This window comes from Nomascus leucogenys, chromosome 3 (assembly GCF_006542625.1).
Source record: "Nomascus leucogenys isolate Asia chromosome 3, Asia_NLE_v1, whole genome shotgun sequence".
Lineage (NCBI taxonomy): Eukaryota > Metazoa > Chordata > Mammalia > Primates > Hylobatidae > Nomascus > Nomascus leucogenys.
The window spans coordinates 76,348,724-76,925,439 of NC_044383.1; the positions used below are offsets into that span (position 1 = coordinate 76,348,724).

At 41.0% G+C, this 576,716-nt stretch overlaps 1 protein-coding gene across 2 annotated transcripts; it reads right to left on the reverse strand.

Moving 5' to 3' along the window:
• Nucleotides 1–7,532: 7,532 nt before the first annotated feature.
• Nucleotides 7,533–381,765, reverse strand: BACH2 (BTB domain and CNC homolog 2). Of its 2 annotated transcripts, XM_030809474.1 has the most exons (9): nt 381,343–381,765; nt 356,773–356,865; nt 291,236–291,348; nt 173,427–173,637; nt 165,415–165,563; nt 89,838–90,092; nt 30,844–32,436; nt 19,123–19,329; nt 11,292–13,877 (listed from the first exon to the last, which is right to left on the reverse strand). In XM_030809474.1, exons 6-9 carry the CDS (start codon nt 90,078–90,080, stop codon nt 13,395–13,397), a joined length of 2,526 nt encoding a protein of 841 aa, XP_030665334.1. In that variant the 5' UTR covers nt 90,081–90,092; nt 165,415–165,563; nt 173,427–173,637; nt 291,236–291,348; nt 356,773–356,865; nt 381,343–381,765; the 3' UTR covers nt 11,292–13,394. The 2 variants fall into 2 exon arrangements, with proteins under 2 accessions (XP_030665333.1, XP_030665334.1); XM_030809473.1 differs by lacking the exons at nt 173,427–173,637; nt 356,773–356,865 and having other exon boundaries at nt 7,533–13,877.
• Between the last annotated feature and the right edge of the window lie 194,951 nt (nt 381,766–576,716).

Below are 576,716 nucleotides of genomic sequence, written 5' to 3' on the forward strand. Positions count from 1 at the left end.
TGATTACGGGCGTGCACCACCATACCCGGCTGATTTTTGTATTTTTAGTAGAGGTGGGGTTTCTCCATGTTGGCCAGGCTGGTCTCAAACTCCTGATCTCAAGTGATCCCCCCACCTTGGCCTCCCAAAGTGCTTGGATTACAGGTATGAGCCATTGCGCTCAGCTCATTTTGATTTTTTTTTTTTTAGAGGCATGGTCTTGCTCTGTCACCCAAGCTGGAGTGCAGTGGTGCAATCATAGTTCACTGTAGTCTCGACTTCCTGGGCTCAAGCTGTCCTCTCACTTTGGTCTCCCAAAGCACTGGGAATACAGGCACTGGGAATACAGACCTGGCTACATTTCATTTTGATAGATGCTGCCAATTTTTGCTCAGGAAGGGCTGTTCCAACTAACCTCTCACCAGCACAGCACCCATTTTCTCATACTCTTGCCAAGAGCAGACATTCTCTTACTCCCTTCCCCATCTGATGAACTGAAAATATTTCTCTTTGTTTTAATTTACATGTCTGTGATTACTACTAAGGTCGTTCATATATTTATTGGCTATCTGTATTTCTACCATGAATTGTCATTGTTTATTTTTCTGTTGGGATATTTGTTGTTCTTCTGATTTCTAGGAGCTCTTGTATGGTATTATATTAACCTCTTGTCTATATAGACATTGAAAGATCTTTTTTCCCAGTCTGCTTGTCTTTTTTTCCCTGTTTATGATGTCTTTAAACTTGTAATTTTATATTTAGTATGAAAAATCTCTTTGCCTTCTAGGTTCTTTGCCTCATTTGGGAAGGTATTTTTCAACTCAACATTATTATTTATTTTACTTTAACTTTTTTAGAGATAGGGTCTCACTCTGTCCCCCAGGCTGGAGTGCAGTGGCTTCATTCACTGCAGCCTTGAACTCCAGGGCTCAAACGATCCTCCTGCCTCGGCCTTCCAAATTTCTGAGATTACAGGCATGAGCCACTGTGCCCAGCCCAACTCAACATTATTAACAAGAATTATGAGGTGGATATTTGGAGGGTGGATTGTTATAATTTATTGAAACTTTTGGCTGAGAAGTTTTACACAAGTTAACAATTACCAAAGAATGTGAAGAAGATGAGGAAGGACACTGCTTTATTGAGGGCTGGATCATGGTCTGGACACGCTGTGGACTTCCTCTCTGTAACCACGTGCTAATTTCCATTTTACAGATAAGGAAATAGGTGACTTGTGGCCAGGCACGGTGGCTCACGCATGTAATCCCTGCATTTTGGGAGGCCGAAGTGGGTGGATCACGATGTCAACAGATCAAGACCATCCTGGCCAACATGGTGAAACCCTGTCTCTACTAAAAATACAAAACTTAGCTGGGTGTGGTGGTGCACACCTGTAGTCCCAGCTACTCAAGAGGTTGAGGCAGGAGAATCCCTTGAACCTGGGAGGCGGAGGTTGCAGTGAGCCAAGATCACGCCACTATACTCCAGCCTAGCGACCGAGCGAGACTCTGTCTCAAAAAAAAAAAAGTTGACTTTTCCTAAGTCACACAATTAGGTTGTGTGAAACACAGTCCTTGGGACAAAGCAGGAGATAAATTAATATTTATTGGATGAGCAAGTGAGCTGGCATTGGACCCTCAGCCTGTCTGACTCAACCCGAGCTCCTGTTCCTACACCCATGGCTGCCCTTGCTCTCCTGGCACATGGCCTCCTGGGTTTAGCATATTTTTAGCATCAGAGATAGATTGTTATAAAATAAACAATTCTGTATTTGAATTAGTTTTCCCTTTCCATATTATGTAAAGTCAAAAAAATCTGGCTAATTTTAAGGGGACTAAGATGGAGCTTAGGAACAAATTGACTTTTTAGTTTTAGGCCTGAATTTTTTCACAAAACAACATAAACCACAACAGGCGGAGGAGGCAGCAGGAAGGATCCAGAGTTTTCACTGTAATGCTATTGGGCACCACCTCTTACATGGACGTTCACCTGTAGGGAAACACAGGGACAGCTGCTGTCTGCAGCAGCTCTTTGATCCCCAGGATTTTTGACATATATAGAATCCCAGGTGGGTGGGTAGAGCTGACTCTTACAAGTCGTTTGAGTCTGTTTTGTTTTTTGGTTCCCTATCTCTTTCAGAACATGCTTCTAGAACTTTCATCTATTATGAAAAAATAATGCATCAGGAGCAGCTGGTACCTGCAGGAGGAGAGTTGTGCCTTTGTCAGCTCAAACTGCAGGAAGCACTTTGGGACCCACACCCTCTGCAGACACCCACCAGGTGAAGGGCCCTGTTCAGGGTGCTCCCAGCCTGGGCTCACTTCCACAGGAGACCCTTCCCTTATGGGGGCTGGGGACAGATTCTCACCTTGCCTGGGCACACTGAGGGAGGTCTGATGCTCGGGCAGGGAGGAGCTGTACACCATCAGAAGAGATCTAGGGACAAGAGCGGCTCTGCCTCGAGGAGGAGGATTGGTTTATGTCACCTCTTCCCCAGTCCCAGCACAGCCTGGTGGGGTATTTTGCAAGAGAGTACCCCAGCTCTGCAGTGGCAGCAACAGTAGCAGTTGGCCCCTTAAACATGGGTCCAGAGCAGGACTGGAGCTTTGCGCTCAGCCTGAGGTCAGATGTGGTTCCTGTCTATAAAGGAGAGGTTGACAAGAAACTTTTCAGGCTTTTCCTCTCACCAGTTCATTTCTTGAGGATGAACCAGTTGGATTTTTAATTCATCAATGGCATGGAAATAAAATATTGATTAAAACTCTGGCAAACACTCGCATGCTTTTTTTGTATCCTTCTGGGATGATTCATGAGTATTGGTGATGCCATGATTGTGCCCCCCCCAGGAACTTCCTGGGGGTGGTAGAAGCCAGCACCTCTTCCTCACCCTGCCCACCTTCTGAGTGGTCCTGAGCCATCCGGGAGAGTGCCCTGTGATGGTCACTGACTAGCCAACCCATGAGGCTGCTCCGCTGGTTGCTGCTTGGCTGATCTTGGCTCACTGCAACCTCCGCCTCCTGGGTTCAAGCCATTCTCCTGCCTCAGCCTCCCAAGTAGCTGGGATTACAGGTGCCCACCACCAGGCCTGGCTAATTTTTGTGTTTTTGTATTTTTAGCCTTGTGTTAGTGAGGCTAGTCTTGAACTCCTGACCTCAGGTGATCCACCCATCTCGGCCTCCCAAAGTGCTGGGATTACAGGTGTGAGCCACTGCGCCCAACCCTGAGTTTTTAGAGCCATAAAGGTGGACTGAATTCCCATGGAAAGAGCCTCTTAGCTCCCCCGTCCTCCACCCCACGGCCAGAGTAGCCCCCAACCCTGGCCACACACCTGGTAATAAAGGCTTCAAGTTATAAGGAGAATCAATTTGGTTCAAAGTTATAAGGCTTGGCATCATCTATGTCCTATGAGATAAAAGCCACAGGAAATTCAGGCACTGGCCCCTGCCTCTGACCTCATTCCCTGCCTCTCACTTGTAACCCAGCTGTGGCAGCTCTCCCGCTCCTGCCTGCTGTTGCCCACCCAGCAGTGTGCTGCTGGACAGTGTCCACCTATCCTGTGGCTGCCTTTTGGGGACTTATTATTTTTATGGAGGCAGTTCCAACATATTTTCTCAGCCACCCCATCATTCACTCACCATGCCTTTCTTTGTGGCAGCCCTGTAATTATAGTAACAGCAGGGGGTATATGATAGGGTTTTTTTTTTTTTTTTTTTTTTTTTTAAAGACAGGTCTCGCTCTGTTGCCCAGGCTGGAGTGCAGTGGTGTGATCTTGGCTCACTGCAACCTCTGCCTCCCGGGTTCAAGCAATTCTCCCATCTCAGCCTTCCCACTAGCTAGCACTATAGAGGTGCACCACCACTCCCAGCGAATTAAAAACATTTTTTTTTTTTTTTTTTGTAAAAATGAGGTCTTGCTATGTTGCCCAGGCTAGTCTGGAACTCCTGGCCTCAAGTGATCCTCCTGCCTCAGCGCCCCCATAGCACTTACATAGATTACAGGTGTGAGCTACCATGCCCGGCCCCCACAAGGTGCCTTTTTAAGGGGCATACTGTATTCCACGTGCTCACATTATCTACACCTTGTACAACTTGTCAAGTTGTTATTGTTCATTTTCGTCTTATAGATCAGACAAAGCTCAAAGAGATTAACTTTCTCCACAGTTAAAGATTACACAGCTGAAGTGCCTGCTGGAATTCAAATCCATATCCAGCTGCTCTGAGGCCCACAGTCCTTTCAGAAATCCTTGTTTCCCTTTCTGTAAAAGTCAGCAGCCCCTGGGCAATGATTTATTTGTACATCTCGCTGCCCAACTAGCCTGTGAAAGCTGTAAGGGTAAGGTATTTGACATCTTGGATGCTTAGCATGTAACACAGTGTTGGTTGAATAAATACATATTTATGTATAAACGCCAAAGGCAATACCTTACCCATTGCTTCCAATTTTCCAGTCTTTATTTCTTATCCATTTTCTGTCATGTTGTGTCAATAGGTTTGTCAACAGGTTTCAGAGGCCCCTATGGCAACTTTTTTTGTAATTTCAATTTCTTTCACTCTGAAAAGTCTTTACAGGGTTGTCAACAACACAGCACAAATAGAGGTTTTAAAAAGCAAGTTTGAGGCCAGGTGTGGTGGCTCACGCCTGTAATCCCAGAACTTTGGGAGGCCGAGGTGGAAGGATCATGAGGCCAAGAGATTCAGACCATCCTGGCCAACATGGTGAAACCCCGTCTCTACTACAAATACAAAAATTAGCTGGGTGTGGTGGTGCACGCCTGTAGTCCCAGCTACTTAGGAGGCTGAGGCAGGAGAATCGCATGAACCTGGGAGGCGGAAGTTGCAGTGAGCCAAGATTGGACCACTGCGCTCCAGCCTGGGCGACAGAACACGTCTCAAAACAAAACAACAACAAAAAACAAGTCTGAGCTGGGCCTGGTGGCCTGCCTGTAGTCCCAGCTACTTGGGAGGCTGAGGTGAGAGGATTCTTGCGGCCGGGAGTTCACAGCTGCGACGCACTATGATGATGCCTGTGAATAGCCATTGCACTCCAGCCTGGGCAACATAGCAAGGCCTTGTCTCTAAAGAGAAGAAAACACAAAGTCTGAAGGGCCCAGTGTAAAATGTAACGTATCCACTGACTGCTAGCATATCTCTGAAGGTTTCCATTCACTGCTTCGGGATGAAGGGCACTGTCTCAGGGATGCACTTGTCTTCAAGAAGAGTAAGAACTAGCCATGGAGAATCAGCAATGCCTCTTTGTGGCTAAGCAGGCCAGTGGCAGATGTGTGGCAGGATCTGCAGGAACCAGGGATGGGTGTGGAGACAGGAGGTGTCATGCTCTTGAGTGAAATGAAAGACACTTGCGTAATGGGATGTGTGGCTTTCTCCATCTCTTTGGGCCTTGATTTTTTGACACCAGGAAGTATTGTGTTGACTTGTACCACGAAGGCATAGGTGCTCAGTGAGGAGAATTGGAAACCCATTTCTGCTCACGGCACCTTCCCCAGCTGGTGTTAAACATTAAGTACAATCTTGCTAATGCATCCCAAGTGGTGGGGCAGAGTTGGGTGAGGTGGTGGGTTGGAGAAGAGTGAAAGACTCTAAAATGATTTCAAAGAACAGCTCAGTTATTTCCAAATACATACAACAAAACTGCTGGCAGGGCCTGGTGTAGAAGGAACCTGTCCTCACTGCCCCAGAGGCAGATACAAATTTCCCATAAGAAGCACATGTAAAGTAGGAAAGAAAATGGCTGCTGTCCACCTGGGGCTGGACAGTGCTTAAAAGCTCTTTTGTAGCTGCGATTCCCAACCTTTTTGGCACCAGGGACTGGTATCGTGGAAGACAATTTTCCGCGGACCAGAGGTAGCTGGGGTGGGGGGATGTTTTCGGGATGAAACCGTTCCACCTCAGATCATCAGGCATTAGAGTCTCATAAGGAGCTGCAACCCAGATCCCGCACATGCACCGTTCACAGTAGGGTTCGCGCTCCTATGGGAATCCAGTGCCACCGCTGATGGGGCAGGAGGTGGAGCTCAGGCAGTAATGTTCACTCCCCAGCTGCTCGCCTCCTGCCGTGCGGCCTGTTCCTAACAGGTCATGGACCGGAACCTGTCTGCGGCCCAGGGCTCGGGGACGCCTGTTTTGCAGGACGCAACAGCTGGTGAGGTTTATTTTCCTTCAATGCATGACCATTATTTGTATCACAAGAGCAAATGTCAGGGTTGAAGGTGCAAATGACCATCAGTTCTAAATTACCAGGTTTTCCCACAGAAAATTTTGGGACTCTGACCCACCTGTTTTTCTCAGAGTGGATTAACTTCACATCTTCAGGCGTAGGTAATCCACCTCTTGTACCGAAAATGTTATGACTGTGATGTCACAGCAGCACACATTTGCAAAACCCATGACCTGCTCTCAGGAAGCCTTCCTTGACTCCATAGGTGCCCATGGAGACTCGCCCGAGGGAGCAGAACTTGGCAGCTTTTAATTTCAGTTTTCCCATCTGGCGGTCGCATGCACTCCTTGAAGCGTGAATCTCGGCAGCACAGCCCTGCCCTGCCCGGACACCATGCGCATGCACTCATTACAGCCTCGCTGACAGCTCAGACCGCCCCTGCTCTGCTCTGGTGGCTTTCTCTCACCTCCGAGCTCCAGTCCAGTGTTCGCTCATGGTCACTCGACCTGCCCACCATTTGATATCTATCTTGTTTTCTCTTTACATCAAAATCTAAGACATAACTATCAAATACACTTTTAGAATACAACTTTTGAACTGTACAGTCATGCATGGCACAACCATATTTTGGTCAATGATGGAACGAATATATGACAGTGGTTCCATAAGATTGTAAACCCTATTTTTACTGCAACTTTTCTATGTTAAGAAGATACACAAATACTTACCCTGGTGCTACAATTGCCTACCATATCCAGTACAGTTACATGCTGCACAAGTTTGCAACCTAGGAACATGTAGTCTAGGTGTGTCATAGGCTTTCCCATCTAGGTTGATGTGGCACACCCTGATGTTCTCACAATATGAAATTGCGTAAGGATGCATTTCTCAGAACGTACCCCCTTCACTAACCAATGCATGGCTGTATGGATTCCTCAGCCACAATTCTAAACATCTTTCCTTGCAACTCATTGCATCTTGGTGTTGGTTTAATGCTTTCTCATTTACTTTCATCTAGTTTTTTAAAAATTAAGCCTATTTGGATATAATTGCAGATTCACATGCAGTTGCAAGAAATGATACCCATCATCCAGTTTTCTCCCGTGTAACATTCTGCATAGTGATAGCACAATATCAAAACCGAGAAATTGGGTTTAAAGCCTTTTATCTACTCTCACAGGCACTAGGGATTTTTAAAATTCAGAGTTTAGGAATCACATTAATATTATCAAATTTTAAAGATTCCTAATCAGATTAATCAGGTAGTAAGTAAGGGTCCAAACTAGAGCAAGAGAAACGGCCTCTAGGAAAAAAGATATCCTGAGGTTTCTCACTCTGTAATTTGGAACACAGGGATCAGAGGCAGAGAAAATCAGTTTACAATGCATAATGATATGTCTTTATTTCATCAACAGAAATGGTGTCTAGACAAAATTCAGTTAACACTAGCAATTCAATTGAGTGAAAATTTTTTTTGCACAATAGTGTATTTACAATGAGTAAATGAAGTTTCAATTCATTAGTTCATAGCAATGCTTTTTTTCCCCAAAAGGTAAAAATTCTTAGTTACAGAGAATAAGCATCAACAGCCTTTCATTTTTACAATAAAAACCACGAGAAAAACCACAATCACTTAGAAAAAAATAAGGACAAGCCTAAGAACTAGTACAATAAAATGATGCATTGAATTAAATTACATTAATCGCATAGAATCTGTGTAAAAAGTATGTAGAAAAACACCTGATGTAACCTGTTACAGTCGTTGACCAGTTATGAGAGGTACAGAGGGTTATACAGGTAGATATGTGTGAAAACTGTCCGTATTGTTCAACCTGGGGAGGAAGAGAAGAGGGGCTGCAGCCCCTTGCATACACTGAGAAGACCCTGTTTTGAATATGGCCTCTGGAGTTTGTAAGGCATATATTAGAGGTGCACTTGCATCAGACTGGTTCTGGAACAAATTGTCACAGGCCCTCTTGGCCTCACTAGCAAAGGTGGTGCCTGCCTTGAATGGCTCACTGTGTCTAACAAGCACCTGAAGCTCCCAAATGCATATGGAATCTTCCTGATCACTCACTAGAGGTGCCATGTCTTTATGTCAGAGCGTGAATGGGCATCCCAGGATTTGCACACACAAAATACATTGTTGGGACTTAAGGGGAGGTCATACTTCTGCCTCCAAACATGTTTTGGTAGAAGACTGAGCATCCATCTGTAGGAAAACCCCTCTTTGTCCAAGTCCCTTCACTCTTTCGCAACATATGCATCTGATTATTCCCATGGGAGCACTTGGCACTGAATGTGAGTCTACCTGAAATGAATGGTCTTGGTGCACACTTCTGCTTCTAAGAAGGGCCAGTGTTTTATCTGAGGTCAATAAACTGGAATGAGAATGAAAGTCAGAGCTGTTTATCCATTGCTTGACAGCGAAATGCATACACCATGTCACAACATTAAATCAAAGCTATGAAAGTTGGCCTCTGCAACCAAGTGGGTATTCTTCACAAAATGGCAGCATCGTTTTCATATTACATTTAAAATGCACTGATACTCATTTGATAGAAATATCATCTCCCAGGGTGGAGTGTAGGAAAATACTATAAACTTACTTTTCTTTGCAAGTAATGTTTTTGCACCGTCAGTTGAATAATTTATCCTCAATCTGCCACAATAAGACTTTTCTATGTACAAATGCTATCTGCACACACTATTTGTGTACAAATATGTTCTGTTCTACAGCATCGGTTTTGGATGCTGGGGTCATGAGATGGCTCGGGCAGTACTATAAACATACACTTTCAACACACAATGCCTCGTGCACACAGACTTCCTGTATGAATACCAACTCCACACGGGGCATTGTATTGTGGACTGACTCACCAGAAATTGCACTTCCAACACAGTCTTCAATTTGGGGAAGAAACACTAACTCCTGATACAACGAACAGCTTTATTCTTAAAAAACAAAAACAAAAACAAAAACAAAAACCACCTTGTTCTTTAGTCTATTTACAGTCATTTGAGGACCGAACTTGATTTTTGCTCCTTCTGGATCTGAGACTCCTCCTAAACTGTAAGCAACAGTGGAGCAGTTTGAAGTCATTTCTAAAACAGCTCCTAGTTTAAATGGGGCATAATGTAGAGAAGTAGGTAGCCAAACAGGGACTTGAGAAAGCTTTGCAGGCAGCTCTTCCTCATTTTGAGAGGATTATGCTACTCCACAGGATGTCAAGCAGCTTCACGGGACAGGAGTTTTTGGTGTCTTAACAGGTTTATCATTTTCAAACCTTTGTTCCTTCTTTTTCTTCTTCTTTGATGGCAATCATAAAATATTAAAAGAGAAAATGTGGGTTTAGGCCTCTTGACAACAGCACTAAAATTCACACTGTGCACACTTCACTTTAGCCAGTCCTCTCATGAGTCTTGTCGCTGGTCCTGGCTCCTTTTGAAGGAGTAGTGGCAGTTGGCATACTAATCACTAGCCTTTTTTTCACTTCCTTGGAAAAGCAATATAAGGATTACATCCCGAATTATAGTGCATCTTAAAAGCAGCAAACCTTTAGAAAGACAGTTAATAAATTACTCGCACAACATTCAGTTGCAGACACACACAGTCAGGTTTTCCACTGCAGCATCATCTCTTACGCCTGAGTCATTGCTGGGAACTCAGAAGAGAAGTAGCAGGATGGCCTCGTAACTTTGTCGGTTTTTTTTTTTTTTAAAGTTTTTCTAACAACTGTTTTGTTCCAGAATCAGTATGTAATAAAGTTCGATTTTAATCAAGGCACCCCCAGATAACGCAGAGAAACAAACACATACAGCAAAGCACTCACCTGCCCAAAGCCTGACCAACACCAACTTGAAGAGAGGTTGCCTGGAGACACAAGCAGGACAAAGGCAGATCCAAGGGGAGGACTGGATTTAGGTGGGATGTTCATTAGTCTCAGGGTCACCTCCACTGGCTCTGCCCCAACAACCATTCCTACCCCAGCCATTCGGAGACCCAAGCAGGCATCCTCCTAAACAGCCCGTGGTTGGAGGGTCTCTTATTTTTGTAAGAAAAGAGCCTTAAGAACAACCAAATGTTACTGTACTGTGCAAACACTCTTCCTTGCTGTTCACTCGCTTTTCTTTTTCCTAAAAGGCGTGGGGTTGACCGACGGATCCCAGGGAAAAGAGACAGGCTGGGTTTTAAAATTCCACTTGAGGCCGTTTGGATTCTGGTCCCCAGCAAGTCCTCCCTTTGAATCAACCCAGAAATAATTTTGACAAGCACATAGTTCTGAATAGGAAAAGACACACACACATCGCATGAACAACTGCACGAAGCTAGTCACTGTTCATGGTGGATTATGAATCAAATAACTTTATAGAAATCTCTATGAAATTGGAAAATGGTTTTTAGAGCACTGTTTTTAACCAGTTCCCATGGCAGAAGTTAGGTTGGGGGAAGAGGAAGAAAAGCAAGGCAGGGGTGGGTGGGAGGAAGGTGAGGTCTGAGGGTGGAGAGAAATGGAGAGAAATAAAGAGACCCCGCCCCTCCTAGAAATGGCTGCCAAACAGGTCTGGGCTACTGAACCACAGAAACCTGGGGAAATGGAAGGAATGTGGTCAAGACTACCAGTTGCACGTGAGTTGTTACCAGGGTAAACCTCATGCCAAGAAGCTGGGTTGGACCTGGTTATGATATGAGCAGAAAGTGTTCTTTTTTTAAAAGAAGAGGAGAGGTCACTTGGAAAGGCAACGATAGAGTTAAAACACAAAATACTGTCAGCTGACTCCACCGTAACATATGCCTGTGAAGTATCACGTGATTCACATTGAGTTTATATTCTCGCTGTCACCAGTTTTCCACAAAGGCAAACCTCACGGTGAAGCACACAACTGTCCTAGTAGGCCAAGAAATTCCAACAACCATAACAAAAACCAGCAGCTCCAACACAGAGCTTTATCAAGGTCTGTTTCAGACAAGCGCGCGCACACACACACACACACACACACACACACACACACACACACGAGAAAAAACAAAAACCCAGAGGCAGGTTTTAAAAGTGGAACTGTTTAAAAAGAAAAGCCTTTTCTTTTTTTTCCTACTGCATGAACTGACAAATTTCTGGCATTCATACATATTTAAACATTTAGTGCTAATATTTGTACAGAAAAAAGTTAATAATACTAAAACATATGTTACTATGATTTCACTTTTAGCCTACATCATATACTAATTTCCCCGTTTACATGCAGCTTTAATATTGTCCAAACAATGGCACAAATAAAGAAACAAAGTCAACCATCTATTCCCCACTGCCCACCACCCCATCCCCACATCAAACCGTTCAGGACTCTCTTCCCCAGCCGGGCTGGAGTGGCCCTTGGGCTGCTCAGTGAGACCTGGACCCAAGGCCACTGGAGTGAGGGAGCTGATTCCTCCTCCTCTGGGGCACACCTTCCTGTAAACGTGGCTGGGGCCAACACGGCCCCAGAACCAAGGGAAGCTGCTCTCTCTGGGTTGCAAGCCAACCAGTTTTGCAGCAAGAAGAGAAAATTATCATCAGGTGAGGGTAGGGTATGTGTGTGATTCGGGAAGGGGACAGGGAGGGTTCCAGGTGATGGCTTGTCCAAAGCCTCAGAATGAAGTCTGCCTTCAGACAAGACACTGGCAGAAAAACCTCAGAAGAAAACTCCAAGCCTTTGGAGAAGGAAAGGAGAAAGAATGTGTCAGCCTGTGTCAGGGATGGATCGCAGATGTCAGGATGCCCTGCTCTCTCTCCCAACGGGGTGAAGGCAGGACCTTCGGGGCTGTGATTCAAATCCCCTCTGGCCAGATGTCCTGGGAGGCCGAGCCTGGGCAGGAAAGCCAGTGGCTGGTTGGCCCCATCCTTCAGGGGAGCAGGTCCTACTGCACAACACTTCCGAGAGCAAGCCGAGGCCTCAGGACGTGTTGAAATGAATGGGACTTACTCCCTGGGTGAAAACGTTCTAACTTGATTTCTAGGAGCCAATGCCTGCTGAGTTCTGGTATAAAATCACGGATTCCTGTTTTTCTGATGTACTTTTGAGTGAGATGTCCAAACTCTCTCCCCACTTAGGAATCTGAACATCCAGCATCAACTCTGAACTCTCTATCTGCATTTAAACTTTGCTTAGGGAAAGGTGGGGAGGAGGTGAAATATAAAAATATTCAAGCAGATTATTGTCTACACATCCTAGGATGAATTCATTATTTGGCAAGATTGTTTTTCCTACATAATTATCACCTGAGTGCTTTTTAATTAGCTAAAATGTTTTACTTTTTTAACTAAAAGCAAAGAATATACAGTATACTTGAGTTATACCGAAGTTACAACTTCATTTAAGAAAATAGGTTTGACCCAAAACTCAGTGCAAGTGGCAAAGTTGACCATTACTGTACAGTATCTGCAAGGAAAAAAACAAAAACAAAAACAAACAAAACCCCCCAAACAAACAAAAAACAAACCCACAATGCTCAAATGACACCACTTGGCGGTGCCAAAACCAAACCAAACGAAAAAGAAATCTGAAATAAAGCCTTGGGAAAAAGCTTCCAACACTGAATTTTGTCCATAAATAAGTACAAATTGAAAATTGAACTGTGAAGCAAGAAAAATGACCATGTTAACAGTTACCAAACTAGTTCTAGCATCAGAGACAAAAGAAGAGGAATGTTGGAACCTGTTTCTAAACAAGAAATAAGTTTCCAGTTTTAGGATGAGAAAGTTGAGGCATGCAGGACTTTTGCATATGGATATATATATATATATATATTTATATATATATTATATATAATATGTACAGTCTAGCTATAAAACTTTGATGTGTATAGAAGCTGTCTTCAATGAAAAAAATTGAACATTCAGAAGAAATTCCTGAGATAGGGTTTGTGACATGGGCCACTGAGAAAAAAAATCCGTGGTTGGGGCCTAGAGGTGTTGTAGTCTATCCCTGTGAAGACTGAAATTGAGCCACAGACAGACAGTGTCATCACTGCTGTCTTTCCTTGCCTGGGCAAGGGGTAGCACCATTGTGAAGGTAACTATCTATCGCTCCTGCTCGAGAAGAGGAGAGAATACTTCGGAACAGTATTGCTGCTAAGACCGCTGTAGTGTGCACCAAATGTGTTCTCGGTTTCTTCGGGACAGCAGATGAACAGTGCCACAGGCTGACTGAAGAACGCCTGAATGGGAGAGGTGTGTGGACTGGGAGGCAGGGCCGAGTCACTAGGTGTAATCTTTCCTGGGCTGTTCGTCAGTTGTACACTTATCAGTCATTTCCTGGCAGAAGTCCACGGTCACTGTTTGGCTCCTGGGTTCAAGAGGAGGTCCTCTCTCTGAGAAGGTTGCCGGGTCAGTGCCTTCTAGTCTCCTCCCAGAGGTACAATTCTCGGAGGTGTTGCTGGGTGCCCAGGGGGGTCCGGGGGGAGCCGCACCTGGCTCCAAGCAGCAGGGCACATTTTCCCCCACTGCGCATTGGGAGGCCGCAATGTTCTGCTCAGCACCCAAGGGCGCAGGGTTAATACTGGAGGCCGTGGGCAAGTCCATGGGTCTGAGGACAGGACAATACCGATGCAGGGCCTGGATCTGCTCGGGGCTCTGGATGTCTCGGCAGACTTCCTGGGAAAGGCAGGAGAAGTTGTCCAACAGTTCCCCCATGCATGCTTTCAGCTGATTCCTCTCTGACAACAGTTTCTCTTTCTCACACACCTGGACAGTAGAGAAAAAAAGAGAAGGGTTGATCAAACCTGAATTGGAGGACAGAAGGCCTCGTTTCAGGAGGTTTTCCAGCCTTTGTTTTGCATCCTCCATTATAATGTAACTGAAGAATGACTAGGTCAGGCTCTAGAAACTTAAAGATACATATTCAGGGGGCCCAGAGACGGGCTTCTGCCACACCTCCCATCTGACGCCAACACCTTCCCCAGGATATCTCTTCATCCCTCTCCAAGGCCCGGGCAAACAACCGGCAAAATCGTCACCAATCAGAAAACTTCAGAGTCAATGTTTTGGTTTCCTGGAATTTGGGGTTTGTAGAGAGTTAAACGAAAAACTCTCAGTCCCGATCTTGTGACTGAAAATCTCCCCCAAATGTATCAGGTTGCCATTTTTGAAAGGCAAAAATCTACCATTCCAACTATATGACATTTCGAAAAAGGCAAAACTATGGAGGCAGTAAAAAGATCTGTGGTTGCTAGGGGTAAAGGGGGTTGAACAGGCGGAGCACAGAGGATTTGGGGGCAGTGAAACCACTCTGTATAACACTATACTGGTGATCCATGTCATTATACATTTGTCCAAAACCATAGAACGTACAACACTGAGAGTGAATTCTAATGCAAACTATGGACTTGGGTGATAATGATGTGTCAGTGTAGGTTCATTGACTAACACATGTACCACTTTGTGGGGGATGTTGACAGTGGGGGGAGGCTGTGTGTGTGGAAACAGGACCATATGGGAACTCTCTGTATAGTGTGTTCAATTTTGCTGTGAACCTAAAACTGCTCCTAAAAAAGTAAGTCAGACTGGGTGCAGTGGCTCCCACCTGTAATCCCAGCACTATGGGAGGCCAAGTTGTGCAGATCGCTTGAGCTCAGGAGTTTGAGACCAGCTTGGGCAACATGGTAAAACCCCTTCTCTACAAAAAATACAAAAATTAGCCAGGTGTGGTGGCACACGCCTGTAGTTCAGCTTCTTGGGAGGCTGAGGTGGGAGGATCACTTGTGCCCGGGTGGTGGAAGCTGCAGTGAGCGAGATGGTGCTACAGCACTCACGCTGGGTGACACAGCGAGACCCTGTCTCCCCCCACCAAAAAAAAGTTTATTAAAAAAAAAAGACAAAAAAAAAGTCATCAGCAATTTCCTATCGTTGCCTAACATACGGAGTTTCATATACAACCCAGTATCAGCAGGCTCTCTGGCCTTGGTAGCAGAGCAGACTGAACAGAAGGGACCCTCCCTAGGACAGCTGGGGAAAGTGAAGTCTGGAGCAGCAATTCTCCCCGACTTGGGAAGGGAGAAGTAAGGATGGAGCCTGAACCCTTGCGTACTAGCCCAAGGTTCTGAGATGTTCTTCTCCTTAAACAAAATCCTACACATGCTCCTGTGTTACTGAAATTCACCATCCCAATAGAGAGATGACTTCAGCGGCAGACTGGAGACTAATTAAGGTTTTACCATCAACATTTGTGAGAAGGGGGCTGGGCATGGTGGGTCATACCTGTAATCCCAGCACTTTGCGGGGCTGAGATGGGCAGATTACTTGAGGTCAGGAGTTTGAGACCAGCCTGGCCAACATGGTGAAACCCTGCCTCTACTAAAAATACAAAAATTTAGCTGGGTGTGTTGGTGCATGCTTATAATCCCAGCTACTTAGGAGGCTGAGACACGAGAATTGCTTGAACCCGGGAGGTGGAGGTTGCAGTGAGCCGAGATTGCACCACTGCACTCCAGTCTGGGCGACAGAGCGAGACTTCATCTCAAAAAAAAAAAAAAATTGTGCGAGGGTGAGGGGAGGAGATGGGGTTCCATGAGGCACACACAATGAAGTGGATGAAGAAAAGGGGCATCTGAAGCAGCATGAAGTCAGTTCTCACCAACCCTTTGCAAGCACCAGGAGAAGAGGATGGGAGAGAAAATGAAGAGGAGAAAGGGAGGAGCAGGCATGCGACACGCACAAGGAATGGGTCTCCGACACGGGAGCTGCATGTGCCGTAACATGAACGCGATCTGGCAGGCGGCGTGGGCATGTGTGTCGGAAAGAGAGATTTACATTGGGAAAGGGCACCTGCTAAAATATTTATAAATTTATCAAGAAAATATGTTTTAAAGATGAAAAATAAACAGATGTACAAGTGCAACTTGAGAGAAATATATTATGTGAGTTTGCGACAGCTGAGTGGCGGGTGTGTGGGAGACGGCGTGGGAGTGGGGAGTGAGTGCAGGGCCTGCTGGGGACTGGGCAGGGAGGCACTTGGGGAGAGGTGGAAGCTGCTCCGCCCACCAGCGCCATCCCTGTCAGGACATAGCATCCTCACCACAGGGTGGTGGATAAGAAACAAAACACATCTGGGATGTCTCCTTAGGGAAAAAACTTATATGGGTGGCTGTGCAACCTGGAGCTCTCCCCTTTTAGTACAGAAATCTACAAAGTGAGGGGCAATACTGCTTGGGTGCTGGGAGAGGAACCCCAGGATCATTCTGCCACATTGCCCTGGCCAAAGCACTGACCCCTCCAGGCCTACTCATCTGTTAAATGTTCCAGGCCACTTTCTAGGGGGAAGAAAATGAGGTGCTGAGTGCGACAGCAGCAGGAAACGCATCGCAAATCATGCCTTGGTTAAAACCATGAAGCTCTCAGTCACAGACGTACACTGATGAATGTGTTCTTATTCAGCACTGAAACACAACGCATTATTTAAAGGGATGCCAAAAAGTGGTTGGAGAACTAGATGATGCTCTTTTGGCTTTTTAGTTGAAAAATGCTAGCAAAGTGCTTTAGATATCTGCCTGGTCTGTGGCTTGGATTTTATTTGTTCAGTATCACAAAATTACACTAAGCAAAATGCAAATTCCCAAAACCAGGCGTTTCTCAAATGTGGGTGACTGAAGTTATCTCACCACCTTAAGCGGAGTGCAGGGCACTATAGACATGTGCCGAGGCCCCTGCAGACTCACACCCAGTGGACTTAACTACCTAAGCCCAGCAGGCTTTCAGAAGACCCACGCTCACCAGCAGGAATGTCATCTCCTTATGTGATTTAAATTTAATTTTGTTGTTTAACAACGTTAAACAATGTTAAAGAAATATTTGAAAGAAAGAAGAAACTCATAATCCCCTGAACTGAATAGTCACAATGTCCAGTAAATTTTAGGGCAATAGACATCTTCTGGGCGCCAGCAATGGGTCCAACACTGGATATTCAGAGATGATCAAGTCACTGTCCTTGTCCTTGAGGAACTGACAGTTGAGGGCTGGGGAGACAGACATATGTAAAGATAACCAAGAGTAAGTGATAAGCACTAAGCCAGAGGTCAGATCAGGGTTCCACGGGCAGGTGCCCAGCCTAACTGGGGACTCAGGAAAGGGGTTTCCTAGACAGGTGATGCATAACCTGACTCATTCATTCATTTAGAGATGGGGTCTTGCTATATTGCCCAGGCTAGTCTCAAACTTGCGGCCTCAAGTGATCCTCCTGCCTCAGCCTCCCTAAGTACTGCGATTACAGGTGTGAGCCATGGTGCCCAGCCATGACCTGACTCGTAAAGAACAAAGGAGATAGAAAAAGTAGAGGAATGTCCAAGGCAGAGAGGAAATGGCATAGGCACAAGTGCAGAGTTTGATTTTATCAGGGATCAAGTCCTAGGAAGGGAGTGGATGGTGACACTGGCGAGGTAGCTACAGACTGGAACACAAAGGGCAGGAGATGTCCTACTAACAAGCTTGGACTTTCTTTGTTGCTGACGGGAGCTGCTAAACACAGACATTTTCCCTGATGGTGAGTGTCAAAAAACCCCACAAAACAACAACAACAACAACAAAAAACCCTGAAGTCCAGGGCTATCTTGATAACATATATCCTGTGCTTTTCTAACATTTCATCCTTGTGCTTTCGTTCTCATTAGCTGGTGGCTCACCATGAGGCCAGGAGGTGCTGCAAACAGTCTGAGGAGCCACACTTAGATCATGACCATACCACGTGGCCTCCCCCTTCTTCAGCCTGACACAGACATGGCACCTCAGATGAGTTTCTGTTATTTGGTGGCAGAAAGGTGGAGCTGAAGGAGGTTGAGCTGGTTGTCTTCAAAGCTACAGTCAGGAACCAGAGGTCACCTGGATTTACTTTCTGTAGCTTATGGTTGCTTATCAAGGAGAAGGGGCGTGGGCACATAGCTCTGAGTATGGGGGGAGCCTGGGAGACGGGAGTTTGTTTTCTGTGACAAAACACTCTCAGGCACAGGGATGGCTATGACAGCCACCTTGAGGCAGAATTGCAAAAGAATGGACCCTGGGGCTGCAAAGAATGTCAGGAGATCATCTCCTGAGCAATGGCCCCTCTGCAGGTGGGTGTCCTAGCTCTATTCCATTCTCTTCTGCCAGGAGGCAGGAGAAAGCAGTGGTACAAGACACGATTTGGAATCAGACACCTGGGTTTGCATTCAAGTTCTACCAAGTACTGGGAAGTTATCCAGCCCTTCTGCAGTTTCCTCCTCTGTAAATGGGGATAAAGGAGTGCCTAAGTCATAGCATTAATGTGAGGATTAAATGGGATCATCCACAAAAACAGTTTAGAAGAATACCTGGACCATAGATGCTCATAATTAACATCAGTTATTTATTCATTTTTTTTGAGACAGGGTTTCACTCTATCACCCAGGCGGGAATGCAGTGGCATGATCTCCACTCACTGCAACCTCCACTTCCCCTGCTCAAGTGATTATCCTGCCTCAGCCTCCCAAATAGCTGGGACTACAGGCACGCACCGCCATGCCCGGCTAATTTTTTGTATTTTCAGTAGAGACGAGGTTTCACCATGTTGGTCAGGCTGGTTTCAAACTCCTGACCTCAAGTGATCCACCCACCTTGGCCTTTCAAAGTGCTAGGATTACAGGCATGAGCCACCACGCCTGGCCAACATCAGTTATTTTCACATGTTGGATGGAAAATAAAAAATAACTACCTCTATATGAATAATGACTGAAGGATATAAAATATTGACACACTATTACACACCTGCGCGCATGCATGCGCGTGCAGACACACACACACACACACACACACACACACAAAGTAGATGTAAAGCTATTATTTCTGTTGAGAAACTTCTTAAAAAATAAACCCAAACTTCCCCAAAGGGTGACTCTTCTGTCTACTTTTCCAACTTTCATTGCTGTTACTTTACATTAGTCCTGGTGACTTCAGGTTGCTGATCACAATGGATGGGTCAACTCACCAATTTGCGGATTTCACATTCTAAATTCTGAATACAGTCCAGTTTCCTCTTGCGGCAGCGCTGGGCTGCGATGCGGTTCTTGCTGCGCCGTCGGACATCATGAATGAACTCTAACTGTTCTGAGGTTAGCTTGTGCATCTTAATCATCATCTGGAAATCGTTCCTTGGAAGATCTGTGATTTGATCTACAGGAAAAGGAAGTTTTACCTGAAACCAAGAATAACAGAAAATGATTATGGCAGCTGGATTTTAATTCCGGCAGGCAGAACATCAAAAATGATAAAACCTTTTTATGATGACCAAGTAATATGGAAACTACTGAAAGCAAGCAGTGATTACTTATTTCCTGTTTAAAGACAGGTAAGATGTAATAATACCTGGATAATCAAACAGAATAAGAACACATATATTGTAATGTTATTGTCTCTGAGATTTTTGAAGCAAATGACATGAACGATATTGGAAAATATGTCATTTTTCATTGATGTAGCACTTTTGTAAGAAAGATTCTAGTTAGTTGAAATGTACTTCCATCAGACCTACAGCCTAACTCAATAAAATGACAAGTTACAGGGAGATACCACATAAGGACATATCTAAAGCACCTGAATGAAGAGAGCCCCACATATCTTGAAAATGCTGGAGACACAAAAAACCCAGTGTGATTCTTAGTTACAATAGCATATGGGAGATAGGAGGAGATAACTTGGATAGGCTTCACCAGCATACAGTAGGAGTCAAAAGAACCGGGCTTTCATCCTTCTCACCAGACATGAGACCTCAGGCTAGCTATTCTACCTCTCTGAGATTCAATTTCCTCATCTGAAAAATAGGGCATTTAAAAAAAGCTGTACATTGCTATACAAGTGTTGGGCACTTTGGGACTTTATTTTCCAATTTTACAATGAAATGTTGACATTCTTTTATCAAAAGGTGAGATGCATTTTCCTGCCTTTTGACCAACAGAATGCAGCAGTAGTAATGGTGTATAGCTTCTGAGGCTAGGTCGAAAATCAGCTGCTATGCCTCGAGGACATTCAAGCAGCTCTGTGGAGAGGCCCATCTGGAGAGTGGCTGATGCCTCTAGCCAACAACCAGCATCACCTTGCCAGTCATGTGAACAAGCCACCCTGGAAAAAGATTCTCTAGCCCCAGTCAAACCTTCAGTTAAGTATAGCCCCAGCCAACATCTGACTTCACCTTATTAGAGATCTTCAGCCCAAACTGCCCAGATGGGCCACTCCTGAATTCCTGACTCACATTCACGTTTCTCATAGAAACTGTGAGAGGTGTTAAGTGATTACTATTGTTTTAGGTCATTAAGTTTTGGGGTGATTTATTATGCAACAATAGACATTGGATGCAGGTACCTGTCAGCAAAATTCCAATTCTTGACAAATCAAGGCAAATAAGCATTATCTAAAGCGAGGACAGCAGTCTCCTGAAGGATGGGTTTGTATCCTTACTATGTTGTTAAATGAGTGCTTATATTTCCTTCTTTTTTTTTTTTTTTGAGACAGGGTCTTGCTCTGTTACCCAGGCTGGAGTGGAGTGTTACGATCACAGCTTACTGTAGCCTTAACCTCCTGGGCTCAAGCAGTCCTCTTACCTCGGCCTCCCAAGTAGCTGGGACAACCATGCCCAGTTCATTAAAAATTTTTTTTTTTTTTTTTTGTAGAGATGAGGTCTTGCGCCAGAGAGAAGGGGGAAAAAAAAAAGAAATGAGGTCTCGCGATGTTGCCCAGGCTGGTTTCAAACTCCTGGGCTCAAGTGATTCTCCCTCCTCAGCCTCCCAAAGTGTTGGTATTACAGGTGGGAGCCACTATTCCTGGCCTAAAATATTTCTCTTCTTTTTTCTTTTGAGATGGAGTCTCGGTCTGTCACCCAGGCTGGAGTAGAGTGGCACGATTTCGACTCACTGCAAACTCCACCTCCTTGGTTCAAGCGATTCTCCTGCCTCACCTCCCGAGTAGCTGGGATTACAGGTGTGCACCACCATGCCCAGCTAATTTTTGTATTTTCAGTAGAGATGCCGTTTTGCCATGTTGGCCAGGCTGGTCTTGAACTCCTGGTCTCAAGTGATCCGCCCGCCTTGGCCTCCCAAAATGCTGGGATTACAGGGGTGAACCATGGTGCCTGGCCTGAAGTATTTCTTAAGAATAGCAACCAGTGAAAAAGATTGCATGAAAGAGCCTCAAGTGCGGAAGGTGAGCAGCAAACCACTACTCTATCTCAAGAGCCTCCTTGGCACCCACGAGGTGACACAGGCTTGCACCTTTGAGCAGCTTGTCACTCCCCTTCCCGAGGCTCTTGGGGATTCAGCAGCTTCTGGGTTCGGTCTGGTCCTGCTTCAGAAGCTCCTGGAATAAAAAGGTTGCGTGCTGCCAGGCTAAGAGACAACATGTGGGTTAGCTCAGATTGCTTCATTCTTGTTTACATTCACGTCTGCTCCGGATGAGCCAGCAGATGGCACTACAAACCTAAACTTCCTTCAAGCGCTAGCCCAGCCCTGTCTAATACAAACAACATGAGCTACATTTGTGATTTTAAATTTTCCAGTAGCCACATTAAAAGAAGTAAAAAGAAACAGGTGAAATGAGTTTGAATACTGTATGTTATTTAACCCAATAGATAAAAATACTTCCAACATGTAGCTAATATAATTATTGAGATAGTTTAGTTTTTTGTGTGTGTGTGCTAAACTTTCCAAATCCAAAGCACATTTTCTCCTTACAGCACATCATAATTCAGAATAGCCACTTTCAGGGGCTCAACAGCCACGTGCAGCATGTGGCAACTGGACTGGACAGTGCCACTCTAGGAGACAGAATAAATGGACTCAGTGAATCCCAGCAGCCAGAAAAACATACGGGTCTGGGCTGAACTGATCAAAATGCTCTAGGGTGAAGAAACCAACCCCTCGATAGTGTTCAGATGCTGCAGGGTTAAGTCTGTGTTCTTCAAGGGAGTGAGGATGAAGACACTTGATCCTGAGCCCAGGTTTCTCTTTGCTTGCATCGTTTGCAGGCAGACACGAGTCCCGATTGCCGGCATGTGTGGCTAGTCAATTCCCGTGCACAAAAGCAAACGTATGAAATGATCATTTGACTTTTCTGTGGTTGGGTGCAAGCTCTTTGTCAGGTTCCATCACAGCTCTGAGCTTGTTCAATGTGGCATTTACTGAAGGTTCCCAGTGGGTGCTCTGATTCAGCTTCTACCTGGTGAGCTCTGTCCCATGACAGCTGTAAAATTTTGGTCCAAGAAAGCAAAATCGCAGTACGGCCCATGACACCACTGCCGGCTTGGCCCTGCTCCGACTGCTAAAGACAGGCAGCCAGGACAAACAGCTCCTTGTTATGGGCTCGGGAAAGGCCTTTGTGCACGGGGCTGTGTTTGCATAGGGCTTCTAATGATATGAAAGAATGTTTGATTTCCCTCTTATACCCGCTGGATAACAAACAGACACTGAGATCCTGCACAGCGTCTCCGGAACACAGAGGTCTGTCTGTTGGAGATGCGGATGTTCCAACGCAGCAGAGGTGGTGGCGCTTTGGGGGCTTGTGGAGTTTTCCCTCTGATGACAACAAAGCCATTCTGCTTCTGCTCTAAATGTGTTTACTTACTCTCAGAAAGAAGATATCCCTATAGTTCAGGCCACAGGGAAAGTCAAAAGGACGCCTATACCAAGAGCTACTATATTTAAATCATCCAGACAGTGAATATAAAACACTAGGGGAATAGGAGGGAGAGTTGCCAGGAAAAAGGAAAAATCAACAATGCTAGTTTCAAAGTCCTTGAGACAAAAAGCCATACAACACTTCAGCAGAGCTGCTGCCAACACAATCTGCTTTTTAAAGAGGGTCAGAGGAAAAGGTAATAGTCAACTATAGACTTTCTCCCAGGTGAAAACACCCCAACTCACTCTTGTTTCTCTTTGCAAGTCTCAGCTCCCCCTCTAGCAAGGGAGGACTTATGTTCACTAACATGCAGGGGTCTCTGAGGTGTTCTCGGACAGGCACCGGGTCGGGGTGGGTGGGAACTTGACCACATCCATGTGTTGTTTCCTGAGTAGTAAGTTCCAAGCCAAGAACATCTTGTCTGGAAATAAGGAGTAGCCACTGACTCTTTGGTCCCGTGGAGGACATGCCTCTCCCAGGCTCTCGGCCCTCAAAACATTCCTCAAATGGGGCTGAGGAGTCAGAGAAGGCCAGCAGGCCTTGGAAAGTGGAAACACATCAAGAAGGTTGAGGCCCGCCTCTTTTCCTTCTAGATAATTATTCTCAGCCAAACAGGCCCAGCTGGGCTTAACATCTTATTAACTGTCCCTCCACACACTCATTCCTCCAGGATCTCACTTCGCAGCAGTGGCTTGGTTTCCTAAAGAGTCCCAACACCCAGTGTGATGAGGTGAAGAGTCCTGTGAACTGTTGCCACCACCCCTAGTTATACTCAGCCACCCACATGCAGCTCTGGACACACAGGCTGCATATAGGGGGAAGGGCACGAGGGATTCACAGGCGCCGCTCTTTAGCCAGGGGTCTACCACTTTGGTTCTCGGTAGAGACTCGGAGAATCAGGGCAGCCACTGAGTCAGCAGGCCAAGGGCCAAACAGGGCACCAGAGGCCTGTGCCACAGTTGGCACAATAAGCTGCTGTTGATTTTATTCAGCCCAGCAAAGTGCTGACTCTTCTCCCCTCTGGAACACAACAGGAGGAGCAGGACTTGAGGTGGGTTTTTAGCACAGTACCTGCCCTGTCCTGCTAAGCATGGCTATAGGAGGGTTAGTTCTTCTGGAGATTCCAGCTTTAAAAATTTTTTTCTTTTAGAGACAGGGTCTCGCTCTGTTGCCTAGGCTGGTCTCAAACTCCTGGCCTCAAGCGATTTTCCTTCCTTGGCCTCCCAAACTGTTGGGATTATAGGCGTGAGCCACCACGCCTGGCTAGGCTCCAGCTCCTGAGCAGTCAGTAAAATGGATAGTCCCTGCAGTGTGTCCAGGGATTCTCAGGTCCAGGTGCGACATCTGGACAGTGCATGGAACCTACATATGTCTCCTTGCATGCCTTCTGCACCAACGAGGCAGAGGGGAGGCTGTAGGCTGGGACCCGGGATGCCGGTGCTTCCTTCTCACCAAACAAATTGGCTGCTTTATTTCTCTTCCCTGCCAACAGCCACGACCATTCTTCAGCCTAAACCATCATCTCCTTCCTCCCAGTTAAAAGGAAACACCGAAAAATTATATAAGTATTATATAATTTTATATATTATTCTCTAAGTATTATATAAAATTAAGTATTATATAAATACAGCTTCTTTCATAAAATATAAGACAAAAGAAGGGAAAAAAAAAAATTCTCATCCCCAAATGATGACTCTCTTGCTCTGGTAGATTTCCCTGTGATCTTTGTTTTCTCTGCATCTTTTTTAGGAGTTGCAATCAAGTGGTGCTGTATCTATCTCACCCAACAAATATTTCGCTTGCCTAGTGTCTCTGGTTTGCTGGGTGAAGTTTACTGGAAAAGCAGGAAAGTAGCTGCAAATTTTGCAGAAAAGGCCAGAAACAAATATTTCCTGTAGAAATCTCAGTGGAAGACTAGTTTGTTAATATTTTTTCCTACTTCATTTCTTGGTTTTATTATCAGATGTTGATTGAAACCCATAGGAGTAGGGTCACATTAGCATGATACCCTGAGGGTGGCACTGATGGGTGGTCAGCTCTCCAAAGTCTTTAACGCTTATACTCTGAGGAGACCCTCAGATCCCAGGGAGCTGTCGAGGGAGGAAGCAATATGCCCACTGGAGATGATTCCAGTGCTGCTGGAACCAGGACAGCCAGCTCAGTGCTGGGCAGATGGCAATGACAAAATCTCCCCTCCCAGGCGAAGAAATGTTTCTCGCGCAATTGTCCTTCCACGCTCTCTTCTCATGGTCCAGTTTCTAGCACAAATACAGGACACCTGGGATTCAGCTGTGATACTTCAATTAATTAGCTGTGTGATCTCAGGCAAGTCTTCATTCTGTCGGTCCTAAAGTTCTTGGAGGATGGATCTAGGAGTCACAGGGCGATAACGCCTGCCCTACTTAGCTTACAGGGTTGCTATGAAGAATACAACTGGATGACAGGTGGAGAAAGTGCTTGGGAAAGTTTCAACTGCCTGATAGATACAAGGTATTATTATTTCTGTTTATCAGCCCTATCTATCTTTGTCACATGGTTTCGTCTTACAGCTTTGGAATTCCAGACACTCACAATGTTCCAGACAACATAAAAACACTGCTTTAATTAGGAATATGGCTGATTTCTATGCTGCCCAGCAAGGTTTCTTTTTATTAAGCAGACCAATTACAGACACTTCTAAGAACTTGCCTGATTCACCAAACCACAAAAATGATAGTAAAAATTTTACATACAACATGTGTCTCAAAGTCAGCATTTGGGTGGGAAGACTCAGAGTCAGACGGCTCTTCTATTCTGTACCATTTCCATGTTTTCTCTGGACTTTATCTCTCTCTTCCCTTCTCTCTCTCTCCCGCCCCCTGCCTGCCCCCAACACACTCTCTTACTCTCATACACTTTTATCCCTCTCAATGTAAAACATGTTAATAAAGCAAGTCCAAAAATCCATACTTTCGACTGTGCCAAGAAACTCTCTGTGGTGCTTCTTTACTAAAATCTACAATTAAGTAGAAATGGTCCAGTTACAAAGCTGTCTTACTAAGAGGCTTACTGCTTTGGAAAATGACTGTGATTTTCTATAATTTCCAACATTTAAAAACAAACCTATAAACCATAATGAGATAAACCATAACTACCCACTCCCACTAGAGGGCATTAACAAAAAAGATGGGCAATAACAAGTGTTGGCGAGGATGCAGAGAAACTGGATCCCTGATACACTGCTGGTGGGAATTTGAAATGGTATAGCCACTTGGAAACAGTCTAGTAGCTCCTCAAAAGGTTAAATACAAAGTTACATGATTTAGCAGTTCCACTCTTAGGAATATTATGGAAATAACTGAAAACATGTCTTAAAAACAACTTGTACTCAAATGCTCACAGCAGCATTATTTATAATAGCCCCAAAGTGGAAACAACCCACATGGCCCTCAACCAATGAACAACAAAATGTGGTATTAGTCAACAAAATGGATCGACATAATGGAATATTACTTAGCAATTAAAAGGAACAAAGTACTAATACATGACAATATACCTGGTGAGTACATCCATGGCAAGGGTAAACCTTCAAAGCGTTATGCTAAAGTGAAAGGAGCTAGACACAGAAGGCCACATCTTGCAAGATTCTATTTATACAAATGCCACAAACACTACAGAGACAGAAGGTAGATTACTGGTTGCCTGGGGCTGAGGGGAGTGGGCAATGAGGAGTAACTGCTAATAGGTACAGCATTTCCTTTTAGGGTGGTGAAAATGTTTTGGAGTTACCTAGTGGCGATGGTTGTACAACATTGTGAATATATCAACAACCACTGAATTGCTCATCTTAGTAGGGTGAATTTTATGATATGGGAATTATGTCTTAATTTAAAAAATAAACCTGTGCAAGATATACATACATAAAATTCAAACATTACAGACATACATAGAAGTGAAACTTTCCTTACACTCCTCTCCAATGGTGCTCCCCGTTTTTTCTTATTCTCTATACTGATTTTATTTATATGGTGTGTATATTTAGGAAACAAACTAGGACCTTGTGCATACTGTTTTGTGATTTTCACTTATGTGACTTGTTCATTTTTTTTTTATTGGAAGAGAAAAATTCCCAACCTGACTTCTTAAGGAATATAGCAAATCCAGAAGTCATAAAGAAAAAGACTTATACCTTGACTACATAAAACTAAAAATTTTTTATATGGGAAAAGGTACAATAAATAAATAAGCAGACTAAGGGAATATTTAAGCAACATTTATGAGAAAGGGTTAATATTCCTAATATTAGGGATTAAGATTCCTACATGTTGATTTAAACAATACAAAAGAAAAATGGGAAAGAGATAAACCAGCAATTCACAGGAAAGGACATATAAATGTTCAATACACATAAAACAAGATGTCAGCCTCATTAGTAGTCACCATTTTTTGCCCATCAAATTGGCAAAAATTGAAAAGACTGGTGACAACTAGCATGGGCAAAAATAGGGGAAACTGGACACTAAGTTGCTGACGGATATGTGAATTGCTACAACATTTTGGGTTGGTCATTTAGTATTTAATAAATGGGCACAACCTTTAGCCCATCTTTGAAACTAACCCACAAAAATAAAAGCACCACTACTAACAGTAGGGTCACAAAATGTTTACTGCAGCAATGTTTATCAGAGGGAAAAACTGAAAACAACTGAAATGTCTGGTGGTAAGTGACAGCTGAATGAACTACGATTTACGAGAACCAGAGATATTGGAGAAACATGTCTTGGCCCTGTGTGATCGACCTACAGCCACATGCATGGTAGACAGCTACGTGAAAAAAGGAAGCTGCTGACTCTACAACATAATGCCATTAAAATAAAACCCAAACCCATAGAGAGGTGAATATATATTTGTATATTGTTGTAGGCAAAGAGAAAGCCTGTTAAATTTGGTATGTTTGGGGCTGGGTATGCTGTGTTCTAGAATTTAAAAAAGAATGTCATTTTAAAAAGCTGATTATTGATAAAGGATAATACTGTGCTAATTTGATCTTTCTCGAAGCTGGGGAACAGTTAAAAAGGATGGGAGAAGCCAATGACTGTGAGATGGAAGGGCTGCTTAACATGGTATAACTACAACATCTTACAGAATACAAGGTATGTTAACACTTTACTTTTGATCTAACATTTTGGCTCCCTACGGGGTGAATGAAGACAGACCGGGAAAACACACGTGAAGTATTAGACTGGTGTCTGGCAAGGGGTGGAAACTCCTGTCTTGATTTCTGACTCTGGTGTCTCCGTGGGGTTCACTTGAAAGAGAAGGCACCTGGATCTCATATGAAAGCAGGGCAGGGCAGAATCAGCCCAACAGATGCTGGCTTCTGAATCAGTTCAGGAAAACAAGTTTTGACTTGTGGAGAAGGATCTGCCTTGAGCACTATTACTGGGGATAATACTTCAACCAGGGTCAAAATAACTCCCTAAAGCAGGTTATCAACTCCTTGAGCAGCAGTCATGGCAAGTCCCTGAGACAGTTCTTGGAAACCTAACCTCCTCTACTCTAGGAAAACTAAGATGTCAAATTGGGAAAAACCTTGGCTTTACTGTAACTGTCCTGTCCAAACTGTACCACTGAGAGGGGCTATGATTTCCAAAATGGCATAGAGCTTTGGTAAATGTCTCCTCTTTCACTGTTCAGGAATGCAGAAGATGGATTCTTTTTTTAAAGGTAAAAATAAGAGTATTTTTTAAAGTAGGGGTATTTCTCAAGGGGGGAAGGCTAGTCCTGTTCATGACTATTTTACAGGTTGAATGAGTCCTCCTTTTAATTGAGTTACTATTTTTAGTTCTAAAGTAAACAACTGACATAGTCCCAACACACACACAAAAAATGTGTTCTTGCTGTGGCCCCAAGACTTTAAGCTCTCTTTTGGGATATTGGCGGTGAGGGTGGGAGGGCACAAAAGAAGATGTATCTGAAACTGACAGTTCTTTGAACATATGCAAATATCATAAAAACACCATCCTCCCTTGAGCTTAATGGCCAGCCCTTTTTTTTTTTTTTGAGACAGGGTCTCACTTTGTCACCCAGGCTGGAATGCAGTGCCACCATCTCAGCTCACTGCAACCTCCTTCTCCTGGGCTCAAGTGATCCTCCCACCTCAGCCCCACAAGTAGCTGGACAACTGGCACGAGCCACCATGCCCGGCTATTTTTTTATATTTTTGGTAGAGAGGGGGTTTCACCATGTTGCCCAGGCTGGTCTTGACATCCTGAGCTCAAGTGATCCACCCACCTGGGCCTCCCAAAATGCTAGGATTACAGGCCTGAGCCACCACGCCCGGCCCCAGGCTCCTCTTAAAAGAGAGACAAAAAACAAAGACTGCAGGCCTTTGTGCTCTTCTCCCTCCACCAGTCCTTGGTAGGAAGCCATGATGCGGATGAGGTGGACGCAGTCACTTGCCTTCCACATCAGGCACGCTCATTCACCGTTTCAGAACAAAAGGAAAACCTCACAAAAGAGGTCAGAGGGAAAGAATGAGTGAGGAGAGAGAAAACACAGCCTTTCACTATTTTCAGGAAAGCTCAATCTTCCCAATGTCCGGGACACAGATGTGAGCCTGGCTTGGGGCACTGGGCACAACCCGCCACCCCAAACCTAAGGGGAGATGGTATATTCGCATGGGAATAGCTCCCATTCAAATTTCCTTTCTAATTTATTTTAAATTAAATCCTTTCAGTGTTTCTCTTTCTCCATGTCTGCTAGGCAGTTAAGAGACAGGCAGAAACCAGGCTAGCGAGCAAAGAAAGTGACCACAGGGCATTTTTGCAGTTCAAAACATGCCCAAACTAAAACCTCATGCGCTTCTCGCCAGTCTTGCAGAGGCTGAATAAACTGCACGTGGCTCTGTGAAAAGCCACCTCATCCCGTATGGCATTTCTGCTTTCTGGCTGGGTTAACATCTCTGCCTTACAGAGGCTGGTAACATCCAGAGAGCACAGACGGGTACCAAGGTTGCTGGCCTCAGGAGGACCATGTTTCATTTCTTCCTGTGTTTTTGGGATACACAGCTCTGAGAAGGGACTTGTCACTGGGTTTGTTCAATCCCGCTCCTGAGGGAGGTCTGAGACACAGGTAGCAGTCTCAAGCTGGTACCTTGTCAATCAGCAAGACAGTGCAGTGAACACCAGGTCACGACACAGACTCTCTCAGGTCTTTCTAGGGCATGTTCATGTTATTGGGGAGGTGGGTCCTCCTGGGGGCACCTCTTGTTTCCTCTCCTTAGTCTTGTGAGTCTTGCTCATGACGTGGCTGCTGTTGCTCCTGTTCCCCTCTCCCAGCAATGGTAAGACACACATGGAGCCTCAGGACATTTTTCCTAGCAAGTACATTGCTTTCAGGGTGGATGAAACTGCTACTCTACCCCACTACTTCTCAAAATGTCTTCCTAGTATTTGAGGGAGCTTGGGAAATGATCCATTATACATTATGTGTGGCTCACTAGGGTGCTTCTGTGATGACCCCAGGACCGGGATAAACAGTGAGCCTTCCATCACCTTCACTGTGATGGACATGCGGTGGCCCTGGGGTCTTCTGTTGACAAGGAAAATCTAAAAGGTGCTGGGAAAGTGTTGATCTATTTGGTTTCAATCAATCAATCTGGAAAGAGATTCTATATCTTCCTTTATGCTGAAGGGGTGAAGGGCAAGGATGAGGGTGATGAACAGGGCATCCTTCCAAAGCAGATGTAGGAGGGGGAGAGAGGGAGAAGAGGGGGGTCTGGAGTGCCTCAGTGTACTTCATGCATTAGACTTCAGTGTTTTTTTACCCAGCAGCTTGCCTCTGCTTGTAGAGTATTGAGATCCAGATCAAATATAAGTGATTTTCTAGGACAGAAGTGGTTAATGTGGAATCACCTTCAGCATCCTGCCTCTGTGGATGGGGAAGGCAGTCTCTACTGTCATCTTTAACCTTAGCACGTAAGAAAAATGTGGGAGGCAGGGAGTAGTCCAGATAAAGGGCCTAGAGAGTGGGTCACATGCTTGAATTTATGTGGGTTCCCTACCTCCTGGCCCCTGTCCTGCACAGGACACGACTCACTGTCTGCTTCCGAGAACGATCCGGATTCGTCACTGGAGTTGGTTCCGTAAGACTGCTCACATTTAATTTGGGGCCGCACTTGGTTGTACATTCCATCTCCCATCAGGCCTGGTTCCTGATGTTCTGTGGCAAGGAATCTGGCTCCCTGGGAACAGGGCGAGGAGGAGAACTCACAGAGAGGGAGGCTGCAGGGTGAGCCCCCGCTCCCGTCCTCCGCGTAGGAATAGGAAGAACAGGAGCTGGAAGTCCTGGTCCTGGTCTCCAAGGGGGGTGAGCGAGGGCAGACTTTGATTGGCACCGGGCAGCTGGTGTTGGGCCGCATCCTTCCTGGCAAGTGGTCGGCCATCAGCCCACCATGGGAGTAGGCCTGCGAGCTGGGGAGGGACTGGCCAGCTCCCACCCACAGACCCTTTGGCACCGGCTCAGAGAGGTCTTTGTCCAAACTGCTCGCCCCAGAATAAGAATGCACCGAGGTGCTCACTTGGTCACAAGCACTGGAGGAGAAGATCACGCTCCTCCGGTCCAGCTCTCCCTCCTGTTTACAGACAGCCTCCAACCCAGGCCCCCTGAGGGGCGACCCCATGGTGAAGTTGGACACCTCCTTCTGGCCCACGTGGGGCTGTCCATAATTCCCTGTGAAAGGGGTGTAGTCAGTTTTAAGGTCACCCTGAGTGATCCCCTTGTCAAAAGGGCAGGCTGGACTCCTGGCAAAGTGCTGCTGAGATGTACTGGGCAGGCCAGACAGCTCCACACTTTTCGTTATGCTGAACAGAGACCTTAAGCAGGAGGGCGAGGCCACGCTCCTGGATCTCTCCAGGCAGGGGGCCCCAGCTGGGGCCGTGGGGGTAGGGGCAGGGCTGGGCTGTTTCCGGTCCATCTCGACATCCCCTGCTCTGTCCTTGGCGTCAGGCTCATCTCCAGACAGGCAGAGCGTGATGCTCTCTTCCTCATTCTCTTCACTGGGCGGCTCACTTTTAATCTGCCCCCTGGCAAGCCCCGGCTTGAGGCTGTTGCTAGAGTTATCTTCCCGGAATGTGCTTGCAAAACCTGAGGTACTGTGTGATGATGCATTATAGACATTCTTGGTACATGCAAGCTGGTATTTCTTGTATCTGGGGTACTGCGTTAACGCATCCTTTTCTGAGCTCTCCTTGGTGTCCGTGGGCACGTCAGGCTCGGGCAGCAGGGCTTCTTCCTTCTCTGCTACAGGGATGGCGGCGGCCTCAAAGCTGATGGGCTCTGGAAGCATCTGGTCCCTGGGGCAAGCCATCTTGGCCGTCTCTGAATCCATCGTTTCCTCCTCTTCATCCTCCTCCTCTCCTGCAGAGTTCTCACAGTCCTCGTGCGGGCGCTGGCATGCAGCATCCTTCCGGCACACAAACAGGCCATCCTCACTGTTCAGGAGCTGGGTCTGCAGGAAGCTGAAGCAGGAGTCCTCCAGGTTGTGCATGCGCAGGAACTCAGCACAGCGGATGACCTCGCGGATGTTTTCTCTGCTGAGTAACAGCTTGGCAGTGTAGGCAAACTGTAACAGTGGCCCAAAGCCCCTGGCCGTGACCTGCAAAACAAACAGGGAAATCACCAACATTACCATCAGCACTGCTATTGTCCCAAATCCCCCAACTGAAGCAAGATAACCAGATAGTGCTAATGTCCCAGAATAAAGACTGCAAAGGGGCAGTTAATCTTGTAGTACTGGGTCAGCAATGATTCTACTTCCAATAATTAGTGCCTGTCTCGTGCATGCCACTGTTGTACTCCATCACAGCACAGGCAGAATTGAAAATCACCAGGGTCAAGTGGCTAAACAAGATGACAACGGGTTCAGTGTTTACACTAATGAAATATCCTGGCAAAAATGCACGGTGACAATGGGGAGCCTATTAACTTCCCTCCCAATCAGTCCTGTCAAGAGCCATTCTACACGAGGGGGGAGTGTTGTGACACTTCTTGCAGCTTGCTGCAGCCCAAGAGAGCCTTAACGTTTTCTTGTCAACCACAAAAATGGCCCTGCAAAAGACTAAGTCCAGGGAGTTGCAAAAATAGGTTTTCCTCACTTACAACGTTAAAAGAGACATTAAAACAACTCCTGTTTTGCTCATCCATCACAGTTTCTACTTGAGACTTTCGGTCATCATGTCCTAGCTGATCTTATGATGATGATGATCTCATTATCTCACCAGAGATGACAACAATCAAAAGCGGTGTGCTCAAGATGAAATCAACCCCTGGCCCATAATGAATGGGGGTTGCAGAGTTAAACAAACCGGCTGTCATTTAAATGGTTGAAGCTGCTGAGTGGCACAGGGTATGGGCTATTCCCTCCCTAATTATTAGCAGCAGCTTTGCCATGCAGCTGTCTTTTTTTCCTGGTAAATCTTCAGGGGCTAAGCCTACTGTCATTTGCTGCTTATCCATTATATTTTACAAAGATTCAAAGTGTGCTATTTATGCACAGCTTGCATATGCACACAAACATGTGTGTGCCCGCATGCATGCCCGCTCACACACAATGACTTAGACAATTAAGAATATGTTGCCTAAGGCCAATTGTTTTTTCAGATGGAAATGGATTAAACTTGCTGGTGTTCATCAGGGTAGGCTTCCTTACCCTGCACATAAAACCACACATCCTCTAGGTTCTTGCAAGCACTGCTGACCCCACAGGAAGGTGAGGCATGTCTACAAATCCTATACAAATCAAATGAAAGCCGCAATCATGGGGTCCTTGCTAGAAGCTATGGTAGCAGTGATACAAAATTTTAGCTGGGGGAGTGAGTGCACAGCAAGGTGAACTGGTAAACTTTGTAGCTGGCTTCTGTGTATATTAAACTTACTGCAGCATACAGAGCCAAAATTCTTGCAAGGACCTGTAATTGATGTTCAAGATTCAACCTGGACATTCACTCCTTTGGGAGCGCTCTCCAGTCCTCTTAGAGAGAATGAATGACATTGTCCTCTCAGCTCTCATAGCCAGATGAGGAGACATGCTGGATTCTCCAGGGCAGCACTGATTTCGTATCATTGCATTCTTTCCAGTAAGGGAAATTTCTTAGACATGTAACTGAACGGGATTTTAATTGTTAATCTTTTTAAAGTACTCAAGTAAGATTCCATATTAAATTTTTTTTTCTGTCAGATGATGAGTCCAGAGGTATCTGGTTAAAAAAAACAAAATGAAAAGCCATGACTGCTAGACCCACATTATAAATTCTATACGGGCAATCATTGCCAACTCCCTTTTATTATACCTAATTGTGTCTGTTTCTACCATAAGACAGCAAGCTCCTTCAGATCAGGAACGGTTTTGTCTGTCTTCGTAACCTTGCATCTAATCTAACCTGGGGTCTCTAACTTGGTAAATACTTGTTAAAAGCTTGTATGTTACTGAATATGTCATAAGTCCAACTGTGTCCTAACATACTACTACTGTGTACACAAGGTGACAACACAGCGCTTAGAGGGTGTTGTCTCAAGTTACTTTTGTAGCAAGGCATCATGTAAACCAACTAACTAAACCGATCGACCGATCAAAGGCAGGCAGGCAGGCAAGGGTCTTTGTTTGCCCCGTGTCACAGTACCAGTATTAAAAAGGAGCTCATCTGACCGACACTTTTGTATCCTGCTAAGCTGACATGGTAGTAGGTTCAGCAAATGTAGTACTGACAATACATCCGTTTATGTCCTTTTCTTCTAGGAATCTTTAAAAGAAAGTAAAAAAGCAAGGAAATGTGTATTTATAGGTAACTGAAGGTGACAAGAATGTCACATGACCTATTCCTTTACTGCCACATGGCTCCACCACCAAGAAAGAAATGGTGAAATCAATGCAGAGTTGACCCCTGCCCTTGTAATGATCCTATGCTCCTCTGTAATGTGCCAGTTGCCAAACGGGTGGATAAGACACTTCTTGAGTTTTGGCAAAGGTGCTCACTATATGGGAAATGTAGGAAACTAATTTCAATGCTATTTATAGTGTTCACACAGTTTTTCTCATACTCCCATCCTTATCACCATTTTTTTTTTTTTTTTTTTTGATGCTGTAGGTCTAAGTAAGCCTTACCACTATCTTCCACTGTGGCCTCCTGTAAAGAAAATTTCTAAAGAAGCCAGGGACATCCATGGGGATCTGTAGATCAGGAAGCAGTACTGGGAGTCACCCTCTGCCACATGGCTGCAAGGAGCTGGAGAAAGCATCTCCGCTCAGGGAAGAGCTGATGCTTAAATGTATGAATTGGACCAAGGATGTGAATGAGCAAAGTCTCCACATCACAAATCAATGGCACTCCTTAGATCACTGAGGCTCAGGAGACATGCTGAGCTTGAAATGATCGTCATATGGTCATGAAAGAGTCACAGATCAAAACCTGGTTTGTAAACTGTCACTTAAGCCCAAGGGCAGAGGAAATGGTGTCCTCACCATGAAAGTTCAAGAGCTCATAACTAGCTCTTCTCCCATTCTGGTTTCAGTCCTGCTTTGTCATATTTAAGTCTGCAAGATTTTGCTCAGCTTCTGTGTGTGAGGCTTTGTTCGGTGAGCCAGAATGACCATTTACCAAGTATCTCCTAGTACCCAGCACTGTGCTCTTGCAACGCCCTGCAAGGCAGCATGACTGCCCTTGTTCTGCAGATAAGGAAACTGTGAAGCAGGGAGGTGAAGGAGTTTATTCACGGTCAGTGCTAGTCAGTGGAGAGCTAGGATTCCAAACCAAGTCCAGTCTGTTTCTTCTTCTGTGCTCAGTGGTGTGAGGGAAGGATATGTGCAGGACTCAGGCCTGTGCTCAAGAGATCTAAGATTTAGCTTTGCAGAAGAGGTACAAATGATGAAAAGTTAACTAAGTAACAGTGTAAGTAAGTCAACAATGGAAAAGCCATTGCAAGATTATATGAGTAGTTGCCAACTGAGAAATCCAGACAAGTTCAGGATAGGAGACTACTGAGGCTGAGGGGACTAGCGAGGGGACCCCTTGAACACTTTTATCAGCACACCTTGAGTGTCTGCTCTAGGTCAAGGGTTGCTTTGATACGATGGCTACTTACTGAACTGTCACAAGGGTCCCTCCCAGGAACCCATCTCTGGTCTACTTTAGGCAGTGGTAATTGCTCCAGATACACAAAACAGAAAGCAAGTGCCCATCACACCTGCCAGCAAGTGTTACAACAGGCAGAGTCTTTCTAACTACTGTCTTAGCCTCCATCTTGAGAAGGTGGCACTGTCTACTCATTTTTAGGGACCATTTAAATTCATTCATTATACTCAGAAGGCAAATATTCAGGTACCAGTGAAAAGCTATATGTTCATGAAACTGTGACTGCAAGTCTGCATTGTTACTTACTTTTTGTTCTTAACAAATAAGGCTCTAATAATGGGAAAAAATAAGAGGGGGTGGGAGGTGGAGAATTACACACAAAACTAACAATTCATAAAATGGTATTTTAAAAAGTAATGATCATAAAGTTAAAATGGAATGAAGTGGCTATAAATAGAAGAATAGTTCCAATTCACTGACGTTAATGGAGTTGCATCCCTCTGCTCTAAGCAGACCCATCTAGGCTAAAGTCCACTGGTCAGCAGTGGCCTCAAGGTATGAGAAACAAATGCAAAATATGGTGTTAGGGACAACTTGGGATAACAGTCTTGCATTTTGAATGAAAATATTTTGAATGCCTCATTTCGAAGAATATTTTTTCACGGCACTTAAATATGTAACTACCTGGTCTCATACTGTGCAATACTCATTCTGACACAGATGAGATGGGATCACACACTGGGGCCAGAATACAGTGTGCCATGTGGGGGTGAGACCTTGGAGAGGGCAGAAAGTTAACCCTCCAACCTCCCACAGAGTGCTTCCTAGGAGGCGATGACCTCAGCTAGCAGTTGGCACATATGAGTTGGTTCAACCCTGAAAGAAATAAGGCCAGGCTACCGCGTCCGATGGTGCAAGTCAACATGCTGACAATGTGTTGAAATTTGACCCACTGTAACTATGACCCTTAACCCTTTATTCCATTGGATTCTAACATATCATCTCTCTGCTGAAAGGAAGATGGGCTGATGAAAACTCAACTGGTAGAGAAAGTTTGGGCACTGTTTGCCAAGCTGGGGAGCTCAGTGTTTCATGAGACATCCATTTTGCTGCAGGACAGAGTTTACGGTTAGGATACTTATAACAGTTCCATCTCTGGACTACGACAGGGATGAGGCAGTCAGCCTTCAGGCATTTATTGAAAATAGGGTTTGAGGATTTTAGAGACTTGGAACATCATTCTCTACATAAGCTACATGATTAAGGTGTCTCCAGTTGGCAGTATATACACATGGCTGTAGCATTGAGCCCATCTGCAGAAGGCTGAGCAGATGAATCCGGAGGACAGGTGACTGCTCCCTGGGAGAGGGCTGGCACGCTTCTCAAGGTCCCTTAATCACAACTTCACAAAAAAGGGAAACTTACACCTTCAGCAATGCCATGTACACTTTCCTGATGAAGCTGAATCTCTTACACACTGCAGGAACCAGGAAGATAAAGGTAATGAACCCCTGCCCAAGGGCTTTTTAAAACGCTAGACCACTGACAACCCCTCTGGGTTGTATTTGCACAGCAAGGCACTTGTCAAATGACAAAGCAATGCTGGTGACAACTAACTCTCCCTTCCCACTCTCTTGCTGCACTGCATCCCACTCTGCAGGATGAAAACTGACTTAGTGATCAGGCATCACTCCTCATCTTAATTTTCTATAATTCATATCTACATTATCACATTCTTCTTCCCAAAGCAGCATGCTAGACATTTAGAAAGTATTTGTTAAATTAATTAACCTTACTATTTCAACAAAGCTTCTGGTTATTTTAGTATTAATTTTTATTTTATTTATTTTTAGAGACAGGGTCTCCCTATGTTGCCCAGGCTTGTCTCAAACTCCTGGGCTCAAGGGATCCTCCTGCCTCAGCCTCCCAAAGTACTAGGATTACAGGTGTGAGCCACCACATCCGGCCTCGTATTAATTTTATTTATTTATTTACTGACAGGGTCTCACACTGGTTGTCCAGGCTGGAGTGCAGTGACATGATCTTGGCTTACTGCAGCCTCAACCTTTGGGGCTCAGGTGATTCTCCCAACTCAGCCTCTCGAATAGCTGGGACTATCGGCACATACCACTATGCCCGGCTGATTTTTGTATTTTTAGTAGAGACGGGGTTTCACCATGTTGCCCAGGTGGTCTCAAACTCCTGGACTCAAGCAATCTGTCTATCTTGATCTCCCAAAGTATTGGGATTACAGGTGTTAGCCATTGTGCCTGGGCAATTTTATTATGAATTTTAGATAGCGTTTATCTTGTGTTCTACTCCTAAGGTAATAATATGAAAACTAAATCAACATTGAAAATGATTTATACATATATCATTTCATATGGTGGTTCTTTTAGCTAAAGAAAATCATTATTTGTCTTAGTGAATACGTCTTAAAACATAAACAGAGTGTCTTTTCTCTCCTGTGCAGGTTTGAACTTGGATCTGCAGCCACAATGTAAAAATCCTTCTCATATTTGTAAGTTTTACGCCTGAGACTCTATCTGATCATTCAGTCACTTATAATTTTTTGTTTACTAATTTTATTTTATTTTTGAGAGATAAGGTCTCACTATGTTGTCCAGGCTGGCCTTGAACTCCTGGGCTCAAGCCATTTTCCTGCCTCAGCCTCTCAAAGTGCTGGGATTACAGGCATGAGCCACTGTGTCCATCCACACTCATTTTTTCCATTCTCCAACGATGTGCTAGGCACTCACTGTTACTATGCAAGGTCTGGGGACTCTACTTTCTTGGATTCAAGTCTCAGCTCTGCTGTCTACCAGCTGTGTCACTTGGGCTGGTTACTTAACCTTTCTATGCTTTAGTTTCTCTATGCTTTAGTTTCTACAACTGTAAGACAGGGATACCGACAGTGCCTGCCTTGTAGTAAAACCTTTGGAACAGGATCTGGCATTAAGTAACAACCAGTATTATTGCTGTTGCTACAAATATGAATAAAACAACACCTTTTTCTCCAAGGAGCTAACAAGTGACTGGGGAGACAGATGTTCAGTATAAATGTTTACAGTGTCACCTGAGTATGTAACAGAGGTATTTGCAGGATGCTGGGAGGACAGGGCTGGAGCAGTAACTGCTAAGGGAATTAGCGTAAGGCTGCTTAGAGGAGGTAACGCTTGCCAAGTGTTGAGGGCTGAGTTGAAGTTCTTCAGAATAAGTAAAAGAAAGGCATGTCTCACTCCCTCATCATCTTCTGGCTTTTTCTCAAATGCCATTTTCTCACTGAGACCTTTCTTGGTCCTCTATTCACAATTGCCCTCCCCTACCACAAAACCAGAACTGGCTAGATGGTTTGCAGGGCCTAGTGCAAAATGAAAATGTTAGCCTCTTGTTCAGAGATTAAGAATTTCAAGAGTGACAAGAGAACATTAAACAAAGTGCAGGACCTCTCTGAGCATGGGGCCCTGTGCAATTAGTTGCACAGGTTTTACGCTCACGAAGCTGGCCCTGTCAATAACACATGCATGCACAAGTGCGCGCGCACGCACGTGCACACACACACACACACGTTACCTATTCCCTGCAGTTGAAATGGACTCCCTGATTTGAGGAGGGGGTGATGGCATCCCAGGGTGGAGGTCAAACAGTAGAACACCATTTGACTTCAACTTTGGGCTGAAAAACATGGTCAGCCCACCAAGGTACTTTCTGATTAGCAAAAAAAGGAAAATCATGTAGGCTCAGTGAGCAAAGGCCTGACTCGAATCCCCATGATAGAGAGTCATGACTTGAATCAGTTAACAGACTCAGACTTCCTGCAATTATTCTCAGGAATTCTTGAGGACAGACCCTACCATAACCCACATTTTTGCTATGATTTCTCCTGTCACAGGGTTTTCAGAAATGTACTTGTAGTTTTTCCTAAATCATGACTCAATACGAACTTTTTAAATTAAAAAACATCTAAAAAAATTATTCAGAAACTGTTGAGGCCAGAACCAAAACTATTATCACTCTCTGCGTGTGTATCTCTGTAACACTAATACAACTTAACTACCTTAATACAAACATAACTGGAAAATTGAAATAGTCCTTACCAACTACTAATTTTGACTTCTATTATTTGACTGAATTTTAGTTTGATGTTGTAAACTCATATGTTGGTTATTTACTACTGTCTCTCGGACTCACATCCACTCTTCTCATAATTCCCTCTTGCTGAGGCTGGGAGTTCAAAAACTGTTTCCTAGGCTGTTTTGCTGGTTGACTTATTATCGGACCTGCCAACAGGTGCACAGGCGGGTAAGCTCAGAAGGTGGGAGGCATGACGACGCTGTGGCTCCTTCTGTCTCTTGCTCTGTTTATCTTTCCTTCCTTGATGGTGTGTTCTGGAAGTGACTGCATCCCTGACTGTGGTGGAGTGTCCGGAAGGGGCTGTCTGCCCCACAGCTGCAGCTCCTGAGGCACCGGCCACTCCACCATGCTCACAGGTCCCTTTCATCCCCTCCAGCCCTAGGAGCAGTAGATACTTTCTGCGGTCATTAATCATTAGGTTAGCTCTCCTTCCCTTTTCTGTTCTTCCAGTTTTCCAACACCTGTGTACCCAATTTCCTGTTTTATAGCCCCTCTATTTGAAACACCTGGCATGGTTTCTCGTTCCCTGACTTAACAATCCATTTTACAGACAAGGAGGCCAAGGCCCAGAAAGGTGAAGGGATTTACCCAAGGTCACAGGGCTGCCTGGCCAGGGCTAAACTCAAGTCTTCCGACCGCAGAGTTCAACTCTCACGCTCCCTTTCTACCTGTTGCTGTTTCTCTGAAGTGAACCAGGAAAGAAATGCTATTTCATATGGAAACATGTTATTGTAAATTTTATTACTCTCTCTACAATATTCAGTTTTATATAGCTCTATCCAAAGAAGTCTGGCCAACTGGATGCAGTACATCTTTCGGTATGCAGAAGGTGAATCTCATAATTGGTTCTATTTTTCCAGTGTCTGGATTCCTCCTGAAGAATGAAGATAAGTGCTGTGTCCCTTTCCTGCTCAATGAAACTCTGCAAATCCTAGGAAGCCCTTTTACCACATGCGTGTGGGGAAAAGAAAGAGATCAGATTGTTACTGTGTCTGTGTAGAAAGGAGTAGACATAGGAGACTCCATTTTGTTCTGTACTAAGAAAAATTCTTCTGCCTTGAGATGCTGTTAATCTGTAACCTTACCCCCAACCCTGTGCTCTCTGAAACATGTGCTGTGTCAACTCAGGGTTAAATGGATTAAGGGCTGTGCAAGATGTGCTTTGTTAAACAGATGCTTGAAGGCAGCATGCTCGTTAAGAGTCATCACCACTCCCTAATCTCAAGTACCCAGGGACACAAACACTGCGGAAGGCCGCAGGGACCTCTGCCTAGGAAAGCCAGGTATTGTCCAAGGTTTCTCCCCATGTGATAGTCTGAAATATGGCCTCGTGGGAAGGGAAAGACCTGACCATCCCCCAGCCCGACACCCGTAAAGGGTCTGTGCTGAGGAGGATTAGTATAAGAGGAAGGAACGCCTCTTTGCAGTTGAGACAAGCGGAAGGCATCTGTCTCCTGCTCGTCCCTGGGCAATGGAATGTCTCAGTATAAAACCCGATTGTATGTTCCATCTACTGAGATAGGGGAAAACCGCCTTAGGGCTGGAGGTGGGACATGCGGGCAGCAATACTGCTCTGTAAGGCATTGAGATGTTTATGTGTATGCACATCAAAAGCACAGCACTTAATTCTTTACCTTGTCTATGATGCAGAGACCTTTGTTCACGTGTTTATCTGCTTCTCTCCACTATTATCCTATGACCCTGCCACATCCCCCAAGAATGATCAATAAATACTAAGGGAACTCAGAGGCCGGCGGGATCCTCCATATGCTGAACGCTGGTCCCCTGGGCCCCCTTATTTCTTTCTCTATACTTTCTCTGTGTCTTTTTCTTTTCCAAGTCTCTCGTTCCACCTAACGAGAAACACCCACAGGTGTGGAGGGGCAACCCACCCCTTCACATGGGGATTTGGTAAATTATCAGGCTTAGCTAAGTATTGGTCCTTAGAATCTAGAAGACAAAGCAGAAATGCCCTTCTGGCGGGGTGCCACATGGCACCAGAGCTTTGTTCCAGAGTGGAATGGCAGTTGGATGAAGCTGATGTCTAGGGGGAGCGTTACGTGTTCCCTATCTGTGATAGTCGGCTCAGAATGATCATGGGGCTACATAATGGCTGAAACTGCCCCTTAGGTATTTCTTTCATTGTTTCAGGGTTGATGAGAACAGAAGGTTCCAAAAGCAAACATTCCATATTGTCTTTCCTGAGAACTGGCGACACCTTGGGTATGTGGAACCTTCATTTCAACTGGGTGGTTTTGCCCATCTCATCTCACCTCCTTCATAATGTGGCACTCATAATTTTCCCATTCAGGTATAGATGGTTATATTTCCTAGGTTAGTGACAGGCAAAAGTCATATATGATACAGATACAAGGAACTATATTCATATTTACCCTAAAAGCATATGGTGAAAACAGAAAATCTCCCTTCTGAAAGATTATAAAATGAAGTTCACAGAGTAATTTTTAAAAATCCAATTTCAATCTAAGTGTAGGTCTTAAAATAGATACGAAATAGTAGTAACTTTTCACGTTTTTCAGTGTAAAATAAAAGTGAAAAGCATCCCACTCACCGGTAAGGAAGTTGTAAAACCTGCATCAAGGTTTATGGTTTCATTTGAAAAACTGCCTCCAAAAGAAAATTATTTTTAAAAAGAAGATTTAGAAAAAATTACCTAATTTCCATTTTAAATGACCCTCTCCCCATTCCAGAAACCAGTGATTTTCCTAGGCCAGAATTTCTTGACTCAAGGTCTGGTTTCACCCTCTCAACCCCTCTAGTCATTTCAAACCAACTATGAACCACTTGATCTTCAACCAGAAAATACAAAACATTTTTGAAGGCTTCCAGTGATGAGAAGTTTGGTCCCTCATTAGCAACTTCTAATGGTTCTTCATGTTAAGTTTCAGGAATGGAAGTTTTGGCTTAGTCAGTTATGAGTTCTTATACCTTTCTTGTTACTCTCCTCTGAACCACATTGCCTGCGACTACACCCCTGGCAGATATCTGGATTGAATAAATACTCCAATCATTGGTACAGAGGACAGACTATCACCTCTCTCTGTCTATATCCTATTTTCTAGAAATGCTCAGATTTCACTGTCACTTATTATTTACAATTAACATCTCTGAGCTTATTTCCTCCCATATCTATTGATAAGCCATGTGTCCATCTTAACCTTGCAAAATCAAATTTTTGACCCAAGAGTGTGTACTTGTCTAGATATTCAGAAATCATTCCTATTATAAAAACTACTATTCAGTCAAATTTTTAAAGATCCACTTTCTTCTCTCTGTTTTGAAAATTATGATGCAATTTCTGATCTCTAGTCTTTTGATGCTTTCCTTGGCTCCACAGTCCCTGAAAGATTTTGACCACAGCAATTTGTATCCTAATCATATCTATTACTCCCCCTGCAGTTTGGGGGCTTTACTTCATTCAGTCTGGGAGCTTAGCATTTTCTTTTTGTTCATCTACCTAGGGCTTCCTTTCCTTTTCCAAGTTTTTTCTCACTTTTCAGTCTTATGGTCATTCATTCAGTCATTCTCCTTGACGCACAATATAAAATTAACTCTGGGCTCTTTGCCATCCTCAGTACTACACAGTCAGCCCCAATGAGCAGCTGTTGGTTTCCTCGGCTTTACGCTCCAAAGAGAACCACAAATTCATTTTTGTTTTCTGTGGTCCTCTTTGAAAGGTCTCCACTCATTTGGGCTTGAGTTTTCTTGAATGCCTTATTTGTGGTTCCATACATGTTCCCATAGTTGTTCGTGTTTTTCCAGTGTTTAAAATAAAACTCTGAATGAAACAGAACTGCTGGCACAATTTACCCTCCTTTTTCAAGAAAAGGGTCCTCATGTGAACTTTGTTTTGGACATTTCTAGCCCTCCTGAATCATCTTTCCCCACATATGCATAATTTCTACCTTTTTCTTATTAACATAAAAACCTGTTTAAAAATGTCTGGAACCCAAAATTACAAAACTCTAGAAGAAAACATGGGGGAAAAGCTTCCTGTCATTGGGACTTGGTAATGAGTTCTTGGATATGACACCAAAAGCACATGAAACAAAAGCAAAAATAAACAAATGGGACTATATCAAACTTAAAATCTGACTCTATCAAAGGACACAATCAAAGTAAAAAGGCAACTCATGGAATGGGAGGGAATATTTGTAAATCATATACCTAATAAAGGGGTGATATATAAAGAACCCCTACGTAAAGAACTCTCATTTCAAGAGCTCCTACAACTCCCAACGGCAAAATATAAAATAACCCAACTAAAAAGTAGGCAAAGGACTTGAATAGACGTTTCTCCAAAGACATACAAATAGCCGACAAACATATGAAAAGATGCTCGACGTCACTAATTAACAGAGAAATAAAAATTAAAAGTACAATGAGATCTCACCCACTGGGATGACTACTACCAAAAAAACAAAGTAACAAGTGTCAGCGAGGCCGTGGAGAAATTGAAATCCTTGTGCACTGTTTTATTTTTTATTTTTCTTGTTTGTTTTTGTTTTTAAGACAGGTCTCACTCTGTCACCCAGGCTGGAGTGCAGTGGCATGATCATAGTTCACTGCAGGCTCAACTTCTCAGGCTCAAGTGCTCCTCCCATCTCAGCCTCCCAAGTATCTGGGACAGGAGGCACATACCGTCCTGCCCAGTTAATTTCTTATTTTTGTAGAGACAGAGTCTTGCCATGTTGCCCGGGCTGGTCTTGAACTCCTGGGCTCAAGTGATTCGCCTGCCTCGTTCTCCCAAAGTGCAGAAATTACAGGTGTGAGTCACTGCATTTGGCCCTTGTGCATTGTTGAAGAGACTGCAAAATAGTGCAACTGCTATGGAAAACAGTATGAAGATTCCTTAAAAAATTACAAATAGAACTACCATATGATCCAGCAAACCCAGTTCGGGGGATATTTTCAAAAGAATCCAAAGCAGGGTCTTAAAGAGGTGTTTGTACACTCATGTTCACAGCAGCACTATTCACAATAGCCAAGAAGTGAAAGCAACCCAAATTTCCATTAATGAGTGACTGGATCAACAAAATGTGGTAGATACATACAATGGACTCTCAGCCTTAAAAGAAAGAAAATCCTGTCACGTGTTCTAACATGGATGAACCTTGAGAACATTATGCTAAGTGAATTAAGCTAATCATAAAAAGAAACTTCTGTGTGATTCCACTTATACGAGGCATTGAAAAGTAGTCACATTCATAGAAACAGAAAGTGGAATGGCGTTTATCAGGGGCTAGGGGGAAGAAAAAGAGGGGGAGTTGTTTAATGAGTACAGAGTTTTGGATTTTCCAAGATGAAAAAGTTTTGGAGATCTGTTTCACAACAATGTGAATACTTAAGAATATTGAACTTATTTAACACTACTGAACTGTACACATAAAAATGTATGGTAAATTTTATGTTATGTGTTTTTAAAATCACAATAAAAAAGGTCTTGAAATATTTTGGACTGTACAAAATCTTCTTTGACTATCATGTTCTTTAAGATGATACTGCCGCTTTCTTCTAAAGATCCTCTCATGTGTACTCTTGTTAATTCCTTTTAGCCAGATTACGACCCGAATAGCAGTTCTACCCTTGCATCTTCTACTTTCTGGAAGGTGGAATTGCCAATGTGGCAAATCAATAACCACTCAGGTATTCATCTACTGGTCGAGGAGAATTCTGGTAGCTATTTGACCTAATTTTGTACATGGGAATAGGAACATGGAACCTTTAATTGTCCTGACAATAGGACCCATAAACTCCTACAATATCAATTTTGCTCCTCTCTCTTCTAATCTCCCAGTGCTCTTCAGAGGGCCCCTGCCCTATGTTTCTAGATTTGCTTACAGACCTCATTAGATATAATTCTTTTTTTTTGAGATGGAGTCTCACTCTGTCACCCAGGCTGGAATGTAGTGGCACAATCTCGGCTAACTGCAGCCTCCGCCTCCGGGTTCAAGCGATTCTCAGGCCTCAACCTCCCAGGTAGCTGGGATTACAGGTGTGTGCCACCACACCCGGCTAATTTTTTTGTATTTTTAGTAGAGAAGGAGTTTTGCCATGTTGGTCAGGCTGGTCTCGAACTCCTGACCTCAAGTAATCCACCCGCCTGGGCCTTCTGAAGTGCTGGGATTACAGGCATAAGCCACAGTGACTGGCCTAGATACACTTTTGGCTCTGCTTGTCTTTCCAGTGGTTACATTTTTATTTTGAATATGGAATTCCTTCCCATAGCCATATTTCACTGTGATGTCCTTCTGCTTACCAGGTTACTTGGGTTCTCTGAGAAATTCTATTTATCACTGTGGCAATAATCTCCAAGTCCATTTTTACATTACTCCTGCTTCAACCATGAATAGACATTGGAGACTGTAACTTCTTGATTTATCCCATGATTTACCAAATATTTTACTTTCCTACCAATATCAAACTTGCTGGGTTCTGACATAATTGGTGTTATGAGTTAAGCAAGATATTCTTCTCTCTTCCTCCCCACTCCATCACCTTCAATTGAAAGCATGTGCCTTGTACACCCTAGATTCTCAATAACTATTAGTTGAACTAAACTGAGCTAGCCCTAGTACTGCCCACTTGGGCAAGCAATTTGAATCCCTCTTTCACATGACAATCCATCACATATTTGAAGACATCTGTCATACCTGGTTAGGGAATTTTTTCTTCAAGAACTGAAGTCATATTTTCCATCTGAAATCAGAACTGAAGAACTGACAGATCACACGTCTCTTATGGAAAATATTATTTTCTTCTTGCCTCTGGAAACAAGTAGCTTGACACACCCCTAATCCTCCAATAGCCTTGAGAACCCAGGTGCTACCAGGGGAGGCCCACTGGTCTTTAGCAGGGAAAGCAATCTGACCTTGATACCTGCTGTCATTTGTCCCTTTCATTTGCAAAATAGGAATAAATAGGGACAAGCTGAAGACATGTAGGTAGGTAATATACTTGAAAGGCTTTTGAGAGAAAAGTACTAAAAATTCTGAAGATGTATGTATCAGCTTCTCAAGCCAAGCCCTTTCCTTGGCAATAGAAATGGTGTTACTGTGGCTTACAGAAGGAACAAAGCTACAGAGTATGCCTTATCGGCATGGTTGATACAGCAGCAATGATAGTATTTCTACAGTCTTTAGTTTCTTTCATCTAAGTCCTTTAGCCAACCATCATGTAACAAGCTGAGATATGCTGACTGGGCTACTCAAAGCTGTACAGTAAGTTGGGATAAAAATCATACATGGAAACCAGACTTTTTGCCAAAGGGACGATACACTTCTGATTTCTCCTCCCTTCTTGTGTTTCTGCAATGGGCTCTGCCAATGGAGAACAGTTAATGCTGATGCAATGCAGGCACCATCTGTGCTCTGTGAGGATTTAAACAGCAGCCATTAACACAAAACCCCATATGTGAATTGGACAATGGCTGCCCTGAAGCTACAGGACTCTCAGATAGAACATACCACTCTGTAGCTCTAAGGGATGCAGAAATCATTATGATCCAACACCCACGCCCCTGAATCGGAGCATGAAGTCAGGTTTGTCACTCACCCACTTCCCCTCCCTGCTTCTTAACTGAGTTTGAATCTTTTCTATGTGTTATTCCTGTCTGTCAAGGGAGGGAATGAAAAGGGAGCCGATACCATCTATCAGCACAGCCATGGGTGCCATTTTTACCTGAAGCCACTGGGTTCTTGTCCTGAAGCTTCCCCCAGGACACCAGGGTTCCAGGCATACAAATGACATCGACAGTGACTGGGAGCAAGCCTTTGCTGGGAAAAGCAGTGTGTCCAGGACTTCAGGTTGCTGGGGCATGAAGGCAGGGTCCTATTTATTTTTAATTTTTGTAGAGTTAGGAGTCTCACTCTGTGGCTCAGGCTGGTCATGAACTGGGCTCAAGCAATCCTCCTTCCTGGGCTTTCCAAAGTGCTAGGACTATAGGCCGGTAGGTTCCTATTTTTGACAATGGTGTAATCTCTGGCAGCAGCAGAGATGCCGAGGCAGGGGAGAAAGAAATTTCTAACAATGACTGGTTGGTTGTGTCCAGTTTCTGTGGGGCTGAAACACACTTTTCACACCAACACAGGGGAGGGTGAGAAAAGGAAGTAAGTCACAGGTGCTTCAGAATGGTACCTTGGAGGCTGTTCTGGGCCATCTATTTTGAACATGGCTTGGAACTGTTATGAAAGACCTCATTATTTATAGCTCGTAACTGGGAAAACACCTTTTCTCCTAGAAATAAAGATATCCAAACTTCCTGAAAATGAACCTTTGGTTTTTGACAAATACCAAGTCTCAAGAACACCAGGTGTTCTTGTTCTGGGTGAATCAAACTATTTCTGAGTATACCTTTAAGGATGTGAGTTAAAGCACCTACAGCACCCCGGGTGTTCCAGTATTTGGAGGGAATTTTAGTCACTGAGGTTGCAAATCAGAAACCTAAGAAATCTTAATGAAAAACAAGCCCTCCAGTTTCCTTGCACTATTATAGCAAGAAATGTCTGGTTCATGGCAGGGAGGATTCATAGAGCTCATCCACAGTAGTTTAATGGCACCTTCCCAGAGAAGCGTAGCTTTGAAAACCTCAACTCAGCTAGCAGGTGTCTGGATGGCATCATCATTTCTTTCTTTAACAAGCGTGGGAGGCCAGGGCTTAAGAATCTCTAGGTAGAGGTACCATTGTGGTAAAAATACAGATACTCAAAGCAAAAGGGAAAACTAATACTGCTTTTATATCCCACTTCTGTGCTCATGAACTCTCCTCTCTGTTGATGCCATCTCTCCTCTCTCCTGCCCCTCCATGATCTCTCTGGATAGTCAATCAAAGGGAGGCTGGAGAGTCTCTGAGTTAATGCTTCTGACATGGACTGTGTTTCAAGCAGCAACTCCCTGGTTTAGAAAGCAAACTTGATTCTCTTCTGCCCGGCCTTCCAAATTTCCCCCAAATCTACTCCCTTTTCAGTCTCATCTCCAGTTATCCTCTTGAGCCTGACTCCTAGCCTTTTCTTTGACTTACTAGCATTTGCCCAAGTCATGACCACTGCCTACATGCATTGCTGACTCTACTTCACCAATTCCAACTGTAAAATTCCAACATATGAAAACCGTGGAGGAGAGGGAAGATGGTATCCATCAATGTGGAATGAAAGGGCCAGGGGAAACCCTGGCAAAGGAGGTGGCAATTAAACTGGACCCTCCCTTCTATGACCTGGACAATAAGCACTTGCTTACAGACCACCAGTTTGGGTATTTAATCACAGGAGGACTGTTTTGCATTGTTATCTGAATATTCCACTGGACCTGTCTTGATTAGAAATTCCTCAAAGTCAAGGACCAAGTCTTACACTTCTTACACGTCCTCTGCATAAATTCTAATAAAATCTGTTAAAAATCTGCATTGTGATGAAAGTGTATTTTTTTAAGAAGGCAATAACATTGCATGTTTAGAAAGAATTAACAAAAGGCCACGTTTTCATGCTAGTTGGATGACAGTATTTAAGAAAAGTTACATTGATAAAACATCATTAGATCACAGAAGGGCTAAAGCCATATTTTGTGTATATATGAGGCATTTTGCATAAATGTTGCTAAATAATCAATGCAAAAAATTTACTTGAGCATTCACTGTGCTGGATGCTGAAGTGAACTTGGAAGAAGCAAAAAATGTAGTTTCAAAAATCTGTCTTGGGCTGGGCACAGTGGTTCACGCCTATGATCCCAGCACTTTGGGAGGCTGAGGCTGGCGGATCACTTGAGGTCAGGAATTCGAGACCAGCCTGACCAACATGGTGAAATCCCATCTCTACTAGAAATACAAACATTAGCTGGGTGTGGTGGCGTATGCCTGTAGTCCCAGCTACTTGGGAGGCTGAGGCAGTAAGACTGCTTGAACCTGGGAGGCAGAGGTTGCAGTGAGCTGAGATTGTGCCACTGCACTCCAGCCTGGGTGACAGAATGAGACTCTGTCTCAAAAAATAATAAAAAAAGAATGTGTCTTAAAAATGTAGTCTTTTTTTTTTTTTTTTTTTTTTGAGACTGAGTTTCACTCTTGTTGCCCAGACTGGAGTGCAATGGTGCGATCTTGGCTCACTGCAACCTCCGCCTCCTGGGTTCAAGCGATTCTCCCACCTCAGCCTCCTGAGTAGCTGGGATTATAGGAATGTGTCACCATGCCCAGCTAATTTTTTTGTATTTTCAGTAGAGATGGGGTTTCTCCATGTTGGTCAGCTGATCTTGAACTCCTGACCTGAGGTGATCCGCCCACCTCAGCCTCCCAAAGTGTGGGATTACAGGTGTGAGCCACTGTGCCCAGCAAAAATGTAGTCTTAAGAAGGTAAGAATTCCTGGAGGAACTCACAATGTATGAATGGTATATCAAATAGGAGAATACTTGATGCTGACCTATCCATTGTTGAGACTCCTGGTGCAACAGAAGATGAGAGACAAGGGACAGATGTGGGCTGCCACCACTCTACCACTACGCTTGGATGGGAGTAGGTGGGGGACAGAAAGCGCAGCACCAACAGAGTCAGCCTTTGTCCTCCAAATATTGTGACCCTGACCTTGGCAGCCTCATGCTTTCTAGGAAAGGCTCTGCCATATGCACCTGGGATTAACGCCCTTCTCTACCTGAGAAACCAGTGCCCTCCACCCCACCTAAATGAAACTTCAAATGGGGCTCATAAAAAGGAATGACATGACAGGAAGAGAAACGATCTGTTGGGAAGAGGCTGACAGTGCTTGGAAAACCATGGAGCAAAACAGATGGAAGAGGACACATATACCAGTCCTGCTGGAACTGCAGGATGGTGAGAAAAGCCTGCAAGCTGGCTTGGAAATGAAGGCTGGGTGAGTTGAGTGAGCAAAACTGGTTCATCCTTAACCTGCTAAGTTAGAGTAAGAGAATGTTAGATGGTGGGGGTTGGGGGATGACTGTCTTTTAGATCAGCTTGGAAAAAATAAAAATCCTCTTCTACACTAAAGTAGGAAAGACCACAGAGTTAGCAAAGAAGGCATTTCAGAAAGTCAAATGGGGAAAAAAGAAGAATGTTAGATAAATAGGTAAAATTATAAAGTGTCTAAAACCAACTCCAACAGGAGAAAGAAGGTGGGCAGGGTCAGAGTTCGGAGGACGTGAAGGGCAACAGAGGCCCTGTGAAGTACAGGCCTCCCTCGTGAGGAGTAAGGACAGTGCTGTCCTGCCACCTCAAGGTAGGGCCTGGCAGTGCCCTGTTCCCAGTTTTGTGCCCGGAAGTGAAGTGCTGCCGGCAGGCTTTGACGATCTTTCCACCTCCTGACTCTTGGCGGGCAGAGCATACAGTCACAGACCAGATATTAGAACACTTTATCTAGCATATGGAAGGAACAGAATGTCAAAGGGGTTTATTACTGTACCTGACCAGATAATTAGGTAATTAGCACTATTAACAGAACAGATTGCGCACATTTATACATGCATTTGTATATCTCCGGGGAGGCATAGCTTCAAAAAAACATAATATCAGGTGTTTTTTATTATAATGTTTGTGTGTATGTGTGTTTTTCTACAGAACATTTTATTTCTCAAAAAGGATGCCAGGCATGTTTCTTTTCTGCACCTGTACGGCCCTTTCTTACTTAGTCAAGCTGGACTGCAAAAAATGAAGAAGGAAATTTGTTTCTGGCCCCCCCCAGATCTTACAACAAGCACTGCTGCGCTCGCTGGCTTCTTTGTTCATAGGCCCAGGCCCCCACCTGGGTGGTGCACAATTCTAGGAATATGCTCTGGCTGAAAGAAAAGACCAGGAGAGGGAGCACAAGAACACAAGATATTTCTATATCTGGGTCGCAGGGAAAGTCACAGAAAGAGAGTGAGGCAAAGAGAAGCAAATGCCTCAAAAAATATATGCGGGATCTTAACGCTGTATTTTTTAGGTGCAATGAAAAGGGAATTTGGAACTTATTGTTTGTTCATCATATAGAATACATTTTTAGCAAATTATATTTAATGCAGACTAAAAGGCTATTTTATTTATTAGTTTGTCCTGAATGATATCATTACTTTATGAACTGCCAAATCTGTCAGCAATTATTAACACTCCACAGCTAGTTGCCTTCCCCTAGGTGTTTCAGTTCACCTTTGCCACATGGTAACATGGGAACAAATGCGTCAGATGACAAGCATGCAGCCCCAGGCACAGACCAGTGAGTTTCAGTGACACTGTAGCACTTAGCTGGATTAAGTTTATAGGCTGAGAACAAGGCAATTACACCAGGCATTCTCCTCCACAGGAATTCACAATATGGGATGTCACTGGTGGGCACCTTTTCAATGTAAGATACAAATCACCTTATCCCTTTAACGAATGCATACTGACCACTTTGCAGGGTTCTATTGTGTCTTAGGTGCTGGGGGCATAAAACAATGAATATGAAGGAAACAGTACTTGGTCTGAGAGGTTCTAGGCTGTTGGGACAGAGACAAGTCAACAGGTAATCACAACACAGCCATGATAAGAACTGTCAGTATGGTTCTTACTTACAGGGTGTATAAGTCCGTTTTCATGCTGCTGATAAAGACAAACCTGAGACTGGGTATTTTATAAAGAAAAAGAGGTTTAATGGACTCACAGTTCCACATGGCTGGGGAGGCCTCACAGTCATGGCGGAAGATGAAGGAAGAGCAAAGGGACATCTTACATGGCCGCTGGCAAAGAGAGAATGAGAGCCAAGCGAACAGGGAAACCCCTTATTCACTACCAGGAGAACAGTATGGGGGAAACCGCCCCCGTGATTCGGTTTATCTTCCACCGGGTCCCTCCCACAACACATGGGAATTATGGGAGCTAAAGTTCAAGATGAGATGTGGGTGGGGACACAGCCAAACCATGTCACAGGGGAAGTACAGCTGCTGGCGGAAGGGCATCTAACTGAGGAGGTGACATATGAGCTGCAGCCTGCGGGAGGATTAGCTAGGTTTTGGGTGGGAGCTGGTGTTCCAGGTGGAATAAATGAAATGTGCAAAGACCTAAGAGAGAACATAGCATGCAGTGTGGTGTGGCAGGAACAGCAGCTGGGGCAAGGGCACAGGTGAAACTAGAGAAGGGAGCAAGGGGACGGGCTGGGAAGGTCCTTCCGTGTCCACCGCCGAGGACTCACTGGAGTCTGTTGGGCAAGAGAGTATGAGGGAGACTCCTCTGGCTGCATTTGGGGAACAAGCCAGACGGGCGGCAAGCCAGTCACGGAAGTCCAGGCAAGCACCACTGTGGCCGGGATACAGGCAGTGGTGTTGGGAAGGGAAATGTAGACAGATGAGAGAGGCCTTTAGGAGGAAGAGTTGGCGAAGTCTGAGAGTATAGGCCAATTCAAGACTGAGAACGACTAAAAAAAGCATCATGTTGCTTCTAACTAACCGAAGCCACAACCTGGATACCCCACTGACGAAAACAAGGTACCTTTGGAAGCTATTTGGGACGCCTTACCGTGTGTAATAGGAATTATGTACAGGTTCCCAGGCAGACCCAAGGCAGTTTAGGTTTCAGAGTCATAAATTATGGAGGAGGATAGGGCTCAGAATTCTGTAGCCTGGGGCTTTCTTTAAATGGACACCTTTGATGTCAGTCTGTTGTTTTAGTTACTGCCTAATGTAGGATTTTTAAAAACAGCACACTTTCCCAGTAAGTCATTCTGATCTGGCAATGACAAAGAGGTGAAAGTTCTCACAGGATGTGAAGGGTCTTTTAGAAAAACAACGATGGGCCGGGTGCAGTGGCTCATGCCTGTAATCCCAGCACTTTGGGAGGGCGAGGTGTGCAGATCACGAGGTCAGGAGTTCGAGACTAGCCTGGCTAACATGGTGAAACCTGTCTCTACTAAAAATACAAAAAAATTAGCTGGGCATGGTGGCGGGCACCTGTAATCTCAGCTACTCGGGAGTCTGAGGCAGGAGAATCGCTTGAAATCGGAAGGCAGAGGTTGCAGTGAGCTGAGATCGCACCACTGTACTCCAGCCTGGGCAACAAGAGCGAAACTCCATCTCAAAACAACAACAACAACAACAACAACAACAAAACAAAGATGGCTGGGCATGTTGGCTGGGGCCTGTAATCCCAACTACTCAGCAGGCTGAGGCAGGGGGATCGTTTGAGCCCAGGAGTTCAGGACCAGCCTGGGCAACACTGAGACCCCATCTCTAAAGAATGAAAATAAAAAAATAAGAAAATATCAAAAATAAAGGTAATTGGAAAAATAGATGAGCTAGTATAATGTGAGATGATGCTGCATATAGCCATGGTCAGAAATGGGGAAAAGGCAGGGGAAAGGTGACTTTCCTCCCAGGACCTGTTTGTTGATTTTCATGATAATTGTGGAGCAACCTACCAAACCTATCAGTTCTATGACCAGGGTCTCCACTTGGACCTTTAGAAGCTTCTTCATCACTTGAGTGGACTTCAAACTTCAAAGTGGACTTTGTGATTCTGACCCTCCTGCCTCCCTCTTTTAAGGACCCTTGTAATCATTCAGGATACGCCCCTATCTCAAGATCCTTAACTTAATCACATCCACAAAGTCCCTTTTGCTACGTCACATGACACACTCACAGGTTTTTGGGGATAAGGACACGGGTATCTTTGGGGGCCAGTATCCTGCCTGCTATACCGGGTTATAAAATCTGCCTAGCTGGTTTCCTAGAGGAGTCTTATTCTCTCGGTATCTCAAAATAGAGGAGGCCCCAGACAAAGTTAGGTTCTTATGTAAGTTAAAGTGATCCAGGCATTAATGTCTTATGTGATCAACTGACATAAATTGAGAGCCATTAATGGATAAAGTGAAAGAAAAATGATGAAAATTTATTTCAGATTTCAGATATTCTCTCTGTTATCACTTTACATTGCAATTTTTTTCAGCATCCTATTATTTCTTGTGTAAAGGCAAATTTCTAGTGCTGGGTTCATGGTGACTTCTGTGTGGTACGGAGAAACTTGAACTAGAGCTGGAGATACTGAGTCTCCAAACCTACCACTGACTGGTTTGTGATCCTGGACCTCAGTTTCCCACCCGTTAAAAACACAGACATTTGCATCTTTAGTGAGTCTTACTCTTGTCACTGAAGCAAGGAGTTGAGAACTTGGGCTGTGGAGTCGGGCTGCCTGGCCTTAAGTCCTGGCTCCTCTGCTTAGGAGCTCACCTTTTGGCAAGTTAATTAACCTCTCCTGCTCCAGTTTCCTCACCTGCCATATGGAGATAATAATGGTAGCAATCCCACAGTGTCAATGAGTTAAACACGTAAAGTGCACAGGGCAGTGCCTGGCATACCCTGGATGCTCAGTAAAGGTTATTTTAAAAAATCATCATCATCATCACTGTATTAGACACAAGGGATATGCAAAAGATAAAACACAGTCCTTTTCTTAGTGCTGGGTCAGATAATTTTTTAAGACTAAGGTTTTATGATTGCCCATATATCCAGGAGAAAAAACTCCCTGATGTCCTCACACGTTCCATGCATCATGCTGTGCTAGCAAGATCTTTTAACATTTCTCCTTGCTGCCAATTAAACGGCACCAAGTCAAAGTTGATATGTAAAGATTACTGTCCCATTAGCACCTTCTGGCCTCGCTAATAAATCCTAACTTAATTAGGCATATGTATCTTTTTCGTGGGACAAGGGATAACCAAAACTAGAGGTATATGGGCTCCAGCTTGTTTACAACTGTCCCTTAAAAGAGCTCGATGCATAATTGCATACCAATAAATACAAATGCTATAATTTTCTTGGATCAAAGATCATTTTCAAAAAGCAGACACATATGTATCTTCATGGTAGCTTTTAAAGCAAGTTCTACAAGGTCTAACAAGTCAGTTTTGAGAGCAGGCCTTCCAATAGCTGTCCTCCACTTGAAATCTGAAGTGCGGAAAGTGGAGTGGATGCATGTTTTACTGAAAGAGTCAGCAATAGAAAATAGAGTACACTCACAGCTGTAGCGAGCCAGGATGAATTTATACAGTGAATTTTAAATCAGACTCAAAATTGGCTTGCACTATCCATTGAAAAAAATCCCATTGATTTTGGGCTTCATGATGATGTTTTCTGGGAGAGGCAGACCTTAGACTGAGAGCCAAGCAAAGCTTCAGATGCAGATTTTTTCTTTTATTTTCCAAGGAATTTGAAGAGGCAGAAATTGCTAATGGAATACAGGGATAAAAATGAATATTATATTTCTACTTGCTAGCAACTATCTTGGTATGGAACTCGACTGATTTTGTTCTGTCCTAGTGGCTGAAGCCTTTCACTTTATTAACTTTTTTAGATAGACTTTAACATTTTCTTCTTTGTCTTTTTCCATTTTCTCTCTTCTATTCAAACACTTCTGCAAAATGCAGTTCTTCCATTAAAGTCCCTCAGCTTTCTTTTGTTTCTCAGACTCTCTCACATCTTTGTGATTTTGCTCAAATTACCTTCATATTCACTTGGCACACAGTAGGTACTCAATAAAGTTGGTTTCTTCCTTCTTCCTCTGCCTGGCCGCTGTCTGGTAATGTAATTCTTCCTTTATTTTTTGGTTTACAAACTACTTGTTAAATAATTGGCTCCAAGAGCCTTCTTCAGAGTTTACATCATTTCTTGGGAAGCTTAGCCCAAACAGAGATAACTCTCCTAAGATATCCTGGAAATAAAAAGGTTGCAGAGAAAAACAAAGTCCCACTTATCAAAATGAAGTGCTTTTGTTCTCGTTTTGGATCTGGTGGCAGAAAGGAAATACCATCTTTCAGAGGTCCCAATTAAATATTTGACAAGATATGTGAAATGTTTTTCTTCACTTGGACTGCTTTCTTCATAATACAGTCTATGTGTTTCAGGAGAAAAACAAGGTCAATTCAATTGATCAAACACTGTGTCAGCGACAGACACACATACATATAAATGCTCACATTCTCTCACAGTTATAACAACATGGAATCTAATTTAGAACCACAAGAGCTAGGAAATTAAGAGTTAATACTTAAACCCCATCCTGAATTCATCTTGTCATGCCTGAGTATCACTTCTCCTATAGTAAGCAAGATCGCCCACTGTTCCGAGGCCACTAGACAGAGAATAAAATCAGCTATAACATTACTGTGCACAAGGAGGGAATTAGGGATGAGCCTGGAGAACTGGCTTGGGTGCTCTTTGTACTCAAGAGCGTGAAGCAGGATGGGAGAGAAAGAAAGGAAGACAAAAATAAAGCGTAAAAAAGCCGGCACATTAGCCGCAGGCAAGCTCCTGCTTGCCTTCTATCCTATTATTACCACCTCACTACTGCCTTAGGGGGCATCTGTAAGGCAGGGGCAAGCTGCTGCTCTCATTACAGCGGGCTACTAGCAGTCTAAACTCCAAAACAAACTTGAAAGATATATGAACCACAATGATCACAGCTGACAATATGCTGTGGTCTTATACTTGCTCCTGCAATTGTGTGTGTGGGCAGGAAAAGGGGGTCTTCTCTTCTACTCAACTCAAATGTCCCTTGCTTTGCTTATTTTAGAAACGGTTTGAATGACTGTTCCTTCAACAGCATTATGGGTCACGTACTGACTAAAATGAAACAATCACACTTTATGTCTCTATCCTGAATCACTGTTTTAATTTTTAACCTAACCTAGCAGGAAATCATGGGTTTAGCCCTGTTTGATCATATAAAATCTGTTACCAAAGAGAAAAAACTCATGGTACCAGCCCAAAGGCAATAACAGATTTTAGGAGAGAACTGTCCAGATACCTCGTTGGCTCTGGAGCAGGTAAAAAAAAAATCACACATAAAATAGCAAAAAGCAAATTGATTAACTTGCCTGAGCTTTTTGCCTCCCTTATCTACTACTTCACCAGAAAAAGGTCTGCTCGCTATTTACCAATTCATTTTTCTTCAAAGCTTCTTCATATGACTAGGTCCTGCCGAGAAGTAATACTCTCAATTTGTCAATTGTCTGTAAACTTTTAATGTTAATACTTTTTCATTTTTGCAATTTGGCAAATTTTATCATACAGTGAGAAATTATTATCTAGATGCTATCTGCTAAGATATACAATGAACTTTCTCCTTATCCTACTGAAAGTACACCTCTCAAAAAGAATAATATAAAATAGCCCTTCTTGGATTTATTTGGAAAATGAATACATATATTCATTATTGGGACTTTTCAAATATATGAAAAAATATATATTTGAACCTAAAGCCATGTACAGAAGGTTAGCTATTATCTTAATCCTAAATTCTGCTATTATATTTGTATCATAGATGTACTGTGTTGATAGAAAAGTCTGAGCTATTGGATTTGCCAGCTTGGATTAATAACTACCCATTTCAAATTATTAGTGATGCTGGTTCCAGTTCAGTGATTAAACTGGGTACAAAAAATTTCATCTTATTCTTTCCTTATGAAAGAGCTGTTGGCTTTGCAATGCATTTCTTTCTGAAGAAAAGTCCTTTTGAAAGGGAGAATACTAAAAATGGTGTAAGAACCACTGGAGAAGAATAGAAATTCATTTTAAAGCAGTGTACCATGTACAAATGCTGTCTTACAAATAGGATTATTTAATTTAAACCTTAGATCTGTCAAGCTCTATTACTTCAAATGGAGCCTATCGCTTCTTGAGTTCATTATATATCGAGATTATATTACAATTTATGTTAGGTTAAGTCATTGCTGAGATACAAGGCGGTTGAAAAAAATGACACAGCAGTGTCAGTAAACAGAGCAAAGTCACTGCAGTGTTCAGAAAGGCAAAAAGTCATCTTGCTAAATGAGGATCCAAGCTGTCCCGTACCAAGACTGTTACTAATAAATAAAAGGCCTCTGGGAAAAGTGCTGAGCATACGCTGGATCTATTTTCAGCTTGCATCAGCAGCTGCTGCCCCTGGGATCACATCTTTACGCATACTCTACACCATATGTAATCACTCCAGTGCTGCAACCAGTAAGATAATGAAAGAGCATGGCATAAATCTATACTTGAGTGGAATGCTAAATGAGAAAAATAATACAAAAAGGGGGGAAATAAACCGCATTTTCAAGTCATTAGGAAGAAAGACTTTGACATATGAAGTGCTGCAACCATTAATAGCACTTATCATATAGAGTGGAGACAAAGAGACAAATTAATCAAACTGACAGAACTGGGGCATTTTATGCTAATACGGGCTCCTGGGTTTTAGTCTGTATTCCTCTGCGTCTGGAAAACTGATACCATTACAGGGCAGGAAATTGCATGAATAACATGCAACAGATCATAAAAATTCACACACCAACTGCAGAAACACTGCCAAAAGCTCTGTAAAAACAAGGATGGAGACCTCAACAGAGAAACTACCAGCAAGTAATGAATGCAAATAAGTCCAGGAATATCTCCCATTCATGCACTGTAATTAACTATAGGCTTCTCGCTCATAATTATAGTGGTGAAACTGAAGCCTAGAGAGCGAACTCTGCAGTTAGCCAGAGAAGGCTGCTCAGGCTCTGATTCAAGGCTGTTTGCCATCAGCTGGGGTGAGTGCCACTCTGACCTAAATTTTCTGACTGGGTTGCGTTGGCTTTAAAAAAAAAAAAAAAAAAAAAAAAAAAGCAAAATAAACAGCAGAACATTAGCTTAAGACTTTAAAGTGGGGGAGGGAGAGAAATAAATTGATAATGCAAAGAAAAGTTGAACAAAATTTTCTATGTATGTTTGTGTGGGTGGTACAAATAAAGAGAATCTGAGACTGAAAACATTTTTATAAAATGCACGCTGTCCCTGACTTATAAACATCACCTACTTTCTGAATAAGCTGTATGTACTTAAATCAGAATGGCAGGCAAGTCCTCATGAAAGCTCGTGGGAGCAACTACCCTTTGTTCTCCAATTGTGAACTCCGAGGGGGTTGGTGGAGAAAGAGCCGCTAGCTCATTTATACCAATCTATAGAGATAAATTACTGCTGCCTTGTGATCTCTGCCTTTCCCTGAGGAAAATGTATGTTTCCTTGATACTGGAAGAAGATGGGTTCCTTAGCTGGAACACCAGAGAGATTTTCCCATAAAAAATAACTGTACGGACAGAAGTGTGGCTGAAAAAAACGCATCAGAATTTCTTTCTCCAATGACAGCATGTTTGCTGGCATTCAAGGCTTCAGGGCTCAGTGATCTGGTTTCAATCCTTCCTCTCATTCTCACCTAATACAAACCACATACTTCCCTGCCTCTAGAACTTTGCTAAATGATGTCTTTCATTTATTTGACAAACATTTACCAAATGGCTATTGTGTTGGCCTGGATATATAGGGTAGATTTGTACACCGAAAACACTCCCCTCCAATTCTTGCACAAAGAACTAACTGTCCAAATGAGAAGACAGATAAGCAATAATTCAATGACAATACAGTGTAATAGCTGCTATGACAAATATGGAGAAGGTGCTACAGACATACAGCAGAGGGACACTAAACCCCAAATGGCCGTTTCCCATCTACTGAAATTCTACCCACATCTCCCTCTCCACGACGTAGTCCCTCATCTTCTCATTAGAATTATGTGTTCCTGCTCTGTACCTTCATAGCCCTTCACTTATACCTAGACCATAGAATTAATTTCTGTCTCTCATTGATGATAAATATCTGTTCACTGAACAAACTGAAACAAAAAAGAAATGCTATACAGATATGAGTTTGGGAGCTGATTTAGGAAACTAACCATTACTCATAACCTGTTTCTAGGAAAAAATACATTCTGGGTTCAAACTAATTTCTTTACAAACTTTTGAAATGTAATTTATCCAAACTGTGTAACCTTCCTTCCTTAGACATTGGGCTACCGAAAATATAACCTGCATTTGCATGAACCAAATGCATGAGATAATGGAAATGTTTCAAGTAGTGCAAATATGAACTGAAGATTCTTCTTACAGTCATGTAACTTGTGTATTAAAAATATCCGTTTTAGAGGCCAGGCGTGGTGGCTCACACCTTTAATCCCAGCACTTTGGGAGGCCGAGGTAGGCAGATCACCTGAGGTCACAAGTTCAAGACCAGTGAGGCCAACATGGTGAAACCCCGTCTCTACAAAAATACAAAAATTAGCTGGGCATGGTGGTGTGCGCCTGTAATCCCAGCTACTAGGGAGGCTGAGGCAAGAAAATTGCTTGAACCCAGGAGGCGGAGGTTGTGGTGAGCCGAGATCATGCCACTGCACTCCAGCCTGGGCGACAGAGCAAGACTCTGTTTCAAAAAAAAAAAAAAAAATCTGTTTTAGGGGATGATCCTCATTTCTTTTTTTTTTTTTTTTTTTGAGACAGAGTCTCGCTGTCGCCCAGGCTGGAGTGCAACGGCGCGATCTTGGCTCACTACAGGCTCCACCCCCCGGGGTTCACGCCATTCTCCTGCCTCAGTCTCCCGAGTAGCTGGGACTACAGGCGCCCGCCACCTCGCCCGGCTAATTTTTTGTATTTTTAGTAGAGACCGGGTTTCACTGTGTTAGCCAGGATGGTCTCGATCTCCTGACCTTGTGATCCGCCCGCCTCGGCCTCCCAAAGTGCTGGGATTACAGGCGTGAGCCACTGTGCCCGGCCGACGATCCTCATTTCACATCAGCCTTGGTAAAATGAAAACTGAAAAGCACAGCTAGACACACACATGAGCATGGGGCTCTGTTTGGCCATGTGCAGCTCTGTACAGAAAAGTGTGTTACAAGTAAGCACCCTAGGTTAATCTATTGCCATTACGATGACAATCATCAAGTGAGGCTGCCCACAGTGGCTGGTCCAGGGACATAGCTAGACCACACGGGCTAACGTTATGACCTGGTACAGTGCCTCAGTGGCCACCATCTAGAAGGAGGAGAAGGGCCAGGTGTGGTTTTTCTTTACTGCTTTTTGGCCCTGAGGACATTCACCTGAGAAGACTTTGGGTCTATTAATAACCTAACAGTGGATCTGCAGAACCCTGCTGGCCTCCACTGGAAGGTGTTGAGTCTTTGCTGAAGTCCATACACTTCTTATTTCTTAATATCATAGGATTCTGAAATGTATTGGTTTCATTCTGTTTATCTTGTGTAGTTTTAGCATATTTACCATTTTAACCTTTTGTTCTCATCACAATCAGGTGTCATACTATTGACTGTGTATGGTGTTAATTTTCAGTTGTTTTTTTTTTTTAACCAGTGAATGGGGTTAGAATGTTCTTCTTCCTTGTGTATTAACCACAAAGAGACGTTTGAATTAAAGTTTAAAGATGACAAATGGTCCAAATTCTGATTAGGCTTAATTAGATGTTGGTATTTTGGGAAGAAAAAAAAACATAACCCAAATACAAGATAGACAATAGTTGTTTTAGCTTAAATATGATAAAAACTAATAGGGTTAATCGTGATTTGCTTTTTTTTTTTTTAAGACAGTCTCACTCTGTCGCCCAGGCTGGAGTGCAGTGGCGTGATCTCGGCTCACTGCAAGCTCCGCCTCCCGGGTTCACGTCATTCTCCTGCCTCAGCCTCCCGAGTAGCCGGGACTACAGGTGCCTGACACCAGGCCTGGCTAATTTTTTTTTTTTTTGTATTTTTAGTAGAGACAGGGTTTCACCGTGTTAGCCAGGATGGTCTCGATCTCCTGACCTCGTGATCCACCCGCCTCGGCCTCCCAAGGTGCTGGGATTACAGGAGTGAGCCACCGCGCCCGGCCGATTCCTGTTTTAAACAGAGTTAAAGAGAGAACACATTCTCAGTGAGAGAAAGTATTGGGGAATATAATGGGAAAAACTGCCAATTGATATTCATGTTCGCTGAATTGACAAGCATCTATTTGTCTACAGTTTATGGCTCCTTATTTAAGTATATTAAAACTGAGAAAAAAATAAAAAGATCAGAAAAGAGGTCAAAGTTAAGAAAGTCTTGGAGAAATGAAATTATTAGCAAGAAAATAATTTTAGTGGTAACATTATTTTCAAGTGGATTCTCTTTAAAAATCCTGGGTCTGGGGAACAGCATGAGAAGTTGACACACAAGCAAAGCTTTGAGCCTTTCTTGTAAGTAGTTACCCAGAGGAAGCGTGTGATTTGATATACCTAAATCAATGCAATATATTATTTGACAGAGTTATACAGAGCTCCTGATAACCAACTCTGTGCTATAATTACAGAGATTGAAGAAAGGGATATGTCGGTAGGGCAGGAGAGGAAGTGATGGGTCTGTGAGATGCAGGTTGCTAGAGATTTGTTTCTTTTTTTTTTTTTGGAGACAAGATCTTATTCTGTTTCCCAGGCTGGAGTGTAGTGCGGAGACCACTGCTCACTGCAGCCTTTATCTCCCAGGCTCAAGCAATCCTCCCACCTCAGCCTCCCAAAGTGTTGGGATTACAGATTACAGGTGTGAGCCACTGTGCCTGGCCAAAAAGATATTTCTTAAGGAAAGGTGACAAGTGCTGCACGAGAATTTGTAAGTTCAGGGAGGTCAGCTCATAGAGAAAAGAGTCTAAAACAGTGGGCCTGAGGCAGATGGTAAAATATAGAGCAGGGAAGATGAGAGAAGAGAGTGAAGAGGCTACAGTGGCAAGTGGGAGGCGGTCTTGGGCACGCGGGGGTGGGGTAGAGAGGTCACTACCGCATCTAAAAGGGCAGAGATAGGATGGAAAGACACAAGGAACATCCTGGCAGCACACATACTGAATCATAACAAGCTACTAGAAAAAGGCTGTGGCATCAGCTTTCTCAGAGGGTTTTTTTTTTAATATTAAAAGAGATAAAAGTCTGATTTGGATTGTTTAGGTTCTGTTTTGGATGCAGATAGAATTTGATAAGTTATTTTTCTTTTTCCAAAAGGCACATATAAGAATTATATTTTAATATAGCTGTGCTTTTCAGGAGTATGTTCGGATATCACTCCAGCTTGTGTGTACCATAATAAATATCTGAATAATACTTTATGGATTATAAAACACGATTTTCCTATTATTTGTTCCTCCCAACAACTCGGTAAATGAGGTATTATGATTCTTATTCTCATTTTCTAGGCAACTGTGGTTTGGAGAGTATAAGCAACTTAATCAAGGTTACAGAGCCATGGCGAGCAGGGCCGGGTCTTGGGTTCTGAGCCCCTCATTCCAAATCACGCACAATCTCCCCCATATCTCTTCAGCCATTCTAACAAAGTGGCCCTAATAAGTTTTCTTTTCCCCATTCCTGCAGAATATGTTTTTCATTTTGATGATTACTCTTAACATGTTTCAAAAAAAGCATGGGCATTGGAAGACCCAGAAACAGAGACCAAGAAGGCAGGGACCACAGGACAGACGCTGGCCTTGGCCTTGCCCATTGCCCAGCTTTCATTGGTTCCCTTTGCCTTGATTTGACCCCATCTGCAGGTGCTGAGAGCTTCAGTTTAAAATCTGGGAATATCCTAAATGTGTAGAGGAAATCCCCATCCTCTGCCTCCTTCTTTAAGCGGGTGCCAAAATTCTCCTGAAAGGAGTATATGGATTTGAATAGGACATCATCTTTGCTTCTGTTTTATAGTGCTTCTTTGTATTTATTCATTCCATCATATTTATTGAGTACCTACTATGTGCTCAGCTCTGTGAAAAGGCAGGCATGACACTTGGAACTTGTACTCCAGTCCTGCACTGTCCAATAGGGTTGTCACACGTGTCTCTTTAATTAAAATTAAGTAAAATAGCCAGGCGTGGCGGCTCATGCCTGTAATCACAGCACTTTGGGAGGCAGAGGCAGGCAGATCACCTGAGGTCAGGAGTTCGAGACCAGCCTGGCCAATGTGGTGAAACCCTGTCTCTACTAAAAATACAAAAATTAGCTGGGTGTGGTGGCAGGCATCTGTAATCCCAGCTACTCAGGAGGCTGAGGCAGGAGAATCACTTGAACCCAGGAGGCAGAGGTTGCAGTGAGCTGAGATCACGCCACTGCACTCAGCCTGGGTGACAAGAGTGAAACTCCGTCCAAAAAATAAATAAATAAATAAATAAGATTAAAAAGTCAGTCCCTTAGTCACACGTGTGGCCACTGGGTACCATATTGGCCAGTGCAGAAGAACATTTCCATCATCACAGAAAAGGCTACTTGGCGGTATTGAAACATGTAAGAGTAATCAAAATGGAAAACATATTCTAGCAGGAGTGGGGAAAAGAAAATGTGTTAGAGCCACTTTGTTGGAATGGTTATACAGTTATGGGGGACAACACACATGCTTATTTCATGGCCTTATTACTCCTTGCTTAGTCCATTGCAACAACCTGGCTGTTGTCTCTTTGTTCCCCAATCCTTCCTTTGTATAGGTGCCTGATTGACCTTCCTGATGACAGTCACCTTATCTCTTTGCTTCTTGCAGAATAAAACCCAAGCCCTTCAGCATGGCATTCAAGGCTCGTTTTAATCAGGCTCAATGGACCTGTCCTCTCTCCCACCACGTCCTCTCCATAAACTGTATTTTAGTAACAGAAAGCAGTGTTATTAATATCAAGCCCACTGCCCTCCACATCCATTCTGTAGAATATCTACAATTACAAGATGTCCACAAAAGTCAAAAAAACAGGCCTTTTAAATAACTTCATTGAACTGAAACACAAGAAAAGAGAAAAGGAGGGAAGAAAGATATGGTCACAGAGAAATGAGAGGATTATTGTAAATCATCTAAATTAGTCCTAAACAAGTAATGCACACAAAGCACTAGTAAGCTAGAATGTCATTCTCTACCCTCACCATAAAGAGGGCTACAGACATAGGAGAGGAGGCTGGACAGATGCTTAGGGAATCCAAGCAGAAGAGCTAGGATATTTTGGAAAAAATAAATCAGATAACCAAGAATGGCTGAGTGAAAGAAGCACACACGAGTGTGTTCATCTACATGTACTGAACCCTAAAAGCCTGTTCCTATATTCTACACACAATTTAGGATAATAGGTGTTCCTGACAAGATGCTACTGTGGTTTTCTGTGAGTAGAGATTGTACAAAACAGGCAGGGCTGGTGGACTGAAAAAGTACTGAATTATGGTTTGTTTCCCAAACTACAGGTACTTAGGACCCACTGTTAGAATTGTAATATTTTCTCTAATTGCAACTCATTTTCTTCTTTAAATATAGTTTAAAAAGAAACTTGTCCTAAGCAATATCTGCAAAATCTCAAGTTTAACACTTGAATCATACTTTCTGCAATACATATTAAGATAAACATAATTATTTTGAAAAAAATTCTCCATATGCCACCTGAAGTCATTTCACTTTTAGGTTATGCTGTACATATTCCTATTCTGGGAAATACTAGGAACCCAAACAATTATCCTGGCTGAGTCCTCAGGCAGGAGACATTTGGCCGTGGCCTTTCCTATTTTCCAGGGATAGGACTGTGAGTTACTTCCATGTGGTGGGCGGTGGGTGCTTGCAGGGGTGAAGTACTAATAGGTAGCAAAGTGTTGGAGACACGAAGCATTAATCATCAGTCAACAACAGCAGTGGCAGCATTGCTATCTTTCCTGGGGCTAGTGAGAATTAACGGATTAACATTTAGGAGAGCACAGAAGTTTCCAAACATCTACTGTGGTTCTCAATCCTTTGCAGGGAAGTAAACAACTGAGGTGGCCACCTGGGATTCTCATCTGCTGGAGGGGCTGGGGGGAGTCTGGGTTTTGTGGGTGGCCTCAGGGGGCCCTGGCGGCAGCTTCCAGCCTCTGTGGTGACAGGCCATCTCCTCTCTGTCTAGTTCACAACTCCAGATGCTGCGGGGAGGTGGCAGCAGTCCAGTGGGGGCGGGATGCTAAGATTCTCACATTAACAACGCACAGACATCCATCCGTCCGGCACTCCTGGGTCATGTCCCTGAGAATGACACAGGGCTGCCCCTGGGACAGACACATGAGATCATCTCAACTGGTCAGCTCTAGAGGGCCTCAGCTGGGCAGGGGCTCTGCAGCTTTTGTCAGAGGCTGTTTCCCTGCAAAATGGGGGGAAAATCGGAATACTCAAACAAAGGGGACTTCTGTAACTCTTCTGCCATTTTGTTCTCACCTTTCTTGTGTAGCTGAGCTCTTAGGAAACTGGTGTTAAAGCAGTTCAGCAAGAAGCAAGGCAATTGAAAGCCCCTTCCAACAGCTGCCAATGGTTGTGGATGAGCAGGCAGACGCCAGGGCTAGGAGGAAGGGAGTCAACAATCACTCCACAGTGGCATTTTTCAGGACTCAATCATTTCTGATGCTGGAAAGAAGGAGCTTGAGAAACCAAAGTACAGCTGTGTGAAGACAGTGTGGGGCTGGAGGGATGCGGGTGTGGGCTGCTGCCCGCGTGCTCCCTGGTCCTGTTACGGCCGGACTTATAAGGTCTTCTTAAGCCTTGCATCTGAGAAAGGCAGAGACCAGAGAATGGAAAGACAAAGCTGGGGAGACTGATAGTTGCGGTGGCAAACTGAACTCAGCCCCCTGCCTGTGGAGGGGATGGGCTGTTAGTGCCTGGGCCATGGATGGGGGAGCTCTGTAAGGATGGCTTTTTTTGGTGTGTATGTTAAAGTGTGAGTTTTTTTTTTTTTTTTTTCCTGTGGAGTTTACAAGCTCATTCCATTGTCCAGAATCCTTGTGGGCATATTTCTCCTAGGGACGCTGGCCCTGGATCGCTGGCCTTGCCTGAAAGAGGCTGCCTCCTACTGCGTTTTTGTTCAGCTTGCTTTCTCTCTAATAGAGATTTGCAGCACTGTGGGCTTCAGGGATTCAAAGTTTTTGTTTTTTCCCTAATATCCAGCTTCCATTTCTGGTTTTTAATAATATCCCAATCTTTTCAGCCATTCTCCCAAGAATTGTAGTGAATGATTTTTTTAAAGTTTTCTTTTAATTTTTATAATGAATACACATAATGGAGCATTCTTTTCTCTGACATTTTCCCTGTCACTAAATTTGAATGTTTAGGTGGCACTTAAAAAACCTTTCCACCCGCTCTCTGAATGTTCTGATGCTCTTGGTGAGTAAAACAAAGTCTGTTAACAACACCTCCATCTGAATTGTATACTTGATCTTTCTGAGCTTGGCAAACAAACCATCACCCACTCAGAACCTAGACAGGAAAGTGGCAGATGATTCAAGCTTCATTAGGAACAAGTCATGCCAAAATAACTTCATTTCTGGTTTTGATGGGATTACTGCTCAGAGAATGCAGCAGAAATAGCATCCCAGGATTTCAGTGAGTCAGCTGACATCTTTAGGTCACTCTTTGAATAATATGAAACAATGAGGTCTGGAGATAGTAAAATTGAGCAATGAGTAGCTGCTTGATGGATCAATGTCAACTGCAACTCAAAGAGAAGTGTCTGGTGATGTGACCCAGCCTTCCGTCACTTACTCTGTCACACTTAACTTGTCTCTCTGTCTTAGAAAAGATGTGAGTGGCAACTGGTGAGCTACTCCAGGAGATAGAATCAGGATCCCAAATGATGACCCAGGCTGATATTATGTGTTAAATGCATGAAGATTTAACAAAAATAGATGTCAAATCCTGTACCAGGATTAAAAAAATCAACTTTGTAAGAAGAGGATGGGAGAGTCCTGGCTTAAGGAGTTGGGTCAGTATGGTGACACAGGTGCCAGGAAACTTACCCTGATGATCCTGAGCTACAGTGAAAGATGCGTGATGCAGACAGCGAATCACACCTCTGCTCTGCTCTTTACCACTCAAATCAGATTGAGGCTGTCAAACTTGGTCCTGGCTGTGTGTGAGGGATCACACTGATCACTGAGTCCATGCCCCAGGTGGCATGTGGAATGGCAGAAGTACATTAAACACCGAGAAAGGCAGACTCATGGGCACCCCATAAGAGTTGCCTTCAGAGAGCTAACAGGCTACCATGTAAAGATGAGATTAGATCTGTTCTCTTTCATGCCAGAGGGTGTAAACGGGATCATGAGTGAAATTTTAAGGTAGATCGATTTCTGCCACAAATAAGGAAGAACTTGCTAGTAGTCACGGTTGTATAAAATGGAGGAAGGAGCTCTCTTCAGTGGTGGTGAGCTCCTCATTGTTGCACGTGTTCAAGCAGAGGCTGGAGAGGTATCTATGCCATTATTATAAAAAAAAATTTCAAATTGGATGGGGCCTGGACTCTAAGATGCCTTATTTTTTAACCTCCAATCCTTGATGCTTCTCGCCTTATAGCACAACAGCCTAACAGGTGTTATGGTTCTTAGTATTCCCTCAGCATAAAGCTGACCAGGAAGAAAGACAAGGTTGATAGTATTTTCATTTACTCTGGATACCACTAGCAAAACAGAGAGAGCTCTCTTGAACTTCTCCAAGTCTCCTATAAGTCTATGAATGACACCTACTTTGATCCACTTTAGTTTGGAATGCTGGCCTAGTCCAACCAGTTTGCTGAGATCATGAACAATTCGCAGGAAACACAGGGAGCATTGATAGGATGAAGTAGAAGGCAGTATTTTAAAAAAATGAAGTCAATAATTTCTTATGTAAGTTTTCAAAGGCCATCATTCCTGTTCAACACAAATCCATCTGTACTGTTGCAGAAGCTTGAAATTAAATAAATGTAGACCACAGCAGTCTGAATTTCGTCACGTTTATATAGTATTTTTCCAGGCATTAATTTCCCTCACTGAAAAATAAGCCTTTTCTACTTGGGCCTATCAGGTGAGCAAGGGTAGTCAGTCACACAGACCCACAGTTTTGTTTGAATGGACAGCAGCCTGCCCCATCTTGTATTTTCTTGGGCTTGACATAATAACTGAGCCATTAAAAAAATTATAAATGTTGTACACATCCTGCCATTCTATACACCCTAAAATGACGGGAGAAAATAGCTCAAAGCCTTTCCTCCGTAATAGCTCCTCAGACAGGTTTTAGGACAGAACCGGGTAATCTCAGAATCTTTGCTAACAAGTGGAAAAGAAACCAGAAGATCTGACTACAAGTAGAAGAGCTGGAGGATGCAAGACAATGAAATAAGGAGAGGAGGGTGAAGGACATACTCTAAAAGATGGCTGCAAGTACTGGCATTTACTCATGGTTGATATCCAATACATATCTATTATTTATCAAAACTGGGCAAAAATTAGGAAAGAAAATCATTTCTTATGAGCAACTGGAGGCAAAGGCAAAAGAGAAGTTCATGCAATGATGGGACTGCCTAACTCCTGGAGGTCCCCTGTCTAGAGCTCCCGTTTAGCCATCTGTTTTCTGTGACAATGGTTAGCACCTGACTCTGGGTTAAAAACTTTTGGGTGGTTCCCTCAGGTCTGCAACCTTGATCTAATTACTGAATCTAGGTCGAACTCTAGACACAAATTTGAGGTGAACAATCGAACCAAGGTGTCATGCTGTGCATTGAGCAGTGGAAGGACCTTCTCTTGACCTCTCATGGCCCCGATCACAGATGGCTGTGCTGGCACAGAGCATGTCCCTCCAGTTCTGCAAGATGGAGCAAGGAAGAACGCCCTGTATGCTAAAACAATCATACTCTTTTCAGAAATATTTCATGTGACCTAGAAATGTACACAGTTTGGTAGTGTTAAATATATTGACACTATTGTAAAACAAATCTCCAGAACCTTTTCATCTTGGAAATCTGAAAATCTATACCCATTAAACAACTCTCCTTTTCCACCTCCTCACACCCCCGGTAACCACCACTTGACTTTCTGTTTCTATGAATTTGAGTACTTTAGGTATGTCACATAAATGGAATCATTTAGTAACTTTTTTATGTGGTGGGCTTATTTCATCAATATAGCTTTGAAAATAAACCCAGGGAGGTGGGAAGCGAGGGCATACAGAGCGAGAGAGAGAGGGCAAATCCACCTCCCTTCTGCTTAGGTGCTGGCCAGAAAGGGAGTCCCCTGGGATATCCTCCGGGGCTGCATTATGTTGGCAGCATGCGTTACAGTTGCAGGAGAAGGTCCTCCTGGCAGGTGGGCTCAAGGCTCATCACCTCCATCAAGAAGCATCTACTAAGGGCCCAAGTTGTTCCCATGTCAAGCACATTCTCTGAAGTCCATAGAACCTCAGCAATTCTTGAAGAATTCTCATGAAATGCTCTCAGCATCTTCCTGGGGGAGGAGGAATCTGAATAAATAAGGCTGCATTATTTTAAGAGCAGTCTCTGTAGGAATCTTGGAGGGAGAGCAGAAGAGGCAATGGAATGCGAATGAATAGTCTCAAAGCTGCCAGAGCCTGCTCTTGAGGAACGAAATATGCTTAGAATGTGTGTCCCTCATGGACTCATGCGTGGGGCATAGAAGGAAGAGAAATTTGGCTTCAAAACTGAAAGGCGTCTGTGAAATTTAGTCACATGTCAGAGGGATCATTGGCAAAAAATGTCTGGGAACCACTGTTACACTCCAGCTGAACCTTGTGGGGCCACTCCCACAACGCCACCTCATATGTCACTATGAATAGGGCCACATCTCCAACACATATTCTCCCTTTCCCACCACAACTTCCATTCGGCATCAAGAACAAGGGAGGCCTCCTACAGCAGCTCCATGTGGTGAGCTAGACCCTTGGAGACAGGAGTCGGTGCAAACTGGGAGTTAACATTTTCATTGGAGCTGATTGAGCTCAACTTATCAATAGGTTAATTTGTAAATGAAAAAATTCTATTGAAGAGTTTTTGTAAGGCAAACTCCTAATTACCCTTGCACAAGTCTGCTGCGAAATTCTCAACAGAACTTTAAGCTTTTGTGTTTTTCATCCGCTAGACTCTTTCTTCATGGCTGCTGGTCACCTACTCATCTTGCCATCCACCTACCCAACCCTGTGTCTCCTCTCCCAGACACTTTTCTGCTTCTTCAGGCCAAAATCCATAGTCATACTGGCTGTTTTTTTTCTTTATTTCACATCCCATTTCTAATCCGTTTGCAAGAAAAACTAAAATCGTGAAAGCAACCTATCCACCTTGGCTGGTCTCTCTCCTCCCAAAACCCGCCCCCACTGACCCCTCCAATCTCTGGTCCATGTTCGTATGTCACCTTCTCACTGAGCCCTGTCTTAACTACCGTATTCACAATTCCAACTCCTGTCCTCCCTAACTACTCCCCTCCTCCTAGATTTATTTTCTCTTATGTTGCTGATCACTAACTTGGTATTCCTGCTTACTGTCTGTCATCCCTAATTGGGACATAAGCTCTGTGAAAGCTCAGAGTTTTGCCTGTTTTGTATCCCTAGTACCTTCAACAGTGCACACAGTAGATGCTCAATGCAAATCTGTTAAATGAATGAACAGCTCCTTCTGGTCATTCAGGTTTCAACACAAAGTTCTTCTCCTTTGGGAAGCCTTCCTTGGCCATCCCATCTAATGTTGCACTTCCCTCAATTACTATCTATCACATCACTCTACTTTACTTTGCTTCTAGGACTTACAATAATTTAAATTGTCTTGTTTTCTTATTTGCCCTCCACAATACTTGTAGGCCCATAAGAACTCCAACTTACTCTGTCTTATTCATTGCTATAACCCTAGCACTTAAAACGGCTTAACACAGAGCAGGTGCTCAGTAAATATTTCTTCAATGAATGGAGAACCTTCATGACAAAACCAATCAAAATCCATTAGTTATTTTCCCCAACTTTCCTGATCTTGAAAATTCCAATCCACAGAAAAGATGGAAGAATCATATACCCACATACTTTTAGTCTGGATTCAGCTGGGGGTGAATCTGGAATGTTGGGAGGAAACAGACTGTGTTAAATCATTACATTTGCTAAATTTGTGTGCTCTCTTCTCTCAATGTATATCTATACAGTCCTGTTCACGCATGCGTGCGTGCACGCACACACACACACATGCATATATGTTTTCCCAGAACCATTTGGAAGTAAATTGCCGACACCATGACATTTCACCACTAAATACTTCTGCATATATCTCCTGAGAACGAGACCATTCTACAAAACCAAAATACCATTTTTCCACCCAAGAAAAGTAATGTTGATACAATATTATAAATTAATATACAGTCTACATTCAGATTCTCCAAAGTGCTCCAAGGATGTCCTTTATAGATTTTTTTTTTCAATCTGGGAGCCAATCAAGGATCACTCAATGCATTTGGTCTCATTAGTCTCTTTTAATCTAGGGCAATCCCCCCATCATTTTGTCTTTCACGACAGTGATATCTTTGGAAAGTTCAGGCCAGTTGTCTTAAAGAATGTTCCACAGAGGATGTCTAGTCACAGCATTATGTTTAAAAGTTAACCTAATTTATTTGTTTTCTAGTTTATTATTTTAATATACAGTGAGTTCATTTTTGTTTGTTTTAAATTTTTAGGTCTGCTGATTTTCATCTTTGTTGATTAGATTTTAATTTCTTGACTACTTAAAACATTTAATTGGTTCAAAAGTCAATACTGAACAAAAAGACACAGAGTCTCACTCCTATCCCAAACCTTTCACTCTGTTGCCACCTACTTTCTATAGGTAATCTTTTCCACTAGTTTCCTGTTTATCCTTTCTGTTTCTTTTTACAAAGTATGCAAATGTATGCATGAGTATATATTTGTAAATCACACATATATATTTATGTGTTACAATTATATATTATTTTCCTTTCTTTGCACAAAAGGAAGCATAACATATATAGTGTACATATCCCTCTGCAACTTGTTTTTCTGCTTAAAAATACATCTCAGAAATTACTCCATATTGGGGCCAGGCGAGGTGGCTCATGCCTATAATCCCAGCACTTTGGGAAGCCAAGGCAGGTGGATCCCCTGAGGTCAGGAGTTTGAGACCAGCCTGACCAGCATGGAGAAACCCCATCTCTACTAAAAGTACAAAATTAGCCAGGCATGGTGGTGCATGCCTGTAATCTCAGCTACTTGGGAGGCTGAGGCAGGAGAATATCACCTGAACCCAGGAGGCGGAGGTTGTGGTGAGCCGAGATCGTGCCACTGCACTCCAGCCTGGGCAACAAGAGCAAAACTCTGTCACAAAAAAAAGAAAAAAACAAAAACAAACAAAAAAACAAAGAAATTACTCCACATCGATTCACAGAGAACTTTTTTCTTTCTTATGGCTACACAGTACATGATTGATTGTGTGGCTGTATGTGGATAACTTTGTGCGTATGTTGTTTTGTATCTGTACAAATCTATTATTTTTTTCCTAGGTTGCTATAGAGTTTTTTAGTAGGTTGTTATAAAGTTTACTCTTTAACACATATTGAAGCCCTAATCCCCAGTGCGATTCTATTTGGAGGCAGGGCCTTTACAAAGGTAATTAAGGTTAAATGAGGTCACAAGGGTGGGGCCCTAATTGGATAGAAGTGATGTCCTTATAAGAAGGAGAGACACCAGAGCACTCTCTGTCCACACACGCACAGAGGAAAGGCTATGTGAGGACACAAGGAGGTGGCTGTCTGTAAGCCTGAAGAGAGGCCTCAACAGAAACCAACCCTAGTAGCACCCTGATCTTGGACTTCTGGCCTCTAGAAGTGCGAGAAAATGAATTTCTGTTGTTTAAGCCACCCAGCCTGTGGTATTTTGCTATGGCAGCCGGAGTGAACTAATAATATACATGTATTAGAAAAGTTAAATGCTGCAGAGTCACACGAAAACAAGCTAAGGATTGAGTTAAGAGAAAACCACTTAACTTAATAAAACTTAAAAACTTATCTCCCAAGATATCACTTGAGAGGCATACCCCTTAGAAGGTAATTTAGGGAGCAACTCTATATGTATCCTCAGTCTGATAAACTGTGATTTAAAAAAAGTGATAAAAAAGATAAAAGATATTTCTGGAGGCTCCTGAGAAGGAAGTAAGGAAAACCCTGGCAATCCATGGACCACCGAGTAGTTTGCGTGAAGTCATTTTAAACATTAGTGTGAGCCTTACAGGTGCAGATCCATTATAGCATCACCTTCTATTCTGACTCACTCTTCTGAAATCTCAGTCACACACCTATTAGTTGTCTTCTTCCACATCTTGGGCATGATGGAGGGAAACCACCTCATTACCACAGGGTCCACAGTAGATGGTTCCCAGACTCCAATTCAAGTGACATGTGGATAGGGAGGAAGGTGACATGAACTACAAGGACACCAGGGCCCAGGACTTCCAGGATCTAGGGTGACTTTATGTTTTTTTTTTTGAAATTTTTTTCTATATTTTATACTTGAATAAACTGGTTCAGAAGGTAAATGTCTTCTTTTTTATAAAACCCAGTTGAGGATGGAAATGGCCTCTTTTACTATTAGTTTTTAAAATGTCATTATTCATCTGATTAATATGAAAACATGTCCTTATTACTGAACATTTTGATATATCCTTGAAGAAGCAGCTACTTGGAGATATTCCATACTCAACCAGAGCCTAAAGTGTACATTATGCTTATTGAGTGACTTACCAAAGCACACACTTATAGCCATTTATATTTGTTTGAAAATAACCACAAAAGGAGTCTCGTTTTCTTCAACTTCAGTATGTGTATACCAAGGGAATGGGGAAGGACAGACACCCTTTCCTCACACTCCCTGCTTCCCTCACAGTCATACAAGATTTGACCAGAAGGTAAGAATTTCCTCGTCTGTCAGATACAGTGTCTGACATAGAGTCAGATAGTTGGAAAAACATATGAGTTATTTCCACTGAAAATGACACTAGTCATTTCCAGAGATGTAACTCCAGAAAACATATAGGAATGCAAAGGCATCTGTAGGTTTCAATGGTTGGGAAAATTTAAATGTGGAAAAAGGTCTTCTAACTTTAAATTAGAAGGAAATGGAAGAAATCTAATTGAGTTCCTTTGTTGCTTTTTGGATTTTCATTTAACCAATGAGACTGTGAGTGAAAGCCCATTCAGCCAAAGTTTAGGACTTTGGTTCTTAGAAGAATGAAGAGCCCTGAGTTGGACGGAAGGGACCAGGAAGCATTGGTCCCCTTAGGTCCCACTGGTGGCTTTAGGGAGAAATCCCATGGGGCATGCAGAACCTTTGAAATCACAAGCAAAGCCATACTACAGAGTTTCGTTTTTCCAGTACTATGCCCCATCCTTTTCCTGATCTTCCTTCCCTTCCATCCACCTACCCATTCAAATAACCCTTTCTTCATTATAGAAATGTAATAATGTACACTGTAAGAAATTAGAAAATGCAGGCAAAGAAAAAGAACTCCATTACATTTCTACCATTCACAGGTCACCCTGTTGATATTTTTACTTTGCACACGTTCTCATGGCTCTTCGTATGTACACACCACTTGCACTCACATTTGTATTTTTAACCACAGTGAGATCATACTGGGCATATCTTTCCTCCATCCCGTTTTTCTGATCATCACCTTTCATCAACTACTTGGATCATATTTGAGTTTCTCCAATTTCCCCCACTCCAAAGTCTTTTATAAGCAGTTTGTGTAAACCAGTAACCACTCCAGGACCATGGACTACATCTGGGTTTTAAAGCTCTTAAATCTTGTTTAACTTAGTGCAGTCCATTTTTATGTCACTGACTTATTGAAGAAATCAGGCCTGCAAGAAGTTGTCCTGTAGAATTACCCTCACCCATCCACCACACCACCACCCCCCCACTGCCCCAGATTTGCCCCTTTGCTTCCTCATGGTGTTCGTAAGCTTGTGCCTCTAATCCTTTATTTTTCTCTCACTGGAAGTTGTATCTCAAAGCTTTATGAGGTCAACTTATATACTGACTACGCCAGTGGGGATGGTATGTATTTCATGAATATTTGGATCAGAAGATACCTAACACTTGGCTGACACTCCAGGAGTGATGCTCAGATTGACCCCTGCCTGGGTTACTGTGAAGGCAGTCTGATCCTTCAGTGCACAGTTCTGACTTATCCCTTGTGACAAGAAAGGAGTGTGTGTGATGTTACTTTGTTTCTGCATGTGTTGTTTTGGTATTATAATAATAGTGTCCATCAAACATTCACCTTAATGGCTTTGACCCCGAGTGATCACCTGTACCGGAATTTGTTCATGGCATTTCAAAAAATATGTGGCACTAGATTACAAATAGCTTTGAGAACAAGTGCTTTGTCCTTTAGAAATTTAGCGTCCCCTTGCAGGATCTTGCACTCAGCTATGCTAAGTAAGAGTTGATGCTCGTGATATCACTTGGAGGCATATCCCTTAAAAGGTAATTTAGGGAGCAACTCTATATATATTCCTCAGTCTGATAAACTGTTGGGGCTTAAATATGTTCCGAATAAATGAAGATAAGTTTAACACCAGCAGTTCGGAGTATACCTTGTTCTTAGTGGAGGAACCAGCCATGGAGCCTAAATGTTGGAGCTCAATCTCAGCCCCTGCCCTTTTTTTTCCTGTTTCTCAAAGGGGTCAGCAATTTCTAGTGTTTCCAGTCATTGCCTATGCTGGTGTTCCTCCTAACTGTCTATATCTTTGGCTCTGTGATCTCAGTGCCTTAGGCACATGTAAAGCACTACAGATACGTATCAAGGCCATCTTGATGGCCTCTTTCCCCACCCATGTGTTCTCTACCCAACTTCTTGGTATCTCTGAAAGGCCTCCTCATTCTCCCAGTTCTTCACCTAGGTGCAGACCTTCCTCACCTACGCTAGGCTCAGGGTGTGTCTCCTGACTGTGCTCTCTGTCTGTGGTGGGTTGGTGTTGCCATCCAACATGCATTCCATTGCTAGACAGATATTCCTTAAACTGTTTTTTATTATGTCACTTCTCGGTTCACAATGTTTCATGAATTCCTATTGCTTACCTGGTCAAGTCTAAATTCTTTTGTCTAAATTTTATTCTTCCATAGTAAGGCCCCATGTAGTGAGACCGTATTTTGACTTATTTCCCCAAATCTCTCATTTGTGCTGATAAAAGCTGCCTCCTCAAAGTCCTGCAAGTGCCTCTTTTTGGGTCTTTGCCACACCAGTGTCCTCTCCTGAAGGGTCTCTCCCCACTTGCTCCCTAGTGAAGTCCTGTCCATCCTGTGGGTGTTGATTTTAGGTGAGATAAACTTCATGAAAGAGATGGAAGAAAAATCCTGTCCTCCCCTCCACCTGAACTTCTGCAGCACAAACAACTGCCAGTACAACCTGCCATCTACAACGAATATTCTTGAATCATTCACCTTTGATTTCTATGTTTTTCTCTTGATTCTTCAACTGTATTGTGGGTTCTTTGAAGGAGGTAATCTTGCTTTACATTTCTAAGTTAATCCCCCAAAGAAATGACCTTTGGGGTCTTGTGGTCCATTCCTCTGCTTCTATGAAGTGTTGTACTTAAGGATTTTGTCTTATTAAGCAACTGGTTTAAGCACACGTGCATGGGCACACACATACATGCATGTTCCTCTGAATGTAATTCTGTATTTTTTGGTGCCTCTCTCCCATGTCTATCATCTTACACTGTTATAAAATCCTCCTTTAATATAGCTGAAATCCCTCCTGTATAGTTGGGATGCTATTTCTTCTTGTCAGTGAATGAGATATCTGGTCAACATCTACTAAAGCAGCCTTAAATAGGAGGAATGGAAATACTTTGTTAAATAGAACTTTGAAAGGTTACTGCACTTCTCTACATGAACACCTTGTAAATTGAATGCATTTAACTCATCCAAAAAAATCTCCAGTTACGAAAAGTGTGCTTCAATTATCTTCCCTTAGTATCTTCAGTTATCTTCCCTGATTTCCCAAACTATGAAGTTCTTACCCTGAATCTGGGTGTTCCACATTTTTAATCTTTCCACCTTCCTATTTGTAGGGATACAATTCAATTCCTGGGCTACTACAGATCCACTTGGCAGATATAAGAAACACAAAGAATACTCCCACATAGACTAAGGCATTCAGTGGGAAACAAACAGTGCACACATCAGAACACCTCTCATGGTAGTAGAGTGTTCATCTTTACAGAGCAAGACACTTGAGGGTCCTGTCTGTTAACAGCCATTCTCCTGGCCTTTTTAGTAACTTCCTGTTTTCCTTACACTTCTCTTTTCTTAACTATCATATAAAACAAGAACAACAGATAAGCAGGGAGGCATCAGAAGGGTTTCTCTGGACAGATCTTCAAAGTGACCCATATACCACCTTCCATTTGACTGGTGCCACTCAACCTGGCTTGATAAACCCAAGGGTGTGGCCACTGCTCATAGACTGCCCTGCCCTACCCAGTTCTGGTTGTTAATGCCACCTCCAGGAATGATGTCATCTATGTAAAACTTTTGGGAAGAATCATCTGTCATTTGGTTTTTGCATATAAAGAATACAAAAATTAAATCAATAGAAAATGATGGCTTAAAAATAATCAGGAAAAGATGAGTAACAATGACATTTAATAACTGTCCTTTATAAAACAGAAGATAAAATGAAATAGGTGTTTCTTCAACAAGCTGGAGGCCTGTAATTGTGACCTTCTGTATCCTTCCTTTGGTTTTCTTCTAAGCCCAGGAATCTTTCATTGGCTAAATCCCAACATTTTTTTTTTCTCCCTTGGCCAACTTTTGGCCTTGCTTGGGAACAGCTGCCAGTATTTCTCTTTGCTGCCAGTCAGTCAAAAATGTGCTCACGTTGGAGGCCTGGCTCCATCCCACCCAGGGTGTGGAATGCATTAACTTTTTCACAAACAGCCTTCGCCAGGCTGCACACGAAAGTCCATCTCAGCAAAGCTCACTGCATTACTAGCTAGCTTGGAGGTGGTGCCAATGTCAGTTACAGAGACTGTCAACATATTTTAGGAGTCTATGGCAAAGTGATGAGTTTTACTATGTGTACCAAGTTAATGGCAAAAAAGAACACTTCCGAGATCCTAGGAAACCAGAAGTGCTATTATGTAATTGCTTCTCCACTCCTCAAAGCAAAACAAGCCAATTCTTTTTCTAGCCTGTAATTTGGTTCAGAACCCAAACAAACAAGAAAATAAAGGTATTAACTGATTAGTGCCCACAATTTTATTCTATTTTCTTTGTGCTTTTAAGAACAGCTTTCTTTCTTTCTTTTTTTTTTAAACTGACCACCATGCATCACTCCAATGCCTGGGTATGATCCATTTTATTAAAAAATTCCTGAATCAATTTCCTGGCTTACAGCTTATCCAACCAAGATTCCAGGTGTTCTCACCATAAGAAGGGCCTCTTTCAAAAGCTGTCTGCTTTTATAACTGCACACCCACCAGAAATGTCATGAACACCCCAACAATGGAGTTGAAACCTGAAGACGTTTGGTGACATTCCAAATTTTTGAATGGAATGCGAATCCATTAAGGTTATTGGGTAACTTTATTGATATCCTCAGATTTGTGCCAAATGTTAAAGCTGCCAAAGAAAAGACAGAACAAAAACTGACTCTTGGATTCCAACTCTGAGTATTTTGGTGTGGAAACTGTGTTTTCTTGTAACTCACTTAAAAAACACACTGCGCTTTCACTGTTTAACTGCAATCTCAGTTTTCAGGAAGCAAGAGAAATGAGATACATAATCAATGTTTGTCTTCTATTCAGCTTTCAGCCTAAATGATCCTGCACTTGTACTGGCAAATGAGGACAGGTATTCACAGTGAACAGGAAACCTATTCTAAGAAGGACTGGCTCAAGTGAAGCACCACTGCATCGTGAGTGACTCAACCATCTACTCAAAGAGTGATTACTCTGCAAGGATGAAGCCATGCTAATTGGACAATGGCTTGCTGCCAGTTCGTGCTGGCGTGACCTACAATACCCTTGGCTGACAGCCATGATGTCTCTTTGTCACACCTTTTTTTTTTTTTTTTCCAAGGGTGTAGGGTGTAATCTGGATGGGAAGTAGAAATAATTTTGAAAAACTCTCACAAGTGCTATTTAAATTCTTATCATAAATTAAAAAGTTTAATTAAGTACCTTGGTAAAGGCCCGGGTTCTATGATTAACTACGACAAAATAATAGTTATGATGACTGATCAAGTGAGGAACTTTATAGCTCTGAACTTTGTCTTTAAAGCTATTATTAATTTTAATTGAAATAGCTAAGAGACTCCATAATGGGAGAAAGAAAGAAACATAAAGGATATTTTGTTCATATATAGAGGACTTTAAAAATGAATAGATACACTGGTAACTATTTTAAAAAAACTGATGCAAACAAGTTTACTTTCAGAGGCCTTGTCATAAATCTATTTCAAAATGTTGATTATTGTGGTCATCCTACATCAGATAGGGATAAATAGGCATAGTGAAAAGAAATCTTAAAAATGGCTTTGAAATCAGGTCACTTAAAATGATTTTTAGATGTGTCTTAGGTTTTTGTCTACTCAACTCCTACTACTATGCCAAAAGAGGAACGCATTTCTGCATAAGTTTCTTTAAATAGGCGTACTGGCCTCAGGATTTAAAAAATGTAAGAGGTTTGGAAACAGCTTATGTGTCTCAGTTTTAAAATTAGCTATTGCTGTGGCTATTTTCACACTAGATTTCCCTCCCTCTGTATCAGCGCCACAGCCTCCAGGGATGGAGTCACAATAGTATTAGCTCCCCTTTCTGTGACGCTGCCTGATCGCAACTCCATCTGAGACTGAAGCCCACATTTCAGGGCTAGCAGTCACCTCTGCGTTACTATAAATAAGTTCTGCCTTTAGGCATTTCAAAATTATCAGCATGATTCTAGGACTTGAAAACTTCTCATTTGCCAGCAAGTAGTTACCTGAAATATTTTGACTTCTTATTTATTTGCTTTTTTTTTATCTGCTGCCAAGTCTTACCAACGCCAACTTGGAAAATTGCACCACAGCTTTTAATGAGGATTCTGAGGTAACAGCCATTTCATCAGAGAAGACTGTTCTTTCCTTTTAGGGGAATAATAACACCTACTGTTTCTATAGCACCATCCTTCCAAGAAGTTTAACACATCACATTTCACTTATCTGAACAGCGGCCCTGCAAGTCAAACTGGTAACTAGCATTGTTACTCCTTATATACTCATATTGAAATTGAGGTCATTAAATGTGAACTAATTTTCTCAAAATCTTAACACCTTCTGACATGGTTAAAGAGCCATGATCTGCCTATGTTCTAGGTGATCAGATAGCCCAGGGGTCTTTTTCCACTCTTTAGCTGTCATCTCCTGTGAATGCCTGTAAGGAAGGCTCTTTCTGAAAAGTCAAGGAAAAGTCATAAAAGTGGGAGAACTGAGCTTGTGCCTCTTCTGGAGTCCTGTGGTTCTCTCCCTTCCTGGCCAGTTTGCCTCCCATCTTTATGGCTTTTCTCTACCTCTCAATCCAAACATCCCTCCACTCTTCCTGACAAACAGGATTTTTTCTCTCTTCCTCCAATAGGAAGCTAGCCAAGTTCAAGGACTGTAAACTTGTGTGACATAGGCTAGGACCTCAGAGAGCATCCAGCCCCAATCCATCATTTTCAGCTTAGGATGTGACTTATTTTGTCTGGCCATTTGGTTAGTAGATCCCATCCTCTGTTGCATACTCAAGGCAACTGGACTTCTGTCTCCTGCATCATCAACTTTTCTCTCTCTTTTGGAACTTTCCCTTCAGCCCAGGTATTAGGACAGGTTAGGCTTTGCTGTGCTAACAAATAAAACACCACATCTTGAGAGATTGTTTGGAGCTTCTAGCAGGGAGCACAGCTATATATATACCTGTGAATGAAGAATGGTCCTCCTCTATCAGGGAAGGTCGTCCTCTTCAACCAAGCCTGCAGCTTCAGGAGGGACACACGCGAAGCAGTGAGGGAGGGAAATGACACCCGCCGAGCCACCCAGATCAGCCCAATCAACCTGGCGATGCTGGGGTGACAGATGTTGCAGCCAGATTGACTTCACATCCAGAAACACCGAATCCTAAGTGCTTAATTAACTTAAAAGTTTATTTTTCATCATGTCAGAGTCTGATCTGAATCAGATGGCTTTTGCTGGCTCTCTTCCAACAGTGACTCAGGGACCTAGGCTACAGCTTCATCACTCTAGAGTCCTTTGACACCAGCTAAGTGGATGGGACAAAGCATAAAGAACTCATACCTACTTTTGACTGCCTTGGAGCAGAGTCCTCACCTCCCATTTCATCAGCTAGATCTAGTCATATGGCCTACCTGATTACAAATTTAGTCTTCCTGTGTGTCTAGGACAGAGGAAAACTGGGTGTGAGTGAGCAATGGTAATGTTCACCAGAGTACAAACATGTTGGGATTTCTCCCTACTTAAAATGAAAAACCAAATGAAACCTCTTTTGACACCGTTTCCCTCCAGCTACTAATCTACTTCTCTGCTCCCTTTCACTCAAAAGCCTTATTCTCTCCAGAACACAATCAAATTGTTTTTTGTTTCTACTGCTCCCCCAAAAGTGCTCAACGAAATCACAAATGGCCTCCAAATTGCCAGATGGTCAGTTTTTGGCCTTCATCTTCGCTGACAGTCAGCATCATTTGACCTAGTTGACGGCTCTCTCCTCCTCGAAATGCTTTCTTCACCTGGCTTACCACGCACTATGCTTTCTTGCTTTTCCTCCCACCTCAGGCTTGCTCCTCTTCATCTCCCCGACCTGTTAATTCGAGAAAGCTCCAAGTCTCAATCCTGGGACTTCCTTTCCTTTCTAGCTCCACTCACTTCCTTGGTGATCGTATGTAGTCTTGTTGCTTTCAGTATTCCCAATATTCTGGTATTACAACTTTTATCTCCAGGATAGACTTCTCCCATGAGTTCTGGCCATGTAAATCCAACTGCATACTAGACACCTTTACTTAGATGTGAACAGGCATCTCAAACTTAATATACAAAATAGAAGGCCAGGAGCGGTGGCTCACGCCTTAATCCCAGCACTTTGGGAGGCCGAGACAAGTGGATCACTTGAAGTCAGGAGTTTGAGACCAGCCTGGCCAACATGGCAAAATCCTGTCTCTACTAAAAATACAAAAATTAGCCAGGCGTGGTGGTGCACGCCTGTAATCCCAGCTACTTGTGAGGCTGAGGCAGGAGAATTGCTTGAACCTGGGAGGTGGAGGTGGCAGTGAGCTGAGATTGTGCCACCGGACTCCAGCCTGAGCGACACAGTGAGACTCTGTCTCAAAAAACAAACAAATAAACAAAATTCCCAATTCTACCCCAGTCCCCAATCCTACTCCTCTCAGTCTTCACTTCACCCATCTCAGTTAATGCCAACTCCATTCTTCCAATAGCTCAGGCCCTAAGCCTGGATGTTATCTGTGACTCCTCTCTCTCTCTCCCACCTTGTATCCAACAAATAGAAATTCCCATGAGCTCTACCTTCAAAATATCACCAGAATCTGACACCAACCACCATGTCACTGCTATCACCCTGGTGTAGGCCATCAGGTCACACCTGGGTTACTGTCTTAGCCTCTTGTGTCTTTTCCCTGCTTCTGCACTGGCCCTCTTCCAATTTATTTTCATGTGGCACTCAAAATGACCTGTGAAACTCTCCAGTGGCCAGCTTGTTCCAAAAAAAAGGCCAATTGCTCAATGAGGTGCACAGTCTGGCCTATCACCTCTCTGACTCACCTCTCCCCACCCTGCCGTGGCTCACTCTGCTCCTGGGTGGCAAACATGCCCTGCCCACCACAGCCTCCTTGCGATTCCTCCTGTCTGGCTCACCCTTTCCCTAGACATCAGCACAGCCAGCTCCCTCACCTGCTCCAGGTCTCTCTTTAAAAGTCACCCCCTCAAACAGGCTTTTCTTGACCACTTTTTAAAAAATTGTAATACTCGTACCCTGACTCCCTTCTCTGTTTTATTTTCCACAATGGCATCTAACAAAGTATATTTAACACTGATTAATTTCCTCTCTTTCCTCCTCCTCCCCACTGGAATGTGAGCTAGGTTCGCCCAGCACCTAGAATTATGCCTCCTGGTTACATAGCAGGGTCTTGACAAATATTTGTTGAATGAATAAATAAATGAGTGAGGAAACAGAAGCCCAGAGAGGAAGACTGGTTTGCTGAAGACCTCACATGCAGTGATACCAAGGCCCAGAGTGTGGTTTTTCCCAGCCCCTCATGGCTGATGATCCCAGTTTAAAAAAATCTGCCCATTACTCTTTTTCAGGTAAAGAGTGGTGGTGTCTTCTTCAGAGTTTTGTTTAGGTGAATGGGGTGAGGCCAAAGGGCAGGCTCTGTGCTCTGGGCTAGGTGAGTGTTTTGCCCTTCTCGTCCTGGTCATGCCACTTCCCGAAGACTTCACCCCTGTTTCCCACCAAAACTCCACCTTCCCTTGCCCTCACCCTCAGACTCAGAATGCTCTTGTCACCCTGTGCTGTGGCGTTAACTGTCTGTACTATTACATACTGAAAGGGTTGCCCAAAGATAATCATGACTGTCTTATTGCTTCCTTAAAAGACTGAACCTAAACCATCCCAGAGACATTAACAGCTTTCATATCCTCTAAAAACTTCAAGACAAGAAGATTCCATAATTTCCTTGTTGGCATCTGTGCTTGGCAGTGTTGCTGCAGGAATGTTCTTTATTGCAGCCTGTGGTTAAGACTTAACAACAAATGCCTTTTCTTTAGAATCCTTCTGGGTCAGCTTTCTTTCCTGTATAGCACTGAAAAGTGAGATTTGCCCCAAAATGTTGAGTGAGAGAGAGAAAGCAAAAGATAGAGAGCACAAGCAAGTACAAACCTGAAATCTATTTATACCAAGGAAAACATAAGGTCTACCTGCAGGGGCCATACTCACCCCCAGCCTGTAGCCGTTCCCTGCATGAACCTGTCCCCTTCTCTAGAGGGTACAAGGACACAGGAAGCAAGCCAGAGAAAGGTGGTGAGACCTTGGCAGTAACCTTTTAACAGCCGCTCTTCCCCTAGCATTCTGTGAGGGAGCCAAGCAGCCATGTAAGAATAGTATTGATGTGCAAACCCACTGTGGGCTGAGCATCTTCTAAGGAAGCACATCCCCTCCCTGTCCTCTGAACTTGACACGCTGTACGACTGAACTTCATAGTTGTGATGCTACTTCCGTCATGGTTGGCATCCAGCCCAAAATGGCCTCCATGACTATAGCTAAGGAGATGTCATGCTAATGAGCAGTGGAAGAACGGCCCTGCAATGCTTAGCACATCAACTACTTTCTCTTCATCTCTTAGCACAACATATACTTACTCATTATAAAATTGAATGATCTGCTTTATTATGTAATGAAAGTACTAAGTATAGTGGTTTATCTCCTACTATTTGCTGACACAATTACCTGGGTGTGTTTTTCAGTGGGGAACAAACACTCAAATCCTAGAAATCCTAGGGATTGCTATTTGTTTTTTTTTTTAAAAAGCAAGATAATTCAATTATTCCTTGATTTCTAGAAGGAGGCCTCCCTCTATTTTTGTCTCTCTTTCAGTTTAGAGGCTATGCTGGGCTCTGTGAGTGGCTCTAATGTGCTGGTGATGGCGTGGCTCATAAGGAATTGGGATTTGGGGGTGGAATTGCACAACTGGACAGTCGCTGGACGGCAGATCTGGATTTGGCCTAAAGTGGATGAGGAGTGGGGGGGAGGGGTGGCAGTTTGCATTTGGAAGTTTCAGGCTCCTAGGAGGAACTCTCAGGCCTGGCTGTGCTGGCCCCCTTGAGGAGCACAGCGGTTGGCTGCCAAGGGAGTGTGGATGGGTCAAGTGTGAATAAGAGGAGGGCAGGGCCAGAAGTCGATTCAAATTCGGCGATAGGATTATGATGAGGTTTAAAGATTTCCAACGAGCTAATCTAATGGTTTTTCTTATATCCTTTGAACCAAATGCCAATTAGTTCCAGAAAGCTACTTTCTAAGGTAGTATTTAGAATGTTTGCTTATTTACCACTTAATTCAAATTTTATGAAATCACTCACTGAGCTAAGTGTGACAATTACCATTGAGCCTGCAGGGACATTTCAGTGTGCACACAGCAAGTCAGGAAAACAATGCCCAGCGCGTGCGTCCACAGGCAGGTGCCCTGAGCAGAGGGGGAGGGCTCTTCAAAGGAGGCCTCAGAAACAATGACAGAGCCTCAAAAGAAAATGCCACTGGGGCTGGCTTGCATGTTCCAGCAACAAGATACTTAGAGCTGGATTACTGAAAATATGAATTTGCGTTTCATAAGAAAAAAAAGGATCTAGTTCTACCTGAAGATTTCAGATACGTGAGCAACCAGAATGTTTCAATGGTTTCGAGGATGTAGATGATGCAGGGATGATAATCATTTTACAGGGGGAGGAAGAAAGAAAATCAACACACAGCAAATTCTCACTTAAATGGGAACACACAGCAAATTCTCATTTAAAAGGCCAAATAGATTTTTGTGTGATGTCTGTACAGTGTGCCTCTTATTTAAAATGCCTTTTCCAATGCCATGGAAATAAGCAATTATCAGGGATTTGATCTAAAAAGAAACTTTAAGGTTATGTCATATACATTTGTATCCCAGTTTCCTTTAGATTTTACTGCCTTGGTATTGTATTTGTGGTAAATAATTCAAGGCAGGAGGATCCCTTGAGCTCAAGAGTTCCAGTCCAACCTGGGCAACAGAGCAAGACTCTGCCTTTAAAAAGAGACTTATGTTTGTCAAATGCCTACTAGATGATAAGGGCTGTGCTGAGAATTTCTGTATTTATCATCTCACCTAGTCCTCATGGCAGGACAGCTAGTTAAGTATGTCCCCAACAGCACAGTTAGGGAAAGGCCAGCTCAGGATCCCCTGGCTACACTGCAGCTGCCATTCCTCTGCCTTCCCGTTACTTGGTACCCAGTCTCCACTCCTTATCCCAGCCCCAGTATGTCATTTAGCTGATCTGTCCTTTTGCTTCTAGTGTCGGGATCTCTCTAGCTACCTACTTGCTAGTGGTATGCGGAGTGGTAATGGGGCACTCTATGCTGAGTATGTAACAAGGATACGAATGTGAAAATGCTAGTGCTTATGCAGTCCTTATTTATTTATTTATTTTTTTGAGACATGTTCTCACTCTGTCACCCAGGCTGGAGTGCACTGGTGTGATCATGGCTCACTTGCAGCCTCGATCTCCTGAGCTCAGGCAATCCTCCCTCCTCAGCCTCCTGAGTAGCTGAGACCACAGGTGTGTGCCACCACCTCTAGCTAATTTTTAAATCTTTTGTAGAGATGGGGTCTCCCTATGTTGCCCAAGACAGTCTTGAACTCCTGAACTCAAGTGGTCTTCCCGCTTTGGCCTCCTGAAGTACCAGGATGACAGGCGTGAGCTGCTGCACCTGGCCCCAGTCCTCACTTTTATCAGCGGGCTGCTTTCCTGCTCAGCAGGGGTAATAGCAGATGTTGCTTAACAAGGGTCTGGGATTTGAAGAAACCTCCACTACCCATATCTTGTTTGTCTATCAAACAGACAAACACAAATAGTGTTTTAAAATTTTAATTATTATTATTATTTTTGAGGCAGGGTCTCGCCCTGTCACCCAGGCTGGAGTGCAATGGTGTGATCTTGGCTCACTGCAACCTCCACCTCCCAGGTTCAAGCCATTCTCCTGCCTCAGCCTCCCGAGTAGCTGGGATTATAGGTGCGCACCACCACGCCTGGCTACTATTTTGTATTTTTAGTAGAGATGGGGCTTCACCACGTTGGCCAGGCTGGCCTCAAACTCCTGACCTCATAATCTGCCCGCCTCGGCCTCCCAAGGTATTATTTTTTTAAAGATGGGGTCTTGCTATGTTGCCCAGGCTTGTCTCAAACTCCTGGGCTCAAGGGATCCTCCTGCGTCAGCCTCCTGAGTAGCCTCCTGAGTAGTACAGGTGCACTCTACTGCACCTGGCTTCTTGTTTTTTGTTGAATTTAGACGCCTTTTGGTGGAGTAGGTCCTTGTCCCATCACTTCCTACTGTCCTATGTACAACCTACTTCACTCATTTATATTATTTGCCAGGCCCCTGAAGGCATCTGGTTTGTGACTTCTGTGATTTAATACTGGTTGTAACCATCAGCATCATATCTGGGTGATGGGGTCTTTGGTTTCTCCTATGATTGCTGTGAAGAGCTGCTTAGTCAAACACCACGCGACTCTAGGGAATCTATTTGCAAAAACTATGGACGTGAGTTGTACTCCTGGGATTTACAAAGTACACAGCTTGTGTAACTGTTGGTGGTGGCCCAAGAGCTGCACACTGTGCTGGTGGTGCACAGGGAATGATTCTGCCCGAACACAAAGTATTATCCTTAGTCCCATAGGAATGACGGAAGTCAGGATGATGAGCCAAGAGGAAGTGTATATATGGTTCAAAGGGTGACCATTTAATGGTTTGCCATTGTGAAGCCCATCTTTTGGGTTCCTACAACTTAAACCATCCAATTAAATGTCATCTCTGGACAGACCAGGTCCAGCTACTAGTGTTCCCAAAGTACCAAAATAACCGTATTCACTGATGTAATTAAGAAACCTGAGTGGGCTGTTTTCAACAATGGTGAGAAAAGCAAGTTTACACTTCTTAGAATCTTACTGAATTAATGGTGAAAATTACTAGTTGCTTTTATTTTTCCCCCAAGCAAAGAAGGTGCTGGGAATGCTTTCGATCTTTTACTCTCAAGGGAAATCTAGTGATCCTTACACTATCTGAAAGACAGAAATCATAGCAATGATTCAGATCCCACATCTAGGACTGTGCCAAACTTAGGCTGAACCACTCAAAACCTGAAGGGTAAGTGAACTAGAAACTACAAGTGACTGAGCCACAGGTGAGGTTCAGTTCCCTTCAAGAAAGATATTCATATTCTGTGCCTCTGAGACTTTAAGTGTATCAAATAGAAACTGACTATGCCACAAACCTAACGTGTGACTTGGACATCAACTCCTGAGTGGGGACATGGCACCTAGTACATCTTCTAGCTCCTAGTCAGCCAGTTTTCTGTAAGTCAATAAACATTCCTTAACAATCACACAAACCAAATTACTGTACCTCCTCAGGCAAGCTGACCACCAAGTCATTTTTTGTCTGTCCAACCAGCGCCTGCCAAAAGTATTCACTGCATGCGGCCAGCACAGCCCGGTGGGCCCGGAACTCCTTCCTCTCCACGATCAAAGTCACGTCACAGAGAATATCCTTTTTCCGCTGGTCATTGAGGCCCAGGAGGATGTTGGTGCAGTGGACTGTGGACTCATACACATACATGGGGGAGTCAGGCTTCTCATCCACAGACATGCCGTTCACACCCTGAAGGAAAGAAAGAAAGAAAGAAAGGCTGAGTCACCACAGCTGTAGGATCAGAGAGAGGAGGTGAGAAAGAACATCATGGCTCCTGTGTCCCACTGCCATGAGCATGGCAGGAAGGAGGAGAATTGCCAATCAGCATATTTGTGCTTACTCTGTACAATGAGCTCAGGAAACATATCTGGAAAGTCAAGTTCCACAGCTGACTTTTATGCTTCCCACTTACCGCATTCTTTCACCCCATGGTAACAAAGCCAGATCTTTTAATAGAACATTTAAAACATTTAAAACACATTGGTATTTTAAAACTTGGTGGTTCTGATTTTGTTAGAAGGCTGAAAAAGAACTTTCACATGTAAATAGCCTCTGTGCAAGGACTAACTTAGATTTGTGTGAAAAGGAAATGAATCATTTTGAAGTATTTGTAATGTTGTCTTGATGAAGTACATGTAAGTTCCTAAGGTGAAATTTGGCTAAGATGCCAAGTAGAGTAAACATCAAATCACAATACATATTTAACAAGTCAATCAAACTGTCTGCACACTGAAGACTCAGTAGAGTCAGCTATTGCATCTGCCCTCTGCCACTTCAAGGCAAAGCACAATTTCCATAATGCTATAGTTGCTCAGCTCTTAGAAAGATGTGGAATTGTGCTGTTGTCATCCCAGCTGAACTGATGTACATCCACTTTAAGGAAACACAATATATCACAATAGCAGTCATGAAAAAAGATGCATTCAACAGTCAAGATTACTTTTATAAAAGGTTCTTTGCTTTAAGAAATATCCATTGAAGTATTTCTTTTTTTTTGAGAGGGAGTTTTGTTCTTGTCTCCCAGGCTGAAGTGCAACGGCGCGATTCTCAGCTCACTGCAACCTCCACCTCCTGGGTTCAAGTGATTCTCCTGCCTCAGCTTCCCAAGAGCTGGGATTGCAGGCATGTGCCACCATGCCTAGCTAATTTTTGTATTTTTAGTAGAGACAGGATTTCGCCATCTTGGCCAGGCTGGTCTTGAACTCCTGACCTCAGGTGATCCACCCGCCTCGGCCTCCCAAAGTGCTGGGATTACAGGCGTGAGCCACTGCGCCTGGCCCTATTGAGGTATTTTAAAATACAGTATCTGTAATTAATTTATATAGTTACATAGCTTTTCTGTAATGTTTACTAGAGTAGTAAGAATTCCAGTAGTGAGTCCTACTTTCTTTTTGGCTTTACTTTTTTAAAACAGCTTTAACATACAATAAACTGCACATATTTATAGTGAGCAATTTGATGTTTTGATTGTGTACGTAACTGTGAAACCATCATCACAATAAAGATAGTAAACAAGTTCATCATCACCAAAAGTCTCCTTAAGGCCCTTGTAATAATTTCTCCCTTGTACCCCTCTGTACCCCACCCCTGCAACGATTGATCAGCTTTCTGACATTCTATATTAGCTTGCATTTTCTAGAGTTTCATATAAACGGAATCATAAACTACATATTCTTTTATATCTGGCTTTTATTCAGCATAATTATTTCACCATTCATCCATGTTGCTGCATATATCAAGTTTGTTCCTTTATTACTTAGTATCCTATTGTATAAATATAGCATAACTTTTTTTTTATCCATTCATCCATCAGTGGATATTTGGGTTGTTTCCAGTATTTATTTACAAATAAAGCTGCTGTGAACATTCACGTACAATTCTTTGGATGGACATATGCTTTCACTTCTCTTGGGTAAATACCTGTGAGTAGAATGTATCATACGGTATGTGTAAGCATAACTTTTAAAGAGTCTGCCACTGTTTTCTAAAGTGGTTGTAACATTTTACATTTCCACCAGCAGTATATGAGTTCCAGTTCCTTCACATCCTTGCCTACATTTGGTATGGTCAGTCTTTCTAGTTTTGGACATTGTAATAGGTCTGTTATATCTCTTTTTGGGTTTAATTTGCTTTCTCTAATGCCTGAAGTTGCTGAGAACCTTTCATGTGTTTATTTGACCTCTGTATATCTTCTCTGGAGAAATGTCTATTTAGATTCTTTGCCCATTTTTAATTGGGTTGTTTTCTTATTTTTCAGTTTTAAGAGTTCTTCATATATTCTGAATAAAAGTCCTTTATCAGATACATGACTTGTAAAAATTTTTTCCCAGTCTGTAGCTTGGCTTTTGATTCTCTTAAAAGTGTCTTTCAAGGAACAGAAAGTCTTTATTTGATAAAGCCAAAAAAACCATCTTGGTGTCACATCTAAAAAACTAAACCAAGGTCATAAAGATTTTCTCTTATGTTTTCTGCTAGAAGTGTTATTTTTTTAGCCCTTACATTTAGGTCTACGGCCCATTTTGAGTTAATTTTTGTATAGGTAACAGGTATGGATTGAGGTTCTTTTTTTCCTTTTGCACAGGAATATCCAATCGTTCCCGCAGCATTGTTAAAAAGACTCTTTTCTCTCCCGAATTACCTTTGTACTTTTACTGAAAATCAGTTGTTTATATATGCATGAATCTATTTATGGACTCTATCTTTTACTATTTTTATGTTTGTCTACTTTTGTTTTGGTTTTTTTTTGGAGACAGGGTATCACTTTGGAGTGCAGTGGCGTGGCCATAGCTCACAGCAGTAGCTGGCACTACAGGTGTGCATCACCGTATCTGGCTAATTTAAAAATATTTTTTGTATGCCTGTAATCCCAGCACTTTGGGAGGCTGAGGCGGGCAGGTCATGAGGTCAGGAGTTTGAGACCAGCCTGGCCAACACGGCGAAACTGTGTCTTTACTAAAAATACAAATATTAGCTGGGTGTGGTGGTACGTGCCTATAATCCCAGCTACTCAGGAGGCGAAGACAGGAGAATCGCTTGAACCCAGCAGGTGGAGGTTGCAGTGAGCCAAGATCACACCACTGCACTCCAGCCTGGGTGACAGAGCAAGACTCTGTCTCAAAAAAATATATATATACGTGTGTGTGTGTGTGTGTGTGTGTGTGTGTGTGTGTGTGTATACATGAGTGATGAGGTCTCGCCATATTGCCCAGGCTAGTCTCAAAGTCCTGGCATCAAGTGATCCTCCTATCTCAGCCTCCTAAAGTGCTGGGATTACAGATGTGAGCCACTGTACCCAGCCTCTATATCTACTTTTATGTTACTATGATAGTGTCTTGATTTGCTCTTTTTCAAAGTTAGTTTGATCCTTTTCATTTGCATATACATTTTATAATAAGCTTGCCAATTTCTACAAAACAGTCTGCTGGAATTTTCACTGACATTGTACTGAATCTACTGATGAATTTAGGAAGAACTGCCATCCTTACAATAATGAATCTTCTGACCCATGAACACAGTCTCTTTATTTAGATCATCTTAAATTTTTCTCAGCAGCCGGGCGTGGCGGCTTACACCTGTAATCACAAGACTTTGGAAGGCTGAGGCAGGTGGATAACTTGAGGCCAGGAGTGTGAGACCAGCCTGGCCAACACGCTGAAACCCCATCTCTACTAAAAATACGAAAATTAGCCAGGCATGGTAGCGTATGCCTGTAATCCCAGCTACTTGGGAGGCTGAGGCAGGAGAATTGTGTGAATCCAGCACGAAGAGGTTGCAGTGAGCTGAGATTGTGCCACTGCCCTCTAGCCTGGGTGACAGAGCAAGACTCCACCTCAAAAAAAAAAAAAAAGAAATTTTTTTCTCAGCAATATTTTAATTTAAATTTTTTTTTTTGAGACAGTCTCACTCCGTCACCCAGGTGGAGTGCAGTGGTGCGATCTTGGCTCACTGCAACCTCCACCTCCCAGGTTCAAGTGATTCTCCTGCCTCAGCCTCCTGAGTAGCTGGAATTAAAGAGGCCTGCGCCACCATGCTTGGCCAATTTTTGTATTTTTAGTAGAGACGGGTTTCGCCAGGTTGGCCAGACTGGTCTCAAACTCCTGGTCTCTCCTCAGCCTCCCAAAGTGCTGGGATTACAGGTGTGAACCACCACACTGGGTCCTCAGCAACGTTTTATAGTAGTATACAGGTCTTTTATACCTCTGTCAGATTTACACCTAAGTATGAATATTTTTGATGCCATCGTAAATGGCAGTCTTTTAATTTCAATTTCTAATTTTTCACTGCTAGTATATACATACAAATAATTTTTGTATTTTGATCTTGTATCTGGAAACCTTGCTTATTAGTTCTCATAGCCTGTTTTTTCTTGGTAGATTCCACGGTATTTTCTACATAGAAGATTATGTTGTCTGTCAATAAAGATCTCTTACTTTTTTTCCAATTTGGATAATTTTAATGTCTTTCTCTTACCTTACTGCATTGTCTAGAAGCTCTAGTTCAATGCTGAATAGAGGTGGTGAGACTAAATATCCTTGCCTTCCTGATGTTAGGAAGAAAGTATTCAACCATTCACCATTTTGTATGACGTTAGCTATAGATGCTTCATAGATGCTCCTATTGAGCTGAGGAAGCTTTCTCTCCCTCTCTCCTCCCCTTCCTTCCTTCCCTCCCCTCCCCTCCCCTTTTGTTCCCTTTCTTTTTTCTTTTTTTTTTGAGACGGAGTCTCGCTCTGTTGCCCAGGCTGGAGTGCAGTGGCGCAATCTCGGCTCACTGCAAGCTCTGCCTCCTGGGTTCACGCCATTCTCCTGCCTCAGCCTCCCGAGTAGCTGGGACTACAGGTGCCTGCCACCACGCCCGGCTAATTTTTTTGTATTTTTAGTAGAGACAGGGTTTCACCGTGTTAGCCAGGATGGTCTCGATCTCCTGACTTTGTGATCCGCCCGCCTCGGCCTCCCAAAGTGCTGGGATTATAGGTGTGAGTCACCGCGCCCGGCCTCTTTTTCTATCTTTCTTTCTTTTTCTTCAGTGGCACTCATGGCTCACTGCAACCTTGAATTCCTGGGCTCAAGCAATCTCCTGCCTCTGCCTCCTGAGTAGCTAGGACTACAGGTGTGCACCACCATACCTGGCTAATTATTTCTTATTTTTTTTTTGTAGAGATGAGGCCTTGCTATGTTGTCCAGGCTGCTCTTGAATTCCTGGCCTCAAGCAATCCTCCTACCTTGGTCTCTCAAAGTGTTGGGATTACAGGCGTGAGCCACTGTGCCCAGCCCTGTGTTTACCTTCTTATACATTGTTGGATTCAATTTGCTAACATTTTGTTAATAATTTTTCATCTATGTTCAATAGGGAGATTTGTCTGTAGTTTTCTTACATAGTTTTTCTGGCCTGGTTTTAGCATCAGGGTAACGATGATCTCATAAAATGAGCTGGGAAGTATTTCTTCCTCTTTGATTTTCTAAAAGGTTTTTTTTCTTTTCTTTTTGTAGAATTGGTTTTATTTCTTCCTTAAATGTTTGATGGAATGTACCTGTGAAGACTTCTGAGCTGGGATATTCTTTAACTATAAATTCGTTTTTTTAAAACTGTCAAATTAATTGGCATAAAATTGTGTGTGTGTGTGTATATATATATATATATATTTTTTGAGACAGAGTCTCGCTCTTTCGCCAGGTTGGAGTGCAGTGGTGCAATCTTGGTTCACTGCAACCTCCGCCTCCTGGATTCAAGCGATTCTCCTGCCTCAGCCTCCCGAGTAGCTGGGACTACAGGTGTGCGCTACCATGCCCAGCTAATTTTTGTATTTTTAGTAGAGACAGGGTTTCACCATGTTGGCCAGGATGGTCTCAATCTCTTGACCTCGTGATCCACCCGCCTTGGCCTCCCAAAGTCGTGGGATTACAGGCGTGAGCCACCGCCCCTGGCCTTTTTATTTTTTTATTTTTTAAAGAGACAGTGTCTCACTTTGTTGCCCTGGCTGGAGTGCAGTGGTGTGATCATAGCTAACTGCAACCTCAAACTCCTGGGGCTCATGTGACCTTACTGTCTCAGGCTCCTGAGTAACTAGGACTATAGGCCGTGCCACCATGTTCAGCAAGTTTTTTTTTTTTTTTTTAAGAGATGGAGTCTTACTATGATACCCAGGCTGGTCTTCAACTCTTGGTGTCAAGTGATCCTCCTGCTTTGGCCCCCACAAAGCACTGGGATTACAGGCGTGAGCCACCACACCCAGCCCATATACAGTATTTAAAAATATTCCTTCTAATATTGGTTGAATCTGTACTGATGTCACCTCTCATATTACTGATACTGAAAATGTGTGTCTTCTCTTTCTGATCAGTCTGGCTAGAGGCTTAACCATTTTACTGACATTCTCAAATAACTAGTTTTTGGTTAGTTTTTAAAAATTATTCTATTTTCTAGTTTGCTGATCTCTATTCTCATTGTTATATCCTTTATTTTGCTTACTTTGGGTTTAATTGGGTCTTTTTTTCTTTTCCAGTTTCCTAAGGTGGTAGTTGAGCCCACTAATCTGAGATCTTTTTTGTCTTCTCTAACACAGGCTTTAATGCTATAAATTTCACTCTACTGTTTTAGCAGTATCTTGCAAATTTTGAAATGTTTAATTTTAATTTTTACTCAATTCTTAATGCTTTAAAATTTCCCTTTTGATTTATTCCTTAATGCACAAATGATTTACACATGTGTTTTTTCGCTTCCAAATATTTGGGGGAGCTTCTAGTTATCTTTTTGTTATTCCTCTCTGATTTAATTTCATTGTGGTCACAGAACAAACTTCATATGACTTTAATCCTTTTAAATTTATGGAGACTTGTTTTGGGTCCCAGAATATGACCCACCTTGGTAAATACTACATAAGCACTTGAAAAGAATGTATATTCTGTTGTTGGCTGGAATGTCCTGTAAATATCAATTAGGTTAAGTTGTATGATGAGTGTTGTTCAAGTCTTCTAATATCTTTTCTGATCTTCTGTCTATAGGTTCCGTCATGTATTGAGAAGGAGTACTAAACTATCTGGCTACAATTGTAGGCTTGTCTGTCAGTTATTGTAATTCTATTAGTTTCTGCCTCATGCAGTTTGAAATCCTATTAGATGCATATATATTTAGGGTTTCTATTTTTTCTTGTAGTATTTATTCCTTTATCACTATGAAGTCACCTTTTAATTCCTGGAAATATTCTTTGCTCTGAAATCTACTTTGTCTCATATTAACATGGTCACTCCATCTTTCGTTTGGTGTTAGCACAGTATATCTTTTTCTACTCTTATTCTTTTAACCCTTTTGTGTTTTTATATTTAAAATGTGTTTCTTGTAAGTAACATATAATTGGGTCTTGCTTTTTAAAAAAATCTAATCTGAAAATGTCTGAGTTTTAATTCTGGTGGTTAAAACATGTATGTTTAATGTGACAATTGATTTGGCTAGGTTTAGATCTGCCATTTTGCTACTTGTTTTCTATTTGTTCTTTGTTCTCTTTTCCTTCATCTTCTGACTCTCTTTGTGTTAACTATTTTTTTATGATTCAATTTCATTTCAATTATTGGCATGTTGTTTTGTTATTTCATTGGTTGTTTTAGGATTTATAATATGCTTCTTTATCACAATCTGCCTTCCAGTGATATCATAATATGCTTCTTTAAGCTATCACAATCTACCTTCCAGTGATGTCATACAATGTCGTGTAAAGCACAGAAACCTCACAGTAGTATGCTTCCATTTCTCCCTTCCTGGCCATTGTACTATGCATTTTACTTGTTACTTGTTAAAACTCCGGTACTATATTGTTATTATTTTGTTTAGTCAATTACCTTTCAAAAAGATATAAATAATAAGAGGTAACATTACTTGCAGTGCAGGTATACTAGTGATAAATTATTTCAACTTTTCTCTGTAAAAACCTGTTGCCTTCATTTTTGAAAGTTATCTTTGAAGGGTATAGATTCCAGATTGACAGGTGTTTTTTTTTTTTTTTCTTTTCAGTACTTTGAAAATTGTCATTCCACTGTCTTTTCACCTGCATTGTTTCCAGTGAAAAATCTGTCCTCCTCATCTTTGTTCCTCTGTATGTAATGTCTTTTTTTCTCCTGTGTTGCCTTTAGGACTTTTTCTTGATCACTTGTTTTGAGCAATTTGATTATGATGTGCCTTTGTGTAGTTTTCCTCATGTTTCTTGAGCTTCTTGGATACGTGGATAGTTTTAATCAAATTTGGAAAAATTTTGGCCATCATTTTTTCAAATATTTTTGCCACAAATTTTTTGTCTTCTCTCCTCTTCTCCCTTGTGGAGTTACATATTAGACCATCTGCATTTGTCCCGTTGCTCACAAATGACCATTTTTTTTTCTTTTGGTACTTTAAAGAAATCTTTTACATTTCACATTGGATACTTTTTTTTTTTTTTTTTTTGAGGCGGAGTTCAGTGGTGTGACTTTGGCTCACTGCAACCACTGTCTCCCGGGTTTGAGTGATTCTCCTGCTTCAGCCTCCCAAGTAGCAGGGATTACAGGTGTGTGCCACCATACCCAGCTAATTTTTAAAATATTTTTAGTATAGACGGGGTTTCACTATGTTGGCCAAGCTGGTCTTGAACTCCTGACCTCAAATAATCTGCATACCTCGGCCTCCCAAAATGCTGGGATCACAGGCGTGAGTCATCATGCCTAGCCACATTGGTTATTTTCTATTGCTAATCCTTCGAGTTCAATAATCTCTTCTTCTGCAAGGTCTAATCTGCCATCAATCTTTTCCAGTATAATTTTCGTCTCAGACACTGTGGTCCTTATCTCTAAAAGTCCCCTTTGGTCTTTTATAAAAAAATCTTCCATATCTCTACTTAAGATGTTCAATCTTTCTTCTAACTTTTTGAACACTTGGAATACAGTTATAACAACTATAGCAATGTCTTGTCTGTTAATTCTAACATCTTCTGGTTCAGTTTTTATTGTTATTTATCTTCATTGTGAGTTATACTTCCTTGCTTCTTTGCATAACTGAACATTTTTGATTGGATGCCAGACAGTGTAAAATTTACCTTGTTAAATTCTGGATATTTTTGTGTTCCCATAAATAATCTTGAGCTTTGTTCTAAGACACAGTTGAGTTACCTGGAAACAGTTTGATCCTTTCAGGTTTTGCTTTTGAGATTTGTTAGACAGGAAAAGCAGCATTTAGTCTAGGGTTCATTACTCCCTACTACTGATTCAAGACACTTCTGGGTACTCTATCTAATGACCCCTGTTATATGTGTTTTCTAGTCTGGCTGGTAGGAAATGATGTTATTCCCAGTTCTCTGAGTTCCCTTTGTTTTGGGTGGCTGTCTCCCCATCCTTGGGTAGTTTTCTTACCTGCATCGGCTGATCAGTACTCTGCAGAATATCAAAGGGAAACTCTCTGCAGATCTCTGGAGTTCTCTCTCTGCAGCTCTCTCTTCTCTGCTACCCTGCTTTCTGAACTCTATTATCATCTTTCCAGACTCTAGCTCTGTCTCTTTGATTGAAGAGTCAGCCAGCTCCTCCTTGGTTCTTCCTTCCTATGCCATAGCCTAGAAACTCTCAAAGCAGTATGCTGAGCTCACTTTGTTTTCCTTTCTTGGGGATTACTATCTTTTGGTTCCTGATGTCCCATGTCTTAAAAACCATTATTTCATATACTTTATCTGTTTCTATAGTTGTTTTAGGAGAAAGGGTAAATCTAGAACCTATTACTCCATCTTGGCTGAAAGTAAAAGCCATAGGTTTATTTTTTATGCTCAATTACTCCAAACACTTTATAAACAATAACTTATCACAATGCAAACCACACAGTATCAACTTTGTTCTGCTCTATATAATGGTTTGTAATACCCAATTACAAAGATGCCTCTGTGAAGAATTATTAGTTCTTTGGTATTCCAATAAAAGATAAAATATTTGTGAGGTTTGTTATCTGGAATCATTTTTTAAATGGAATTAGAATAGCATTCTAAATAACACAATTCAGTTATAATGACCCTAAGCCACGGGGTAAGCTCGAGTTCACCTGGCTTCTGTCAATGACTAGGAAATTGCTGCTAAATTCTTTATTATCTAGTAAGAAGACAAATATTTTCTATTCTGGCTTATTAGTCCTTCATTTCCGTGAAATGTTTTCAGGATTTTCTTATCTCCCATATAGGGTCTCAATTCTGATTTGTTTTCTCCATTCTTCGTTTTCAAATTATTACTCTTTCTCCTACCACACTGAGTCTCCTCAATTAGTCTATAGAAATTATTGAGTTAAAAATCATAATAGCTTTCATGTATAAGGAAACATTCAAAACTTCGTGGAGCATTTAATGTTCTAGGTCACAGATGGTGTGCTCAATTCATAAAAAGTAGGAGATTTATAAGGGACATCTCATTTTTCCAGTTCATTTATGGGTAGTACATATTAATGTGCCTACACCAAGATAGAAGCTTGTGTTGAAAGATACAAAGCCATAAATTCTTTAATGAAACATGAAATGAAAGAAAATAAAAAGAGAAATGAAAGTGAAGTGCAGTGGAAAGAGGAGTGGACCAGGGATGTTTGGGGCTTTTGGTTTAGCTCCAGCATTGACCAACTTTGTGGATCTGGACAAATTGCCTAACTGTTTCGGGGCCTGCTTCCATGTTTGTAAAATGAAAAGCATGAACTAGAAGACCAATATTGTTCTTCCAGATCTACAATTCTATGAGTCTATAAAAGAAATATACCTGATTGATCACAAAGAGTGGGATACTGTCATTTTAACTGAGAGAAGCTAGTTTTCTTTGACCTTCTAAAGACCATTTATGTGCCCTGTTATATTGTTGATGTTGCATGGCTTAACAAAACTGCCCCTGCAGAGCTGGTTACAGGGAATGGGGTGGATAACAAATATACAAGGAAACCACAGGCTTCTGGGAGAGTAGAAACGAGGACCCAAACCCCTGCTCTTTCCGGGCTCTAAGACAGTTGAAGTTCTCAAGAGTAGACTCCATATTCTGCTAACAGGGCAGGTTTAGAAAAACAAAGATGTAGCAATATAAGCACCCCAAGTTGATGAAGTAGGCTGTGACAGTCACATAAACATGGGCATCTGCTTTTTGGGCTAAACTTACTTGAGAGTTTTGGAAAACACTGAAAAAGCATTAGTTTTATTCATCAAATGGTATAATCTAAAATGTATCACTTTCATGAAGCTGTTGCTAGACTTTAATCTGTCTGAAGATTTTCTTGAATATATTACATTATTTCTGGATAATAATTCTTTATGCCATGTCAGTATTACTTTCTTCCCCTTGGCCTTTACCTACCCCTCCTTGTTGGTTCCTCTTCAAACATAATGGAACATACCTTTCTGCTTTCTTTAAAAATCAGTCAGCCTTTCTCAACCTCCAATTATCATGGGTGCATTGCTATGGGTTGAATGTTTGTCCCCTGTGAAAATCATGTTGAAACTTAATCCCCAATGTGGCAGTATTAAGACATAGGGCCTTTAAGAGATGATTGGGCCATGAAGGCTCTGCCCTCATGGATTAATGAATTAATGGGTTATTGAAGGAGTACATTAGTTATCATGGCAGTGGGTCTGTTACAAAAGTCAGTTTGGCCCTCTCTCATGAGCTCCCTCACCATGTGATACCCTGTGCCACCTTGGGATTCTGCAGACAGTCCTCATCAGCAAGAAAGCCCTCACCAGATGTGGCCCCTAGACCTCAAACTTGCCAGCCTCTAGAACTGTAAGAAATAATTTTCTTTATACATTATTCAGTCTTAGGTATTCAGTTAGAGTATCAGAAAACAGGCTAAGACAGCTGCTCTTCTATGAACTTCCTCCAATTTGTCTGCTTTTGACTGGCCAATGCCAAACTGAAGTCTGCTTCTCCTGTTTCCACTAGGTTTTCTTTTTTCACTTGCCTTACTAATATTAATTAAACAACATTCCCCTCCACCCCCCACTCCTCCATGCAGCAAATCCTGAAATCTGCAGCAGGGCCCATGGGATCTAATAATGAAATGGTTTATAGTGAGTAACAGAACCCAGAATAGCGTGGAGTATGACAGCCAGTCTTTAAGCATTAGACAACGTGTTAAAGTATGTAGACATTAGCTGAAATCAGATTGTAAGGAAGCTTTCCAAAGGTTCTGATTTGGGTTTTGGCTGGATCTCATTCTTCTTTTTGCAGGCCAAAAAAACCCAGCTGCACATGTACATACACATATACCCCAATCATCTCATCATATGGTTCAGCAGTAAAAGTTAATTACTATTATTTTATCATAGTATATTCATCCCCTTAAGAAGCTACACAGACCACAACTCTTATTACTCGAAGGTATAGTATTAATGAATACAGACTTACTCATTAACTCACTCATTCACTCTTCACTCATTATTGGGTCATATTCAGAAATGAAAACGTCTAATAGTTCTGCAGGTAAAAGTATAAATCGAAAAAGTAAAAAAAAAAAAAAAAAAAAAAACCCAACAAAAAAATCACAGTGGGATCTGAAAAGCTGCAATTCACAAAAAAGTAGAACGTTAAGATTTTCAGACAACCTGTCATGTCTAGAGTGCTTCAGATGAAAAGAAATGAATATGCCTTGCAGGTAATGAAAAAGACCAAATTATAAACCATTTCACTTGAAATTCAAACTACATTTCTCCCAGAAACAGTGCATTAAGTAAATACTTCTGTGAATCAAACACTAAATTATTTAGTAATTGCTGAGTAAATTTCTGCTCTTATAAAACATGCTTTTAAAAAAAGTTATTTACTGTAAAACTGTAAGGGTTAGTTCTTATAAAAGTTTTCAAGTCTATAGACATTTTAGAGTGCACAGTGCTATAAAAATTACTTAGTTATTACTTTTGGATTGGAAACACTTTCTAATGCATCAAGACTAAAACTTCTTACTTTAAGTGAAAAGCAATCCAATTTCAGTATTTTCTAATGGAAAACTGCAGTGCTTGTCACTTAATGTCCCTAATGCCTTAGATAGCTAAAGTAAGGGCCCTGACATGGAGCAGCTAAAACGTTTTGTGTTCCTTATTTACTCAAACACTCCATCTGCCTGCATACTAGTTAGTGCCAAGGGAACTGAAATTTAAGGCTGTTGTTAGGAGGAAGCACTTGCAATTGTATTATCAAATCCTTAATAGCTCTGAATGGTTCTCATAATTCAGTATAAACTTCTATTTTCCTTGACCTTCTAGGGGAAAGTTCAATTTACTGACAATGGTTTTTACTGCACTGCTGAAAAATATACCAAAAACTTTAAAAAGGAACAATCGTAACAAGTCCCACTTTTTTTGCTAATTTTTGTTATTATTGCTGCTTGTTTATTCTTTCAAATAGGCCAAAATAAAAAATAACCCAAATTTCCAAAATATCTGGTAATAAAGTAGTGGCAACTACTAGCACTTTTCCTATATTTAAATGTAACCGACATGGGTCAGGCGCGGTGGCTCATGCCTGTAATCCCAGCACTTTGAGAGGCTGAGGTGGGCAGATTGCTTGAGGCCAGGAGTTGGAGACCAGCCCGGTCAACATGGTGAAACCCTGTCTCTACTAAAAATACAAAAATTAGCTGGGTGTATTAGTGCATGCCTGTAATCCCAGCTACTCAGGAGGCTGAGGCATAAGAATTGCTTGAACCTAAGAGGCAAAGGTTGCAGTGAGCCAAGATTGTGCCACTGCACTCCAGCCTGGGCGACAGAGCGAGACTCCGTCTCAAAAATGAATGAATGAATGAATGAATGAATGTAACCAAAATGGAGAATCACAGTCTGATACAGAAACTGAGGTGGAAGAAATATTAGAATGTTGGTAGCAGACTGTATGTATTGGTCCAAAGGTAATAAAGAATTAAAGATATATAGCCACCAACCTAGAAACAAGAAGAAAGTTTGACAATATCAAGTGCACTGATGGTCAGATCAACTTCTTTGGAAAACAGTTTGGCATTATCTAGTAAAGTTGAAGATATGCACAGATTATGACCGAGTAATTCCATACCTAGGTTATACCCTAGAGATACTCCTGCATATCTGTAACAGAAACTCTGTATAAAGACTGTTCACAGAATTGTTCAGAATAACTCCCAACTGGAAACAACATCATGTCTATCAGCAGCAGAATGCATAAATACACTGAGATATATTCATATATTCACATAATGGAACAAAGCAAATTAGAGCCACATGCAGCAACGTGGAGGAGTTGCACAAACCTAATGCTGAATACTGAGCTACAGAAACAAGACACAGGATAATAACATACAATCTGGCTCATGTATGTCAAATTCAAAAATGGATAAAAAACATCTAGGGATATATACTGTTAAGGAGTGACATGGTTTGGATCTGTGTCCCTGCCCAAATATCACATTTAATTGTAATCCCCGATGTTGGAGGTGGGGCCTGGTGGGAGGTGACTGGATCATAGGGGAGGTTTCTCATGGTTTAACACCATCCCCCTTGGAGCTGTTGCCTCAATAGTGAGTTATCATGAGATGTAGTTGTTTAAAAAGTGTGTGGCACCTTCCCCCTCCTTCTCTCTCCCCTCCTCCTGCTCTGGCCACATGAAGACACCTGCTCCAGCTTTGCCTTCCACCGTGATTGTAAGTTTCCTGAGGCCTCCCCACAAGCAGATACCACCATGCTTCCTGTACAGCCTGCAGAACCGTGAACCAATTAAACCTCTTTTCTTTATAAACTACCCAGTCTCAGGTATTTCTTTATAGCAGTGTGAGAACTAACACATGGAGTAAATGTGTCCTCTCAAAATTTGTATGTGGAAATCCTAATCCCCAGTATAATGGTATTTGGAGGTGGGGCCTTTGGGAGTGATTGGGTTATAAGGGTAGAGCCCTCATGAATGGGATTAATGTCCTTATAAGAGACCCCCTCTTACTCTCTTTCTGCCATGTGAGGACACAAGAAGATGGCTGTCTGTAAACCTGGAAGACAGCCCTTACCAAGAACTGGACAATGCTGGCATCCTGATATTAGACTTCTAACTTCCAGAACTGCGAGAAATAAATGTTTGCTGTTTGAGCCACCCAGCCTATGGTACTTTGTTATGGCAGCCTGAACTAAGACACATACAAAGGTGGCAAAATTATAAAGAAAAGACTCAGAATAGAGGTTCCATTTAGAGCGAGGCAGTGTTCACCGGAAAGGGACACCGTGGGGTTTCAGGGGTGCTGTTGCATGCTCTATTTCTTTTTTTTTTTTTTTTTTTTTTTTTTTTTTTTTTTTTTTTTGAGACAGAGTCTCGCTCTTTCACCCAGGCTGGAGTGCAGTGGCCGCGATCTCGGCTCACTGCAGGCTCCGCCCCCCGGGGTTCACGCCATTCTCCTGCCTCAGCCTCCCACGTAGCTGGGACTACAGGCGCCTGCCACCTCGCCCGGCTAATTTTTTGTATTTTTAGTAGAGACGGGGTTTCACCATGTTAGCCAGGATGGTCTCGATCTCCTGACCTCGTGATCCGCCCGCCTCAGCCTCCCAAAGTGCTGGGATTACAGGTGTGAGCCACCGCGCCCGGCCTTGCATGCTCTATTTCTTGACATGAGTGACAGGTAAACATATTCCCACTTGAAGTTATACATTTGTTTTATGCACTTTTCTACATCTACTATATATATATATCCCAGCTCCCCCAAATTAAAGGCTATAAGAGAATGTTAACAACTCAAGTATTTATTGAGCACCTCCTTTAGGTTCTGTGACTTAATCACAAAGGTCCTAGGGTGCACTTTGGGCTTCAAATGAAAAAAAAAACACACCCACATTTTAAATCCTACAACTTATGGTCAGGAAGGTCCTTAAAGGCAATCAAATCTAACCAATTCCAAGTTGTACGTTTTCAGTAATAATCTACAAAAATGGGCCAAATACAGGGACGAGGCCTTTTGGGAGACGATAAGAAATCTGAGCCCAGGCCTTTGCTTTGCAGTAAAACTTTTTTCAGAGATCTTGTGTTTTGTCTTCTCTTGTTAAAACCAAATCACTTCATGCACTTCCGTTTCCTTATCGATGCAAGGAGGAAATAAACTAGGTGACTTTTTAGTTCTAGTTTCTATGGTTCTATGAAAGTATAGGAACTTTAGGAAAATCCTGAAACATGAGCTTTTCTAACTGTGGTTCCCGAGAAGACTTTTTAAGGAAGCTAGAGATGCTAAAAGAACACAACTGGCTGGAAGGGAAAAATGCCATCACATAACTTTTGAGAGAGATGAAGAAGAGGGGAAGACCCATCCAATAACAGTGTGAACTTTCCCCCTTATAAACAGAGTCAACCCAAAGGATGAATCAAAGATCAACTTTCACACATTAATGGAACACAGTGCCCATCAGTATTGAGCAATAGTTCAGCATTCTCTTCCCATGGCCAAAACAGTGCTCTGGTGTGGTCAGGGTCTCCCTCAAAAGCTGTCTTAGGTATGTGGCTCTGGAATTAAGCGGGGTGTCCATCCTCTCCTCTTGTCTCCACCCAGCGATGTCAGATGAGACTACCCTGTTTAGTGGGCCAGAGAGAAGGCTACAACTGGGATTTAACAATAGCATGGTGCATAAACTGTCATCTCAAAAAGGAGATGAAATCAGCGGGTGAAAGGGAGCCCATGTCAGGCCACCCAGGAGGCATGATTACTGTTAGTGGTGGTTGGTGGTGGTGGGGCAGTGGGTGTGTGGACCAGGGAGAAAATGTGCAACTTAGCCATGGGCAGATTTGGATATGCAGCTTTGTGATCATCGCACTGGTCTTTTTTATATGTTGATGCTTGCTTTTGCTTCTTTTGTGTAACCCCCCAGTTAAGAGTAAAGCCAAAGCCTCCATCTATTCTTCTGGGATAGGTCATTTTCTACTCTTGGTAAGCCTTCTTTTCTATATTGTCACTTCCAGTTTGTCCCTGGTATTACTTCTTTGTGTCTATGTTCTCCATTTATATTCATTTCTCATACATTAATCTCTGCTTCCCTTCCTATTAGCATTTGCTTCGTGCCTATTAGGAGTTAGAGGACAGAGAAAAGTCATTTCTTTTCTGCATTTCTCTTTATCAGGGCATCTGTGTGAAATATTCTCTCCCAGTGTCCCCTTCCCTCCCCTTGTAGCCAGAGAAATATTACCCTAGAGCTTAATGCTGCTAATGCAAGAAGAAATTGTGAACAGTGATTAGGAGGCTAAATGAGGGTGGTGGAACCTATTTACTTCATTAAAGTTCCTTCAGGGAAAATACGAGGATGGGAAACTGAGAGATAAGGGTTAATACTAAAAGAATAACAGATCCATTTGACTCAGAGCAATCTTCAGTCTGCCTGGATTCTATCAGACACCCTTCTCCATGGGGAAATCATTACAGAGAAATGACATGCAAAGTGCGCCATAAAGCATCTGAGTCAAACCAGAGGGAGGATGACTCAACGGATCATTTTACATTTTAATAGAAGGCAATGCAGATTTGTACCTAGTGCACAGTTCAACGCAGGGCTCACAATTCCTCCCCAAAACTTCTTCATCGGGTGGGAGGGGAGTTCCCAGAACCTGACAGAAATTATTCTGTCTTAGAAAAAAACCAAGTCAAAACTCACAACAGAGAATCAAGACTAAGAAAAGACAACAGATAGTCAAATGCAGAAAAGAGGGGAGACTGCAAGTCTAATTTCAACTTTAGCATTTCTGTCAAACCTAAGACACAGCCTGAAAATTGAGCTCAGTAATTAGTGGACTTCAGATGTCATAAAGGAGTGGGGAAGACGGAAGGAGGAATGGAGGGAGAGGGAGGAATGGAGGGAGAGAGAGGAAAGAGGAGAACGCTATCGAAGTGCTATAATTAAATAATTGTGTTTCTTAAATTAGTTTTGCAAGATTTTCCAATGATAATTACTGTCAGAAGTTTGCCCACCAGGTCAGTGACAACGCTGAGCTTGAGTTTCCATGTGAAGTCAAGAAGCAATATATTAGTCATGCCATTGTTCCTAGTATGTTTCCCAGGCCAGGTATTGCTTATAGATGCTAATATGTATAACCCCCCAAAGTTAGATTCAACTGACCAGGAATTATGATGTTAAGAGACTGGATTGTCAAACCTAACTCCTTCTTCTAATGGGGGTGGGGGTTACCTCCAGACACACTTTTGTCTGCCTATACATAAAGAATATCTATAGTTTCACTGCTGTTCATCCACCTGATCTCTACTGATGCCTGCCCCCAGCTCCTAAGAGGGCACGCGGTTACAGGTAGTAAAGGAAACGGAAGTGAATACTGAGGCTTGGCAGAAATACAGCTTTCACAGAAAAGGTTCTTAATAAAAGGAAACTTGCTTCTTTCATGCATTAGGGTCTTTTGGACAACATGATTCTGTTCTGAAACATCATCTCTGCAGGGATGCAGGCTAGAACAAATGAAATTTAGATTGCAAGTTGGTTCACCTGGTAACTAAGAAAATCGAAACTCAACACCAAAGGCAGGCGGCATCTAATGGGGTGAAAGTCATCTAGCTTGAGGGTCATTCAGGTAGTGTTTTGAGAAAGGTTTGATTTCCACTGGAGCCTAGGCACTCCTGAAACCCACTCCTGTTTTTCCATTTAAAAACGATGAAAACCACGAGGCTAAGACCACTGGTTGGCAGTCTGTTCAAAGTCCCATATCAAGTAACAAAAGCATCTGGACCACCTGTCACCATGCAGGAGGTCAAATGGAACTGGAATGTTATCACGCAGGTGAAATGCCCTTTGGAGAACACAGGGAAAAAGCAGTGAAAAGGAATGGGAGAAAAAGAATGCGCTTGGAGCTTTCCAAGTCCCTATCCTGTTCTTGGCAGCTTCTCAGAATGATGATTATTGTCACCAAAAGGTAGTGACACACATGCTACATGACACTTAGTATATTGTTTAAGATACAGACGGTCTTATATGCCTATACCACTGTCACTCACACACGATTTCACCTCACGGAATATGCTTGATAAAGCCAAGTATATTAAGGAAGAGATTATTTTTTTAATTCACTCATTATAAAAAGTCAGAATTGTACTGCCATGGGGGCAGACAATACTGCCTCTCCAAATGGTAAGGAATGGGTGCCACAAGGGCTCATTGGCCAGGTGGTACCGTAGAGACACAGTGTTTTGCACTTTCTTGACTCTAAAATGCACCCATTTTCCATTTCTCCTTCCATCCTTAGATAGAGGGGCTCCATTTGAATCCCTGCTCTCTTGCTTCCTAGCTGCATGACTTTGGCTTTGGGCCCATTGTTAGACTGTGTAATCCTTGGTCTTTCTATGTACAAAATACTTATGTGAGGATTAAATGAGATGAAGCAATAAAGTATTTAGGATGGTCCTTGTTTTACAGTAAACACTCCACAAATAAAGCTATTCTTATGAAAAGAAAGTTAATTTCTTTGCATATTATATACATTTGTAATTCTACATATACTGAGAATTTCTTATATTGAGGCAAACCTGGACTGCATGAAGAATCATGTATATTTTTGTTTGCCAGATTCTCCTGCTTAAACCTGGGGAAGGGCCAATTTGCTTAATTTCCATCCAAGATCTGCAAGAGAATGATGGGATAGGTGTGCATTCTGGTACTTGCTGGCAACTTCGGCCATGACACTACATAGACTTCCTTCTGCAACATCCCTTGATGACTGTGAAGGTCAAATGAGGCAACAGATTTGAGACCTCCCTGAGAAGTGCAGAGTACTCTGCTCGCATCAGGAATTATCCTCACCACTATTTGACTAATCCTACACATAATTATATAAAGAATGTCTGCTCTTATGGGCACTTAGCCCTGATATAGTTCACTCTCATGCCAAAAGAAGGCATCTGGCAGATGGGGGACTTGTATTGATTCTCATCTGATAACATTTCCTGAAAGATTCCATTCCTTCAGATTTGTTAAAAGTGCATGCTTTGAATATTCTACCTTCCCATTAAGGGCTTTTCCTATTTTCTCTCTCTGCTACCTTTTGCATGTACGTTCTGCCCAAATCAGAATTCTCTTTCATCATGAGGGGCAGGATTCTGCAGTGGTGACAGGTCAGGCTCTGGGGCCAGCCTGCCTGCATCTGAACCATGACCACAATGCTACCTCAGACAAACCACGTGAGTTCTCTGTAAAGATTTCTCATCTGTAACCCAGTGGTCACGAGGAGTAAGCAACTTAAAACACAAACTTGGGAAACAGAACGACTCCTGGAGAACAGTAAGCACCCATTAGATACTGCACACAAAGATGGTCTACAGAGGCAAGGTAGTGCAGTGGTTGTGGATGGAGGCTCTGGTGCCAGCCTGCCTGGCTTTGAATTCTGACTCTGTCATTCACTAGCTGCAAAACCTTGCACAACACACTTAACTTTTCTGTGACTCAGTTTCCTGATCTGTACTAAAAGTACCTGATAAAGGGCACCTATCTCATAGAACTGTGAGGATTAAAACATTTCACATGTTTGCTTGTTCATTAGTTCACCAATTTAACATATAGTAACTGGTCCATCAAATTAGCTCCTCTTTTCCAACCACGCCAATTTTCGCCATTCACGTTTCATTTCCAGTTTGACAATGGCTTGCCTTTTCTTCACGTAAGTATTTCCTGCTTTTGGTCCTGCCCACCTAACACCCAGACTCTCCCAGCCTGCTTCCTATCTCTGGAAATAACAGTAGTTCTCTAACTGTATAGATTTAGGGTAACCACAGCAGGTTCAGCGATCTGCATTTTAACCCCATGACAGCTGATTTCAAACAGCCCTACAAACCAAGACTCCCCGCCCTGCCATTCCGAGAGCGAGGGGAGTTGGGCAATTTATTTAAGTCCTCGGAGTCTCCTTACGTGTGAAATGAAGATAAAAACTGTCTCCCGAGAGATTGTTAGGAGATTTAAATGTGATGGCTCAATCCCTGGCCTCCTCAGGTCTCTCTGCAGACATCACATTCTCAGTGAGGGCTCCCTAACCACCCTGCTCCATTTAAACCACAACCCCAGCCTCCCGCCTGCACTCTCCATCCTCCCTCCCTGTTTATGTTTCTTTATAACATTTTCACATCTCGCACACACTATATTTTACTCATATTTTGTTAATGACCTATTTTTCTATTGAGGGCAGGGATTTTTATCTGTTTTGCTCACCATTGAAGCCACAGAACTTCAAAGTGCTACACACATAGGAAGCACTCAATACACACTTAATAAGAAAGTGACTAAAAAAGGCTTTTCCTAGATCCCAACAGGTCCATATGTCACTTCTGTTTCTGCTGAGGTCTCCTTCCAGCCTGTTTCTTCGCACATAACCCTACGCTCACAGCTGCTTGTCTTTTCTGAGCCTCAAGGTTGCCTTGCCTATCCATTTATCCACAGAAAACTTACTCCACTCTGAGCAATGCGAGCGTTAGAGAAAACTAATGATATAACCTCCAAGACACACAGCCAAGATAATGGGATGGTACAAAAGCAAAAGAAAGGCTTAGATTGACACAGTGAAGGAAAAGCTCCCATTTGCAGAGATGCTGAGTAGAAGGTCTTGAGTGTGCTTTATTTCTGAAGCTCTCTGTGCTCAAATACTCAAGAACCCGGAAACACATTCCTTGCCTATTGGCTCTATACAATGTGGATCCTTGCAGAGTAGAATTAGGCTGTTCTCTCCTGGTAAAAGTTTGTGTGCTCTTGCTTCTGAGAGAAGGCTCTGATCCCACCCCCTTATGTCCACGGCCTCCTATCTCAAACTGCCAAACAGAGGACCAATTATGCCCTTCCTTTCCGCAGCCCTCAGGAAAACAGCCAGTACACAGGACCCTCAATAGCACCCTCAGGATGATGCTTTCAGAATGTGACAGAAACCACAGCCCAGGCCTCTGCTGCCCTGGGAGTAGACGTGGCTCTGGAAGGCCTGGGTTTGAGAGAAGATGGTAAGAGGAAGGTTTCTGATTTTAGAATGAAAATCAGACCAGCAGGGTTTTTTGAAAAGATCAACAACACTGATAGACAGCTAGCAAGACTAATAAAGAAGAAAAGAGAGAAGAATCAAATAGAGGCAATAAAAAATGACAAAGGGGGTATCACCACCAATCCCACAGGAATACAAACTACCATCAGAGAATACTATAAACACCTCTATGCAAATAAACTAGAAAATCTGGAAGAAATGGATAGATTCCTCGACAAATACACCCTCCCAAGACTAAACCAGGAAGAAGTTGAATCTCCGAATAGACCAATAACAGGCTCTGAAATTGAGGCAATAGTTAACAGCTTACCAACCAAAAAAAGTCCAGGACCAGATGGATTCACAGCCGAATTCTACCAGAGGTACAAGGAGGAGCTGGTACCATTCCTTCTGAAACTATTCCAATCAATAGAAAAAGAGGGAATCCTCCCTAATTCATTTTATGAGGCTGGCAACATCCTGATACCAAAGCCTGGCAGAGACACAACCAAAAAAGAGAATTTTAGACCAATATCCCTGATACACATCGATGCAAAAATCCTCAATAAAATACTGGCAAACCAAATCCCGGCAGCACATCAAACAGCTTATCCACCATGATCAAGTGGGCTTCATCCCTGGGATGCAAGGCTGGTTCAACATACGCAAATCAATAACCATAATCCAGCATATAAACAGAACCAAAGACAAAAACCACATGATTATCTCAATAGATGCAGAAAAGGCCTTTGACAAAATTCAACAACCTTCATGCTAAAGACTCTCAATAAATTAGGTATTGATGGGATGTATCTCAAAATAATAAGAGCTATCTATGACAAACCCACAGCCAGTATCATACTGAATGGGCAAAAACTGGAAGCATTCCCTTTGAAAACTGGCACAAGACAGGGATGCCCTCTCTCACCACTCCTATTCAACATAGTGTTGGAAGTTCAGGCCAGGGCAATCAGGCAGGAGAAGGAAATAAAGGGTATTCAATTAGGAAAAGAGGAAGTCAAATTGTCCCTGTTTGCAGATGACATGATTGTATATCTAGAAAACCCCATCGTCTCAGCCCAAAATCTCCTTAAGCTGATAGGCAACTTTAGCAAGTCTCAGGATACAAAATCAATGTGCAAAAATCACAAGCATTCTTACACACCAATAACAGACAAACAGAGAGCCAAATCATGAGTGAACTCCCATTCACAATTGCTTCAAAGAGAATAAAATACCTAGGAATCCAACTTACAAGGGATGTGAAGGACCTCTTCAAGGAGAACTACAAACCACTGCTCAACGAAATAAAAGAGGATATAAACAAATGGAAGAACATTCCATGCTCATGGGTTGGAAGAATCAATATCGTGAAAATGGCCATACTGCCCAAGGTAATTTATAGATTCAATGGCATCCCCATCAAGCTAACAATGACTTTCTTCACAGAATTGGAAAAAACTACTTTAAAGTTCATATGGAACCAAAAAAGAGCCCACATTGCCAAGTCAGTCCTAAGCCAAAAGAACAAAGCTGGAGGCATCACGCTACCTGACTTCAAACTATGCTACAAGGCTACAGTAACCAAAACAGCATGGTACTGGTACCAAAACAGAGATATAGACCAATGGAACAGAACAGAGCCCTCAGAAATAATGCTGCATATCTACAACCATCTGATCTTTGACAAACCTGACAAAAACAAGAAATGGGGAAAGGATTCCCTATTTAATAAATGGTGCTGGGAAAACTGGCTAGCCATATGTAGAAAGCTGAAACTGGATCCCTTCCTTACACCTTATACAAAAATTAATTCAAGATGGATTAAAGACTTAAATGTTAGACCTAAAACCATAAAAACCCTAGAAGAAAACCTAGGCAATATCATTCAGGACATAGGCATGGGCAAGGACTTCATGTCTAAAACACCAAAAGCAATGGCAACAAAAGCCAAAATTGACAAATGGGATCTCATTAAACTAAAGAGCTTCTGCACAGCAAAAGAAACTACCATCAGAGTGAACAGGCAACCTACAGAATGGGAGAACATTTTTGCAATCTACTCATCTGACAAAAGGCTAATATCCAGAATCTACAATGAACTCCAACAAATTTACAAGAAAAAAACAAACAACCCCATCAAAAAGTGGGTGAAGGATATGAACAGACACTTCTCAAAAGAAGACAGTTATGCAGCCAAAAGACACATGAAAAAATGCTCATCATCACTGGCCATCAGAGAAATGCAAATCAAAACCACAATGAGACACCATCTCACACCACTTAGAATGACCATCATTAAAAAGTCAGGAAACAACAGGTGCTGGAGAGGATGTGGAGAAATAGGAGCACTTTTACACTGTTGGTGGGACTGTATACTAGTTCAACCACTGTGGAAGTCAGTGTGGCGATTCCTCAGGGATCTAGAACTAGAAATACCATTTGACCCAGCCATCCCATTACTGGGTATATACCCAAAGGATTATAAATCATGCTGCTATAAAGACACATGCACATGTATGTTTATTGCGGCACTATTCACAATAAATAGCAAAGACTTGGAACCAACCCAAATGTCCAACAATGATAGACTGGATTAAGAAAATGTGGCACATATACACCATGGAATACTATGCAGCCATAAAAAATGATGAGTTCATGTCCTTTGTAGGGACATGGATGAAGCTGGAAACCATCATTCTCAGCAAACTATCGCAAGGAGAAAAAAACCAAACATCACATGTTCTTACTTATAGGTGGGAATCGAACAATGAGAACACTTGGACACAGGAAGGTGAACATCACACACCGGCACCTGTGGTGGGGTGGGGGTGGGGGGATAGAATTTTGAGATATACCTAATGTTAAATGATGAGTTACTGGGTGCAGCACACCAACGTGGCACATGTATACATATGTAACTAACCTGCACGTTGTGCACATGTACCCTGAAACTTAAAGTATAATAAAAAAAAAAAAAAAAAAAAAGAAAATCAGTCCAGCCGGAAGGCCACAGAGCAACTTTTCCTCACGCAGAGGAATATGCTTTAGTTCTACTCACAGTGGTCTGATGACAAAGTCCTCTTTAATAACTTATAATTCGGAATTGTAAGACATTGGACCCAACGCAACCAATGTAAAAACAAACCACTCATGATCTTCTTGGGAAAACGGAGGTGCATTTATACAGGAACAGTCTTCTGTGGATGGTTTTCTGAGCAGCTTAGCAAAGAATTGATTAAATAACAGCATATGCGTTGTTAAATTCCCTATTACAATGCTTTCAAAATTCTTTGAAAGAAAAAGATGCTCACCTGTTAAAAGAAATGTAAGTTTCTAAAGGAGACACTTGAAAACCAGAAAGGAGCATCACCTTCTTAAAAAAAAATCAAAATGGCACAGCAGAAGTTCACATAAAATGCCCGACAATGTTTCTTTTCAATAGAACTCAAGCTGACTAAAAGACATTCTTGGATTCAGAGCTTTTACTGGTTACCTAGGTTGCAAATGATACCAAAAGAGACACCAGGAATTCTTAGTTAGAATGCCAGTCAAGGAAAAGTTCATAATCCTTTCAGATTTTAAATCCTTTGTGTCTGTGAGGAGGATAACCATTTAGTATTTTAGACAATTGGAAAATAAGATTAGACCAGACTTTGTCTATAAAGTTGTGCTACACCCTGGGTTACACTCATCAAAGGCTGAAGGAAATGGCTGTTATTCTCTTTTTGAAACTGTAGTTATATCCATATAACTCCTGGTTATTTAATTAGAATGGAAAATTGATACACAGAGAAGCATACCAACCATATCTAATGTATTAGCCTGATATTAACAACTAGCATCTGATTACTTACAATTGACCATATTTGAAATCTATCAAAATCTCTTAATTATTCTTATATGCCCATAGTCACTGCTTTCTCTTAAGGCAACATGAAATGCCTGACGATTAATACACCAACTTCAAAAGCTTTCTTGTACAGACTGGACTAGACTCTGTAGTCTTCACAGAGTGATCATTACTTAATGAACTCAGCACACCGTACATTTTCCAGCCACCTGAAACTCCCAAGTATTGTGTGAGTTTTTGGCCAATTAATTATCAATTACAACATCATAAAACATTAGCACAAAAATAGGAATAATGAAATTTAATTATACATTATTCTTCTGAGTTGCTGAAAATACTACACAAGACTGATTCTGATTAATAATTCATTCAGCAATAAAGTATCAGGAAAGATAATTATGCAGTGCCACAATTCTCACACTGATTTCTATAATTACAGATTACAACAGTGTTAGCAATTTAAAAGGTTAGAGAGCTGTGGTAATTTGCTATGTCATCCTCAGCTATATTAATGTCTCTCTTTGAGCACCAAAGATAATTGAAAATATAATAATGGACCAAATCAGATGGCTTGCCCATGCTCTCCTCACCTAAAACATCTCCAATCTGAGAACATTAGTAAAGTCCTTGATAATTAGCCTCTTACACTATTTAACTAGTCCTACTACACACATTTGGTTTACAGCTAATCAAAGAAAGACAATATGTAGGAATACATGCCAAAATATGCAAACATAGAAACATAACCTACGGAAAAGTTACAGGGATACAATCACATTTGGTATGTGACATATCTGACTATGAATACACATATATGTATACCCGTATAATTACCCCTTAGATAATTAAACACCAAGCCAAGGGACATACATAATGTAAATCTCTGTCCTTGGCAACACAGTTGAGTAAATAGCACGTGAAAAAATACAAAGTTTATCTAACTACCCTCTCTGGGTTGTTTACATATTGTGACACACCAAACTACTCTTGCCTTTAAGTTCTATTACATCCTGAAAATGAAAATACACTCATCTGCTAGAAATACTCACTCTGCTCTGCTTGCATTCCATGGGAAAAAACCTGGCTAGAAATTTATGGCCTCTTCCCATAACCAGTATTTAAATGAGAATTTTCACCTGGGGATGAGCCCAAGTGAACTAAACATACAGTTCCACAGATATAAAAATCACTTTCTTCTCTGCTCTTTCTTCTCGCTATTTTTAGAGAAGAGATTTGTAAGACATCTTGGCTTTACTCTCTTGAACGCCTTAAGTATCTGACTAACTTCATGTTCAACTAATATGGAGAAACAGATGGAAAATTCACTGGGACTAAAATCTTAGGCATTATTTAAATGAGTTCCTTGCAGAGTCTTTTGTGTGTCTTGTTGGGACCGGGGGTTCCTCATTCTGGAGTACGCCAGGGTTTGAATTCAAGATTTCATTACGGCTGGCCCCAACAAGATGATAAAGGAAGACAGGGTGAAAAAACAGTTTCATTCCAGTGGTAGAAAGAACTTGTAGATCATCTGATTGAGTATGCTCTTTAAAAAATTGTAGACATTTAGGCTCAAAGATATTAAACAATTTACTCAAGGTCACAGAACCACTTAGTAACAATAACAGAAGGAAAACTCAAGCACGTCTGAATCCCAGGTTTCCACTATACTTTATTAAAGAAAATACCCAAGGAGAAGGGGCATGATGAGCAGCATATGGAGACAATTTTTGCTCTAAAATTAAGCCCATTTACTTATATTTCATTTCTATGAAGGGGTTATGTGTAAGATTGGGGGTGGGTAGAGGAAGAGTCATTCTAAGAGAACACCATAGAACTGTAGCTCTTCATGTATTTCCTTAAGTGAAAATAAAATGGGTTTCCTTTGAGACACAAAAATAATTCTAAAACAGGGCATTGCTTCTTACCAGCTTTTTTTTCTGGGCTACATGCAGGCAGTTGGCACAAGATCATATGGTAGGACACCACACTAGATATAAATTCCCTTCACCTTTTTTCACCTACTTCCTTTTATTCCCAGCAGGGCAGTAAAACAGGCTCCCTGCATATCCCTGCAAATTTGCTCTTGGATTCAGAAGGAGACCCCTAGCAGGTGATATTGTTCCCTTGTTAAAGTAGCAGACATTCAAGCTTGTAACAGGGGATAAAAATGGCAAGTGGACTTTGGTCCCACATTTGCAAGGTCCTGTATGATTTTGTACTTTGAATTTTTTCTAACATATTATGAACAATTTCAAATTTACAGAAACATTTAAAGAATTTTACACTGAACACCTACATACCCATCATTTAGATTCTACGATTAACATTTTATTATGCTTATTTCATTACACATCCATCCACCTATATCCATCTGATTTTTTTCAAAGCATATCAAAGTAAACTGCACAAATCAGCACACTTTCCCCTAAACACTTCAGCAGGATATTACTTGCTAGAGTTTAAGATTAGTTTATAGTTTTTTTCTTTTGAGGCAAAAATTACATACAATGAAATGTACAAATCTTAAGTGTACCTTCACTGAGTTTTGACAAATACATATACCAGTGTAAACCAAATCTTATCAATCTATAGACTATAACCATCACCCCAGAAAGATCCCTCATATTCCATCCCAGTCATTCCCCTCCTCCAAAGGCAATCTGCTCGAGTTTGTCCAATGGCCTAATTGTCTGCCCTAAAACAGTTAAATTTTGAAACTTGAAGTAGCTAAGTGTTGTTCTGTTTTTCTTCTTTCAGTCAACACAAACTGAGCACCTAAAACGAGACACATACTGAAAGCCAGTAACAACAAAATAATTATTCCATTAAATTAGGAAAATAACTTCCATGGTGGTGAGAACCATGGGATTCATTACACTTCAAGGGCAATTTAGATGCACAACCAAAAGGGAAGACACATATCACACCCTGTGGCTGTTACTCATTTGGAAACTTGCTGACTCTTCAATAGTAAAATAAAATCCATACCCATGCCCAGTGAAAAATGGGGCTAAGCAGGATCCTTGGATTAAGTGTGAAAAATGAGGAGGCTTTTTTAAAAAGCCCATCTTCAATATCATCGCTTTATGATGAAGATGAACTGTTATAATATGCCAAGCCTGTAACCTATAAAGACACAGCCCCGAGTTTTACAGAACTATAAAATCATGAAGGAGGCTAGTAAAGGAGCGGAAAGGTTCTTTATTTATTTTCTTTTAACTTAACTACAGTAGTCAGTGGATTAGGCCCTCATTTTCCAGCAGCTGAATTATTGTCAAGGTGCTAACACTCTTGGTGGAAACAGCATTGGATTACCTACTTCTCTCTGCAAGAGCTCAACAGCACGCTTCACATATCAGTCACTAAAACTGGATTAAAAGGCTCTCCTACAGCAACTCTGATACCCTTTTAAAAGTTCATTAACCCCTGTTGTGGATTGAATCACAATATTCTCCCTCCCTCCAAAAGAAATGTTGAAGCCCTAACCTCCTGTAGCTCAGAATGTGGCCTTTTTTGGAAATAAGATCATTGCAGATGTAATTAGTTAAGATGGGGTCATACTGGAGTAGGGTAGGCCTGTCATCCAATATGATGGGTGTCCTTTTAAAATGAACTCCATATGGAGACAGAGATACAGGGAGAACACCATGTGAAGATGGAGGCAGAGGTGAGAGTGATGCAGCTACAAGCCAAGGAATGCCAAAGATGAATGGTCAGCACCAGAAGCTAGGAAGAAGGAAGGAAGAGTTCTTCCCTATAGGTTTCAGAGGGAGCATGACCCTGCCAACGTCCTGATTTTGGACTTCTAACCTCTAGAACTGTGAGGCAATACATCTCTGTTGTAAGGCATCCAGTTTGTGGTACTTCGTTATGGAAGCCTTAGGAGACTAGAACAACCTTAAAGAAGATTTTCCCCTTTTTGGTAATTGTTTTAAACAAAAGTGTAATTTACATGCAGAAAAGTATACCAACCATAAGGGCACAATCAATGATTTTCTTCCAAGTAAACGCATTCATGTAACCACCACCCAGATGAAGACTATTATCAGCACCCCAGAATTCTCCTTCACGCCCCATCCCAGTCATTATTTCCACCAACAGAACTGCTAATTCTAACTTCCTTCACCTTAGTTTTGTCTCTTTTTGAACTTTAAAGAAATAATATATAATTTTTTGTGTCTGGCTTCTTGTGCTCAACATTATGTTTGTGAGGTTCATCCATGTTGTTGTGTATAAGGGTGGTTTCTTCTAAAGATGGTTTGAAAAATACCATTAAGTTTTTCTTTTGTTTTGCTTTGGTTGGTTCAAATTTCCTAAAAGGAATAAAATTATAAACACTGAAAGTCTCCAAAAATCTCCCAATCCCAGCTTCCCAGCCATCCAGTTCCATTTTCTAGAGGCCACGAGTGTCTCTTGTGTATCCTTCCAGAGAGAACTGATGCCTATTTAAGCAAAGATATATATATTTATAGATAGATCTTTGTCCTTTTCTTTACACAAAAGTTTACATATGGCCCAGGTGTGGTGGCTTACACCTGTAATCCCAGCCCTTTGGGAGGCTGAGGTGGGTGGATCACCTGAGGTCCGGAGTTCAAGACCAGCCTGGCTGACATGGTGAAACCCTGTCTCTACTAAAAATACAAAAAATTAGCCGGGTGTGGTGGTGGACGCTTGTAATCCCAGCTACTCAGGAGGCTGAGGCAAGAGAATCACTTGAACCCGGGAGGCAGAGGTTGCAGTGAGCTGAGATTGCACCACTGCACCCCAGCCTGGGCAACAAGAGTGAAACTCCGTCTCCAAAAAAAAAAAAAAAGTTTACATACTAAGCCATGATCTGCACCCTGCTTTCACTTAAAAATATAGTTTCTTCATTCTTGTTTTATGGTTTCATAATATTTGACTAGAAGGGCATAGTACAATTTATATACCCAATTCTCTATTGGCAGCTATCTGGGTTGTAGTCAGTATGTGTTATTATAAACAAGGTTGTAACGTGTAATCTTGTAATTTTGTACACATATCCATACATTCTCTCAAATGTGAAATTACTGGATCAAAGGATATAAACTTTGTAGTTTTGATACTGCCAAATTGTCCTCCATTGGGACGGTACCAATTTATACTCCTGCCAGCAATGTACAAGAGTACTTTTTTTTTGAGATGGAGTCTCGCTCTGTCGCCCAGGCTGGAATGCAGAGGTGCGATCTTGGCTCACTGCAATGTCTGTGTCCCAGATTCAGGCGATTCTCCAGCCTCAGCCTCCTGAGTAGCCAGGACCACAGGTGCGTGCTACCACGCCCGGCTAATTTTTTGTATTTTTAGTAGAGACGGGGTTTCACCGTGTTCCTGACCTCGTGATCTGCTCGCCTCAGCCTCCCAAAATGCTGGGATTACAGGCGTAAGCCACTGCGCCTGGCCAAGAGTACTTCTTTATCCGTAGTCTTGCTAATAGATTGTGTTTTCAAACTTAAAAACAAAACAAAACAAAAAAAACCCCTGCCTGTTTGGCAAGTAAAAAACAGCGTTTTATTATAGTTTTAATTTGTATTAATTTTTAATAAATGACATTGGATATATTTCATGTTTATGAACAGCTATTTATATTTCCACATCTGTAAATTGTTAATAGTCTTACTATTCTTTTAATTTTTTTCCCTATTGCATTGTTGGTCTTTTTCTGCCTTGGAGAAGCTCTTCAAATATTAGGGAAATCAGTTCTATCTCTAGATGAGTTGCAAAAATATTTTTCCTTCTTTGTCACTTTTTTTTTTTTTGGCCTTGGTTATGGTGGTATTTGCTGCTCAGAAATTTTTGATTTTTGTGTTATTGAATTCATTTTATGACTTTCCCTTTGTGGTTTCTGGATTTTTGTCATACTTTGAAAGGCCTTCCCAACTTATAAACAATTTTCCCCTGAATCCTTTTAGAACTTTTAAGGTTAAATTTTTTTTCCAAGTAAGTTTTGGAACAATTTAGAATTTATCTTGGTGTAAATATGAACCACCAAACTTTCTTTTTCCCAGAAGGCTATTTAATTGTCCCAGCACCATTTATTGAATATCCTTCTTTATCACACTGATTTGAGATGCTTCCTTAAGGTAAACTAAAATTTCAAATGTACTTGAGATTATTTCTGGACTCTATAAGGTGCCACTGACTTGCCTATTAATGCCAATTCAAATATATGAGTATGTTGTAGTATATTTTAGTATCTAAAGAGCAATTTTCTCTCTTTTTATTCTTGGCTATTTTTGATTAATTTTTTTACATGAACTTCAGCATCAGCTTGTTTGGTTACAAAATATTCTGTTGGTATTTTTACTGGGTTCATGTTAAATTTGTGATGTTGAGGTTTTCTGTCCAAGGACGTGGATTGTCTTTCCATTTATCCACATGTTTGTTTTTTCTCTTCATCTCAGGAGGATTTTAAAACAGTTTCATTTATTTACAAGAATAAAGATTTACATCTTAAGGAGTCCTTGAGTTCAATTCCTATATTTATACACATTACATATATATGTATATATGTATATATATTTTATTTGAACTTTTCTTTTTTGCTATTGTAAATAGGATATTAACTTCCATTATATCTTCTAACCAGCTGTTGATCACATATATGAAGAATGTTTAGTTTTACATAATCCATTAGTACGTAATGGGTTGTTACTGTTACCACCATCTTCCAGCTGATTCACAGAAGAAAGCATATTATCCAAGTGTGCAATCATATCATCTGCAAATAACAAACATCAGTTTAACCTCGTCCTTTTGACTTTTTACACTTCTACTTTCTTTCTTTTGTACTGCATAGGCTAAGTACATTCAGAACAATGTTAAAGAAATAACAGTGGGCGTCCTTGTCTTCATTGTTTCTGACGTAACATGGCTTCTGGTGTTTCCCTATTACTGGGTATATCCCTTTGGGCATACACCCAGTAATGGGACTGCTGGGCCAAATGGTAGCTAATTTGACTCTGCAATCCCATAAACACGACATCTACTCAAGCGTGATGCTAATTTTATAATAATATATATAATAATAATTTTATGTTAAGGAGGTATCCATCACTTCTGATTTTATAAAGTGGTTTTTAATGAAAAATAGATGTTGAATTACATCAACGCCTTTGCAGCATCTATGAACATGATCAAATAAGTGTTCCTTAAGGATCTATTAATATGATAAATTATATTAAAAGATTTTTCCAATATTTATCACTCTTGGAATGAACCTCATTTGGTTATGGTACACTGTTCTTTCAAAATGGTGCTAGGCTCTGCTAATATTTTATTTAGAATTTTACATTTGTGTTCTTCTATGGTGGTCTGATGGATTATCCTGCTCTTTAGAAGTCAGTGACTAAATTATATTTTCGTAGACAATTATGGATTTTTAAATTTATCTGTAAAAAGTTGAGTAAAACAGGCTTTATGATTCCTTTGTAATCTTTTATTTACCTTATTTTTATTATTTCCTCTATTTTATTAATCAAGTCAGCTAAAGTTTCCTTGATTGTGTTGAGGTTTTCAAACAATATGCTTTTGCATTTATTAATTCTTTAATTTTTCAGTTTTTGAATTCAGGATTTTTTGATATACTTTTATTTCCTTCCTGCTATATTTAAAGTTTGTTTTATTATTCTTTTCTAACATTTTGAGTTAGACACTTAATTCATTTATTTCTATTTTTTTTATTTGTCAGAATAAATATTTTAGGCCATGGCTTCTCTTCTGACCACTGCTTTAAGCTGCAGCTCCTGGATTCTGCTAAAAACACACTGACTTAGATCTTGTTGGCTTTATGGAACAGATACTTGCCTAACCATTGCATATAAATAAACTATGGGAAACTGATCCTTTAAAAAGATGTTAGTGAAGACCACTAAAGGAACCCAGCAGTAAGTCTGCTGTAGGGTGAAGAAAAATTCTTTTTCTTTTTATTTTTTTGAGACAGGGTCTTGCTCTGTCACCTAGGCTGGAGTGCAGTGGTGCAATCATGGGTCACTGCAGCCTCCGCCTTTTGGGCTCAAGCAGTTCTCCCTCCTCAGCTTCCCGAATAGCTGGGACTATGGGTATGGGACACTGCACTCAGCTAGTTTTTTGTATTTTTTTTGGTAGAGACAGGGTTTGGCCATGTTGCCCAGGCTAGTATTGATTGCACTACTGGGCTCATCCACTCACCTTGGCCTCCCAAAGTGCTGGGATTACAGGCACGACCACTGTGCCCAGCCAAGAATAATTCTTTCGCTGCCATTCATGGTGTATTGACCAGGTACACCAGGCACAGTGTGGGCTACTGTGAGAATAAACACGAAGGGGTCTCTGTCTTTCCATCAGTAAGGAAACCACACATGAGCACATAAAAACACATAATCACATTTACGATATCACAGAAACATAAGGACAAGTCATACAAACCATAAAGAGATACAAACTTGCACATAAAATAATTTCCCTTCTTCTGCTCAAAACATACATACCTATAATCTTTAATAGGCATTCATTTAATTTATACTGACCTAAGTTGCTCTTCCAACTTTAACTTAAAAGCAGTTCACAATAATAATATTTGTTTTTGCATAGAATATGGGTCAGAAGAGATGTAGAAAGGCTTGTTGGGAAGCTCTTGTAACAGTCTAGGTGAGTGATGATGATGGCTTGGACTAGTGAGGAAGCGTAAGAGTGGCAACCACGGCCTGATTTGCCATGCATTTCAAAGGTACAGAGGTACAGCTGATAGGATTTGCTAATGGATTGGATGTGGGGTGAGAGAGAATGAAAAGAGTTAAGGGTAATTTTGAGAATTTCAGCTTCTGCAATTACACGAATGAGGGTGTCATTTACTGTAAGGGAAAACTCCAGGGGAGGATCATGTTTGGGGGCTGGGGTTGAAATAAATTGTTGCTTCCTGGTAGTTCATCTATCCAAGCTCACTGTTATGGTTTGAATGTGTCCCCCAAAAGTTCATGTGTTGGCAACTTAATCCTTGAGACAGCAGTGTTGAGAGGTGGGACCTTTAGGAGGTGATTGGGTCATGAGGGTTCTGTCTTCACTAATGGATTAATGAGGGAGTGGGCCCGTTATCACAAGAGTGGGTCTTTATAAAAGCCATTTTGGCCATTTCTCATAACCCCCCTCACCATGTGATGCCAGCCTCCAGAAGTGGAAGAAAATACCTTACCTTTCCTTTCCTCTTTCCCCTTTCCTTTCCTTTCCTCTTTCCCCTTTCCTTTCCTTTCTTCCCTTCCTCTCTCCCTCCCTCCCTTCCTCCCTCTCTCTCCTCCCTCACTCCCTTTTCTTTTCAAATTACTCAGTTTCAGATATTAACTTACAGCAATAGAAAACAAACTAAGACACTCATCTCATTCACCTCTCCCATAAGTTGGTTATATTCGAGTTTCACTGATCTTTGTCCTATCACAGCTCCATGCTGTTGTATGTTCCGTTTCCGCACCCGAAGTGTCCTGCCTACTCTTCTCTGTCTGGCAAACGCCTGCTCATCCTTCAAGAATAATCTCAAATGTCAGCTCCTTTGGTTACCTTTCCGACTCCTGCAGGCACAGTTGGGAGATTCATGCTGGAGCTTTCCAGCCTCCCAGCCATCTCAGTCTCACAAAATTGCTTATATGTCTGTCTCTGTCACCTGGTTAAGTTCCCCAAGGACAGAAGTCATGCTTTCTTCTTCTTTTTTTCCCTGGAGCATGATGCCTGAAACAAAGATGGCTACTCAATAAGTGTTTTCATTCATTCCATCAATATTGACGGAGTGTCTACCATGTATAATATATGATGTCATGTACTGTTCTAGGTACCTGAGGATACAGCAATGAACAAAGCAAAGTTGTGCTTGTCATGGAGCCTTCATTCCGTTGGGGAAAAGGGCAATATACACACAAACAAATGAATCTATAATAATGTGCTGTAGAGGAAAAAAATAAGGCAGGGCAAGAGCAGTGAAGGATGTGGGCGGTGAGGTCCTGTTTTAAATACTGCAGTCGTGGAAGATCTCATTTAAGCAGATTCTAAATGAAGTGAGGGAGTAAACCATGCAGATATCTGGGAAAAGAGCCTTCCTGGCAGAAATAAACAGCTGGTTCAATGGCCCTATAGCAGGAGTAGGCTTGATGCTCTGATGACTCAAAAGGCCAGAGTGCGTGGAGGGTAGTGGCCAGCGAAAGCTGCAGAGGTAGTCAGGAAGGGAAGGGCATGCAGTTTGAGGTAGGAGTTTGGGTTTTATTCTAAGTGTTATGAGAAGCCAGAGCAGGCAAGTGATAGGATCTCATTTACACTTTAAAAGATTCCTTTGGCTTCCATATGGAAAATGGGTTGCTGTAGGGTCAGACTGGAAGCGAGAAAGCATGTTAGGAGGCTCCTGCAGCAGTCTTGGTAAGCATGATGATGGACTGAACTACGGAAGGAGCAGAAAAGTGGCGACAAAGTGCCTGGATTTGACAGGTAGAGCTGACGGGATTTGCTAGTGGATCGGATGTGGGGTGAGAGAATGGAAAGAGTTAATGATGGCACCAAGGATTTCAGCTTAAGTGACCAGATGAATGGGGGTGCCATTTATTGAAACACGAAACCCCAGAGAAGGATCAGGTGTGGGGGATGAGGGCAGAACAAGTGTTGGTTTTGGATATGACAACTTTGAGGAGTTGATTAGACAGCTCTGTGGAGGTAAGCAACTGAACACAGCCTGATTCTAGAGAGATAAATTTGGGAGCCATTAGTATGGAGATGGTATTTAAAAGCCACAAGACTGGGTGAGATCACCAGGGAGTAAGCTCATGTGGGCTGAATGAATGAATAAGCAAGTTTATGCTCAGGAAGGAAACTGTTATCAGGTTGATAACATCTGACTCTACAGAGACTGGACAAATAGATAATAAATACAGGGATGAAAGGGCACAGAATTAATTTTTTTCCATGTCTAGATGGCCAATCCAGACTTTTCCCTTAGACACTCAGAAAAGCCTGCATCTTAAATTATTGAGGACAAAGCGGACCGCAGGACTCTGTGGAGCAGTTTCCATTGCTTGGCTTGTGTACAAGGTGTGTCAGCCTACTTCAGGCGTCTTGGTAACTAAGCACTTTTCTGGGTGAGCATCTTATTGCAGCATGTTGTGCAGGCTGGAACCCATGAGAGTGAGTCCTTCAGGAAAGAAACGACATTAACAGATGTACACAACATGTTTCAAATTAAGAAAGGTGGGGGGAAGATCACAAATACAACATCTGTAACACTGTACGTGCAACTTGTCATCTCTATTGAAGAAACAGGCAGGTAAGCTTCCACAACTAAGATAAAATAATCCTTGCCATATGTCCGAGATAAGATGCATTGAATTTGGGGTAGTTAAGCTGTATTTCTCGAAAGTCAAAACCAAGTCAGTGGGTTCACCAAATTCTTTTGGTTACTTCAAATATTGTATTACCAATACCAAAAACTTCTCAGGCCCACAGGACTATAATCCCATGTAAAAACACTAAAAGGATGGTGATGCAAGAGGTATCCCACCATGAAAAATTTCTTTTGCATACTTTCTAAAATTAATATTTCTTTCCAAGTACACAGGGTTGTGTCTGTCACTTATTTTGCTTTTTAATCATGAGGCACTAAAAGTTGGCACATTTTTAAAGGCTCCAGCTTCCATGGACTTTTAAAATTTCCATTCATTCCCATAGTCGTACAGGCTTCTCTCCCCTAAAAACCATGAGGACACTGTTCATATCTGCTCCCCTGTTCCACTATGATCAAAGATATTCCTCCGTATCTCTATGTAAACCTCAAAACAGGAAATAAAGACCCCAAAATGAAGCCTCAGTATCTCATGTCTTCCCCAGTGTCCCATCCACGTCTGAAAGAGTGAAAGCTCTGTTTTAGAATGACTGCTGGCTGCCAATGAGAGCTCTGGATACCTTGACATGGATGAATGAAAACACATTCAAAAAAGAGCAAAATTGTGTGGAAACTTGGAAACATGGAAACATGGAAAGATTCAGTCATTTAAGCATCTAGGACACATTTAGTGTGTGTCTACCACATGCCAGCCACTTTGCTAAGTGCTGCGTCACAAACACAAGCCTCTGGAGCTCATAATATAGTGGCTAACCAGACAAATGCCATCAAAGACAGACGAGACTCTTCCCAGCAATGGCAATGCCTGAACTGAATTCTGAAGGACAAAACAGAAATTATCTAAGAGAAGGCACAGAGGGAGAATCAGTTAATATTTGTGGATCCCTAACTGCATTCTCCCTTGTAAGCTTGGTACTAGGTATACAAAGATGAATATGGTACACCTCCTCCCCAAAAGAAGACAAAAGACATAGTAGCTATTTTGAAATTTCAGAGGAGCTAGCTAGAAGCAGCATCCCATTTTTCTGGGTGAACCTGTGGGTGATATCAATACGGAAGGTACTAAGGCAGGAGTACACTGGAGAGTTGATTCCACGGGCTCTTTCAGATGTTTTTTCCACAGACCTATAGAGACACTTTTGTAAAAAAGTTCAAGTTTATGAGCATTCAAAAATGAATGCATCAGAGCTACTAGAATTAGGTGACTTTTTTTTTTAACACTGTAATTACAAGAATAAAGGGAAAGATGAAGCTAAACCATATTCTTATGCCTAAGCAACTTATTAACAGAGGCCAAGCCCAGGCCAATTGCCCATGTAATTTCTTTTTTTTTTTTTTTTGAGACAGAGATTCACTCCTGTCGCCCAGGCTGGAGTGCAATGGCATGATCTTGGCTCACTGCAACCTCTGCCTCCGAGTTCAAGAGATTCTCCTGCCTCAGCCTCCTGAGTGGCTGGGATTACAGGCATCTGCCATCATGCAGGCTAATTTTTGTATTTTTAGGGGTTTCACCATGTTGGCCAGGCTGGTCTCGAACTCCTGACCTCAGGTGATCCCCCCGCCTTGGCCTCCCAAAGTGCTGGGATTATAGGCGTGAGCCACTGCGCCTGTCCTGCCCATGTTATTTCTACAAACCTTTATCCTCTTGGTGCTTTCAGGAAGTTATCAGGGATGGGGGGCAGAGGTGGGAGAGGCCTATAATGTAACTGTTTGGTGCCATACAGCCAGGTTCCTTTCCGGTTGCTGGTGAGAATCCAATGTCAGCTAGAGTTATACTGGCACTTCCATGGTCCTGGAAAGGCCTTGGAAAGGCTGAGGCAGGCAAATGTTTCTCCACAGATGCCCTACCCCACCTCGTTCATTCTCTTGGATGTCAGTGCTCTTCTGCTGACAGAACCTATACTTCATGCCCCATTTCCCCGATCACTTCTTTCCTCTACTCATACAGTATCCTTGATGAAGCTGAGCACCTTTGAGTGTCCGCAGTTTTTGAAAGCTGTGACTGTCTTATAATAACCCATCCTGACGTTCCTAGGAGTATTTATACTCTGAGGGTGAGTTAAGTTAGTAGATAATTGTGGAAAAGAAAGGCCTTGTCAGTGCCTCCTGTAGAGTCACACCATCAATCCCCGAGGTAAGCGGGGTCTGAGTTCTCTCCAGCATACCCCAAAACCAGAACTTGGGTTGGCACTCCACTTTATTTTCCAAGTTATGGATCTCAGGGCTGGCAAACACAATCCTAGACAACTGATTCTCAAAGGTCTCAAATCATCTGGTGTCTAAAGGGCTAATCTAGGGGCTCCCCTGAAAGTCTCTTGGTAAATCTCTCCTTAAAGATTTCAAATAAAACCTGAAGCAAACAGAACACCTGTCTAGATGATAAGAGGCCTGATTCATATTCCATTCTATTGCTGACTCGTGACACCTAGAAATTCAGTCGTACCTTTTCTGTGGCATATTCCGTGAAGTGAGGGTATAATAACCGAGATTAGTTTCAGGTCTAGGTCTTTCTATTTTTTTAATTTATATATTTAGAGACAGGTTCTCACTCTGTTGCACTGACTGGTGTGCAGTGGTGTGATCATAGCTCACTGCAGCCTTGAATTCCTGGGCTCAAGGAATCCTCTTGCCTCAGCCACCTGAGTAGCTAGAACTACAGGTGTGCATAACCATGTGCAGCTAATTTTTGTGTTTTTCGTAGAGACAGGGTCTCACTATATTGCCCAGGCTGGTCTTGAACTCCTGGCCTCAAGCAATCCTGCCTCGGTCTCCCTTGGGCCTAAGCCTTCATGCTGCCATGGCATGTCATCACACATGGTATTTCACGCTTGCTTCAACCAGGAACCAGGGCAAAGGAAAGGTCTTTGGTGTCAATGTAATACAGAACTTTATGCTCATTTGCCATTGTGGCAGTTCCTAGGAAAGATCCTAAGAACTTCTGGGCAAAAGGCTGAAGAAATACAATGGTTTCTTGGGAATTGAGGGTTGAGGTAAACATTTCTAAAATGTGCAAAAAAGTTAATTTTGAAAACCTGCTGCTCATTTGTTATAACTTCAGAGTTTCAATTTTAATTATTTTAAAAATTCCCTCTAACAAGCACACTTTCTGAATGACTACTGCCTCATCATTTGGCAGCCAACTCTTGAAACCTTGGCACTCTGAGCAATAATTATGAGTATGTCTTAATGTGTATCCATTGAGTTACTGTTTGCCTGGGAAGAAGCTGAAGGATGTAAGTTACATTTTTGGCTCTAACACTCACTAGCTCTTTAGATTTGTAACAGCTCTTGATGACCTTCAGATGCTTTTTCTGTAAAAAGGGGTAAATAGAACCCAACTTGCAGGGTTCTAGTGAGGATTGTGTTAATGTTAGCAAAATGGGGAACTCAAAAGTTCCTTTTGTTGTTATACAGAGAATCCAGAGTAAGCAAAAAATAGCTAGTTGCAGCTATGAGGCCATCTGATGAGAAATGATGAAAAACCAACTCCATATGCACCATCTCAATCTGATCCAATCATTCCATAAACATTTATTGAGTGCTTAGATGCCAAGTTATTATTTTAAGTTTTGTAGACATAGTTACTATATTGAACAGGACAGACAAGGTCCCTACATTCTCAGGTCTTATATTCTAGCTGGGAAAAACAGACAATAAATGTATGTAAGTAAACAATAAACTACTAAGTAGTGATAAGTGTTATAAAAACAAAATAGGGTGCTATGATAGGAAGTCACTGGGTGACCACGAATGACAGACCTCTCTGAGGTCATGACATTTAAACTGAGATCTCAATGACGTGAAGGAGAGAGCCACAGGAGGGTCTCTGGCAATGAATCTCTGTGTGGTCTGTGGAACCCCTGGGAATCCCGAGACCCTTTCAGAATGCCAATGAAGTCAATTTTGTTTTCATGGTCATACTAAGATGCTGTATGTCTTTTTCACAGTGTTGACATGAGCACTGCTGGTGCAAATGTAATGGTGGGTAAAACTGCTGGCATCTCAGCATGAAACAAAGCAGTGGCACCAAACTATCAGTTCTTCGCTACCATATACTCACCATAGAACAGGGTGCCAGTTTCACTTATAAAGGGACTTGATCAAGCAGTAAAAATTATTATTTGTACTAAATCTCAACACATAACATTTTAACATTCTGTGTGACAAAATTAGATGTGCTCATAAAGTAATTTTGCTGCATACCAAAGTAAGATTGTCATCTCAAGGAAAAGCATTTGTGGGATTAAGTGGCAAGCTACACAAGTAACTGTTTTCAGAGAACACCATTCTTACTTGAAAGAATGACTGACAAACTAAGGTTACTCAGACTTGGGTATTTGGGAGATATTTTCTTGAAATTGAACAAGGTGAGTGAGCTGTCACTTCAAGGAAAACAACTGACAGTATTTGTTGCCACTGATAAAATCTAAGCTTTCAAATAAAAATGCGATTTTTGGAAAATGTGTATTTCCTACTGTGAGCTTGGCAGCTTCCTCAAATTTGAGAGGCTTTTCTGATAAGACTGATGGTAACATTAATAGGTGATTTTTTTTGAACATTAAAATAGTGTCATCATTTTGAAGATCTGTGTAAATTGATAAAGCAACATGTTCCAATCATACAAAATCATACTTGGTAAAAGATTCGATGTGCAAGGCAGAGTAATGAATTTTAACATAATGGAGTTTGAAAAGTTCATTGATATGGCTTTAGATTCCATATTGCAACTAACTTTTAAGAAGTTACCACTTGTCAAATTTTAATGTAATATCAAAGAAGAACACCCACAATATTTGAAAAACCTATTAAAATAACTCTATCTTTGTCCAAATACGTGTCTGTGAGAGGCTGAATTTTTTCATATAATGAAACGAAAATGACATATCACAAGATTGAACACTAAAAGAGATAACAGAATCTAAATATCTTCTAGTATGCTGGACATTAAAGGAATTGGGGAAAATACAAAACAATACCATTCTTTTCACTTTTGTTTTATCTTGAAAAATATAGTTTTCTCATAAAGATATGTTATTCATGTTAACATGTAGTGGGCTTATTATTGTGATTTTAAAATTAACTAATAGATACTTTAAATGCTCAGCTTTAATTTCTAATAAGGTAAATATAGATAGATAAAACCCAAATAAACGAAAGCTCTTTGGGGTTCTTGGTAATTTTTTTTTTTTTTTTTGAGATGGAGTCTTGCTCTGTCGCCCAGCCTGGAGTGCAATGGCGTGATCTCGGTTCACTGCAACCTCCATCTCCTGGGTTCAAGCGATTCCCTCCTGCCTCGGCTTCCCAAGTAGTTGGGATTACAGGTGCCTACTACCATGCCCAGCTAATTTTTGTAGTTTTAGTAGAGATGGGGTTTCACCATGTTGGCCAGGCTGGTCTTGAACTCCTGACCTCAGGTGATCCGTCCACCTTGGCCTCCCAAAGTGCTGGGATTACAGGCGTGAGCCACCACGCCCAGTGGTAATTTTTAAGAGTATAAAGGGGTTCTGAGACCAAAATTTTGAGAACAATTGACCAGAGCATATTAAACAATACAATTTTAGTTTATTTAGGTCTTGCATAAGTTCTGTTAGATTTGTTCGGAGGTACTTAAATTTTTGTTATTATCATCAGTAACTTTTTAAACATTACTTTTCTGTGTTACTGGTGTATAAGGCAATTAATTTTTATTGATATATATTGTATATTGATCTTATATCCAGCCACTGTGCTAAACTTTCTCACTGGACTTACTCTTTTACATCAGTCTTACTGTTAGTACGGGGCTGGCAAATTATGATCTGTAGACTAGATACAGTCTACCATGTTTCTAAAACATTTTATAGGAACAGAGCTATATCCACCCATTTACGTATTATCTATAGCTGCTTTTGCACTACAGTGGCACAGCTGAGTAGTAGTGAGAGAGACTATGGCCCACAAAGTCAAAAATATTTACTATATGCCTTTTTACAAAAAAAGTTTACCAAACCCTGTATTATGAACTCCATTCACAGAATCAACTTTTGGCTCTGTTGATACCCTATATAGCATTTAAAATTTCAATTTAATTAATTCTGTTCTCATCTTTACTTATCCTTCCTTTCTTGTTCATCTTTTTTTTACCTTCTCAAAGTTAGCTTAATTTTCACTTTTTCCTTTTCTAGTAACAAACCTGCACGTTCAGTACATGTATCCCAGAACTCAAAATAAAAAATAAAAATAAAAAAAACACTTGAGACTATAAATTTTCCTCCAAGTACAACTTTTACTGTATCCCACAAGTTTTGATATATCATATTTTCATTATCATTCAATTCTAAGTATTTTAAATTTTCCATTATTACATCTTTGATCAATGAATTATTTTAAAATGTTAAAAAATTTCCACATATAAGGGGAATTTTGGGGGGTTTATGTTTTAGTTACTGAATTCTAATTTAATTGTATTATGATCAGATAATGTGGTCATTATATTGATTCTTGGAAATCTGTTGAGACTTGTTTTAGGGGCATAGTATGAGGGCAAGTTTTGTAATTCTTCCGTGTGAAGAACACATATATTCTATTTTTTTGATGCAAGATTCTATGAATCAAACTATTGAGTTGTACTGCTTCAATTTTATATATCTTTACTAATTATTTGTTATGTGCTTGACCAAGCAATAACCTGGAGGAACATGAAACTTCTCTATGGTTTTATTAATTTTTGTTTTACGTTTTGATGCAATATAGAAATGTTATATCTTTCCAATGAATTAAAACCTTATCAATATGTAGTGCTCTCTCTATCCTGATTAATTTTTTTTGTCTTAAAGTCTTTTATCTATCTATCTATCTGTCTGTCTGTCTATCTATCTATCTATCTATCTATCTATCTATCTATCTATCTATCTATTTATTTTTGAGACAGGGTCTTTCTCTGTTACCCAGGCTGGAGTTCAGTGGCATGATCTTGGCTCACTGCAACCTCCGCCTCCTGGGTTCAAGCGATTCTCATGCCTCAGCCTCCCGAGCAGTTGGGATTACAGGTGTAGGCCAGCATGCCTGGCTAATTTTTCATATTTTTAGTAGAGACACGGTTTTGCCATGTTGGCCAGGCTGGTCTCGAACTCCTGGCCTCAAGTGATCTGCCTGCCTCGGTCTCCCAAAGTGCTGGGGTTACAGGCATAAGCCACCACACCCAGCCCTTAAAGTCTATTTGACTGATATCAACAAAGCTACATAGCTCCCTTCTGATTGGTATTTGCTCGAATATGTTTTCCATCCCTTTACTTTTGATCTCTCTTTGTCTTTGTGTTAAATGTGTATTTCTCTAAACACTGTATAGCTGAATTGGTATCATATATTTTTTTAAAATCTTAATGTTTACTTTTTAGCCAGGAAGTTTAGGCCATTTACATATATTGTGATTGCTGATATATCTGCATTTGTTTTTATAATATTATTTTCTATTTGTCCTACTTTCCTATGCTTTAGTATTTTTTCTTTCTTTTTTGATTTTTAAAAATCAGGCTTAGAAGTTATACACTAGTTCTTTTCTTTTAGCGGTTACCCTTGAAATCCAAGGTTAGTAGTTTAACCCCTTCAGAACAACAAAAGGACCTTATAATGCAAACTCTGATTATCTCCTTCCTCTTTTATAGGGAGTTTTACACAGTATTTTAAACCAGCAATATTTGTTTAGATTTGCCTACATGTTTACCAATTTCTTTGCTTACCATTTCTATTTTTCAGACCTTTTGCTATCTCTTTTCTTCTTTCTGAAACATATGCTTTTTTTTTGTTTTTTCTTTTATAGAGACAGGGTTGTGCTTTGTCATCCAAGCTGGAGTACAGTGGTGTGATCAGGGCTCACTGCAGTCTTCAACTCCTGTGCTGTAGTGATTCTCCCACCTTAGCCTCCTGAGTAGCTAGGACTACAGGTATACACCACCCATTTGGCTAATTTATTTATTTATTTTTGTAGAGCTAGGGTCTCACTGTGTTGTGCAGACTGGTCTTGAACTGGTCTCAAGCAATCTTCCTGGCTTGACCTCCCAAAATGCTGGGATTACAGGTGTGTGTCACCACACCCAGCCTGAAGTATATTCTTTCAGGTTCCTTCAGTGTAAGTCTGCTGGTGGTAAACTCCCTTAGGTTTTGTACATCTGAAGAAAATATTTCACTCTCATTTTGAAGGTTATTTTTGCTGAAAACACAATTTTAAGTCGAAAATCATTTTCTCTCAGAACTTTGAAAATATTTCACCATCTCCTGGATTTAGTCATTGCTGTTGAGAAGTCTGCTGTCAGTCTAAGCATTGTTCCTCTGTGGATGTGGTCTGTTTTCCCTATGGCTCCTTTTAAGAGAGCTGTCTTCAGTGATTTACAGTCTTACTACAGTATAAAAAGTTGTGAAGCCCTTTTTATTTGTCTGTTTAGATACACTGCTTCCTATATCTCTGGATCAGTATTTCTCATTGAAAAATTCTGAGCCACAATCTCTTTAAACATTGTCTCATCTCCATTCTGCATATTTTTGTTCCCTTTGACACTCTAAATAGGCTTATGTTAGGCTTGCTTATTCTGCCCTCCAAACTTATTAACCTCTCTTCCTTATAGTTACATTTCTTTGTCTGTGCTCCATTGCATGAGACTATTTTAGTTTTATTTTCCAGTTCATTAATTAGTCCATTACAAAAAAGCTTATCCACTAAATTTTTTGATAATTTTTTTTTATTACTGAAGGTTTTCTTTAGCTGTTTTTCAGAAGTGCCTGGTGATTGTGAGAGACCATTGTTGTTCACCATTTTTGTATTCTATAGTTAAGTTAATTTTTCTTTATATAAGGTAGTCTAGTTTCTTCTTATCTGATAATTGAAACATCTAAAGTCCTTGGTGGGGAAGGAGTAATTAATATATTAATGCTACTTTTGCTGATTTTCACTCATGGTGGTTTGTTTCCCTGTTTGATAATTTTTTTTGAAAGCTCAAGATCCCAATCTGTGAAAAAAAACTAGAAGCCTAAATTACATTTGCTTTATCTGGAATTTAGTGGTACTACCAACCTGGGCTATTTTATCTCCCTTCTAGAATCCCAGGCTTAAACTGGGAGTTGCAGTATGGTCCCCATTTGCACCCCCAAATGACCATCACACACAAACAAAAGGGATGGGCAATTCTGCCTTTTCTGGCTTGTTTACTGTTGACATATATGCACTTAGCTACTTGTATTTTTTTTTTCTTAGCTATTTTCATTACTTCCTAGGAGTTCTAAAATGCAACAGAGATACCCCTTGGAGTACAAAGTCTGTTATACTGGCAGAAGAGGAGGTCCTCTTTAAAAGTTTTTAGAAAGTAGAAGAGTGACATCTGATTGTTGGTTTTGAAGAGCTTTTTCTAGATTCTCTGTAAGAATGAACTGCAGGGAGGCAGGAACGAAAGCAGAGCCAGGTAGGAGGCTAATGTAGTAGTTCAGGTGAGAAATTGAAGCAACATGCTTGAGAGAGGTAGCAGAGGAGATAGAGGTGAAATGACTTGATATCTGATTGGGCATAAAACAGTAAGAGTTTTTGATAGTTTGGATGTGGAAGGTGAGGTACAGGATCCCTAGCTGATGGCTGGTGGTGTCATTTACTGAGATAAGAATAATTGGGAGATGGACAGTTTCCAGTGTTTGTGTAGGTTAGGGTGTGGGTAGAAATTAAGAGTTCTGTTTTGGATATGTTACGTTTGAAATGATTATCAAACATCCAAGTGGACACGTCAAGTACCCTGTTGGGTATCTAAGTCTGATATTTGGGGAGAGAGCTGGGCTGAAGATATAAATTGGGGAGTTGTTGCCATAAAGGTTTGGGAGCAGAGGAGATAACAAGTGAGAGTGCAGAGAGAAAACATAGGGACAGACTGAGCCCCAGGGCACACCAATTCAGAAAATAACAGAGGAGGAGACAGCAGTGGTGATTGAGAAGGAAAAAAAAATCCAAGAGAGGAGCTGTCATGGGGGCTCAGAGAAAAGTGGGTTCCAGGAAGAAGGGAGTGATTGACTGTGCTGGAAGCTACTGAGAAGCTGAGGAAGATGAGGCGACAAGGTGGTCATTGGTAGCTGTGATCTGAACAGTTCTGGTGAAGCAGTGGTGTCAGAGACTTTAATGGAGTGTGTCAAGGATAACAGGAGACCAGTCTAGATAATACCTATAGACAAGAAGTTCGAAGTGTTTTGTGTGAAAGGGAGCATTAAAATGGGGTAGAAGCTAAAGGAGAATGTGACACAAGGAAGTTTTTCCTGGGGCAACATTAAAGATTTTATATGCCACTGGGAAAGATTTAGTACAAAGGGAGAAACTGAACATGCAGGAAAGAAAGCGAATATTTTCAGGGAAAATACTCTTCAAAGATTAAGCACCCGCAAGTCTTTTAGAGGTGATGTGGAACATGTGTGTGGCGTGAGCCATCCATATAACCTACAAGACAGAAGGGCTAGGACACCTATATTACATAAGGACTTGGGGGCTGAGAAATCTTTATTTGCCAAGTTCTCATGAGGTCTACTCCACCCTAGCTTCAAATTTACCCATGTCACAGGGGCTAGTGGTAGAAGCTACAGAATATATCTGATAATTATGATCCGAAAGCTGTTTGGGTAGTTATAAAAGTAGGTGATTAACTCAATATACAGCTAAAGGGGTCTTAGAAGACTTCTAGTTTGGTCTCCTATCCACTTTAGGCAACTGAATCCTAAAGGTCTTAGAATGGACACCTCACTATCCCTTGGGAATTACTTCTAGGATGCTGTCACCATGCCATGTGTCTAGCACAAATAGCAATTTCCTCTTGTTTTGTGATTAATGGTCATAGGATACAGCTGAACTGTAGTTTTATTCACCCAAAGACCTTTATGTATTTTAAATTAGAAATTAATTTTACTTTTTTTCTCTAAGCCAAACAACCTCTTTCTCTTGATTTTCCTTTACAGATCTTATTTTGTATCATTTGGCTAGTCTTGCCTCTTTCCCTTCTCTCCAACTGTTTTTTTTCCCTAAAGTGTAGTGACCAGCAATTGACAAACTACTCAAATAAAGTCTGAGTAATCCTGAGAGCAGTGTGGGTATTTCAACACGTCTCCCTTAGACAGATGAAAGGCTGACCTGGCTCTGCCAAGACTTGAACACATTCCAGTTCCTGCTGATCTGAGAAGTCTCTTCCACTTGCGTTTTTCTTCTTTAACCTGGCAATTTGAATAAAATGAAAATACAACCAGATGTATATGGAAAAAGGGTTTTTAGTGTACCTGTTCTTTAAAATCAGCTTGAGCTTTATGTAAAAATCAATATGTGCACATACCAATTCCTTCTAAAATGTAACAAATATCTAAATATACCAATAAAATGTTTTGTCTCTCAACTGCATATTCCACAAAGTATTTCTTAAAATCCAAAAGCAAGTATTCAGATGAGGTAATTAATTAAGTGAAGTGTTGGGTTTGGAAAGTCTTCTACTATTTTGAGGCTAATGATGGTTGAGAAACTCCTATGGGGGTGTGTGTGTGACAGAGATTCTGCCTGCTAATTACTTCCCAAGAAAAATCTAAGCATCCAACAATCATTCTAATTTTTCCTAAGCAGCATGAAATACCACATCACATTACATTATGTTATGCCAAGTAACAGGATGTTCTTGGGGTAACATGACAAAACAATGCAGCTGGGAAAAACAAATTGAAAGGCCAAATGATGTGCACATAATTTTGGGTAGGTAGTGCTATAAAGAGAAAGAAAAAGGTGCACACTGATAATAAGACTTAGAGGTGACTTACAGGTTTTGATACCCACAGGTGATTTTAGGAAGGCAGCTTTGTTTTAACCATAAGATTTATGCCATAAGCTTTGGCTCTTTTACTTATATTTGTTTCACTCTGAACAAGCACTGGAGCCCTTTTGAACTTCAATTTTTTCCTCTGTAAAATGGGAATACTACTACCCACCCTACCTCTTTCATACGGCTGTTGTGAGATTCTAATGCCTCGCATGTTTAGGTGTTTTATAAACGTCTAATTGGATACGGACAGATATCTGAACTGAATTTAATATTCTGTATGTCACAGATTCCAGTCTGTACATTTTTTCACCTAATAATATTTCAGAAATAAGGATATATCTTATAGTTGGTGGCTTATATTTTAATTAATATTTTCTTTCTTTCTTGGTGGTATATATTTAAACCAATGGCCTCTTAGAAATATGGCAAATAAAAGAGTTGGGAAATGGCAAAAGTGCTATGCAAATATCAGTTATTTATTCATAAAACGAGATTTCACCAAAAGTCTCCCTTATGCAAGGCATTCAGAAGCAAATGAAAATGAGTAAGACTGGGTCCTTAATCTCCAGAAGAGTGCAATGCACGAAGTGGATGACTCAGGATAACTCAAATGCCAAACAGAATGTGATATGTGCCATTTGAGTAGCATTCCCAACTGGGAACCTTGTGAATGCAGAAGAGGAAATAACTTTCAGTAGGGTCAACCAAGGAAGCAGCATGGAGGAGGAGGCACCTGGCCTGGCCTTGACAGATGCATAGTATCTCAACAGGCACATATGGGAAGGGGAGATACCTTACGCAGAAAGGACAAGTGAGGCATGGACATAGGATGCACAGTGAATATTCTGAGGAATATGGTCCAGACAAGAAGCGGTCCAGACAAGAAGGAGCGTGGGGACCATGATGGGCTGCTTGCTCTAGGATATTAGAGATCTGGGCCCAATTTGGTGAATGGGTTAGGCCTCGAGCAAGGAGCAGCCTGATGAAAGTGGGGCATTAGGAGCATGTGCAGGGGGACCGGTTAAGAAGAGGCTGGAAGCAGGGGCATCCTAAAGCAGGCCTTGCGCAGGCTTGAAAAGTCCAGCTAATAAGTGGGTAGCAGGGGTAGAAAGGAAATGACAAATGGATGGTAGAGCCATAGTTAAACGCTAAAGATCCTTAATGAGAATCCTAGAGAGAAAGCCCATTTCACAAATGGACAGAAAGGATGCACTGAATTGATGTTTGACTGTGTGCTCCTTGAGGATGGGAACTGCATGCTTTGTACATCATTGTATCCCAGCACCTGATACGTAGTACTTACACAATAACTAATATACTCCCTTCCTCCAAAAATTCCATTTATATTTTTAATTCAGTTCAGCAAGCATGTACCTATCATGTGCTCGATGCTGGACACTGGGGTCGGGAAGAATGGGCTGATGTGGTGGACTGTTTTTCAAATGGCTGCAATAATTCCTTCCTTATAGAGCCTTGGGCAGTCCCTCCAAAGCTGACTCGGGGCTTAGCCATAGGACTTGCTTTTACCAGAGGCATAACAGAAAATGTGAGGTAAGCAGAAACTTGAAAAAAAAAAAAAAAAAAGCCTACACATTGATAAAGTAACGAGTTCCAGCCTGGACAGGTTGAATATGAAATCCTTGAGGCATGTCCAGCAGGCAGTTTGGTATAAAGCAGTAGGTCCTGCTGCCCCACCCCTCCCCTCTACCCCCACTTTTTTTTTTTTTTTTTTTTTTTTTACTCCTGAGGGCACCATATAAAGAATTCCAGGCTAGCCTCCTGGAGGATGAGAGAACATGTGGAACAGAGATGAGTCATCCCAGGTGAGGCCTCCCCAGACCAACCATCCTAGAATGAGGGCTAACAACCTTTTTCTTAAAGGACCAGCAGTAAATACATTAGGCTTGTGGGCCATATGATCATCTCCATTCCAAATACTCAGCTCTGCTGTTGTAGTGCAGAAGCAGCCATAGACGATATGGGAGTTGCTGTGTTCCAATAAAACCCTATTTATAAAAACAGTGGCAGGCCTGTGGGCTACGGTTCGCCTATCTCTATCCCAGATTATTCAGCCCGAGTCGAGCCGGTCCAAACTAGAAGAACTGCCCAGCCAACTCACAGAATCGTGAGAAATAATAAATGCTTGTTGTTTTAAGCCACTAAATTTGGAAGTGTTGTTACACAGCTAATGCTAACTGATGAAGCTGGTATACAACACATAAAGCATACACTTTGTTTCAAGGCACTTAAAATCCACCTGTGGAAGCACGACATGTGTGGGAAACATTTAAATAACCATAGAAGGCAGTATGTGACTAAATAAATGATGCAGGAGAATTAGAATTATAAGGATTTACAAAAGGGAAAAATTAGTTTGGACACGCAAAAAACTTGGGCAGCATATCATAAAGAATGGGTAGAATATGACAGTTCCCTAAAGATTCCTGTTTCTTTTTCACTGCCCTTCTTTATACTGCCTACTTTCATGTCTATGTACCCCAGTAGACTGGGAGTCTCCTGAGGGTAGGTCTTATTTTCTATTTTCTAGGTTCCCAGAGGCCAGTGCAGTGCCTGGTTCACAGCCAGGCTCAGTATGTACTTACTGAAGAAACTAATAAGTCCACAGCTGGACAGGAGAAAGAGCATCTATGTGGAAAAACCAAACCTTGTGATCAAAGAACACTGCACAGGAATTCATGTGGTGCATTCAAGAGAGGCGACCAGTGGCTCAGGGAGAGGAATGAGATTGGGGTAGGTAAAAGCTATAGTTGGCCACGTGACTCTGGGTCATGGGGTGGGGGTGATGAGGCAAAGTGAAGGACCCTGACTTTCAGGGATTTGAAGCCATATGTTACTGGAATATGTGACCTAACTGACATTTATGAAGATGAGTTTGGCGGCAGAGGGTAAGGTGGATTCCAGGCAAGGAGAATAGTTAGGACAATTTAGTAATCCAGGAACGAGGCAGCAGACTAGCCTAGGAGATGGTGGGAATATCAAGGTGTCAGCTCCTGATAAACACCAAATAGAGCTGAGCATGCGCTTCAGCATAAACTACAAAAGAAAAGAGAGACATCTCAGGCATTCCTTCATGCCACCTTTACTGAGTACAAGGTATTATTAAGTCATGTGTTCTGAGCCCAAGAAGACACTAAGTAGATCTATGTTACATTTGGAACCAGGATACATAAGGTTAAGGACACTACTTTACCCATGGAGAAGCGTAAGACAACCAGGAACTGTGAGCGAGGCAGCTGCTAGAGTGGGCAGGGCACAAGGTTTGCAGTGACACACACAGCCTTAGAGCCGGGCTCCATTCTTATTAGCTGTGTGATGTTGGACAGACCATGAACACCACTGATGATGGTATTCACCTTGAAGGCTGGTTGAGAATCATAGAAAGGGCGGGTGACGTGCACAGCACAGTCCCTGAATAGAGCAGGCGCTCGTATGATTCACAATTACAATAAAAGCAACATGTAATAGGGAACACATGAATGGTATAATCTGAGTGTTGTAATAGGGCAGAGAAAGAAAAATCACTTTTGGCTGGGACAGTCACTTTGGATTTGAGAGTGAGAATAGCATGTGGTCTGGTGGCAAAAAATGAGGACGATTTTGACAAGTAGGGGAAGGGGAAGGTCGTTCCAGGAAAAGAAAACGTTCTGTGGAAGGGAACAGAGATGAAAGACAGAGCCCCTCCTGTGGAGTGTGGTGGAATTTAGTTTGGCTGTTGTACGGTGGAAGGTGAGGCTGGGAAGCAGGTTAGGGTCAGACAGCAGAGTGGCTTGAATGCCAGGAAGAGGAGCTGGGATGTTACGCAGTTAGTAGTGAGGTGCTGCTGAAGGATCCTGAGTGGGCCAGTGACACGATCAAACCCCAGGTGGCACTGTGAGTGGTGTGGAGGCAGGAGACACTCATGCAAGGAGGGCAGGAACAAGGTGAGGCATGCCCCTTCCAGGGAGTGGCCACAGCCACAGCAGGAGAGGGCATGTGAGAGAGGATGCAGAGCATGAGCTGGCCACATTGGGAAACACTGAAGGTCAGGAGGGAGAGCGTGGAGCTGAAGTTCACTATGAAATGAGAACACAGACTGACTAGTTGACTCATTGGTTCATTCAGTTAAGCTGCCATTGAGCTTTGTTTGTTATGTGCTCAACACTTCTAAATGGTGGTAATCGGCTGTGCACAAGACATGGTTGCCTCTCCCCAGGTCAGGGAGTGTCACCAAACACACACGTTCTTTCAATGGAGGAAGATAATAGACTATGCATGCAGTGTGGTCACAGTGTATTTATCATTGTAGCTAGTCCCCAGAGTATACCACAGGACTTGACATATACTAGATGCTCAATAAATGTTTATTAAACTCATTCATTCACTCAACAAATATTTATTAAGCACCCATTCCATGTTGGGCATAGTTCTAGGCACTGGGGATACATCAATGAATATAACAAATATTTCTGAGGTTCCTTGAGATCTCTGTGCATTCAGTTTATACCCAAAGCATAAACAAAATCACTGTACTTATTCTAATTATGTTGTAGAACTGAAGTCCGCATTTCTTTGTATTTTTTCCTCCAGAGTTAAAAGATACTTATTCTGAAAAGTATCAAACATCCTATTATGGAATTAAGTTCAGAGCTTTTAAAAAATTGTGGTATTAATTTTGAGATTGAAATTAAACATGACATGGTACAGAATATAGTCACTCAAGCAACCATTTAGGAAGACCTAATTTGTAAGCTCATCTCAGGCACCACTGAGTATAGTAGTGATGAATCAGAAAATCCCTGTCCTCAAAGATCCTATGACATAATAATAAGGATAAAATAAAGACAAACATATTGCACGGTAACACAATGCTAGGATGCCCAAATATGTCTTGCTTTTTCTTTTCTCCTTGTCCTGCTTAAAAGGCTAGTTAACTTCCACCAGGTATGCCCTTACTCCCTGCTCTACCTAGCTAATAAATTGGCACTTGTCACTTGCTGTCTACATCACAGCTGTTTGCGGACGTCTTAGGTCCTCTGCTAGATGGTGAACTCTGAGGGTGGGGTCTGGCTTTATTCAACCCTGCAGAGGCAGTGTGGGGGATACTAAAGATAGGAACAAAGTATTGTGGAAACCCAGAGGAGTGAAACTCGAAAGCTCAAATATCTTTGCATTGGTTTATGAAAAAAGATTAAATGTAAATGTGTACTTGTGCGCAAGACAAAGGTCCAGATCATTTTCTGGTAAAAAGAAGAAAACTGCTTCTTTTTTTAAAGATGTTACAAGTTTCTTTTAAACAGAGTTTGAGAACTGACGCAACCATGGATAGCAAATGACCTCGAGTGTTATGTGAGATTTTAGAAACAAATAAATGTACTGTGAAAAATAAAGCTAACGTCATTATATTTTACAATAAAAGTCCTTACATCGTTAGCACCTTGGTTTTCAAACTGCTTTTGCATAGGTCTCTTCTCATGTGAATGTCAGGACAATGTGGGGGTGTACACAAGGCAAGCATTTCTCTTCCTGCACCTCCCATGGAGACACTGAGGCCCAGGGCTGCTGGTGAGTCATGAGCTGACCCAAGTGTCAAGAGCCATGCGCTTTCCAGTAGTCAATGGCTCCCAGAGAAACACCATGCTCCATAAGAGGTGGGGAGAAACAGGTTGTTGTTTTTTTTTTTGTTTCCTTGGAAGGGGAGAAATTCAGTTTTCTGACCTAAAAATTAGAAATGACTGGAGCGGTAAAGTTATTCTGCTAAGTAAAAAGCAACATAGCTAAGTGGGAGAAAAACCAGAAGAAATTCAACATGTTCTAAGGGATGCACCTGGATAGTGTGTGGCTTCCATTCTGACTTTTATATAGACAAGGATAATTAGCATCGCTTTCCTGTAAACTGTATTCAAATTTCCACATGCAGCAATGCTCCCCTGGATTCGCGCTGTAATCATTAAATCACACTTACAGCATGTACCAGTTTACACCCTGCCACTAAGTAAAATACAATTTCCTTTCTTCCTTTGATTATTTTTCCTTCCTTCCTTCTTTCCTTCCCTCTGTCTTTCTGCTTTTACTGTTACTCCCACATTTACTGAAGTAGATCTCATGAGGATTCCTGGGCATCCACAGATGAATGAGCCACAGTTCCTGATGCTCGAGTAGCAGACTAGGATGGGAGGAAGCCTCAAGGCGGGATCCTATCACTCACTTCAGTGTCTGCCCCACAATCCGCTGCCGGGGTCTGAGACAAGGACTTGGTTCCTGAACACTGAGTGGATGGATGGAAGGAAGGATGAGATGCCTGTATCCAGATGGCAGTGTTCCAATTTCTGACTCAGTAAAACAGTTGAAATGTATCCTCCCCTTCCCGTTGCTTTTTCTGTTTCAGCAACCCCCTTTCAATGAGAAAGGATGAGAACAAGAGAATCAAATTGGCATTCTGAAGCTCTTTATTTAAAGGCACGTATTTAGCAATTTGCTATGTCTGAGTTAATATATGGGTTAAGTTCCCTGTGAATGACACTCTCCTAACTTTAGCAACGTCATAAAGACAATCAGTTGCCGTGTGTCTGGCAAGTTACTGACTACAAGCCCAAGGGATGCAAGAATGGGAAAATGTTAACGTAGAAAAAAAGACTTTAAGCAAATTCAGAGGAAAATGGAAAAGGACTCACCACTCCCTCCCCAAAATGCTACACATAACATTTTGTTTTGAACAAAAAAGTTATGGAGAATATTATTTTAAACTTTGTGCTCATTAGAACAATCCTTTACAGAATGCAGACAAGAAGGCGATTAGGGAAATTAGTGGGAGATAAAGAAGAAAAGAGTTTTCGGAAAAGATGGAAGCAGAGGAGGAAAGAAGAAGAAAAAGCAGAGAAGAAGGCTCCATACTAAGGTGACAGGGAAGCAGGAGAGGAATGTGAGCATGAGGTCAGGTCTGGGAGCAGGTAAGAGAGAATCTTCCGGCCGGGTGTGGTGGCTCACGCCTGTAATCCCGGCACTTTGGGAGGCTGAGGCGGGTGGATCACGAGGTCAGGAGATCGAGACCATCCAGGCTAACACGGTGAAACCCCGTCTCTGCTAAAAATACAAAAAATTAGCCGGGCGTCGTGGTGGGCGCCTGTAGTCCCAGCTACTTGGGAGGCTGAGGCAGGAGAATGGCGTGAACCCGGGAAGTGGAGCTTGCAGTGAGCCGAGATCGTGCCACTGCACTCCAGCCTGGGCAACAGAGCGAGACTCCGTCTCAAAAAAAAAAAAGAGAACCTTCCGAGAACTTGACTGGCAGAGGTGGGTGAGAAAGGACAGTCCTCTCCCGTCTTCCTCAGCTCCAGAGGGTGGAATGAGGCTGACAACACGATCATCTACTCTGCGGCAGGTACTCTGCTGGGGGCTTTTATATATAACATTTTATTTAATCATCCAGTTCAAAGCCACCTGCAAGGAAGGAAATTATGTCCACTGTACTGGTGACAAAACTGAATTTAGAGGTTGTCGGTCAAGGAGCAGGGGCTCTGGACAAGCACCCACCTATGGACAGCACATTGCCATCCACAAAGGACTCCTTCATCTTCCTTAAACCTCAGGCAATTCTGTGAAGTGAACAATATCATTTCCATTTTGCATGGCAAGAAATGCAGGCTTTGAGGGAGCCACTTGCACAGCTAGCAAGAGACCAGGAAGCACATGGACTGGGACTTGATCCAATGCTCCTTCTGTTTCACTAAACAGCCTCCTTGAGGAAGTAGCTGGTTGCCTTCTTTTCACCTCATCTCCAGCTTTATCCTGTAGCCTGTGGCCAGATGAGTGCTGAGTACCAGGCCAAGCAGACACAGCATGGCGGTTGGGGTTGATGTCCCATGGTCGTCTTGACTGTAATTCTGCATGGAGTGAAGACTCTGATTCTTTAAAATCTTAGGGTTATCTGGTTTGTGCTCCTGCACAGTGCACCAATCTTGTCTACAGCAGCCCCCAAACATGGCCTAAAAAGACAATGACTTTCATTCCAGTAACAGAGGTTCACTGTCACTAAATGAAGCCACAGGTTCCACAGTGGGCTAGCTGTATCTGGAAGAAAATTCTTGTTTTGAGCCCAAATCTCTTTCCCTATAATTTCTTTTAGTTCTGCTTTTTCTAGAATAACAAATGTCTTTCAGATATCTAAATGCAGCTTTTGTGTCTCCCCTTGTTTTTCTCTTCTCCAGGCTAACCTTTCTCTGTTCCTTCAACCACTGGTTACAAGACAGTCTCTGACACCCTCTCCATTCCTGATGCTGTGTTCATAAAGCACTCAAGTTTGTTTGTTTTCCTTTTCTTTCCTTTGTTTTTTGTTTGTTTTTTTTTTTTTGGGGAAGTCAGAGTCTTGCTCTGTCGCCCATGCTGCAGTGCAATGACATGATCATAGCTCACTGCAGCCTCCAACTCCTGGTCTCAAGCAATCCCACCGCCTTGGCCGCCCAAAGCATTGGAATTACAGGCATGAGCCTGTCCAGTTTGTGTTCCTTTTCAAATGTACTGGTATAATACTCCTAATGTGATCTAAGTACTGCAGAGTCTAATGAAATCATGACTCTTCCTTCTGTGGGCATGAGACCTCTTTTGTCACAGTTAGGATAATGTTAACTTTTTCAGCAGCCACTTTGTGGAGGAGAAAGCTAAGTCACCAAGCTCTTACAGTACAGCATAATAAGTTCTGCGAAGGAGGCAGCCAGTGGGCCATGGCATCACAGAGGAGGGACAGCAAATTTTGCCAGAAAGGAACAAAGAAGCCTTCTTGGAGATGACACTTGAAGAACAACTCAAAGTGAGAGTAAACCAGGTGGAGAGAGTGGAAGGTCTTTCCAGGCGGATGGAAAAGATTTTGCAAAGATGAGCTGGTGTGAGAGAACATGGCAGTACAGCCTTTTCTTCCCCATTGCTTCTCTTTTCAATTCCTTTCTTCAGCCTTTCTCTGACTTAGCTTCACTTTTGGATGTTATTTTCAGTTAAGGCTTGGGAAGACCCTTGCATAACACAGGGGTTGGGGTGCCGATCCCCCACGCAGTCGAAAATCTATGTATCACTTCTGACTCTTCCAAAACTTAATAGCCAGCTGTTGGCTGAAAGCCTCACCGATAACATAAATAGTCCGTTAACACATATTTTGTATGTTATATGTATTATATACCTGCAATAAAGTGAGCTGGAAAAAACAAAATGTTATTAAGAAAATCATAAGAGAAAATACATTTACTAAGTGAAAGTGGATCATCATAAAGGGCTTCATCCTCACTGTATTCTCATTGAGCAGACTGAGGAGGAGGAGGAAGAGGGATTGGTCTTGCTGTTTCAGGGGTGGCAGAGGCAGAAGGGGTGGAGGAGGTGGAAGGGAGGCAGAAGAGGCAGGTACACTCAGTGTAACTTTTATTGAGAAAAAAATCCACGCATATGTGGACCCACGCACTTCAAACCTGTGTTGTTTAAGGGTTAATTGTACTGTTATCCTGTTTTAAGAAGTATCTGTTGCATGGAGTTGAAAGTTCTTCAACTCGTTTACTGTAAGTATTAAGTGAGTATCAAATAGCCAAAGCACTGGCACTGTTACTACAGTAAGTAGTTTTGGGGACTGTTCTCCGTTTTGGAGGTTGTACCTCTACTTGAGTGAACTGTTTGATTAGGGTAGAAAAATAAATGGTACCCTAAGTATCAAAAGGCGGCCAAAGGTCACTCAGGGCCACAGGCTGGACCACGGTGCTCCAGGGTCTTTGCCCCGTTATGAGCTCATCTGTTTTTCTCTTCAATGCCTCCAGCCAGCAGTGTTGAAATGAGACATTTTAGGATTTCCAAACTGCTTCTAAGGCTGCTAGTCACAAACTCTTATCAAGGCAGTTTTCTCAGTTTAGATAGCAGACAGGCTCAGAGCCTCACCTTTGCAGGTCAAAGCTCGAGAAACCCTCCACAGGAAAATTCACACATCTGTTATTTCTTTTACCTGTCCCTTCTCTGCCTTTAGCTTCTCAGTCATCCAACCCCGCCTCTGTGAAAAGTGCACAATGACTCAAGGCTTTTCTTAGGCCTCTGACAGGTGAACAAAGAAAAACACCTTTCACAAATCCAACCTATCAAGGGATAGAAGAAGAGAGAACAGAGCCTTCAGTAAAGAACCCTAAACATCCCACCAGAAAGTCCCAAACAACCCTGAAAAGTGAGAATAAAACTACCAAAAGCTGACAGAGGGTAACAAGCATTATTTCCAACCCACACTTGTCCTTCTAAAAAAAACCAACCCGCTACTGAAAAAACCCCTGAAATGTATGAAATCTAACATCGTTAACATATTTCCTGTCCTCACATAGCTTATAAAAATGTTTCTGAGCTTTTCCCTGGCTCATTTACAACGATGAGAAGGAGCAAAAAGGAAATGCAACAGATGGTACTGAGGGAGGAGGTACTACCATCCTCGCTCACAGTCATCCATCTTCGCAGTAAGTTATCCCCGCTTGGGCGAGGTTTCCAACGTTTTTCAGATGTGCCAATGGCGTATTCTTGCTCGAGAACAATGAAGATGAGGCTCCTTTAAAAAGCTTCAGGTTAGAAGGCATGTTTACTACTGTCTATTTTTGTTGTTTCTAAAAGAGATCACCTCAGCTTTCCCTCTGAACCTCCCCAAACCGACTCCGCGAGAATCTAATCTGGTACTGATTTAGAGCTGACAGGTGGTACATGCATAATTAAAGATGACCTAACACAGAATGCTCTCATTCCTGGCATATTATCAGACACTTAAGCAAAGCAATTATCAGTAGGCAATCTTTTCTGTCAACAGAGATCGAGATGAAACATTTCTTCAATTAAGAGAATTCTGCAAGGATGCTGTACATATCCATCTGCAAATACTTGAAAACCTTTAGAGGTTAATACTAAGTCAGCTCAATGAAACACCTTTGGCCAGTTAACACATGCTCTCCTCTCCTCCCACTTTTCCTGGGAGGTCACATTTCAAACATCAAAATCAGAACAATTTTAAGGTGCTGCCAGACACCCTGACGTGAGTGGACAAGGAAATCTCTGCATTTTTCTGCCTTGCTGAGGTCTGAAAATATAACAAGTTTTCCTTAAAGGTTCAAAGCAAAAAAGGATAGGGTTCACATTAAAGCAAATTCAATTAAAATTGCCCTTCAAAGCAGGATTATTCCCTCTCCATGCTCCACCCATGTCAGAAGTATTTAGAGAATTATCATCAAGCCTTAAAACTTCGTCTTGAATCTAAGTGATTTAAACGATTTTTTTCTTTCATTTTGAAGAAATCAACATTATTCAAAGAAAAAAGGGACTTGACAAAAACGGAGGAATTTCCCATTTCAGGTGAAGGAGGGAAGAGGTGCCGCATTTCCTGATAGTCCTGTGCTTTTTATAAATTACAGTGCATGCACTTTGTATAAATGAATGCATTTAAGCTTTCCTTAGAACAGAAATTGCTTTAATGTTATAGTGAGACAAGTGATTTTCTTTTCTTTTTTAAAAGGGTAGTTTATAAGTTAATGGTTTTTTGAAGCCCATGTAAAAATTGCCTTCCACAAGACAGAGAACTTCACAATGTTTGTGGTGCATATTTTGCCACATTTCACAAGAGGTCTTATTGTTTAAATTCTTATATCCTTATGTCATATGTGAACAAATGACTTTATTGTTCATTTGAACATGTCTTTATAGGATCTCTGGTGGTAGAGCTAGTGTTGTTGTTTGCATTTTTTCCTCTCAACAAGCCAGAACAAAAGTCTCTTTTTCTGAAGCGCTGGGAACTCAGGGACCATGGCAGTGTGGCAGCAGTTGTCAGTTGGAAACACCATAATGATAATGTAAGTGAAGTGCTCACATTAAGGGGTTGACTTCTGACAAGTCAAGGTCTATAGAAAAGTTTCCGCTACAGCAGACATTATGGTAATGCAAAACAGAAGTACTTAATAGAACAATTAAGAATCATCCAGTACACTATTACTGCAGTAGGGCTCAATTCCTTTCAAGATATGCTTTCCTTGGAAGAGACTCCATTCAGAATATTAGGGGAAAAATATCAGTAGCCTTTGGGGAGAACATAATCAGATGGGAGGTGGAAGCGATGGCGGGATCATTAATGGGAGATTCAGTAGGACTCAAAGCTCAAGTTCATTATATTTCTTAGAACTAAGAATAGCTTCTGAATGAGTACTCACAATTCTCCACAGACCTATTTCTCCTAAGGAGCTCCCCCTTTCTCCCTTTCCAATTTTAATCTAAGAAAAATAGAATGCAGACAGACATGGGTAGGTAAGCAGGAACAAAGGAACCTCCACAGAATGGAAGAGAATCTAAGCTAGTTCCGTTTTAGATGTTGTTAAGTCCCTTCGACCAGGATTCAATTTAGAACAACTCAAAAGATACAGTTTGATAGCATGCTGCATCAAGAGGACAGGAGAAAGAAAGAAGTCACAGGTGTAATGTTGTGGCAAACAACAAAATGTTATTTCCCAGTGGATGTCATGGGCAAAAAGAACATGTAAGATATAAGGCACATACTACCATTAAAGTAAACAGAATACAAAAAGGAAAGATTTTACTGAGTTTATGTAGGGAGAGACCCTCATTTCTCACACAGCTCAGAGTCCCTGACTTTTGTAGGACTTCAGTGAATAAAGCAAAGTCTGTAAGCACAGGCTTTCTATGCTGAGGATGATATATGGCACAAAAACATTTTACATGATGCCTTTTACACTTAGATATTATTTTAGAATCATAAACTAATAAACTAAAAGCGTTTTTAAGGTGGAGGTACCTGGCATAATATAGATGTATCTTCTTGTTAACCAAGGCTTCTCCTGTCCACACTCAAACCTGGCTTTTCAAGTGTGTTGGCTTTACTATTTTATGATTGGATGAATAAAATAAGACTGTAACTATGGCTACAAAATAAATTATGATACCCTGACCCCAACAGAGTATTATTTTGGAAAGAAGAAAAGTCAAATCCAAGATTATTATTATCATCACTGCGATCTACTGGTGACCCTGTTTCAGAAAACCTGCCATTTGGAAGCCTTGTGGAGACAGTTTTCAGAATCCTATGTATTCTCTCTGTTAACTGATCAGAGATACTTCTCAGGTTTATTTCACTAAGGACAAAGTATGACATATACTTAGGAAAGGATGGATATTGTTTCAGAATCTCTATCCATTCAGGAGAAGACACTTGTTTTTTAGTTAAAAAAGGACTGTGACTAATTCCAGAGCACCTGGTATTGGCTTTTTCAAGAATGAGCATTTGAAGTCAAACTGGAAAATGGTGACTAGCACATCTGCAATGATCTAGATGATGGTAAGAGACGATCCAGAGATGGTAAGAGACAGATAAACCCAAAAAGGGTGGCCTCGCTTTGCTGCAGAGGGATAAAAGACAATAGAAGAAGTGAAAAACACGATTTTTCTCTACAAGTCCCACTCTAGGAATCACCTTTGTTAACTTTGAGTTCTTTCACAAAATGAAATGTTATGTGACAGTACAATCTGTTTCCCTTAGGGATGGAAGGTGATGAGGGGAGACCAGTGATAGGTGAGATTTAAAGACACATAAAGGAAGGGTGGAAAAGAAATGCATTATGTTACCGAGCGAATGAGGATTAAATCTTCATAATGCATGTGAGATTCTCACACAAAGAAAATAAAACAAGGGCAAGCTTTTGCTGAACACCTAATATCACCCAGCTGTGAATAAAAGAAAAAGAATCTCACACTGACCAGTTCATACAAATCAACTAACACTTATTCCCTTATGGTCCATTGTAACCCATACTCCAAGCAGATATGATGTTCTTTCACAGGTACACATTTGTAACTTTCTGTAAACTAATTAGCGAAGGAGAATACAAAATAGGCAGGTATAATGGAAACTAGTGAATTCCATCCCTGAAGCTAGTTGTACTGTAATAGCTGCTGCATGGTGCCAACAGCCCCCTTTCCCTTTGCTCATTCTGACACAATGCCTTCAGGTCTAAGTAATGTAATTTACTAGAGTGGAATTCCCTCGGTACCCTGTGCAGTACTTGGTGACAGTATCATTTATACTCCACCGTGTCGTGGCCTGACACTGATTCATCAGCCTTCATCCCTCATTCAGAGGAGAGCATGCAATTTCACCTTCCTCCGTGCCCTTCTCTGGTGTGCACGTACACATTCACTCCACTCAGCCTAATTACAAACCTGGGTTAAAATACTCTTATTAGATTTATATTTCTCACTCCAAATGTCAATCTTGTTGAAAATTCCCGTTTTCCGGAGGATTCATCCATTAGCAATAAACTTTAAAGCATTCTGTGACTGAGTGCATTAAACCAGCAATGAGGACATGCACTTAAAATACATCATTAGAGAAAATCTCCATTGCAAATACTTTACACTATTCAACCAAAGGAATAATGAGCCCCGCCTGGCCAGTACCCTCAAATTGCACATGAAGGATAAGTTAAAACTGGCAGTTTTGCAGGAAGGAGCACACGGTGTATCCACAGGATTTATTTCAGAATCTGTCGTTCCTTATGAAGGTGTGGGAGGGAATCACAGCCAGAGTCTAATTTATCACCTTCTCTCACCTATGATTTTTACAGAAACTTTGGTCTACGGCAAAGCGCAAGAGGGATGGCGAAGATAATGGGGAATATATGAGTGTGTAGAGGGAACAGAAGCTGTATCTGCAATGCCAAGAACTTTGAAAGTCACCTAGAATGATTTGCTTGGCCTGAAAAGCATTCTTCCATTTCGTTAACAGAGAAAAGTGGAGAAAGCAGCATTGTCTGGAGACACTGGAGGAAGCGGGTATCATTTTAATACAAGACAGATTTCCCTGGCAGAGTTGACCTGAGAAATGTCTTTATTCCAGACTGATGGTTCCTAACACAAAAACCAAAAATCTGATGAGAATACTAATATATAAATTATAAGTCACAAGTTGTACCTGGGACAGAGATGGTAGGACAGACTAAGAAAAGGAAAATTTGAAGAGGATTTAAAAACAACCCAGCAAAATACAACAATTGAGAAAACTAAGCCACCACTATTTTATATCTGTCCCATATTTTAATTCCTTAGCTTATAGGTTTAATTCATCACTTCTTGTCAGGTCTCAGGTGAGGCAAAGTTAAGGTACAGTCATAACTTCTCTTTAACTTTGATAAATGAAGAAACAGCATTCTAGGAAAGCCCTGGAGGAGGTTAAAGGGAGACTGATTTGAAGTCTTAGCATCTAATCCTGAAGGCTAACAAAAAAGTTATGTCCACAATTATGACTTTGCATTGTGAAATACACAATATACTTTATAATGCAAAACTTTGGTGGGTGGAAAAGGACTCTAGAAGGACAGATATACATTGTATTAAACAGAAAATAATTTGCAAAGCATAATAAAAATAAAAGCAACAGCAATTGTTTTCTACCTGTCAGCATCTGGTCAATCTGTCAGATTGTTCAGTAACCAGAATTATAACAGATGCAATATTTTCTGTGGGGAATTACACCACCATGGAAGCTATTGCTCCTGAAATTTTGCCCATTTCCACCTGAAATATTTTTTTAGCCTTACTTGATTACAACATTAGCACTCTCTTTCATAATGTACACCAGCAGGTACTACAATTAACATGCACAGATGTTAGAACTGAAAATCCATGTTTAAATAAAAAACAGGGAGAAGGTAAAAATTACTGAATATGCTCAACACAGCACTCATCTTAAAAGGAAAGAGAGGCTTACATTGTGCTAAGTTAATAGCAAAATAAAAAAAAACAACAATCCCCCAGATGGCATTAGTAACCTAAGAAGAGGCAAACAACTCTATAAATGCCTGTATTCTTCTGAAACACTGAACCAGAGGCTGACCTTTTGTCCATTTAATTCCAAAACTTGTACTCCAAGAATAGAGGAGAACTCCCAAATGCTCTAAAATTCTCCAACACATTTTACGATGCAACTGCACAAATGACAATAACACCAACATCATTTTGTGGAGTGCTGGCTTTGTGCTTTATGTACGTCATCTCACTGAATCCCCACAACCACCCTCTCATTCAGGTAGGCAGTACTACTTCTGCTCCCATTTTCAAATGAAGACGCCCAGGCCTAGGAGAGGTTAACAGACCAAGGTCAATAAGTAGCTAAGCTAAGATCTGATCCGGAGTCTTTTTTTCCTCCTAAAGCTCTCAACTCATTGTAACCACTGTGCCACACTGTCTGCCACAGTTGGGGATGCCAAAGAAAAATGTGATTTGCAGTCTTCATTTTTCAGAGTCTTCTGGAATGACTGCCCTCTTGACTCATCCATTTTACAAAGTGCATCAAACTGAAAGGCTCAGAACACTTGCAGACATTCTCATTCTTTGGAAATGCCACAGCCACTCAGTCAGTGGAACGGGACAGCACCATCAACGGGATCGCGAAGGCACAAATTTCCCTGTGAATGCTGGCGCCGCCTCTCTTTGGTGTTTCTTCTAGCCACAAACGGACACGTTATCACTTACTGTGGTTGCATTCGACTCAGCAGCCTGATGCAGAGGAGTTTTTACTTGGTTAACTGTCCCTCCAACATCTGTGTCTACAGAAGGTACTACAGGGCAGGCGTGTGCTCATCCTTGTCCCTTCTCCCTCCCCCATCCAAACACACACAAAGTTTTCCAATCTCTAGGGCAACACCATTAAGATATCCTTTCCTTGCTGTGCTACGAGTTTACAAGAAAGAACTTTCTAACAATAAGCCAAGAAGATGGATGATGTAAAACCGCATTTCAAATAAGGCAATTTCTTTTTAAAAAAGATTCAACGGTTTCATGCTTCTTTCTTCCTTCCATCAACACAATTTGTTTATGTACGAGTTGGACCTTTCTTCCTTCGGAAGAGAAAAGTGCTGATAAACTATCATGTGTAGACAAACAACGCAAAAACTTGGTTGCCTTTTGCTATTTAAACAGAGACAAATTATTTCCCAATATACCACTTACCAGACAGATGCAAAGATGTGGGCAAACCAGTCATCAGAATTAACAGAGTGATTTTGCTTGCACTACATATTCTGATTTGTATGACTCTTATTTTTAGCCACGCACAAAGGGCAATAAATGGAAAATCTTATTCTAACCGCTACTTTTTCTGGGCCACCCACACTGCCCCACCTACCACACAACTTCACAAATGTAAAAAACCCAGCCCAGGGTTTGTCCTAACAAGGGATGCAAAGTGGCTAAAATGTGTGACATTTTTTCCAGTTACTGTTTGTACTTTCATTTTTTTTTTTCTGTCTCAGGACTTTCAGGGAAAACAATGTTGACTTACCAATGGGCATTTTCAAAGACTCTAAGTTGGTATGTCAGTCAGTGTACAGACAACGTGATCCGCAGGGCACAGGCACCACCCTGCCGTGAACCACATCTCAGCCAATCTTCCGCAAAGAAATGTACCCAAAAACTTTTCTGTAAATTCAGGAAGGTGCTCCACACCTTCCACATTTTGTTTTGAAACAATGATGGTATTTTAAAAGTTCTTCAAATTAACAAAAGTGATATCAGAAATATAAACATTTCTAAAACAGAGCGGGCTGTGAGGAGAGATTTTGCCAAACTTAAGTCAGTAGCACTTGACTTATATCTGCTTTTAGTCTGCAGTGGCACCACGCTTACCAAGGCACGGTATCCCCTTGCTATCCCTTTCCTTCTGTGCATTTTTTCTTTCTGTATGCCTTCACCACACTTCTCCACCTGATAACCTGGAGCTTATCAGGCATTAATTCACACATGGTTATCATTGTGGATTGGAGCATCTGATTATTTAGAGATAACCATCTTGATGGCAAATGATAAAAACAAAATTGATGAAGAGGATGTTTGCTAGGGGCACAGAGAAGATAGAGATGCAAGTCTATTTTTGATTACTATCTTTCCAGACTTTTAAGAAAAAGTTATTACAGTCTCAGGATACCAATTAAAATGCTTGTTCCTCTGAGCCCTCTGCAAACCACAACAGCAAACATATGCAGGTAACAATTAATATTTAAAAGTCTAGTTCAACAAAATCATCAGAATCATTAGGAACCAAAAGGCGTCAACTCTGAGAAAGGCATCTTTACCTGTGTGCCTGCTCATTATCCAGAAACTAGAGGAAATGTTCTTTCATCATCTGGTAGTTAGCACATGCCCTGCAGAGCTAACACCGTCTTCATGCGCGGTACTCGAGCAGCTCTGATGAGATGTCTCAGAAAATCTTTTTTGGGTGATAGTCCACTATCGTCAGAACTTCTGACTTGTGTTGCAAAAACACAGGCAATTAAGTATTACACAAAGTGGGTCATACGCCACTGAGACAACCACACCGCCCCCAAATCAGACTCAAATGACTGTGCTGTGACAGGGTAGGAGGGGTCTGAACGCAGCGAAAGCAAAACTTTTATGTGGTGAGGAGCATTTTAGTTTTCACTGGTTTAGGTTAGAGAAAGTTAATCTCAATGTCAACTACAAAGCCAACAAACTTTTAGTGTGTTCTTGAATTTATATGACAAATGCTGGCTGTTCATCTAATGGGAAATTCAGATCCAATGTCATAAACAGTCTGAGGGACAGTCTCAGGCTTAAATGACATGCCCATCACTAAACAAGTGAGCACTGTGACTCAGTGAAGGAAGGCGGCCAAATCGAAACTAAAGATAAAGAACCAAATTCTCATTATCCACATTAGCATCTCCTTCTCCAAGGGAGGATCAAAGTACCACTTCCCCACACCTGTACCCAACCAGGGCATTCAACACAATCGCGGATGCTACCCAAACACCCTTCAACCGCTGTAGGAAAAAGGTCAAATGTAGTTACCTGAATTGAGCACATTCATTCATCTGTCACTGAAGAGCCACAGAAATATTAATTCAATACACACTGAGTTCCTATTACATACAAGGACACAGAGGACATGAAGGGATGCTCTCAAAGTCACTGCTTTCAAGGAACTTAAGAGTCCTGTACAGGGGATGATAAAACCTAGATATAACCAATGTCAAAGACAGCCTTTTCCTTTTTTTTTTTAAACAAACAAAATCCCTTCTAGTAGCTAGCTGCTTACTAAATACTTCCTGTTCTACTGACATGAAGTTTGTGGATGATAATTCTACATTTCTCCGATGAATCTTTTAACAATTCCTTAAATTTTACCTTGGTTTTCTTTCAGTGCTCAAAGCCCTTCCTAACCTTGGCCAAGCGTTAGGATTCATCCTAACCTGAAGGCCTAGTACTCTCCAAAGGGAAACACAGAGATACTAGCACAACTCAAGGAGCTATAAAATCACACCACAGCAATTGGAAGAGATGCGTCTTTAAAGGGGGATCAAGGATGCAAAGTTAAAGGAAAACTCTGTGCACAGCACAAGAAGGCATATATTTGAATGAAATTCTGTTACCAAAATTATAAAATCAGAATTTGATTGGAGTCCATATTGTTTGGATTGTGAATGGGGAATGGGAAGATCTGGCTAACTCAACCTTTCCCATTTCTGCCAAACTGCCTTATCGTACAGTGATTACTAATTTCTAAATAATTAGAACACAATCAGTTCACCTAACGCCAAAACCATCTTGTACGTAACTGAATCTTCCTTTATGATTCCTGAGGCCCACTAGGATCTTACAGGGCCACTCAGTATCATTTTGACTGACAGAAGGTAGAAATGAAAATACTGGTTGACAGGAATTTCCACCTGATAAAGATACTGGTGAGTCCACACAGGTATCTGTTCTTATAAGAGCTGATTAATATAATTAGAAGGGAGAAAAAAAAAAAGCAACAAGGAGATCACTGTCCTATAAGATGACACTTAAAGGCATCATTCCTAAGTGCCACCAGCTTGTAGGATGTAATCAGTCTAGAGCACTGCTTGTAAATTTGGAATTAGTTAATTAGTTGAAAAAAGTCTGGAAAAATACATAAAAGTATGAGTTAACAGGTAGGTTATATTTGGGCAGCCAGATTATAGGTAATTTATCTCTACCTTTATTCAATTTTCTGCTATTTTATAAATTATGTAGAATACATGTATCACTTTGATAATAAGGAAAACAAAGCTACTTCTGTTTAGATAAAAGGAAACAATTATTTTCTGATTCTGGTTCTGTCTAGAAATCAAGAACACTTCATCAATAAGTTTCTGACACTTTCTGTCAAGAAATCAAGGACTCAGCATACTAATCTGAAGTGAACTGATGACAAGTAAGGCACAGAATACAGGAAAAATAATCTGGAAATAACAGATTATAGCTTCTAATTAAGCACCACAAGGACTCTAAAAATCTTGCTATCCTGCAAAGCTTTGTAAATACTGTTCTGGGGCAGAAGAGCAGAAGTGCTTTTCCTCCTCATGATGCACAGTCTGTGCAACTTCCAGCTGCCACAAGGCTGCAGGCGCACACTCTTACAAGATCTATCTAATGGGACATCCTTGGAAAAACACGCTGCAATGCCCTGGGTTAAATCCGGGCTCACAGAGAGGGATCATTTCACTAGTGACAGGTGCATCCAAAAAAGAGCACACAAACCATTTCTTAAAAATCAACAGATTGGAAACTATTAGAATAAATTGATAAACAATTTGTGCTACAACTGATGTCACTGGGTAGGCAGCTTTATAATAAAACATAGATTATTTGGAGACTCACGACTCAGGGAATTATCATTTGAAATTTTTGATTTATATATTAATGTATATAACCATGCTGGTAACATCACTACTCTCTGTACCATTAGCAGAGAATGAAAATTAATTTTGATGATCTCTTGAGCAGAACATAATCTGAATCTGAAATGGAATATTACAAATAATCATATCATAGGCCCTTTTTATTTTTAAAAAAGAAACAGAATTGGCTTCAAAAGTATGCCGTTGGTTCCCAATGACTACAGGAGCTAAATACATAGGTTCATAAAATGATTTCATATATTAGTTTTAAAACCAGTAATATCACAACTTTTAGAGTGCTTAACATAAACAGAACATTTAACATTTAACCTCTGGCACTGGAAAGGTGGTAAAAGCCAAAACTTGCAGCTTCTCGAGAAGAATAAAAATGAATGGTATATTGTTCTATCCTCAGTCAACATTTTTAGATTATTATTAAAGCACGGAAATAGGTACACTAAAACCTCAGTTAATTAGACTATTTGAGGACAAGAATATTTTTTATTATTTTGATTTTCTGGTTAATTGACAACTAGAAAATGCTTTTTGTTGAAGGGTTTCCAAAGCAGTTTCTTTTCCTCTTTATAAAACATCAAACCATTCTCAATGATTCAGCAGGTCAGTGTCATCAGCTACAAGTATCCTCCAGGGTTTACACCCCACCTTTACTCAAAACCAAAGCTATCTTGTTTTCTTCATCACTGAAAAAGGGAAGTGTGGTGTGTGCGGTAGGGTAGGGTGTGTGGGAGGGAAGGGGAGGGGGTGGGGAAGTATGAAGGTTAGCTAATTCAGGGTTCTGGCTATTTGGGTTCCAGGTAGCAAAGCCATCGGTAAACACAAATTCATTTTCTGGAACCAGGCACATCTGATTCCTGCGAATGATGAGACAAGGACACAGTAGATCCCACTAGGGTCTGTCTTTGTTGGTCGTCTCTACTTTATGTCATTTTGTCTCGGTGACTGCTGGTTTGATGCTCTTCTCTGTGGAAAATCTGTCAGTGTGTCTATCCAAAAATTCTGGTCTATGAACTCATTAGGGGGGGGAGTTTATTTTGATTAGATTCCATATCCATGCCCTTTCAACTCAAGCTTAGGGTGGATGTCAAAGATGAATAAGCCCTTACTTTCCTCTCCCTTAAGACTTGCTGACCTGAATTTTCTCCTCTACAAAAACCTTTAATTCCAGTTTTTTTTGGTATCTCAGCAGCTCCCCATGGCAACTGACTTAGAAACCTCTTTGCCCTGTTTTCCAATACCTAAGTGAAAATCATGAAGGGTTTCTTTCTAAGCAGGTTTGGAAAGTCTGGCATGAGAATGAGTGGACTAATTTATATATATTGTACTTTAACAAATTCATTTTACCTCTTTTCAGTTACACCTTTTCTTTAAGCAAAATTATATATAATGGTTCTGCTATAGGGCCTCTGTAACAGACTATATATATACTGGTATCTTAAGGAGATAGTAGGATAATTTAGGATAGCAGTTTGTGAACTTTTTGAAACCATGGATCCTTATATATGACTCTTCAGGAATTCTAACCCCTGGTCAGCCCTAGAGGTAGAGGGTAAAGGTAGTGAAGACGACCTGAATAAAGTATGGCTACTGGGCCCCATAAAACTGTTGATTTTCTTCAAGGCCAAATTTCTAGAAATGTAGAATAAATTATGCAAAAGCCAAAAAAAGTAGGGTACAATGGACTAACCTAGTGAGTTCCATTCTGGGTGTTCCTCACAGGACTACCGGCCACTCACTAACCTGTCTGTGACTTACGGGTACAATAACACCCATAAGTACAGAGATTTGGTGATGGGGAATAAATCCTGCTTCACTTGGAGAATGTAAAACAGGCATCATAATAATCATAGGCCCTACAGCGGGAGAACTATCTGCTATGGATTTCCTCTCACAGCTTTCATTTTCTACTGCGCTGGAATCTACAGGAAGTCTGCATTCCCGGGTTCCTGCCTCCATGTCCACCTCCGCTGATTAAGACCTTTCAGGAGCCACAGTCAGGCACACAGCTCTGGGACTCTCTCCATGCTCTGTGCGTGGACTGGTTTACAAACACCCATCTGGAGGAACTGGAGCAGCCCCACTGCTGGAGCATGGGTGGCTCACGCTTTCCTTCGCCCCAGTGAAGCAGGTCTTCTAGATGTGTAAATGGCATTTTAGTAGAGATCACAGTTGTTTATGGCAAATTCCCTTGATGGCTTCTGACAACTGTGTCTTTACTCTGATAGGAAACTCATTCCTGGGACTGAAGTATATACCATTCAGTGGATCCCTTACCTTTGCTGTCTTCTAAAGGCTGCCCAAAGGGTAACAGGGATGAGGGAGGTGTGAGAGACATAATGATCTGTTCTTCCTGCACCCTCACAAACTGCAGCATCCCTATCAAGCACTAGCTAGTGATTCTGCACAGCATTCTTAGGAGGAAAGCTTTAAAAAATTATGGTAAAATATATACAACATAAAATTTACCATTTTACCTATTTTTAAGTGTGCATTTCAGTGGCATTAAATACATTCACATTGTTGTGCAATTATCATCATCATTCATCTCCAGAACTCTCCAATCTTCCCAAACTGATACTTAATATCCATTGAACAACAACTTCCAGTTTTTCCATCCTCCATCCCCTGGCAACCACCATTCTACTTTCTGACTCTGTAAATCTACAGTTCTAGGTATCTCATATAAATGAGATATTTAATATTTGCCTTTTTGTGTCTGGATTATTTCACTTAGCATCTTCAGGGTTCCTCCACATGGTTAGCATGTGTCAGAATTTCATCTTTTTAAAGGCTGAATATTCCATTGTATGTATTAATATACACCACATTTTGTTTATCCATTCATCTGTAGATGGACACCTGGGTTGCATCCACCTCTGGCTACTGTGAATAATGCTGCTATGAACATGGGTGTGCACACATCTATCTGCTCAAATCCCTACTTTCACTTTTTTTGGTATATACCCAGAAGTGGAATTGCTGGATCACTTGGTAATCCTGTTTAATTTTTTTTGAGGAACGGTCATACTGTTTAGTATTTAATTTTTTAAATATATAAACTTTATCTTAAAGAGCAGTTTTAGGTTCGCAGTAAAACTGAGCAGAAAGTATAGAAGTTTCTCATATGCCCCCTGTCGCCCTCTGCCCCACTAGATTCAGTTTTATAGGCACCCTACTCACTTGGTGACTGAACGCTCTGTCCAAAGATATGGGGAGTGATCCAGGCAGGTCCTGCCAGATCCAGCAGGAGCCTGAAGCCATGATTCACCTAAGGAGTCATGACAACTTCTTTCCTTCCTGACCTGTAGACAGGAAACTGACTGATAGCAAAGGTCATCCCACAGGAACACTGGATGTGTAAACGTGGAGATCTGCAGAGTGGCAGAGCAGGAGAGGATGCTAAGGGGCATTTGATCCAACCTCCTTCTTTCACTTTATGGTGAAGATGCCTCATAAACTGATAACCTTCCTTCCAGGAATGCAGTGCAGAATAACTAGTGCTTGTTGGAGATGGTATATTTTTGAGGGTGGAGTAATAATAATTACATCACTCACAACTCTACCAGCCCTAATCCCAGCCCTGTTACCCTTTAGGCAGCCTCCAGAAGGCACCTCTGGATTAATTCCATTATAGATCTCTTTTAACACTTACTGGTTTTTTTCTTATTTTTCTGATATTGTGGGTTTTATTTTAAACATTTTAACATACACCTACTGTACATTTAAGTCTATCTCCAGGATTTTTGACTCTATTAATGTTGAGGCAATACATATGTTCTTTCTTTGCTTGGCAATTGCTTTATTAACAGTGATTATCCTCAACTCCAGAGAGTTATAATAAGAGAACTGTAAATCCTAAGTGCTACTCTGAATAACATCTACCATATCCAAGTAAAATGTTATAAATCACAGTGCTTATCCACAGATTTAAAATGCCCAGAAACTTCTCAAATGTTTCCTGGACAGTATCACTCATACTATTTTTACACTCACATCGACTCAATGAAACAAAAGAAAAAATGCTGTTTCAAATTCCTATAGTCAAAACTCAGAAACATACAATACATATATCTACTCACAGGTACACATGTACATTTGTATGTATGCTTACATGTGTCCAAATGTGCATTTGTTTAGTCAAACTCTTCTACTTTTTTTTTTTATTAATGTGGAATAAATTGTTCTTGTCCTCAGCAGTTAGGCAATGGGCCTGTTCGAAAGCTAACACCACAACATGATGATTCGTAAAGTTTTTCAGTCTTGAGAACTTAGAATCTCACAAAACCTGGACTTGCTGGCTTGGGTTATTCATTGGAGGTGTGCTTTCCTTCCCATGTGTATTTTGTTTTTTTTATTTTTAACTTTTGTGGGTATACAGTATGTGTGTATATTTGTGGAGTACATGAGATGTTTTGATACAGGCATGCAATATGAAATGAGCACATCATGGAGAATGGGGTATCCATCCCCTCAAGCATTTATCCTTTGAGTTACAAACAATCCAATTACACTCTTCATTACAAAATGTAAGTTATTATTGACTATAGTCACTCTACTGTACTATCAAATAGTAGGCCATATTCATTCTTTCTATTTTTTTTTTTTGTACCTATTAACCATCCCGCCTCCATGCCCTGCCCCCAACCCCCACTACCCTTCCTGGCCTATGGTAGCTATCCTCCTACTCTCTATTCCAGGAGTTCAAGTGTTTTGACTTTTAGATCCCATGAGTGAGAACATGTGATGTTTGCCTTTCTGTCCCACATGTGTTTTGTAAATCAAATCACATTTAAGTGTGTGAGGGGAGGGATAATGCTATGATGACTCACTCTGAAAGGGAACAATGTATTTCCCAACTCAGGGGAAAAAAGATTTTCTCTTTTGAGTGTGTCTAAAAGCATGATGAGCACACCTGCAAAAGGACTGTAGCTGTTGTTTTAGCCTAATAACAGCACTATTAGTCACACTTGTTGAAAACCAGGGGCAAAGAATCGCTGGTACTAGCAGCTCTAGGGTAAAGCTGGCACAGAATAATGGCATCTACTGGGCTGGACTTCCAAATGTGAAGGTGCTAAGTGAAACTTAAAACTCTTTTCTGAGACATAAGTCAGTGTATTAAGCAAAGCATTAAATTTCTTAATTTAACGCTATTTATTACTCAAGTATATACAGTTTTCTACCTTTTTCATCTTTTCAAGCACATGAGTTAAAGCAGTGATTCTCAAATTGGGTTCCCTGGACCAGCTGCATCAGCCTCACTTGGAAACTTGTTAGAAAAGCAAATTCCTAACCTGTACCAAATCTACTGAATCAGAACTCTGGGCTTGAGGCCCAGCAAGCTATACTTCAACAAGCCCTCCAGGTGATTCTGATTCAAGTTGAAATTTAAGAGCCACTCACTTTGGGAGGCCGAGGCGGGCGGATCACGAGGTCAGGAGATCGAGACCACGGTGAAACCCCGTCTCTACTAAAAAAATACAAAAAAATTAGCCGGGCGTGGTGGCGGGTGCCTGTAGTCCCAGCTACTCGGAGAGGCTGAGGCAGGAGAATGGCGTGAACCCGGGAGGTGGAGCTTGCAGTGAGCCGAGATCGCGCCACTGCACTCCAGCCTGGGCGACACAGCGAGACTCCGTCTCAAAAAAAAAAAAAAAAAAAAAAAAAGAGCCACTGAGTTAAGGAACCACCAATATACAGATTCCAACCTTTGCTCAATGATAACTCTCCAGCTCCTTTGTTAAAAAAAAAAGTAATTCATGTGTGCTTGGGCTATTTGTTACTATCACCTAAGAAAATATTTATCATTGTTTAATTAAGGAAAATAAACCCTGGTCAAAACTTACATGTAATTTTTCCAGGTCCTGTGCTGGCTTCGAGTCTTAGGATGCAGGGAACTGGGCGAAGGGAGAGATGAGAAGGCTCCGGCAATCCATTCAGACATGGACCCCTAAGTTTTGTGGGGGAACCTTGTGACAGGTCAGTGAGTGTCCACCTAATTGGGAAGGAAAAGTTGTCCATTAGCAGATGAAAGTGTGCATGTGAATGTTTCCCCCTCTCTCCTGCTATCTCGCCATACTCCGTTCTGCTTGTTATGATCTCACACAACTGTCTGTGCCTCTGGCTGTCGGCCTCTTGACCAATCCTCAGGAACAGAATAAAACACCATAGCCCGTGGTATAAATGCCTGGGCTCTGCCTACTAGAAGCCCTATTCCTTGAGGTATCTCCTTTAGGTGAGCAGCCCTTATGAGGGGCTCTCCTGAATCCAAATGCAGCCTAGGAGATAGGTCCATGTCCAGTAAGTTATCACCTTCTATATTTCATCTCACGTTTTCTGTCAGCAAATCAGAACATCTTGGTTTAAAAGACACATGTGGCCACTGTAAATAGAAGAGATTCAGGAAGCAAATGATTTAAGAATTCTGACCGAAATGAGATGATTTCCTGATGCCTCAAATGTGTTTCGTTTAAAAATTAATATTTATTTTTTCAGATAACTTAATACATGCTTATTGTAGAACATTTGAAACATACAGAAAAATAAAGAAAAAAAATAAAGATCAATGGTAACCTTGACACCGATAAATCACTAATGATGTTCTGTTGTATGGGTCTGAAACTCCTTCACCGAAACTCTTGGGGCCAGATATGTTTTCAGAATTCAGAATTTTTTGGATTTTAGAGAGTATTACGATGCAGCTACCATTTACTACATTAGTATCTTGTGAGAGTATGGAGCAGCACCCTATAATATTAAATATTAAACATTAAATATTTGTGCACAAAAATAGATGCATATTCTTATTAAGTGGGGGTAAAATAGAGCCTCACATTTGTTTGGGCCAGGTTTTCCCACCAAAGAAGTTACTAAAACTAGAACAAAACAAAACCCCTTTTGATTTCTGAAAACTTTTGGATTTAGAATTAGAGATAAGGGATTGTGGACCAGTATTCTTTTCAGATACATGCACATACTCAAAGTATTGCTTCTATTTTTTCATTCAATTCTGAAATAAAATGAGAGTTATATGAATATGAGTATTTCCCCAAGTTATTAAAAATTATTCAAAACATGCTTTTTAATGTTCATGTGTGTTATACCCCATATTAATACATCTTATGTATTTATTTCCCTCATTTTTGGAATTGCAGATTTTTTTTTCTTTGTTATTGTAAGTAACACTTTAGGGGATGTTTCTGAATATCAGATTGTCTGAATTTCTGAACATTTTCTTACGCAGGTTCCTAGAAAAGGAATTATTGCATGAAAAGGCATAAACTTTGAGAGTCTTGATTTTCTAGAAAGGCTGCACCAATTTATATTTTTTTCTAGCAGCATGAATGCCTGGTTAATTATGAACCTTATCATAGACAGAGAAAAATAAACTTGCTCCTCACGCAACTTAACAAAATTTTAATCAATGATGACCAAATGTAAGATATTTTATTTTTGTTTTCCTTACACAGAAGATAGTGAACAGCTTGCTGTTTTTGACATAGCAAGAGAGAAATGGAGTTAATTTAAGTTTACCATCAAATGACACTCATTAGGCCAGACTGAGTTAGATGTGGACAGTGGGGGAGCTGTGACTTGTCCATGGGGTCTTCACATGGAAAAGCATGTGAGAGAATTCGGAAATAATTCCCATAACATCATGGGAAGAAAAACCACTGATTATTTGTGGGTTGATAATTCAGCTTCTAGAGTAGTGAGGGCTTGTATTTCCCTTCCTTCTGGTGTTTTCCTATTTCTTGGACATTTTGCTGTTCCTCAGGATGGCATCAAAAAGCAGAAAAAGATGTGAAGACAAAATCAAATCAGAAGAGCTAATAATAATGGCCAACCCTTATGCATGATTACAGTGTGTCCACTCCAATGCCAGGTCCTTGTATGTATTATCTCACTTAACGCCAATGGCATTGGTATCAAAACTGGTGGCTGGCAAGTTTGAAAGTATGTGCTCACTCATTGGTCCTCCTTATTCCCCAATAAGTTTGTAGGAATTTGGGCTTCAGAATTTCAAAGATCTGTTCAAGCCTAGTGTCTCATTACTATGTTGACTCCTTGTCTAGCTATATATCACAAGCTTGATCTTTCCACTCTTTGGTCAGTACCATCTATAGCATCTAAACGAAGCAGAGAAAGCCTAAGAAAATTCTAGACAATAGTAAACCCTTTGAAAGTCCTGTATTGACACGGGGAAGGCTATAGCTCTTTGAGCACAATAGAGAAGTGTGAGGTAAGCGTGTTATATAACACAAAACAGGTTATACATGGAGAAAGACATGAAGACACAGATAAAATACACACTTGAAAAAAGAAACATACAAACACATTTTTCCCAAATGTGGCTACGAATTAGGAAGGCTAAAGAAGGTCTTACAGCCCCAGGTTCTTTTAGATTTATAGCTTTTTCTAATAATCTTTCTTTCTCTTTCCCCTTTATGTATATTTAACCGTACAGGATAATTGGTATAGAGAATGTCACAATTTTCATATGCTAATAAAAGCAAACTGAAGTGATGTTTGTTTGTTATATTAAATGAAATAACCTCACTCTTTCACTTATGTATAAACTCAATTTCTGCACCCACTAATACTGTAAGATGGTTATGGTTTGAGGAGTGGGGGGGGGTGCAAAAAATTTCAATCTTATTTTGGGAATGAGTTAAATTGATCTTTCCCAACAACGTGCTCCTCACTCAACTTAACAAAATAAGGATTATTTCTATCAAAATGATCAAAAGACCAAAGAGAAGTGGACCATTTCCTTCACTGTGGCTTTACTTCATAATTTAAGCATCATTTTCCTGATAATTAGGTGTGAACGCAGGTAGAATAGCTTATAAATGATTTTTCTTTGCCATATTCAGGTATATGACTAAGTTTTTAAGCAGACCAGAGCTACAGGGTGTGAAAAATAAAATGGTAATAGAAGAAATAACCCCTCAAATAGTATACTTTGTTTTTTCCAAAGGGCCTAACTGCTTCAGGGGAAACACAAAAAACAAACCACCATTAATAACGCAAATGATTACCAGACACTCCTTGGATACTCAAACTGTACAACTATCATTGTAAAGCTAATTACAAATTTGGATTCTCTCATTTTAAAAATATACTTCGAAGCAACCCACTTCTGTTTCAATGCTGAACCAAAGTCTGTGCAATTGGCACACTGTCAAAGTGAAAAAAAAAATATATATATACACACACATTGCATCACTTGCACTTGAACAAAGTTATTACTTTCAATGTCACTAAATCCTGAACTGCAAAACACCGCAAGCTAAAAGCAAGTAATGCCACATGGTATATTATCTTACATTTACAAAAGAGTTTATAGTTTTCCAAGCCACAGAGATACTGACTTTCCTACTTACAGTAGCTTTGTTATGCTGGGCACCCCACTCACTGCCCTGGAGCCTACTACCTCTCACAGGTTCTTGTGGGGATCACATGAGAATGTATACAGAGTGTTTTTTTTTTTTTGCAGATTATAAGACATACATAAAATATTAGGTATCTTTTTTTTAAACTAAACAACTTTGTGAGGCATAAAGATATTAATCGCCATTTCACAGTTCAGGAATAGAACACAAGAAGATGTAACAAAAAAAGTACTAAGTTAGAAGATCTGAGTTTTATTTCTAAATTGGCTACGAACTAGCTGCCTGACTCTCTGGGACTTGATTTCTTCAGTAAAACGAGGGGGTCGGATGAAATGACTTTAAGATCTTTTGGAAGCCAATGGATCTGTGATGTAGGACGTGGCCATTGTAGTGATGGGAGTGCCTTAGGAAGTAATCCCTCCTGGAGGCCAAGGAACCATGAGGCCAAAGGGTAGCATCCATCAATCTGAGGCCTGCAGTGCTGGCACAGAGTCCTTGAGCAGCCCCCAACTCCCAGAGATGAGACAGACATTGACTAACTCATTTTGCTGGACTGAGGGGAGATTGGTGGAATCCTAAAGGAATGGCCAGGGCCTCCTGGGCATTGGAAAGAAATACCGAAGAAACTTAAGCCAGCAGGTCTTTATTAACTGGTACAGGTATTTTATAACTTTAACAACTGGTATAGCCAAGTAAGTATATACCAGCTGTCAGTCTTGCTAACGGTTTTACTGTTGTCTATCAGTCTCAAAGAGACGGCCACCACTGAGGGCCAACCACCTTGCTTGGCTAAGTTCCTACAGCGTGGGGGGAGATGTGTAAGAGGGCTCTTTTTGGTATTATGAGTGTACATCAGGGTCACATGGGAATTTTACTTTAAAAAGACACTAACTTAGGCCTCTACTAATGCTATTCTACTAACACTGTTTAACACAACTTTCTGTAATGATGGAAATATTCAATATCTCTGCTGTCCAATATGGCAGCCACATGAGGATACTGGGCACATGAAAAGTACCTAGTGAGAGTGAGGAACTGAATTTTTAACTTTAATCAATTTAAATCAATTGAAATTTAAATAGCCACATATCGTTATTGGTTACCTGACTGGGCAATGCAGCCCTAGGTGGCTTCACATATTAGTTTTCTTGGACCTATTTCAGACCCCAGAAGCCCACAGGACAATACCCAATATAGTCCTTCAATATGTATTCACTGCCCTTCTCCTAGGTGCTGGGCCATGTTTAGGTGTCTCAAAACAATGGTGAATAAGAGTACCATGGACACTTCCTGCCTCGGGGCATTTTGCGGCTAGATTGATTTCCCAAGACCTCACAAAATCTTGAAGTAGCTCACCAGACTGCTCTTAGGAAAAGGTGGGTGAGGAGATATGGTAATGCTACACTAAGCATGAAAGCACTGCTTTTTCATTTCTTCGTATTTACTGTTAGAGAAGTTGGGGGAAAGTTTAAAAAGAGGTATCTGAATGGTTACTATTCATTCGCTTACAAGTGAAGTAACATATCCCAGATATGGGAAATTATCTGTAGGTAACTACCTCTTGCATAATCTTAACCTTACTTAAAAAGAAAAGTCCGAGGAACCGCATTCTGAAGCTAAGAAAAGTAAATGGTATTCAATTACAGCAACAGCCATACAAAAAGTACAAGTGGGTCTCCAGCTGCAAATGGTGGGCAAGGGAGTGTTCTTACCAATTAGTTGTGAAATGATCAGGTTTTCTAGAAGGTACTTTTTGTATAAGTAAGGCTGACTGAATTCTTTATCCCAACTCAACTCTTAGCTAGGATTTTCTTAGTGGCTTTAATGGGATTTTATGAGGAAAGCCCCATTTGCCTGTCCCCAGGAAACTACAGGTGAAAATATTTTTATTTACATTATAAATCTAATACCAACAACATAATTTCTAAGAAACACAAAAGTGGTTTAATGATCTGATTTCCAATGTTGCTCTCAATGTCCTCCTGTTGTCAATTCTCTCCTAACCTAATCACCTCTTCCTACCTTATTGGGGTCTGGAGTGATACAAAAAACACAAAACATGATATTCAGAACTGGTTTACTCTCGTTTGAACCTGAATCCAGGTTTGCCTAAACTTCAAGGATGGGACACCACATGTTGGAATACAGAATTTTTAAGCTAATTCTCTCCATTGTATTAACATTATCACTTGAGGTAAAAAATTTACCAAATAAAACAATCTGATTTTGCTCAGCATCCCAAGGGGATCATGTTCAGCATCTCAATGGGAATGAAACCAGTCAGCCAATCTTTCGAGCTTCACAATGCCACTTCTGGTTCCCCTGCCCTAAGTCAGACTTTTGATTTTTTGGTCTAATAAGTGGTTCTTCCACATCTATACACACACACACACACACACACACACAAACTTACTTTTTTCCCTCTGGATTGAGTAGAAAGACAATTTAATACAATGGTCAGAAAATAAAATAAGACTTCAAAACTTAGTTCTAAAAATACAAATTGCATTTAGAGACCATTATCTTCTTTTTAAAAAGGTCAAATCTCAAACGTTCAGCTGGTTCCAGGCTATATAAAAATTTTACTGAAAATCTGATGACAGCTTTGGTAACAAACATCTTGAGAGTGGCCCTGAAATCCTTATTTATATTCAGAAACACTAAATGGAGTAGTCGCACACCATTTTATGGCTGAAGGGGTTCAAAAAGAAAGAGGTCAATTGATGTTAATTTTTTGGAAATTCAGAGATGAAGTTTTTTTTTTTTTTTTAAACTCTTATCTTTCAAACAGAATTTAAACAGACACTTGTATAAGGCAGAACCCCTTCGAACCACAGATCTTGTGGCTTTTGTGTTTTATTCTACTGGCATGGAAAGGTGATGAAAGAAAATGTGTTTTTTTGCTGCAACAGAGAAAGAAGTGGGGAAGGAGATGCAGTTATTTCAGACAGGATGGCGAACATTAATTGAGATTAAACAGCTCTGAAAGTTTCCACTTCAGCATTTCAGGTTCTGGGACTCTAGCTAAAGAACCAAAGCTAGAAAATTCACTTATTTGACATTCAAGGTGTTTAAGTTCCCAAATACAACAAAGAGGTTATCAGATTTTCACTTCTATCATAAAAGGATGGTGCAGGCAGAACTACTTGCCACTAACAAGCCAGAAAAAAAGAAAAAGTGTGAAAGAAATGTGCTGAAAGTACATAATTTGAAATAATTCTTGGATTTCTGCAGATTTTATACATAAAAATTGGAATACTAGCCTACATTGATACATCATCACCATTATCATCATCATCATCTCCACAACCACCACCGCCACCACCGCCGCCGCTGCCATCATCATCTCCATTTACTGAAAATATCTATTTGCTAGGAACTGTGATAGAAATTTTACAGGAATTATTAGCCTATCTGGTACATGAGAGAACCCTGGCTCAGAGAGGCAAAGTGCTTTGCTTAAGGTCATACTGCTGGAGACAGGACAACATGCAATCTGAATCCAAGCCGGCCTGTCAAGGCTACACCTCCTTTCCTGTACAACACTGCCTTCCTCTACAATGTGGGGAGACTACATCCTTCTTCTGCGAAAGAAACATGACCACTTTCCCATGTGCTACCAGTAAAACAAGACAGTAAACTGACAAGGCTGCAGGTCCCACGGCAATTTAACTATTTGTATAAAGAGTTTTAGTGCTAAAATGGTTATAGTTCATGAAGCATAATTTCTTACTTGTTATACTTCAGTGTCGTTTCTGTCCCTTGACTATGCAAAGCCCTTGCCTGGCCTTGCCACCTGCTTCTCTCTCTGCCTAGAATTCCCTCCCACAACCCTTAGCCATGCTGGTTACTTCTCCTTCACTAGGTCTAGTTCAAATATGTCACTTGCAGAGACACTGTCCTTAATGCGCTCTGTCCTCTCCCAAACAGCTAGGCATTGCCCTGCTTGTTTCCATCAAGGGATAATCAAAAATCCACATGTTTATTTACTGTATAATTACCTATCTTCTCTCTTGGTCCACGTAAGACCCACAGCGGCAGGGACCTAGCTTCTCTTGCTAACCATTGATACCTGACACTTGGAATAATGCCTGGCACAAACTTGATGAATGAATGGCTACACCAATACATGAATGAAGATCAGTGTTTGCAGAGTGCAGTGACAGGTACATATAGAGGGACCAGAGGAGAGACATTGCCCTGGGGATCTGCCTTTGCCAGCCCTCGAGTCCTAGGCCAGAGTTCATCTGCTCCCAGCTTGAACCCTGCCTGGAGACTGAGCATACATCTGCCCGTGGCCCTCCTCTCCTGCTGTACCTCCTGACATAGCCTCTTCTTCCCCAACAGAGGCTCTTCCTCACACAACGAGCTCAGCTTCTCTCCCTGGATCTAATCTCTACATTCCCACCACCATCCACCTCGTATAAAAATCAATCCTGCTTACTCCTCCTGTGGTCACATACCCTTCTGACAATCTGGGGCCACGGCCTTGGGTTCCACCATACCCATAACCATGTGGCACTGTCAGGGCCGACTCCAGGCTTGCTGCATCCCTAGCCCAGCCTGACATCCAGCACCAGGCTCTTTCCCAGCCTTCTGTCCTGAGCCACCTCACTTCTTTCTCCTGTCTGCCCTCTCTTCCCATGTCCAAGCTCATGGATGACTCTTGGCAGGCTGGGGAAGAGAAAGAATGTGTAACAGAGGAGAGAGAAAGTCAGAAGCAGCAGAAGCTGCTGTGTGTCCACATGGGAAGCCCGTGGACTACATCTGTCCACGAGAATTTTCATAGTGTTCTGTAGATTTTTTTTTTTTTAAATAGTGAGTTTAAACTATGGATCAGCAGAGCTGAAAGGGACCTTGGAGATCACTGAGTCCCGCTGTCTCACTGTACTGTTGAAAAACCAACATGTGAGTAATGGACCGAGGAGGAAGAAGGCAGCATTTGTGGAGGGCTTAACCTCTGCTTCGGGATATAAGGTCCCAGGTCCCATAGCCAGTGAGTGGCAGAGTGGGGACCATGCAATGCTTAAATGAGCACTTCCATCCCATACACACTTTGCCCTACGACTTACGTATTCATACCATGTGTGGGAAAGGGTGTGGCATTTACCACATAAAGATACTTGGAATTCTTGCCTCAAAGGGTAAGTGGGTTTTCCTTCTGTATTAGCCGATATACTTTTAAAAAATTATGGTAAAATATCCAAAACGTAGAATTTACCACTTTAATAATTTTTAAGTATACAGTTCAGTGGCACCAAGTAAATTTGTTTTGTTGTACAACCTTCACCACTATCCATCCAATACATTTTTAAAGTGAGTATTTTCTAAAACTATACATCCAAAATAAGAGTGAAGGAAACAAAAAAGAAGTAGAAAGAAAAGACAGGTAGAATATAAACTTTTGGGCGTGCATTTCAGCTGACAAAAACCTTTCATACGAATTAGGTTCTCTGTGACATATTCATTATTTTCCTAGTAATGAAACGGGAACTGTGAGACGCCATGTAAAAAGACGGCTTTTATTGTTTCTCTAGGTTCTATACTAGCTGTATCCACTTACAAAAATGTTATACAACCCAGTACATCACAGCCTTCCACGCCTCCTCCATAAAAGGACAAGTAAAATAGTATTTCTTGGAAAGACAGGCATTTACCAATGCACTGCATCTAGATGGAGCTGTCTCCATCATTCTAGTCTGTTTCTAAACAGGGTTTTAAAGTCTTGGCACAGAGCACAAAGAATGTCCCTTAGCTATTCAGCATTTAGTTCAGCTCCACAATATATTTAGCAAGATTTCTTCGCCCCCCGCACCCCCGCCCCTTCCCTTCTTGGTTTAATGACCTCAAATGTACCAACATCCTGTCTTACCTAATCCCCTAACAAGTTCTATCAAATGCCAGGACAGAATCAGACAGCACTGCAGGCGGTGAGATCATTCACTAAGAATTCATTTTTATTCCAAAAATTAGGAGTGCCAGACCATTTAACACAATCTATCACACAGCCAGAAAATTAGCCTAGCGCTTTAAGAGAAACATTTAAATAACTTTTAAATATCTTCTTCCTGACATAGATTCTTTAAAAACCTGAAGACTCTCTCCCCAGAACAAGATGCATAGACACAAAACATTTCCACATGACAGCAAGAGCTCAAGGACTCTGTGAAGACGATGTAGGTCCCCTAAGAATCCATAAACCTCAGGTTAAAATCTCCTGTAAAAGAACTCCAAGACTTCACTTTGTCCACAAGCCCCTGTACTGGATCCTGATCCATGGAGCATCCAGGGTAACTTCTTCTGGGGCCACTTTTGTCTCTGGATGAGAAACGACTTGTTTCAGCTTCAGGAACATCCCTACGTGGCTTCTGGTCCAACTGACTGTCAACACGGCTAGGCCTCTCTCCAATTCAGCTGGCTACTCTGGGAACATTCATTTCTCTTACTGGTCCATGACATGCTTGCTCAACCCCAGTGTTAGGTTTTGCTTTTCAATTGGTCATCTTGGATCCTGTGGTCCCTTCTGTCTTCCTGTCACTTTCCTTGTGGTCCTTGTGGAACTCTTGTTTTAAAAATTAAACCTGTTTTTTTTTTTTATCATAAAAGCAACAGCCTCCCGTTTGCATTTAATTCCTTTGTTTTTTCTCCAAAAGCATACTTCAGCCTTCATATCTTTGTTCTTGGGAAGACTTTGCCCACCTCTCTAAGTGGCAGGTCCTGCCACTCTCTGTTCAGTTTGGGACAGGGTTTCTCCTCCAGGAGAAGTGTGGGGCAGTGAATTAGGAATAAGCCTAAAGTCAGAGAGACCCAGGTCTAATCCCAACATAGTAGCTGACTTTGGCCAAGCAATTTGAACAAAGGCTCAGTTTCCTGATGTGAACAAACAAGGAAGACAAAGCCAACATATGCTTTTATTTTTTTTAGACAGGGTCTTGCTCTGTCACCCAGGCTGGAGTACAGTGGTGTGATCATAGCTCACTGCATCCTCGAACTCTTGGGCTCAAGCGATCCTCCAGCCTCAGCCTCCTGAGTAGCTGGGACTACAGGTGTGTGCCCTTAAAACTGGCTATGTTTTTTGTTTTTGTTTTTTAAGGAAGACTAAGAGAGCTGATATGTTCATAGCTTCTGAAACACAGAAGGTATCTAGTAAATGGTGGTGATCATTTCATTCCCTTCTAACTCCTCACATATGGGATTCAGCATACATTCTATATTTTAGAAGCAACTCCTGCTGCTTTCTATTAGGTGGCCAGGACCACTTATGTCTGGAGCCTTAGGCATTTTTTAACAGGTTTATTGAGATATAATTAGCATATCATACAATTCACACCTTTAAAATACACAATTCAATGTTTTTTAGTATATTCACAGAGTTGTGCGACCATCACCACTATCTAATATCAGAACATTTCCATCATCCAAAAAAGAAACCCTACACCCACAGTAGTTACTTTTCATTTCCTTTCCCCTTCAACCCTTGGCAACCATCAATCTACTTTCTGTCTCTATGGATTTTCCTATTCTACACATTTTGTATAAATGGAATCATATATTATGAGGCCTTTTGGGTCTAGCTTCTTTCGCTTTACCATATTTTCAGGGTTCACACTTGATGTAGTAAGTGTCAATATTTCATCCCTTTTTATGGCTGCATAATAATCAATTGCATTCATATACCACATCCTGTTTATGCATTTATCAGTTGATGGATATTTGGATTGTTTCCACATTTTAGCTATTATGAATAATGCTGCCAAGAACATTTTTGTATGGTTAGACATATTTGGACATGTTTTCAATTTACTTGGATATATATCTGGAAGCGAAATCACTGGGGAGGATGGTTAATTTTATGTGTTCATTTGGCTAGGTCACCATACCAAGACACGTGGTCAAACACGTTTGGATGTCGTTACAAAGGTGTTTTTTAGATGAGATTAACATTTACATCAGTAGTCTTTGAATAAAGCAGATTACTCTTCATGAGGTGGGCCTCATCCAATCAGCTGAAGGCCTTAAGAAAAAAGGCTGACCTCTCCTGGGAAGAAGGAATACTGACAGCAGACTCCCTTTGGACCCTAACTGAAACATCAATGCTTCTCTGGGTCTACAGCCTGCTGGCCTACCCTGCAAACTTTGAACTTGCCAGTCTCCGCAATCATGTAAGCCAATTCTTTAAAATAAATCTGTCCCCTTCCTCTCCCTCACTCTACACACACACACACACACACACACACACACCCTCTATTGGTTCTATTCTCTGCAGAACCCTAACTAATATACTGGGACAAATGGTAACTCTGTATTTAACATTTTGAGGAACCACTAAACTGTTTTCCAAAATGACTGTAGCAGGACAATCCCACCAGTAATGTATAAGGGTTCCAATTTCTCCACATCCTCACCAACACTTATTACTGTCTTTTAGACTTTAACCAACCTAGTGGGGGTAAAGTGGTACCTCATTATAATTTTGATTGGCATTTTCCTAATGACCAATGATGCTGAACATCTTTTCATTCACTTATTGGCCATTTGTATATCTTTTCCTGAGAAATGCATATTTTAATTGTCCATTACTTGTCTGGGTTGTCTTTTGAGCATTAAGCTGTAAGAATTCTTTATATATTCTGGATACAAATCCTTTGTCAGATACATGATTTGTAAGTATTTTCTCCCATCTGTGGACCATCTTTTCACTTTTTTTTTTTGAGACGGAGTCTCGCTCTGTCGCCCAGGCTGGAGTGCAGTGGTGCAATCTCGGCTCACTGCAAGCTCCACCTCCCGGGTTCATGCCATTCTCCTGCCGCAGCCTCTCCGAGTAGCTGGGACTACAGGCGCCCGCCACCACGCCCGGCTAATTTTTTTTTTTTTGTATTTTTAGTAGAGACGGGGTTTCACTGTGGTCTCGATCTCCTGACCTCATGATCGCCTGCCTCGGCCTCCCAAAGTGCTGGGATTACAAGCGTGAGCCACCGCGCCCGGTCCATCTTTTCACTTTCTTAATGGTTTCCTTTAAACACGAAGTTTTTAATTTTATGAAGTCCCATTTATCTAATTTTTCTTTTGTCTTTTGTACTTGTGGTGTTGTATCTAAGAATCCACTGCCTAACGCAAGGTCACAAAAATGTATCCCTATATTTTCTTCTAAGAGTTTTAGAATTTTTGCTTGTATTTATTATTATTATTATTATTATTTGAAATGGAGTTTCACTCTTGTTGCCCAGGCTGGAGTGCAATGGCACTGATTCATTTTGAGTTAATTTTTGTATATGGTGTAAGGTATAAGTCCAAGTTCATTCTTTTGTGTGTGAATATCCTGCTGTCCTGGCACTATACATTGAAAAGACTATTCTTTCCTCATCAAATTGTTCTGGAACCCTTGTTGAAAACTTTGAGCATACGTGTACTGTATTCAAGACTATACTATCTTATAGGATGTTTTGAAAAAAGGAAGTGTGAGTCCTCCAATTTTGTTCCTCTTTTGCAAGATTGTTTTAGCTATTCTGGGTCCCTTGCATTTCCATATGAATTTTAAAATCAGCCTGTCAATTTCTGCAAAAATGCTGCAATTTTGATAGGGATTGTGTTGACTATATAAGTTTGGATAGTTTTGCCATCTTAACAAGTCTTCTGATCTATGAACATTGGATGTCTTTCCATTTATTTATGTTTCCTTAATTTCTTTCTATAGTATTCTGTAATTTTCAGTGTTCAAGTCTTGCACTTCTTTTCTTAAATTTATTCCTGAACATTTAATTATTTTTGATGCTATGTAAATGGAATTGTTTTTGTAATTTCATTTTTCTTGCTAGTGTACAGAAATTGATTTTTGCACACTGAACTTTCATCCTGCAAAACTGATGATCTTGTTTATTATTCATTCTAATAGGTTTTTTTGTGTGTGGTTTATTTCTTCTTTTAATGAATTGCAGTCAAGTATTTTTAAGTATTCTGAGTCACAGGAATATCCTGGCACATAAACCCATGACTTAAACTTTACTATAAATATAAGGAGCTCATACTATTATTTGTCCCCTTCCTGTGGCACTGGGTAATGATCCTGCTTTTGGGTTATAGTCTTGGTGGCATTCCTACTGCTGCTGACAGCCCATATAATGATTTGAAAAGTTCCTGGGACTCCAGGATACATGGTGAGACACGAATCTATTTTCCATAGAAGTGGCATTATAAAAAGAGGTCAGGTTTCCAGACTATCCCTAAAATCTGTTTAAAGGGGTATCATTCAGTGAGGGTGCCACAGGGTCTGGCCTCACCATTCTACCAAAGGGAATCTAAAGGGTTTGTTTCAATGAGAAACCACATTCTAAAGGAGTTTTGAATGAACCTTTCATAAAGTGCCCTCCTGGGCCGGGCGTAGTGACTCATGCCTGTAATCCCAGCACTTTGGAAGGCCAAGGCCGGTGGATCACTTGAGGTCAGGAGTTCAAGACCAGCCTGGCCAACATGGTGAAACCCCATCTCTACTAAAAATACAAACAATTAGCTGGGCATGATGGCGGGTGCCTGTAATCCCAGCTACTTGGGAGGATGAGGCAGGAGAATCACTTGAACCCAGGAGGCAGAGGCTACAGTGAGCCGAGATCGTGCCATTGCACTCCAGCCTGGGCAACAAGAGTGAAACTCCATTTCAAATAATAATAATAATAATAATAATAAAATAAAAAAAGGACCTTCCTATCAGTTAAGACTTCTTATGGGCTTTTATGGAGACACCTCTGCTAACCTACTTCTTCTTTCCAACTCAGGGCCGACTCCTAATATACAATACTTTGAGGGTCAGTGGTAGTTATTTTCACAAAAACTGCTAAATTTGACACAATACATATATATATATACATATATTTCTTTTTTACCAGACTATATTTTGCTTCAGGTTTAAAAACTGATTTCTAGCCAGCATTCAGAGACCTACTTTGCATCTTGATCCATGAGTCACTGATTTGAGCATGCATTTGCCCAGAATACCCAGGCATGTGAAAGGATCAAAATATCACACTTTGATTGATTTAGAAAGTTATTTTCTACCACCATGCAGTCTGAGAGTTTCTATGCTGCATCTGACTAATTGGGGAGGTGTGGGAGCAGAGAGAGCCAGGAGCTGCTGTGTGGAAGACCTTGTCCCTCCTCCCAGGCACCAAGATCCCAGGGAGTAGCAACCCTGCTCTCCATGGCGAAGTGTGTCCGTGTGATGCTCATCTCAGCATCATCTGGTTATCGGAGTCATCTTTTGAAGAGATCCTGGTATTTCGGTTTGACAAAAATCGAGAAACAATTTAGAAAGAAAATCGGATTTGTGTGTAAATGAAGAATATTCCTGAAAAGAAACTCTGTTACGAAACTGAAATCTGGAGACCGCGGTGGTGCTAAGTTGAGTCATCAGTTCCCTTTACGCCCTAATAATTGACGGCACTTTGATCACAATGACTGCTCTGGGTGATGCTTTTTTGTTTGCTTTTTAAAGTACTTCCTTGTGTAAACAGGTTGTCTCACTGTCATCTTGAAAACATGTTTACGTTTGGGGGATCATGGGGAACATCTGTTAGAAACAGATTTCATGCCTTTCTGTCAACTTAGGGAAGTCTGAATCCTATTTCTTGGTAATATACAAAAGCTCTTGGAGAGTTAAATGAAGTTCTACTGGAAAAAGGACTGACTGGATATTTTGATTGTTCTTCATATATGTACTTAAAAATTTGTCCTGAAAACATCCATTTGAAATAGAAACAGGCATGAATTATTGTCCGCTTTTTGTAGATGCAGACAATGAAGTGTAGAGAAGTGAAGTGGCCTGGTCAATGACCAACAAAGTGGCAAAGAGGGGGCCACATGCATCACAGGGACATACTGACCCTTAATCGGCACCAAATAAAATCCGCAGGTATCAAGGGTCCCCTGATATTATTTCCAAAAAGATGTTACAATCCTTCACAATTTTATTGAGATCACCGATTCTGGAGAGGGCAAATATTAGGGCTGAGTGATGTATCCCCCAAAAGAGCAGTTTCTTTGTCCAGGTCTCAAGTTAGAGATCTAGGTGTGTGTGGAGAGGTGGGGTGTTCAGAGGGAACAGGAACAAAGCTTGAAGGAGAGGCTGAACCAACAAGAGGACTTCAGGCAAAATACTTTACTGAAACCTCAACAGTGAGGCTGCTCCTGCTGTGCCCAGAAGCGAGGTGCTCCTCTTGGAGGGTGTGCCAACTCGCTCTGGCCCTTGGAGTTGAGGCAGCAGCGGTTTCTGTGTGAAGAGAAAGAACTGCTGTCATGAAAAAATGGGAGATGCTGCAGATTTTATTTAAATGCCCACACACAGCACAGTCCCTAGACCCAGGCAAGGAAGGACTCTGTTCTCCTTCAGTTTGGCCAGGGAGGCATCGTCCCCCATCTTGCCTTATGATCTCTCCCTTAAACTCTTCCAGAATTTCCCACCCAAGTGGTTCCAAGTGAGCTCCCAGGGTCAGTGTATGCCCTTTCCCTCGGTCCTTCCTCCCTTTGGTGGGCTACACCACCTGAAGGGTGAGAGAATGGCCAAGGGCAGCTATTTACAGAGATATGCATGTGTCTTGGACATTTGGGCTGGGGTGTCCATGTGCATGTTTCAAGACCCCTGCAGGATGGGGGACTGGGGGAGTGAGAGGAGAAGGAGCAGGAAAGAAGGAAGCGGGTAGGTGTATGCTGGTTTCCCCCATACCACCATGTTCCCATTTGGAACTCTAAGGAGACCGATAATTCTAAATTTAAATCTGGCCTTCCGAAAGGTCATTACATCAAGGCAGAAGGACAGAATGTATTTTATACCACCAGTTTGTTAGCCTGATTCATAAATTTTAATATTTAAGCATACAGCATATGAGCTTCAATTGTGCCTTTGTCTGGAGCCCTACAAATATTAGAGCCAGACCTGTCCAGAGCCATGTGGATCAGGGCTGGGAAGGCTTCAGACTGCAGATGTGCAGTTATTCATTACACACGCCCCATGTTGCATTCACTGACCCTCTGGATGATAAAGTGGAGGTGGCTACAAGGCATTTCCAGAATATCAAGGTGCTCACACAACAAAGGTTTCCTTCACTTGTTTTGGGAACACTGTGCTGAAGATAGTTTAGCCAAATATTTCTCTGTTTGCTGCAGCCAAATACATCAGGGTCTTGCTACAGGCCAACTAAGCAAACCATAATTTTTACAAAAAATAATTACCTAACACTTTCATCTCTTGTGGTTTCTTTATTCCATACATACTTTGTAATGCGTTTATCAGCAGCTGGTTGAACAACTTGGTGTACCAGTGGGAGACAAACCAGCAGGAGTTATATATGGCAAGTAAGGACCAAAACATAGGCAGGAAAATAAAAATACCGATGAACGTTAGGCTGAACTGTAAGACATAATTAAGTAGCTGTATATCAAATGCATAAATATGATTCATTTTTAAAGGCCCACACATATTACACCCACTTTCAGGAGTTTCCCAAAGTAATTTAAAACTATTTGATGTTGCTTCCTGTTTTTCAGTACTTTTATCTGTTTATGGGGGTGGCAATTCTACTGCTAACCAAATGAACAAGAAGAAAAGTGAAGGATGGGGCCATTTTCCTGGTTTTAGTCATCAAAATCTGCTTTAAAAGACTGAATTTTTAGACCTTAAATTTAAAAATTTGGGGCTCTAAGCTTCAAAGTAATTATTTAAGACTTATCCCACATTACAACTACAGATTGCACCAACAGTTTCTCTTAGAGTTAGTGAGCCTCTTGCATCAACTTTGTTTCCTGTTCTCTCCAAAGCTCCTTTCTAAAGCAACTGAGCTTCAGAAGAGGGGAGAAGGAAACAGGGCAGAGGGGCTTGCTGACCTCAGTCTGCATTCAATACATTTTTCTTTTCCTCTTTGAGAAAAGGACTGCTAGGAAAGGGCCTTTTCATATTTTAAAGCTGAAGTTTCAAAAAAGCTAGAACATTTCAAATATATTTATTCCGTAAAATTATCCTCAGGTACCAAAAGTAGCTCTGGAAAGGTGGCCACCTCTTTTTATTTGGCCTTCATAGCTCATTATTTTAATCAAGTAGATGGTTACTGAAAAGCAAACTTACACTTTCCATGAAGTAAATAAAGTCATGTGCTGAATAATGACATTTCAATTGATAATAGACTGCATATATCATGGTGGTCCCATAGATTCTAACATCATATTTTTACTGTACCTTTTCTATGTTTAGATACACAAATACCCCCCACTGTGTTACAACTGCTTATAGTATTTGGTAGAGTAACGTGCTGTACAGGTTTGTGGCCTAGGAGCAGTAGGCTATACCATACAGCCTAGCTGTGCAATAGGCTGTACCATCTAGGTTTGCATTAAGTACACTCTATGATGTTTGCACAATGATGAAACTGCCGAATGACGTACTTCTCAGAATGCATCCTATTGTTAAGCAATGAATGACTGTGCTATTATGAGGTGACAGGCATTTTGGGGATCAGCTAGTTCAATGTGTCATCAAAGTCTTGACCACCAAGTGGGTGGCGCTGATTAAACACCTCTAATGAGAAGAAAGGTACTGCCAAGTCAATTTTGGAGAATTATTATGTACCAGATCATTGCATACATAATTACAGAGTTCTCTCTCAGGCAAATCTGCCTCCCTGTAGCCTAAAAACACTGGTTTGCCCTACAGGGCAACCAGAGGAAGGATAACACCTACTTACATGGTAGGGAGTAAGTGGTGGCTCCGCCTCCTCTCTTTCCTCAAGTCTTCTCTCTGGATAGTTGTTTCTAGTTCCTTCAAATGTTATTTGACATGGTTTCAGGTTCTCTACCACTGTCTTGGGCCACTGTCCTTTAAAAATATTTAAGTTCTAAATTTAAAAATCATCATTTCAATTTAAAACCACATTATAGGCCGGGCGTGGTGGCTCACTCCCATAATCCCAGCACTTTGGGAGGCCGAGGCGGGTGGATCACGAGGTCAAGAGATCGAGACCATCCTGGCCAACATGGTGAAACCCTGTCTCTACTAAAAATACAAAAATTAGCTGGGTGTGGTGGTGTGTGCCTGTAGTCCCAGCTACTCGGGAGGCTGAGGCAGGAGAATTGCTTGAACCCAGGAGGCGGAGGTTGCAGTGAGCTGAGATCGTGCCACTACATTCCAGCCTAGAGACAGAGCAAAACTCTGTCTCAAAAAACAAAAAAAACAAAAAAAACCCACCCCATGTTATAGCCAACAATACATTTGCCAATATGTCTATCAAATGTGATCTCAAATAAAGCACAATTTTATTAGTGAAGAGTACATAGAACTATCTTTCACCTTCTTAGTCCTACGATGCAGACCATGATTTCATTAATGTTTTGGACAGCTACATCACATCACTGGCTAGGACTGAGCTTACAGAAATGAAACCCCCAAGGAGTTTTCACATATTGTTATTGTGTTTTATTTCCCACATTCTCTATTTGTGATTTTTTTTTTTTTTTTTTTTTTTAGTGGGGGTGTGGGATACAACTGCAGGTCTTGGTACTTACTCCTATTATTAAATGTCAACTCACTTGGGTCTCGCCACTTGTTTTCTTCTTCTTTCTTCTGTCTATTCACTCGGTGGCAAAGGAGCACATGAAAGAGAACTGTGCTCAAGGGAATTTCTTTTTATCATGGAACTGTACAAGGCTTACAAAGCAGTGGGCAGTCGGGGTGAAAACTAACTCAGTAAACAATACCCTTTAGGAATTGGCTCAGTGTGTATGCTGTGTCAAATCCTGCTTGGTAAATTCCAAGAGGAAACTCTGAATAAATATTTACCATATCTATTTATTTCTCCTACTGAGAACTATATAAGACAGGAGGATGTTAAATGATGAGACAGATTTCAGGATTTTTGCTCTCCGCTGAGTCTTGCTCACAGGGCGTGAGGACTGATACAAGTCCCAGTCTCATAATGAAACCAGACACAGTTCACTTCCTTTTGTTTCTTAAACCACCCCCTCACCTGGGAGATGTCTTGAAATGACACAGATTTAGTTATGTATCACTAACCTGAGATCTCAAGGGAATGATTGGTATTAATTATCATTAGCAATAATAATATTTAATATACCCTCCTGGGAAGGTGGACAGCATGCGCTTGGGATGGAATATAGCCCTGACTAAGCTTACCTGCTCAAGCTGTCAATACCTATTGTCTCAAAAGGAGAACGGAGACATTTTAACTCCGGAGCCATCTCCTCTTCCAATTGACATAATAAGGAGAGGTCAAGAAGAATCTAGTTAGAGATGAGTGGATGCTGCATTACACTTCCATGGCTTCTTACTGAAAGTGAACTACCAAAGAAATCACAAAGCACTTTTTGTCTAATTCTTCCCTTCTTCCTTCCCAGCTTGGGAAACAGCCTGAGATCAGACAGAGGACACCACCTCACAAGCTGGTTATCAGGTGGGCTCTTTGCTTACTGCAGTCTGGAGGAAGAGAACCAAATGGTTGGGGCAGTGGAGAATGTCTATCATCACTCTAGAATTAAGCTAGTGAAAACCAACCAACAACCCAAATACAGAATCTACGTCCTTCTTGTCTTACATCTTCTGGAACTTTCTTTAATTTTAGCTGTTCCCCAGTTAACCTTTTTATTGAGGACAGAGGGATGACCTGCCCCATTCTTGGGCTTTCTGTTTGCTCTTTCCCCTCCTCAGGAATCAATCACTATTCTTGAGCTCTGGATCCCATTCCCTCTCTCTCACTTAGGGAATCTGTTTCTGAATTTACCTTCACTGTCCCTGGGACATCAATTTCTCTCTCCTGGACCATTTCCATTGGCATGTCTTAAATCCCTTCTTGATGCCATAGCTTCCTCCAGAACCAATCCCTTTCTCTGCCCGTTCTGAAGGAAGACCCTCAAAATAGTTGTCTTTACTTGCTGCCATTATTTCCTCATTTCTCTTTCTTTCCTTAACCTGTTGTAGTGTTTTTTGTCACTCCAGAGAAACTGCTTTTATCAAGGTTAGTGATGATCTCCGTCTTGCCAAGTCCATGCTCAACTCTCTATTCCCATCTTACAAGACTTCTCACCATCACTTGACTCAGTCGCCAACTTCCTCCATGAAACCACTTCTTCTTGTGGCTTCAGGGGCACCACACCGTCCTGGCTTCTCATCAGCTTCACCTGTGGCTCCCTCCTCTGCAGAGTCCTCCTCTGCTCCTCCTCCTCTGCTCCCCATCTAAATGCTGGCGTATCTTGGAGCTCCATTCATGGACTTTCTCTTTCCTCTAACTATACTCACTCCCAGGCCTGTGGTTTTTGTCACCTATATGCTGAAGTCTCTCAAATTTATTATATGTTGCCCCTGACCTCTTCCTGAATTTCCATATCCAATTTCCTACTCAGCACCTGAACTTGTGTATTCAACATGCATCTCAAGTATAACATGGCCAAAAAAGAATTCTTGTTTCCATCCTCCCTCCAAACCTGCTTCTTTCCAGTCTTTTTCATCACAGCTGCTTGGGACAAATATCTGAAGACGAATCAAAGAGAATATATAGACTTCCATCTGCCCCGCCTCCATAATACATCTTGAAATGAACCACTTTCATTAGCTCAGTGTTTAGACATGTTGGTCTGAGGACTTCTTTACACCCTTAAAAATTAATAAAATCCCCAAAGAGTTCTTGATTATGTGGGTTATATCTATTGATATGTGCCATATTAGAAATTAAAACAAAACTTTAAAAAAATAGAATTCATTGTATTTGAAATACAATAAAACGTTGTATATTAACACAAATCACATATTTTATGAAAATTAATACATTTTACAAAACATAAGTGAGAGAATTAACACTTTTACATTTTTGCAAATCTCTCTAGTATCTGGCTTAACACAGAACTGCTGGATTCTCATATCTGGTACTGCCTTCAATATGTTGCTCTATGGTGTTTCGATGGAAAGACATGAAGAAAATCTAGCCTCACACAGATACATAGTTGGAAATGGGTGAAGTATTTTCATCGCCTTTTGATAACTGTGGATATTCTCTGATTCTACACCAGAAATCAACAAGTGGTAGCTTTTAAAATGTGGAGTCTGAAATGTGGTACCTGAAAATCTGTCAATAAACTTATTTTATTTTGTTAATATTAAAATCTGTTGGTCTATCTAGCACTTTGAATGGATTTTTCACCTGTGCATAATTTTATAACATTACACATTTTGTCATTTGGAAATACTTGTTCACTAAGTTCAGAGATCTTTGAGATCTTTTGAATTTTCACATTTCATGATCCAATACCAAATTCTCCACATTCATTAATATCACCATCAATCTCATCAGCAAAAGTCCTTAATGTACTGGGAAATTATCAAGCTTCACAGTAGCAGCTATGTGTTCTCCAAAATCCTAATTTTTGTTTCAAGCTCAAATTTTGTCATTGGCAACAAATACTGTCAGTTGTTTTTCTTGAAGTATCAGGGCACTTCATTCATTTTTGATAAAAGATCTGTCAAACAAATACCCAAATTGGAATAATTAGAGTTTGTCTGTTAGTTGTTCTTTTAAGTCATACTGGCATTCCATGAAAAAAGCAGCCAGTTCAGCTTGCGACTCAAACAACTGCACACGGGTTTTTCCTGGAGATAACCAGTATACTCTGGTTTACGGTGGAAGGGCTTATGTGTCTTTCCCATTTTGTCACACAGAATATTAAAAAGACATCACTCAAGAGTTGAGATTTAATAAAAACAGTAATTGTTACTGCTTCATACAAGATATTCTGAAGTGAAATTGGCATTCTGTTCTATTGTAAGCATGTGCTGGTGAAGAACTAGCAGTTTGGTACCACTATCTTGTTTCATGCTGAGGTGCCAGCAGTTTTCCCCACCATTGCATTTCACTAGCAGTGCACATGTCAATACTGTGAAAAAGACAAAGAGCATCTTGGTATTACTGTGAAAATAGTTTTAACCTTGCATTCCCTGATAAGATCTTGCGGGCCCCCAGGAACCCACAGACCACACTTTGAGAATTACGGCAATAGCTTGCCATCTTCTGTCCAGGCCACCACCATCTCTCTCCTGGGCTTGCAGAAAAGCCTCCTTGATGGTCTCTCTGCTTTTACTTTTGCCTCTGTAGAAGCCCTTCTCCATAGAGCAGCCAGATAATCTTTTAAAAATATATGTCAGATCACATCGCTCTCCTGCTTAAAACTCACACTTCAGATGTCCCATTGCTCATAGAATAGCATCTGAGGTGCAGGCCCAAGCCTGCAAGGCCCTGGCTGCCCCAATTTCCTCATTCATGCCTGTACTACTTTTCTTTCCCCTTCTCCAGTCACTTGACCTGTGGACCTCTTTAAACCTATCCTGTGTGCTCCAGCCTGGAAGACTCCTCCCCTAGGTTTTAGCAGGTAGGGTTCTCCTCATTTAGGTCTCATCTCCTGTGTTAGGCATTACCCAACCTGCCCATACACATCTTCCTATACACTGCCCTCCTCTGGATTACATAGCTCCATTTATTACCCTGATTGCACTCATGGTTCTCTGAAACGATATTGTTCACTAATTTGACAGCTGGTTTGTTGTCTGTATTTCTAAAACAGAAAGTGAGTTTCCACACGGGTAGGAATCTTGAATCTTGTGTTATCCCATATCCTTACCATCCAGGACAATACTTGGAACACATCAGGTGATTAATTAGTATTTGCTGAATGGATGCTTCTGTGAGTGACAATGGGTGGTAGGATACCATGCAGGAAAGCTCTCTGCATACTGCAAAATATATACATGTAAGGTAAGGGAAATGATGTGTTATAACTTGTAATTCTCCAACACTAGTACATACTTTGCCATGTCAAATTTAAGTCATAGATGACATTATCAAGCTATTAATGTTTGCCTTCTTGACTATTTTTCTGCAGATCAGACAAGATAAGAGTCCAAGATCTTTTTGTCTCTCCCCCAACTGGTCTCCCTGTCGTTAATCCTTTTCTTCTCCAGGCCATCTTCTACAATGTATGTCATTTATTTATTTATTTTTTTTGAGAGAATCATATAGTGGCTCCTGCAAGATTCTACACAAAAATATCATCCCCAAGACACATAATTGTCAGATTTTCCAAGGTTGAAATGAAAGAAAGAATGTTAAAGTCAACTAGAGAGAAAGGGCAGGTCACCTACAAAGGGATCCCCATCAGGCTAACAGTGAAACTCTAAGGCTGAAACCCTACAAGCCAGAAGAGATTCAGGGCCTACATTCAACACTCTTACAGAAAAAAATCTTCAACCAGGAATTTCATAACTAGCCAAACTAAGCTTCCTAAGTGAAGGAGAAATAAGATCCTTTTCAGATAAGCAAATGTTGAGGAACTTCATTATCACCAGACCTGCCTTACAAGAGATCTTGAAAGGAGCACAACATATAGAAAGGAAAGACTGCTATCAGCTAATACAAAAACACACTTAAACACACAGACCAGTGTTACTTGCAAAGCAACCACACAAACAAGCCAACAAAATAATCAGCTAACAGCACAATAACATAACCAAATTCACACATACAATACTAACCTTGAATGTAAATGAGCTAAATGCCCCACTTAAAAGGCACAGAGTGGCAAGCTGGATAGAAAAGCAAGACCCAATGGTATGTGGTCTTCAAGAGACCCATCTCACACTTAATGACACTCACAGGCTCAAAATAAAAGGATGGAGAAAAACCTACCAAGCAAATGGAAAACAGAAAAAAAGCAGGGGTTACAATCCTAATTTCAGACAAAGCTGATTTCAAACCAACAAAGATCACAAAAGACAAGGAAGGGCATTACATAATGGTAAAAGGTTCAATTCAACAAGAACACCCTACTATCCTAAATATAAATGCACTCAACACAGGAGCACCCAGATTCATAAAGCAAGTTCTTAGAGACCTACAAAGAGATATAGATTCCTACACAATAGTAGTGGGAGACTTCAACACTCCATTGACAGTATTAGACAGATCATCGAGGTGAAAAATTAACAAAGATATTCAGGACCTAAACTTAGCACTGGACCAAACAGATCTGATAAACCTTTATAAACATTTCCACCCTGAAACAACAGGATATACATTCTTCTCATCTCCACAAGGCACATTCTCTAAAACAGACCACATAACTGGACATAAAACAATCCTCAACAAATGTTAAATAACCACATACTCTCAGACCACAGCACAATAAAAATAGAAGTCAACACAATGAAAACTGCTCAAAACCATACAATCACATGGAAATGAAACAACATGTTCCTGAATGACTTTTGGGTAAATAACGAAATGAAGGCAGAAATCAAGAAGTTCTTTGAAAATAATGAGAACAAAGATATACCTGAATCTCTGGGACACAGCTAAGGCAGTGTTAAGAGGAAAATTCATAGCAGTAAATGTTCACATCAAAAAGTTAGAAAGATCTCAAATTAACAATCTTACTTCATAACTGGATGAATTAGAGAAGAAAGAACAACCGCAAAGCTAGCAAGAGATGAGAAATAACAAAAATCAGAGCTGAACTGAAGAATATTAAGACATGAAAATTCAAAATATCAATGAATCCAGGATGTTTTTTTTTGAAAAAATTAATCAAATGGATAAGCCATCAGCTAGACTAAGAAAAGAGAGAAGATCCAAATAAACGCAATTAGAAATGATGAAGAGAATGTTACTACTGACCACACAGAAATAAAACAACCATCAGAAATGATTACAAACACATCTATACACACAAATTAGAAAACCTCGACAAGATGGATAAAGTCCTGGACACATACACCCTCCTAAGACTGAGTCAGGAAGAAATTGATTCCCTGAACAGACCAACAATGAGCTCTGAAATTGAATCAGCAATAAATAGCCTAGCAACCAAAAAAGCGCAAGACTTGATGGAATCACAGCTGAATTCCACCAGATGTACAAAGTAGAGCTGGTACCATTCCTACAGAAATTATTCCAGAAAATTAGGAGAAGAAATGTCTCCCCAACTCACTCTATGAGGCCAGCATCATCTTGATACCAAAACCTGGCAGAGATACACTAAAAAAGAAAACTTCAGGCCAATATCCTTGATGAATATCCATGCAAAAATCCTCAACAAAATACTTGCAAACCAAATCCAGCAGCACATCAAAAAATGAATCCACTATACATCCCTGGGATGCAGGGTTGGTTCAACATACAAAAATCAATACATGTGATTCATCACATGAACAAAACTAAAGACAAAAACCACATGATTATCTCAGTAGATGCAGAACAGGCTTTTGATAAAATTCAACATCTCTTCATGTTAAAAACTCTGAATAAACTAGGTACTGAAGGAACATACCTCAAAAGAGTAAGAGCCATCTATGATAAACCCACAGCCAACATATTACTGAACGGGCAAATGCTGGAAGCATTTGCCTTGAAAACTGGCACAAGACAAGGGTGCCCTCTCTCACCACTTTATTCAACATAGTACTGGAACTCCTAGCCAGTGCAATCAGGCAAGAGAAAGAAAGAAAGTGTATCCAAATAGGAAGAGAGGAAGTCAAACGATCTCTGTTTGCAGACAACATGATTCTATACCTAGAAAACCCTATAGTCTCAGCCCAAAAGCTCCTTCGGCTCATAAACAACTTCAAAAAAGTTGCAGGATACAAAATCAATGTACAAAAATCACTAGCATTCCTATATACCAACAATAAACAAACTGAGGGCCAAATCAGAAAGGCGATCCCATTCATAATTGCTACACACACACACCAAAAATACCTAGGAACACAGCTAATCAGAGAGGTGAAACTGGATCCCTTCCTTACTCCTTATACAAAAATTCATTCAAGATGGATTAAAGACTTAAATGTTAGACCTAAAACCATAAAAACCCTAGAAGAAAACCTAGGCAGTACCATTCAGGACATAGGCGTGGGCAAGGACTTCATGTCTAAAACACCAAAAGCAATGGCAACAAAAGCCAAAATTGACAAATGGGATCTAATTAAACTAAAGAGCTTCTGCACAGCAAAAGAAACTACCATCAGAGTGAACAGGCAACCTACAGAATGGGAGAAAATTTTTGCAACCTACTCATCTGACGAAGGGCTAATATCCAGAATCTACAATGAACTCAAACAAATTTACAAGAAAAAAACAAACAACCCCATCAAAAAGTGGGTGAAGGACATGAACAGACACCTCTCAAGAGAAGACATTTATGCAGCCAAAAAACACATGAAAAAATGCTCATCATCACTGGCCATCAGAGAAATGCAAATCAAAACCACAATGAGATACCATCTCACACCAGTTAGAATGGCCATCATTAAAAAGTCAGGAAACAACAGGTGCTGGAGAGGATGTGGAGAAATAGGAACACTTTTACACTGTTGGTGGGACTGTAAACTAGTTCAACCATTGTGGAAGTCAGTGTGGCGATTCCTCAGGGATCTAGAACTAGAAATATCATTTGACCCAGCCATCCCATTACTGGGTATATACCCAAAGGATTATAAATCATGCTGCTATAAAGACACATGCACATGTATGTTTCTTGTGGCACTATTCACAATAGCAAAGACTTGGAACCAACCCAAATGTCCCACAATGATAGACTGGATTAAGAAAATGTGGCATATATACACCATGGAATACTATGCAGCCATAAAAAATGATGAGTTCATGTCCTTTGTAGGGACATGGATGAAACTGGAAATCATCATTCTCAGCAAACTATCGCAAGGACAAAAAACCAAACACTGCATGTTTTCACTCATAGGTGGGAATTGAACAATGAGAACGCAGGGACACAGGAAGGGGAACATCACACTCCAGGGAATGTTGTGGGGTGGGGGAAGGGGGGAGGGACAGCATTAGGAGATATACCTAATGCTAAATGACGAGTTAATGGGTGCAGCAAACCAACACGGCACATGGATACATATGTAACAAACCTGCACATTGTGCACATGTACCCTAAAACCTAAAGTATAAAAAAAAAAAAATTACAAAACACTACTCAAAGAAATCAGAGAAGACACAAACAAATGGAAAAACATCCCATGCTCACGGATAGGAATAATCAATATCATTAAAATGGCTATAATGCCCAAAGCAATTTACAGATTCAGTGCTATTCCTATCAAGCTATCAATGATATTCTTCACAGAACTAGAAAAAATTATTTTAAAATTTATATGGAAAGAGAAAAGAGTCCAAATAGCCAATGCAATCCTAAACAAAAAGAACAAAGCTGGAGGAATTACGTTACCTGACTTCAAACTACAATATAAGGCTATAGTGACCAAAACAGCATGGTACTGGTACAAAAACAAGCACATAAACCAATGGAACAGAATAGAGAGCTCAGACATAAGGCCACACATCTATGACCATCTGATCTTTGACAAAGCTGACAAAAACAAGCAATGGGAAAAAAACTCTATTCAATAAACGGTGCTGGGATAACTGGCTAGCTATATGCAGAAGATTGAAGCTGGGCCCCTTTTTTACACCACGTACAAAAATCAACTCAAGATGGATTAAATACTTAAATGTAAAACTCCAAACTATAAAAACCCTGGAAGACAACCTGGGCAATACCATCCTGGACGTAGGAACGGGCAAAGATTTCATGACAAAGACACCAAGAGCAATTGCAACAAAAGCAAAAATTGACAAGTTAGATCTAATTAAACTTAAGAGCTTCTGCACAGCAAAATAAATTATCAATAGAGTAAATAGATAACTTACAGAATGGAAGAAAATATTTGCAAACTACCCATCCAACAAAGGTCTAATAACCAGTATCTGTAAGGAACTTAAACAAATTTACAAGAGAAAAATAAACAACCCTGTTCAAAAGTGGGCAAAGGACATGAACAAACACTTCTCAAAAGAAGACATACATGCAGCCAACAAGCATATGAAAAAAAGGTCAATATCACTGATTATAGAAATGCAAATCAAAACCACAAGATACCATCTCACACCAGTCAGAATGGCTGTTATTAAAAAGTCAATAACATGCTGGCAAAGTTGCAGAGAAAAGGGAACCCTTATACACTGTTGGTGGTATTGTAAATGAGTTCAACCATTGTGGAAAGCTGTATGGTGATTCCTCAAAGAGCAAAAAGAAGAATTACCATTTGACCCAGCAATCTCATTAATAGGATTATAGAGCATTCTCCCATAAAGACACACGCATGCAAGTGTTCACTGCAGCACTGTTCACAATAGCAAAGACATGGAGTCAACCTAAATGCCCATCAATGACAGACTGGATAAAGAACATGTGGTACATATACACCATGGAATATTATGCAGCCATAAAAAAGAACAAGATCATGTCTTTGGCAGGAACATGGATGGAGCTGGAGGCTATCACCCTTAGCAAACTTATGCAGGAACAGAAAACCAAATATGGCATGTTCTCACTCATAAGTGGGAGCTACATGATAAGAACTTACGAACACAAAGAAGGAAACAATGGACACTGGGGTCTACTTGAGGAAGGAGGGTGGGAGAGAGAGTAGCGTAACTGGGTGATGCAATAATATGTACAACAAATCCCTGTGACACATGTTTATCTATGTAACAAACCTTCACATTTACCCCCAAACCTAAAATAAAAATTAAAAAAAGAGAATCATACATTGGCTTTATTCTTGCTACTTAAAAAAAGGTGATGTGATGGCAGTGATGGTCAATACCATATGGGGAAGACCAGGTCCACACTTTGTCTACAATCAACTGCTATCACATAAGTCTTCTTGGTTACGTAATTTGTGCCTACAGTGACAGAATAGGTCCCTGGATATACTTCTGTGTAGAGGTGTTCTCACTAGGCTGGGATGCCTCTGGAGCATGCTTTGATATTTGATAGATGCCTCCAGGACCAAGGGATGTCTTTTTTTCTGTCTTTTCTCTGACCATTCCCTATGTCCAAGTACATGTGCAGCTTCAACTTCCCTCTGTGAAAACGATAGACATGGGTTGCTCCTTCTTCCTCTGGCACAGATGAATAGTATTTCCCACACTAACTTGAAGTACTATGAATTCAGCCATTGTTCAGAAGAAAGCACTAAGCGTTGGGTGTTTCTCGTCTCTCTGGCCAACTTCTCAAGGCGCATGCACCTAGCACTCTCGATAATCTTTCAACATGGAAATCTGATCATGTCACTTCCCTTCCTCCCACTGATCTTGGGATGAAGCTCAAATGGCTTCCAAGGCTGTTTATGAGTAGGACGCTGCTCCCTCTACAGCTTCATCTTTCACCACTCCTCCTACCCTGCTCTCTGCTCCAGCCATCCTGAATTTCAATTCTTTTCTCATCTGGGATTGACAGGCTCATTCCTTCTTCCCTCTCCCCTCTCTCTGGCTAACTCATCCTTTAGGTGCAAGATTAGAGAGCACTTCCTCTCAGAACCTTTCTGACTCTTCCTGTCTCATTTACTTCTTTACTGTCAGGTTGACTTTTTTTTTTGTAATTCTATAGCATCTTATACTTCTGCAATCACAGCCTTTGTCATTCCTATAATTAATGCTCATTTATAGCCTCCTCCACTCAACTGTAAGCTCCTTAAGGGCAAGGACTCTGCTTCCCTGTGCATCACTGAGCCCTAGCACCTAGACTGCTACCTAAGACACAACAGGTGCTCAAAAATAATTATGGAATTATGAACAAAGGAACGAATCCATGAATCCCATCAAAGACAAAACAGGTAATTCTAGAGAATGTACATGTGGTTAGCTTTTCTTTTTTCTTTAATGTCTTTGCTTCTTCCTAGTTCCTGTGCTTGATTTTCAGCATTCTTGTTTAGCTTTTACTTATGTTTTGGATCAATATACATTTCTCCATTATTTTGTGTTTTTCATACCAAGCAAGAATAAACTTTACCTTACCTAAGTTTAGGCCCTTTTCCTCTAAAGTCTTTTTCACCTTCTCTGCTTTCACTATTTTCTACTTCATCCCATATTAACAAGCATCTAAGTTATAAAGTATTCTGCAGTGTTTATTGACTATAATATTTTTCTTGTATCATTCATTATAGTTTAATTTATGTGGCTATGTTAAAGACACTTAAGTCTAATAGAGAATGTAAGGTTCCTTAAAGTTGAAGTTCCAAAAGCAATTAAAATTTAAGGTAATAAGCTTTAAAGCAAAGCCATCTCCTATGGACATCCTTCAGGAATGTCATACTAACCAAGAAATCTGAAGGGGAACCAACTATTATTCATACTGAGGGAACAGGGACAGTGGCTTCACACAGCTGACTTCTCTTTGCTACTGACTAGCTTTTTCTGCTCTGGGGATAATACAAACAGGATGAAAGGATCTTGATACTCCACAAGTAAATATCCCTTTTAAGCAGATGGCTTGCAAGTTAGGAAAAAAAGTTGCTCTCCAGTGATTAAAACAGCTCTCTGGAAGCCCATGTTATTGCATCTAAGTACATCGCTAGTCTCACTGGGAGAGTTTATTCCTTTCAAAGATCCAGCCTCTCAGCTGGTAAGAGTTTTGATAAATAATTTTGTTCTATCTATATGTACCTCTTGTTAATACAGGCATATCAATGATCAGTACTCATGAGCTAGAATTGACTTGTTAATGTTCATATTGTTTCAGTAATTCAAGAGACATGCATTTGATGAATGAAAATGCCTTAGTCATGGAAAGACCAAGATGCGCTCTTAAGAAAAGTTGACCATATTAAGCCAACAGGGTCATTGTAAGTATCTGATGTCAAAGTGGAATAAACAAAGGAACATCTGTTATTTGCAGTTATCCAAGAAGGTGGCAGCGCAGTACAGTACAGTCATTAAGGTGTGGGAGCTGGGGTCTAACCAGACCTGGGTTTGGTTCTATGCTCTGCCATTCACTACCTATATCTAGAAAATGTTTCTGATCTCCTTTAAACCCAATACCATAAAATGGAGATAATAGTACTTACCAAGTAAGATTTTTATGATGATTAAAGGAGACAATACATATAAAGTAAAATTTGAGCCCAGTCTCAACTATCTAGCAAATGTTCAGAATATTTTACCTAAATTAAATATGTTATCATCCATCTTCCTTTGCACAAACATGTGACATGATGTCATACACAATGCAGACATTATTTATATGCAAGTCTTTAGGTGGCACTTGCAAGCTTCCATGTGCCTATGACATTTGGGAACTTTTATCTACATGTTATAGGAACTGTTCGTATTTATACCTGTCATGCCCATATGGCTACATTTTAAAATGATTCAGTCATGATTCTTCCAGGATCTCCTATGGGCCCAGCTCTGTCTTTATCTAATTATGTTAGTTTCAATCGACAACTATAATACGAAGACTTAATAAGGAACATAAATGAGAGTAATTCACATATACCAAAAATCAACTTAAACATACACTACTACAATGTCGAGAAATGCATTTTTTTTTTTTTTTTTTTTTTTTTTGAGACGGAGGCTTGCTGTGTCGTCCAGGCTGGAGTGCAGTGGCGCAATCTCTGCTCACTGCAAGCTCTGCCTCCCGGGTTCACGCCATTCTCCTGCCTCAGCCTCTCTGAGTAGCTGGGACTACAGGCGCCCGCCACCACGCCCGGCTAATTTTTTTTTTTTGTATTTTTAGTAGAGACGGGGTTTCACCGTGGTGTCGATCTCCTGACCTCATGATCCGCCCGCCTCGGCCTCCCAAAATGCTGGGATTACAAGCGTGAGCCACCGCGCCCGGCCGAGAAATGCATTATTTAAAATACCCTGTACATTATAGAGAAATGCTTATCTTCAATCTTCCACTTGCTTTGTGGTGTCAGTTTACTGAGCTATCAATTTAAACTTAAAAGCCTGAAATTTGAATATACAGAATAGCTGAACAGCTGCAGAAACAAACTTGTAAAAATATATACTGTTACCCAGCAGATAAAAAAGCAATTATTTATTGAAAAATATCAGAATTTAATATTACCCAATAACTGCAAAAGTTGTTGAAAGGATATAATTAACATTTACTGAAGATTCTTAGGGGGTAAAAATACTTTAAATAAAACGAATATTTAGAAGTTCTTAGTTACTAGTAAAAACAATCTCTTAAAACATAATGTTCATCCAAAACATAATGTTCATCCACCTTGAAAACAAATCTGCTGACTGGGACATTTCCAGATAATTTTGAAGCTCAAAAATGCCAAATCTGTCAAAATCAGGGAGTTGCTCTTGGTTTGTGTTGTCACAATCTGTGACGAGACAATGGGTCTTGCTCAGGTCAGGGGAACATTAAGGACCCAGGAAAGCCAGCAAAGGACTAGGAGATTTTGATGTACTAGAAAGACACAGGATCAAGAGTCAGAAGACCTGGCTCTCACCCCAACTTTAGCTCTTGCTAGCAGTGTGACTGGTCTCATTCATTCATTCATCTATTCATGCCAGCTGCTGGGGACATCAATGAACAAGACAGACATATCACATATCACATATCACAAAGCTTATTCATTAAGGCCTCACCAGCACCCTAAAAATGGGGAGAGGACCATAGAGTTGAGAAGAAGTTTAAATCAAACATCACAGGAAGAGGTCCATGATGGTCACCACTCTCATGGGATGAAATGTCTTTGGCTTCGTTTCTTTATCCATAGAACATGAGTAGAACACCTGCTTTCTCTACTTCAGCAGGTACCAAACTCTGTGGGCATTTAATAATGTGTTAAACAAATTTGAAATAAAAAACCCTATTTTATTAAAATAAACCATTAGGAAAATCAAATAAGTACAAGGTTATCAGAGTAAAGCTTGCCTACTTCACAAATATCTTCATTGATATGTTTAATGGCCCTTCAGAGGAAGCCAAATATTTGCATAACCATAAGCCTCCTTCAAACATCTTGAGTCTTGTCATGGATCTTAATTTGCCAAAGTGGGTCCCTATCTATGTTTGGCAGAACCCTTCAAATCATCTGAAGGCTACCTGCTTTTTGAACGGGTTTTTACTGATGAATTTTTGGGAGGAGTTCAGAACCTATCCAAGAGAAAGTCTTTTAACCAATGGGCCCCAATCAACTGGATGGATCAATCAGCATTCTCCATCCCCTGTATAAAATATACTGACCAATACTGTGGTCAAATGAATATTGAATGTTCTCTCTGGAACTCTGGAGCACATCAGCTCTCTCTGCATAAATTGTTAATGCCAGCTATACTTGCTTTGTAATTACAGAAATTAAATATTATGTTGGCCCATGAAATATGAGTGTGAAAATAAAGTTATTTGTATGAAAATTTAGTAAAATTAAAGAAATGAAAGTAAGTCACTAGAGGAAATCTGCCATTGAATTAGATATGACTGAGACAACTGTGAAAGATTGGGGAAATAATAAAAATTTAAAATGACTTTGCAGTCAGACTGTGTTGCAAGTGTCTTAAGAAATTCCTCACTTAAAGAGACTGAAAATGGAAATCATGCAATAATGTGCATGAAAGATTACATGAAGTTCCAATCAGCAGACCTAAACTCCAAGAAAAGGCCTCGAGCCCACATCAAAAGATTGGCAAGTTCATTTGCAACTTTAGATTAAATACATGATGTAGGCTATGTAGTATCTTTTTAAAAAACGATTCACTGTTTAATTGATTTTTCAACTAACGAGAAAACACCCAGTCCCAGTCAGGTTAGCTAAGAGGGCTCTGACTCTGCAACCAGCCTGGAACCCTGGAAGCTCTAGGTAGATAGGGTTCCTTCTTGTTGCTTTTTCTGATTTTTAAAATTTTCTAACTTTTCTTAATGGTTATTACTTGCTTATTTAAATAAAAACATTATTTTAATAAAAAGATATATATCTAAATTTCAGCTATCTTGGAGCAAAAAGGCTTTGCATTTAATTAATTAATTAATTAATTAATTTTGAGACGAGTCTCTCTCTGTTGTGCCCAGGCTGGAGTGCAGTGGCACAATCTTGGCTCATTGCAACCTCCACCTTCCGGGCTCAAGCAATTCTCCTGCCTCAGCCTCCTGAGTAGCTGGGATTACAGGTGCCCACCACCATACCCAGCTAATTTTTTGTATTTTTAGTAGAGATGGGGTTTCACCATGTTGGTCAGGCTGGTCTCGAACTCCTGACCTCAGGTAATTCACCCACCTTGGCCTCCCAAAGTGCTGGGATTACATGTGTGAGCCACCATGCCCGGCCACCTTTGCATATTTTAAACAAAGAAAAAAAAGAGGCCAAATATTTTTACTCACATGTTGCTTAAATGTTCAGTAATTCTGCCTTTTGCCCCCCATTTCTGGTGTGAGGCTACCTATCTATTGGTAAGACTGTTTTAACTGCGGGCCAATGAATATGACCCTTCCAAGTAAGAAAGGCTGAACCTTTCCAGTTGTAAAGGTTGATTCTGGGGCAGCAGAACCCTACCATATGTGACAAGGTTTCCTTTTACTAATCTGGTTCTCCTCCTGTATATTTTGGGAAATGACACACGCCCAGGCAAAGCACACCATGGGCGAAATGCATATCCTCTCTGCCTGGGACTTTAAGGGGCCATGACTCAAAGCACTTCACTGGGGATGCCCAGGGGTTGTGCATGACCAGACATCGGCAAAGCATTTTTGAGAAACCTCCTCCTCAACTAAAAATACCCACTGTGAGAAATCTGTAGCGTGAAGCAAGGATCGAGTCAGTAAAACACAAAAAAAGAGACCAGCTTGTGGCAGTCTCAGTATCAAACCCAGTTCACCCTCTCTTACCAGAACAACAAGAACAATCAAAAAAAGGTTTACAGGAAAGGACTTCCTGAAGGCAGTAAGATGGGATACATGGCCACACTCATTTTAGTCTTTTCCTTTCTCTTTCTCCTTGAGGACTAGGGTGGGGAATGTGGCCCCGAATCTGTTCAAAGTCCAACTGAACACAATCAATAATAGACTTATTATGACATTTTTCTTAAATTTCTACTGAGACATTAGTTTTATTCCTCAGTAAACACCTCCCTGATTTCTGCATCCCAGGAGAGCCTGGGCAAAGAAGAGCACAGGCAAGAAGTGTGAATGTGTTCAGAGAAAGTGTTGGTGAGGCCTGGCTCTCCCAGCCCCTCTGATGGCTGAGAAAACTGCTTGACAAGAGGGAGACCCACCAGGACAGAAGCCTGAGCTTCACGGGGCAGAGACATTGCTAGTGTAGATACTGACTGCCCATGGCAATGGTTCTATTTTTTTCATAGGAGACCTTCCTATAGTTATACATAAAAACGAGACATAAAACTGGAGAACTTAATGGCAGAGAAAAATAAAATGGTAAATCTAGAATGTTTTGCTTAACTTCAAAACTGTTATTGAATAGTTCAGAAGGCATAGGGGGTTGAATTGAGGTCCCCAACAATACAGGTGTCCTAACTTCTAGAACCTGGAAATGAAACTTTATGTTGGAAAAAGACCTTTGCAGATGTAATTAAGTTGTGAATCTCGAGATGAAATCATCCTGGATTACCTGAGTGGGCCCTAAATCCAAGGGGAGGTGTCCTTAGAAGACACAGAAGAGAAGACAGAGGAGAAGGCCAAGAGGAGAAGAGGAGAAGACAGAAGTGGAGGCAGAGATTGGAGTCGTTCAGCCATGAGCTGAGGAACACCTGGAGCCTCCCCAGAAGCTGGGACAGGCAAGGGACGATTCTGCCCTGAAGCCTTTGGAGGAAGTGTGGCCCTGCAACACCTTGATTTTGGACTTCTGGCCACCAGAACTGTGAGAGACTAAACATTGTTTTAAATTGTCCAGTTTGTGATAATTTGTTAAGCAGACCTAGGACACTAACACTGAAGGCTAGGACAGCTTATAAGGAGACTGGTGGAAAAACATAAAGAAATTTCTATCGGAAATAGAAATCTTATGTGAGAACACCAAAATCGCCTCCTGATGCCCCAAAGCACAATGATTCTGAGGGGAGCAGGAGGGAGGGTGCGACTCTCCTCCGAATGCAGGCCTGGGTCCCAAAGCTGATGAAGAAACCCGATGGCTGCATGGGGCCAGACCTAGTGCGAGTCAGTCGCCAGGGGAACTTTTGTCAAAAGCTGATGTCCCCACTTAAGGGTGGCTGAGTCAGAATTTCTAGGGGTCAGGTTGGAGAATCCATGTTTTTCAAAGTCTCCCATGTGATTCCAATGATCTTCCATCCTTAAAAATGATGGGCCCAGGTGGTCTGCTCCCTCCCCCTTTCAATGTTTGAGAAGCAGATCTGCAGTCAACTTTTAAAAAAATGTGTCCAACAGGCTATTTATTATTTAAAACCCAGCTTTATTGTTTATGTAAAGCTGGATACAGATGCATTATAAAGTATTAAACAATACAGAAAAGCACAAAGACAAAAGTAAATATCATCCAGATTCACCATCTCAGGAAACTCTGTGTGAATAAACACGTGTATTTCCAAGTGTTTATTCACACAGAGATGTCTGTGTACACTTTAACCTGCTACTTGAAGTGTGGTCCACAGACCAGCAGCATTGACAACACTAAGGAAATTGTTAACAATTCAGAATTTGGGGCCCTGACCCAGCAGGATGTACTAAAACTGCAAACATGTTATATCCCTTGTTTTGTAACTTGCTTTTTCCACACTGCAATGTATTGTAACCTCTGCCCTTGGTAATCAATACAGACCTTATGATCTTTCTTAATACATATACGTTATTCTTTTATGTACCAGAATTTACTTAATGAGCTCTCATTTGATGATCATTTCTAGTTTCCCATTTTTCCCACCATTGTAAACAATGCTCACCTAAAAATCCTTGAGAAAGTATCTTTCTGTTTTGTCATTATTATTTTTGGGTAAATCCCTAGAAGTCAACCAGTGTGCAATGTTACGCACACTGATCATTCTGATACCTAATGCCAGAACACCAGCAAGAATGCCCAGTGACCTTGCACACGAATGCTTGTTCCCTCACACTCTTGCCAACACTGGAGTTTTTCTACCAATTTTAACCTTTGCCTTCATTGATTTTTTTCCTTGCATTTTTCTAAAAGCAATAAAAAAGCTTCTCATACATTTATCGGCCATCTGTATTTCTCATTTTGTGAACTGTCCAAAGTTATTTTGGTTGTTTAAAATAACAGTTATAAAAGAATCTGTGGAATTACAGAGTTTAGAAATATGGTTTAGTCACAATGAAAAGACATGGAGAAGAAAAAAAAAGGAAGGGAGAAGAAAATGTGCCATAAAAAAGGATAATCAAAAGATTAGTTTGTGTGTTTATTTATAGACACCAGTTACAGCAATCCAGTGATTAGGCAAATTAATGCAGCTGTGTATGATCACAGCTCTGGGATCAGCCCCTACATCCTTTTCAAATGATGCCACCTGTCATTTAAGTATTTTGCATTTGCCTTTCATGTTACATACATTTCATGATGATTTCCATTTTAAAAACCTTCTTGGTTAACCCTCTGAAGGTTCTCATGATATGGATCATCCTCTACCGTCAGGAATGGGGTGAGCTAACCACCCTCCCAGGTAGGCAGGAGAAACAGCACGTTTGCTTCTGAAAAAGACCAATCCTCTCCAAACGTTCACATCTTAGGAAAGAGAACACTTGTATCCTTTTCACTGGGTGTAAAACTGCTTCTCTGCCGAGAACCAGTGGAAAAAAATGAGGGACGGGTCAGATGCTGTGTACTGGTTGACTTCAGTAGCATGTGCAGACCATGCCCATTCCACAGGGCACATGCATCCCTCACACCCCCAGGGTGACCTCAGGCCTGTCACAGAGACACCCACCTTGGGCTCAATACCCAGCACACGCAACTTCTCTACTGAACAAGTGGCAGGGGTCTTCTCACAGGGCCCCTGGAACTTTTTCAACCCATAAGACAATGCCAAATGGGTGAAAACCCACCTCATCCACCCCTGCCGCCCTCTAGTTGCTGCTTTATTTGTGACTTGAGACAAATCACTCATCCTCATTTGCTGACCATTCTCTGCATACAGTACAGCAAGAGCACTATGTGGCCAGGAGGGCTGGCTGCAGGGAAACAGAGGAAAGCGTGGAGAGAGAAAGTCTCTAGGCTCCACTTTGCGATCTGTGGGATATGAACGGGTGGAACAAGGTCTTTAATCAACATATTTCGGGATGTTAGAACAAGCGGGTCCCATTACAAAACCTGAAGGAAGGAATTTTAGGACAAAAGGAGAAGCATGACTTTATAGAACAGGTTCTATGTAAACACACGAAGCACATATACCTTAAGGATTGTGCATGCTAAAACGTATTTCAGTAGCTGCTAGAATGGGAACAATAGATTCTTAACAGGTTTGAAAGGGATAGGGACTCGGGAACACATCTCAAAAATGTGGGTCAGAGTCAAGGAAGCTTGCTGCTACAGTGTCAACAATGCTCTCAGTGCTACTGTCAGATATGGCACGAGCAGAAGAGAAAGCTTTAGGTCTGCCACAGTTACAGAGAGTTGTAGACTTCAATATTTGGTTAAGGGATGAAGAGGGGAGAAGGAACAAAGACCTTTAAATAAAAAGAAACAAAAGAGTGAACATGAACATAGAGCTACGTGAAGTGTCAACCCGAGTGAAGTGATTATGTTTTAACTGTGTAAATAAAGTTCAATTAAATATTCAACATAATAGCAATAAAATGTAAAACACTGAGAAGCATCTCTCTCTAGTCAGTGTTTGGCAGATGTGTTGTGTCTCTGCATCTTGCTCTTTATGGTGATATCTCTAACAAATTTAAAGGCAAAAGTGATGTAGACCATACATTCTAGAACCAATTCTAAAACAGCAAGAAGTGGCCAGATGCCCAGTGGCTTAATCAGATTCTTAATTCTACACACCACATTTATTCTCCAGTCTTACTGAAAATCTAACAGCCGAGTGGTCAAAAGAAAAGATAAAACTGCAAAATGGGAGTGCCACAAATTTCTGCTCCTCCTACTCCAGCCAACTCAACTTGACAGGGAGGAGGCAGCCTCTGTTTCCTTCCTCCCTTTAAAGGGGGGATGGCAAGCTGTTGACAACTCCTACTGTACAAAAGAGTTGTTCACACTGCAAAAGTGTTTACTGCTCACAAGTGATGCTCAAAATTAATTCACAGCAGCAACACCAGCGGAAAGCTTTGACAGACTGTCTTATGTGTTGACACAGTTATACGTTGTTGCATAAAAAAAAGTAACACACTTTTCCTCTTTTCCAGCCCATACACACTGAAGTTGCTCCAAAGAGAGACTGTGAAATGCATCTGAGATTGTAAATGCCACCCTCCAGGTAAGGATTTCCTGCTCCGGAGTTGATGGCTGCAGGCATGAGAAGACGTGGACCCCTTTTCTGAGGTGAAGCAAGGCTGCGAGCCTCTCCCCCAGCCTCTGTTACAACTGGCCTTGCTGGTGGTTTGTCCTTCAAGAGCATTTCCCTCTAGGGCAAGCCTCAGGCACCAGGGTGGGAAGTGGGGTAGAGCTGCTTATTATACCGCCTTGGCAGAAAAGGAGATGCCAGGATAACAGCTTTCTGAGACACAAATAATTCATCTTCCTCTTCTTTTAAAAAACAATAACCCTGCACTTACAATGGCTTTGGGAGGCTGGGAAGATGTGACTTTCTTGCTCAGAAATGATTTACATTAAAAAATCAGAAAGAATGCAGTGTGATTTAATTATCTCAAGTTATCTGAGATGTTTAGAGTTAAAAAAGAAGCCAGGTGGGACAGCCGGTATTTGGCCTCATGTTGAAGATGTTGTACAGACTCTTTGGCTCAGCTCGGCGATCTGCTGTGGCGTGAGGCTCTTGTGTTTGAACAGTTCTGCTGAGCAGCGTCCTCTCTGAGAAGTCACGGAACTTGAAAAATGAAGACCATTGACACTTTAAAGGTGCTTCTGGCAATCAGAAGTAGCCACACGTGTAAAAACTAGGCAGTGCAAGGACTTTCTTTAGATGGCGATATGTAAGTAGCTATTGAAAGTAAGGTTTGCATGGAGCTAACCCCAAGGAAAACGGTGGGCCAGGATTCACTGCCTTCCTGTGCACTTTTCCGTTATGCCCCCATCTCCCATTTCCCCAGCCGTGGTCCACAGGTGCCCAAAGAGCTCTTCTGGCTTTGCCCCTTACCCCATCCTGGCCTATGCTTCTCCTTCCCTCTTATTCCTCCTCAGCACCAAACTCTCCTTTCTTTTGGTCTTGGGAAGGAAGTGGAGGAAAGAATCCATATCAAGATGCAAATGACTGACAATTTAAGGTATTCATCCTACTAGGCTTTGGGGATATTTTTTCCCTCAGTTTTAATGTGTTTGGTGGTAACATTAATAGCTAAATCCACACATACAAAAGTTTTTTGGTATCATCGACAATTTTAAGAGTCTATAGGCCAGGCGTGGTGGCTCATGCTTGTAATCCCAGCACTTTGGGAGGCCGAGGCGGGTGGATCACGAGGTAAAGAGATCGAGACCATTCTGGCCAACGTGGTGAAACCCTGTCTCTACTAAAAATACAAAAATTAGCTGGGTGTGATGGCAGGTGCCTGTAGTCCCAGCTACTCGGGAGGCTGAGGCAGAAGAATTGCTTGAACCTGAGGGGCAGAGGTTGCAGTGAGCCAAGATCGTGCCACTGCACTCCAGGCTGGTGGCAGGGTGAAACTCTGTCTCAAAAAAAAAAAAAAATTTACACTGTTGGTGGGACTGTAAACTACTTCAACCATTGTGGAAGTCAGTGTGGCGATTCCTCAGGGATCTAGAACTAGAAATACCATTTGACCCAGCCATCCCATTACTGGGTATATACCCAAAGGATTATAAATCCTGATATAAAGACACAGGCACACGTATGTTTACTGCGGCACTATTCACAATAGCAAAGACTTGGAACCAACCCAAATGTCCAACAATGATAGACTGGATTAAGAAAATGTGGCACATATACACCATGGAATACTATGCAGCCATAAAAAATGATGAGTTCATGTCCTTTGTAGGGACATGAATGAAACTGGAAACCATCATTCTCAGCAAACTATCGCAAGGACAAAAAACCAAACACTGCAAGCTCTCACTCATAGGTGGGAATTGAATAATGAGAACACTTGGACACAGGAAGGGGAACATCACACACCGGGGTCTGTTGTGGGGTGGGGATGTGGGGAGGGTGGAGGGATAGCATTAGGAGATATACCTAACATAAATGATGAGTTAATGGGTGCAGCACACCAACATGGCACATGGATACATATGTAACTAACCTGCATGTTGTGCACATGTACCCTAAAACTTAAAGTATAATAAAAATAAAATCTATGAAGGGTTCTGGATATCAAATAGTTTTAGAACCACTGTCCCAGACTACTGGAGCCCTAAAAACTTCACTAAAGTGGTTTCCTACTTCTCTGTCACATATTTCTTTTTCTTCTAAAAAAACGGGGTACATGTACAAAACGTGCAGGTTTGTTACACAGGTGTACGCGTGCCATGGTGGTTTGCTGCACCTACTGACACGTCCTCTAAGTTCCCTCCCCTCACCTCCCAACAGGCCATGGTGTGTGTTGTTCCCCTCTCTGTGTCCATGTGGTTTCTTTTTTTTTTCTTTTATACTTTAAGTTCTGGGGTACATGTGCCGAATGTGTGGCCATTTTCACGATACTGATTCTTCCTATCCATGAGGACAGAATGTTTTTCCATTTGTTTGTGTCCTCTCTTACTTCCTTGAGCAGTGGTTTGTAGTTCTCCTTGAAGAGGTCCTTCACATCCCTTGTTAGCTGTATTCCTAGGTATTTTATTTTCTTTGTAGCAATTGTGAATGGGAGTTCTTTCATGATTTGGCTCTCTGCTTGCCTACTGTTGGTGTAAAGGAATGCTTGTGATTTTTGCACATTGACTTTGTATCCTGAGACTTTGCTGAAGTTGCTTATCAGTTCAAGAAGTTTTTTGTTGTTGTTGTTTGTTTTTTGAGACAGAGTCTCGTTCTGTCACCCAGGCTGGAATGCAGTGGTACGATCTCAGCTCACTGCAACCTCCACCTCCAGGGTTCAAGCAATTCCCCTGCCTCAGCCTCCCAAGTAGCTGGGATTACAGGTACTCACCACCGTGCCTGGCTAATTTGTATATTTTTTAGTAGAGATGGGGTTTCACCACGTTGGTCAGGCTGGTCTCAAACCCCTGACCTCATGTGATCCACCTGCCTTGGCCTCTCCAAGTGTTGGGATTACAGGAGTGAGCCACGGTGCCTGGCGGGCTTTTGGGATTTGTTAGAGTACACCACTGACTGGTGGAATTCCTGCTGGTGTGATGAGATGCAGTGAGAAGTCGTAAGACACCCTCCAAGATAGAGGAGGTCTCCTTGATCAGTACAGGCCCATGCCCAGGATACGGGTGACCTAGGGTACAGGTGTTAATGCAGCCACGAGGTAGGATGCACTGGTCCTACCTGATTAGGATGATGTTGACACAGGAGCTAACACCGAAGGAGCATTTTCTCTTTTGCCTGGCACTGTAACATATGTACCACATGCTTTTACATATGTGGTTCTCATTCAGTAGCGTATGACCCTGAGCGTGAGTACTTTTAGCATTCTCATTTACCAAGGTGGAAACTGAGGCTTGAAGAGGTTAGATAACTTGCTTATGTCTATCATGCTAACAAAATAGCAGAACTGGAATTGAAAGCCAGCTGTCTGGAGCTCGTGGCCTTCTATCTACCTCCAGTGGTTTCATCCCAATAGGAACCATCAATTGTGAACAGCCGGTACAGGCCAGCACCCCCTGCTTCACCGTGGGGCAATACTAAGACAGCTAGAGGCCATATTGCAGATGCAGAGGCTTTGCTCACGCGAAGGTGGCGAAGTTAGAAGAGCATGAAATCTGAAGGCAAACAGATCTGGTTAAAATCCTGGCCCTATTTGTTGCTTTGCTTTAAGACCTGCGGTTAATCTGTGAACTTTAGTTTTCTCCATCTATAAAATTCATCTGATACTACCTGCTTTACAGAGTTGTTTGTGAGAACTGAATAAGGTAATACACATGCGAAATGTTTTGGGAAGCATAAACTCTTAGATGTTATTAGTGTTAATATGGTCTTTTAGCAGGAAGAGTCACTCCTGAGAGCGGAAGATTGACTTTCGCATCAGTATCACCTACCCCACCTGACAAATCCAGGAGTGGGCTCTCTGGAGGACCACTGGGAAAAAGGGAGTAGAAGCATTTACCAGTTATCAGAGGCATTTACTAGTAATAGTGAAGTTTGACCCTAAAAAACAACACGAGAAGATGAATTCTGTGACATGTGGATGAGAAACATTAACTTTCAATGAATTCAGAAATTCCACACTCACAGCCTGCTTCAAGTCCTGTGTCAGCTGCTGAATCAGAGTAGGAGGCATCATTTTCTTGTTGGTGATTACACTTATGCCTTTGTACACTGCCGGCTGGCTTCAAAAGAAAGGGTCACCTTTGTGCAGCTGACTCCTCATTTTGTAATAATTCCAAAATGCAGTAGCTTCTACCAAAGTAGTTCAAAGACACCAACCTGCTGAGAACCAGGGGCGGCCATAGGATACCAAACTTCCTGCTTCTAATGGCCCAAATCTCAGCGAAGGCCTTCTGAATAGATAGGCAAGCTCCAGAAGGACAGACTGTGGTCATTAACCTAACCCTTTATTATGGCGAATCTCAATTCTTTTTCTACACATGAGCTCACCCTTCAAACACCACATTTATGTCCATTTTTGGGCGGGTTGAACTAAAGTTTAAAGCATTATGTCACTGTAAACAAACAATCACATGTAGCGTGACTCTGTGGAAAATACAGCATTTCACTTTTGTGGTATTGGTTCCACCATAAGAAAGGGAACCCAAATGATGAGGTCAGTGGGCCAGCTGCCACGGCAAAGAGAATGCCAAACTGAGCAAGCTGCTTTCACTCACAACTAAAAAATTAAGCTCACTATCGTTATGCCAGCCAACGAAAGTGATTGCATTCCTAAATTAAGTGGAAACAGAGCTTCAGAGACTGCTCCTCCTTAGTATTACATGTCCATGCCAGGAGGTCAAGAGGTTGTTCCTTTTGCTGATGATGGACATAACCACATCCAGGCTTATTCCATTTAGAAGACACTGCTGGCTAATAAAAAGTAAATGAAAACACACACTACTATGAATCAGGTAGCAGTAAAAATGGATGCAACAATGTGGTAGATGTTAAGAGAGGAAGCTAGCTAAGTCCTAGAGACTCATCCAAAGAGTGTAAACCATGCTCTTCTGCCAAGTGGCTATGACTTCTACTTGCAAGCAACGTAGTATTACGTAAGTCAACCTGACTTGGTCTTCATCTATTTTTTCCTAAGGCAGAACATTATCCTTCCAGCATGCAACAGGGCTGGTCATACCCCCTAAACAGCTTTGATCAAATCTGGGTTATATACCAAGCATCAGAACCAGCCTGGGTTACATACCAGCCACCCCTCCCACCTTCCCATGTCTACCAATCATACTTCCAGGCTCCTAGACTTGGAGCCTCAGGGTCTTCTCTGATTTTATCTTTCGGATTCCTCTGTTGTCCTGGCCCCACCAATACTCATATTCAGTTTTCACCAGCATCTCACAGATTACTCCTTTGATATGCTTTGATATATGCCCAGAGTCCGTCTCTTGTCTCTTTACTCTTACAGTCATCATTTTTGTGCAGGTTCCTCCTCCCACCCCTACCGCGGCTACACCATTACAAGAACCTCTTACTGGTCTTCCTCCTCTGGTTTGTGCCCCAGCAACCTGTCAGGGACACCACCATTAAGCCACTGTAATGGTTTTCCTGGGCTTACAAAAGGGCAGTCCACAACTCAGCTTGTATTCATGGCCCCCAACAACTTGGTACCAGCCTGTCTTTCCAATCCTATTTCCCCTTTCTGTCTGGCTGAACCACTTCTTGAGTCCTGCACTGTACCCACTCCCTGTCTTTGCATATCATCTTTTCCCACCCAAAGTGCCCATTTCTGTCCAGCTACGCTCCAAGACCCAGTTAAGCCACATCTCCTCCAGGAAGACAGCTCTGGTCATTCCTAAGAATGTGCAGCCCAGATCTGGATCACTCACTTGGTGATAAGTAGAGTACTTCCTTTTGATCTCTTCTATAGAACTTACTGCTTTGATGGCTATTCAAATGCAAATCAGTTAATTTCTTGTCTCTTCAACTAGATTTATCACAGCTCCCAGAAAACTATATTTTCTACTTTTTTATATTTCCTCTGCCCACCTCATCCTTTGTCCTTCTCCTTCAAAACCCATGTAGCAATCATAACATTAAATAAGGACTTATTTTTATCTATGTCCTAAGGAGAAACCAGGAAGGAAACCGAAGTGAAATGCAAGAGTAAACTCAGCAGAGATGTAACTGGCCCCGCTGGGTGGAAGACACACCAGAATTGAATAAACCCAGAATTGAGTACATCTGCTGCCAGCACATCTTCAATGCTGCCAAACGCCCTCACCTATATTAAATCAGGTAATCTTAAAGTCAGGCTTTGAGATATAATTCAGTATGTAAGGAAGGAAGAAGAAGAAAGAAAATAATTCCTCTTCAGAAATGCATTTTCTTTTAATTTAATTTAATTTAATTAATTTATTTATTTTTATTATACTTTAAGTTTTAGGGTACATGTGCACAAAGTGCATGTTTGTTACATATGTATACATGTGCCATGTTGGTGTGCTGCACCCATTAACTCGTCATTTAACATTAGGTATATCTCCTAATGCTGTCCCTCCCTCCTCCCCTCTATCCCCACCCCACAACAGGCACCGGTGTGTGATGTTCCCCTTCCTGTGTCCAAGTGTTCTCATTGTTCAATTCCCACCTATGAGTGAGAGCATGTGGTGTTTGGTTTTTTGCCCTTGCGATAGTTTGCTGAGAATGATGGTTTCCAGCTTCATCCATGTCCCTACAAAGGACATGAACTCATCATTTTTTATGGCTGCATAGTATTCCATGGTGTATATGTGCCACATTTTCTTAATCCAATCTATCATTGTTGGACATTTGGGTTGGTTCCAAGTCTTTGCTATTGTGAATAGTGCCACAATAAACATACGTGTGCATGTGTCTTCATAGCAACATGTTTTATAATCCTTTGGGTGTATACCCAGTAATGGGATGGCTGGGTCAAATGGTATTTCTAGTTCTAGATCCTTGAGGAATCGCCACACTGACTTCCACAATGGTTGAAGTAGTTTACAGTCCCACCAACAGTGTAAAAGTGTTCCTATTTCTCCACATCCTCTCCAGCACCTGTTGTTTCCTGACGTTTTAATGATTGCCATTCTAACTGGTGTGAGATGGTATCTCATTGTGGTTTTGATTTGCATTAGAAATGCATTTTCCCCCAAACACTTCAAACACATGATTTCGCTTTTAATCCATCTGAATTTAGAAATATTTCTGTAATACAGTATAGAAATATTTTGATGATGTACGTCAGTGCCCTGTTTGTAGTATCAACCTAGGCATGAAGAGTGATGAAGGTGGACATTTTACAAGAGCATGGACGAGAAGAGTCCTTCCTGGCTGGATGGGGTTAGTGAGGCAGGAGTAGCCTGGAGCACCTGGTAGAGCTGGAATCACGGGATGTACAGTTCCGGTGGACAGGGGCCTATGGGCAAGTTTCACTGGGATGGTAATAATTATGCAGCAGAAACAGGCAGTGCATAGAATAATCTGAATGGTGACCATCTCCAGAACGGCAGCCTCCAGAGTGAGGCTTTTCACAGTGCCCAGTCTTCTTGACCAAAAGGCAGGGGGACTTTGCTAGAGGAGTTGGTATTTATGTCTAAATGGAGAGCTGTATGGTCTGGTTGAACTGAAGCCTTGTGCAAATAACTGGCATGTGCTTTGGTCAGGGCAGGTAGCCTCTGTGGGAGAGGGTCTGATAGGGCTGGGGCAATTCCTTCCCATCAACTTAGTTAGGAGGGTCATGCCTCCCTGTCTCTGGGGCCTCGAGTCTTTAACAGTTATTGAGATCTACATGGCAGATACAGGCAGAGCAGATGGCAGGAAACATGGGATGAACAGATCCGGCCTTAGCAGTGGCCCTGAGATTTATACTCCTAGAATAATTTTCAGTCACCTCCTTGAGTAGTTTTTCCCCTCCCCCAATGGAGCGATGACCGTGCAACAGTATCACCTCCCTGGAAGCATGCTAAAGCCATTTTTTTCCGAATAGAGAATGAAACTGAGGCAGCCTTGTCTTCCTTCTTCAAAGTAGTTTTCACATTCCTACATTTTCTTTACTTGTTGCTACCACTGTCCTCCCTCCTGACACAGACAACTAAAACCTTATCTCTAGCTTCATCATAAAATGTTCCCTCCTTGTTACCTACACCTTGCCATCTATCGCTCACATTTTGAGAATCTGCACCAGGACTTTAGAAGATTATGACGCTTCTGCACCAATAACCCTCGGCTACACTTCTCGCCCAAATTTTACTGAATGCTTGACATTGATCAGAATTCTGTTCACAAACAACCTTTAAAGTAAAGCATTAGGCTGGGCGCAGTAGCTCGTGCCTGTAATCCCAGCACTTTGGGAGGCTGAGGTGGATGGATAGCTTGAGACCAGCCTAGGCAACAGGGCAAAACCCTATCTCTACCCAAAAACACAAAAAATTAGCCAGGCATGGTGGTACATGTCTGTGGTCTCAGATACTCGGGAGCTGAGTAGGAGGACTGCTGGAGCCCAGGAGGTTGAGGCTACCGTGAGCTGTGATCATGCTGCTGCACTCCAGCCTGGGCAACAGAGCAAGACTCCGTCTAATAAGAGCAGACCTTACTATGATAAAGATTACTAGGAGCCTTGTATTCTCTTTGCATTAGCCCTCCTCCCACTTATTTCCTCACTCACCAGACATTTACTGGGCACACATCATATGCTGACTCAGGTCTCATGGCTGGTGGAATGTGGATGATACACTGAGCCTCTATCATCATCTCTGACCCCTTCCACTGCCACCAGGTCTGTGGCCACCTGCACTGCTGTTTCTCAACTCTGCCACGGCCAGCACATCATCCCTACTTCTTATCTTGGCTGCTTCTTGTTTTCTACTGCTCTGCCTCTTTCCTTCTTTCTCTTTTGTCACTTCACCCAAGCTTCCTGAATTTCTCCAAGGCCAGTTACCCTTCCTCAGACATCACCCAGCCACCAGGGCTCTCCTTCCTGTGATCAGTCAGTCCCATGAGCACAATCCTGCGCTGTGACTCTGTGCTGTTTTGTTGTTGCTCACTGCTAAGGCTGAGTTTCTTTATCTCCAGAGATACCTATATAATTGACTTTCTTCTTCTTTTTATAAACTTCAGGGTCAGTTCTATTATGGATAAATAGGACTATTAACACTGGTAGCTGCTTTGTGAATGTAACATTATGGAAAGAGCCTGGTTTTGGAGTCAGAGAGATCTGATTTCAAATCCTTGCCAACTGCAGCAGTAGCTGCAGAATCTCTGACAAATCATTTAAGTTCTTCTCAGCCTCAGCTGCCACACTGGCAAAATGGGACTGATAATTATTACCTCATATGTTTATTTTGATAAGGACTCAATATATAAAATGCCTTACACATAGAAGGCACCCTGGGAACGCCCCTCCCCTGGCCCACTATTTACCTTCTCCTTATAAATGTGATGCAGAAAATGGCTATAGTGAACAGTTAGGAAGGAGAGGGGATATCACTGGCAAAATTAAGCAAAGCTAATAATAATGAACAGATTAACTACAAATGCTACTTAATATTACCAGGGCTGGTGTATCATAAAATTGTACAGATTAAGATGAAAAAAAGGCAAAAAATTAATTCCACAGGGGCAGCAAAAATCAGTGGTCACCAAATGTGAACATAACAGCCAGGCCCTACAATAATGAGCACTAAGCCATGTTATTTTTCTTTCCTTTTTTTTTTTTAATCCTACAAAGAAACAGGATACAAGGAAATTAGCATGTGAGAAAGACTTGGACTTACGTGCAGAAGCTAACAGATGTGCAAAAATCTAGACCAGATTCCCATTTCAAAAAGGAACTTGCAGAGTCACTGGACTCATCCTGACAGTGAGGCAGTCCTGGTAGCATGTCACGTCATCCTGTGACACTAGCACTGTGCACATACATAAAAAAAAATGGCTGTTCCAGTGAAGCCAGGAAGAGAACAGATGGCAAAGCCTGACACAGACAGAAAGAGGGACAGGCTTGTCTTGACTCCATCTGCCATTTTTAAACCCAAGACACAATAACACCTAAGGAATACTCACACTAACATTTCATTCAACAATCCCTCCACTGCAAGTCACATGAAATAAGTTAGACAAGAGCAGTTCTGCCTAAGGTATATGCTATCTGACAGGCATACTAGTTCTTTGCAAATACCTAAACAGAACTTTCAGATGTTTCTGCTGGAGTGAGAAAAAACGTGCGTTTGAGTGTAATGTGATGGTTTTCAACTGCTTAAAGAGGCCATAAATCTATTAGCTTGAACTTCAAAGAAACAAATTCTGAGAACATCGAAAATTAGGGTGGGGCAAGGAGAATTGGATCTAACTAGTTTCTCCGTTCTTTCCCAGAAAAACAATGAGAACCAAACCAGGCTCCAGTCTCTTTCTTCTCCCAATTTTTACTACTTGCCACACTTTTGAAAACATCTTATACATACTTCTAGCTCTGGACAAACACATTCTTATTCAAGTTTGTGGTTAACTCCATGAGCTCATTTTTCTATGATTTGTTGGACATTTTTATGTGGCTTTTACGGAGAACAGTTTAAAGTGAATTATCTTTGAGAAGCCTGTGGGATTCTATAATTCTCTGGTGCTCTCCCCAACCAGGATGATTTATTCCAAGACAATTCTAAACCAAGAAGGAGGATTTGATGCCCAGACTTCTAATAAGATTCGGCTGCTGTCTTGCAAAGCCAGGCAGTGTGGGACAGCTGGATGAAGTGAGTGGGACTAGGCTTAGATTGACTTTGGGTGATCAGAGCAAGTGATTTCACCTCTTTGGGACTCTGGGTTTGCAACAATAAAACATAAGGAGTGGTGACAGCGATGACTTTGCGGATTCTCCCAGCCCTAATACTTTATGAGATCATGACTATTCTAATCACAAAACACACACACACACACACACACACACACACACACACACACACACACACACACACGTCTCTCTCTCTCCCTCTGATACGTTTTCTCATAACCAAAGGCTCATTCTAGATTTAATCAAAGATACAAATGGGAGAAACATGGACATGAACTGGAGAGTGAGAGTCCATTTAAACCAGCAGGGAGGCTGGGCACGGTGACTCACGCCTGTAATCCCAGCACTTTGGGAGATCGAGGCGGGTGGATCATCCAAGGTCAGGAGTTCGAGACCAGTCTGGCCAACATGGTGAAGCCCCCGTCTCTACTAAATACAAAAATTAGCCATGCATGGTGGCGCGTGCCTGTAATCTCACCTACTTGGTAGGCCGAGGCAGGAGAATCGCCTGTGGGAGGCAGAGGCTGTAGTCAGCTGAGATGGCGCCATTGCACTCCAGCCTGGGTGACAAGAGCAAGATCCATCTCAAAAAATAAATAAAAAATAAAATAAACCAGCAGGGGGATACAGACAAATCTAATAGTGGGTAGAAAAAGGATCCATGTAAGTCTTCTCCTTAAAAAAAAAAATCATTGAAAAAAATCACTATAATAGCTTGGAGATGACATGCCAATATGAATTACTGAGGCGAATTCATTAAATACACTGAAGGACACGTCCTAGGAGATAGAACATATTAAACTGAAGAGACATCTTCCAGGCCCACCTCTCCAGCTCTACCCACTTCTTGCCACTAAATAATAACTCCCAACAGCTCTATCAGGAATGGGAACAAACACAATGAGCTGGGGCATAGTACACTCAATACCAACACCCCACTTTAACGTCTGCATGTATGTATCAATTCACGTACCACATGGTTTTGCAACAAGAAAGCGGGGTGGGAAGGAGACTGGGGTAAAGTTAATCCTGCGAGCCTCAAGTAGGACACCTCAGAATGGGAGCCAGGTTCATCTTTTTGAAGGATTGTCTGTTCTGCCTCATCATCTTCCCGTACACATGCACTTTAGCAAGATGAATAAACAGGATATGCCTACTTGACTTCCTTGTTTGCTCTCAGGGTGACTTCACTGAAAAAAAGGCATCAAAGGCCTTTATGAATCTATCACCAGATTTTTTAAAAGTCTGTTTGCAGTGATTCTGTATGCCCATGGCTAAAATCTGGAATTTTTCTCTCCTTTTATCCTTTCTCCACCCTTTTCTTCTTTCTCTATGTCTTTTAGTCATCCTCTGCCATGTTCCTCATGATTATGTTTTATAATATTTAATGTTCCATGTAAAAAGTGGTGTGCCTTAAGCTGTCTGCTGAAAGAGCTAGACAGACCTAACACGTGATCATAATTTAATAAGACAAGTAGGGAGAAGGTGGGGAAAGGTCCCCTGCAGGCTGTGTGCATGCACAGTGACTGGCTCCCTGAAGACACTCAAGCTGACTACGTGGAGCTGTCGCTTATAGACCAGCTGCTGCCTCATCACCTCTAGGCTGCCATGCCCCACTTACTTTCTGATAGAGCAGAGTTCATTTGTTAGTTCTTTATGCAATAATTTCCCTCCTTTTTTTCTGGGGAGGAGGGGTAGGGGTTGGGGATATTCAACAAACCAACAGTCCTTCAACAGTATTTGTGAATGAACATGGTAAGCGTGATTGTGTCACAGTGTTCAGATGTGTCCTTATCTTCCATTTGAACACTACCAGTTGTACTTCCACACAGGTGGGGGTGGAGGTCCTCTAATTCAACTAAGAAATCTCTTTTAGCTAATGAGACTAGAGAAGTAAAATGTAGGAAAGGGAACAGGAAGATAAGTGGCCATAAAATCTACAAGATCATTGTTTCAGACGGTTAAGCCAGACTCCAGCTAATAGACACCCTCCCCCAAAATCGGGGCTTAAATAACATGGAAGTTTATTTTTCTCATGTAAAATAAGTCAGGGGCAAGCAGTCCAGGTTGATACGGAGCTTCCTCATTCATCAGGACCCAAGCTCCTGCCAGTTTTCCTTCCTACCAGTTCTAGGATACAGTCCTCCTCCTCCTCCAAGTCCAAAATGATGCTGGTGCTCCAGCCATCACACTCATGTTCCAAGGAACCACATGGAGAAGGGCTGAAGAAGGGTGCGGCCCATCCCTTTAAGACTTCCTAGAATTCTGACGCACACTTCTTACATCTCATTGGCCATAACTTAGTCGCATGGCCAGTGAGGCTGGGAAACACACTTTTGGTTAGCAGCTCAATTACACAAGGGATTGTGCTAATTGGTAGACAAAGAGAAGAAAGCTATTTGGTGTCAAACTAGCAGTGTCTCCCATAATGAAGGCTTTGCAAGCTTCCTTATCTTCTGAGGCTGTATAATAGGAAGATTAGCAACATATGTAACAAATGGAAATAAAAAGAACATGATTACAGTAAACTACAGTAATAGTATTCCATCGAATTTAAGGAAAATGATAGATTTTTCCACCTCAAAAGACACAGGGATATTTTCTAATGATTTAATGTCATTCACAGGAAAAGGGTAATATACCACACGGTACTACAGAAACACTTTGACTGAGCCCAGGCGGTAGCAAACATTTTCAATCAATAGGTTTGGACAATGAAATAGACATGAAATCCTCTAACTTGTATTTAATACTAATTCAGACATACGAGGTGTGAGGAAGAAGGGAGATAAAACAAACATATTGTACAGCAATAAAATGATCATGCTAAAGAGTTACTTTGAATTAATTAAGACACTGTCACAAGGGAATGATAATTGAATAATTCCCTAAGATATAATGAAAGTATTCCTGGTTGGTGCGACCTGGCAACTTATATTAAATACCTTAAAATTCTGCAAGTTCCTGACTCAGCAATTCTATTTCTAGAAATTTACCTCAAGAAAAATAGCCATAGATACACTTAGAGACTTATCTATGCAGATATTCATCAAGGTTACTTATCATAGTAAGGAAATGAAAAAAACCTTCAATATCTAACAAGAAAGGACTGGCTAAATAAATGCTAGTTCACAAATTCCAGTGCAGCCATTACAAATGATAAGGTTAAGAAACTTAAGGCATGGAAAATAGTCATCATTTTATAAAATGTACAAAGTAGTTTATAAAATAAAATGTATTGTGTGATACGTTTTTTTTTTTCCAACCCCCTCCCCACCCCGCGATGGAGTCTTGCTCTGTCCTCCAGGCTGGAGTGCAGGGGTGTGATCTCGGCTCACTGCAACCTCCACTTCCTGGGTTCAGGCGATTCTCCTGCCTCAGCCTGCTGAGTAGCTGGGATTACAGGCACATGCCACCACATCCGGCTAATTTTTGTATTTTCAGTAGAGACGCGGTTTCACCATGTTGACCAGGCTAGTCACGAACTCCTGGCCTCAAGTGATCCGCCTGCCTTGGCCTCCCAAAGTGCTGGGATTACAGGTGTGAGCCATCATACCCGGCCCCATCCTGTTTTTTTTAAATCAATGAATCTATATTACCATATATACTTGAATATATGGTAGCCTCAATAAGTGATCTCCCATTTTACCAATGAGAATACAAAATAACAAAACAACAATAACAAAAAAAGACAAACAGCTTTGCTAACTTGAGTATATAAACTCTGAGGAATGTGATAAAATAATCATCTTCTTATGATGCCTAATTTACTTAGTTGTATATACATACTTCAAATTAGATTTTACACATGATAATAGGTTGATTTGTAAATGTTTTTTGAAATAATATTTTATTAAAAATTTTATTCAGGCTGTGTGCAGTGGCTCACGCCTGTAATCCCAGCACTTTGGGAGGCCAAGGCGGGCAGACCACTTAAGGCCAGGAGTTTGAGACCAACCTGGCCAACATGGCAAAACTCTGTCTCTACTAAAAACACAAAAATTAGCTGGGTATGGTGGCTTATGCCTATAATCCCAGCTATTTGGTGACTGAGGTACGAGAATCACTTGAACCCATGAGGTTGAGGTTGTGGGCTGAGATTGCACCACTGCACTTCATCCTGGGTGACAGAACTAGACTCTGTCTCAAAAAAAAATTTTTTTTTTTAATTCAAATGTTTCACATTCATCTTCAATGTCTTCATCACTGTTAGAACGTCTTTCGAGTCATCTAACACCTCTCATTGTCTGAGACAGAATCTTTGACTTAGTATGTGATGCTGTCACTGGATATTTGATCCTGAGTGGGAAACATCCATTTCCATCATATTAAGAAAGCTGGTGTTATCATTTGAGCTGTATGTGATCTCTGCTATTGCATCACTTATTGTATTGTTCTTAAAAGTGCTCTATATAAAAAAGACTTGCTCAGCATGGCATCCAACCCTAGGCTATGGGGTCACATCTTTAGGTATACTGGCTAAGTTTCTGTTGAATTTCAACACTTATTTTTACAGCAATTCTATCAAGTGACCTCTGTAAGCACCCAAAACTCAAGCTGATAGAGGTGATTTCAGGATAATTATTTCAGAACTACTTGCCCAAACAGTACTTTGTTATTCAAAATAAAATAATAGAGGAGTGTCCATAATCTGGGAGACTTACAGGGAGTTGATTATAAGATGATGCCCACTTTAAAGATAATGTTTGGCCAAACAAAACCCCCTTCTTGCCTTATATTCAGACATATTTCATGTATACACAATGAAAAAAAGATTACAGACAGTAAATCTCTATAAAGTCTACAGTGGTTACTGCTGGGTAGGAAGATCATTATGAGTTTTAAATTTTCTTCTGTTTGCTTCTATTTTCTAAAGTTTCAATGAGTAAGAGTGATTGTGATAATTAGGGAAATAGTATTAAGAATAAAAAAAAGGAAGAGACATTATACAAATAATACATTGGACATGATTAGAGGCAGGTTAAGCTAGCCTCGGGTGTGATTTAAGGAATTCCAGCTAAAAAGAATTCCCTATTGGCATGAAATTTGTCACTCTTCTGGGTGACAGCCAGTTGCAAGTTAGTTAAAATGTAGATGTGTTTCTTAGAAGGCTAACTCATTTATCCACTATCCTCCATTCACTGCAGATTCATTTATCAAATTCATTTCCAGCCTCATACAGGGTCTGGAGGGAATAAGATAGTGACAGGGATAGGTCTGCTTTATGTGAAGAGAGATGACCAGGAAGATCAGGCACCAGACACCCCTTTCCTTCTACTCCCCACAAAGTCTTGGCAGCTAGAGAGCTGGGGAATAGGACTGAGATGGTACAATGAAGGAAAAATTAATAGTAACATCGATGACAATATGAAGGTAGTGTGGCTTGCAGTTAAGAATGCAGTCTCGGCCGGGCGCGGTGGCTCACGCCTGTAATCCCAGCACTTTGGGAGGCCGAGGTGGGCGGATCACGAGGTCAGGAGATCGAGACCATCTTGGCTAACATGGTGAAACCCCGTTTCTACTAAAAATACAAAAAATTAGCCAGGCGCGGTGGCGGGCGCCTGTAGTCCTAGCTACTCCGGAGGCTAAGGCAGGAGAATGGCGTGAACCCGGGAGGCGGAGCTTACAGTGAGTCGAGACCGCGCCACTGCACTCCAGCCTGGGCGACGAAGCGAGACTCCATCTCAAAAAAAAAAAAAAAAAAAAAAAAAAACAAAAAAAAAAAAAAAAAAAAAAAAGAATGCAGTCTCTAGAACCTGCCTGCCTGCTTGGTTCAAATCCACCTCTGCCCATTATCGGTTGTGCAACGTTGGGCAAGTTACTTCCCTTCTCTGTGCCTTGGTTTCCTCATCTGTGGAATAAGGACAACAGTTTCCACTCCACAAGGTTACCTGAACCACATCTCCCCGCCCTGGTAGAAGCAGTAGGAAAAAGGCTAAAGCCTTCAAACCTTTCATACTCTGACCCCAGTTTGCCCTTCTGAAAGCATCTCTTCAACACTTCCTTCTGAGGTACCGAGGCCATTCCATGAACCCCTGTGCACCTCCACATCCTCCACTTTTGCTGGCATTCTACCTATCTAGAATATGCTTCTCCTCCTCGGCAATGTTTTCCCCATCCTTCATGAAACAGCTGAAACGTCAGCTCCTGGAATAAGCCCTGACTGAGGGCTGCCCCCATTGGTTGGTCAACAAATACTAATATTAAGAGCCTACTATGTGTCAGGCACTGTCTCAGGCACTTTAAATACAGCAGTGAATGAAACTCCTGCCCCCAACCTGCTCAACACTCATAAATATGAACTCTTCAGCATCCCTGTGGAGATCTGCTATGACATTACTATGTATGTTATAGAACTCTTTCCTCTGCTAGAAGGCAAGTCTTTGGAGAAAGGGGCCTGATCTTACCTGTCTTTATGTTTCCAGTGTCCAGCACAGAACTTGGCACACCAAGCACCTAATAAATATCTGTTGGGTGAATGTCATCCTGAAAAATTTTCATGCTAGAAAATGCTCACCTATAACTACTTTGATGGCAACTCTAAATAGGAATACAGAGATGATTCATTTAGAGATATTTTTTCCTTTATTTAAAAAACTGATTCCGATGGCTTGCCTTTTGGGAAAACCACATCTGTTAATTGTGTACAACACAAAGAAAAGTCTATTTATTTAGCTCTGGATCCCTAGAACTTCATTCAGTGCTGTGTAATTAGTAGGCACTCAATAAATGTTTGCTGAAGGACTGGGAAGGACAGAGGGAAGGAGGGAGGGAAAAACAGAGGGAAGGAGGGAGGGAGGGAGGAAGGAGAGAAGGAGAAAAGTTTGGGAGCCAAGAGAAGAGCTGAAAGAGAAAGAGCATTATCCCTGAGGCCAGTAAGGCACTGGCAGAGCCGCCATGGGTCTGGCCCCAAAGGAGGAAAAAGCAGGGGTTGAGCCAAAAAAGGGAGATCCTGGCTGGGCCTGCCCACATCTGGGGCAGGTTTCACTCCTCAGGTTCGGGAAAGCACCTTCAGGAACACCACTGTTTCAGAATGACAGTCCTGAGATATTTAAACAATGACTGGCTGAGTAAGCCCCACTGAAGAGAGTAATAAAACCAATTTCTTACAAATATTCTAGAAGCAAACATAAATAAATCCATGATCCTTCCTGACACACTCCATTTGGGGAGTTAGGCCTCCTATTCACCTACAATGCAGGTGAGTAAACACAGGTTTTTCAAAAGAAACAGAAACATGCTTATGTTGAAAGATCCCAGAGAGCTATCATCCATGATTGTAAAGCACTTCTCTTCCATTAACCAACTTCTCTTCCATTTATTTGTCTGGATTTTACCAACCAGACAAATAAAGATGGGAGCAGCAACATCCTTGTAGATGAAATGACTAATAAAAATGGATATAGTTCCCAGAGATCGTGACCTTTCTATACCACTCTCTCAAACAACTCCCTTCCATCCCCCAAATAAACCACATATAAACTGAGATTATGGTGGTGATTGCAGGTGCAGTTTCAGGGTAAGAAGAGACTAAATCAGACACTGTATGTGGGAGAGACAAGCATAACTGCATACTGCCTGACACATAGTGGGTCCTCTTTAAATGTTTAAAGAAGAAGAAAGCAACAAAGGAAAGAATAGCTCATCTAATCTGTACTTGGAATTTCTCAAATTACTCATAAGAGCACTTTAAAAAATCCAGAAAGACAGAAAGTATGCAACTCCTGTCAAAATAGTATTAAGTGCTGAAACACAGACAAAGATCGGTAATTAACTGCTACTAGCTTAGATGAAAATGTCTGTAATCTTGTTCTAGTGCTTGGGTAATATAAAGCATTTCGAGATAAACTTAGGAAGATGTGGGGGTTGCAAGTGAAGAGAAAAAGTGTTTACAAAACTAGTACATAGTCAGCTTTTTAGAAACTAGTTCACACACATATAAACTTTTCAGTGAAGAGTTTAAAATAGGATCAAAGCTCTCCCAGAATGATGGAAAAATGCTTGACAAGGCTTCTTGAAGCTCCCTCGAGGGTCTCTTTCTGCAGATATATCCTTTAAAATTGTGTGAAGTGACATTCTCCCAAATATGACTGGTGTGCCAGGTCTTTAAATCAAATCATTCATATTATAATATGTGAACGCATTAAGTCTCCCTCTGACTAATTTGGACATCTTGACCCACTCCACTACAAAGAATAGGATATCATCTTCCGAAAGTACATGATTGGATTTGCACAGAGGGGTAAAACACATGGGTTTAAGTAAGAGAAGACAGTGTAGAGGGCAGCTGGGGAGAAACCGGGAGAGGAAGACAATGTCCTTGTGTGTCTGGCAATGTCGTTTTGTGACTTTTTCTCTTTGACTTCCAACCACACTTTATATTTTCAACTGTGTAACCAATAACACATTAAACTTCAATAAGAGTTTGAAGCTAGAATTTTTGCTTTAAAATTTTTACATTAAATTCTGTGTAGACTTATGTGCATGTGCACAGAAAGAGAATTCTGAAGCGGTGAAAGATGAATAATTTATTTTTAAGATTAAATTTAGGGGTAGTGAGATTTGGGGTTAAATCTAAGCTAGAATCAATATTCTTTCATCACCATGTGTGACCAAAGACGACCCGCAGAAGTGATGTTGCATGACTGTGTTGGACTCTATGACATAATGTACTGACCAAGGTCATGACTCTGATTCCTATGGCTTGCCTTTTGGACAAACCACATGTGTTAATTGAGCACAACACAAAGCAGAGTATATTTATTTAGCATTCTCTCTCTTGCGTGCATGCGCTCTGTGTATTCATCCTTGTTTTCCAGTGGTGTCTGTCCTCAAGGACCAAAGTTGATGATTCTATATGATTCTGAGGCACAGATTCTGTCACTGGCATATACAAAAGTTTTCTAAAATGAAATATAAAATCAGAAGTGTCTGAAATGGCTTTAACTACTCCATGACCCATAACTGATGGTCAACTCTTCCAAGACCTTGTTCTAAACAAGATGATCACATGTACTTAAATACATGACTGGTCTCAACATATACACAAAATAGAAAATTGAAAAATTAGTAGGTGAATTGTTTCACTGTGAATAATCAAATACGTTAATACTTCTAGGTAAACTCTTTTTGATCTCTCTTTGTTGTTTCTTAAGCACTCAGATATTAGGATTAAGATTTACTAAAAGATAGGATAATGTTAAATTAACACTTGTCCTGTAAGGAAAATCTGGGAGTAAACTATAAGAAATAACTTCTAAAACTAACTTTACAAGTGGTTTGTGAATGAAGATTAAAACTATTCATTTCAGATATTAGAGCCAATGACAGTGAAGAAATAAAAAATCTTGCAGTAGCCTCCAGGAGACGTAGGATAAGTCAAAGTGAACATATCATAGCTCGATCCTACTCTTTCATTTCTACTGCTACTTAAATAAAAAAGAAAAAAATTTTTCCCGAAAGGGTAGAATACAGCAGAAACAGTAAATACCAAACCCAGCAAAAAGAGGAAGTTGGTTTCTTACATAGAAATGGGTGACTTGCTATATGCAATATTGAAAAAAAAAGCCATTGCAAGAAGGGGCAGTAATAAAAATAAATTATTTCCCTTATTGCAAAGCATGTGAGGGTAGGAAACTGACCCAAACTGCCAGAGAATGAGGAAGCACCCTTTTCACCCTGTCCTCAGAATGTTATTTCATAATTTATCCCTTCCTCAGATGGCCTTTTTCTGCCACGTCCCTGCTCTCTGCTCTTCAGCTGTCCTCTCTCCAAACTCCTCAATTAAATTATCTCACGTTTTTCTCTGATCTGCTGTTCGCAGCTTGTCACATCACTATACCATAAGCCTTCCCACATGCTGCCGTAACAGCACACTTGGAGAGCCGTTCCGCGGCAGCCACTCGCTGGTATCCTGGATCCCGGGTGCATGAGGGTACCCTACAACAGTAGCTTCATTGTTTGGAAGGGGCAAGGCCAACCCACCTAGTCTTCTTCTAAGGAGCATATGGGTTCACATCCCTAAAAATTAGGAAATGTGCTATATCAACCTGTTTAAGCAACAACCCATGTGCCAGATAGTCAATTAGAAAAAAAAATTGTGCTTATCTTCATCCTGTTGTATAAAAGAACAGCCAGTTTTCTCCTGAGCACCGTAATTGAAAAAATAAAGTTATCTGGTTATCACAAGTGCACAGCTTTTCATCTTGTTTTTGTTTCTGCAAATAAATAATTTGGGTCTGTAGGACATCTTTCACAAAATGATGCTTCAAAAAAATGTTACAGAATACTCTATCTAGAATGGCATGAATTATCCAAAACAGTAATACAAAGAACCTACATGCCAAATTAAAACATTAAATCAAAAGGCCAATAACAGAGAAAATAGAAAATCTTGTTGCAAAATGAGATGAGATTACAGACACACACACAGATGAAATTCTCTAGTTTGATGAGACAGAGGTACAGAGAGGCTCTTCCCAAAGGGTCCAACTTTAAAGGAACAGCTCATTGACTTAAAGGTGGCAATTCACAGGAGGCAGAAGAGCTAGTGGCTGACAAATAGTGAAGCATCGTGCACTAGCCAGAAAGATTTTCCATTCAAGGAGTTTAAAAACATAGGAGACTTGGAGCCAGATCCACCCCAGTGAGGAAAAATGTTATTTTTTCTCTCCCGTGCCCAAGTAGGACTTACTGATCTAATCAGAAACCAGGTGGTCAAAGCCTCAGATGCCCAGAGGGGAGGAAATGAACAGGTCCATCCTTTCAGCTGGGAAATATGACAATACTGTACCAAACACATTCAAAATATGCATGCCTTTCGATCTGGTAATTCCATTTCAAGGATATGTGAAAAGACAGATACACAGAAGACGCTATTTGCTGCACTTTTCATAATGCTCTGCCTTGTTTCCAACAGTGGAAAAACCAGACAACAGTGGGAAAATGTCCAGTAATAAGCCATGAAGCATTCATACATGGATTCTAGACAGATACCTGAAATGATGCTCTAGAGGAATATTCAAGTGACATGGTAAAAATTCAAGAAATTACAATATTTAAAAAGATGTGACCAAAAAGTGGGAATGTAATGGTTAAGTGTCTGTTTTACACACACACACACACACACACGCATACACGCACACCTACAGTCAGCACTGTAAGACACATTCAGGAATGGTAAAATTATAAGTGTTTTGATTCTTTCCTTACTTGCCTTTTTTTGAAAACATCTTTTATAAAAACATGTTTTTTTGATAAAGAGAAAAATCAGTAATAGGTTTTGAAAAAGGAACACAATCAGGTGGTGGTCTCGTGTACAGGGACCTATGAAACAGCAGGGCTGGAAGGGCCTTCTAGCTCCCTGAGCTGCTTCTCTCATTTGAGAGATGAAGAACCAAATGCTTCCAGAGTGGGAATGTTCTGACCTCAGAAAAGCTAGGCAAGGCATCCCAGCAGGCAGAACAAGAGAGGGACACAGGCTGCTAAGGGTTGCCCCAGCAGGGCTGAGTAAGTAGGTGGAGTGGAAGTGATGCAGATGTATGATTTGAGAGTGTGAGTTCAACAGAGTTGTGAGTCCCAGGTGATGCTGGGTTTGGGAACAAGAACAAATAAGAACTTAAGAAAATTAGGATAACAGAGATATGATAAGGGGCAAGTAACCTACATTTTTTTCTAGCACTTCTATGTAAAAGGCTCATGTTTACTCATGTAATGCTCAAAAGAACTCAGAAAATACCAGTACTCCCAACTCACTGTTAAGGACACTGAAGTTAAAGTAACTAGCATTGGTCTCAGGGCTAGCAAGTAACAGAGCTATCATTTGCTCTCAGGATAAATTTCAAAGTCCATCTTCTTCCTACCGTGCTACCCATTGTCTCCTCTGTTTGATCTCCTGAGAGAAATACCTCGATTCACACAGGTTACTTATCAGCTGAGGCATCTGGAGTTTCAATTGCATCAAACATCTCAGTTGGTGAGTCAATAACATGGGGGATGCCCATCGTAAAACCCAGCATAAATGAAACATTCAAAAGGATATATTCATGGAACTGGAAAGGCCAGCTCCCCCGTGCATGATGGAGAGAAGGGAAGAGTGGTATTACAAAAATCCAATTTCTGGATATATAGGCAGATGAAAATCTTTTCATCCTGCTCTAAAGATATCAAGAAATGTGGGGTCCTTTCCTTCTAAAACACAGCCTGCATCTTTCACCGGGTTCCAATTAGTCTGTCCTTGAACTGCCAGAAGTCCTTAGCATTAACAGTGAGCTGCTGCTATCCTGGTTATTATTTAGGGAGGAACAGAAGAGCAGGCACTGCAATATCACCTCTCTTTGGTCTGGGAAATGGGCAGCAGACAGTCCAGATGCCATTAAATGGGAGGTCTTAATCACCTGTTAGCTACCTGTAGAAACCAAGACATGATTACTCTCCTTCAAGCCCCCAATACTTTTCTCACTGCAGGGTTAATGAAAACATTAGGTCTCCTCCTCTTCCCTTTCTTATTGTTCTGATCATCCCCGAGGGGTCTGATTAGCACCAGAGCCTTCTCTGTAGTTATCCCTGTCTACAGTGATAAGCAACCAAGCCCACCCCTGCAGTGTCTCTCATGCCCGTGCCAGTGTTTATAATCACATGCACTACTCTAGTTTGGACTTTTATTGCACAATTGCTGTACCCTCCCAACTGGTTTCCTTGTTTCAATTACCCTTCTACATCATCGGCAAGACCAAATAATAATTATTTTACAACAGATAAACCCTCCTCAATGGAGCCTCAGAGTCTACGGAGTTAAAGGTCAAATTCTTCCATGCAGTTTTCAAAGTTGCCTGCAATATAGTCTCAATTTTACTTTCTAGTCTTATTCACATCTAATATCTAACACTTATCAATTGCTAGGGCCACTTCATTAATTCAAATGTCCTGAGAAGAAGACACTAACATGGGATTCGATGTGCTAGAGATTTCTTGGGGAAGGGTGCAGGAGGAGGCAAGAAAAGCCTTCAGATCGAGATGCAGGTCTGGCCCCTGGGAAGGAGAGGAGAAAGGGAGAAGGATAGGCTGTGAAGTGTCTTGGAGTGCAGCATAGTTCCAAGAAGGGTTTAGCCATGTCAGTGGGGAGTGCTTGAGCCCAAGTTTCTCAGTGGAGGATCCCTTGTGTTGCTGGAATGGGCATGCCTTACTTAGCACCCCCACCATGCATGGTCAATGGCTGGGAGTAGCCCTTGGGAAGCATAGCTTTGGTGCCAAAACAGTGGTGCGTTCAGAGGGGCAGCAGCTGGGATGTCAGTCAGTCAGTCAGTCAGCGGTGTTGCCTAAAGCAAGAGAGCTGAGCGGTGCATTTTCATGGCTACCACAGTTACTGTATAATTTACCATTAAACTGGGACACTTTTAAGAGTAGAAGAGGGAGCTATCAATAATTACACAAGGAAGACAGGTAGAACCAGGGTCCATCTAGGCGAACTAGAATTTATTGTCACTCTATGGCAACAGATGCATCAAAGGGCCTACTCAGTGTTGACTAGCATAGATCTTTCCACTTTTTGGCATTCTATCAGTTTGGAACAGTTTTATAACCCAAACCATGGCTACAGAAATCCTAGGCATTTTAAAACTGACAAATGTCATCTTCTGAATGTCATCTTTTCCTCCTTGGAATCATTTCATGTGTCCCTTTCCTGAAATACTGACCCTTTCCTGCTATATATTTTATTTTTTTGAGACAGAGTCTTGCCCTGTTGCCCAGGCTGGAATACAGTGGTACAATCACACCTTACTGTAGCCTCGACCTCCCAGGCTCAAGTGACCCTCCTGCCTCAGTCTCCTGAGTAGCTTGTACTGCAGGCATATACCACTATGTCTGGCTAATTAAAAACAAAATTTTTTTTGTAGACACAGGGTCTCACTACATTGCCCAGGCTGGTCTTGAACTGCTGGGATCAAACGATGTTCCCACCTTGGTCTCTCAAAGTGCTGGGATTACAGATATGAGCCACCACTCTAGCCTCTGCTATACATTTTAATTAATTCTGTATTATCTGCTCCTGCCATAAGACAGTAAGATCTGTAAGGGTAGGAACTATGTGATTTTCAGTTTTTCTCTGGTTGACTATCACATCTTGCAGACACAGCAAGAGAAGGCATACTCCTAAATCTGTAGTGTCCCAACTCCAACTTCCTTACGGCTTTTCAGTTTTAAACAAATACTTGAGTCATCTTGTATTTCTTAAATTCAAATTTTTCCTATGTCTTTATAGTTCAGACAGAGAATTCAACTATCAGCCAATCTTGGTGAATGAATTCTTTTACGATTTGTTAATTACTTTGTCCTTTTTTCTGCTAAAAGCCTACACTGAATTACTTCAACTTTGCCTCCAAAGAGGACTAACAAATTGCTGAATATAATTTGCACTTTAAACAATAAAGCTATTAATGGCATTTTTAGCAAGAACACCCATTATTTTCTCTGCAGCAATAAATCACCATTTCATCTGTTATAAATTGCTTGGTCAGCTTCAAATGGCTTTAGAATAAATCTCTTTCTCCTTTCTGCCTCTGCTGTCTATGATAAAGAAAGAAGGCAGAAGGTAACCCTGTGTTCTGCATTCCCGGGCATATCATTTTCATGCTGCACGACTCTGTAATTTATTTCTAGCGATAAACGTCTTGTAGTGCTACACTGGCTGCATGCTCACACATGTTCAAATGCACACAGAAAAGACACAGGTAACTCTTCAACAGTAATGCTGAAATGAAGAGGCTTCCAGGTGAAGGGCTCAGTGACTGTGTAGGGTAAAATTTTGATGCCAACTGCCTATTTTAGTAATAGGGCAGCTGTAAAAATAAACATAAATGTTCTAATAATTAGACTATTTTTCAGCCCCACCTCCAAAATATGGGTAAACTCCACAGGATGATTAGATAAGGCACAGGGTTATCTTGTTAATATTAGGCTATTGTACATTCACATTTCTGAGAAATATACTTAATAAGTTTTACTTTTTAAAAATCGTTTTCATTGAAAGTCTTGAATGTAGCATAGCATCACAAAGTAGATGCCTAATAAATATTTAAGTGAATGAGTTAACAGAAGAATGCCTTTCATTTAGTCTGCTTAGTGCTTAAGTCACATTATTTAGTGTTATTCATTCATCACAACTAAATACTAATATGTCATCTACATTTACTACAAGCTAGTCCCTCTTCTCTAGTTTATAATTTACTGATACTTGGGGGTTATGTTTACTGTCAGTTATAGCGCTAACATTTCAAACATAAGGAGGACTTTGTGACTACTACTATGGATAATGGTGATTAGCTGCCTTTGGCATCCTAGGCAGAGTGAGAGAAAACAGACTTAAGCTACAGCACGAGGGATTCAAGTTAGATAAGAAAGAGAGCATTCTCATATCACATCTAATTAAGCACCCGAGTGGATGAATGAAGGGAGCTATGAAACATTCTTTCTTGGAAGTTTTTAAAAATAAGAAGAAATAAGTTTTTCATCAGTACATATATCATTAAGTATGCTCCTCCATGAAGATAAGGAGGAACTGGTTCTAATATTCTGTGAAAGGCAAGTATATTTATTAAGGTTATTTCTAAAAATATAATTTTCCAGAGTATGGCCATTTCATGTAAAGTACTGGTATCAATTCATAGTCAAGATCATGAATCACACGCCCAAGGGGTGACTTGTAGTTTTTTCATTTACTAGGTGACTCTGGGCAAGTCACTGTATATCTAAGATCCAGATTCTTTTCCTAAATAAGAGTAATCCTGCTTCTAAATACTACTCCTCAAAATAAATTAAATCAGACCCTGCTGGGTAAGTTATATTCTGAATAAATAAGCAGTAGAAAATCTGATTCCTTCAATTTCAAGTCATTTCAATACTATATTCTCAGTTAATGTCCTGAAACAAATAATCTATATATAAATAAGAGTTTTTCTTTTTATCACACTAGTAACAATTAGAAAAGAAACACTAACAGATAAATTTTAGATTGTGGCAATTAAGTGAATAGCAATCTGAGAGAGGATTTAGCTTCAAAATCCAGGCACAGTCATGTATTTATACCAATCTCTCTCCATGCTAATATTCTTACAGAGGAATTTTATTAAAACATGGCTGAATCTATCAGTATTCCCAGGCACAAGGCATTGGGGAAATGAAACACCCCTCCTATGTTATGGAGCCTAGAGAAAATAATTCTTTCCTAACCGGTGGGGTACATTTTCCTCCTTGAGGTTCGTAAGACAAATTTTGAAAAAATCATGGTGCAGACTATGCAATTTACGCTTAAAGTATTGTAACTGCTTTTGTGTTAGGATTCATATTATGAGAAAATTCACATACATTACCCTTTTATGGCTTGGTTATAGATCTATTTTGATTATGGTCATTGGAGCCTAAAACATCCACACCCTAAAAAGAACATATCATTCCAACCTCTATCTCTTTTAAAATAGGGACTTTGGGCTATAGCATGTTTTTCTCAACAGCCAAACTCCCTACTCAGAGACACCACTATAAAAGCTGTATTTTGGCTGGGAGTGAGGGAGGAAACAACCCTAGCTATTTGCAGAGTAGAATTGCAGGTTCCATTGGCAGAAAAGTGCCAGAAGTAGAGGAAATGCAGGTTACAAATCATACAGAGGAAGAGTGACAGATGAGATGAACAAAATTGATTCATGGAGAGAATCAGATCAGGACAAAGGGTAAAAAAGTCTCAAGAGCCCAATCACGTCAAAAAGATCAATTTTTAGGAGAAGTGTAGTCAATAGTGTCTTAAAACAAAATCAGAAGTGGAAGCAATTTTGAAGGTCATTTGAAGAGTAATCTACTCCTTTTATAGATGAGAAACTAGACCTAGAAGGAGTAGGTGACTTTCTCAACGCCACTCTATACTAGGGAGGTGACAGACATGTGCTGCACAATTCAGAATAATGAGTGGCAGGTTCAGAACCCAAAAAGTTCATAATGAGCCAGGGTAGCCCCTTTCCTCTTTAAAGGACCCTCTCTCTAAGCGCCCCAGCCTTGCTCCCAAGGAGCACTGCACCTTCTGAATCTGGTGAGTGATGGGGAACAACAGGCCAGGAAGGGAGGAAGTATATCTGCCAATGCTCAAAATGTGTTCATTCTGATGGCCCTAGTTCTAGCCTGCCTTTTGAATAGCACTGCGCTAGTCAGTACTGGACAGGAAGCACAAGTGTTACTTTGGCAGGGTCCTGTCCGTAGAAAGAGACCCACTGAGAGCCTCTTGTCTACAGCCACAGACAATGGGATAACCCATATGCTGGCCCCTCCCAGTCAGCTACCAAGACAGACTGCGGAAAAGGGGACAAACCAGCAGGGAGAACTTGAAGCAGGCTCAACCATAAGTCAGGTTGCACAGCAGACATGAGGAGAAGCGGCACTGCAAAGGGAGAGCTAGGGATCATAAATCCAATGCTATTTGGGGCGGAGTGTCTGCAATCTGTAATTTATATGGATATAATAAGCTCCATGCCTAAGACACCACAGCCCCAAACAACCACCACCAAAACACAAAGCACATGTTTAAAGGGGTGAATTACCCAAAACATTAGGTTTCTCCACATGGCTAGACTAAGAGGGCTGCAAAATCTATCACTGTAATGGGCTGGAAAGCCAACCAGGAGAGCCTTCTTAGGACTTTTAAAGGGAAACATTCTGGATGAACCTCTTGGTCTTGTAAGAAGGGAGGCTAGTTATGTTTAACTATAAACACATGGCAGTAGGTGTCAGCGATATGTTCCATTCGAAGACTATATAATAAACATCATTTTTGGAAAAGGAAACTAAACTAAGAATAGATAACCTGAGAATGCCATACAAGGGCGAGAGCAACTTCCCATCCTTTTGCAAGCATTTAGCAATCAGGTTTCGCCTTTAGCTGAACTCCTTTCATTTCATGCAGTATTTAATTTATACAAAGATGATTCATTTGCAATAGTAAATCATCACAACATTCTGTAAAAACAACAACATAACAATAACAAAGGACTAGAAATATAGGAGGCCTACAATGAGCACCTAATTTAAAACTGCAGCCTCTTCCTATCCCCAAATTGGCCCTCCTCTTTCCTGCTCTGTTTTTAATTTTTTTTCCTAGCAATTACCACCTTCTAACATACTATAATTTGCCTGTTTATTGCTTATTTTCTGTTTTCCTCCAACAGAATAGAAGCTCTAAGAGGGCAGAAATTTTTGTCTGCTTTGTTCACAGATACATCCCATGCATTGAGAACAATGCCTGGCACAAGCAGGTGTGCAAAAATGCTGCCCGACTAAGAAAAAGTAATGGATGGGTTGTCAAATATTGCATAAAGTCCTATTCTCAGATGACAATTGAGGTGGCCTCATCACTAACTACAAGAGATTTTTTTTCCCCAATGGAAATCACCGAAGTTTTAAAAAAGATTGGAATTCCGAGGTTAGTGGGGGAGTTCCGCTATCTGATGAAGCAGTGACTCACCTGAAAAGTTCCAGGGGACCTAATCCCAATGTGCATGGGGCCCAACCTCCTGACCAGCCTTGCATATCTGAAGGTGGGGAGGGAAACTGAGGTAGGTATGGAGTGGTGTAAAAAAAAAAAAACGCTTCACAAGAGTTTTTCTTCATAGCCTTACAATTTTAATACTTTTGTATAGCACTTCCCAGGCATAAGCAACACTTCCACTGCACCTTACTCTACCCTCATAACAACCCCTGCAGGCGTAAGAATTATATTCTGAATCTTGGAGAGTGTGCTACTTGCCCAGGGTGGTTGGCCAAAGTGGGACTGTTCCTATTTTGGTTTAAGAATGCAAGTTTTTGGGTTACAAATTCAGTCCTTTTTCTACATGGCATGGGCAAAAATAACATTCTCAAAGATGGGTTACTTAGCTGCCCCACTCTCATGGTTTACTTCAGGGTAGCATTGTACAAAAATGGGTGATTGCCTAGTTTTCATTGCCAATATGCTGGGAAATAAAGAAAATAATGAGAGAACACCGAAGTTTCTACTACCAAACAAGTAGGCATTTCAGGTGGTCTTTACTTAGGGCCTTGCATTTCTTAGGCTAAGTTGTGTTATATTGAGCTGAGGTGGAGGACTATGAAAAAGAAAGACAGCAGATTTCACAGGGACCATTCAAAGCCCTGCAGGAACAACAACAACAAAAATGCTACGAAACAACATGGAGTAACTCTTGCATAAAAATGGAGAAAAGTAGGGTCTAAAATACATGCATCAAAACCCAAAAAAGACATGGAATACATGACCCAGGTGGCCCTGAAAATCTCATCCTCACACAAAGAAGAACTGTGCAGCATCCAGAGAGAAGAAGGGATGGTAGCTGGGGAGATGAGACCTTTGGAGAATTAACTACCAAAGGGGATGAATCAGCTCACGTCTGACAACACCTACAGATTCTGTCAAACCTGCCGCACTCTTCAAGAGCTTCAAGGCTCACAAACAGGAAATTGCTGGGTATGACTTAACCTGACTCTCAACCTCCTTAGAGAAGAGCTTGCCCCAAAAAGGTATGAACAAAGTGCGGAGCCAAAGGGCAAGAGGTGAAGAAGAATACGAGCTCACGTTCTGGGTGTGGGGCCTTTAGTGGAAGGAAACACTTTTTGAAACATATGAGTTATTTGGGATTTGGCATTGGGCTCAATGCCAATCAACATATTCACTTGGTAGATCAACACTTCACAGAAACGAGAAAAGAGAAAACAATTACAAAGGAACTCTAAGGGCACAAAAATTTGTGAAGAAGTGAGACTGGGTTGTTAATTTATTCATTCACTCATGATATTCTGCATCAGATTATTTTCAGAAGCAAAAAACCTTGAATTGACCTAAACAGTAAGTAAATTTATTATTTTACACGACAAAATTGCCTGGAAGTAAAGCCATCCCAGGACTGGTTTAGCCCACAGCTCCCTGATACCCTCGAGGGCCTGGGTTCTTTCCATCTTTCGGTCCTATTTTGTAGGTTCTAGGGAAACCCATACCGCTGTGCATGGGCCAAGCTGACGACCAGATCTTGTATATCTAACAAAAAATTCACCCACTGGATCAGGAACTGGGGCTGGGACCAGCTGCCCGAGCAGATGGCCACTTAGAGGAGAGGAAATACTTCAACCAAATCAGGGTTGCACCAGCTAGAAAGGGGCTAATGGCCATTGAGTGAGCCCCTGGAGATATCCATGATGGTCATTCGAAAGGTATTCATTGAGCACCTACTATATGTCCACTCCTGTACTGATCACTAGAAATACGGAGACCAGGAACTGCCCGCACATAGACAATAATGAGGAAGGCAGACATTAATGAAATAATTATAGAAATAAAGATAAAATTGCAACTGTATTAAGTGCGATGTTGGAAAGGTATGCGGTATCATGAAAGTGTTAACTGAGGGGGAGGTGATGCCTCTCTGATGAAGGGATATGGAGCTGCTGGGGAAGGGGCATGGAGAAACATTTCAGACAAAGGGAGCACAAGCAGTGGCCAAGTAGAAGGATGTGGTATGGCACATTCAAAAACCGTCCCCAGATGGAAGACAGTGAAGGTGAGCTTGGAGCAAGACGGAGCTAAAGAGGTAGGCAGCAGCCAGTCCATATGAGTTGTATGCAACAGAAGATAAGATTAACAAACATCTAAAAAAAAAAAAAAAAAAAGATTAACATCTTTTTAAATTTTAAAAATATTAGACCATTTGTTCACATAAAGTTTTACACAAACAAAAGCTCTAAAATGCCTTGGTGCACAATGCAGTGTGACCACCAAATGGCCATTCCCCTTTCTTGCAAAATGCATACTTCTAGCCGTTTCACTTACACTATCTCATCAAGAAGAAAGGCGGGTGGGTAGGGGTGGGAAGCAAGGCACGGGTAGACCCAGGAGTGGGGTTGAAAGATGAAGCCACGCAGTCATAACTGATTGGGACAGGAAGAAAATAATTAAAGAGGCCAAGCTAGGAAAGGGACATCAGGAAGATCGTGGCTTTGAGACGGGGTTGAACAGGATCAGGGGCCTGGGCAGGGGCTTCATGATGTGTAGTAAGTAATGAGAGATGGGCGGTTGAGCTGGAGGATGGGAAAAGACCCAGGAGCACAGGGCAGAGTCCAGCATTTACTTCCCTCTCCTATTCTAGGGAGGTAACGATATGGACATGGCAGAACTCAGTCTCCCTCTGTGTCTTCTTTTGGTGGGGGGGACACTTACTCACATAGCAAGAGAAGGTTACACAAAACTATTCAAGGGAAAGTGCCACAAAGTCCTCTCTCAGCAAATGAAAATATGCTTCAGAAATAAACAACACTGCCACTCCCTCATGGGGCTGAAAAATATCATCTCTTACTTTGATTTCTTAGCACTAATAAACTACATCATAATCTCTCAATAGCTGAGTATAAATGGTCGAATTAACCATCTTCTGCCCTTCAAATACTTAATTTCCATGGTGACTAATTATGCATTTCTTTTACCACATGGATGGGCAAGTAACTAAATGGGCTCTATCTTCCAAAGCAGACATTTAACGTGTGACAAAGTCCTCTCAGATAAACTTGTCTCTTTTGAAATGAGATAACTAATTACTGGGTAAGACAGGAGAATCTTTTCCCTACTGGGAAATCAACTACGTGTTCTGGTAGAATGAAAGGCACGGACCATGGCAAATCAGGTCTGCAAAAACAGTAAACAAAACAAGCCACAGAACAATTAACACATGTGGAAAAAGCCAAACACAGTATCCACTGCACAGCTGATTTGATTTTAAGAAAACTGAGTATGTGTTTCAGAGAGAAAGGGAAAAGAGTGAAAATATACGGAAGTATAAGAAAAGAAACAAAACATCCTAAAAGTAAAATAAGGCAACTAAAGGCAAAGGAAAACTTTTATATACGCAGACCTCACAGACTACACAAATCACTTTGTCTGCATTCTCTAGAGAATTAAGAAATGGTCACTATACATACATTTTATTGCTTGGGAAGGAAGTCCACATCTCTTCCAGAATTCTAACTATTAAAAACACAAAGCATTGGGCCATGCAGATAGTTCTTTTTTCAAAATAGGGACATAACCTATTTTCTCTAGATCAGATGTAGCTGGCTAACTGAGAGCCCATAGCTATTGTAGCAACCGGGAGAAAAGGAAACAGATGATTAAAATAAATTTAATTCAATAAGCTAGTGACATTGTACTCTACAAAACTGGGGATGGGAAAGAGGCGGAGACAGGCCAAAGGAGGAAGAGTGCTTATTTTGTTCCTTTTGAATTTTATCAAATTGTGTATATATTTGTGACTTTTACCCTAAGGAGCATAAAAAACTGACAATAAAAGATTATCTGAATGGAACATTGGTTTTTGTGTCAAGCACAAAAGGAATCATAATTTTTTTCAATGAGCTTTCAAAGTATGTACGCTCTTGACATCTGCTGATAAGCTGCAGTTTCCTCCTCAAAACTTAAAGCTTCTCTAAATTCAACATAAGCTTGCTTTCAGTATCTGCAAAATATATGTGGATAAAATTGAAGTTTTCAAAAGGGAGTTACCATAGAAACACACAACTCCCTAAAAGAGCAGTCCATCGTCTCTTAAGGGGAACCGTCATCACAGACATGTATTCAGTATCTCTCTGTGCACGTGAGGCCTTAGACAATACACAAAGGACAGTCAGCACATGCACACTGGACAAATACAGAAATCAGATAAGCCAAGTACTTACTCTAAGTAAGCAAGGCAGGGATGAGGCCCTTTGTGTATGTGCATGTGTGGGCTGTAGGGGACAGGAATCATGTGAGCTGGATCCTGTGATGCAGCTAAAATGCAGCCATCATAACATTTATTTAAAACACAATTCTGTAACAATCTGGCCATTGCACACAGTTATCACTATGGACTGTTTTCTGTGAATTCTTTTAAAATGCGGATCTAAGTACTAGAAGCAGCACGTACAAAAATAGTTTTATTTTTACCAGCAGAGTAGACTCAAGCTAAAAATAAACTAAATGGGAATTTTGTACTGCAGACTTTTCAAAAACAGTGTCTGTATACCTAAGACAAACACCACCTCTTAATTAGAAACTTCTGTAAAGCATTCCAAAAAGGCCACACTATTTTCAATCAGATTATATGGTTCTTCAGACTTGGTCTCTCTTGAGACAAAAGAACCCCATGGAGACGACATCTAAGTTGGAGTCTTGACTTAAACCACCTATGGTCTTATGAAAGGATTTTTGGGCCAGGCACGTTGGCTCACGCCTGTAATCCCAGCACTTTGGGAGACTGAGGCGGGTGGATCACGAGGTCAGGAGATCGAGACCATCCTGGCCAATATGGTGAAACCCCATCTTTACTAAAATACAAAACTTAGCTGGGAGTGGTGGCGTGCGCTTGTAGTACCAGCTACTCTGGAGGCTGAGGCAGGAGAATGGCGTGAACCCGGGAGGCGGAGCTTGCAGTGAGCCGAGATCACGCCACTACGCTCCAGCCTGGCGACTGAGCGAGACTCCGTCTCAAAAAAAAAAAAAAAAAGGATTTTTGCCCTTAAAGAGGCCAAATCATTACACAGCCCTTTTACAATGGGACAGACCTAACTGGAAGGAAAAAAAAAAAGATACTTTAAGGCACTGTGCCCTAAAAAACTCAGCAATTAAAGTTCCGGATTAAAAAAAGTTAAAGCTATCTAAACTGTGGTTTGTATAGAAATGTGATTATTTTTGCAGGTGTATTATCTGTGATTGGTACTAATGATTTGCAAATCATATTAATGACCATAATAATGATATTTTTTCTAATGAAACACAGCACTTTACAAACATTAAGTATTTAATCCCTGTTAGGTAAATTACAGGTACTCTTAACCACATCTTACAAATGGTAATACTGATATCACTATTCATGATTTGCCCCAAATCACAGATGACTAACATCAGAATTTATTTTAAATAAATATAAACAATAAAGTACACATGTGCTTATTTGCATGTGTGAGTATACAAAGCATCATGATTAGGCATAGTTAAGCAACTGATTAGAAAGTCATTCAAGGTCTCACTTAAAAACCAATCAAGTTAAATCTAGGTAATACAGGCCTAGTACCATCAGTTGGCATTATTCTGGGGAAAAAAAAATATCAGAATGCTTAGCATCTCAGAATGCTTAACATCCTACCTTTCCATTGCAACCTGTAACAGATAACGGCCAGTGGACCACAATGCCAGTGCCAACCACAGACAGGACGGATGGCTCTGGAACCATCAGAAGGCACCATTCAAACAGATAATGGCACCAACCAGCGTCTCGATGGTAGTTATAGGTCTGAAAAGGTGTACTAAAAGAAGCGGAACCTCTGGCTAGATGAATTTATTTGGATTTCATGGCTATTAGTACTCTGACTTCCACCTAACCTTTGAGATTCAGACTGAACAGGAGTTCCTCAGAGAAGCTTCTCTGAGCCCTGAGCTGGACCCAACAATGCTGCTCCAGAGGAAGTCTTCAGACTCCACCCCAGAGCTTCTTCACGATTTTTGGACACTGGCTTTCTTGAAAGCTTCCCAATTGGATCAAACTTCTTAAGGGCAGGAGCCATATTTTCTTGCGCCTGGACGATGTTTATAAATTGATGGAGCTTTAGAAATGTTGAATAAGTCAATGAGCATAGGACTAAATTTATTTAAATTACTAGTGCTCTCATCTATCAGGTAATTTGTTCTTTCGGTGAATATATAATTAAAATGGTGTGGGTTAAAAGAAAGTTCCTGATTATCACAAACAATTCAGAGACCAGGGCCAGGTGTGGTGGCTCATGCCTGTAACCCCAGTGCTTTGGGAGGCCAAGGCAAGAGGACTGCTTGAGCTCAGGAGTTCAAGACCAGTCTGGGCAACATAGTGCGACCTTGCTGCTACAAAAAATTTAAAAAAAAATTAGCTGGGTGAGGTGGCACACACCTGTGGTCCCAGCTACTTGGGAGCCTGAGGTGGGAGGATCACTTGAGCTCAGGAGGTTGGGGCTGCCATGAGCTGTGATCATGCCACTACATTCCAGCCTGGTCACGAGAGCAAGAACCCTGTTTCAAAAAATAAAAAATAAAATAAAAACAAAAATTCAGACACCAGAGATTTGTCTACTAATATGCATTTTAATTTTCTAAGGACAAGCAAGCAAAGAATGATTATGATTTTCTGAATTCAAAATCCAGGGGTGAAGGAACTACCCAGACATCTCTGATGCTGCCCATTCTTTTATCTTGAAGGAACACTGCTCTGGGCATGACAGATGAGGATTAAGTAATTACACTACACACTCTGGCGTGTGTCTCCGAAATCTGTAAACACATCTAGTGCTCTGAAAGCGGACTTGTAGTTGGTTTTTTAAAGAGGATAAAGAGAACTTTGCTACTCAAATAAAAATAACTGACATGGCCTTCAAATTTTCCTAAGTTCCTGAAAAGCTTATTTTTCCTAAGTGTACCCATCTCAGATAAAGGCAGAAATCACCCCTCTCTCAATACAGTCAACTTCTCTAAAGATGATGCATACGAACACATCAGACTTTGGCAGAATTCTCTAGCGGAGATTTAAAAGAAAATATCTCGTGGCAGTAGAGAGTCACATGAAGACTTCCAACAGCTCAGACATTCTCCTTCTACACAAAGGGGGAAAGGCCCTCTCTGTAGCAATTGTTTGATAAACAGACCACAGTGGCATTTTTTACTTCTCCTCTGATATAAGTGAAAATAACTCCTTGGTACTATGTATGGAAGGCAGGTAAAAACAATGAAGTGATGAGTATTTACAACACAGATTTAATTTATCTACACCAAAACTTTAAAGATTTTCTGCTTTAAGTAGAGTTATCCTGCTTAACATCTTGCCCCACTAATTTTTATTTGAATTTGGAAAAAAGTCAAATGTGGATACCTAAGAGCACATTCACCTTTTCAGAAGCAGCTAAGCCCCGATTTTTCAAAAAGCATTTATCTAGACTATTTTATAAAATTATAAAATTGATTTAAAAATATTTTAAATCAAGATTAAAGGTAGATGATATCTTCATTGGAAAAAGAAAAAGATAATATACATTCCCATGCTGTGAAATTACAGCCAAATTTTATCCATTCAGGATACTTTGGGAATGAGGCGTTCTATACAGCTTAGTTTCCCAGAGAGTTGAAGGGCTCCAAGGTTTTCTTAAAATGGAAATATCTCCAAAATGTACCACATATCTGTGCTTCCACGATCACAGTCTAAAACACATAATATACTTTTTCCTTAATAACTTATAATTGAAGACACCAGCTCATGTGTACAAATTGAATGTAGATCAAAATGCGCTAGGTAATTTGGTCACAGATAAGAATTTATGTGCTGTGATGCCCACAAGCGAAAGCATGAAAGATCTAAAATTGACACCCTAACATCACAATTAAAAGAACTAGAGAAGCAAGAGCAAACACATTCAAAAGCTAGCAGAAGGCAAGAAATAACTAAGATCAGAGCAGACCTGAAGGAGATAGAGACACAAGAAACCCTTCAAAAAATCAATGAATCCAGGAGCTGGTTTTTTGAAAAGATCAACAACACTGATAGACCGCTAGCAAGACTAATAAAGAATAAAAGAGAGAAGAATCAAATAGAGGCAATAAAAAATGATAAAGGGGATATCACCACTGATCCCACAGAAATACAAACTGTCATTAGAGAATACTAAAAACACCTCTACGCAAATGAACTAGAAAATCTAGAAGAAATGGATAAATTCCTCCACAAATACACCCTCCCAAGACTAAACCAGGAAGAAGTTGAATCTCTGAATAGACCAATAACAGGCTCTGAAATTGGGGCAATAATTAATAGCTTGCCAACCAAAAAAAGTCCAGGACCAGATGGATTCACAGCCGAATTCTACCAGAGGAACAAGGAGGAGCTGGTACCATTCCTTCTGAAACTATTCCAATCAATAGAAAAAGAGGGAATCCTCCCTAACTCATTTTATGAGGCCAGCATCATCCTGATACCAAAGCCTGGCAGAGACACAACAAAAAAAGAGAATTTTAGACCAATATCCCTGATGAACATGGATGCAAAAATCCTCAATAAAATACTGGCAAACCGAATCCAGCAGCACATCAAAAAGCTTATCCACCATGATCAAGTGGGCTTCATCCCTGGGATGCAAGACTGGTTCAACATACGCAAATCAATAAACGTAATCCAGCATATAAACAGAACCAAAGACAAAAATCTTTGATTATCTCAATAGATGCAGAAAAGGCCTTTGACAAAATTCAACAACCTTCATGCTAAAAACTCTCAATAAATTAGGTATTGATGGGACGTATCTTAAAATAATAAGAGCTATCTATGATACAAACCCACAGCCAATATCATACTGAATGGGCAAAAACTGGAAGCATTCCCTTTGAAAACTGGCACAAGACAGGGATGCCCTCTCTCACCACTCCTATTCAACATAGTGTTGGAAGTTCTGGCCAGGGCAATCAGGCAGGAGAAGGAAATAAAGGGTATTCATTTAGGAAAAGAGGAAGTCAAATTGTCCCTGTTTGCAGATGACATGATTGTATATCTAGAAAACCCCATCATCTCAGCCTAAAATCTCCTTAAGCTGATAAGCAACTTCGGCAAAGTCTCAGGATATAAAATCAATGTGCAAAAATCACAAGCATTCTTATACACCAATAACAGACAGAGAGCCAAATCATGAGTGAACTCCCATTCACAATTGCTTCAAAGAAAATAAAATACCTAGGAATCCAACTTACAAGGGATGGGAAGGACCTCTTCAAGGAGAACTACAAACCACTGCTCAATGAAATAAAAGAGGATACAAACAAATGGAAGAACATTCCACGCTCATGGATAGGAAGAATCAATATCATGAAAATGGCCATACTGCCCAAGGTATTTTTTTTTTATTTTTATTTTTTTGAGACGGAGTCTCGCTCTGTCGCCCAGGCTGGAGTGCAGTGGCGCAATCTCGGCTCACTGCAAGCTTCGCCTCCCGGGTTCACGCCATTCTCCTGCCTCAGCCTCTCCGAGTAGCTGGGACTACAGGCGCCCGCCACCACACCTGGCTAATTTTTTGTATTTTTTAGTAGAGACGGGGTTTCACCGTGGTCTCGATCTCCTGACCTCGTGATCCACCCGCCTCGGCCTCCCAAAGTGCTGGGATTACAAGCCATGCCCAAGGTAATTTATAGATTCAATGCCATCTCCATCAAGCTACCAATGACTTTCTTCACAGAATTGGAAAAAACTACTTTAAAGTTCATACGGAACCAAAAAAGAGCCCACATTGCCAAATCAATCCTACACCAAAAGAACAAAGCTGGAGGCATCATGCTACCTGACTTCAAACTATACTACAAGGCTACAGTAACCAAAACAGCATGGTACTGGTACCAAAACAGAGATATAGACCAATGGAGCAGAACAGAGCTCTCAGAAATAATGCCGCATATCTACAACTATCTGATCTTTGACAAACCTGACAAAAACAAGAAATGGGGAAAGGAATCCCTATTTAATAAACAGTGCTGGGAAAACTGGCTAGCCATTTGTAGAAAGCTGAAAGTGGATCCCTTCCTTACACCTTATACAAAAATTAATTCAAGATGGATTAAAGACTTAAATGTTAGACCTAAAACCATAAAAACCCTAGAAGAAATCTAGGCAATACCATTCAGGACATAGGCATGGGCAAGGACTTCATGTCTAAAACACCAAAAGCAATGGCAATAAAAGCCAAAATTGACAAATGGGATCTAATTAAACTAAAGAGCTTCTGCACAGCAAAAGAAACTACCACCAGAGTGAACAGGCAACCTACAGAATGGGAGAAAATTTTTGCAATCTACTCATGTGACAAAGGGCTAATATCCAGAATCTACAAAGAACTCAAACAAATTTACAAGAAAAAAACAATCCCATCAAAAAGTGGGCAAAGGATATGAACAGACACTTCTCAAAAGAAGACATTTATGCAGCCAAAAGACACATGAAAAAATGCTCATCATCACTGGCCATCACAGAAATGCAAATCAAAACCACAATGAGATGTCATCTCACACCATTTACAATGGCGATCCTTAAAAAGTCAGGGAACAACAGGTGCTGGAGAGGATTCAGAGAAATAGAAACACTTTTACACTGTTGGTAGGACTGTAAACTAGTTCAACCATTGTGGAAGTCAGTGTGGCGATTCCTCAGGGATCTAGAACTAGAAATATCATTTGACCCAGCCATCACATTACTGGGTATATGCCCAAAGGATTATAAATCATGCTGCTATAAAGACACATGCACATGTATGTTTATTGCGGCACTATTCACAATAGCAAAGACTTGGAACCAACCCAAATGTCCAACAATGATAGATTGGATTAAGAAAATGTGGCACATATACACCATGGAATACTATGCAGCCATAAAAAATGATGAGTTCATGTCCTTTGTAGGGACATGGATGAAGCTGGAAACCATCATTCTCAGCAAACTACTGCAAGGTCAAAAAACCAAACATCGCATGTTCTCACTCATAGGTGGGAATTGAACAATGAGAACACACGGACACAGGAAGGGGAACATCACACACCGGGGCCTGCTGTGGGGTGGGGGGAGCGGGGAGGGATAGCATTAGGAGATATACCTAATGTAAATGACGAGTTAATGGGTGCAGCACACCAACACGGCACATGTATACATATGTAAGAAACCTGCACGTTGTACACATGTACCCTAAAACTTAAAGTATAATAATAATAATAATAATAATAATAATAATAAAAATAATTTATATGCTGTGGACCACGGAACAGGAAGGAGTCTGTTTGACCCTCACAGTACTCTGAAATTTGTCCTCTCAAAAAATTCCTGATGTCAATTCCTATTTGTATCATTTGCCTCTTCCTCACAGAGACAGAGTGAAGCTATGTGGTAGAGCATGGCTTTGTGGGGAGCAAAATGCTTTAAAAAACTAGTTAGTGAACCAAGGCTGGAGAATTTTCCTCGCAAATGGTTTTCCTATTCCCTAAGTGGGTGTCATTTTGGATGCTGCTATCAGCTACCTCTTTTTTTTTTTTTTCTTTGTTTTTGAAATGGAGTCTCGCTCTTGTTGCCCAGGCTACAGTGCAATGGCATGATCTCAGCTCACTGCAATGTTTGCCTCCTGGGTTCAAGCAATTCTCCTGCTTCAGCCTCTCGAATAGCTGGGGATTACAGGCACCTGCCACCATGCCCAGGTAATTTTTTATATTTTTAGAAGAGACAGGGTTTTACCACACTGGCCAGGCTGGTCTCGAACTCCTGACCTCAAGTGATCCAAAATGCCTTGGCTTCCCAAAATGCTGGGGTTACAGGTGTAAGCCACTGCGCCTGGCCTGCTATCAGCTACCTCTGACTTCAGCTGGAGCTTCATCTGTAAGGGCTCCCAGGCGCTCCTGGAAAGTACACATTTCCCCAGCTTTCTCACTGGCATTCACTTTATTCAGTGATTGAGAAAGAGAAACATGCTTGGCCAGTTCACAAATCTGAATTTAGATGTTTGGGAGTTCTCCAATGTTTCACTTCTTTTTGCTGAGGTAGCCTTGTAAACTTGGTTAAAAGAAATTGGTGTAACCTCTTTGAAAAGATAATTGGGCTCTCTCTCCCTGTATTTTACACATGGATATCACAGTCATTAAAAAGTACATAGTCTTTGACCTGGAAAATCACTTTCTAGGAATCTAGCCTAAGGAATCACTGGCTATATAAACAAAGGATGTGCAACGAGGCTGACCATACCGCTGATTATAAAAGTAAAGTAGGCCTGGTGCAGTGCTGCATGCCTGTAATCTCAGTACTTTGGGAGGCCAAGGTGGGAGAATCACTTGAGCCCAGGAGTTTGAGACCAGCCTGGGCAACATAGTGAGACCCCATCTCTACAAAAATAGAAAAATTAGTCGGGTGTGGTGGTGCCTATAGTCCCAGCTACATGGAAGCCTGAGGCCAGAGGACTGCTTGAGCTCAGGAGGTAGAGGCTGCAGGGAGTCATGATCATGCCACTGTACTCCAGCCTGTGCAACAGGGCATAAAAGTAAAGTTTTACTAAACCTCTAACATTAGAGGATTGGTTAAAAAACATGGAAATTCAAACAATGGAAAACTATTCTGCCATTAAAATTTTAAAATAATGATCCACACATTACTGACATGCAAAGATTTCCACAATATATTGTTAACCCAAAGAAAACAACAGGTTTCAAAAATACGTGTGGTTGTATATAGGGGAAGGTCCAAAAGGATCTGTATTAGAGGTTCCCAAATGATTCTGGAAGCCCTTAGTCTCAGTAATTTTTCACAATGCCTCCAGGCCTAAACAAATACCTAATAGAGCTGTCTGTTAAGTAGTTAGATCCAAACAACATAATAACTATTTATGTCAGAATGATTTAGCAGCTGAAAAAAATAACACGTAAATGAAAACTACTATTTCCTTCTTAAGTAACTTCATTATAACTTGTTTATAGAATGTATACACCTGTTGGGCACTGCATAACTTTAAATCTTGGAATCACTGGACACCACTACCTTATTTCCTGTTCCACGCTGGTTTTCATGTGATACACTTTTTATCACTAAACACTCAGCAATCACTGAAAACTCAGTTTTGTAAAGATATGATGTCATCAAAAGGAATGTAGTGTGATCTAATGCTGAAACTGTGAACTATCTCTAGCTAATAGTTGGCAGAGTGTTGTACAATGTTTCCCTTAATGATGGAAAGTATCTGTGCCAACCCTAGAGCTGCACCCAGAATTGCTGTGGTGCCCCAGAGCATCTTGGCCCACAGTTTGGGAGCTGCAGGTATATAACAAGATGTTAACAGTTGCTTTCTCTAAGGTTACTGGTGATTAAAAAAAAAAGATTTTCTGAACTTTTTCCCAATAAACATCTGTTATTTTTTACAATTAGAAAAACCACTAAAGTGATTTATGTATTTTTCAGAGTTCTTTCTCTTTACAAGGAGATGGATATTCTCCCCAATTTTTTACTGTGAAGAAAAGTCTGAGCATAAACAACAGTAAAAATGGAGTCTTGGATGATGCCTTAATGATGAAAAACTCCCTCATGAATAATGTTCTGCAATAACTTCTCCTATTCTGACCCCCTCCCTGATACTTGCACAGGTTGGATCAATGAAGTCACTGGTGTCAGGACACTAACCCAGACATTCACCCCACTTCCTGCGGGTAGCCACTACAATTGTTTAATAATAGACTCTCTGTCCCTCAGCTGATGTGCTTGTAATAGAGCATGGTCATGCCCTCGTGGGAACTGAGCTATAAATGGTGCTTTGCTCTTGGTCTGCAGAGCTTTAGTCTCTGGATTAACGGTGCTCCTTTTAAAACAGTGCCTGCTGCTTTGCACCCTGGTGTCCACTGCTGCCGTCTTTAAAGGTCTCCACTGCTCTCTTTGTTCCCTTCTGGTTACTTTTGCCCTGTTTGTCAGTTTTTGCACTAAAGAAATGAATGGGCTTTTATACTTTCACCAATTGGGACTTTCAGAACCAGCCTAGTGAGTTAAGTCTAACAGATATTTAGTCCCCTTTGATAGTCAGTTGTTGCTGGATATTTTGTTTGTTTTTGCCTTTGTGGGAATCGGTGGGCAGAAAAAAACATTTTCCAGTTTCATGCTATTTTTAAAACCTGAGGATTTTTTAAAAGTTTTGGCATCGTATAGTTTAAGTTCTATTGTGATCAATATTTCTATTCACTTATTTTCTTACTAAACAAGTGCCCAAGGAATTATAAAACCCTTTTTTTTTTTCTAATTTAGGAACTTCTACAAATGTATACATCAATTGCAACTTAACCTTTACAAGTTTAAGAATAATGCTGTAGTAGAATATTTAAAGGAACTTTCTGCATAAACTTCAATTACTATGGCTCTTACTTTAAAAATATCTTCTTTAAAAAATAAATAATATTGCTTACTATTGGGATAAAATTTTTTAAAAAAGAAGAATAATGAGAACGGCTCCCAATTCTCCTTTACCTGCCCAAGTGTTCCCTCAGCACTTATCACCTTTTCAACATACTATATACTTTACTATTTATCTTGTTAACTGTCCATCTCCTCCAACCAGAATGTAAGCTCAGTAGGAGCAAGCATTTTTGTCTGCTTTAATCACTGATACGTCTTGTCTCCAGCACCTAAAATGTAGGGACTCAACAAGTATTTGTTGAAAAGTCAGTAAATGAGTAACTGATTCTTAAAGACCTTTTGTAATTCCATTTTAGAAGACCAAAGAAAAAAAGACAAAATCTTGAACATTAATATTCATACAAACCAAATCCTACTTTTTTGTAGGTAAAATATGATTCTATTGTGATGTAAAGTTACCTTTTTGACTGTAGTGAAATCCATGAATGGCAAAGATCTAACTAATTTAGTATTGCTCCTCTTCCAGGAAATGTTTCAACTTTCAAATAAAGAGGACTTCTGATTGTCAAATACGGCAAATTCATGTGGAATGCCTAAAAATGCTGAGTATTAAAAACATTTTTAAAGATATGGCTAAGCAGCAAGAAAGTAACAGCAATTGTTAAAAGTTGAAAATGACAAGGAAATTAGAACCTAGGGAAGTAAGTAGGTAAGTCCTGCATAAGTCAATCCCTGATGGGGATATTAAGAGACAAAGGGACAGCCTAATGTCCACACAAGAAGGTCAAAGCCAATACCCTTGAAAGACGAAATCCTCAGTGGGTAAATTAAAAAAAAAACTTCCCAGAAATAGAAGACAGAATAAGTCTTCGTGATGGGAGAGGAGAAAAAAGAAGAAAGTTTCCTCAAAAAATACAAAGCCCAGGCTGGGTGCAGTGGCTCATGCCTATAATCCCAGCACTTTGGGAGGCCGAGACAGGAGGATCACTTCAGGTCAGAAGTTTGAGACCAGCCTGGCCAACATGATGAAACCCCGTCTCTACTAAAAATACAAAAACATTAGCCAGGTGTGGTAGTGTGCACCTGTAGTCTCAGCTAGTTGGGAGGCCAAGCTAGGAGAATCACTTGAACCCAGGAGGTGGAGGTTGCAGCGAGCTGAAATCTCACCACTGCACTCCAGTCTGGGTGGCAAAGTGAGACTCTGTCTCGAAAAAAAAAAAACACGAAACACAAAAACAAAGCCCAGAAATTACATATTCATGTGCCCTTTCCAAATCCAAATAGGGTAAAAAGTCCTGAGTCGGAAATGACCACAAACACATAGCAGAAGCAAATACAAAGCCTCTCTAGAATAATGAATGTTAAATCTAAGTTTCAAGAGAATTTCATAAGAATTCCAAGTAATTAAGTTCACGATCAAAAATCACAAAACAAAGAATCAAGCTGTCATGAACATGAATGAGAAAAATCATAACTGCAGAATGAAATCATCAAAGACTTTAGCTATTGAATGTATTGAATATAGATATAAAATAGATGTGTTTAACATTTTTAAAAAGTAAACAGGATCTTAAAATATGAACAAGGAAGAAGATTTCAAAAATGACTAGGCAGATTTAAGAAAACAGCCAAAAATAACTTCTAGAAATGAAAATATAATAATTATATTTAGAGACTCAATGAGTAAGTCCAATACCAAAATAGATGCAGCTGAAGTAGGAATGAGTGATTTGGTAAACAGACATAAAGAAATTGTACATAACCTTATACAAAAATGAAAAATATAATCTTATTGTTTAAGAAATTACACGGCTGGGCACAGTGGCTCACGCCCGTAATTCCAGCACTTTGGGAGGCCAAGGCAGGTGGATCACGAGGTCAGGAGTTCGAGACCAGCCTGACCAAAATGGGCAAACCCCACTCTACTAAAAATACAAAAATTAGATGGGCGTGGTGGCATGCGCCTGTAATCCCAGCTACTCGGAAGGCTGAGACAGGAGAATTGCTTGAACCTGGGAAGCGAAGGTTGCAGTGAGCTGAGACCATGCCACTGCACTACAGCCTGGGTGACACAGCAAGACTCCATCTCAAAAAAAAAAAAAAAAAAAAAGAAATTATACATAACATTATACAGAAGGAAAATATAAAAGAAATATTTAGAGATGTAAAGGGCAGAATGTGAAGGAAAAAACAGACAATGTGGGAAAGGCAGCATTCAAAATAGTTTTTTTTCTGAGATTTTTCAGAACTAGTAATCATCAAATTCAGAAAGCCAAATGCATCCCAAGGATGTTAAATAAAAGAAATGCCCACCCAGACAAAGCCTGGTAAAACTGTAGAAGACCATCATAAAAAAAGCTCTGGGGGAAATCTGGGGAAAATGTCTTTAAAACATTGAAAGAAAATAATACTGAATATGGAAGTGTATACCTAGGAAAACTACCTTTCATAAATAAGGCATGAATAAAAGGTATTTTCAATCAAACAAAAAATAAGAAAGTTTACTTCCAAAAACATTCATTAAAGGTACTTCTAAAGGACATGCTTCAGAAAACAGTGATGATCTGAGAAGAAGGAATGGTGAGAAAAGACGATAGTAAATACATGACTATATTTAGAGTATATAAAACAGCTGCTATTGTATACAAATTGTAATAATGTATAATATAAAAAATAATATAAAACTATAAACCAAATAACAATGGCATGTTAGGCTGAAAAAGAATGATCCAAATTAAAGAACTCTAAGATTACTGAACTGTTTGGGAAAAGAATGAATACTGTGTAGTGTAAAACACTTTATTAAGTTACATAGGATGCCAACATCTCTAGGGTAAACATGGAAAAAAGAGAATGGTGTGTACAACTGTTAAATTAGTAGAAGAAAAACCATGGAACTATATTAAAAAAAAAAAACAAAAGCAAAATCCAAATGAAGGCAATAAAGAAAAAATAAAGCTCAGGAAAAGCAGGACAAATAGAAAGCAAAAAATAATATGGTCAAAATGGCTATAAATGCATTAGTGCAATCAATAATTAGTGTAATCTGCTAAACAACATATATCAACTATTTTGCTTAAAAGACAGACTGTCTGATTGAATTAAAAAATAGACAATATATGTCCACACAAAGACTTGTATATGAATGTTCATAGCAACTTTATCCATAATAATTGAAAAAACTGGAAATGACCCAAATATCCATCAACTTGTGAATAGCTAAAAACAAACAAACAAACAAACAAACAAACAAACAAAAACTGTGGTATATCCATACAGTGAAATTATACTGAGAAAATATAAAGGAATGAAACTCTGATATGTGTAACAGCATAAATGAATCTCAAAGGCATTATACTAAGTGAAAGAAGCCAAACATGAAAGCCTACATACTGCATGATTTCATTTGTATGACTTTCTGGAAAAGACAAAATAACATAGTGATAAAAAGTAGATCGGTAGTTTCCTCATGTCAGATGTGAGGGAAGGAAACTGATAGCAAAAAAGCATGAGGAACTTTCTGGTGTGATGGAAATATCTATAGCTTTATTGTGGTAGTGGTTACATGACTATACACACCTGCCAAAATTCATCAAACTGTACACTTAAAATATGTGAGACTGATCATATGAAAATTATACCTTAATAAAGCTAGTAAAAAGACAAATTCCAATTATGTGATTTACAAAGCACAAATCTAAAGCCTTTTGTGTCTTTGAATAAAGGTGGCTGGGGGAAGAAGTGCGTAGGCAAATAATAACCCAGAAATCTGGTGTAGCTAAATTAAACCCACACACAATTAATTTTAGGCAAAGAGATAAAAAGGGCCATGACATATTAATAGAAATATTTAATTCCCTGGGAAGATATAATAATAATATGTTCCTAATAATGTATCTTCAAAAATATATAAACCCAAAAATAAAAGAACCTCAAGGAGAAACTAACCATAAGACAGTCTCATTTATGAACATAAATGCAAAAATCCTGAACAAAGTATTAGTAATTCAAATCTAATAATTTACAAAGAAAAATAATGTGCCTAAATTTGGGTTATTCCATAATTCAAGGTTGCTTCAATATCAATCAGTGTTATTCACTAGATGAAAGAAAAAAAAATATGATTATCTCAAAGAATATAGAAAAAGCATTCAATAAAATACAACATTCATCATTCATGATTAAAACAAAGAATAGAAGGAAACTTCCTGAACTGGATAAAGGATATCACAAAGCAACCCTATAATAAATACCATACTTTATAATATAAATGAAAAGTTAAAGTTTTATCTATCACTATTTTAATTTAACATTGGAGATTCTTGCCAGTTCAGTAAGACAAGAAAAAAGAATTAACATTTTATGGGTTGGAAAGGAAAAAAAAAACTATCATTACTTGTAAATGATATAAAGAATCTACAAATTACTTTTATTAATAAGGAAGCCAATAAGGTGTCCATATACATGATAAAATGTAGGACCCTTCGACAGTGGAATGGCTAAATAAACTATAGTATAATAAACACAATAAAATATTCTATAGCAATGAAAATGAATGAACTAAAGTTACACAGGTCAACATGGATGAAACTCAGAACATTGTGTTTTGTGGGGAGCAAGTCACAAAATAGTATGATTCTATTACATAAAAGCTAAAATAAGATAGTATATTGCTTTGGGATATATATATATGGTAAAACTATATGTGGTACATATGTGGTAAAACTAAAAAAAAAGCAAACAAACAAGAGAGTAAGTAACTCAAAATCCAGGAAAGTAGTTGGGGAGAGGAGAAAACAATAGGAGAGAGGTACGTAAGGGTTTCAGTAGCAATGACAACCTTCTTCAGATGAGCAGTAGAAATGTGGATGTTTTCTTTAATCCTTTAAAGTGTATCTACATGTTATATATTCCCTTCCACATGTATGATATGCTTCATAATCTAAAGAAGTAAATGAACCTGAGTGAACTTTGTTAGAAATGTATTTTAAAGTCAATGTTACTTCAAGTTGGAAAACACAAGCATTTAGGAAGTTCTTTTTCTATATCTAAGTTTTGAAATTAATATTTATTATTTTTTCTTATTCTTTATTCTAGGAAAGTTGAGAGTTCTCATTTATACAATGGTTTTCCTATTACATTGAAATCATAAGAAATTCTCTTGGTAGGTTTTAAAGGTAGATAATAGAACCATTTTGTTTTCACAACTGCCTGTATAAGACAGAAGAAAAGCAATAAATGAACAATTAAATGGCAAGGAAAGAATATTAACTAATAAGAAATGTCAAAAAGGCTTGACTTATACTAAAAACAACTTTTTGGTGGAAAAAACCTAATCCCTTCTTTTGAGGTGTTGGGACGGTGGGGGGTGAGTGGCTGGGGGTTGGGAAATCAGATCTCAGGTCAATAAACAGGCAAACAGGTTGATTAAGAATAGAAGGTATCATTATGTATTTTACATATTTTGTATTTTCTGCATATTAGATGTTTTGGCATCTTAAAACTACCTTTCTGGCTAGAGAGAGACTGTCTGTTTCAAGGCTAGCCGATTCTCAGAGATAACAAAGAGCCCGGCTGGTAGCATGCCTTTGACAAGAAAATTCACCAATCTAGAGACACCCCTCCTCTATCTGGCCCTCAGAGGCAATATTCCTCTGCCTTTACTATACCACAGCCAGGTACCAAGCAAGCAGGGACCACCTAGAAAGCTTGGAGCCTGACCAAATTACTTCAACTAGCAATTCTAAACTATTAACCCTGCCCTGCCTTGCCTTTCCCTTGGAAACTCCAATAAAGGCTGTGGCTGGCCCAAGCTCTCTCCTGGCTCCTGCCTTCTGCCTCCTGACTAACACGGGCATTTTCCCTTGTGGCCCTGCGTAGCATGTGGTGACATGCCTCTATGGGACCTGTGAATATAACAAATTTCTTCCTTTCAAGCCCTGTTCTCATTTCCCCCTCAGTGGCCGTACTGATTTTATCACATATCCAACATGTACATTCTTAAAACACAGCAAACCAGGAGTTTCAGATGTTAACCAAGGTCTCCAGGAATGACAATTCTGGAGCTCAGGGCGAGCAGAGATTAGTGAAGGAGGGAGCAAATTTACAGGAAACAAGAATATGCAAATACTGAGGGCTTGAGAGTTCAGTGGTGGAAAAACAGGAGATAGCTGTGGAAAGTGCACACTGGGAAGGGGCAGCTCTGAGACACCTCATGGCGCCTGGACAACCTCAACCAGCTTAAGGTGCCTAACAGAGGAATTTGTAAGCTTCTTGCTGGTATGGGAACCAATCCCCAAGGGAGGTGCCTGCTAGATAGATCTGCAGGTTGAAGCAGATCAGGGAAACGACACACTGGAGGAGAGGGATGTAGGGGCAGAAAAGAGGGGCCGTCACCTAAAAAAAGTGTGTGTATCCCCACCCACCCTTACCTCCTTCCACTTTTTCTACAAGCATCAGAACTGCTCAACATCATCACTTCCAAATCAGTTTTGGTGACAGAGTCCAATTGCCCAAGCCAGACGCAATGCCCTCATTATGTCTTACCAGCCCTCCTGCTCCCGCCTCCTCCAGTTCATCCTTCACGTAGCCAGAGTAATCTTTACAGAACACAAATATCACCATATTACTTTCCAGCTTAAAAACCTTTCAGGATTGACCCATATCCACCCAGAGTAGCCTCCAAGCCACTTAGATTGTCCTCCTTTCTGCCATCCTTCTGGCTTCTCTGGCTGGAGACTTTAGACCACAGCACTGTAAACCTACTGCAACTCCATGTTAATATGTTAATTTAATATGTTAATATTAAAATATTATCTCATGGATCCAGATATTAGCACATTATGTACTCTTTTCTCCTTCTGAAAGGAAGAATCTTTGCCTGCCTTAACACTATTATTCATCTTCAAAAATCTGTGCAAGACTTCATTCTGAAGCCTCCTCAAACAACTGCAGTCTGCTCTCTTTATGGACCACCTTGCTGCTCTCATTATATTCAATGCACACTATTTTATTCACATGTATGTCTGTCTTCCCAACTACACTGCAGACTACTTGAGGGCAGGGATGGTATCTTATTCCTTCTTTGTATTTCCAGTGGGTGGTGTAGCACCTGGCCCATAAAAATACTATCATCTATTGAGCACCTACTGTACAGCAGATCCCATACTAAGCTTTTCAAATGTTATGACATGAGTTCCCACAACAACTGAATGAACTATTTATAATTACCTCATTTTTACAAATGAGGAAACTGAGATTTAGGGGGTTAACATCCCCAGGACCTTCCAGTTAGTAAGTGGTAGAATCCTGATTAGGACTTGGGTCTCTGACGCCATTGCCTATGTTAGCTCCTTGGGCCTCTGATGAAACGTAAGGCACAAAATGTGGATCGGATTGTATGAAATCTCCCCCAACTTACACCCTGGGTTGAAGGCTGTGAAGCTTATGCAGAATGCTAGAGGAGGCATTAGGACATGGGTTTTCTGGTTCTGCCACTGATTAACCTCAACTCTGGGCTGTCGCAGGCTTTCTCTGGGCTTCACTTTCCTCATGGGGGAAATGCCATCCTTAACAGATCCCATGTCATATCCTCACTCTTAAGGCCCTCTAAAGCTGGTAAGAAGGTACTGTGGATCATAAATCTAGGTACTCTTTCTAGATATTGGCCTTGAAACATCTCTTCCTTCACTGAAAAACTGCTTCTGAACAAGGATGCCAGAAGCCACTTTTGGTCAAGAAAATGTCCACTTTTGTCCTCAGCACAGAGCAGGTACCTGGACTTTCCCTGTTCCCAAGTGCTGCAGACCAAAATAGCAGAGAACCAGGATGAAGTCAGCCAGAAACACGCTTTCTATAACTGCTCTTCACAGAAGAGAAAATCAACAAGCTAGTATTTAAATAATGTGCAGGGTGTGATACCAACCGAACCTCCGCCCTCCTTCCTGGGGAAATGCAAAGTTTGCTGTGGCCTTTTCACAAACCTCGGAGAGAATGAAATGTCAGCTGTAACACTGAATTTCCCAGCTTCATTCCACTTCCCTCACCACCTCACTATTACCTAAGACGACATTTTGTATATTAGTATACTACATCTTAAACATCATCCCTCACTCAGACATCAGATTACAAACAAACAGCTGAATCCTACAGCTGTTCCCACTAGAAACAAAAAGATTCTTAACACACTTGAAGGGAAAAATCTGTTTGTTCCCAGATGTCTCCTGAGCCCATTTCTGGGGCTTGTCTACTAGCAACAGTGAATAAACGCTAACTGTACTCCTCGCTCCTATTTACACACACTATTGGTTTTCAGTAACCACTCCTTCCCAACTCCCAAAAAAGACAGCTAAGAAAACAGTGTTCACTTGGAGGAAGAGAAACTAAATTTCTTTTTGCTGTTCCTCTCAATCACACCCTTGCAGGAACCAAAGTATTCACTGTGGTTAAACACTTGTCACTCAAAAAAAAAGTACCCAGAAATGCCATGAAACTTCCTATAATTTCACTTTTATTTAAGGAGCTGTGCTGCATCAATACTTGCTTTGGGCACAAAATGCAGAGGAGCTTGATGGCATTTTGAGAATGGTACAGACACAAAGTATTTCAGAAATACATACCACCCAGTGTGTTCCTGGGAGACACGGCTGGACTCAACATGTTACTATCAGCAGTGTCAGCCTGGTTCCGCAGGGGACCACATATGCACATGTATGTACCGAGCCTGTGCTCTGGGATACATGCTGTGCTAAATGGTTTACATTGTTGATGACTCGTTAAAATATACTTAGGAGGAAGGTATGTTCTCCCCCTTTTACAGATGAGGAAACTGAGCACTACATGAACTGGCCCAAATCACATTGCCAGTAAGTTTGCAAAAGTGGCATTTGAACAGTCAGTCAGACTCCGAATATGGGAAGGAGTTCTTTAAGGGAACCAAGGAAACAATGTGCATTACAACCCTTGGGAGACACTCTAGTGTGTATTTCTATAAATTAAAAAAAAAAAAAAGGGAAGAAATTGATCACTAATGAAATGTATCCATCCGTCGTAATAAAGATTTTAATGATGAAACAAGTAACCTAAAACTAAAATTAAGACATTACAAATAACAAAGAAACAAAGATACAGCCCCTAAAAGGGGCTGGGGTGCTAATATTTAGAAAAATAAATGTGTTTCAACTACTGCCCCCTCCTGGTGGCATAACCAAAGGTACGTTTCTTTTTCTTAACTCGATGGATTTGGAAGGTTTTCTTCTAACTGATCTACCAAAACAAAAAACGTAGGTAAAGAAAGACTGTATGGAGCTTACCGAGGATGAGGCTTAGTTCTGGACTGGAGTGAAGGTCTTTCAAACTGAGTAACTATAAGAAACTATGAAGCATCTTGTGCCTCCATCTTCTCATCAGAAAAATGGGAATAATATCCACTCTATCTACCTCAAAGGTTATTGTGGGCATCAAAGAAATAATGCATGTGAATGTTCTTTTCAATGAATCTAAAATCTAAGGTATTATGATTAATTAAAGCCATTTATAGTATCATCTATTAAATTTAAAATTACATTTACTCTTTAATCCTGCAATCCCACTCCTGGGAACCAATGCCATAGAACTAATAGTACTGTATCTAAGAACAAATACAAAGATGTTTATGACTTCAGTGTGGACCATGGCCAAAAAAACTGAGACCAAGGTAAATACCCATCAGTAGGGCAATTGTGGAATAAAACACTCTAATAGTTACCCACTGGAACATTATGCACCCATTAAAAAGAATGTTCTAGAGCTTTATCAATTGAATGAAGAGATTTCAACACAGTTTTCTGAGAAGAGCAAAACATAAAAAAAAGAATGTTTAATAGGGAATTCTAAAAGTCTTAGTGCATTTTAAACTAATAATTTCAGAAGTATAAATGCTACACACTTTCAAGAAACAGTATGAAAAATAAAAATTTAACTTTTTAAAATATTGATGTTACTTATTAAAATCAATATAAAAACTATTATGCACAAAAAACTAAGAGTAAAATTTATTATTCAAAATTCCAAAGTTAAATAAGTATAAAAGAAATATAAACAGCTAAATGTTTAAATGTTTCTAAGTTTATAGCAGTTATACCTCTAAAATTATGAACTTAAAACTGCACTAATACTTAAAAATGTTATTTCAATAGCTTTAGGCATACTAGTGTTTTTGGTTACGTGAATAGACTGTATAGTGGTAAATCCTGGGATTTTAGTGCACCTGTCACCCAAGTAGTGTACACTGTACCCAACACGTAGTTTTTCATGCCTCAACCACCTCTCAACCTCCTCCCCTTGAGTCTCCAATGTTCATTACACTACTCTGTATGCCTTTGTGTACCCATAGCTTAGCTCCCACTTATAAGTGAGAACGTGGTATTTAGCTTTCAATTCCTGAATTACTGCACTTAGAATAATGGCCTCCAGTTCCATCCAAGTTGCTGCAAAGACATTATTTCATTCTTTTTCATGGCTGAGTAGTATTCCATACTGTGTGAATGGAATGTGTGGTGTGGAATACATACCTGTCCAATGGAATGGAATGCATTCTATTTACACACCATGGAATACTACTCAGCCATAAAACAGAACGAAATGGAATTGTGTGTATTACACACACGCGCACACACACACACACATTCCTCACATGTTTTATCCACTAATCATTTGATGGGCACTTAGGTTGAACCCATATCTCTGCAATTGTGAATTGTGCTGCACTAAACATACACCTGCAGCTGTCTTTTTTATATAGTGACTTCTTTGGGTAGATATCCAGTAGTGGGATTGCTGGGTTGAATAGTAGATCTACTTTTAGTTCTTTGAGAAATCTCCATATTGTTTTCCACAGAGGGTGTACCAATTTACATTCCCACCAGTAGTGTGTAAGTGTTCCCTTTTCACTATATGCACATCAATATCTATTGTTTTTTGACTTTTTCATTATAGTCATTCTGGCTGGGGTAAGGTGGTATCTTGTTGTGGTTTTAATGCATTAACACTTTGAGAACACTCTATAACATGTTTTTGTTTTTTAAAAACAAAATAACAATCCCCTCACTCCCACTGTGTGGTGTGTGTGTGTGTGTGTGTGTGTGTGTATGTGTGTGTGTATAATTGTACATTTACATAAATGGGGGAAAAATGGAAGGCTATGTGTGCAGTTAAAATGGGAGAAGGGGGAAAAAAGGAGGAGAGTGATCCAGACAAAAGAGGAAAAGCTTTTTTTTTTTGTTTTTTTACAAATGGGTAACCAAAAAGTATATATGCTATTATCACATTTATGTACCTATATAAAATCATTTGTATTGTACAGCTATATAATATTACATGTTTAAATTTTATTATTTTAGAGACAGAGTTTTACTCTGTTCCCGAACTACAGTGCAGTGAACTACAATTGCACTGGCACAATCATAGCTCACTGCAGCCTCGATCTCCCGGGCTCAAGCAATCCTCTAACCTCAGCTTCCTGAGTAGCTGGGACCAGCTACAGCACCACCATGCCTGGCTACTGACTGATTGATTCATTGATTGTAGACACAGAGTCTCACTTTGTTGCCCAGGCTTATTATTATGTTTTTTAAGAAAGGAAAGCAACTTGCCCCAAGTCCCATACTGAGCTAATGGCAGAAGTACCAGAACTTGTACCTAGGTCTCTCTGACTCTGCAATCTGAGTCCTGAAGGATTACACTGTGATTTAGGATGGTTATGGATTCACAGGCAGGACTCACTAGCCCTGGCAATTGAAAAGGCAATTGGCCTTTCCAGCATGGAGTTCCTGACCATCACTCGTCAATCTCAGGAGCTGCTTTCAAAACAACCAATCATCCTTTGAACCTCTCACTTCTGGGCTGGAGCATGATAGCATGGTAGATGCTGTAGACATGTTGACTGACTTATGAGGCTTTTGGTTGATGCTGATAGCAACCCTCTGTTGCACAGACACATAATTTTAATCACCACTGCTATGTAACTCTTATTGATTTGTTCTTCTCAGAATCAAAGACACTTTTCTCTCTCTCTCTCAAGTCAATTAAAAATGGAAACATCTTGTCAATCCCTGAACATGTGGCGTGCTTTTTTCTTTCAGGCCCGTCACATACTGTTCCTTCTATCTGGAATGTCCTTCATCTTTTTCCTCTGCTGGGAAAACCCTTCCATATTCTTGAAGTTGCAGCTCAAATATCACGTTCTCCGTCAAGGATTTCCTACCTCATCCAGGCAGAACTGCTTCACCCTCTGCGTGCCCTCAAGAATCAGGACAGGCTTCTCTTAGCAGTGCTCACTGAGGCTTTGATTATGGGCTTAGGGACTGATCTTCCACTGGAGACCTCATGAGTGTGGTCTCACTCTCGCCTTGTTCCAGTGGCCAGCATCGTGCTTGGCACATCATGGCCTTCAATTAAATATTGGTTCCATGAAACTGTGAGATTGAGAACGTATTAATTCACGAGGTAAATAAGTGATAGGTCCAATACTGAGGCAAATGAACATGCAATCTTCCACGCACAAGGCCAAGAAACCTTTGCTTTTAAATAATATGAACCAAATCACTACCAGGAAAGAGGCTATACCTCACACAGAGGATCTTCACTCTTGCCTTTCCCCAACTCAGCAACAGCAGGACAAGCTATGATAAGTTCTTTTGTAAGTTTATGGGAATAATAATTCTTTTAATAATTTCAATTTTTATTTTAGATTCAGGGGGCATATGTGCAGGTTTGTTACCTGGGTATAGCAATTATACCTTTGACATTTTGAACTTAAAACTGCACTAATATTTTGAGAACACTCCACATAATGTTTTCATTTTTATAAAACAAAGTGAAAATCCCCTCACTCCCTCTCAAATGCTGGCATTCAGTGTGAAATCATAGCTGGAATGTGAGAGATGTGTATTGTGTGTGTGCACGGAAGGCCTCTTTACTAATTCAGACCTTTACCTCCTCAGTGTGAAATTATCTACTGAAATAATAATGACTGATGTTTATATACAACTTAGAATGTATTTGCTTTCAGAGACATTACCTGGTTTGTTGTATGAAGCAGAAAGCAAATCAATCAACCAGATTTATCATTATGTTTACACTGATTTTGCAGTAGATAGTAACCGAGTTTATGCCTTGACTAAATGTCCATATATACTATACAGTCAGTAAAACTGTTGACTGGCTGTAGGTTCCTGCTGTGAGAAGTGTGATCTGTGAAATTCTAACGTGCCTAATAACATTTATTCCCTTATTATCTAGCATAGATTTAAGCCAGGCAAAAAGTTTTAACAAAAACTGATTATGCTTGTCAATAACTGTGAATAGTATCCCAATTAAGACAATGGTCATTTATTTGTTCCTACTGCCACCAGTGAAAGCAGGAAAAGCATTTGGCAAATCTATTTCTGTCACCCTCAGATTTCAGGAAGAGAAGTTCAAACAGATGAAGCTGATGTTACTGGAATAACTCATTCTACTCTACCATTCTTCCTGATCTACTCCCCAGGCTCTGTGGGCTGCTGGTAATCAAGGATGTTTGACCGGGTTCTGTTAGCTGTCAAGGTTTACTAAGCTGAGTTAGTTAATGAGTGATGGCTGGATTTCATTCCGGGGCTTCATATCATCCATGAAGCAGTTAGGCATGTACTTCATGATCTCCCACTGGAATTTCAAAGGTGCCTTAGTCTACCAAGGAACTAAATTCAGTGTGGTCTGAAAGGAAACAATAAACAACATTTAACCATGAGAGGTGGCAAAGGACGTCTTTTCTCAGTATCTGCGTTAGACAGGTGAGGAATGTTGCCAATTTATTTTTTGTCCACATAACCTCTATAGCTATTTCTTCTCTTGCCTGTCTTTCTGAAATTATAAAGGGTTCTTATGAGTTGTTTATGTGAAACCAAGTACCCTGACCCACAGGCAAGGTATTCCTGGAACTGCTGAAATAGCAAGCCAGATAATGATATCATTTTAAAAAGTGCCAGGCAAGAAAGCTCTGATTAACTACTGAAACATGCTCAGTGGAGATACTTGTAACTAGAATAAATGCCATTTTAACATCTCCTCTTTATCTAGGGTCCTCCTTCCTCATGCTATTATTGTGAATATTTCCTCTTCAGATTCCTGCATACAAGGAAGACTGATGAAAGAGAGTAAAAATCATCTTTGGAGAAAAAAAGGTAAGAGCTGGCAGAGATAACAGAAAGATTCTGAACCTCATCAATAGTTGTTGCAATCTCACTCACCTCTCTGCCTAACCTTCCTCCCTCCACCCCTTCACTGTTCCTTTCCTGCCACTCACCCAGACTGGACTTTCTACTCTGATGCTCCACAAGAAACAGAAGTGGTAAGAAGACAACCAGGCTCCTGGGGGAAATGGAGGACCAGATGAAGTTTCATGAAAGAAATGGCTTCAGGGATGGTAAGGCAACTCTTCCTAACACAAGGGGTAAGCCCTAGCCCAGGGGCACACCTGTCCTCTAGGAGGCCAGGGATGGTCTCTGTCACTCCTGGGAAGCCCCTGCAGACTCTACCTGCTTTCCAAGTGCTTCAGGAAACATCACCTTAAGGTTGAAGGAGGACAAACTCAAGCAGTTGCCTATGGTATGGCTAAGGGGGTGGCAAACAGAGGGCTGGTGATTTTTACAAGTAACCTCTCACAATACTTGCGCCATTACTTCTCTTTTCATTTGTGTGCATGAATAGAAACTCTCAGAGGATAGTATATTAGCTCCATGGCCTGTGGCACTGTAGAGTGAGTTCTTTAGAGACCGAAGGAGTTAAGAGTACCTGTTTAGCTACCAGAAACTGAATGTCAGCTGGTATGAATGGTATGTAGCTGGGCAATTTTCCAAAACCCATGCCGTGGCTGCATATCAGGAAGACTGCTATAAACAAATGTGCATGTATGCATGGAGCCTGATAAGTCAATGGGGGGAGACAGACACGGAACAGCCACCCAGCCTGAGGAAATATGCAGAGCCGGGTGAGCTTCCACTTTAGGTGAACAATAGCTCTGTCTCGGAAACAGGTCTGGATGGGCTGGTGAACAGTTGGAATGATCCTTTGACTTTTTACACATTAAATGTCTGTTTCAGGGGACCGAAAGCTGGATTTTCAACTTTTCAATTATCCTAATATTATAAAACCACTAAAATGGTGTTTTTAAAAAAATTCTTAATATGTAAAACATGCAAAGATACATTAGGTGAAAAAAGCTCAGGGCAAAACTGCATTTATAGATCCCAATTATGTAAAATATATAGATACATTTAAGATGATACATTAAAAATGTCACTAAAATATAACATGATCTTTTTGTGGTTGTGGGATTATACATGATTTTTGTTTTTTCTTTCTACTTTACTTTCCAATTTTTCTAAAGTTAACATGTATTATTTTCATAGTTAAGAAATAAGGTTACTTAAATTAAAAAGAGAATTACCTGTGGATGAAACGACATCTGATGATGGGTTATGAGGGTTGGGGAAGGCCAGAAAGGCATAAAATAGAACCAACCATGTTTATAAAATGTTAAATTCAGTTTGGTCTTCATGTCTACACACATTAGTATCTTCTGTCTTACACTGTAAACTCCCAGAGACCAAAGGCTGTGTCTAATTCTGTGCAATGTCTGGCTCAATTAAAAATGTAGATAGAATATAATTTTTATGATGATTACGCAAATGTAGTTGGTTCTTTTTCACTCTGGCAGCCAGTTTAGTGTTACTGATGCTTGGACAGTGACACAGAATAAGAACATATATTGTTTTCCCCCTTTAAAATCACAGTGTATTAATAGGCTTTTTAAAAATTTTTTTGCAGCATGTACACTCACAGAAGAGACTGATCTTCTATCATATTTAAAGTAGAAAGTAAAACAGTACTGTAATTTTCTGTTTTAGCCCATTTCCATGTTATATAATGGATGTAATTCTAAGGATGAACTTACAGTTTGATTTCCATATTAATTCAATTACTGGACTCACCACTGACTCAGACCTGGAATTAATATAAAATACAGGGAGACACACACAAAAAATGTTCCACTTAAGAAACCAAAACGGCCCTAAGTCAAACCACTCTTACAACATTAGAGTAATACCCAATTGAAGCGGCTTCCATTTACAGTATTTTCCAGACCCCTCAAAGTTCTTCTCAGAATTCTTATATTCCCCAAAATATAACCAAGGTTACTATAACTTTTGAAGTCACTCTCAAGATGTGCCTATCAATAAACTGTAGCTTTTTGTTTTTTTAGTGCGGTGGCTATAAAAAGTTACAAATGACTGTCAGTGTGGTTTCAGGTGGTATTCTCATTAGAAATTTAAAACACAGTGTTATCAAATTTGGCCTAAGTTAGTCTGTTCCTTTCAAGGTTATCGTGGAACATGCAGGAAATGTGAAATCCCAAGTGCTTATTAAACTGGAGAAGTCACTTTTTGAGAGCTCGGTCCTCATGCCCCTCCCCTGCCCCCGTGACAATGGCTAGCATTTACCAAGTGCTCTCAGCAGGTGCTGAGTGTTAAGTGCTTCATGTGCATGATGGAACATAATCCTCAAAAGAGCTCTGGAAGGTGGGCATTTCTATCACTATTTTACAGATGATAGGTTTAGGAAAAGGTTAGGGACCTTGCCCAAAGTCTCACAACGCCTCTGTGTCAGAGCTGGAATTTGAACTCAGATCTGATAACTCTCAGAATGCAAACTCTTAACCACTAAGGACTTGTTCACTTCAGAGGGCTAATTAAGTGTGAAATCAAAAGCAATGAATAATCACAATTATGCCACTTTTAATTTGAGTCTGTTGCATATACATAATTGGTCTTCCTCTATATTAAGCAGGATGCCCTATAAAAAATTAGAAATTCTGCCAACAAAAACCTCCTGAGGGAAACTAAGAACATCTACTAAATAAATAAATCAAGTGTCTTATTGAGCACACGGCAATACTGAGAGGCTTGGGTGTGGCCACCTGACAGATCTGGAGGAAACCTAGAGGCGAAATGTACCGAATATTCTATTGCACAACAGAATCTATCTGTGGAAAGCACCCCCTAAACGGAAGTATCTGTCAAAGTAAAAATAAATCAGGGTAACAGCATCTAAAAAATATATTGTGAGTGAGATGCATATTTCTCTCATTTGCTATGGTACATGAATATATTTAGTTTAATTGTCTCGTTTAAAAAAGAAAGAAACAGCTTCTCAGCCCAGTCTATAAAACACTGACAAGGACTAACATCGCTGTGCAGTCATGAAGCAGGGCGAGCCAGCTGAGGCTTTTGGTAGGCTCTTCTCTGCGATCTGCTCCTATTGTGTGATGGGTCACCAGGAGCGCAGGCTGAGTACTCTGCTTTGCATGATGAAGAAATCATCTGGATCTGTTCACAGAGATGGGCCATTCCACCCAAACTCATAAAAGCCAGGCTGACAGATCAATTGAAACGCTTATCAACCAGTCTGAGAACCAAAATTTCCCAGAAGAGCAGAGGATTAGGATCAGATTATTCTGTTTTTTTAAAAATTAAAACATTTCCTGAGCACCTACTATGGGTCAGGATCTGTCGTAAGCACTTTTACATTAGTGGTTTCATTTAACTCTCACAATCGATCTTTGGTGTGAGTACTTTTTAAGTACATTTTAGATAGAGGCTGTGGCCTGGAGAGACAGAGGAACTCTGCTGAGGTCATGCAGTTAGAGGAGCAGCAAAGCTCCCAGAAGAGCACAAGTCCCCCAGTGCTGAGGCCAGGGGTCTCACTATGTGGAAAATCACAAAGTTCAGAAGGTGCTGGCAAGGGAGCCCAGTGGTCATAGGATAAATGTGTTCTAATTTCTAAAATGTAAAGTTTAATTATCTACATTTATTTTATTTTTCCTGATAGAATGTCAGTAGACACACCATGAATTTGTTTAAGTGTGGGTTAACTTATGGGAATTTTATATATAGCTAATTTCAGTCATTTTTCTGTTGATCTGTGATAGTTTCAGTTTCAAATGATATTTTCTGCCACTGTTCCTTGAAATTCAAATTTTGAGGGTACTCATTATTTGGTACTTGGGCACTGATTTATTCATATCTATTAAAATACATATATAAAAACAAAAAAAACACAAAGAAAAAAGAAAAAATACATATATAAGTATACATGGTATAAAACTGTGTGCCATACTGTGTACTCATTCATTACCAAAAGAGACTGATCATTTGTAAGCTTATTCTAGTAAACTGAGTAAAATAATATAGCTAATATTTTATACTTATTTTTTCTGTTCCTACTGAAAAACTGGACATCTTAATAGTTACTTCATACTACCAATCTAGTAATAAGGTCTGGTGGCCCCAAAATGAAAAAAAAAGCAAAAGGAGACTCTCTGAGTATTTACGTTTTTAGCATCGGATTAAAAAAAAATAAAAAACATCAGTTTCCAAAGGCTAGCTCTGCACATTTTGCCTCCTCTTGACTTTAAATTGTGGGCTCACCCTGGAGAATAAATCTTAATAGTGAATTATACATAGCAACTTTGAAGACAAATAATATTATTGAAGCCTACCCATAATTACTCTCTTTTTACAAAGTTTCCTAAGAAAACAGAGCCAAAATGCTTAAAATTTAAACAGAAACTGAGAGAGTAAATGGCTGTGAAACATACACATATAGAAATTTATATTGTATATTTACATTTGGTCTAAAAGCAACTTCTTAAAATTCACCAACAGAAAAAAACAAATACATTCTTTGGAGAGAAGCAACAACGTAGGTAAAGATCACAGATTGTTTAAAAGGCATATCTAAACATCTAAGAGACAGTCTTTGTTTAAATTTAACTAGGATTTCCTGGAGAGTAGTAAAATGTTGTTTCAATATAGTGAATGCGCAAGTTAACACTTCAAGAGTGGGCTTCCTTTGGCTTCAAACTAAACAGCTGGACAGGGGATGCTACTTAATTCTTTTTCTTCCCTACCAGAAGGAGGAGGTGCTCAAGTGTTTTTTATTCTTTCATCTGTTTATCTGCTGAGCAATAGGGATCTTGCTTCAGGTTGGTTAATCTGCTGAGCCATGACACATATGAGAAGGCTCTCTGGCAGGACAATATGCTCTCCAAACTGAGACTACGGCAGTAAAAGAACCAAAGGTATATCACCTCCCCTCTGAGGCCTCTGCTTCTTTGGGGTAGGAATTGGTCTATTAACTCTGAGCATTTTTTTTTTTTTTTAAGATGGAGTCTTGCACTGTCACCTGGGCTGGAGTGCAGCGGCATGAACTCGGCTCACTGCAACCTCTGTCACACGGGTTCATGTGATCCTCTTGCCTCAGCCTCCCGAGTAGCTGGGATTACAGGTGCACACACCACCACACTCATCTAACTTTTTGTATTTTTAGTAGAGACAGGGTTTCACTATGTTGGCCAAACTGGTCTCAAACTCCTGACCTTGTGATCCACCCTCCTGGGCCTCCCAAAGTGGTGGGATTACAGGCGTGAGCCACCATGAGCAGCCAACTCTGAGCATTTTTAGGCACTAATGTTCCAAGTGTCTGAGATTCCAAATAGGAAAGTGCTATTTTAAATGACTCTTTAAGCTACCATTACAGATAACTGTAAGAAATATTCAGGCCTGAAAAAATGTTCATTCATCACCAAAATGTGAATCACTTCTAATTGATTTACTATTTCTGCTCTTCTGCTAATAACAGACTTTTGTCACTATCCACAAACATTCCAGAACACTTATCTTACAGAACAGAAAAGCAGTTGTCTATAGTAAAAACACTCCAAGTTTCCCTTACATGTCACACTGCAGAAAGGAAACAAAATCCATTTATTTTCTCAACTATCTTGCCTGTGATAGTCTGTGTATGATAAAATTTATAGAAAACTAAAATGCTGGACTCCCTACAGACTTCAAAGATAATCTGGCCCACTGATTTCTTTGTAAGCTGAAGCCCCTTGGTGAATCTGATGGGAGCTATGAACCATTCTCTCTCCAGAAAAATGTATATGCATACCAAATACTGTATTCACTTCCCAGCATTTTAGAGACACCCCCTGAAGCCAACCTAGGCTAAGACCCCAGACCAACAACTCTGATCTAATTCCACTGCTTGGTTTTACATATGGAGACACCAAGTTCCAAACAGGGGATGTGGCTTGGCCATAATTGCTCGGCAGAAACTATGAGAGAGTAAACTGGATGAAACTGAAAATGACACAGATAGCAACTCTGAACCATCACAAATCAGGCCTATCATTTTGCTAGGAAAGGAGAAAAGGTGAAGTGTTTCAAGAGGAGAGCTTTCTTTCATTTTAGATTTCTGGTTGAGCTTCTCACTGGTTTTCTTCATCTTGCCTTCAGGCCAGGCCCATCTGTGACTTAAGGCTACCTTTTCTTGTGTTTGCTTCTGTAAATCAGTAAGACCTACATAACCTGGCCACATTCAGAAAGGAGGGGAAGCGTGAGAGTGTGAAGTAGAAACCAGTTTTAAGGAACTGTAAGAGTTCTAAAGAACTCTAATTTGGTCACATAATGGATATTTAAGAAGTATTCTGAATCAAACACTGCTCATATATTTAAGGAAGTGGCAGTCTACTAAAGTGTTACCGAGTAAAAGTCCTAGAGACTTGCTTTAATGATTAGATAGAACAAATTTTCAACTACTGCATTCATCTGTACACTTGCAAATGGCTCATTCTTTTAAGAACTAAAACATTCATTCCGGGATTTTGCATTTGTGTTTAGTTCATTGCAAATCTACTCAATATATTTCGAATTCAATTAAACAAATATGCTTAGGACATTCCAATGTGATGGAATGGAAACGTGCATGGATTTTGGAGTCACTAAGATCCAAATTCAAATATTGGATCTGCTTTATCTAGACATGTGATTATTGGGCTCATTACTTAAGGGTCTCTGTGTTTCCCCATCTGTAAAGTGGGAATAATATCAACTACTGTGAAAATCGGGTGTGAAAATTAGCAATAATATAGTCTACTGGAGAGGCTAATGCAGTATCTGGCAAACATTAGGGATTCCATAAAATGGTAATACTTAAAATAATGATTATTTATCAAATATCTACAAAGGACAAACTTCATCCTAGACCCTTCTCTAAAATCTGAATTCATAACATCAAAATGAATGAGGATTTAATTCATTCTTAAAATGACTCGAATACTTGCTAAGATTTTGACATATTAAAAACTATAACCATTATAAATGAAAAGGCCACTGTTCAAATGACTAGCTTTGCTACAGTACCACTGTCAGCTTTTTGACCAAAAGGAAATTTACAATACCATTGGTGGGTTTTAAGTCTTTCGATAAAAACTGTGTTTTAAAGTAACAGAACAATAAGACAGCAATATAGTGGTTTCTTAATGACTAAAATCTTACATTACATATTATGGTTCAGTATTAATGTGCTTTCCCACTACCTACTGAGTTTTCCTTTCTTTTTTTTTTTTTTTGGCTTTTTTCTTTTTTTAATTATTATTATTATACTTTAAGTTTTAGGGTACGTGTGCACAATGTGCAGGTTTGTTACATATGTATCCATGTGCCATGTTGATTTCCTGCACCCATTAACTCATCATTTAGCATTAGGTATATCTCCTAATGCTGTCCCTCCGCCCTACCCCCACCCCACAACAGTCCCCGGAGTGTGATGTTCCCCTTCCTGTGTCCGTGTGTTCTCATTGTTCAATTCCCACCTATGAGTGAGAACATGCGGTGTTTGGTTTTTTGTCCTTGCGATAGTTTACTGAGAATGATGGTTTCCAGTTTCATCCATGTCCCTACAAAGGACATGAACTCATCATTTTTTATGGCTGCATAGTATTCCATGGTGTATATGTGCCACATTTTCTTAATCCAGTCTATCGTTGTTGGACATTTGGGTTGGTTCCAAGTCTTTGCTATTGTGAACAGTGCCACAATAAACATAGGTGTGCATGTGTCTTTATAGCAGCATGATTTATAGTCCTCTGGGTATATACCCAGTAATGGGATGGCTGGGTCAAATGGTATTTCCAGTTCTAGATCCCTGAGGAATCACCACACTGACTTCCACAATGGTTCAACTAGTTTACAGTCCCACCAACAGTGTAAAAGTGTTCTTACTTCTCCACATCCTCTCCAGCACTTGTTGTTTCCTGACTTTTTAATGATGGCCATTCTAACTCGTGTGAGATGGTATCTCACTGTGGGTTTGATTTGCATTTCTCTGATGGCCAGTGATGATGAGCATTTTTTCATGTGTCTTTTCGCTGCATAAATGTCTTCTTTTGAGAAGTGTCTGTTCATATCCTTCGCCCACTTGTTGATGGGGTTGTTTTCTTCTTGTAAATTTGTTTGAGTTCATTGTAGATTCTGGATATTAGCCTTTTGTCAGATGAGTAGATTGCAAAAATTTTCTCCCATTCTGTAGGTTGCCTGTTCACTCTGATGGTAGTTTCTTTTGCTGTGCAGAAGCTCTTTAGTTTAATTAGATCCCATTTGTCAATTTTGGCTTTTGTTGCCATTGTTTTTGATGTTTTAGACATGAAGTCCTTGCCCATGCCTATTACCTGAATGGTATTGCTTAGGTTTTCTTCTAGGGTTTTTATGGTTTTAGGTCTAACATTTAAGTCTTTAATCCATCTTGAATTAATTTTTGTATAAGGTGTAAGGAAGGGATCCAGTTTCAGCTTTCTACATATGGCTAGCCAGTTTTCCCAGCACCATTTATTAAATAGGGAATCCTTTCCCCATTTCTTGTTTTTGTCAGGTTTGTCAAAGATCAGATAGTTGTAGATATGTGGCATGATTTCTGAGGGATCTGTTCTGTTCCATTGATCTATGTCTCTGTTTTGGTACCAGTACCATGCTGTTTTGGTTACTGTAGCCTTGTAGTATAGTTTGAAGTCAGGTAGCGTGATGCCTCCAGCTTTGTTCTTTTGGCTTAGGATTGACTTGGCGATGCGGGCTCTTTTTTGGTTCCATATGAATTTTAAAGTAGTTTTTTCCAATTCTGTGAAGAAAGTCATTGGTAGCTTGATGGGGATGGCATTGAATCTATAAATTACCTTGGGCAGTATGGCCATTTTCACGATATTGATTCTTCCAACCCATGAGCATGGAATGTTCTTCCATTTGTTTGTATCCTCTTTTATTTCATTGAGCAGTGGTTTGTAGTTCTCCTTGAAGAGGTCCTTCGCATCCCTCGTAAGTTGGATTCCTAGGTATTTTATTCTCTTTGAAGCAATTGTGAATGGGAGTTCACTCATGATTTGGCTCTCTGTTTGTCTGTTATTGGTGTATAAGAATGCTTGTGATTTTTGTACATTGATTTTGTATCCTGAGGCTTTCCTGGAGTTGCTTATCAGCTTGAGGAGATTTTGGGCTGAGACAATGGGGTTTTCTAGATATACAATCATGTCATCTGCAAACAGGGACAGTTTGACTTCCTCTTTTCCTAACTGAATACCCTTTATTTCCTTCTCCTGCCTGATTGCCCTGGTCAGAACTTCCAACACTATGTTGAATAGGAGTGGTGAGAGAGGGCATCCCTGTCTTGTGCCAGTTTTCAAAGGGAATGCTTCCAGTTTTTGCCCATTCAGTATGATATTGGCTGTGGGTTTGTGATAGATAGCTCTTATTATTTTGAGATACATCCCATCAATACCTAATTTATTGAGAGTTTTTAGCATGAAGGGTTGTTGAATTTTGTCAAAGGCCTTTTCTGCATCTATTGAGATAATCATGTGGTTTTTGTCTTTGGTTCTGTTTATATGCTGGATTACGTTTATTAATTTGCGTACGTTGAACCAGCCTTGCATCCCAGGGATGAAGCCCACTTGATCATGGTGGATAAGCTTTTTGATGTGCTGCTGGATTCGGTTTGCCAGTATTTTATTGAGGATTTTTGCATCAATGTTCATCAAGGATATTGGTCTGAAATTCTCTTTTTTGGTTGTGTCTCTGCCAGGCTTTGGTATCAGGATGATGCTGGCCTCATAAAATGTGTTAGGGAGGATTTCCTCTTTTTCTATTGATTGGAATAGTTTCAGAAGGAATGGTACCAGCTCCTCCTTGTACCTCTGGTAGAATTCGGCTGTGAATCCATCAGGTCCTGGACTCTTTTTGGTTGGTAAGCTGTTGATTATTGTCACAATTTCAGAGCCTGTTATTGGTCTATTCAGAGATTCAACTTCTTCCTGGTTTAGTCTTGGGAGGGTGTATTTGTCGAGGAATTTATCCATTTCTTCTAGATTTTCTAGTTTATTTGTGTAGAGGTGTTTGTAGTATTCTCTGATGGTAGTTTGTATTTCTGTGGGATCGGTGGTGATATCCCCTTTACCATTTTTTATTGCCTCTATTTGATTCTTCTCTCTTTTCTTCTTTATTAGTCTTGCTAGCGGTCTATCAATTTTGTTGATCTTTTCAAAAACCAGCTCCTAGATTCATTAATTTTTTGTGTCTCTATTTCCTTCAGTTCTGCTCTGATTTTAGTTATTTCTTGCCTTCTGCTAGCTTTCGAATGTGTCTGCTCTTGCTTTTCTAGTTCTTTTAATTGTGATGTTAGAGTGTCAATTTCGGATCTTTCCTGCTTTCTCTTGTGGGCATTTAGTGCTATACATTTCCCTCTACACACTGCTTTGAATGTGTCCCATAGATTCTGGTATGTTGTGTCTTTGTTCTCGTTGGTTTCAAAGAACATCTTTATTTCTGCCTTCTTTCATTATGTACCCAGTAGTCATTCAGGAGCAGGTTGTTCAGTTTCCATGTAGTTGAGTGGTTTTGAGTGAGTTTCTTAATCCTGAGTTCTAGTTTGATTGCACTGTGGTCTGAGAGACAGTTTGTTATAATTTCTGTTCTTTTACATTTGTTGAGGAGAGCTTTACTTCCAACTATGTGGTCAATTTTGGAATAGGTGTGGTGTGGTGCTGAAAAAAATGTATATTCTGTTGATTTGGGGTGGAGAGTTCTGTAGATGTCTATTAGGTCTGCTTGGTGCAGAGCTGAGTGCAATTCCTGGGTATCCTTGTTAACTTTCTGTCTTGTTGATCTGTCTAGTGTTGACAGTGGGGTGTTAAAATCTCCCATTATTATTGTGTGGGAGTCTAATCCTCTTTGTAGGTCACTCAGGACTTGCTTTATGAATCTGGGTGCTCCTGTATTGGGTGCATATATATTTAGTATAGTTGGCTCTTCTTGTTGAATTGATCCCTTTACCATTATGTAATGGCCTTCTTTGTCTCTTTTGATCTTTGTTGGTTTAAAGTCTATTTTATCAGAGACTAGGATTGCAACCCCTGCCTTTTTTTGTTTTCCATTTGCTTGGTAGATCTTCCTCCATCCCTTTATTTTGAGTCTATGTGTGTCTCTGCAGGTGAGGTGGGCTTCCTGAATACAGCAAACTGATAGGTCTTGACTCCTTATCCAATTTGCCAGTCTGTGTCTTTTAATTGGAGCATTTAGTCCATTTACATTTAAAGTTAATATTGTTATGTGTTAATTTGATCCTGTCATTATGATGTTAGCTGGTTATTTTGCTCATTACTTGATGCAGTTTCTTCCTAGCCTTGATGGTCTTTACAATTTGGCACGTTTTTGCAGTGGCTGGTACCAGTTGTTCCTTTCCATATTTAGTGCTTCCTTCAGGAGCTCTTTTAGGGCAGGCCTGGTGGTGACAAAATCATTCTGCATTTGCTTGTCTGTAAAGTATTTTATTTCTCCTTCACTTATGAAGCTTAGTTTGGCTGGATATGAAATTCTGGGTTGAAAATTCTTTTCTTTAAGCATGTTGAATATTGGCCCCCACTCTCTTCTGGCTTGTAGAGTTTCTGCTGAGAGATCAGCTGTTAGTCTGATGGGCTTCCCTTTGTGGGTAACCTGACCTTTCTCTCTAGCCACCCTTAACATTTTTTCCTTCATTTCAACTTTGGTGAATCTGACAATTATGTGTCTTGGAGTTGTTCTTCTCGAGGAGTATCTTTGTGGTGCTCTCTGTATTTTCTGAATCTGAATGTTGGCCTGCCTTGCTAGATTGGGGAAGTTCTCCTGGATAATATCCTGCAGAGTGTTTTCCAACTTGGTTCCATTCTCCCCGTCACTTTCAGGTACACCAATCAGACGTAGGTTTGGTCTTTTCACATAGTCCCGTATTTCTTGGAGGCTTTGTTCGTTTCTTTTTATTCTTTTTTCTCTAAACTTCCCTCCTTGCTTCATTTCATTCATTTCATCTTCCATCACTGATACCCTTTCTTCCAGTTGATCGCATCAGCTACTGAGGCTTCTGCAGTCTTCACGTAGTTCTCGAAACTTGGCTTTCAGATCCATCAGCTCCTTTAAGCACTTTTCTGCATTGGTTATTTTAGTTAAACATTCGTCTAATTTTTTTTCAAAGTTTTTAACTTCTTTGCCATTGGTTTGAATTTCCTCCTGTAGCTCGGAGTAGTTTGATCGTCTGAAGCCTTCTTCTCTCAACTCGTCAAAGTCATTCTCCATCCAGCTTTGTACCGTTGCTGGTGAGGAACTGCGTTCCTTTGGAGGAGGAGAGGTGCTCTGCTTTTTAGAGTTTCCAGTTTTTCTGCTCTGTTTTCTCCCCAACTCTGTAGTTTTTTCTACTTTTGGTCTTTGACGATGGTGATGTACAGATGGGTTTTTGGTGTGGGTGTCCTTTCTGTTTGTTAGTTTTCCTTTTACCAGACAGGACCCTCAGCTGAAGGTCTGTTGGAGTTTGCTGGAGGTCCACTCCAGACCCTGTTTGGCTGGGTGTCAGCAGCGGTGGCTGCAGAAGAGCGGATTTTCGTGAACCGCAAATTCAGCTGTCTGATTGTTCCTCTGGAAGTTTTGTCTCAGAGGAGTACCCAGTGGAGTGAGGTGTCGGTCTGTCCCTACTGGGGGGTGCCTCCCAGTTAGGCTGCTCGGGGGTCAGGGTCCCACTTTAGGAGGCAGTCTGCCTGTTCTCAGATCTCCAGCTGCGTGCTGAGAGAACCACTACTCTCTTCAAAGCTGTCAGACAGGGACATTTAAGTCTGCAGAGGTTACTGCTGACTTTTTGTTTGTCTGTGCCCTGCCCCCAAAGGTGGAGCCTACAGAGGCAGGCAGGCCTCCTTGAGCTGTGGTGGGCTGCACCCAGTTGGAGCTTCCTGGCTGCTTTGTTTACCTAAGCAAGCCTGGGCAATGGTGGGCACTCCTCCCCCAGCCTCGCTGCCACCTTGCAGTTTGATCTCAGACTGCTGTGGTAGCAATCAGCGCGACTCCGTGGGCATAGGACCCTCTGAGCCAGGTGCAGGACACAATCTCCTGGTGTGTCATTTTCCAAGCCCGTTGGAAAAGTGCAGTATTAGGGTGGGAGTGACTCGATTTTCCAGGTGCCGTCTGTCACCCCTTTCTTTGACTAGGAAAGGGAACTCCCTGACCCCTTGCACTTCCCGAGTGAGGCAATGCCTCGCCCTGCTTTGGCTCACGCACAGTGTGCTGCACCCACTGTCCTGCACCCACTGTTTGGCACTCCCTGGTGAGATAAACCCGGTACCTCAGATGGAAATGCAGAAATCACCCGTCTTCTGTGTCGCTCACGCTGGGAGCTGTAGACTGGAGCTGTTCCTATTCGGCCATCTTGGCTCCACCCTACCTACTGAGTTTTCAGACTGCATCTACTTATCCTTTTCAAATTGCTATCACTCTCTTTGTCATGGGAGATTTCTTACAAATTCCTTGGAGAATCCAAAAATTTACAGTGGAAATTTTTTCTCAATTCCTTTTTTTTTTTTTTTAAAGAATAAACCTATTCAACAGGTAAATCTAAATAATTTTTAGCAGTTCTAAATGTAGAGAATTCATGACTTCTTATTGTAATTGAAAAGGAACATACAAAGCAATTAGTCACTTAAAAAACCCACGTTCAACCTTCAAAATAATGACTAACTTGATAGGAGAGGCAAGACTTCTTTAATTAAATACTGAAGTCTAGCCATTTGAGATAAGCAAAGCAGGTTATATAATCGTCTTCTGCACTCACAATATCCTTTTCTCCCTCTTAGAAATATATTATTTTTCAGCAATAGTAGAACATGTAACAAAAAAAGTTACTGTACTGTAGAAAATCACTCTAACCACAAGCTAAGTTTTTGGCTAAGAGTTAAACTTCATTCATTTGGATTTCACTAGATTCATAAGAAGAAAAAGTGATTAACCCTAGTGTAAGTAAAATTCCCTTGAGAATATATTAGATTCTTAAGAAAACAAAACAGTAAGCAGCCTTAGGCACTCACTTACATATAAATCCTTGGGGTGCTAACTGAAAAGCATTCCTAGCCATGCTAGAATAGGATTCTCAAACTTGAACACTGATTACCTTTTTGAGAGCTCTCCGACAGGTGTGCTCAGAAGCACTGGAAGATACAGGAGAGTCTGATACACATTCTGAAAAAGATGGGGTGGCTCCTGTGTGTGCATGCAGCCGTCTAGCACAATCACTATTCAGCACGGGACTACATTTCCCAGGCCACCTCACCTCCAGGTGCAGCCATGTGACTAGTGCTCAACAAAGGAATATGAGAAAAGATGGTGCTTTACTTCAAGGCGACTGTGATTAAGAAGTGAGGTGCAGACAATTGCAAGATGGTGTTACAGGATGAATTATGTCCCCTCAAAATTCACACGACGAAGTCCTAACCCCCAGTACCTCAGAAAGTGACCTTATTTGAAAGTAGGACCATTACAGATGTAATTAGTTAAGATGAGGTCATACTGGAATAGAGTGTGCCCCTAATCCAATATGACTGGTGTCCTTATAAAAAGGGAAAATTTGGATACAGACAGGAAAAGAGGGAAGATGATGTGAAGAGACTCAGGAAAAGGTGACCATCTACAAGCCAAGGAGCAAGGCGTGGAACAGATCCTTGCCTTACAGTCCACAGAAGAAACCAACCCTGCTGACACCTTGATCTTGGACTCCTAGTCTGCAGAACTGTGTGACCACACATTTCTGTTGTTTAAGCCACCCAGTCTGTGGTACTCTGTTACAGCAGCCTGAGCAGATGAAATAGATGGTGAGGCCGGAAGATGGAAGGCACCTGAGTTCAGGATTCCTGACTCACCTCTCAATAAAAGCACTTCACTGATCAGAAATACTTCCACCAGGCTGAGAGCTGAGCAAGAAAGGAAACTTGTTGTGTCAAACCATTCAATTTTGAGGGCTTATCTGTTATACCAGCTGTCATTACCTACTATAGGACCTAATTAATTTAAGTGGCAAGTAATTTTAAATTATTTTACATGAAAACAAACATGGACCTATCACATATCACAGGGAAAAATTCATGTAAAATTTTAGGATTAAAAACACTTCAAAGAAAATTTGAATTTACAGGAAGATATTTTGGGGTAAATTCTCTCAAATCTTCCATAGGGTATAAATTTACTCTCTTCTGCCAATACAAGTAGAATTTCCTCAAGAATATTTAAAAAGTCACAAAGTCAAAGTTGCTGGAACTTCAATTATGCCATATAATCCACTTAATTCTTTTTTTTTTGAAATTAAGTGGAGCATTTCTATCAAGTAGCCCAAGTATGTAAAATTTTACTTGGGTACTAAAGATGAGAACACTGTAAAATGAGGTCTCAGCCTTTTCCAAAGTTCTCAATATTTTTATAATCAATCTGAAAAGAAGTCACTAGGTACAGAATACCTTCTGTTCGCATATGGACAAAAAATGTACCCTCTTTTATGACAGGTTAACTAATACGGAATAAATACTGGATACCAGTTTCCCTTTTTGATTTTTTTTTTTCTGACATGAAGAAAAAATGAAATGATAACTATCTTCGGTAAGACTTAGAGTTATAGTTCAAAATACCTCAAAAGTCGAGCTGGCAGCTGGCTTCTCATGTTTATAGAAAAGCTAGGATGATTCAGCCTGAGCTCAGAGCTCAATTTAGATCACAGCATCTGGATTCAAAACACATGTGAGATGTGGCAGCCGATTTTCAGGTCATGACTGATCCAAGACAGAGATTGCAGACCACTCACCAGCATTATTCCAAACGGAGAAAGTGCCTGAGAGAAACAGAAGTCTCAAAGGTATTTGGAAGCCCACTCTGAACTGGTAGGGAACAGGTAACATCAGCATTTTCTGCATCCAGCAGCTTTTAAGCAGGTGCCGCAGAAGCCAAGGATAAGGCGGCCTAAGGATGACACTGAACAGCTTTGTCACGACATGCAGCCTTGCCATGGCCAGAAAACATCCCCTCACCCATGACTTCTTTCCTGAACTGGCTATTGTTCAGATTAAACTATGGGAATCTGGTAATAAATTGGAAAACCTCTGACAGCACACACTTCCTGTTAAGATCTGTGTTTAACTTTGCTTTGTTTCGAAGAGAAAACTGTAGTAAAGAAAAAGGAAAAATAAATGTAAATGCCCCTTTTCTTGATGAGAAGAAATCATAGCCACAGTAATTCTAATATAAACTACACAATGAAATCTAAAAGAAGAGGGGAAAATCCTCAGCTCAGTTTCAATCTCTATCGGAATTCACCTTGTGCCTTCCTTGATTTTCCTTGGATATGATATGTCCAGATGTGGGTGATTCTGCAGCTATGGATTTTATGTGCAATAAAAAAATGCTTCTCCTGCTGCTTTTCCTCACCTCCCCCCTCCCCCATCTCTTTTCCTCTCTCTCCTTCTTGTCTCTTTGTTGTGAATGTCAGGGCTGTCAGTGTCACAGTCTGACATGATTAGCGTTTCTGACATTACACCAAGAAGCAGACAGAGAGCAAGGAGAGTGGGTGGAGGGGAAAGCAGTTATGAGTAGCCATTTAAAGAAGTCCAAGGAAAAAACAAGCCCAACCTCCTTTCTCTGAGGTTCCTTGATTACAGGGCAGTTTATAAATCACCTTGGATTTTTCTCATTTATCCTATTAGTCTGTTTTCCTGTTCCTCTGGAGATCCCTAAGGTGTGGATCTATTCTGTGAGATCAAAGCCAGCAGCTCTAATAACAGATAAGACAGAATTCGTGATTCAGCGGATTCTAAGGCTGTGAAGTGTAACAATCAGCGCACTTTGGGAAGATAGCGCCAGTCCATTTCGAGTATTGATTCGCTGCACTTTGTCACTCTAATGATGTTATCTCATTAAAAGAGATAAATGCCCCACTGTTCTAAGAGCATCTGCTTCTTACTCTTCTTTTTCAACAGCATGGCTCTCAGAAGCAGCACATTAAAATCAAATTGAAATCCAATGCAAGGCTTGGCTACAGAGTAGCTTAAGGTATCTTTTTAATTGCTTTTTCCTACTCTCAACCCCCTTCCAGCTCCTCCACTACAGTCCTTCAAAGAAACAAGCAATATAAAGAGAAAGATGTAGAAAGTAATCATGATAGAAAGCATTTGCTGAGTGTCTGTTACATAGGGACTCCACTGTGTCAACATTTAACTTATTCCTACCTTGTTAGATAGGTAGAACAATCCTCAGTCTGCAAATAAAGAAATGGAGTTTGACGTTAGGCAACTTGCCCACGATCGTGGAGGTAGCGACAGAATGAGCCACAATTTGAACAAGGGTCCATTCAATGCAAGTACTTTTTTTTTTTTTATCTCCATTTCATTGATGGAACAAATAAGAAAATATGATTGCAACTTGATTAGAATAGGTGAAAAAATGTAAAAGAGGGTAGCAATTATTCTTCAGCCTGCTAATAGCCAAGAACACAATGCCATAGGTTTTTTCAACAGATTTCTTATTAAATAAAAAAGGTAGCAATTTTTCATAATGAATGTTTTATACATTATTCCTTTGTGTATCAGGCCTCTAAAGTACACATTATTAAAGTCTATTAAAGTCTGTATTTAGCAGCATTACTAATGTGCCTTTGGGGAAATTATTACAATGAAACAGCATCAGTCTTTCACAAAATTTCAATTGTTTAATATTCCTTTTCTTATCTTCAATACACGTGTCTATTTTTAGCTATAATCAGACCTCATCCCAAATGCCATAATCCCAGCCTAGAGCTGTCACAGCAAATTGTTTATGGGTTGGATTTAAGAAATAACAAGAAACGTAGACACTGTTAATTTCACCCAACACTTTTTTCATGATTGGTTGCAGTCTTCCTACAGTTGTAATTAACAGGTGCTCCTTGATCACTATGACATGTGATGATACTTTATCTCTCTGATTAGGGTTGGTTATCTTAATTAATTGCTTATATTTATATTTAACTGAAACTAGCCTCAAGATAATGCCACTTTATTAAAGTTTGAGAGTGGTAAGAAATTACAAAACTATTCCATTAAAAAAATAGAAAAGAAAACCAAATAAACCAGAAGAACATATAAACTATGATTAGTCAAATCAAATATTGGCATTTAAAAGTAAACATCATTTACTAGATGTCTACTGGACTAGAAATATGTGTCTTCTGAACAGTAACTGAGGAGTTTCTGCAAATTATGCGTTTATTTTAGATAGGCATCTCTATCTTTTTTTCTATTACATTAATTTTATCACACAGTACGAAGTTTTTTAAAAACAAAGCCAATGATGTACATGTATTCAAAAGCACAAGATTCTCTGAAAATATAGAAAATACTGCTAGGCTTATTTTACGAAGACAAAGGACAATAGGAAGCTGGGAAGAATACCAGCAAACAGCTATATGTTATAAGGCCTCTGTATCACAAAAATGAAGGGAAAATAAAGCCAGTCTAAAGTATTAGGTACTTAAATTAATAAGCTGGATTGGAAGCAATCTTTCCATTATAAATTTCCTTTCATACATAGCAATCCCACTGAGATGATAACTTTGTAAAATCAGGGAAAAATCAATTGTTAATATTCTAAAGATGGACAAACCACAGATTAAGTACCTAAATAATCATGTTTCCAATTACCAATTAACTAAGTAGAATTCTCTTAATTGTATTTATTAAGGCCTACTAATTGAGAGAAAAAGGGCAGAGTTGAGGACTTGGAGAAAGAAGACAGAAGCATTCGTCTGCCTGATTCATAAAGGTCAGAAACCCCTGGCCGTTTTTGTAGGAACCCAGCCATCACCAGTCACAAAGAAAAAGGCAGCAGCACACTTTGAGTATCCAAAGGGCCTCTTTACTGAGGCTGCATGGCTGTTGTGGGCTTAGTCCAACATAATGATGTAGGACAAGAACCCACCAGTTCAGTCAACATGCAATTAAAACTCCCAATGAAGGATGGCCCAGGGCAGTCTATTGGTTTGGGGCAGGGGGCGCAGAGAAGCAAAGCCTGTTTTAATTAAGAAAATACTAGGCACTCCTCTATAAATCCTCAAAAAATGAGGATGAACAAGATTCCAAAACCAACAATCACAATGTGTGTGAAAGTACCAGCAACAAGAATGAAGTGGGACTGAATATGTGCTTTCCTACAAATGAAACCTGTTTGATGGTGTAAGGAAAATGGATGCGCTGTGGTCAAGAACAGGCCAAGGCAGACATCTAGACCAGCATGACTCAGCAAGTTTGGAGTGCAGGCACACAGCTCCGCCTGTCATGTAACCATGCCATGTGAGGTGCATTAAGTAACCACTCATGTGCGCTCATGCTTGACTCGGAGCCACTATTGTCTGTAAAAGGTATAATTACCCTGCTAACACTGTACATAATGGCTTGCACCCGTGGCTCATCCCCAGGCTTGCACCCATGGCTTGCTTGTGCCCATGGCTTGCTTGCACCCACAGCTCCCTTGTGCCCAGAGAATAAAGCCATGTTGAAATGCCCCACGATTCCTTGACTGGTCTTTCAGCTGCCAGCCACTCGTCCACCAACTCTCCTCCAACCTCAGTTAGAACCTGACAGATGGTCAGTAGCTGTAGCCGTATTTCAAAGAAGTTATCATGATTCACAGTTAGGCCTCTCAGACTTGAAATTATATTACAGTCATGTCAAAACAGATCCTTTCTTCTCTGGGGCCTATAGGGTCTTAACACAAACACAAAGTTCAGCTTTTCTATTCTGAAGACTTAATTTATCTCCTACCTGTTCAGACTCTCCTTCATCTTTTCTGACATTATCAGGAGATGTTAAGTCAGGCCACATGACCCCTTCACTCAAGACAAGGCATTGCCACATCCATATGACATGGTAGTGGGTGCACAGAGTCTCAGGGCTAGAGCTCACTTTGAGGTGCTCCAACACAATCATTCATCTGATGCTCAAACTCTCTGTACAATAAGGTTCAGATTTTCAGCATAACCCTGGAAAATGAAGACTGTGATATGGTTTGGCTGTGTCCCGACCCAAATTTCAAACTGTAGCTCCCATAATTCCCATATATCATAGGAGGGACCTGGTAGGAGGTAACTGGTAACTGAATCATGGGGGTGGGTCCTTCCCATGCTGTTCTTGTGACAGTGAATAAGTCTCATGAGATCGGATGGTTTTATAAAGGAGAGTTCCCCTGCACAGGCTCTCTCTTGCCTGCTGCCATGCAAGATGTGACTTCGAATTCACTCCTCCTCACCTTCCACCATGATTGTTGAGGCCTCCCCAGCCATGTAACTGTGAGTCCATTAAACCTCTTTTTCTTTATAAATTACCCAGTCTCAGGTATGTCTTTATTAGCAGTGTGAGAACAAGCTAATACAGACTGCTTCTCGGAGAAGCAGGCACCAGCCAGTGCTTCACCACACACTGCTCTGAGATTTGGTGGTGAGCCATGCACACAAAGAGAGAACGGAAATGTGTTTCTGGTTAGGCAGAAAGGAGGAGAAGAGATGGGACTGATACAGAAGCATTACCATAGCTCCATAGTCAAGATGACTGTGTACAAAGAGAAGTCTACCTAACTTAGGAAGCAATCCTCTGGAATGTATATGTTTCATACATATTTAAACACACACACACATTATATGCATGCACATATTTTAAAGACCAATGAGTGTAAATATATTCAGTTAATTCTTTTAAATTTGTCTTATCTCTCTTTCATGCCAAATCGACCCTCTACTCAATTACATGGTAAGTTGTATTTTAAATTTGCACTTCCATACCTCTCAGAAGGGAGTTATAGTGTTATTTTCTTCCTGAAACTTCACTGGATTTCCCAGTACACGGCAGGTGGAGACAGAGTCTGGAGGTCTAACTTGGCCTTTAACATTTCCATGCATCTCACATTCGACAGGACTCAATGTACACGTAACAGAGGGGCTACAGTGGCCTGGTGCCAGCAATGTTTCTTTTTTGCTTCACAAACTCTATAAAAATGAAGTTTTTTTGAAGAGCTAAGGGAAATTATTCCTTAAAAATGTAGAAAGTGAGAATAGAAGTGCTACAATGTCCAAGGGCACTCACTGACCAGGACTGAGGGTCCAGATTCTTGTTAGAGGAAAGCCTGCCACATATAAGACATAGGCACAGTCTAACTCAGTGGTTCTCAAACTCATCTCACAGCCCTTTTACAGGCTCACAAATGATCACAGACCCTAAAGAGCTTTTGTTTATGTGAGTTGTTTCTATCAGTGTTTACCATACTGGGAGGTTAAACCCAAGAAAATTTTCGAATATGAAGACACAGGTACACATCCCAGAAGTGATGTCATTGCATGTCACAGTCTCTTGAAACACCGTTGTGTATAGTCAAGAGAGAAAGGGTGAAAAAGGTAAATCGTATCTTAGTATTACTATAAAAATGGCTTTTATCTTGCAGGCAGACAGCCTGAAAGGGTCTAAGGGTGCCCCTCCCAACGGTCCCCAAACCATAGTTTGGGAACCACTGGTCTAGTTCAAATTTGTACACATTGGCAGTGTCTTTGAACATGTAAATGAAGAAATGGCACAGTACCGAGTAAGAGGATGTATTGTTCATTTTTAAAAATTGAGCCACTGAATCAAACGATGGCATCTTTTTCTAGAGCATTTCTCTACTCACTACTGCCCCCAAACCATTAGTATATTAAAATGATCCTTCCTGGTAATATGCCAAGCAGAATGACCCTAGGTCCAAATCTCTGTTTTGACCACTGTCTGTTTTCTATCTGCTCACTAAATATCTTCATCCATTTGCAGCTCAAATGCAAAACAGCTAAAATAGTACTTATTTTTTAAATGTTTGGTTTCTAATCTGGTTGTTAATGAAATACACAAATATTGCAGAAAAGCTGAAAATGCCAAAAAGTATTTTTTAAAAAAGAAAGAAATGTGTCCTTTGTTTCCACCCTCTGGGAAAGCCATGGTCAACATTCTGGGCAATAGCCTTCTGGTCTTTTTATCATGCATATTTTAAAAATTCAGTGAAGTTCATATTTTAAAGATAATTAGTATATTTTATTTAAAAATATTTTTAGTATGAAAGAAATGCACATTGCTTAAGAAAATCTAGAACATACAAGCAAAATAAAGATAATGCTCATACTATGTTGATGTGTATAAGCAATCTTTATTCTGTGTGCATACTGTACCTTTTTTAAAAAAATGAAATAATGATTAGACTGCACATGCTGTTATATAACTTGTCTTCTTCGCAATTTATTTAGAACATCTTTTTATGTCACTCAGTATTCCTCAATCCCTCCTTGGCATTTTTATTATATGGCTGTACCATGGTTATTACCTTGAAAAATTACTATTTTAAGAATATTGTGATGAACATCTTAGCTAAATTTTGAACACATCCATGGCGGTTCTCTTTGAGTTAATGTTCTAGAAATGGAAATTCTGGGACAAAAGGTGTGTCAATTTTTTAGGCGTTGATACACCTCGTTTAAGTCCCCTTAAGAAAGGTGTTCTTTCACTAACTGTGTATGAGAGAGCCTGATGTTCCCTACTCCCAACTTCACTGGGTAAATGTTACAAATCTTCATCAATTGTATAGGTGAAAAATACTCTCTCATCATTTTAATTTGCATTTCTTTGATTGCTGTTGAGGTTGAACATTTTTCTTCTATTTTGTTGATCATATTTCTTTCTTTGTTAGTCTTACCTTTCTGTTCTTTGCCAATTTTCTATTAGTGTAATTATCTTTATGTTATAAATCTGTATTAATTTGTAAGAACTCTTAATAACTCTTTCTCATACATGGGTAAATACTGCCCCAGCTTGTCTTTTATCTTTCAGAATAGTTCAGAATGTTTTTCGATTGAAAGAAGTTCTGAGGTGTTACATAGCTAAGTACATTCTCTTCCTTGATAATTTCTGACACTAGAAATTAATAAGGCCTTCTTTATTCTAAGATCATTTAATTTTTAGTTGTATTTTCTTCCATGTCACTAGTTTAAACCTTGCAATAGCTCTTCAAAGTCTGCCACAAGGAGGACCTGGCCAATGCCTTCAGAAAAATGACTGTTGAGGCTTATTAAATCTAGATTAGACATTTGGTGAAACAAACCACTGAGGGTGTCCTGGAAAGGAGAGACATCTTTTATGTTTATTATTCACCAATTCCTTACACTACCTCCAGTAGCTCTGTTAACTCACTCTTTAAGACGTTTAAAATGAAAAAAGTGTTCACATTAGGTTTATGTTAAAATATTAAACCAGTGAGGTGTGATGACTCTTCTTACCTTTGCCAGAACAGCAGCTGTCTTAGATAGGAAATACCTTTGTTACGTTCATAATGTACTTCTTGCAAGCACAGTGCATGGCACATAGTATGCACTTGACAAATATGTGTTGGAGCTGATGTTTTACCAACGAGAGCTCTGTATATGCCAGGTTTGGGGTGAGAGAGTCAGGGATAATAAAGTCTGGACTTCACAGCTTCATATGAAGGAGGTGCAATGAAAGAAAAACTCCAAATGAAGGTAGAAACTAAATTTCAGTTTTACTTTTTAGTTGATCTGCGTGTAAACATGAAACTGCCTCAGACCTGGGACAGTAGGATGTGGTGCTGAATACTGGAAAATATTCAGAGAAAAAAAATTCTGCTGGGCAGATCATTAAGCAAAACAGTGGCATCCACCCACTAAAAGAGACAAGGGGCACTACTCTACTTCATCTGGATGCTTTGGCATTTGTCCAAAGCAATAAAAATCAGATCCGGCTTGATCTGAACATAACAAGGAAGAAACAGTTCTCAAGAAGATCTTTTTTTCACGATGGGGGAAGAGAGAGGGTCATTTTGTATAATAATGGAAAAATCAATTATTTTTCAATCAGACGGAGTGTCCTCATAAATTTAAAGCACAGAACAGCATGTGACATGCCTTCATAAAAAACAATGACCACGAGGGAGAAGAGTAAAGGATCATAATCCCAAGGTTGCTACTAAGAAGGAAAGATCTAGGCCGGGCGCCGTGGCTCACGCTTGTAATCCCAGCACTTTGGCAGGCCGAGGCGGGCGGATCACGAGGTCAGGAGATCGAGACCACGGTGAAACCCTGTCTCTACTAAAAATACAAAAAATTAGCCGAGCGTGGTGGCGGGCGCCTGTAGTCCCAGCTACTCGGGGGCTGAGGCAGGAGAATGGCGTGAACCCGGGAGGCGGAGCTTGCAGTGAGCCGAGATTGTGCCACTGCACTCCAGCCTGGGCGACACAGCGAGACTCCGTCTCAAAAAAAAAAAAAAAAGAAGGAAAGATCTTTCAAGAGGAGAACAACACTTTTCTTGCAGTGTGTTTTCTGTGAATGTACACAGTAGTCAGTATGCACTGAATGTACATCATCCTGCATAATTTGCCTCTACAGAATCCTGTTCAATTGGCTTTCCATTTGGCTATGGCTTTTAAGTGACACACTGAAATCCTTTCTCTATAGCATGATAACGCAGCAGTAACACAGATAAACCAGAAACGTTGGTTTTTTTTACTGGCAAATATACTATATGTAATATATATTTATATATATTAGCAAGAAAATAACCAAGAAAGTAGTAGAAATACTTTTGATAGAATTTAAGAGTTAAATTTTGGCCAAGTGTGGTGGTTCACACCTGTAATCCCAGCATTTTGGGAGGTTGAGATGGGAGGATTGCTTGAGTCCTGGGGTTCCAGACCAGCCTGGGTAACATGGCGAAACCCCATCTCTACAAAAAATACAAAAATTAGCCAGGTATGGTGGCACACACCTGTAGTCCCAGCTACTCAGGAGGCTGAGGTGGGAGGATTGCTTGAGTCTGGGAGGTTGAGCACTCCAGTCTGGGTGACAGAGCAAGACCCTCTCTCTCTCTCTCTCTCTCCAAACAAACAAAAAAAAAAGTTACATTCTAATTATGAAATTTTTGATCAACATAAAGATTGGAAAGTCAGCTCTTGCAAAAAGCTGCGAAGAATGTATGAACACTGGAAAGATGGTCAAGTCTGCGTGAGGGTTTGGGAGAATGCATACCCTGGGAAAATATGTGCTCCACAATTTCTTTAATATGTAAGACTCAGAATTTACAACCATTGATGCCTGTTTACAATATTTAAAAGGTGAATAAATAAATATGAGGCTGTCTACTCTGTGTAAACCCATGAGTCTGTTATCATATTCCATGTACACTGACATATTCCCTGTAGACTGGCCTCAGGTATGACAGCAGATTCATGATGGGCCTTATGTGCAGGAATGCCCTCTGCTTCTCTTTTTAGCCAGCACTGATACACCAACACACTAGCTATCCGAAGGCCCAAAGTACACCCCTTTCTGGTGTTTCCTCAGACCCTGGCACAGACAGGAGTTCAAGAATGTGAGGAATGAAGGCCCTACCTGGTGGACAGCAACTCATGAGGTATCAGGGTAGTCCTGTTAAATTAGTGCGGCCAACTGCTAATCCTTTTGTACCATGGGATTTGGGGGATTCTGTGTTTTCTAGAGGCACGGTCTCTGATGGATTCACAAGAGAGCTGTCAATGTCTAACTGCAATCAGCATCGCCCTGGCACTTCATAGGAATAACAAGGACCCTAGAACGCCAGGGCCACCCTCCATCCGGACACCTCCCTAACTGAAGTGCCCCGTCAGTGAGCTGGGGTTTAGGAAGAAAGGAGAGCATTACAGTGTGTGTCTGAGGAAGAGGAGAGTGCACAATTCGAATGTCTCCAACTTTCTAGGAACAAATCCACTTAGAACGTCAGTCACACCCACAACGATATTTCTAGCACTCCAACTAACACCATAATTGAGGAGGAGATTCTCTGGTTTTATTTATGCTGAGAAGAGCTGTTTCCTCCCCAGAGAGTGACCTATTCTTTGTCTTATGCCAAGAAAGCCATAAGAAAAATGCTGACCTATGAAGGTGACACATCATGCTTAATCACTACTTTCAATTAAAACAATATAAAATAAAGCACGTACTGAGCCACTCAGGCAGAACATAATATCCCAAGCAACAGACACACCTACTGAGACTTGACATTTCTGAGGAGTCTGGTTCCCAGCTGTGTGTGGAGAGTGAATCCATGACATTAGATGTTGGGTTGCCCTGGAGAAACTTAGGGCGGAGCTGTCACAGCAAACTGCATTTGCTGATAACAGATTTCCCCAGTTGCCTTAGCTTTTCAATACACCACACTCCAAATACTAGGAGCCAAAAAAGGTTTGCAGCCATAGATCTCCCCTCCTCCCCACCTCCAGTCATGACCCTGGGGCAGAATACCTGCCTACTTTCCAGTATTCCAACAGCTCACTTCTCAAAGGAGGCTTAACGCCAAGTGTTTAAGCTGGGGTGGGGTTGAAGCGGGAAAACTCAGCACTGGTTTCTTTCTCTTTGGCTCAGCTCAGCCAAACGAAAACTCCTCAAAAAAAGCAATTGCTTGTTTTTTTGCTGGTCTCTTCAGATAGGATAAAGCGGCCAGAGTCTCCCATAAAACTTGCATCTAGGGAAAGAGTGTAAGTGCACAGAGGGCTTTTCCAGCTTTCTCCAACCCCTGAAGCTGCCCAGGGCCCTTCCTGCCCATGAGAAGGCTGAGTAAATGACCATGAGAAAAGTCACCACTGGAAGAGGGTACCTTAGTAGAAGAATTTCAACAGGGAAATGGGCTTTCTAAAGTCTAGAGATTCCATATGCTCTTTTCACAACCAAACCATTGAACAGGGCTGTCCAACTCTACCACAATCCATATAACAGGCCTGCAATAACACACCTGTTTTTGTAGGCCTCCGGAAACATCTCTCCCCTGTTTTAAATCCTTCAGTGGCTCATAGGATCTGGCCTTTGCCTCCTTCTCTGGGCTTATATCTGACCACCTTCCACTAGCGCAGTAGTTTTCAACCAAGGGGTAATTCTGTCCCCGTACGGGACACTGGGCAATAATCTGGGAACATTTTTGGTTGTCACAATTAGAGTGAAGGGAAGGGGATGCTACAAAAAATCCTAAAATTCAGAAAACAGTCTCTCACTGCAAAGAATTACCTGGTCCAAATACCAAGTGTCAAGGCTGAGAAACCCTGCTCCAGCCATACCAAACTCTTTGCTGTTCTCTGAGCACACCAGGCTTTCTCATATGCTTTTGTGCCTAAACACATTCCTTTACCTGGAATGCCTTGCCCCACCTTCCCTGTCCAGGAAATTACCATTTCCCATCTAGGATCCTACTCAAATGTCACCTCCTCTACATTGTCCTTCCCAGATTCCTCAGAGTTGGATGTTCCTTTTTCTGTGCCTCCAGAGCTTCTGGTACACACCTTGCTAGAACACACTCACTATGTTGACCCAAGACAGTCTGCACATGCTGAAGGCATCTCAAGTTGTATTCTTTGTTTATTCCCATAGTGCCCATCTGGTAATAAATCACCACTCGCCAATTTAATCAGGGAATAAATCAAAATGGAAAAGATGCACCTTACACTCTCTTGCAACTATGTCTAAGGGATAACAGTGTCCCCAACATTAAAAACAACAGCAGTAAATATGTATCAAGTGCTTGTAATGTGGACAGGTACCATATTAAGCCCTGGTACACGCAGCAACTCATTTCATCCTTACAATAATCCTATCAGGTAGGTATCATTATTATCAGCATTTTACAGATGGGGAAATTGGCGAACCAAGAAGTCAGGCCACTTGCCTAGGGTCACTGACACTAGCATCCGGAAAAAGTGATATTTAGTCCCAGGAAATCTAACCCCAGAGTCTCAATATTCCAATATTCATGCCAAGGCAGTTATACTAAAACCGAGTATTTCAGCCACTCAGAGGCCCCTGGCAAGTATAAATGACACCTCCAGAGGACTACGCAGCCAGAGTAGCCACCAGCACCTGTGACCCTGCTTGTGGGGGATCACACGACTCTCCAACTCTGAAATGCTTCTGGCAGGAGAAGCAACCTCTTCACATCATGGAAAGACATATGTATTTCAGAAAATCATGGTACCATAAAGGAAATACAAGTGCTGATTCCTCAAAGTACCTCTTACCTTGTTCATGCTGCAGGGATGGGAGCAAGGGATCAGACATGTCACAATGCGAGGCAGCTCTTGAAGATTCTCCTCATTCCTGGAGCCCTCACTTTCTGAAGCAGACAGCTGCACTGTGAATATAAACAAAGAAGAAATCCATCAGCTGGTGCCCAGGAAGGCATAGAGCACTGCTGTGTGCAGTGGCACTTGCTGTCATGATGGCAATGATCCAAGTCTGCACTGTCCAACATGGTAGCCACTAGCCAGATGTGGCTATTATTGAGCACTTGAAAAGCAGCTAGTGCAAATGGGGGCTGCCAGGACTCAACAGCTAGAACTTCCACAGATTTCCTAGAAAGGCAGTGTACCATAAGGGAATTCAGGTGGTCAGTTTTCCATGGGCCAAATGAACTAAACAGTCCAATTCCCCCCAAATAGAAAAAGAGTCCACCATGTTTTTATTCATGCTATTTATTCTTTACATGAAGTTTTTGATTCATATGAATTACATTTTAGAGTAAAAGGGTCATTGTACAGTTTCAGGGTTCTTCTTTGTCTTTTTTTTTTTGGCATAAAGTCTCATTCTGTTGCCCAGGTTTGAGTGCAGTGGCATGACCACAGCTCACTGCAGCCTCAACCTTCTGGGCTACAGTGATCCTCCCACCTCAGCCTCCCAAGCAGCTGGGGCTGCAGGTGTGCACCACTACATCCAGCTAATTTTTGTATTTTTTGTAGAGATAGGGTTTTGCCATGTTGCCCAAGCTGGTCTCAAACTCCTAAGCTCAAGTGATCCTCCTGCCTTAGCCTTCCAAAGTGCTGGGATTACAGGTGTGAGCCACCATACCTGGCCAGTTTCAAGGTTAATTTGTCAAATATTATGGGAAAATATTTAAAAAATGACTTCAGTTACTTAAATGGATTTGCAGCCTTTTCCTCTGAAAGGTGTTTACAGGTGGAACTGAGAGGAGAGCAAAACATTGTAAGGTTCCTGATACTCAATTTGTGTATTATTTTTTAAGTTGCATCTATGAAGGATTTATATATCTGCACCTTCCCATAATACATGGAATCGGAGGTTTAACTGGAACTGCAGTGCTTTTAAAAATGAAAAATACACTATTTTTAATTATAATATATTAAGAATATAGAAAATGTTCTACAGGAAAAGAAAAAGGTACTTATAACCCCACAAGCCCACCATAACCATCTTTAGTTCTTAGTAATCAGCCTTTGTCTACACTGGAGAATGACATGTCTGCTAACTAAGTACAGGACATGGAGAATTCCAAAGCTGTAGTCCCCATATTAACATCTTTCACTGCTAAGAAAATGATTTTGCAATTTACATTTTCAAAGATAAACTCCTACTCCAAGCACATTACTATTCTACGAACATAATATTACTACATTCCTTTTATAAATCAGATGATAGGGAGAGGAAATTGCAAATCACTCCTTGGCTACTTGAAATACAGATTCCAAAGAAAATACCACATGTGGATTAAAGACTTAAATGTAAGATCTAAAACCATAAAAACCCTAGAAGAAAACCTAGGCAATACCATTCAGGACATAGGCATGGGCAAGGACTTCATGTCTGAAACACCAAAAGCAATGGCAACAAAAGCCAAAATTGACAAATGGGATCTAATTAAACTAAAGAGCTTCTGCACAGCAAAAGAAACTACCATCAGAGTGAACAGGCAACCTACAGAATGGGAGAAAGTTTTTGCAATCTACCCATCTGACAAAAGGCTAATATCCAGAATCTACAAAGAACTCAAACAAATTTACAAGAAAAAAAACAAACAATCCCATCAAAAAGTGGGCAAAGGATATAAACAGACACTTCTCAAAAGAAGACATTAATGCAGCCAACAAACTTATGAAAAAATGCTTATTATCACTGGTCATTAGAGAAATGCAAATCAAAACCACAATGACACACCAGTTAGAATGGCGATCATTAAAAAGTCAGGAAACAACACATGCTGGAGAGGATGTGGAGAAACAGGAACACTTTTACACTGTTGGTGGGAGTGTAAATTAGTTCAACCATTGTGGAAGACAGTGTGGCGATTCCTCAAGGATCTAGAACTAGAAATACCATTTGACTCAGCAATCCCATTACTGGGTATATACCCAAAGGATTATAAATCATTCTACTATAAAGACACATGCAGATATATGTTTACTGCAGCACTGTTCACAATAGCAAAGTCTTAGAACCAACCCAAATGCCCATCAGTGATAGACTGGATAAAGAAAATGTGGCACATATACACCATGGAATGCTATGCAGCCATAAAAAAGGATGAGTTCATGTCCTTTGCAGGGACATGGAGGAAACTGGAAACCATCATTCTCAGCAAAGTAACACAAGAAGGGAAAACTAAACACCGCATGTTCTTACTCATAAGTGGGAGTTGAACAATGAGAACACATGGACACAGGGAGGGGAACATCATACACCGGGGCCTGTCAGGGGGTGGGGGGCTGGGGGAGGGATAGCATCAGGAGAAATACCTAACGTAAATGATGAGTTGATGGGTGCAGCACACGAACATGGCACATGTATACCTATGTAATAAACCTGCATGTTGTGCACATGTATCCCAGAACTTAAAGTATAATAAAAAAGAAAATACCACATTCAGTCATAGCAATAGCATATTTTAACAATATGTACAACATAGAGAGATCTTGGAATTCCAGCTTTGTAGTATGAATACATCCAAACATCTCCACATGTACATGATGCCTGGGTAATCACAGCTTCAAAGTCAAGAAAATTCAATATCTAATTCTAATTGATCTTAAAGTGACTGAAAAAAAAATGCATATAACTTTTACTCTTTCAATTTCTAGAAGCATGTGCTAATAAATTTCTTAGTTTTAAAGTAGAACTTTATACATGCTGTTTTTCAATGTATGTATCAATCCATGTAAAAACTACAGCCTAGCACTTAACTGGAAAGCCTGCCCAAATGCCTAGCAGAGATGCCTCATGTCACAATTCAATTTCTATGTGCACATTGGTATCAACACAGGAAATGTGGGCACAAGAAGATAATAACAAACAGACAAGGATTCTTGAACATCATTTCCCTGAGGAACCCCACCCAGCTCCAATCATGCCACAATCCCCGTACTCTCAGAACTTGGATAAATAGCTTGCACTAAACTGATTACGGATCCCTTCCTGTCCCTGCCCCAACTGTTCCTATGTCATTTTCATGTATGTTGTTTTACAACCGAACCAGGCTAAAAACCCTCTGAGGGAAACATCAGACACACAGAACGTTTTAAAATAAATATTACAATAGTTTTTTCTTTGCTCTCACTCACAGGGCCTAGGATGATATAGACTCAAGTGTGGGGTCTTAAAAACAATGTTAATAATTGTTGCAGCTGCCTTTGGAGTTCTTTTAAAAAGGAAAACCTCTTAATGCCAGGGTTGTAAATCTTTTAAAAAATATTAAGAATATCATACAACTGTATAGTACCCCAAACTGTACAATGCACTTTTATATATTAATACTCTCATTTAATACTAATACCAATCTGGGTGGTAGTTTTCCTAATTTGGAAACCAGACACAGAGAGGTAAAACAACTTTTCCTGGTTCTTGCTGTAATAAGCAATAGACTCTGGACTAGAAGTGACTTCATTTCAAGACACTACGGAAATAAAGCATGTGAAAGACCACAAATAAAAAATAAACACAACACACACCCCAAAACAATGCACACCCCAAAACAACACACACACACAAACACACACACACGCACACACACACCAAGACCACCATTTAAAAGAAAACGCCTCAGAGAACAGATGACAATTTTAGAAACTGGGTCAGTTCAGTTCCGGACAGCAACCAAAAAGACTGGCCTTGTTCTATCAAGTACTTTCCATCTCCTTTGAAATCGAGGGAACCTGGTTGTTTTGCAGCCAATTCAGTTTATGAAGAAGCTTAGCGAAACCTACAGCTTAAAAAAGGAGACTGCATCTTAAATATAAAGTATTAGGGAAAAAGATACCTGAGTTACCATGGTGGAATCAAGAATGTTTTCTTTTTTGGTTTATTATTCAATGTTTCTTTTTATTGTTTTAAGAAGTTGGATTCCTCTAGTACTGAACAAAAGGAAACTACAGATGTCTTTAAAGGGTGCCTTGAGAAAGTTAATCCCATAAGCCCGTGTGACTTCCACTCAGCTGATCCTAACAGTTGGTTCAATGGTCAATCTTAGACTTCTAAAAGGTTAATAAAACATAATCCGTCTTTCCAGGTGGACAGAAGTGTGGGTAAGAAGAAAGGTGGGCCGGAATTACAGAATCCCAGCACTTTGGGAGGCTGAGACGGGTGGATCACTTGAAGTCAGGAGTACCAGCCTGGCCAACATGGAAAAACCTTGTCTCTACTAAAAATACAAAATTAGCTGGGCGTGGTGGTGCAGGCCTGTAATCCCAGCTACTCGGGAGGCTGAGGCAGGAGGATAGCCTGAACCAGGAGGCGGAGGCTGCAGTGGGCCAAGATGGTGCCATTGCACTGTAGCCTGGGTAACAGAGTGAGACTCCATCTCAAAAAAAAAAAAGGCAGAGACAAAGTCTAAGAAGAAGAGAGAAATGACAAGAAAAGATGAAAGATACAAAGAATGGAGAAAAATGAAGGGCGGTAGGCAAACAAAGACACTCAGAGATAGGTTTGGTAACATGGCCAAGTGCCCCTCACCAGCCAGGTCCTCACTATGGAAGGGACCCAGAGATTCGGGCTCCTGGTGACAATTCCACATCCTATGGCTTCTCTGAGGGTTATACTCTGATGTCTCAGGTGTCAGCAAATGGGAGTTGGAGAAAACACCAGGTGTACCTGATTCACCACTATTTATTTACCATCAACCTCCATCTACCATGGAGAGAAGCCTATTTTACTTGGATCACTGTTAATATGGTATAGAGGCATGCTGAGAATAACATAAGCCACCTTTAATCCTATGCTCTTTAAAGAGAAGCTTAAAAGTGTCAAGGGCTGTGTGTGTGTGTGTGTGCGCGCGCGTGTGTATGTTCTGCTGGCCCTTGAAAATGCAACTAATACTGCCAATACTGAATGGAATATGGTGAGTTGGGCTTTTCTCCCCACTCCAACTCCCACCCCCTTCTACGATGTCCATTCTAGAAGCCTTCGGTAATATATCCCAAAGCTGGGTAGCTCAGGCACTCCTGTGGGAGATAGATAGGCCAAAAAGAGCAAGCAGGTCACTCTTCGCAGTGTTAAAGGTCTCACTAGCTTTTAGACATAACACGCCATGAGGCCAGTCTGTGGGATGGACTCTTGTTCCTACTCTTCCCACCACCACGGCCAGCAGCTTAGGCAGAGGGCTGGAGCATGAGGGCCTATGCCAGGCCCAAGAGCTTTTGGAGGAGTAAGTGAAGTAATACAAGGTGAACAGGCTCTGAAGTCTAGAAAAAAATGCTGTTGCATCTAGGACTTAGAAACTTGGGAAATCAGATGGACAGGTGAGAGCAATATCCCAAATTTCCTCTACTCTATTTTAAGGGGTGGAGTAATTCACATGGCTTTGAAGTTAAGTCTGGACAATCTTCAACTGGAGACTTTAAACTGAAAAAAATATAAGGCCATTTTATTACAGAAAAGCTAATCCCTCCCTTCTACAATAGGGGGCATGGTGCTGGGATTAAAGGATCCAAAGGCAAAGAAACTAGACTCCTGCCCTCTTCCCCCAATGCATACACACCTTCTCTCCAAGTGGCTGGCTCATTCCCTGCTTCCTAAAGAAGAGGCAAGAGGAACAGAGTGGAGCTTGCCAAGGAGACTCCTGCAGGTCCCTCTCCATCCTCAAAGTTACAGCAGATGTGTGGCTGTGGTTCTCCATGACTTCAGTGTCCTCGCCACCCCCACATGGAGGCAGCAAACACACTATAACATGGTTCTGCCCCCAGAGACCAGACGTTTGCCATTCTGCTTTGCTCTCCTGTGCGCTGCCCTCACAGCATACCACGGAAAACAGACACTCTAAGCCAGAACGACAACAGCATCTTCCCATCAAGCATCATCAACAGCCTTCCTCCCCAAGGACAGGTTAGGTAATTTGAAAAGGAATGTTCTGAAATTTTAACTAATATATGAGTTATGGTTCAATAGGAAATGGTGATAAAGAGAAGGAAACAAGAGGATTATAAATTATAAAAGAGAGACACATTATTGGTTAAGACACACACACAAATGGTCTGAGAGCCAGAAGGGGAGAAACAGAGGCCAGGAAAGGGCCAAGAGTGACAAGTGGTAGAGTGTCCGTCACTTTCATACACCCACTTCTGGCACACAGGCTAGGGGATTCTTGCACTTGGTCAAATGATAAGTCAGGATATCTAATATTTAGATTCAGGGCTATCACTGTAAAATGTAAATTGCAGTCTCCAGTGATTTAGGACTATCTCAATTTAAAGGCAAAACAGAGAGGAGCCCCAAGAGGTTACTTGGCCCAGCCCACTTTCCTTGCCTAAGTGACTATTTAAACCAGGGGTCACAAATTCAGATGACTGCAGGGGTCAAGAAAGAATGAGATGAGTGAAAGGTCAGGTCTGGGAAGACAGTGAGGAATGGGGCATCTGGGGAGTCTGCTACTCAGCTCTAGCCCCAGCAAAGCAGGAACAAGCCCCATGTGCCAAGAGCTTCTGGATACTCAAGAAACAGAGTTGAGAGACTGTGTAAAATAATTTGCTGTTTTAATGTTGGAAACTCATGCTAATACTTTGGAAATTTTGTAGGAGTTGGGTCTGGTTGGCTAGTTTGCCTCTTCTACCGCACACCTTCCATGTCAGTCAGGGGATTCTTTGTTCCTGTAAACCTCCAGGAGAGAAAACTCGCTACCTGCCTCTTGGCCCCTCTGGGTTGTACTGCTAGGGCTTCACTGCCCACAGAAAGTGAGGGAGAAGAGAAGGCAAAGAGAGATGGGGCCAAGTCAGTCTGAATATCAACTCCACCTCTTGGAATGTGATTTTTGGCAAGTTACTGGCTCTCTCTCAGTCTCTGTTCCTTTATCCCTAAAACTGGGGGAAATTCTTTATACCTCTGGAGATTCTTTTGAGGATTGTTTTGAGCATCTCACGAGAAGAGATCTTGTCTATTTTGTACTAGTACCCAAATACCCAGCACCTATCCCGCTGGCTTACATACAGTAGGCACTCAATATATGCCAAATTTAATTATAATGTTTGGGAAGATCTCCTGTAAGTCCGGCACCAGTTGAACCTATTTCTTTTCATTCTCTCCTCTTCTGATGCTTTAATGTCAATATTCATGTCTACTTCTCGCTTGGTCAGAATATTTTGAAATTAAACTTTATAGAAGTCCAAATTAAGAATAAATACTGAAGAGTTTTTTCTTAAGAAGCATGGCATACTTTTAGGTCAGCAAGGCACTATTTGGGTACTACTGGGGACAGCTTTTTGTGCACTTTAGAAGAAAAAAAACTAAACACAAGAGATTTCATTGTCCTATTAATAAATTAAGGAATCATGCATTAAGTTTAGCATTCTCATGTTTGCCAATAATGCACGTCACTGCATGGGGAGTACACAGTGGCTATTCCAGGGAACTCTTGATCCATTTGTTCACTTTGGATTGAGAAGGCTGAATTATATTCATCTAGAACAAATGTTTACTAACCATGTCTTATTTACCTGGGTTTCTTTGATTTTATGCTGAAAGAATCCCAGAGCCCTCCAAATAATTTCAACTTCCCTCTCCCTTGGCGGGGTGGTTTGCTGTACAATTCAGGCAAACGTATTTCCGATTTGGTGAGAAAGTGAAATAACAGACAGCCTGGTGGGTTACTTCAGAGTGACCCACTGCAACGGGAGCACTGTTAAAGAAGCGTTAAAGGGGACCAGCTCTCTCTCCAATAAAAAGTTTCTAATTAAGGAACTAAAATATTCTCAAGATCATCTTGGGGACAAGCTATAAGTAGGATTGTCACCTTAATTGGGGCTAGTGCTTACAACTGAAACTGCTTAGCAAGCCAGAATGGGTCATATGCCTTGTTCCTCTAGAGAAGAAACTTTCATTAATCTGCAGGAAGAAAACTCTATTTGGCCTGATGGGCTCTGCTGGAAAGCAATCTCAGAGGTTCACTGTTAACCTCTGCTTTTCTGGGGCTTAGATTCTGTCCTTTTTTTTTTTTTTTTTTTCCTGAGACAGGGTCTCACTCTGTCGCCCAGGCTGAAGTGCAGTGGTGCCATCTTGGCTCACTGCAGCCTCAACCTCCCAGGCTCAAGTGATTCTCCCACCTCAGCTTCCCAAGTAGCTGGGACTACAGGTGTGCGCCACCCATGCCCAGTGAATTTTTTGTAGAGACAGGGTTTTGCTATGTTGCATAGGCTGGTTTCAAACTCCTGGGCTCAAGTGATCCTCCTGTGTCGGCCTCCCAAATTGCTGGGATTATAGGCATGAGCCACTGCATCTGGCCATATTCTGTACTTATTATCAGCATCTCCTTAGTGTGGCTTATTCTTTTTGAGGGAGTACCATGTCCTGGGTTGTTAAGCCTCTCCACAGGGATCTAGTGTTTGCCTCCACTATGGCCTGAGGGCTTTCAATGCTCTCAAACCAGTTTCTACCAAAACAGCTGAAGTTATACCATGCAGGTAGTAGTGTAACTATGAACCCCAGAGCTATTCAAACAGTGTAATCCTGGGTTTCCATCCCCCTGGTCTGTGCCCCAACACACAGACTTAAAGCCCCAGACAGACTGGGGAAAATCTTCTTGCCCCCCTTTCACAAGCAATTCCTGTGTGAGTATAGACACTATAGCCCCTAGAGCCTAGAGCCTATAGCTGGGTCTGAAACACTCTAAAGCCAGTGGCATCAATGTCTTCTGGCACCTAAGAATTTCCCTGTCCTGCTTTAAAGCTCATATGTACTTGAAAATATTTAACCAATATAATACCTTAGGACTTTTTGGGGTGGGTGGTCAGAAGTAGGCCAGGCTGCATGAGCTCAGTATACCATTCTGCCAGAATTGGGTTCCCTAAATGCAATTCTGCCATATTTAGGTCCCATACGTAGCCATTTCTAGCTGTCATTTAGGCTACAACTAGAATTATGTTCTTTGTAGCCTAAGCTAATTGCTGTGACTCTTTCACTAACTCATCCTCATTACAGAGTGCCACTGGGGGGAGAAAGTGCTTATGGGTTGCCCAGGCCTTGAGAAACCTACCCTTAGCCAGAAGCAGCAGGTCCACGCAATTACTCCAAGGAAACAGGTCACCTTTCTTCCCAAGGCTGCATTTTTCACACCCAACTAAGTCTGCCCTCAGTTCTGTGGAAAGGAATCTGCCTTCCATTAACTTTTCCATGATTTAGAACTGGATGACTGCACACTGATGTTTTAGTAGAATGAGAGAAGCAAAGACAGCAAGAAATGCAACAAGGGCACAACCACCTTAACACATCAGGGAGGTCTGCAGGGAGTCACTGCATTCTCCAACAGCAAGCAGCCAAGAGAACAGCCACAGAAAGCAGTTCCAGCAGCTGACCCTGGGGTCCTCTCTGATCTCATTACAGCAGTTGACACTAGTCCTCACAAAACAAACAGAGGAAATTTATGCTTGCCTTAGCTGTGGAAAGCTCCACATTCCTTATTAACGAGAGTTTCAGCTTCTGAGACCACAGTCGCTGGAATGGGGAGGAGGTCGGCTGTGTTCCCAAGAAAGAACTGTGGCTGCTGCCTTGCCCTCTTTCTGGGGCTGGATATACAGGCAGTGAGCCTAGGGCCTAGGCTGTCTGCTCAGGTGACTGGGGGGAAGTTCCCTTTCTGCTAATGTCGACTTCCCTCGGCTCAGACGGTGGGGTCATTTCCTCTTAAACAGCACTGGGAAACTCACTATAAGGGACTCTTGAGGGGTTCCACCGGCTAAGGTCGGAATTCCAAGAGAGAGGTTGTTCTGCATAACCATACTCAAAAGAACTCTTGCCTGCACCTTCAAAAACTTTACTTAACTTGGAATTCCAACTTAAAACATTACTTCATATCCTTTAATTCAATCTTAGAAGTAACTGAGCAGCCAGCTCATGACGTAAAGAGTGAGCTTCTAAACCAGAGTAAGAATGTGGAGCAGAAGTTCTGAACCAGAGTGGTTTTGTCTCCCAGGGGACATCTGGCAATGCTGTAGACATTTTTGGTTGTCATGACCTGGGGGAGGGTGCTACTGGCATCTAGTGGGTGAGACCAATGATGCTACTGAAGATCCTACCACGTACAGGACACACCCCATAATAAAGAATTACCGGTCCAAAACGTCAATAGTGCTGCGATTGGGAAACCATGACCGGGAGGGAACATTCAAGGATATGGGTAGACTTAAAATCATGCCAACTCATAATCACATTATAATAATGTGGTATCATGCAACTTGGGGTCCCCAAAATGTAAACAATTAACAACCATGAAAATTTACCAGTTCTCTCCTTGAGCAAAGTAAAAGCTGTACCTTACACAGAGTAAGATCATTGGAGTTGCCTGAGAAGAAGTGGAACAGCTTCGACGCTGGACTATGTTATCATCAATATCATCAGTGCCTTGTTTACTCCAGGTCAAGGTGTGATCTGAGTGTCTACTATCAAAATTCAGTGGTAGCTATTAACAGAAGGAGTTTACATGTGAAGCTCTATGGTCACTGAAACTGTCTAAATAACCTAAGAATATCTAGCTCTGGAAAAAATTGCAAAATGTTTCAACTTTTAAAATACCAACAAAATATGAGGAACCATTTTGATGTTGACCTACATTCTATCTAGGGTGGCTACAAGAAATAGCTGCACAATAGGATTCTAAATAAATGCAGAATTGCAGAAATGCATCATAATGAAAATAATCAGGGTGACTATTTTGAAATGCTCCCCATTTCTGTTTTTCTGTTTTCAAATATTCCCTCTCATCCACGTGGCATATTTTCATTATATTTGTTGTAAGAATGTACATTTAGATAACCTACTCACTATTCTTTTATGCATTCTTTTACTCCAGCCAAAAAGGGAAAAAGTCCCCATCCAAACAAAGCTAATGCATGTAAGCAAATTTGAAGGAAAAAAAGAATTTCATGAATGAGCAGGAGACAATTTTTTAATGGAATGTTTTAAAGGCTTGTGGTATAAACGGTAAACAAAATTGATTCACTAACATTAACACTGTTTGCCATGATGTAAGAATTGGTCTTTTTTTTAATGCCCCAGAAGCTAAAGGAAAATAAATACTGTGGTAGGGAAAAATAATACCTTACTTGGCATTTTGAAGTCATTGCTCAATCCTTCTTCAGCAAGAAAACCATAGTAATGACTTTGTTTTACCTACCGCAATTATGGTATACCTCGCAGCAATCCTCCACAATATTTTCCTCCCTCTGTTCAAGTCCTGCTAAATAATCTCTGGAAACCATTAACCAAGAGCGTGGTTCCAATTTTCCTGTTCTCCCTCCCCTGCTGCCTCAGTGTCATGTTGGCGTCAGGACAAAGCAAACTTGTATGACATCACAGAGCAAACTCGTTTTCTGTAAACCAGCCCCTTGGTAGTTTACCGCTACTGGAACCCAACGCTGTCAACAGTGTGGTCTTTGTTTGGTGGGTGTTGCTCTAAAATTTTTTTTAAAAAGTTTCCCAACACCTCCTTCTTCTTTTAAACAGAGGCAAGCTGCTGGAGGCGCCGTCCTCGCCTGGCCCGCCCCACTCTGTAAACTAGACATTACCTTATACACAAATGACTCTAGGCATTCCTCAGTCTAGCTGCCTCGCTGCAAAATTCCTACGCTCCTCAGCAGCAGGGCAGCGCACATTCCCCTGGCTTCCCCTCTTTCCTCTTCCCCCACCCTCCTCTTTTTCTTTTCTTTTCATTTTTTTTTTTTTTTTTTTTTTAATTTCCACTGCCTCACTGTGTTTTTGTGTAAATGATCTCACATGACTCAACAAATCCATCTGCCTGAAGCAGGCCAAGTCTGGAGCCCTCCCAGGAGGGAGGAGAAGAATTGCTTTGTGGAAAGGACCTGGAGCTCTGCCCTTTCTCTGGCTCGAATTACCCGCCTGTCAGGCCTGACGGATTTGGCTAAAAATAAAAGGAAGCGGGCCGTGAAAAGCAGATGAATGGGCTCAGCAGTTCCTTAGATAACACAGGCCTGCTGTTGCCCAAAGCTCCCCAAACAGAAACTTCAAATGCAGGGCCTCTGAGTGCAGTGATGTGGCTTCCAGGTGAACGAGGCCTGTCAAATCCACTGGAGTTGGGGGACATGGCCTGGGCTGTGAATTTCGGTTTCCTTTTCGTGTGTGTGTGTGTGTGTGTGTGTGTGTGTGTGTGTGTCACACAGAGAGTGACAGCACACGTGAGAGAGACTGAGAGAGAGAGTGAGAGAACCAGTCTAGTATTAAAAGGTTCTGAGAAAACAGTAGACTTCAGTGGAGTGAAGGCTTGTAAAAAAAGAAAAAAATTAGTTGTTTCCACTACAAAATTATCCTTCTCCCCACCTCCAACACCAGACATTTTCAGCCTCTCTATGATGTCACTTCTCTGTTTAGAGCCAGCAAAGAGCTAAAAGTCCTTCTTGTAAGTGTATGCCCAGTGCCTGCAGTGGGTATTAAGCACTTAGGTTGGCAATGTAATGACACACTGTAACAATCTGTAATATGAGGCAGTCAGCAAAGCCCTGGCTCTGAAAGCTATTTCTCCCGACCATTAACCATATGTTTGGCTCCTCAGATAGCCAAGCGGGTGTTCCAGCTTACCATCTGGTTTCTATCCACACAAGCAACTGCAAAGCACAGGCTATGTCCCTCTGGAGCTGTGTGTTTCTTTTTCTCTCTCTTTTCCGCTCTTCTCTTCCCCTTTCCTCCTCCCAGCTCCTTTGGTTCCCTCTGCTAAAGAATTCTCTGCCATTCATCACATGCAAAGAAAACTTTACCTGACATGGCAGCGGCAGAGCCATTAAGAATGCACAGCTGTATTGTAAACACGCCAGAGGGCCATTTACCATCCGTGGAATCTGTACAAGTTGGGCTCTACCCCTTCCTCATCTCCTACTGAGTGCTGACACTTGATCCAGCATGTTAAAAATAGGTACATTCTTGAGAGATCCAGGGGTTGCTGTGATGCCCTTCATACTCACTTCATATTCTGGGAGTGTGGCTTTAAAACACACACACACACACACACACACACACACACACACGCGCGCGCGCGCTCCCGAAATTTGCCTCTGCATTCAATCTGCCTGACGTCAGTCTCACACAGGATGACATACCACCACTGCAAATAACCAACTTAACTACAGGTTTTGATTCTTTTTTCTGCACTAAGGATTTGATCCCAAGTGTGTATTTTTCTGAGTTTTTTTTTTCTCCCTAAACAGCCCACATTGAAAGAGATGACACTTTAGAAGAATAAGAACATGCAGCCGCTTGTAACAAATTGACAACCTGCAAAACTTATGCTTATTTACATCTGCACTTTTTAATAGTACACAGCAATGAAACGAAACCTGCTATCAGAATTTATAGAATTTTTTTGTTCACAATGTTTCCGAAGTATTTACCCCAGAGTTTCTCCGCTACAGGATTTAAGGTACTTTATAACTCTACACATTTTTAAATGTATGAAGGAAGATGTATTTGATATATAGAAATTAGGTCATTTTTCTTCCTGTCCCCCTAAGAATAAGGTCTGCATTAGCAGCCCATTTTACCGAATTAGGAAATTAAAGTTAATTCTTTCCCACACACTGAAAAAATAAGGGCTGGTTTCTAACACATCAAGAACAAAAGAAAGAATATCATTAAAAAGTGACTAACCAGAATGTCAGATTTTATCAATGTGGCAGAGCTACAGAGTATTTGTCAGGGGATGACTGTTTATTCAGGCTAACAAGGGTGCCAGGAAGGCCACTACCTGTGTAAACTTCTTAAACCCACTGCCTTTGTCAGTCCTCATTTCCATGATCTGAAATAGGTGTTGTGTTAGCTATTTCTATCAATAAGGGACATTAAAATTCTGCTGCATGTAGGTTTTTAGAGAGTGACAGAAAAGGGAATTTTTAATTTCAGAAGCCTTAGGAAAATTGTCCACAGACGACAGCATCTATTAAATGCTGTTTGAGGTCTCAAAACCATAATACAAACTTTAAATTGCATTAGCTTGACTCCCAAGAAAAACGATGACAGTACAGTTAATAAAAAGAAAGAAAAATCAGCAATTTACAACTTCAGTATTTTCATAGTTCACTACCCGGTTTTCTAAGCACTGCAGAATCATTTTATTACAGGTATTTGTGCTTTTCATAAATACTGGTGCCTGGGCCCCTTTCCTCCAGCTCAATTATACAAGGTTCCCTGAGTGGGGAGGTATTTTTGAAAAGCTTCCTGAAGTTGAGAAGTGTTGCCTTATGTGAACTAACATGATATTTGAAACCATCTCATCAAAGCCAAAATGAAACCTTTGGTATAGAAATGTAAATGAAATTTAGGAATAGAACAGTAGCTTTCCAAACTTGTTTTGAAGTGAACTCTTCAATCAAACAAATCTTATATGAAATCCCTACAAGCGAGATAGGTAAAAAGCAGTAATTTATACTGTCCTTTTATACTTTTATTCTGTACAATATTCATGGATTTTGTAAGTTCAAAGTTATAATTCTTTAATCATAAGCCACCCAGTGAGAAAAAGGAGGCCATTTTATTGAGCACAAAACCTGAAATTGAGGTTAAGGCTGAAAGGTCCAGTCCTATACACCTCAGCATCTAAGTTTTTCCATGGCCAATGGTTAAGACGATCAAGGTCTCATGTATATAAAAATAGCAGTGTGTGTAGCAGGATGAAAATTAGTTCATAAGTTAATGTAATAAACATCCATTAAGTGCTTACTACACACGAGGTACTGCCCTGAGGTCATCAGAGAAATAAGTTGCAGCCTTTCCCTTGAGGAGTCTACTTAAGAAGACACCTAATGGCAGAACAGCAAGACAAGTGCCAAGAATGGAGGTGCTGACAGACACTATATGGGAAGGAGTGGCTAATTCTGCTTGACGAAATAGGGCATGACATCACCAGCAAGGGACAATTAAGTCAGGTCCTAAAAGTGTAAGCAGTATTTTTGACACCTAGAAAAGGAGGGACATTTCAGAAAGAAGAAACTGAATGTGAAAAAAATTAAAATCCGTAAGTATAAACAGCGTTGGTGAGTCTGGGGGTTATGAGAAATTCTGCGAGGGACAGGAAGGGCTGGGAGATACGGCCAAAGAGGTAACTGAGTCCAGGTTATGAGAAACTCGAAATGTCATGATAGAGCTTAGACCAGCGCTGGCCAACAGAAACACAAGGGGAACTAAACCTGTAATTCAAAACTTTTTAATAACCACATTCAACAAGTAAAAAGAAAAAGGAGAAATTGACTTCATATTATTGAAAAAAGTATTATTTTAACATGCTATCAATCTAAACAGTATTAATGTGCTATTTTACATTTTGTTCATACTAAGTCTTTGAAACAGGGTGTGGATTTTACACTTATGGCACATCTCAATTTGGACAAGGCACATTTTAAGAGCTCAATAGCCACCTGTGGCTAGTGACTATTACATTGGAAAGCACAGGTTTAGCCCTTATTCTGCAGGCAGTGCAGACTGAAGGATATGCTTGGTTTTATTTCATGAGACAATGGCAACAACGTGGAGAAGCAGAAACATTGGGTCTGGGAGAGGGCTTTTGAGGTGGCTTCCGCAGTCCATGCAAGGGAGGACACAGAGAACAAGGCTCAGAAGAGGGAAGTGGCAAGTAGGATGCCATGGAAGAGTCAGAGTCAGAAGATACTGGTAAAAGGAATTCAGAAAACTTTAGAAGACTGTATGTGAGGGATCAAGTGAAGGACTCACAGAACCATTAAATTTTTTTTCAAGCTGAAATTTGTGCTTAGAATGAAAGGTCACTGATTGTGTATTTAATATTAAGTTTCATTGTTCCTTTCAAGCTTGCTTCCTTCTGCAATAGAATGCAATGTCACTTATGTAGGATACAGTAAATTCCTCTTCAAAGAACCAATATGGTATGTTCAGTATGTTCAGCTCCCCTGCTCTTTGTTCTCCATTTTAAAGTTTAAAACTTCCTCGTTCTTTATGTCTCCTTGCCCCTAGTTTCAGTAAACAACCGCCTCCTAGCCTCTATCATCTGCTCTGTTCCTAGTCATCCTTAGTCACCTGCTCTGTCCTTAGTCATCCTTTGTCACCTGCTCTGTAACAGTCCTTCCTGCCAAAGCTACTCGACCCGCCACTCCGGCGCGCACCCCTGCTCTCTTTAAAACAGCCAATCAGAATTAGCTTAGACTGTGCGGTCCAACCCTAGCCAATAGGGGAAAGACACAGCAGTAGGGACTAGCTGCATTAAGGATAAGACCCACTTCCCCTTCCTTGTCCAGTGTGCTCTCACAATTGCTCCATCCATGAGACACACCCTTCTATAGAAGTAAATTGCCTTGCTGAGAAAACTTTTGCCTGGGTGCTATTTTCACCTGATGGCACCAAGCATTTACTTCCAACACTTAATAAACATGTGCTGAGTACCCACCACATGTTAGGCAATGCTGGGCACTGGGGAAGCAAAGCTACGACGCAATTCTTACTTTCAAAGAGCTCAAATACAGTGTAGGAGACAAAACAAATTACAACAGAGCATTAAGTACATTAATAAACAGATCTGTAAAGAGGCCTACAAAATGTTCCATAAAGTATAACTTAGAACTGTTTCATATAATGTATTCAATAGCACTTGTGAGATGGAGTGGGGCTTTCAGATAGTAAGGCTTGTATCAGTTGACTTTTTTGAGACAGGGTCTCACTGCAGTTACCCAGGCTGGAGTGCAGTGGCGTGATCTCAGCTCACTGCAGCCTCGACCTCCTGGGCTCAGGTGATTCTCTCACCTCAGCCTCCCAAGTAGCTGGGACTACAGGCACACACCACTACACCCAACTAATTTTTTGCATTTTTTTTTAGTAGAGATGGGGTTTTGCCATGTTGCCCAGGATGGTCTTGAACACCTGGACTCAAGCAATCCACCTGCCTCGGGCTAAATGCTGGGATTACAGGTATGAGCCACCAGGCTCAGCCTCAATTGATTTTTAAAAGTGATCCAGAATATGATTTACTTCTGTGTCTGTATTTGGTTGCACTGTATTAAGAAAATCCTGATACTCCTAAATACAGATAACACTCACTATCTGAATCTCTGCTCTCAAAACTCAAATTTTCAGACAGATCTCTTGCTATTTGCTACTCTTACTACTTACTATCTGAAACTGAGAAACGAAGCTGATATGAATATAAGAAGTTCAAATTCCTTCGCACTGGAATTCACAATGGGAAATTTCGGCACCTGAATTCTGGAAATGAGCAGATTTGAATTGTAAGGCACAGTTGTATTGGAAATTATAACAGTTCTTTAGTATTTCATTTGATAGTCTCATAATATGCCTCAAACTAATCTAAAAGCTTGGAGAAAATGCAGTAGTCAAGATTTTTTTATTTCAAATTTTAATCACTAATGATAATTTGACAACTATTTAAGGTAAAAGTCAGAGTATCCAAAATGTAGAGTGGGTAGACGTGATCCTCTAACAGAATATACGTCACTAAGTGATCTGTGTGTTCACTTATTGTACAACTAGCCATTAATCCACATAGAAGCCTCCATTCCACAGAGGCTCTGAAATGCTGCCTGGCAAGTCATCAAGTGTGCTGAATATGTGTGACAAGAGGAATTTGCCTGTTCAATTTATGATCAGGCTGGAATATGAAAAATACTGGGATGGAACTTCCTAATCAATGATTCATTTATTTATAAGAAGTTCAAATATATAAGCCAAAATAGTGGAAAACACTATTTCAAGGTTGACTTGGCAGTCCAATTCAATGTGCTGGTGGTCTTAATGTGTTAAAATTTGGTATGTAACACATTTGTGTGCATTTTATTATAGTTATAAAACGTAGTTTAAAATATATTAAAATGAAATGCAAATTAAATGTTTGCAGAGCCTCTGAAGTATCTCCAGGGAACTTCTGCAGACCAGAGTCTGAAAATCACCGGCTTAGGGACTTTGAGGTTAAAATGTAAATGGAAGAACAACAATTTGGTGCACCTGCTATTTTAAGGATCATCAAATCATTCCCAAACTTCAGCCTAGGGCAGAAACCATTCCTCATTATCCTAAGAGCAGTGAAGCTGAGAAACAAAACTGCAGAAAGTGTTTTAAGATTCTCTGGTGAGTTAGAATTTAAAAGGCTGGGACCAAAATTTGAAATACATTATTCATTTCTCAGTGTTGTTCATCCATTAATTCATTCAACAATTTATTGAGCACCTGCCACCAGGCACTGTTCTAGAGGCTTGAAATACATTGTAAAAACAACAACAACAACAAAAACAACAACAAAAAAAACCAAAAAACCAACAAACAAAAAACAAGGTTGGGCATGCTGGCTCACATCTGTAATCCCAGCACTTTCGGAGGCTGAGGCGGGTGGGTCACTTGAGCCCAGGAGTTCAAGATCAGCTTGGGCAACATGGCAAAACCCAATCTCTACTAAAAATACAAAAAATTAGCCAGGCATGGTGGTGCATGCCTGTAGTCCCAGCTACTCAGGAGGCTGACGGGGTAGAATCACCCAAGCCCAGGCCCGGGAGTTCGAGGCTGCAGTGAGTTGTGATCATGCCACTGCACTCCAGCCTGGGCAATGGGAGTGATACCCTGTTTTTTAAAAACATACAGACAAAATTCCCTATCTTTGTGAAATTTAGAGTTTAGTGGGGGCAGACAGACAATAATCACAAATAAGAAACTTGTTGTAAGGTAATAGGTGACAGGTGCACTGAAAAAAATTGGGAGTCAGGCAAACACCACATGTTCACACTTATAAGTGGGAGCTGAACAATGACAACGCATGGACACAGGGAGGGGAACAACACATACTGGGGCCTGTTAGAGGGGGGCGGGGAGGGAGAGCATCAGGATAAATAGCTAATGCATTTGGGGCTTAATACCTAGGTGATAGGTTGATAGGTGCAGCAAACCACCATGCCACACATTTACCTATGTAACAAACCTGCACATCCTGCACGTGTATCCCAGAACTTAAATAAATAAAAATTGAAGTCAGGAATTAGAACCGTGGTGGAGCAGGAAGGCTGCAATTTTACATAGGATAGTCAGGGTACACCTTATTGAGAGAAAGTAAAAGAGGATCAGAGATCTGAAGGAGGGGAGAGGTAAACCAAGAGGCCATCAGTTCAAGCAGTGGTTCTCCAAGTGGGGTCCTAAGGCCACCAGCATTACCCTGAAACTTGTCACTAGCTCAGAAACGCTAAAGAGGCACCCAGCGGTCTGTTTTTGCAAACTCTCCAGGTGATTCTGATGTGCCCTAAAGTTTGAGAACTACTGCCCTAGAGAAAAGGCCCTAAAATAGGAGTGGGTCTAGGATGTTCTACAGAAAAAGGGGTGAAACCAGGCATCTGGAGGTGAGAGCCAGGAGGACGGTGGTGGCCACAGCATGAATAGCTTTATGATCACAGCAAGGCTTTGGTTCCAAGAGAAAAATGTGGAGCTATGAAGGATTTTCTTCAGGAGCACACAGCCTACATTTCAAAACATTCATGTTGGCTGTTTGGTTGAGTGGAAGCACTACATGACTTGCCTCAAGAGGAGACTCCCTGACTGCTCAACTCCATTTTGGGCAGTGGTATGCTGCTAAATGTTTAAAAACAGACTCTGAGGGTGAGGAGCACCAATTTGTAGTGTTTGTTGATTTCCATGGTGTAAACTCTCCCACCATGGCTGATTTCAAGCTGCCAGTATGACTCACTGAACATGGAGTTGTGAAGAGATATGCATAAACGACTCACAATACTGACTCTAGTCCCAACGTCACTGCTACCACCGAGAACATTTAAAAATAAGGGAGAATTCTGTAAATCTGATTGGAAATGTGAATGCTGTTTTATAAATCTATATAAATGCAATGTCTTCTATTGGTCTATTACTGTCAATCAAATACAGAGCCCAAGTCCTTAGAATTTTTTTTTTTAAGAGACAGGGTCTCACTCTGTCAACCAGGCTGGAGGGCAATGGTGTGATCACAGCTCATTGCAGCCTCAAACTCCTGAAAAGTTAATACAACAAAAATATATTAACTTCATTTAGAGAAAACATCATTAGTATTAAATTTCAGCTTCCTTTATTCAAAAACATTTATTTAACTTTAATTGGGATTCCTCTGTTATTGAATTTCTCTTCTCTTACTATAATTAACATCTTGCACTCTCAAAAAGTATGCATTGACTAGGATTTGCCATGCATAGTATGTGGGGTTGCTGCTCCAAAGGCTCACATAAATCCAAGACAGGCCATCAAGGAATGTGCGTGAATTGCATGAACAAAAGTTTGAATCTATCTGAAGATGAAGTGAAGTTTGAATAAGGCCTTCAGCCATTTGATTTGCCATTAAGAAACTTTTCTTAGCCTAATGGAATGTCCCTACTTCTGTCAATGAGATTTCAGTTTGTGAATAACATTTTAAAAACGCAGCATCTTCTGTCTACAAAAAGACATTCTATGAACTCTTAATATACATAAAGTGTTTGCAACTACCAGGAGTCTGCTCCACGCATTCTCCCGTCTGCATGATCCCTCGGGCAGTGTACCACCCACACTCAGACCCTGGGCAGCCAGATCAGCAAATGTGCACAAGCCTGCACTCCTGTCAAACAATGGGGTCTTTCAGGTCTTACAATCTTGTGAAGAAACAGGCTGAAACGTCATGGGAAAAATTAGGAAATATCAGAGGAAAACAGCTCACAAAATAAGGGGTGGAACCACTTGCTCACATGTTCTAATTTCTGAACAAAGAGAAACAACAGTGACAGCCCCCTGCCTGCTCTGACCCCTTTCAAAAGACAGGCATCCTAACCCCTTTTTCTTTTCTTGGAGATTACAGCAGCAAGATGTAGACAGACAGAATTAGAAATTCTTAAACCTAAAGAAGCAGAGTTAATTTCAAAAGCTTTACCCTCAAGAGAAGCATAACTAACCCATCTTACCAGCCTTGTTTGGTGATCTGAAATACCAACCAAATTACAGACTAGAAATCAACTAGACTTCAACAACCACACAAAGGAAAACAGAAACTCCTGATATATCCCTTTAAAAAAAAAAAAAAAAAAAGCTCTTCCAACGTATTCTTGCTATTAAATCTCATGCAATAGCTAGCTCTATCCACTTCAGCAATCCTTCCTCATTATCTGCTACACCCAGTTTATACTTTTCATACTAGCCTAGCTAGCTGGCCTAGTGGCCTGCAACACTCCATTTGCCATCCCCAGCCCTTATCAAGAATTGTTCCACTTGTAAATTACCGGTCTCTTTTTATCCACAAAATAACATCTCTCTCCACTTAAAAATCTATTTAAGACTTACTGCAAAAATGATTTCTAGATTAATCCAGTACATTTGCAAACTTGCCAACAAATTTACACTTCTGCTTTAATATACTTTTATAATCCATCTATATTTTCCAGTTGATTATGTTAATCTGACTTTACTAAAATCTCTGAGGATAAAGTCTGAGTCAATTCTTCTTTACATAATCTCCAACCTTCCACCATATCACTATCTATCTGTAAGACGCTATCAGCTGTTAAACACTACAGGCACATCAGCTGCTGTCTCCCAATAGTGAGTCTGATGGTCAGCCGTTTTGGGAAAAGAACCATAGGTGGATTATTACTATAACACATTATGTGGAAGAGGTGTTTATTTTGCTCTTGGAAGAAAAAAAGCAACATGCGTTAAAATCATAAAAATGTTTTTAGGCTGGGCGTGGTGGGTCACGCCTGTAATCCCAGCACTTTTTGGAAGGTCAAGGCAGGCGGATTGCTTGAGACCAGGAGTTCAAGACCAGCCTTGGCAGCACAGTGAAAAGAAACTTTGTCTCTACTAAAATTACAAAAATTAGCCGGGCTTGGTGGCACACCAAGCTATTCTGGAGGCTGAGGCAGGAGAATTGCTTGAACCCAGGAGGTGGAGGGGGCAGTGAGCCGAGATGGCACCACTGCACTCCAGCCTGGGTGACAGCAAGACATTGTCTCAAAAAAAAAGTTTTAAAAGGTAAAACAACATAAAAAGAAATATTCTATAGTGGAAATAAGAGAGTCAAATGAGGCTGAGAACTTTACAAAGGGATCTTACAGACATGTCGCCAATATCACTGCATGAGCCTAAGTATAAGAACAACCTTTGGGGAGAAACCATCATTTGACAGTGAGGTACAATTCCAAGTCAGGTAGTGAAATGGGTGGAATTAAACTCAAATTAATCCTGCCAGCTGAAATGCAAGAGACACTGTCAGAGTTAAAAAGTGAGTTCTATCCATGAGGCGATTCCACAGTCTTCTCAAGTCAACACATCTGTGAACTCACAGACCAAGTTCTTAAACCACTGTTCAAGCTCTGCTGCACATCAGAATCACCTGGAGAGCTTTACAAACTCCCATTGCCGAGGTCACATCCCATACTAATAAAATCAGAGGCCGGGCGGTGGCACACGCCTGTAATCCTAGCACTTTGGGAGGCCAAGGCGGGAGGATTACCTGAGGTTGGGAATTCAAGACCAGCTTGGCCAACGTGGTGAAACCCTGTCTCTACTAAAAATACAAAAAATTAGCTGGGTGCAGTGGCCAGCGCCTGTAATCCCAGCTACTCTGGAGGCTGAGGCCAGAGAATTGCTTGAACTTGGAAGGCGGAGGTTGCGGCAAGCAGAGATCATGCCACTGCACTCCAACCTGGGCTACAGAGCGAGACTTTGTCTCAAAAAAAAAAAAAAAAAAAAAAGAAAAAAAAATGTCTGGGGTGGAAGCCAGGCATCTGTAGCTCTTAAAGTTCCCCAGGAGATTCTAATGTGCATCAAAGTTTTAGAACCACTGTCCCAGACTCTGTCAGTACAAGATTTTGCTCAATGAGGAAAGAGCACAATAACTTACATTTAAGTTGGTGACAGGTAAAAGCAAAGGTTACCTCTGAAACTTTTAAGTAGGAAATCACTGCTTTGGCTGCAACAAGAAGTTTGTGCTCTGATTCTCGTAATTGGTGGAGCATACAGTCTTTAAACGGTCCTAAATGAACTTGTGGCTTTGGGATTTAGACTAGGAGAGAGAAACTAGGCATGGTGGTAGATATGAGCCCAGATAACAACAACTGAATTGTTGCCCATTGTGCCGTCAAGATATTTGGCTTGAGAGCCTACAGCCTGGATGCAAGTCCTAGGTCAGTCATCTGCTGGCTGTAGGGCTACAGGCAACTCTCCAACAACATAACCCTGGTATTCCATCTGAGGCAGTGGTTCCCAGCCCTGGCTGCATATTAGCAAACCTGGGTCTGGGACGCAATCCCCGAGGTTCTGACTGATCCAGAATGGGGCCCCAAGATCCTTATATTTCTAAAGTTCTCCAGGTGTGGTTATGTCATATGAGTGAGGAGAACCACAGGCAGAGAGGTTTTGAGAAAGGATGCTAAGGCCATACTACGTGGGTTCAAATCCCTGCTCCACTAGTTACTAGCTATGGCTCAGTTTCCTTATTTGTAAAAACGGAGATAACTGATAACACCTCCTTTGTTGTGAGGCTTGACTTACTGAATCCATTTATTGACCTCAGGGGATTATTGTACAGATTTGGCATAACACCTGGTACATAGCAAAGACTCAATTTTAATCACATGCATCATACCTATACATGTGTACATGTGAATATGTCCTAAGGATTGAACAGTTTGATGTATATAAAGGGCTTAGCGCTATCTCCATATAGAAAATACTCAGTAAATATAAGCTGAGCTGATGCTGATGGTACTGGTAGTAGGACAACTTATTGCAACTGACTGTCTTCTGTCTGGAATTTCATCCTCTCCTCACTGCATGGTGGCCTTTGCTTCAGAAAACTACAACTTTAAAAGGTATGGGGATAGGAAGAAATCCTTTTTCTCTTTCTTTTAATTATTAAGAAGTCCCACTAACCATGAACAGTACTTCTACTGCAAAGTTATGATGGGAATGTGGGCTTAATAGCAAAGAAAAGCGATGTGGAGACCTGGCTCTGCCCCCACATGATGATAAATAGCAGAACTTGACAGCCAGAGGAAACTCAGCCCCCTCATTTCCTAGGGGAACCCAGAGTTGAAATGTGTTTTGCTCAAGATCACAGTGTGAGTGGCAGAACTGGGATCAGACTTAGGAACAGAGCTCTTTAGTTTCCAGGTTGCTTCCATTGATCATCCCTGGTGAGAAGCATGCCTCAGAGGTGCATTATCCTGTGGAAGATGCTGTCCTTGTGGTCAAGGCCAATGTGGGGGATGAGGAATGTGGTACCCTGTTTCCCAATTGCTTCCTTCCTCTCTCTGCTGAATTCCCTTCCCTGGTCCAAATTCCACACCCTGTAGGCCATTTCCAGCTGAAAGGGAGGACACAGAGCACTAGAAAGCAGCTGTGGTTTGTTTGTGGCCAAACTGTTTTCTTAGGGGTGTTCAGTTCCAATTTTATAACAGAAGACAATCATAAAAAGGGTTTAATTTCCCAAATTTTCATTACATGTAACTGTTTCGGGATAGGCATATATAAATGGATACGTGCATACTTTTTATCAATCTACCAAGGACAGGAAATCCTGTCTTTCAGTTGCTAAGTCTCAGACTATTCCATCTGAGTATTTTTGCTGACAAATGTGACCTTGTCTAGGTTCTGCGGGAATTTAAATATTCCCTCAATGTCATTTCTACTTGATCTTAGCAACATGACCAAACTGCAAATTCAAATGCCACTGAGTAAAGGTACAACATTCACATCCTGTTACCAAACCGTTCTCCAACTCCAATCCAGTGACCCTGGGCCAGAGCCTAATCCAAAAGATTACAAAGCAACATCCTGATGAGTTGTCATGGCAACCCCTAGATGTTAGATATTTCATGTCATCCCTGGGCTGCAAATTCTCATTTTTAGTCTACTCATATCCTACTATTTCATGTATAACAACCAACCAAAATGCAATTTGAAATGTCAGCTGCCAAACATAATAAGAGATGCCACTTGCTATTATAGCCAATAAGAAAAGATTTCTAGTTGCTTGTTTCAGAGATACAGCAAATCACTGTGTATTCTAAGTCCACTGGGCTGGTCCTCAAAGTGAGGCTATTTAGCCAGACTTCCTTAGTTTTTATTTAATTAGTCAATATTTAAGAGAGCCTTGGAGATAAAAAGAATTCTAGTGAAACCTAGGCATTATTATTCTCCAAACAGGAGGAAATGTACTGATCTTCAAACTTTCAATAGACACCATATATTTGGTCCGAGAGAGAGAGAAGCCCAACTGTTATCTAAACCTTTTAAGGACACAATTATACAAGAGTGCCTTGCAAGGTTTTCAACTCTTTATAACCTGGAAATACTTATTACTGAAATCCAGATAATCAAGACACTTTGTTTTAATCAGCAGTTTCTACTCTTTTCACATTCTGTATCAATTCACAAGGAGTGACCTTTATCTTAGGTATAATGGGGTCAAAACCTACTTCTGCAGGTGTTTCTCCCTTACCTGCCTTAATCTGTGGCCCAGGTTAAGCACACCTGCGGGCAGGCTCAACCCAAGATAGCCAGGAGTTCTATTATGAGTAGACTGATGTAGAAAGATCTCTCCTGAAATTCCCTTTAGCTGACAAAGCATTAAAATCACCTCTGCAAATAGCTGGAATTGTGTATTTATTTTTCTTTTCCCCGTTTAAAATTTAGCAGAAATGTTAATAAGAAAAGAAATGTCCAGTAGATGAACAACAGGCCCAGAAGGAAAGAAAAATGAAGACCAAGATAATACACAAACCAGATTATCAATCTTGAAATAATCCAGAAGTAGACATATGATAGATCATACTATGTGAGTTTTTCTAATCCTAAACACAAAGGGAATACAAAGAGGTGTGCAGTAGGGCTGCATGTCAACCACTTTAAACTAATGCTAGCCAATACCTGTGTAGAGCTGCAAACTATTTTTCTGCTAGAATTTTAAGAGAACTTTTAAGTTTTGAAAATTGATTCCCATGACACTTCTCTTTCCGTCTTCGTAATAGCTGCCAAAAAGTTCAAAACCACATTTATGGCCTGTCTCTAACAAGTCCTTAAATGGTCTTCTTGACATCTTTTATTAATTCCTAGCCTCACTTTCTCACTTTTTTTGTTGTCTGCTTTAGTGGGGAGTATCTCTGAGGCCAAATTAAAACTTTTTACAATAATACGGGGGTATTATTCAACAGATAGCCTTCATTAAGCCTCAAATATTTATGGGGGCTTCTCTTCCAGACCATCTCTCTTTGATCCATGAGGCAGGAGATTTCATGTTTCAACAAGAATTTGTTTCAGTTCACAGAGAAGCTGAAACATCAATTTCTCATACTTGTTTTAATCACATTTTGAATTGATAAGCTAAAATAGAGAAGAGTGCTATGCTAGGAAGCTGGGATCACGAGGAGGTGAGAAGCCACCTTTTTTTTATTTGGGAGCTTGCACTCATGACTTTGGCCAGACCCCAGAAGATACATAAGTTCCCTGTGGTAAAGTATTTATTGGACTATCACCCAAACCTTTCTTCTACATGAGAATATCACTTTGGCAGATCTACATCAAAGCCTTCTCTGGGTATAAGTCTTCAGCCTGCCTTGGATAGATCTTGTCTGCTTCCGTCTGCCTGTGCACACAGGCTGCCAGCCCCACTCCACCCTCCAGTAAAACCTACTTGACTATGTATAGTGCTGGCTTGGAATGACATAGATTTAGGTTCAAGTTTTACATCCTTTAATGACTATATGACCCTGGACAAGGTATCAAACTCTATGAGTCTCAGGTACCTCGCCTGACAATTGGGAATAATAAAGAGTCCCTTTTGGGGTTTATGTGAGGATTACATTAATGCTCATAGGGTCCTCAACAAAATGCCTGGCACACCAAAGTCAATGCTCAATAAATATCAGCGATTGGTATTACAATTATGTTATTATAATTCTTTAAAGAACTGCTGGTGGCCAGTGTAAATCCTATGGTCTTTATCTCTCCTGACCCCATCCACAGACTCATGTGACAATTTTCCCAGGATCATTTCGACTTTCTGTGATCAGAGAGAGTGCCAGCCACAGCCCTATGGACCAGGGACAAGATAGCACACTTGAGCAGAAAGAAAGAGGACCACCAGCCTTGGGATAGAATTATCGCTCACTTCACCCTCACTGTCTGCATGTTCACAGACTGAGTGCTTATAGAACCAGACTCAGGGTTTTCCTGTTAGTCTGAAGAGCGCTTCGTCTCTTCTAGGCTTTCACTGGCAGAGCCACAGGATGAGAACACTCCCAGCCCCTTATCACCACCCACATCAGCAACCCTGAGGCCAGCATCGGGGTCTTCTGGGCTGTGCGGATTGGGGAGCCGATGATGCAGTTAAGTTTCCTGGAAATACAGGCAGCAATTTCCTGTGGCTTCCTCTGTTTTTGATGCAGAGATGAGCACAGGTAAAAACTAAACACATCAAGGATCAGCGCTTCAGTTGGTGGTGCAAGTGCGGAAAAATACTGTCATTTCCTCACAAACAGATTCAGAAGTGCAAAGTATAAGCCACCTTCCAGAGAGCATGCTCCCCAGCCAGGACTTGTACAGTAGGGCTGTGAGTTGACAGTGAATAGATGGGCATTTCCATGAACTTACTTGCTTACCCAAGTCATCAAGAACCAAATTTTCCACGAAGGTCAATGTTTTGTATAAACCTTAGCCTGAAAAAGATTTGGTCTGCTCACAGAGCTTCAGTCAAGACTTCTCCAGAATTTGCAGCCAGGTCAGAAAAAAAGGTCACTTTTAGAAGTGTAAAGCAGTACAAATTTTAGTTACAATTTTAGATGAACTAAACTGTTTATATAACTATCCTAAAAGATAGTTTAGAATTAAATAAAACAATGTGCACTACATTTGGGAAACAGCCAGGTTCACAGAAGGTGGTCACAGTGTATCCTCAGAACCAGAATGGAATAAAGAAAATGATATATGTTATGGTTATGATAGCATAACCTGCTGATGAAAGAACAGCAGCAGTAGGATGTACAGTTTGCAAAGGGTCCATTCAAATCAGAGTGAACCCAGATGGTGCTAGAGGCAGCCTAGGGCCAAATCCCACCTTTGGCCCTCACTAGCTGTGTGACCTTGGGCAAGTCATTTAAACTTCCATTTCTTCATGTGATTTGGTTTCTCCATCATTGGCTCCCCTTCCTTTGTGAAAAGTTGCCCCTCCCCATACCAATTGGGGCACCCATCATCGTAGTCAGCAAACTGGCCCAAAGATAGCTCATGTATAAGACATGGTAAAATCTTTTTTGCTTTAGTCTGTTGCTTGCAACCAAAAAACCAAGACTTTTTTTTGGTTGCAAGCAAAAGAGATTTAACACCTAATTTGCATAAGTTGCTAGGAGCATTAAACGAAGTCACACAAAGCAAACACAAGAAATGCTGGTTGCATTCATAGAAAGGAAGATTAGTGTGCAGTTAAAAGCAAAGGTATTGAGTCCAGCTGCATGGGTTCAAATTCCAGCACCCCTTAGAACAGAGATAAATCACTTAACATCTTTGCTCTCAGTTTCCCAGTCTGTAAAAACAGAGCTAATAATAGTAATTACATCATAGGGTTGTGAAGATTATGTCAAAGTAGATAAAGAATTTAGAACAGTGCCCAACACAGTAAACATTCAAGAATTAGCCATTATTATTACAAAGGTAGAACTGTTTTGATTGCTGTTAAGGATGTTGTAAAAGTCAGTGATCTATAGAGAAATGCCCTTCAACTAAAAAAGCCAGGGATTGTGGCACAAGCCTGTAGTTCCAGCTACCTGGGAGGTGGAGGCAAAGAGGATCCTTTGAGCCAAGGAGTTTGAGCCTGGGCAATATAGTGAGACCCTGTCTCTAAAAAATTTTTTTAATTTAAAAACATTTTTAAACAGGAAAAGAAAACAATCATTCTTCTGGGTAATCCAGCTTGATGGACAATCCCTTAGAGACAATTAGAAAGGATGCATTTACTCATATTAGAATTTAGTAAGCTCTAATATTGGGCCTCCTGAATGAACTTACTGACGAGCAGGATGTGGCCTGAGCAAATGACTCATGTCAGTTGTGCTGCCTGGCCTTCCTCTTTTCATTGTCAAGAATACATGAGCATATCAATTATGAATTAATCTCTCATAAATTTAACTGTAAGTCAATTCTTGCAAGTCACATCTCTCTAAAAGAACTAATAAAACTGATTTTGGTCTTGTGGCTATTCACCAGGGCTATGTCCTTACGGGGACCACCCAGCAACCAACCAGCCTCACTCTTGTTGAAATCTGTTAATTGAAGCTCAAGCCTGATTTACTAACTAAATGCAGTGTCTCCTTCACCACTGCTTCCTGTGTGATACAATCACTAACTCAGTCCTTCATTTATTTATTCAATCATATAAGAAACATTTACTGAGCACCACCTAGGTGCCAGGTGCTGGGCTTGGTATTTGTTAAGCAAAAGCAAGCAATAAACAGTGCTCAAAATGCTTTTTAGAGTTTAGTGAGGAAGGTACGTCAACTAATGATTAGAAACAGTATGCTAGGCCAGAGACACACCTGAGCCATGAGGGAGCTCAGGCCTGCATGGCGGGACCCAGAAAGAATTCACACAATTAGCACAAAGCACTTGGGAAGCGAACAGTTTACCCAGGGCACAGAAGGAGTAGACTGGAAAGATACATAGGTCTGAGACATTCTGGGATTTAGATGCCTTGCAAAGGAAGAGAAGTCTTCAGAAGATTTTAAGCAAAGTTACGCCATGATGTTTAGTTTTGCCTTTAAAAAGAACATTTGGTTGGCAGTATGGAAGATGAACCAAGGGGCTGGCCATATGTGCAACGCAGAAGGCAGGTAAAGAGTTTCCTCTGTTTGTCCAGAAGAGAAATGGTAAAGCCTGAACACAGGGCAATAGAGCAGGGAGCAAAAAAGAGAGTCTCTGGGATTTCAGGAAATGAAACCACCTGATTCCATGAAGCTACCTTACTTTAGCTCACTGTATAAAAAACTGTGCCTGTCACTGTTCAGCTACTTCTTGAAAGAATTGAGACTACAAATTAAAATTGAAAACTACATGCACCTATACTATGTCCATGATTCCACTGTGAAATTGTACAAACCCATTCTCCAGGACTCAGGAGGGCCAATGCTTTTATTTATTTATTTATTTTTGAGACAGTCTCTCTCTGTCCCCCAGGCTGGAGTGCAGTGGCGCAATCTCGGCTCACTGCAACCTCCGCCTCCCAGGTTCAAGCGATTCTCCTGCCTCAGCCTCCCGAGTAGCTGGGACTACAGGCGCCCGCCACCACGCCTGGCTAATTTTTTGTATTTTTAGTAGAGATGGGGTTTCACTGTGTTAGCCAGGATGGTCTCGATCGCCTGACCTCATGATCCACCCACCTTGGCCTCCCAAAGTGCTGGGATTACAGGCGTGAGCCACTGCACCAGGCCCAGTGCTCTTATTTTAGAAGTCTGGGAGAGCTTGAAAGTACAGATGAAGGGCCCTTAAGTTAAATAGTCATCCCTCCTCAACAAACGTTATTATGACCAACCATATCTAACAGATTCAGAGACATCCTAGCCTCTCTGTCAACTTTGTAGGCTAAACGAAAAGTCCCAGGTTGTCAGACCCAGTGTAGTTTTATTTCCTCAGTATCTATTTCCTGCCACTTTACTTTACAAAATGTTTTCCCTTTGAATGTAACCACAGAAATTCCATGAACCCTGCCATAATGTTAATACTCACGGTGAGTGCACACTTATATCACTAGAATATCTGACCACATCTGTTTGTTTTGTGACATGACAGGCCTTGAGGCTGGTGAAAAATTTACCAAACCAATAGTTTACTTTCTCTTAAATGTAAAATGCAATGGAATCTCTTCTGTACCTCTGGAAACATTGTAGTCAGCTTTTCTGAATGAACCTGCTGGGAAATGTCAAGATCTCTAAATAAATAAGTTGTGACTTTCATTGTATTTGCAGCACACAACCTCTGACAAAGAAGAAAGGCCACAAGGGGGTGTTGATCAAATCCAGGTCAGAACTCCATCAAGGTGGACAGACACTCAAGGCCCTGGTAGACAACAAAGACAATGGTGGACGAGCAATAAAGAAATCTAACAAGGTCTCAAAAGAACAGCAAATGAATTTCAATTTTAAAAGGACATTGGTCATTCTAGAAATCAATGTGTGTGCAATCCAACAGTTCCATATATAAATACCAGAAAACACTTCTGAAACAAGATTAATCTCTTGTTTTAGAAATTATTACTAACCTGGCTTTATTACTGGTTTAAACTAAATTTATAAAACAATAGGCTTGTCCCTTAGCCAAATATATTCATGTCTAAGAATGAAGTCATACTCTGTATGAAGCTAAAGAGAATTTTATAATAGTCTCGTATCCCCATTAGGGGGAAAAATGTATCTGTTATCTCTTATCGATCGATCGATCATCTATCTACGTTGGGAAAGCAAATTTAATGAACTCCCTGAAACTCTCAGAGAAAAATTATGGGAAGACACACACTGGCTAGGCATATTTCAATAGTGGTTACCATAGAAACAAGTCATTAGATTTCATTTTTGGAGTTGTGCCTTTTGATAAAATATTAAATTTCTTAGAATATTTACATATACAGATAGCACAACTGCTGATGTGCAATTGAATTATATGCTGTAAAAAATATTTACACTACTTCTACTTTTAGATTACTAATATCTGTAAAGAAAAAAACTCACTCCTAATAGGAACGAATTTAAAAACTCTTCCTCTACCTTGCCATTGTTTCATCCCGGGAAAAAGCTAAAGTGAGAGTGGTAAAGGCATAAAACAGGCTGGGACACAAGACAAGGATCTAAGGAAACCAGCTTGGTCTTGCTTGAGAGAAACTCCTGATGGCTTTCCAACCACAGCTGCTAATATTCTGCAGGCCACCTAACTGAACAGTAACTCTGGTAATTTGTTTTTAATCAGACTAATTCTTCAATCTCATTTTCCTGTGACAAGATGGCTGTTTCTCACGGTGTAAGAAATGATGACGTGCTTCCTTCTTGGGGGAGTGAGTTGTGATACTGCCTTGTGTGGAGCTCATCCAGTGTCTCCTTTCATTTATATTTCATAACCTCCCTGCTGTGAGCCCGAGAACCTGAAGAGCACACCTCACTTCCTATTTTGAAAATTAAGAAAAAGTATACATTTTAACACAGAGTCAAAATTGCAAAGTTAAACAACCACTAACTCAAATACTGATTTTAAGGCAGGGGCAGCAGCAGGTTAGTTGCTGCACTGAATTTTTCTCACTGAAAGCCATTAGGGTGTTTGCCAATCAATGCTAAAATGATACTTGAATTAAAGTCGATACACAACCCCATATGTATGTGGTGTGCCAGGAACAGCCTAAGAGTTGCTCGACCTAGGATCTAAGATGTCCACGAGCCACAAACCTGGTAATCTTTGAAATCAGGGTTGGCGGATTTAGTTTTCTGTCAGCTGGGAACGTCCTGGCATTAAACCAAGGAACTCAATCCCCTTAAAACAATGAATTCAGCAACAATCTTGACTTCCCAGACATAAGAAGTAAATCACATTAACAGCTGAGAAGAGGCTATGAACTTTCTGTTTGAAGGTCAACTAGAAAACAAGCGAAAGATCAGCTGAAAATGTCATGGGTGAACCTGAGCCAGGTGCTGGCTCTAGAATTACAGCAAGGTCCCCACGAAACCTTAAAAGAACATAGCCACCCTGTAAGGCATTATAGGATTCTCTTTTCGCTTTAAAAATTATTTATGTATGCATGTACATGCTTTAATAATCTCTGGCAATATGCACATTATTTATGTATATAGCCATATATGACTAAGATATAAATCTTATCTATATGACTAAGAGATGGACCTTATCTTTATATGACTAAGAGATTATGTTATCTCTGGAGGGATCAAAGGTCACGTTTGTTTTTCTGTTTTCCCCAAGCTCAGCACTGACATGCATGATCTCCATAGTAAGGGGGGGAAATACACACACACACACACACACACACACACGTGCTGTTTACATACGGAAATATATATTTGCTATTAAAAAAATTAAAACCACACACAAGAATTAGTCAAATAGAAGGAAAAATGAATACATGAATCAACGCCAGAACCACCACTATTTTAGACTTGCCAAGTAAAATATATAAAAATTCATCTTACAGAAAAAGAAATCTGAGAACTACTTCTATATATATATATATTTTTTTGAGACGGAGTCTTGCTCTGTCGCCCAGGCTGGAGGGCAGTGGCGCAATCTCGGCTCACTGCAAGCTCCTCCTCCAGGGTTCAAGCCATTCTCCTGCCTCAGCCTCTCCGAGTAGCTGGGACTACAGGCGCCCGCCAACACGCCCGGCTAATTTTTTTGTATTTTTAGTAGAGACGGGGTTTCACCGTGTTAGCCAGGATGGTCTTGGTCTCCTGACCTCGTGATCCACCCGTCTCGGCCTCCCAAAGTGCTGGGATTACAGGCATGAGCCACCGCACCCAGCCCCAACTACTTCTATATTGTTACAGAAAATACAAAAATAGATATATTTTATTACTTGAATTGAGCATTAAAAAAATTCATCTTACAAGTAACGGGTATATCCTAATCTTTAAAAGTTCTATTTGTACTAGTCATCTACTAGGTCAAAAAAAGTTTAATACAAAACATTTGGAAGTAAATGAAAAAATATTGCTTTTCCAATACTATCTTTTTGTATGAAATATCAGAAAGTTTAACACGTTAATCTTTTTGAAAACTTATTTTGCCTCCTAAGAAATGCAAAATAGCTTATAAAGTAATTCTAACATCAGTGAAGAATGTTTTATGTTTCAAGTAAACTGTCTCAAAAATTTTACCTTAAATATGAATTTTAATATAATTTATGTGAAAATGAAAAATGTGAAAAATACTTGAAAATACTTTGCTTTGGTCTAGGATTAAATTCATGATGTATTTCATTAAATATCCTGCTATTGTCTGCTTTATTACATTAAGAAAACAATCATAACAAAAAATAATAGTTATCTCCCCAGCCCCACTATAATGGGAATTCTTCCTTATAAGAACTACAAAGCAAATAAGAGGAGATGTACTTCAAAATCTTAAATATTCATCACAAAATAAGAAGGCAAATGGACTTTAAAAATGATGACCCATGTAAAATCAACATTTAATCCTCAACATGTAGACTGCTTTGTGGCTTTCTTAGAGTGAACCTGAGCTTTACTCTCCTAGGGACCAAGTTCCTATCTCTTGCATTACAAACATCTGCAGGCCACAAGACAGCAACCAAAGGTTAATAGTGCCTCCAGCCAAACATTATTAAGAAGCTAAATCTGCTAACTTCCATTAAATATAATACTAAATATAATATTTTTCCAAAGCCAATAGATATTACTTTTGAACCCTATCACTTTTCAATATGAGGCTAGAAATTAAGAGTTGACTAAAAGTATAGAAAAAGTTAGCCAGGCGTGGTGGCACACGCCTGTAGTCCCCAGCTACTCGGGAGGCTGAGGCAGGAGAATCGCTTGAACTTGGGAGGCAGAGGTTGCAGTGAGCTGAGATCGTGCCACTGCACTCCAGCCTGGGTGACAGAGTGAGACTCCGTCTCAAAAAAAAAAAAAAAGAGTTGGCTAAAATTATAGTTATATGGTTTCCAGATAATATATACTATAATATATATGTATAATAATAATGTGATAATGTATCACTTAATGGATTGAAAATGATGAGATGATACTACTCAATGGCAGACACTAGCCTGTGGGGTGGTGGTATTCACCACAGCTAAAATCAACCGCTCACTTAAATAGCACCTAGACTGGGACCAAGTCCTCCAAATGGCTCCCCTTCCCACCTACTCAACAGGGGGCAGGCTGGGACAGAGAGCCACGTGTGTTCACATCAGCCTAATAGTCAGAGGATCAGAATGGAGTCAGACTGGATGGGTAGGAATTTCCTCTCTTCCAGTGCTCTCATTTCCTCATCTACAAAATGGGAATTACTGTAAGGATTAAAAAATATATAGAAATAAAACACTTAGCACAATGGCCACAAGCCCACATTTTCACCGTCTGTTGTCAAAAGCAAGGTAGGAGACAACTAAAGCTAGGGTAGGTGGGAAAGAGGGACAGGGTGTGGCCAGGGAGAGGGACACCTGCCAGTCACGTGGTGGGCATCTCTGCTCACAACTTGAAATGTATGCCACAGGAAGTTGCCAACCTGCTTATTTTTTTAACTGTCCGTTACTAAAGGTTAATGAGATAAAACATAAGATAAATGAAAAAAATTAAAAAACAACTAGAGAAACAAGGTGGGGAATATTATATAAAAGACATAAAGGCGTTTTGTTTTGTTTTGTCTTGGAGTATTGTTTTTTATTTCTAAGCTACAATCTATCCTGATCTTCTTTTCTTTTCTTTTTTTTTATTAGTAGACTCTATTTTTTTGGAGCAGTTTTAGGTTTACAGAAAAACTAAGCTGAAAGTTCCCTCTTCCCCAAGTTTCCCCTGTTATTAACCATCTTACACGAGCATGGTACATCTGTTATAATTAATGAGCCGATGATATGATTAACTAGTCATAATAGTCAATATAATTTACATAAGAGTTCACTCTTTATGTTACCCAGTTGTATGGGTTTTGACACCCCTATCTACCCAACATTACAATATCATACAGAATAGTGTCACAGCCCTTCAAATCCACTGTGCTCCACCTATTCATCCTGTCCCTCTTCCCTGAGCTCCTAGCAACTACTGATCTTTTTACTGTCTCTATGGTTTTGACTTTTGCCTTTTCTATAGTTTAAATCGTACAGTATGTGGCCTTTCCAGACTAGCTTCTTTCACTTAGCAATATGCATTTAAGGTTCCTTTGTGTCTTTCTGTGGCTTCATTGCTCATTTCTTTTTAGTGCTGAATAATATTCCATTATCTGGATGTACCACAGTTTATCAATTCATCTAATGAAGGATCCCTTAGTTGCTTCCAGTTTTTGACAGTTATAAATAAAGCTGCTATCAACATTCGCATGCAGGTTGTTCTGCAGACATAAATTTTCAACTCATTTGGGTAAACATCTAGATGCATAGTTGCTGAATTGTATGTTAAGCCTATCTCGAGCTTTATAAGAAGCTGCCAAACTTTCAAAGCAGTTGTACCAATCTATCATTTTTAATATTTAAAAATCCATCTACCAAAGTGTAACTTATTAATATCTATACAATGTCACCAGTGCATCATTTATGATCTACCTAAGTGAAGGACAATTAACTTTCAGGTTCTAACTAAACTTGTAAGATAATGTGATTAAAAAATTCAGGAGTCCTGGCTGTTGACTTTGGGCAAATTATCTGATTTTTTTTTTTTTTTTTGAGGCAGAGTTTAGCTCTTGTTGCCCAGACTAGAGTGCAATGGCGTGATCTTGGCTCACCGCAACCTCCGCCTCCCGGGTTCAAGCGATTCTCCTGTCTCAGCCTCCCGAATCGCTGGGATTACAGGGATGCACCACCATGCCCGGCTAATTTATTTATTTATTTTTTTATTTTTTTAGTAGAGACAAGGTTTCTCCATGTTGGTCAGGCTGGTCTTGAACTCCCAACCTCAGGTGCTCCGCCCGCCTCAGCCTCCCAAAATGCTGGGATTACAGGCGTGAGCCAATGTGCCCGGCCCAAATTATCTGATTTCTACAGCCTCAAAAAATTGTATTAATAACTAGTCGCAAGGATCCTCTTTAAAAATCCTTTATAGTCATTAAAAGTTATGCAACTCTTAAGAAGGTGACTATGATCTTTGTGATGCCAATAACTCCATTTTACTTTCAAGCAAGTTTGTTTTAGTATAATTTTCAATGAAACCTCAACAAATTGTAGTTGAGACTTTGGAGAAAATGTTTAATGATCATGACAATAAAAACCACTTGGGATTGTTAGGCTGGTTTTTGTTGCTGTTGTTGTTTTTGTTATTGTTTTGCCTTTAGATCATAAAAGTTTTGTCCTAGTGGCAGAAGGAAACATTATTTTCCATTGGGAACATTCTCTGACTAGCATTATGGTCTTCACATAACGTTCATTCCTTATTTCTACACCCTCCCTAATATTACAGAGTAACTACTGAATCTCTTCTTCCTATGAATTTTAAAGTTTGACACCACTGGCCAAAAATTCTATGAATATGGCAAAAATGATGATGGATCCAAAAAAGCTAGCATCCTTTTCTCAGCATTTAAGTAGTTTTTTTCCTCATGAACAGGTATACTACCTGAACAGTTCCCCATTTCACCCCATCATCCCTGTGGGAAGAAAACCACTAGAAGGCATCTACCTTTATGTAGTAAAATTTCATTTATTCGAATAGCTCAATTGAGGAGCAATAAAGCTCAGTTATAGGACATTATTTTTAATTTTTAATTTTTGGGAGACAGAATCTCGCTCTGTTGCCCAGGCTGGAGTGCAGTGGCATGATCTCAGCTCACTGCAATCTCCATCTCCTGGGTTCAAATGATTCTCATGCCTCAGCCTCCTGAGTAGCTGGGATTACAGGCATGTGCCACCACACCCGGCTAATTTTTGCAATTTTAGTAGGGACAGGGTTTCACCATGTTGGCCAGGCTGATCTTGAACTTCTGACCTCAAGCAATCCGCCTGCCTCGGCCTCCCAAAGTGCTGGGATTATAGGCGTGAGCCACTGCACCCGGTTATTTATAGGACATTTAAAAAGAAACACTGTCTTCCCAATTTCATGTAATATAGTAATAGCTAACATTTACTAAACACTTACTATGTACCAGATGCTATTCAAGGGCTTCACATGCATGTTTTCAATTAGCCATCAAAATAACCCCTTGAGGTAATTACTATTACTGCTTCCATTTTACAGATTCAAACACTGAAGCTCAGTGAAATCAAGCAGAAACTCTGCTGTGATCTCTCCAGAATCTGGTCTAGAATCCTTGGATAATGGCTGGGCCCAACATTCTCATGGATAGACACTGCTGCCTACTTGGATGGATTAGTATCAGTTGCTTCTGGGGTCTCCATTTGGGTATATTGCTGACCTGACAGCAACCACCCCCTCCCCCCTCCACACATGCACACACACACACACACACACACACACACACACACACACACATACTCGTGTACATGTGCTCTGGGCTGTGCCTCACACTTGCTGCCTGTGCTATGGGGACCACTGTCTGGTATCATATCTGGCACATCCCATGTTTACCTACAGCACTTGACTCCTCCCTAGAAGCTGCTTCTATCGCCCCCTCTGAGCCATCATCACCCTCATGGGCCTTTCTAGCTCCAACTGATCTTCCTTAAGCTGCTGAAATTAACCAAACAAGAACCGTGAAGGATTAACAATACCTAATATAAATTATGCTTTAAAAATAGGCTTTAGCCAGGTGTGGTGGCTCACACCTGTAATCCCAGCGCTTTGGAAGGCCAAGGTGGGCAGATCACCTGAGGTCAGGAGTTCGAGACCAGCTTGGCCAACATGGTGAAACCCCGTCTCTACTAAAAACACACAAAAAATTAGCCGGGTGTGGTGGCGGGCGCCTGTAATCCCACCTACTCGGTAGGCTGAGGTAGGAGAATATCACTTGAATCCGGGAAGCAGAGGTTACAGTGAGCTGAGATCATGCCACAGCAATCCAGCCTGGGCGACAGAGTAAGATTCTGTCTCAAAAAAAAAAAAAAAAAAAAAAAAGGCTTCAGTAGTTTTTAAGTAAACTGATGAAAATTATTTAAGCATTGCAAACTCTTCCTTAAAATACAATTCATTTTTAAAAGCAAGTGGACATTTCAACCAGGCTCAGTGGCTCACACTTGTAATCACAGTACTTTTGGAGGTCAAGTCAGGAGGATCACTTGAGGCCAGGAGTTCAAGACCAGTCAGGGCAACATAGAGAGACTCTGTTTCTAACAAGAAAATTTAAAAAAATTATCCGAGTGTTGTGGTGCGTGCCTGTAGTCCCAGCTACTCCAGAGGCTGAGGTAGCCAGTGAACTGTGATGGTGGCACTGCACTTCAGCCTGGTTGACAGAGAGAGATCCCATCTCTGAAGAATTTTTTAAATTTGAAAACAAAAAAGTAAGCAGACATTTCTAAACTGGCTAAAAGCAATTTCTTAAGTAGGTAAACAATAGCCTTTATATGTTCATTTACATCATTCAGTAGTTTAGTTAGCTCTGTTCCCTGCAAAGATGAACTTCAAGAACTAGCTATGAGGTGATTAGAAATAATCTGAATTTGAAACGAGAGAAGTCTGAATTTAAAAATTTTTCATATTTGGATTAAAATATTTTTAACAGAGTGGAAACAGAAAAAGCTGGACAAAAATCTATGAAAACTTGCTCTCCAGGAATTTTCTCCAAAGGTCTCCTGGCCCAGACCCTCATTCCATGACAGGAGGCTGGCAGTGCCAGAGGAATGCAGCACAAAGGGGTGGAAAGGATGTCAGTAAGAGAAGCTCTCAAGGGAGGAGGAGTGGGACGTGGCAGAAGTTAAGTTGGACTGATAATGTGGCAAGCTGGGTCTGAGTGACTACTGCTGGAACACAATGAACAGTGGGTCCTTCACTCAACCCAGAATGGTGAGAGCCAGGAGCCACTAAGTCAAAATTGCACATAAACTCTAGGGTTCCAATTTTATTCTGTTTTTCTGTGCCTCTACGATACTCCCTTGACCTTTAAATAATCTTCACAAAACAGTTATAAAAGCAGAGTTGATTACTGTACTTTTATAAGTATAATGTGTAAAATGGAGACATCTACTTCTGAAAGTTATAAAACATCTGTTTTAAATATAATTTTCCCACTTTTATTCTTACTGTTGTCTACTGAAAACAATATTCTCCAATTAATCAGAAAACCTCAGGCTCATCCTTCAATTTCTGCTCAAAACTCTTTAAGATAGGTTTCAACAAATTTCCATATAAAAGAAAAACACGTTACATTCCTCCCTATTGATGTCTAATGTAGTACAGTGTATTAACATACATACATTCACCCGAAACAAAATAACATGTTCTCTTAGTACAAACTGGCAAAAAAAAAATCATTTACCTTGTTTATTGTTTGCAGAATTACCCCCAATCAAGAAAAATGAGTATATATAAAAATTAGGATTTATAAAATATGAATTAGATAATATAAATGGATTTATTTTAAGGTGATTTTAAGCAAAAGGTCACCAAGTGTATTACAATACAATCTGATTTACAAAATCATATTTCAAAACAAATTTTCTAGGAACACAGATACTCCATAAAGCAGGGTAACCCTGGCTAAAACACCAATGTCTCAGTTACATAGAATTTGATAAGGAAAATGAAACTTTACACTAAAATTGTTAGGTATAGTATGTGGAAGTATTCAAAAGAAACCTGACGTTAAAGTCCTATGAAAATTTTCTTAAAATATGCATGAAAAACATACTTGTAAATGTAGGATACTTGTTAAGAATCAAGTTTTTGATATCACAAATGTGAAAAAAACCCTCAAATGTCAGGTTACCGTTTTTACTGTTTTATGATAAAGACAAAGCTAAAGACCACACATAAATTATCGACCTGCATACTAACTACCACTATAACAAGAACATGACTGCAGTTTACAAGGATGAAGCTTTTTATATTCTCATTTGGAGAGCACTGTTGTAGTACATTTGGAATGTAATATATTTAAACAAATATCAATTTCTTTCTTCTTTTTTTTTTTTTTTTTTTTTGTAGAGATGGGGTCTCACCCAGGCTGGAGTGCAGTGGTCATCATAGCTCATTGCAGTCTCTAACTCTTGGGCTCAAGTGATCCTCCTGTTTCAACCTCCTTAGTAGCTGGGACTACAAGCATGCACTGCTATGTACAGTTATTTATTTTTTTTTTGAGATGGGGTCTTGCTCTGTTGCCCAGGCTGGTCTTGAACTCCTGGCCTCAGGCAATCCTCCCACCTCAATCACCCAAAGTGCTGGAATTGCAGGTGTGAGCCACTGTACCAAGTCACAAGTATCATTTTCTTAAGGGCTACCAAACAGCAATATTAGTACCATTACTGCCTTATTTAAGGTAATTAAAATCATTTTTTTCTAAACTTAGAGGAATTCTTCACTCCCCTAAAGTATAGCCTCTACCTACTTTTTCAGTCTAATTTCTTCTTATTCACCACCATCCACCCTATGCTTCAGTTAAAAAGGGTTAATAGCTATCCCTGGAATGTTTTCCCATCTCCATGCCTTTACCCAAGTGGTTCCCATGCCTAGAATTTCCTCCCTCATAGCTTCAGCTGTCAAAGTTCAACCCATTCTTCAAGTAGCACTTCCATCTCTGCTTTATCCAGGATGCTCTCTGATGTCCCTAATCAGACAGCATTTCTTAATCTTTATCCCTACAGCATTCAGTATCTTTCTTGGAGATTAATTTTACTCTCTTATATGTTATACTCATTATATTCAAGTGTGTTCTAGCTTAGTGTATATCATAGGTGCTCAACAAATGTTTGTAACATGAATGAATAAATATGCTCCTTGAGAGAAAGGCACTAATTTTATTCCTCTTTGTGTCTCTTTGCTATCTCCCCAAGGTGAGACCTCTGCAAAGCCAGGCAACATCCCGTCCACATGTACTCAGCACCTAGAACAGCACATCATAGTACACTGTCAACAATCTACAGATGTTTGTGAAATCAACCAATTAACTAATCTGCTGTCGTTTTTTCAGTACTTAACACTCCTGATAGAATTGCACATTCTTAGAATTGGATATTTATACTTTTCATTTAATAAAAAATATTTTTAAATGATAATTCAATAACTATTCCTTGAGTGTGTCCTGCTTGCTAGGAAGTGGATATTATAAATAGCAGACAAAATAGCCATGATCCCTAATGGGCTCGTAGACTAATGGGAGAGAAAACTATTAAAGAAACAAATGCATGGCCAAATATGAAATTAAAATTCTAATAAGGGCTAGGGAAGAAAGGAGAAAGGAAAGTATGGACAACTGGGTGGTGCTCATTAAGGGTGGAGATTAGGGAAGGCTTCTCAGAGGATGTGATGTTAAAATGCAAGTGAAGGATGAACAAGTGTTAGAAAAATGAAAAGTGGGAGGTGGGGTGGGCATTTCAGGGAGAAAAGCAGCCTCAGGAAGAGCCTGGTGCACCTGGTCACAGTGGTGGTATGGGGTCAATGAAGGGAAAATGTTGCATGAGGCCAGAGAGCCTGGCTGGGGCCAGGTCAGCAGAGTCCCACCAACTCCAAGGAGGAGGCTGGATTCTTAGTGCAATAGGAAGCCATGGCAGGGCAGATGAAGAATAAATGAACTGGCTGCTTCACTACTATCCTGTCCCAAGGGCCCAGATCATGAAATGGTTTTTTATTTGGTTTCCAATCCATACAAAAACCTATGTAGGTATAGAATCAAAACGAGGAGTTAAAAATTTGGGAAGGTTTTATACATTTTCCTGTTAACAGAGAATTTAAATATAAAAATATTTTATTATCTCAGAGAGGCAATAGAGATTTATGCTCTCTGATTCAGAGATAAACTTTGTCTTGTAGCATGGGAAAAAATGACTAGGTAAGATCATTTTCCTTTATCACTTTTCAGAAGGCAAGTCATAATGGAAATGACTCAAGATACCACAATTTGGAAGATGAGTGACTGTCTTTGCCATGGGAGCAGAGTGAGGATTTGCCAAACATCAGCTGAAAGGAGAGATGTGCTCTTGCTCTTAGTTACAGGCACTGTATGTGATGTGGCCCCATAAAAATCCTGGCAGATGATGTAGCTTCCTGTCATCTTCCTCCCATAACTGCAAAGTCCAGGAGACAGAGTCCCCTTTCCTTGGTAGAAGGAAGTAAACTTTGGCATAAGACACATTTTGTGCCTACTACCTAATAGCAGTGTTTAAATAAAAATAAAATGCTATTGGAGCATTTCAATACATATCATAAAAACAGGCCAGGCGCAGTGGCTCATGCCTGTAATCCCAGCACTTTGGGAAGCCAAAGTGGGCAAATCAGGAGTTCGAGACCAGCCTGAGCAACATGGTGAGACCCCCATCTCTACGACAAATACAAAAATTAGCAGGGTGTGGTGGTGCATGACTATAGTCTCAACTACTCAGGAGGCTGACGTGGGGGAATCACCTGAGCCCAGGGAGCTGCTGAGGCTGCCATGAACCATGATTGCACTACTGCATTCTAGCCTGGTTGACAGAGTGAGATCCTGAAAAACAAAATAAAACAAAACCTAAGATTGAACAACAAAAAGCAACACTAAGCATTTTATCCAGAAGCAAGAAAACCCTACCAAGAATTTGTATTTGTTCATCAGAATACATAACCTAAATGAATACTCCACAGAACAAGACTGCCGTTTCTTTAATAGGTGGTAGGTTTTTAAATGGGAGATAGGTTATTTCTTCCTTTCTCCCCACCCACAGAGTTTTGGCCCCTTCCAGACCATGTTCAGCTGACATTCTTTTCAAAGACTCAAAAAAAGGTAATGTACTCTCGGTGGAAAGGTAGTGTTCCACCAGTTTTGGTAAATACTGATCTAGGCCTGAACTTTTGATTTCTGAATGAAAGAACAAGATGATTCATATATGCCTTAAGGAAAAAGTAAGTCTGGCGACCAGATCTGAATGAAAGCAAAAAGGCTTGAATTTAAAAAGTGAATCCTGTTTAAATTTTGGGCAAATCATCTAACATATCCTCCTTCCTTTTGCTATCTATGCTAAGGATACTATTTTTTTTCCAGTTTAAGAAAAGTTGACCTACCAAAGCCAGAACTGGTATACAATTACAAAACAGTTGTTTTAGAAATCACTTCACCCTCCGAAAGGAGTCAGCTTTCCATGTATACTTAAAATCATTCATAAAAATGGACTTACCATTTAAGAAATAATTTTCAAACACACATCTAGTTTGTCAAATGAAGCCTCACTGTTCATTCATTCATTCATTCATTTGACAGATATTGATTGAGCCCTGTTATGGGCCAGACGCTGATCATGGCACTTGTGATACAGCAGTGAACAGAAGAGTCTAAACTCCCTGCCCCGATGGTGCTTGCATTCCTGTGTCACGTCCGCACAGCTGTGTAACGGACTGAAGGAAAATGAGCTTTTAAAACATAATAAACATTTCAGTTTTGCCAGATGAAAAATTCTAAAGATTTGTTACACTACAATGTAAATATAGCTATTATTACTGAGTTATATACTCAAAAATGGTTAAGAGAATGAATGTGTTCATTTAACCACAAATTTTTTTAAATGAAAAAAATAAGCATAACAAACATTTACTGCGTACTTACCATGTTAAGCAGAACATCATCTCATTTAATCACAACAACCTTAGCAGGCAAGCACTATTATTATTATTTTACAGATGGGTAAACTGAGGCACAAAGAGGTTAAACAATTTATCCAGGATCACAGATCCAAGGGGTAGGGCTGAGATATACGCCCAAGTAATCTGATACCAGCAACTTGTCTAACTCCATACAAAAAGTTTCAAAGATAATACTATTTTCAGTTGGAACTACAGTTAATAATACAAAAATAGTAATAATAATATAGTAAAAGGAATAATAATCAACTATTTTCATTGTTTTTTTTTTTTTAAATCCTGATGATTTGTAACCCAACTTACTGTCCTTTTGATGGTCATTTTTTCCTAAAAACCTCAGTGTTGAACAAACTGCTTTCAACCACTTCTCTGTAAGCCATAATATTCTTTTCCTTCAAATGGAAAAAAAGAAAAACCACACAGGATGGTTTCTTTTAGACAAGATCAGGCACGTTCATGGTGGTATGGCCATAGACGAGGATGGTTTCTTTTAAAACAGACATTACTGAAACTGTAAATATTTTTAGCCTTTTGTACTTTTCATCCAGCAGCTTAACTGAGAATGATATAGAAACATTTAAAAATAGCCACTCAGTACTCTGAAAACCATTAAATAGTTTAGCACATACCCAGCACCTGCTTGACACATCTTAATCAACACTCTTTTGCTAGTCATATAAAAAAAGAGAACCCTTTTGCTTTCAGAGTTTTTCCCTTAAGAAACATATGTGTCACCAGGGTATTTTGCCCTCTCTCTTTCTAACTTAGAGGGTAACACCTGGAGTAAGTCATGAGTGACTAATGAAGATGCAACTTTCCCCTCAGCATGATATACCTCACAGGATGGAAGTAAAAGCTTCTAATAGGAGCATTTATTACAATTGTTAGGATTGTAATGGAAAGTTAATTTTGTTTTACAGTTTGTAGAAATGATTCAGGATGATATGAGAACACTTTCTATAAACCTGCACTGATAAAAGGAAGATGATAGTGGTGACACATGATATACTTTCTGAGTTGTTTTTCCAGGGGTGGGAAAGTTCAATCCACAGATTTCAAGACAGAAAGAAGAAAGGAAAGGAGAAGAAAGGAAGAAAGAAAACAAAATTTTTTTTAGAATTGACTATGCTCAAATACACTGTGCTTATTAGCATCAAACTTTCAACCATGGTCTGAGCAGCACTGTGTTGCAACAAAACTGGAGTAGCCAGCCTGAGCAAACATGAACATCACGATATTTTAAAGTTCAAACAACATAAGGCACCAGTTTTAAGACTGCCCGGGTATCCTTATTTAGCAATACAAAGATTCACACAACTTGGTGCCAGACAGCTTTTCCCTCCAGCCAAATCTGATGAAGACTTGATAACATCACCTGCCATAGTCAAAATTCCTGGGCACATGTGAAGGCCTCTGACTCAAATCAAAGAGAGCTTTGGGCCCCAAAGCTATGGGCCCCACAGCTATGGGCTACCAAGGAAAGGTTATAACCAGGCTCCAGTGTAAACCATTTTGTTACTTTTAACAGTTTTAGATCTTCTAAGGTATAGGAGATGATATTAATAAAATTTAAAGTTCCTGCTTAGCTTAATTTTTTTAGTCTCTTTCCTTAAAAGTAAAACTTACAATGATCAGAAAGCATGCTTTCTTCTGGCTTTATCATTCAACTTCTCAGGCAAAGATGATCAACAGTAACACTCTTACCTAAAGCAAAAGTAAGTGGTTGTAATTACCACTGCGGACAGAAAGTCTGTATTTGCCCACTCTTATCAATGATTGAGACAATGATCCAGAAGCTGTATTGGTACAAAAACACATTACCAGGGATGCCGGAAACAGGATTACAAAAGTTCTCAAGAGGTTAAAAATAGGCCAAAATGAATATAGTCAAGTTTACTAGGCTCAAATGTGAGGTCCTGTATGGTCAGTACATGGAGGTCCAGCAGCCTCTTGATTCAATACAGGCAGTGTTATGGGTTTGCAAAAATGCACTCTTAGGCTGCATTAATAAAGACATTGTTCTCAAGGCCAGATAAGCCATAGTCCCTCTCAAACTGTTCAGAAAGAGTAGCTTTAGGACCAGGTGCAGTGGCTCACGCCCATAATCCCAGTGCTTTGGGAGGCCAAAGCAGGCGGATCACTTGAGGTCAGGAGTTCAAGAACAGCTTGGGTAACATGGCGAAACTCATCTCTACAGGACATACACAAGTTAGCTAGGCATGGTGGTATGCAACTGTAGACCCAGCTACTTGGGAGGCTGAGGCAGGAGAATTGCTTGCGCCTGGGAGGTGAAGGGTGCAGTGAGCCAAGATTGCGCCATTGTACTCCAACCTGGGTGACAGGAGTGAAATCTTGTCTAAAAAAAAAAAAAAAAAAAAAAAGGGAGGTAGCTCTATAATTTGTCCATTACATTTTAAGGAACTTCCTGATAAACTGGAGAAAGCAAAAAGGAGTGAGATCAGAATGACTGTGGAACTAATATTATGAGAAATATTGAGGGGAACTGAGCATAGATAACTTTGAAAAAGACTTTATTATGGCAGATTTGCCAAGTAAACTGATAACTAGAATTATTTTCTATATAGAAATTAGGATACCTTAGAAGAGGTATCTGCATTTGATGGGTGTTAAACTTGAGGATGTTTAAGGTCCTGCTCAACTCTACCCATCTGTAATTACATGGGGAAAAGTGCTATGTCCCTCATGAAATTAAATACTAAGAACTGGAGGGAGGCTGAATCAACAGATTTTCTGTATCATGTATTGAAGAGTTAATTTTCTCCAAGCAAGCTAGTGAATGAAAGGGTAACTCAAGATGAAATAATGATGTCAAAGCATTTTTAATACACCTCGTGGAAGAATCCAAGTGTATTTTAAAGAGAAAACACAGCACTTGTTACATCATATATTTCATATTTGACCTGAAGTTGGTCACACAGAGGCCTTAGTCATAATAAAAAGCTTCTCTCTGCTCAAACGCAGTATGTACATAGTAATAAATGAAAACATTATTGCCAAACTATTTTTTTAAAACTATCATGGCACAAATTACTTTTAACAAAGAAGTCATATTCCGAAAGACCTTTTGTACACAATTGTGCAGTGTACCTTTGTCTTACTGTTTAGTATCCTAAAAGAAAGCTTTCAAAATATCTAAATTCATTTATAAAAACTTGAATGCAGGTAATTTAGCAACAAATCACAACCAGCTGAGAACTTACATAAACGAATGAACTCCAGGGCCAGAAATAAACCCCAAAAGTTAAGACATACTAGAAAAACATAAGAGAAACAAAATCAATAGACTATCATCTCAATATCTAGTATGACGCTTGGTAAACAGTTGATGAATAGAAATAAATTATCCCTACAGACAGACTCAATTAAGTATACAGCATAATTTGCTCATCAAAAAATGAGTATGTGAATCTTCCTAGATCTTTTCAAAATTACTTAAAAATATTAAATAAACATTTTTAAAACTGGTATATTAAAGCATCCTAATAAAATGAAGCCGATTGACTGGTTGCTCTAAGGGAGTAGTGATAAATAATCTGCTGTATAAACCCTGGATCATATAATGGTATAATGCCCTTCAAAGGTAGTAGAGGAAGGTGGGTTTTAGGCCACTTTTAAATTAATTGCTCTCCACCTGTTTGAATCACACACAATATGTTTGGCTTTAAGAAAATAAAAAGGACCTAGAGCAGAAAAATAGCTTATACCTAGTATCTGTATATTATATTTAGAATATACATTTTGTATTTTAGAGCCATTTCCTCTTGGACTTTTATCCTACAATAAAAACCTACAACCATAAAAACAGTACCAGCAAAACCCAATCTATAAGGAGATTTGTAGAAAAGTAACAACTTGATATATTCTAGCTGTATAAAGAGGTCTCCTGTCAATTCATTATCTACTGCTTACAAGTATTTTATGTACATCTTAAAAGCCTGAAGAAGTTATTGTAATGTTTCAAACTCAAAACTACTCCCCTGAGCATTGATATAACTTATACTCCCTACAACCAACCAAAATCTCAATTTGCTTCCATTAATGCTCCCAAATAAGTCAAGATTGTAAATACGGTGGGTTCTCAATCAATTGACTTTTTCAACATCAGATGGGTGGTTGGAGCCTTCACAAACTTCAGAGCCCTAATAGAGATCCCCTTTTCTAGCCCACATAAATAATACAAATCATATCTCTATGATTATTAGAGATGCAAAAAATCAGTATAGGCCTTTCTCCCCTTCTAACACATTATCTTAGGCTTGTTTTACTTATTTAACTTTTACATTCCTCATGTGATCTGTGGCCACACAAGACTGATTCTCCAAACTGAACTTCATTTTATCTGCTCCACCATAAGCAATATTTATTTTCACTCAACAATTATTTATTAAAAATGTACTGTGTGTAAGACATTGTGCTAAGAGCAGGCAGTACTAGGAAGTCACAGTTCTATCATCAAGTTTTAAATCTAGTAGGTAAAAGACTCATACAAAAGTATCAAGGCAGCCATGGGCCACCTGAGTGGTGAAACTGAGACTCAAAGGGTGTTAGGAAGAGAGGAGGCACTCAATTGTGGTAAATGGGGAGAATGATAGAGGAGATGGCATTTGAGTTGGGCCTGAGAGGACAGGTTATCCAGGATTTGGATTGACAATGATTCAAGGGAAGAGAAGAGGGAAAAAGAAGAGAGCCAACTTTAAGCGAAGGAAACACAATGAGACAAATTTGCAAAAGCAAAAAATGTAATGAGCATTGCATACCACCAGAAGAGCAGGTGAATAAGGGTATTAGCTAGAAGAAGCAAGGTTCATTCATTTGTATTAGAGAAAAGTGCAAGGTAAATGGTTCATCTGAACAATGGGTGGTTTCACAGGGTTTGAAAATATCTCTTCCTCTGTAAGTCATACTATCTCTGACTGAAGGGTCCAACGTGAAGGAGGAAGGAAGGGGCCAGTCCTGTTTGGTTGTCCAGGACCCAGGACCCAAAACCAGCAACACACAGAGTGACATATGTTGTGACTAAGCCCTTCTCACATCAACCCCAAAATGTACCAAAACATGAAAAGACATTTTCCAACGGAGACTTGCCCAAGTTTTCCTTTTAAAACTATTCCGTTTTGAACCTCCAAACTCTGAATTTCAAACTCAACCACCTGCTTTCTCAGCAACTTTACCAGTAACTCACTGTTGAAGCTCCTGGGAAAAAAAAAAAAAACCTCACATAAATTGTACAGTGTGATAAATCCAGGCCTCATAGCATTAGCCGTGTCCTCCCACTTCCCACAGGGACTATTCCATGAAACTTACAGTGTCCTCTTCTTGGTTCACAACTGGGCCATGTTTTCCAGCCTCCTTTGCAGCTAGTTGGTGACATGTGACTGAGTTCTACCACAAAATGTAAGTGAAAGTGATTATGCTAATTTCTAGGCCTAATTTCTATGCTAATTTCTAGGCCTCCTCCATAAAAACCTTCCATGTGTAACCTTCCATGTTCTTCCCCCTCTCTTGATGTGATGCAAACAAGCACAGTAACTCTGGGAGTCACATGTTGAAGATGGAGAAACTACAAGATGGAAGGAATCTGAATTCCTGAAGGATTTCCAGGAGGAAAATGTCACCTACCATTCATCAACACCCATTTAAGACCTCATGTGAATAAGGAAGAAACTTGTGTTAGAACAGTGAAATGTTGAGAAGTTATCTTGTATTTTTTCTATTTTTAAAAATAATTTTTATTATGTATATTTATAGTATACAACGTGATGTTATAGGCTTAATATAGATAGTAAAAAGGTTACTGTAGTGAAGCAAATTAACATATCCATCATCTCAGTTACCCTATGTTTGTTTTTGTGTTAAGAGCAACTAAAATCTCATTTCGCATGAATCCTATTATTACCTGTAGTCTTCATACTGCACATTAGATCTCTATACTTGTTCATACTACTTTGTATCCTCTGACCTACATCTCTCCATTTCCTGCCCACAACCCATATCCACTGGTAACCACTGTTTTATTCTCTCTCTCTCTCTGCATATTTGAATTTTTTTTGGTTCCACATATAAGTAAGATCATATAATATGTGTCTTTCTTTGGCTTATTTCGCTTAGCACAATGGGCTTACCCATGTTGTGGGAAATGACAAGCTCTCATTTTCTAGGGCTGAATAATATTCTTTTGGTATATACCAAATGTGGTATACTTATAGCCACTTCTTTCTCTATTTGTCCATCATCAGACACTTAGGTTGTTTCCATATCTTAGTTATTGTGAATCATACTGCAGTGAACATGGGAGTGCAGACATCTTTACGAGGTAGTGATTTCATTTCCTTTCAGTATATGCCCAGAAAAGGAATGGCTGGGTCATATACGGTAGTTCTGTTTTTAATTTCTTTAGAAACCTCTATAATGTTTTCCATGACGGCTATACCCAATCTACATTCCCACCAACAGTGGACAAGAGTCCTCCACATCCTCACCAACATTTGTTATCTTTTGACCTTTTGATAACAGCCATCCTAACAGCTGTGAGAGGGTAAATCACAGTGGTTTTGATTTGCATTTCCCTGATATGATGTTGTGTACCCTTTCATATGCCTGTGGCCATCTTTGTGCCTTCTTTAGAAAAATGTCTATGCAGGCCTTTTGCCCATTTTATAAATCAGGTAATTCGTTTGTTCTTTGCTATTGAGTTGTATGAGTTCCTGATAAATTTTGGCTACTAACTCCTTACCAAATGTATGATCTGCAATATATCTGATGTACATTGGGATATTGGGATATACTGATTGGAATTTTTTCCCAATCTGTAGGCTGCTATTTCACTTTGTTGATTGTTTCCTTTACTGTACAGAAACTTTCTAGTTTGGTGTAGTCCCATTTATTTATTTTATTTTTGAGATGGAGTCTCACTCTGTCCTCCAGGCTAGAGTGCAGTGGCACCATCTCGGTTTACTACAATCTTGGCCTCCTGGGTTCAAGAGATTCTCCTGCCTCAGCCTCCCAAGTAGCTGGAATTACAGGTGTGCACCACCACATCCAGCTAATTTTTGTATTTTTAGTAGAGACGGGGTTTCACTATGTTGGCCAGGATGGTCTCGATCTCCTGACCTTGTGATCCGCCCACCTCCACCTCCCGAAAGTGCTGGGATTACAGGCGTGAGCCACTGCGCCCAGCCCCCGTTTATTTAATTTTGCTTTTGTGGCCTGAGCTCTTGTTGTGATACCCAAAAGCTGACTACCAAGGCCAATGTCCAGGAGCTATTCCCCTATGTTCCTGTCTAGGAGTTTTATAGTTTCTGCTTTTACGTTTAGGTCTTTTATCAATTTTGAGTTGATTTTTGTGTATGGTATAAGATAACAGTCCAATTCCATTCTTTTGCATGTGGAAATCCAGTTTTCTTAACATCATATCAAAGAGACTATTCTTTTCCCATTGTGTCTTCTTGGTGCCCTTGTCAAAAATTAGTTGACTATATATATGTGGATTTATTTCTGGACTCTTCTGTTCCACTGGTCTATGTGTCTGTTTTTATGCCTGTACAATACTGTCTTTATTACTACAACTTTGTAATATAATTTTAAATCAGGAAGTATAATATCTCCAACTTTGTTTTGCTTTTTCATAATTGTTTTGGCTATTCAGGGTCTTTCATGGTTCTGTACAAATTTAAGAAGCATTTTTTCTATTTGTGTGAAGAAGGTCATCGGGATTTTATAGAGATTGCATTGAATCTGTATATTGCTTTGGGTACTATGGACATTTTAACAATATTAATTCTTCTGATCCATGAGGATGGGATATCTTTCCATTTTTTTGTGCTTCTTTAATTTCTTTCATTAACGTTTTATAGTTTTCAGTGTACACATCTTTCACATTGGTTGAATTTATTCCTAGGTATTTTGTTCTTTTTGATGCTATTGTTAAGTGGGACCATTTTCTTCATGTTCTTTTCAAACAGACTGTAATTGGTATGAAAAAAAACGCAACTGATTTTGTATGTTGATTTTCCATCCCACAGCTTTACCGAATTCATTCATTGTTCTAATAGTTTTTTTGTGTGGAATCTGCAGGGGCTTTTTTTTCCCCCTACAATACAGGATCACACCATCTGCAAATAGAGATAACTTTACTTCTTCCTTCCTGACTTCAATGCCTTTAATTTCTTTTCCTTATCTAATTACTATTGCTAGTACTTCCAGTACTATGTTGAATAGAAGTGGTGAAAGTGGGCATCCATGCCTGCCTGATACTAGACCTTCATGGAAAAACTTTCAGTTTTCCCCCATGTATTATAATGTTAGCTGTGGGTTTTTCATAAATGGCCTTTATTACATTGAGAAGTTTTCCTTCTATACATACACTATTGAGCATTTTTCTCAAGAAAGGATGTTGGAGTTTGTCAAATGCTTTTTCTGTGTCAATTAAGATTATCATGTGATTTTTATCTTTCATTCTGTTAATGCAATGTATCACACTGATTGATCTGCAGATGTTAAACCAGTTTTGTATGCCAAGGATAAATCCCACTTAGTCATGACATGTAATCTTTTTGATGTGTTGTTGGATTTGGTTTCCTAATATTTTACTAGGGATTTTTGCCCCAATATTCATCAGAGAAATTGGGTTTAAATTTTCTTTTCTTGTGATGTCTTTGGCTGGCTAGGTATCAAGGTGATCCTGGCCTCATAAAATGTGTTTGAAAGTATTCCTTCCAGTTCTATTTTTTTTTTTTTGGAAGAGTTTAAGAAGTACTGGTATCAATTCTTTGTTTGGTAGAATTCAGCTGTGAATCTATCTCTTCCTGGGCTTGTCTTTGTTGAGAGGTTTTTCATTACTTCTCCAATCTATTTGTGATTGGTCTGTTACAGGCTTTCTATTTCTTCCTGAGTCAATCCTGGTAGGTTGTATTTCCCTAGGAATTTATCTGTTTCCTCTAGGCTATCCAATTTGTTGGCATATAATTGTTCATAATAGTGACTTATCATCCTTTTTATTCCTGAGGTGTCTGTTGTAATTTCTTCAATTTCATTTTTGGTTTTACTTGAGTTTTCTTTTTTCTCTGTTAGACTATCTATGGGTTTGCCAATTTTACTTTAAAAAAAAAAAACCCAACTCTTAGTTTATTGATTCTTCCTGTGGTTTTTCTGTTATACATTTGATTTATGTTTGTTCTGATTTTTATTTCTTTCCTTCTACTAATCTGGTTTTAGTTTGTTCTTTTTCTAGTTCCCTGAGGTGTAATGTCAGACTATTCATTTGAGATCTTTCTTCTTTTCTAATGTAGGCATATATTGCTATAAACTTTCTTCTCAGAACTGCTTCTCCTACATCCCATAGGTTCTGGTATATTGTGTTTCTATTGTCATTTGTCTCGAGGCATTTTTTAAATTTCCTTTTTGATTTCTTCTTTAACCCATTGGTTGTTCTGGAGCATGTTGTTTACTTTCCAGATATTTGTGAATTTTTCAAGCTTCCTCCTGTCACTGATGTCTAGTTTATACCACTGTGGTTTGAAGTTATTTCTGAAATGATACTAGATATAATTTCAATCTTAAATTTTGTGGCCTAACATATGGTCTATCCTGGAGAATGTTCCATGTGTACTCTAGAAAAATTTACATTCTGCTGCTATTGGATGGAAAATTCTGCACAGGTCTATTGGGTCCATTTGGCCAAAAATGCAATTCAAGTCCTGCATTTCTTACTAATTTTCTGTCTGAATGATGTACACGTTGTTGAATTGAGAAGTTATTTTTACAGCAGCTAGCATTACCTTAGTAATATACACATTTTGACCAAATTCTTTATGTCAGTTTGGGTCTACCCAGAAGCAGGTACCAAGATAGAACTAGAAACACAAAAGATATATTGAGAAAGGAAGCCACAGAATGTGGGAGGTCCTTCAAACCACACCTATGGACATGGAGAGGAAAGGAAGAAGGAATGGCTAGGAAGTCTTGGATTCCAACACAGTTCCAAGAAAGGTCTGCTCAGGCCAATAGGAGTTCTTGAGCCAATTTGGCCCACTGGAAAAGTCCTGTGTCCCACAGGAATGAGCCTGCATTAGGACCCCCTATTGTGCTTGGTCATGACTAGGAGAAGCTAGTGGCAACTTGTAGTTTAGTACAATGCAAGGGTGGCTACAGAGGGACAGTAGTTGGGCCATGAGTCAACTATGCTTCCAGCTGTAGATCTAAGCATTTTCATGGACACCACACCCCTCAAACTTCCAACTTCCAAGACCTACATTCCCTTTCCTCCCTCCATTTATCCATATCCACACCCAGTCTTTCCTCCTTTGTTCCCATCTATTAAAAACTGAGTTGTCCCTTCTCTGGCCCAAAGCTAATCTTGCCATGTGTTCTAGCTTATATGCCATCAGATCTGCTTAGAGACATTATTCCATCAATTATCTCCTTCTTCTTCCTCTCTACTGGATTATATCTATCCTCCGGCATGTAACCTTGTTTGAGATTTTAACTTTGAAAAAGAACATTAAAAAGATGTTCCTTGACAACTCTTGCTCTCCTTCCCTTCATATCTGAGCTCCTTAAAAGAGTAGTATAAATGAACCATCCTATTTCTTATTTTTCACTGCCCACTAATTGCTCTTGCTAGGATTATTGAACCTACCAGTTGACACATCCCGGAACCCTTGCTTGACCCCTCTGAAGTATTCAACATTCCTGACCACTCCCTCCTTCTGCAGATTCCTGCTTTGGGTTCGTGGAACACCCTATCCTCAGGTTTTCCTCATACCCTCCGATCATTCCTTCTAAAGCTTCTTTTTATTTGCCTCCTCCTTAAAAGTCCACTTCCTAGGGCTTATATCATTGGTTCTCTCTGTTCTCTGTTTCCTACATTAATATTGCCCCTCAATCTCATGATCTAATTGAGCATTTATATACTGATGAGATCACTCATGTAGTCACCCAAACCAGAAACCTATAAGTTTCTCTCTCAATACCCATAACCAATCAGTTACCAAGTTCTGAGGATTCTATTTCTTAACTGGCTCTCAGCACCATCTTCTCCTTATCTCCCCACTGCCACTGCCCCACGAACTTTTGTAGGAGCAGAGTGACTCTCTCGCCTTGGATTCCATTCCTGCTTAGCTGTACCTCCATAGTTCTGCAAGAGAATATTTCTAAAGCACAAATTTCATCATGAAACCTCTGCATTAAGATTCCTGAAGTTGTTCCCCACTGACTACAGGATAAAGGCCAGCCTCCTTGGCATGGTACATAAGGTCCTTCATAATCAGTTTTAGTCTGATCTTCCTCCGCTACCGTCTCCATGTTCCCAAACTCTCATTATATGAAGTTATTTGAAATTCATACAATGTGGCATATGTTTCATGCTTCTATGGCATTGTATGGGCCCTTTTCCTAAAATGCTCTTTCCATGACCCTGTCCTAACTGGGGGAATCTACTGTGCACTCTTTCAATGTATAGTTTGGGGTTCATTTGTACAGTGATGGCTTTTACAGACCAACTCACCTATCTGTGGAGCCCCTTCCTATCCCCATGCCCCCATTCCCAGGCCATTCAAGTGGCTGTTGTGCTGTTAGTACCCATTCATGGGTACCATGCATGCATATGATTCCAGGACAGCAATCCTGCCCTGTTCCTTTTTGACTAGCACTGACACAGAGTAGGCAATCAATGAATATTTACTGACTGAAAGAATGAATGATGTACAGACCCAATCTCTGAAGTTTGGCCTCACAAAATTTGCCTCTGAAAAACAAAATTATCACACAGTGGCCAAAAACCATGATGACACCAATCAACATTACATGTACACACTGGTGTCCAAGTTCAGGTAGTGACATCTCCAATTTACATGTGAAAAGTGGATACTTGGCATTAAAGGAGAAAGATTCAAATGGTCTACATAAGACAGCCACAAAGATAGCTCAAGGGCTATTATCCCAAGGGACATGCATTAACTGTTAGTAAGTATATAAACTAGAGTTCACATTTCACACAGAACTTTCTAACACAAATTGGAAACAGGAGATGATTAAGCTGAGCTAAGGAAAAGCATGGCTTTGATACACAAGAAACTACACATGCATTTTACATTAAATGCTTTTTAAAATTTACTCACAGAAAAGAGTACAATTATTTTAAAAGTCACAACTTGTAAATTTGATATGTAAAATTGGAATTTAAAATAAAAAATCACCATGACCACTGAAGGCTGAAAGAGTAAAAAGAAAAAGGAAATAAAAGATAAAATATATAGTTTCAAACTCTCTGTGATGCACCTCACCCCGATCAGTGGGAGGCCAGTTATCACATTGAAGACACTAGGTAAGCACAAGAGTTTACTGAAAACGGACCTTTTCATGAAAAATCATGGGTCAAACATCTCTATGACACACACCACTGTTAAAGGAAACACACTGTTTCTCATTCTTGACATGATGATGCCTGATGTGCTTAGTCAGACAGACAGCTTAATATGGTTCCCATCCCAAAGCTTAGTGAAAATAGCTTTTTTAAAAAATTTGAAAAATAAATCCCCAAACATAATTCTTCTGGCAAAATATTAAATCCTACTGAAGAAGGAGGCTTTCAGGGAAACAGTCCAAAGAAACCTTTTAATTTGTTTAATGTTCTATAAGCTAGTGGTATCAAGGAAATGTATATCTTTGTTTTAAAATAGACAAATTAGTGATGCGTCTACATGCCATCCACTTAACTTTGTTTCTGCTGTTCAGCCTTGTAAGAGTAGCATTTTTTCTTGCACTGACTCCTGAAGCCTAAATCTGCAAAAGTCTGTGATGACATCAAGCTTAACATTTTGCCAAGCCTGTAAAATTATTTCTCAAAATAGTGTGCTAACACATCAGCTTTTACTCAAACCTAAATGAAATGTCAGGAAAGGACTCCCATGTTTACACTAACTGCCCATTAGTAAACATTTCTGACTGTAATAACCGAAGGTCTCATGTTCTCAATGTAATGGCACCAGCAAAATCCCTTGAAAATTTGCTCCTAACCACAAGTCTAAGTAGGATGTGGTCACTCAGGTTTTAGATTGATGATGCTGAAGAAATGTATTTACAGGCTGAAAAGCTTATAACCCTGGCCAAAACACTGACTTCAGAGCACCAGGAGAAACTCCTTGGACTAGATAAAGTAAATATTTGAAGAAAATCTGCATTCATTGGGTGATTTATTGGTATATACAAAAGTTATCCTTTAAGGAACCAAACAAGAGTTCTAATTACCTCCCTATATTTCTTCTCCTTATACTTTCCAAGTTCAGTTACAGCTTTGTTCAATCTCTGCCTTTTTTACTCTTTTGTCCTCTGAAGTTTTCAATTAAGATTTACTTTATAACAGGATTGTGGTTATGTATGAAAATGTTCTTATTCTTCAGAAATGATGCTGAAGTCTTCAGGGAAAAATGTCATGAAAGTAAGTCTGCAACTTACTTTTAAATAGTTCTAAAAAATGAACCCCTCTTGCCAACACACATACAAAACTATAAATTCAGAGACAAAATAACAAATATTAATAACCGGCATATATAAACAAATGGCACATAAATGTTCTTCATATGATTCTTTCATCTCCTCTCTAGGTTTGAATTTTTCAAAAGGAAAAGAAAAAAGTTTTAAAAGAATTACTTAATGAGCACCAGGTTTTCAAATTGTAAATGCATTTCTTGAGCATCGCACATCTAAAACTTGAGAGGCCTAGGGCTAAAGAAATGTCAAGACTAACAAAAGACATGTTGTTGTCCTCTACAGACATGATGTTGACTCAATTTGCACATCCTGGAAGTGTGCATCTGGGATGGAGGTGAAGAGGTATTCACAGCCAGGCATTTTTCTCCAGAAAGCTGTCCCTTTGGGGTTTCCTGGTCTTTCCCTCCTAGTGAGACCCTGGTTCACCTGCTGTCTCTCCTGCTGTCGAGCAGTGGTTCCTGGGAAGTCTAGGAGACCCGTGAGAGGTTGGAGGTAGATTCAAAGCACCCTCATGGAATGAATTTACCAAATAAACAACTGCATGTTAGACCTATACATTTAAAAACATTAGTGCTACAAATATTCTTAAAAGGCTTTCAAAATTTCAGTGAAGACATGAATGCTTTTTCAAATGTTTATGTAAAAATCTTATACAAGCTGTTTGCTATTATAGTCAGGATATATTTGGTGAGAAAAACAAAACATTGTAACTCAAGGCATGCTCCATTTCAGACAAAACATGAACACTCTCCTTTAATTATATCAGCCATTACAACAAGAAAACCTTGTAAAAGGTTCTCACACGGGGCCTACATTATGGGGATCCACTTCACCCTCAGAGAGGCTTCTTACACAGTTGAGAGAGAGCATGGTGGAGGACAGCTGCTTCTCCGTTTTTTATAAAATCACTTCCCATTTGCTCTAAAACAGAATTTCTAAATAACAGCACCCAAAGAGTACTCAAAACAGGATACTAAACCACTTTGGAGGGCAAGACAGAAGTCTCTTGTCAGCTTCCACAAGAAAGAGAATTTTAGGCTGTAGGAGTATTTTCTTTGGGATGCAAACACTTTGATATAAAAGTAACTTTCTTTAATGTATTTGTGCTAACATGATGGGAAATGCCCAACTCACACATCACGATCTTAGTGATAGTGCATCTATCCTGAACATGGCTGTCTTAATTAGCCTGATGTGTCTATGGTAATAAACACCAAGCTGCAGAACAACTCAATACACCCAGGTGAAATCTTTACCACTTAAAACACTTTAGACGGCTTGTAATCAACCAGATAGCATTTTCCCAATGAGAAATCCTAACTGCAAGGTAAGGTATCTTTCTATCTATAGTGAGTGTTGACTTACACTGCAGGCATGGTGCTAAGAGCCTTCATCTGCATTATCAACTCATTTTAAACTTACTACTACCTTGTGAAGTATGTAATGTCCTGGGCACCGGATAGGAGAGGACAGAGAAGCACTGAGAAGAGAAAAAATGAACATTTATCAAGTACTACCACATGGTATTGTAACAGTGCTCTCTATACATTATCCCATGTAACTATCTCTACAACCCTATGATGTAAGTATTAGTAATGCCATTTTACAAGGGAGAAAACTGGGAGGTACATAACTGGACTAAGGCTGCAGAGATAGGAAACGAGCCTATACTGTCGTATGCCAGGTACTATGTGGGCACAATTCCTCCTTCTGATCACCACATTCTACAAGCTCCAACCCAGATGCTAAAGGCAGAGGCAACAACCATGGAGGAATAGCCATGAATGTTCCTCGCGGCCACTGCACCCACGGAGGCTAGAGCAGACCTAGTGCCCTGAGGGTGGGATGTAAATTCCTTTTTAAATCCAGAGGGTGTGATATGGAGGGTCTATCTCTGGTTTAATGAAGACATTGAAGCCAATGAAAACAGATCCCAAATCTGGCCCCACGACTGACGGGGCCTCCTAAAGAGCCTGTAGATGACCAACTACACAGAGAGGAAGGCTCTAGAAGACAGAAGATGCTCCCTGGGAGGCTCTTCTCAGCTGTCTTTCTTCTTCCCTCATCCCTTTTTATGACTTAACTTGGCATCTAGGTGTACACGGGCAATTGTTCACAGCAGCCAAAAGGTGGAAACAACCCTAATATCAACTGGTAAATGGATAAACAAATTATTGTATATTGTAGCATACAATGAAATTTTATCCAGCCACAATAAGGAATGAAGTACTGATACACACAACAATACAAATGAACCTCAAAAATGTTATGCTAAATGAAAAAAGCCAGACATAAAAAGTCACATACTGCATGACTCAATTTATATGAAATATCCAGAAAAGGTGAAACCATAGATGCAGGAAGCAGATGAGTGGTTTCCAGGGGTTGAGGGATAAGGGGAATGAGGAGTGACTGCTTAATGGGGATGGAGTTTCCTTTGGGGTGAGGAAAATGTTTCAGAACTGGATATAGGTCCCAGTCGCACGGCACTGTGAATGTACTATATGCCACTGAATTGTACACTTGAAGAGGGTTAATTTTATATGAACTTACCTCAATTTTTTAAAAGTACACATGCCAACGCATAGTCTTTGAGCAGTCTTGAATAACGATATACACTACGCCAAGCTATAAAGATGCCCCACCCTGTGCCCTTTTTACATTACACACAAATAGGGACGGATTTCCTGTAAGCTGATCTTGAAGGAAAAAAACATGTTAGACAAAGAAATTAGAACTAAGACATCTCCCCCCCCACCAAAAAAAACCCTCAACACTGTATCTTTGTTCTTTTCCCATGTCCTCTACCCTACTAAAACAAACAAATAATATAAACCCCAACCACTGAGTGTACCACAGACAGAAAACTTGGTACATAAAAGACCTAATAAAATAAAATCTGTCAAGTTTTGTTGCCCCCAAATTGAACAGAAAGATCCAGCAGGCCCTCAAACATATGAAAAGAAGCAACACTCTCGCTGGCAATCAGGGGAACTCAAATTAAAACAGCTAGTGATCACTTTACACTGCAGAGAGAGAACGCTTAAAAAGATTCCTAACACCTGGCAGGGGTGAGGCAAACAGGTACTCTCATATTTTGCAGGTGTGACTCTACAGCAATTCAACTTTTTCAGAGTATCATCTGACATCATGTATGAGTCACTGACTCCATTTTTAGGACTCTATCCTTCAAATATCAAAGTAGATACATAAGAACATATGTACAAGAATTTAACTGCAGTGTTGTTAGGAATGGTAAAAACCTAGAATGCTCTTGAATGTATATCAGCTGGGGAATAATTGAATAAACTATGGTACAATGATACCATAGGACATTATGCAACTGTTAAAAAGAGCCACTAGATTCATATTTGATAAGGATAAATGTTGTAACAAAATATTAAAGCAAGTTGCAGAGTATTGTTTATGATGCCATTTTCATAGGAGAAAAAATGTCCCTCCTCCATGTAAAGGTATATGTTTGTATGTATGTATATGATGTAGAGAGAAAGGAAAAGAAACAACCAGAGGAGTGGGAGAAAGACAATCAACTTTTTCTATATTCACCTAAATATTATTTTATGCATTGTCCTATAATTTTTTTTAAAATAGAAAAAGTTGAAATAAATAGGATTTTTTCTGCACTTGCTTTTTTTTTTGAGACAGGGTCTTGCTCTGTCACCCATGCTAGAGTGCAGTGCCGTGATCTCGGCTCACTGCAACCTCTGCCTCCTGGGTTCAAGCAATTCTCATGCCTCAGCCTCCTGAGTAGCTGGGATTACAGGTGCACACCACCATGACCAGCTAATTTTTGTATTTTTAGTAGAGACGAGGTTTCACCATGTTGGCCAAATTTGCCTCAAACTCCTGATCTCAAGTGATCTGCCTGCCTTGGCCTCCCAAAGTGCTGGGATTACAGCCGTGAACCACTGTACCTGAACTGCACTTGCCTTTTATATATGCAAGAAATGTGAAGGGGACAGTCCCCAAAAACCCACTTTGAGGATATGTTCTGAAATTAGTGTCTACTGAACTTCAGTCTCCTAAATTGTATCTATTCTGTCCAACAGTGCACCTCAAACCGGGCTCTGCAGACCAGCCCCAGTCCCAGAATAAGCACAGAAACTGAGAGTAGACTTTTAGAGTTTTTTTTACAGCAGCTTGCCAGAGTAATTTTGTCTGTTCACTATAAGAATAATAAATGTTTTATCAAGGCTTATGGTTTTAGTTTCTTTAAATTTCATTTTTCTAGTATTTCATTTTTCTAGTAAATCATTTTTATTGTATTTTATAAAATTATCAATCCATGACATACTGGAAATTAAAAACAAAACTGGTTCTTCACCCAAGATAATTAGAGAAGCAAAACTCTAAACAATGAGAGTCAATGTTCATAATGATAAAACATAGCAATATAAGACATTTAGGAACTTTAATAATGAAAGGTTAGATTCTATTGAGCATACATGCTAATATAATCAAACTCTTATGAAAAAAGATATTAAATAGATCAGAAGAAAGCTTTCTGGTAATAAGAACAGATTACTAACCATTCTAGGTAAATAATTACGTTCGTTCTTGTCAGGAAAAATGAACTCTAGTTTCTATTTTCAAGTGAAGACTAAGAGACCTGGAGAATAAATGAAACCCCATACAACTCCAAAACCAGCTACCTGGAGTTCAGCCAAAGACACTTTAACTTTTGCTGAACAAAATTAACTTCATTTTCATTTTTTTTCTCCCCTCTCATCCTTCTGAATGGAGATGCTAATAGCAACAGAAAACAGTAACAGAGACGAGGGGCAGGGTTAGGTGGGGCTAAGTTCTGACTACTCTGTGCAGACTCTATTTAATAAAGTTTCACCTACCAATATTCTATGCTGGGGGTGAGGGTTGGGAAGGGAAGGGAGAGAGCTTACATCCTCCTAAGTCTTCTGAGTTTTCTAAAAGTTGATACACCAAGTTATAGTTACCCAGAAAAACTGGTGGAAGAATAAAGAACCAAAAAACATACTTACAGTCCAAAAGTAAAAAATATCATTTGTACATACAAATTTCTTCTCCACTTCCGAAATTTTTTAAACTAATGCTATAGTGAGGTGCATTTCCAAATCTGGCAGCTTAAATAAAACCAACTGTAACTAGCACTGTGGTGAATGAAATGCTTTACAACTCACAGCTGTGACACTGAAATAAGGAAATCCTGGATTCCCACCAAGGGGTAACCAGCATCAAAAGACAGGGCACATTTTGATGTTTTGAAAATTTCTGAGAAGTCAGAGAAAATTTAGGTTATTTTCATATCGGTTGGACTTTACATAATAAAAGAGCCCTAAAACAAAAAGCAGCCCCAAGTGTGGCAGTGCTATATTGTTTGGATTCCTTATAACAATCAATGTGTTCATAAGACACTTAGAAATACACAAAATAAGCTGATGGCCCCGGTGAGTGGGACACACGCTGGGCAGCTGTGTGAACTTTCAAAATTTTAATTTAATTTTTATTTTATTTCAGTAGTTTTGGGGGAATATGTGGTTTCTGGTTACATGGATAAGTTCCCTAGTGGAACTTCCCCGAGTCTCCATTATATCATTCTTATGATACACTATATTTGGTTTTCCATTCCTGAGTTACTTCTCAGGATAATAGTCTCCAATTCCATCCAGATTGCTGTGAATGCCATTATTTTGTTCCTTTTTATGGCTCAGTAGTATTTCATGATGTATATATACCACATTTTCTTTATCCACTCATTGGCTGATGGGTATTTAAGCTGGTTCCATATTTTTGCAATTGCGAATTGTGCTGCTATAAACATGCGTGTGCAAGTGTCTTTTTCATATAATGACTTCTTTTCCTTTGGGTAGATAATAGTGGGATTGCTACATGGAATGGTAGTTCTACTTTTAGTTCTTTAAGGAACCTCCACACTGTTTTCCATAGTGGTTGTACTACCTAAAAAACTCTAAAGACTCATCCAAAAAGCTCCTAGAATTCAGTAAAGTCTCAGGAGGCAAAATCAATGAACACAAATCAGTAGCACTGCTTTGGTGACCATGCTGAGAATCAAATCAAGAATTAAATCCCTTTTACAACAGCTGCTAAATAAACAAATAAAATACTTAGGAATACATCTAACCAAAGAGGTGAAAATCTCTACAGGGAAAACTACAAAACACTGCTGAAAGAAATAATCGATGGCACAAACAAATGGAAACACATTTCATGCTCATGGAAGAGTAGAATCAATATTATGAAAACGACCATACTGACAAAAGCAATCTATAGATTCAATGCAATTCCCATCAAAATTCTATCATCACTCTTCATAGAACTAGAAAAAAAATCCTAAAATTCATAAAGAACCAAAAACAAAGTACACATAGCCAAAAGAACAAAAGCAAAAAGAAGAAAGCTGGAGGCATCACATTGCCCAATTTCCAACTGTACTACAAGGCTATAGTTACCAAAACAGCATGGCGCTGGTATAAAAATAGGCACATAGACCAATGGAACAGAACAGAGAATCCAGAAATAAAGCCAATACTTACAGCTAACTGATCTTTGACAAAGGAAACAAAAACATAAAGTGAGGAAAGAATACCCTATTCAATAAATGGTGCTGGAATATTCGGCAAGCCACACGTAGAAGAATGAACTGGATCCTCATCTCTCACTTTATACAAAAATCAACTCAAGATGAATCAAAGACTTAAATCTAAGACCTGAAACCATAAAAACTCTAGAACACCAGAAAAACTCTTCTAGACATTGGCTTAGGCAAAAAGTTCATGACTAAGAACCCAAAAGCAAATGCAACAAAAACAAAAATAAATAGTTGGGACCTAATTAAACTAAAAAGCTTCTGCATAGCAAAAGAATTAATCAACAGAGTAAAAAGACAACCCACAGAGTGGGAGAAAATCTTTGCAAACTATGCACCTGACAAAGGACTAATATCCAGAATCTACAAGGAACTCAAATCAGCAAGATAAAAACAACCCTTTAAAAAAAAAAAAAGAAAAAACATTGTTTATGAAGTTCAGAGCTTGGAGATTCATTCAAGTATTGATTGCAGTTTTATTTTGAAAAGAATGCTGCAATTTATGTGGTTTTTCTCATGTTTATATTAAAAGCTAATAAACTAATTTTAAAAAACCTATCAAAAACTGGGCAAAGGACATGAACAGACAATTCTCAAAAGAAGATATCCGAATAGCCGACAAACATAAGAAAAAATGCTCAACATCTCTATTAGGGAAATGCAAATTAAAAGCACATGAGATACCATCTTACTCCTGTGAATAGACATAATTGAAAAACAAAAAAATAATAGATGCTGGCATGGATGTGGTAAAAAGGGAACACTTTCACACTGCTGGTGGGAATGTAAGCTAGCTGTGTAAACTTATGAAACAAAGACCAAGCTGAGGTCCTTGCCTCACCTGCTGTGCTTCAAGGGCTCATCAGCTTGGCCCCAAATGATGTCTTCAGTAGGTGGCGAAATGTTAAAACTGGGAGCTATGTGAATGAACGCACTGAAAGACAAAACACGTTAGATCAGTTAGGTCACTATAACAAAGCGTAGTATCATGCAACCAAGTGCTGTTAACCAACTTCCTTCTCTGCTTGACATTGAACTACCTGCAAATATACTGCTTAGAAAAGGTCCAGGGACTTGCCCATGAGGAAGAACTCAGCAATACCACAGACCTTAATGCAACCGGATTTCACCTCCCCATGCCACCAAGACTTACTGTGCAGGGTACAAATGGCCTTCTTCCTTGTCAAATCTTATGTCCCCCTTTCAGTCGTTCTCCTTGACTTCTTTGTAGTGTCTGACACTGTTCAGTAGTTTTTTTTTTTCTCTTTTTATTCTTCTCTCTCTCCTGCTTCTCCTGTTTCTTTTATGGTTTCCTGCTCCTCTTTCTCTTCTGCTTCTTGACCAAGGACACCTTTTAAGGCCCTAGGTTTTTCTCTCTTTCTCCCTCAGAAATCATCTATTCCCAGCGCATCAATTCTCTCCTTGCAGATAGCCCCCCAATCATCCCCATTCCCTCCCTTGAACTCCTCTCCTTTATTCTCAACTCTCCAGTGAGCCATTTTTCCTGCATATGGTATCTCTACTGCATATGCTTATTCAAAAGCCTTCATTTCTTGCTGCAACACTACTGCAGTGGAAAAATGAGCTTGTCTATTCACCTCATTGATTTCTGCAATAGCAGAATTATCCTCCCAGCCAACCAAGCTCCAAATCTTAGATTCGTTTTTGCTCATTCTCTCTTCTTCAATTCCAGTCATTCATCAAGGCCTATTGATTTGTTACATCTCACCTCTATCTCTTGCTACCCACTTACACTGACCAGATCCTGCTTAGCTGAGAAAACTCCTTCTTCTCTTCTTTCCTAATGTTTCCTCTTGTAAAATTGGCCAGCGTGCTGCTGCCATTTTGATCTTTCTATCACTACCCCTGCCATTTTCATCTTCCTCTCGCTATCCCCAGCAATTCGAGAATCCTCACCACCCCTCTAACAAACAACCTGCATCGCCCGGTAGAGAGAAAACAAGACAGCAGAGTAACTAAGAACTCAGGCTCTGGATCTTGGTGGCCATGCTTTGAATCACAGTTCCACAACTTAACTGCTATGTGCCTCAGTCTCCTCATCCCTCAATGAAGGCCAGGTGCAGTGGCTCACACCTGTAATCCCAGCACTTTAGGAGGCTAAGGCGGAGGCTCGCTTGAGGCCAGGTGTTCAAAACCAGCCTGGGTAACATAACGAGATCCTGTTTCTATGGGGAAAAAAAATTTGCCAGGCATGGTGGCACACACCTGTAGTCCTGGCTACTCAGGAGGCTAAGACAAAAGGATCACTTGAGCCCAGGAGTTCGAGGCCACAATGAGCTATGATCATACCACTGCACTCCAGCCTGGGCAACAGAGCAAGACTCTGTTTCTAAAAAGGGGGGGGGGGTCAGGGGGGACCTGATAATATCTCCTGCAAAGGCTTGCTGTGAAGATAAGAATAGTTAAAAGGTGTGAAGAACTTAGAAGGGTGCCTAGCACAGTAAGCACTCCATTAAGTGTTAAATGGTAATGGCTCCCAGCTGGACTGGCCCACACAGCATCTCCTAAACCTGTGTGCTCACCTTTCCTTTGTTATTACACCTTCCCTCATTTGGCTTATACAGTGTGGAAACTTCTTCTCTTGGCTCCTCTATACAAATTCTGTCCATTGTCAAGGCTCGGGTCTGATTTCCCTCTCAGCCAGTGGGAAATCTGAGTACTTCAGCTGCAACCTAGCTTTTTTGCCTCTGAACTTCTAGAATATTTACTAGATGTCCCCAAATCAAGTTGTTTTTTAAATTACTGAGTGTGGTGGGCAGCTCACAGGCTGGAAATTACTGGTGATGGAGCTGGAGGTCTTGCTTTTTCCTCTGGGTGCCCCTAAGTGGGTAATGTCTCAGAACCCCAGCTTCTTTCTCTGAAAAAAATTATCTTATTTATAAGGTTTCCTCAAAGACTGAATAAGAACATGTAAAGCTCCTATCATATAATCAGGCATAAACATTGGTTCCCTTCCAGTGGGACTATAAACCTCCAAGGGTAGCTCACGTTTCTCCATGCTCCAAGGACAGTAGTATGCAGAGATTAAACAGACAGGGGAATACAGACTGAATAAATGAAAACCTTTCCAAGTCTAATGATTTTATGACAATATTCTGAAATGGGCTTTTCCATGCCTATTCTAAATAACTGACAGTGCTTCCATCATAAAATGCTTTTTAACACACTTAATCTTCCAAGAACATACGTTGATTCTATTGCCCTGATGAGAGAATATATTAGCTACTTAACCTTTATCTAACACTTACATAATATTAAGATTTTTTTAAGATTCATTTTTACAAAACCCAGAAAATCCACACACAGCAAAAACAAAACAAAACAAAAAAAGGAACACAAAGTAATTGAAAAGACTTTTCATACCTAAAAAGGGAATTTTTAATCACAACCTTAGTCATAAACCTCAACAGGCAAGTCAGAAGCAGTGAAAGATAAAAGTGCCAACAAGAAAATCCGGTTGAAGTGCCACTCGGGTTCATGCAGTGGGTTACGGGGCGCACAAGCCAAGCTGGCGGAAGTGGGTGCTGTACCTTTATCACGGCCGCCCCCACCTGACCACCTGTAGCAGCCTCAGAGGAAGCAGACAACCCCCACACACTTTCCAGCTGCATCTTGGCAGCCACAAAGTACGCACATACAATCAGCTAACGTATAAAAGTATATCGGAAGCATCAATGTGAAAAGGGAAAAAATCTTTAACTCGTGATGAGTAACCTGTGTTATTTAGATTCTGTCATTGAGACTTGATGCTAAGCTAAGGGGAGACCCCTCTAAAGACACCCACACAACCCTGACAACTGGCAGCATAAGTGCATAATCTTTGCATCAAATACCTGGGGCACTGAAGAGGCTGAAGCAGCAAATCCTCTGGTAGAGGGTGAGGACCAAATGGGGGTACCTCAGAGGCTACAGTTCCTCCCCCTAGTGTTCAATGACAAATGGAAACATGTCACTGGGTCCAAACGCAGGGAGGACTAGTCTTTGCTTTGGCACCAGGCTAGACAAAGAAAAGACCCCTTGCCCCGTGACCGCACATTGTCCTACAAAGGAAAAGGCTGGATTTTGTTGATGAATGCAATTCATATGTTTGGAGCAGTGTCATTTGAAGGGACTGCTTCAGAAATTCATGCAAGTCACATAAGTGGAGAGAAAACAGGAAAAAATTAAGAATGGCTATTTACAAGTCGCTTCTAAAACTCTGCTTGTTCTACTTGAACAATTTTTATCATCATTTAAAGCAGTTAAATTAAAATGCACCTGCACTGTAAATCGTGAGAGAACATACCTGCTCTTCAAATATGACTTGAAAATTATTTGGTTTCTCCCCTACCTCCCCCTACCTGGGATGCTCTCATTTTACATTTAATTTGGAAAATTAGAAGAAAAATGGAATAAGCTCAAATCCTAACCAAAATTTGTTTTTACTTTTAAAATACAATCATTTTACAATTTTTTAATAAATGTAAAATATTTTATTATTTACTTAACTTTTTACCTTCAGGGTTACATGTGCAGATTTGTGATATGGGTAACTTGTGTCATGGGGGTTCGCTGTACAGATTATTTTGTCATCCAAGTACTAAGCCTAGTACCTGATAGTTTTTTTTTTTTTTTCTGCTCTTCCCCCTCCTCTCACTCTCCACTCTCCAGTAGGCCCCAGTGCCTGTTGTTCTGGATGGGCGCGGTGGCTCATGTCTGTAATCCCAGCACTTTGGGAGGCCGAGGTGGCCTGAACATCTGAGGTCAGAAGTTCAAGACTAGCCTGGCCAACATGGTGAAACCCAGTCTCTACAAAAAAATTAGCCAGGCATGGTGGTGTGCGCCTTTAGTCCCAGCTACTTGGGAGGCTGAGGCAGGAGAACAGTTCGAACCCAGGAGGCGGAGGCTGCAGTGAGCCGAGATCACACCACTGCACTCCAGCCTGGGTGACAGGGCTAGATTTTGTCTTAAAAAAAAAAAAAAAAAGAAATAATCAATGAGCATTAAAGAAAAGTGTAACTTTTAAACCTACTTTCATAGTTCAAATACACCCAGTATTTGGAGGTCAGAGTAGTCACGCTTCACTAACTTTATAAAGGAGAGGCTTTCAATAAATGCAAGGAATGTCTACCACAGCAATACATGTGTAAAACGTTTCATCTATGACAGCCATGTTCTAAATTAATGTTGTATTTCCTACTCTGAAATAATTTTAATTTATGACTAAAAATGGCAACAAATGTTCTTTTCATTGAGGCCCAAGAAAGTATGAGAGTATTTATTCACATATTCTCATTTCCCATGTAACATGCCTAGGGCCAACCTGAATGAGAGCACAGAAAATGTGGAGGATTTCTCTGCCTAGTCTGCTTAAGATCAACAACACATAAATCTAAATATAAAACACACACCTTTAAATGATCACCATTAATGTTAATAAGCATTAAAGGTAGACACTGAAGTCTTTTGTGTTGGCAAATCCTAGAACTACATTTTCATTCAGACAGGTTGCCTCTGGATAAATGTCTAAGATTTTTTCTAAAAACAAGTTATGGTATTTATAATTGCCTTCTTTAAAAGAATGCAAATTCTTTTGCCTGCAGATTACGCTAAGCAAAAGAGTGAGAGAGAGGGGAAATTTCAGTAAAATTTTGAGAACCATAGCTTGCATTATAGATTTTGGAATGTACCTTCCTGCCCTTTAACCCAACCCCAATTTCTTATTTCCTAGTAAATACACTCCCCAGTTATTCATCCCTTATTATACCCTGGGACAATGGTCATTTTGGTACCAATCACACCTTAGTTTTCCACTATCACCTGCTAAAAGTTCTCTTGGAGAAAAAAAATATAACTGTAAGAGAAACCTGAGTGATATAACTTCAGTATTTTAACATCCTAACCCTTTCAAACTCTTTCTATATGAGAATTGACTATTTTCATCTTCCCTTGAAAAAACGTGTTCAGGCATTAAAATTCCTCTACCTTGGACCTTTTGTAATGGCTGCCTTAATATTTATTTTGATACACTATTCAAGACACCAACAGTTTGAGGTTTTCACTTCTTTTCTTGAAAAGAGTGTCACAAAGTCAAATTTCAGCCTCATCTACAAGACATTTAAAAATTACACTGCTTTCCTGATTTAACTCCTAAATATGCCCAACACAAATAATTATGTGTGTTCACCTGAAGATATGTTCTAGAATGTTCAGTCACAGTGTTACTCATAATGACCCCAAACTGGAAACTATACAAATTAATAAATAGTGGTATAGTCACACAATATAATACTATATAGCATGGAGAATGAAAAATCAACTACCATAGTCAATATGGTGTCATGCACAATGTGAGTTAACATGCATATTATCGAGCGAAAGAAGTTAGACACAAAACAGTACATTCTGTATCTCCATTGATAAAAAGTTCAAAAACAGGCAAAGCAAATCTATGCTTTCCAAAGTCAGAGTAGTGGCTACCACGGTGAAGTAGTTACTGGAAGGAAGCCTGAGGGATTTCTAGGGCACTGATAATGCTGTGTCTTAATCTGGGAACTGGTTACAACAGTGTGTTTCACTTTATGGAAATTCATCAGTAAGATAAATATATGTTATATGCATACTTTTCTCTGTATTCTCATTCAATTAAAAAGAAATAAAATTAATCAGCTTCTCTTAAGAAACAGACTTACAGGAATGAAAACTAGAGTGTTTCACACAGTAAAATGGAAGAAGCTTAAGAGCTAGGTTCAAATTCCAGATTCTACCATTAATTATTCAATCTTAGCTTCTCTGGCTTCCAATTCTATAAAATGGAGCCAACAGCAAAGATCAAATGACATAACATTGAAGGCATTTTAAGCAAGAAGAATATACAAATGCTGAGCACTATTGCCTGAAATACTAATAATGTACTTATCCGAGAAGCCTTTAAAGTTACATTGTTCTACACAAAATGTTAGTATAAACATAAGTGGCAAGATAATATTATCAGTTTTGCCATTTAAAGAACTTCCTAACAATCAAAGATATGCAACATTTATTCTACCCAAAGTTAAAGTGTCCTGCCCTAACCTCTACTTTGAGACACTTGGTAAACAACTTTCGGAAGAGTGTCAAGATACATAATATTATAGGAGATGATGTCAAATATTAAAGCTTGAATAATAAGTGGACTAGAGAATGATTCTACTCACAGCTCACAGTTCAATCCATCTCTTCTTCTCACTGACTTCTCAACTTTTCTGTGTTTTCCCATGTTTTCCTCCTTCTTCCCACTCTACCCTGCCTCCTACCTGGCCATGCCCCGTCTCTCTGCCCAGTCAAATTCTACCCACTCATCAGTGCCCAGCCAAGGCATTCCTCTGGTGGGAAACCCTTCCAGGCCATGGAGACCTTTCCAGGCCGTGGAGATCTTTCCTTCCTTTGAAGCACTTTTTTGTTTAGTGCCTCGACCGTCTGTTTGCAACAGTCTTGGATCCGAGCATTGAACAGCTATGTATCTCTCAAGCCATGATTTAACAACTCATGTGCTCACATCTTGCTTCCCCAGTAGGCTATATGTTTTCCCTAAAGGCAGGGACCTGTGTGATACTTATTTTAATCCCCCTTCAATGCTCTATACATTGCAGATATTAAATGCTTGCTACCCAGTGCTCTACTTTGTGGGTTCAAGAAAGCAGTAATCTCTAAAAGTAGGGCAAAGGTGCAGACTGGGATTTCTTCAAGTAAGTGGATTCTGCCGGTGGCATCTCATCTCTAAAACTCTCTGTTAAGCTCTGATCTTCTTTTCTCTGAGAGCTCCCAATCACTCTAGACTTTAGAGACTAAACCAGCACTTTGAAATCAAAGTATAAGGTGAACCACATATAATTTTAAATTTCTAGTAGCCACATTAAATAAAAAGTAAAAAGGAACAGGCCAAACGTATCTTAATATTAGTTAATCCTATATATGTAAAACATTATCATTTCAACATGTAATCAACATAATAAAAATTATCAAGGAGATACATCCTTTTTGTTTGAAAGCTGGTGTATATTGCACAGCACATCTCAACCACATTTCACATGCTCAAATGTCACATGTGGCTGATGGCTACCACACTGGACAGACCAGGTTTAGAGTTCAAGCTAGAATACGTGATTTCAAACCATTCTGAAAAAATCTAAAATCCAACAAACCCTATAGGGATATGCAGTAATCTTCCTAAATCTTGCTCTTAAAAAAAAAAGAATACGGCTGGGCACGGTGGCTCACGCGTGTAATCCCAGCACTTTGGGAGGCTGAGGTGGGTGGATCACCTGAGGTCAGACTAGCCTGGCCAACATAGGGAAACCCTGTCTCTACTAAAAATACAAAAATTAGCTGGGCACGGTGGCGCATGCCTGTAATCCCAGCTGCTCAAGAGGCTGAGGCAGGAAAGTCGCTTGAACCCAGGAGGTGGAGGTTGCAGTGAGCCGAGATCATGCCACTGCACTCCAGCCTGGGTGACAGAGCGAGACTCCCTCTCAAAAAAAAAAAGTCTACAGTATTTTATCATTTTGTAAAGCCCTCTGTCATACATTATCTCATCTAGATGACATACATACAGCAAACATTAAGCCATAAAGTAGTTTCTTGGTCCTATATACCAAAAGAACACAGAGCTGGTAACACATGCTTAAATCAAATAACTCATGGTCACACAGCCTTAAAGAACATCTATTCATGAGACGTCTTCTCCATTTTTACTACACAGTAAAGCATATTTTATCTCTGATTTTAAGTCATTTAAGAACTTTTTATTTTGGAATTTTATGACTAGCCCTTTAAATATTAGTTTTCCTAGGAACATCAAAAGAACAAGTGACAAATTACATAAAGGGGAAAAGATTAAATGAATCATGGATTCCACTCGAACTTCATCAGTTAAAAGGATAATTAGCAAAATATTTAAGGAAAAAGTAAATGAGCTCGTTAGTCATGGTCTTTTGAGGGGAAAAAGGTAAAACTATTTTACTTGCCCGATCTCAGATCTAGAATCTAAAAGATAAAGAGGTATTGTGGAGAATCATTATAAAATACTCAGACTTCAAAGGTTCCCATAAGGTCAAAATATGGACTATGTATAAGAAGAAAAAATACGCTAAATATAAAATCAATGTATTAATGAGATATATTTATTTAAATATCCCTTTTGAGTATTCTTAACAGGTATTCAGAACCCTAATCTGCTTTTGAATTTTCAATGATATAAAAGAAAAATTTGAAGACATTAATGGAGAATTTTAAAGCAAGAATCTAATCCTGTATGTTAGAAAGAAGAAAATGCAACAATGTTATATAATATTTTAATTCTTATAGGTGCCCCAATACATAAGCAACCTAACTTTGACATCAGGGGGAAACTGGACAAATCCATTTAAAACTAATTTAGCAACAAATACTTACATGGTTCTGTGGACATGTAACATCCCAAGGTGTTTTAAATTGATAATGTCACCATATGAACTGATAATTTTCAGTTGAGCATACAGTTTATTCTATAAAATCACTAAATCTTAAGAATCATGAGGGATCTTAGAGACATTTAGCCCAGTGCCTCTCAATTTTTCATGTTTATGTGAGTCTCCAGGAGCATCTTGAGAAAGTGCAGATTCAGACTCAGTAGGTGTGGGTGGGCCTGAGACTTCATTTCTAACATGCTCCAGGTGATGCCAATGCTGCTGGTCCAGGGACCAGGCAGTGGGTACTGAGGCCCCAGTGAAGTCTAAGGGAGGTCCCACAGCCTCTGCTTGGGCATCTCCAGTATCCAGGACTTGAAACCTGCCTCCAAGGGTAGACATTACAGGGAGGGACTTGTATATTACAGGGAGGAAAGCAACAAGGAAAGGCTGCTTCCACTTCTAGTGATGGAAGACACTCTCTCCCGACAGCTCCTTTCCTCCATGTTGAAAATCCGCACTTCCTTTGGCCACTCTTAGAACTGAGAGGTTTCCAGACCCCTAAACATCTTTATCACAGAAAATGCTCCCTCTGTGGTGAAAATCTTTCTTAAAATAGATCCCTTGGGACAAGACATAGCATCCCACACATGGGACATCCAGACCTGAGAGTAGTTGAGTGAGAACATTACAGTCCCTGATCTAAAGGGGACAGCTCTCTTAATGTGGCCTTGAGGTGTCACCTTCTGTAAGAATCACACTGCACTGGTGGCTCACAATGTTGTGGAGGAAGTAATACCAAGCAAGTGTTCCCATGTGTACTTGAACAATTATTTTTAACTAAAATGTAGGAATTTACAGTTGTTTCTATTTAATGTCATCTTGCTACTATAACAACTCACATAAATCCTTTAAAATGTTTACTAATAGGTCACACATGTATAAAAAACATAGACAGTTTTTAAAAACAATTATAAAGAAAGAATATCCTTGGGACCACTGTCCAGGTTGGGAGCTAAAACACTGCCAAGACCTCAGAAGCCCCCAGTGAGCCCCTTCCCTATCATACCCACTCCCTCACCTCTGGAGGTAGTTGTTATACTGCTTTTTGTGACAATCGTATTAAATCATATTAATTTTATTTATAGTTTTACCTTCTATGTATGTATCCCTAAATAACATATTTAGTTTTGCATGCTTTTGAACTTTACATGAATAGAATCACACTGTATATATTCTTCCATCTTGCTTCTTTCTTTCAATATTATGTTTGTAAGATTCATCCATTTCAATGCACTTTTATTTGTTTAACAAACATATAGAATGTATTACCTGCCAGTCATTCTCCAAAGCATGTCACAAATATTGACTCATTTAAACTTCCTAACAACACTGTCAGGTAGACATCATTTTCCCTGATGTACAGATGAGAAAACTAAGGTACACTGAAGCTCAGAAATTCATCCAAGGTCACACAATAAGTGGCAGAACCAAAATCTGAACCCAGGCACAATCCTTCCTCTTGACCACCAAGAAATGCTGCCTCTCCACACCCTTCTATATGTGGTTTTACTAGTTGATTTTTCATTGCCAAATAGTATCACAGTGTATAAATACCTTACAGCAAAATGTGCTGATTCAGTTCAATGTTGATGGGCATTTATTTGGGTTGCTTCCAGTTTTTTGCTCTTATGAACAATGCTTCTTTGAATATTTTTGTCCATGTTTTTTCTTTTAAGTTCAGGGGTATGCACATGTACTGGTTTGTTACACAGGTAAACTTGTGTCATGGAGGTATGCTATACAGATTATTTCATCACTCAGGTATTAGGCCTGGTATCCATTAGTCATTTTTCCTGATTCTCTCCCTCTTCCCACCCTCTAATAGATCTCTGTTGTTCCCCTCTATGTGTCCATGCATTTTCATCATTTAGCTCCCACTTATAATTGAGAATGTGCAGTGTCTGGTTTTCTGTTCCTGTGTTAGTTTGCTAAGGATAATGGCCCCCAGCTCTATCTATGTCCCTGCAAAGGACATGATCTCATTCTTTTTTATGGCTGCATAGTATTCCATGGTGTATGTACCACATTTTCTTTATCCAGTCTATCACTGATGGGCATTTAGGTTGATTACATGTCTTTGCTTATTGTGAACAGTGCTGCAGTGAACATATACGTGTATGTGTCTTAGAATAATTTATATTCCTTTGGGTATATGCACAGTAATGAAACTGCTGGGTTGAATGGTATTTCTATCTTTAGGACTTTGAGCAATCATCACACTGTCTTCCACAATGGCTGAACTAATTTACGCTCCCACCGAGTGCGTAAGTGTTCCTTTTTCTCCATAACCTTGCCAGCATCAATTGTTTTTTGTTTTGTCCATGTTTCTTAAAGCACATAGGTAATCATTTTTCTTAGGTGTATACCTAGGGGTAAGATGGCTGTGTTGTAAGTTATTTGCAGGCTGAACTTGGTTAGGTAACAGCAAATTGTTTTCCAATATAATTGTACCAAGTTATACTCCTGTCAACTAAATACAAAAACTCCCATTCATTCACATCTTTACATGGTATTGTCAGGTTTTAAAATTTCTGCCAATCCAGAGTGTGTAATCATATGTTACTATGATTTTAATCTGCATGTGTTTGCTTATTAATGAAGCTGAGCATCTTTTTATATATTTACTAGCCAACTGGGTTTCTTCTTTCGTGCAACGCATGTTTAAGAACATGAATGTACATGATCATTTTTCTTTTTGGTTATCTGGCTTTTTTATTGATTCGTATGTGTGCTGAACCAGTTATTATTTATGTGCCACAAACATCTTTATCACTTTGGGCTTGTTTTCTCATTCTCCATAGTTACCACTCAGTGAAAAGAAGTCCTACTCACTTTTTTTTTTTTCCAACAATAAGTTAAAGACTCCTCATGCTTTTTTTTTTTTTTTTTTGAGATGGAGTCTCGCTCTGTCGCCCAGGCTGGAGAGCTGTGGTATGATCTCGGCTCACTGCAAGCTCTGTTTCCTGGGTTCACGCCATTCTCCTGCCTCAGCCTCCTGAGCAGCTGGGACTACAGGTGCCCGCCACCACGCCCAGCTAATTTTTTGTATTTTTACTAGAGACGGGGTTTCATCGTTTTAGCCAGGATGGTCCTGATCTCCTGACCTCATGATCCACCCACCTTGGCCTCCCAAAGTGCTGGGATTACAGGCATGAGCCACCACACCCGGCCTCCTCATGCATTTTTAACTTTTGAACTATTTTATAAGAATTTTTTAGGTCTGGCCAGGCACGGTGGCTCACACCTATAATCCCAGCACTTAGGGAGGCTGAGGCAGGCAGATCACTTGAGGTCAGGAGTTCGAGACCAGCCTGGCAAACATGGTGAAACCCCATCTCTACTAAAATTACAAAAATTAGCTGGGCATGGTGGCATGTCCCTGTAGTCCAGCTACTCAGGAGGCTGAGCCAGGAGGATCACTTGAACCTGGGAGGTGGACGTTGCAGTGGGCCGAGATCGCACCACTGGACTCCAGCTTGGGCAACGGGACAAGACTCCATCTCAAAATAAATAAATAAATAAAGCAAACATTTAGAAAGAAAAAGATTATGTTAAATATACATGTTGGTCTTACAGTCTAGAAATTCAGTTGCTTTGACTACAAAATACAAAAAGCAAAGGCTCTGGGATAAGACCACTGTGACGCGAAGCTAAGATAGTGATCTCTGATAGTCTGGCCAAACTGCAGCAAAACCAACCAAAACTAAACAAAAACCAAAAATGTCCCCCTATGTAGACATATGGAAATGAGCTGCAAAAAGATGAACTTACACCTGAATTCCTGGTGACATCTGGGCAGCTCCTCAGCAGGTAGCACAGTTCTTCCTGAGCTAGCTGCTCCACTCTGCTGTTTCCTCTGACTCGCATTTTCTGTTAACCTTCCTCTTGGAATCCTTTGACAATGACTCACAGGGCTTTGGGGCTACTCAGCAATACCACAGCCCTCCGCAATAGATGCTGTGTAGGAGGGACGCAGCTCAGTGGATTGCAGTCTGCATCAGTATTTTCCTTTCTGCATTCAGGGAGGATTTGCTTTTCAGCCACATTTCCCTCAAACATAGCCCTGACAGGAGATGCTTAGTGCAGAGATTTCTAAATGATGAAATGATCTGAGTTTGGCTCCTTAATCATAATGAAACTAAAAACAGTAAGATGAGAAAACAACAGGGGGATCATCATTCCTACAAAAAACAACTTTATACTTGGGCAAAATCAAGAGATTAAAAAAAAAAGCTCAAACTAATATTTTCCAACCTTTCACTAAGAGCAAGGGCTAAAACCACATGTTTTGAAGGTCTTGCACTGTGTTATTATTAGAAGTCACAATTCTATTGATACTGATGAGTCATTCGTATCGGCGGAAACCAAGAACTTCCATCAACATCATGTTACACACAGTCACTGTGGCTTTTCTTTATTACTGGTCAAAGCTGCTTCAGAATGCTTATTGAAACTTAAGAAAAAGGAGGCAAACTCCTCCAGGGTGTGCAAAGCTTTCCCTCCCCCAGCTGATCTTACTTTAATCATCCTTTTCAAGACAGTTTACGATGATTGGATCAACTTGTATCTACAAAAGGAAGTTTATTTAGAAGCCTCAAAAAAGCAACATTTCACACTTTCCGATGAAAATAAGCAAAACTGAACTCTGAAAACAAACAGTGAAACCATCTCTGAAAATACATGCTAGCTTTAAAATGACCTGAGGTCAAGTTTTTTGTTTTGTTTTGTTTTTTAACCTCAATAATAGGGAACGGATATAAACAAAAGCTGTCATCACTTAGGGACTTGAGCCACATAAAACAATGTCAGGCTAGTCACTTGCACTCTCGCCCCTGATTCCCTACTCAGGACACACTGCTTTGCACTGAGGGAGAAGTGGGCCAGGTTTCAGTTATGCCAAGAAAGCCTAACTAAGTTAAAGGTTTATGAAAACTCCTTCTGGTCTTAAGTAGGAAATAACAGCACATTCCCTTTTCATTATCAGCCCCTTTTGCCTCTCCCCTTAAATATTCCCAGAAAAATAAAGTGAAGCAAAAAAAAAAAAAAAAAAAAAAAAAGTTTTCCTGAGGCATATCCAGAAATGCTATGAATCTTTATGCAGTCCCTACAAAGGTAGAAATTTGTCCAATTTTCTCCCCTGCAACCAGAAGGCTGTGTTGGCTGCTGGCACGAGAAGGGGACCCAGCTCAGCAGTGACCACAGATCTGAAAATAGCCTCCCAGTAGCTAACCAACCCAGCAGCCCGGAGCTCTCCAAGGGCGGTGCTGGTACTATGGGCAGCTTACAGTGCGGCCAGCTGAGTGCTACAACAGCTGCATGAGTCAGCAAGCACTGCTGGTAGGAAAGTGCTGACATGCTAAATTACTCTCGTGTACTTGAGGTGCACACACCTACCTGGCAAAAACAAAAACAGGGTACATGCAAATTAGCAAACGGGAACCTCTCGACGCTTGCAGTTTCTATTTTCCAAGGTTAGACCAAAAATATAAATAATCTATGCCACTGCTCAAAAAGAAGTAACAACTAATAATAATTAATCATGGTAATAAACAACTCACTCTCAGTGTTGCTATGTGTGGAACAGCTGCACTGAAATCTCACGAGCCAGTTAATTTTAACTGGTTTTAATTTTAACTAGATTTAACTGCTTTTCCTCCCTTCTGAAAAATCAAAATAGTTACCATATCGACCACAAGAACTGGTAACAGACAAGCACAGTTCCTGTTTTTCAGAGGGGACTTACTTTCAAACCCACAATATCAAGATGCTTAACATAAGTGGAAATTTAAAATGTACTGTTTAATGTGGGAGACTTAAAACCTGTACGCTAATTCAGATCTCATGTGCCAGGCTTTGTCTGACAATGCCTCTCATTCATCTCCGTTCTCTCATTTTATACGGGACCTACAAATCTGCAGGAACGCTGGTTGTCTGGAACTCAGAATATATTTTCCCATAGAAACAGGGCCAGGCCAATGAGCTAGGATTCCTTGATAGTCCGTGAAAATGTCTTGACTTAAAATATGAGAGGTTAAATTTATAATCTAAAAAGAAAATGATACTACAATGATAGTTCCAAAACCATTTAAAAGAAAACACTCTTGATTAACTGTTTGAGGAAATGTCTAATTACAGGAGGATGAAGGGACACAGTCTTCTAAGTGACACTTTCGGACTTCAACTTCAGGGTCACTCTGGTTCTCTAACATGGTTTCAATTGTTAGTTTCATTTAAAATGCACAGAATTCTCTTACTTTGGCCTAAAGTATTGTTAGAAAAAAAAGTCTTTATACTTACCGGTTGTAAGTACTGTTTTGTTCTCCAAAAAAAATTGAGAGTTGGAAAACAAAAAAGGAGGAGAAACAAGTACAAAGAGGGGGGTACTAGAGAGAGGGAAACAAAGAAATTAAGTCTGGGATAAAGAAAGACACGGAGGTGTAACTAAACTGCAAAAACAAAGGAGAGGTAGGAACTAGAGGGTAGTTCCCCACTAGACAGTGTGTTCCCAGAGAAAGAGGACTCTTCATTATACCCAGCTCCGGAGGCAACAGTGGAGTCCTGCAAGACAGTTCCACAGACTGGCACTAGATGGAGCCATCAACTCAACATAGCATGGTTGCTGGAGGAGGGTATGGTGGGGGAGAGGTGGGACTGAAGGGCATTGACTCTACAGCCCGGTATTTACCTGGCAACAACTCTATCTAAAATAAGTATAGTTTCATTAATCAACCAACTCTCCTAATGTCCAGATGTCACCACCATGCTGACACCACTATGCTTGTGGTATGTCAAATTAGGACACACCAATTTTGAAATAAATTTATCAATTCGATTTTTATCAATGCAACTGGGGTGGAGAGGTAAGTGAAGTTGGATCTGCTGCTTTTTTTTTTCTTCTAAAATTCAACATTCAAAGATAATATAGAATTTCAGGTTCACTGCTACTGAATAACAAAAATCCCTAATCATAAACCAAATGGCTTTCCCCCGAAGCTTCATTTAAATGTTAAATAACATACCATCTTGCTATAGAGGTTTATGTGACCAACTCCAATGTATGGCAAGAGGCAGGAAATGCTCACTGACAAATGTATTATTAAAAATAATCTTCTCTTTATATTTAAATACCACTTTGATTTATATCCTGTAATCCATTTGCCTATATTCTCTGCCTAGGGTTGTGTTTATTTATTGCGAGCCCTCTCTTCATTCAGAAATGGTCTCCTATCACCAGGTTACCAGTGTGCGAAATTCTATTGTTTTTATCCTTAGGGTTTTACTTCTTTGGCTTTGTCTCCTATTAATATGTTGATGCTTCAGAAAAGTAACGCATTAAGTATGCTCAGTTATTTTATATTAGTAAAACTGTGTTCATAAAATCTTTCTCTGAGATTGGTTTTGGAAGGGAAGGACAAGGACTAGTTGAGGGGACTGGGTGGCCAAAAGGTAAGAGAGCATGAAACAAAAAAGTGAGGACAGAAGGAGGATGGGGGAACTGGCTGCAAACTGTGCCTAGCTTCTTTACATCTGGGACATGGACCGTCATCCCTGGCACTTATCTTCCCAAGAAAATGTATGAAAAGGAAGGGTTAACTCTGTCTACATTTTCCTCTTGCTGAATGGGTAATAATATCTTTCATAGTTAATTTCATTTCTTTTTTCAGTTTGACTCTTCAGGGCTTATTCATTTGCATAATATGGAATCTTGAACCCATATAGATATTCTACAAATCAATGCAAGTAATTCTCACACTAAATCAGCAGCTTTAATTTAAGCTCATCATTGTTTGCATAGAAATCTTTATGCACTCATCTGCTTGATTTTTTAAATCACTTAAAACCTCCAACACTGACACACTAAGCATCTCCCATTTAGCTTTCTCCAAAATTTGAACTAAATGCTGAAAAATAAGCACAGTACTGTACATTCATACACTTGATCATTTCCCAAATTGAGCTTCAAATGTGTGCTTAATGTTTCAAGTGGCTCCTGAGAATGATGCTTCTTGACTAAAGATGACAACTTTGGTGTCTGGCCCAGGCAGAGCTGAGTCAGCATTCTAAATAGTGACCCTGCAAACCTGAGGTAATTGGGGGTTACTGCCATGCCAACTGCCTGAGTCCTTTAAAACCATTCAAATCTCCAGTTGAGAGTTGCAACATGCTAATCTGGCAAGATAATCTCTTCCTGAAATTGACCAGAATGAGAACAAAGGTTACCTACTTTTATCTGTTACTGGTAGCTAATATTTCTGATTAGGAGTTCTGATGGAATTAGTTCTGAATGAAATTCTTCCTCCTTGGTAGAATACTCTACCTCTTACAGGTATAGTTTTTTACCTTTTCCTACCCACCAAAAAAAAAAAAAAAAAAAAAGGCAAAAAACAAATTCCCTCCACCTAACAAGAGGGTAGGAGGGTAGGAGTGTGAGTTACAAGTAAACCCTGGAGACAGAGCCATGGTATTTCAGTTATATGCCTAGTACTTCTTTTGCCTTTATATGCATCACTTTTACTTTCCGATCCCTAAATGGACACTAAAACCTAAGGAATGCAATTATTAGAAAGCAGGCCATGTGAAAGACAGGAGATATATTCACTCAGATTTACTGAGAAATTATTTTTCAACTTCACAATAGATGTCAATAAAACATCCAGTATTTTAGAGTGAGATGACCTTTATTTCTACTTCTGGGAACTGCTAAAGAGAGTTCCAACTTCAAATGAAGAAGAAAAGGAAAAGGGAGAGCCATAACATGGTAAGAGAACAGGCCCAAGCATCAGACAGCTAGTGTCCAATTCCAGTTCTACCATTCATTAGCTGAGTGACACCTATGCTGCGGCTTCTAGTGATCACACCTAGCCCTGGGTTGTTCTGAGGATTACATGAGTTAATATGAGCAGCACACAGAGGAAGCTCTCAATACAAGTTAACCATCATCAAAGAAAAAGAAAATAGGGGTGTTAGCATGAAGTATAATCAATTTATTTTAAATAGATGCTGCCAAAATTCCTTAATTTTGCATCTAAGAATGGTCTAAATAAGACATGTCCAATCTTTTGGCTTCCCTGGGACGCACTGGAAGAACTGTCTTGGGCCACACATAAAATACACTAAACACTAATGATACATGATGAGCTAAAACAAGAAAAATAGCAAAAAACAAAAACAAACAAACAAAAAACCTTTGTGTTGGTCTGCATTCAACACGCAAGAGGCCTGCAGGCCATGGGTTGGACAAGCCTGGAATAATCTTCTTTGGGCCACAGAGGATGGAGACCGTCTGCTCTGGAGTAGCCAGGGACTTCAGACAGACTTTAGACTCACTTTTTCACCAAAGGCCCTACACACATCAGCTGACTGGGAGAGAATATCTTTGTAGCTTCTGATCATTCAAATATTGTCAAAACCACTCTAAATATGTTCAAAATAAGAATGTTAACTTGTATTTTTTCCAAGTATGGAAATGAACAGTACTCTTGGCAGTTAACTTCTGTTTTTATCAGGTTCTAAAGACCCAGGTAAATAAATCAATTCTGGACTCTGTATACAGGAACTATTATTTGCCAAAATGGCCCCAGAGGTTCCAGCATGGCTTATGCAACACTCCAAAGGGCCAAAGATAGTAGTGAATTAATAGGATTAGGAAGCTGGAGGAAAAAGTGAATCTCAAGTTTCAGACCGTCCCTGATGGAAGGTCACTCCACAATTCCTCAGGGAGGGCTTCCTCAACCTCCCGATCAGGTTAAATCTCCCCATTAGACACTCTGGTGAATGAAACACCTTTCCTTCACGAGCAGTGGGTTATCTGTTACTAACTGATCAGTGCCATTCTTCCTACCAGATGACGTGCTTCATGAGACCAGGGGCCAGGACTGGGTTTGCTCCCCACTAGCACTGTGGTCACTTAACACTATGCCTGCCACGTAAGAGATACTCAGTATATATTTGTTTAATGAATGAATGAGGCATCTGCCTCTAAGGAAGTATTTCTGGACACTTGGCCCATTTTGTACTATCCACAAGCTTCTGTTGCTTAGAAGAATACAGGATAGGAAAAAAAGAAAAATTGCCAAAAATCTATGGATACTGAAATACTAAGGAAAGATGTTGAGCATGCACATTCACTTTGTTTCCTACTTGTGGAATGGAAATCACCACATTGGGATCTCCCAACTTTAAAATCCAAAGTGAAGGTCTAAGCTGTCTTTGGGTTAGACTCCTGGAAAGTCTTGAGGAAATTCCTGAAGTATCTGCAGAAAGTGACATGAGAGACAGAATAGAAGATGGCCCAAGACTAGAGTGATGGAAGACTTGGAAACTCGAAAAGCTTTCTTCTGTAACTAACTGGGACTTTGTCTACATGCCAGCTACAGGCTCAGGCACACATGAAGAGAATAATGAGATGTATGGGAGGACTGGAAAGTGGAGGATTTAAATGCTTAGGAAAGGAGCCAATGAAAGCTGACACAAGGACAGGAGGGACCTAGCAACCAAGCGCCGGCTCTCATCACATCAGCAGCAGCATGTCCTACAGCCTTCAGGAAAAGAACAAAAAGGTCAGGGAGGAAAATGACACATCTCAGAACCAAAGGGCAATTCATTATGAGGCTAAGGAACAAAAGAGAAGTCAACCAGGGAATATGCTGAAGAAACGGTGATTATGAAGTCACTGGGGAAGACTGAGAGGCATTTTGGCTGTAATTCCAACAACTAGAATGAAGGAGGATGTGAAATGCTTTTGGATTGGGAAGATTTATTATTTTGGAAAAAAAATAGCTCAAGGAAAAACAAATCGCAAAATTCCTGCCTGAATTTTGAAGTAGTGTCACTAGCAGGATGAGGTTCAATTTATACATTCTTTAGAAATGAAATGGCCCTTGGAAAAGACATAGTGGTAAGATTCGCAGGATACTTCCAGCCTTACGGAAGCTGAGTAGCATGCTGATAGAAAAATTTTCAGTTTTAGATAGACTGACATTTGAAATTAACAAAAAAGAAAAAAGTAAAGAGAAAAAATTAAAAGACCCTGAACTGACAAAAAAAAAAAAAAAAAGGAACTACTTTCTTTTTTTAAAATTAAATGTCATCACAAACAAAAAAAAAGGTGAAAGGTGAGTTGTATTTTGGGAAATCTTCCTGAGTTTACAAAATGTTTAGTTCATAGCAGGTTTCAGTTTGGACTTGAACAGTTTGTAAATATTTACACAAAATTTAAAGATAGGAGGACAGCAGAGGTCATATATTGCCATTAACAATACAGAAGCGATTTTCCATCATTCCCAAGGCCTTGGTGCTGCGTTCCCACACGTGGCCCCAGCTCTACCAAAAGCTTGTCTTCTTTTCCAAAGAAATTCCAATTTTTGCAACTAGCGCTGACTTCTGAACTGTGAGTACCTCTGACAGGGTCATATGTCGCTGAAGCTTCTTCAACATCCAGATAGGGAAAGGAGAAAAACAGGGAGGCAGATGCACAGCATTACATTTGTCAATATAACGTATTGACAAATACGTTATATTTTCTATTGTTCTCCGTCCTGTGTATGTGAGGGCAGGGACCATGTTCTCTGTATGCCACAGTCCTACACCATGCCCAGTCATTGATTCAGGACTGGAGTGTCCTGAATGGGAAATAACCTTTAGACATTCAAGAAAACATGCACTATATTCAGATTAAGTTCATTCCAACATGAGGTTAGTTCTTCCAACTCTGCAGAATGGGCGGGCACGACACCTACTTCAAAGGGTTGCTTTGAGGAATCAATGAAGTGGATTCAGGTAAGGTAGTCAGCACTGGGTCTGGCACATGGTGCAGATTCAGTAAATCAAAACTATTATTTTGGTGAGTGTTCTCAAATGTCAAACTCCCATGGAGGTCCTCAGGCATTACCCAGCCAAGTTACCCTATCTGGTCAATAACAACTAAATAGAGGGCAGGTGGTTCAAAAGTAATGGATTATTCACCTGCAAGGAATCACATTGTACTCATGGTATTAAATTATTCGGCCTTTCATGTCGAATTCTCTGTTAAAAAGGAAGCTGATCAATTCCTGAGTGGGACTCAGTGTTGATTTTTTTTGGCATCTTTCTATTTTCTAGATAGTTGTAACCATTCATTGGGTGCATACTCACAAATCATCCACTATATGCCAGGCCTTTAGAAAACAGACATACAAAGATATTAAACAAAAAAAGATGTTTCAGTCTGTTCAGTGGTGGGAGACAAGCAGCCCCCAGGCCGACTCTAGCTCTTACATATGCTTTCATCCAAAAATTTTTTAAAGATTTGAGCCAATATTTAAAAATCAGGGAATTCCACATAAATATCCAATATCCAGCTTTCCCTGGAAAAATCAAATGATGTGGCAACACAAAGCCAGTAGTCCTACCAACTCTTCCCTACCAAGGGTCTACAATGAGTTGAGTAGGGGCAGCCTGCCACTCCACACTATGCCCTGCTCCTCACCAGAACCAGGTAGGTACATAATCTGTGGGGCTCAGTGAAAAATGAAAACGAGGGGCCCTTTGTTCAAAAATTATTAAGAATTTCCGAAGAAAACAGCAGAACCTTATACCAAATATGAGGTCCTTCTGAGCAGGGAAGGGGAAGGGGGCCTACGTAACTGCACAGGTCTTATGCCCATGAAGCTAGTCCTGGCTCTCACCCCCTGGACACACAGAAAGATATTTATTTATGTAAGTATTCTCTCATTCATTAACAATCAAGCCTGCATTTACAATAAGCTAGATGTCACACCCCTGAAATCTGAGGTTCAAAAACTAGAGTAGAGGGGCCAGGCACAGCAGAGATAGAGAGCCACTAGGGTCTCTTTCCTTTTTGTTAAGACTGGATCCACACCAGAGACACTGAAAGTTAATCCAAGAAAAATTAAACTGCTCTCAACAATACAGATTGGCTTGAGCCCTTTTGTTGGCATCACAGGAGCCTCGATTACGAATTCTGAGAAACAGCTCACAAGCGCTAATGAATAACTAAGTCCTGTCGGCTGTGCAGACAGTGGGCCCAGAAGTGAAGGGCTGGCCTAGGAGAGATCTGAACATGAACCTGACCATCTGGCTCTCTGTGACTCACTTTGATCACAAAATGAATTGCAACAAATTGAAGAGCACATGGCTAGAGTTAATTGTCTCATCTGTAATCTGAATCTACTTTTAAGCAGTTATTATTACCCTCTATCAGGTGGAAACATTTCCTACCATCACTGCAAAGTGCATTTTCCTGATGAACTGTAATGGATCATTAAATTCCATATCTGAATAACAATACTGTGCACTTATTCAGTGCCTTTCATCCAGGGATTTCAAGGCAGTTTGCAAATAATTAAGCCCCTTACACAGCAGCCAGAGGTGAGCTACTGGAAAAGAATTGCCTGAAGATACTAAGTCAAAGGGCATAATTCAATAGGAAATGAATAAATGGCTTTCTCCCAGGCACTGGTAATACAGAAAGTGATTCCTGATCCCCTCCCTCCCTTTCACCTCACCCCTTCTTCTTCGTAGCAGATCCTGACATGCAACATACAAAGAACCAAAAAAGTAACTAACAGGAGTGTTCACAATTTAGCTATGAGTTCAGACACACACTTAACTGAGGAGTGTGTGTCTCCATGTAATCCTGGCAAACACACTACCAACTGACATTTCAGTCCACCTGCAGAGTAGACAGACAGCAGAAGAATTTACTCAACACATTCATGATTACCAAATGGCAAACCTGAAGCCTCCCGCAATGCAAAACGAAAATACGGCTCTGCACCAATAAAGTTATGTTCTAACAAAAATACTTTATTCCATGGTTGTGTGTTCCATTTCTGGGACTTTGCTCTATTTCAATGATATTCAGGTTTCAAGAGTAAAAAAGACGCTGGAAATGGGCAATCAATAAATTTCTTTTAAAAACCAGAACACTAAAAGAGAAAACATTTCAGCCACTCAAAGTTTTGTGGTGAAATTATAAACTCCAGAAAAACTGAATTTATAATGGAAATGCTGACAGACCTTTCAGTGGAGCAGTTTGAACGCAACACTGTAATTTGGCAATCTCTCTTACAGACTAAAGACTAATTCTAACAAGATGTCATTTTGACTCACGTTTATTATTACCTGCAAGAATGAAAAACGCCGTTTACTCGGGAGGTGCTGGAGAACCAGGGTGGGGCGATCTCACATTTTAAGCAAGACGCCCGCTGCCTTACCGAAATAGCCCTCTCCGCCAAAGGAGGGGCAGCCTTTCACGCTCAGCTTCTTTCATGTCAGCCCGAGCCTTTGCAGCTCGACATGCCTTTCCTACATGTTACATTTTAATGATCTGAGAAAACCGTTATCAGCGTTAACATCTCTAATTTTACTCTAAACAGACAAAAGCAAAATATCTCATTAGGCATCATCTCAGCCAAGGTTCCCACTAGGCAGGAAAGGATTTTTATCTAAAGTAATTACCCTTTTTAGTTAAATACACTCAACAGATGAAATTTACAGAGAGAGAGAGACTGCGGCACTAGACAGCGAAGGTGAAAACCAGGAACGCCGCGTCTCGCCGCCCGCGGGCCCGCCGGGAGGCTGCGGGTCCGTCTCGCGGGTGGGGCGCCCCGGTCCCTCTCGTTTCCTGGCGGCCACGGGTCACGGCGACGGCGGTGACCGGGCGGGCAGGCTGCGAGGCGCGCCTCCTCGGGCCACCGACAAACCACCCCCGCAGCGACCGCGCCGGAACTTCCCTCAAGTTGCCAAACTCGCCTACGCGCGGGAGAGTGCTGGGGATGCCCCACGCGCCCGCGACCCCAAAAGCCAGGAGTGTGCCGCCCCTTCACACACTCACTCCCGGCCCTGCCTGCTTCCCCTCGCGGTCCGAGTTCCTGCAAATGCTCGGCCAGACCGAGGTCGCCGAGATGCTCGCTCCAGTCTCTCCCCTCGTGGGCACCTGGGGTAGCCCGTGAGCGCCGCCCGCCGCCGTCTCCAGCGGCGCCGGGCTCCTGAACACCCGCCGGGTGAGCGAAGCACAGCGAGGCCACGGAGCGCCTCGACGCCGGGACGGGGAGGGCAGTGTCCCCTTCATAAACCAGTCTCCTGGGTGAAGCTTCTGGGGCTTGGAGACTGGAGTGTAGGGTGTGTGTGTGTGTGTGTTGCACTTTGACTTCATGCAGGATCTGTGGGAGAGGGGGTGCAAGGTTTCCCTCTCAGAAGCCTGGCGCCCTTAGGTCTTAGCTACGCGGGACGCTTTCCGACAACCCGATCTTTCGCTAGGAGAAATTCGACCCAGGTCTGCGCCGCAAGGCCCCCAGCTCGCCTCTTCCTGCGACCCTAAACTTGGGCTTTGATTCCCCGCCGGTCGCGGTGGTCCGGGCCACCCGGCGGCGGCTGACAGCTGAGCGCAAAAAGGCGCCGCGGCCAAGGTCCTCGCGGAGCAGCCCGGGGCGCGCACGCCGGGGGTTAAGGTGGAGGCCGCCCAGCCTGGTGCGGGGATCGCAGGCTGGGGGCCGGGGCACCCGGGCCTCGCCGGGCCGGAGGCAGGGCCGCGGGTCTGACAGCTGCTGCGGCTCGCGCGGACGCGCGCCTCCCTGCAGCCCGCCCTCCCCATGCCTGACTTATTACCCTCTGCTCCTCCTCCCCCTGCTGTTCCAAAACACCCTTCGACGCCAGCAAAATACAATGCGCCTCGGCCGCCGTAAACAGCCGGGCGGGAGAGCGCATATTCGGCGCGGCGCCGCCGCCGGCTCGGCTCCCACCCCCTTCCCGTTCCTAGAAAATGCCATAAAAGCGGGCAGGGCGCGGGGAGGGCGGCTGCGCGCCCGGCGGCCGGGGCTCCCTTCCCGCGCCGTTTCCCCACGCCTCCCCGCCCGCCCGCTCCCCCCGCAAACTTGCCCCGCCACCCCGCCCGGCGGCGGGGCCCGGGGACTGGGACTCACCTCGCCGGAGAACTTTGCGTCCTTTTCCGCCTCCTCTTCCCCGCGTCTTCCCGGCTCGCAGCCCCCTCCCGGCAGCCGGCGAGGTGGGCAGTTCGGGGGTCACCGAAAGCTCGCGGAGGGGACGCGCATCACATGGCAGCTCGTTCCCAGCCCCCCGAGTGCGCCGGGAAGGGGGAGGGGAAGGGGCGAGGGGAGGCCGAGGGGAAAGCGAGAGCGGGGCGGCGGCGGGAGTGGGCAGGCGGGGTGGCGAGGGCGGCGGCCGCTCACGTTAGCGCTGTGCGACCGCAGCCCGGGCGTGCACAGCCGCTGCTGCTGCTGCTGCTGCTGCTGCTGAGGCGGCGGCGGCTCGGCGCTGTTTGCTCCGCGCCGCGCGGCTCGCGCTCTCCCCGGAACGCCCACACTCTCAATCGCTACATTGTTGACATTCGGCGCTGACGTCACCCGCTCCCCATTCACAATAACTTTACGGGAGCCGGGCAGCGCACCTCCCCGGCCGCTGGGGCGCGGTACGCCCGGCGACTAGCGTAAGCCGCTCCGCGAATGGCGCTCCGGGGGCTGGGGCTGGGGCGGGGGCGGGCGCGCGCGCTCCGCCGGCTCGCGGGAGGGGGCGCGCCTCACGCCGCCGCAGCCGCCGATCTCCCCGCTTTGTGCGGCCGCGCGGCCCGGAGAGCCCCCTACTCCCGGCCCGGCTGACCGCCCCGCTCGGCCTGGCCTTCCCGGCCACGAAAGACGAGGGTTGGGGGCACAGCAGGGTGAGAGTAGTGGTGAGGGCTGGTGTGGCACGTGGGGAGGGGTCCAGAGCCCTAGGTGCTGCACCTGGGCAAGGAGAACAGACGTCGAGACCAGGGATCCCAGGATTAGCTAGCGTTTTCCCGGAGGGGCAAGAAAAGATGCTCCACTGGTCCCCACAAAGCTGACCGGACTCCCTTTTGGGTGGGGACCGGGCGAGTAAAAGCAGCCTTTTGAATGTTGACTTCGCAATCCTTTTCAGGAGGCCCTCCGCCTGCCCCACTGAGCGAACCTTTAAGCCCCCAAGCCAGTGTTTTTGGAAAGAGCGCGGTCAATTTCAGGAGGACATTAAAAGCCAACCTCCCGGGCTTCAGCCCCAGCTCCTACTGCCTTCCAGCCACTCTCCCCTGTCTTTCCTTTCTGCGGCTCTTAGGGTGTTGTTGCTGCCCTTAAAGGACGTCGTGTGAGTGCCCTGTCAGAAGAAAGTTTGGTGGTGGTTAGGATTTTACAGAAGGTAATTAGGTTTTAGGCTGAACGTACATTTGCAATAAAATAAGGTTGTGTTAGTGTTGTGCTGGTGCCTGCAACTTTACCTCTTGCCAAGGCCAGAAAATTCTGCCACGTTTCCCTAAACACCTATAACTTGGCCCTCTTGTGTACAGGCAGTATTCCATATTATTACATGTGGTGCTGATTTTTAATGAATATTATAAAACTTTGGCTCGCTCTACTGAGAAAAGGATCATAAATCCCCCTGTAAAACGGGCACTGGCATATGCTGAGGAAGCAGTGAAGCGTCGCCCTGGGAGTCTTGTGATATCATCTGAAGTGTTGCTCTGAAAGACCTTCATTTGAGGGCAGAGTTTTGAAAGGCCCCATTTGGAATGTCTGTGTGGAAAGCTAAGTGATGGCTGAAAGCAAGCTGAAGGTGCTGAGCTAATTTTTCTAACAGCACTGCAGAGTCCCTGCGTGGAGGTCTGGCACCGGACTGTGAGATTTTCTCTGCTAACCGACCCGGCCTTCAGATAAGGAAAAGTCCTAGAGCTGGGAGTAGCCCTCAGTCTCCTGACCTCTGGTCTGGTGCCCCCTAGGACAAAACACCCTGCTTCTGAGGTCCCTGCCTGACCCCTGGGAAGGACAGAGTACTAATTCCTGGTCTGCCCTGGCCAGGCCGTTTCTTATAGTCTTATGGATGGTTCTGTTTCGCATTCTTCATTCTTGTAAGTTTGTGTTGGTGAGATAATTTTATGCATTTTAATAGCGATAAATGTTTTTCTCACAACAAGGGATGCTTGAGAGCATCCCTATGAGAGTGGTGTAGATTCATTTATTTTCAAGCAAGCCATGGCTGCCCAGCTGTGAGTGGAACTGGGCACATCAGCGTCAGGGTGGTTGAGGAGGGAAATGAGGCTGCCAGCTGATCTCCCACCTCCATTCTGGATTCTACAAGCTGATCTTGTCAGATGGATACAACAAAGGCTAACAGGTCATTTCGGTTAGTCTGCTTGCCTAAAGACTCAGACTGGAGCTTTTTCACTTTGAGATTTTCAAGCATGAGGTGGGACATTAAATAGAGATGAAAAAACCTAATACACCTGTGATAGGTTCCATCATCCAGTCATTCAAGGAGGCTGAATTAGGAGTAGTTACCCTCTCAGGTTACATCCAGCTCTGCAATCATGCACCTCTGTGGCTGTAAGACGAAATCTTTGCTTTGGATAAGCTTTGAAGTCTGGTTGTGAGTTCATTTTTCTCCTTTATTTTTGGTAGTTAGGAGTGGGTTATTTGAATTCAAACCTGAAAAATATATTCAGAATTGTGTGAAATTAAAATGGTAAGTCAAGTACTAGACACTCATTTAACAGTACGGCTGCAGAGGTTGGGCTGTGGACAGCCTTAGCACCTCCATCATGAGTTTGCATGGCCACTCCTGGGCTTGTGCTGCTCTGGCACTTTAGGCGTTTACGATGTGAAACAGATGCAGGTCCTTCCCTCTGTATAATCATGGCAGTAAGTTGAGTGGAGGTCAATTTATTTCTCATGCCTGGAGCATTCAACCTTTCCTGATACACATTTTTTTCCTACATAATTACACGTGTGTGTTGATCCAGAGCATGGGCTTTGTCTGTGATACATTTCTAAGCATGATATTTCCAAGGACAATAAATCTGGATCATGGCATTGAAACAAATAAACTTTATTTCTATAATAGAAATCTTGATTGTAGAAAATAAAACAGGAAAAATTAAAATATACAGGAAACAGATGAGGAAAGGAAGACAGACTAAAGACATGGGCAGTTCTTGAGCCTTTGATTTTATTGCTCTCCAGCACCCTGTACAGGATTTGGTGATGTTGAGAAAATATTGTCTTTTTTCTTAGGCAGAACAGTAGACGGAATTTCAAATGTGGTACCTTGAATAAGGCATGGCAGGGCAAAGTTAACGTCCAGTGAAATCTGACAAAAGTGAATGGAGTGGGATGCTGTAGGGGTTTCTGCAGACAAGGAACATGTCCTATCCTAGACTCCTAAAGTATCACTCTGCTGGGTCACGGGAAGTACAGGAATGGAAGCAGAGAGACCAAGTAGGAGGCTATTGAGATAAGTCAATAGAGAGGTGATGGTGACTTAAACTATTAATAGAATGCTAGAATGACAGCCATAAATGGAATCCAGATATATTTTCAACATAAACTGGACAAGATTTGTTGATGATTCCATTGTAGGGTATGAGAAAAGAGTCAAAGGAAATTCTGAATTTTGGACTGAACATCTTATTAATGGAGAGTTCATTTATCCAGGAGAAGCAGGTATGGGGGAAATGCTGAAACATTTGGTTTTGGATATAGTACATTTCAGATGTCTATCAGACATCTAAGTGGAAAAGGTGAGCAGGTAATCAGACATGGGAATCTAGAATTTAGGGGAGAAGTCCAGACTAGAGATAGAAATCTGTGTGTCATCAACACAGCAACTGGAAACATGGGTGGAGAAGAGGAGCAAAGAAAAGAAGTCTAAGGTTTAAGACCTGGGGCACTCTGACATTTAGAGGTCAGCAAGATGAAGAAAAGAAGATCCCCCCCCAAGGAAGCTGAGAAGCAGCAGCCAGAGAGAGAAAGGGGCCAGTTCATCCCAACCAACAGAAGGGCAGCACAGGTGGGGAAGTGCAGGGAGGCTGGAATCTCATGGTAGGAAGTATGGGAAGCCGTTGTCTGAAGAATTCTGTTTTCTTAGTGGAGTAAGAAGACAGACCGTCCACTGATAGTGGAGGAGGGAAGGATAGATTTAGGGGATAGAGAAAAGATGTGAACCAGTGCCAGAGATGTGGCAGAATTGCTGGACAGCACAGAGGACCTTGGGGGCCCACTCCTGGGGGCTTTCTGGACACACCACTGCCAAGAAGAGATTTCTCATTATACAAAATCTCACACAAGTTTTGAAAAATGATCAGGGTAATCCAAACTGGAAAAGAAAAATTTTGCTTCTAGCTATTGTTAAATTTGGCCAGCAGCCTTTTTCCTTCGAACTATATATCTCTTATTTGTCCCATCTTCATCTCCTCAAAGATTGCCTCAGTTCCTAAGAAGGACTTTGGAAATAGTCCCTGAAAGAAAGTGATGTTCTTATATTACTATCTATAGTGATCTTCTTCTATAGTAAAGAATTGATGCCACTATTATCTAAAAGCTTATATGAAATAAACTAGTAAAATATATATGAAATAAACTAATTTTTCAACATATACTACTGAGCATCTGTTACATGTTGAGGTGAATAATTAAGAAACATTGGACTCTATCCCTAAGGAACTTAAATCTACATAAGGAGTCAAAACTAATATACATGAAACATTTGAACAGTGTAGTAATTTTGTATTTGATTGCTTTTATTACTTTTATATATTAATAATATTTAAAATTATATGGAAATCGTGTGTTAGAATTTATACTAATGAAAAAATTAAGAATGTACAGATCTTTTTTGTATGACAGCAAAAAGAAGATGGAAAAATCCAAATGCCTTACGGGAAATGATTGGCTAAATAAATGGTGGTTCATATATAAAATAAGAATATCATGGATCCATCAAAAATAATATTGGTGGCTGGGCACGGTGGCTCATGCCTATAATCCCAGCACTTTGGGAGGCTGAAGCAGGCAAATTTCTTGAGCTCAGGAGTTTGAGACTAGCTTGGACAACATAGTGAAACCTCATCTCTACCAAAAATAATAATAATAATAATAATTAGTGATGAAAATTTATGTATATTGGTATATTAATATTTTATTAGTATAGTTTAAAAATAATTTGTATAACAGTATTTACAGTAGAATCCTATTTGTGAAAAAAAATCACCAGTGCATGCGTAGGAAAAATCTGGAAGGCTATATGCACAGTGTTCAAGTGGTCCTCTTGAAATAAAGAGCCTATAAGTGATTTTACTTTTGCTTTTTAAAAATTTTTTCTCTAATATAAATATATTACTTCTGTAATAAAGGTAGCCAATAAATGTAAAATTCAAAATATGCATAATTAAATTCTAATAAGAACTTAAGTATTGTAGATGTTGAGAGGAAAAACAAATTATGAAGGTTAAAGTAGCCAGGAAAGGTTTCCCTGAGAAGGTGGAATTTGAGTTGAACCTCGAGGTCAGGAAGGAGTCAGAGAGGAGGGAAGGTGGCTGGACTTTTAATACAGAAGGACCCCTTGAGGTTGCACTTTCATCCGACTGTAGCATTCATATCTTGCAGTGTTGGGAAAGAGTGAGAGGTTATGATGTCAAGAAGGGTAGGTCAGAAGTGGAAGGTATGGGGGATTGTGCCTGCTGTCATGGCTAGCAAGGAGTACTGAAGTACTATGGTGACAAAATGCCATTGTGATCATGACTCATTTTTTCAAAATGTAGATTTTTCCTTCTTTCCCCTCCCAATGGCCAAGACCTTGTACCTGTTAGGAAGCAATCAGTTGACTGCCTGTTTTCTTTTTTTCCAGCCACACCTCGAGCATACACAACCTATGTACTAGCACTCTTCTAACTTTTGGAGATAAAACACTACGTAAGTCAGGGCTCCTGGACTAGTGGGGAAGGTGAACCAGTGAAGAAGTCATCACAGCACACCATGCTAAGGGCCTAATTGGACAAAAGGCTTCTGGCAAGTGACTTTGCTTAGGAGAATGTGGGATGGCTTCCTGGAGGAGGTGACAACACAGCTGGATTCTGAAGGGTGAGATTCTGTGAAAAGAAAATATTGGAAGGTCATTCCAGGCAGGAAAATTGGAGTAGTGAAAGTGCAGGAATTGAGATGGTTAGAAGTGACAGCCAATAGTGGAATATGGGACTGGAAAGGTAGACATGGGAAATCAGCCTGAAGGTGTAATTTTATCCACAGGTCAAAATTCTCATTGAACTTTTCCAGTGAAGTGCTCAGAATGGCAGAGAAAATGGAATGCTAACTTCCTAGGGATCTGAGAACGTCGCCCCAAATTGCCTTTTCAAAGCATAAAATGTCTTTGCAGTTTCCTGTTATATGTTAAAAAAAATCACCTGAACTTCTTTTGTTCTCTTTGAAGTACATGGGTTGATTTTACTAAAAAAGTTTAACAATTTGTGATGATCAGGACTAAAAGTTCCTCTCCCATACCCAAAATCAAAGTACTGAAGAATGTACTTGAGGAAAATGCTCCGAGTTTATCTTCTAATTTCCCCAGAAACACTGAAAAGCCTGGCTGCATGGGTAGAAAGCCGATGACTGATCCCCAGTTGCCAAAGAGGCATAATCAGATCTGGTTTTGGAAAGAACACAGTATTGGCCATATGAAGGGGCCTGAAGAGGCTGGAGACTATAAGACAATAGCTGAAGTCCTACAGCCTACATCAAAGCAGTGAGCAGGGCTGGGAAGCGCTTATGGTTTAGGGATCATTTGCATGTGGGAGGAGAGGGAGAGGGAGGAAGAAGAGAGAGGGAATGGAGACCTCTAGCCTTTGTGACTAGGAGGGAACTGGCCCTGGGGGGCAGGAGGAGGCTAAGATCACTCTGGTAAAGGGTGGAGTCAAAAGGAGGGAGGGCCAACGCTTAGGTTTGAGGATAGCTGTGTTGGGGATGGATGTGGTCACAGAACAAGGAGTTTATGAAAAAGACAGGAATGGAGCCAACAGGAAGGTAGAAGATCAAGCGGAGACTGGGAAGTTGAGGAAGGCAAGGAAAAGGGCATTTCAATGAGGGGCCTGGGAATAGCATCCCATGATTAAGAAAGGTCTGGTGAGATGGGGGCTGTGTGATATGACAGCAAGGAGGTTCTAGACCCACTGCAGAGGGGGGAGGGAATGAATGAATGAGAGAAGGGGGGGCCTGGAGAGATGGAGAAAAGCAGGAAGGTAGGAATCTGAGTGAAGGAAGAGGTAGAAGGTAAGGTAATGGAGCAGATAACAGAAGGAGCACTGATGTAGAGGAAAAAATGGCAAGAATGCAGAACTCTGGGGCAGGGGTAGCCATGAGTAGGTGGAAGAAAGGCAGAATGTGAGCATTAAACAGAATTTGCAGGACAGGGGAGGATCACTCAGATCTCGCCTCTGAAAACTGTCTGGATTACAGGGTGCAAGAAAGGGATGATGCAAAGATTTTGAAGCTTCAGGATAAGATGTAGGGCCAAGAGGCAAGAAATTTGGGGTAAGAGCTTAATTTTTCTTTTTTACTTGGGAAACAAGGAAGGAGGTGATGAGGTCAGGCTCAGGTAAGCAAAATAATAATAAAATTTATAATAATCACAAGATTACTTTCTTTTTTCCCGTTTTTTTTTAAAAAGCTCTAACAATGCTTCCCTTTTTTCCCCTCAGAGTTTGTGATGCCTAGTTTTTTCTAAACTACTCCATTAACTAAATGTCCATCTCTTTATTCCGCCCACCTCTAAAAGATGTTTTTGATCAATGATTTGATTTTTAGCTTTTATTACATCTTTGCTTAAAGAAACTTGGAAAAGTTTGGTTGTAGACAGAAGTAATTTGACAATTTTTAAATTGCTGTGAAAAGAAAGCCTTGATGCTTTTATTCTGATAAAAATATTCTTGCGATTGAATTATTTTTCTCAACTCAGCTTGTGAGTTTTTGAGGGACACAGAAAGTTGAGTTCACTAACCCTATAGCAATTTCCCCAAAGAATATGTAAGACAGCACTTACAGTTTCTAATCTGTTTTTCACAAATCTGTTTATGTGATATAATTATGCAAGGGCATCCAACCTGAACAGTGGTTGCAGCGATGTGCTGGTCAGCACAGCTGTTCTGTGCCGCCGTGTGTGCATCCGGCATAGTGCTTACGTGAATGACAGACATTTAGGTGTCATCAGTTTCTCCATTTTCCCCAGATGCTCTCTAAGTAGGTCTCCCACAGTACCACACACTAAGGAGCTAATTTCTCTGCCTTTTGGTTGTTAGGTGTGTATGGACACCCAGTGCTTCGTGCCCCAACTTGAATTGGGCCTTTGGTGATTTTGCAGAAGGCTGAAAACATGGAGGTGTGCTGTGTTTGTTCCAGCTGCACTTCAGCACCCTCTGGATTTACAGCCCTGCCCAGGTCTTGTCAACAGGCATGCTTCTGTTGGTAAATTTCCTTGGTGCTTAATTTTCTAAAGCTGGAAAGGATGGTGCTAGGGAAGTGGGTTGGGATATAAGGTGTCTTAAGATTGGTGGCTGGGCCATTGTCCAGAGGAGGAACCCATGTTCCCAGACCTGATGACCAACTTATGCTAATGAAAGCAGATGCTGAATCTGAATGCTTATTTATTAATTTATGATAACCATAAGTGGGTTATATTTTATTTTTATTTTTTATTTATTTATTTTTTTATTATACTTTAGGTTTTAGGGTACATGTGCACAATGTGCAGGTTTGTTACATATGTATCCATGTGCCATGTTGATTTCCTGCACCCATTAACTCGTCATTTAGCATTAGGTATATTTCCTAATGCTGTCCCTCCCCCCTCCCCCCACCCCACAACAGTCCCCGGAGTGTGATGTTCCCCTTCCTGTGTCCATGAGTTCTCATTGTTCAATTCCCACCTATGAGTGAGAACATGCGGTGTTTGGTTTTTTGTCCTTGCGATAGTTTACTGAGAATGATGTTTTCCAGTTTCATCCATGTCCCTACAAAGGACACGAACTCATCATTTTTTATGGCTGCATAGTATTCCATGGTGTATTTGTGCCACATTTTCTTAATCCAGTCTATTGTTGTTGGACATTTGGGTTGGTTCCAACTCTTTGCTATTGTGAATAGTGCCGCAATAAACATACGTGTGCATGTGTCTTTATAGCAGCATGATTTATAGTCATATACCCAGTATATAGTATATACCCAGTAATGGGATGGCTGGGTCAAATGGTATTTCTAGTTCTAGATCCCTGAGGAATCGCCACACTGACTTCCACAATGGTTGAACTAGTTTACAGTCCCACCAACAGTGTAAAAGTGTTCCTATTTCTCCACATCCTCTCCACATAAGTGGGTTATTTGCAGGATAGCTTACTTCATTCCGGCGAGCGCTAAGTGAACACTAATTCTTTTCTCTGACACTTTGCTTTTTCAAATTCAGTGACAGATAAAATGTTTATCTTTATGTCTAATCTCACTTCTCTTACCTGCTGCCTCACCTGTGAGTCCATTGCCATCATAGACAGTATCTTTTAGAAATAATTGATCTTGGAATAATGTTAAACTTTAGGAAAAGTTGCAAGAGTAATACACAGAACTACCATATCTCCTTCATGCAGATATCCCAATTGTTAATATTTTAACATATTTGTTCTCTCTTTCTCTCTCCGTATGCCCGCATAAATATCTAATATAAACATCCATTACCATTATTCTCTTTCTGAATAATTTGAAAGTAAGTTGTCAACAATGATGTTCCATCAGCTGCTAAATGCATCAGTGCACATTTTCAAAAGGAGTAATGCTACATAATCGCAACACAACATCCAAATCAGAAAGTTAGCATCAGTATAACAATACCACTCAATCCAGAGACTCTATTCAAATTTCACTAACTGTACCAACAATATCTTTTTTCCTTTCTGGGGCAAGGTTTCAGTCAGGAACATGGGTTACAGTTAGTTGTGCTATCTCTTTAGTCTCCTTCAGTATGGAAAGTTCCCTCCGACATCTCCTCAGCCCAGGGAAGCATTAGGGGAAGGGGCAGGAAGGGATAAAGGAAGCACAACTGAACCTTTTTTGACTGTTACTGAATTCAAGGTGTTTTACTAAATTTACTGATCTGTTCACTTAAGGTTTTTGCAATCTATGTTGACAAGTTATGTCTCCATTTTTAAAAACAGAAATACTCAAGTGAAAACAAAGGTTTATACTTGGTTGATACCTAAGAAAGCATCCCACGTGCATGAAGATCACTCACCTCACAAGGATTTTGCATATATTGTTCTTTCTACCTCTTTTCTTCCCCCCAGCAAACTCCTACTCATTCTGCTGTCAGCTAAGTGAAGCTTTCCTCACCACTATCCAGGTCAGATCCTCTTTATAGGTACCTTGGACCTAAATCCTTTGCAGCAATTATTATAATTATATCCACCCCCTCTTTTTTAAAATTTACTTTTTAAATTATGGTAAAATCCACATAACATACAATTTATCATCTTAATCATTTTTAAATGTACAGTTCAGGAGTGTTGAGTACATTCACATTGTTGTGTAACCAATCTCCAGAATGCCTTTCATCTTGCAAAACATGAAACAACTCCCCAACCCCTGAAAACCACTTTTTAATTTTTTATATCTATGAATTTGACTACTCTAGCTATCAGTTTCTCCACATCATCACCAATACTTTTTTTTTTTCACGTTAGTTTTTTTTAAATAGTTGCCATCCTTATGTGTGTAAGGTGGTATCTCATTGTGGTTTTAATTTGCATTTCCCTAATGATTAGTGATATTGAGAATTTTGTGTGTGTGTTTGCTGGCCAGTTGTGTATCTTCTTTGGAGAAATGTCCGTTACATTCCTTTGCCTATCTATCTATCTATCTATCTATCTATCTATCTATCTATCTATCAATGAATGACAAGGTCTCACTCTGTTGCCCAGGCTGGAATGCAGTGGCACAATTATGGCTTACCACAGCCTCAAACTCCTGGCCTTGGGTGATTCTTCTGCCTCTTCCTCCCAAGTAGCTCGAACTACAGGTACACACCATACCTGTAGTTTTTAAACTGCTGATTTTTAAATCTTTTTGTAAAGACAGGGTCTTACTTGTTGCCAAGGCTGGTCTTGAATTCCTGGCTTCAAGCGATTCGCCTTCCTTGGCCTCTCAAAGTACTGGGATTACAGGCATGAGCCACGGTGTTCAGCTTACCCATTTATTGATTGGGTTGTTGTGTTGTTATTGAGTTGTAGGAGTTTTTCATATGTTCTGGATATGAATCCCTTATCAGATAGATAATTTGCAAATATTTTCTGCCATTTTTTAGATTTCCTTTTCACTCTATTGATTGTGTCCTTTGATGGACAGTTTTAAATTTTGATGTAGTCTAATTTGATTATTTTTACTTTTGTTGCCTGTGTTTTTGGTGTCGTATCTAATAAATCATTGCCAAATTCAATGTCAAGGAGTTTTTTCTCTGTATTTTCTTCTAAGAGTTTGATAGTTTTAGCTCTTATGTTTAGGTCTTTGATCCATTTTCGAGTTAATTTTTGTATATGGTATTAGGTAAAGGTCTGTCTTCATTCATTTGTATGTGGATATCCGATTTTTCCAGCATGGTTGAAAAGACTCTCCTTTCCTCATTAATGATCTTGACAACCTTATCAAAAATCATTTGGCCATATATATGAGAGGTTTTTTTTCTAGGCTCTCTTGTATATATGTCTGTCCTTCTGCCAGTACAATGCTGTTTTGATTACCATAGTTTTGTAATAAGTTTTGAAATCAGTAAGTGTGAGACCTTCAAATTTGTCCCTTTTCAAGACTGTGTTGGCTATTCAAGGTCCCTTGAGATTTCATATGAATTAGGATGGATTTTCTATTTCTGCAAAAAACACCATTGGGATTTCCATAGGAAATGCATTAAGTCTGTAGATAATCTTGGATAGTATTGCTATTTTAACAATATTAAGTCTTTGAATTCATGAACATGAGATATCTTTCCATTTATTTTGTGTTTAATTTCTTTTAGTAATACTTTATAATTTTTAAGTTTGCAAGTCTTTTGCTTCCTTAGTTAAGTTTATTCCCAAATATTTTATTCTTCTATTGCTATTATAAATGGAAAGTTTTCTTAAATTTCCTTTTTGAATTGTTCATTTATTCCTCTTTTTTCAAGTGGAGTCATTTGTTCATTTTTTATCTTTTTCTCTGGGCCATAAGCTTCAGGACGGTAGAAATGGTGTCTGGTTTTGCTCAGAGCTAGACCCCAAGTTCTTTGTATAGCACTTGTCAATGAGTACGTGCTCGATAAACACTTGTTAAATTTGTCTAATAGTGTTAGATTAGCTTAGTAGACCCACTGTCTATTCTTACATGTGAACAAAGGGTATACTGATGCTGAACCACTTACCTTGACTATCTCTTCAGCCCTCCTCCTCCCTCTTAAAAAATGATACCTCAAGTGGGGGAACATCACACACCAGGGCCTGCTGAGGTGTGGGGGCCCAAGGGAGGGAGAGCATTAGGACAGATACCTAATGCATGCAGGGCTTAAAACCTAGATGACGGGTTGATAGGTGCAGCAAACCACCAAGGCACGTGTGTACCTGTGTAACAAACCTACACATTCTGCCTATGTATCCCAGAGCTTAAAGTAAAATAAAATTTTAAAAAATGATACCTAATATTTATTGAGCACGTAAATGTACAAAGTGTCTATGCATGTGTTTATTTGTTTTTCACAATAACCTAGTGAGGCAGACATAGAGTTGAGAGTTTGAGTTCTGGAGTCAGACTTTCTGAGTTTGAGTTATTTAATGTCTCTGTGCCTCAGAGTCCTATAATAAGGGATTTCTAAAATGCATACCTTTTTGGCTTGTCTTGAAGTTTAAGATATTGTATATCAGATCCTTAGGACATAGTAAGTGCTTAGTGAATACTGATAATTATTATCTCAACTTTTCAAATGTGGAATCAAGGTTTAAAGAGGATAAGCTGCCCTCAATCACACTCAGGCAGTCTAGAACTTGTAAGTACTTAAGCCCTGCATTGAAGTGTACACCATTCTCTTCTGTATCTGAGACCAGGTGAGGAGACTCACAAGGGCCTCAGAGATAAAATGTCTGGAGAGTCTGCAAGAAATGGAACCCCCAGGATGGCAGACCAGAGTGTGCAGGGTTGCCCTGATTTTGCCAGCCCCTTTCATTGTTCAGAAACTCCTTGAAACTCCTGTCGGGGAAGTCAGGGGGTTCTGAGGGGCAATCTGACTCTACAAACTAGACATCTTTGCTCAGTAGATCAAATTCTGTCTGTAGATCTGCCAGACAGCCAGCATGGCTCAGGTCTAGGGGAGGATGGTGAAGGAGGGTTGGCTTCTAGCATTATTCTGGGCCAGAAGAGGAGCCTGGGGTCTGACTCACTCTCCATCTTCTGATGGACTTCACTATCAGTACAGGCACACCCACTTTCATCTTGGTCCCATTCGCAATGCTAGGACTTTGTAGAAATGGAAGGGGTCCTGCTTTTGAGAAAAGTCCAGGACCTTGTCCCAGAGTCCCAAGTCTAGGGGAAAGCATGACCAATCCAGTAGTCACATTAGCAGCAGGTTCATGTAACATCAATGGCTAACTTGTGTTGAACACTCATTATTCTTAGTGCTTTACCTGCAATATCTTATTTTATCTCTGGATGACCAACTCATTCCAGTTTGCCTAGAACTTTCCCGGCTTTAGCACTGAAAGTCCCACATCTCAAGAAGCCCTTTAGTCTGGGGCAGTCCAGGAAGGTTAGTCACCCCAAGCACCCCGGGAAGTAGGAAACTTGGCAGAGAGGAGTGAAATGATTTTCTAATGACATACCCCTATCAAGTACCAGAAGCAGGATTTGAACTCACGAATTCTGGCTCCAGGGCCTGTTCTCATGACCAATATGCAAGGCTGCCCAAGCCGGTATAAGCTGCCTCTGCCAGCAAATATTTGGGTTTGGTCCAGATACCAAGTAGATGGCAAATAGCCCTGCTGGCTATGGGGAAAATAGTAAATTGTACAATATGAAAGTTCCCAAAATTAAAAATGGAAGCTTGTACTTTGTTGCTGACAAAATGCCAAAGATTGCTTTCTAGACTTGACTGGCTGTCAGATTTGGTATCTCGTTTGATTCTAATATTGGTGGTGCCTTTACTTTTGGTGAGCATGAGATTGGGAAATATGGACCAGATTGGCATGGTGGATAGGTAGCTTCAAGGTGGAGTGGTGCAAGGCAGGATTCTGGCTCTCCTTGAAGGGCTTTCATATCCTCCACTTACTCTATCATCTCTATGGAACCACTTAGTGGCCACTATATCTAGTCTTGGTTTGCTTCTTTTCTTCTACTTCCTGTGCAGTTCCTCTCTGCTGCATTTCTGTATCCTTTTCTACTTCTCTCTCCCACTCCCAGAAGCACTAACTTGGTAATGCTACTTCTAGTCCACAGTCAGACCAGAGGTGAGCAGCCTAGCACATGCCAGCTCGAGAAGATTGTAAACCTGTCGGCTACCAGGACAGGCCCAGGGAAGGAAATGGGAGAAGCACAGAGCAGGAGGACAAGTGTGCTAGTCACACAGGCAAACACCAGCAACTTGGCGATTTGCTGGAGGTCAAAGAAATGATGGGGTTGTTTGTACTTGGATCTTTTAATTTTCTTGTTTAATTAGATTGTTCTTCTGTTGCAAGAAGTAGAGACCTTTCCAAGGCACTATGAGAAAGGGGTCAGGGGAGTAATTGTAAGGAAACACATGGATTCAATTTGAAATTAGAATTTTAAAGCTGTCAGGTTCGTCTCTCAAGGGCTATGGGGTTCTGCTTTTCTCTGAGTATCTCTGCTCCATTCCTTGAACTTCTGACCAGCTTTCTCTGTTTACTTGGGAAGTCATGATGTGAATCTCAGCCCCATCCACTAAACATCTGGGTTAAGTCTCCTGGAGTAATTTGTCCATGCGTCCATTGGATTACTAGTCTCCACTTGCCAAGTGGCAGAACGTCAGCTCTGCTTGGACTCAGTGGGGGATTGAGGAGATGGCTCTGTTAGCTTCTGTGGCTCTGCCATGGCTGTTCTGGCTGCCACTCCAGCCTTCGTTCATGTTTCTTGATAGCACAGCCCATGCTGCTCCACAGAGGTGCTGGCCAACCCTGACCTCTAATACACCCCAGGACATCTGTTCGCTCACTTGTGGGCATCTCTCTCATAAGGAAATGGCTGCTTCTGCTAGCCTCCTCTGGTCTAGGTGATGTGGGGGATGATGATTCCCATGGGAAGCATGGGAAGCACAGTAGAGGCACACTCTATTGTGTCTATCCAAACCTTACTAATTTGGAGTTTTGTGGGGTGGTGTGCTGTGTGTATGTGTGTGTGAGTTCTTTTGGTTGGATGATACCACTCCTCCCTGGGAGCAGAGATTGTGAAGGAAAGTCTGGATTTCAGATGGAGCCTCGGAGTATATTCAAAGCCACTCTTCTCATTCCACACCCAAGCCCTTCTTCTAGTCCATCCTACTGGATTTCTTCATTGTTTTTGGGGTTTTCCTTCCAGGGGTTAGTTGCTCCCTGCAATTTAGCCCCTGTCACTTTCCTTCTCTCCTTCCCTGGCCTGTCAAACAGACATGCTGGTGTGTGCAAGCCCAGGAAAACTGAGGAATGTGGCTGGATTCTTATTGCATGGCCCTTGCATATTCTGTGAATGTACAGAGGATCTCTAGGGCTTCTTCCACCTCACATACAAGCCAATTCGAGCATTGGTTTGGGGTCCAGCCAAGATATCCCTTTAGGTCCACAATTTCTGTTTTCTAAAACTTTTAAAAACAAATGTGTCCCTTTTTAAAGATCGGACTCTTCATGACCATTCTATATCTGTCATTTTAGCTTCAGCTCCTATTTTCTTATTTATTAGATGTTAGTTCAAATGCATGTGAGAAAAAATCTGATTAGCTCCACTTATGATTTAACACAGGCCAGGCATGGATTGGCTGCCTTGGCCCAACCCTGGTCTAATCAACTTACCAGCTTGAGGTGGGTGGCGAGAGGGGAGGGGTGTCCCGAGGAACAAATCATGGTCACCCAGGCCTTCACGTTCAGCATCTGCTGTGTGTAGGATGCTCTTTCTTTAGAGGCACTATTGATGGGTAAACACAATGACTGATACCTCAAATACATTCATACTTCAAGAATGAACTGTTTTCTGAAATATCAACATGGGGACCTTCCCCCCCATTAAAATTTCCAACTGTAGTGTGCTTTCTTATTTCATTTCAGGTATGAAAAGTGATATAGAGTAGGAGTGTTTGGGAGTCTTCTATGTTTTTGTTGCTTAGATGATTCCCATGTAGATTTCCACACTGATTTCACACAGATATGGAGTGATTCACAGCTTAGAAGGATATTGCTGTGTCCTTTTCTGCTGCCTTTCATAATAAGACTTCAATTGCTTTTAAAACACTAACTAAATCTCATTAACATTATCTCCCACATGTTAATAGGAAAAACAGGTCTGTAGAACAGTGACATTTCATGATTAAAAATACATTTATTTAAATGGTTGAGTTGCCTCGATTTGAATATTGCCCACTGCTTCCATAATAATAGCAGAAGTTTTTCACAGATGCTTTTTAATGGGTAACCCCTGCTATATCTCCACTAGCAGTATAAAACCTTGAGTAATGTGCCTTGATTTGATATGTGCTAATTGCTTATCAGAAATTATTCAGTTGTAGCCTATCACTGCTGAAATTACTTCCAAGGAGAAAACTGGGCACTTTTGAACGGTGCATTAATGCCAGTAGGTCACTAGTGTCACATTTAGTATTCTAAAACAGTAACTGTAATGGCCTGACAGAGCCAGTGCTCATCCAAAGACATTCTATGTTCACTCAAAGAAGAAGGCACAAAGAGAATCTGGCCCCAAATGTGGAATCGAATGCAAATAAAAATTGCTTCAATTTATTATGTTTATTAAAAATCAGGAACAGCAGTTGCTGTTCCACAGCTGAAAGGACATACTTTATTTCATCTATCCAAACCTTACTAATTCAGTTTTGTGCTGTGTGTATGTGTGTGTGTGTGTGTGTGTGTGTGTGTGTTTCAATGCTCCTGCTTTTGATCTCCAATAAATAAGGTTATGTTTTGTATCCAACTCTGTGGTATACTGGTGCCATATTTTGCCTTGAACTATTCTCAAAATGTTTAGATAATTAGTTCTGTTTAGGACTGAAGTAATCCACTGGGAACCCAGGGTGGGTGCAGTTTGGTGACTGAGGGGGCAGAGATATTGGAGTAGTCATGCATGCTTCTCAAAGCTTTAGGGTGGTAGGGATGCGTGGAATGGCCAGAGAGAAACCAGGGCTGCTGCCTACATGGATGCCTGCCTGTGAGGTGGGAGGTAAGGAAACCTCAGTGGCCCCTACCCTGGCTTGAGTGGAGGCCCAGGGCTGGGGTGGATAGCAGTGGACAAGGAGCACCACAAGGGCAAGGAGCAGGTTTAGGGGAAATGAAACATTGACTCCCTATGATGAGGACAGTGGGCTGGTATGTTTCACATTTCCCTCCAAGCCACCATTCTTATAGTCACCATTTGCCTAGTGTGACTGCCAAGTCTGGTGGCCCCGACACTCTCTCAGCTTCATTTTCCTCTTTGCTGGTCTCATACTCAAGCTGGTATTTGCCATGTGAAGGGCAAGGTGGTCACCAGCAGCTCCAGGCTCCTTACCGCAGGTCCTTGTGCTCCACGTCTCTGGGGAGGGGCAACAACACTTCCTCTCCCAGGGTCCATATGCACACCTCTGGCAGGCCTTTGTGTGGCCCTGCTGGGTCACATGCTTATGCCATGGACCTGCCATTAAGGAAAGAGAGACAGAAACTATGACTGGCACATTTCCATCTTAAGGGACAGAGGGGTGTTGGGCAGACAAAAGCAGCCAATTTCCACTAGAGTTTCCTTCAGACACCTATTATAAACTGGGATGGGTCTGATTCTAAGATGAACAGTATTTTTGTGAAAAGCCTTCTTAAAAAGGAGCAGCTCTTCATTTCTTTGGATAATCCAGGCACAGACCCATATTCAGTGTGCTCATGTCCGACCCGAGGGGATCCTACGCATCCCCTTCTGCATATTCTTTCTCACAATGGCATGCCACTTCTGTGGACAGTGCTCCTAAAATGAGCTGGTGTCTGTGTGGCAGAGGATTTTGAGTACCAGACATGGATCTTTGCTCTTAATTTCTTCATCAATAAGGAAGCATTCATAGTTTTTGAGCACGGGGGTGGTGAAGAAGGGGATATTGCATTTGATGTGCAGCAGGCAGTTGGAAATAGGGTCTGAAACTCAGAAGGGAGGTTCGAGCTGGAGAATAGCTGTGAATAGAGTGATAGCTGGAGTAACAGAAATAATGAGATTATATCCAAAAGACTATAGAGAAATAAGGGAAGAGTGAAGGGCACTCAGACACTTATTCTAGAAACCTAGGAGTCATGATTGGCTCCCTCCTCCCCTCACTGCCATATATTCCATCTTTCAGCCATACCTGATAATTCTACCCTCAAATTCCATTTATAGAACCTGTCCACTGCTATCCATCTCCATCCAGGTTGTAGACTTTCCTGTCCTTACTACTGCAAGTGCAGTGGCTCCTAAACAGTCTCTGCTTCCACTCTTGCCTATGTCCAACCCATACTCACCTAGCAGTAAAAAGGTTTTTCTAACATGTGAATGGTGTCATGTCACCCTTCTGTTCAAAGCCCCTACAGGGTCTCACACTGGGGTTATGCTAAAGTACAGGCATCATATCGTGGTCTATGAGGCTTTGTGTAACCTGGCCCTTACCTCTACCTCCAACCTTCAGTCACTCTGCATTCATCACATCTAATCACACGCAAAGATTTGTTTCTCAAACACATCAAGCGCTCTACCAGTTCTGCTTTAAACTTCCTCATCAGCCCTAAGTCCGCCTCTTCTTCTTACCTTCCATCTCCCCAGCGCTGGTTTCTACTGCCCATTCCCTTAATCCTCTCAATAACACAGAGTGTTTTTAATGCCTGAGGAATCATCCTGCAAGCACAGACCCCTCTTTGGCCACCTTACCTTCCCACCACAGCACTGCGGCAAGGAGCTAAGCAGAGCAAGGTGGTTCCTGAGAAACCTTCCAAGAAGAGAGGGAAGCCCATGGCCATGAGGACCACAAAAATCACCATTCTTTCCCTTTTAAAATGTGTTCTAGTTTTAAAGAATATAATACTAAAAATTGGGCTTATTTTAAAAAATAAGGTATAAAGAAGATTCTTCACTTGACGAAAAGATTCATCTTGAGGTTTCTTAAAATATTGATTTTTTCTAATATATTCAAAGCTTGTAATTTTATTTTCCACAATTCAATTCACACAAGTTTTCACAGGTACATTAACTGCAGAAAATAAAGCATGCTTGTATTATTCCTGTGTCATAGATGGTAAAATTGAGGCTCGAAAACTTGCTGAGAATGACAAGGACTATCAATAACTGAGTCAAGATTCCAAACTAGAAAACTGTTGGCAATGAATCTTTGCTCAGCTCAAGGATTAATTCTATTTTCCCAATAATTTTCTCTTTAAAATATAGTGTAAACCCCAGCTATTCTTTTCCAATACCTGAAATGGACTTGAGTGTAAACATGTTAATGATTTTTTGCATAACACCAGGTAGGGGATTCCCAGATACTGGTTCTTTCATTCCTTAGAGTCCTCCTCAGCTGACTGTAATGGTTGTGCTGGGCTGCCTGCACCAAGGCTATTTTTGATAATACATTTATGTTTTATCCAGTGAGCAACCAGGCAGAGAGGCAACACTGGGACAGTTAACTTACATTTTAACATAGTTGTGAAAAGTGAATAACAAGTTCTTTTTTTAAATAAAAAAGGAAATGAAATTAAAAACAAGACTTCAATTTAATCTAAAAGACTGGAAATGGCAAGCTTGCCCCTTGTGAATTTGGTTCTGGTTCGCTGAGTCTCAACTATCAAAGCAGCAGGGCAAATGAAGGAGAGAGTATCACTCAACCTCTAAACTTGCATTTGTGGGTTTCATCTGGGCTCCATGTTATTGTAAAGGGTTTTTACGTTACCAGACTTCTGCTTAAATTAACAAAGCTTTTTGTAGATGTGGACCTATTTGATGCTACTCAAACAGCGTATGATTACCACAGAGGTAATTTATAAGGGGGAAATCCCAAATACTTAAGCATTTAGGTAAGTATATACAAGTAAAGTCAAGATCTAGATCCAAGCCCTGTGTAAACACAACTGCATCATATTTTGATTTGGGAGGGAAAATTAAAGCTAGTGCTTGCTCAAAGACACTTTCACATTAAGACAGTCTAACTAGCTAGGCTGTTCTTTTCACCTTGTCTATCCTCCCGAGTGCACCAGGACAAGGGTGATAAATCCTACTCAGGCAACTGTTGTAAAGGAAATTGAAGCCCATGTAAATCCAGGGTTTATATTAACTATGGAGAGCTTAAGCATCAACAGTCAGTACCCACTTAGAAGCCTTTTAGCTACATGTACTGCATTATATTCAAAAACTAGAAGGGAAAAACACCAAATCACATTCTTTCAGCATGTAGAAATCATTTTTGGTACTAAAAATGTGTTTAGTGCTACCATGGAAAAATAAAATGATTTTTTGACCAAAACATTCAATTTTGCCTTTAAACAAAGTTAAATAATTCCAAGTAGAGGCATATTTTTTCTTCAAAATATTTACACTTAATGGACAGAACAGGAACAATAATTATTGTTATTTAAGCTAGACAGTGGATCAGCACTTCATATATATTATTTGCTTAATCTTCACAACTCCGCATGGTAGGTTTTATTGTCTCCCTTTTATAGATGAATATATTAGGGCTCAGATAGGTTAAATATGCCCAATATCATACAGCTAGTAAGTGGCCAGTTCTATATTCAAGTCCTGGGTTCTGTGATTTCACACTGTTTCTGGAAATAGAGTTCCAGTCTCGTTGTGAGAAAAATTACGTTGCTTCGTGCCCCAGGTCAGATCTTTATCTGTTAGTCTTCTTTTATTTTATTTTTTTGAAACAGAATCTTGCTTTGTCACCCAGATTGCAGTGCAGTGGTTCAATCTCAGCTTACTACAACCTCCACCTTCTGGGTTCAAGTGCTTCTCCTGCCTCGGCTTCCCAAGCAGCTGGGATTCCAAGTGTGTGCCACCATGCCCAGCTCATTTTTGTATTTTTAGTAGAGACGGAGTTTCACCATGTTGGCCATGCTGGTCTCGAACTCCTGGCCTCAAGTGATCCAACCTCCTCGGCCTCCCAAAGTGCTGGGATTACAGGTGTGAGCCACCATGCCCAGCCCTTTAGTTTTATTTTATTTTTGTTATACTTTAAGTTCTGGGATATATGTGCAGAACTGCAGGTTTGTTACATAGGTATACACATGCCGTGGTGGTTTGCTGCACCCATCAACCCGTCATCTACATTAGGTATTTCTCCTAATGCTATTCCTCCTCTAGCCCTCCACCCCCTGACAGGCCCCGGTGTGTGATGTTCCTCTCCCTCAGTCTTCTTTTAAAAGGGGACTAATAATAATGGTCAACTCTGACATTTGACTTTACCCTAAAAATGGTCATACTGGATGGCTACACCATCTTATGGACATGGGGTTATGCTTTACTCCAACTTGGTCCTTTGCTCTCAGCTCACGTGGCCTCATTCATGTATTTCAGAAGCCGGTTCTATCCTGTTCCTTTTTTCCTCCCTTGTTTAGTTTTCTTACATACCACCTACAAAGATATAGCAGTTTTTCATCCATGAAAAGTTGCATGCATATGGGATTATAAATCTAATGAATTTTTAGGTTAACTTTTTACTAAAATATAACATACTTATTATGAAGAGCACAAATTCACAGTTCAATGCATCTTCTCAAAGTGAACACATCCATATAACCAGCACCTAGATCGATAAATAGAATATTACTGGCTGGCCATGGTGGCTCATGCCTGTAATCCCAGCACTTTGGGAGGCTGCAGTGGGTGGATCCCTTGAAGTCATGAGTTCAAGACCATCCTGGCCAACATGGTGAAACCCCATCTCTACTAAGAATACAAAAAATAGCCAGGACCCGTGGTGGGTAATCCCAGCTACTGAGGAGGCTGAGGCAGGAGAATCATTTGAACCACTGCACACCAGCCTGGGTGACAGAGCAAGACTCTGTCTCAAAAAAAGAAAGAAAAAAAAAGAATACTGCCAGTAAATCCAGTGATATTTTCATTTTAATTTATTTTTGTTTTAGAGACAGGGTCTGGCTGTGTTGCTCAGGCTGAAGCACAGCAGCACAATTATAGCTTCAACTCCTGGGCTCAAGCAGTCCTCCCATCTCGGCCTCCCAAAATGGGGAGATTACAGGTATGAGCCAGTGTGCCTGGCCCCACTGATTTTTTACATGCTGAATGGGATATTCCTATTTCAAAGTTTATGTAAAGAATTTTTGTAAAGGTAAGAACACATTTGAAATGTGTTTCACTATGTTTCATATATTCTGGTTTTCATAGCTTGTGTCTTTTTTTTTTTCTTAGAGTTGGGGTCTTATTCTGTCACCCAGGCTGGAGGCAGTGGTGTGATCATAGCTCACTGCAGTGTTGAACTCCTGGGCTCAAGTGACTCTCCCACCTCAGCCTTCTGAGTAGCCAGAACTACAGGTGTGCACCACCATACCCAGCTAATTTTTAAATTTTTTTGTAGAGACAGGGTCTGGCTGCGTTGCCTAGTCTGGTCACAAACTCCTGACCTCAAGCGATCTTCCTACTTCAGCCTCCCAAAGTGCTGGGATTACAGACATGAGCCGCCACACTTCCTTTATAGCTTGTGTTTTCTTACATCCATGATGCATTTAAAGAGAACCTATTTTGAACAGTGTAAACACTAAGTTATAAAGGCATCTCCCACCCAAACTGCACATCAAAACAGCATTATACAATTTTTGAACAGTTTTTTCCTGTTTATTAAATTTAAAACTACCCTTTTTAAATGAATGTCCTGTAAAGACATTTCTGTTTTGAATTTTTAAAATTTGATTATCTTCAAGAAGCAACTCCTCTATGAGGACTTTTTTGTTTGCTCACCAGTGGGTTGGAGTTCATTTTCGCAGGAGAAGAAAGGTCCTAGCCAAAGCCTGATTGTTTCGTTTTCTGATTTGTCAACATATGGGACATTTACTCCTGCATATGGAGTATTAAACATAATTTGCAAACTCTTTTACTTTTGTCCCCATGCTTTGTTGTAGCTTTCGTTCCACCAGTGGAAGATCTGCTGCTATTGTATACAATAGAGAAAGCACTGCTGCTGTTAGAGAATGACTCACAAGCCTCCAGTGCCATTGGAAGAGCATGCATTTTCTGAGAGTCGGGCTCTACATGTGAAGGGGGTCTGTTATGTTTCAGTGATGAGTCATATAGGATGCTACAGATGGTGCAGAGTGATGCTTCAAAGATGTGAAAAAATACTAACGGATCCAAGACTGAAAATTAACATAACAAGGTGACTTGGGTGAGTAGATGAGTCTGAGTAAAATATTGTAGGACAAAAACTGCCCCAACTTCTAATTGTAGCACTTAGTGTTAGATGTGCCCAATGGTTTATTTTATTAGGCAATGCTTAAGTCTTCAAGACTTGCACAGATGTCTGGTTAACAGTCTATAATGGAGAATCAATGAAGTTGCAACCAAGGCATCTGTTTTTGAAACACTCCCCTAGTGATTTTCATGCTCTCCAAAGTCTGAGAACTGCTGCAATATTGGGTCAATACTCCTACATAACTATTGTGGGGAAGTAAAATTATAAGTCTTTGAATTTTAGAGTTCAAAAGAAATGTAGACTTAATTTTTTCATGGGAAGAGCCTGAGGCCCGTGAAGAAGTGATTTGGGCCCTGCCACCCATTAACGTAGCCATGAAGTCAGAGCTAGAAGAAAAGTGCTCTGCTGGTCAGCTTAGCTTTTATTGCACAATTCAATACTCCCATCCTCCATCTCTAATTTAAAATCCAATTACACAGTGTCTAGTTATCTCTCTGTTTTCTACTATATTTTATACATTAAACAAAAATTTAGAAAAGATACATGCAAAGAAAGTAAGTTACTATTTTAATATGCTTCTTTGAAGTCTTTTTGTGTTTTCTACATAGGTTACTTTTTACAGTTATTGTAATTTATATCTAATCTTGTATCTTGCTTCGATTTTTTTTTTTTTTTACTTATACTATGGTAACCTTGGTTTTATAGTAACAATAAGCTCTTACTAAAGGTAGTTTCATATGGAAACTAAGTTTTATCAATGTTGTAAACGCTCAGTGGTTGCTAAGAGAAACTGATACTTTGTTCCCATAGGAACCATTGTTTTAAAATGAGAAATATAGAATCTCTAGCTTCAAAGGATAAAAACTTAGATTTGGGATGGGAAATATCTTACCTTTCCTGGAAACATGTGAAAATTACTATCCCCTGATTGGAACAGTATTGTCGTGGGGTTGCAATCTTCTGAATGGGTGAAAATGTTCTAGGTGGCTGTTTTCTCTTTCTGCTTCCCTTGTGTTGATGGTGATGCGTGGTGACGCATGGAAGGAGAGTGAGGGAAGATGACTCTAACTCCCCTTGGCCTCTTAGAGCAGAGACATCAGAAAAGGCAAGCCCACACTTTCCATTTGATATGGTAGTTTGGTTTTCTCATTACAGAAGGGAACAAAGGGAAGGGATTTTTATACTAAGCTGCTCTGGAGCACTTAAGTACCAGCGTACATTTTCCGTCCAGTTATAGGCTGTTAACTTTAAGTTAATGATTTGGAGTGAGTGAAAAAAAAAATCTGCTTAGTTCTGATCAGAAACCAAGAATCAGAATGAGGTGGAATTGATAACAACTGTGGTTGTAAATGCAGTGGTTGTCAAACTGGCAAACAGTTGCTGAATGGGCACTATTCCCTGAACCCCATGTTGGGTAGCACGTTTCTATATTGCCCACAGCCAGCAGGATCGACTGCTTTCCCTTCCCTTTCTTCTTTCCTCCACTGGTGTTCCCTGTGTTTTGCAAAAAACTACTTGAAACCTAGTCATTGTCTCAATCTGCTTTTGAGAGAACACAAACTCAGACACATACTGAGAAGTCCAAAGAAAGATTATGAAAATGAAATGTATTGAATGGTACTTCCAAAGGCATTGGAATTATCACCAGAGCACGTGCGTACAAACATACTCACACACTTGTGCGTTGATTCAGTTCATACTTGTGATGGATGCTATGTTGTGCCACTGTCTCCCCAGGAATTAAGGACTTATTACCCCCAACTGTTGGGAGTGCTGCTGGCAGACAGCCCTCAGCAGGCAGCGCTGCTTCAGGAGGAGCTTTGGCTGAGGAAAGCTGCTTCCCCCAAGGTCACCCCTCTTTCGCAGTTTGGCCCCCATTCAAGGACAGTTTCAAGCAGGACTACAAAGGCCCAGCCCTCAACTCATTCAGATAGCTATGAAGAGTCATCCATTTTCGGAACTTCCCATCAGATTAGGTGAGGCATTCCATGGAGACCGCACCAAAGCTTGACTTCTTCCTCTGCCCCGGCCTGCTCCTTTGCCTTGCTCACGTGGTGATCTCAGGAGCGTTCCTGACGGGACTTCCGGCATGCTAATCTCCAGCTCAGTTCGTTTCCCCATGAACCCAACTTGAGACAGTATGGATTGAGAACCTAGTATGTGCTAGACACTATTCCAGGTGGTGAGGGAGAGAGTGGAGACCAAAAAAACTTTCTGTGCATACGTTTTATTAGGAATAAATTAACATTCTAGAGCAAAGGTCAGCAAACTATTTTTCTGTAAGAGACAGATAGTACATTTTTAGGCTTTGTGGGCAATATGGTTCTCAGTCACAGCTACTCACATCTGCCACTGTTACACAAAAATAGCCTCAGAAATATGTAAATGAATGGACATGGATGTGTTCCAATAAAACTTTATTTACCAAAATAATAGGCAGGTCAGATTTGGCCCTTGGGTTATAATTTGCTGAATTCCATTCTAGAGGGGAGGAAACAAGGAAACAAATAATTAAACAGGAAAACATCAGATAGTGGTAAGTGCCATAAAAAAATTAGGGTGATATCATAACAAAACACTATTATTGATTTTTTTTTTTTTGAGACAGAGTCTCACTCTATCACCAGGCTAGAGTGCAGTGGTGCAATCTTGGCTCACTGCAACCTCCACCTCCCAGGTTCAAGTGATTCTCATGCCTCAGCCTCCCAAGTAGCTGGGACTACAGGTGCGCACAACCATACCAGGCTAATTTTTTGTATTTTTAGTAGAAATGGGGTTTCACCATGTTGCCTAGGCTGGTCTCAAACTCCTGAGCTCGAAGTGATCCACCTGCCTTGGCCTCCCAAAATGCTGAGATTATAGGTGTGAGTCACCACACCTGACCCTATTATTGATTTTTTAATTAAATTTTTTTTCATAATATAGTCACATAATTCAAAACCCAAAAGGATTGAAAAAGGATTCATTTAGAAGTATATGTCCTGGTTCACTTTGACCCCCAATAGGATTATTTTATTTTATTTTATTTTATTTTTATTTATTTATTTTTTTGTGTGACTTGATTTCCTTGGAAGACTTCATTTAGAACCAAGTGTATAGCAAAGTGGATAGGAACAGGCATTTATAGCTGCAAATCAATAAAGAGGTAAAAGTACTCCACGTCTGTGTTGACTATAAGCCTTTCTTTTTTTTTATTATACTTTAAGTTTTAGGGTACATGTGCACAACGTGCAGGTTTGTTACATATGTATACATGTGCCATGTTGGTGTGCTGCACCCATTAACTCGTCATTTAACATTAGGTATATCTCCTAATGCTATCCATCCCCCCTCCCCGCATCCTACAACAGGCCCCGGTGTGTGATGTTCCCCTTCCTGTGTCCATGTGTTCTCATTGTTCAGTTGCCACCTATGAGTGAGAACATGCGGTGTTTGGTTTTTTGTCCTTGTGATAGTTTGCTGAGAATGATGGTTTCCAGCTTCATCCATGTCCCTACAAAAGACATGAATTCATCATTTTTTATGGCTGCATAGTATTCCATGGTGTATATGTGCCACATTTTCTTAATCCAGTCTATTGTTGTTGGTCATTTGGGTCTATCATTGTTGGACATTTGGGTTGGTTCCAAGTCTTTGCTATTGTGAATAGTGCTGCAATAAACATAGGTGTGCATGTGTCTTTATAGCAGCATGTTTTATAATCCTTTGGGTATATACCCAGTAATGGGATGGCTGGGTCAAATGGTATTTCTAGTTCTAGATCCCTGAGGAATCGCCACACTGACTTCCACAATGGTTCAACTAGTTTACAGTCCCACCAACAGTGTAAAAGTGTTCCTATTTCTCCACATCCTCTCCAGCACCTGTTGTTTCTTGACTTTTTAATTATCGCCATTCTAAGTGGTGTGAGATGGTATCTCATTGTGGTTTTGATTTGCATTTCTCTGATGGCCAGTGATGATGAGTATTTTTGCATGTGTCTTTTGGCTGCATAAATGTCTTCTTTTGAGAAGTGTCTGTTCATATCCTTCGCCCACTTGTTGATGGGGTTGTTTGTTTTCTTCTTGTAAATTTGTTTGAGTTCATTGTAGATTCTGGATATTAGCCTTTTGTCAGATGAGTAGATTGCAAAAATTTTCTCCCATTCTATAGGTTGCCTGTTCACTCTGATGGTAGTTTCTTTTGCTGTGCAGAAGCTCTTTAGTTTAATTAGATCCCATTTGTCAATTTTGGCTTTTGTTGCCATTGCTTTTGGTGTTTTAGACATGAAGTCCTTGCCCATGCCTATTTCCTGAATGGTACTGCCTAGGTTTTCTTCTAGGGTTTTTATTGTTTTAGGTCTAACATTTAAGTCTTTAATCCATCTTGAATTAATTTTTGTATAAGGTGTAAGGAAGGGATCCAGTTTCAGCTTTCTACATATGGCTAGCCAGTTTTCCCAGCACCGTTTATTAAATAGGGAATCCTTTCCCCATTTCTTGTTTTTGTCAGGTTTGTCAAAGATCAGATAGTTGTAGATAAGCAGCATTATTTCTCAGGGCTCTGTTCTGTTCCATTGGTCTATATCTCTGTTTTGATACCAGTACCATGCTGTTTTGGCTACTGTAGCCTTGTAGTATAGTTTGAAGTCAGGTAGCGTGATGCCTCCAGCTTTGTTCTTTTGGCTTAGGATTGACTTGGCAATGTGGGCTCTTTTTTGGTTCCATATGAACTTTAAAGTAGCTTTTTCCAATTCTGTCAAGAAAGCCATTGGTAGCTTGATGGGGATGGCATTGAATCTATAAATTACCTTGGGCAGTATGGCCATTTTCATGATATTGATTCTTCCAACCCATGAGCATGGAATGTTCTTCCATTTGTTTGTATCCTCTTTTATTTCATTAAGCAGTGGTTTGTAGTTCTCCTTGAAGAGGTCCTTCACATCCCTTGTAAGTTGGATTCCTAGGTATTTTATTCTCTTTGAAGCAATTGTGAATGGGAGTTCACTCATGATTTGGCTCTCTGTCTGTTATTAGTGTATAAGAATGCTTGTGATTTTTGCACATTGATTTTGTATCCTGAGATTTTGCTGAAGTTGCCTATCAGCTTAAGGAGATTTTGGGCTGAGACGATGGGGTTTTCTAGATATACAATCATGTCATCTGCAAACAGGGACAATTTGACTTCCTCTTTTCCTAACTGAATACCCTTTATTTCGTTCTCCTGCCTGATTGCCCTGGCCAGAACTTCCAACACTATTTTGAATAGGAGTGGTGAGAGAGGGCATCCCTGTCTTGTGCCAGTTTTCAAAGGAAACGCTTCCAGTTTCTGCCCATTCAGTATGATATTGGCTGTGGGTTTGTGATAGATAGCTCTTATTATTTTAAGATACGTCCCGTCAATACCTAATTTATTAAGAGTTTTTAGCATGAAGGTTGTTGAATTTTGTCAAAGGCCTTTTTTGCATCTATTGAGAGAGATAATCATGTGGGTTTTGTTGTTGGTTCTGTTTATATGCTGGATTACGTTTATTGATTTGCGTATGTTGAACCAGCCTTACATCTCAGGATGAAGCCCACTTGATAATGGTGGATAAGCTTTTTGATGTGCTGCTGGATTCGGTTTGCCAGTATTTTATTGAGGATTTTTGCATCGATGTTCATCAGGGATATTGGTCTAAAATTCTTTTTTTGTTGTGTCTCTGCCAGGCTTTGGTATCAGGATGATGCTGGCCTCATAAAATGAGTTAGAGAGGATTCCCTCTTTTTTTACTGATTGGAATAGTTTTGGAAGGAATGGTACCAGCTCCTCCTTGTACCTCTGGTAGAATTCGGCTGTGAATCCATCTGGTCCTGGACTTTTTTTGGTTGGTAAGCTATTAATTATTGCTTCAGTTTCAGAGCCTACTATTGTTCTATTCAGAGATTCAACTTCTTCCTGGTTTAGTCTTGGGAGGGTGTATGTGTCAAGGAATTTATCCATTTCTTCTAGATTTTCTAGTTTATTTGCGTAGAGGTGTTTATAGCATTCTCTGATGGTAGCTTGTATTTCCGTGGGATCAGTGGTGATATCCCCTTTATCATTTTTTTATTGCATCTATTTGATTCTTCTCTCTTTTCTTCCTTATTAGTCTGCTAGTGGTCTATCAATTTTGTTGATCTTTTCAAAAAACCAGCTCCTGGATTCATCGATTTTTTGAAGGGTTTTTTGTGTCTCTATTTCCTTCAGTTCTGCTCTGATCTTAGTTATTTCTTGCCTTCTGCTAGCTTTTGAATGTGTTTGCTCTTGCTTCTCTAGTTCTTTTAATTGTGATGTTAGGGTGTCAATTTTAGATCTTTCCTGCTTTCTCTTGTGGGCATTTAGTGCTATACATTTCCCTCTACACACTGCTTTGAATGTGTCCCAGAGATTCTGGTATGTTGTGTCTTTGTTCTCGTTGGTTTCAAAGAACATCTTTATTTCTGCCTTCATTTTGTTATGTACCCAGTAGTCATTCAGGAGCAAGTTGTTCAGTTTCCATGTAGTTGAGCAGTTTTGAGTGAGTTTCTTAATCCTGAGTTCTAGTTTGATTGCACTGTGGTCTGAGAGACAGTTTGTTATAATTTCTGTTCTTTTACATTTGCTGAGGAGTGCTTTACTTCCAACTATGTGGTCAGTTTTAGAATAGGTGTGGCATGGTGCTGAAAAGAATGTATATTCTGTTGATTTGGGGTGGAGAGTTCTGTAGATGTGTATTAGGTCTGCTTGGTACAGAGCTGAGTTCAGTTCCTGGATATCCTTGTTAACTTTCTGTCTCGTTGATCTGTCTAATGTTGACAGTGGGGTGTTAAAGCCTCCCATTATTATTGTGTGGGAGTCTAAGTCTCTTTGTAGGTCTCTAAGGACTTGCTTTATGAATCTGGGTGCTCCTGTATTGGGTGCATGCATATTTAGGATAGTTAGCTCTTCTTGTTGAATTGATCCCTTTACCATTATGTAATGGCCTTCTTTGTCTCTTTTATCTTTGTTGGTTTAAAGTCTGTTTTATCAGAGACTAGGATTGCAACCCCTGCCTTTTTTTTGTTTTCCATTTGCTTGGTAGATCTTCCTCCATCCCTTTATTTTGAGCCTATGTGTGTCTCTGCACATGAGATGGGTTTCCTGAATACAGCACACTGATGGGTCTTGACTCTTTATCCAATTTGCCAGTCTGTTTCTTTTAATTGGAGCATTTAGCCCATCTACATTTAAGGTTAATATTGTTATGTGTGAATTTGATCCTGTTATTATGATGTTAGCTGGTTATTTTGCTCATTACTTGATGCAGTTTCTTCCTAGCCTTGATGGTCTTTACAATTTGGCATGTTTTTGCAGTGGCTGGTACCGATTGTTCCTTTCCATGTTTAGTGCTTCCTTCAGGAGCTCTTTTAGGGCAGGCCTGGTGGTGACAAAATCTCTCAGCATTTGCTTGTCTGTAAAGTATTTTATTTCTCCTTCACTTATGAAGCTTAGTTTGGCTGGATATGAAATTCTGGGATGAAAATTCTTCTCTTTAAGAATGTTGAATATTGGCCCCCACTCTCTTCTGGCTTGTAGAGTTTCTGCCAAGAGATCAGCTGTTAGTCTGATGGGCTTCCCTTTCTGGGTAATCCGACCTTTCTCTCTGGTTGCCCTTAACATTTTTTTCTTCATTTCAACTTTGGTGAATCTGACACTTATGTGTCTTGGAGTTGCTCTTCTTGAGGAGTATCTTTGTGGCGTTCTCTGTATTTCCTGAATCTGAATGTTGGCCTGCCTTGCTAGATTGGGGAAGTTCTCCTGGATAATATCCTGCAGAGTGTTTTCCAACTTGGTTCCATTCTCCCTGTCACTTTCAGGTACACCAATCAGACGTAGATTTGGTCTTTTCACATAGTCCCATATTTCTTGGAGGCTTTGTTCATTTCTTTTTATTCTTTTTTCTCTAAACTTCTCTTCTCACTTCATTTCATTCATTTGATCTTCCGTCACTGATACCCTTTCTTCCAGTTGATCAAATCAGCTACGGAGGCTTGTGCATTGGTCACGTAGTTCTCGTGCTGTGGTTTTCAGCTCCATCAGGTCCCTTAAGGACTTCTCTGCATTGGTTATTCTAGTTAGCCATTCATCTAATTTTTTTTTCAAGGTTTTTAACTTCTTTGCCATGGGTTCGAACTTCCTCCTTTAGCTCGGAGTAGTTTGATCGTCTGAAGCCTTCTTCTCTCAACTCATCGAAGTCATTCTCCGTCCAGCTTTGTTCTGCTGCTGGTGAGGAGCTGTGTTCCTTTGGAGGGGGAGAGGTGCTCTGATTTTTAGAGTTTCCAGTTTTTCTGCTCTGTTTTTTCCCCATCTTTGTGGTTTTATCTACTTTTGGTCTTTGATGATTGTGACAAACAGGTGGGGTTCTGGTGTGTATGTCCTTTCTGTTTGTTAGTTTTCCTTCTAACATTCAGGATCCTCAGCTGCAGGTCTGTTGGAGTTTGCTGGAGGTCCACTCCAGACCCTGTTTGCCTGGGTATCAGCAGCAGAGGCTGCAGAAGAGTGGGTATTGGTGAACAACAAATGTTGCTGCCTGATATTCCTCTGGAAGTTTTGTCTCAGAGGAGTACCCAGCCATGTGAGGTGCCAGTCTGCCCCTACTGGGGGGTGCCTCCCAGTTAGGCTATTCAGGGGTCAGGGACCCACTTGAGGAGGTAGTCTGTCCGTTCTCAGATCTCCACTTGTGCGCTGGGAGAAACACTACTCTCTTCAAAGCTGTCAGACAGGGACATTTAAGTCTGCAGAGGTTACTGCTGCCTTTTGTTTGGTTATGCCCTGCCCCCAGAGGTGGAGTCTACAGAGGCAGGCAGGCCTCCTTGAGCTGCGGTGGGCTCCACCCAGTTTGAGCTTCCCGGCCGCTTTGTTTACATACTCAAGCCTCGGTGATGGCAAGCGCCCCTCAGATAATTTTATTTTTATACTTTTGTGTTTCTTTTCAATATTTCTTAATGCAAATATAAGCAATTATAAATATATATTCTTATCTATCCACCCCCCCCTCACTTTTCTACAAAGGTTAGCATACAAGATATCCTGTTCCACACCCTACAGTTACTCATTTAACATGTTCTGGCGATCTTTCAATGTCAATAGAGATCATCTCTACTTGTTTTTTTTTTTTTTTTTTTTTTTTTATACTTTAGGGTTTTAGGGTACATGTGCACAATGTGCAGGTTTGTTACATATGTATCCATGTGCCATGTTGATTTCCTGCACCCATTAACTCGTCATTTAGCATTAGGTGTATCTCCTAAGGCTGTCCCTCCCCCCTCCCCCCACCCCACAACAGTCCCCGGAGTGTGATGTTCCCCTTCCTGTGTCCATGAGTTCTCATTGTTCAATTCCCACCTATGAGAGAGAACATGCGGTGTTTGGTTTTTTGTCCTTGTGATAGTTTACTGAGAATGATGTTTTCCAGTTTCATCCATGTCCCTACAAAGGACACGAACTCATCATTTTTTATGGCTGCATAGTATTCCATGGTGTATATGTGCCACATTTTCTTAATCCAGTCTATCGTTGTTGGACATTTGGGTTGGTTCCAACTCTTTGCTATTGTGAATAGTGCCGCAATAAACATACGTGTGCATGTGTCTTTATAGCAGCATGATTTATAGTCCTTTGGGTATATACCCAGTAATGGGATGGCTGGGTCAAATGGTATTTCTAGTTCGAGGTCCCTGAGGAATCGCCACACTGACTTCCACAATGGTTGAACTAGTTTACATTCCCACCAACAGTGTAAAAGTGTTTTTTTATAGCTGAGTACATGTATACCTCTGAGATATTGCAAGTTTGGTTCCAGGTCACCTCAGTAAAGTGAACATCACAATAAAGGCAGTCACATAAATTTATTGGTTTTCCAGTTCATATAAAAGTTATGTTTATACTAAACTATAGTTTATTAAGTATGCCATAACACTGTATCTTTAAAAATGTACATACCTTAAATAAAAAATACTTTATTGGTAAAAAATGCCAACAATCATCTGAGCCTTCAGTGAGTCATAATTTTTTTTTGCTGGTGGAGGGCCTTGCCTGGATGCTGATGGCTGCTGACTCATCAGGGTAGTGGTTGCTGAAGGTTGGGATGGCTGTGGCAACTTCTTAAAATCAGAAAATAATTAATGGATCCATGGACTCTTTCCTTCATGAAAGATTTCACTGTAGCATGCAATGCATTATGCCCACAGTAAAACTTCTTTCAAAATTGTAGTCAATCCTCTCCAACCCTGCTGATGCTTTTTCAAGTAAGTTTATGTAATATTCTTTTTTTTTTTTTTTTTTTTGAGACAGAGTCTCGCTCTGTCGCCCAGGCTGGAGTGCAGTGGCGCGATCTCGGCTCACTGCAAGCTCCGCCTCCTGGGTTCACGCCATTCTCCTGCCTCAGCCTCTCCGAGTAGCTGGGACTACAGGCGCCCGCCACCACGCCTAGCTAATTTTTTGTATTTTTAGTAGAGATGGGGTTTCACCGTGGTCTCGATCTCCTGACCTCGTGATCCGCCCACCTCGGCCTCCCAAAGTGCTGGGATTACAAGCGTGAGCCACCGCGCCCGGCCAAGTTTATGTAATATTCTAACTCCTTTGTTGTCATTTCAACAACATTCACAGCATCTTCATCAGGAATAGATTCCATCTCAAGAAACCACCTTCTTTACTCATCCATAAAAAGCAACTCCTCATCCGTTCAAGCTTTATCATGAGATTGCAGCAATTCTCTGACATCTTCAGGCTTCACTTCAAATTCTAGTTCTCTTGCTATTTCCATCACAACTGCAATTACTTCTTCTACTTCAGTATTGAACCACTCAAAGTCATTCATGAGGTTTGGAATCAACTTCTTCCAAACTCCTGCTAATGTTGATATTTTGACCTGCTCCCATGAATCACAAATGTTCTTAATGGCATCTAGAATGATGAATTCTTTCCGGAAGGTTTTCAATTTACTTTGCCACGATCCATTAGAGGAATCACTATCTATGGCACCTATAGCTTTATGAAATGTATTTCTTAAATAAGAAGTCTTGAAAGTTGAAATTACTCTTTGGTTCATGGGCTGCAGAATAGATGTTGTGTCAGCAGGCATGAAAACAATGTTAATCTCTTTGTACATCTTCATCAGAACTCTTGAGTGACTAGGTGCATTGTCAATCAGTAGTAATATTTTGAAAGAAATTTTGTTTTCTGAGTAGTATGTTTCAATATTATGGTTAAAATATTCAGTAAGCCATGCTGTAAACAGATGTGCAGATGTGCTGTCATCCAGTCTTTGTTGCTTCATCTACAGAGGACAGGCAGTGTAGATTTAGCATCATTCTTAAGGGCCCTAGGGTTTTTGAAATGGTAAATGAGCATTGGTTTCAACTTCAAGTCATCAAGTCACCAGCTGCATTAGATTCTAACCAGAGAGTCAGCCTGTCTTTTTTTTTTTTTTCTTTAGACAGAGTCTTGCTCTCTTGCCAGGCTGGAGTGCAGAGGTGCAATATCAGCTCATTGCAACCTCTGCCTCTCGGGTTCAAGTGATTCTTCTGCCTCAGCCTCCTGAGTAACTGGGATTACAGGTGCGTGCTACCACACCTAGCCAATTTTTGTATTTTTAGTAGAGTCAGGGTTTCACCATGCTGGCCAGAATGGTCTTGATCTCTTGACTTCATGATCTGTCTGCCTTGGCCTCCCAAAGTTCTGGGATTACAGGCATGAGCCACCGCATCCGGCTCAGCCTGTCCTTTTAAGCTTTGAATCCAGGCGTTGACTTATCCTTTCTGGCTATGAGAGTCCTAGATGACATCTTCCAATAGAAGGCTGTTTTGTCTACATTGAAATTTTATTGTTTAGTGTAGCCACATTCATCAATGATCTTAGCTAAATCTGGATAATTTGCTGCAGCTTCTACATCAGCACTTGCTGCTTCACTTTGCATTTTAAAAAATTGACTTATAATAATTGTACATATTTATGGGGTACATAGTGATGTTATCATATAATGTATAGTGATCATGTCAGTACCTTGCACTTTTATGTTATGGAGATGGCTTCTTTCCTTAAACCTAATGAACCAACTCTGCTAGCTTCAGACTTTTCTTTTGCAGCTTCTTCACCTCTCTCAGCCTTCACAGAATTGAAGAGAGTTAAGGCCTTGCTCTGCATTAGGCTTTGGCTTAAAGGAACGTTGTGACTGGTTTGATCTTCTACCTAGACCACTAAAACTTTTTCCATATCAGCAATAAGGCTGTTTCATTTTCTTATAATTCATATGTTCACTGGAGTAGCATGTTAATTTCCTTCAATAACTTTTACTTTGCATTCACCACTTGGCTAATTGTTGGCGCAAGAGGCCTAGCTTTTCGCCTGGCTTGGCTTTTGAGATGCAATTCTTCCTTTCACTTTAATGCTTCTTAATTAGGCTAATTTCAATATTGTTGTGTCTCAGGGAACAAGGAGGCCCAAGAAGAGGGGGAGAGATGAGAATGACCAGTGAGTAGAGTAGTCAGAACATAGACATTCATCGGTGAAATTTGCTACCTAAATGTGTGCAGTTTGTGGCACCTGAAAACAATTATAATAGTAACATCAAAGATCACTGATCGCAGATCACCATAACAGATTTAATAATAATGAAAAAGTTTGAAATATTGTGAAAATTACCAAAATGTGACACAGAGAAACAAAGTGAGCACATGCTGTTGGAAAAATGGTGCCAATAGACTTGTTCATTTCAGCGTTGCCATAAACCTTCAATTTGTAAAAAGTACAATATTTGCAAAGTGAAGTGCAATAAAATGAGGAATGCCTATACTATTCCTAATATATGTATTATAGTTTATTTAGTCAATTCTTTATTGTATTCATCAGTTTTCCAAAGAAATAGAACCAACTGAATAAATACATATATTATTCAATATATATTTGATCATCAGAAAACCCCAGATCTGAAAATCAAATGCTCCAAAATCCAAAACTTTTTGAAAACTGACATGACACTCAAAGGAAATGCTCACTGGAGCATTCCAGATTTTGGATTTTTGGATTTCAGATGCTTAATCAGCATGTACAATGCAAATATTCCAGAATCTGTAATAGTCAAAATTATGAAACATTTCTGGTCTCAAACATTTCAGATAAGGGATATATAACCTGTATATAGAAAAAGATTTATTATAAGGAATTGGTTCACATGATTATGGAGGCTGACCAGGCCCAAAGTCTGTTGAGCAAGTCTGCAACCTGGAGACCTACGAGAGCTGAGTGTAGTTCCAACCTGGAGGCTAACGGGTTCAAGATCCAGGAAGAGTCGATATTTTTGTTCAAATGTGAAGGCAGGAAAAAAGCCAATGTCCCAGTTTGAAGGTCATCAGGCAGGAGGATTTCTTTCTTACTTGGGGGACAGTCAACCTTTTTGTTCTATTTAAGCCTCCAACTGGTTGGATGAGGCCCGCCCACATTAGGGCAGGCCACATTAGGGCAGTCTGCTTTACTTAGCCTATCAATTTAAGTGTTAATCTCACCCCAAAACACCTTCACAGTAACACCCAGAACAGTTTTTGTCCAAATATCTGGACACCCCGTGGCCTAGTCAACACATAAAATTAACCTTTATACTTATTAATGGGCACTTGAGTAGTTTTCGAACTTTTGCTATTACAAATACTGCAATGAATAACCTAACCTTGTTTTTCGGTTGTTGTTTGTTTGTTTGTTTTGTTTTTTGAGACAGGGTCTCACTCCCATCACCCAGGCTGGAGTGCAGTGGTGAGATCCTGGCTTACTGCAGCCTTGACATCCCAGGCTCAGGTGACTGAGTCTCCTACCTCAGCCTCCTGAGTAGTTGAGACTATAGGTGTGTGTCACCACACCCGGCTAATTTTTTCTATTTTTAGTAGAGATGGGGTTTCACCATGTTGCCCAGACTGATCTCGAACTCCTGGGCCCAAGTGATATGTCCACCTCAGCCTCCAAAAATGCTGGGATTACAGATGTGAGCCACCACACCCATCCCTGCAATGAATAACCTAGTGCATACATCACACCATAAGTGTGTAGGTGTATCTGTCTGGAGGATTAATTCCCAGATATGTGATTACTGGGTCATAGCAGATAAATTTGATATTGTCCTATTGCCATCCATGAGATTTATTCTAATTTGAAGCCCCACCAGCATATGTAAGTGGTTATTTCCCCATAGCCCTGTTAACAATTTGCATTAATCGAACTTTGGGGAATTTTTTGCCAACGTGATAGGTGAGAAATGGTGTCATCATGTAGCTTTCATTTGAATTGCTCTTTATATGAGTAAGTTTGCACACCTTTTCATGTGGTTGAGGACCATTTGCATTTCTTTGTGAATTTTCTTTCTTTTCTTTTCTTTTTTTTGAGACAGAGTTTTGTTCTTGTGCTCTTGTTGCCCAGGCTAGAGTGCAATGGCACAATCTCAGCTCACTGCAAGCTCCGCCTCCCAGGTTCAAGCGATTCTCCTGCCCCGGCCTCCTGAGTAGCTGGGATTACAGGTGCCCACCACCACACCCAGCTAATTTTTTGTATTTTTGGTAGAGACAGGGTTTCACCGTGTTGGCCAGGCTGGTCTTGAACTCCTTACCTCAGGTGATCCGTCTACCTTGGCCTCCCAAAGTGCCGGGATTAGAGGCATGAGCCACTGCACCCAGCCCGTGAATTTTCTGTTCACATTCTTCGCTCGGTTTCTTTGGGTTATTGGACTTTTCTCCATTTCTAAGACTCTAAGCATGAAGGACCTCAGCCCTTTGTGATACAGGTTGCAAACATTTTCTGAATTTGTCGTTTGTATTCTGTGCTTATGTTGCTTTTTTATGATTTGTATCGACCTTTTCTGTCATGGTTATTGAACCTTGAGCTATGACCAGAAAGGCCTTTGAGCGGCACTGCAGATGGGTGCTCCAAGGAGATCAGCACACCCCAATTTCTTGCTTGTGCACTGGGGAAACATTTGTGGAAGAGAAGCTAACCCCATTGAGGCAGCGCTGGTGGAAAACCAGATGTGCATAGCTGAACCCAAATGAGAAGGGAAACTAAAAACAGATTTTTGACCCAATGTAAGCATTAAAAGTGAGGTAAAACAAATAATATTAAAAAATCACATATAATGAAGGTAATTATATTGATTCTGGACTTGAGACATATAAACTCTTTGAGTAAAAAAGTTATGGTTTGTTATAATTCCTCCATCTGAATAGGAATGCATAGATTTAATATAGGTTTTGATAAATACAACTTGACTAATTTAAAATTGATTTAAAAATTTTGCTGTTTCATCTTCATAAATTGAAAAGTAGGTTTGCTTATACTGGTAGCCCTTTATGGTACTTGAATAGTGGTCTGACTACTTTTAGAAATGAATAATGGATTAAAAGTACACTTTGCAGCTTACATTAGTTACTTTTGTAATGCAAAATAGAAGCATGATAATGTACTATTCAGCATGTTTTAATATGATTTATACATACACTACACAGCATAAGTAATTCATTATGCCCTTCACAGTACATTTCCTGGGTACAGAAGCTCATGTTTACCAGTATTTCATCTTGTAATCAGGATGTGTAATGGAGGGGGCCTGGGAGCATTAGTGATGATTCCACACTCCACTTGCCCCTGACTCATTCAGTGACCTCAGGGAAGTATTATTCTGGATCTGGGACTGGGTAAAAGTAAAAGTGAGTGTATAACACTTTATAGATCCAACATAGAAGAAGGGGCTGTAGACTTTAGGATGTAAACAGCTTTGAAGTCTGGAGTTAAACAAACTTCACAGTTTATTATTATTATTCCAAGGAATTATCCTACTCTGGAAATAACACTCTATGATGGTCATTCATAAAAGGCAATAGTTCGTTTCAGTGCATTTGGGAAGAAATCCTCTGCTGCTTAATCAACAGCACTTTGTCACATATTGTATTTTTCTATTTGTAAAGTGTGGATTTACTGGAAAGCAGAGGTGATAGCCTTCGAAATCAGCAACCTTTAAAGCCCATTTCATTCAATTTTTAGAATAAGCAGAGATTTCACTGAAGCTTTGAGTTGGAAGTAAGAAAGTAATTATAAGATGTAGACCTACCCCTAAGATTGGTGGAGCCTAGGGCAAGATTACAAATGTAGGCCCACATACCATATGTTTAAATATTTAAATGCTATAGATCAAGCTAACAGACTGTTAAATAAAATATGTTCTATCCTCTTACCTTGACAAATATATCTTCATAATGACCTGGAAGGCCAGGTTTGAATTTTAGGTTTCTCTGAAGGTCCTGGAAAATTTTAAAATCATATTTCTGTCTTCTGTTTGTCTGGTGTCAGTATGATAGTGACCAGTATTGGTCTCTAGACCAGAATTTGAACACACACACCCTTGAGGTATGTTTCAAACTTTGTACTTATTTATTATATGAAAATCACGTTTCTTTTTTTATAATGTTGACTGTCTCTATGAAAATGAAATCATTAGAATAACTGAAACTCCTAAAATAGTGAGACCTGTACCTGTGATAAATGCTTTGACACAGTTTGACTCCCTTGACAATCTTATTTGACCTGCTCTATTTAAATTCTGCTGGAAACATAATTTTCACATCAAGCTTTTATTGTAAATTGTACAATATGTAAAATGTGCAAGTTTTGTGCACAAACTTTTTTTTTTTTTGCCTGACACACAAATTGTTAATTTGAATTCAAAGTAATCTTATTGGTCAAATAGATCTAATAATGGGGATGATATAATAGAAAAATTTCTATCTTAGAGAATGCACCTTAAGCAGTTTATTTTATAGCTGATATTTTTATTTTTGCTTGGGTGTACGATTCTTATTTGTCAAGACTCCACTTTCTTTGTTAAAATGTAAAATGCATATTGGGCAAATGCTCCAGGGCAATTTGCATAAAAAGTGATGACAAAGAGCAATTAGTACTTCATTATTATGCAGTGAAATGCTACTTTGCTCAAAAGTGACTGTAGTTGTTTCCCCCAACCCCCTTGTAAATCTGGTACAGCATTGTTCTAAAAATAGTACTTAACAAACCTCTGTTTGTAAATCAGTCTTTGACTTTCCACTAGCAGTCCAGGGGGAAGAAATCCAAGCACTAAATGAAGTTATTACCCCAGATCATCGTAATGAAAAACAAGCACTGGAATTCTGTTAGATAAGACAAGTCAGAAGATTTTAGTGTCTCATCAAATTAGATCCATATCTTATTTTACCCCTTGGGATTAGCTTTGAAAGCAGACTCCATCACACACTGATAGCAACATCCCCCTCCTCCCAGTACACATACTCTCTCACACACACACTCAGAGGGTCATGCCACACACAGCTACACTGCAGAGAACAAACAGTCCCCAGGTATCTCTAGTTAGGAAGGCTTGGTTTTTGAGTGCAGATTTCATTACCATGAAATTCCTTTAGGGCCAAAAAGAATTGAATCAAAGAAGCTATGTAGGGAGACAGACTTTGTGAATCTTTGTCCCATCACTTGTGTTATTAGGTGCTCCTCTCTCTTTAATTTGTCAGAAAATGCTCATTTTTGGCTTCTCGTTTTGTTTTTGTTTTTAAATATATTTTGTTGGCTGGGCACAGTGGTTCATGCCTATAATCCCAGAACTTTGGGAGGCCGAGGTGGATGGATCACCTGAGATCAAGAGTTTGAGAACAGCCTGACCAATATGGTGAAACCCCACCTCTACTAGAAATACAAAAATTAGCCGGGCATGTTGGCACATACCTGTAGTCCCACCTACTCAGGAGGCTGACACAGAAGAATTGCTTGAACCTGGGATGTGGAGGTTGCAGTGAGCCGAGATCACGTACTGCACTCCAGCCTGTGTGACAGAGTCAGACTCCATCTATATATATATGTTTATATGTATATATATACACACATATATATACATACATATATACACATATAAACATACATACGTATATATGTTTATATAACATATAAACAATATATATGTGTGTATGTTTATATAACATATAAACTATATATAATTATATATATAAAATTATATATATTTTATAATATATATAATTTTATATATAAAATATATATAATTATATATATAAACAATATATAAACATATAAATAAAACATATACGTATATGTTTATATGTGTATAAACATATATATGTATATATGTTTTATTTATATTTGTGTGTATATATATATACATATATACATATTATCTAAAATTTTGCAAGCCAAAATGTGCCAGCACTGTGTGTGTGTGTGTGTGTGTGAGAGAGGGAGACATAACCAAGTAATTGGATACTGGCAGGATGAAAAGGAAAACATGAGAAACTACCAAAGCTTTGGAAATAACCCCATGAGGCTGGAGACAGACATGGATTTTACTATTTTTCTTCGGAAGTTGCAGAGCAGGCTTGGTGGGGAGGAGAAGGATGGGTGAAGGTGGGCGCTAGGTAAACACTGCCTTATTCTTGGTGCCCCTCCACCCAACCCTCTGTGGGCCAAGCCACATCAGTGCAATTCCTGCAACCACATCTTTGGCTGGCATGGCTCCAAGATGGCTGACCTAAACCAGTTTTGCTGACATCCTGAGGGGTCTCTCATTTACAGGGGACTGGGTCAGTTCAAGGGGTTTGTAGCATCTGCAGTTAAGTCACATCTCTGAAAAATAAGAAGCAGGGATAGACCCTTAGGCACATTGCTTTATAAGCACAAGTAGCTTGCACAGCTGAAAGTTCTTCAACCGGCCCAGTTTTTATTTACTTTCTCTTCTGCTCTTGTCCTCCTCAGGCCACCAGTGAAAAGAATGTAAGGTCATATAGCCTGTACCATTTCAGGGAGGCATTGTCTAACCTGGAGGTAATGTATGATCATTTTATACACCACCACAGATTCATTATTCATACAATTTTCCATTAATTTTTAATGCATCAAAGTTCCTACTTATTTAACATACAATGCAGTCGGCCAGATGTCTTCATAAAGCGATGAAAAGTGGTTCTGAAATACTCTTCCATAGCATCCCAATCTACTAACCAGCTGATGAGACAGTATTGCTCTTTAACAATGGGTGGGACTCCTGCTTTGGGCCCCCACACCTCAGGGACCCCCATGATTTGAATGGCTTTGCTTGAAGCCTGGCCTACAGTCTTATTGGGGTGGAGTGTCCAAGCCAGATCCCATTTCTCTCCTTCAGAGCACTATCCTACTCTCTAGCCATCTGGTAACATTGGTCAGATGTCCAGAGAAGCTCTGAACCGCATACCTGTGAGATTATCTTAGGGCCAAGGTGGAGCCTGGTTCAAGAAAGCAGTCTGATAAACATATGTTCCCACTGACACTGACCAACAGGTTATTTCTTTTGTTAGATTGCATGCCATTGGACCTCTAGAATGGTTTCCACAGGTTGATTTTGGGTAACTTATTTATGAGGGATGAAGAAGACAAGAATTTTTACACGTACTGATTGGGCAATAAACAAATACCCATTATTCTAAATTTTTACCAGTAAATCACTATACCTCACACAAACTCATTTTCTAATCAAATCATGTATATAGATGTGGCCTTGTAAAATATATTTGCCTAGGGATTGTACTTGCTGGGGCTAGCCTTGCCCTGGGGAACCACTATAGGTTCTGGAACTGGGGCTGATGTAGACTAACTAATTAGAGAGGGGGCACTGGAAATGACAAAGAGCAGATAGAGAAATCTATGGCACTAACGGGGCTAAGGAGGAGTTAGTGTGGTAAAGTGAAATTACTCTAAGTTGAAAATCATGGGCTCTGGGGTCCTGGAACTATCACTACCCAGCTCTATGTTCTTAATCAAGTGTTTTTTTCTTTTTTGAGAAAGGGCTCTTGTGCTTTTGCTGGGCTGGAGTGCAGTGGCACCAACACAGCTCACTGAAGCCTCGACCTCCCGGGCTCAAGCAATCCTTCCACCTTAGCCTCCTGAGTAGCTGAGATCACAGGTGCATGCCACCACACCCAGCTAATTAAAAAAAAAATGTGTTTTTGAGATGGGGGTCTCATCATGTTGCCTAGGCTGATCTCGAACTCCTGGGCTCAAGGAATCCTCCCACCTGGGCCTCTCAAAGTACTGGGATTACAGGCATGAGCCACCATGCCTAGCCTTGATCAAATCTCTTAATCTCTCCCTGTCTCAGTTTATTCATTTGTAAAATGAGGGAGTTCAATATAATTGTCTTAGTGGTTCTCAAACCTGACTTTGCAGCAGAAGACATAGAGAAGTTATTCAAAAAAGATATTACTTCCTATATTATTCCATTCTCACACTGTTATAAAGAACTACCTAAGACTGAGTAAATTATAAAGGAAGGAGGTTTAATTGACTCACAGTTCTGCAGAGCTTGGGAGGCCTCAGGAAACTTAAAATCATGGTGGAAAGGGAAGCAAACACATCTTTCTTCACATGGCAGCAGGAAGGAGAAGAATGAGAGTTGAAAGAAGGCAGAAGCCCCTTATAAAACCATCAGATCTTGTGAGAACTCACTCACTATCATGAGGATAGCATGAGGAAAATTGCCTCCATGATTCAATTACCTCCCACTGGGTTCCTCCCACTACACATGGAGATTAAGAGAATTACAATTCAAGATGAGATTTGGGTGGAGACACAGCCAGACCATATAATTCTACCCCTGGCCCCTCCCAAATCTCACGTCCTCACATTTCAAAACACAATCATGCCTTTCCAACAGTCCCTCAGAGTCTTAGCTCATTCCAGCATTAAACCAAAAGTCCAAGTCCAAAGCCTCATCTGAGACAAGGCAAGTCTCTTCTGCCTATGAACCTGTAAAATCAAAAGCAAGTTAGTGACTTTCTAGATACAATGGGGGTATAGGTATTGGGTAAATATACCCATTTCGAATGGGAGAAATTGGCCCAAACAAGGGAGATACAGGCCCCATGCAAGTCCAAAATCCAATAGAGCAGTCGTTAAAACTCAAAGTTCCAAAATGATCTCCTTTGACTCCATGTCTCACATCCAGGGCATGCTGATGCAAGAGATAGACTTCCATGGCCTTGGACAGCTTCATCATTGTGGCTTTGCAGGGTACAGCACTCCCCTGGCTGCTTTTACGGCTAGTGTTAAGTGTCTGTGGCTTTTGCATGAGCATGGCACAAACTGTCAGTGGATCTACCATTCTGGGGTCTGGAGGATGGTGGCCCTCTTCTCACAACTCCACTAGGCAGTGCCCCAGTGGGGACTTTGTGTGGGAGCTCCAACCCCACATTTCCCTTCCACACTGCCCTAGCAGAGGTTCTCTATGAGGGTTCCACCCCTGTAGCACACCTCTGCCTGGACATCCAGGCATTTCCATACATCCTCTGAAATCTAGGTGAAGGTTCCCAAACCTCAATTCTTGATTCCGGTGTGCCCTCAGGCTCAACACCATGTGGAAGCTGCCAAGGCTTGGGGCTTACACCCTCTCAAGCCACGGCCCAAGCTGTGCCTTGGCCCCCTTTAGCCATGGCTGGAGCTGCTGGGACACAGGGGACCAAGTCCCCAAGCTGCACACAGCAGGGGGATCCTGGGCCCAGCTCATGAAATCATTTTTTCTTCCTAGGCCTCTGGGCCTGTGATAGGAAGGGCTGCTTCGAAGATCTCTGACATGCCCTGGAGACATTTTCCCCATTGTCTTGGTGATTAACATTTGGCTCCTCATTACTTATGCAAATTTCTGCAGGGGTTTGAATTTCTCCCCAGAAAATGGGTTTTTCTTTTCTATCACATCATCAGGTGGCAAATTTTCCAAACTTTTATTCTCTGCTTCCTCTTGAATGCTTTGCCACTTAGAAATCTTCTGCCAGATATCCTAAATCATCTCTCTCAAGTTCAAAGTTCCACATATCTCTAGGACAGGGCCAAAATGCTGCCAGTCTCTTTACTAATCCTTTGCTCCAGTTCCCAAGAAGTTCCTCATCTTCATCTGAGATCATCTCAGCCTGGACTTCATTGTCCAGAACTGTGAACATTTTGGTTGAAGCCATTTGAGAAGTCTCTAGGAAGTTCCAAACTTTCCCACATCTTTCTGTCTTCTGAGCACTCCAAATCTCTAGGACATTCCAAACTTTCCCACATTTTCCTGTCTTCTTCTGAGCCCTCCAAACTGTTCCAACCTCTGCCTGTTACCCACTTCCAAAGTTGATTCCACATTTTTGGATATCCTTATGCCAGCGCCCCACTCTCTGTGGTACAAATTTACTGTATTAATCCATTCTCACACTGCTATAAAGAACTGCCTAAGATTGGGTAAATTATAAAGGAAAGAGGTTTAATTGACTCACAGTTCCTCAGGGCTGGGGAGGACTCAGGAAGCTTACCATCATGGCAGAAGGGGAAGCAAACACATCCTTTTTACATGGCAGCAGGAAGAAGAATGTGAGCCAAGCAAAGAGGGCTCAGATCTCATGAGCACTTACTATCAAAAGAATAGTAGCATGGGGGAAACTGCCCTCATTATTCAATTACCTTCCACTGGTCTCTCCCAGTACACATGGGGATTATGGGAACTACCATTCAAGATGATATTTGGGTGGGGACACAGAAAAATCATTATCACTTCCTAAGCAGCCCTTTCTCCAAGTTTCAAATTCAGTAAGTCTGGAGGTGGGACTTGGGGTTCCGTATTTTTTAGAAGCACCCAGTGGATTTTGGCACGCAGCAAGGACTGGTCCTCACTCCTCTTAAGAGTCTCCTGGCTCTGAAAGTTTGGTACTCTAAGAAGGAGAGCGGAGGTGATGAAGGTGTCTATTTGATGCTGGTGTAGTCTGTAGAGGAGAGAAGTAATGAAAGATTTTAACATAATGCCAGTGTTGGTAAAAATGATGGCTTGTGTATAACTGTGAGCCAGATATCACTCTGAGTGCTTTACATGCATGGCCTTGTTCAGTCCTCACTCAACTATTTGTTATTCACATTCTCCAGATGTGAAAACTGAATCGGAGAAAGACTAAATACCTAGCTGAGATTCAGTGCTAATATTTTTGGTAAATTGGGTAGAGGAACTGGAAAAGTGGGAAGAATCACAAGTATTTCCATGTTTTCGAGGCTGGAAGACAGAAAACCACAAGACCAATTTGGATGGTCTTGTGGTTTGTTTCTTTGCTTTGTTTTGTTTTGTTTTTGTCATTATTTATGATGCTGAGGGCCTTGGGGATGATGAGTGTCTAATTAGCTATGATAGTGAGTTCCCTAAGTAGAAATGTCCTGGAAAGACTTGAAAATACTCTCCTGAAGATCAGATGAGAGGTTTGGCTGGGAATTTTGGATATGGGAACCATCAGGGAGATAAAAGATGCAGTTATGAGAGTGCCAGAGCCTCCTAACCTCTAGGATAGAGTGTGCAGAATTTCTTAAGAGAACCAGCTTGGGAGGGCGAGCTCCATGGGCAAACTCCAGCATCAACTCAGCAACTAAAATTCCCAGCCACTTTTGAAGAGCTGTTCTATTATATAGTTTGGTCAGCAGCTCAGCTCCATATTTTCATCTACCAGAATGTTCAGATCAATACTCCCAGTCCTCATGATTTACTGAACCTGAATTTCTCTAACTGCTCCATTAACTCTTTGGAAAGATTTCTCCCTCTGTTAGCACTGGATCATGATTTTCCATAAAATTTGCCCTTGAGCGAGTAATTCTCTCATCATTCTCACTAAGGAAATTGTCTTACTTTTTTCCCCCCAACCTCTCCATCATTCCTCACTTCCTTATGAGCTCTATTTCATGAACCTGCATTTTACCTGCTAATTAGTGTTTTTGAATAAATACTTGCTACTGAGTTTGGAATCTGTGAGGTTTTTGCTCAGGCCAGTTTGTGAGTAGCTAATTCTTTATGTCAGTTAATGTTTTTCCCAGCTTGGTTATTAAATTTAAGATCTTATTATTCCTCTGTTCATGCAGTAGAGGCATCTTGGCACTGAAGTCTAGTGCCGTGGCCCTAGTCCCTGCATGCACAGTCCTATGCTTATGTTTGGGATGATGATCCCGTACATGCTGGGCACAGAGGGGCCCAGTGGCCAGACAGCCAGTTCTGAAAGGTGAATTCACTCACAATGCATCCTTTGTTTTAGGGAATGTTTTGTTCCTCTGATCTTCAGCTTCAGCATCATGAAAAAGCATTTGTCAAGCCCCTAATTGCCCAGAGTGCTGCACTAAGCACTCCATAAAGAGAGTTTCACAGCCACAGCACAGCTGAGCATGACAGAGACAGGCCTGGGTGTGGGAGAAAACTGCTATTGCCATTACCCTCATCCACACAGTCCTGCGATTTAACAGGAAAATGATGTCTTCCAGGTATTCCCAGTGATGCTGAGATACTTGAGTTGGGGTGGGGCACATGAAAGCAGCAGGACACGCAGCAGCGATGCTGGTATAGACAGACACTCCCACCCCATCTCAGAGAAGAGGAAAGGGAGGTGTGGTGGTTCATTTTATGTGTCAACTTGACTGAGCCACAGGATGTCCAGAGAGCCAGTAAAACATTATGTCTGGGAGGGTCTGTGAGAGTGTATGAAGAAGAGATTAGCATTTGAATTTGTAAACTGAGTAAGGCAGATGACCTCGCCAGTGTTGGTGGGCATCATCCAATTTTATGAGCCTCTGAATACAACAAAAGGCAGAGGAGTGGTGGCAAATTTTTCTCTTTTTGAGCTGTGACATCCATCTCCTCCTGCCCTCAGTTATCAGTGCTCCTAGTTCTCAGGCCTTCAGACTCAGACCAGGACTGTGGCACTTCTCTGCCTCCATAATTATGTGAACCAATTCTCATAATAAAATCTCCATCACACACACACCACACACACACACACACACACACACACGCAGGTACACACACACTATTGGTTCTGTTTCTCTGGAGAACCCTGACTAATACAAATTTTAGTACCAAGAATATTTCTAAAGGGACAGACTTTTAAGGATGAGTTTTCTAAATTGGTTCTGTGGTTTCTGGAATTGGCTATCTAATCTGATTACATTTAAAGATACAAATACTATAATATATCTATTTCCAGTAGTATAGTGAGCACTGGCCAGGCATGGTGGCTCACGCCTGTAATCCCAGCACTTTGGGAGGCTGAAGCAGGTGGATCACCAGAGGTTAGGAGTTCGAGATCAGCCTAGCTAACATAGTGAAACCCTGTCTTTACTAAAAATACAAAAATTAGCTGAGTGTGGTGGCGGGTGCCTGTAGTCCCAGCTGCTCGGGAGGCTGAGGCATAAGAATTGTTTGAACCTGGGAGGTGGAGGTTGCAGTGAGCTGAGATGGCACCACTGCACTCCAGCCTGGGTGACAGAACAAGACTCCTTCTAAAAAAAAAAAAAAAAAAAAAGTGAGCACTGATAATCCATGGCATGTGAACTGTTTAGAGAGGTAAATAAAATATCTGCATTGGATACTCCTAATCAACCACTCCTAATCAATCTTAAGAAGCCAGGAACTGAGTGACTCTGTATATGATATTTTTGAACATTTTTTTGAAAATTAGAGAATATAATGATGTTGGGTGGTTGCTCCCAGTGTCACTGGACAAAGTGGTGAAAGAAAAAAAAAAATGAGCTTAGGGATTTGAATTTTCAGCTGAAGTGCTGCATAAATGACCTAAGAGCTTCCAGGTGTGCCCTGAAGGAGACTTACCTCCTAAAGCTGCAGGGCTGAAATGGCTGAAAATCAAATGCAGAAACTCATCCTGTGATTGGCTGAGCTACAATGCAAGCGGAACCCCCAGCCTCATAGGATGTCTACTGTTAAAGTGAAGACATTGATTAGGGAAAAAAATAGGATCCTGTGGGTTGATTGGGGATGTGTGGGAAGACTCAGATGAAGCTAAGGACATTGAACCCCTAAATTCTGATGAGTCTTTCCTAGTGGAAGAAGTCATCCCACCCCAAGTAGAATTGGTTCCTACATTTAGCCAAAACTACTGACTGTGGACATACAGAATGCCTTATCCACCATCATGGTATTCTACACAGCAATGCTTCCTGTCAAGGAACTCTCTTTATGGTAAAAGAAGTGTGGCAATAGGCTCATGCTTATGGAATTCGCTGGACTTACAACATTCCCTACCATTCTGAAACAGCTGGCTTGATAGAATGGTGAAATGGCATTTTGAAGACTCAATTACAGCACCAGATAGGTGGCAATACCTTGTAGGGTGGGAGCAAGATTCTCCAGAAGGCTAATATGCTCTGAATCAGTGTCAATATGCGATGCTATTTCTCCAATAGTCAGGATTCATAGTTTCAGGAATCAAGGGGGTAGAAATGGGAATGACACCACTCATTATTACCCCCAGAAACCCACTAGCAAAAGTCTTGCTTCCTATTCCTGAGATGTTATGTTCTGCTAGCCTAGTGGTGTTAGTTCCAGAGGGAGGAATGCTTCTGCCAGGAGATTCAACAATAATTCTATTGAACTGGAAGTTAAAACTCTGGCCACCTTGGGGCTCCTCCATGCCTCTGAGTCAACAGGCAAAAAAAAAAAAAAAAAAAAAAAGAGTTACAGTGTTGTTGGGGTGATCGATCCTGACTACCAAGGGGATAAATTTTCCTACTGCTCCACCACAGAAGTATGAAAGAGTATGTCTGGAATACAGGAGATCTCTTAGGGTGTCTCTTGTTATTACCATGGCCTGTGATTACATTCAGTGGAAAATGACAACAACCGAATCTAGGCAAGAACATTAATAGTCCAGATCTTTCAGAAATGAAGGTTTGGGTCATCCCACCAGTTACAGAACCATGACCACCTACAGTTCTTGCTTATGGCAAAGGGAATACAGAATGCATACTAGAAGAAAGTAGTTATAAATACCAGCTGCAACCGCATGACCAGTTACAGAAATGAGGAATATAATTGTCATGGATATTCCTTCCTTATTTTGTTATGAATACATTTGTGTGTATATATACATGTAATAAGCAAATATCTTTGTTTTCTTTCCTCTTATTTCCTTATCATTAACATAAGATGACTTTATACCAATGAATATTTAAGTATTGTTAATTTTACATCATGGTATTTAAGTTACAGGATATCAAGAGAGGAGTAAACATCACTCAAGGATTTTACCTCCTCTTCTAGGGAAGGGATTAGTGCATTTTTGGTTGCATGCAGGACAGTTGTATCATGTTAGGTGGAGTTATTATCTTGTTATTGTCTTTTTTGGAGATTAAGTACAGTTTAAGGAGAAGCACATAGGTGTCAAGTTGACAGGGGTGGACTTGTGATAATAAATTTTATGTGTCAACTTTACTGTGCTAAGGGATGCCCAAATAGCTAGCACAACATCATTTCTGCATGTGTCTATCATTGTGTTTGCAGAAGAGATTAGCATTTGAATTTGTGCACTGGTAGAGCAGATGACCCTTCCCAGCGTGGATGGACATCATCTAATCTGCTGAGGACCTGAACAGAACAAGAAGGCAAAGGACTGGCAAATTTGCACTTTCTTTTTGAGCTGGGACACCAATCCCTTCCTGCCCTTAGACATCAACTCACTTGGTTCTCAGGCCTCCAGACTTGGGTTGAATTATACTGTTGACTTTCCTGGTTCTCCGGATTGCAGATGGTAGCTTATGGAAATTAATAATAGGGCTCCATAATTGCATGAGCAAATCCCCATAGTAAATCAATCTCTCTCTTTCTCTCTCTCTAATATATATCTGATATAGTTTGGATATTTATCCTCTTCAAATCTTATGTTGAAATGTGATCCCAATGTTGGCGATGGGGCCTGATGGGAGGTATATGGGTCGTGGGGGAGCATTTCTCGTGAATGGCTTGGTGCCCTCTCCATGGTAATGAGCGACTTCTTGCTCTGTTAGTTCAAGTGAGAGCTGGGTATTTAAAGCTCGTCCAGCCACACACCTCATTCTCTCTCTTGCTGTCTCTCTTACCATGTGACATGTCAGCTCCTCTTCCCTTCCACCATAACTAAAAGCTTCCTGAGGCCTCACCAGAAGCTGAGCAGATGCCGGTGCCATGCTTTTACAGCCTGCAGAACCATGAGCCAAAATAAACCTCGTTTCTTTATCCAGCCTCAAGTATTCCTTTATTCCTTTATGCAAAACAGATGAACACAATATCCTATTGGTTCTGCTTTTCTGAAGAAGCCTGATTAATACAAGAAACAAGCTATTTGATTCTCAGGAAGCCTGAGGGACATGTTCCTGACAGGAAACAACACCAACAGCAAGTGGGACACCTCTTCAACAGTTTGCCAGAGAGGAAACAAATGTAGAAGTTCCTAGAAGTCACAGCATTCAGATCAAAGTCAGCATCGAGTTCTTGCCTATAATTCAGGTTGGGATGATATAAACACATAAGTAAGGGCATAACACATGATCATATGAAAAGCATAGACAAGAAGTAGACATACATGAGGGGCAAGGGAGGTTTTGCATGTGTGTGCATGTGTGATGTGTGTGTGTAAAGGAAGGTACACAGTTGATAGGGTATTGAGATTAAATAGGTCAATGCTACAAAAGGCTTAGAACAGTGCCTGGAACATAGTGAGCATGATATAAGAACTTGTTAAACAAACAAACAAATGAATAAATAAATGTAGAATCGAGTTCAAGTTAGGAAAGCTGGGGAAACACCGACATGAGTATATTTCTCCTTCTTCTCATACCAGATTGACTGGGGCAGCCCTGAAGGAACAGTTCAGGATTAGAGAAGGTTCAGGTGCTTAGAATATTCCTGAAAGTCTGTCCCAGAGCACCCTGATATAGACACATGATTCATCTCCGGGTAGCTGCTCTGTGTTGTATGCCACAAAGAAACACAGGTAATTCTCTCAGGACAATTTTTTAAGGGTAGAGGGAGTGGGGAGATGCCCATTATGTTTGCTTTGCACCAAGCACTGGAAACTTAATTCAAAAGGTAGGGTCCATTGGGTCTAGGTATGTGCAGATAGTGATAACCTAAAATGGTTCTCTAACCTAGGACCTTTTTGAAGACCAAATAATTTGTTGAAAATGCTTAAACCTGCTCTCCATCCTAAGATTGCAAAAAGGCATGGATTTTGATGTCAGGCCAGTCTCTCCTCTTGCAGGAGCTACTGGAAGCATCAGTCATAGTCGGACCCACAGAAAGAGAGCTAGTCCTGTCTGATACTTGGGTGTGTTTGTGGTGTTCTTGTCCTCAGCTTGTCTTTCTGTGTAGACATTTGCTTCTTGGTGCCTCCTCATCACTGCCGGAGACTTCTTGATCTTTGCTTGCTAATGGTGGGCACAGGAACAGGATGCTTTAGCTCTCTGAATTTCTAACCTGAGCCTTCTTAGTGTGTGGTTTCTCTGGCATCTATTCTTTCCCATACTGTGGTCATGGGAGGAAAGTTTTAAAGCCCTTTAGGAGCTACTTGGAGACAGATTTCTTGGTTGGGCAGCTCTGAAATACTTCTTGTATTGATGGGAAACATTCTCCAAGCAACAGTTTAGGGAATTAAATTTACTACTCGGTGTCCAATGATAGAGATCTTATAGGATCTGAAGCTTTCCTCTGATGGTTGAGAGCTCCCCTGGGGTTCACAGGGATTCCTAATGTAGAATTCCAGTGATCTGGGGAATCTTTAAAAGGTCATGCCTCATCCGGGACCACAGAATCTGTGGTTCTTGTCCAGCCATGTGGCAGATACTCCACAACATCTGTCAAGTTCATTGACTGGGCCAGGTGCAGTGGCTCACACCTGTAATCCCAGCACTTTGGGAAGCCGAGGTGGGTGGATCACATGAGGTCAGGAGTTTGAGACCAGCCTGGCCAACATGGTGAAACCCCATCTCTACTAAAAATACAAAAATTAGCTGAGTGTGGTGGTGCACGCCTGTAATCCTAGCTACTCAGGAAGCTGAGGTAGGAGAATCCCTTGAACCTGGGAGGTGGAGGTTGCAGTGAGCTGAGATTGTGCCATTGCAGTCCATCCTGGATGAGAGAGTGAGACTCCGTCTCAAAACAAACGAACAACAACAACAAAAAATAAAAATAAAAAAAGTTCATTAACTGGTTTGTTTTTGCTCTCATGCAAACATGAGGTTTGGAAGGGCAGAGGGGTGTGTGTGTGTGTGTGTGAGAGAGAGAGAGTGAGAGAGAGAGAGAGAGAGAGGTGTTACCATAGGAAGATTCTCCAATTTTCTTCTTTCTTTTTTTTTTTGAGATGGAGTCTCACTCTGTCGCCTAGGCTGGAGTGCAGTGGCGCTGTCTCAACTCACTGCAAGCTCTACCTCCTGGGTTCATGCCATTCTCCTGCTCAGCCTCCCGAGTAGCTGGGACAACAGGCACCCGCCACCGCGCCTGGCTAATTTTTTGTATTTTTAGTAGAGACAGGGTTTCACCGTGTTAGCCAGGATGGTCTTGATCTCCTGACCTCGTGATCTGCCTGCCTCAGCCTCCCAAAGTGCTGTGATTACAGGCATAAGCCACCGCGCCTGGCTGATTCTCCAATTTTCTAATTCTTAATTCCTTCTTCTGTGCCCAGTTGGATACCAGAACCCTCTTTTCTGATATCACCAATCTATATATGTAACTTTTTCTGGCTTGAAATTTACATTCCTGAAGCTTTCCCAAATTAATATTTTTGAATTTAAAAATTTAGTCAACATCCTTTTTGGTATTTTAAAATTTTCTACGTATTGGATAGTATGATGTTTATCACACAACAAGCATTCAATTAGTACACATGACCCAAGTAGTGATAGATATACCCAATAAATACTATTGATAACACCAGTAAGCCATCAAACTAAACAAGCAATTTTGTGAGCAAAATTATATTATCCAAGGAATTACAGGGAAAGGGAACTATTAGCTATATCAGTTCTTTTAAATTGCAGATATGTAGAAAGTAGTATCTTAATAAGGTACTTGCCTAGAAATAGATATTGGCAGGGATATCACAATGATTTTGTAGAAAAATACCATAGCTTCTGCTAAATCTTTTCATTGGAATCTGTTCTCATTCTCTACTATGCAATATGTATCTTTTTAAGCTTTCAATTACCTGAAAGAAAGCTTCACACCCAGGGTATGAAAGCATTTGCTAACAAAGATTGCTTGAGAATAAACGCGAGATACGAAAATGTGCTGGGAAGTCCACGATTCACCTTCACAAAGGGCTAGTTTTAGTGGACCTCCGGGAGGAGCTGTGATGGTAATTGCTCTGAGGACATAGCCCGTGGCTTAATCATATCTGGAGCACTGGCACCTAGCCCAAGGCCATTCTCAGAGAGAGCACTCTGATGGTTTGGAGTAAATGAAGGCATATTTTCATTAGCTTGGATATCATCTTTTTGGTGCCTTGAGTGTGGCATAGAATATGATCTTGTTTATAACAGAAAAGAATGATAAAGCCTCACGATAGATTTTGTGAGGTCATTTAAAAAATGCCATAATTTAGCTGTGTAAGTGATAACAATTTTAAATTTGTGGGGGTTTTTTGGTAAAAATAGCATACCAATAATCGTACTAGTACATATATAGCACTTATGTGTCAGGTACTGCTTTTAACAGAATCAATTCTAAAAACTAGCATAGCAATAATAGTACTTGCTTTTAAAAAAATATATCAGGCACTGCTTTTAAATTGATTGTTTCTAACAATAGCCCTATGACTAGATATTCCCATTTTATAGTTGGGGAAGCTGAGACACAGAGGCGGTGATTTTTCCATAGCTAAGTGGCAGAGGTAGGATTTGAAGTTGGAAAATCTAGCTCAGGAATCCATGCTATTAGCAAGTAATTTCTATAGCCTCACATGCTGGTGAGACTCTCTCTATACCGTTGAGTGAAGACAGGGACTGGTTTCATACTCAGACATAAAATGAATGGTTACTGGTCTATCAATTAGGTACAATTAACAGTATGACAATGATAACTTGGAATGGACCGGGGCACCCAAAGATCTTGTTAAAGTCATTTTTAAACATCTGAAGAGCATCAAAAAGAGAAAGGATGGGAGGGAGCAGGGATGGAGATATACTTTGGAGTAAGATTCATATTAACTTTTATAACTCTTTGGGTAAGGGTGATCTGCCAGACCATTAATGTGGACAATGTACATTATTTTTTCTTGGCTGAAGATGAAAATCCTAGCAAATGGACAAAGAAGAATTGAGCATTCAGGAAAAGCTTAAATGGTGATCCTCTTGGGATATAATAAGCTGGAGACATTGTGCATTATAGATAGGTGTGACAAAAATCACAGCATACACCTGTGAACTTTGAATTAACCAGGAAGCTAATACATGTTCTTGCACTGATAAATTTCTGAGCCAAGATAATTAGCAAGAAGGGACAAAGAGACAACTAGAAATGCCACTTTAAGATTTCATTGAGTGAAAAAAGATTCCCTTCCTTAAATCTTACAAGAAAAATATAGTTTTGATTAAAATTAAGGCAAGATTTTTTGTAACATATTTCAATAAGTTTTATACAAGTCTTACAAGGAATGAGTATTTATAAAACTTTAAGAAAACCTAGAAGGATTTTAATCCTGCAAAGCTGTGTATAGATAAATTTTAGCATATCTTATCATTTAATGGGGGGGACTGCAATTATTCTAGATGTTATTTTTGATCTTTTAATTCTTCACATTGTTTCTGATACTACCTCTTTAATTTTCAGTTCAATAGCCATGAGCCTTTTTGAAATAATAATATTGTCAACCCTCAGTTGTATGTGCCCAAGGAGATGGCAAACTTGAGAATAATCCTTTCAGCTGGTTTAAGCTGAGCCCTCACTCTTGGAATTAAGAAACTGACAAAGGATGCAAGTTCATGGTTTAAGGAGCCAATGGTATGATGTGTTTCTCGTTGGGCTTGGAGTATAGGTGCAGGGTATTGTGTGGGGGTTTCTTGCTCTGGTCACAGATTCTACTGAAACTCAAATACCAGTTAGTTTGGGGTATGCTCCTGTCCCTGACAGTGTGCCAGTGGAATGACAAGAATATTATTGTGAAGAGCACATTTTCTTCGTGGAGTTTCTTATTTCATTGATACACAAAACCCCACAATGGTAGCTCTGACCTGGTGTGGTCGATGCTGAATGTGCCCCAGCTCCTCATAGCCCCTGCTTCAGGATGGAGGTGCTCATTCCCTCAGCTGCTGGTAGTGATGGCTGACAGCTTGCAGTGGAGTAATCCCTCCTGGTAATTGCCCTTGGCTGAAGAGAGGCATTGGGCCCCTTTCTGGGGGTAGCCTGCACTCGATGACTGACATATGAGAACGTAAAAACCCTGCCTCTTAATTTGGCTTGGAACAACTCTGCAGAGTCATCTCAGCTTCAGAGCACCCCATGGGGGTCAGTTGAGGCTTTTGTGATGCCTGAATGTAGGCCAGCTTCTCCTCCTGTCCAGTCCTGTTTCCTCTACTCTCCCATAGGTGTGGTTCCCAGGGACCTTCCCAAATACACTTCCAATCTGTTTCTGGAGGACCTGATCTGTAACTCCTGACAGTATGTTCTGAATGCTGAAGGATGGAGATACACTTTGGAGTAAGATTCATATGAACTTTCATAAATTCTTCGGGTAAGGGTAATATATTTTTTACTTGCTTAAACTCTTTCCCCAATCCCTTCCTTCCTCAAGCTCCCTAGCCTTAATTGATTCCTAAATTGTACATAGGCTTTAAAAATTTGACATTCTTTTTTTCTGCTGGAAGATATAATTTGTGTTTAATGTAGAAAATTCAAACGTGAAGTATATACATATACATGCTTGAGTGCACATCAAATAGCCATCATTTACTTGAAGGTCTAATGTAGCCTCTGCATCCTCACACAGCTCTGAACACTGAATAGCTCTGCTTTGAGCTATTCAAAGGTCTGTGTATGACCTTTACACCTGGAATAATACATCTGAAGATAGATGGGCATTGACAATAAGAATAATAGTACTATATGGAATTAGTTTACAAAGCACTTTCAACCCATTATATTGATTTATTTCACAGCATACTTGAGAAAGCCTGGCCATGTTAGCCCTATTTAATATATGGAGAGTAACTTGCTGAAGGCAGTGGGTTATAGAAAATTTCTTCTGACAAGCTCCAATTTCTGTTACCAGCCAATGGACTCAAGCCCCTCATTCAAAGAAAACACCAGAAGAGACTTGGTGTTTTGTGAAATGGCACATTCCAAAATCTCTGTCACTGAGAAAAGGATGTAAGCTCCGGATCAAAGCATCATCTTCAAAGAAGGGTAAGGTACTTGTTAAATAACTCCTGGCAATTGCTTAAGCACCAGGCATTGTAATTTCAGAAAGTAGGAACAGAACTAAAAATAGAGAAGTGGATAGGGACAGGACCAGAGACATCATTGTCACTCAAACTTGAATGTCATTTTTGACAGCATTTGAGCAATTGATTCTTGGTTCTCCACATTAGGAATTTAGTAGTCACGTTTTGCTGTGACAGCCCTAGGAGAAGAGAAGGGGCAGGACCCTGGGAAGAGTATAAAGAATGGAGGGTGAGAATTATTATCAGCCTGTGGTGCCTCTTTCTAGTCACGGTTCCTTTGATGGAAAAGAAAGGCGGCGGGGTGGGGGATGAGAAGGAGCAGAAAGCTATTCAAGCTAGCTCCAATTTCCTGAAATGTTAAAGGGAAATCTCATGGACAGGATATGCAATCAGTCCCTGTGAAAGATTGGACCTGAGAACCAGAAAGCCACCAGGAGCTAAGCCGTTCTCTTTATCTTCAGGAGCTACAGAGATCTCTGTCTCTGAAAATCTTCATCATTGTCCTTTCTCCTAAACCTGCTTCCTCTGCATACTCATCTTGCTCACTTCCTCCCACACAGCTCCCAGTCCACCTTAGTCTCATGATTTCCAAGCTCCAGTAGTCATTGACAATTGATGACAGTCTCTGTGTCTCTTGGGCGAATCGTTATAAGGAGAAGACTGATCAGTCCAGATCATGTGTTGCTTCACGGTGGAGCAGCTGCTTTGGGGTTAGATGTCTAACCCTGGTACACTCAGCCATGGTTGGAGGAGATGGGGAGGGTGGTTATGGGGTAGGGAGTGATGCTCTTTCCAGGTAACCAGGCAGACTAGATTCTCTAGAAGGGGCCATGAATGGGGCAGGCAAGGAGACCTGTTTATTATATCCTTGCTAATCCATGTTTCCATCCTGTTCTGAATCATGTTCCATGAGCTAGTCTAGGATATAGAAGAAGGTGGGTAATCATAGCAGGGAGTCATTGTGTAGAGTGTGGCATCTGCTCTAAATGGGTTTATCATCTGGTTGATGCAATAAGGCACAAGCCCAAGAAAAGGAAAACATATCAGTCAGTGCCTGCTGAGCATCAGATGACTGGCATGGGCATTATGGGTTTTAAACATTTAGAGGAGGAGAGATCATAGTGGCTAAGCTCAAGAAGTATTGCCCAAGAGAGGTGGGGATGGAAATGGGTCTTGAGGGGTGGGAAGGATTTGGAGAGAAAGAGGGGAGGAGAGGAGAATAGGAATACATGACACATGCCCAGGGCACAGTGAATAGACTAAACTATTTTAAGCATAAGCTGTGTGTTGGAAAGTACAGAAAGGTATGCTAGGGAAAATAGGTAGAAATGAAATTGTGTAGGACTTTGAATACCAAACTAAATAGTTTGGATTTTATTCTGTACATTGTGTGAATGATGCTTGCTAAGGGCATGGCATGGTCAGGGCCATACTCTAGGATCACCCTCTGCAGTGGAGGAGGCCAGAGATTATGGGGAGACCATTACAATGTGACCAGTATCATGGGCAATAGGCTTGAAGATGAGGAGATAAGGCCAAAAGGCTTTAGAAAGAAAAGGAAATCTCTGTTATTTAAAGTCTCGGTTGCCTGTTGACTGTGTCCAGGGAAGCAACTGCCAGAAGCTGTTGTCTTTAGCTACCTGCAACCCAAATGTCTCTGGCTGCTGCAGCCTGTGAGTGAAAATACCACCACATAAAAATTAGCACCCAGATATTAAGAACTCTGAGCTCCCATGTACACATGGTCTCCATAGAGTTCTTCTTTTGACCAGAGAGCTTGGATGAAAAATCTAGTAAATTGGCAGAAAAGGAGTCTATCAGAAGCATATCTAATTGTTCATACATGGATGGGATGTGTGGGAAAACTGGCTGGGAAAATAACAGCCAAGTTCATGTCATCCATCCTTCCCAATGAACCCTTGACTCCACTGTCATAGCCGTGAATAAACTCCTTCCAGAGCCAAAGTCTTATGTGGGCATCTGATTGACTGAGTCTAGGTCATCTTCGTAAGCCCTGGATTATAGTGAGTTATAGGAGGGAAATCAAGGTTGGGTGTCCTGGCTCATGCCTGTAATCCCAGCACTTTGGGTGGCTAAATAAGGAGGATCCCTTGAGCCCAGGAGTTTAAGACCAGCTTGGGCAATGTAGTGAGACCTCATCTCCATTTTAAAAATTAGCCAAGTGAGGCAGTGTGCACCTGTACACCTAGCTACTTGTAAGGCTGAGGTGGGAGAGGATTGCTTGAGCCCAGGAATTTGAGGGTGCAGTGAGCTTTGATAGCACCACTGCATTCAAGACTGGGCAACAGAGCAAGACACTGTCTCTAAAAGAAAATAAATAAATAAACGGGGGACATTTTAACTCTTTTATTTTTTTTTTATTATTATTATTTTTTTGGGACGGAGTCTTGCTCTGTCACCCAGGCTGGAGTGAAGTGGCGCGATCTTGGCTCACTGCAAGCTCCGCCTCCCGGGTTCACACCATTCTCCTGCCTCAGCCTCTCTGAGTAGCTGGGACTACAGGCACCCGCCACCAGGCCCGGCTAATTTTTTTTGTATTTTTAGTAGAGACGGGGTTTCACCGTGGTCTCGATCTCCTGACCTCGTGATCCGCCTGCCTCGGCCTCCCAAAGTGCTGGGATTACAAGTGTGAGCCACCGCGCCCGGCTCTTTTATTGTTTAACTCAGCCCCTTTTAACTTTTACAGAGGGACAGATGGGGCTGTGTCTCCCACTAGGACCTACACTCTAGGTGATATTCTGAATAAGGAAGAGGGGCCAGATGCTGGACAGTGAAGGCAAACTTCCATCATGCTTCTTCCTCATCTTTCAAAGAGTCCAAGACAGGGACTCATATGCCTGCATTGTTACTATGAGTTAGCCTCTTGCTCTCATTGCTGGTTAAGCTGGAGTCCTTAGCTCTGGCTTTGATAGTGAGCTTATCCTTCATAGTCAACACATTACCAAGTTCAACCATCAACATTTACTTCCACTGCAGTTGACTTCTGCCCTTCTCTATTTCCATACCCCTAGTCCAGAGGTTCTCAAACTTTAGGGTGCATGAGAATCAACTGGAGGAGTTGTTAATATACCTATCTCTGGCCCTTATCTTCAGAGTTTCTTTTTTAAAACTTATTTTTAGAGACAAGGTCTGGCTCTGTCTCTAAAAATAAGGCTAGAGTGCATTTGCAAGATCATGGATCACTGCCACCTTGACCTCCCAGACTAAAGCAATCCTCCTGTCTCAGCCTCCTGAGTAGCTAGGACTACAGGTGTGAACCATCACACTTATTTTTGTCTAGATGGGGTCTTACTATGTTGCCCAGGCTGGTCTCGAACTCTTGGGCTCAAGTGATCCTCCTGCCTTGGCCTCCTAAAGTTTCGGGATTACAGGTGCCAGCCATTGTGCCTGGTTTCTCTCTGAGTTTCTGATTCAGTGGGTCTGGGGTAGGGCCTGAGAATTTGCATTTAAAATAAGTTGCTGGATGCTGCTGCTGCTGGTCCAGGGACCCCACTTTGAGAACCACTTTCTTGGTCTGAGCCATCATCGTCACTTATTTGGACTATCACTGTGGCTTCCTAACTAATCTACTTCCACTTTTACCTGCATTCTCCTTACAACAGCCAGAATGATCTTTCAGAAGTGTAAATCATATCATGTCATTCTCCTGATTAAAACTTTTCAGCGGCTTCTGATCCCCCCCTCACCATGGTCTGTGAGGCCCTGCAAGACTTAGCTTCTGCCAGCTCCACAAACCCACCTCACCAGCTCCAGCTACTCTGCCTTCTGTTCTCCCACCTCTGGAATGCTTGACCTTCTAGGGTAGACTGGCTGGCCCTTTCTAATCCTGGAAGATTAAGCTCAGATATTACCCTCTTCTAAGGCAATCCTTGAACACCCTGTCTGAAGTGGCCTCACCCTTGTTTTTTCCCTTCATTGTAGTTATCACAATTATTAATTATCTTATGTATTTGTTATTCTATTTATTGCTCTCTCTTCCACTAAGATTGTAAGTTCCTTGAGGGCAGGACCCTTGTCTTCTCAGTCTTCCTAGCACCTTCTATAGTGTCTGGCACAGCAGTAAGAATGCAATAAATATTTGGGGAATAAATGTATCTGTATTTGCTTGAAATGGACAAGTGATATGGTTTGGCTCTGTGTCTCCAACCAAATGTCATGTTGAATTGTGATTCCCAGTGTTGGAAGAGGGACCTGCTGGGAGGTGATTGGATCATGGGGGCAGAATTCCCCCTTGCTGTTCTTGTGATAGTGAGTGAGTTCTCATGAGATCTGTTGGTTTAAACACGTGTGGCACTTCCCTCTTTGAGCTCTCTCTCTCTCTCTCTTTTCCTCCCTCCCTCCCTCTCCTCTGCCACCAGATGACGACATGCTTGCTTCCTCTTCACCCTTCTGCCGTAATTATAAGTTTTTTGAGGCCTCCCAGCCATGCTTTATGCTTTCTGTACAGCCTGAGGAACTGTGAATCAATTAAACCTCTTTCCTTCATAAATTACCCAGCTCAGGTAGTTCTTTATAGCAGTGTGAGAACAGACTAATACAACAAGGTTCACGTAGTTTTCCTGTAAGGCCCCCAAAGTTCTGCATACATCAGTGAATGCAAATAGATGCTTTGAGGAGGAATATCACCATCTCCAGCTGTCAAGTTGATCTAGTTTGATTGGCGCCCACTAGGATTTCCCTTACACATGTACCATGTGGGCTGCTGGAGGCAAAGGTAATGTTTAGTAGACCTCATTCCTCATTTCAGATCCAACCTCTCTTGTCATCTCTTCTGACTGTCTTTCTGTTTCTGCTGGTTTGCTTGGAGCCTGTCACTGCAGCACCTAATCAGGCCGATCTCTTCAGCACTGACCTAGTCTGGTGTTGGACTTCTCTCCTTGTTATCAAAACATACCTCCCTCTTTCCTCAGTTCATGAAGTTGGAAGACACTTCTCTGCTACTATGTGGTGATGGGGGCGTTAGTGGGGTAAACAGGTTAACTGTTTTAACTTCATTCGTGGTTAAGAGGTACCAGGGGCCCTCTGATAATAAAACACAGCTAAGATGTATCTAAGGGTTATAGAAAGCAACAATAAACCATTTTTGACTGTGTAGGAATTTAAGTTTTTATATAAGAATATACTTCATTTTGGATTTTGTATAAAAATTTAATATGTTGAAATTTTAAAATATTATTTGAATAGTAAGGTTGTGAAATCATAAAAAGTGAAACTTAAAAGATCCTGAAAAACAAGTTGGAAAATAGCTTTATATTGATCAGCCGAGAGTTTGACATTTGCCTCTTTGACATAGCATATACTGATGCAATAGGAAACATTGCATTACCATAAAAAAAAGTTTATTTACAGACCTCAGAGTTGCATTCAGTAACATTCTTGGCCAAGATCAAAACGTGGAATGTTTTTTCCATTCAGAAAAGCAGAGTCACTTAGCCTGAGTCATGACTGCCCACTTTTTTTCCATATGGTTGAAATACTGTCTATTGGCTGAGGTTGACAATTTAAAGACTTTGTGGCTGATTAGTTCTAACTATGGCAGCAGTTGAGAAAGGTAACGTTAGGTACTATTAAGAAGGAAATATCTGGCTTGTTGAAAAATACAAATCAAACACTGTAGCAAATATTTGGTAAGGGAGGAAAAAAGCTAAAATAATGAAAACTGGCTGGCATCCCCAGTACCTCTCTCCCCATCCAATAATCACAAATCCCCCTGATTCTTTCTTTGTCTGGCTATTAGAGTGAACACATTCTATCTGTTTTCAAAGTTCACACCCTAGTCTGGTGCTTGGCATTGATTCAAGCTTCTCTGCCTCATGGCTATTGATCAGTCTTCTTAGAACAACATTTTTATAACCCTCCCTTCTGATCAAGACTTGTCTCTGGGGATAGTAGGCAAACTCTCACTCCCTGCTATAGCATCAATAACCCTACATCACATGTGGTTTTTAAAATTGTAGTAAAACATATGTAACATAAAAGTTAACATTTTAACAATTTCTAAGTCTATAATTCAGTGGCATTAAGTACATTCACAATATTGTGCAACCATCACCACTATTCGTTTCCAGAACTTTTTCATCATGCCAAACAGAAACTCTGTACTCATTAAACAATAACTCCCCATTCCTCCTCCCCTATCCCCTGGTAACCTCTATTCTTTCCGTGTCTATGGATTTGCCTATTCTAGATACCTCATATAAATGAAATCATACAATATTTGTCATTTTGTGTCTGGCTTATTTTAACTTATGTACTGTTTTTAAGGTTCATTCATGTAGCACATATCAGAATTTCTTTTTTTCTCTTCTTTTTCTTTTTTTTTTTTCTTGCTCTGTTGCCCAGGCTGGAGTACAGTGGCATGATCATGACTCACTGCAACCTCTGCCTCCTGGGCTCGGGTGATCCTCCTACCTCAGCCTTCCAAGTAGCTGGGACCACAGGGACAACCACGTCCAGCTAATTTTTGTATTTTTTTTTTTTAAGCAGATGTGGTTTCACCATGTTGCCCAGGCAGGTCTTGAACTTCTGGGTTCAAGTGATCCACCCAACTTGGCCTCCCAAGGTGCTGGGATTTCAGGTGTGAGCCATCGCACCTGGCCCCAGAATTTCATTTCTTGTTTAAAGCTGAATAATATAATATTATATTAATAATATTCCATTGTATATACCACATTTTGCTTATCCATTAATCTGTCAATGAACATCTGGGTTGTTTCCACCTTTTGGCTGTTGTGAATAGTGGTGCTATGAACATTGGTGTGCAAGTATCTGTTTGGATCTATTCTTTCAAATCTTTTTGAAGGGGAATTGCTGGATCATATAGTAATTTTAACTTTTGGAGAGGCCTGTCACATGGTTTTGACATACCTCCACCTTTGTTCTCACTTTTCTTTTTTGATGCCTCTTCTCAAGGTAGGCAAGTTCCTAGCACAGTCCCTGTGTGGACCCACGCTGTATCTCCCTGCAAGCTGAACACAAAATGCTTCGTTTCCCCACCACCATGCCCTTCTCTAAGTATCAACTCAAGCTCTTCTCTAAGTAAGGAGAAAGTTATGCCCTTCTCTAAGTATCAACTCAAGCTCTTCCCCCTACTGATAATAAATCCCAGCACCTGCAATCTGGAAGTGAAAAAGTAATTACAAGGATGTGCCTCAAGTCTTTGTTTTTTTCTCTTAACAAAGCAAATGACATCACATTCTAAAAACGCTCTTTCCTTATCACTCTCAGCTTCTTCCATATGGACGGCACCAGCTCCCTAAGAATCAATCTTTCTCTCTTTTCTTGTTAAATTCCAACCTCTCCAGCCTCAACACTCAGACTTTCTGTCTCTTTGCCTTGTCCATCAGGTAAATCCTTCTTTATATGATCAACTTACCCTCTTAGGTTTTTAAAGTTTTTGCATTGTTTCCCCACTATATAAACTGTGCACAATTGAGGACATCTGGCTGCTGACACAAACGAAAGTCACTCTAAAATTAGGGATGGGGCTAAATTATGAATGCTTATATATTAATAACTTCCCCACTTCTATATTCACCTTGGAAAAGATCATAACTTCTTTACATTGTAAGAATATTTTCACCAGATAAATCTAAGCTATGTGAGGGTAGATTTGGGGTCTCTTACCACTTTGCTTAGAACATCTCATTGTCAATAGTATAAATTCCTTGCCCTGGCATTCCAAACTCCTCATGCATTCATCTCGATCTTCCTTTCCAGTATTATTCCCCCTACCATCTCTCATGCCCTTTGTGCCCCAATGAATAGGAATGCCAACTGTTTCCCCAACTGTCCCCGAGTTTTCCTGCCATCGTTTGCTCCTTCTTCCATTTATCCTGTTTACCCTCTTCTTGCACCTGTCCAGTTTCTGCCCATCTCTCAAGTTCAAAGTCAAATGCTGTTGTTTCCATAAAAATAGTTGTTGTGAAGATTAAATAAAACAATGTGTGCAAAAAGTTAGCATAGTGACTAGTATTGAGTAAGCACTAGATAAATAGTACACAATAAATGTTTTGCCCTGTATTATTATTCTTGTAAACATCTTATTTATAATGTATAAGATTTTAGCCTTATTTGTTTTTACATGTCCTCCATTGGCTAAATCAGTTTGGACTCTTTTGGCAACTGAAAACCCAACTCAAACTCACTTAAACAAAAGGTAGAATTCATTGAGTCACATAACTGAAAAGTCCAGGTGTTAGGCTGGCTTCTCCCTGTTTCTATAAACTCAGATCTGCTCTCCTCTGTGTATTTTCATTATGAGGCTCTTGAGGAGGTGAGATGGCTCCACTAGCCCCTGCATCCCAGGTTCAGGTCTAGGAGAAGAAAAGGCCAGCTCCCCAGTAAACTCCACCAAAACCACACTGACCAAGAGAGAGGGAGGGTGGGATGGACATCCACACACAAATTGGAGGCTTATCAAAAGGAGGGTGAATGGATACTGGGGCGCCAAGAAATACCAAATGTTCACACCAGTGCCTTACATAAAGTAGATGCTCAGTAAATCTTTAGAGAATGAAATTTAATTAATATCCTCTTTAGTGGTCAGTGTGCAAGATTAACTATTTATCAAATGATAGTTGAAAGGGGGAGGAAGGTAAAATTTGTTGAGCACCTACAATGTCATTTGCTTTAATCCAACAAATACTTGTGATATTATGCCCATTTTACAGATGAAGAAACTAAGAGTAAAGGCGTTAAGTAATCTTTCTGAGATTGTGCAAAGCTACTGCCCAGATCTGCCTGACCCAGAGGCCTGTGCTGTTTTCCAGGAGTTTATAGACCCTGCATTCTGGCTTTGGATGGCTATTTCTCTCTCTCTTCAATAATCACTGGGGGGATGACAAAGGCAATGCTACCATCTTTCCCTGTAAACCATTTCATGGTTTTTTTTTTTTTTTTTTTTTTTGGACAAAGTCTTGCTTTGTCCCCCAGGCTAGAGTGTAGTGCTGTGACCTCAGCTCACTGCAGCCTTGATCTGCTGGGATCAAGTGATCTTCCAGCCTCAGCCTTCCGAGTAACTGGGACCATAGGTGCACACCACCACGCTGGGCTAATTTTTTTGACTTTTGACTTTTAGTAGAGATGAGGTCTTTCTATGTTGCCCCGGCTGGTCTTGAACTCCTGGGCTCAAGCAATCCTCCCACCTCAGCCTCCCAAAGTGCTGGGATTCAGACGTGAGCCACCGCACCCGGACATTTCATGTTGTGTAAATCTGAGGGTTAAGAAACTCCTTGACATTTCCTTTATCTTAAGTGATCACATTTAACCCTTTTTGTCTTTCAGAGAAAGTGGAAAACCATTGAGCACTCTGTTTAAGAACACCTTCATGGATTTGATGGTAGTAATTAAGTAGTCACTTAGTCTTTTCTTCTTTTATGTTAAAGGCAGTCAATCCTTTTCACCTTTGCTAGGAGAGCCTATTTGCAGATTCTTTGACATAGGAGACGTTTTTGCTCAAGCTCCGGACCTTACTTTTTTAAGCCAGAACATGACTTGGGGCAGTTCTCAGACCCCGGGTTTCTCCGCCCTCCAGAGAGGGCTGAAAGGAAATGGACTCAGGTGTGTTGACTATCTGCTTACCCTCGGCGGGACCTCTGGGCTTGCTGCCAAACTCTCTCTACTGCTATGACCTCTTAGCTCACCCCTCCGCATGCACACACACCACCACCAGCCACACATACTCATGCACACGCTCACACTCCCACCACAGCGACACACACCCCAGGCCCTTGCTGAAGCTGGCGTTTTTTTTCTTAGTGGCAGCGGCTAGACTCACCTTCTCTAAACTCCTGACACAAGGGAGCCGCCTGGGCTTCAGATCTCTGGACCACTGCAGATTTAAGTCATTCTTGCTTTGAATTCCCGGCAATCTAATCGCTTTGTTTCTATGCTCCGACAGGAGACAAGGGAGGAATGTGTTTTGCTGTTTTGGATTTCAAGAAATGAAACAGAAACAAGAGCTGGTTTCTTGATAACTTTGTTGTTCTACGCTATGGTCTGCAGAATGATACAGTTTCTGGTTTAATTGGTCTGTGACCTGCAGACCCCTGTGTAAGACTCTTCCAGCTTTGAACATACCAAAGAAAATTTTAAAAGAAGAGGGGAGAAAAAAGGAGAAAAGTCTGCATATTGGGTAAAGGATGATTTTGTGTATGTGTGCTTTTCTATAGTTGCTAGGATTTCTGCAATGAACATGAGTTCACTTTGAAATCAGGAAAAACACTAATAAATATTGGAGTTAATTCTAAGTAGTTAAAAGAATAAAATGATAACCAATTATTTTTCAAGCCAATGCAAATTAAAATAAAAGAAGAATGGCAGTAACAATAAGACAAAGTAGAATTCATCATAAAGCAACACTTGGAATAAAAGAGCCATTTGTGGGCATTTTGTGTTGATAAAAGGTACAGTGCAGGATGAAGATATTATAATGATCAAAGTCACACAATAAAAGCACAATATTAAATATAAAAAACAAAAATTTGACAGGAATAAAAGGGGAACTCAGCAGAAAAACAATTATTATAAGAGACGTAAGCACCAGACTTTGACAATTAACAGAGGAAAAAAAAAAGACACCTAAGTTTGATACACCATAATTATCAAAGTTGATTAATAGACAAATATTGAATTTTGTTCCCTAGCAACAAAGAATATGTCTTTTTGATGTATTATTTGAAAACCAGAGCAAAACAGATACTATAAAGTCCACAAAGAGAACTTTTGTCCAAAATGCAACAAAACTAGACAAAAATTACAAAAGTAAACAAAATTTTAAAAACTCACCCTTCAACCACTTAGAAACTAAAAAAAAATATATTATGACTGCATTAAAAAGAAAATGAAAACTATAATCACCAGCTATTTAGAAAGTAAGAAAAATCAGAATGTTATATATAAGCATTCATAGAATGTGACTAGATCAGTACAAAAGAGGTATGTTGAGGCCCCCACATGCTATCATTATTAAGCTAGAGAGAAAACATATGACTAAAGCATATGGCTAAAAAATGAGAAATAGAAGAATAAAATCCAACTAAGCAGAAATAAAAGGAAAAGAAAGCTAATATGGCAATTTATGAATCAGAAAATAAAGTATAATTGATAAATCCAAGTGTTTTTAATTTTTGTAAGGCTAACAATATAGAAGTGCTTTTTATCTGTTGAATCCAGGAAAAGAGAAAATATGAACCAACAATATTAGAAGTGAGAAAAAGAATATGAACATATCACAGAGGATATTTAAATTGAATAAGATTACGTTCTATGCTAATAACTTGAAGATATTGATGAAATAGATGTTTTTCTGGGGAAATTGCTAAAGTTGATTAAGTAATATATAAACAAAGTAAGTTTTACACACACACACTCTCACACACACACATGCCAATAACCTTGAGAAGGAAATTATGAAATCATCAAAATATCTCCTTTTAAAAGCTTTCTGGGTCCAGGTAGCTTGCTAAAAAATTCTTCAAAATTTCAGAAAACGTATGATTTATACGTTATAGAACCATACAAGAAAATAAGTGAAATTTAAAATTTAACAAATTTTGTTTATTCACTAGTTAGTGGATGGACATTTTAAAAACTAGATGAATCAGCAGTTCCACTCCTGGGACTCTACCAAGAGAAATGCAAACATGTGAAAACACGAAGTCATAGTAGCAGGATGAATAATGGACCCAAACTGAAAACAATCCAAATGTCCATCACCTGTTGATAAGATAAGAATGCAATGCAGGCCAGGCGCAGTGGCTCACGCCTATAATCCCAGCACTTTGGGAGGCCGAGGTGGGTGGATCACCTGAGGTCAGGAGTTCGAGACCAGCCTGACCAATGTGGTGAAACCCCGCCTCTACTGAAAATACAAAAATTAGCTGGGCGTGGCGGCACATGCCTGTAATCCCAACTACTCGTGAGGCTGAGGCTGGAGAATTGCTTGAACCCGGGAGATGGAGGTTGCAGTGAGCGGAGATCGCATCATTGCACTCCAGCCTGGGTGACAAGAGGGAAACTCCATCTCAAAATAAAATAAAATAAAAACAATACAACCATACTAAAGAATACTATTCAGCTCTAAAAAATGACTTAAATATGGATACAAGCTATTACAACATGCTAAAACATGAATAAACCTCAAAAACATTATGCTATGTGAAAAAGCCAGAAACATAATACTACATCCTATTCCATTTCTATGAAATGTCCAGAAAAGACAAACTTACAGAGTCAGAAAGCAGATCAGTGGCTACACAGGGACAGGATTTGGAGTAGAGATGGAGGGGGATACTAGGAACCTTTCTAAAATTAGAATTTCTGCAAATCATTCTAAAATTAGTGATGGTTATGCAACTCTATAAATTTCCAAAAAATCTTAGAATTGTGTACTTAAGCTGGGTGATTTTTGTGATATGTAAATTGCACCTCAATTAAACTGTTAAAAATAGCTAGTTATCAAAGACATACAAATTAACATCAGTAAGATATCATTTACTGATGTAAATATATATCCGATTAGCAAGATTTAAAAAATTTACTGTGGTATAAAGATTCAGTTTGATGAATACTGTCAAATATAGTTATTGGGATATACATTGGTAGAATGCTTTTTGAAAACAGATACTAAGAGTTATCACAATGTTAGCAGGCCTTGACTCATTCATTCTATTTGAAAAATCTATTCCTCCAAAAATAGAGTTGTGGGCAAAGATTGCTGTAAAGGGATATGCATTACAGAATTCTTTATGATAACTACAAAGTAGAACAACCTAAATACCCAACATTAGAGAGACGGGTACATAAATTATATCATATCATACAATGGAATTTAAGATGGTAAAAATCAAATTTTCAAAGACAATGACATGGGAGAGTGCTCAAGAAGTAATGTGAAATGGAAAAGTAGGATCTGAACTGTATATACCTACTAATCCTAAATGGAAAAAAGTGTCTTTTATGATGGGAAGGGTCTAAACCAAATGTTAACATTTATTTTCTGAGTGGGGTAATTATGGATAATGTAATTTTCTTCTCAATACTTTTTGTTCTGTTTTGTTCTTGGCAATGAGCATATATTGCTTTATCATTTGCAAATCAGAAATTTTATCAGAAAACAGTAAATGTTATTGAAAATAACAAAAATAGGATGGAAATGAATTACAACTGTCCATCTGTGCCAAATGCAGTTTTCAAGTAGTAAGTAGAAAGTCTAAATAACAGTCCTGACTTGCTGAGCTTCCATTACACAAGGCAGTCAATGATGATGCCTACTCTGTTCAGCCTTCTTCCCATTTCAGCAGAGACACAGGGACAACTAAGCCAACCTGGGGGAGGGTGGTGTGTGTTTGTGTGTGTGTGTGTGCGCACGTGCGTGTGTGCAATGCTGGATCTTTAGAACTGAGATTCACCTTCTCACATTTGAGTGATGGAGCCTCCTAACAACATAGTCACACAAAGGGCCACATTTTGGCCTTATGTATTCAATGCTGTTGACCTGTTGTAAATTACCAATGTACTTATGTTACATATAGTACCAGGATGTACATGAGTATACAAAAACCCTGGGCTCTGAAGCATAAAACTCCTTCTAGATTCCTTTTGATTTGAAAATTCAGTCTTTCCTGTAAATAAGTGTGTGAGTTGAGTCGGGGAGGCAGGGAGGAGTCAGAGGGAAAAATCGCACAACCAAAAGGAAGGGAAATGAGGAGACAGCAACTAAATTGAGGAAAGTCCAACTTTAAGTGGCCTCTGGAGCTACTGAGTAGGACGTGCCCAAGCCATCTCTCTCTGAAGTCACATTATTAGCTGCTCCCCAAACATTTTCCAACCTAACTTTTTAAATAATTAAACAAATGAAAAAGAAACCTCCTTTCTTCAAGTATAAAAGCTCCTAGGGCTTTGGTCTTTATTACTAATAAATTTCCACCAGCCCCCATCCTCTGCCTTGACAGAGTGTGGGAGAAGCTGGCTGGGAACGAGATTTTTGCCACCTTGATGAGTGTGCTCATTAGGGAAGCCACTGGGTTTGAAGACCTGCCCTAGCCAATCTGATTGTGGATTTTATTGAAATAATTTTATAAACAAGTCTTCAGACAAGGTTTAGTCCTTATGAATCCTCCAAGCTCATTACTACCCCCAGGAAGAAAGTTGAAGAGATAAAAATAAAAGTCTAGGATTAAAACACTTTCACCTTTAGGCAAAACAATCTCTGGGGCCTTCAGATTTCTCCATCTATAAAACAAGGATAATGATATTTCCTTCTCCAGCTCATCAGAAGAGCTAACACTAAATTCTGGAGAGCATTCTTGGCAGCTGGGAAAGAAGGTAACTAATAAACCTGATTATTTTTAATAGCATAAGGACCTAACAATGACGAATAAATGTCTGGTCTCTCTTATGACAGGGTAAAAACAATGTAAAGGAGAGACATACATATCATGTAATAAATCAGCCAAATATCTTGGAAATTCACTTGGCTTGAATTAGAAAGCTGTTCTCTTTCCAATATTTTCTTTGATATTAAGGGGTTTTAGTCCAACGACATTCACCGTAAAGATAATTAAATGTATTTGTGGCAGCTGCTACTGCAGAATCAGAGTGACCTTAGAAAGACGTTTGCATAGGAAAGCCTTCTACAGCCATCAGATATTCCCAGGTGGTGGGGAACATTTCAAAGCAGCCTGCCTCCTACACCCCTCACCCAGTAGTCAGTCAAAAGGCAGAAGACTAAAATTCCTATTGACCACGAGCGTCTCAAGCTCAACAGGGAGGGTGTGCCTGAATTTTAAGATAATCCCACAAAGCCAAACTCAAGAGTGCACAGAAGCATCACATTTAGAAAGTGTGAAAGAGCTGGATGAAGCTCAAGAATGATCGACATATCCCTTTCTGAAGTAAGTGACAGCATCTTCTGGTTCTACCCGCTTTCTTATTTTTGCATCAAACATAAATAGTAAGTGAAGAAATGTAATTCAATAGCAGAGCTTCAGGTTCCTGAGATTAGATGAAAGGGATCCTTAGCACCAAGGCACAAAGACATGAAAAAAAGGCAGAGACGAAAGGAATGGTAAAAAGCAAACTTCAGTCGGAAAAATCTTGTGTATCCGAGTGGCTGTTCTGAGCTTCACAGAGTCGTCCTGAGCATACATTATACTGGGTTTAGCTGCTTCATGTAGTATCAGATATTTCATATAAATAATTAAAAAGCCGCTGGCTGCTGAGGCCAGGTTTAAATGGATTGAAAGGGAGCGTGGGTCACCTGTTTTCAGGCTGGGAGACTTAATGAGAGGGTGGACAAGGCATTGAGAGATGACGATGCTCTCGTGAAGGATTTAAGGACAGCATCCATCTCCAAGGCTGTATTTCCACCCCCACCTCCTCCAGGCTCACCTTTCTGGCTCAAGGTTTTTCATGTGCTCTTTTTATTCTTCTTTTTTGATTCACAGCTGCCATATGCACATGTTAAGAGGCTCAAACTTGGCCGGGCACAGTGGCTCACGCCTGTAATCCCAGCACTTTGGGAGGCCGAGGCGGGTGGATCACGAGGTCAGGAGTTCAAGACCAGCCTGGCCAAGATGGTGAAACCCCATCTCTACTAAAAACACACAAAAATTAGCTGGGTGGGGTGGTGGGCACCTGCAATCCCAGCTACTCGGGAGGCTGAAGCAGAGAATTGCTTGAACTCAGGAGGTGGAGGTTGCAGTGAGCTGAGATCGTGCCACTGCACTCCAGCCTGGGTGACAGAGCGAGACTCCATCTCGAAAATAATAATAATAAAAAAAAAAAGAGAGAGAGGAAGAGGCTCAAACTTGCCTTTTAAAAAGTGAAGTGCCTTGCCTTGTCCTACACCGTGGCCTCTCCTTGGACACAAACAGGCAGGGAGTGTTTCAGATAACAGCATCGCAGAGTGCAAACGGCCCCCAAAGTGGAGCCAGAGGAACCTATGAGATCATTTGGAAAAGCTTGTGAATTCACTGCCATTTGCCTACTTGGCTTCGGATGAAAAGCAAATCTTAAAGCTGCTCAAAATGTGTCTGATTCATCTGTAACTGAGAATGAGACCAATCAGGGATAAGAAGTGAGTAAAATCCTTGTGATCACAGAGCCAAGAGAGCCTATTTTAAAGCACTTAATGTATTTTTTTTCTTAAAGATATATACACCAACTGTAATTAAGCTCTCCCTTTCCTTATGATCTTGGCAAGATGTTAAAAAAGAGATAGAGGGAGGGAGTCGACTTGCCAAGTGGATTTTTCTAAGCGTTCTCAGCCCTAATTAAAAGTCCTTTGTGCAAGGCCAACCAGCAATCAGATTCCTAATTAGAGTTGAGCAAACTGCCTTGGTGAACTGTGGGTTTCTCTGAACCCGGGAATCTGAGGAAAAAGTCTGTCTGTCTCAAAGATGCCATTTTCTGAAGCACAAACACACCCAAATCCTGAAAGGCATGTCTCACAAGGGCAATGTCACAGCCTTAATACTGTTGGTTGATTACTGTTTTTGCCTTGAAACGGCTCCGCAGCATCCTATATATGGCGTTGTTACCTCTGTTTTGCTGTTTGTTACAGTATTATGATGAAATGGCGTCTTTTTAAAAACCTGTCTTCAGGATCTGGAATTATGGGACTTGAGATTTAAGTGTATCAAATGCCAGGAATTCATGGTTTATGTCCAGAAAAAAGGAGACCATCCTGCCATTAACTGGATTTCCCCTGGAGTCTTGGGAATCATAATAGTGTGTACACAAGTGCTTACCACATGCGAACACAGCTCTAAGAACTCTATAAATATGAATGCATCCACCTCTCACGAGGATGCCATGAGGCAGGCTCTATTATCTCCCCTTTTTCACAGGGAGGAAACTGAGGCAAAGAGAAGTTAAGGAGGTATCTCAAAGTCACATTAGAAAGTGATAAAGCCAAGATTGACCTGCAGTCAGTCACATTCCAGAGCCTCTGCTCTTACCTCCCAGCACTGGAGCCATGGCGTTGGACCCCAAGTCCCCGGGCCTCATGCCCCAGGTCAGAGCATCCACACAGCAGTACAGCTGGGAGCATGGCTCCATCTCCTATGTACCCCCTGGGTTTCTTCCTGATTACTAGGTAGGGTTTTCCAAGATCCACATTTCAAATTGAGAACTTCTGGAATGTAGGCCTTCAATAAAGAGATTATACCAAGATGTAAAAATAAAGAACATTGCTATTCTTCATTCCCGGAACTGTGGTGAAAGCAACAACAATGGCATTCTTGTCTCACCCAGTGAGAGACAAAGCACCCCAAAGCCACAGCATCCAAGGGAGATGCCACAAAAAAGGATGCCCGCCCTTGGCTTAGCTCATCTCATACATAACTCTCCATTTCTCGATTTTTCCAGAAATGTACACATCCTGAGACAGGGAGGAAGTGCTCACAATTAGACAATTTTCTTTTCTCCAGGGCTTTCATTTGAATCAGATTTATGAAGGAAAAGCTCTTTCTGGGGTTTTTTTTTTTTATCATTATTTAATAGTCTTAATAGAAGATGGATTTTATCTGTAGATTTTTGCTTTCAATTAAAAATGCTAAATGTAAATATTGTAGTGTCAAACCTTTTAAATGTTTAATATACAGCACACTGCAAAAGAAATACTTTTGTGTAGTCAGGACTTGGCAGTTTACATGGTGTCATTTGGGGGTGGGGGGCAGCATGATGAGAGGATGGTGGTGTCAGAACAGTGGAGGAGAAGGACATCAGAGACACCAACAGACATGAGAAAAAAGAAAGAAAAACGAGACTAGAAAGAGAATGAGGGGAAGAACGAGGGGCCCCAGAGAAAGGCTTTCCTTCCCAGAGACAAATACAATTCTATAGTTTTTATAAGAAAGAAAGAAAAACACCCCAAAGAGCTCTGTGGGAGTGTGGGGGGATGAGGGGCTCTAGTGCTTGGCTTGTATTTCCATTGTAGCTGAGTGATGACGAACTGCTGCTGGAGGCCCATGACCGGCTTCTCTGGGGGTGCTCTGGCATTGCCACCACATCCGTTCTCACATTTCAGTGGGAGGGGTCAGCAAAGGGGGGAACCTCACAAGTCTGTTGTTCTGCACTTATCACATTGCGTTGTAATTCCTACAACACAAGTAAAGCCTACCTCCCTCACTCGTCTATAAATCGGAGCACAAGGGTTGGGCTTTATTCAAATGCACCTCTTTAGTGGTGGGTATATAGTTGGTCCTCAATATTGTTTGCGGATGAATGGGGGTTTACAGTATCCACCACACTGCCCTGTATAATGCCTTTGAAGCAGCAGGCACTTAATGGACGTTCATTGAATGAATCAGGTCCCCATTCAACAGCAAGTCACTTGCTCAAATTTTTTAAGTTCTGAAAAAACAAGGCAGACAGGGTAAGAAGTCCAAGATCTGAATAACAGATCCTTTAGGACCTCCCAGAGGAAATAAGGAAAATGAAATGTTTGAGAAAGATTAACAGATTTGCTTCTGGAACAGTAGGAAACAAGAGAACAGCAGCGTTTCAGGATGCATCCATCTGTGGTTACCATTCCAAGCTGACATTCTTCTCCTCTCTAAAAGTCACTGAGACTTCTCAGGGTTTTAACATTACCTGAAAGCAATCCTGAGGAACTGGCCCAGATGCTGAAGCCATACCTGAAGACAGGTAAACAGTTTCCATTCATGTGTGTGTTGCTTTGTGTAATTCATCTCACCCTCCGGCAATACGTAAAGATGTATATTCAGATGATCTAAGTTACAGAAAAATGTAGTTACCTGATTAAATTAAGAGGTAGTGTACATAGCCAGAGACTGGTGAGATTTTAAGATTAGTTTGTGCTGGTGTTTATTCTCCTTTTCCTGTTAAAACATTCTTCAAAGCTATGATCAGACACCAGTCCAATCAGAAATACTCCATGTTACTTTTCTCTTCCATCCCTGCTTGTCTTAAGTGCCAATGATATGTCAGGTATTTTGCTGGTTTTTACATTCCTTTATTCACTGACAACTTGAGTTGGCTTTTCCTAGTTAGTACATAAGATGATTTAATCTTGCGTATGTTCATAAAACTTGGTTCTGTAACTGCCAAATATCTTTTGAAGTAGTATTGTCACGCTGTTCCTTTTTTAGGAGGAATACGGAGGTGTAGAGTAGGTCAGTTTTATTCCTTGGATATTGGTGTCAGGTTGGGTGAAAATATTTTCCAACCAAGCCCTGCAATCCAGTGCAGTAGAGCTAAACGGACAGTGACCCATGTTCAGTGGCTGAATATTTGCTGTGGACCTGGGATGTTAACTTTGCAAAACAAGGTATAAGTGGAACTTTTCCAAAAATGTTTTTTGAGAGTATAGTGTTGAAACTGCCACTGGAGCAAAGAGCCTGGACAGATAGGATTGCAATATGGAGTCCCTCTGGGCTTCGTTCATCTGCTTTCACTTGTCTGAGCTGGTAAAGGGCTGGGATCAAACGTGGATGGCTTTCCTAACGATAGCCAAGATTTACTGAGGACTTGCGATGTCCATGCACTAATCAGTGCTAAGTGCTAGCATGGATTATCTCCTTTACTCTTCAACAATAGTCTTATCAGCAAGGTTCTAGTATTATCCTCATTTTACTGATAAGGAAACAAAGCCTTAGAAATATTAAGAAATTTGCCTAAGGTCAAATACCAAATGAGTGCCCTTCTTCATTCTGTGATAGAGCTTCTTTTACATTGTATACATTTAAGGAGTATTACATGATATTTTGATATACATATACATAGTAAAATCATACCTACAGTCAAGCTAATTTACATATCTTTCACCTGACATTGTTACCTTTTTAATGGTAAGAGCATCTAAAATCTAAACTTTTAGCGCATTTTTCATGTTCAGTGCAATATTACTAATTATAGTTCTCATGCTGTATATTAGATCTCTCGACTTATTCATCCTATGTAACCACAACTTTGCACCCTTTGGCCCACATTTTGGTCCACATTTCCCCAATTCCTCCTTCACCCTTCTATGCACCCAGTGACCCCTATTCACTCTGTTTATATGTATTTCACTTTTTTTTAGATTCCACATGTAAGTGAGATCATGTAGTATTTTTCTCTTTGTGTTTGGCTTACTTCACTTAGCATAATGTCCTCCAGGTTCATCCATGTTGTCACAAATGGTAGGATATCCTACATTTTAGGGCTGAATAATATTCCATTCTCTCTCCCTCTCTCTCTCTCTCTCTCTCTCTATATATATATATATACACACACACACATATATATACACATATATATACAACATATATATATATACACACACAACCAGCCGATATAAGAACTCATTCCTTTAATAGGGACTCTTTCTGTCTCTCTCTCTCATATATATATATGAATGGATAAAGAAGAAATTGTGTTTTTATATATGTATAAGTTCCACCTATACCTATACATACCTCTCTATATATATACACCTCTCTCTCTATATATGTATCTATACCTCTCTCTCTATATATATATTCATATATATTCTCTGTATGAATATATATATATACAGAGAGAGGTGTATATATATATATATATACCTTCTTCTTAAAGAAGAAATTGTGAGAGAGATATATAATACATATATCATATATGTATAAGGTATATATATACACCTCTCTCTCTATATATGTATCTATACCTCCCTATATATACATATATATTCATACATATATTCGCATACATGTATACATGCATATATGGCATACATGCATACATGCACACATGCACATATATGCACATGCATGTATGCACATACATGTGCATATATGTATGCATGCATATATACATATATATTCATATATAGAGAGAGAGGTATAGATACATAGAGGTGTATATATATCCTTATACATATATGATATATATTATGTATGTATATATATACACATTATATATATTATGTATTATGTGTATATATGATATATACATATATGATATATATGTATGAATATACATACATATATACATATATAGGTATATATACATATATAGGTATACATATATAGGTATACATATATACATATATATAGGTATACATATATACATATATAGGTATACATATATACATATATGTATACATACATATATATTCATATATATAGAGAGAGGTATAGATACATATATAGAAAGCTGTATATATATACCTTATACATATATGATATATATATATTATATATCTCTCTCACAATTTCTTCTTTACTCATTCATTCTGTTGATGGACACTTAGGTGGATTCTATATCTAGGCTATTGTGAATAGCGATGCAATGAACATGGGCATGCAGATATTCCTGTGTGATTTTGGTTTCACTTTCTTTGGATACATATCCAGAAGAGCTGGGTTGTGTGGTAGTTCTATTTTTCATAATGGCTGTACCAAATTACATTCCCACCAACAACATTAAAAGGTTCCCTTTTCTTCACATCTTCACCAACACTTGTTATCTCTTGTCTTTTTGATAACAGCCATCCTATCAGGTGTGAGGTAATTTCTCATTGTGGCTTTGATTTGCATTTCCCTGCTGATTCATGATGTTGAGCACCTTTTCATAAATCTCTTGGCCATTTTTATGTCTTCTTTGGAAAATATCTATTCGGCTCCTTTGCCCATTTTTAAATTGGGGTTTTTTTTTGCTATTGAGTCATGTGAGTTCCCTCTGTATTTTAATTATCGATGCCTTATCAGATGTATGGTTGGCAAATATTTTCTCCTAAATCTGTAGGCTGTCTTTTCATTTTGCCAATTGTTCACTGTGCAGAAGCCTTTTAGTCTGATGTAGTCTCACTTTTTCATTGTTGCTTTTGTTGCCTGAGCTTTTGCTGTGATATCCAAAACTCATTGCCAAGGCCAATCTCAAGGAGCTTTCCTCCTACATTTTCTTCTAGGAGTTTTATGGTATCAGGGCTTATGTTTAGGTCTTTAATTTTGAATTGATTTTTTTGCATATGGTGTAAGATAAGGATCCAATTGCATTCTTTGGCATGTGAAGATCCAGTTTTCCCAGCACCATTTATGGAAGAGACCAACATTTCCCCACTGCAACCTTTTGGTGGCCTTGTTGAAAATTGTTCTCACTATATATGGTTAGGCTTCCATTCCATTGGTCTATGTGTCCATACTGTTTTGATTACTATAGCTTTTTAACATAATTTGAAATCAGGAAGTCTGATGCCTCTCACTTTGTTTTTCTTTCTTGAGATTGCTTTGGCTATTTGTGTTCTATTGTGACATAACTTCTAAGAAGGGATTTGTATAAAATGTGTACAACACTTTATGGTTTATTAACTTTCTTTCACTGGCCTTGTTTAATTTTACTCTCACCTTATCTTTTTAGGGTTGGTGACATTATTCTGATTTTGCAGATGAGGAAACAGAAGCACAGAGACATTTTGTGACTTGCTTTGCTGTCCTTAGGCAGAGAGGAGTCTGATGGAGAGTTAACTATAGTATTCTCCATGGCAGATGGCTGTGCCTCCTGTCCAGGGCAAGTTGCCTTAGCAGGATGGAGAACAAAGAGCACTGAGCCAAGAGTCCTTGGCCCCACCACCTTCCATATAACCTGAGGACTTCTGTTTCCTCAATATGGTTCTTGGGGCTGTTTTTAGGATGAATTGGGTTTTGTGAGAATTGTGTATTGCCATGCAAATATATGTTATGAATAATACCTTCATTCTTCAGCTTACAGAAGCCTTTCCAGTTAAGGTAGAAACTTAAGATGTATCTTTCTCTTCCCTGTATTTGGTAAGTTAGGAGCTAGGGCAGCATAGTTGAAATGAATTAAAAGAACTTTTTTTTCCATTTTTCTAATTTCTATTTCCATAATATAGGTATCCACTCATGGAAAAGTAAAAATTAGGTAACTGATAGAAATTACAAAGAAAGTTACAAATATTCAAAATGCTTCAGTCTACCAACCTTGAAGAATAAAATATTTTCCTATTAAAGAACAAAGAATCTTGTGGTTATGTTGATAGAGAAAATATCTTTAAGCCACACTTTTTAAAAATCATGCAAAAATAAGCTCTGAGGTTTATTTGTTTTAGTGGGCTGTGCTCCACTGCCATCCTTCCTGGGAACATCATTCTTCTTTCCTTTTGTTTTCCCCTGAAGTTTTGAGCACAGGTTTACAGTTTGAAGGGGGAAAAAATATTTTCAGCTTACATTTACTGCTTTTTTTTTTTTTTCTGTAATAAGGCCACATAAGGTTGAGATCCAGGTATGAGAAAGCTTAATAAAACTTAATGTCTTGGTTCTTGATGACCAGCCAGTGCACATGCCACTAAGTAAGTGAGATTCATCCTCTAAGGATTCACAGCAAATCTTTAACCCTGCCCTTGAGAAAGTATTAAAGAAGATCCAGAGAATGGAGCAAAACAAAATACACAACCAAAGACACTGTGTGCTGTCAGCAGCAGGCATGTACTGGTCAAGGAATTAGATGACTCAAGGTGGTGACTCATTCAGCAACTATGTAGTGTTTGCGGTTGAAGAGAAACCTTGGCCAGAGAATGACTAAAATCTATTGGCAGCGTCTTTAAAAGAATCATGACTGGGCCTACACCAGCGAATACGCAAGTATGCTTTTTTTTCTTCGTCTTTTACTAATTCAAGACTGAGAGTAAGAAAACACCATCCTTGTTGACGCCCACTATTACAGCATGCTCTCCAGGGCATTCCCAGCAACCACGCTCAGTGAGACTGAGTCCAGATACTTATCTCTGTGTTTGGACGTGGTCATATGTGTGCGTGTTTGTAGTTAGTAGGATGAACAAATCAGACTTATACAAGTTGTTAGAGGCACTTGTTCTTGATAATTAAAAAAAAAAAAGCCAAGAGAAAGTTTCCAAATTTAGTTATTGTATTAGTTTCCTGGGGGCTGCCATAACAAAGTACCACAAACTGAATGGCTTAAACAACAGAAATGTATTCTCTGGCAGTTCTGGAGGCTGGAAGTCTGAGATCCAGGCATCAGGAGTGTTGGTTCCTCCTGAGGTCTGTGAGAAAGAATTCATTCTGTGCCTCTCCCTGAGCTTCTTGGTGGTTTGCTGGCGGTCTTTGGCATTCCTTGGCTTGTAGAAGCACCGTAGTGTTCTTTATCTTCACCTCCACATGGCGTTCTCCCTGTGTGTCTCTGTCTTCAAATTTCCTCTTTTTAGAAGAACACCAGTCACGTTGGATGAGGGGCCCACTCTGCTCCAGTATGGCCTCATGTTAACTAATTGTACCTACAATGCTCCTATTTCCAAATAAGATCACATTTCTGAGGTCCTGGCAGTTAGCATGCCAACATATGAATGGAGGGGAGGAGGACAGAATTCAACCCATCGCCTTCTCCATATCAGCCAGAGCTAATTTATTACAAAACCAGTGGATCCATTTGAAATTTTGTGCTAATCAATGTCAGTCTCTTTTTTAAGTTCAGAAGAAAATTTCAGTTTTTAAAAAGTTTGAATACATTTCACATTAGAAGGAGTAACTATTTAAAAATAAGAGAGACTCACTAGCCTAAAACAAAGTAGTTAACCAAACAATTTTTTAATCATCTGGGTATAATGCCATGTAAATTCCTTTGCATTTATGAATGCAAATGCCACACAAGCATGCCTTCATTAACAGTGCAAAACATGAAATTTTAACAAAATTGTTGGACTAGAAGGTAAATTTGGTATCTAAAATTTTAAGACTCAGTTTAGCTTTTGAGGTTGCTCAAAGAGCTTTTCTTTTTGACATCAATCCTTGTAAAGGGAGAGTGCACGTGTTTGAGCACAGCTATGTACACCCACACCCCTGTGAGTGCAGTGTACATATCTATATCTGTGCTGTTTACAACATTTAGAAGTTCCTCGTGTGAATCAGAATGAACCCAGGCAATAAAGGTTCACTTGAGTCACTAAAGTCAAAGAATAAGATGAGCAGAAAGGATGGCTCAACAGGAAATGGAGTTCTGGGTTAGTTCTGGGTACTAGGGAGGTGTCAGACTTGTGGACTGAAGCTCTTTATCTCTGACTCCAGCTACAAAAGAAGAGCATATTGGCCTTGAAGGTATAATTGACCAGTCGATGTAAGAACTCATTCCTTTAATAGGGACTCATTTCTATCCATCCATGAGCTTTGCACATCCATGTGTGAAGTTATTGCCTTTCTCCTGGTTGGATTAGAGGCTCAGTAAGGGAGAGTCAGCATTCTTGGGCCATTCACTGTGTGAGATCACTGGAGCAAGTGAGTTTAAGCACTAAAGGTAAGATTCTGATCTCTCTTTTTGGGGACTTCTTTTGCTAGGGCCTGGGTTCTAAAGTTTACTATAGCTATAAACCAATATTGTGCTAATGTTTCCTACATGGAGATGAATTTTGAGCAAACTCATTCGTTAGCATCATGGTTATCCTTTATTGTTAGTTATAATCATTTGTCACTTTAAGGTCTTTTTAGCTCATTAGAGTGTGAAGTATACTAAATTCATATAAGCACAGCCCATGTATGCTTTTTCCGAGAGGGCCAGAGACTTAGAATCATAAAATTTTATAGCAGAAAATGACCTTGGAAATCATCTAGTTCAATCCCTCATTTTACAGATAGGGAAATTAAGTTCTATAGAGGTTAAGTGACTTGTCATAGGTTAGCGACCAATAAGTCGCAGAACCAGGGCTTAAACCCATTTCCTGATCCTTTTTCTCTACTGAAATCACCATTAATGACAGTCCCAGAGCAGGGCTGCAAATGAAGAAAGGACTGTCCTACAACAGGCACTTCAAATAGAATCCTGTCCAATGAATTGGCTATTCCTTATATTTTCTCTGTGGGCATTAATCTCTGGTATATATATTCAAAGCAGATGCTAACAACTTCTTTTTTAATCCTTGGGCAATTCTAAATTTTCAAAGAATTAAAACGGCTGCTTAAAGAACATAATAAAAGCAAATGAGGGTTATTTATAAAAACAATAAATGTACATCTTCAGATCCACTTCACTTTTCCTTTTCTCCAAGCAGTAGTCACAAGGGACATTATCAGATATTAACATGATATAAACAATTGCTAATATCGACAAGCCACATTATACCATACTCCGTTAAGATTTAATTTACCAATAGAAGAAATATGGAACTAATTTTAGATTTCTATCACCCACCCAAATATAATTTTATGTTCTCTTTGATTCTGAGATCCCTAAAGCTTATGTCCCAAACATTTTGTGTCATCTAAGAAGAAACTGTATTTCCTACTGCAGAGATTTAGTGCTGCTCCTGCCAGAAGTCAGTGAAGTGTTCTTTTGTTGGCAAGCATTATAGGGCTGGGGCCGAAAAGAAATTAATTTGAGCATTTTGGTTGATTTTAATAGCTTGACCTCTGAGTGTGCGAGCAGCGAGGCCAGGGGGCAATGGCAGGCCATCCACGCAGCTGAATTAAAATGAAGCCCTGGCCTTGCTCAGGGAAACCTTCTCTCACCTGCTTTTCATTTCCTTTAGTTATTTCTGGTAATGAAAACCGGAACCACTGCTATATATTTTGGGGTCTAGAAGTTCTATACATTTTTATTTCATACAATATGCCTATAATTAAATGTAGGTCTTTGTCTATGAAAGGACAAGACCTAAGTGTTCCTGGAAGAATATGGAAAAAAATCTTAAAAGGTATTCCTTTAAAAACAGTTTTTTTTTCATCCACAATTCCAGATGGAAGACTCTCCCATGTTACAAACTTCCTACCTGCCCACTGACATTTTCATTTGCTATTCCCTATGTTTCTGCACGCTGGCTTTGCCCTTCAGTAAGAACCAGAATGGTAAAGTGGAATAATAATATCGGCCCATTTTAAAGAAGCTGAGAGAGTTCTCGGGAAAGTTGAAAGCATTTGGATGGGAAACAGCTCTTCCCGAATTCGTTTCTTATTTGGGCTTTTTATTCTCCAATCATCTTCCAGACAGTGCTGATGTCTGTATCAAAAGAATGGGACATGTGGCTCAAAAATGCCAATTGGAACCTTCCCCCGTGAGCTCGTAGCATAATTTGTGACGAGTTCAGACCTGGAATTTGGCCCAGCCCCTAATCAATCCTTAGGTGTTCCTGTTAATTTTGTATTGCTGGGGGCGGCCTGCCTATCTTCTTATCACTGTCTTTAATTGACATTCTGAAGTACTGCTATATTGATTGTGACTTTTCTCTCCCCTCTGGTAGCTACTTGGAATCTCATTGATGAGTAGTAATAGCATGATATATATTCATGTGCACATATGCATAAACTACTATGTTCGGTATTTGCATTTGCCTACACGTCTGCTGTGCAAGGGTATGCCATGAGAGAATCAGCTTCTTCCCCCCTCCCTGCCATATGATGTCTATATATTTATGAGTAGGAGAGAGAGGAGCACTTGGATATATGAATCTGCTTGCAGTTTCCTAGTGGAATCTGGCAGAAGAGCTTTGCAATAGGACAAGTTCCAGTAAAAAATGTGTTCATGGAAGCACTTTCCCCTTGTGCCTGTCACCTGTTTGCCTTTCCAGAGCATTGAAAAGATTAATCATGGGATGATCTGGATTCTCCTTTTGGTCAGTAAAGCATAATACTCATCTGGATTCTCCTTTTGGTCAGTAAAGCATAATGCTCTCTTAAAGAAGTGGAGAATATTAGAATTGTATATTTTTAACGGCATATCCATGGAGGAAGAGTCCAGGTGAACAAGTTCTTGAGGGGAAATATATCTTCTTATCAATGGCCAAGCCTTCTGTAGCTGATTAGGTTTTGGTACTGTCATTTGGGAGGTGTGTGCTCATAATGCTCTTTAAGGAGAAAACATGAAAATTATCGATGAGATTAAACTTGAAGGGTTTGAAAAGTAGTGGGCACTTCTTTCTTGGGAGTGCTGCTGCATTAGGAGGCCATCCTGAGACTAGAGCCCTCGCAATTCAGAAATAGCTTTTCCACCTCATTAATGCCATGATCTTTTGTTATCCCCATCTGTGCCTGAATGGACAAAAGGTATCCATTTAAATTATGGATCTTAAAGAGAACCTTTGCAAAGGCTCCCCTAATGGCCCACATTCATATCCCCTAGCTTTTACCCTCCATTGTGGCCTCAGCCTGGTAAGGGCTGCTGGGATGAGTGGAATTTCCGGAAAGGGGATTGATGGTGGTTAGAGATGCCAACATACAGAAGCCACAGAACTTGGAAATGTGAAATTCTCTGTGTGCATATCTGTAACTGAAACTTTATGTGTCTCAAGTGAATGAAAAATAAGTTATTTGGGGAAGCCTTTGCCCAATTCACCTGGGATAAGAAGGCCATTGTATCACACATATAATTCCCCAGAGGCTCTAATACTGCAATGTAGCTACACAGCCCTGGGTAAAAAGATTTCTAAAGAGAAACCTCATCTTTCACACTCTTCAGAAGGACAAACTTTTTGTCAATTTTTTTTTTCCTTCAAACACAAACTTCAATTAGATCAGAGTAGTTGGTAATGGATATAAAGATAAATGAGGACTATATTTGTTTAGAATTCACCTAAAAGAGCCAAAATATAATAAATTCGTTTGCTATGGACACTTTCAACGATTCTTATATCCCACATGACCTCCAGCATTGTCCTCATATGGAAGACTTGCCCTAGGCAACATGTGTGGAATTTGATGGTTAAACATCTGTTGTGACAACACTCTAGACATCTTAGGGAAGGATTCTAAGTGTTCCGGCAACAGCTACCAAGCCTAGCAGATGGCAGGATGACTGTGGGGACAGACTGGTGATCCTAGGATTGATTCATATGAAACAGGTTCAGGAGGAAAAAAGATGCAGCCTTGCAACATTCAGCATTTTCTCCATAGACTAAGCTCTCAAAGTCTCCTGCAGCATGATGCCATCCACGTGTTTGTGTTTCCTGAAGGGACAGTGGCCTTAGTAGCTTCCTCGCAGAGTCGAGAGGGCCAGAACTGGCAGCTTTGCAGATGTCTGAAGATGTGAATCAAACGAAAGCGAAAATTATAGCAGCTGATATTTATTAATAGTGTTATTCCGATCCTCTGCATCTTTACAGATATTTTTGTCTAGTTTTTCTATCAATTGCTATGGGAGGGGAGTAAAATCTCTAACTGTGATTGCAAATTGTCTAGATTGTCAATTTTTACTTTGTGTATTTTGAAGCTGTTCTTAGGTACATATACATTTGTAATTGCTATGTTTTTTGTGATTATGGGAAGCCCCTCTTTTCCTCTGGCAAAACTCTGTAATGAAGTCTGCTTTATCTGATATTATGACAGCCACTCCAGCCTTCCTATATAGACCGTTTGCATAACATATCTTTTTTCTATCCAATTGATTTCAACTGATTGGAATCTTTATATTTAAGGTGTATCTCTTATAGGAAATGTATTAGTTTTAAATTTTGCTCTGTATCCACTCTGACAATTTCTTCCTTTTTGTTAAAAGTGTTTAGTCCACTTACATTTAACCTAATTGTTGATATGATTGAATCCAGGCCTACCACTTTCTTGTTCCCTTTCTATTTGTCCCAAGTGACATTTATTATGTGCTATTAAGAAAAGTTATCTAAAGCTTGGAAATAAGGGAAGATGATTGTGTGCCTCTCAAAGTCAGCCTAGAGCATTGTGTAACAAGCCCACCTAAGACTCAGCTGAAGGCCAGAGGAAGATAATTTTGACTTACTATTTACTATTAAGGAAACTAATGCAGAAAGGCTAGTTAACTTGCTCAAGGTCACCCAGTAGTAAGCATTAGAGTTTGAATTCAGAGGCCAAAGCTGATATATTTGATCACTTTACCTTACTGCCTCCCACTGGCAATTGCCTTATCATTGAGCTTATTACGGATTACTACGAGAGGAAGTCGGGAGAGCTATTGCTGCCTGTTGCTAGCTCTGGTCCTGCAGATGGCATTTTCCGTTAAAGGGAAAGGCAGCTGTGCAGAACCTCAAGGTGCACGTGAACTAAGCCCAGGGGTCCCAGGTCAGTGAGGCTCAGCCCAAATGCATTGGGAACCAAACTCACACATGGGTGTTTGTTCACTCTGTTGATCAGGAACCCCTCGTGTGTACCGCTGCTTAACACATGATTAAGCGCATGTAAAAGAAATGCTGTTTTCAGGAAATAATTGCTGAGCATTCTGGTGACGTATATTTGTTCTTCTATTTTGATAGGAGAGTGGGGCTGAGGTGGGGGGAAGGACAAGTGTGACCAACCAGGGAAACACACTGAGGTAGCAAATGTTAGTGATGTTTTAGTACTTCCTCATGAAGCAGTGTGACCTCCTGCCACCCAGACAGGCTCACTCTTCAGATTTTCGTTGCTCACTAGCCACAGCTGTTTGTTGTTTTCTTAAATGTTAAGGTTTTTATAGCTCTTCAGTTGCTTATAAAAAGTACCAGTTATTCAGGCCATACAAGAACTGGCTCCGTGCTGGTCTAATGAGCAGTGAGAACACTGGAGGCATATTTTTGTTGCTTCTATTTTCTCACTACTGCCCCTTCCCCCAATCTCACAAATTTCCCCTTTGGACTCAAATGACTCCAGAATTTTGGAATTTACTAAAAAGGCGAACCACCAATTGGTCTTTGCTGTTCAAGAAAAATTCATCACTGACTCACCTCCCTCCCAGTTCTTGGCTCTCCACGGCTATGTGAAGAGTAGATCAATGGATGGGGCCTTGTGTCACAAATCACGGCTGCTCCTAGGGGTCTAGGGTTGGGGGAGCACTCCAACCTGTACAGATGCACCTGTGATCTCTACAGAAGAGAAGTCTCATCTTTGCCCCCGAGGAGAAAAGAGCCCAGGACTTGGAGTGCCTTCGCTGAATAGGTAGGAACTTTCCAGTTTGCATCCTCTGTGAAAAGCAGTTAGGACCAGCTCCAGAAGGGATCTGATAGAATCAGAAGGAAGAAGTCAGAAGCCACAGTCAAGAACGCAAACAGAATTGGTATATTTGAAGGAATCAGTCTCCCTTGTGCTGGGAGGCCTTCACAGTGTCATCTGCGGGTTGTACACACATTCTACAATGACTTCTCATGATAAACATAAAACTCTCAGGGAAAATGTTGTGATCTTAGTGCAAGAGGATATCATTAAACACAACGTGGAAAACATCCTGTTAGGAGAGCCATGGCTGAGAAAATCTGCATGTGTGTTCTAGCATGGAGTTTCACCATGTATGAGCTCCAGACCTTGGGGGCACTTGGACTGATTATGAGGGTCCTAGCATTTGGAATTGATTTAATGAATAACCATCTGACACATATGTGTTCTATTTTCCACAAGAATGTAGATACTGAAATGATTATTAAAATATTAATTTAAATGCAATATTGAATTATTAGTGTTTTTTAAAAGTTTTTGATTTCTAAAATTTTTATTATTTTTTTAACCTTACTGTATAGCTGTAGAATAGGAGCTGCTGCTTCAGAAGCCATTGGCCTCATGTCCAGGATGTCATAAAGAAACTCCTTAGGAGCCACTGGCCAACTATTTGGGTTGAAGAGGGTCAAATTATGGGGTTTGTTTTCAGGAAACCTTATCCTCAGCCTTGTTTTCTTGGTGCTTGCTCTTGTTAGAAAGGAGGACAACTTGCGTAGCATGTTACATGGGATGATTTTGCAGAATGAATCCTCGTTAAACATATTTTGAGGTGGAAAATAGACATTTTCCAAGTGTCAGGCTTGTAAAAGGCCTATTGATCAGAGTGAATTGTGTATGTTTTTAGCTCAGAGGCTTTGATATGTACCTATTGCAATTCTGTGCTTTTAAGTGTCCATATAATAATAACGACTAATGTTTATTGAGCATTTATTACATGCCAGACACTATTCTAAACACTTAACGTGTTATCTCAACAAATTTTCAAGTTTTCATGGTAGCTATTATTTTTTTCTTTTCTTTTCTCCTTCCTTCCTTCCTTCCTTCCCTTTCTCCCTCCCTCCCCTCCTCCTCCTCCTTCTCTTCCTCCTCCTCCTCTTCTCCTTCTCCTTCCCCTTCCCCTTCCTCTTTTCTTTTCTCTTTTCTTTTCCTTTTCTTTCTTTTTCCTTCCTTCCTTCCTTCCTTCCTTCTTTCTTTCTCTTTCTTTCTTTCTTTCTTTCTTTCTTTCTTTCTTTCTTTCTTTCTTTCAACACGTGTTAAACTCAAGTTTTCCTGGTAGCTATTATTATTTTCTCTTTCTTGCTTCCTTGCTTGCTTTCTTCTTTCTTCTTCTTTTTTTATTTTTTTTTTCCAGACTCTCCCTCTGTCTCCCAGGCTGGAGTGCAGTGGTGTGATCTCAGCTCACTGCAACCTCTGCCTCCTAGGTTCAAGGGATTCGCCTGCCTTGGCCTTCCAGGTAGCTGGGATTACAGGCACCCCCTATGACACCTGACTAATTTTTCTATTTGTAGTAGAGACAAGGTTTCACCACATTGGCCAGGCTGATATTGAACTCCTGAACTCAAGTGATCCACCCACCTTGGCCTCCCAAAGTGTTGGGATTACAGGTGTGAACCACCATGCCCAGCCTATTATTTTCATTTTATACACCAAGATATTGAGACTCAGAGAGCCCAATATGTCACCCTGGCTTACATGCCCACATGTAACAGAGTCAGGATTTGAATCTACACTGTCCAACTTTGGAGCCAGCACTTTTAACCACTGTGCTATATTCTCTTTATGTTCAGTGTCTGACCCAAACTAGAATTTTTTCTATTATGAATTAGCATTAAGGGGTTATCTTTCCCATCTTTTAATTTAGGATTTAGATGTCTATTCTCATTTGAAAATTATTCCATTATGTTGACTATACACACACACACACACACACACACACACACATATATAGACTATCAAATATGTAACATTGTGGAAATTGACATGTACCAGTTTTAATTTTAGCCATTAATTAAATGAATTCTATTTAATAAAACCTTTCACTTCTTCCCCAAGGACATTGTCTCAGGGGCTCTGTGGAATAAATGTGAGAGTTTATACTTTCTTTTCTTGGCCTCAGTTCACCAATCTTTGAAGCGGGGTCACCTTTACTCTAAAACCACTAATTTTTCTTAATTAAAGAAGATATACAAATGGCCAATAGGTACATTAAAAATACTTACATCATTAGTTATTAGGAAAATGAAAACAACAAAACACCACTACACATACACTAGATGGCTAAAATTAAAGTCACTGACAATACCAAGTGTTGGTGAAAATGTAAAGCAACTAAAACTCTCATCAGCTGCTGATGGAAATGCAAAATGACACAGCCACTTTTAGAAAAAGTTTGGCAATTTCTTATAAAGTTAAATATACAGTTACCATAAGACTTACCAATCCTATTTACCCATGAGAAATGAAAAGCTATGTCTACACAAAGACCTATACCTGAATGTTTATAGAAACTTTTTTTGAAATAGTCCCAAACTGAATGCAACTCAAATGTCCATCAGCTAGTAAATGGATAAGCTAATTATGATATATCCATACAATAAAGTATTATTTAGCAATAAAAAGGAACTGATAGGAACCAATGGACGAATCTCAAAGGCAAGGTGCTGAGTGAAAGAAGCTGAAGAAAAAATCATATACCTACTATATGATTTCATTTATATGAAATCTAGAAAAGGCAAAATTATAGTGACATAAAACAGATCTGTGGTTGTCAGGGAGGTGGTCTTGGCATGCGATGGAGACTGGCCATAAAAGAGCATGAGGAAAGATTTGGAAATGATGGAAATGTTCTATATCTTGGTTATGGTATACACTTGTCAAAGCTTAACGAGCAGCACACTTTAAATTACACCTCAGTAAAGCTGATTAGAAAAAATATATGTACAGATCCTTTGTGATTAAGCTGTATATGAGACAATTCAATTTTTATAACTCTAGATTTGGCTTCCATTGAGGTCAGCCTAACTCATTTCCCCAAATATTTAACACAGTTTGTGATTTAAAATGGTTTTTATCGGTTATCTTAAAACTGAAGTTATTTCTTCAACTGGAAAAAAATCAGCTTTTTGAATGTGTTGTATAACAAATATTTGATGCAAAAGGAAAAATTGAAATAAATTTATTCATAATAAATTTTATTTAATGGTTGTACAGCTCTCTGTGTCAGTTCAGTTCATCTTTATACTTGTTGATCCATGGTCACACTGGATCAACTGTCTTATGAAGACTTTATATTTAGAGTATTGGAATTTTTGTGGTCCTGTGTGACATACTGGTTGTCATATGAGTCCCCTAACACCAGAAGAAATTCTCCATGTAGAACGGAGGCTGAAGCTGAACTCCTCCTGGGTATGGCTTAAGGCTCAGTTTAATTATATGAAATCAGTTGATGGTTTGAGGAAAAAAATAGTTATCCAGTTTATTCTGTAATTTTGCTTTGGAAACCAATTAAATAGTATTTTTTCCAATCAGCATATTTCCTCAGAGATATGAATAGATATCTACTCACCCTCTCCTTCAGTCAAATATATTTATTAGGAGTTTGTTTTGAGCCAGGCATTATGCTAGGTACTGTAGGAGATGCAGAGCTGCTTAAGCTATGATGATCCTTGTCCTAGTTGGTTAAAATTCTACACTTGGAAATTTGCTCAAGTCCCTATACAACATATACAGTTGTCCTTCGACATCTGTGGGGGATCCGTTCCAGGACCCCTCTGGATACCAAAATCCAGGGATGTTCAAGTCCATTATATAAAGTGGTATTGTATTTGCATGTAACCCATGCACATTCTCCCATAGGCTTTAAATAATCTCTAGATTACTTATAATACCTAATACAATATAAATTCTATATAGTTATATAGAATATATGGAATACATTATTATATATACAATATTATAATATCTAATGCAATATAAATTCTATATAAGTAGTTATATAGTTATTTGTATTATTTTGCCTTATTATATTGTTTTAAAAAACATTTTTGATCCACAGTTGGTTGAAACCATGGATGTGAAACCTGTGGATACAGACAGCTGTACATAAATTTGCTTTGGCTATTTCAGGTGTAGGACTCAGAGACATATTCTGAAGTTGGAATATTTAAAAGTGACTGTGGGATACTAGAAAGGGCATGACTCTTAAGATAGGACTCTCACCAGCACTTCCTTCGTACCTGAAATGGCACCTCTGGAGGAATATTGTGTTAAGGTGTCTCCTCTCCTGCCAGCTGTTAGTCAAAGGCAAGTATCCCTGGAGAGAGTGACATATTAAATTCCAAATTCCTTAATATTATTTAGGACTTTCAGATTCTATGTTTGGTGATAGAGGTAATACTTGTTACTCCTCTGTTGAGGGGCAACCTTTATCAACTTATATTTTTTGCTTAATGCTAGCCCCAGAAAGGCTTGCAGACTGTCTAGTGATAGCTAAGGATGGATATATACAGAATGAAGCTGCTGCTCAAAGTGGCATTGCTAACCCAGTATTAGATCATCTGGGAGCTTGTGAGAAATGCCAGATTTCAATACCTACCCACAAATCAATGGAATCTGCATTTGAACAAGAGCTCCAAGCAACTAGTCCAACATCAGAATGTTTCTTCTGGTCAGTCCTGAGGCTTTTCTGCTTCTCCTTGCCTACTAGTAGTATGAACATTTGAAGGTTCAATTCCTTCTGCTGGAGTCTTTTGCAATATATTGAAGGTCAGGTATCTGATTCCTTCTGCCAGGAAGAGCCCTTGAACTATTTAGCAGATTTCTTCCAAGATCTCTTCTAATGTTTACTTACCTCTTGCAGTTCAATAATCATCTTTGTAAGTAAGAGGAAGAAATTGCAGGTATCTGAAAAGCTTATGCACACAGTCAAAGGGGGCTCAGATTATAAGAGCCTGCTCTGCAACACACTTTTTTCAATAAATGTTAAATGAAAATAATAAATGCCCTTCCTCTTGGCTTGGAAATGGTTTTTACGTGGCCCTGGTACAAATACATTTTGTAAACCCTTCAAAGTACCTGTTGTTTCCTTCCTACCCAGCTCCTATATGGATGACTGTATTAACTTACTGAGGTGTGCATGGATTACTTTAATGATTGAGTCTATTTCTTCCAAGCTCTGGCTGATGTCTAAGAATAGACCTTTCTTCTTTGCACAGATAACACAATTGAGGTGCAAACTGACTAGCGTCCTAAAATAGTACCCACTCCCCCTCCATTCTTTCAGGAGCTCCTTGTCCACAGAGGTAGCCTGTGCCCCCTGCTGTAAGAAACCACTCAGAAGTTGGAGAAAATAGAGAAGTTGTGAGGAGTCAGCCCTGGAGAAGTCATCTGACCTCTCTGAGCCTTAGTTTTCTGACCTGTAAAAGGAAAGAATTGGACCAGATGATGTTTGAGCTCTCTTCGAATAGTATGAACATTTGAAACCAGGGAAAAGGAGTCTGGGAGTCAGCCTGTGGAACCATGGCGTTTTAGAAATGTCAGATTTCAATACTTACCCCCAAATCAATGGAATCTACATTTGAACAAGAGCCCCAAGCATCTATGCCAACATCAAAATGTTTCTTCCAGTCCTGAGGCTTTTCTGCTTCTCCTTGCCTACTAGTAGTAGGAACATTTGAAGGTTTATGACATTTTATAAAGCCATTTCATATTCATTCCCCTGAACAATCATCAGAACTCCAAAGTAGTGCTTCTATTGTACAGATGAAGAAACTGAGACCCAGAGAGGATAACTGACTTCCTCAGTGGCATCCAAGTCAGATGCTAGAACCTGGACTCAGGACTTGAACCCAGACACCCTGACTTCACCTGGGAGTCCTCCCACTACACCTCACCTGTCACTGAGAGGCCATTTGCTTTGTTTAATAATGTTCTTTAAGGCCATGCAAAGGTCAACATTCAAAATCTATCTCTTGCTATAAGTAGGCTAAAAGAAACGAACTTAAAAATAGTCTCATGCAGGTATACAGCAGCAGAAAATAATACAACAAATGTGAATTCTATTTGGATTATACACCCTGGGGAGGGGGCAAAGAAGTGCTTTTTTTTTTTTTTTTTTTGAGACGGAGTCTCGCTCTGTCGCCCAGGCTGGAGTGCAGTGGCGCAATCTCGGCTCACTGCAAGCTCCGCCTCCCGGGTTCACGCCATTCTCCTGCCTCAGCCTCTCCGAGTAGCTGGGACTACAGGCGCCCGCCACCACGCCCGGCTAATTTTTTGTATTTTTAGTAGAGACGGGGTTTCACCGTGGTCTCGATCTCCTGACCTCATGATCCACCCGCCTCGGCCTCCCAAAGTGCTGGGATTACAAGCGTGAGCCACCGCGCCCGGCTATTCTAAACATTGCCTCTTGAGGGTCAAATGTCCCTGCATAAGGTAGACAGAGGCAAGTACTGTTAACACCATTTCAAAGAGAGGAAAACGGGGGCAGAACAATTAAATGGGCTTCCTAAGATTTTTCAGTCAGACATGAACTGTAATTCCAGATGCCCAACATTTCTGCGATCTTTTCCCCCCATCTCACTGCTGATTGTGTGCACAGTCACTATGCTCCATGTTCTCCCACCCAGGAGATGCTGTCCCCATCTGGTGGCCCCAGAAACTAGGGGTAGGGGTGAGGGTGGGGTGTTTGTAAGGAAACAACTGAAGTGCAGAATGGAATGAACCTATGGATACCTTTAGGTTTTGATAACAAAGGAAAGAATCCTTACATTCTATTCAGGACATTATTGGATTTAAATATTTTACCAGCTTCAGCTAAACATTTTCAAATTTTGACTCTGCTAAAGAACAGGTACTTATTTATCTGGAGTTCGATTACAAATATAGCTTTGTTCTGCATGGATAAAATGCAAAAAAGTCGAGAACGGTTAGCTAGAGTCAGGGCAAGTGAGAAAAACAGCTACTTCCTTTTTTTTTTTTTTTTTTTTTTTTTTAAGTAGTAGTAGTAACACCCAAGTTGCAAAGAGGCTAAGAGAGTAATTCAGTGTTGTGGTTAAGAGTGTGGGCATCAAACTGCTTTTGCATTTTAGCTCTGACACTTACTGACACTTGCTCACCCTGTGACCCTTAGAAAGTTATTTCTCAGGTCAATTTCCTTATCTATGAAATGTAGATAATAATGGAAACTACCTCCTAGGGTAGTAGTGAGGGTTAAATGACTTAATACCTGCAAAGTGCAGTACGAGGAACTCAACAGATGCCAGCTATCATTGTTATTGTTATTTATTGTTATTAGTGAGGAGGGAACAGTTAAACATTTTGCTTTTATTTGGTTTAAACCTAGTACTATATACTTGAATTCTAACCAAGTAAAGAACAAAAATTATCAACTGAGAAACTGTATGGTGGTCCAAATCAAGAGGTGAGTTACACATGGGCTGGGAAATGGCCCACTTAAGGTGACCAAACACAGACAATAATGCAAGGAAATAGATAATGCAGATAACCTAATGCAGGATTAGTAACCTAATCTATTGTGATATCTACTGTCTTAAGTGATGATGTGGTAACCAATGATTAAAGGCCTTGAAATCCAGAAAGACAGAAATAAATTTTAACATACTGGATAAATACACTGTACTTGATCACAATAGGTTGTGCAGTTATGAGAAGGACAATTCTCCCCAAACAAACAAATAAATGTCTACTCTAGTTTATACATCAGTTTCTAATGTGCATAGTTAGTGTGAGTCAGTTCTCCTGATTCTAATTAATTAATGCTGCATGAACTAACAAGTCTTGGAGCAAGCAACACTGATGCCCCTGCATCAGAATTGAGAATTCCCCAAGCACTATGGCCTGTGGAGTCTGCCTATTGAAGTTGTTTTATCTCCTTCTGGTATATCTCTCATTAGATATCAGAGTATAAAAGATCAGGATTCCTATTTCAGTCCTACCAATGTCATTGTACCTAATACTTTCTCTGCTTATCAGGAAAGACAAGAATGCTCTAGAAGCCCTTATAGGAAAGCTGAGGGTACAAAAGACTACACTAAAGATAAATATTACAGTTTAGTGGAAAGGCTCCTCGGACACAGTGAGTAGCAGACAGAGTCTGGAAATGACTGGAAAGTGATCAAAACAAGCAGACTTCCAGAAGATCTAGATGATCCTTACATGCAAATTTTAGTCATATACGATTGCCAATACAATTGGAGCTTAAGATGCTTTTGTTACTAGCAAAGCTAATTCCTGGGCCACAGAGGAAACTACTTTATTGCCTTTAACATCATTCTGTTTTTAATCTAAAAATAATCTTAATCTAAAAATAATTTTAATCTAAAAATAATTTTAATCTAAAAATAATTTTAGAAAATAATCTAAAAATTATTTTTCAGAGCTCACTCTGTTCTCTATGCATGCCTCTGATTCTTGGCAGTCCCAAAAAGTCATATCCACTCTCAAGAGGTTAAAAACTTGCCACCACTAAAGAGCAAAGGAATGTGGTACAGGTCTCAGGGCAGTTTCAAAGGAAGTGACCCAGTAACTCGGCTGGGTAAATTCCAGCACATTTGGGATGGAGTACAGCATGGTGCTGAGTGCATGGACTCTTGGAGTCTGTCTCCTGGGTTCTAATCCTGGCTCTGCCATTTACTGGCTGTATGACCTTGGGCAAGGTACTTAACCTCCTTATATCTTAATGTCTTCATCTGACAATGGATTTAAATCTCATAAGGTTGTTATGAGGATTAAAGCAATTCATGCATTTAGGGTATCTGGCACATAGAAAGCATTGTTTTAGGGCTGATTACTATCGCGTACCTTTTGCCCCCTCTTGTGAGATCCCACTGCTGCTTCTGCCCTCCTGGGATGTAACAGGGGCAGTGCCTCCTCCTCAGTGAGTGCCACCCTGGTGCCTCTGCAAAGTTTTACTTTCTTTTTTCTCTCTCCTTGCCTTCTCTTTCTCCCTCTCACCTTCTCTTTTCTGTATATCACTCTCTTCGTCTCATCTCTCTCTCAAATATAGGGGAAAATTAATGATGAACTTGACACTATCTTTTTACTTTTATGAGTTCAATGATTGATATATGTGCTTATTTGTCTATTTGGTTTTATAATTCAAGAGAATTATAAAGAATCAGGGAGGGCCGGGCGCGGTGGCTCACGCTTGTAATCCCAGCACTTTGGGAGGCCGAGGCGGGTGGATCACGAGGTCAGGAGATCGAGACCACGGTGAAACCCCGTCTCTACTAAAAATACAAAAAATTATCCGGGCGTGGTGGTGGGCGCCTGTAGTCCCAGCTACTCGGAGAGGCTGAGGCAGGAGAATGGCGTGAACCCGGGAGGCGGAGCTTGCAGTGAGCCGAGATTGCGCCACTGCACTCCAGCCTGGGTGAGAGAGCGAGACTCCGTCACAAAAAAAAAAAAAAAAAAAAAAAAAAAAAAAAAAATAAAGAATCAGGGAACATATGTTCTATTTGTTTTAGTGTTATAGTGGTAGAAAGCATTGTACTTCATGCTGTGTCAATATTTGCATCTCAGAAGTATTAGTATTTGCAATTTGTAAAAGATGGTGTTTGAAATAAACTATTTTCAATGAAATTTACCATTTGAAAATATCTACTTGCAAATTTTGAGGAAGAAAACAACTTTTGAAACTGAGCACCATTTAGAAGTTTTATTCATGTTATACCTAGAACAAAAGGAATTTTTCAAATAAAATGTTAATGACAAAAGCCACATTTCTACATATTCATTATAGAGGTTATCATAAGGACTGGGATAGGTATAATTTCTAAGAGTTAAAATTAAAATTGGTCTGTTCTCTGTTAGCCAGATGTTGGTGTTGGAACAATATAATGCATTGCTTAACAGTAGGAGGCACCCACCAGGCTAATTTATGGGATGAGGAATGTTAAGGCCAATCAAGTGATCTAATTGTTTCAACAGTGCTAAAGGATTTATAATAATCTTCAAGATCAAGGCTGTGCTAATCTGAACTTCCCCTTTCCTACCTCCACCCCCTGCTTTCTTCTCCCCCTCCAAGCAGTTATATGCCAAGTTTAAGTTGCATAGGAAGCAGTTGAAGTGGGGGCTTGGGTTTCAGTCCCAAGGTAAGATTACATCTGAAAATCAGTGGGGGGTCTTTCTGTAATTACCCTTTGTGCATTTTGTAAAACTACTGCTGGGCTGGGCATGACTGACAGCCTTGACTCAAGGGAGGTTTGGCCAGGAAAGTGTGTGTTTGTAAGGCTGGGGCAGAATTGTGCAGAGAGAGAGCCCCAGGGGATCAAGGAATCAGGGCACTGAGGGAGCCAGTCCTCCCTCAACTGACATACCTTCATTAGCTCCTCAGCCTGGCTCACTGACATGAACGTGGATGACATATTAAAAATCCACTTTAACCAATGTGCTGTGAAATGAACTTAGACAACAAGAACATATATGGCTTCCCAGATTTGTTTATTCCAAGCCCTGAAATGCACAGAGGGCAGTGTGATGGATGAGGGACGTCAAGCTCTAGATGACGATCACTTACACAGAGAAGGCGTCTGTGTCCCCATAACATTGCACTGTTTGGTTAGATAAAAAGTGAAGTACAGGTATGTGCAATTTGGTTTTTTTCCCACAGTGCATCCAACTTGCTGATTTTTACAATTATCGTAAATAAAATATCAGCTTTCTAATGCGCAGGAAGATTTTTAGATTTAGTTGAAAAAAAAAAAAGAACAGAAAGGGAAGACAGAGTTTTATCTCAGTCTTTATGGTGGGGCTAATGTTTACCAAACCATTAACAAGTTAATGTGCAAAATCCTGAGGTGTGAGGGTGAGTGTTATTGTCCTGGCTTTATAGACTACAGTGAAGAGTACTTAAAAGTTGTATGCCAGGCAAGTAAATCAGCTGGGGATTGGATTTCATGAGGCGAGGGACCCTTTATCTATAACACTGTGAGTAAGAAGGGAAAAGACACAGGATAAGAAGACCACGAGGAGAGAAGGTGTGAGGAAGAAGCAAGACTGGTGAGAGCCACGCCACGTGGAATATGAGAGTCATAGGTTCCCTTTACGATTAGAGTCGACTGGACACAGGACAGGGAGGAGACCTTGGGATGCTGCCACAGGCTTCTGTTTGCCAGCCTCTAGGCTTTGCTGGCACCACTAGGAAAATACAGTACTTTTGTTCTGGTGTGAGTTGCCTGGGCGTCAGCATTCGTTCTTGGGGGGCAGTAGGGGTGGGAGTGTTGGGGGAGGGGAGGGTGAGGGAGAGGGGAGCTTCCTTTCTCTATATCCTAATCCATATTTCCTAATTGATCTTGCTTCTCCGTGAGTATTGGTTTCCTCACCTGAAAAACAATTTAACTTTGGGGAAGATTAAATGAGGCACTGCCCACTATAGAACAGGCATTCATTCCACATCCATTTCCCTTTCTCTCTTTTCAAAAACCTTCAGGGATTTTTAAATGACATACTGCCTGAGTCATCAGCAAAGGATGTCAAGGCACACAATTCCTCTGCTGGGGTTTGGTTCTCAGGGGAGCCCTTCTGCTGGGGACCTCAGCTGCTGCAGAAGAAAGGGATAGAGGCAGCAATCGCTCCAGCTCTTCACTCCCAACTCCCCAGGTCAGCGAGTGGGCCGCCTCACTCAGCTCCACAAAAGGCTTGGTGGAGACCAGCTAATTAGGGCTCACACAAAGTCCGGCAAAACAAAGCCCAGATAAGGGCATGAGGCAACCATAACTTTGTCCTGTTTTTTTCACACAAGACTGCCCATTTTCCAGAAGACAACTAAACCTGTTTCTGGAGACCATAAATATCAACACTTGCAATCACCAGAAGGTTCTGGACCAGGCTATTTTCAGACCTGGGTTTAGGCACCTGCCTTGAGCTGTGTTCTCCTCCCTCTCTCCCCTCCTCCTTCCCAGGGAGTGGCAGTAAGGTAGAGATGATTGATGGTAGCTCTAACAAACTGCAAATTTGAAGGGGAGGTCCACACCAAAGTCACTGTTCCCACCCCCAACTGCCGAGAGGGGAGCAGTGATATTCTTAATAAACCTGCCCTATAGACAGACTTCTGTCACAAGAGAGAAATAGGAAGAATTTGCTTCTCTTTCCTTTCTCTGGTTAAAGGGCTACTTGACTCTTAAGATCCTCATCTTGGCAATTTTCTACATAGAGTTTCCATTAAATGACAAGCTTGGACAACGGCTTCAAATATGACTTGAGGAACTTAGTTTAAGAAAGCATAATAACTGCCTGGACTGAAAAGTATTTAGGTGATGAGTGATTTGAAATAATGATAGCTTTAGTTTACCACATCAGATTTGGTGACAGCTTGTGTGTTCTCATGTGTTGATATTTGATATCAGTACAAAAGTGAGTATGGGCTATTCTGTGCATGACACAGGGTCCACGTGGGAAGTGTGGGAGCTGCGGATGGGATGGGTGGGTGAACTGTGTCGTGTGAAAGAAATTGTACCCTGACTGACTTAATTATTTGCAAGAGTGGTTTAGAAAAGTCATTTCCTTCAATCATTCAGATCCAAAGTACTTATCTTGCGAACACCCACCCTCCCATTCATGAAAGCATGACTTCTCTTTCACTCAAAAGCCTACCTGCTCCTGGCAAGAGAGGTGAAAAATCAGTGGCTTCTAGGCCTGTAGCAAATAGAAAAGCACCGGTGTTACCCATTTACCCATCAATCAATGATTGTTTATTTTTGCGACTGGCTTGATAGTAGCTAGAGAACATGCAGTTTAAACATCCACAAAGCAAATGCTTTGAAATTTGATTTGAATATATAAGAGGATACCCTTACTGTGAAAACAACCCTACATTCAATTAAAATTGAAAATCTGCTGTCTGCTCACTTCAGCTAAAATCTAATATCTTGTCCTCAAAATAAGGTCGATTCTGGCACACCCTCTTATGTTGGGGCTGCTTTCTTTGCCTTTCAAAAATTAGTCCCAACTGCGAAGTGTTGAAAGGAGTTCCCATTCTCATGCCCTAGTGGAAAATAAGCAAATTCCTACCCTCCTTTCTAACCTGAGCCAAGGTCTACCATCAGCCTTTGTGTTTCACTAAGTCACTTGTTTACAGCTGGGGCATGAAGACTGGTAAATTCAGGCTGCTGTTTAGCCAGTACACACTAGTATAGCCATAGCCATAGTAGAATATCCTAACATTTTCCCATTGGCTGATAAATAGCTGTTCTCCGAGCCCCTTGGGCACCCCTCCCCACCCTCTCTTCTGACCACCTGGACCACCCCCATGATATAGCAACTGAAGGGTCAACATGTGGCACAGCTGGGAAACTGGGTCGATTGTTCAACCCCCTTTCCCTCCCAGTTGTTAACTAATTTGAACATCACTCCTGGCTTGCATTCATCATGCTGAAAATGACCGATTACACATCTACCTTCCTTACTATTTCATGCAAACTCTTAAATGTTATGGTGACATCAGTAGTCCTTTACTACTCGTGTAAGGAAGGAGCCAGTAATTAGACATTACTCCTAGGGATTTGTCTCAGTCTATGCACTTAGCTTCTTTCCTCTTATTCAATGGGGGCTTGATCCCTAGGGACACAGGCATTTCTTCAACAGTTTAGACCAGTTAATTAAAAATTCAAGGCTTCTGTAAATACAATTCTTCCTCTGCAAGCGCCAGAACACTTGGTATGCAGGCATGGTAAGAGAAGTAAAAGCACAAAAAATAAAAAATGGAGGTTGCTCCATTCCTTTCTATGTTCAGGGGCTTTCTGAGCATGGGCCCAAACTGTGATGCATGAGGAGGGACCCAGGGCGGCCATGACCTGGCTCACGTCACCTCAGCCACACTCCGATTGGACGCTCATGTCTTATTGAGGTATGGTTTCTTCAGGGGGCTTCAAGCAGCTGAATTCTCCTTGTGAAAAACACAGGGGCTGCTGGGTTGTATAGATTATTTTTTATTTCTTCAGAAAGAAGAAATAAAAAGAGTTCAAAAGTCCTGTTCTTTGCTGTTTTGTTTTTTAAGTTTGCACATTTGAATGAATATATAGCGTGTAAGACAAACTAAGTGATAAGAACATTTTCAAATGTTAAAATTTAAGTGCCTTCGAAGTTAAATAGGTAAATAATGACAATATGCAAGTGACCACTGCATATGAGCAGGGATTTATAGAATTTGAATTTCACATGAGCAGAGCAAAACTGGACTTAACTTTTCAAAAAGACAAATTCAAACCAGAGGGAAAGGTTGTAGCAATTAGTGCGGTGTTTTTAAACCTGAGTAAATTAAGGGTCATTTCAAAGGAAGAAGTCCATTGGAGTCCCAGTCTTAATCTGAGATAATGTTACCTAGATATCTAAAGCAAAAATGAGACACAAACATTTCATGCTTTAAACTGTTACACAATTCCAAAGAAATTTTCAAATGAAATAAAAACAAAACTAAACATAAATGAAATTTAAAATAATAAATTCTTATTTCTTTATATTATTTTAAAAATTAAAATGACTTATTATTTTAAAATAATAAATTGTTATGTGATTTTAATATTGACAGATGAGGTTTTGTTGAGAATAAATTGCCTGTTGCAATGGGAATATGGTGTTGCCTACTATGATATGCATTCTTTTCAGTTCAATATTTATCACTGTAGGCTTTTGGAGTGACTCAGTTCTCCCACCCATTTTCTCCATTTAAACTCCTAAAGATCCATCCTTGCATAGCACATTGTTATAGCATTTGGACTTTACTTGGTGTGAGCACATCATTTATGTATCCGAACTTCTTTTCTCTTTTAGCTGTGAAGTTCAAGTAGTGTTATTTGACAATGACGTGATTATAAATACTCTGGCAAACACAAACCCTGAAATCATATGGCATTTCTTGGTCATAATAAAAATGACTAATAGCTATAAGCGGCTTAATATAAGCCAGACACTGTTCCAAGTGCTTTATGTGTTTTAATCCATGTAACCCTCATTGCCACCTCATTGCATTGGGGTGCAAATGAAGTCACTCCATATGTACATGAGAAAACCGAGGTACTGAGAATTTCCAAGGTCACAGAGCTAGTAAGGGGCAAAGCCAGGATGTAAACTTAGGCAGCCTGTTTCAGAACCAAGCTCTTAACCACTGTGTTCTGCTTTGACAGGTAACTGTAATCCAGAATATGCTTACTTTTTTTTATGAAATATAATAAAACACAAAATTAAACATTCTCCTAGAGCACAGTTAGGGCCTCTTAGAAATCATCCATGAACCCCAGTTTGAAAAACAAACATTCAATTATCTACTCTTAAACCCATTACTATTTCCAGGAGTCACTACAGCACAGTGGTCTTTAATAATTTTTTTTTTTTTTTTTTTTTTTTTGAGACAGAGTCTTGCTCTGTCACCCAGGCTGCAGTGCAGTGGCGCGATCTCGGCTCACTGCAACCTCCGCCTCCCAGGTTCAAGCCAGTCTCCTTCCTTAGCCTCCCGAGTAACTGGGACTACAGGCACGTGCCATCACGCCTGGCTAATTTTTTTATTTTTGGTAGAGACGGGGTTTCACCATCTTGGCCAGGCTGGTCTCAAACTCCTGACCTTGTGATCCGCCTGTCTCGGCTTCCCAAAGTGGTAGGATCACAAGCGTGAGCCACTGCGCCTGGCCTAATTCTTTAAATTATAAAAATATATCCTAAATTTATCCACAATGACCTCAGTTAACCATAAGGTATTTTCTAAGGCCATAGCACTATATTAGATAATTGATATGAATCCTTGTTAGTAATCAAGATGATAAAAGATATGACACGTAGACACATTGAAGTGTAAATATTTATACAGTCTTAACAAGCAAGGGTAATCAACTACAGATAAGGCAGGAGTCAGTGTCATTGCCTCTGATAGGAATCAGGATAAGGATGAGTATTCTGGGGTGAGTGGGGTAAGCTCTGAGAGACAGTAGGAGACTAGTGGTTGGCTGGAAACTTCAGAGGAAAGCCTGGGTGCAGAAACCCACCCAAGTCCCCCCTCCCTGGGAGTGGCCACTGGCAGAAACTCCTGGTGACAGTGATCAGAAGTTGCAACTAAGGACTTGAATGAAAGGTTTCAAGAAATCTGGGAGTAGCAGACTGGGAAGATTCAAGAAGCAGGCATAGAAAAACATCTGAGCCTTTTGCCCTTGATATATATATGTATATATATATGGATATATATATCTGAATACTTCTTCCACTTACATATATAAAATCATATATATATATGAAGATTTCCTCCATTTAGGTATTTGTTCAAGTTTATTTCTGATTTGTCCATGTCTTCAATAGGTTCATCTTTATCATTGCTATTTACTTGTCTTAGATTGCAAATGAAGACAAAGTAGGGAGCACATAGAGCTTACTCTACACATCACAGTACAGTAAAAGACATCTAAAGGGCTTTTGAATGATGAATTATTCAAATTTATTTATTTATTGTGCACTTATCATATATAAAATTCTTTTTTTTTTTTTTTTTGAGACGGAGTCTCACTCTGTCACCCAGGCTGGAGTGCAGCGGTGCAATCTCGGCTTACTGTAACCTCCACCTCCCGGGTTCAAGCAATTCTCTTGCCTCAGCCTCCTGAGTAGCTGGAATTACAGGCTTGTCCTACCATGCCCAGCTAATTTTTGCCTTTTTAGTAGAGATGGGGTTTCACCGGCCTGGTCTCAAACTCCTAACCTCAGGTGATCCACCTACCTCAGCCTCCCAAAGTGCTGGGATTACAGGCATGAGCCACGGCATCCAGCCAAATATATAAAATTATTTGTGAGCTATGAATGGGTGGAAGTATGAGTAACCTAGGGTCTGACTGTTTAAAAATTTCACACAGTAAGATAATGAAGGGTACACATGAATGAAACAGATAGTAAGGCCTGCCGCTGAATAGTAGTAGCAGTAGTAGTAGTAGTAGCAGTAGCAGTAGCTAGGCTCTTGGGTTGTGGGGTAGAGCCAATTCCAATCTCAGCTTTACGAACCACTGGGTGTGCTTGGGCAAGATAACCTCTTCTTATCTATAAATGGGGATGATGATGATGATAGTAATACCTGTATCATAAGGTTGTTATGAAGACTAAATGAGACAATACATGTACCATGTTTAGCATGTCTGCTATGTAGAATCTAGCTCATCAAATGTGAACCTGCAGCTGCTGAGGCTCTGCTAACAATAACCGTGTCTGGACAAGGGTGCGCTTTCCAATTTGATTGTGCCAGAGTCACTACAGGATGTAGAAGGTGAGGAAAGAAACCCCTCAAGAGACAACATTAATTTGGTAGTGCTTGGGGTCAGCGTGTGTGTGCACCACTGCCCTCTACTGGAAGCAGTTCCCACAGATTTCTAAGAAATACCCAAGTGATTTTAGCACTCCCTTGTTTCAACATCCTGTAGTCTCCTTTGTAGAGAGCTTCACAGCCCGTCTGAGATAACCTCCCCCCTTTTCTGATACTTGGAGGCAGAAAAAATCCTGTTGTCTGCTAGCCTCAGCTTCTCACCTGCTTTTAACTAATATGCAGTCTGGACAGGTATTGATTTTTCTGCTTTTCTCTGACTACACTCATCAGTCATTTTATATTACTGGAGAGTCCATTAGCAATAAAAAGAAAGGATGGATGTTACAAAGCCCATTAGAGAAACTTGCTGTCTGTATCTTTGGGACCAGGAAAACAATTAAAAGCACGTCATCTTATAAACATTCTAATAGAATTATTAGAAGAGTGAATAAACCCAGGATGCGATTACCAAGGGATGAAATGAAATCCTCCTTACTAGTCAACTAGAAGGGATTGCCCCGATGTTCCATAACACTGCAGTATGTAGGTGAGATGAAAATATTAAATACTAGAATAAAGGACCATCACACAACAGAGATTCAGCTGTAGGCTCCCGCATAAATGAATTTCAGGGCTGTGATGAAGAATCTGAGATGAGAGAAAGGAGGTGTTTAAATATAAAAGAAAGAAGTGACTTTCCAATTCTGACTTGGAAATGTAGGTAAGTTGATGAAACAAAGGCATCACTTCACTAGGTTGGGTCTAACTTGCTTGCATTGTGCAGACAGTCACTGAAATTCTCAGTGAGAAAGGGAGAATAAAGCAGGACCAGACTCCAAGACTCTGATGCTTGTTGCGCGGAGAATGTAACTGATGCTGCTGCAGGTCCTCATGCTTCCTGGGTTGGCATGAGCTATGGATGTGAGTGACTAGCATCATTCTTGGCACAGGTTGGTACTCAAATATGTTAGTTCTCTTTTTCCTTTCCCCACGGGTGGGAGGGTGCATAGAATCAATGATTTTGAGAAGCCCATATTTCTAGTGACTATTATGCTGCATATAACTTAATTTCCTTTTATTTTCATTAGCTTCTAAGTGTAAACAGTTTTCACATTAAGGGCTATTTGGACGTTTATTCTCTTTAGATGATCACTGAGTATATATTAAGTTGCTTGAGCCTCTTTGGTCCAGAAAGCAATACATACTTGCAAAAAAATTGTGTTATAGGTGGCAAAATTTTTTCAACTTTTATTTTGGGTTCAGGGGGTACACGTGCAGGTTTTTAAATGGTAAATTTTGTGTTTCTGAAGTTTGATGTATGAATGATCCCATCACCTATGTAGTGAGTATAGTACTTGATAGGTTGTCTTTCAACCGGGATCTCCCTCCCTACCTCCCACCTCTGGTAGTCCTGAGTGTCCAGTGTTCCCATTTTTATGTATAGGAGGCAAATTTTATGGTTTTTTTCTCTCATCATAACAAGACATCAAGTTGTTTGGCATTGTACTAGGTTTTTCTACTGATTATAAAGTTGCTACACATACGTTCTTTTCTCTGTAAGTAGTATAACAGTAAATACTGAGAATAATTTTTAAAATTAACAATTCCACCTCTCTTATATACAAAGCATTTACATTTTCCATGTTCTTCCAGTCTTTATCCATGTGGATGTTTACTCTTTATGTAGATTCTTGCATTTTTTTTATTTGATGTTATTTTACATGCATTTTAATGTTACTTCATGGTAGCCATAATTACAATTTTAATGGTTGCAAAATATTTCATTAAATATATGTCTTTTAATTTACTTAGTCAATTATCTATAGAGGCATTAAAAGTTTTTATGATCAAGTTTTTAAAAACCACTATAAATAATATCATCATGGTTATAAAAACAGATCTCTTTCTCCACTTGAATCTCAGTATTGCCTCTGAATAAATTCCCAGGAGTTGGATTATGATTCCTGATGTGCATGGCTAATTGTTTTCCCAAAACATCGTGTTATTTTGCTCTGCCAAGAGCAGTGGATGAGACTTCTCTTGCTTATCCTCTCAGCAGCATTTGATGCTGCTGACCATGCCTGCCTTCTACAAATACTCTCTTCCCCAGGGCTCCCTAGGTGCCTTTCTATTCTAGTTTTTCATCTACCTCTCTGGCTATTCTTCTTTGATCTTCTTTGTCATCCCCTCTGTCTCTATCTTTTTCTTTAATGTTTGTGTCCATCAGGGCTCAGGCCTGGGCTGTTTTTCAGCTTCCCTTTGGAATATCTCATTCCCTCTACAGTGGGTTTAATTACTGTATCACTGGTCACGTGATATCTCCTGCACATCCGACATATATCTCCAAATGCCAAGTGAGCATGTTGGTCTCCCTGTCTCCAGTCTTGTTCCCTCAAAACCATTCTTGATAATCCAGGCAGAGTGATCTCCCAATGCATAAGTTGGAGCATAAAATTGAGATTCCAAGACAAGAATCCCAAGACCCTTTATGGGATCTGCCTGTCCCTCTTGCTGCTCTGTGTCCCACTCCACTCTCCTGCCCTTTCCTTGTGTGCCATGACTTCATCTTACCTGTCTTCCTATCTACACTCTTCTTCTAGCTGTTTGTCTGACTGACTCCTACTCATCCTTCAGGTCTCAGAGAGGCCTTTCCCGAGCACTAGGCAACTTAGCTTTCCCTGTTAATGCTCTCCAGGTCCCTTATCCAATAGTACCATTTGCTACACTTGAGACCTGTTTCTGGGTGCATCAATTTCCCAGCACCTCTGGCTTCCCTGTGCATAGGCCAAGCATTATCCTAAGTTCAGCTGACGTACTTAGCAGCAGGTGTTTGCAGAGGCTGTGGATGTGCATAGGAGCAGTGAGCGCTGAGGGCATATGGACGAGGCACTGATAGCCTCTGCTGCAGTCTACTCCTTCCATTGCCTAAATGCACTCATGTGCCCTGTCAGATTCACGCTGACCCATCCCTGATTCTGCAAGAAGGTGATGGTGGCTCACCCCACTCTCACTTAGTTTTCCTCTCAGTTTCTTAAAAGGAAAACTTTACAGGAGGAGTGCTTGTGGGCTGGTGGCACAAGCTACCATCCTTGATGTTGCCTGAGGCCACGGCTAATATTCATCTTCCCAGAAGGCAGCTTTCTGGTCTAGGTTGCTTGCCTGGTGGAATAACCCTGAAATTTACCTCTGAGGATCTGAACTTCTGGTGGCCATGTTTTTATCAGGCTCCGATTGCCTCTGGTGATTGTGCCTAAAGTTTAAGGAACAGGAAGCATGAATTCCACTCAGTCAGTGGAAGTAATGATGAAATGACCCACTCTTTCCATCTGTTCAAAGTATCTAAAGTATACTGTGCATCTGGAAAGATGACTGGGCCTTTTCGGGGGTTTTTGGATACTCTCAAGCTGGCAGCCTCCAGCTTGTGCAGCATATAAAAAGTACAATGGGTCCTGCAGGTATAGGCCATTGTTGCACTCCCTTGCCATAGAGTGGGTCCCTGGGTCTGAAGCAATGTTATGAGTGATGTGAACAAGTCAGAAGCTCTGAGAGCACTCAGATGGTGGGTCTGGCCCAGGCATGGTGGGCAGGGGAGGTAAAACCCAGGCCCAGAACGTATATCAATCTCAATAAGGACAAATTACTGCCCCGGCTCTTGTCCTAGGTGGAAGGGATCTGATATAATCAACTTGCACCAAGTGTTTGTTTGGTCTCCTCCAGGCATGGTATCTTATCCAGCCCTGGGGTTTGTTTCTGCTGCTGAGAGATCAGACAGCAACAGCAGTAGCAGCTGGATCAACCTCGGTGTTTGATCTTTCCTCCTCCCTCCTGCTAATTGCTCTGTCTACCTTATTTTAGATACCTGACCCTAAACAGGCAGAGACATATTTGTTAATGAGACGTTGCTAATGATCTTTTTGCACAAACTAGGTGCTCTTATCTCCTACTGTCTCTTCAAAGAGTAATTTTCCCAGATGTGTTTGTGATCCAAGCTCAACAGATCACATTGTACTTCAAATAGGCTGCAACAGAAAACTTGGATCAAAGTAAAACTAAAACTACAACTTTGAAAGGAAGAGGTGGGAGATTCTGCTCTGGAAGAATCAGCTGACAGGAACCTAGGAAGGAGAGGAACCCAGGGACCTAATTCAATTTAGTTACTAATCTGCTGTAAGCAATTACCTTTGAAGATCCAATTTTGCAAAAGATCAATGAGAACCTCTGGATTTCTCTCTTGTAGTAGTTGTGTAATGATCTGAAGCTCATAAGCCCAGGGACATATCTTATTTTCCCCCATATTCCCAATGCCTGAGCCAGTGCTTTGCTCAAAGTCCTGAATAAATATGTATTTGTTGAGTGGACAAATAAACAAACAAATGGATGAAGTCTCGTAGATAGAGGGTGCTTTGTAGGAAATCATTTGAATAATAAGATTCTCCAACCCATGTAACACAGGACCTGATTTGCAGAACTTTGTTTAGACATAGCATTTCAAGAGCATGTTTTCTGAACCATAAAGGAAAGTAGGGTTCTAGATGAATAATGCCTTTTCACAGTGTCTGAGTCACCTCACACCCCTCACCCTCATCTGATAACGGCCCTTGGCAGAGCTGCCCTTTTGCAGGGGATTCCCCAAGGCTCTCACCTCTTGCCTGCCCCTGTGTGTGTGACTGCAGCAGGCACAGAGTTGCCAGGCACCAGAATATAAGCACAGAGCTGGAGGAAATGGGAGGAATGACAGGGCAAGTTTATGGCAGTGAAACTTCCTGACAGTATGCATTTATGGGAATATCATACACATTTCACCTTATGATGGTATTTTTTATGCTGACAGGAAGATAAAGCTGGGCAATAATGGAAAAGTTGACTACCAAGGTAGTGTTGAAAAGGAAAGAGTTTGTTTCAATGAGACATTCTCATTATAGATGTTGGCTTAGTCCAAGCTTCTGCCTCCTCTCCCATCACAAAGGTTCTCTTCTTCTAATATATTGTGGAGGAAGGGGGTTTGTATCAGTGCAATCTGCACTGCCTCTCTCATGCTCTTGCTTCTACAAACACCCTTCTCCAAACAAGGAGACCACAAGGGTGTGACAAGTGGTGCTCATCACAGCCTCTAAGCTTCGACATAACAGGATTGTCTTTCTCTTCAGTTAGATAGGAACATTTAGCTAGAGCTTTGTCCCTCAAGAATCTCTCTACTGAAGAGAGCAAAAGCAGTAGAGGCCCAACAGAAGTTCATTTTGAAAATTGCTAAATTAAAGGTAAGTAAAACTCAGCATATTAAATGCCCTCTAAAAATACGTGAAGGTACTCAAATACCTTGGCATCTGGGAAGTTCCCTGCAGGGTGTTACCTGCACTCCAGTGCTAGCTCTGGGAAGCTGTATGAGCCTGGTAAGTCTTGTGCCTTCCTGGGCGCTGGTCTCCTCCTCTATTAAATATGTGATTTGGACCTTCCTTCCTTCCTGCCTTCCTGCCTTCCTACCTTCCTTCTTTCTCTCCTCTCTAGCTCTCAGTATAGAAACCCTTTCTTTAGATGAGATCTCTTAAGAAAGGAAAACGAATATATATAAGAATATTAAGCATGAATCTTCTCTGGTTAAGTGAAGCAGGAGAGAGGTCAGAGGTCTATGTTTCCAGCAGCCCCTGAACCTCAGGAACTTCTAGGCTCCAGTTGGAAAAGCCCTGTAGCTGTGTTATTTCATGATCTGCAAACTCTCTACGAGAGCTGCTTTCCTAGTCTTACCAGCCAAAGAAGAGGTAGACTTTTCTAGCAAGGAGGACAAAGAGTTCGGGAATATCCATTTCAGTCTGTTTTCGAAATAACCTTGTATCATTATGAGAAACACAAACTTGGGTCTGAATCCCTATCCTTTAAAGGACTCCTACAGACTTGGCTTGGGGTTCCCAATTGCAGAGAAAATAAATCCTCAATCATTTACCTTCATGACATAGGAGACCCAATGATCAACAGTATTTCTCTGTATAATCTTCTTTCTGACAAGCTCTCCAAACAAAAGAAAAGAGAAAGAGAAATGGCCATAGGAGGGAAGACTTTCTTCTAGGGCATTTGAGAAGATTGTCAGACCCAGATGTGAGGCACCACCTTTCCACTTTATGCCTCATTAATGGAAATAACGCAAAAGCCCAGATCTAAGGCAGAGATTCCCACCTATGAACCTGCAACTCAATCTTCACCTTCCAGGAACCAGACAGTGTCTTCTGGGCTGATTACTTCCAGTTTATCTCATTATGATGTCTACATATTATAGCTCCCCTCTACCTTGTGATGAGCATGGAAAATATCAGTGACTCCAAATCCCAATTCTTTCACCTTAGAAAACAAATCTGAGCATCCCTTTACCACCAAGCACAGTACCTGGATACAACAGGCACTCATTAAATATTTGCTTAGCCAATGCAAGGATAAATGAATGAAATTCCTCATCCCTGTATTCATTTCTGAAGACCTGCTGGTGAAAATTTAACTCTAAACATCTTTCAGATTTATTCCACTGAGGTATGAAAACGGGAAAATAAATGACGACGCAAATGAAGTCAGGAGCTGGCACAGAAAGTGCAATTGGATTCTGATTCCCCTGTAATTAAGTGTGCCCAACGCCGCTGACTTAGGCGATGGCAGCGTGCAGCTTGCCTGCCCGCCCTGGGTGCATGGGAAGACGGGAAGCCCTCAGGATGCCACTGCACAACATGCTTGCCACCTTATCAAGATTTCCACGGCCACAGGAAGATTTCTCCGCCCGCCATGCCCCTGCGGGCTGCCCTGTGCTATCATCCCCCTTCCCGACTGAAGACACGCTGGCTGTCCCCTCTTCTCCTCCCCGGAGATAAGCATCTCTCCTGGGCCTCCCTTGGTGTTTTGACAGCCGCTCCATGTCCCCGCTGCTCAGAGAGGGAAAGCCACTAGGGAGGCCCTCGATGGAAATATTACCCCCTGTCCAGGTTAGCATGGGCTTGATCGCGCCTGATTATTTCTGATCACTGTCACTCGGCCAAGAGCACAGTGAAATCAAGAAAGAAATGGCTTCATTAGTGTGAGTGCAGAGGTCTGGGAAGGCAGCAGTGGCGTGGAGGACCTGCTTTTGTGAGGGCAGTGAAAGAGAGGGGAAAGAGTGGTGTCTTTAGCTTGAGATATCTTGAGATACCTGCTTTCTCCACTCACTTCAACTGCCCATATAGGTTCTGCAGGTTCCAGAAGGTTCTAGAACTTGCACAGGATCCAACCTATAGCTTCTCATGGAACAAACACAGAATCAAGAAAATCTGGTGGAAGTCACCTGGTTTAACTCCTTTGAGCTCTAGAACAGAAATTAAATAGTGCTTAATCTGTTACTTTAAAGAAGCCTAGTTCTAACTTTTCCTCAGCTTGCTCCCTCTTTTGCCTAGGATCGGAAGGGTGGGTGCAAATGGCCAGCTCCCGGTAGGTCTGCCTCTGGGAGCCCTAAGTTTCCCACCACTTCTCTGCACTACAGGCTTTGCCCAGGGTGGGATCCTCAGCCCAGGGACCTTGTTTGTCCTCCCCTTGATGCGGGTGCCTGCTGCCCAGCTACACACCCTCAGATTCATTTTTAAAGAAACACCAACAGCTGTTACATAGCAAATGAGCCGTTCAAAGAGCTGGGATGACTTTGAAAAAGGGCTTGAGGACAGCAGTTGACCTCTGACCATCTCCACTCAGATGCCCTCTCCCTCCCACCCTCTCTCCCTGTCCCCGTCCTCTGCTCTCCCAGCGAGCCTGTCTGCTCTTCAACCCTCCTCCCTGCCCGATTGTGCTCTCCTCAACACCTCCCATGTTGCTTGATTCCTAAAATAATATAGGGGAAAACATTTGTTTGTTTGTTTGTTTTGAGATGGAGTCTCCCTCTGTCACCCGGCTGGAGTGCAGTGGCACAATCTCGGCTCACTGCAATCTCCGTCTCCTGGGTTCAAGCGATTCTCCTGCCTCAGCCTCCTGAGTAGCTGGGACTACAGGCATATGTCAGCACGCCCAGCTAATTTTTGTATTTTTAGTAGAGACGGGGTTTCACCATGTTGGCCAGGATGGTCTTAATCTCTTGACTTCGTGATCCACCCGCCTCGGCCTCCCAAAGTCCTGGGATTACACACGTGAGCCACTGCGCTCAGCTGGAAATATTTTTTTAAATAAAGAAAATGAATCCTCAAACCAACTGCATTGTTTTGGTTGTTGATTTCAATGCTACCCTCGCTGGAGTTTTGGTGGGAGTCAGCGGTCTGTTGTGGGGAAGCTAACCTCCCTGGGCTGGAGTCTTCGGAGAGGCCTGCTGGACCGCCCCAACACTCACCATCCTCATTAAGGACTGTCCCTCTCAGGAGAGCTGCGACTGAAGGACAAGTGGACATCCTCTGATCAGAAAGTATAAAACAGGACACCTTTTCAGCATCAGACTTGACTAGTAAGTAACCCCGGTCCTCTGGGCTAGGCCACCAGCCACTTCCTCAATGGAGGGCAACCAGTACGTGAGGAGAAGGGCTTAGGAATAATTGGGTCACAGCTCTAAGGCTCCTTTCCTGACTGGGGTCGTTATTTCTAGCTCTTTGCCTTCCCTACCCATGGTAGGATTGTACTTCTGAATCTTTTGTGACTGTGTGGGACCACGTGTTGATTCCAGCCAATGACAGTGCACAGATGTGATGTATGTTATGTCTAGACTGGAGTATTTGAATATCAGCCTGAGAACCTCCACAGCTGTTTTTCCTTCTACCGTAGGAACATGGTGATTGCTCTATTAGCCTGGGTGCCCAAGAAAGAGCAATGCAGAATTGAGTCTTCAGCCAAACTGTGATGAATAGGGAGTGAGACTGAGAAATAAACCTTGTTTTTCAGTCACTGAGGTTTTGGGGTTGATACTGTTGCACAGACTAGCCTATCCTGCCTGACAAACAAGGTACCACTCTCTGCCCCACCCTCTTCCTCTTGACCATAATACCAGGAGTGTTTCAACCTGGGGAGAAAGGGCAGTATTTCTTAGAAGTGAGGGAAGACCCATCAAGCTCCTTGCATGGTGTTGGCTTCATTGAGCAGTTGAGAACCTATGGGGAGGTGTTAAACCAGCTCACTTGGGTTGAATTTTGAAGACTGCCCAGGACCAGAAGCTAACTCCGAAGCAGCTGTAGAGACTGACCTAGCACCCTGTTGGCATGCCCTGGGAGCCCAGGAGCTGGGGTGTAGGCTACCAGAGCTTCCTGAGAGCTTTGCCATTCACATACTGGGTTGTTTGGCCCTTTGTGTGTCAGCTGGTGGGACTGCTGCCTGTGTGTTGAGACAGGAGGTGGAGAGGCAGGAAGAGGGAGGAGATGATTTGTGATGTAGCCCTCCTAAATTCAGCTAGGCCGACTAAGCATAGCCTGCCATCCTGGGTCACAGCCCTCTCTCCCTCCCTCCCTCCCTCCCTCCCTCACTCCCTCCCTCCCTCCCTCCCTTCCTTCTTTCCTTCCTTCCTTCCTCTCCCTCCCTCCATCCCTTTCTTCCTTTTTTTCCTTCCTTCCCCTTTTCCTCTCCCTCCCTCCCTCCCTTCCTTCCTTTCTTCCTTATTTTTTCCTTCCCTTTCCTCCTTTCTTTCCTTCCTCCTTCCCTCCCTTCCTCCCTTCCTGTCTTTGTTCTTTCTTTTATTCAAGAACTATTACTTGAGCATGGATCACATCCCAGGCACTGTGCTATGTTCTGGAAACACAGTGGTGAGTAAACGTATCATAGCTGTGGCCATCCTGTAGCTTAAGTTCCCACAGAGATGAGGCCAGTGATGTTGGACGCAGAGGCACCCAGCCACATTTTCAATGGTGGCTAAAGAATGCTCCCAATGACTGTCTAAATGTGTCCTGTCAGAACCATGGGGGTTCTTTTCTGTCCCAACGCCCGTCCATGTCCAGGTAATAAATATTTTCTCCCCTCAAGGGAATCACCTCTTGTCATCTTTGCTCTTCTGCTTGGAGTTTTCTTCATGATCCTTCCTGGTAGTTACTTGCGGCTTTTTGCTATTCTGCCCTTTCCTTTAGTTCGTCTTAGTAGGTGGCCCATTTCTGACATTTCCCCACAGTCTCCTGGCTTCTGCCACATCCCATGTCCTCAGCCTCACAGCCCCCTTGGACTTCCTTCCTCATTACAACCAAACAGAATTCACAGTTCTCTCCCCTGGCGGCGGCTGTCTTCTGCTCACCTAGCATCCTGGATAGCTCTGCTCCACATGTGTTCAGCAGGGAAGCCGGGCCGTGGCAAGCCTCCCTTTAAAGCTGACATCCTGCTTGTGTTACTAGTCTGCATTATTAAGAAGACCTCTTTGACAGTCAGTGTCCAGTAGGAGCCTCCTAGAGGAGAGAGCAGCAGTGTCTGGGTCTGGCCTAAGTCTCACAGCTGGAAACAAGGGAGGATCTTACCTCTGCTCTTTCAGCATGGCCTAGAGTTTGATGCAATGTGTAACGTGAGCCTCCCAGTCTCCTACCAGCTCCCCGGAGGCTGCGGACACCATGCTTATTTGGCTTTCTCTCATTCTCCTCTGCCACTGCCACGCCACTACCGCTAACAGGCATTACCATGTAGAGGCAAGGACAGATGTCCTCGGCATGAATTCTTGTTCCAGCACTTCCTAGCTGTGTGATCTTCACTGTAGTATTTAACTCCTCTGTGCCTAAATTTTTCTTCTGTGAAATGCACATGAACTAGTACCTAGTTCACAAGGTGTTGATAATAAAAGGACCCACATAAAGTGCTTATCCCCGGGTCTGTATCTGGGTTCTTGCAGGGGGTTAACCATAGCCCCTGGAGGGCACTTCCCACCCCCAAGCTCTCACTCATGAGCATGTACACATTCCAAGCATTGTGCTGGGTCACTCACGAGTCACCTTACGTAATCAACCACTCCACCACAATGCGTTCATTGTGCATTGCAAAAGCATTTCAAGACTTCATTCCTGAGTGTTTTGTTTTAATGTGACATTAGGTGACACTTTGCTTCATTTTGCAAAGAAATGTAAAATCTGCCTAGTCAGTTGGAGGTGGAACTCTGTTCATTGATAATATCAATCAATTTCATGAATTTGTTATTATCAACCAAAGAAAAATTACGTATAAATAACAAGCCATTGTCTAGAACTTCAAATGTAGAAATAATTTTTAAAAATCAGGTTTCTAACATGCTTACTGATCCTAATATCAGAGAAAAAATAAAGGTCCATTAATTTGTAATGCCTTTTACTTGTTAGTAGTTGTTGTTTTTCTTGATTTAGGAAAGATAAGAGTCTAAGTTATTGATGCTTTCAAACTTTAAGGAAAACATTTTCTGGAAAGGACTTGTGGCATCTGACAATGATGGGGTTCAACATGCTACACCCAAATATGGTACTTTTGTGTATTGAATATTTTAAGCTGAAGGAATCTGAAAAAAATTGCAGAAGCAGAAAGGTCTCTCTGGCCTTCCCTGCCCTTCCTCCCTGAAGGATTTTCTGACCTTTCCTAAGAGCAAGTCATAAGATGCTCTTGTAAGAGTTGTGCTCCCTATACCAGAGGAAAAGAACAGCCTCATCTCTGAAGACACAGGGACACAGAGAAGAATCTGAACAAACAGGCCTTGCTAAATCCCCCTCCGTCCCCTAGTTTATTACATTAAATCCTGCCCTTTTTGCCCTATCATATTTCTCCACAAGTGTTCTCTCTTTATCTATCAAACCTAGCATAAAAATACACAGATTAAACCATTTCTTTGGATCCTCATTTCCTTATGAAGACTTCTGTGTCACATAAAACTTAAACAAATGTGCATGCATTTCTCTCTCTCTCTCTTTTTTTTTTTTTTGCCCTGTCACCTAGGCTGTAGTGCAGTGGCACGAACACAGCTCACTGAAGCCTCGACCTCCCTGGCTCAAGTGACCCTCCCGCCTCAGCCTCTTGAGTAGCCGGGAGCACAGGCGTGCACCACACTTGGCTAATTTTTTTTTTTTTTTTTTTTTTTGAGACGGAGTCTCACTCTATTGCCCAGGCTGGAGTGCAGTGATGCGATCTTGGCTCACTGCAACCTCCACCTTCCAGGTTCAAGGGATTCTCCTGCCTCAGCCTCCCGAGTAGCTGGGATTACAGGCACCTGCCACCATGCCCAGCTAATTTTTGTATTTTTAGTAGACACGTGGTTTCACTCTGTTGGCCAGGCTGATCTTGAACTCCTGACTTCAACTGTTCTGCCTGCCTCGGCCTCCCCAAGTGCTGGGATTACAGCTGTGAGCCACCATGAGGCTTGGCTAATTTTTAAATTTTTTGTAGAAATGGGGTCTTCCCGTGTTGCCCAGGCTGGTCTTAAACTCTGGGACTCAAGCAATACCACCTACCTCAGCCTCCCAATGTGCTGGGATTATAGGCATGAGCCACCACATCCAGCTGCATTTCTCTTTTTAATCTCTTTATTGTTTAGGGATCTCAGGCACTTTTCCTCCCCTAAGTCTTTGAGAACTTCTGTAACACTAGATTTATAACCTGATTTTCTGGTAAAAGGCATCTCAACAAGTGTCAGAGAACTATACAAAGCTGATGCATATTTATCTGAACTCCTTTATGTCAAATCTCTTATCATCATTGAAATCTTTAGTTTTATATATATATATATATAAAGTATATATGTTATATAAATATATGTTTTATATGTGTGTTGTATATGTTATATAAATATATACTTTATATATACATACGTAAAGTATAATACATTATATATATTTTATATATATTATACGTATATATACACACATATATAAAACTTGGGTGTGTTTACTTATGAACAACACTAAGCAAAGTTTCTGCTGACAGACCCGTCAAAGGCTAGCTTCCTGAACATTACCCCCAGAGCCCTTTAATAAGCAAAGCAGAGAGTATAACTTACCATAGTACAGAAGAGCAAACACCATCTAGGCAGAGCTTTGGCAATGACTCAGAGGAGAAAGGTGACATCAGAATTTCTTGAAAACTGGAAGTTTGTTAACAGTAATATCAGTGGAAAGAGGAAGGTGGGGATTCTGGGAGGAGGGATTCAAAAAATCTTATGGTGAAATGATCTGTTGATGCTTTCCTTTGAAGGGCTGAGGAATTTTTTGTGAAGTTTGGGCAGTGGTCCTGCAAAAGCAAAGTCGTGTTAATGTAGACAGTGAGAAGTGCTTTCAGCTCTTGGTGTCCAGGCTGAGTGAGGAGTAGATGGTCTTGATTCTCACACCTAGGAGAAGATCTGTTTCCCTGGGGCTGTGGTCCTGGGCACTTTTTTTGTCACAGGCTTCAAGTCGCAGGCGTGTTTTGATTGGGTTGGACTAATGCTGTTTTGCTTTGGGCTGGTCTGTTGCCACCTTGAACAAAATCAAGCTTCTGCTGCAAGGAAGAAAGAGGGAATGAATGGCCGTTGATCAGGCAACTAGTGGTGTCTGTTATTGTGAATAGGTGGGGAGATAACTGAGCCACAGAGAGGTCCTGCCTGCTAGAGGCCATGTATCCTCTGGGGCCTGGCTGTGGTAAGGCTCTGCCTCAGCACCGCTGCTGTCTTTTCCCTAAGCCCAGTGCGCTGACTTCCAGGGTCACATTCTGCTGAGTTGTAGCTTCTTATCAGCAGGCATGCCCTGTCAAGATGATAACCGTGGCGGGATACGTTGGCTTGCTCTCAGGTCAGTCCAGCCTGGTGCTGGTGGGTTTCTTCATCTCATTGCATTACCTCATCTCATACCACCTTCTTCTGCTCTCCCCACACTCCAGCCACACTGCATTCTTGTGCCTCTAACACTTCGACTCAGTTCTGCCTCAGGGCCTTTGCACTCATTGTGCATCTGGCTGGGAACGCCCTGGCTAGGGTTGTCTGCAGGACTCGCATCACTCAGGTCCCAGCCCTGCTGCCTCCTCTGCAGAGGGGCCTTTCCTAACTGCCCTTTTAAAAGTGGCCTCTGCCCCCAGAACATTCCACTCATCACCCTTCTTTGCATCAGTCCCACTCTGAGATTATATTGTTTACCATTTACTAATTTGTTTCCACATTAACTGGAAAAGAAGCTTCGTGGGAGTCAGATCTTGTCTGTTTGCTTCACAACTGTAGCCTCAGCTCCTAGAAAGGGCCTGTGGTGGTCTGTCCTGCAGACCCTGACCCAACAATGGATGAATAACATACAGTGACACAGATATTATGCCTGTCAGTCCAGCTGAGGGTCTGGGCAACTTACAGACTCCAAGGAGAGTGCTGTAAAGAGTGGCAGCCACGGCACCCCCGCCTCAGAGACTAGCTGGCCCTGCTGGCATTTATTCAGCACATATTAAATGACAAAGGCTTTGAGTCAACACCATTAGAGGGTAATCAACCTGGTTGCCTTCCCCACCAAGAGAGCCATCCTGCCTGGGAATGATCAAAAGTTAGTTTTAGGACCACATGGGTAACCAAGTTATTTAGATAAACTCCTCTACATTCCTATGCATCTACTCTAAGTTATTTACTCAAGGTAAGGATTAGGCTGCTTTCAGCCATAACCCTATCCCGAGACTTTTGCAAAAACCTTCTGGCATTCCAAGAAGATTTGTGTCTATATCATACAACTTCATCTTAAAATCTTTCCCACTAGCCTGACTAAACTCCCACAAGGGCCCAGGATGTAGGCATGATGAAATATTTAAAAATAATCTCAGCTAACTTTTTGATTGTTTATATTGTACCAGGCACTGTTCCTAAGACCCTAAATGTATTATTAGCTCATTTAATCCTCCTAACACACTTTATTATCCCAGTTTTACCGAGACACAAAGAAGTTAAATGGGATCATAGACTTAGGAAGAAACAAAAGTAGCATAAATTAAGTGTACAATAAATATTTATTTTAAAAAGTTTTAAATTCCTTTATTTTTGTTCCTGACACCCTGTCCAGGCAGCTTCTATTGTTTGATAGCACATAACAATCTCCTGGCACAGGTAGCTTGCAAAGCCTAATGCTTTCTCTGTCCCTACCTTCTTAATTTTCCAAGAGTACTAATTCACATTTCCTTTTAAAGTTTTAACACACAACAATAGCATGAATATCAAACATCTGAAGGTTATTTGACAGAATTATCCACAACAAGCCCATGAACACTGCATCTTATTTTATTTTATTTTATTTTTTTGAGATGGAGTCTCGCTCCATCACTCAGGCTGAAGTGTAGTGGTGTGATCTCGGCTCACTGCAACCTCTGCCTCCTGAGTTCAAGCAATTCTCCTGCCTCAGCCTCCCAAGTAGCTAGGATTATAGATGCCTGCCACCACCTCTGGCTAATTTTTGTAGTTTTAGTAGAGACGGGGTTTCACCATGTTGGCCAGGCTGGTCTCAAACTCCTGGCCTCAATGATCTGCCTGCCTCAGCTCCCAAATTGCTGGGATTACAGGCATAAGCCCCCATGCCCGGCCTTGCATCTTATTTTAATTTGATATATGATACACATCACACACACATTACAAGATCTTCGATTAGATTATAAATGCTTATCCTCAAAATTCATCTGTATCAGAAGACATTACCTGGGACTTTCCACTCCATTCTCAACATCTCAGCCAAGTGAATATCTATCTACAAACACACCATCCTGTGATCATGTCTCATCCTACTTCCCCTTATCAGTGTGACCTTAATTCAGGCATGGTCCCACTGTGCTGCTGCTCTCCCAGGCCGCTGTCTGCCCATGGGAGTGCTATTTCCCTTGGAAGTTCCCTTTGCCATTCTCTGGCCTTTTTCATGGCAGTCCCACCGCTTGGAGGCCACCCTGCCTGCACGCCCACCTGCTTCCACATGTTTGGAAGTGCTTATTCACTTAGCAGGAGACATTAAGTATTCATCACTTTATTCTACAACTATTCACTGATGCTCAGTGCCCATTATACAGCAGGCCTAAGTGCTAAGAAAACATAAATGAGAAAAACAGACATGGTCTTTGTTTCCTGAAGCAAAGTCTCCCGAGAGACAAATCTATTAATCAAAGAATCAACCGAATAGTGAGTATGATGGAGTTACTGGATGTTATGAGAGTATGTAATGGTGGCCTGATCTAGTCTAGAAGAGTAAGGCAAGGCTTCTTGGGTCTTTTAGCTGAGATCTGAGGATGATATGCAGTGAACTAGGTGAAGATGGGGGAAGGAGTTTCAGGCAAAGGGAAGAATGAGTGCAAAGGCCCTGAGGTGGAAGAGAGCACACAACCTTCCAAGAAGTAATAAGAGGCCAGAGTGACTGAGCTCAGGGAGCAAGGAGAAGAGCCCTGAGAGGTGAAGTGGGCAGGAACTACCTTGAGCAGGGCCTTGGGGTCTGTGCTGCTACTACCACTGGGAAAGTTTTGGAAGGATATAGACAGAAAAGACATGATCTAATTTATATTAATGGCTAAAGTTTGGAGAACAGGTTAGATGATTCCAGGTTTTTTGCTATGCTGGGAACAGAGGAGAGCTGTTTGGGGAGCCATTCAAGTAGACATGCTGAGTAGGCAGATGCATGTACATATTTAGAGAGACCTGGGTTAAATTAGCTGTGAATTTTGAGATGGTGATTGAAATCATGGGTGGTTGGAATTGCCAAGGGAGATATAAAGAGCAGGAAAAGAAGGGAGACTAGGACCAGTCTTTGATGGATTATGACCTTTAAAGTCTGAGTAGAGGGGATTTGTCTGCAGAGGAGATTGAGGAGGAACAGCCAGGTAGGTGGAAAGGCAGGAGAGTGTAGTATACTAGAGGCTGAATTAGGAATCTTTCAAATGCATATTACTGAAATCCATCTTCAATTGATGTAAGCAAAAAAGAATAATTTATTGGCTCTTATAGCCTGAAATCAGGACTGGTCAGATATGCTGGGTTCAAGTGCTCAAACATCCAGCTCCTTGGGAAACGACCTCTCCCCCCATCTCTCAGTTCTGTCTCCTTCTGGATGGTGTTTTTTGCCAGGTGGATCTTCCCATGTGGTGGCCTGATTGGGTCACCAGCAGAGGCTTCAGGTTTACATCCTGCTCAAAGTAAAGAAATGTCCTTCTTCCGTTGGTTCCAGCAACCACACCAGGTGTGACTATTGTTAGCCTAGCTTAGGCTAGATGCCCGTCTCTGAGCTAGAGGTTGACATCGGCTCTACCCACCCTTCACATGGACTGAAAGTTGGGAAAGGAATAGTTCCTCAAAAGAAAATCAGGGTGCTGCTACCTGAAGAAACTGAGAAGAAGCCAGGCAGGCAAGATCCCAGATGTCTATACAGATGCCAAAGTGTAAGAATTCTAAGAGGGAAAGTATATTTAAGAGTACGAAATACCATTAAGGCTGGGTGCGGTGGCTCACGCCTATAATCCCAGCACTTTGGGAGGCTGAGGCGGTGGATCATGAGGTCAGGAGTTCAAGGCCAGCCTGGCCAAGATGGTGAAACCCCATCTCTACTAAAAATACAAAAATTAGCCCTGATGACAGGCGCCTGTAATCCCTGCTACTCAGGAGGCTGAGGCAGGAGAATCACTTGAATCTGGGTGGCAAAGGTTGCAGTGAGCCGAGATCACGCCACTGCACTCCAGCCTGGGTGACAAAGTGAGGCTCCATCTCAAAAAAAAAAAAAAAAAAAAAAAAAAGAAAAGAAAAGAAAAGAAAAAAAAGAAAGAAATACTGTTAAGAGACCAAGAAAGATAAGGACAGGGATTTAGCCACCCGGAAGTTACTGGTGCCCTCAGACCCGCACAAATAGCCCCATCACAAAGTAGGATGTGGTGGAAAACAAAATGAACAAAATGCAAGTTGAAAGGGCCATGTGAACCCAGGAGAGGACAATCATTTAGGACTGAAACAATCACAGAAAGCTTCATGTCCGAAGTAGCATTTCACTTGGGTCCTGCAGTACGGGTGATATTTTTAAAACGAAGGCCACAGAAGTGGAGGAAGGGAGGGCACCCAGCTGACTATAGCATGAGCAAAAGTGCAATGACAGAGATATTTGGGGTGTGTTCACCAAGAGGTGAACAGTTCATGCTTGGTCTGATGGCTAGGGGCCAAATGTGAGTGCTGGCTAAGGAGAAGGGACTTTCTCTGTTCAATTTACAAACGAGTCAGCTGTAATTTACCTTCCCTTAGGTTATCGGCCTGAATATGTAAATGAGGGATAGCTGTCATTAGAATGAAACTGACACCTAGAAAAGTGCCTCCCTATAATCTTGCCTTTCCATATAAGGGCTCCCTAGCGTGCTTCACAGGTGAACTCTACAGCAAACGCCTTCTTCTGTCTCCTTTCAGCCTTGGTCTTTCCTCTGACTCAGGGGCCTGGCTTGCGGTGCTGAGGCACCTTCCGGCTGCTGAGAGTTAGACTACTCTGTCTTCTTGCTAACTGTAGCAGAGGAACACCTGGGGTCTGACAATCACCTCTATGAGAGCAGCTTGGATGTTTCTCATCTTTCACTTGACTTTCTTATCCCTTTACTTAAAAATAAAAATAAAAAAAAAAATATATATATATATTTTAGAGACAGGGTCTCACTCACTATGTTGCCCAGGTTGGACTCAAACTTCTGGGCTCAAGTGATCCTCCCACCTCAGCCTCCCAAGTGGCTGGATTACAAGCATGTGCCACCACACCCTGCTCATCCGTTCAGTTTTTAGCCCAGAAAGCTGGCACTAAAAGGGATGGTAGGTTTGAGGGATTTTAGATGGAAGACAATTTAGATGACTCTGCACTGTATCCAACAACCTTTGTTCCTAGAAGAAACTTGTGCATCCTGAATCTCTAACCCCTGGGAATACATTCTTTCCCCCCAGCACCTTACCTAGGAATGGTTACTGGGGTTAAGGGTTCTCAGTCTTGGTCGCCAAAAGCCAACACCTGTTCATTTATCTCTTATCTTGTACTCAGTCTCCTAGGACTTTTCTGCAACTTGGACCCTGGTGGGCCAAGTGCATTTGCCCAGAGAGAAAAATTGCACAAATTAGAATTCTGGATTGATATTTCACTTACATACCTCCACTTGGGGATACTCAACACAGCTTAAATAGTAATGTCTTTAATGGGGGTCATCAAGGGCATTTGAGTAGGGACATGCGATGAACAGAAACACTTTTGGAAAAGACTGCACTTGGCAGTGGTTCCCTAATAGATTTGAGAGAGCAGAGGTGGGAAATGGCAAATTGTTAGGAAACTGATAATGGGCCCAGGGAGAAAAACCTTGAACCAAAGGAACTGAGCTAGATGTGGAAGGGTAGGGATGGGTTTTAGAAACACTTCTTTGGAGGAAAACCATGCTTAAAAAAGGAGAAAGAAAGAAGGAAAAGAAAGGAAAGGAAAGGAAAAGAAAGGAAAGGAAAGGAAGGGAAAAAAGGAAGGTGGGATTGGGGGAAGAAAGGAAAGGAAGGGAAAAAAGGAAGGTGGGATTGGGGGAAGAAGGAAAGGAAGAAAGGAAAGAAGGAAAAAAGGAGGACGTGGAAATCTCTGCAGGCTAGGAACGGAGTGAGGAAGCTCAGTATGATGGGGAGCGCCTGGGAAACCTGTGGCCCCTCAGGACACAGAGATTCTGAGCTGGCAGCAGGAGCTGAGCTGAGAACAGAACTGAGCTCACTCCAGGAGCCCGGGACAAGGAGCCAAGTGTAAATGTGGGGCCAGGCCTCTGCTCTTCATTAGTGACTAGAGCTATAAGAGCTGTGCCTGACTGTCTGGGATGGCAGTGGAAAGAGGCTCCTTGTCCACAGGTCAGGGAGGAAGCAGACCACAGCATGAAGGGGGACCCAGTTCTGTGCTGGGCAGCTTCTTAACTGAAGACTCCAGCTACCCATTGCAGTGCATGGGCATCCATCTGCGAGGGAGGGGCACTGATACACCTGCTCCACAAAGAATGCCCCATCACAATGCCCTTGACCCAGGCTCCTCAGGAAGCCTCTTGTCTGAGGCTTCCCGTCTCTTCACTCCACACTGAGGGGCTCCTTGTCCTGCCATTAGTCTCATTCCCCTCCATGGAACTAGGAACAGCTTTGCTGAAGTCCCTGGAGTATGGAGGGTCGCCTCATTTATCCCATCTCAGAGCCAGACGGTTGACACCATCAGAGTGACCGGGCCTCTTTGGTTGTGCTGACTCCTGTTTGCCATGCGTGGCACCCCCCTCTCCACCTGTTATTGTGCCAACCCCAGCAGGGCTATGCCTTGCCCCAGGAAAGGTGAAGCCTTTTCCATAGAGCTGCTTTCCAGCAAAACTCGAACCCTCCTGAGTGAAAGCCCAGTGACCACGCAGCCCATGAGGGCTGGGACCCAGAGTGCGGGACGAGGATTCGTGGTGTGTGCCCAGGCCCTTTTGTGCCAGAGGGAAGGATGATGAGGCTGTAGAAATCCTGTTCCCGCTCCTGGGAGAGGGACTGGGGAGGATTCCCTGTGATGGGTTTCTGAATGGCTACCAGAAACAAACAAGCACATCCTTCGACAAGCCGTGGTAGTTAGAAGGGAAACATAACGATAGTGAAGTTACCTATCTCCATTCATTCCGCAAGCATTTGTGAGTGTTTATCTCTGGCGCAGAGCTATTTTAGGGGCGGGGGAGAGCATGTGAGGAAGAGGAAAGGGAATTGGTCCAACTCGCCAGCTTGAGAGGGGAGAGGCTGGCGGGGGATGGGCAGTATTAGTGTTTGGTCTGTGGAAGATGAAACGCAGCTCTGCTCTGTGGGCGGGCCTTTGATCTTCCAGTAACTGCTAGAGTAGCAATTAGCATCCTTAATGCTGAGGGGAGTCTCTGAGAAGCCCTTTAGCCTGCTGATCTAGGTTAGTAGATCCGGAAGTGTGGGTGCCTGTGAGCAAGTGTGTGTGTGTGTGTGTGTGTGGGAGAGAGAGAGAGAGAGGAGAGAAAGAGAGAGAGAGAGAGAGAGAGAGAGACTGAAATGGGTTTATTAGATGTTTGATGTTTCTTCCACAATACAGTTTTTCATATTTGAGAATGATGTGACACCTTCCTAATAAAATTCAGTTTTGTGTAGAAAATCGAATCATCTAAGCACTTATACTGAAAAGTCACAAAGTCCTAAATTTACAGGAAAACAGGACTCATAAAACTTAAAACACTGAGTTAAATAGTACGCTCCAGAGCCCCTTTCAGACTTCTGGTCAGGGACAACTCTTCCCTTGTAGCCCCATGGCTCCATCAGCCCCACGGTTGAGCTCTAGAAGCTGGCTGAATTTAAGTTTCCGCTAGGCCATTTTGTGGACCCTATTTCGGTGACTTCACCTTTTTGAACCTCAGTTTCACATCTATGAGATGGAGATAACCTGTAGGACGGGGCTAAACTCTCTCATCAGGTTATTTCTTTTTCTTTATTGTTTTAAAAATGAGAATTAAATGAAATCATTTCTGTAAAGTACTGAGCCCACTAGAAAAGACCTGAAATAAAGTCTTAGAAGGGAAGTATTAAAAGGGAAGCCCTTTTTTCTCTTCAACAGCTGCTGAATAGGCTGGGGGAATTGGAAGCCAAAAAATTTTAAAACTTAATTTAACTTAAGTTAAATAAAAAATTAGCTAAGTGTGGTGATGTACACCTGTAGCCTCAGCTACTCAGGAGGCTGAGGCAGGAGGATAAATAAATGAATGTTGACACCAATACTATAATATAGACAAAATAGGGGTGCCCATGATGGATAGCTGCAGAAAGGGAAAGATGATTTCTGTGTAGGGAAGGGGGCTGGAAAAAGAGGAGGCAGGAGAGCAACACAGGGTCTGGGGGGAGAAGGGGGAAGGGAGGCATCCCCATGGGTGCCCCAACATCTAATGCTGGGCAATTTTGACCCTCAGCCCACATGCCCTCCCCTCTACCTGCCCTGATTTGGCTGGACCTGGACAGCCCAAGCCCTTCCTCCTCCACCCTAGCCCTATCCAACCCAGGCCAAGTGACTTTCCCTACAGTTCACCTGCTCCCTGTGCCATTCTCATTTCCACAGCCACAGCTCTCAACCCACACTGAGCTGGGGACCCCACTGGCTCTCCTGAGTCCTGCCACCCATCTGCCCTAGCCCACAATGAATAGCTGCGCTGCTGCAGGCCTGGTGTTCCCTCTGCTTTATTGCATCTTATGTTTTAATTTAATGAATTGATTATTTTTTTAAAATGACAAAATATTTCAAACATAAAACTACCCACTGTCAATATTTAACAAATGTTAGCATTCTGCCATATTTACTTCAGATTTTTTTTAATTTTAATTTTAATTTTAGACAGGATCTTCCTCTGTCTCCCAGGCTGGAATGCAGTGGTGTAATCATAACTCACTGTAACCTCCAACTCCTGGGCTCGAGTGATGCTCCTTCCTCAGCCTCCCGAGTAACTGGGACTGCAGGTGCATGCCATCACACCCTGTAGGATTTTTTTAAAGATATGAAAAAGTTGCAGATAGAATTGGAATCTTCTCTTTGTTCCACCCAAGAGCTAAATATTCTCTTGAAGTTGGTTCTCATTTCTTTTTCATGCTTTTGAATTTTATGGTATATGTATGGATCCGCAAACAATATTGCCTGTAGTGCTGTTTGCAGTAGTAAAAATGTTTAAATAAATAGTATTTTGCTGTTTTTATTCAATATTGTGTTTCCAAGACTTACCCTATTTTGATGCTTGTAGAACTAGCTCATTCACATGTAAATCACTGCATAGTTTCCATCTAGGAATGTATCATAATTATGTTTCAATCCCCAGTTGATGAATATTTAGGTTGCTTCACTATTTTTCTATGACAATATGACTAAAATATTATTGTGTATTTCTTCTTGTACACTTGTATCTTAGTATTTCTAATCTGTGTATGGTGTACAAACTTCAACTTTCTGGGCGCTACTAAATTGCTCTCCGAAAAGGTTACCCTTCTATCAGGACTGAATGAGAATTCTAATTCCCTCACAACCTTGCCAATACTTAGTAATGGATGATGAACATTTTGCCACTGTTTTAGTTTGCACTTCTGTGATTAGTTTTGAAGGTGAGCATCTCTTTAAGTGTTTTTTAGCCATTCAGGTTTTCATCTTCTGTGAATTGTTTGCTTGGATTCTCTTTGGGGTTTACTTTATCCTATTTACTTGTAGGAGCTCTTCAAGCACTCTGGACAGTGATGCTTTGCTGGTTACATGGCTATCTTAGGAACACTTGGCAAGAGCAAGGATAATGTTCTTCTTGATGGCAGACCTGAATTCACTAGTTGGTTCTTTTATATAACAGTGAGATATAAATTAAAACAGGGTACAAAAATTAACTTAAAGATTTTTCAAGCAAGTCTTTTTTGTTTTCCAACTAAGATAATATTAGATCAAAATAACTGTTAACTATGCTGTTTTTTCAGCTTCTGCTGCTGAAGTTCCTTCTTGTGTTTCAAAAGTCTGCATAGTTAAGAGCCAGTCCTCCGTTCTGCCCCATCTTGAGAAAGGTGGACTCAAAGGCTGTCATTCTGTGGACATAACCTTGAAACTGTTTCCTAGTTAGGGAAGGCGTCCTAACTCCCCTTTTATAAACTAGAATAATTGACAAAGATGGAATGCAACTGTAACTTGTTCTTTTCTTATTAGGGACACCGAGAAATGGGCTTTTCTCTTCTCTAATAATATAAACATTATAAAGAAGCCAGCATACACCGTTTTTCTGAATCAAGAGTAAACATGAAAATTGTATGCTTTGTAATTTTCCTTCAGCCATCTGCCACTGCTCATGAGTCCTCATATAGCTTTATCTTGGGTCACTTCTCTTTCCACACAAAATGGATGCTGATGTGCATTATCTGAATCTATTCATCAGAGAGATTTCCCCTCACCACTCTTTCTGAGATACCTTGAGTTGGGCTGTTGTATGGAAACATTCCATTTTCAGCTTGTAACAACTTACAAAGCCACTCCACCCACGAACCAAGCTCTTGTGCCCTCTGGATTCTCTTGAGCCTGATCCCAAATATATCATTTTCATTTTGCAATAGCTTGTTCAAGACCCATGCAGTTTAGGCCTTGTTGAGTCTGGCATTGTCTAGCTTCCACCAGGGCCTAGAAGCATGTCAGGAACTGCTTTTCAAATGGTCTATGGTTCTCTGCTGTAGACTGCAGGGTCTTGCACCAGAACCCTAAATGTCTTCTGTTAGCATTTGCCAGAGGCTCCACAGATTGTCTTTCTCCACCACAGACACCTCTAAGTGCTGAGAGATCTTTTTGGTCATGTGGCCCAAGTGGCAAGGCTGCACGTGCTGAAGTCTGGGCCTGCTACAGAGCTCTGTCTTGTTATTAAAGCTAGCAGCCTTTCATGTCACCTAACAGTACCTTCAGACTCTGTTATGACAGAGAGCAGGAAAATTAACATAGCCCTGGACAAAACTATAAATCTATATTGTTGTCTGTCCCATGTGAATGCAAACTGCCTCTGATCCTCCTTCATGCCAGACCAGTGACCTCATACCACGTCCTGAAGCTGTGTTCATCTGCTCTAGCAAAGACACCACATCTGGTTCAGAAGCTGCAACTGGGGCTCCTACTTGGTTAAGTTATAGCAGTTAACCATCAAGTGTCTTCATCCATTCAATTTATATGGGAGAGAATCTATTGAATTAAAAGGGGATATATAACAAAGACCAACACTCTTGAGTCTCCCAAGTCTTTAAGGGTGACAATAATCCCTGCCACCCCCTCCAGGGCTGATATTGTTTAGATTTTCTGTCTTGGTCAGAGGAGAGTTTCAGGGCCATCTACTTAGCTTTTCCTACCTCAAGTTCTTATTTTATAGGTCAAAAAAAAAAAAAAATGTGAGCTTTCTGCCAACTCCAAATATGCATTTAGGAACCAAGGAAACGACCATGAGATGGGTCTGTGCATGAGTAAAACCTGCTGTGAGACGGCACTAGATTTGAACTCCATTGACTATCTAACCACCCCATTTACCGCTACTCCAATGGGAGGGCCATGGTGGTACTTCGAGCAGTCCCCTTCCCCTAATATATGTTTATCTGAGCAAGTGGCCATAGGATGTCTTGGGAAAGACTGGGAGAATCAGTACAGTGTATTCTTGCCATGGTGGTACAGAGCCCAACCTCACGGAGACCCAGTCTCTCCTTTAGTCAGTGGGTTCTGGTTAGAAAACTGGTTCTGGCCTGGGCACTGAGCAGGAGATTGTGTTTCTCCACTGGGCTGGCGGAGCCCAGGCTTCTGCTCCTCTATTCTTGATCTCTCTCTCTTTTTTTTTTTTTTTTTTTTGAGATGGAGTCCTTCTTCTTGCTCTGTCGCCCAGGCTAGATTGCAGTGGCACGATCTTGGCTAACTGCAACCTCTGCCTCCTGGGTTCAAGTGATTCTCATGCCTCAGTCTCTCAGGTAGCTGGGACTACAGGCACGCCACCATGCCCGGGCAAATTTTTTTTTTTTTTTTTTTTTTTTTGTATTTTTGGTAGAGATGGGGTTTTACCATGTTTCCCAGGCTGGTCTCAAACTCCTGGGCTCAAGTGATCCTCCTGCCTCGGCTTCCCGTATTCTTGATCTCTTTTAAATATGCCTTTGTTAGTTGCCCATCTGTGTTGCCCTAAGAACACCATGTTCCTTGAGCTAGCTTCATAGATCCCTGTAGATCTATGCTGCCATTGCATCCTTGCTGCCTGTTGTTGAAGTGACGCCCATGTTATGTTTGATGGTTAGATGTTGCCATTTGGCCTTTGCTCCTCTGGGATACCATTGCTTCCATTGCTTTCAGGGAGCTGAGATGTGAATTGGCATCTTCTGTTTTCCAATCTCATCTACAAAGAACATACATCTTGAGCTTTGCAATGATGTTGGCGTTCCCTCACCAGTGCACTCTTTCTCATCTTGGAAAATAGACTGTCCTCCAGGCAGGACTGACCCCATAGTGGTCAGCTAGTAGGATTAGATCCATTCTAGCATGTCTTCTTCTCTGAGCCTTTTGATCCCTTTCTCCACAGTTTGCCACTACAGTAATCTCATCTCGACTTTACTGAATGTGGGCTATCACTTTTTCTAAGATTTTAAGAGGAATCTAAGCAGAGTGTTAGAACTGTCACCTACGGCCCTTGGGAGGATGTTAAATTTTGTTAAAGGTTATGGCAGAGTGCCCCCATATCAGTAAACTCCCCCTTATTTAAATTTAGGTTTCACTCACCTTGATCTGGTACCCCGAGAATCCTCTCCTTGCATGTCCTCCTCACTCTTGCCAAATCACCCCCATTCCTGCTTTTCTTGTTAGCCAGGTCCTGCAGCAACCTTGACATCATCTCTCTCCTCCCTTAGCAGGCCCTCCTCCCCATTTTGGTTATGCTGAGATTTGATCCTAAGTATGAAGCTGGTGGCCATGGAAAGAGCAGATCCCAGAGGTCAAGCTCCTTCTTCATTTGATGCCTCTAAATAGTTTTCAGGAAAGTAGTAAGGAGGGACTTTTTTTTTTAAGTTCCAGAAGTCTCAGAAGAAACTGGATATCTAAGGCTCTCATTTGAATCTACCCAGATATCTCATCCCAGTTCTCAGGATCCCTCTCATTCCCCATGGGGACCCTGACTTTGGCATAGGAGACTGGCCTAGGCTGAGAATTCAGTCTTCTCTAAAGTTCTGCCATTCATCTGATTAAGCCTTGTGCTCATCTTTTGGTGGTCCTCTGCCCTCTGGCTGCAGGAGATTAGTCTCTTTAAAGCCTGTTAAGAAGCCCCCCATCCCCTAATTCTCACACTTTGCTTTCAGTGGTTAATAAATCTGAGTCTGTCATTTTCTCTCATCCTTCAATCAGTGGTACTTAGCAACAGCCACTAAATTCGACAGTCCTTATAATGATCACTTCCCTCATCTCTCCCAATGCCTGGGACATTGTACCAGCTAGTGTATCTGTGACCACCCATATTCATCCCATCCTAGTTCATTGCGGGAGAAAGTCTTAGCTGATTGCTTTCCATATTACCCTTAAAATCTGTTTAAGTATTATAATCATATTTACTGTATAGACCTTTTCTGATTGTTCTGTTACCTTAGTTTCTGGGTCTGCATGCCCCGCTCTTCCTCATGGCACTTTATTTCCTTCCGTAAGTGTAATACTTTATTGAGAACTCAGCTGTGATCAAGTTTTCTGTGGAAGTCTCATTTGAGCTATGTTTCCTTTTTGTCTTCCTCTGCAGATACTCTAGGTTTCTTGTCTGTTCCGGACCAGTTTTTTTAAATCCTATATCGTGCTGCTGGTATCACAAATTCGGATACCACAGACGAAGGCTCAAGCTTAGGTTGCTGACTATTCATAGGTGATTCTCTTCGCCTAGTGCCCAGGAGATGCTCCCTTGGGCTTGCGGGAGGAGCTGGCCAGGGTCCTATTTCACAGATGGTGAAAAATAATGCTGTTGCCATGCCTCGCCTCTGAATAGCTGGAGCCTCAATTCTTCTGTTCCTCTAAAGACATTAAAATATTAACCTCAAGCCCCGAAGGCCCACGCCTGGATCTGTTGGCTGTGTGGTCCCCAACACTTCTATTCTTGCCATTTTATGCTTTGGTGCCGGCTTCTTTCCCAGCTCCTGGAAAATTTCCTTTCTTTAGTTTGAGCTCAACTATATAGTAAGTAAACCATTTTGCTTTATTTTATTCCCACAATTTTAGGTGTTTTTAGTGGGAAAGTCGCCTGAACTTGTCAGTTCCATCTACCACATTTACTGGAAATTATACCAGTTTATTTTCAGAAAGCATGCTGGTTAGTCCACTGCAGTCAGGGAGGATTTTATGGAAAAATTCAACAGATGGTAACTTCAGGTATTATAGCCATAAATGCAGGGAAGTTTTTCTCTAAGCTTGGAATGGGATTTCCATTACTCTGTACTCAATATGTGAACATTATATTTTTCTTTACGGTGGAAGGAACCACTGTTTCTAATGGAAACATTTGGTGTTTATATATTTCTTATTCCTAAAGGTCACAGGATCATTAATGTGACAACATCATCTTGCTAGAAGTGACATTCAAGCGGCAGTAATATGTTGAGCCATTCCCTGGTGATTAGGGGAAACTTCAAAGTGATAAAATACAGAAAATGAATATATAAATAGAGGTAGTTGAAAAATTTCTAGATAATCTTGATAAATGGAGCAAGGGAAAAATAGCTGCATTTCACATGGATTTCAGAGAGATGATTTTGGGTTGCATTTGAGTATTCAACTTAAATCTGCCTCCAGGCACTAGAAAATGGTGGAGCTGACACCTACACAACAGATCACAATGGATTTCGCTACCCTGACAGGAAGACAGAGGTCATATATATGTAGATATATATTTTTTCTTTTCTGTCAGAGATATTCCCAGCACATAAGGCAAGTGAAGGCACATTTTCACTCATCTGTTGGCAGATATGTCTACAGTTGCCATCCTTTCCAACCTGCTTCCTGCACATGGCATAATTAAAGGGCCTATGAGCTAAAGGCTGGACCACAATATGCCTAGAGGGGTCCAGAGAGACAGTGGAAGTCAGTAATGCTTAAAAACAGGAAGAAAAAAACTGTCATGCAAAGACACACTGAGAGCAGAGCTGTGGCCAAAATGATCACATGTGAGGCAGGAGCTGAGGGCAGGCATCCAAGAGAACTGTATTTGATCTTCATTTTTAAATATCAGATATGTAGTTTTAGGGTTGAGGAGCTAAAAATAGGCAGCACTCCATATAACCCACTCCCTCCAATTTCTTATAATTGATTCTCAAACAGCTTGTATTTCCCTACCATCATGTAGGTATATTAAGGACAGTACTTGAAAATGTCCCAGAAATAAAATACAAATTTTAAGTCATAGGCTTATATAAGTAATATATGACATCTATTCTTTTTTTTTTTTTTTTGAGACAGAGTTTCGCTCTTGTTGCCCAGGCTGGGGTGCAACGGTGCTATCTCAGCTCACCGCAACTTCCGCCTCCCTGGTTCAAATGATTCTCCTGCCTCAGCCTCCCGAGTAGCTGGGATTACAGGCATGCGCCACCACGTCTGGCTAATTTTGTATTTTTCAGTAGAGATGGGGTTTCTCCATGTTGGTCAGGCTGGTCTCGAACTCCTGACCTCAGGTGATCCACCCACCTCAGCCTCCTGAAGTACTGGGATTACATATATCAAAGAATATTTGTCGTGTCATGCTTTCAAAAAGTATTTATGTTTTTAATTTTTTCTATATTTTCGTCTTTTTAAATTTATGCTTTCTCAGGTTGAATAAAAAAGTATTTAGATGTGATATTCCAGATGCCTCTATCATGGGACATCACTGATTATAAGTAAAATACAATGAACATTTATTTGAAGGCTGTGTATATTTTGTTTGGTTTTATACACAGCATGTAAATCATGATTGCATGTGTTTAATATTTTGGCAGGAAAAACTGCATATAGAGGAAAGCAATAAAAACTATGCATCACATCATTTGTATATATATATATCTTTTAGTACTTTACTGTATTTCTTCCTTGTCACATTGGGTTGGTTTTAGTGGTTTGGTCTATTTTCTCTCATTCATTTGTTTTTCCTTTTCAAGTTCTCCTATATATGTTTATTTTATATATTCCCTGGGTTTCCCATGTCTATTATTTCCACTTCTTTTTGAGCAACTTACTTACTTTGTTTCCTCCCAATTAAGCATGTATTCCCATCCAAGACCTATTAATATTAAGGGTTGCTTTTTCCAAATGGTGATCCAAACAATGTGCACACTAGGATGAAAACAACTTTAGTACAGTTTTCCACTAAGAGCACTGCCTTCTGTATATGAACTTGGCTTCTCAAAATCTCAAGTCCCTTATTCCTCCTAGTGACCTGGCAGCACACAGGACACGTTTCTATCTCTAAAGGGTCACAGGAAGCTCAGGCTTATTGGATCATCATCCCAAGCTTTTACTCAGGAAAAGTTTTCAAGTGTAGGGGATAGGGCTGCTAAGAGAAAAGCGTACTCTTCACTGTTAACCTTTCTACCTATGGTTTTATCGTCTTAAAACCCATATATTCTGGATTCTGAGAGTTTCTCTGAAACATGCTTTAGGGTGAGCAGAGTTTTTTTTTACAACTCTGTATGAAAATAGCTCAGGTGAATAGGACGTAAGTACTGAATGGGAGGTGAGTGTCAAAGAGAGGAGTTGGATGACTTCAAGGTTCTGACTTGGGTGGTTGAGCAGAGGGTACAGCCATTCACAGAAGGAATAGCAAAGGATGAGCAAGTTTTAAGGGAAGGATAAATAATTTAAGTTTTATTTATAGTTTTGTGACACCTAATAGACATATAATGAGCAGCTCACATTTAAAATGTAAAATCTAATGCGTTTTAATATGTTTGTACCCCATGAAACCATTACCATGGTCAACATAATAAACATTTCCATCATCTTCAAAAGCTTCCTGGTGTTCCTTTATAATCCAACCCTCCATCTGTGCCCTGTCATCCCAGGGAACCACTCATCTGCTTTCTGTCACTGTATATTAGTTTGGATTTTCTAGAATTTGACATGAATTGACTACTATATGAGTTACTCCTTTTTGTTTGGCTTCTCCCATTCAGCATAATTATTTTGAGTCTATCCATGTTGTGTGTATCAATAGTTCACTTCCTTTTATTGCTGAGTAATATTCCATTGTATAGATATACCAAAATTTTTTATTCATTCACCTGTCGATGGACATTTGGGTTGTTTTTAATTTAGGCTATTACAGATAAAGCTGCTAGGAACATGAGTGTACAAGTCTTTGTGTGTACAGATGATGTTTTTCTTTCTCTTGGGCATGCTTTCATTCATAGCATGGGTAAGTATCTACAAGTGGGATAGCTAAACTATATGGTTAGGTATATGTTTAACTTTTAAAGAAACTGACAAACCATTTTCCAAAGTGATGATATCATTTTACATTCCCACCAGCAGTATGTGGGAGAGCTTCAATTGCTCTACATCCTTGCCAACACATGATATGGTCAAGCTTTTGAATTTTAGCCATTCTAGTGGGTATGCGGTGCTATCTTATTGTGGTTTGATTTGCATTTACATAATGACTAATAATGTCGAGCATCTTTTCATGTGTTTATTTGCCATCTGTATATCTTTTTGTTAAAGTATCTGTTTAAATCTTTTGCTCATTTAAAAAATTGAGCTGTTTGTCTTATTATTGAATCACAGTAGCTCAATGATAAGGTCTTTGTTGGATATATGTTTTTTGTTGAAGCTATGCTTTGCAAATATTTTTTATACCAGTCTGTGGCTTGTCTTTTCATTTCCAATAATTTATTTTTAAACATAGTGAATCTGACATTTCTATGAGACATACAAGCAGAGCTATCCAGCAGGGAGTCAGATATGGAGGTCTAGAGTCTAGAAGAGCTAGATGAGGACTCAGGAGCTGTGAGTGAAAGGAGAAGATGACTACAAAGGGGCAGGAAGCACCATTTGGGAGTGATTGAACTGTTCTATGTCTTGATTTTAGTGGTTCATATATGGCTGTATACAGTTATACACACTCAGAACTGCACACCCAAAACAGTGAATTTTACTTTTGTAAATTTACCTTAATAAAACAATTTTAATGGGGCAATAGTTGAAACAAACAAAAACGTTGATCATTATTGAAGCTGGGTGATGAGTACATGAGGGTACTTTATATTATTCTCTGGTTGTTTTAAGGTTAAATTTCCAAAGTAAAAAGGAGTAAAAACAATAGCAATGACAGAGCAAACCCCTTGACCTCACATTCCCCTCTCACAATCATACCATTTCTGGGCCTCCTGTCCAACAAAATTTCTTCAAAGAGTTGACTACAGACATAATTTTCACGTCTTCACCTTCCATTCAAGCTTTTCTCCCCACAACTCCGTGGACTTATGTCAAAGTTCTTGAGGTCATTGAAGGCCTATTTACCTTCATGTAGCCAAACAAGAGGTCATTTTCTTTCCTCACTTGACTCATCTCTCAGAGGCACTCGTTAGTTTCTTTTCTTGGTTTCTGTCTCACCTTTCATACTCTTGGTGTTCCTCCTCTCTATTCACATCTCTTTAGTTTCATTTTCTGTCTTCTCTTTCCAAAACCTGTAAACTGTGACATGTATGTGGGTTAGCTTCTTCTCCCCAGTTCGCTCTCTTTTTTTTTTTTTTTTACACTCTTACTTCATCAGGGACTATGGCTTTAAATACTGTCTCTATGCCTATGACCCCCAAATCAACACCTATGGCCTTGACCTCACCCCAAAACCCGAAAGTCACATATCTAACATCTTATTTGACATCTTCATTTGGAAGTCTACTAGGCTTCTCAAAAGTAAAATGTCTACAAAATTGAAAGGGTTATTTTCTCATACCTGTACTCTAGCCTACATATCCCAGTAAATGGCACTGTGTCCCCCAAGTCACTTGAGCTAAAAACTTAGAAATCATCCTTGCCTCTTCTCCTGCTGTCCTTCATCTCCCACCATCCCCATTATTATCCATCTACTTCTGAAACACTTACTGAATGCTTTCAATTTTCATTTCCACTACCATGATCCTAATTCAAGCTACCATATCCTTAGCTGTATGAGTTTCTTGCCCCTACTCCTCTCTTCGATAAATATTTATGCTTAATTTAAGTTCTAAATTTTCATATGTAGTTTTATGAATGGTGCCTATAATGTATGAAACTTTAAATTTAAATTTCTATGAAACTACAACACTCTACTCTTTGGTTTCTTAGAGACAGAGCCTGAATTTTTTAAAGTAGTACTGAAGAAAATTGAAGCATTTTATTAAAATGAAGATGGGGAAAATATGGAAATCCCCTGTCTAGTTCAAAGTCAAGACTGCATAGCTAAATTTGAAGATGGAGTTTAGTGCCAAGTCACTGGTAAGAAAGTACATGCTGTTTGTGCAGGGAAATCGAATGCTTGAAAACCAATAATATTTGGACTGGTTGGTACAGATTAAATCTTGGAAGTAACCTTCTGGTTTTGGTCTGTCTTTAGAAACATGGAGATAATCCTATGAGAGAGAAACACTGGTTCCTTTCAGATCTGTTTGATTTCATTAGGACTAATTTATCAGTAAGCCACTGGGAACCTGGAAATTAATAGATGAACAAGGCAGCACAAGTTAATTAGTTAAAAATTAATTAGTCCCCACAAATTTCATGTCAGCTGCTCATGAGTCTATGTTTTTTGTTGTTGTTATTGGTCTGGATACAAACAAGAAAAAGTCCTTATGTTCCTTATCTCACTTCTGACTTAATAGATCAAGCTCTTTAGGTTTTTCTCTTAAGAATTATTTACCAAAGTGTCAATATCTTGGAACCTTTCCCCAAATTTTCTACAATCTCCTTAAATCAAGTACTGCAATTGAATATTTTTATAGAAAAGAGGCTGATTACATGCCTGTGATTGCAGCACTTTGGGAAGCTGAAGTGGGAGGATTGCTTGAGCCCAGGAGTTCAAGACCAGACAGGGCAACATAGTGGGACCTCATCTTTGCAAAAATTTGTAAAAAAAAATTAGCCAGGTGACATGCACCTGTAGTCCCAGCTACCGAGGAGGCTGAAGTGGGAGGATTGCTTGAGCCCAGGAGGTGGGGGCTGCAGTGAGCCTCCACATTCCAACTTGGGTGACAGAGTGAGACTTTGTCTCAAAAAAACAAAAGGAAAAAGAAAAGAGAGAGAGGAAAAAAAAGAAGTACTATAGAAAAGAATGGCAGTGAGGTTTTGGAGACAGAAGAATCAGAAAAATAGTAGTAGGTACTAGCAATAAAAATAGAAAAACTTGGCCAGGCACAGTGGTTCATGCCTGTAATCCCAGCACTTTGGGAGGCCGAGGTGGGTGGATCACGAGGTCAGGAGTTTGAGACCAGCCTGGCCAACATGGTGAAACCCCGTCTCTACTAAAAATACAAAAATTAGCTGGGTGTGGTGGTGTGCGCCTGTACTCCCAGCTACTCGGGAGGCTGAGGCAGGAGAATCCTTGGTAATCAGGAGGCAGAGGTTGCAGTGAGCCGAGATCACGCCACGGCACTCCAGCCTGGGCAACAGAGCAAGACTTCGTCTCAAAAAAAAAAAAAAAAGAAAAGCTTATAGGTATTCTCCTGGTATTGGCTAAGAGAACAGTTTAGAGCAGGTAGCACATCAGTGTAAGAATCTGATGCATACCAAGCCTTACATAATTGTCACATATACCATGAGCAATTTCCCCCATCATGTTATGATTTTTGTACATAATTTGTTAAAAAAAAAAAAGGTTAAGTTCGATTTTGATTTTAGTCTATTTTGGTCATTTCTAAGTAATCCAGAATTTTTACTAGTCAGTCTGAATATTTTGCCAGTTCTTTATCTCATATAAGTATAGTGTTATTATTCCTTTCTATATTTTTCAAACCTTTCTCTGTAATCATTGATTTTAATTCTATTGATAGTTGGTGATTTTAACTAGTTAAGAATTCTTTGAGCCTGGGTCTTTGTGAACATACCATTTTCTTTTTTTGGCAATCCAAATAGTGAGCAAACATGTGCTTTATGACTCTACAGATTTTCCCAACTAATTTAAAACTATGATTATTGGCTGCAAATCATTTCTTTATTTATTTATGACAGGGTCTTGCTATGTTGCCCAGGCTGGTTGCAAACTCCTGGCCTTAAGCAATTGTCCTACCTCAGACTCTGAAAGTGCTGGAATTACAAGTGTGAGCCACCATGCCCAGCCTAATATTATTTATTGAATGGAGAGTATGTCCACTGAAATTTTAGGATATAAAATTTGAAGGAAAGATTAGTTTCTATAATGATTTCTAGGCTGTGAATAAATTTAAAGATACATGATGCATTTGTCATATCTCCCTCTATCCCTCAAAGGCCCTTCCTGGTTTGGTGAATGGTAGCTTTGTAGTGTGTTTTTTTTTTTTTTTTTTTTTTTAACAAAGTAACACATGTGTAGTTTAAAAAGTCAAATAATTCTAAAAACGTTTATAACAAAACACTGCCACATACACACAAAGATCCACTGCACCCTTCAGTAGCAACTACATAAAATAGCTGTTTCTTTTGGTATTTACCTGTATTTTTTTTTAAGTAACATGTATATTGCTACCTTTTAATACTTTACAATTATATTTTGACTTACTATGATAGTTGACAATCTCAGCTTTAATATAGCCCCCCTCTTCTCTCTCCCCCAACATATTTGTAACTTCATTCAAGTAGAAACCTTGCTTGAATTGTTCGTTGCTGTATCCTCAGCACTTAGAACAATATAGCACATGTACATTCTCGATCAAATAAATTTTTTTTCAATGAATGAATAAACCTAGAGAGATCCAGGACTGGGACTACCTGTCATAACAAGCATGTTAATTAACAGGAATTTGTTTTGGCTGCCACTTGCGTGGCTTCAAATCTGGAAGGAAGCTCTAAAAGCACTGTTGCCTTCTTTGGTTTGGCATTAAGCAAGCATTTTTTGAGTGTCTGCCATGTGTCATCACCAGAAAATATGTTAAGAGCACAGCCTTTGTAGTCAAACATATGGGGTATCAATCTTGTTTTGCCACATTCCAGCTATATCACCTTGGAAAAATTAATGTCTCTGAGTCTCAGTTTCGCCATCTATGAAATAGGATGATAATAACTCTGATGTCCTGAGTTTTGTGGAGGTTAAATAAAATAATGCATGTAAATTATTCAAGATTGTATTTTGGCACTAAATAAATATCCAGAATACAGTCAGTGTTATCATCAAGTATTATTAGTTTCTATGATGGCCACAGCTATTCTGTGGGATTAATAGGAGTATTAGTGGGGATGGTAATGAGTGAGGGATAAAATATTGTGCCTAAAAGTCACCTTTTCCAGGAAGATTTCCCTGATAAACTACTCTTGCTGATTGCTTCTTGGCTTCATGTATTCATCACTTATATATTGTATGTTGTTGCTTGTATCTTCTTGTAAGTTATTTTTTCTTTTCCTTAAACCTTATAATTGGGGCTGCAAGTCTCTTCTCCCTTTTCAAGAGTTTCTTAATGTTTAATTTAATTATATATTCGTTTCTATTCCCCTTTTCTGCTAACAACCATTGAAAAGTATTTAATGTGTATCACTTAGCTTTAAGTGTTTTTGAAAAATGTCTACCAGTGTCTTCTGTGCAAGTACTTCTAATTTCCTCAAATGCTGTTGTGTTACTATCTGTCACTCTGTTTCTCACCAAGCACTGTTTTTGTGCTGTGCATATGTTGCTATGGACATGTCTACTCTGTTCTTCTTAAGGGCACAAAGTACTCCATGGTTGGCATTTACCACATTATATCTACTCACTCCTCCATCAATTCCCAGATTACCTTCAATTCCCTACCACCACAAACAAATAAACAAAAATCTTGCAAAGAAAATCCTGTACATGTCACATTAAAGCTTGTGCTGAGCAAGTCTTAAGAATATATTCTAAGTGTGGAATTGTTGAGACAGTATAAAGCTATATACTTCTTGACAGTTGTTCTCAAGTATCTCTTTCTGGATGCATGTTATATATCCCTAATTAGCTTGTGAGCAGTGAGGTCACTTTCAGCTCTTCAAACAAAAAACAGTGAAGAGAAAGCTGGTCCAACACTGGGTAAGTGGTGCCTTAAAGTGGCAAGTGGAACATAAGTAGACTCATTCTACTTCTAAGTGTCTATAGAAACGTAAGTAGGGAAAGTGTCCTACTCATTTGTTATTTTTATATCCTATCAACAAGAGAACTTGCTGGCATTATCTGTATAGCATGTGGAGAACCCCAAACACAATAATCCAAAAGTAATTTTAAAAAAACCACCAAAAGGAATCCAGGAACTAGTTGGTTGTGATTGATTGGTTTTAATACTTTTGTGCCTTTACAGGGCAGAGAGGGCATGATCTTGTCCCTGACTTGAACATTTTATTCTAATCTACAACCATAAGAAGTCATAAAATTACCAGGGCTCAAGAAGGTGCAGAGTAGAACAGAAAGGAATTGGGTTCTAAAGGTAGATTTATTTGTTTTTTTTTCTCCTACTTTTATTTTGACAAACTTCAAATTTTAGAAAAGTTGCAAGAAGAATATGTGAACACCTTTCTACTCCTCATGAAGATCCACCAAGTGTTACCACTTTACCACATTTGCTCTGTCTCTCTCTCTCTCCATTCACCCACACGTCCATCTACCTACCATTTGAATGTTCTCCCATAAATATTCAGCACTCCTTTCCTAAGAACAAAAGAATTCTCACCAATAACCAAAATACAGTCTCACACTAGGCAAATTTAACATTGGTACAAGGCTTTTATCTAATGCAAAGTTTATATTCAAATGTTTAGGACAGGGTTCAGCAAACTTTTTCAGTAGCGGGCCGGACAGTAAATATTTTAATCTTTTCAGGTCAGACATTCTCTGTTGCAACTAGTCAACTTTGTAATGGTAGAGTGGAAGGAGCTACAGACAATGCATAACACAAATGAGTGTGGTTAAGCCCCAATAAAACTTTATTTACAGAAACAGATGGTGTTGTGGTCTAGAATTTTTATTATTTTAAAAAATTGGTGCTAGATTGTATTTTAGCCTTATAAATTTCACATCTCAAGATGTATTACAGAATTCAGTCTTGGTTTCGAAAAGGTTTTGCTATGGATTGCCATGGATTGGATTATTCAACCATATATCATTTTACCTCTTACATTTCTTCATTTCTGTGAATCTAGTTTCAGCAGATCTACCTCTTTTTTATTTGACAAGACCAATGTATACCATTACTAATACATGGCTTTGTCTCCTTTTTTCAAAAAAATCGTGGTAAAATATATATTTTAACACAAAATTTACCACTTTACCCGTTTTTAAGTTATAGTTCAGTGGCATTAAGGACATTCACATTGTTGTGCAACCATCATCACTATACATCACTAGAAATTTTATCTTCTCCAACTGGAAATATGTATCTATTAAAAAGTTAGCTCACCATTCTTCCCTCTCCTGAGCCCTGGCAACCATAATTCGACTTTTTGTCCCTGTGAATCTGACTACTCTAGCTACCTCATATAAGTGGAATAATATAGTATTTGTCTTTTTGTGGCTGGCTTATTTACTTAGCATATCCTCAAGGTTCATCTATTTTGCAGCATGTGTAGAATTTTATTCCTTTTTAAGGCTGAATATTTTCCATTGTATATATATGCCAAATTTTGTTTACCAATTCACCCCTCAATGGACAACTAGGTTGCTTCTACCTTTTGACTTTTGTGAATAATGCTGCTATAAACATGTGTTCCAGACTCATTTTTAAAGCATGAGTTTTCTTTCTGTCTAGGTCTAGCATCAGCCATGAACCTAAAGTGCCACATTTAACACAATAGTGTCATTTAGAAATTAGCTCAATAGAGGATATCTAGGCAAACAAGTCATAGATGAAGTAATCTCTTCCCTCCACCCCCTCCTTCAAGACTTCAGCATTTCTTGCCTGAATATTGCTATAGCCAAGTCTCCTTGCCCCCAGATTTGTCCTGCTTCCCACTGCACTGGAGTGACATATCTAAAATGCAGAATTGATTACGTCACTCCGCTGATTGAGACATTTCTACAGCTCTCCATTTCCTCCAAGACTCAATCTAATGATCTCAGCCTGGTGTATCAGAACCTCAAACATTCTAGCTCTTACCTGTCTCCCCATTCTTACCTCCTGCCATCTCCAGCCTTTCATTTCAAATTTCAGCAATACCGAGCTGCTTCTTATCATGTCCTCCTCCAAAGTAAAGGAAAACAATAAATGATGTCTTTGTTCTTTGTTCTATCTGCCTGGAAAGCTTTTTCTCCCTTTTCTTTGCTGGAAGATTAGCCTTCAAGATTAAACTTTGGTAGTAATGCTTCCAGGAAACCTGCTCCAGACAAGCCCCCACCCCTTCTCCCCTCAGGTTGGGTGCCCCAGGGCATTCTGTATTTAGCCCTGTCCTAACATCAAATTGAAATGATCTGTATAACTTTGTCTATTCAGATGACTTAACCCCCTCAAAGATAGGCGCTATGCTTTAGTAATCTTTCCATCCCTAGTGCCCAAAGAATGAAATGCCAGAAACCTAGTAGGTGTTTAATAAATGTTTTTGAAATTGAACAAAATTACGTTCTTACAAGGGAAGGCTCTTTGTGAGCTGTTCCAGTGCAACTAACCAGCTTCATTCATGCTATTCCAGCCTCTCCTCAGCCATGTGCTCCAGCCACATCTAATTCTAGTGCTTCTCTAAGTTAGCAAGGAACTTCCATGCCCCAGGGCCAATGCTCATTACTGACTCTCTGAAATTCCTTACACTTCTCTTCCTAAGGTAGTCCTATTCATGCCTTAATACCAAGCCTTAATATCATCGACTTTGAGAAGTTTACTTTGACTCTGCTGGACAGAAGGAATCCTCTGCTCTTCTGTTCCTCATAGCCCTAAAGATAACATTATATTGTAAGTAATTTATACAGATGTCTTTCACATAGACTGTATGTTGAATTAAAGAACCCTGTTTTACTCATCTTTTGTTTCCAAAGCCTAGCACAGTGCCTGGCACATGGTCAGATGGTAGGTGTTCAATAGGTGCTAGATAAATAAATGAATAAGTGAATTATAATAGACACTTGATAACCATTGTCTGAATGGGCACAAGGAGAATCTGTTACAATTTGTTTTCATAACAGAATAATATGGCCTAATTCAGGGTCTGGGGCTCAGATGCCAAAAGAGTCTCTCTCCTCCAACCTAGCCATGTGTTTTTGTGGCTTTATGTAACCTTGTCCCTCCACGAATGTACATAGGAATGGAGGGATACAACCCTGTTCCCAAAAAGGAGAAGTGAAAACATAAAATCATGACTGATGGCCTTCAGTGTCCCAGATCAAAGTTTGAGGGAGACTGCAATAGGGCCTTGGGTGAGAACTTCACCATAGAGAGGATGAGCCTGAAGAGGTAAGCTGAACTCAATACCAGGGTTTGTACCTTTGCTGTGAAGTGCTGATCTTCAGAAAGATACTAGCAACACTGCTGAGGCAGCCACCTGTTGCCATGAGAGAGCTTTGGAGTAAATGGTTGCAAACATGACAATTGAAAGAGCTGTGTTATTCAACTGAAATGCTGTAATGCCTTGGCTCAGGCAGTGCTGCTGTGGGTCATACCTGGAGACAATCACAAGAAGGAACACCTACACTCCTACCACAAGAAGCCACACCCGCCTGGGCAAATTGTCAGAGCTCTCTCCTGGTCATAGTGGCAGGAGGCAGACAAATCCTAGGCAGACAGGGGTGGGTCCCTGGTGAAACCCCATCTCCAAGCCAAAGACAGTGTAAAGCCTGAAAGCCTAGCTACAAGTTAAATCCACGGACCAGACTGAGAACCTGTCTTCTGGTTTTGCATGTTTTCCTCTGATTGATCCCCATCCTTCACCTATTTTACATATGCCTACCCTTTCCTAATCGATTTTTTCTGCTGTTGTGCCCACCTTTGAGTGGTGCCTTTGTTTCAACCATTTTTGCATACTCACAAACAAATCAGCACCCACTCCCCTATTCTGAGCCCATAAAAACCCTGGACTCAGCCACACTAAGAGAGAAAAACCACCCGTGGTTGACCACCCTAGTGTCCCCTCTCCTCTGAGGGCTGTTTCATCGCTCAATAAAATTATTATCTGCCCTCCTCACCCTTCAGTTGTTAGCCTATTTTCATTCTTCTTGGATGAGGGACGAGAGCTCAGAAACCACCCAATGTGGGTATGAGTTATAACATAGGTGGGCTGAGGTATGCCCAGCTCAGCTGCAGGCTGAGCTGGTGTGTAATCTCAGCATGGCCTGGTGGGCTGAATGGGTAGGGTGTCTCCTGCATCACTGGGATGTATGAGGGGGATGGCTCTGTGTTGGTGGAGGTGGTGACAGTGTTGACAGCAAGGCAGAGGGTCAGCAGATGGATGGCTTGATCATAGCCACATGGCTGGAGTGTGGGAATTTTCAGCCTGTCACTCAGCAATAGTGGGCTTCTAGCTCCACCTGCCATGGAATGTTGGCAAAGCAGGCTGATGATTGGGGTGTCAGGTAGAGAGGGCCTTGTCTGGGTTTCTGCAGCCACTGCAAGGGACTGCAATAAAGATTAGCTCACAGGTACATGCAAGACCCTCTGAGGAAGTTCTTAAATATTTGAGGTGAATTATTCTGGAAAAGACTGGAATTCTTACCAGAACTAGTGGAGGCTTGAGGCCCTTATAAGTTAGGCCTAATTGTAAACATGACTTATTTTGCATTCACAGGTTGGTGAAACCAGGGACAAAGTGATGACATAGATGAAAGCAAGCTTTTGACTATTTAAGTGAAAAGATGTAATGATGGGAGGCATTATAGCCCATAATGGACAGGGCCAGAATTTTACTCATCAGCCTGGGTCTTTTCACACAGGGCACTATACTCAACTCAGTTTTCTTGCAATTGGTTGGTTATGCTCACTCCTGCCAATGCAATTTGTAAAGGGCCTTGTGTCCACAGCTCCTCAGTCTGATGGACGCCTGACAGGTGCATCTCAAAGGCTGCACTGAGAGACCTGACTGCCCCTTCCTGACCCAGGAAGCCTTGGACCCCTACCCAGGACCCCAGCTCAGCTCAGTGATGGGCCATTCCCTCCACCGTCCTCTCCTCTCATGAGTAGTTTTGCTTGGAGATCACCTTCCTGACACCAATTTCCCTCACACTCTGAGCCCTGTGAACTTGAACTGCAATAAACTTGAACTGCAGACCAAAAATCTAAGTGTCCTGACCACAGAATCTCATAAATTGTGCACTAAGTTCTTCGGGAAGTGGTGGGTGTATTTAAGATGGGATTAATATATTCCTTCAACATATATAAGATGGGATTAATCTCTGAGGAATGCGTTGAAGGAGAAAGACATGAAATGGTCCAGAGACCTAATAAGCGATTTTCCTCTCCAATTTTCAGGATTTTTGCAATGAATCATGTTGACATATTAAAAAAGAAAAAAACAAAAGGACATTTCCCTTTGCCCCTATCACGGGGGCTACTTCATTTGTAGAGAAGTGTTATTTTAAACCACAAAGCATGCACTTGGGAATTTGCACTTCTGGGAAGCTTTTGGCTCTTCCCATAAAGTGCTGAAAGGAACTTTGACTAGAAACAACCTCTCCACCCAGTGAATGCTGGGACTGAATGAGTTGAAAGAGATGTCTTTTTGCTTTCATTTTTTTCCACCTCCAACCCTGCATTTAAGGGGGAAAAAAAGTGTCTTTTTTTTTTTTTTTTTTCCCTTTGAGCCTATACCAGGCTAGTTAATAGAACAGGATAATTCTGGATACACGTCTGTGCAAAATAGGTGAGTATAAAGAGCTGGTAAGAGGCATTTGAATGGATGTCATTGTCTTTCACAAAGCATCGTTTTGTCTCATTGTTTTCACCTAAGACTTCTTGCAAAACAACCAGCTTTGAAAGTGCAAGATCTGCTGCTTAACTCTTGAAGAGCTGACAGACATCACACCTTTTCCAGCAAAATTGTGACTGGAACTTCAATCATTTTTTTTCAGTTTCTATGCAGTAGGTGCAACAATTAGAGAGAACTGTTAGCTGACTATCCTACATCCAGTTCTAATATTGTCAGAAGAAACTAAAAATATTCTGTGGCTAAACTATAGAGCGTCCTGCTTCTAATGAGGTGGGGTTGAAACTAGCGAGGGGGAGGTCATATTATCCACAGAAATGGTGAGGTGACACAAAACCATTGCATGAAATTTCCTTCATCTAAAAAAGGCCTTTTTATGATACTATAATTTGAGTGAAACATAAAAACCAAAGGCCATTTTTAAGTAGGGCCAGCTTTTGTAGGCTATATCTAGTCACGTTTCCACTTAGTAAAAATACCAGGAGGCATTCTGGCAGAAATTTTCATTGTGATGTTGTTACTCATTTAAAAATTTATTAAGGACTTCACTCGGAGGTTGTTCCAAGCCTCTGATTCTAATCAGTCTTCATTATAGAGTCTTTTGTACTTACAGCCCTAAAGGATATCCCCAAATAGTACAAAAACAAGGTGAAGGCACTCTAACATGTACAGTCAGCCCTCTGTAGCTGCGGATTCCACATCCATGGATTCAACCAGCTGTACATTGGAAATATTCAAGAAAATAAATGGATGGTTGTGTCTATACTGAACTTGTACACATGATTTTCCTGCCATTATTCCCTGAACAATACAAGGTAGCAATGACCTACATAGGAATATGGTTTGGGTGTGTCCCCTTTAAATCTCATATTGAAATATGATCCCCAATGTTGGAGGTGGGGCCTGGCAGGAGGTGATTAATCCGGGTGCGGGGGTAGGGGGGGTGGGGGGGTGGGGGGTGGATTCTTCATGAATGGCTTAGTGCCATCCCTTTGGTGAAGACTGAGTTCTCGCTGTTAGTTCATGTGAGAGCTGGTTGTTTAAAACAGCCTGGCACCTCCTCCTTTCTCTCTCACTCCGTCTCCCGCTGCGTGATATACCAGCTCCCCTTTTCCTTCTACCATGATTGGAAGCTTCCTGAAGCCCTCACCAGGAGCAGATCCTGGTACCATGTTTCCCATACAGTCTGCAGACCCATAAGCCAAAATATACCTCTTTTCTTTATAAATCACCCAGCTTCAAGTATTCCTATATAGCAGTGCAAACAGACTAACACATATAATATTTACTTTGTATTGGTTATATAAAGTAATTTAGAGATAATTTAAGGTATATGAGAGAATGTGCATACAATATATGTAAATACTGTCCCATTTTACATAAGGGACTTAAACATCTGCTGATTTTGTTATCCACAGGGGTTCTGGAACCAATCGCCCTCAGATACCAAGGGATGATTGTATGTATATATGTTATAGGGGAGTAGGTATGAAACAAAACATAGATAATCAAAATACCTGTTTTATAGTGCTACTGTGAACATTGAGTGCATTACTACATATACAATATTTAAATCAGAGTTTGGCACAAGGTGAGTGTTCAGTAAATGTTAGCTATCCTTATTATTATTATTACTTACATATAATACCTGCAAATATATTTGTATACATATGTACTCTTTATGACACAAAGATATAGACTTGAAATAATAGTCCTCATCTTTTAGCATTGAAGTATCCAACAATGCTTATGGTTAACTCAAGTCTGAACTGAAGCAAGGGCTGCCTTTTTTTGTGGTGAAATATTCATGGCATGCTATTTACCATTTTACCCACTTTAAAGTGTACAGTTCAGTGGCATTAAATATATTCACATTGTTGTGCAGCCATCATCACCGTCCATCTCTAGAACTTTTGTCTTCCCCAGATGAAACTCTGTACTCATTAAACGCTAATCTTTCCATTCCCTCCTCCCACCAGCTTCTGGCCATGACCACTCTGTTTGCCATCTGTATGAATTGGACTATTCTAGGTCCCTCGTCTAAGTGGAATCCTACACTGTGTGTCCTTTTTTGTCTGGCTTATTACACTAAGAATGATGAGTTTAAGGTTCATCCATGTTGTAGCCTATGTCCCAATTTTATTCCTTTTTAAGGCTGAAATAGGAGATTTCATTTTAAAATTGAGGTATTTTGGGATGACCGTATGGCCATAGTTCATAGAGACAGTTATTTCCAATCCTCTCTCCTCTCTCCCAGGACTCATTGTATGAATATTCTAATGAGGTTTAATGGAATGGCTTCCCCATGGTGCCCTTCCTCCAGGAAGAGCTTTGCCCTTGAACTTGAGCTCTGGGGTCAGATAGATGGACGTGCATTTGCATCTGCATTCTGCCACGTAAGAAGTTCATTATCTTGGGCATACAGTTACGTTGAACCATATGATATTGCTGACTTTGATAATTTTTTATGTACATTTTCATAGGACACAGCCTATTTTTTTTTTTTTTACCTCTCTGCTCCTCAATGATGTAAAATGCAAGGGGTAAAAATCGTGCTTGCCTCATAGGGTTGCTGGGAGAATTGAATGGCATGATGTGGTGTTTAGCCGGAGCATGGCCAAGAGCACACTGAGTGTGGCTTATGCTTGCTGTGTGTAGCCACCTCTCCTCAGGGACAGGAGCCTCTCCTCGCAAATTCAAGGTCTCAGGAGTCCTCACCTCTTTCCTCATTGCTCCTGAATCTGCTTAACTGTAGCTTCACCATCAGTTCAAGGGTATCAGAGGCAGCGTGGAATGAGAGCAATTTTCCTGACACTCAATTTTAGAGGGCATGGAGCAGTGAGCACAGCAAATACCATCCCCTATCTTCATGGAGTTAATGCTCTAGATGGGGAGTGAAAAAATAAGATAAGTATGGAAAATAGATGGTATGTTAGAAAAACTAAAGCAGGGGAGGGAGACACGAGGTGTTGGAGAGGGGATGAGGCGCCCTTTCTCTGCTACAGAAGCATGTTTGGGTGCTGATGTCCTTCCAGGCCTTCACCAGGTCACTTCTCCTTGCTTTACACGTGGTATCCCTTCATAGCCAGTTCTCCTCAGTGCATCCTACCCCATCTGAAGTTCTGTGAACTCTGCGGCCTCAGTTTAATTCATTCACACTGTCTCTACTCACTATGTTGCCCAGGCTGGTCTTGAACTCCTGGGCTCCAGTGATCCTCCCTCCACCTTGACCACCCAAAGTGCTGGGATTACAGTTGTAAGACAGGGTGCCCAGCTAACCCTGTACTGTTTTCCTCATTCCCCTCATCCTGCTTCATTTTTTTTTTCTCTTTTCGAGACAGTCTCACTCTGTCATCCAGGCTGGAGTGCAGTGGCGCGATCTCGGCTCACTGCAAGCTCCACCTCCTGGATTCACGCCATTCTCCTGCCTCAGCCTCCCGAATAGCTGGGACTACAGGTATCCACCATCACGTCCAGCTAATTTTTTCTTTTTTTTTTTTTTTTTTTTTTTAGTAAAGACGGGGTTTCACTGTGTTAGCCAGGATGGTCTCGATCTCCTGACCTTATGATCCGCCCGCCTCGGCCTCCCAAAGTGCTGGGATTACAGGAGTGAGCCACCGCGCCCAGCCTCCTGCTTCATTTTTAAAGTAATTCTCCCTGACTTTTTGTTTTACACTTATCTATCTGGTCATCATCTGTCCGTCTAGAGCACACTTTCTCAAACTTTACTGTGCACACAAACCCACCTGCAGAGCTTGTTACAGTGCAGATTCTGTTTCTTTAGGTCTGGGGACACCTGAAATTCTGCATTTCTAATAAGGAGGTGAGTGGTGCTGATGCAGCTGGCTTGAGAACCAATTTTGAATGTCAGGTCTCGAAGGTAAGCAGTATGAAAACCAGGATTTCATTAATTTATATCTTATCCTACACTTAACCCCTAATGCAGTGCCTGACAGTGTCTGCACATAGGCAACAATTAATAAATGTCTCAGGAGTGAATGAAGGAATTCTCCAGGGTTCAAAAATCCCTCTTGTTAAAGAGAAAAGACATTTGCACAAATCACTCTCATATAAATCACGGAAAAGAGGAAAAAAGCCAGATGGAGTGATGGGGGAGCTGAGAGGAGAGAGATTAATTCTGACCAAAGATATCTACAGAAGAGGTGGGGCTCGATCGGGGCGCTGAAGGATGGGCAAGATTTGGAGAGGCAGAGGCAGGAGACAGCCTCTGGGAGAAGGCTGGGGACAAATGAATGCGGTGGAAAAGTCCTTGTCAGGGAAGGATGGCTGGTTTGCAGCAGTGAAGGAGGTGGCAGGAAAGTTACAGCACCTTGAGTGCTAACTTGCTGCTTCTTCCCTCCCTTCCTCTTTCTTTTTCTTTTTCCATTCTGGATCCTGGTCAGCAATCTTGGCTTACTTGAAACTGCCTTTCGAGGTGAACTGCATGTTGACTTCGCGGCGTCCCCTGAATTAGGAATCCCATGAGAAGGCTCCCTCGCCCCAGGCCTGTTACAGGATGCGGCATTCAGCCACCCTGGCTCAGCCTCCATTATTAATTCGGCTGCCTTGGGTTTTACCAGAATTCTCCCTGCATCCTACCCTTTCATAACCCTAAGATCTCCAAATATCTCATTTTCCCCTACCTGAGACCCTCAATCTCCTTGCCAACTAATTCCCCTTCCTGAATCCCAGGGAATTACAGGACCACATCATCAGCAAAATTGTAACATTTCCTCACCTGAACTCTGTTTCCCTGGGGCCCAGCCAGGCCTGATGTAGTCCAATTCAGGGTAATTGATGGGAAAGGTATTCCTTCTTTCCCCCACAATGTACAGGAGACTGTCCAGGGCCTAAAAATGACTTTGTGAAAAACAAAGATAAGATCACAAAAATTAATCTATTAAAGAATGTATATTTCAGCACTGCTTTTTGCACAATGTGTGTGGTCCATTCTTTTCTTTATTTTGAAGCTCATACTCCAGCAGTGAAAGGTACCTCCCAACCTACTATGGACTTTTAGATTGTTGTTGCGTTTGAAATGAGCCATGGTGAGTGGGAGGCAGCTGTCCTTGTGACACTGCCTCTCAGGTTCACCACTGACTCAATCTTTTGCTCAGAAAATGCTGCCTCATCCCTAATGGCTGCCCAATCAGGAAAATATTATTTTCAGATGTTTTAAATTTCGGCCGCGAGAAACATATGTCCTGACATATGGAGCACAATAGGAGCTAGTTAAGGCCAAAGTGGAAACCAGGATTGGGAATTCTCTTTATTTCTGTTTTTGAAGTCAGACCCTGCAGGCCAGATTTCCCCAACCGGCAGACTAAGCTGTGCTCTAAATTAGAGTTCGTGTGCATCACAGAGATGGCATGTACGCAAAACAGGCAACTGCAAGCCCCTCTCTCTCATTAGCAACACATCCAATTAGGATAGCTACCACAGTGCTGCTGTAGCCCCATCTGGAGATCAAATCACAGACAACCTTGCAAATGCTCCAAAGTCATCTGCAGCACCATGTAAAACATCAAAATAGATCTACCTTCACACCAAGAGTTGCTCTAAAGCTACACATTTGATCGGTGCAATTTTTTTGTTTTTATCAAGATCATTTACGCTTTTTAAATAGAAGGGGCTTGTGCGATTAAAATTTGGGAGGGTAGGTTCTCATTCTAAATCATATAAGAGATAAAGGGATTTGTGTGAATAATGATTGCGCATTACAATACACCATTGTAGTACACAGGCTCTTTCTCTTGGAGTAAAGAAAGAGTTGTGATTTGATCATGATCAAGTTTGCAGTATTTATGCATGTGGTTAAATTACTTGCTAATCTTAATTCAGCTTCTTTAAAAGTTTTATTACTGAAGGATGGCTCCCTCTCACTCTTTACCTAGTAAACTCAGCCATCTGGACAAGGATAACTACTTAATTTTTAAAAGCTCACCTGGCAAGCCTATAAAAGCTACTAAATGACCATGATTATTTATCTTTTCAAGAAAAGACCACTGTGCAGGCAGTAGAATAATCAATACAATATCACCACTTTTTGCTTCTAATAAACTACTCTGGCACAAAAATTAAAATTACTGAAAAAATATTAAAGAAATGTTTATTAAAAATAGTTTTTGGAATTTTTTTTCTTTTTATGTCTTTTTTTTTTTTTTTTTTTTTTTGAGACAGAGTCTCATTCTGTTGCCCAGACTGGAGTGCAGGATGCATATGGCTCACTGCATTCTCAACCTCCTAGGGTCAGATGATCCTCCCACCTCAGCCTCCGTGGTAGTTGGGACTAAACGTGCGTGCCATCATGTACGGCTAGGTTTTTGTAGAGATGGGGTCTTGCCATGTTGCCCAGGCTGGTCTTCAACTGCTTCACTCAAGCAATCTACCCACCTCGGCCTCCCAAAGTGCTGGGATTACACGTGTCAGCCACTGCATCTGGCTTTTTTTCTTTTAAATAAGGAGTAATAGACATTATAAAAGGCAATATTTTCAAACTTCCCATTCTTGAAAAATAAAGATTAAAACAAAATATATAAATTTGAATACTTTTTAACATAGAAGTTTTAAAAATCAAAGCCCCAATGAGTGGTGTATTTTTAACCATTAGTTTTAAATACAAGGCTCTTAGAATTACAGTAGTAATAGTATTCGACTTTTGCATTTAATCTAAGAAAAATGCAAGGGACACCAGAATATAAAAAATGGCATTAGCTTATCAGTGACTGACCCACTAAGCAAGTTCCTCTGTGCACAGTCCTGAGCTGGGTTATGAGGAGGAAAGAAGTATCAGAGTCCTGCTCACAAGGAAAGCTTCCAATCCATCCTACTCTTACCCTGGCTTTTCCTTTCAGAACAGCTTGGTTTCATTTACTGAGCTGCTCTACATACTAGGCATTGTGCAACAAGCTTTCAGTAGTGGAGACAGGCAGGAGAATAACTTCCTACATGAGCTAAGATCTATGATTTACATCACTGTGGGATGCTGAGGAAGCCCCGTGGAGATCACAGAGAAAGGGCATAAGGTCAAAGAAGGCTTCCCAGAGGTCATGGCATCCACCTTGCATCTGAAGTGTCTTCACTCGGTTTGTTAAGGTGATGCCCAGCTTCCGTTTCCATGATTCTAGGTTGGCAGCCAGGCTGCATCTTCCTTGAACTGTGTGAGCATGGAGCCATGGACCCCAAGCCTACTCCCCACTTAGTCAACAGAAGGCTTGGTTTCCAACCTCTGCCCAAAGGGAACACCCCACTGAATTCCTGTTTCCAGTCTGAGAAGTAGGTATCTCTACTTTCAGCTCAAGTGCAGAACAAAGATGTCTGGTGGGTCTTAAGCCCGAGGAACGGCTGGTCTTTCCCAGCCCCAGGTCAGCTCGGCCCCTTTCAGGTGATTTGGGTGTCCTCTTCCCCTCCCTCCCACCAGAGGTGAACGCTCAGAGTCTTAACTTGAAATACTAATAATAGAAAAGCATCTTCATGGATATCAGAGGGTGGCTGTTCCCTCAAAGGGAGTGGCGGGGAAGGATGCTGTAAATGAAAACAGAACCAGTGGGTGAACACTGAAGTGTGTGGACCATAGGAAGGCATTGTTGGTTCTTTAGCAGGAAGCTAGTTTGATGAAATAATGGAGTTATAGCAAAATAGCTCAATGATGGTGTCCAGCATGCATTAGATAAGAAACTAGAGGCAAGGAGACAAATGAGGGCAGTAGTGCAATAATTCAAGTTTAGTGAAATAATAGTGTTGGTCTTGAAATAGGAACAAAGAATGAAGCAAAGGAAGAAGTAGAAAGACTTGGAGGGGATGAGGGAGTGTGTAATAGAGAAGAACAGCAATCAGTGATGACTTCTGAAGGCATTTGGTATGATTTCATATGGGTAGAGGGATTGCTGTTATCTGCCTGCAGTAATTGAGGCTTAATTATTATTTTAAAGCCCTGTGCTAAAAATAAGGATTGTATATTGAATATGACTGCATGTTTGAGATTGGGCATTTGCCTTTCCCAATTTTCCTTTTCTTCATGTCTTATATTTCCCTAGCCTTGGGTTGTGATCCCTGTCCTCCTTGCACAAAGGTAAGAATACCTATTCTCCATCTGTGTTTTGGTGACAGGGACTAAGGGCTTTGGCTCAGAAATAGCTAGACAAGCATAAGTAGATAGTACCCCTAACCCACATACAAACCTTGAGCTTCGGATGGTCTTGATTATATGCATTTTAGTAAAATGTGTGGCTTTGTTTTCGTGTAGAGCTTTAAGGGTAACATTTTAAAATCCTAGACTTCCCTTCTTTGAAAAGTAGAATCGAATGAAAAATAATTTCAGGTTGAATTATGGAAAAAGCAGGACTCAGGTCTGAATTCAACAAAAGCTTGATTTGAATGGTCAGATTATTTTGTAAATGTGTTAGTGCCCACAGTCAGGGCTTTCTGAACTCCAAATAATATGACATTGGGATTTCTAACATTTCCTTATTCTGAAACAGCCAGAAGGGTTCTTGATGTTCTCTAGGCCATTTTAAGTTTCTCTCCTGACATACCTCAGACAAGATCCTTTCAGCAAAGCCATGGACCCTCACAGACCTCTAGCCCCAGCTTTGTTTCGAAACGTAAAGCTCCCAGAGGCCAGTCTTCTTTAAGAACATAGGCCACTGCGTGGAATGCTTTGAGGTATTGCATCGCATTCTGTGTGCTTAAAAGCCCTCAAGTGGAAAACTCAGATCAGTCGCAAAGAACCAGCCCTTTGTTGACAGCCAACTTCTCCATGCAATTTCTATCTGTTCTTTACTGCTAGAGCAGCATGAAGTCAGTGCTGAAAAAAAAAGTAAGCTTTATGTCTTTGTTGCTTTTTCAGTTTCTGTTTGGGGCCTTGGTGCTGTGTTAATGAAAGACTCATGGGAAATATAACAGCTGGTGCTGGTACCCAGAGCAGAAGAGCTACAATTGATTGGAACATGGAGGGCTCCTTGTAGGTGCTATAAATTGCATTGTCGGGTTAGTGTAAAGTTACTAAAATAATACCTAAGTCTGTTTCCTCAACCATTCGAAGCTAATATCCAGTCCGTGGAGATGAAAAAACTGAAGAGGAGGGGGCGGGAGGCAATGAATGTTCAGTTGGAACAAGAAATGGAATAAATGACTCCAAATGAACTAGTGCTTTCTTTCTCCCCATAAAACTTATTTGGTTTAGTCTTATATTTTTCATGCTTTGAATATTAAAATATAGAAAAATGGTCATTTGAAGACATGTGTTAGATAGGACTTTCATTCAAGATGGAAGAATGAAACTATTTGAACACATATTCTTATTGCTGGATATTAAGATGACAAATTTGAGATGTTCAGTCAGCTCTTTTGAAAGACAGAATAGAAAGAGAGACAAAGGTGATGTTCCAAAAGGCAAAATTAAAACAGAGAACTACTTTCACTTGGTCAATTATTTCGGGGCGAGAGATAAGGATCCTCATTAAGAACTAGCACCATAAAAAGTACTTTCAGTGAGGAAATTAAACAAGAAAGGAGGTAGGGAGAGCAGGAAGTAAAGGCTGTGGAAAATGTTTCTAAATTTTTTTAATTATTCATTTCGTTTCCTGGAAAGAAATGGCTACCCAGTGGTGGGTTGGTCTAGTTTAATGTTTACTTCAAAATACATTTTTATTGCCTAAGCTTTATTAATAGGATCAAAACTACTAAGGAAACATGAATGAACATTAAAAAATTTGGACTTTCTGAGTATTAGTGGCTGTGTTAAAGGGAGAAGATATTGTCTAATTTTTCTCTTCACTTTTTCTAAGTGATAAGAGGTTGGCTTGAGTAGGTAATGCAAACAAAAAAATCAAATAGGCCAGAGATAATTCAAGTCACACCTTTTTTTTTTTCTCTATTATAGAGAGTTTGCTTGAGTTTATAAGGGAAGGAAATTGAATTATCTATATCTGACCTCAGATGGTGGAAAATCATCTAACTTGCACCTCCCTGAATCCTTACACTCATTTTCATGTTTCTTTTTAAGACAGTTTCTATATATATCAGACAAGAGGGGTGGTCACTCTTGCCCACAGCCACCTTCTTCAAGAGCCTAGCCTCAATAACAGAGGTGCTGGCACTTAGGGGTGGGAAAGGGGAAAGGGGAAATTTCCATCTGACCTTTCGGTATGTCCCTTTTCTGAAAGTGACTTTTTCAGTGTGAAATCTCTGATGTGGTTGCATTTGACTGAAGTTATTCCTATTTTTAGTCCATTTTACAGTGAAGCCAAATTTAATACCAATGTGCCTGTATGTAGGGGGAGGGATAGCAGTTTGACTGGCTGAACTGTTACTGAAGTTCAATCATAGTCACCATGTCTTTGATCTGGACCTTGGTTTTCTGGGAGGTAAAGATGGAGATAATATCTGACTTAATACTTGGCAGTAATATTTATAAAGCAACGATATCACTTCAATCATTGTTATTGCTACTACTTCTAGACTGTGTACAGATTCAGAATTAAGAAACTTATGAACTCTTATTGCAGTCTGGAACAATACACTTAGCCTTTCTGGAAGTGCCTTTATGCAACAAATACAAATCATTTTAACTTTGTTTTAAGACACATTATTCTACCAGCCATTGACCTTGAAGGGCTGGCCAAAAATAGCATAATTAACAAGAAAACATCAGAATCAGGCAGGAGAAGCCTATGATCTAATTCCCTGCTTGCTATGTTTATTTCCTAAATGGAAGTCACCAAACTCCCCTATCCTCGGACAGTGTGCTGAACTCATCTATTTATGATGTATTATTCAACAGTAACAATAATATGCTGGCTGGGACTCATGCCAATTGACATGGAATGACACCTTTAAGTGTTATAAGGGATGGTCTCCCATCTCTATTTTCTCTTGTTCATAAAATTCAATTAATTGCCTCTGGATTTATGAAAGAAGAAGCAGAAGCCAGGTGGAGCTGCTAAAAAAATGCTGATTTGAACTTTCGGGGGCAGATGTCTTGATTGCACAGAGGCTGAGGAATCAGAGAGAGAGATACAATGGGGTTAATTTATAACCCTTGGAATTGGTGGAGGCTTTGCCAAGTTATGGGCAAGACCAGTGCTTCTCAAGCCTTAATGGGCTTATGGATTATCCAAGGATCTTGTTAAGATTCAGATTTAGATTGAGCAGGTCTGGGAGAGGACTTCAGACTCTGCATTTTGAACGAGCTCCTGGGTGATGCTGAGAACTGTCCTTTAAGTAGCAAGAGATACAGTGGCTACTGGGAGTTTCTTGGTAAAGGAAGAAAATGTGGGCCAAGGGGTGTGGAGGGAAAAGATTGGGGAAGGGATCCTGGGTGGAAAGTTGAGGCATAGTCCCTGAGGCTGGCTGAAGGGCAGGGGGACTGAGTTTTCAGAAAGCAGATCTAGTGCCAGGTGAGCCAAGACCTGTGGGGCAGAGTAGGCCAGGCTGGCCCTCTTAAGAAATTCTTCTGGTGAGGCAATTTATATCAGACCAACGTGTGCAGGATCAGTACAGGTATCAGAATGGCCCGTCCTAGTTCGAAAGCTCTTTCCATGGGTGAATGGGACCCAGTCGCCTTAAAAACTGATGGGAGAACCCATGTTGAAACTCTTTTTGTCAGTAGAGGGTAATAATTGCAGAGAAGAGTTCTTGGAGTCAGGCCTGGGTTCAAGACCCAGGTCCATTAGTTACATGCTGTTTCTGGCAAGGTTAACCTCTCCAAACCTCAGTTTTCTCATTGGCGAAATAATGCTTACCAGCTGGTTATTCAAATGTAGTTCTCTTTATATGCAAGAGATCCTAAGCATAATCTTGTTCTGTCAATTTTTTAGAACTGATTTCTCACAGCCCTGGCCTCTTAAGGTAGGTTACACAAAGAATGTTTATTTCCTTTCATGAATATATTATTTTGGATCCTGCACTTGGAATTCAAACTTCATTATATTTATTATAAAGTCCCTGGCTGAGCAGATGAATATGGCTTATAAGTCTGTTTTCTAATCTATAGAAATGTCCTACAATGAAAATGAGCTTGATATGTTTCAGGGACAGAAAGACACCTAGCTTGGTTCAAGCAGTGTAAATAAGAAAGAGTGATATGGGATGAGGTCTGAGAGACAGGTAGGAATGAAATGGTATAGGGCTGTGTAAACCATGAAAAAGGTTTGAATTTTATTAAAGCAGCAAGGGTACAACTGAGATCATTTAGGCACCTAATGATTAAATGGAAGTAATGATGATACCTAACATCCTTATTACCTTATTGAAGGGTTACCCTGTGCCAGGCATGGTGCTAAGTGTTTATATATATTAACATTTAACCCTACATTAACCACAGGAGGTGGGTACTATTCTTACGTTATTGTTTTTGATTAGGGCCTCACTCTGTGGTCCAGGCTGGATCACGGCTCACTAAAGCCTCATCTCTGGGGTGCAAGTGATCTTCCCATCTCAGCCTCCCAGGTAGTTGGGACTACAGGCATACACCACCATTCCCAGCTGTTTTACTTATTTTTTTTGTGTGTGGAGACAAGGTCTCACTATGTTGCCCATGCTGGTCTCTAATTCAGGGGCTCAAGTGGTCCACCCTCCTTGGGATTAAAAGTGTGAGCCGCTGTGCCCGGCTGTGGTTACTATTATCACAGGTTGAGTATCACTTATCCAAACTGCTGGAGGACACATTTCCGACTTTGGATTTTTTTAGATTTTGGAATATTTGCATATACATAATGAGATATCTGGGGGATGGAACCCAAGTCTAAACATGATATTCATTTATATTTTATATCCACCTTATACACATAGCTCAAAGGTAGTATTTTAAATAATTTTGTGCATGAAACAAAGTTTGAACTATTCTTTTACTGTGACCCATCACATGAAGTCAGGTGTGGAATTTTCCACTGTGGTGTCATGTCGGCACTCAAAAAAGTTTTGAATTCTAGAGCATTTTGGATTTTGGATTTTGGATTTTCGGATTAGGGATGCTTAACCTGTACCTCCTTTTTGTAGATGAGTCATCTGAGGTTTAGGAGGTTAATTAAATGCCCAAGGTCACTCAGCTGGTAATTAAAAGAAAGCAAGATACCATCACACTGTAGTCCTTCTAAATCCTCTCCAGCCGGTTTCCAGCCATTGTTTCAACGTGGGCTTACTTTGCAGTTAGTACTGCTGGTTATGGTAACTTCAGGCTGCCGGTCACACAAGCTCCCATGCAGGAGTGGATGTGAACATAAACTGGATGCAGTTGGGGCCTTCTTGGCAGTTCTGGGAGAAGCACGAGCATCTTCTCACCTGGACCATCATGGCATTTTCTCCGTCTGCACATCTCTGTGTGTGAAAGTGTCCAAGTGTGTATATCTTCTTTGTGCCTCTAAACTTCCTTCCCCTGGGCCACGGTGAATCACTGCTTTTCATTAGATGGTGTAATTAATCCATCTGCCCATTGGTGCCTCTGAGCAATATTCCCTCACTGGGCACATCTGTTCCTATGAATCTGCAGCAAGCAGGACCAATCTTTTAGGGATCACAGGCACTAGGAGAGACTTGTTTTTTTTATGTCCACGCATTTCTCTCTTACTCCCTGGGGTAGTTAGCTGCCTTTATGTGGGTTAACAGGGAGATGCAATATTCCTGAGTATTTGGGGGCGATTTTGAAGGGCAGTGCCATTGAAAGGCCTCCTGGAGTGGATGAAAGATGATGACAGGCATAAATTTTATGGATCAGATCAAGGGTCTCTTTTACAACACACAGTCCTTAGAGTTTCACCGCCGCTCATGAATGCAACTAATACAGGAGATTGTGAAGATAGGTTACCAGTGGGAAGGAGGCCCAGGTTTCTGATTCTGCAGGCCCCGTGCTTCATTCACAAAGTTGAAAGAGCCACTCTCTAAATTCAAAGGGAAGCAGCTGTCACAGAGAACTCAAAGGGCAAATCTGAGACCCCACTCAGAGTTGGCAGAAGACAGCAGGATCAAACTTCTCTCCCGGGCCCCAACTTATGAAAACTATCGCTATTGTATGGCTTGTAGGAATTGGCATATGAGGATATTTCATCAGCAGTATCAAAACAATGAGGATAAAAATCATCACTGCATACTGGAGCCCTGGCATTTATGAGATGCAGGCATCGTTTCTGGGAAGGGTGGGAGCACATAATGCCCATTATCCTCTTAGTAGTTGCCTTGGTCCCCAAGGATCTTAATGGGGAAGGGGCTTAATGAGCTTTGGCTCCCTAGAAAAAAAGAACTGAAAGAAAATAGCTATTGTTCTGAATATAACTACAATGATGCCCAGAACTGAAAACTCTGGAGTTATATAGGAAAGGGTATCTGTGACTGGTGAGAGGGAGATTCTATTACCAGGAGACTTATTTGAATATGAAAATAATATATAGTGTAAGCCAAAAAGTATCTGAGACAGATCTCATCAATTTAGAAGTTTATTTTGCCAGTTAAGGATCATAACCTATGACATAGTCTCAGGAGCCCCTGAGAACATGTGCTCAAGGCAGATGGGTTATAGCTTGGTTTTATATGTTTTAGGGAGACATAAAACATCAATCAATGTGTGTGACGTATACAGAAGTTAGGTCCGGAGAGGCCAACTTGAAGAGGGGAGAGGTTGCTTATAGGTCATAGGTGAATTCAAAGATTTTCAAATTGGCGATTGGTTGTAAGGGTTAAACTCTGCCTGAAAAGTTGAAGCCAGCTTGAGGTAAGGGTTGGGGGGTGGTGGTTGTGGAAGCCAAGGTTTTTGTCATGCAGACAAGCCTCCAGGTAGCAGGCTTCAGAGAGAATAGATGTGAATGTCTCTTACCAAAGGTATCAAACACTTTGGAGAGACCTAGTAAAGGAAGCAGATTTTCTACAGAATGCTAACTTTCCCCCACAAGAAACAGCTTTGAAGGGCTATTTCAAAACATGTCAAGTAAGCATATTTTAGGGTCAAAAAACTTCAGTTTCTTTCAGGGCCCTGCTGTCTGTCATGTGATGCTATAATAGTGAGGTTGAAATTTGGTATCTTATGGCTACAAAGAGTCTGTTCGGTCAGACAGACTCCAACCCCATCTCTGCCCCCCACCTTTCCATCATGACCTGAACTAGATTCTCAGGTTTCATTGTGTCCCCTTGGCTGAGAGTAAGACCCATTCAATCAGTGGGAGGGGCTTAGAATTTTATTGTCGATTATTAGCATTATCAAAATACACAGAAAACACCAGCTGCATTCAGCACTTATTTATTGAGCATGTAGTAGGGACTAGCACTATTCTAGGCACGAAAAGTGCAGCCATGAATATGACAAAATGCTTGTTATTGCGGTTTTATGGTCCACATTGGGGAAGATAATAATAAGCGAATCAGTAAATAAAGAAAACATAGAGTGATAAGTGCTCTACATGGAACCTACTTTAAGGTAGGATGAGAGAGAGTGAGGGGGTGTGGCTAAGGAAGGCCTCTTTAAGGAGGTGACCTTAAAGCTGATGTCTGAATGTCAAGGAAGAACCAAATCTGCAAAGTTGAGGGGAAGAACATTCCAGGCAGAGAAACAGCTCTCAGGCACTAAGGTGAGAGTGGTTGGAATATTTCAGGGACAGAAAGACACTGGCTTGTGTAAACCAAAAATAAAATTCTAAGGCCCCCCAACCATCTGAATGGACCCCTCCTCTTGGCCAGCACACTCCAAAGTTAACCTGAAAAATGGGTTCAGGCCATGACAAGAAGAGGGGGTGGGACATGCCTTGTTGTACCCTCCCCACTTTTGAAATTTAGAAAAAGCTGACCAGCGTTCAACATCAACACAGACCTTAAGTCTAATTAGAAACATTTACAACCTATGCTCTCTGAGGCCTGCTACTTGGAGTCTTCATCTGCATGATACAACTTTGATCTCCACAACCCCTCATCATAACACAGACATTACTTTCTATTGATAATAACGCTTTTGACCAATTGCCAATCAGAAAATTTTCAAATCTTCCTATAATCTGGAAGCCCTCCTTTCTCCTTACAGGCCTTTCCAGACCAAACCATTGTACATCTTACAGGCATTTGATTGATGTCTCATGTCTCCCTGTAGTGTATAAAACCAGGCTGTGCTCTGACCACCTTGGGCACATGTTCTCAGGATCTATTGAGGGCTGTGCCATTGGCCATGGTCTCTCATATTTGACTCAAAATAAATCTCTTCAAATATTTTACAGAGTTTGACTCTTTTTGTCAACACCTGGTTTAGGAGGCTGAGAAAGAATGATACAGCATGACATGAGCAGCAGGCAGGGGCCAGATCACAGAGGGCTATGTAAGCCATGGCAAGGCATTGAGTTTTACTATAAGTATGTTAGGAAGCTACTGGAGGGGCAGAAAGCAGGAAAATCACATGGCCGGATGAGTCTAGTGTTTTGGAAACTTTTCATTTTGATATGATTTCAAACTTACAAAAAATTTGCAACAACAGTGAAATGGTTTGGCTCTGTGTCCTCACCCACATCTCACCTTGAATTGTAATAATCCCCACGTGTGAAGGGTGGGACCAGGTGGAGGTAATTGAATCATGGGGGTGATTTCCCCCATGCTGTTCTCGTGATAGTGAGTGAGTTCTCACGAGATTGATGGTTGTATAAGCATCTCGCATTTCCCCTGCTGGCTCTCATTCTCTCCCGTGCCACCGTGTGAAGAGGTGCCTTCTGCCATGATTGTAAGTTTCCTGAGGCCTCCCCAGCCATGGAGACCTGTAAATATTGTTTGTCCCAATACTGGTGATGTTAGCTTTGATCACTTGCTTAAGGTGATGTTCCCCAAGTCTCTCCTCTGTAAAGTGACTAATTTTCCCTTTGTAATTAGTAAGTCATTCCTGAGGAGTTTCTTTGAGACTATGTAAATATCCTATTGCTCATCAAACTTTTACTAGGTTTAGCACCCATTGATCAATTTCTAAATACATCGTTTCTATGTTTATTATTTGGAATTCAACTTTAAGGAAGAGCTTTCCTTTCTTCCATTTATTGTGTTAAAAAGAGATCATAGGAAAGTAAAAATGAAGCAAGGAAATCAGTTAGTAGGTTTTTGAAGTATGCCACAGGAGAGATAATAATGGCTTCTACCCATGTGTGTTGGCAGAGGATGGAGATAAATGGATAGATTCAGCCTACGTTTTAAGGTGAACTTGAGAGTTTTGCCAATGGTTTGGATGTGAGGGTGATGCAAAGAAAGTTATCAAGGATAATTTCTAGATCTTTGTCATAAGCAAATGGTACCATTTAATGGCTCCAGATGGTGGTACCATGATGGTGCCATGTATTGAGATAGAGAAGACTGGTGGAGAAACTTTGGGAGGGAAAATCAAAAATTTTGATTGGCCACAAGTTTCAGATACTTGCTTAACACCCATGTGGCAGTGCCAAGGAGTTCAAATAGCTGGTGCAAGGGAGAGGGAGTGACTGGTATATACATAATATTTAAAGCCACAACACTGAGTGAGACTACTTAGAGAATGAGTGCAGACGAAGAAGAGGTCAGAGCACAAATCCTGAGCTACTTTAAGAATTTGAAGTCAGGAAAATGAAGCAAATTTGGCAAAAGTGCTGGACAAGAGGCAATTAGCAAGGGGAAAGCAGAACCAGGAGAGTGTGTTGCTGGGTAGGAGAAAAAAAGGATTTTAAAAGGAGGGAGTGGCAAAGGCTGCTGACTTCTGCCGAGAGCTCAAGTGTGATGAGGACAGGGATTGCAGGTTGGACTCTGCAGCATAAACAGCGAAGGGGCTGGAACTCAGCAGAAGTGGGTTGAGGGGAGAATGCAAGATGAGGAAGTGGAGGCAGTGATAATAATCAAGGACGTTAGGAAGCTTTGCTGTGAAGGAGAGCAAAGTAAAATGATGGGAGCTGGGCAGGAATACACGGTCAAGAGAGTTAATCTTTTTTCTTTCTATTATTTAATATGAGAGGTAAAGGATCATACTATCTGTTAGAGAAAGTAAAATGGGTGATGCTGAAGAGAAGAAAGAGAAACAAAGTCCCTGGGAAGGATGATGGGAGCTGAAAGTTGGTTGGTTTTTGTGGGACACTTGATCCTTAGTGATAAGAAAAGGTCATCAGGTCTGTAGGGTGGTGGTGGGGATGCAACATGATGAGGGAGGTCTTTTTGGTTGTTTCGGTTTTCTTGATGAAGTGTGAGGCAAGGTCACCAGCTAGAATTGGAGTGGAGACAATGTGAAGAGAGATGTGAAATAGTTACTTTGAAGAATGAAAGAGTTAAGAGATGTGGAGAGTGCATAGGACTATGAGGCATCACTGAAGGCCAATCTGAGATTTGTGGCCATGAATTAGTGAAACTTGTCAGGAAGTTGGGTTAAAAGAAAGTTAAAAATAACACGTGTGTCTCACACCACTGTTCTCAAAGCACTTCATTTATTTATTTATTATTTATTTATTTATTTATCTGAGATGGAGTCTCACTCTGTAGCCCAGGCTGGAGTGCAATGGTGCAATCTTGGCTCACTGCAACCTCTGCCTCCCAGGTTCAAGAGATTCTCCTGCCCCAGCCTCCTGAGTAGCTGGGATTACAGGCAGCTGCCACCAGGCCCAGCTAATTCTTTTTCGTATTTTTAGTAGAGGCGGGGTTTCACCATGTTGGCCAGGCTGTTCTTGAACTCCTGACCTCAAGTGATCTGCCGCCTCAGCCTCCCAAAGTGCTGGGATTACAGGCGTGAGCCACCGTTCCCGGCCTCAGAGCACTTCTGACATGCGCTAGCTTGTCTAGTCATCATATAAACTCCCCGGTGTGGGAAGGTACCTCCCCTTCATAGATGTGCAAACTATAGCTTAAAGAGATTATGTTTCCAGCCTGAGCCACATAAAACATCTGACTCCAAAACCTGTGCTCCTTCCATCACACCAGCAGCTGTGGAAGTGACTTTACAACAAATACAATCACAGAAACAAATAAAGTATAATTCAGATCCACTGCTGTTTTTAAATGATTTGATAGGCTGGGAGTGGTGGCTCATGCCTGTAATCCCAGGACTTCGGGATGCCTGGGCGGGTGGATCACTTGAGGCCAGGAGTTCGAGACCAGCTGGCCAACATGGTGAAACCCCATCTCTACTAAAAATACAAAAAATTAGCCGGGCGTGATGGCAGGTGCCTGTAATCCCAGCTACTTGGGAGACCGAGGCAGGAGAATCACTTGAATCCGGGAGGCAGAGGTTGCAGTGAGCTGAGATCGTGCCATTGTACTCTAGCCTGGGTAACAAGGGTGAAACTTTGTCTCAAACAAACAAACAAACAAAAAAAGAAACGAAAAGAAAAGGATTTGATAGACTGACAGATGAGGCTAGAACAGAATGTGGCTGGAGGGTTTATTGCTGGTGATTCATGATAGGATAATTGTTACAAAGATTCTTACAACATGTCTCAGAGAAAAATATGGTTGGCAAATATGGATAATAAATAGTGCTAACAGAGCACAGTGGTTAAGAGGGTGGACTTTAGTATCAGCCACATGTAGGTTCAAAGCCTGGCTCTACCACTTACTGGCTTTAGGACTTCAGGCAAGTAATTTAACTTCTCAAACTCAGTTTACTCATCTGTAAAATGGTCATAATAATAGTACCTTCTCCCACTGAGTTGTAGTGGGGATTAAATAAAATAATTCATATAAAGAATAGAGCATAGTCATTGGTATAGAATTAGAACTCTTTAAAACTATACCATTATTACTACTAGTGAAAACTAAAAATGCAATGTAAAGATGGATTGCCATAAATTGCACCAACAGGTATTATATATTGTGAATCCTACTAATTATTTTTCAAAGGTGGGTTGATGAAGGAATTAACACAGTTCTCCACGGTTTTGTGTTTTTTTTTTTTTTTTGGAGACAGGGTCTCACTGTGTCACCTAGGCTAAAGTGCAGTGGTGTGACCACAGCTCACTGTAACCTTGAATTCCTGGGCTCAAGCGATCCTCCTGACTCAGCCTCCCGAACAGCTAGAACTGCAAATGTGTGTTACCACTCCTGGCTTCTTTTTTTTTTTTTTTTTTTTTTTGGTAGAGACAAGGTTTTGCTATATTTGCCCTGGCTGTTCTTGAACTCCCGGTCTCAAGCGATCTTTCTGCCTCAGCTTCCCAAAGCTCTAGAATTTCAGGCATGGGCCACCATGTCTGGTCTCCATGTATTATTATACTGGCATTAATAAGTCACTCCTAAGATTCTTTAGCAATAACTTCTACTGATTATATTGGAATAGAAGCTTAATTGACAAGCCAACAGATTTGTCCCATTAAACAAACATTTTGCTACTGGATAAAACAAAAAACAAAAATCCTCCAGATATTTATACATATTTACTTTATGCACATATATGTCTCATTTAAAATCTATTCAGGAAATATAAGCAAGGGTGTAACTCTGACAGAGAAGCTACAGGTAGTGTAAAAAAATTTAAAATTCAGAGGAAAACATGCAGTGGGTCAGCAATGTGAGGGATTCTCATCTTACCATATGGATACTTTACATTGTGAGGGATGCAACATACTATAGCAACCTTTCAAAAGGCAAAGAGTCAGCCGCCTGCCTATCATCAAGAGAGCTCTGCTCTGCCATATGTGATTATGTTGGGCTTAGCTCATGGGCCCTATACTAGCATATGAATTTCTATCATGGTTATCTGAGTTAGTAAAATAAGATAATAATGCAGCAATTCTGATATTTCTGGTCCCTGCACAGAAATATCAGAATTCAACACAGGTTGAATGAGGTTAATCTAGACCATGTGCTGTGCAAAATTAAAGTAGAAACCTGTATAATTTACAGTAGAGGGTTGCATGTAAATTCTGTGTTTTATGAAGCTTCATAACTTTTTGTAATTATGTGCAATAATTCTGTTGAGTTAAAATAGTAGAGCTGTGCCAGGCTGCCCATAAAGCTATTGTACCTTTCCAACCTGACTCTTGGAGGAGTTAGTTATGTAGGAAGCAGAGTTTGCTGAGCTTGGGTCCCTGTTAGGGAGGGCTCCACTGTAGTTCTCCTTTGGTACACAGGTAACTGGGGAGCTGTAAAATTTTGTAATGCCCTGCCGTCACTGGAGGTGTGTGAAGCTGGAAGCTCTGGGGTTGGAGCCCAGGTATGGGTGTGTTTAAAAGATTCCACTACGATTATGATGCACATGTGCACACTAAAGGTCAAGAATTGCATCTAAAGCAAATCTCTCAGATTTCATAAACTGCTATATAAATATATGTGTATATACACACATTCATAGATATATATTCATTTTCACTAAAATATTTAGGATTATCTAATGTCTACAAAACTAATGTTCTTGAGAGTGTGATTAGGAAGTCAAAGTGACTGTGAATTTTTCTGCTAGGTCAGCAAGGTATTTTAGAAGCTTATCACAAAACTCTTTATCAGATAAGAACGTTTTCAACAGAAAGCCCATCTGAGTCACTGAAATAGATAGAAAGGTATTTTTTTCTTACAAAACTAAAAAGTCTGGGCCGGGCACGGTGGCTCACACCTGTAATCCCAGCACTTGGGAGGCCAAGGCGGGTGGATCACCTGAGGTCAGGAGTTCGAGACCAGCCTGGCCAACATGGTGAAACCCCGTCTCTACTAAAAATACAAAAATTAGCCAGGCGTGGTGGTGGGTGCCTGTAATCCTAGCTACTCGGGAGGCTGAGGCAGGAGAATCGCTTGAACCTGGGAGGCAGAGGTTGAAGTGAGCCGAGATCACGCCATTGCACTCCAGCCTGGGTGACAGCAAGACTCCATCTCAAAAAACAAACAAAACAAAACAAAATACAAAAGTCTGAAAGTAGCAACTCAAGGCTGATGCAACAGCTCAATGATGTTGATAAGAACTTAAGGCCTTTTTTCGTTCTCTTCTGACACCCTAACCATGTTGGCTCATGACTTCAGGGGTACAACATGGCCGTGTTAGCTCCATGCATCATGTCCCCATTCATAGCAGGAGGAAGGAAAGGAAAAGTGGCACTAGCCATGTTTTTATCAAGAAAGAAGCTCTTTGCCCACATATTTTTGGCCAGAACTATATCTTATGGCAATCTTTTGCTGGAAAAGTGGCTATTTAGCTTTTCTTGTCCCCACAGTGGAAAAGAAACAAAAAGGAATGAGGGTTAGGAATTGCCAGCCCACACTGATGACCACATTTTGTAGGTCTTTCTGCCTAATCTATTAACTTGCTTCCCTGGCATTGGGGAAAGTATCTGAATATACCTTCCCAGATCATTCCGTTTTTCTTGTTACTTTCATTACTGCCATTATTTTTATTTAAAATGGCAACAGAAGCTGCAACTACTATTTATTGACTACCTACTGTGTACCCGGCTTTGTGCTAGCTGACTTTTCTACCTTGCTTCCAATCCAGTTACAATAATCCCCACTGCAAGATGATCGCTCTCCTTATTTCACAGGTAGGAAACTGAGGCTTAGAGATGGTAAATGATTTGCCCAGGACTATATATGAGGAAATGACAGAGTTAGGATTTGAACTTGAGTTTACATTGCTCTAAAGCCTACGCTCTTCCCAACAGAGTCACTGCCTCTATACCTCCAACAAAAATAGGCTGGAGTAACCTACACACGAAAGAATATACATTTTTCATAATCCCTACACTTTCTTTTTATAGAGGCTTCAAGTATTACTCACTTTCTTGTCCCTTACAACTCCCTGAAGTCATTTAAGAGAAAAAAATGTCATCCTGATGTTGAAGATATCACCCTAGTGCTGTCTGGAACTGAGTGGGGGCAGCCAGTTCACCCTGGGACTCTCCACCGGCCCCTGAGTATAGCAGTCCCCTGTGCTCTTGTGCGTCTACAGGATGACGCATTGCTTGGCAGGTTCTTGTTCATCTTTCCAGGAACTGAGTGATGTCTCTGGGAAATATGAGAGGCAAACAGTTTGAAAAGCGAAGGGCTATGGTCATATGACTTCTACAGAAAGCAGCTTTACAGTGGTGAGGTGAAGCCCAGGTTCCTGGGAGGGGCCCAAACTGGACAATGGTAAAATGAGCAGGGAGCAACATGTGGCAAATTGGCAGCCCTGGGTTCCACGCTTCCGCGCGGCACAGGGAGTGGACCTACTTGAGGCAGAGGGACCCGGCTTGTTGAAGTCTGATCCTTGGGCTTTGTGCCAAGGTGCAGCAGACAGAACCTCCGGTGGCTCCTCAGATGGAACTTTCTGTAGAGAGAGAGCCAGCTGCACTTGGGAATCTTTCCTTCTGCTCCAGAAAACCTATGGGGATATTTTTCTACTGGGTTTATAAAGCCAAGATGCCCTAGCTTTACAGACCAACCTCTCATGGCCTTGGGATTCTCCAAAATGCTTCTGAAGTCTTTGCTGTATGGTCCCTTGAACAGTCAGAGGCCACACGTGGGTAGAGGCAGCCTCTGAGGGATCTGCTTCAAACCATGGAAGGGAAGCCCAGGTAAATATAACGAGATCTGCAGGCTAGTCAGTGCTTAGTATTCTCTCGAGACTCAAAGGCAAATCAGAAGACATTTTCCTAATTTTGACTCGTGCAAATCCTCAGTGTTGCTTGTGATTGTATGCGTTAATTGTTTACTCTCAGGAGGCAGACAATCATGGGTGACCCAGGGACAATGCATCTTCTGTTTACCAACAAGCTCCCAGGAGCCTCTAGCTCCCTTATGTTGGTGTGAGCCAGAATGGGACTTTCTTTCAGGTTTGGATGGCTTTGGGCAGGTGTCCCCCATAAAAACGCCCTGGGGACTTGGAGCCATAAACATGCACATGCTCTTCTTTTGGCCATGGCAAACAAAGAACATCCTTTAGTTCCACTCTGTCTCCACCTTACCTGCAGCATCTTTCTCCACCAGCAAGGAGTTCCACATGTCAAGACTTTAGTGTCTGCTGCCTGCAAATCCTGTAAAGTGGGAAGTGCAGAGGAGAGATTTCCGTACTCAGAGGTCAGCCTAGAGCTCTGCCATGACCTCACAGCCATAGTAAGCTACATGAAACTCCAGAAGAGTTTCACATTACTTGCTTCTAATAATGGGGTCCTGACATTTCTAAATTCATCAGTTTATAAATATCACTTCTCTCCTTTTCAAAGGCTAACAATTCAGATAAGGTTGAAAATATCTGAGGGTCCTCTGAGCTCGTCTTCCAGACTTAAAATTCTTTCAGGCTTTTCTTGCAAAGCAGTGAGGACTTGGGGTTTATCAAATTTTCCATTCCTATTTTCGTTTCCCTTACAAGGAAATAACCTGAATCGCACAGCTTTTGCCATTATGTCCTCCAATATGTCTCATCCCTTATTCCCTCTCAAGCCATTAATTCTCTGTGACTTTTTGCTCTTTCAAGGAGAAAATCCTTAGCGTAGGGATGAGAAAGGAGTTCACTTGTCCTACAAATGGGCCACCCTGCCCCAGAGGCAGGAACAGCCTGTCAGTTGGGGATGTGGCACATCATTTTCAGTCATTCTGAGTCAATATGCATTCAGCAAGTTTCCTTACGATATCACCATTTCTATCCTCTTGTCTTCAGCAATTCAGCAGGAAATTAGCAGCACGCCACCTTCCCACAAATGTGGCAGGATTGCAGGGTGAGGGTGGGGGGCGAGGTGTCTGGTTTACCATAGACTTCCAACAGGCGAGTCACCTGAACAGCTTAATTTGAGTACAACTTAAAAAAAAAAACCAAGCTATAAAGTCATTGCAGGCACTCTAGCAGTAAGAACAGAGGGTCCCTAAATCCCCTAGTGGAAGATACATTTGGAAATGTCTTTCCAGCTCAGGATAACTCCCTCTTCTCTGGGAATGGCTTTCAGCTTTCCACCCCATCCAGAAACCATGCTTCCTTCGTGGGGCTCTGCCTTCCCTAGTGACAGTTGATTGAACCAGAGGTGGACACCTGGGGGTTTCCAAGTCAGTCTCTGTGGTGACCAGAAGTCTTTCCTCAAGTCTTACCTTCTCCCTGGGGTTTACTCTGCCCATGTTTAGAAGTGCATCCTGCCCACAGCACCCCTACCCCCTGCTCCGGATCCCCTCTTACTCCACCCCATCCTTCTTTCTCTACAACCCTTATAATCTAACAAGCTACATGTGCTCATTGATTACACTCGTGGTCTACCTCTCCTACTAGAATGTAGCTTTGTTCCTGATGCAGCCCAAGCACCCACGCCCGTGCCTGCCACTATGATACACAAAAATTAGTAGTATCTCAGCACTTTGGGAGGCTGAGGGGGGCGGATCACCTGAGGTCAGGAGTTGGAGACCAGCATGGAGAAACCCCACCTCTACTAAAAATACAAAATTAGCTAGGCATGGTGGCTCATGCCTGTAATCCCAGCTACTCGGGAGGCTAAGGCAGGAGAATCACTTGAACCTGGGAGGCAGAGGTTGCGGTGAGCCGAGATCACGCCACTGCACTCCAGCCTCGGCAACAAGAATGAAACCTCGTCTCAAAAAAAAAAAAAAGGTAATAGTTAAATAAATGAATTGGAGTTAGGGTGGTCATATCCTATTCTATGGTTCAGAGGCCAACAGGAGAGCACAGCCTTCTCCCAGAGCTCCAATCCTTTCTTGAGTCCAGGCTTCCCTCCTGCCCCTAGATTCATGTGTTCTTGTACTAAATTGTCTCCTTTTCCCCTTTAAGCTAGCTGTAGTTAGTTTCTATGACGAGCAACAAAGGGGCTTGCCTAAGTAAACAGACAGAAATCCCAGGCTTCCTAGAACTTACACTCTAGTGGAGACGAGTTTGAGAAACACTAAGGGGACCAACACGGCAGGGGCCTAGTAAAGAGGAGAGAAAAGTAGCGGGAGGACCAGGAAGCAGATGAGCAGGGTGGAGCCCTGTGGATACTTGAAGGACTTTGCCTTTTGGCCTGAGGAAGATAGAAAGCCACTGCAGGTTTCGAGCAGTTTTGTATTTTAAAAGGGTCCGGCTGGCTCTTGTAAGAGCTCAGCCTAAGGATTGTGGTGGGCAGAGTGGAACAGGAATTCCAGTAAGGAGCCCCTGCAATAATCCAGGAGACAGAAGGTGGCCCTGAACAGGGTGGCAGCTGAGGAGAGGGCTGAGAAGTGGCCCAGTTCTTCACACAGAAGGCAGAGCTAACACCTCAACACCTGAGGCCCCGTTCTCTGGAATAGTAGAGTGTGCATTTTGCTGTGTTGGAGCAGCTGGGCTTTTGGCCCACTGTATCCTGCCAAATCCCCAGCCCACGCCCTCCCTGTCCCCCAGCCATGGCCGCTCCTTCCACTTGGTGAGACTGAGCACACACCACTAAGTAAAATCCCGCACAAGGCTGCACATCCCTTTCCACCTCAAGTCCTCTTGTGGGCTGTTTGCTGAAAGGGAAGACTTTTCCTTCTTTGGATGTGCATGTGTGAAATAGACCTTGAGTGGCAGACTTGGATCTAGTCCTGTGCTTGGCTCTGATTCAGTCCTCAGTTTTCTCATCTGTGAAATAAGAGGTCTGATCTCCAGGATCACTCATGAGCTCTCATAGGCTATAATTCTGAGGATCTGAGGACTGAGTGAGTCCATCACTGAACCCAGGTAAACCAAAGGTTGCATCCTCGGTCATAAAATAAGTAATAAATCACTGCAGTGGTTCCTGGAATGAGTCAAGGAGCTCAGCCTTTCCTGGGGTCCACAGCTACTAGCCATAAAAATGGTCTGTGATATATTATTAGTTGGAAAGAAGACGGGTTACAGAAATGGAGGCTTATGTTACATTTATGTAAACAAACAAAATAAGGTCCATGAAATACTCCTAGTTTTAGCGAGGGTCCTCTCTGCAAAGCAAAGTTATAGACTTAATTTTTTTCCTTGAACTCTTCTACATTTTCCAAATCTTTTAATATGATTTAATAGATGCATGTATATATGCATAAGTTACATACATTCATACTGTGGTCTTTATTTTTTTTTCCTCTTTTGATTGTTCCTTCCTGCCACTTTTCATTCTACACCTTCAATATCCATACCCCAACCCAGTCCCCACTGTGATAGCCCAGAAAGCCATTGTCTACAATGAACATCAGTATTACTTTGGCAGTCACACAGCAATCAATCATTAATTCATTTATTTTAAAAAGTGACAGCAAGTCACAGCCTCAAAGCCTCCACCTAACATGGGAATCATCCTGGCTCTGACCTGTTTTTCATGGGGAAAGGAGCAGATGACCAAACCTGAGACAGGAGCATGGGGAGATTTCTGTTTCTTGTTTCCTGAATGAGAGTGAAAAACCCTAGGAACAGGCCAGGCACAGTGGCTCATGCCTGTAATCCCAACACTTAGGGAGGCTGAGGCGGGAGGATCACTTGAGGTCAGAAGTTTGAGACCAGCCTGGCCAACATGGTGAAATCTTGTTTCTAAAAAATACAAAAATTAGCCGGGCCTAGTGGTGCACGCCTGAATCCCAGCTACTAGGGAGGCTGAGGCAAGAGAATCGCTTGAACCTGAGAGGCAGAGGTTGCAGTGAGCTGAGATGGCACCACTGCACTTCAGCCTGGGCAACAGAGCGAGACCTGCCCCAAAAACAAACCAAAATAAAACCCCTAGGAATAATAATTGGCTCCTGTTTGTAACATAAGCAGACAATTGTGAAAGTGAGTAGCTTTTGGCTTTCCTATCAGCCTTTGACTCAGGGCAAATGACCACGGGACACACAGCTTCTTAACATATAGTTTTGCTAAGGAACTAGGAAGGCCACATGTGTGAGATTGGGACTGAGGGGTTGGGTGGTAGCATGCCACTTCCTGAGCCACGCTGCCCTACAACTTTATTATAGAAAATGCGAAATGGTTAGGAGATACCCAATCGGTCAGTCACTCTAGCCTAGAAAGCCAGGCTGGGTGGCAGGTAAGCCTTCCCCAGCCAGGAACAGGATGTGTGGGAGGCCCCATGTAACTGGGCAGGATGTTCACTGGGTCACTTCCTGCCAAGGAGAGTTACCTTGATGAGACTCAGAGCACTAAACTCAGGGCTATCCCAGTCCTCTGAATCTGCTCTAGAACACATATTTTTATATGTGCATATATTCACATGTATGTGTCTGTGTCTATTTTTTTCCTTCTTCCCTTTCACATCTCTGACTGGGACTTTGCTGGTGGTGAGAAGAAATGCTTGTGTCAACTGAAAGGCAGGAACATTGCATGTGACAGCTGCTGGGTGCCCAGAAACAGGGCCCCAGGAAAAGGTGCGGGCAGTGGGGACAGACGAGCTGAAGGCCTTGAAATTCCACAGTCCACCAGGAGGAAGTAGATAGAACCACAGATCGTAGCCATGAGGGACCCCAGAGGACATTCATTCTAGCCCCTCTCTTTGCAGGTGAGGGAATACACCCAGAGATGTTAGGAAAGCCCCACTCTTCAGTAGCTCAATGACCACAGATTAGACCCACACACGTCTGCCTGCTTCAGTGAGAAGTGATGGTTTTTATTAAGAAGAGAGGAATTAAGAAGACATATATTCTTCTTCTGTCATAAGAAAACTTTTTTTTTTTTTTTTTGAGAGGGAGTCTTGTTCTGTCATTCAGGCTGGAGTGCTGTAGTGTGATCTTGGCTCACCATAGCCTCTGCCTCCTGAGTTCAAGTGATTCTCCTGCCTCAGCCTCCCGAGTACCTGGGATTACAGGCACTCACCACCATGCCTAGCTAATTTTTGTATTTTTATTAGAGATGGGGTTTTACCATGTTGGCCAGGCTGGTCTTGAACTCCTGACCTCAGGTGATCCGCCCGCCTTGGCCTCCCAAAGTGCTGGGATTACAGGCATGAGCCACTGCACCCGGTCACAGATTTTATTGATTTCCTGAAGGCAAACTCAAATTGTTATGAATCCCTTTTCCTTTCCTGAACCGAAAAGTAAATCGTTCTTTGTCTTTCTGAGGGTGGGGAAAGGTTGAATGTGTTTACTCATAGGCTCTGCAAGATAAATCGCCCGTGGATCTTATCTTCAGAGCCTTCTGAGTACAGTCAGAACTTTATCTTGTGGTTTGGGTTTTTCATTCTTGGTAACTTAGTATTATTTTGGGAAAACCTAAGGAAGTGGATAGGCCTGAAAAGCAATCTTTCCAAACACCTTGATTTGGAGACACGCATACCCCAAAGCTGGGATTCTTGGCAACACTGCAGCAGGGGCACACTGTTACCAGCCAGGAGTCTCTCTCCTGCAGGTTATAAAATACAGCAGAGGATTTCCTCCCTTTTCTGAAAGCCCACTGGGTCAATAGATCCTGGGTTAACAGTTTTGAAATATTTATATATAGGGAAATCTCCTTAATTTGCACTTCTCAAAGAAGACCTGACAGAACTGATTTAAAATAAAAGTAGAAGTACAAGCTCTAAAAACTAAAAATAAGGCAGGTACCGGAATCTTGTAATTAATCTACCCAATTCCTAGTACATAAGAATTAATATTTAGCAGAGTTTCATTAAAGAAATTTGGTATCAATTATTTGAAGTACAGGTACCCTTAAATAGTGCTAAAATACCTCTCTACTCTTACTAATTAAAAAAAGACTATCGAGTTGCTAGTAAGATATTTTATTCCTAGAGTTGGGCCTGTGAAATAGAATTATCACAGACTCCACATCCTGTTCAAAGTGTTTGAGAAATATTTTCTGGAGAATCTTCACATGATCTCTATATTCGGAGATGTCCTTGCTTTTCAAATAGTGGTAGACAGATAATATTTGTTTTTTTGTTTTTTAATTACAAGTATTAGTCAGGGTTCTCTAGAGGGACAGAACTAATAGGGTAGATGTATATATGAAAGGGAGTTTACTAAGGAGTATTGACTCACACGGTCACAAGGTGAAGTCTCACAATAGGCCGTCTGCAAGATGAGGAGCATGGAAGCCAGTCCAAGTCCCAAAACCTTCAAAAGCAGGGAAGTTGACAGTGCAGCTTTCAGTCTGTGGCCAAATGCCCGAGATCCCCTGGCAGATCACTGGTGTAAGTCCAAGAGTCCAAAAGCTGAAGAACCTGGAGTCCGATGTTTGAGGGCAGGAAGCATCCAGCACGAGAGAAAGGTGAAGGCTGGAAGACTCAGCAAGCCTGCCCTTCCATCTTCTCTTGCCAACTTTATTCTAGCTGAGCTGGCAGCTGATTAGATGGTGCCCACCCAGATTGAGGGTTGGTCTACCTCTTCCAGTCACTGACTCACATGTTAATCTCCTCTGGCAGCACACTCACAGACACACCCAGGAACAATGCTTTGCATCCTTCGATCAAGTTGACACTCAGTATTAACCATCACAAGGTCCTCTTGGAAAATAAATCATGGATGGAATAATAAAGGAAACCACACTTTTGAGCTATCCCTTGGTCTTAGTTGTCACCTGGCTGTAGAAATACAGGAGGGGCAGTATACTCCCATGAGTCAGATAAGAAAATGGTAAATTTGGATGCTTCATACGCAAAAGCAGTGTCTCCATCGATCCCTCCATGGGCAGGAAAGTCACTGCATTGCTTCTGCCTAGAGTCATTCTCCCTCCTCTCCACTCTTGAGTTCCCTGTGACCCATCACATCCACCGGCGGGGATGGGAGCAGGGAGTCTGTGACTGCACACACCCCTTATCTCAGTGGAAGCCAAATGACCCTAAGAAGTATCATCTTCTCAGTGTTGTCCCCATTATCACCTTCGTCTAAAAATGGTATGCTGTGTTTGAACATCGTTTTAAAAAGGATTTTCTCTAGAAGACATACTGGCCTTTTTAGAAAACAGCTTCTGGCATGCACCAAGATATTTTGTGACTCTCAGCTCTTTGAGAAGGCAGTGTGTCTCAGAAAGCCAGCGGTAAAAGCGATGGTTGCTAAGGGAACAATTGAATTGCTGACACTGAGACATGTAATGTGACTGAAAACTCTTTTTTTCTTCTCCTGCCACATGGAAAAGAAAGCAGATGAGTCAGAGGTAATGGTGGACTGTCCTTTCTGGCTGTTATGAAAGCTGAAAGGACCTAATAGCCTCTTAGTTAGCCTAAAGGGGAAGAGCCTCATGGTAGTTAAAATTGACAAAAGCTGCTTGCAAGTTGTGGATAAGTTAGTGAAGGCTGGGGCTGAAACTGTGACTCAGAGTGAGTTGAAAAGAAAAAGAGCCACCTACGAACGAGACTGACATTCAACCATAACTGATAACGAAATGCAGAAAGCACTACCTAGTCATATAGAGATATATGTATCTTTGAACACCATCTCCTAAATACTTTGAAATATTTTTTAATTGTGTGATTCATTCACTCATCTACCATTCAATTGCCATTTGGGGGAGTCTTCCTTTTTCGAACCCCTTTTTTGAGGTATAATTTACATACCTTAAAATTCATCCCTGTAGCTGTATAGTTTAATGATTTTGGGGGGTAACTTTATAGAGTTCTACATTCCCCCAATTCAGTTTTAGAACATCTCATCTCACCAAAACGTTCCCTTTTGCCATTCACAGTCAATCCTTCCTCTTAGCCCCAAGCAACTACCGATGTGCTTTCTAGTTCTGTAGATTTGTATTTTCCAGAAATTTTATCTAAATGGAATCATATGATCTACAGTCTTTTGTGTCAGGCTTATTTCATTTTGCATAATGTTTCTGCGGTTCATCCATGTTGTACCATGTATTGGTAGTTCATTCTTTTTAATGCTGAATAATATTCCATTGTGTGGATAGATCCCATTTTGTACGTCCATTCACCAGCAGATGGACATTTGGGTTGTTTTCAGTTTAGAGCAATTATGAATAATGCTCATATGAACATTTATGTACAAGTTTTTGTGTAGACATGTTTTCCTTTCTTGTGAGTACACAGCTAGGAGTACAATTACTGGGTAATATGTAAGTATATGCTTAACTTTCTAAGAAACTGCCAAACTGCTTTCCAAAGTGGCTTTATCATTTGTATTCCCATCAGTAATATGTGAGAGTTCCTGTTCCTCCACATCCTGTATGTTTGGTATTGTCAGTCTTTTTGATTACAGCCATTCTAATGAGTGTGTAGTAGTATCTTATTGCTATTTTATATTGCATAATTCAATTCAATTTCATAACTGTAATGACTAATGGTGTTGGTTATCTTTTCATGTCCTAAATGTTTCTTATTAAGAAAAATGTTTGAAATAATATAATTTTGAAGGGAAAATCTGAAAACCATAAAGCTCATGTCTAAATATTCTCCATCAGAATTTACAGAACAGTGTTTCTCACTGCAAACTATGTGCATTAGAATTACCCAGAGTGTTAAACATGCAAATCTCCCCAAGCCTACAGAACCAATACCTGGGGTAGGGGCTCTAGGGCCCACATTTTTATTTTTTTAATTTTTTGTAGAGAATGGGGTCTTACTTGTTGTCCAGGCTGGTCTTGAACTCCTGGGCTCAAGTGATCTTCCCACCTTGGCCTCCCAATGTTCTGGGATTACAGGCATGAGTCACCACACCCATCCAGAGCCCACACTCTTACTACTTCCATCACTGATGGGTGATTCTTATGCACACTGGAGTTTGTGAGTCACCTCCCTAAACCCAAGGGACTTTTGCTAGCTTGGTGACCATTGCACTGACTGCAGGTTCAAGAATCACTGTCTCAGAGATAAGTAACCCTGTATGACAGGGGTCCCCAACCCTGGGCCGTGATGGCGGTGAGTGGCGGGTGAGCATTGCCACCTGAGCACTGCCTCCTGCCAGATCAGCACCAGTGTTCATTTCTCATAGGAGTGAGAATATTATTGTGAACTGTGCATACAAGGGCTCTAGGCTGTACACTCCTTATGAGAATCTAATGCCTGATGATTTGAAGTGGATGATTTTCATCTGGAAACCATCTCCTTCCCCACACCCCATATGTGGAAAAATGGTCTTCCATGAAACTGGTCCCTGGTGCCAAAAAGGTTGGGGTCCGATGCTATAAAAGATACCTTTGCCCCAAGCATAATGAACTCAATGTGTAAACCTTCAGGGAAAACCATTTTTCTGACTCTAGGACAAAATGGAATTCATCAGACACAATGTATGTAATCCTTGTGTCCTGGAAGTATACAAAGAAATGCAACAACTTTGTTCTTCCCTCCCTTATAAGTGGACTAGAGGAACACAGACCAGAGAATGTATGTAGACTAAGTGCCCTGAGTTCAAATATGAAAACACAGTCTCAATCAAAATCATGAAAACACTAGTAATTTTTGACAAGATAACACTGTTTTCAGTGTTATTCCCAGAAGCAAGGTTTTAACTTTCTCATCAGATCCACTAAAAGCTTATCAGTAAATGGCTTCAGTCCTTTCTCTGCAGGACTGTGGGTCTAGTGGCCCAAGCTGGATGAAAGCATCTTAATCATGTCACCAGCTCCACAGATATTTATCTGTTAAGGTTGGCTGACCTAAATGATTTAAAAACTGCTCTTAGACTCAGAGTTCCTTATGATCAGTAGGTCATGAGTTATGCATAAGTTTGTAAGTGCTATTGCTGTAACACACACAATAAGAACAAAAATCCAAAATGCCATGACCACTACAGGCTTTGGGAGGAGATTTTACTTTGAAAAGAAGGGTTGGGGGCTTAAAGGGAAACACTCTTTGTACCTCATGATGATGGCTCCAAGCAGAAAGTGTTAATAAAACCAGAAGAAAAGGGTTCAAAAGAGCTTGAAGTGGGGCTGGGGCTGGTGGCCTGGAATCTTACCAAGACGCCGCTTTTCTTTCCATAAGAAGTCAGGCTAAAAAGAAATCTTCCCATTTGTACTTCAAACAAGTTTTAAATACATCAGGAAAAAATACATATACACACAACAAACCTCCCGCCCAGACACCCTGCCCCTGGCTGGTCATTCTATTTGGAGGGTCTGTGGGTGGCATCCTGTGCAGCCGATGCATCATTGTGCTACTCGCCGTGTCTCCAGGGACACATAGAATACTCACACGTGATGACAGGACAGAATGCGGACTCTACCTGTGCTCTTTGGGGGACAATTTCGCTACAAATGGCTAACTGGAGGCATTGTGAAGTAGGATTGCTTTGTAGGAACCCAGAAATGCCAATGTTTATGGAATTACCAGGCACAAATTACTTGGCACTGCAAATTGGAACAGTTAGCAAACCTTTGTGACGAAGGAATGCTGAACGTGAAACAACTTGAGAGTAGAATAAAAATGGACCTATTGTTCTTTGACTCAATTAAGTGCACATAATATATTCAGTCTGCTTTTGCCAAACCGTATATTTATCTCTGCTGTTTGAGAGTGAGAGTGGGACTACTCCCAAGGCCCATTAGCCCCAGCCCTGGCCCTTACCAACTTGGAATGAAAGGAACAAGCAGTTCCTTCAAATGGATGAGAACTAGCTCCATTGCACAATATCTTGTACACAAGTCGAATGATGCCAATAACACTGGGTTAGTTTTTGTAATGGCCACAGATTTTTATAGAAACCCGTGATAGAGAAATGGGCCATCTGAAATAATGCCATTTAGTAATGTGACTTTTTCCCCTTTTAGATAAGTCCAAATTATGGACATACTGTTCCCTGTATTTGCCCAGATGGTAAACGAGACATGTTGGTTGGAAGTGAGCTTTAAAATTGGCACATAATTAGAATCTCTGTCCTACTAAAATAAAAATATCGAGTAGCTTGTTAATACTTTAACATTTTCTAACGACCACAAAACCTTCTTCTGGCTTGTCTCTATCTATATTATTTTTAAATGTCACCTGTAGAATTATTGATGACCACCCTCTGGGGGGATGAGTAACCAGTGACTTAAAGCTGCTGTCAGAGCTTGAAAACACTGTAAAGATCATCTTGGCCTCTCTTTGCTTCCTGCAGGTCAGGCGAACCCTCATCTTTTGACTTCTTGTCCAGGCCTCACCCTATGTTATAGGGTCTTAAGTATGTGCAAAAAATGATATTTGAGAGCTGAGCGAGGTTGCACAGCCTTTTGTGTCATTCAACAGCGAGGGATTTCGTTTGGGCATTGCTTTGTTCTGTTACCTCTTTCCTTGTCTCTCTCTTATGCTCTGCATTTTTTTTCCTTTGAAAGTTATTTTTGCTATAACACAAATATTCTCTTTTATCCCTCAAACTTTTCTAATTCTTGGCAGTCCTCTTGGTATTTATGTTTATAAAGTCATTTCTGTTTCAATTGTGGACTCCTTTCATGTTAAGACTCTCAAAATTAAAAAAAAAATTTTGGTAACTTTAAAATTTTGAACTCATTTCAGAATTCCTGAAAAGCTGCAAAAATAATACAAAGAATTTCCACATGCTCTGTACCCAGGTTCTCCAACAGTTGATTTCCCCATTTGCTCTATCATTTTCTCTCCATGTGTATCTACATCATTAGTTGTGTGTCTGAATGATTTCAAAGTAAGTTACAGCACGATGCTGCTTTACTCGTACATACTTCAGTGTATCTCACGATGAAAAGTATTGCACTTCAGTGCTGAAAAAAGAAAAAGGAGATAAGCAAAAGAAGGTAATTAAAATCCATCTGGAATCTCACCACCCAGAAATAAACATTTTGCTGTCTATTCTTCCACTTCTTTCCCATGCATATATTCACATTTCTTATACAAATGTGATATTGTACATGCAATCTTGAGCGCTGCTGTTAGAGACAGCATAGTGGGGTGGAAGAGCTCTGGTTCTGAAGTCACTCTGGGTTCAGATCCTGAGTGTACCGCTCACTAGCTGTGTTTGTTTCCTGTGGCTCCCATGACAAATTACCACAAACCAGGTGGCTTAGAACAACAGAAATTTCATCTCATAGTTCAGGAGGCCAGAAGTGTAAGATCCAAGTGTTGGCAGAGTTGGTTCCTGTTGGAGGGTCTGAGAGTGAGTCTGTCCCCTGCCTGTCTCCTGGCTTCCGATGACTGCTGGCAACCTTTTACATTCCTTGGCTTAGAAGCACGTGACTCCAATTTCTCTTCCATCTTCACATGGACATCTACTCTGTGTCTCTGTGTTTCTCTAGTCGCTCTTTCCTTTCTCATATAAGGACACCAGTCATTGAGTTTAGGGCCCACCCTAAATCTAGGGCGATTTCATCTCAAGATCTTTAACGAGTTATAACTGGAAAGACCCCCATTTCCAAATAAGGTCACATTCTGGGTTGTGGGTGGACGTGGATTTGGGGGAGGGGAGCCATTGTTGATCTTGCTACCCTGGCTTTATGTCCATGGACAAGGAACTTTACTTCTCTGAGTACTTTACACTCTAAGTGTAATTTCCCCAGGGTATTTTAAGGATTAAATGTGATAATAATACACATAAAGCAATTAATAACACCTAGCACATAGTAAGCATTCAATAAATGCTAGTTATTGACCATGGCAATAATACAGTTAACATCATTTATTTGACCAGTAGCCTATTGATTATTTAGGAGGTTTTTTTTTCCATTTTTGTTATTATAGACAAGCTCCTAGTGGGCACTCTTGTGACTATACAATTTTTTTTTACGTATTTATGATTATTTCCTTAGCATAAATCTCTAGGAGTGGTTTGCAAAATGTTAAGCCTTTTAATTTAACAATTCTTGGCAAGGCATAGTGGCTCGTGCTTATAATCCCAGCACTTTAGGAGGCCGAGGCAGGAGGATCAGTTGAGCCCAGGAGTTTGAGACCAGCCTGGGCAACATAAGGAGACCCCTATTTCTACAAAAAATACAAAAATTAGCTGGGTGTGTTGGCTCATCCCTGTAGTCCCAGTTAGTTGAGAGGTGGAGGTGGGAGCATCACCTGAGCCTGGGAGGCTGGGGCTGCACTTCAGCATGGGTGACAAAGTGAGACCTTGTCTCCAAACGAGCAAACAAAAAACTCCTTTTTGCACTGCATGGTTTGATGATTGGCTTTTGTTGCCCAATCTGTGAAATTATCTTTTGCACAGCAGTCTGGAGATCCATCTTAGATTTCCCCAAATTACCATTCCTGGAAACACACATTATGCTGAAGGTCTGAGAATGCTAGTGCTTGTTCACCAGCTGATTCTCCTGATGGTATCTCATAGAGGCCTGAGAGATGGGACAACGGCGTGTCATGGGGAACCAAGGCCGGGAAGGCACAGGAGAGGTGCCTGATCTGAAACAAAGTCACTGGATTTTGCAAAGCAGTTTTCAACACTCAGGTAGACGGTAAACCACAACGACCGTGGCAGGAAAACAGCCCACCACAAATAAAAGCCTAAAACCCCAGCTGACTCTGTTCGTGCCTTAATAAGAAATTGCTCAGCAGTTCAAATGCCCTGGTTTAAAGCCCTCCCCACAAGGCGAGGAACCTGAGGCCATTGTTCCGGGTAACCCTCAGGCCAAGGGTGATTTTGAACAGATTGCACAAGGGCACAGAGTGTTTTAGAGACGCCCTCATCTTTGTCAGTCCTGAACCCTCCCTCTTCCTTCTCCTCAGCCCAGAGGTGCTGTGGGATGAGTAGAAGAAGGAAAGGGCCCTAGTGTTCCCAGCTGAAGTCAGAGGACTTCGGTTCCCCCGCCCCCCACCCTTTTTTTTTTTTGAGATGGAGTCTTCTTCTGTCACCTAGGCTGGAGTGCAGTGGTGTGATCTCGGCTTACTGCAACCTTCACCTCCCAGGTTCAAGCAATTCTCCTGCCTTGGCTTCCCGAGTAAATAGCTGGGATTACAGGCACCTGATGCCACACTGAGCTTGTGTGTGTGTGTGTGTGTGTGTGTGTGTGTGTGTGTGTGTACTTTTAGCAGGGACAGGGTTTCACCATATTGGCCAGACTGGTCTCGAACTCCCGACCTCAGGTGATCTGCCCGTCTCGGCCTCCCAAAGTGCTGGGATTACAGGTGTGAGCCACCGCGTGCAGCCCGGTTTCCAATTTTAATTTTGCTTTTTATCGTATCAGAATGAAGAGAGTTCCATCCAAATGCACCAGCAAACCAGGTCATAAAGGAAATGACAGAAGGCACCTGTGCACTAAGACAGTGGCACATGACAGTAACATTTCCTTCTGCAGCAAATACACGAACCTTTAGTCAGCTTGTTTTGACCACAGTTAGAAAATATTACCAGTGTAGTGACCACAAATGGTACTTGAAAACATCTCGACGGTTTGGAGATCCACCTCCCACATATTTATACAGCCTGTCCTCCACCTCCCACATAAAACTACTTTTCTTTTGTTTGACATTCTTTTTTGAAATAGCGTTTGAAATCGTTCAAAAAAGTCATGAACTTGGAGGTGAGTAGGTCTAGCTGAAAATCTATATTTAGCTTTGCAGCAGGCTTGTAAAAACTTGTTTTTATTTTGATTGTTGTGGGTTTGCACCCCTGGAGTTTCATTTTGACTTTTAGGGTTAAGTAAGTTTCAAAATGAAATGCATCCAGTTGTCAAATTTTCCCCCAGGTTTTAAGTTTTAAAACGGAGGTCTCTCTTATTTCATAAGTTTTAACTATTAGTTTTTTCCCCCAAATTCTTCTCCTCTCCCTCTGGTACCCTGATAATCTCCTTCCTCCCATAAGTGTAATCCTTTTCTCTTGCCTCCTTATTACCTTGGGAAACAATAAGTAGAGGCCAGAGGAACACCCTTGTTTTAGGTGTCAAAGGGATGAGCTCATATTCTTGCTACTGGGTGGTGAAGGAAACTTGAGATTGCTGCCTCAGTTTCCCCTTTGGAAAAAGGGGATGCAAATAAGAGCTCCCCTCTATTTCTTAAAGGTGCCATGACTGGAAAACCAAGTTGAACTTGACTGAAAATTAAGGAACAACATACCTCCTAAGTACAAACTATCACGATGGTGAGGGATTCATTACCCAATGACTTCCATAAGTATTCGCAGCCTCAGGCCCTGGCACTGGAAGCTACAAATTGGATTCCTGCTACCCAAGGAAGGTATAGCCTCAGATAGGTAAGTAATCTGATTGGCAAAGAGAAGAATAAATTATTAAGCCAGTCCGCGAAGCCATAATAAGGTGAATGAGCTAATGGCACTCTATACTTCTCCCATTATCACATTGTATTGGGACTTTTTAAATGTCTGTTAAACATGAGGCAAGATGTTTCATAAACTAAAGCTACCTTCAGCTTGTATTCATTTCATATTGCTGTCGTAACAAGTTACCATAAACGCAGTGACTTTAAGTACACACAAATTCACTATCTTACGGTTCTGGAAGTTGGAATTCCAAGATCAGTTTTACTGGGTCAAAATCAAGGTGTTAGCAGGGCTGGGTTCCTCCTGGAGGTTCCAGAGGAGAATCTGTGTCCTGGCCTTTCCCAGGGGCTGCAGGCTGCCTGTATTCCTTGGATCGTGGTCCTCAGCTCTCTAACCCATATTCCTGCTTCCCTCTCAGAAGAATCTTTGTGATTACATCAGGCCTACCTGGATAATCCACGATAATCGTCTCATCTCAAGATCCTTAACACAATCACACTTGCAAAATCCCTTTTGCCACGTAAGCTAACATATTTAGAGGTTCTGGGGATTGGGATATAAACATCTTTGGAGGACTCAATATTCAGCCTAGACAAGCTATAAAAGCAGGGACTTGATCTGCCTTGCTCACTGTTGATCCTAGTACTTGGCACACACCTTGTTCATAGTAGGCGCTGGATTAATGTAAATAGAATGAATGAAAGGAATAGATTATGTCTGGTTTTGGCAATTCGGTTCATCAGATGCTTATTGTGTACCTACTATGAGCCACACCCGTAGGGGTGCAGAGCTGTCCTGGAGCATACAGTCTGACTGGCAGACAGTCAAGGAGAAAACTAAAACAAGTAAAAGTAAATCCTGGTGTCCAGAAGCCCGGGAGAGCCAGGGCATCATAATAATTCTATTTGCACTCTTGGAATTTCTTTCTTTACCGGCTGGCTGCTGCCTTCTGTAAGAATTCTTTGAACACATCCCCTTGGCAAATGTGATTAATTATATTTAGATTTATTTACTTCTAGTTTTTTTTTTTTTCTGATGTGCTAAGGTCTGTACTGGAGAATCATTAAAAGAATTAACAATTAAGTTTCTGCAGAACCTCCTCATCCCCACCCTTTGCCCAGCATAGGGAAAGCTCAGGTGGCTCGAAGGAGGTCAGAACCAAAGTTCAGAAATATAGAAAAGCTTAAAGGGTTTTCCTGAGCTAGGCTGGGAACCTAAGCACTGTCATTCACTGGTTTTAAGTGTAAATGTGTTTCAAATTTCAAATAGTAGCAATATACTTGGCATTTCAGAACATAACTGCTAGCAAGTTATATGCCGCCTGCTTGTGCACCAAGGTCCAAAAACTGCTTCTCTGTGTTTCAATTGAAGATGACTCAGGTGAATTACAGAACACCATATGGTTGAAATTCCTTTTATATGTGGTCTTCTGGGTTTCAGAAGGGCTGTCCACGTGCAGGCCTTCTAAAGAGCCAACCACCAGTTTCCTGTATACCCCAGCCTTGGGGCTTTTTGCCATCTCTCTGCTTTTCTTCTTTCCTTTTTAATCTGTCTGTTATTAAACAGTCAGAAGTGGGCTGGGGGTGGTGGCTCATGCCTGTAATCCCAGCACTTTGGGAGGCCGAGGTGGTTGGATCACTTGAGGCCAGGAGTTCAAGAAAAGCCTGGCCAACAGGGCAAAACCCTATCTTTACTAAAAATACAAAAATTAGCTGGGCGTGGTGGCAGGTGCCTGTAATCCCAGCTACTTGGGAGACTGAGGCAGGAGAATTGCTTGAAGCTGGGAGGCAGAGGTTGCAGTGAGCTGAGATCACACCACTGCATGCCAGCCTGGGCGACAGAGTGAGACTCCATCTAAAAAAAAAAAAGTAAACAGTGAGAAACGGAGTCCCCTTTGTCTGGAGGGGGAGTGGCTGGCTGGGAGGAGGATGTCAATGGGAGGCCGAGGGGAGACAGCTGCAGAGACTGCAGCAGCCATGGAGGGCAGGACAGAGGTGGATGTGGGAGCACTAGTGGACAGGCCATGTGTAGATGGAGGATACTCAAAAGGCAAGGACTGCCTGACACTTGCAAACCCTCACCACCCGCCTCCTGCCTCTAGGGCACCAGGCTCTTGAAGAAATACATACTTACCCATTTTTGAAAGATTGACGGGTCTTCTGAGAGTTTGAAGGGGTATTTTCTGTTGTTTAATTGTGAACACATTTGGTTGCAGTTTTGAAGGCTTTTCCTCTAGAACTTTTCATGTCCTATTAGCTGATAACACTCCTGAGCATGAATGTCTCTGTGCTGCTGCCCTCTAGGTGTGTTGGAAAAAATAGAGTGCTAATCCCACACACCCGCTTTCAATTTGGCCCACATGAGTTTGGTGCCGGAGGTTTGTTCACTCTGAATATTTCTACGCAATCTTCAAAACCTGCATTTTTTTAGGCTAACACATCTCTGCTGTCGGCATCTTAACGTGTACACACACACACACACACACACACACACACACACACACACGTCGGGGCTCCATAGTCCTACCATTTGTGTTCTCAAAGGGAAGAGTTGGCGAGGGGGAGCTAGGATGACCACTAGATGACAGTATATAAAACATTTCTTAGGTGCTCAGGTGAACGATGTTTGAAAACTGCCCAGAGTTGCGATTCCCAGATTCTGATCTGTAAAATTTTTTAAAAAGAAAAAGAAGGCTAAGTGCGGTGGCTCATGCCTGTAATACCAGCACTTTGGGAGGTTGAAGTGGAATAATTGCTTGAGTACAATTTAAGACCAGTCATAGTGAGACCCCATCTCTACAAAAAATAAAAAATTAGCCAGATGTGGTGGCACACACCTGTGGGCCTGGCTTCTTGGGAGGCTGAGGTGGGAGGATTGATTGAGCCTGGAGGTTGAGGCTGCAGTGAGCCATGATCACACTGCGTGGGCAACAAAACGAGACTCTGGGCATTCCAGCTTGGGCAATGAAATGACACCCTGCCTTAAAAAAAGAAAAAGAAAAAGAAAACAGGAGAGAGCCATTGGCTTGCCAAGTTTTTATTTTGCCAGAGGACATCATTAGATATAAATCAACTTCCACTGCTCCCTAAGAGAAACATTTTAGTCATGAAGAAATAGGAAGGACAGAATCTCAAAACAAGAAATTATCTTGTAAATCTCAAATGTAGCTTTATGAAAAACTTGCCACATTGTTCTTTTGTGCTCATTTTGATGCAGACCAGTGAAAGAATCATCATGAACAAGCATTTGGGAAATAAACCTAGGGGAAGATTTATAATTCCAGGTTGTGTTTCCATGACTGAAATTAAGATAATCAATCTTGCACTATGTTATCTTCAAAATGAATCTAAGAGCTAAGTAAAGTTTCAGTCCAGAGGCACAAAGAAGAAACAGGGATTGACATTTGATAAAACTCGTGCTATGGTCTGAATGTCCCCCAAATTCATGTGTTGAAACTTAATCTCCACTGCATTGTCTTAAGAGGTGGCGCCTTTGGGAAGTGGTTAAGTAGTGAGGGCTCCGCCCTCATGAAGGGTTTAGTGCCTTATAAGAGGGTTGGAAGGAGCCAGCTTAGACTCCTCTGTTGTTCTTCCACCAGGTGACAACACCTAGGTGGCCTCATCTATGAGGAAGGAATGAGCCTTCATCAGACACTGAACCTGCCAGCACCTTGATCTTGGACTTCCCAACCTCCAGAACTGGGAGAAATAAATTCCTTTTCTTTATAAATTACCCAGTCTCAGGTGTTTTGTTATAGCAGCCGAAATGGACTAGGACACTCACTAAGATGAGGCAAGCACACAGGAATCGCTACATATGTACTGGGTGTGTTGCTGAGCCACCCCTCCCCCCACTCATCTGGGCCATCTCAGCCTTCTGTTTGTCGGGAACAAAACTGATGATTGCTAAGCCTCCTTGGCCCTAGGGATGGTGCTGTTGAGCTGATCCTCCGCCTGTAGGAACTGAATTCAGGTCCCAGGCTGGTAGGGAGGGTCAGCTCAGGCTCTCCCTCCTGCCATCTTGCTTGACCTCACCAAAGAATTCTGAAACAGAACACGGGTGTGCAACCTTCTGTGGCAGAGATGGGAGAAGTGAGATGCTATGCCCTGTTAAACAATGTGCTAAACACTAATATCACGAGTCAAATTCTAACTTTCAATTAGAGAGCCCTGATTTCAAATTCTGGGGCTTGGGCAAGTCACTTCACCTTTCTAATATTCAGCCTTCTTGTTTGAAAATCGGGCCATTGGTAACACCTACCTCTTATAGCCATTGTGAGATTAAATGAGGTAATCTACATAAAGTATATAATGTAGCACTTACTGTGTGTTCAATGTGCATTAACTAATATTAGTAACATTGGTGCAGGGTGCTCCTTTCTAGAGGCAAGCAGGCTGGATGATCCTAAAGATGCTTTGAGATGCGTGCTAAACATCATGTTTTGGAAGAAATTTGCTGCCAGTAAATCCCTACCTCTGAGTCTCTGATTTCCTTTTAACAGCGCGTACTCTACAGTTGGTCACAACGCGGAAGGGATTGGAGTGTTTGCAGCCTGGGGAGTTGCTTCTGTAGTGGAGGAGATCTGGAGTGTCACCTTCTGGATCCGAGTGGCCCTGCTTATTCATAAGGATGGAAATGACTTGGTTTTTAAACGGTGGGGAGTCCATTTAAGCTCTTCTCTCATTGACTATATTCAAGATCCCACAGTAGGTATCTCCCCAGCGAAACCACACAGCCTCTGGTGAGGCTGGAGAGCACGGAGAAAACTCCAGATTACCAAACACACTGACAGTGACACCACACACTGGAGCTGTGCGGTGACTCACCCTGCCTGGGTAGGAAAACTCTCCCGTCACTGCTGGGAGCAGGCAACGTTAAGGGGTCCTTGGAAGGCTGTGCTTGTACTGCCACCTAGTGGTTAAAAAAAGTAAGGCCCGCTTTGGGAAGGGTCCTGGATCCCACAGTCCGAGGTGTGCAGCCGATCACTAAGCACTAGCATCTTCCTCATGAAAATTTAATAAGATGAATATTTTATTGAAAACTTGGCATGCTAATTTCCTAATTTAATTTCATCATTCCCCCCACAAAGCACTGAAAAGTTTGTGAGAGTCAAAATAGAGTGAAGAGCACCAGCCTAGGAGTTCGAAGGCTCCTTTGAGTGACAACTCCCAGTATAACTTGGAGGAAGTGGCTTAAACCTTCTGTTTTCTCTAGGAAAAAAATGGAAGTTAATTCCCCAAGTGTACCTCTCAGTAAATGGCTGGGAGGTTGAAATGTGGAGCCACTTGTTCTCCTCTTTCTAACATGCTGCTTCCCTGGCCCCATGTTCTCTGGCTTCTAAGCACACATTCTTTGCATTTCTTTTTAATTTCTGAATTTCAGGGAAATAGTCTTTATCTATGGAGGCCCTTCGGTTTCAGAATGTGGGGTTTTCCCTTGAATCAACTGCCCCAAGAATATCAAAAAATGCTTACATGGGCCTGTTCTCTGTGGGTGCTTTTCTCCTTGACATAGCAACAGTTACACCAGGTCTACCCCAAAATGTGCCAAGCTCTTGATAACATAAAATTTGGGTGTTGTGTTGAAGTGATAGGTTCAAGATCCTAAGGGTCAATAGTCTGTAAACCTATTGTTAGGGAATTTTAAACTTCTCCAGTGTGGTGTGTGAGCGCAAAGGAGCATAGGACGGGAACTCCAAAGACCTTGGTCTACTCTCCAGTGCCCTTTGATTCTGGGCTCCTCAGTTAACATCAGCACCTTCATCTGTAAAATGGGACTATATAATAAGAACTTGTCAGGATTGCTAAGACGACCCAGTGAGGTAATGCTTGAGACAGTTATGTGTAAAGCAGAGAGGCCTGTACTGGTGTTAGTTACTGTCATTATGATTGTTCCCTCATTTGGCACCTCTTCTATAGCAATTACGGTACTGGATTTGGGGTAACCACCACTACGTCAGGTTTGCTAGGTGTATGTGTTTTTCCCTCCAAGATTTACTGTATTTAAACAATTGATGGATCCACCTACTATCCTTATTTGAAGATGATGTAGTCACAGCCTATGTGGTTTTGTGAGCCAGCAAAGAATAGTTTAATGGTTCAATTAGCTCCTTGAGGAGATACATGGTGGTTGAGATATGCCAAATAAGCAGCATGCAACCTCTGTGGGGAGAAAAGAAGTCAGCCGACTTCTTGTGAAGACACAGCTTCCTGCAGAGCCAGATGTAGCTCGCGTTTTCGTCTTGCTTGTTCCCAATAGCAGTGCTCAGGGGGGATAAACTTTACTTAACCTAATTAATTTTAATCACAGCTTTCAAATCTCATACTGTGAAAAGAATTACAAATTGGAATACATTAATAGAAGCCATAGTTTATGCTGCAAGCTAATCATGAAATGTGCATTTACATTTTCTGCATGAGTTTGCAATTACCATTAAAATAAAATTCCGTTATGTCCTTTTAAATTACCAAAATGCGAAGAGCAGATTGAGCCAGGCCCATTTTTGTGCTACATTACTAGAGGAGTGTCTAAATTCCCAAGAATTAGACGGCTTCCTCCATTTGAGTTGCAGTGAGGAATGATTTCCAGTTGTCTGCTTTAGGCAATTTCTGTTTTTAAATAATCTTTTAAACTGATTGTACAAACGTCTCACCCGCTTTAACAAGTAACCCTTTAAATTTAGTACAGAGAAGAAATTTTATGTATATATAAAATTATGTGTGTGTATACGTACATATGTCTACATGTGATTGATATATGCATGTAATTTTTCATTTAAGTTCCATGTAAACTTTTATGGAGGTATACATGGAAGTAAATGCCAGCTGGTTCCTCAGAGGATCTGAAGCATTTAGAGGAAACACAGAGGGTATAAAAATAAAATTTTAATAAAGAATTAGCTCCCAAATTAGAACAGAATGGCGAGATGTCTGCAGAGTCAGCATGACTTCTATGTGTGGGAGACTTGGCAGTTTTGCCCCTCTTTCACGTGCATCATCTTGCTCGGTCCTCACAGCAATGATCCTGAGGTGGGCAGCACAGGTGTGATTTGATTGTCTCCATTTCACAGATGAGGAGACTGAGAGCACATCAATGAGGAGCAGAGTGGGTCTTTCAACTCCAGGCGGAGACTCTTTCGGCAGGGAGGCTCCCTCCATCTAGAAACACAATTTTTAAACTATCACAACTCAGTAAGGAGGGACAAGTAGGCATAAGCAGTGACTGACCACCTGCTAACATCATCCTGATACCTAAATAAAAGTGATGTAAAACACCATGGGGTGAATGTGCCTTCATAATAAGTTATGCGGCTTTGGCTGGTTTGTTTGGCCACCTAGCTGGACTTGCTCAGACTTTGGATTTTCAGAAATATTTTATATAAAATTATGCCTGAGAATATCCCTAGCATACTGCTGACTAGCAAGTGCAGAAATAGCACCCCACAACAACAATGTAAGGAAGGGAAGGTCATATCTTTTCCTCACTCATGGAATGAGGGCCTTCGGACCTACTTCAGAGGAAGGTCAGATAATTCTTTCATGGCCTGCTTCAGGGAAGAATGGCAGGAAAAGGTCAAAGAGACCTTCCTGCTTCTGTTTTCTTAAATGCTGAGGTGCTATGTATGACGGTAGCATGTCTTGAGCCTCATCATCATCAACAACAACCACCACAACAACAATAATAGTAAATAGCAGCTACCAAGTGTTGATTGCTTACTATGTTCTAGACACCTTGTCATGTGATGGTCTTTCCCATTTAGTTCTCTGTTGATATGGTTTGGCTCTGTGTCCCCACCCAAATCTCACCTTGAATTGTAATCCCCATAGGATCACTACATGTTTAGGGAGAAACCTGGTGGGAAGTGATTGGATTATGGGGACAGTTTCCCCCCGAGCCTTGCTCGTGATAGTGAGTGAGTCCTCATGAGATCTGATGATTTTATAAGAGGCTCTTGCCCTTTCACTCATTTGCTGTCTCTCTTGCCTGCCACCATGTAAGATGTGACTTTGATTCTCTCTCACCTTCCACTATGATTGTAAGTTTCCTGAGGCCTCCCCAGCCATGCGGAACTGTGAGTCAATTAAACCTCTTTCCTTTATAAATTACCCAGTCTTGGGTATGTCTTTATAGCAGTGTGATCATGAACTAATACATCTATCTTCTTTTATCTCAGGTAAATATTCCATCTCTGCCAAGATGCCCACCAACCAGTGCAGGCCAAGACTGTGAGGCACCATGAATCCCTGGCTGGCTCACATGAAGGCAAATCC

Coding starts and splice junctions, on each gene's coding strand:
- BACH2 (XM_030809473.1), bottom strand. CDS start 90,080: ATGTCTGTGGATGAGAAGCCTGACTCCCCCATGTATGTGTATGAGTCC. Junction 19,330..30,843: donor TGCAGGACAGGGGCCAGGAG/GTAGGGAACCCA, acceptor TCTTGGTTTCAG/GTAAAACTTCCTTTTCCTGT. Junction 13,878..19,122: donor AATGTGAAATCCGCAAATTG/GTGAGTTGACCC, acceptor TCTACTGTCCAG/GTGTGTGAGAAAGAGAAACT.